At 47.3% G+C, this 496325-nt stretch overlaps 3 protein-coding genes across 3 annotated transcripts; 2 read left to right on the forward strand and 1 right to left on the reverse strand.

Annotated features, from left to right (window-relative positions):
* Positions 1–17155: 17155 nt before the first annotated feature.
* On the forward strand, positions 17156–21086 carry LOC129380352 (uncharacterized). The gene is made up of 3 exons (XM_055061154.2): positions 17156–17817; positions 19400–19506; positions 19880–21086. Exons 1-3 carry the CDS (start codon positions 17489–17491, stop codon positions 20995–20997), a joined length of 1554 nt encoding a protein of 517 aa, XP_054917129.1. The 5' UTR covers positions 17156–17488; the 3' UTR covers positions 20998–21086.
* LOC126543812 (uncharacterized) lies at positions 21084–24198 on the reverse strand. Its single transcript, XM_072286035.1, has 3 exons — positions 23212–24198; positions 22875–22988; positions 21084–22405 (listed from the first exon to the last, which is right to left on the reverse strand). The coding sequence occupies exons 1-3, from the start codon at positions 23411–23413 to the stop codon at positions 21084–21086; spliced, it is 1638 nt and encodes a 545-aa protein (XP_072142136.1). The 5' UTR covers positions 23414–24198.
* A 35050-nt stretch (positions 24199–59248) lies between these two features.
* On the forward strand, positions 59249–357579 carry LOC126543813 (receptor expression-enhancing protein 5-like). Its single transcript, XM_050190940.3, has 2 exons — positions 59249–59533; positions 357092–357579. The coding sequence occupies exons 1-2, from the start codon at positions 59416–59418 to the stop codon at positions 357514–357516; spliced, it is 543 nt and encodes a 180-aa protein (XP_050046897.1). The 5' UTR covers positions 59249–59415; the 3' UTR covers positions 357517–357579.
* Positions 357580–496325: the final 138746 nt, after the last annotated feature.

Here is a 496325-nt window from a genome sequence, read left to right on the forward strand (position 1 = left end):
GCGACTATATATTGTAACGCGATAGGTCGCCGATCCACACTGCTTGTGTTGTGCAAGAACTACTGGAAGAGCGCGCAGTCACTCTCTTGGAGTGGCCGCCTCAATGCCTGGGCGCCAACATCATTTAAAATGTCTGGGGCTCGTTGGAAGTATCGCTGCCGCACCATCTCCTCTATCAGTCGCGCGAGGATAGGCTTCGAACCACCATCGTCAGCGACTGAGACGTGCTGCGAATGAACACATCCCTGATCAAGTCATTCTACACTTCCCTGCCTTCCAGGATGAGCGCTGTCGAGATACATGACGAGATACTAACTGAAGTTCCGAGCCTGACGTGTCCAATTCCCCGCCGGCGGGCAGGGTCTGTCTGGTGTAGTGAATGATTGTCGAGAAAAATCACTTCCAGCTCATTGTCTTAACCTAAAACATTCCTTTAATCGTATCCGTTTGTTTCATCGTGTTGACCCACATAGTTATCATTGTTGAGTGCTTTGTCTTGCTTTCGAGTCAAACAAAGACTGAGCACGTTACGCGCACACCTTGGTGCGTGTTGTCGCTGCTTATTACGGTAGCACACACAGGGAAGAAATATACGTGCACGCGCTCAGTACCCCTGTCTTTCGAAAGAACAAACGAAGCATGCTGTCAAAAGAAGTTTGTGGAACTCCATTATCGCCAATGAAGGCTCAGAGTTTGGCGACGCACAACGTTTAGTAAAGAATATCAGCTCAGTTCCCGCAGTACCGATGAAATCGGTGCACTGCCCCTGACAGTAACACGCTTCCCGACAATGCGGCCAGCGCGCGCCGCCGTAGCAGACGACGCAGGTCACGACTCCGCCCCTCGAGCGTCTGCGCCTGCTCGCGCTGCTGCCGCCGCACGATTCCATTGCTTGCCGCATCGCGATGCAATACGTTCCGAGTTTTCCCCTAAGTGTGAAACAGACTGTAAACGCTTTTATTTGTATTGAACAAGATCGGTACGCTTGACGATTATTTTTATGGCTTTAATGCGGCGAATGGGCAGCGTCTGCTTAACCATGTAAGTGACGCTGAGCAGGTAATTGGAAACGACATCGTATGTGCCGCCGGAAAAATCGTCAGCACATACGATGCGGCACATACATACGGCACATACGAGCTAAAGTCATTTCTTGCAGTTTCTCACAATATGTTTGCTACAAATCCGTGTTGTCTCTGATGGCGACAACGGACTTCCATCGACACTGTGCGGAAATAAACAAAATAAACCGCTGCGTAGCACAAGCACGACATGCGCACACAACTTTAATTAGTACGTCCCCTACAATATGGAATAGAGGCAGCAATGTAGACAGCTTGGTCATTTTTTAACAGTGCTCAAGAGACGGAAGTTGAAAGTAGTAGTAATCATTCCTGCTTCAGCAATGCCGGCGCGACCAAGACGCGGGCGTGTATCGCCCAGTAAGTCGATCGGTCGGTGCAGTGGTGAAGCGGGAATGAACTCCGGTCATGTTCAATGCATCGTGCACATATTCAATTTCTCGGCACGCGTGAAGTTCGGCCACTGCTAGCGCATACAACAGAAATGGTTTCCATTCTTGGGCAGCGCACACACAAACGTTTTTTTGAGAGGTAGCTTTCTGAGAAGAATCAGATGTCAGGAAATAGATCTCAATGGCACAGTAATCTTGGCTGCCTTTTGCTCAAACGTGCCCTAGACATAATTGAGTGATTTGCACTTGCAACTGGACAGCAGCCGTAGCTTGGGAGACCAGTGATATGGCATTGTCAGGAGTGACAAGCGTAAACGAAGAAAGAGGACGAGGAAGAAGGAGTGGAGCGGGCGCGTGGAGCCGCCATCTTGGAGAAGGGGCGCGCGCAGGGAAGGACGTGGTGGCCAGGGCGCAGCGTTCCAGGAGAAGACGGCCGGAGATCGCCTCTCTGGGTCCTGCCCCAGTTCCTCGGCGACACATCGACGTCCCGCCCGAGTACCAGGCTCGGCGAGCAGATGTCCGACGTCCCCGGAACTACCGCTGGCCCGGACCTACCCGCCAGGACACGTCAGCGTTTGTGCCGCTGAACGTGGACGAGCGGAGGCTGGCTACAGCCAGTCACCGTCCCGTCCGGAGAACTACGCTGGGCCGGCGCGCACCGGGAGCGCCAGCCGGCACGAGCCGCGCTCTGCCGGAGCGCGACAGCTCCTCAGCGACCGTGCCTTCGTCACGTCGGCCGGGGCATCGGGGACGCCGGACACTAACAACGACTGACGACGACCAGATCGCATCGACGGACCACAGACCGGGGGACGCCGATACCCGCGTCGAACAGAACCGGTACTGTAAGCGCCACTACTACAGCGAATAGACGATCGCCGCACAGACGTTTGTAAACGCGGTAGTGTGAGCGGAAAGCTGAGCAAGGGTGGACGCATTCCGTGTGTGATAAGTGTTGAATCTTACCGTGTGTCCCTGTTACTAAAATAGCCTATTGAATGAATGTTACGTGTGTATTGCATCTTGCGTTCGTGTGTTCCTTCCGCCCGCTGAAGCAAGCGTACCAGGCGTTAACTTGTGCGTGACAGGCATATTTTATCAAACTAGGTGACACATAGCATTACCAGTCCGAATAGAGACCTGTTTAAACGTTTGTCACCTTTAACACCTAGATTTTCGACCATGAATTCAGAAATATCTGTAGCACATTTAGAACCTAGATTTTAAATACTGTATAAGTTGGCTTCTTGTTCACTGCAGCTGTGCTCGGCTTCTGTCCAAACGGGAGAGCACTTCTGCACAGCTTATTAGGGAATATTCTTATTTACATACCTTCTTTTTATTTATCTCGCCTACAATCACAATCAAATGTTTATGGCACATGAATGTGCTGTGCATGAATCTAACTTACAATGCCATGTTCAACAGCACAGTGCATGTAGCTTGTGCTGGTTCATTCAAGCTAAGCATTGCTACAGCCTTTAACTGTAGGTATCATGCTATGAGAGCAGAGAAATGGATATGCAAAAACAGTTGGGCACATTGAGACAACATCTTTGTTGTGTGTGAAAAGGTGACAGATACACAATATGGGGAGAACGCATGCACTTTCATATTTTCTCGCGCGCAAAAAAAGACGGAGGAATCAGGTTTCTTCACTGTGCCATAGAAACTATATGTTAGCTCTCAAAGGTAATTCTGATTCATTGGATATGTTCCTGTGCTGCGTTTATTTTCTTGCGTGTGCTTTAGTTTTTGCACGTTAATGTTTCAAACTCGTTTTTATTTTCACAGACTGAACATCCCACGTCTTGGTTTGACTTCCTGGTACAGGATTCTTGCACTTAGCATGGAGTGATGAAGCAGGGCAGTGTACTTTTATTAAATGTGCAGATTTTAGCAGTATAACAGCAGTTCATTAAAAAAAAACATGTGTGCTGAAAATAAAGTGTTCTTAACCACATTCGTCGTTGTCCATTTATTTATCTATTAATACTGTCAACCCTCATAGAGGGTCATAACAGAGAGGACAATACAATTACATAAATCAAATATGGACAATGTCAATGTACGTAAAGTTGCTTAACACTTGTCAATTCACAGTTAATAACATGTTCACTTGAATGCTGTTCAGCACACTTCTTACATTTATCAAAATACGTACAATGAATATCAAGTTGCACATATCACTTGGCACTTCAAAACTAAATCGAAAATTCCCATAAATATGCCTCAGCAGCATTTTCAAAGTCGGTGACATCTTTTAGGCTAACAATAGCGTTTGGCAATTGGTTCCACATTTCTATCGCATCCAGGAAAAATGAGTATCTATATGTATCACTGTTGGTATGGTCCGGCTTTATGACGTAGTCTTGGTTAGTTCGCGGGTATCTTTTGCCTGGAGCATGTAGATATTTGAGCTTATCAATCTTAAGTTGATCCTGCATTATTTGATAAAGCACCTTCAGCCTATATATTTCCCTACGTACCTCAAGAAGATCGAAGTTGCAATGCTGTAACATAAGCGTGACCGATTCCTTCCTTCGGTATGTCGAACAAATAAAACGCGCCGCCAGACTCTGTATCCTTTCCAACTTCCTCTTAAGCGTCACTTCATGGGGACTCCAAACAACGCTGAATATTCTAGTATCATCCTAATGAAGGCGGTGTATGCAATAGGTTTTACATTACGCGATGCACGTTCCAGTTTTTTTTTTTCTAAGAAAATATAACTTTTGATAGGCAGTCATGCAGACGTTATCTATATGTTGGTTCCATGTCAATTTTGCTCATATTCCTGTATTCTCCTCAGCAAAACCACTTATATGGGGAACTGATCATGATGAGTGCTCATGAGCATTTTAAAGAACAGCCTTGAACCCTACTAATGCACTGGTAAAATGTATAGATGCAGTGAAATTGAAACAGAAGGCAAAATAGCAAACATGATGCAGTATTTGTTAGACAATTATGTCAGCAATTTTTGCATAAAACGATTTACTTAGAGCATACTAGCACTACAAAGCAGCCATCTTTCTTGTTAGGCATACATTATTACAAGGTCTTTAAAGGTGGCCACAAGAGAGATGCTGGCTTTAATGAGGAACTATAGAGGTTAAAGGCAGCCATGAAAATGTATTAAGAAATTATGCAATGCATAGCATTTACTCAGTTCAGACAGCTTCCAAAGTTGCCATAAGGCCTTGATAGCTGTGGATGAGGGAACAGTTGTAGCCCTATTTGGAGCATGAGAAATGAACATTAAGATCGAAACATAAGTAACAACTCGTAATGCAATTAAAAAATCTTGCTATACTTTCAAAAGACAGTGAAATGAAATTAGTGACACAATTTCCTTGTCTTTTTACTTCATTTAGGTTCAATATACTTATTTTAGTAACACAAAAAAGCCGAGTGGTGAAGCACACAAAAAAAATGCTAGTCTGTTTTTATATTCTGTTTTCTCTAAATTCAAAGCTCAGTAAAGTTAACTTAGAAAGCTGCGGTGAAGCCATTGCTTCAGCCTGTATGGTGCATAACAGCAGCAATCGCCAGCCTAACTGCTTGGGTTTACAGTGCCTTATTTATATTGTATACCTTTTAAATGCTGAGCTACTAGAAGATTGATTAAGGTGACCAACATGCTGAACCAGTAGTTTGCTGAGTAAAATACATGGAAAAGGGTGGAAAGATAGGATAGAGAACAGGGGATGTATTCTGTGTCCACCTAGTGGAAATGTCCATTTCATCCGCTCCTGAAGTTCTGATTGGCTGGGCTGGCGTATGCATGAGAAGGAGACATGCTCCCCCAGCTAATTTGCACTTCAGCAGAAGAGGATATGGACATGTCCACTAGATGAATACTTACAAAGCTATTTAATAAAGTACTTCTGTAACCAACATGCCTGCCATGCCATCCTTGCTTTCAATGTCTGTCTTAGTAAAAGTGTGAAAGAACCAGGTTTGTGCATGAAAAGTTTTCCTGAGGGTGTGTGCCTTGAAGCCCGTAGTGGTAATCACAGGAAACGGGGGTGGATCCAGAGTAGCACCAAAGGGCGAGCCTTCATCGAAACAAATATGGAGGGAAGTGACTGCATGCTCAAACTTGTCAGCTCACAAGTTTGCCAAGACCAAGTGATATCAGAAGTTGATGAAGCCTACATGGTTAATGTATAACCGCTTAGGCCAAAATTATTTAGATACTTTTTATGAGGACTACATAATTACTGGAAATCTCAAAATAATTATGTTAGTGCAGAATACCTTCCACTAGTTGTGACATCCTTGAAAGAATGAAAATGTTTGAGTTTTACTTGTGTGGTGCATGAAGTTACCTTAAAAAAAATACTCAGCAATGGAAACAAAATGCAAAGAGTAGTATTCGAAATAAATTGCCACCTCTTTAGGCTAGATGAATTCAAATAATAATAATCAGCAAATGAAGATCGGGCATAAAAGAGAGATGTTTCGGCTCCCACTTGAAAGCCTTGTCCACAAAGATTGTGAACAAAGCTCCAGTTGAACCAGTTCTTATTTTTCATTTTTATGGTTGGCATCTAATTTTAAACTACTTACCGTGCCTCTTTTGACCAAACCAGACAGGCTGCCGTCAAACTCTTCACTACTTCAATGCAAATAATTGGAGGTTGGCAAATACATTTTTCTAATAGGAATAGTAGGTAACGAATAGTCAAACACTGATGCATACAGTTACAACAGGCATATTTATCTTGGAATTAAGCACCATGCTTATATTGTCTAGTAAAAAAAGGACAGCTATCAAGGAAGATTAGGATTATTTTTAAGCAAAAGTAATTATACCTCATATACTTGAAGCAGATGTAGTGCTTCTGAAGAATCACGTCCAAAGTGCACATACTAAAACATTAAGCTGGGATATTCAAAAGGACAAGTACATGTTTTGCTCGCCAAGTGACTTTTAGTGTGCTCAATTATGTAAGGTGTGCTATTATATGATTAATGTAATTTGATAATGTAAAGAAAGAACAAGCCAGGATCTCTTGCTTCATATTGTCACGTGGTAGTGACGGTGAAGAAAGCAGCAATACGGTGGAATACAAACTAGCTTTTATTGGGCGAGCCTATGCCCACAAAAACAGGCTAGACATTTAGCACAACGATAGCGGCGAACACGGTGGGCGATCGTCGGAAATCTGATCAGCGGGTCAAGCGCGTCGGCTTTTATAGAGCAGTCGTCGAATGTTCCAGACTAATCGATTGGACCCGCGTGCCTTCCACAAAGTTCTACACCATTCGCGTTACGCGATGAAATCAGATAACACAAGGTTCGGCGACAACAGACAGCCGGGTAGAAGCATCGATAACTTTCCAGAAACGTCGGATACATGCAGGCGCTTCCGTCGCTGTGCGATTACAGTTGTTAAGCGGCGAAACGTGGTCGCCCGATAAAGATAAGTACACGTGTCAATACCCCCCTCTTAAAAAGCATCGACCCAATGCTGCAAACAAACGAAGTTAATAAACAAAAGCACTCGTAGCAAAGAAAAGAACAAAAAATGACGAAGTTCGTCAGCGTCCGTAAAAGGGTTTAAGGCGCACCACGTGGACCACTTCAGATCGTGCGCGGCGCCGCTGTGAATGCGAAATGCCGTGTGGCACGACCTCATAGTCCAGAGCGCCAATACGTCGGATGATCTTGTACGGTACGAAATAGCGACGCAAAAGCTTCTCGCTCAGTCCTCGTCGGCGTATAGGGGTCCAAACCCAAACACGGTCACCGGGCTGGTACTCGACGAAGCGTCGTCGGAGGTTGTAGTGTCGGCTGTCGGTCCTCTGATGGTTCTTGATTCGCAGGCGGGCGAGCTGTCGGGCTTCTTCGGCGCGCTGGAGATAGGTAGCGACGTCAAGATTTTCCTCGTCAGTGACATGCGGCAGCATGGCGTCGAGCGTCGTCGTCGGGTTCCTGCCGTAAACCAGCTTAAATGGCGTGATCTGTGTGGTTTCTTGCACCGCCGTGTTGTAAGCGAATGTTACGTACGGCAGGACCGCATCCCACGTCTTGTGCTCTACGTCGACGTACATTGCTAGCATGTCGGCGAGGGTCTTGTTCAGGCGCTCCGTGAGACCATTCGTCTGTGGATGGTAGGCAGTTGTCCTCCTGTGACTTGTCTGGCTGTATTGCAGAATGGCTTGCGTCAGCTCTGCTGTAAAAGCCGTTCCTCTGTCGGTGATGACGACTTCTGGAGCACCATGTCGCAGCAGGATGTTCTCGACGAAAAATTTCGCCACTTCGGCTGCGCTGCCTTTCGGTAGAGCTTTAGTTTCAGCGAAGTGGGTGAGATAGTCCGTCGCCACGACGATCCACTTATTTCCGAATGTTGATGTCGGAAACGGTCCTAACAAGTCCATCCCGATCTGCTGAAAAGGTCGGTAAGGAGGCTCGATCGGCTGTAGTAATCCCGCTGGCCTTGTCGGTGGTGTCTTGCGTCGCTGACAGTCTCGGCATGTCTTGACGTAACGGGCGACATCGGCGGTTAGGTGCGGCCAGTAATACTTTTCTTGTATCCTCGATAGCGTCCGGGAGAAACCGAGGTGCCCAGCGGTCGGATCGTCATGTAGGGCGTGCAGTACTTCTGGACGCAGCGCCGACGGAACAACAAGAAGGTAGTTGGCGCGGACAGGTGAGAAGTTCTTCTTCACGAGTAGGTTGTTTTGAAGCGTGAACGAAGATAATCCACGCTTAAATGCCCTAGGGACAACGTCGGTGTGCCCTTCCAAATACTCGACTAGGGCTTTTAGCTCCGGGTCCCCTCGTTGTTGTTCGGCGAAGTCTTCCGCGCTTATTATGCCAAGGAAGGCGTCGTCATCCTCGTCATCTTGCGGCGGCGGGTCAATGGGGGCGCGTGATAGGCAATCGGCATCTGAGTGTTTTCGTCCGGACTTGTATGTTACAGTGATGTCGTATTCTTGTAGTCTGAGGCTCCACCGTGCCAGCCGTCCTGAAGGGTCCTTTAAGTTAGCTAGCCAACACAACGCGTGATGGTCGCTGGCCACTTTGAATGGCCTGCCATAGAGGTGAGGGCGAAATTTCGCTGTAGCCCAAACAATGGCGAGGCATTCCTTTTCGGTTGTAGAATAATTGCCTTCCGCTTTTGACAACGACCGGCTAGCGTAAGCTATCACGTGTTCGTGTCCATCTTTTCTCTGGACTAGGACGGCACCGAGGCCTAGGCTACTGGCGTCAGTGTGTATTTCGGTATCGGCGTGCTCGTCGAAGTGCGCAAGTACGGGCGGCGACTGCATGCGTCGTTTGAGTTCTTGAAATGCGTCGGCCTGCGGCGTTTCCCACTTGAACTCGACGTCACATTTAGTTAGCTTTGTCAGCGGCTCAGCGATACGTGAAAAGTCCTTGACAAATCGCCTGTAGTAGGCACACATGCCAAGAAATCTACGCACTGCCTTCTTGTCGATGGGCTGCGGGAACTTTGCAATGGCAGCTGTCTTCTGCGGGTCGGGGCAAACTCCAGACTTGCTGATGACGTGGCCTAGGAACAGAAGCTCATCGTAAGCGAAGCGGCACGTTTCTGGCTTCAGAGTGAGCCCTGATGACTTGATGGCCTCTAGTACTGCTGCAAGCCGCCTAAGGTTATCGTCGAAATTTCCGGCGAAGACAACGACGTCATCCAAGTAAACGAGACAGGTCTGCCACTTCAATCCTGCTAAAACCGTGTCCATCACGCGTTGGAACGTTGCAGGCGCCGAGCACAGTCCGAATGGCATAACCTTGAACTCGTAGAGGCCGTCTGGGGTGATGAAGGCGGTCTTTTCGCGATCTCTTTCGTCGACTGCTATTTGCCAATAGCCAGACTTCAGGTCCATCGACGAGAAGTATTTAGCGTTGCAGAGCCGATCCAATGCGTCGTCTATCCGTGGGAGGGGGTATACGTCCTTCTTCGTGATCTTGTTCAGACGACGATAATCGACGCAGAAACGTAGGGTTCCGTCCTTTTTCTTCACCAGGACAACAGGGGATGCCCACGGGCTTTTCGACGGCTGGATGATGTCGTCGCGCAGCATTTCGTCGACTTGTTCTCTTATAGCTTTGCGTTCTCGCGGCGAAACTCGGTAAGGGCTCTGGCGGAGTGGTCGAGCGCACTCCTCGGTGATTATGCGATGCTTGGCGACTGGTGTTTGTCGAATCCTCGATGACGTCGAAAAGCAGCCTTTGTATCGTCGGAGCAGACTTCTCAGCTGATGTTGCTTAATCACGGGGAGACTTGGATTAATGTCGTTGTCTTGTTCGGGAACCATGGTCGTCGGGGTAGATGCGGCGGAATCCGAGAGGACGAACGCGTTGCTGGTTTCCAGAATTTCCTCGATGTACGCGATCGTCGTGCCCTTGTTGATGTGCTTGAACTCCCGGCTGAAGTTTGTCAGCAACACTTCGGTTTTCCCTCCATGCAGTCGAGCGATCCCTCTTGCGACGCAAATTTCGCGGTCTAGCAGTAGACGTTGGTTGCCTTCGATGACGCCTTCTACGTCAGCGGGTGTTTCGGTGCCGACCGAAATAACAATGCTGGAGCGAGGCGGGATGCTCACTTGATCTTCGAGCACACTCGAGGCGTGGTGACTACGAGGGCTCTCCGGCGGCATCGCTTTATCTTCCGACAGGGTTATTGACTTCGACTTCAGGTTGATGATTGCGCCGTGTTGGTCCAGGAAGTCCATACCGAGAATGACGTCTCGTGAACACTGTTGGAGGATAACGAAGGTGGCAGGGTAAGTCCGGTCATGAATGGCTATTCTTGGCGTGCAGATTCCAGTCGGCGTGATGAGGTGTCCTCCAGCGGTCCGAATTTGAGGACCCTCCCATGCAGTCTTAACCTTCTTCAAATGGGTGGCGATGTGTCCACTCATTACGGAGTAATCGGCCCCTGTGTCGACTAAGGCAGTGACTGCGTGGCCGTCGAGAAGCACGTCAAGGTCGGTGGTTCTTTGTCTGGCGTTGCAGTTGGGTCTTGGCGTCGGATCACGGCTGCGTCGTGTTGAACTGAAGCTGGAACGTCGCGTCGTCAAGTCGTCTTTCGTCGGTGTACTCTTGGCTTCCTGACTTCGTCGGGACGGTGGCGTGTCGTCATTAGGTCGTCGAGATGGTTTCTTCGTCGTCTTCGTCGGCGGCGGAGGATCTTCGTCAGTTCGACGAACAGCAACCGCACCTCCATCGGTTGCTGCTTTTAGTTTTCCGGATATGGGCTCGCTGACCGGCCCTGGGCTGGGCCAGTGTATGGTCGGCGCTGCGGCGACAGGTAGCGGCCTGGTGACGGCGAACAGGACGGTCGTCGAGGGCTCCACTGAGTAGCGGCGAGGTAGTCGGCGATGTCACGAGGGCGTTCACCTTCCCGAGGGCGCAGTGCATCTACGGCGAACCCTCGCAATCCCAGGTTGCGGTATGGGCATCGGCGGTATACATGGCCGGCTTCGCCGCAGTGGTAGCAGAGCGGGTGGTGGTCGGGGGCTCGCCAAATGTCCGTCTTCCTCGCGTAGCTGCGCTGGGCGACGGGTGGGCGTGCTGGCGGCGGCGGCGGTGGACGACGGAATTGCGGCGTTACAGGGCCCTGGCGTGGTCGCGGAGGGGGACCTTGACGGCGTGCGACGGCGGCGTAGGTCATCGCTTCCGGCTGAGGTTGCGGTGATCGTGGTTGCACCTCAGGGACTCCAAGCGATCGCTGAACCTCTTCTTTGACGATTTCAGCGATTGGATCCACTTGGGACTGCGTTCTTGGGTAGAACTTCTGCAGCTCCTCCCGTACGACCGCTCTGATAGTCTCGCGTCGATTGTCGGTAGCCAGTGATTGAACCCCGGCGTAGTTTGTAGAGTTCGTGCGGCGATCGAATTGCCGATTTCGGATCTCGAGTGTCTTCTCATTGTTCGTCGCCTCACGAAGAAACTCTTCGACGGTCTTCGGTGGACTTCTTACCATTCCGGCGAAAAGTTCTTCCTTTACACCATGCATCAGTAGGCGGACTTTCTTCTCCTCGGCCATATCTGGGTCGGCGTGGCGGAACAAACGGCTCATTTCTTCCGTAAAGATGGCAACGTTCTCGTTTGGTAGCTGTACTCGGGCGTCCAGCATAGCTTCAGCCCTTTCCTTACGCACGACGCTTGTAAAGGTGCGCAGGAAGCCGCTACGGAACAGGTCCCACGTTGTCAAGGTCGATTCCCTGTTCTCAAACCAAGTTCTGGCGGCGTCTTCTAAGGCGAAGTAGACATGCCGCAGCTTGTCGTCGGAATCCCAGTTGTTGAATGTCGCGATTCGTTCGTAGGTCTCCAGCCATGATTCCGGGTCTTCAGTCGCTGCTCCATGGAAGGTTGGTGGGTCCCGAGGTTGTTGTAGGATAACGGGGGACGCTGGGGCAGCCATTGGGGTTGTCTTGACCACGATCTTTTTTGTCGTCTCAGGTAGAAGTCCGTGCTCTGGGGGCAGTCCTTGCAGTCTGCGGCTAGACCGCTGGTCTTGGGCGATGTTGGTTCTGTCCTCGGGCTTCGGGCTTGGTTCGCGGCTTTGTGGGGGCGTTCGGTACATGAACGCACAAGCAACTCCACCAGATGTCACGTGGTAGTGACGGTGAAGAAAGCAGCAATACGGTGGAATACAAACTAGCTTTCATTGGGCGAACCTATGCCCACAAAAACAGGCTAGACTTATAGCACAACGATAACGGCGAACACGGTCGGCGATCGTCGCAAATCTGATCAGCGGGTCAAGCGCGTCGGCTTTTATAGAGCAGTCGTCGAATGTTCCAGACTAATCGATTGGACCCGCGTGCCTTCCACAAAGTTCTACACCATTCGCGTTACGCGATGAAATCAGATAACACAAGGTTCGGCGACAACAGACAGCCGGGTAGAAGCATCGATAACTTTCCAGAAACGTCGGATACATGCAGGCGCGTCCGTCGCTGTGCGATTACAGTTGTTAAGCGGCGAAACGTGGTCGCCCGATATAGATAAGTACACGTGTGAATATATATGCGCTGAATCAAGAAGGTAATTAAGGAAGAAGAACACCAGAAATAAACACGAATATTTGTGTGCTTTCTGGCATAGAATAATTCTCATGTAAGCCACATAACATGCTTTACAAAGCATCCCCTACCTTAACTTACAGCTGCATCACGTGAAGGCACTTTCTAAGAACACACATGCTTCATGATCATTCACTGTGTTAGTGACTCCCACTGAAGTAGACTGAGAACATATCTGGGCATTGCATTCAATAGCTGATGTAAAGTGAAAAGACTGCTGCTTGTAGGTATGAATGAACCAAGTGAATAAGAAATATAGGTTCTCAAACTTCTAGTAGTAAGTGTGGCAGCGCTTAAGAAAAACATATTGCAACTAAAAATTGCAACACATGATGAAATAACTGAAATAGCTAGGGAGAGTTTAATAGACCAATAAACAGGAAACTGCAAATTCCCAACATTTCTGAATACTTTTCTTCACATGTACTCACCTCATAAGTATGACTTCCTTTAATGCTCGAACCTCTGCCTTAATTTCATAATTCCCCATTCTCACTGCTTCGCTCATGCTGATTGACATCTAGCACAAAGGTTGGCGAAAGTAGCTGAGCATTTGAATGTGTTGTGAGGCAAGCTGCCCACATCTGGTAGCCGCATGCCAATTTCTCAGAGTAGATGAAAGGGACGCCTTGAGGGTAAACCATAGAGAAGACGGATAACTTGGCTCAATGATAACTGAAAACACCAACATGGAAAATTTGGACAGCCCACAGAATCAGCAGAATTGACATAGTTTGGAAAAACTGAAAAGATGCATTATGATATTTATGTTACACAGGTTCCAGTCAAGTTGAAGATTTTCACTGTCTAATAAACTTATAAGACAATACATGACCAGCAATACTGTATGGAACCTAAACAAGTTTAATAAAGTCACCTAGAAGTCAGGATGGAGAAGTGACTGAATTGAGGATGCTAAAATGGATGAGGTGGAAGCAGATTGTGAAGATAGGTCTTAAAAAATTAACATTCAACACACACTTAAGTTGGCAAAGATTGGACTCAATGTTCAAGAAGAAATTGACTAATACCCCTGTCACACTGGGAGTTTTAATGTCATTCGAACCGAATGGCATTTGCATCGAATGACATTATTCGGTTGCTACACAGCGATATTTAATGTCATTAGCACCGAATGACTTCGGCAATCGAATGAGTTCCAGAAACTCATTCGGCTTCGCACTCAGAGCGAATGTGTACTCTCAACCCCAGAAACAAAGCAAAACAGGACACAGTATTTGCAAATTGAAAACCGCACTCGTATAGAAATAATAAAGTTTGCGTGTTTTAATGGACTTGTTACTTTAAAGAGACAAAATCTGTGCGGTAGGCTGTCGCAAAATGTTGTTACTCTCCAGCTCAGCAGCGTCTGGCCGCCGCCCATGCCGCCTCCACTCTGCTCTTCGGCCATAGAACGTCTAATCGCTTCCTCTGATTATTACGCCTTGCTCGTAATGCAAAGTACGCAGCAACTAATCGCTTCACCTCCTGCAACTTAGCGTCGTTGTCCAGCGTCGCCATGTCAGCCATTTTGTTTGTTTTCAATTTATCGGCTGCAGGTGGCTAAGCCTTGTTTTGGCTTATAGTGGCCACATAGTCTGAAATAGAACAACTTTTTTTGTACGCATGCTAAAATATTTTTTTTTTCAGTGAACTGACGTCCCAAAAATATATTTAAATGTCTGGATTGCTTATGCAAGCACTTTATACCTACCTTGTTCTACTTTAGTTGCGACGTTTTTTTCGGAATCACCGCCATTGATATCGCCACCGAATGACATTAATTTTTCGAGTGTAGCACCTCCGGGGGCGAATGACATTCGTTGCACCGAATGCCATTCGATTCGAATGACATTAAAACTCCCAGTGTGACAGGGGTATAAGATAATTTATTGGTATACGTACATGAGAGAGCAGCAACAATACAGCAGAGATAACTGTCATGCAAGAGGAAAGGACGTCAGTCTAAAAATTAACATTTGATCAGAAGAATGGTTATGCATGGGCTCAGGCTCATGTACAATTCTGTATGGTAAGCATGATGTCAGAGCTGCATAGCATAAGGAACTGCGGCCTTACATGCCTCGATTATGAAACGATGTGGGCCAAGAGTGGAACAAGGATAGCATTAAGAGGGGGCGTCCTACAAAAGGAGAACCGTAGGGAAACGGGGTGAGAGAGGTTTCCTATGCAACAGATACAGAGTCATACGAGTCATAGTCATAGAAACCATGACCCAAGGAGCTGCACAACAAGGTATATAAATTCAAATCTCTATACAGTTAAACCTCAGTATAACGAAATTCTCGATATAACGAAGAATTTAACTTTTCATAACCTCATCTCCATAGAACACCATGCATTTAGAGCCTCAATATAAAGAAGTGTGTTAGTGTGCAATTTCAATATAACGAAATTTCGCTTCTGCCGCAGAGGAGTGCCAGTTGAGACAATCAATGGTAACTTCCGCGGACGCAGATAGTCAAATGACTGAATTACAAGCGGCTCCTTGCAAACGCACCTCTCAAACTGCGTGCAGCGCGACAAGAACAACAGCTTGGAGCCGCATCATGTTCCGTATAAATTAAGTCCAAGTGCGATCAGATCCTATCGCGCCCCGCGCACTTGTGCTTTAGGTGCGAGTGAAAGTGTGCGAGGGTGAGACAAGAAAGATGGTGGCTTCATAAGTGCGGCCTTCCCACGCGAGCAATGGCAAAGTGGGGAAGGAAAGCGAGCTCGCGGTAACGCGATCAAGCGCGCGCGAGGGGGCGGAGTGGGGGGGGGGGGGTAAGTTGGCGCGCGTCTCGGCCATGACTGGCCGAGACGCGGCTGAGCGCAGCTGTAAGCGCGGCTGAGCGCATACGCAGCCGCGCACCCTGCTCTAGAGGTAACCTGCTGCGTGTGGAAAGAGCGGGCATGCCAAGACGATATCAGCGATAAAGATATCAACGTGGCATGAAACCGTATCATTCATCGCTGACTCCTATATTCGTCAAAATAAAATGTTTTCTCATTCAAACTTGCTTTTTTTTATTGCCCAATAATTCGGAAAATTGCATGGCCCCTTTCCGTGCAACGAAAACGATCGGCGACTGTACTCGTTTGCATAACAGATCGAATTTCAATACAAGGAAATTTCTATATAACGAAGTGAATTGCCGATTTTACCTACTTTGTTATATCAAGGTTGAAGTGTATAAAGAAATTTCGTGTTCTCTACACGGGGGTGGCAATGTGGGCTTGTTCGTTGATCATCATGGAACGGCATGTAGTGTAGCGCAGCAAAAACAAGAACACAAGAAGAAATGAAACACAGACACAAGCGCCTAATTATGTCTGTGTTTTCCTTTTTCTTGTGTCCTTGTTTTCGTTGCATTACACTACATGACATTCAATACTTTAACTGTCACATTCATGAGCACTGAAAACCTAGAATCAACTAATATCTTGCCTGATTTGCCACAATTAAAAAGAAAAATGTGGGTATAGTAGGTCTAATTGAGTTCTGGGGATTTTAGTATCACTGACATATAGCTTTTAAGAAGTTTAATCGTTTCTTCCGTTAAGGCAGAGTACATGCTCAACTGCTACAATAAGTGTGAACGTAGGCAAAAACGACATTTTTGGCCATTGCATCAATTTTATGGCATGTTGCGTGATCTAATCAAGTGGTTTCAATTTGACGAAGTTCTCGATTTAACAAAATAAAACGGCACATCCTAATAAAATTTATTAACTAGACTTACTGTACTTTATAACCAAAGTACTGTATAACTATAAGCAGCTACAGCCGCCATGAGTGGCGAGCATAATTGAAATGAAATTGCTTTAGTCGAAACACGCCGAGCGCTGCTGCTAAAGTATGGGCCACATGCATTGGGCAACTGTGGGAACCGCGGTACCAGACGCAGTTATTCAAAGCAGCACATAAAAGTGCCGTGGACTCAAATTGGTTAGTAAATGCATTCGGAACCAGTCTTTCGATTACTCAATTAATATATCAGCCACATACTCGCATAGCACGGCCACGTGGCAAACGCGTCCATGCGGACGCTTCACTATGCGCGGATCGGCTGGTTGCAATATTGGGGCACTCTAGGGGTGCATGTTTAAAGCGCAGCGTTTTTTGCCTATCGTATCATCGTTGCGGGTGCGCCATGGCTGAGTGTATTGCATGGCACAGAATTGGCCCCAGTACCAAAAGTACACAGGTAGGGCGGTCCGTGCAGATGAAGCGTGAACGCGAGCTCAACATAACCACGTCGTCATTACTCTGTAGCGATTATTTATGCGAAAGCGTCAAATGGCCCATTGAGCAAAAAAGCCGGCATCTGTCGTCTCAGCGAAACAGCGCCTCAAATCCCATTGGCTGTGACCACGTCACGAGCGCGCCTCGACGAAACAGAGCAGGTGAAAGGGTACACCTGCTGTCGCTATAGTGCACCAGGTGTTGCGTGAGGGGAGAGGGCATCGCCTCGATGCCACGTCATCCTTGCTCTCGCAAGCCGCCGCCCGGTCCGTATCTCCCCTGCTGCGCGTGCCTGCCGGCCTTGGTGGCCACTGCTGTTTCCTGGTCTCTGGTCATGCAGCACGTCGGTGGCATGCAGTGTTGGCACCGCAGGCTGCTGCTGCTTGCTATCTCGGGCCCAATGTAGCTCTAGGGTGCATCACTTGAAGCGTAAAACTCGAAGGACTGCTCAGAGGCGTTCAATTGACCTTTTTCACGATGGGAGAGCGCCTCTAGCGGCGAGAGCCGAAAGCAAATACGGTGGCTCTCGGTTGACGCAGCGGCGTGACAGTCTTTGTTGCTTTGCGTTGTGCTGTGACTGTCGTGTTGGAGAATTGTGAAGTTGCTGCTGTTTAAAGTTTTACATATACGCAATACGCTTGCATCGTCACCGCTGATTTTCGCAACCACCTGTCGACTCTTGCGAAGCTTTCTTCGACATGTTTTCTATTGAAGACTTCAAGAAACTTCACGACTCCGGCGGTCAGTGGAGCTGCGATTTGGAGTTGGTGCCGCCAGTGACTGACAACATGATCGACAGCCATTTCGGCGAGTCGCACCGGCAGCTGCATAAAGGCTGGATGTTCAAAGAGGAAAGGTACATTCGCCGGATCGAGTATCTGATGTGCGGACACCCAACAGGGACCGAACTTGTGTTGCGCAGCATATGTTTGTGCTCGATGAAAGCTGGCCACTACAAGCAAGTCGTAGCGCTTGGTAAAGGCGGAGCAGGGGCCGTCGTCCAAGCATACTGCGATTGCGTTGCTGGGTAAGTACATTTTTTAGAGACGTGAAATGCTGTGCACGAATGTGCTGTCCGCCCTTATGATATAACACTGAACGACGATGTGGAAAACGGTGTCCTAACAACGGTGTGTTCGCGAGGTGGCGGCGCGGTCACCGTCTCTACGTGCAAACACCGGTACGGCTCGCTGTCGGGAAACATTCATTTTTGGTTTACAAAGTGAGTCGAGCCGCAGGCTGCGGGCGATGCGTGCCGTAAAAGCATTCACATTGTGGTCTTCACCCGCGACGCTCACGGCGCGCACGCTCCGATTCCGCGCGCGCCGGACGACCACCGCGGGTTCGAGCACTCCGAGCCGCCATGCGTGCAGGGCACCGCGCGCCCGCGCCTGCTCCGGCCCGCTCCGTGTGCCGACGCGCAGCTGCGCGCGTACGCGCCCCGCCGACCCCACAGCTTAGGGGAAGGCGAGACCGCGCGTGCAGCAAGGGAGACCCTAGGCAAATCTCTCGAGAAGTCGTAAAGAACATTTATTGAGCTGGGACTCAATAGAAACATCAGTTTTAACGTCACGTCCGAATCTGAAGCTAGTTACACAAAACATGGCCGAATGGTCGCCGGTGGCCACTAACGGCGCACCGCGACAGAGAGAGAACAAAGAAACGAAGAACAAAGAACAAAGAACCCCAGCAGTAAGAAGTTGCCTATCCTTCGGTCAGCGCCTGCCATCGCGCGCCCCACAGCAGAGAAAAGGGAAATAGAAAGAAACGACAGACGAACAGACGGGGGCACGATCGACAGACGCTGCCTCAGGACATCGAGACGACGGAAGAGTGCGCACGCGCCCGCCGAGGCCGGGACCCCGACGAGCCGAAGTAACCATCGGCCGGCGGCGGACAAAAGGGACCGCCGCCGGCAGAGAGGAACACGTACGCACCTTCAGACGCCCCGATGTGGTCTCCTCGGACGCCCCGTCTTGCGCGCGCTTCCCCGGAGTGCACGCAAGCAGGGCCCGAATCCCGCCAAAATGTCGGCCAATGGGGAAAGCCTGTTGACCTTCCCGTGGGCGGGATGACAGCAGAGTGACAGTGTTTTATGACCCGCTTCCACCCCGTCCAGACAAGGAGGAGAGGGACACGGAGCCCCCGGCAACACAACGCAATGGCTCCACACAACCACCGCGAGAGCCCGAAAAACGCCGCGAGAGCCAGAAACCCCACAACATGTCATTGGTCATTCACATGTCACTGGTTCGGGCCTATATGACCTTGCGAAGAGTAGTTCGCGGCGAATAGTTCTGGCGATTATTTGATGTTCTACCGTATTTACGCAAAAAAAAAAAAAGATCCCGACCGTGCATAAACCGTTTAAGCTATCTATATCATGCACGGATAACCGCGCCTTCGAGAACCTTGCCCGTGCAGCTAGAAAAGAAAAAGAATGAAAATCAACGTACGCTCGCACTTCAATGTAGTCCAGCGAGTCCGCGTTTCTTAAATATATATTCTGTAACGAACATTAGCTTTCTCTTTCCGTTTGTTTTGCCCACTCACAGGAGCATTTAACAGGCATCTAAATGTGAATACTTTTTTTCTTCTGATTTTCCTAGTCAAAGCCAAAGGTGCCAGCATATAGCTGCATTGCTGTTTGCCATCCGAAGTATCCAGAGGCCGTCTTGTACGAGTGTCCCGTGCAGATGGATGGCACCAACACAAGGTAAGGTAAATGTTTTTATTCAGAACACAGTTCAAGTTAATCAGGTAAAATGCAGCGAACAGAATAAGGAGGTACGTATGTGGTAGAACACAGGACGATGTGACAAATGACTTCAAAAGGAGCTTTGGTCTGGTATCTTACACTCTTCCTTGTAATGGTACCTTAATGTAGAATGTAAGCATGCTGAGAGAGAAACACTGTATTTGAAGAGAGGTGAGCTAGCATGCTGATCGGATTCACAGGAGTTTGCAGTGTCCATCATTAGTGCAAAATAACCGCATGCGTAATCAAATGTCAAAATAGATCTTGGCCAGTAAGCTTTTAGAACATGTGTATGAACTGTATACAAGTCCCCGCATTTTGTTATTTTCAGGACAAAACCATTTGCTGACCAAACCCTTGGCGGACATCACCTTTAAGAAACATGTGATTAACAAGACGGTGCCCGTTAAGGCTAAGCGACAACTTCCTCCTCATTTGAGAACAGCTGGGCAGTCTGGGCTGTTGAAGTTTAGGAGTGCGATTGCCACACATGCACCTGAGCTGGTGTGGAACCGTTACACAGAGAGGCCAGCACCAGTGAGAAATGTGAGCCCCATCAACGACACAGAGGACATGAATTCGCAGAAGTGCCTCACATTGATCGATGAATATTTCAAGGAGCAGGTGTCGCTCACAGCTACCGAGAGGGCGGATATCTGTGCAAAGACCGTAGGCCAGAATAAGAACCCTGCATGGTTCACAGAAAGAACCGGAAAGCTAACTGCTTCAAAGTTCCGCAGAATACTGCACTGCCTGAAACCAGAAGGGCTTGTTAAAGAAATACTTTATCCTCGCAAAGAAATAATGAGGAATGGTGACCCCAGGCTCTACGGAATACAAAATGAAGCAAAAGCAGTTGAAAAATATCTAGAATTCATGCAGCTATATGACAAAAATATAGATGTCATGGAAACAGGATTGCATATTCATGAATTGCATTCTTTCATTGCCGCATCGCCCGATCGCCTTGTGAGAGATGGCAGTGAGGATGGGCTTCTAGAAGTGAAGTGCCCCGCTTCGAAAGCTGGCCAAAGAGTTGTAGCCTGCGCCGACAAAGGTTTCTACTTGGCAGTAACTAATGGTGAGGTCACCCTGAAAAAAGACCATTATTATTACTACCAAGTACAAGGACAGATGGGAGTCGCGAAGAAGCCATGGTGCGACTTTGTAGTCTTCACAGACCATGCTGACCAGCAAGACTGCATATCAGTGGAGCGTATATATTTTGACGCAGAAATTTGGAAAGACATACTTCAGGGCCTGGTGTACCTTTATAAGGCTGCTATAATTCCAGAACTCATGACACGACGTATCAGACGCCTTGGATTTCTTTACACTACAGGTGCAGGCTACGTGTCCTACAAGAAGTATGCTGTGGGGTTTTATGTAGTTGACCATTGTGATGAGGACAGTCTGAAAATGACCATCAGAAGGCTGACGCACACATAGTGCGTTCCTTTGCATCATAAAGCTTTAGTGCATGACGACACCTTTTAAGTGCTCCAAATAAATATACCGCATGCTTTCGTGTTCTATTACATGGTGTCTGTCTCCACTTCCTTCCCATTATTTATTAGTGGTCGCCTAAAGTTTGAGAGAAATGCACATGTTGTGAAAATTGCGTCTGCTATGTCTAACATGTTTATAGGTAAGGGTCTGTCCAATAAATGGAACTCCTTGATTCTTCTTAAGACCCTTTCAATGTGCACCCGTGCACTTGCAACATGCTTTGTGGCTTCAACATCCTTGGCACTCATCTGCGCTTCTCCAGGAATACGAAATGGAGGCATATGAAGGACAACACCACGTGGCAGAAGGTCATCTACCTTGAATCCCTTGTCAACCATGATGCCATCTCCTGATTCGAATAGATCAAGTACTCCAGACTGTTGCACAATAGCTCTGTCACTGGTACTTCCCCCATATAATGGCGACACAAAGCTAACATAGCAGTCAGGTGTTGCACCTACAACACATTTCATTGTGTTTGCGAACTTGTAGTGGGAGAAAGTTCGTCTCTGGGCAGTTAAGCTTGAGGACTTTTGTATACGGATTTCTGTTGTGTCAAGTATTATACGTGTGTTTGGGTACCGTCTAAAATGAGGTGGCATGTGCTGTTGTACTTCAGGAAGTGTGGGGAAGCTAGTTATTTCAGTGAGAACCTTCTGCAATATAAGTACCCATTCTGAAAATATACGACTGAATGATGGCATTGAAATTAAAAAATTGCGAGCAATCTCTCGTGTGGCCATACCTGTCCTTAAGCGAACCAGTACTGCATACATCTGCTCGGCAGCACTGAGTGACCTGCTCTTTATGTCTATTGCAAACCGAGGGTTATTGTTCAAAACTAAATTTAGTATATCGTAAAACACTTGCACAGAAGGCAATCCTGTGTAATATAACATATGCTCAGTACCTTGCATGTTATCGAGGCACAGTGTTGTAGCCTTCAGCTCGTAGTAATGTGCTTTCCACTGTATTGTTTGTTCCTCAGCAGCTTTTAGCTGTACTTCTAGCTTTTGCACCTTCTTTCTTTCTGCACTTAATTGGCTTTCAAGCAGCATAATACACTCTAGAGAGCAATTATTCGCCTGACAGCTCTTTTCGTGTTCAGCTGGTCCACTATGCAATACCGCACTATCTTCACAGGTCGTAGAGCCTAATGACATTGCACTTGCTGCTCTGCTTAATGGTGTTCCTTGACCAAGAGGTGGAGTAGATGCCCCGACAACTGGTTGGCAATCCTGTGGTGTCCTATTTTGGCCTGCTGCTATACTCGGTGGGGTCCTCTGTCCAACAGCTGAGGTGGTTGCACCGCTGCTGGTTTGGCCACTTGCATTTGCCAGTCTTGAAGCTGATAAATAACATTAAAAATATATTTCACGACAGTGTAACAATGTGCGATTTAAGACTAATAAGATAGGCGCAACATCAAATATAAAAACTCTGTACTACTCATAAATAAGTGACCACTTAATCTCCCTTTGCTAGAGAAAGACGCATTAAAAATGGGTTGGTGTTTAGAGAAGGGACCATCTAGCTGCCGATACCGTAACTGACTCGCCCAAGACGAAAGCGCGAGTTATTTTGCGGCAGAAAGAGCAATCAACATTCGCTATTCAAGAAGCTTCACTCGCAAGTACTGCACGATGCTGCTTAGCATCGGCAATCGCACGACAGCCGGCGTATTCAGCATTACACGGGTGATTTCATGATAATGAAAGATAATATCAAGTGCCGAATACAATATGAAGAAAGATTACTGCAAGGTCGTAAATGCTGACAGTTGACGAATCTCAAACAGCGTCACACACAGCACATACCCTGCCGTTTCTTCACTCTGTCAAAGCGAGCGATTGACCCAGGGCATCTCATTGGCGTGTGCTTGAAAACCGATGGTACGTAGTCCGGGTGGGGCATAAAGCGTGAGGGCGCTCCTGAAATAAAATGTGACGGTTAAACATCTTGAGTGTTTCTGTTATTAACGCGTGTACGACACAGGACACACTGCGCTAACACAACCGAAACTGTGTACTAAACAAATGCACGATCGCCAACCTGCCACGGTCCCGCTCGGAAAGAGCTCGAAGTTACACTTATGCGCTCAACAGACACGCTGTTCATCAAGTAATAAGGAATATCAAGTCACTGTTTCTTTACCTGTTACGAAGTGATTGCTGCAGACGCGGGAGTTCGCTGTCGGTTCCCACGGCGATCCGTCGGCGTTGACGCGATGTATTGCTTGCACCCATTTCTTTCGTCTCGTTGCCTGAAGCGTCGCGGCAGGAAATCTAAAAAATCGCACGTTTGGAGGCTTTCCGCTGGCATTACTGCAGCCTACGGCAGCACATCGCTGTGGCATCGCAAAAAAAAAAAAAAAAAAGCTACGATCCTGCCTGCCAAGGAGCAGCGCGGCCAACACGGAGAGCCCGTACGTACGTTCTTCGGCGGATGTCACCAAAAATGTTTCGGGCGCTCGCCGCTAGTGTCGCTGTCAGAGTACTTCCGGTGCGCATGCGCACAAGGCACCCATGAAAAAGGCCCATTGGGCATTAATGCTTTCGCAATCACAACTCAGATAAGACATGCTTAGCTGTCCTCATATGTTTTTCTTTAGTTGCCAAGTGGACGCATCATTGTTCACCATTCACAGTCTTCAATCTGTCGTCATCATTGCATTGTCATTTCAAATTAGTTGTAATATCACGCCGTCGGATGCTGCCGCCTTCACGCTGTGTAGTAGATACGCAGTCATTGCCATGCATGCACTCATCATCCCAAAGTCGTTATGCCTCAATCGTGATGACTCTAGAATTGTCGTCCCATCGTCGATCATGCCATCGTTGTCACTGCATCAGCATCATACTGTTGTCGGCATTCGACAGATGCATTACACAGATTAGCATTACCTTTTCAGCTTCTAGAACAGAATGCACGTGGTGATCTGCCGCAGTAATATTATGAGAGACACTTGCGCGGAACAATTGCTGGCCTCAATCGCCAAGCCTCCCTAACATCATTTATTTCAATCTCCATAATAATCCTAAATTGTGTCACAAAACTTCTACAACAAATGTCAACATGGTTGCCATAAGACCTTGTCTCTCATGAAAAACATAACTATATTGTCATGTTCACTAACTTGATCTCCTCCATTGAACTTACTTCTTGCGTTGAATGGATGCTTCTAGCGTTTTAAATTCTGCTACTTTGTGCCACTGCCTCCTTCTCCTGAATAAGCTAACTTAATATTGATCCACATGCAATTACTAAAATTCACTGAATGCTTTCTTCATGACTAAACACAATTTGTATGTTAACAACTCCAATTCACAAATCTGTCTTTTGTCACTTCTGGCATGCCACAATGCTGAGTGTTTAGGCCCTTGATTTTTCTCATTTTAGATCTCGCAAAGAACTTTACGTAGAAAACTAAACTTTTTGTTGATGACTGTGTGTTTTGCCGTGAAACAACCAAACTCTGGCAGGTCCGTTTCTGTTCAAACAGACTAAACAAATGGCCCACTGAGTAAAAAAGCCAGCGTCTGTCGTCTCAGCGAAATGGAACCTCAAATCCCATTGGTTGTGACCACATTGCGAGCGTGCCTCTACGGAGCAGAGCGGGTGAAAGGGTACATCTGCCATCACTCTAGTGCGCCAGGTGTTGCGTGAGGGGAGAGGGCGCCGCCGGAATGCCACGTCATCCTAGCTCTCGCAAGCCGGCGCCCAGTCCATATACCCCCCCCCCCCCCCGGGCTTAACTGCTGCACGTGCCCAGTGGGGCAATGTCTCCACTAATGTCTCTTCGGAGTGCCATCACTAGTTTAAAACCTAATATCAGTACCCTAGCAAAAAAAAACTGGTAGAAATTTCTACAAGTCTGTTAGGAATATGTATAGGTTGTACGGGTCCTTCTAAGAGTGATATATATTCCTACCTCACCCATAGAACTCTTTACCAGACTGGCAGGCAGCAGACAGATCTCACTGTGCTGCCTACAAGACCAAATAGCATGATGTATCAGTCTTTTAATTAAACCCAGATAGAGATCATCATATGACATACAGGAATCTGATTGAGGCACTGATAAAGCATGTTAGAAATAGCACACATGCAGGTGCCCACACGCCTGAAGAGACGTTTTTAAAATGAACTGAATATACAACCCTGAATGCATTGCCTGCCATGTGAACAGATTAACAAACACAGTTGGGATATTAGAGTATCAAATAAAAATGAAGTGTGTAAACTGTGCAATTATCAAAACTTTTTACAGCTTGTATGCAGATATATTATCCTAAACATGTTTCAACATAAATTAAAGCACACGTTTTCAATGCACAGCAGCGTTACTTAAGCCTGTGAAACTACATTGGGGAAGTTGCATGAGAAAAGAAACAGTCCATCTTTGTAGCAGGTGTGCTCCAGTTCTTTTAATACAAAATTACATTTACAAATTTTGCGAGACGGATGTGCAACACTTAATGCATATCCAAAACAGGATTACTGTCATCATCATCATCATCATATTTATGTCCACTGCAGGACGAAAGCCTTTCCCTTCGATCTCTAATTACCTCTGTCCTGCGCCAACCAATTCCAACTAGCACCCGCAAATTTCCTAATTTTGGCGCACCACCTAGACTTCTGCCATCCTCTACTGCACTTCCCTTCTCTTGGTACCCATTCTGTCACCCTAATGGTCCAACTGTTATCTAATCTGCGCATTACATGACCTGCCCAGCACCATTTTTTTCTCTTAATGTCTATTAGAATATCATCTATACCCGTTTGTTCTCTTGTCCAAACTGCTCTCTTTCTGTCTCTTAAAGTTATACTCAGCATTCTTTGTTCCATCACTCTTTGCACGGCCCTTAACTTGTTCTCAAGATTCTTTGTCAGTCTCCAAATCTCTGCGCCATATGTCAGCACCCGTAAAATGCACTGATTGTATACTTTCCTTTTCAATGGTAATGGGAAGCTCCCAGTCAGGAGCTCACAATGTCTGCCGTATGCGATCCAGCCCATTTTTATTCTTCTGTGAATTTCCTTCTCATGGTCAGGGTTTCCTGTGATTAGTTGACCTGGGTAGACGTACACCTTCACAGACTCTAGAGGCTGACTAGCGATCTTGAACTCTTGTTCCTTTGCCCGGTTATTTATCATTATCTTTGTCTCCATCCACAAAGGAACAAGGACAAGACACAAGCAACATGACTACAAACATGACTAGGGTGTATTTTACACTCCATTATCTAAAGAATAAGCAAGCAAAATTAGCCACATTTAAACAAGCACATAAGAGGAAGAACACAGACTGAAGTACCAACTACACCATGCCCATTTGTGCTCACAGATGCTGGATAGAACGCCAGGTCTAATTGGCACATGCTTTTATCATATTACAACTTCATATGAAGCTATTTTCTTTAGACTATGCACTTTTGCATTCATCCCAAAAGTGTTGTGATATGTGACAGAACACAAGTGAGCTTGTGCAAAAAGAACAAACTGGCATGGCACACTGACAGGAAGCAAGGAAACAGGACAAGCATCGCTATTGGTACAAGATCTACAGCAATATATCAGAACATGACATTACAGCAATATCATTTAAGCAAAAGTGAGTACAGATCTGAGAACTTATTCAAGTAAGAACATGGATTTACCATTTTTAAAACCACATATTCACGAACAAAAACAGCTAAACATCAGTGCACATATTGCAAAATCAGAAGACACAATTCTTCACTGGGTGCTAGTTCAACCACCGCACGTAGAAATGTGTAAAAGTAGTTTAACCTGTGTAGCTTTTAGCACGCGACAGCAAAGAAGACTATCAGAACAGGCTTCATATATAGTGTTTGGAGTCTTTGATTCAAACCGTAATACACTGTTAAAATAAAATTTTAGAGTTTCCTTGTTCCATTCAGAAAAAAAGATAGTGTGTTAGTCATGCCGCCATAGTTAACGGATAAACTTGCACCAGCTACATTGAGTCGAAGGAGAAAATAAAGTGAGGAAGACAGATGCATGGTGTGAAAATGATGCTGTTGTATCAAGTAGCATAATTGCTCACTTAACATTCAGCTGCTTTCCATGCCTCTGCATACAGACTGAGAAGCTTTACCTCTTCACCATCTGCTAGTGAAGCACTGTTTGTTCACTGTGATCACCCACTCAAGGCAGTCACGTCGTTAAGTAGGGCCCTTCGCTACGTGTAAGGACACCGACCCGAAACTGTGCATAAGTCCTGTAAAATGTTGTCATGTTTTGGCTACTGCAACTGTTCATCAGCAGCTGCATCACTACTGCAAACATGCAGACCATGCAATTCCCCAAGCACTTAATCAACGAGAGTACAATAAAGAAGAGTGGCAAATTGGGCTAGCTGGTTCATTAGGAAAACAAGAAGCTATCGCAAGAAAAAATAAACACTCTAGAATTTTGATGGCTCTGGCTTGTGTAATATATTCAAACATCAAAAAGCTGATTATTACAGAACGCCATAAAGCGTGGCGCACTGTTACCAACTGTTGTTTTTTAAAGCTATAACCTGTTATTACCAGACATTCATGTACCATGGCTGAAGACATACTGTTCATCGTTGCCATGTCTTGAGCACGGGAATTAGTCTCTTTCATAATGGTTTCATATTTTCCATTCAAAAATATTGTTGTCTATTTCTATAAACACATAAAGGCGCATAACTTCGCTGGGTGTTACGTAAACTAGTGACTCCTCTCTTCTGACGCAGACTGAAAGGTGCTTTGCATGGAGAATTTCAACAGGAAATAGTTTCTTGTATTTCAGAATTATACAAGAATTCACTCCAGTAAGAATTCTACAAATGAGAGAAAACGCACCTGAGAAGCTGACAAATGCACTGTATTTAGTCTTTATAGTTCAAGTGTACTGGAGAGAGTGGAATGTTTGTTGGTTGATGACCATTCGGTAATATTCAGCGACACTTGTTGAGTCACCGCCACGGTTGTGGACTACAGCCTGTTTTTCACTTTCATCCATGTTCAAGCACAGCTTTCCAGTGCCTAACAAAACTGTCTGCTGACCAGCTCTCCTCTCCTGTACACCAAAAAAACTCACTGCTTCTGGTGAAAGATTTAAACTAGCTTTAGCTGCCTGTAACTTTCGAGCAAGTACATAACATTCCAATATTTGTAAAGGAACATCATTAGCTCCGCGTACCAATTTCACAAGAAGTTCATTTCCGCCTTCAAATACAAATGAAGAATGCGACCAATGAGGTCCTAGTTTAGCCGCACTTTTAGGAAGATGCAGGATTTGGTGTACATTGTATGTCATTGCACCCAATCCATACAAAGACTGTGCTCTCACAACAAACTCCGAGAGAAGATCAGATGATCTCATTATGGTCATCTGAAGTGACGGTGTCCAGTAGAAGTATATAGACACCCTCCACAGGCAAACTGGAATGTCTGACATACTTATCCGGCAAAAAGCCATGAAGGCATGGTAATGAATAATGAAGAACCCACCACTTCCATTCACTAGCTTTCCAGATTGTGAAGTCTGACAATCTTCGTGGTGTAGGTTTGAACCAATTCGGTGGCTTGACTGCCAATAACCTCCTGTTTAAAGAGGCTAAACTTTGTTGTGAACCAATGTAAACATCTTTTCTCTTTTAAATGCGATCACATTTTTATTCTTTTTAAGCTGTTGTATGGTGTATAGTTGTTCCAACTATCTTTCCTTTCTGAATCCTGGGCTTCATATTTGATTTGTATGTATTGTCTTTTGTGATAATATAAATGCATTATTTCTGACTCATTTTTTGGGCAAATGAGGAAGCTTGCTTCTCCTTGAAGCACATTACACCTATACAACACACATAGATACTGATAGACTATAGATCTGGCAAACTAATATGAATACATTATTACACTAATAAAAAGAATACACTAGTAGACTGGTACAAGCAGAATAGCACAAATACGTCCAGAATAGAACTAAAAGTAATTTTATCAGTGTATCAGTTGTATCGTTTCATAATGCAATAGAAAAAAACTGATATAATTTTTATTAGGTTTCCCTATCAGATTTTTTGCTAGTGATCTTTCAGTGTAAATGCATATCAACTTTTTGACTAATGCTAATAACTGAACACATGGCTTTTTGTGCTGCAAGTTTTCTTGGACTCCTGCTTCCCTTAAACTTATACTGTATAATATGCTTGCAAGATAAAAGTGGAGTATGCTTCATCAATCCGGGATACACCGACAAAAAACACAACTATCATATATAGTTGAAGCCATAAAAAACCAACATGTAAATTTTATTGTAGCTGCTTATTCCCATACCGCAAGCATATCAACAATTAAAACTTGCCTTGATTGGCCAGGCTTGTCAACGAAAAAGCTTACCCATTTATTTCACAAATTCTCAATTGAAACATATGTTATTACCTCCTTGTATCTCATTGAGAATTAACTACAACCTCAAGGTACAGGTGCCAACTTGCCAAACCAATCTTTACTATTCCTGTAAAAGGCAGCCTCAGAACACACACACGCACACACATATATATCAATGAGCTACAAGGAGGTAATAAAAACATGTTTCAATTGAGAATTTGTGAAGTAAACAGGTAAGTTTTCTTGTTGCCTAGCCAATCAAGGCAAGACACACACACACACACACCATACCATGGCATCCATTCCGTAACTCTAATGCTCCATACGATAGAAAATTGGGCAAGTTGTTGAAGCTTCATGGCAGCTACTGCATAACAGATGCCGACAAAAGTAATAGAACGGGACAGGATACAGCGCTATCAAATGAAGTTCATCGAAAGAAAACAAGCAATATATAACACACATCACGTGACCAATACCCGGCCCCCTAGCATATGCAGAAACATACCAAAACAACCTTCACATCACCGAATGCACATGTTTTGACGGCAACACACATGTCACGGCTGATTAATCAACGTAAAAAACAATTACTAAGGCACAATGCAACTCAGTGATTTTACTTAAGATCTAACATGGCATCCTCGCTATCTTGCAGCGAGATGGATGGCTGGCTAACACATAGTGAGCCTTTCTTTCTAATGTGATAAGCCTCCATTAATTCATGTGAGAGCTTTTCACAGTGTGTGAACAGCAGAATAGTACTTTCAAAAACTGGATGATGCCCAATGCTGCAACAATGCACAGAAAGGTGTGGATGCGCAAAAACCCTTAAAAAAAGTATGGTACTTCCTTAGTTGAATGTTTACGCACCTTCCAGTCTGACTGATATATATTTTGTAGGCTTCAAGAAAAAGGAATCGAATAAACAACATTTCGTGTGCAAGAGACAAACTGTATGCTATATTTCACTTTGCAGACCTCCCTGCTCAGACACCCGTTGTGAAGAATGTGCTTGTTTATTGCTTCACATATTCCCTTCAGCTTATCTTTAAATGAAAACCCAATCCTCTCCTGGAACTTGGAAGCCACCTTTTTCTGCCTGTGCGACAATTAATAGAGGGGATAATGGCAACTTTGATCCACTCTTGCTCCTTAAGCTTCTTCCACCCTGATTGCACCTTATGTTCCTTAATTAACGTGTTTCAAGGTAAAAAAACCACTGAAACTGAATAATCTGCCTCATTAAGCCTTGTCACCAGATTCCTTACACTTTCAAGGATAAGGTGAGGATAGCTCTTGGTTGGGGCATCTCTAATTGTGTGAGTGGCAACACTGTACTTAATAAGTTTTGAATGGCTAGACCTATAATCAAGAAGGGGCTTAGAAGTTCTCAACTGATATCCCCAGCATACGTGATCCCACATAAAAGTAAGCCTGATATAAGAAGTTGCAGCACATTTTTTTCTGGAACTTCTAAAGTGAAGTTGAAACCTTGCTATTGTTTTCTAAATAGCTTCAGTACTTCGATGACAGCTCTGCGAAAGTTATCATTTGCTCATGAAAAACAAATAATCATCCACGTATCGGAAAATTTTAAGAGTAAGCCCACTCAGGTTTTGATTATTTTCTGGTCAACATAACTTAAAATATTACTGAGAACTGGTACAACACCGGAACCTATGCAGATGCCAGCATTCTGGACCCATATTTTACCTTCCCACCAGACCAAAATTGACCTTAAATAGAAATCAAGAAGCTCCAGAAAGTTTGCAACAAGAATTTTACACCTTTCAGCAAATTCCAGGTAACCTGTTTGATTGTGTATGCAGTCCTTAACAAACTGCAAGAGACGCACCTGCGGCAAAGAATTGTATAGATCTTCTGCATCTATACTAAAGCCTGTCCATTTTCCCAGATTATGCTCCTGCAGGAAGTGTACAACAGTCTGAGAGCTGGCAGCAAGGAATTGGTCGTTGATTCCCAGCCTGTCAAGGTGTGTCTGCAGAAATTCTGAAACATGAAGCCATGATTTATATTCCGACACAATTTTTCTGAAATGGATTCCCTAAGCTTGTGTGTTTTGCACTGAAGAAGGCGCATAAATAAAGACCTTTTTCTACCTTAACATCATTTGAGACTGTTGTCAAACCAAACTGATTCAACTTTGTGACAGCTCAACCTTTTGTCAGCTATATTGATATAAATTTCATGAAAATTTATGTCAGTGGCTGACACACCCTCCTCCGGAAAAGTGCTTTCCAACATGACAACACAATGCCCTTTTTTGTCTCCAAGAAACCTCCAAGTTTCTGCCCCACACGTTAGCACAGGTAGAAGGCAATGATTCTATGCTTGATTGTACACAAATATATATATATATATATATATATATATATATATATATATATATATATATATATATATATATATATATATATATATATATATATATATATATATATATATATATATATTCACCATCCAGGGCCAGGGAACAAGAGAAGCCAGACACCACTGACCAATTTCTGACTAAAAGAATTAATTTTTGACCTTATACATCTTGTTTTTACTGTACATGTCTCTCACCTCCATCCAGGTTCCCAGCATTTATATCTAAAAAGCTTGTCTATCACCACATACAGGGTCTGTCCTGAAAGTAATGTCAGTAAACTTATTGTGATGTGACTGTATGTCAGAGCGGTCTAACTGGTTCAAACTAGTAGTGACAGAATCCAGCTAAGCAGCGGTCCGTCACTCACTGTGCTCCGAACATCGGAGAGTGTTGGACGAGCCTGTCCGTGAGAGCTGTTTTTTATTCTTGTGCAAGTGAAAATGCAGCGCTCATTAGAACAAAGATTTGCGGTCAAGTTTTGTGTGAAACTTGGCAATACCGCTGCGGAAACTGTTACTATGCTCAAGACTGCTTATAAAGAACATGCCCTGTCAGATCGGCAAGTCTTTTGGTGGCACAAGGCCTTTTGGAAGGCCGGGAAGAGGGCGACAAAAAGGACTGCGCTGGATGGCCATCCACGACCACTACGACTGACAATGTGACACGAGCGAGGGAACTCTTGAACTCAGACCAACGATTAAGTGTTCGTTTAATGGCCGACATGTCAAACGTTCCGAAAACTCAAGTTCATGAAATTGTTACAAACGATATCGGCATGCAGAAGGCGTGCACAACAATGGTTCCAGAAGTGCTAACTGAAAACGAAAAGTCACGCCGTGTTGAAACGTGTCAAGAAAATCTCAACATGTGCAAACGTGAGCGAAAATTTTTGGACGTCATTACAGAAGACGAGACTTGGGTATTTGAATATGAGCTGGAGACCAAAAGGCAATCATCTGAGTGGCACACACACTCGTCCCCTCCCCAGAAGAAAGCCAGGATGAGCAAATCAAAGATCAAGATCATGCTCATCGTTTTTTTTTTACATCCACGGACTGGTTCATCATGAGTTTGAAGAACCTGGAACCACTGTGAACTCCAAATTTTATGTGGATGTCCTCGAAAGACTGAAACGCAGGGTTCAACACATCTGGCCGGACATTGCACACAACTGGCAGTTCCACCACGATAATGTGCTGGCCCACAGAGCCTTCATCGTCACCGACTACCTGGTTAAAGCAGGGGTGCCAACGATCACCCAGCCCCCGTACAGCCCGGGCTTGGCTCCCCCGCCGACTTTTTTCTGTTTCCATGCCTCAAAACACCCCTGAAAGGCAATCATTTTGGGACAGCGGACGTGATCAAAGCAGCTAGCACCACAGCATTAAAGGCCATTCCGGAGGAGGACTACCGCAACGCATTCGAGAGCTGCAAGTCTCGCTGGAGCCGATGTATTGACGCAAAATAAGAGTATTTTTAAGATTTTTAAACTTTTTGTAACAACAAATTCAATAAATGATTTTTAATCGCCTTACTGACACTACTCTCAGGACAGACCCTGTACATGCACCTTGAAGGTATGTATGTGGAAAGAATTTCAACCTATGCTTGCTTTTCTGGCATGGAATAAAACGGCCTTTTGTCTCTAAACCACTTACTTTTAAACTATTCCATTTGGTTCATTTTTCTAACTTCTGCAGAGTTGCATTCACAACTTTCATAGTTAACCGGCTCCGTTTTCATTCTTGCTTCCTAAAATATGCCCTTCTGTCATGCATAATTTGGAAGGCCTTCTGTTAGCAATGGGTATTGTATTTCAAGACTATCAGTGCAATGTTGCATGAAGAAACCTATTCTTGGAGTCAATTATTGTTCAGCTTGATATCATGATACTGCTGCATGGTTGTTATTTAACTCTGCAAGAGAATGGTCCTGCCATCCTACCAAGAGTGCATTTCATGGGTATTACTCTCTTTCTTTTGACATTAGTTTATGAGGCTCACAGATATGTATCTGTGTCAACAATAACACCCGACATCTAATTTTGTGCAACATGCACTACATTTAATCAGATAAAAGTTGCATGTTTTGTCTCTTGGACCAGTCTGCTCAGTGGTAAGAGGTCGAGACCACAAATGAGAATGGCTGGCCAAGATATGTGGTGTATTTCCCGTGTTATGCATCTGAGAATATTTCATGGTGGCAAGAAGACATGTCAGACATGATGTGAACTTTCTAGTTATTGTGCACAGAGTTATCAGCATGATAATATCCTTAATGCTATAAAGAGTACCTCCAGCAAGCCGTCTATATGATTATGGCTTTTTGTTGCTTATGGCAACAAAATCCAACATCCTTTGAAACATGCTCACTTGCTGTCTGATGCACAAAATGAAGAACGCTGCCTTCTCTAAATTTATTAGCAACAAGAAAGCCACTCTGGAAGCAATTATATACATACACAGCAACACACACTAAAACCTACAAATGGGAGGAAAAACACAAACTAGGCTAACAATGAAAGAAACATGACACCCAACAAGTGTTACATGTTACTCAAGTATGCACATTCAACCCGAGTTAGAGAGATAGATGGTTGACTCCCGCACTCCTGTGCATGCATGTGGATATGTAATTAAGCCTCAGCTACTCTTTCTATATCATAACTATCCCCATGTTTGTGAAATCTGGTGTTCAACCGCAAGAACAATGATGGCTTGACAGGTGGTTCACCTTTCAATGAGTTCTATAAGGAGGATGCATCAACTCTTCCAGCCAATGTACACATTACCACATGAAAGCAGCAGCTTATAAACAGCGCAACACCATACAGCACAAATTATATGTTTGCCACGTGTTATTAAACTTACATCATTAAAGTACATTAGAATTGGTGCTAAGGCTGGTGCACAATATATGCCTATACTTTAAACAATCATAAATAATGCAGGAGCTTGGAACATGATTGACTATTCTCGGAACTGCTTTGATAATACAAAAGTCAAGGCTTTGCTTTTGGCATCACCCACTCCAATTCGTCTTCTTTTTTTTTTTTCAATTGAAGCATTGGCAAGGTTTGTGCCATGCGCTTCGACCGTGATTCTTCCTTGTTCGCGCACGGCCATGATCATAATACAAGAAAATCGCCCCAGTAACGCAGTGGTCCCTGCCTACTTTTTCATATACTTTACCGCAATACATTACGTATGCTTCACTGCATAACATGCATAACATCACTGTATTGCGGCAAAGCTGATTTTATGGAACTGACATGTAACGGTCCTGCTGCTCGCATGAGCATACGCTCGAAAAACCACAAAATACAGACTTGGTTGCTGCTGGTTGATTTCTAGCTAACATTTGGAGACGTCCACGTTGTTTACAAAAAATTCGGTGAAGTTTCTCGCGCTCGGACGCGCATAAAAAGGCAGCGTGACCACCTATAATTAAGGCAGTCATAAGCGCCAACGAAATCCACACAAGGTACATCAACTTCCACAAAGCTACTGGGCAACGCGATCAATAACTGGCACAGGGGGCCACCCAGGAGCTGGCAAACGCTGCGATGACATCCACACAAACCACGTCGCTTTCCACAAAGCTATTGGGCAACACGATTAGTCACAGGCACAGGTGAAGTCCGCAAAACACTACATGAGCAGAACTACTACGGCCATACTCAATGACTTCGCCACAAGCTCTCACATTTAACGACATCAAACAGCTACAATCACTTCTCCACAGCCACGGACACAAGCGAAGACTGCACCATACCGCACGGGCAGAACGGAAGCACCGATTCAGGGCTCTCGTCGCGTTCATCGCTTTAGCGCCACCTATTTAAAAATAATATACGGAGCCAAGCCAAACCATTATTTAGCGTCTATTTGGGTGAACATAACGCTTTCGGGCCCTAAGCGTTCGAACGACCAGGGCACTATAACGCTTACCCCCCTTTTCCACTCCGTCGACCGGGTCGCAGGAACGGCGGCACGAAAATAAGCGTAGCGGTGGCGTCGTGAACTAAAGTATGCGACCACAGACGGCGCTGTAGAACAGTAGAACAGTAAACGGAAACAGTATTGCCGCTTTACCAGGTGTTCTGCGGCTTTACTGGGTGTCTGGCTGCTGCGCCTCGATCGTGCTCCCGCCAGTAGCGCTGAGTCATATCGAGTTAAGGCACACTCTGAACTGACTTTTAAGGGCATCCCGAGCGGTTTTCGTTTATTTCGCCGCCGTTACCCCGAGTTGTGCCTCCGCGCTCCAGCTGTTGCATTTCGTGGAGGGCTACTGACGGAATGCGGTTTCCAGGTGGCACGATGGCCTCGACTGGAATAAACGCACACGACACGAAAGATTGAGTAAGCTTGAAAATATTTTATTTGCATTTTACAAGTACAACAAAAAGCACACGGCTACGCATCCACACAAACGCGGTTACATAGTCAAGAACATGGTCAAGAAATGGCTCATTAATAAGGGTAGCACAGACGCACAAGAATGAAGACCTAAGCTACAAAACGTACGGTCGGCTGCTAAGTATAATAATTTCCCTTTCACCGCGTGTCACTTTTATACAGCATCTTTACAGCACTTACCAGGCCGGGTAGTTTGGCGGAAAGAACGCAACAGCTTACGGCCGTCAGCTGCCTCTTCTTTACGGGTGTCATAATAATCCTAATCTCCGCATCAACGTCGTGCAAGTCCGCATACAGGTATATGTATCTGAACCATATGTGCCAGCTTAATACATGTGTAGTGAAATTATGATAACCACTGCGTCTTATCAAACATGTATTGGTTTCGCAAATGCGCATTACAGCTGACAAAACGACATACTGTAAGTGAAGCACAAGAGAAGAAGGACAAAAGGAGGATACAACACTTGAAGAAGAAATGAAGAATTAGTACGCGTACACCAAACAAGCGATGACGGAGAACACACAATGATGCATCGGGTGTTCTGTGACATCGGTTTGCGTACTTACGGTGTTATGGAGATCAACGGCATAAAAACGTACCTTCAAGCGTACTCCCTCAACCTCCGCCGCATTCATTATAATAATCAACGCCGAAACAAAATGAGGCACTATTTTTTGCCAAGACTAGACCTCTTTATAGCAAGTCTATGTATGACTCGCAGACGAAACCAGCATGCTTTTCGAAAATGTTTTACCGCCGTAGTATTCGAACGCCAACGGCCAGGAAACACATCGATACCAATAGGCTATCGGTAGTTAATCAAGTACTAAAACCTTGACGCTATGTCTAAAAAGCAGCTTCAACAATCAAATTTTTAATAAATCAACTGCCTATTTGCCTGAGGTAAAAAACATCCTTAGACACCTCGATTGTTTATGTTAATGGTTTGTGTAAAGTAAAAAATTCAGCATGTTTAGCGCCCCTAGCAGAGAAAGCACAAATTAAAGTATGCGACCAAATTACAGTAGCTCCACTTGCGCGCTTACGCTGAAACGCCTCGATTGATTTTTCGCCCTCTGTGGTCATTTGTTGAACTTGAGAGTGTTCGGGGCCTGCCTACACCCGTTGGAGATGAAATCGTTCCGCCAGAGGAGAAACGAGCGCTGGCGTCTAGGATGAAACTTGGCGTGTTGTCGTCCATAAAAAAAAAAAAGTGCGCCGCTTACGGGTAAAAACAAAAAGAAAGTGAGCGGCGCCCGCGGCATGGGGGAAAGGGGGATAGGGAGTGGAACTGGTCGGCATAATAAAAACAAAAAGGAAAGAAAAACGTTTAAGAGAGGAGGTGCCGCGCGGCTGCTGTTCCTGTTGCCATGACAACGTAAATAATCATGTGCGCCGCCATTTTGCTTCTGCGTCGCCCATTGGATAGGGCCGTAACTGAAGGGGACCTTGGCGCTAGCGTCGAAAGAGCGTCTGCTCGAAAACGGCCAATGGGAGCCATACGGAGTGTCCCCCCCGTGGTCTAACCGTCAGAAGCACTTCGGGGCAGCCTTTCTTCAGTCGGCACACATTGTTAACGTCCGAACATCGCACAGCGTCTACTAGAGACGCCGTCGTGGACTGATTTTGATTTTCCCCTATCGGAATTCGTTAAGGTGCACACAATTATTTCACTAGCGACATTGCAATGCTCACTCATGGGCTACCGCCGCAGCTGCAAATCTAGATGTGCTTAAGTATTAAGACATATACATGGATATGTTGGTTTTTCACCTTGACACAACAGTAACGACACAAGAGTTGAGCAAACTGTCCCTGTGTCGTCGCAGGGTGTGAGACCGGGCTAGTTGGTATTCCATGCTAAAGTGACTAGCGCATGAGTGGACACGGGACACTAAAGAGGCGACAAGGATAAGCGCAAACTTCCAACTGGGCGCTTGTCCTTGTAGCGTCTTTAGTGTCCCCTGTCCACTCTTGCGCTAGTCACTTCAGTCTGTGTCGTCGTCCGTTAGCATGCTATTGCCGAAGCTGCTCGCAATATTACGTCACATTTACTCGCCACCAGGCCAGGTACACCCTTGGGTGCGACATATACAGTACTTGCAGTTAGTTTCCCAAGTAGTCTCCTATGGCGGTCGTCCACGTGCGTGAAGCAAGAACGCTATTTAAAATTATTGTGCAGTAATATATGCGAGATTTGTATGTTCTCCACATTCTCTACCATGTTGCCGTTCCGCCTTTATTATATAGCCGCAATGTAGACTAGCAGCTATCGAACGCCATAAAGGCTATCCACATACTCAAAGACCTCGCGCACAACTCCTGAAACTTAATTGTATTCAATAGTTGTTCGACTGCCCAGGACATCCTTAACGAATTTTACATAACAGATTATGAGGTTTTACTTGCCAAAACCACGATTTCATTATCAGGCACGCCGTAGTGGAGGATTCGGGAATAATTTAGACCACTTGGAATTTTTTAACGTGCGCCTAACCCTAAGTACGCGGGTTTTCGCATTTCACACCCATTGAAATACGGCTGCCGTGGTTGGGATTCGATCCCAAGACCTCGTGATTAGCAGCCGAACCCAATAAAAGCTAAGCAACTACGGAGTGGAAGGAATGTTGGCAGTAGGAGGAAGGTGACAGCCGGCACGTGAGACAATTCGTTCCCATCCTCATTGCGCGAGAATCGGTACCATCTGTCGAAGAATGACGCCGTAGAATGCACTGCATTCAATGTGATGGAGTCCGCGTCCAATATTTCAGACCCGAATCATACTGTAACTACTGACGACCAGGCATCTGGCTAATACGTGCAGTCGCTTGACAGCTGCCAAGCACTGGCGTCGGCCACAGGACCTACTTGACCTTTGTTCAACACTTGCCGACATTCTCGCCTTATTTCGCACCATTGCGTTTCAGCTGAACTGCTTCAACAGCCAATTTATTTGTGACAAAATTTGGCCACCCTGTCAACGTTATGTTTTCTTATTTTTAAGTCATCTTTTATATTTAGGCTAATGCTGTCCTGAAATTTCCAGCGGTTGTACCTTTCCCAAAATGCCCGCATTTTTGTCGGCCTCTGTTCACACTTTGGAGGATTTTTAATAGACGTGAAAACCATTGCGTGGCCCCCTGACCAAGCTACTCAAAAAGTCATTTTATATCTCTGAGGTCTTGTGGAAGCTTCTGCCTTCTTGCCGTTCATCAACCTCCTGATTTCCCTGTCAACTGTATCCCATTTTGACGACTCCAATCCCACGGAAGTTGGCAACGATATAATGTCCATGGGATTAAAGCCATTTAAATCAATTCTACTGTGGATACGACAGCCGCTTTTGTCCACTGTGAATGGAAATATTGCGTTAATGAGCGCCATTCTTAAGCATTTAAATTGACCGTCAAGAAATTATGCGGATCCCACGTATGTGCGAATCGATGTAAGCAAAGCTTTCTGTGTTTGTTGCCATTGTCCTACGTAATCTCCACAGAGTAGACGGGCACTCTCTAATGAAATGCTGTCAATGTTTGCCTGATTACGCCTGCCATTGTGATGCAAATAAACGGAACTTCAACTCATTTTCTCAGAAATAAACGCTGAATGAAATGCTGACGTCATCCTAAACAAGATCAACAAGCGCCGTAGTGCTCAATCTTATGATGTCCCTATTCGTAAGCCTATATTCGTGATTTCTTTTTTTTGGGGGGGGGGGGGGGGGGGAGGGCGATGTGCTCTTGTACCCTAGAAATGTCCCTCGGACGTCTCTGGTGTGCTCGTTTTTATTCTCAAGTACCCAATGAAAACTCTCATCGCTGCAACTTCATGATGTCCTGGTGCCAGGCCACCATGGCGTGTCGCGCAAGTATGACCACGCTGATGCATTTGGATTGACATATACTATTTTGTGCGTCATACTTCGCCACATTCTTTTTTCAAACTATGCCAGAGCTCGAAAAGGGCGGCCAACTCACTACATCCCTTTCCTCTGTTTACTTCCGCAAAGTGTGTGTTTATCGCTGTGGTTACCAAATACGCCCAGCGGTATGCTACCACTCAAGCCTTTCTGGCGGCTAAGCAACTTAAGTCGCAGGCTTTATTCAACATGGCGTTGTTACGTTTCGCCTACGACGCGCGGTATAGCCGGCGCGGATGCAACGGACGCCGGGGCTTCGTTCAAAGCGGCGGACATTTTGGCCCGTTCGGAGCTCTCGCAAAGCCTCCCCGCCAAGCGCGTCCAGGCGTGTTTCAGTGCCACGTGTCTTCGTGTGTGCGTGTGTGTGTGTGTGCCCACGCTTGTCATAGCGCGGCAACCGGGGAGAGGAGCTCCCCAAGTGTGAAGCGAGGAGGTCTGACAGGCGCCAGCTTGGCGATGCGTCACTACACTCGTCTCAACGTGTCTCTCAGTCTGTCCGTACCCGCCGTCACGTGGTCTCGTCACGAGGCCTTCCTTCTTGCCCTCAACTGCGAAAGTATAAGAGCAGCTGCCCCCGGACGCCAAGAGAGAGGCTCCGATTTCTTCTGTCGAGTTACGTGCTCTCCCGTCTCTCACTTCGGTCGACCTGACCGCCCGCTCTTTTGCGATGTTAGAATAAACCAGTTGTTCTGTTACCAGTCGACTCATGCTTTGCCGGGACCTTCGGATGCTTCCAGTGCCCCAGGCCGCCAGGCCAACGCTACCCTTGGGGCTTGCGACCCATTTGCAACAACGGGCGTCAGCACTGAGGTTCCAACAACTCGTGCCAGCGGTGCGATTCCAACAGCTGGTTGCCAGCGGTGAGATCGCGACAACGGAGGCCAGCAGCGAAGAGATGCGGTTGACTGTATGCTGAGCAGCACAACGACCATCCGGGAGCAGTGCAACGAGCCCTGTGTGATGACTGGTTGCCTGCAGCGGAACGACTGCGCTGAATTCTTGGCTGCGAGGTTTGGTGAGTGCGGCACTTTCTTCTTCTGAGTTTTGCCAGGCTTTTGTTAGTGTCAGAAACAGAGCTGGTAATTGTGGTTGTCGTTGCTGCCGGGTTAGTTTGCGGCAAGACAATAGTAGGCAGTAGAGAAAGCAGCATTCAGAGCAGCCATGGATTTGAAGTCGTTGCGCAAACCGAAATTGCTGGAGCTTGCAAGAGAGTTGGGTCTGGATGTCTCAGACAAACTCAGAAAACCGGAACTCCTAAGGGCTATTGTTGAGTTAGAAGCTGAGGATGACGAGCTGTCGGAATGCCTTGAGACCATTGAGGAGCGGGCAAAAAGACAGGAGCGCGAAATTAAAGAGCAAAAAGAAAGACATGAGCGCGAACTTCAAGAGCAAAAAGAGAAACAGGAGCGCGAACTTAAAGAACAGAAACAGGAGCGCGAACGAAAAGAACAAAAAGAAAAAGAAGAGCGCGACCGTCAACACGCTTTGGAAATGAAGCGTCTCGAGGTAGAGATGGAACGCGCTCGTAATGGAAGTCAGGCACACGGTGCAGGAGAACGAGTATCGTTCAAAATGACTGACCTGATGCGGCCGTTTAAGCTTGGAGAGGACATTGGTTTGTTCCTGGTTAACTTTGAGCGAACGTGCGAGAAGCAGGGGTTCTCTCGGGAAACGTGGCCACAGCGCTTGCTCACTTTGTTACCCGGCGAGGCGGCCGACGTAGTCGCTCGCTTGGAGAGAGAGGAGGCAGAGGATTTCGACAAAGTGAAATCGAGTCTGCTAAAAAAGTACAGGTTGTCAGCGGAGGCGTTCCGTCGGAAGTTTCGGGAAAATGAGAAAGGCAAAAGTGAGTCATATACAGAGTTTGCCTACAGGCTTATGTCAAACATGCAGGAGTGGCTCAAAGAAGAGAAAGCGTTTGGTGACCACGAGAAAGTTCTGCAGTGTTTCGGGCTGGAACAGTTTTATAGTCGGTTACCTGAGAACGTGCGGTACTGGGTCTTGGATAGGCCAGACGTTAGTACGGTGGCTAGAGCCGCCGAGCTAGCCGAGGAGTTTGTGACGCGTCGGGCTCGCGGAGCTAAGGACGGTCAAAAGGGTGAATTTGGCTCCAAGTTTGAGAGGCCAAAGTTCACGCCCATGAGAGCAAAGGGGGACACACGTAGTGCGGATGCGAGTGAAAGCAGTCCGACCGAACGTAAGGAGACGGCGGCAACCGAAGCCGAACGCAGAAAGCGGTTCGAGACGAGGCAAGCGCGCGTTTGTTATACGTGCCAGAAGCCGGGTCACTTTTCGGCGCAGTGTCCAGAAACAAAAACAAAAGTCGTGTTTTTGTCTTTATGCAGCACTGACGAGAACATGAAGCTTCTCGAGCCTTACATGCGAGACCTCCTCGTGAACGGGAAAGAGTGCCGAGTGCTTCGCGATTCCGCAGCTACAATGGATGTAGTTCACCCCTCTTACGTAGAACCCGATATGTTCACGGGCGAGTGTGCATGGATCAAGCAAGCCGTGGAAGCTCATAGCGTGTGTCTGCCCGTAGCAAAAGTGCTTATTGAAGGACCTTTCGGAGCGCTTGAGACGGAGGCCGCAGTGTCATCTATGCTGCCCCCCCAGTACCCGTACCTATTTTCGAACAGGTCCGATCACCTCCTGCGCGAGAAGGGGCTTTTGTTTGGTGAGGCTAGCGTTCAGGCCTTAACCAGATCGAAGGTTCGGGAGCTCGCTGCAAAGGCGGTAGTTGCGGGACCGACGTTGTCGAACAATGAAAAAGGGTCAGAGGCGCAGCAAGCCGATATTCAGAGCACGCCCGAACTGAATAAAATTGAGCCTGTAGCGTTGAAGGCACGAGATACTGGAGAGGAAATGCCTGACACGGGAAAGTTAGAAGAGCTATCTGCAGATTTGCTCATCGCGCCTAAGTCAGACGGACATAATAGGTTGCTAAAAGTCAGCCGGTCGGCTTTGATAGCCGAGCAAAAGAAGGATGGCAGTCTAGAAAACATCCGCTGCACTGTCAAGGAAGGTATCGCCAAGAAAAATGCTCGCTTTGTGGAAAGAGGTGGGGTCCTGTACCGGAAGTATCTAGACCGCAGGGGAGTGGAGTTCGATCAGCTGATCGTGCCTCAGTGCTACCGCCAGGATCTGTTGCGCTTGTCGCATGGGGGTTCGTGGTCCGGACACCTAGGAGTTAAGAAAACTAAGGACCGTCTCTTGCAAGAGTACTATTGGCCAGGGTGTTTTCGGGACGCAGACCACTTTGTGAAGACATGTGACACCTGTCAGCGGGTGGGCAAACCAGGGGACAAATCGAGGGCGCCGTTGAAGTTGGTACCTATCATTACGGAGCCTTTTAGACGGCTCGTTATTGATACAGTGGGACCTCTGCCGGTAACAGCCACGGGGTACAGACACATTTTGACTGTGATCTGCCCAGCGACAAAGTTCCCTGAAGCAGTGCCGCTTAAAGAACTCAGCTCTGTTGAGATAGTCAATGCACTACTGTCCATATTTGCGCGAGTTGGTTTTCCTGCGGAAATCCAATCAGATCAGGGCACAGTGTTTACTAGCGCTTTGACGACAGCCTTTCTCGAAAGGTGCGGGGTAAAGCTGTTACACAGCTCAGTGCACCACCCCCAGTCGAATTCTGTTGAGAAGCTCCACTCCGTCATGAAGCGCGTGTTGAGAGCATTGTGTTTTGAACATCAAACTGACTGGGAGCTGTGTCTGCCTGGGGTGATGTTTGCATTACGGACCGCGCCGCATGCGGCTACGGGGTTTTCGCCAGCTGAGCTAGTGTACGGTCGCTCGCTGCGATCTCCGCTTCGCATGCTTCGAGAATCGTGGGAAGGCAGGGGCGACGACCCAGTCGTGGTGGAGTACGTGCTTAGGCTCCTCGAACGCTTAAGAAGGGCACAGGAGTTGTCAGGTGAAGCAATGGCAAAGGCCCAGCAGAGGGCCAAGATTTATTATGATCGGACAGCCAGGGCCCGTCGTTTTGAGGTGGGCGATGAGGTCATGATATTGCGCACGTCGCTAATGGTGGATCCACACGACGGACGAAATCCGTCTTTTTCGCGACGGACTGCGCATCACGTGACTACGCGTCACGGATTTGTGCCGTCCGCGCGTCGTCCGCGACCCCCACGGACGGAAAATGCCGAGCTATTTTTCGCATCCGGATTTTGGGGGTCGAATGCTGCGGATTTAGCCTAGCATGCTCTACAGTCTGGCAACGAGCGCGGCTTTGGGATCTTTCTGAAACAGCTTCATCGCTGCTTGGACCATTCGTGTCCAATTCGGACAAAACAACAGCCATTGCGGCCAACCGTCGTTTCCTTTCGACCTCCATTTTCATTCAGAGTGAAAACACCTATAAAAAAAGTCTTTGTTACACCGATGGCGCCATCTAGAGCGAGTAGAAACAAGCAATTATAATAACTTACGGCCACTGAGATCCGCTCGGGCCGCCGCAACATCTTCGAGGCCATGTTCAGCCAATACAGCCACTCTAAGCCTACACGCCGAGAATCTGAGTATCGCTTTCGGAAACGGTGTCCACTCATCACGAATACATTGTCGTCGAAGCTTCTGGAGACAAATTTAAACCAAATACAATCCTCAGTTTGAAAGTTACGGGCCGCACAGTGGACGACGACGACTTGACAGGTTCGAGGCGGACGGCAGTCGCTTCGGGCGTAGCCGCCATCTTTATTTTTCCGGCGCGGTCGTCTACTCAGTCCGTCCGTCGTCTGGATGCGCTTCGCAGCCGGACGGGCGGCGGAATAAGCGTCCGCGGCACAGATTTGCGCGGAGCCGTCCGTCGTGTGGATACACCATAAAGAACAAACTCGACGTGCAGTGGGAGGGCCCAGCACGGATTGTTCAAAAACTGTCGGACGTTAACTACGTGGTGAGTCTGCCAGGAAAGCGGAAAGCACAGCAAGTTTACCACTGTAATCTGCTCAAACCCTATAAACAACGGGAAGCAGTGGTGTGCATGATGGTAAACGTTCCCGAAGAGCTTCCGGTCGAGCTTCCGGGACTAGGCTCAGTGACGAACAGGAAAGACACCGATCAAGTCATTAGTGACTTAATCAGTAAAGCATCGCTGTCGCCTGAGCAGAAAACCGAACTACACCAGCTCTTACAAGAGTTTCAAGGTCTGTTCTCTGAGAGGCCTGGTAGGACTTCTGTCCTTACTCATGACATAGAACTTACCTCCCCAGAGCCAGTACGATCCAAGGCGTACCGGGTGTCACCCCGCCAGAGCGATGTTATGGAGGCTGAGGTAAAGAAAATGCTACAGCTCGGTGTTATTGAGGCGGGTGAGAGTGATTATACCTCCCCTTTGATTTTAGTTGAGGTACCGGGCAAGGAACCGCGTCCTTGCGTCGACTACCGCAGGCTTAATTCCATCACTAAGGATCAAATTTATCCGATCCCTAACATCGAGGAGCGCCTTGAGAGAGTGAGTAGCGTGCAGTTTATTTCCACCCTAGATCTTGTCAGGGGTTATTGGCAGGTTCCACTTACAGAAGAGGCTAGTAGGTATGCGGCGTTCATTTCACCAATGGGAACATTCCGTCCTAAAGTGTTGAGCTTTGGTTTGAAGAACGCGCCATACTGCTTTTCAAGCCTCATGGATAAAGTGTTGCGGGGACAGCAAGAATTCGCTTTACCGTATCTAGACGACGTAGCGATATTCTCCGCATCCTGGCCTGAGCATATGGCCCACTTGCGGGCAGTGCTAACCCGCCTGCGCGATGCGGGCTTGACAGTCAAGGCTCCCAAGTGCCAGTTAGCACAGGCCGAGGTTGTCTACCTCGGTCACGTGATTGGTCGGGGTCGTCGCCGCCCCTCTGAAATAAAGGTGGCCGCTGTGCGAGACTTCCCGCAACCGCGCACGAAGACCGATATTCGGTCGTTCTTAGGTGTCGCCGGCTACTATCAGAGGTACATCCCCAGGTACTCTGATATCGCGGCTCCCCTGACGGATGCTCTAAGAAAGACAGAGCCGCAAACAGTCGTCTGGGACGAGACAAAGGAAAGAGCTTTTAGCGCCCTAAAGAGCGCCCTAACAAGCCAGCCTGTGCTACGATCGCCCGACTACACAAAAGGGTTCGTTGTTCAGTGCGATGCTAGTGAGCGAGGCATGGGCGTTGTACTGTGCCAACGGGAAAATGGAGAAGTAGAACACCCCGTCCTGTATGCTAGTCGTAAGCTGACCAGTCGTGAGCAGGCGTACAGCGCCACCGAGAAAGAGTGTGCGTGTATCGTGTGGGCCGTTCAGAAATTGTCATGCTACCTAGCCGGCTCGAGGTTTATCATTGAGACGGATCACTGCCCTCTCCAATGGCTGCAGACTATCTCTCCCAAAAATGGCCGCCTCCTGCGCTGGAGCCTCGCTTTGCAACAATATTCCTTTGAGGTGCGTTACAAAAAGGGGAGTCTCAACGGTAACGCCGATGGCTTAAGTCGAAGCCCCTAACGTGGGAATCAGCCTCAAAATTGTTTGTTACTGATGTTTTTCTTCCTGAGGCAGGATTTTTAACATATTGCTTTTGTGTAGTGTTTCAAAGTGATGATGTGCTTTCTAGTGCAATTTTCCGATTTGTGGACGCGTTCTGAGTGCTGCTAAACTACTGTAAGGAACTAGGCAGTAGTATAAAAGGGGAAAGAGCCTGGCAGGGCTTAGTGAGGGTTGTGCCGTGCTTGCTGACTGAGCGGTTGAGTTTCGGCGTAGTTCTAACGCTTGCCGGGAACGAGAACAAAAATGTCAACTCTCCCGAAGTCACTTTGCAGTGTCCTGTGTGAACCTGAACGAGAGAACGAGGCCTTCTCTGTGCGCTGCGCTCAAGAAACGCCGAAGGACGACCGACTTCGGTTATGAGCATCATCAAGCGACATCCCTCCGGACAGCGGATGCAGTCCCCTGACCATCGGGATCTCCTTCCCCCGGCGGGGCGGTCTGTTACGTTTCGCCTACGACGCGCGGTATAGCCGGCGCGGATGCAACGGACGCCGGGGCTTCGTTCAAAGCGGCGGACATTTTGGCCCGTTCGGAGCTCCCGCAAAGCCTCCCCGCCAAGCGCGTCCAGGCGTGTTTCAGTGCCACGTGTCTTCGTGTGTGCGTGTGTGTGTGTGTGCCCACGCTTGTCATAGCGCGGCAACCGGGGAGAGGAGCTCCCCAAGTGTGAAGCGAGGAGGTCTGACAGGCGCCAGCTTGGCGATGCGTCACTACACTCGTCTCAACGTGTCTCTCAGTCTGTCCGTACCCGCCGTCACGTGGTCTCGTCACGAGGCCTTCCTTCTTGCCCTCAACTGCGAAAGTATAAGAGCAGCTGCCCCCGGACGCCAAGAGAGAGGCTCCGATTTCTTCTGTCGAGTTACGTGCTCTCCCGTCTCTCACTTCGGTCGACCTGACCGCCCGCTCTTTTGCGATGTTAGAATAAACCAGTTGTTCTGTTACCAGTCGACTCATGCTTTGCCGGGACCTTCGGATGCTTCCAGTGCCCCAGGCCGCCAGGCCAACGCTACCCTTGGGGCTTGCGACCCATTTGCAACAACGGGCGTCAGCACTGAGGTTCCAACAACTCGTGCCAGCGGTGCGATTCCAACAGCGTCGACGTTCAATATGGCTATCCTCAACTACTTTTCGCAGACTTTGCTCACCGCCTCCTCTCCAGTGTCATCTCTTACACTACTCGCTCCTGCTAGACACAACACAAACACGCAACGACCTTAATGAAGTATCAATTACACGCTGGTTGACATGCTGTCGATGTATATCCGCTGAGCACCGGGATTGGAGCGTGGTCCTGTCTATGGTGACATTATCCGTGTACAGCCTCGCTAAACAACACCGCTCGTTACTCATCACGTTTTTTTTTTGTCGACAAGAGCATAGTGTATTTCCTCTGAATGTGTTTTCGGCTTTAGGTGTGACCTTGCACGCTCGCTTATTCTGTTACGTTGACGGCGACCGTTGTCGTCAGGCTGGCGCCTCATTCTGAGCTTCGCAGTCACCAGAGAGCATAGGAAGCTGTCTTCACAAACAAACCAGAGGGATTAGAGCTCATCTCCCAAATGCACCATCTTGCATTTGGGAGATGGGCACGCTAACCATTACGCTACCACCTGCCTTCACAAATTTCTGTTTATCTGCCTTCCCACTTCACGTTTTTGCCGCAGACGCAGGCAGAGCGGATGCAGAAACGAAAAAAAAAGTAAAGATTGCTTGAGCCGCCAGCTGACACATGACCTTAACTTTGGCAGATCATTCTCATTGGAGCGCATGTAGGCTTGCGGCTGCGTGCAGATTGTGGGTCGCCTTAGCTTTATTGTAAATTTGCTTTCACCGATTGTTTTCAGCTAGAACTGAAACGCCGGACCAAAATGAGACCTACCGTTGAACATTTTTTTCTTGTTTTCTAGGTTTAAAACAAAAACGCTCATTTACACAAATAGTGTTTTTTTTAAAGAAATGGCATAAGGATACTATATTTCGAGGTCATGTCGTTGTGTCAATACGGGCCGGCACCACGTATCGACGAAAGGGCATCACAGTGCCGATGCACGCGGCAGGTTACTGTTACGTTTCGCCTACAACGCGCGGTAATGCCGGCGCGGATGCAACGGACGCCGGGGCTTTGTTCAAAGCGGCGGACATTTTGGCCCGTCCGACGCCGCCGCAACGCCTACCCGCCAAGCGTGTCCAGGCGTGTTTCAGTGCCACGTGTCTTCGTGTGTGTGTGTGTGTGTGTGTGCCCACGCTTGTCAAAGCGCGGCATCAGGGGAGCGGAGCTCCCCAAGTGAAGGTTGGCGATGCGTCACTACACTCGGTTCAGCAGGTCTCTCGGCTCGACAGTTCGCGCCGTCGTGGGGTCATGCTCCGCCGTCCCGTGACCTTCATCCCGTGACCTTCATCCCGTGACCTTCTCTTTTGGACCGCGACGCCGAGGGTATAAGAGCAGCTGCCCCCGGACGCCAGGAGAGAGGCTCCGATTTGTACTGTTGAGTTACGTGCTCTCCCGTCTCTCCACTCCGGTCGACCTGACCGGCCGCTCTTTTGCTATGTTAGAATAAACAAGTTGTTCTGTTACCAGTCTTCTCATGCTTTGCCGGGACCTTCGGATGCTTCCAGTGCCCCAGGCCGCCAGGCCAACGCTACCCTTGGGGCTTGCGACCCATTGGCAATAACGGGCGTCAGCACCGAGACCCCAACAACTCGTGCCAGCGGTGCGATTCCAACATTACTGAATAAAGAAAACAGGAAACGACTGTTTTGAGTTCTCGCAACATATTGTACACAGAACAAAAGGCACCCACCACCATGACATTTTATTTTTGACAACAGCGACACACAATGGCGGACTGATATACTTCCTAAAGGGGTTTCATTTTATTTTTTCATCGCAGAACCGCAAGCACAGGTTGCGTCGCGCGTATACCGCCGCCACGTACTGTGGCCGCGGTCCTTTTCCTCTAACAATGTGGCCCCCGGCGGCTTCACGCGCTCCCGTAGGTGGCGGATTGGACTGTCACTCCATAACCTCTTTGAATAGAAACGACGGCATGATTGTTAACATATTGTTGGCTTGGATATGTTTGGCACGAGGCCCAAGACCCTGTCTTCTAACGCGTTCTTATGTTCGCGTTCGCGTCTCTGTCTTGAAGGGACGCGCACCGCAACATGCTGCAATGGTGCTTGCGTTGAGCGTAAGGCGAAAAACTCGGTTCTAAAATGTCTGTTCACTAACTTGTGCAGTAAACCCATGTTTATAGTATTCGCGCAGTATATTAGTAGTATAGTAAGAGTCACGAGTATGGCATCCGTAACCGCAAGCGTCACGCTATGGTCGTAACTTGTCGGGACAGCGTAGTTGTAATCCACAGACCCTGCCACTAAGGAATACGTGGCTAGGCATGGCTGATGAATAAGTAATTGCGAAGATTGCTTTTCAGTAAAGGTTTGTCACCAAGAACGGCGGGAGCTTATACTGCCGCAAAGTACGAATGCTGGGCGGTGACTCCAATCATTTACTCGGCCCATCACACATCTACAGTGGAATTCAACTGGTTTCACCAACTCTTGCTTATATTCTCTCGCCCCTAAGCTGCGACTTCGCCTGCCACTCGGGCTCCAGCTTTTCCTCTCTTTGTGCCTCGCTTCTTTTCCAATGTGCCGAGACGTGCTTTCACTGATGCTTGCTGCTCCTTTTTCTCAATAAATGAAGGCATTCATTAATTCATTTCTAAGTTACTGAAAAAAAAATAGCGTGTCTTTATCTCCGTAACCACCCTGTCTCTCACCTGGACTCTCTCATCGCAAAACAAAGTTACTGTGTTGCAAATGGCTGGGCGTCACATATACAGTTTTCTAGGAATGGCCAGTAGCACGGCGGGCAATTTTCGGTGGGTGACGAGACAGTATATAGAACACGTTCTCTGCCATATCCGCACTCAGTGCTCTGCTTCGTGAGCTACTATTAGCCGCTACGACGAAGTACGAAATGAAAGAAACCTAGCCGGGCTGGTCGCGGGCAGCTCTTTTTGGATTCGTGATGCGTCCATTTAAACTATATATATTTCTTATCTAAGCCTAAATGACAGCGATATAGGCGAGGTGAGTCACGGTAGCTCGTTGGTTTGGACTAACGACGCTCTTCATGCAGCACTTTCATCTTATGCGTGCTTGCGAACGGGAATGAAAGACAGGAGGGTAACACGCCTTCCTGAAATGAAACATTCGGAATAACCCTTTGTTTGGCGGTTGGACATATGTCGAGGGTCCCCGATAGGAACCACCTGCATGTCTGTATCACCTTGCAAAGGGTACTCAGATGAAACGTTGTCAAACGGATAGGCTTTTAATTATCATAAGCATATCTTTTTTTGAAATTCCTTACCATGAGGTGAAAGCCCACTAATAAGCATTTAAATTTTCTGTTATTAAAACATCCTGTTAATGAAAGGTTGCTGTGCTTTACAGCCCCCTAAATTAAAAAGTAAGTTATGAAAAATAAATTGGTGCGGTAAATGTGTAAACGAGGCGCAAGAAAAGGCCTAGTCCGTTTCCCAGTATTCACTCAATGAAGATGGAGCACCTCTATACTCTCACGTTGTAATGTCAAGAACAAAACACTTCCAAAAGAGTCAGTCACGAATGTTACTCATTATAAGATGAGCTTGCGCTGGAAAAGAAAATAACACTCAAACATAACGATGGCTGCGCGCAAAGTGCTTCCTCTGATTCCGATCTACGGATCAAGGCGTCGGTTCGTCAGATTGGAATGTTCGTACATTGCAGCGCTATCTAAGGTCGTCAAATGTAATGGAGAATGTACGCCAGTATTCGCTTCACGCGCGCAATCTGATAAGATAACGCTCTTTCGCTATTGAATCCGTGACAACATACTGGATGTTAGAAACACATGCAGGCGCATCTTGAGCTAACTGATAACTTTGGAACTGTGGTTAGACGCTAAAAAAAGCCCCCCCCCCCTAAAAAAAAAAGAATAAAGCTGCTTTCAATATTAGCTGAAACATAGTGCTTGTGGTTTAAAAAGGGCCCCCAACACTGCACAGCGGCGCCGACATACAGGAAATTCAAGAGCGAACCACTTTCCAATTACTGGTATTTATCAAACCAGTATATCGTGGTTCAATGTAGCCCTGTAGTCCAGAGGCCAGTTCCACCACGGGTACTGTGTCGGAGCTCATATTTCATGTCAGCATTAATTGTCACAAAATCACAGTATTTTTTTCTTTAGATCTTATCATTAGACAGCTAAAATACATCCAGCGAGACCCTCACCTTAATATTTCAGTACTTTTCGTTCCAACGTACATATCTGTGCTGATCCATACGTTACAAAGTACTGAAAATGTACCCAATGCTTTCCTCCGGGAAGCTGTTTTTATTCCTTATGATGCCAGGAAACCGAGCCTGATGCCACCAACGCTCAGAAACCTAATCGGGAGCGCGCACAATGTTCTCGCACACCTTGTGGGATGTACCGTAGCGCTGAGGTGCTTCTTGTATAATGTATGAGAATCGGTTGTAAAGACAGACGTGCAAGGTTGGGCCATGTGCTTAAGCTCATGAAGTTGATTTGCGCCAGGATAACCTGTCCAAGCTTTCACACTTACTTTATAAGAAGTCTACAGCCCCATCAATATGCCGGCTGCTTTTAACTGCACGAAACAAAACTATTGAAACGATACAAACAATGTTAACATCATTTTATCATTAGAGTGTTCCGGTTGGTAACGTCTAGATGCGGAGTAAGTTGAGAAGTTGTTTGCGTAATTAGCAAAGCTACGTTAATTAAATTTTCAGTAATGGTTCTTACGTGGCTAAAGAAAATGAGCAGTTTGGAGCCCGTCCTCGAGATTATGCAGCCAAGCGAAAAAATTTCGACTAAACATGGTTCTGCAAGAGCCATGCGAACAAAACTTTTCCAAGTAAACACTCTTGGAAGACGTAACTGACGCAGAAAAAGAACATCTGAAAAGTCACAGAAAGAACAGCACTTCACGACGGGACACAAAGGAGGAACCACACACAAACTGCGCTAACCTTAAGCGCTGTTCTTTATGTGATAATGAAACAACTAGCCTGTCAGTCATTCCTTTCAAACCTGTAAAGTCAACCTGACCACATCTAGGCTTTTGTGATGCTGTCATCAATAGTATGGCCCCGTGAATGTGTTCCCCATGGCCACATAGTCGCGTTCCATTTTTATTCATGCTGCTTTCTCGAAGGCAAGCATTTTAAAGTTTTAGTGTCAATACGGCAGTGAACGTGTGCCGCCGAAAGGTTGCTTGGTCGCAGAAGTGATGCATGACGGAATGATGTTGCAGATTTAGCGCGTCGCTGGCATCAAGACAATGCGCTGTCGCCGAGGGAAGGAAGAAAACGAAAGTGAACAGCTTGGTAGCTGCTCACGGAGCCGTGCCGATGGTGGCGGTGCCATCATGACGAAATCTAAGGCGGCGATATTCACGGCTGAGGCGGTTTTTTTTCTTTTATTCCTTTTTTGACAACGAAGTCGTTAATAGGAAGCTTTAACTCTGGCCCAACTCCGACGCGGCCTATTCAAATAGATGTAAAACGCCGAAACGCTTTTCTGAGATAACCTCTGGGCCGATTTTAATGAAATTTGCTGGATTCGAGAGAGAAAGGTAAATTCTAGTGACTATTGGAAGCGGAATTTCCATTTAGGGCTTGAATTCTGATAAAAGATTTTCAAAAATTCGAAAGTGCGAAAAATACAGTAGCACGAAGTTTACAAATTAATAACTCCGCATCAAGAACTGATATCGCGGTTCTGTAAGCAGCATCCTTTAGACAATTCAAAGCGGACAAATCCAATATGCCGATTTATATCTTACGTGAAGTCGTTACGTTGTGAACAAGGGTTGTGGAAAAGCTGTATTTCCACATTACTAAATTTTTTTTAGATTCACGCGTAATATATAAATTTTGTCCGCTTTAGATGTGCTGTTAGATGCAATGTGTAGATTTGTGAAATCAGTTTTCATTGCCGAAAGACAGAGTTGTAAACTTAATGGTGTCGTTTTCTGAAAATTTGCGATTTTCGCCAATTTTGAATAAACAAATAATGACCTAAATCAAAAACTCTAAACCAACAGTCACTAGACTTTAAGTTTTTCGTTTAAGTGCGACAAACCTTGTAAAATTTGATGCAGTGGTTGTGGAGAAAAACGAATTCTCCTTTTACAAGTATTTAGATAGGACCACCAGAGCTATAGGACCACTATCGTGTCCGCGTGTGGAGCAAAATCCCGAAGATAGCGTAATACCAGCCTGACCCGCAGTGGAGGTGAAGCAAGCGTTCAGCTCTCCCCATACGTGAGCTGATCCCGAATGTAACGCCATGCCAGGCCGATTTGCGGCGGAGGTGAAGCAGGCATTAAGCATTCCCCATACGTGGACCGATCCCGAAGACTGTGCAATGCGGGACCGACATACGGCGGAGGTGCAGTTCGCCATTAAGGGGACACAGCTTTGCTGGTCATCTTTCTTCACAGAGTGGGAGGGCACTGAGATTTTTTACTTATAACACATCAGGTCATCGACGGCGAAACCAGGGACACCAAAGCCATCCTCGGGCTCGACCTAGAAAGCACCTTCGACAAAGTGACGCACTCTGCCATCCTCGCGCAGGTATCCCATCTAAACCTAGGCGAGAGGTCGCACGAATATTTCAAAGACTTCCTCACTGGCAGAACAGCGGAGCTCAGAGCCGGCGACCTGAAGACGGACGAGAAGACATTAGGGAGCCAGGGCACTTCCCAAGGCTCCGTTATCTCACCCATGCTATTTAACCTTGTTATGATTCAAGTTGCCAAAAGACATGCCAGCTTGAAGGACTGAAGCACACGATATACGCGGACGACATTACGTTGTGGGTGGACGGGGGCAGTGATGCCCGCATAAAATCCACACTACAGACCGCCGTCGACACGATCGAAGAAAGCCTGGAATGTACGGCACTTCGTTCCTCCCCAAGTCGGAACTCCTGCTTTACCAACTGATTAAAACGCACAGAATCAAATACTGACGGCTAGCCAAGCTAGCTTCTCTGTAGAGCGACCGGGGCTGACACAGCACGGGACATTTATTCAAATGGTTTTTTTACTGCCACACCTACGGATTCATACCACTTGGCTGTAGAGAACACATTAACAGTAGCTATTAATCCACACGCTGCACATCTCCTAGTTGGTGCATTTCTTATTTGGATGAATCTTTAGAAATAATTAACGTTCGGGCAGTGACTCAGCTTAGCAGACCCTTTGTTCCGCACGAATGTTGCATAGGTATGGCACTGGCCACCGGGTGGCATTGTGGCCCAGATGGACCTGATTCGCTGGGAGTATGTGCCATTAAGGACAGGCGAAAGTCGAAGAAAACGGACCTTCCAGAAGAACGCAGTAAGAATAGCCATTTTGTTCTCCCAGGTTCCACGCTAGAAAGCACGAAAGTTTTTTTTTTGCATAACACAAAGCTATGCGCAAGCTTCTAGTTATGATGTCCAATGAATAAAATCTTCATAAAGGCGATGACTTAACAAATCAACACGACACTGCTATGTTTTACGAAGGAAAAATAGAAAACATAATATTTCAAGAGAACCACTGGAAAACCAGAACCGAAAGCAAATCATGAGTTTTGTGTTTCTGCCATCTGGTGGGAGACTACAAAACTAGGTCTTATGCGGCTTAAAAAAATAGTGCAAAGCGGGAATCGAACCACGGCCCCCGCGACGCGGGACTAAAGGTGCGCGCGATTCTACCACTCAGCCACGCCTTCCGAGGCTTCGCCCCGCGGTACGCTCATGTTTTTATAGCTACCACGTGAATTTTCACGCCAGTGTTACAAAAAATGCTTTTGGGAACAGTGTTACGCCATGTCTGGAGAGTCGAGATAGGCATCAATCGAAAGCTGAGTCTCCGGACTACATACGCTGCACTGGGTATTACGATAGATGCCGTAGTTTGATCACAAGCACCGTTATTGCCTCGAAATTCGAGTAAAAATTTTCGTCGTTTCCATAGGCTTCCATTGCTAAATCTTTAACCGCTCTGTGAACAAAATCCTTACGTGCCATAGCGTGATCACTGTATTTGGCTCGTGCGGGTTGTCTTCCAGAACACGTCTGTCACCTGCCTTTTTCGATAATCGACCTGCAGCTTTTGTTATTCGCGAAAAACCCACTCGTTCCATTGAAAACGCGCTAGCTTCGTGCCGGGGCCACTTGGGGCGCTAGTTGGTACGTGTCCACTAAAGCTGGATATGCTTGCATGGCAGGTATACGCTCTGCGGTAGTTTCTGGCTTTTGTTTTCTCGCTCGTGCGGTCTATTTAGTATGATGTGTGTCTTCTACGTGGAAAACGGTTCTCTGAGACGTACTGAAGTGAAGTCGGCATGGCCGGACTTTCTGCTGGCATTGAGGCGGACGGAGCACGCAGCGCGATGTGTGAGCGCATATTTGAGCCTACAATCAGCCTCGGAGATTAATTGTGTACTTCTGAATGATCCATTCACTAATGTCACCTTATAGTAGTATTCTTCTTTGGTTCTAAGCTTCGGTTTAGGAGCCATGAAACATACGCGACGATCGTAACAGTGTGGGTACCGTTCTGCTGCGATAGGAGCTATGCTGTTATACTTTGACAAGTGTTCAAACTGTTAGATGCAGATTACGTTGCGTTACTACTTGGTTCGGTGGATGAGGTTTTCCCTCATGAATAAAATAGTTTTGATTCGTAATAACAGCATAGCTGCTAGATTAGATATTTGTTCTATAAAGCGCATGGTCCAAGCATACTGCATCAACCTTTATAGATCTAGAAACGCTGTGCGGCGTGACTATGCGAGGTCGTATTGCGGCGTTAGCCCGTTTTCTCTGTCTGTTTTGAGAAAGAGGACGATAACCGATTTTTTTTTTTTCGGTTGTGTTCGTTCCGTTCTCTACGACTCCCTCACACGTATTACGAAAATATTGTCCTCAAAAATAGCCATGACATTCTCTTTATGCGATCGCTCTCCTATATTATGGCTTTACAGGGCAAAAAGGCAATGCCGAAGTACATAGCTTATATATGTGTCATGCTGGTTCACCAACCGCAGTGATCGCTGTGTTGAGCAGAGCCATCGGCCTCATGCAGGAAGGCTAGCGTAGATATATAGTGATTTCAAGCCTACTAGAACTGAAATGCGTGAGAACGATGGCGGTGTGTCACAAATATTTGATAGCGCCAGCCGCTTACATGTTTCGTAGTTGCCTTAGGTTGGCCGTACATGAGCATGCGCTCTGATGTTTTATGTTTTAGTCTCTACGCCAAACGATCAGATAGTGAGTAGAGTTGCCATTTTATGCTGGTAATACAGAGACACCCGTTCTCTTCGATGAATTAAAACCGATAAACGCAAAATAGTTCACAACACATACACAAGCCGCGGCTGATAATGCGCGTCACATGTTTGCGCCCCCAAGAGATATTTCCGCGTACTGTAGTTACCGATGCACCGAAAGGCTTCCCTGATGACCTTATATGAACGGACATTGCGTAAATTTCACGAAGTAAGATCTAAAACATCTCGAAATCGTTGCGCAGCACGCGACAGCAATACTTTCAAGCAGCGCCGCACCGGATCGCACAAGCCAGAGAGGAGGAAAGGCTCGCCACGCACCGTTTCCTCCTCGCCCGATGAAAAGGTCTTAAGCAGGAGACACACGGTACGATTCGGCGTCCGATCCGACGTGCGGCGCCGCATGCTCCGGCATGCGGCATACGACGATTCGGGGCACACGGTGCGTGCATCCGAAAGATTGAGCGGCGCGTAAGCTCCGCCCAGATCCAGCCCCCCCAGCTTGACTTCATAGCCACGTCGAGAAACGCAATATAAACAACTCTGCACAACATTGCTTTGCTTTACGCGAACACTGTCAATAAAATTAAGTGTTCTGCCCTGCGAGTGGCAGAACACTTCACGACGGCGCGTTATCCACTGACGACTCCGCTAAAAGCCAGCGATGGGGCCGCTAGGCCTAGCTAGGCAGACGCCGCGGTCGACGGCGCTTACGATCCAACCCGAGCTCGTCGAAGAGCGCTTATGTTTGCCAAAACAATTAACACTGTACACTTAGGTAGCCAGTAATTAAATACAATTGGTTTACTCGACGCAGTAGTTGCGAAGGGCAAACGTGCAAGCGAAGCGAGCAGCCCCGCTCAGACGGCCGGTGTGTGATGTCTGCCCACGAAATGCCCTCGCGTCGCGGCCCCGATCTCGCCAGTAGCCTAGTGCTAGTGTACTAGGCGCTGCTTTGCATAACAGGCACACGTTCGAGATAATTTTACTGAACTGGTAACTATTTCGTGTCGGAAACAAACTGCAGCAGGCAAGGAAAAAAAAAACACTGCGAGAAACCGGCCAGCCAGCGCCGCCTCCGTGGAGGGAACGTCAGAGAACGTCACATGCCAGCCGCGCTGTCATTGGCTGCGGCCAGACGACGGTGCGGTTGTCGGACGCGTCCACGGAGGAAGGAAACTAAGGAGAGGCCCTGACGTCACTCTTTGTGAAGCAAAAGTGAAGCCGGAAGTTGGCGTTGCTCATGGCGATGCTCCGCCTTTTGTGCCACCCTCCTCTCTTGTTTACATCTTTCGCGAAACCACGCCGCGCTGCGCGTGGTTTCGCACGCGGAGCGCGCGCGCTCGCGCAACATGCGGCAGAGCACGGTGCAGGTAACACAGCGCAACAAGACACGGTGACTAACGCAAACCCGCCCACACAGCGCCTTTGCCACGGCACGAAACCTACCAGAGCAACACGTGTGCGCGCTCAAAAAATCAGAACAACGCCGCCATTGTGGCCCAAAAGGCGTGGCCATGCAGCAAAAAAAATAAAAAAGCAGCAAAAGAAATGAGAACCTATACGTCATTTCCGCCACACTTTTCTCCTAGCGCGCGGAGGGGGTAGGGCCTCTCCTTAGTTTCCTTCCTCCGTGGACGCGTCGGACGATGAAAATCTGCCCGGCTTGTCGCACGCCGGACGTCCGATCCGGCGCTTCGGCACAGCAAAACACCTCGATTCCGGCTGCCGTTCCGGCGCGTCGGACGCCGAATCGGACGCCGAATCGGACCGTGTGTCTCCCGCTTTACGCTCTAAACCACCGCAGACGCGGTGTGCCGGACAAAAGCAGCAGCAGCAGTGTGAAAGCCGAAGGAAGAGACAAAGAAAGCTTCGCTTTAAAAAATAGTGACACTCCATACAACAGTCAGCAACATGCATTTGGACGCGTCTTCTCAGAGTGCATCGGCATATCTTTAATCTCTGGCTGGGTTAGCTGGATATAAATGTCCGGTGATTTTCAAATAAACTTCCAGTTGGCAGTCAGCGCTTGTCTGTGGTATTTGTTTCCTTGTGTCCTCGTCTTTTTCGCGCTGTTTCACCTCAGTTCTTAGCTGGGACACCGTGTATCACATCGCAGTTTCTTTCCTGTTGATGCGCAGTGTAACAGTGAGCCCAAAGCCCTGCTTTATGTGAAATTTCCGTTGCTGTAACTCTGAGCGGTGATAAACAGTGGTTTACAGGAAGAAGAGGAAAATGAAGCAGTGGGTGCGAGGCCGTGGACCGCGCGGCGGCGCGAGCCATCAAAATCGGAGCCGTTCCACAGCTGACTGGACAGCTGACGTTCACCATGGCCCAGGAGCTCAACGAGGAACTAGGACGAGTGTTGCGCGAGCGCGGGGTGATCGGTGACATCCTGGACGGCGTTGAGCGCAAGACCAGGGTCAAGCGGGAGCAGATCGTCTACGGTGAGTCTGCCAATCTTCTCCGAGCTCATTTGGAGCGCCCGTCTCATTCACGCAACGGACTCTTATGCGGCACAACGCTTCCTTATCCCTCCACAAACCGCTTTTGTGTACCCGCTACAAATTGGCATTGTACGGCGAAGCTGTATACCTCTACCCCCGAATGCATTTGTCGTGTCTGTGGGGAAAATTCAAGCAGTCGCAGTGGGAGGCGTGCGCCGTTAGGTTCCTTGCAGCACCACGAGATGGCACTCCGTGCATCCCCGGCAGCAGCGGCGCCGGCCGCGCGGGAAATGGAAAAACATAGCCAGAAAGCTCGCGTTCGCGCATTGCATTCGCCGCAAGCGTTTCTCGGTAAAGATTACGGTTGCACAAGCTGCAGTTGCCGGGATGCGGCAACTAATATACGAAGTATGTTGCAACAGAACTGCTTGTTCGCCTAGCTGGTGCTTGCTAAAAGACATGTTTTTTGCCGCAAGTTAAAACACCCACGAAAGGAAGACACATAAAGACAACATTGTCTTTATGTGTCTTCCTTTCGTGTGTGTTTTATTGTCTTTATGTGTCTTCCTTCCGTGTGTGTTTTAACTTGCGACAAAAAACATGCCTTTTAGCATACAAAGCAGAAGGTGACGTAACTACATGTTCGTATGTAAAAGAATACCCCGCCTACCAACCAATTTCATTAGTGTTCTGATAGCGCTATAGAAAGGCCACGCATAGTTAGGACTACCGAAGAGCTATATGAACACGATGAGCGGCAACGGGAACAGCAACGCCAATATGTACCACGGCTAGGTATGACGCAGCGGTGCCTGTCCAAAGTAAGCTACATACAATTAGGACACCTGAAGAGCAGCGTGATTACGATGAGGGACGAAAGGAACAGCAACGTCAATGTGCAGAAGGCGTCGTGCTCAGGCTGGGCAGGACCCAGTTCAGAGCTTCATCACTTTGATCTATCGGATCAGGTGATACCACAGCTTCGCTGGCCAACCACTGTCGCTGGTTAACCACTTTCACAGCGTGGATTGGAGCGAATTTTTTTTTTGTGCCGATATACTATTCATTTATTACAATACCTTCAGGGACCAGGGGGCGTTATAGAAGGAAGTCGAAAAAAGATACGTACAGTGATAATGCAGCAAAAAGAAAACAATATGGTATACAGCAACGAACAAGCGTAGGTTTAGGCTAAATGCTATATCAATTAGTAACAGGGCAAATTAGGCAAACACGCAGTTTTCAACGGCAGTTTTAAATAAACACGTGTCGCAGATATCGGCAACAGAGATGGGCAGGTGCTTCCAATCGCTAGCCGCCTTTGGCACACAAGATTTAAAGTATGGAATACGTACCTTATGACAATGATCTGTGCGTGGCGATATGAACGTTGGTTTAGAAAGATACCCTTTTGGCTCATAAATGCGATAATAAATCATGTGAAAGGTTAGCATTCGTGAGCTTTCTACAAAAGACAAGACTAGGAAGGTTGTGGAGAAGCCTGATTGTGGAGTCAATAGCATTTGGCAGATAATTAATATATGTTAGGAACAATAACGGCCAGAGCACCGAACATTGAGGCAGGCTTGTGGTAACATAACATGGTGAAAAATCAGCGTTATTAGCAGTGTCGAACTGAGTTTTATTACGCAAAAAACTCTCAATCCATAAAAGAAAATTAGGGTCAACATACAGTTGGCTGAGCTTTAAGCAAAGTAGTTGGTGATTAACAAGATCGAATGTTTTTCTTGAAAAGCTGATAATATGCAGTCAATGAAAAGTTTCTTGTCTATCTTGAATTGTAGCGCGAACTGACAGAGACTAGAAGCAGTCAGGACGAGCGCTGTGTCACTTCGCGCTACAATTCCAGATCACGTTGCCGTACCAACTCGCCCAATTTTCTATCCTTTTGCATTACATCTCTTCTCTAATGGGTCAAATACGTCGTGGGCGTAGGAAATGAACTGCGTCTGACACGAAAATGATGTACAAAAGCCATGCTGATGAGGAAAAAAGAATGAACGATTTTCAATGAACTTAAACAAATTGAATATATGACATGTTCAAACATTTTACATGGCACACTCGTTAAGGACATGCGTCTGTAATTGGTGGCGCAATGAGTATCGCGAGACTTGACTATTGGTCCGAGCCTACCCACCGCCTTCCAGTTCCCGGGCAACTATCCTAAATCCTAAGACTGCGAAAACAGTGCACACAACTAAATGGAAGAATAAACATTTGTATTTTTTAAAAACTTTGAATTTATGTCGCAGTTCCTGAAGACGAACAAACCTTCAAATTAATAAGACGTTGTACACCAAAACTGTCATTTAATAGGGGGTCCATTAATGGATTCTGCACCGGGTTAAAACAGGGGAGTGAAAAAGATGATTGTTGAAAAAGAAGCCTTAGAAAAGGCGTCATTGAAGCAGTTGGGGATACTTTGTTGAAGGACCGCTGCTATCGCAGCACTATTTTATGCTTGGGACCAGCAATGATGTTCCAAAATTTTTCAACGTTTTCATTCAGCAATGACGGAAGCGTGCTGTAGAAAAATAGATGCTTGTCGTCTTTCAATGCTTTTCGATAATCTGAAGCTATGACACGATATAAATTCCAGTGATAAGGACCGCTGTTCTTTTTGGCTCTGCGAAAAACGTTTTTTTTCGTGCTTAATATACGTTTTAATGAGGTAGTGAACCATGGGGAATGATGCTTGCCTGATGTGATGCGAATTAGTACGCATTTTTTGCACAAGAAAATAAACCTTTTATTTGAAAAGGCACCAATTTGTTTCCGCAGTACGGTTAGCAAAGTTTGGCATGTATTCAGGTAAAAAGTTTCCACTTCTACATTTATCCAGGGAAATCTGCTTTCGGCATAATATTTGATAATTTAGGGATTAGGTCGCATACGTATGTCTTTGAGCTCAAATTGAATGAAGGAGTGGTCACTTGAAGCCCAGCAGAATTGTCGATGAACGAACTAGATCGGGAGACGTAGGTAGAACAAGATGAATAATATTTGCGCAAGTAGGTGTGGTTCGGGTTGTCTGAGTAAATGACTGAGAGAAGTTGAAGTCCACACACAAATTTATAAAAGCAATGGTGTCAGATGAAGAATCCAGTGTGGAGGGTAATGCACCCGACCAATTTATTTTTGACAGATTGAAATGGCCAACTAAAAAGAAGTGGAAAAGAAGGAAATGTAACTAAAGTTCGGTTGAGTACATCGTGAAGGGCGCTACAAAATTACATTTGAGCATTTGGACGACGATAGCATGCTCAAAAGATTATATCGATCATTAATGTGAATAGAGGCGCATATGATTTCTCGAGAGTAAACAAGTGGCACGTGCGAAGACTGCAGATAGTCAGCGACCGCTATTAGAATTTCGTGAGGCTTTTAGCGCGTGAAAAAGACAAGGACGAAAGGGAGACGTGACACACACAGGCGCTAACTTGCAACAATCTTTATTTCGAGCAAAATACCCATACATATATACAACTTTTTCGCGTACATCATACATGCGCTGTTTGCAAAAATTCCTTGCACACCATTGCCCAGGTACGATAGCTCTTTGCGGGAAAGGGCAATCGATGGTTTTGAGGCAAATAGTTATCGTACCTGCGCAATGGTGTGTAAGGAATTTTTGCAAACAGCGCATGTATGATGTACGCGAAAAACTTGTATATATGTATGGGTCCCTTGCTCGAAATAAAGATTGTTGCAAGTTAGCGCCTGTGTGTGCCACGTCTCCCTTTCGTCCTTGTCTTTTTCACGCGCTATAAGCCTCACGATGTCTTACCAACAAGCCCAAATCACTGCTTTACAGCTATTAGAACACCTCCCCCTTTTCGGTCCATGCGGCTACATCGGTACTGAAATTCTTTTCGCAGTTTAAGACGAAGAGCAAAACGAGAACGAGGTGAAAGGAGGAGCCAACTTTTCGACAAGTTAACTTGTCTTCTTCAATCAAGGCTTGAAGAAGACAAGTCCATTTGTCCAAACGTTGGCTCCTGCTTTCACCTTGTCCTCATTTTGCTCATCGTCTTGAATTTCCATCTCCCGCCTTCCCCCTGTTTTCGCACTTTAGTATTTCATCATTAGAAATCTTAGAATTCGGCTAGGATTCTGTTAGGACCACTATGTCTGCACTGCACGTGTCAACGCGATTACACACATCACGCTTAACAATACTACGAATGTTAGAGAACAGAACATATATGTTATCTGTAGGCTCATAACCACGCAAGTACAAGAAAAAGGAGGAAGGTTGCGTTTCGAAACACTGTGCGGTAAACTTATTTGTAGTGGATATAAGTCTTATCGAAGCGAAGCTTACTTTGCCGCTACCCTACCCTGCTGCTGTCTTACTCGAGGGACGCGGAGATGTGTAGTGAGTGCGCGGAGGCTCGCAAGAGGCTTTGAGCGAAGCAGACACAGCGAAGCGTATTTTAGGAGGCGAGTGCATGCGTGAATGAGAAGTAGCGCCGAGTGGCGCCGAACATGGCGCTCGCAAGTGAAAGACGAAATCCGCAGAAAACACGGGCAATGCAGGAGATCGAAATTCAAGACGGTGGGCAAAACAAGGACAAGGTGAAAGCAGGAGCCAACGTACCTATATATACTGTGCCTAGGAGAGCATATGTCTCCTTGAAAAACACAAGTTCACTTGTCGAAACGTTGGCTCCTGCTTTCACCTAGTTCTCGTATTGCTAATCGTAAGCACCAGGAATTTTGTGCACTCAATATATAGAATTATTTAACTTCATTGTAACATTGTTGTACAAAAAACGCTGTTCGATGTAAAAATTTTATAGCGATAGCTCAATGATGTTTTGTACCATTTCACTAACGTCGTCACTGTAATTTCTTTTTCATTATGCTCTATCACCTGCCAGTGGCTCCTTGGCGCCGTCAAGCTGTTTGACACAGCTTTCTTGCCAAGGAGACCGCCAACAAACTATGTATGTATGCTAGAAAGTAAAACTGAAACTGGACGGCGACGATAAGCAGGGCTCGTTTTCAGCTCCGGCGCGAACCGATTCACTGAGCTTTGAAAAAGATGGCGTCTCTCTTGTTTCCGGAACAACGCATTTGAATGCATAAGTCTGCTTTTGTATTACGTAGCTAGTGCAGGGGCATCACACAAATTAGGCACCTTTCACTGTTGCCCCAAATGTCGCAATCTTAAAGGAGTACTGACTGAAAATATCCCTTTTATTTATCTATTAATGCAAGTTTGTTAGGTAGCTGTCCAGGTAACTGTATGAGACCTCGAAATTTACCATTGAGCCGCTATCATTTACTGAGGGGAATTCAAAACGCGCCCCAGGTGGATCGCGGCTTCTTTGGGTAGGTGTGCAAACTCTATAAAATCGGTGTGCGTTGAACACGTCGTATCAATGATGCGCGGTCTGGTGCAAATGTCGAAGCCGCTTTGAAAGTTTTAGGAGACAGAATAATAGGGGTTAGGAGGGTGCTGCCTGTTCTGACAGAAGCGACTATGGTGGATCAAGGTGGTTATCCCGTGTCGAATGCGAAGAGCAGAGCGGCCGAGGAACCAACAAGGTAAATATACGTGGTAGCGCAACTTCCAAAGAAGCCCATACGTTCAAAACATGGCGGTTCATGCGGCTTAGCGCCATCTGTATGAGGAGAGAACACTTCCGGCGGAAGAAACAATGACGTCATGTCACCAGAAAACAGAAGGGACGTGATTTTGCTCTCAAAGGCGCAAAATTTGTTTTGGTGGCCTTCCATTAGAGCGATATATTCAAATACCCCGCAATTCGACTTGATGGGCGTTTCGAGCTTTCAGCGCGGAAAGCGATGCAAGAAAAGGTCAGCCGTACGGGTGCAGAAATCGCACCTCTGAACAGAACACACTTTCTTTGGAGGGCGGCTAAAGGTTTAAGTGTAGACTGGTGGTTCTATCGTCGGACACCAAGCCCGTTGGCCTGCGCAGTCACATGAAAACGACTAAAGTAAGCAATTATCTGGCGGTCGTAACTCACTAATTTTGGCTGAACAGATTGAGAAACGATGAAGCTATCCACGTCACAAAATTCCGACAAACGTCGACAAGGAAAACAGCACATGTGAGGGGGGCGTATTCTAACAGGTGAACTTTATGAGCGCGTCTTTCTGCACACTTCATGAGCTGCATCGCTTTGCAAGCGATAGCGGCCTCAGCGCCCCCTCTTGCGATGGGCGCTGACAAAATGTATTGATTGATAATGATAAAATAAAATAGAGTTGTCTTTCTTTTACTCTTCACGCATATATAAAATTGATTAGGAATTTTATTTTTGTTGAACGAATTTAACTGTCTCTAGCTTGAATTAAAAAACGCTTTTTTTCTTTCCCTCTTTCCCAGTGTTTGTTCTCTCCAAACATAGTCGCGCTTCAATCGCTGCTCCCATAACAACCCTTGCTGATGTCGGTGGCAATTTGTTCTGAACCTTTTTTCGCCCGAAGCTTCGCGACCTATTTGGATCGACCTTGGAACGAACGCCTATGGGACGTCCGTCGAGCTTTCGGCGATACGTTCATTGTATGGCTTCCAATCACTACGTCAGGCTGACGGACGCATGCGTGGGCAGGTTGTGATACACGCGACCACTACCTACTATTTTCATGTGTACAAGTGTCACTGTAACAAAAAATAATCTACACCAAGAGGCAGCGTTCTATTTATCGCAAGTTTTGAACCCGTCATAATAAGAGAGTATGATAACTTCTATCGCATTCGAGCAATACGGGTACCGTGCCATGCTTTCGGGTCGACAGTTATCTGGTACACAAAAACGAAAAAATTCTCAGTACTCCGCTCAAGTTGCTCGCGCTTGTTGGCCACAGTGTGCTCCAGAAAATGAAGTAAGAAACATCATATAACGATATAATGCCAATGTGGTACGTATTCATTGTGAAAATGAAAGGAGCCCGTAACAGAATATTTGGAAAGATTGGATGCGCTTTGTAGACGATCACAAGGAAGAAGACAGGACAGACGCAAACTAACAACTGAGGTTTATTGACCCACAACATATTTTACAACTCTGAGAAAATAGAGGTTGTTGACACGGTAAAAGTACTTGGCTTATATTTTACCGACACATTGCAATGGGACGCTCACGTGGATTTTGTACTACAGAAACTGAGCCGCGTACTACATCGAAATCGCTACCTTTTACCAACGTCAGCTAAATTGATCATTTATAATGCACTGTTTGCCTCGCATGTAAATTATTATCATCTTGTATGGGGCAGGACATCAGCTTCCAATCACTCTAAAATGCTATTGATGCAAAAAAAGATAATACGCGCTATCGCAAATGTACCATACAACTCGCACACTGAGAGTCTTTTTACCAAGTACAACATAACAAGAGGTCATCATCTCTACAAACAAACCCTCCTACGCACCTACTACTTTCAGGTAAAAAATAGAAGCAACTTAATAACAAATATAGCAAACTTAAAAGGGAATACACTCACATATGAGACGCGCAGCCATGAAAAATGGCTCATACCCTTTTCGAGGACAAATTACGGCCATCAAAGGGTCGCAAATACCTTGCCGCGGCTACTAAATTCTTATCTAGAAGCCGGCATTGACATCCGTGCCTTAACACCATCGGAGCTCATCTATCTGGCAAAACTACCATTTAAATCGCCATGGTTCCGTAAAACCATATGTATTCAATGAAAGATATGTAATTTATTTGATGTAGCCCACTGTTCTTTATTTTTTCATTTCTGAAAGTGTTCTTTGCCACCGGTCTGCCAATATGTAAAGGGGGCCAGGGACCACTCAAGCTGCCAATAAGCAGCTTTTACCTTGACCCCTCCATTGGCTTGTAAATGGGCACAAATAAAATGAAATGAAATGAAATTCGAGGGAAACACTTAAATATCAGACCATGCCAGCGCAGGCGCAACAGGGTATCAGCAGCAGAAAAGAAAAAAAATCCAAAAAAAAAAACCAATGGCGTGGCTCAGCTAATCATATTATCTAGGAAACGTGCCTCCCTATTGTAAAGCATGACCGATGTGTCACTGATGCATGCTTGCCCCTTCTTTTTTATATAATATGCCTCTAGAAGTTCCCGTGCTTTTTCGTTGCTGCACTTGCGCAGGATCTTAACCTGGTTGAGCAGAGGCTTGCATTTACGATCTAGGCAATGCATGGGTAAATGACGTTGCTCCCGGTGTTTAATTGACCTTTCGTGTTCTCGGATTCACACGTTCAAACAACGGCCCGTCTGGCCTATGTAAGTTTTGCCGCATGTCAGGGGAATCTGATAAATAACGCCAACTTGGCAATTTACATGGGGGTTCTTGTGTTTCACGCCACAGCCACCTTGCTTCTTTCTGGCGTGAAGTCTCCCAATGCGGGCGCAAAGGTGACTCAGCTTGCAGGGAGCCGAGAAAACGAGTGGGACACCGTGCTTGGTTGCTATCTTCTTCAGATTGTGTGCAGTTCTATGGACATATGGAATTACGACTGGCTTTGAAGCTTTGTTGGCAACATCACAGTTTACTTTTTGAGGCGCTTTTACCCTCTTTGCGAGCGTTTCAACCACTGCCAGCACAACCACATCAGGGAATCCAGCCTCTTTCAGCCTAGGAATTTGCATGTCGAAGCTTCCCCTGCCATGCGGCAAAACTTACATAGGCCAGACGGGCGTTGTTTGAACGTGCGAATCCGAGAACACGAAAGGTCCATTAAAAACCGGGAGCAACGTCATTTACCCATGCATTGCCTAGATCATAAATGCAGGCCTCTGCTCAACCAGGTTAAGCTCCTGCGCAAGTGCAGCAACGAAAAAGCACGGGAACTTCTAGAGGCATATTGTATAAAAAAGAAGGGGCAAGCATGCATCAGTGACACATCGGTCATGCTTTACAATAGGGAGGCACGTTTCCTAGATAATATGATTAGCTGAGCCACGCCATTGGTTTTTTTCTGGTTTTGTTTTTTTTCTCTTCTTTTCTGCTGCGGATACCCTGATGCGCCTGCACTGGCATGGTCTGATTTTTAAGTGTTTCCCTCGAATAAACCTCAGTTGTTAGTTTGCGCCTGTCCTGTCTTTTTCCTTGTGATCGTCTACAAAGCGCATCCAATCTTTCCAAGTACAATGAACCAACTTGCCCAACAACGCATTCTGCGTAACAGAATAGTTCGCAAAAGTTATGCCAGTCGCAACTGACACAAGTACTTCCTGCATCATGTCGATAAATTTATGGCTGTAGCGCTGAAATGTAGAAGCGACAAATAATTGGCGAAAGCACTCGACTCTTGCACACCCTGCGCGCACATGTCTGGAACAGTAGACGCGCGTTTGTGGGCTCTGCTACACATTCAGTTTGTTGCTCGGCCGGATATCTTAGCACATTTCTCCACGCTTTTGCCACGAAGGTATCGATTGTTGACTGTATGATATACGAAAGAAAGAAGCTGCAGGGGCTGCAAGGATTGTCCACTCTAGTGTTATTTCTGCTTTCCTCCGAGAAAATTATTCGAAAAAAGAAGCGTGACATGCTGGGACGTCTTTTGTACTAGTGTAGCAATCCATCGCCGTCGTCTAGCACCGCTTAAGTGGCCTCGCAGTTCGGGCGCTAGAATATTCGGCCACACGATAAGTTTGCTTCTCACAACCACCGCTCGCCGGCAAACGATCCTTCGCTCATGCTACATAGAAGGTGGTTTTTGTTTCACATTTCAGTAATGCATTTTCCATCGTCTGTGATACCTTTTGTAAACTTTCCAAATGGGCCATGGCTGCCCTCCCGAATCCTCGGCCCCGAATGTTGTTTTCTCCTGAGTTAGATCGCCGTACATTTCATATACGTTGACGGTGGTTTTCTGCCTGACACTTCAGTGTTGCGTAACCATTTTCTCCGTCTTTTGTAGTGCTGAAGTGGTCTCGCAATTTAGGCGCTGGAGTATTCGGCCACACGATCGGGTTAGCTTGTCGCGGCCGCCGGCACATTCACTCAAGAAACGCTGCGTGGCTTTAGGCGAGTGACGTCACAAGTGTGAGGAACTCATAACTAGCCGCGTGTTTGCATTCCTTGCGCTTAACTGCGACGATGAGTGTGAAATATGGCCGGCACGGCCTGTGGCACGTTTCACGGTGGTGGCACAGTGTGCGCAGTCGACAATGTCACTCAAGAGAGTACTTAAACCAAGGTGCTTATAACCAAGGCAAAAATGATTGAGGTATCAAGTTTTCATTACTGCCTAAAACAATCAAATAGTATAGATACTGAGCAGAACTTGGTAGACAGTGAGTGATATTATTACGATATCATCGAGCGATGCTCAAGAGACGAGCCGCCGCGAGAACGACGATGAAGCTGGTCGGTGCGCTTGGCGCGAGTGAGTGTCGGCCAGGCTGCCTGGCTCCAGTGTAAATAGCCTGTAAATAGCCTCTTCTGTCTGTGTCTTTCCACACGCAACATTCTGGGGGAGGTCAGCGATCCACGTCCTCACTACGGAACTCCGAAGTGGTCGGCACACCGAGCTTGTCACCATGCCTCTCGGTGACGCGCCCATCTCTGCAACGGCTTCGGCTTGTCCCACTGCTCCAATCGTCACGGTCGCCCCGCATCGCGACCCAGGTGTGTTATCTGGCCTGGAGGAACAGGATGTTGACGACTGGATCAAGCTCTATGAACACGCCAGTGCTAATAACAGGTGGGACCCAACGATTATGCTCGCCAATGTCATCTTTTATCTCGGCGGCACCCCACGCGTGTGGCACCAAACGCATGACGACGAGATAACCAGTTGGGACAGTTTCAAAGAGAAGCTACGGGAACTGTTCGGCGACTCCATTCGGCGCAAGGCTGCCGCGAGAAAGGCTCTTGCGTCTCGTGTTCAGACATACGGAGCCGTACGTTTCCTACATCCTCGACTTCTTGGCTCTATGCCGCAAAGCTGACGATGCTATGTCCGAAGCAGATAAAGTGTCACATGTGTTAAAAGGCATCGCCGACGACGCTTTCAATTTGCTTGTTTTCGGCAACGTCTCGACTATCGACGCCATCATCAAAGAATGCCGTCGTCTTGAACAAGCTAAGAGCCGCCGTATCACACACCACATCGCACGGCTACCCAATACTGCTGCTACGTCGACATGTGAGGGTCGACCACGTCAGACCGCCACCTGTGACGACGTCACCCGTATTGTTCGCCGCGAACTCGAGGCCGCCTGTTCACCAGCTTTCTACACGACGCCTCCCGATCCGCCAGTAACCATCATTGCGATGATTCAGGCCGTCGTCCGACAGGAATTTGCGAACATGGGTTTGAACTCCGTGTGTTCCACGTCTCAACCCAGCGTTCCCCAGTTCTCTAGCGGCCCTCCTCGTCCTCGGCAGTCCTTTTCCGCCACTTCTCGCCGCAACCCGTCCGATTGGCGTACCCCTGATGACCGGCCGATCTGCTTCCACTGCTGTCGCATCGGCCACGTCGCTCGTCACTGCCGCAACCGATGGCCACCACCTCCTCGGACATACGCCGCCGCCTTTTCCCGCACCTTTCGACCTTCCGTTCCCTATACTACCCGCCATGAATCCACTGCCGCTGATGCTCCTGCTCCGAACCTTCGCTACAGCCGCTCGCCCTCACCTCGACGCTAGCAGTCTCGTTCGCCCCAACCACGTCGCTTGTCTTCGCCGCCTATCGCCTCCCGGATCCAGCCGGAAAACTAGGCACTGCAGCTTCTGGAGGTGAAGCTGGGTTGTCGACCCTGCCCTCAAATCCTCTGCGCACCTTACCCACGAACCGAAACCTTGTTTGACGTCGACGGCTATCCTGTCACGGCACTCATCGATACAGGAGCACATCTTTCTATTATGAGTGCTGCCTTCCGACGACGACAGAACAAGCTCCTCACTCCAGCGTCAGCACGCGTCGTTCGCGTTGCGGATGGCGGTACTGTGCCTATCATCGGCATGTGTACGGCACGCGTCTGCATCGCCGGCCGCCACACTCCTGTCCTCTTCACCGTAATTGCTCATTGCCCCCCCGACCTCATTCTCGGCCTAGATTTTCTCTCCGTACATTCTGCTCTTATTGACTGCTCTTCCAGTACCCTTCGCCTTGAGTTGCCGATGCTCGCAGAACCTTCTGACGCACCCCACTGCCGCTTACGTTCCACCGGCTTTCTTTGCCTGCAGCCAAAGTCAATAGCCTACATTGAACTGTTCTCTTTCCCACCAGTTCCTGATGGCGAGTACCTCGTCACTCCTCTGCCCGACATTCGAATAAGGTATGACATTACAGTGCCTCACAGTATACTTAATATTACTGGGAACCGTACTCGCATGCCTGTCTGTAACTTTGGATTGGCAAAGCAAATTCTACCGTAAGGTATTTGCCTTGCCACCGTTGATTGTCTCGGCGACCAATACGTGGCAGCGTTATCGACCGATGGTTCTCACGAGCTCAGCATGCCCCTAGCGCCAGCCTCGGCTGCCGATCCCAACATAAAGAAAATGGTTGCGACGGACCTGTTCTCTGCGCAGGCTGAAGAGCTTTGCCAAGTATTATCGTCCTACCGAGATATTTTCGACATCGACGATCGCCCTTTAGGCCAGACGCTCGCGGTCAAGCATCGGATTCTTACTGGCGATGCTACGCCTATTCACCGACGACCGTATCGAGTTTCTGCGTCGGAACGCCGAGTAATTCAAAACAAAGTCAACAAACTGCTAGATAATAACATCATTGAGCCTTCTCCGAGTCCCTGGGCGTCACCTGTGGTATTGGTTAAGAAGGACGGCACGTGGCGCTTCTGAGTAGACTACCGTCATCTGAACAACATTACCAAAAAGTACGTGTATCCCCTACCTCGGATTGATGACACCCTTGACTGCCTCAACGGTGCTCGCTATTTCTCCTCTATTGACCTTCGCTCCGGCTACTGGCAGATTGCTGTTGACGATATGGACAGCGAAAAAAACCGCGTTCATCAAACCTGATGGCCTATAGCAATTTAAAGTAATGCCGTTTGGATTATGCAACGCCCCTGCCATCTTTGACCGTATGATGGACTCCTTGCTCCAAGGTTTCAAATGGTCCACATGCCTTTGCTACCTCGACGACGTCATCGTCTTCTCGCCAACGTTCGACACTCACCTTGAACGTCTCACAACTATACTTGATGTATTTCGAAAGGCGAAGCTACACGTTAACTCGTCCAAATGTCGTTTTGGCCACCGGCAAATTACTCTTTTGGGCCATCTCGTTGACGCTTCCGGAGTACAGCCTGATCCCGACAAAACTCGCGCTGTCAGAGAGTTTCCGGTTCCGAAGACAGTCGCAGACGCTCGCGCTCGAAGTTTTGTAGGGCTATGCTCGTACTTTTGTCGTTTTGTTCCAGATTTTGCGACTATTGCTAGACCCCTAACTAATCTTTTGAAGAAAGGCGTACAATTCTCGTGGGGCACTGGAGAAGCCGCCGCCTTCTCTCGTCTCGTCACTCTTCTAACCTCACCACCCATTCTCGCCCACTTTGACCCTGATGCCCCTACAGAATTGCGTACAGATGCCAGCGGTCATGGCGTAGGTGCCGTCTTAGCCCAGCGTCAGCGTGGCCAGGATCACGTTATTTCTTATGCGAGCCGCCTCCTAGCACTATCCGAGCTCAACTATTCCATTACGGAACGAGCATGCCTTGCTGTTGTCTGGGCGGTTGCGAAGTTTCGTCCTTACCTTTACGGTCGCCCTTTTTCCGTAGTCACTGACCATCATGCTCTCTGCTGGCTCTCATCACTAAAATATCCTACAGGCCGGCTTGGTCGATGAGCTTTGAGGCTACAAGAATTTTCATATTCCGTGGTGTACAAGTCTGGCCGCCTGCACCAAGACGCTGACAGCTTGTCGCGTTACCCTGTTGACGACTCTGACTCTTCCAATATTGCCAGTGCTTCTTGCGTATTTTCTGTAGCACAGCTGCTTCATTTCGCCGACGAGCAACGCCGTGACGCCTACATCAGAGCACTCATCGACCGTTTTGAACACTTTCCGGCCGATGCTACTCTACGCCTCTTCGTCTTCGTCCTCCGTGACGGTACTCTGTACCGTCGTAACCTTCATCCGGACGGCTCTGAGTTCCTACTTGTAATACCTAAACACCTCCGCTCCACCGTTCTAGAAGAGCTCCACGACGCACCAACGGCAGTACATCTCGGCGTATCTCGAACCTATGACCGTGTACGTCGCCGTTTTTTCTGGCCGGGACTTGCCCGTTCCGTACGACGTTACGTCGCCGCTTGTGAAATTTGCCAACGACGCAAGAAGCCTTCCCAGCTCCCCGCTGGTTACCTGCATCTGCTCGACATCCCTGCCGAGCCCTTTCATCGTGTCGGCTTAGACCTTCTCGGCCCCTTTCCGGAATCTACATCAGGAAACAAGTGGGTTGCAGTCGCGGCGCACTACGCTACCCGCTACGCCGTAACCCGTGCTCTTCCGACCAGTTGCGCAACTGATGTTGCAGACTTCCTCCATCATTTTGATGCATGGCGCACCGCGTCAATTGCTAACAGACCGTGGCCGTACGTTTTTGGCCAAAGTCATCGACGACATCATGCGTGCCTGCTCAATGCGGCATAAATTTACCCCCTCCTACCACCCCCAAACGAACGGCCTCACCGAGCGCTTGAACCGCACCCTTACAGAGATGCTATCCAAATACATTTCCGACGACCACCGTGACTGGGACCTGGCTCTACCTTACATTACCTTTGCGTACAACTCTTCCCGTCTCGAAACTGCTGACTTTTCCCCGTTTTACCTCTTGTATGGCCGCGAACCAACGCTACCACTGGACACTGTGCTTCCGTCCGCCACAGCTTCAACTAGCGATTATGCCCGTGATGCAATCGCCAATGCTGACCACGCTCGCCAACTTGCGCGCGCTCGTCTACAAGTGTCTCAAGACAAGCAGAAGCAACGCTACGACCTCCGTCACCGTGATGTCCATTTTTTGCCCGGCAGCCTCGTGTTGCTTTGGTCACCTTCGCGTAAAGTTGACCTTTGTCAAAAACTGCTTTCTTGTTACACAGGCCCATATCGCGTGCTCCGCAAAGTGACCGATGTCACCTATGAAATCGCTCTAGCCACGCCCACTACGTCCTCCGCTGTGACAACCAGTGACATTGTCCACGTCGCCCTACTCAAGCCCTACTACTCTGCACGCGCCTTGGATATTTAGCAGCACCGTGACGGTGCTTTAGCCGCCGGGGGGGTAGTATGACGATATCATCGAGCGATGCTCAGGAGACGAGCCGCCGCGAGAACGACGAGGAAGCTGGTCGGTGCGCTTGGCGCGATCGAGTGTCGGCGTGGCTGCCTGGCTCCAGTGTAAATAGCCTGTAAATAGCCTCTTCTTTCTGTGTCTTTCCACACGCAACAATATTTTTAGCGGGATGCGTAGCGGACAAATAATTTTGGCCTGTTCTACCCTGACTTTGTTTCTTTAGCAAAGAAAGCTGCTTGGCTAGTTGGTGCATGTTCCTGAATACGAGCACGAAAACAAACAGTGCGCTATGTATTTCTCCAGAGCGCAAACAGCCTCGTGGCACCTACACGCTATAAAGAGAACTGCATTAATTCGCGATGCCGCTTATATCCGAGCCCCGCGAAACAGTGCAGTTCTTCATTTAGTTGTCACCGTCGGCGCTTTGTCGTGCCACCAAGTCCTGGAGAGTGCTACCACAACTGTACACCTGCCCTGATCACAAGCAGCATCCTCCATGACGATTCAGCGACGACGCTCTGCTTAGACAGAGTTCGCCGGCTATGCGCACAGTTGAGCACATAGCCGGCGAGCACAATTGACGCAAGAGGTCTCCTCTCGTAGAACTTGAAAACGACCGTGGCTGACCCTGCGGTCTAATCGGTTCACCTGAATATAGCGGTTCATATCCTGTTTTCGGTCCCGGTTCGACATCCAGGTGATGAGATTCTCCTTGCTTTCTTTTTTCGCGGCGCCGCGCACTTCCGCTGACGGCGTCGCGCGCAAGCAATTCTGATTGTATGGTTTCGCGCAGCGCGCGATTTTGCGCACTGTGCACAAGGACACATGAATAGCGGTATAATTCAGTGCTACACGAATACTGAGGCAGAACAAGCGGATTGCAGGGCATGGTGATGCGCTGGAACACGGTAGAAAATGGCATAATTTTGGTACCTGCACACGTGACTGCATGACCATGGAAACAAGCAGACGAAGCGGAAGTATGTACAGCTCTCTTGCTTCGGTGCGAAGTAAAACAAAAAAATACGCAGAGATTCTCTTTGTGTGTTTTACTATTTCTCTAAACTTCAATTCGTTAAATCAAACAACAGATCACACAAATAACAGATGTTGCCTTGAATAATTCTCGAAGTCACCTGTCACCACGAGCGACGTCACACTGCGGACACGAGTACGTCACCGTCGGGCTTGGAGCGCGGTTGCCACGAGGGAAAGGGAAACGACGTTCGGATTGAAATTTCAGACCTTTCCGCGGCGGGCGCGTAGCGATGTAATTCTTTGTAAACACGATCGCTAGCGCGCATTGTATGCTCTGCGCTTGTCAGCTCAAAATGGCGAGACCTAGTTGGCACAAGTTGCATTTGAAAAGTCGTAGGGCGTGCTTAGAAATACGCAATCAATTTGTTTCTATTGCGTTATCCTTATAGTGGTTTTATCACGGGTTGTGAAGGAAGCGCGCTAAGTGTGAAAAATTCAAGTAACTAATCTCTTGCGCATCTGCGTAATCGTACTCTCCATCGTATTTCAAAAGAACCATGTTTGGATGCATTTGGCAAACGATTAAAAAAAAGTGACCAGCTACAACTTGTCCCGCGTGCATCTGCACGCAGGACAGTGAGTCTTAGTGATCGAACCCTAATTGATAAGAGATAGGCAGCTGCGCTCAAAAGTGTATTCACACACACTCGTCGGCTATGTTTACAACGGGATTTGTTCTTTGAAAACACGCTGCCATCCAGACGCGGAAGAGCGTGGCTGCGTCATTTCCATAGCTCTTAGACTTTCTTCCGAGCTTAGAAAAACATCTATAAGTTGAAGAAACATAATAGAATTAGGTTCATTCCTTATACCGATAGCAACTATATGGACATTCTATGCGCATTTCAGCCGTCTCCGTGATGTTCCCTATAAAGTCCAGCTGCAACAACATCGTGGTCGCGCGCTGTGTGCTGCAGGTACGAGTATAAGCTTGCGAGGGTGAGCCGAGTATGATGGCTTGACCTCGCGCGCGCAAGGGAGAAAAGCGGGGAGGAAGCACACCGTCTTCCACTGCGCGCAAGGCACCAAGGGGGTACATTTACATTCGCACGCTCGCCCAGCCGGTAAATAACCCCTCAATGGTTAAAAGTAGCGCCAACCACTTCCCTTCTCAGTTTCACTCCCTCGCTCAGCGCGGCCTCGACAGTGACGCCACATATGTCGATCCTGCCGTAGCAGACGACGGCTAACGCGCTATCGGAGGAAATCCGCGGAAAACTTCGTCCGAGCCCTGCGGAGCAGTTTCTTGAGGCGAGATTTTGCTTTGTCAGTCAGTAACTGGCCTTAATAATGCCGTGTTGTAACTGCGCAAAAGAATAGAGAAAAGGACCATTATTTAAGCTGTAAAGCGTCCGCACGTTGAGTTCTTGTTGCTGAAGCGCGACGCATGCACGCGTTGTGCTCAAACACGCACGTAATTACCATAGTTTCAAGTTTTGACTGCACAAAAGTATGTGAAGGTGGTTTCGTAGGTGCATTTACGTAACTGCAGGATACTTTGGTTGGGCCGGCGCGTGAAAGATTCCAGCTGCCTTGGGCCAGCAATGTCTAGCAAGTGGGCCGCTTCTGCTCTGCACCTTTTGCGGATGTGTGTAGCTGATGCACGGGTTCTAGCGGCTCTGAGCAACGTTTTCACAGGTACACTGTATTGATAATGTGGACAACGTACCGGTTGTTTTGGCAGCACATGGAATCGTCTTTTTTAGTTATTGCAGTGCAAGAAGTTGGCATTTGATAGCAAGAATGAACTTGATGGGAAAACTGGACAGAAGTTCCGGAAATAATTATCCCCCCCCACCCATTAGCACCAGCAACACTTTTGTTGAAATGCTAATTTTATATATGTATACTATGTATACTGCGTGCGTCTATACTCTAAGTTTTCGCAGGGAATCAGTGTCCTTATAAATCGAGCACTATAGACCGATAAAAAAGATTGTTCTTGTGTTTTACGTGCTAAAACCACGACGTCATTAGAGGTACGCCGCAGTGGGGGACTCCAGATTATTGTTGACCACCTGGGGTTCTTTAACGTGCCCGCAATGCTGGGGACACGGGCGTTTTTTTCGCATTTCGCACCCATCAAAACACGACCGCCGCGGCCGCGATTTGATCCCGCGATTGGATGGATGGATGTTATGAGCGTCCCATTTGGAACGGGGCGGTGGGTTGCGCCAACAAGCTCTTGCTATTATACTGCCTAATGTCCTACCTAGGTTAAACAAGAAAAAAAAAATTGGTCATGCTTAGCAGCGCCACACTAAAGCCGTTAAGCCACGGGGACGGGTACAGAGATAGAATAGGCTTGTAGGACCAAACAGTTCGCAAATGGGTTTAATAAATGTGCTTGTCCCAGTCTTGCAGACAAGGAAAGTACACAGCACGAATACACACAGTCCACTGAGCTGTCAGGCTCGCACAAGCAATGAAACCCGCGGGAAAAAGGATTAATTATTAAAGCGAATTGCAACAGATGCGCTAATTCTTGTCGTGCTGCTGGGATGCAAACTTACATAACTGCTCTACGCGCAGCTTCCACGGGAACTGCGTCCGCACTCCATAACCAAGAAATCGCGAAATTATTTGTCGCAAGACATGGAAGGCAACATAGAGTGCATATGACGCATGCGATACCGATTTACTCAATCGGACGCATAAAAATGTTAACGTTAAAGTAAAAATGTTAATCCTTATCAGGGGACCTGTGGTCCTTCGCAGCCTTTCTCTGGTATGATAATTCTGCACACAAAACGTGCGAATAGACGCTGCTCATCCCGCCAATATCGAGGACGTGTCCTGCAAGAGGCCCGTGGGCAGATTCCTCGTTGGCGTTCCGTAATTCTCCTCGCACAGGCGCGGTATGTTGCAGAAGTCGCGGGGAGCTTTTTTCGTTGCGGAGTGCTTTTGTCGTCGGCAAGATTAGTATATATACAAGTACTTTGATGTAGTAGTTCTGCGGAAACCCGCAAGGTGGAGAGAAGTAATGAATAAAGGCAAAATCAGACATCCACCCGTTCGTAGCAATTGCTACAAAGGGAAACCCAAACGGGTTCCTCGAAAGAAATGCCTCAGAGTTGAAAAATTCGTCCTGGTCCGGGACTCGAACCCGGGACCACCGCCTTTCCGGGGCAGCCGCTCTACCATCTGAGCTAACCTAGCGGTTAGCAGATGGCTGGGCGAAGTCCAATTTGTCGACAACACGAAGCATAGGCAAGTGTTTGACGTAGTACGGGTTTCCTTTGTAGCAATTGTTACGAACAGGTGGATGTCTGATTCTCCCTTTATTCATTACTTCTCTCCACCTTGCGGGTTTCCGCTGAACTACTACGTCAAACACTTGCCTATGCTTCGTGTTGTCGACAAATTCGACTTCGCCCAGCCATCTGCTAGCCGCCTGGTTAGCTCAGATGGTAGAGCGGCTGCCCCGGAAAGGCGGTGGTCCCGGGTTCGAGTCCCGGACCAGGACGAATTTTTCTTCAACTCTGAGGCTTCTCTTTCGAGGAAACCGTTTGGGTTTCCTTTGTAGCATTTGCTACGAACGGGTGGATGTCTGATTTTCCCTTTATTCATTACTTCTCTCCACCTTGCGGGTTTCCGCAGAACTACTACATCAAACACTTGCCTATGCTTCGTGTTGTGGACAAATTCGACTTCGCCCAGCCATCTGCAAGCCGCCTGGTCAGCTCAGATGGTAGAGCGGCTGCCCCGGAAAGGCGGGTGGTCCCGGCTTCGAGTCCGGACCAGGACGAATCTTCATTCAACTCTGAGGCTTTTCTTTCGAGGAACCCGTTTGTGTTTCCTTTGCAGCAATTGCTACGAACGGGTGGATGTCTGATTTTCCCTTTATTCATTACTTCTCTCCACCTTGCTGGTTTCCGCAGAACTACTACGTCAAACACTTGCCTATGCTTCGTGTTGTCGACAAATTCGACTTCGCCCAGCCACCTGCTAGCTGCCTGGTTAGCTCAGATGGTAGAGCGGCTGCCCCGGAAAGGCGGTGGTCCCGGGTTCGAGTCCCGGACCAGGACGAATTTTTCTTCAACTCTGAGGCTTTTCTTTCGAGGAACCAGTTTGGGTTTCCTTTGTAGCAATTGCTACGAACGGGGGCATGTCTGATTTTCCCTTTATTCATTTACAAGTACTGCTCCAGGAAGGCTAAGAGAGGCCTCAAGAGAGCACCTGAAATTATGAGCGCTATAACGTAAAGCTATTCCAACTTTTTCTATTCCAATTCTGCAATCAGCCCTCCGCGATTGGTCAAAAACTTTTTTGAAACACCCCCACTACGCCTGGCTTTCACGCGACGTCATGAAAACCGATAGCTCCCCATCTGATATGACGGGTGCACACTGATTATGCATGACTGGACCGAACAAAAGAATAATAGCTATTTCTAATTCGACGCCTTTTCGCTATTAGACCTCGGCTATAGGTCAATAGTTTTAGGGCTGCACCCACTTCACCTGCCTGTCACGCGACGTCACAGAACCGCGAAAACTCGCCGCGTCAAAGTGACGTGTACGCATAAAAGATTCAATAATTGCCGAACAAAACAGATTTTTTCTGAATTGCCGCAGGATGCCCCGTTCCGAAAGGAATAAAAGATGGTTGCCGCCGATCGCTCATGCACTGGCCACTCACACCTGCCGGAAAGCATGGGTTTATTTGCGTACAATAAATCTTTTTGCGTGAGCGTGCAGCGTTTTCGAGCACTTTCGGCACGTTTACGACCTCGCTCTGCCAACTTTTCCTTGCTGAGGATCCGGTTTAGCAGCATTCTTAACCTTCTGTTGCTTGCCGCCGCGATGTTCGACCAGCCACCGCAAGCTAAGTTAGGGAAAGCGGACCAATCGCAGACGCCGGCACCACCCTCTTAATGCGGTTATCGCTTTTCAGTGCACTGGCTCGGCCCCATCGAATAGCTCTCCCCTTGAGCGTGCTCCTCGCCTCTTGTCATCCAACTAGATAAGACGAGCCGCTCAGTGTAGTCAATGTTATTTGTTTTTAAAGCAAACCAAAGTGACCGCCTATAAATTAGGAGAGCGTTTTATTGGTCTCTTCGGACAACCCCATGTGTCACTGCCCGATGCTTGCATCGGCAGTTACGCAAATTTGACATTAGGAGATTGGAATATAAACATATTGGAATAGTTTTACGTTATAGGGCCCTATAATAATGCAGGTGGCACAGCGAGTGTTCGCATACAAAATTCGCTATCCGCGACAGCGGACAGCCTATATTATACCCCCTGCCACCTTGGGTTGGCGAACCCCAACCCAAGGACCAGCCCTGGTTCGAGCTTTGGTGTCCTGGAGGCGCCGCCAGCAATACTAAATAATGACACGCTGTTACAACTAGTAAATAAAATCTATTAACGAAATACAACCACGCTCAGTCACCAAATTCTGACGCAGCGCTACCGCCCCCACGTGAAGAGAATTATGGGACCTCAACGAGGAATTTAGCGAATGACTTAAATAAAGTTATCCGGAGCCATCCACTATGACCTCCCTCATAGCCTTAGTCACTTCGGGACGTTAAAAACGTTAGAAGCCACAAACCAAATAAATGCATGCGGGTGTACATTGAAGCTAAACGACTGCATTCGTAAGCCTTAGTGAGCCTTGAAAAAGCTTGAGGATGTGCTAACTTCTGGTGGAGCTCCAATTTCAATATTTTAGTAACAATTTCATTAGTGTGTCATAGTGTTGTTGGAGTTTCCACACTGACATTGGCTGCCCTTGTGATCATCAATTCGACTGTAGTTAGCTCGCGATTTAGATCTACTGATATTTCATGCTATACAGAAAGTGCCTTTTTCTGTCCGATTTCAGTGTTGTTGCCATAATTTCATTTTCGGTAACAATTTTGTAGGAGTTGCCACACTGACAATGAGCCCTTCTGATCCTCAGCCCCGACTGTAGTTTGCTCGCGTGGTAGGCCTGCTGATATTTCATGCTATAAGGAAGGTGGCTTTGTCCAATTTAAGTATTTCTACAATAATTTCAATCTGTCATAGTTTTGCTCGAGTTTCCACACTTACATTCGCTGCCCTACTGATCCTTAGCTCCGATGTTAGTTGCTCGCGTGGTAGTACTGCTGATATTTCACTCTATACAGCGGGTGGCTTTTTGTCCCCCATTTCAGTATTTGTGCATTAATTTCATTATTCTATTATAGTTTCTTGGACTTTACACACTGATATTGGCTGCCTTTCTGATCCTCAGCCCCGAGTGTAATTTGCTCGCGTTGTAGTTCTGCTGAAATTTCGTGGCATACAGAAGGTGGCTTGTTGTGTCCAATTTCATAATTTTTTTCAGTAAACACATTAATCAGTCAAGTCCGCACTGACATTTACTGCCCTTGCGATCCTCACCCCGACTGTAGTTTGCTCGCCTGGTAGTTCTGCTGATGTTTCAGGCTACAGAGAAGGTGCCTTGTTGTGTTTAATTTAATGATTTCTTCAATAATTTCCTTAGTCTCTCAGTTTCTCAGGACTTTCCACACTGACATTATCTGCCCTTCTTATCCTAAACCCGAATGCAGTTTGCTTGCGTGGAAGTCCTGCTGATATTTCATGCTATACAAAATGTGGTTTGTTCTGTTCAATTTCAGTATTTTTGCATTGATTTCATTACTCTGTCACAGTTTTGCTGGAGATTCTGCACTGAGAATGGCTTCCCTTCTGATCCTCAGCCCCGACGGTAGTTTGCTCGCAGGCAGTCGGCTGATATTTCGTGCTGTGCAGAAGCTGGCTTGTTGTCTCCAATGTCATATTTTTTAATATGAATTAATCTCTCACAGTTTTCCAGGACTTTCCACACTGACATTGGCTGCCCTTCTTATCCTCAGCCCTGACTGTAATTTGCTCGCGTGGTAGTCCTGCTAATATTTCATGCATACAGAAGGTGGCTTGTTGTGTTCGATTTCAGTATTTTTGCGATAATTTCCTTAATCTGTCACAGTTTTGCTGGAGTTTCAACACTGACATTGCTTGACCTTCTGATCCTCAACCCGCTTGTAGTTTGCTCGCGTGGTAGTTCTGACATTTCATGCTATACCGAAGGTGGCTTGTGTCCAATTTCAAATGTTTTGTAATAATTTCATTATTTTGTCATAGTTTTCTGGAGTTTCAACACTAACATTGGCTGCCCTCATCCTCAGCCCCGATTTTAGTTGGTTCGCGTGGTAGTACTGCTGATTCTTCATTATATTGCTACGAAATAGTATTTCCAATGAAGAAGAGCCGAGCAGTTAGAAGACGACGACGACGATTGGAGGCTAGCGCGGGCTGTTGCCTCTTGGCCAAGTGCGGCGTATTACGTTGTAAATATACTTGTACATAGCTTTTGTATATAGCTTTTGAACGTAACATATCTGGTGGAGGTGCACGTTCCCTGTACCTCGTCACGGAGCTTCGCAGTGGACGGTAAGTCGAGCCTTCCTTCATGGCTCCCGGCGATGACAGCTCGACTCAGCCGCCTCCGACACCTGCTGCCACTTCGACGACCTACATCACTCTCCCTGCTCCTCGTGATCCTGGCGTATTCTCGGGCAAAGATGGGGAAGACGTCGAGGACTGGATCAGCCTGTACGAACACGCCAGCCGCAATAACCGGTGGGACCCTACTATCATGCTCGCCAACATAGTCTTTTACCTCGGTGGCACACCTCGAGTTTGGTTTTGGACGCACGAAGATGAGCTCACCAGTTGGGATTCGCTCAAGCAAGAGCTCCGAGACTTATTCGGCAACCCCTACGGTCACCAACTTGCCGCGCAGAAAGCGTTTTCCGGCCGTGTGCAGACCTCAACAGAGCCCTATGTCACGTACATTCAGGACGTCTTGGCTCTGTGCCGCAAAGTTGACGTACACATGACTGAGTCAGACAAGGTATCCCACATCCTCAAAAACATTGCCGATGACGCCTTCAACTTGCTCGTATTCAAGAACGTCGCGACGGTGTATGCAGTTATAAAAGAGTGCCGCCGCCTGAAACTCGCTAAAACCCGACGTATCGACCAGCAGTTTGCCCGTTTGCCCAACACCCTAGCGACATCTTCCTGTGCCGACGCTCCTCGTCCCAACAACACTGGCGATGTTACCAGGATCGTCCGGCGTGAGATCGAGGCCGCCTATCCGGCTGCCTTCGACTCCAGCCTCTCCAACGCACCTGCAGTCACGGGTTCCCTGATCCAGGCAGTTGTACGCCAGGAGTTCGCAAACATGGGTCTTCAGACCATCTGCTCGGCCCATCGCCGTGATAACCACCCGGCTTCTTCGATTCTGCCCCGTCCCCCATCTTCTTACCCACCACGTTTCCGCAACCCATCTGAATGGTGCACCGCTGACGACAAGACCATTTGTTTTCACTGCCGTCGAATCGGGCACATTTCTCGGCACTGTCGTGGTCGCTGGACTTCCCCGACCCGGTCTGCTTATACTGCCTACTCTCGCCCCTGAGGTGGCCCTTCTCGTCCCTATGCCGCACGCTCCGATAATGTCGCCACTGATTCTCCTGCGCCGAACCGCCTCTATTCTCGTTCACCTTCGCCTCAACGACGACAATCTCGCTCTCCCCAGCCCCGTCGCTCCTTTTCGCCGACTCCCTTCGGACGCCGCTCCCAGCCGGAAAACTAGATGATGCAGCGCGTCGAGGTGACGCTGCATTGCTCCCTACGTCGCCAAATCCTCTACTGACGTTGCCCACTCATCTGAACCTTCTTGACGTGCAAGTCAACGGTGTTTCTGTATCTGGTCTTATAGACACTGGGGCGCATTTGTCGGTAATGAGCGCTGACCTTCGTAACCTCCTGAAGAAAATAATCACGCCCGCCACGACGCCTGTTGTCCGTGTCGCCAATGGCGGAACAGCCCCCGTAATTGGTATGTGTACCGCCCGTGTCTCCATCGCCGATCGCTCCACAGTCGTGCTATTCAGTCATCGCCCGCTGTCCCCACGACATCATCCTCGGCTTAGACTTCCTCTCCGCACATTCTGCTCTCATCGATTGTTCCGCCAGTACTCTCCACCTTGACCTGCCTGTTCTGGATCCCGCTGAACCACTTCCCAGTCGCCTCAGTTCCGTCGACTTCCTTCGCATGCCACCTTCGGCACTGACTTACGTTGACTTAGTGTCATCCCCACCAGTGCCCGACGGTCACTACATCGCGGATCCTATGCAAGACGTCCTACTTACACACGGGATCACAGTACCTCATACCGTTTTATCTATTACGGCGCATTGCGTCTGCCTGCCAGTCGTCAATTTTGGCTTGACGACAAAAGTGCTGCCACGCGGGATGTCTCTGGCCTATCTTTCTCATTCGATGATCACTCAGTAGTATCTATTGCAGTAGACGACAATGCAGCCGATCCTCCTCTAACATCGCAGTCGGCAACTTGTACCATCGCCGACTTACAGAAAATGATTGCGCCCGACATGCCGTACGAGCACGCTCATGAGCTCTACCGCGTTCTGTTTTCCTACCACGATATTTTTTACTTTAACGATCGTCCTTTGGCCCAAACTACAGCTGTTAAACATCGCATTAATACCAGCGATGCGTCTCCTATTCATCGCCGCCCGTATCGAGTGTCACCGGCTGATCGTCAAGTTAGTCACGCAGAAGTTCGCAAAATGCTTGCCAAGAACATCATAGAACCGTCATGTAGTCCATGGGCCTCACCTGTTGTACTGGTAAAAAAGGATTGCTCATGTCGCTTTTGCGTGGATTATCGGTACCTTAACAGGGTTACCAAAAAGGAGTGGTGGCGTAGAGGTAGAACACCCGCATCGCGTGCAAGAGGTCCGTGGTTCGAATCCCGGTGCCGAGCAATCTTCCACCGGAATAAAAAAAATCCGCGTGTTGGTAAAATTGCATAAACAGACCTGGAGTGTGGCCTGATCCCGGTGACCAGAACCGGCAACGCACTCCCTCACCAGAGCAGGATTGGCCATCCTGGTGCAGTACTTGGCCACAACCTCCTATATGAACACAACAATCAAACCCTGGCCCTCAGTGCCCAGCAGCTGCGAAGCAATTGACCACGGCGGCGGTCAGACCTGCGACGCTGCAGAGGGTGCTAAGAATCCCTGGCTCCGGACAGGCCGCCATTGGAATATGAACCTGGCAACGTTTAACGCTAGAACGTTATCTAGTGAGGCGAGTCTAGCAGTGCTATTGGAGGAATTAGAGGGCAGTAAATGGGATATAATAGGGCTCAGTGAAGTTAGGAGGCCAAAAGAAGCATATACAGTGCTAAAAAGCGGGCACGTCCTGTGCTACCGGGGCTTAGCGGAGAGACGAGAACTAGGAGTCGGATTCCTGATTAATAAGAACATAGCTGGTAACATACAGGAATTCTATAGCATTAACGAGAGGGTGGCAGGTCTTGTTGTGAAACTTAATAAGAGGTACAAAATGAAGGTTATACAGGTCTACGCCCCTACATCCAGTCATGATGACCAGGAAGTCGAAAGCTTCTATGAAGACGTGGCATCACCGATGGGTAAAGTCAAAACAAAATACACTATACTGATGGGCGACTTCAATGCCAAGGTAGGCAAGAAGCAGGCTGGAGACAAGGCAGTGGGGGAATATGGCATAGGCACTAGGAATAGCAGGGGAGAGTTATTAGTAGAGTTTGCGGAACAGAATAATATGCGGAGAATGAATACCTTCTTCCGCAAGCGAGATAGCCGAAAGTGGACGTGGAGGAGCCCGAACGGCGAGTCTAGAAATGAAATAGACCTCATACTCTGCACTAACCCTGGCATCATACACGATGTGGACGTGCTCAGCAAGGTGCGCTGCAGTGACCATAGGATGGTAAGAACTCGAATTAGCCTAGACCTGAGGAGGGAAAGGAAGCAACTGGTACATAAGGAGTCGATCAATGAGTTAGCGGTAAGAGGGAAAATAGAGCAATTCCAGATCAAGCTACAGAACAGGTATTCGGCCTTAACCCAGGAAGAGGACCTTAGTATTGAAGCAATGAACGATAATCTTGTGGGCATCATTAGGGAGTGTGCAATAGAAGTCGGTTGTAACTCCGTTAGACAGAATACCAGTAAGCTATCACAGGAGACGAAAGATCTGATCAAGAAACGCCAATATATGAACGCCTCTAACCCTACAGCTAGAATAGAACTGGCAGAACTTTCGAAGTTAATCAACAAGCGTAAGACAGCTGACATAAGGAAGTATAATATGGATAGAATTGAACATGCTCTCAGGAACGGAGGAAGCCTAAAGAACAGTGAAGAAGAAACTAGGAATTGGCAAGAATCAGATGTATGCGTTAAGAGACAAAGCCGGCAATATCATTACTAATATGGATGAGATAGTTCAAGTGGCTGAGGAATTCTATAGAGATTTATACAGTACAAGTGGCACCCACAACGATAATGGAAGAGAGAATAGTCTAGAGGAATTCGAAATCCCACAGGTAACACCGGAAGAAGTAAAGAAAGCCTTGGGAGCTATGCAAAGGGGGAAGGCAGCTGGGGAAGATCAGGTAACAGCAGATTTGTTGAAGGATGGTGGACAGATTGTTCTCGAGAAACTGGCCACCCTGTATACGCAATGCCTCATGACTTCGAGCGTACCGGAATCTTGGAAAAACGCTAACATAATCCTAATCCATAAGAAAGGGGACGCCAAAGACGTGAAAAATTATAGACCGATCAGTTTACTGTCCGTTGCCTACAAAGTATTTACTAAGGTAATTGCAAATAGAATCAGGAACACCTAAGACTTCCGTCAACCAAAGGACCAGGCAGGATTCCGTAAAGGCTACTCAACAATAGACCATATTCACACTATCAATCAGGTGATAGAAAAATGTGCGGAATATAACCAACCTTTATATATAGCTTTCGTTGATTACGAGAAAGCGTTTGATTCAGTCGAAACCTCGGCAGTCATGGAGGCATTACGGAATCAGGGTGTAGACGAGCCGTATGTAAAAATACTGAAAGATATCTATAGCGGCTCCACAGCCACCGTAGTCCTCCATAAAGAAAGCAACAAAATCCCAATAAAGAAAGGCGTCAGGCAGGGAGATACCATCTCTCCGATGCTATTCACAGCGTGTTTACAGGAGGTATTCAGAGACCTGGATTGGGAAGAATTGGGGATAAGAGTTAATGGAGAATACCTTAGTAGCTTGCGATTCGCTGATGATATTGCCTTGCTTAGTAATTCAGGGGACCAACTGCAATGCATGCTCACTAACCTGGAGAGGCAAAGCCGAAGGGTGGGTCTAAAAATTAACCTGTAGAAAACTAAAGTAATGTTTAACAGTCTCGGAAGGGAACAGCAGTTTACAATAGGTAGTGAGGCACTGGAAGTGGTAAGGGAATGCATCTACTTAGGACAGGTAGTGACTGCGGATCCGGATCATGAGACTGAAATAATCAGAAGAATAAGAATGGGCTGGGGAGCGTTTGGCAGGCATTCTCAGATCATTAGCAGCAGGTTGCCATTATCCCTCAAGAGAAAAGTTTATAACAGCTGTGTCTTACCAGTACTCACGTACAAGGTAGAAACCTGGAAGCTTGCGAAAAGGGTTCTACTTAAATTGAGGACGACGCAACGAGCTTTGGAAAGAATGATAGGTGTAACGTTAAGGGATAAGTAAAGAGCAGATTGGGTGAGGGAACAAACGCGAGTTAATGATATCATAGTTGAAATCAAGAAAAAGTAATGGGCATGGGCAGGACACGTAATGAGGAGGGAAGATAACCGATGGTCATTAAGGGTTACGGAATGGATTCCAAGGGAAGGAAAGCGTAGCAGAGGGCGGCAGAAAGTTAGGTGGGCGGATGAGATTAAGAAGTTTGCAGGGACGACATGGCTACAATTAGTACATGACGGGGGTAGTTGGAGAAGTGTGGGAGAGGCCTTTGCCCTGCAGTGGGCATGACCAGGCTGATGATGATGATGATGATCGCCTACCTCGGATTGATGACGCCCTCGACTTGCCTCCACGGTGCTCGCTACTTCTCCTCTATTGACCTTCGCTACGGCTACTGGGAGATTGCCGTGGACGATCTCGACCGCGAGAAGACTGCTTTTGTAACACCCGACGGTTTTATCAATTCAAAGTAATGCCGATCGGTCTATGTAAAGCTCCTGCCACTTTTGAACGCATGATGGACTCCCTTCTTCACGGTTTCAAATGGTCCACGTGCCTGTGCTACTTGGACGACGTTATAGCATTCTCCTCAACGTTCGCTACGCACCTCGAGCGCCTCTCAGGAGTCCTGGACGTTTTTCGTGGAGCCGGTCTGCAACTCAACGCATCGAAGTGCCAATTCGGCCGTTGCCAGATTACCGTCCTTGGGCATCTCGTTGACGCGAACGGAGTGCAACCGGACCCAGGCAAGATCCATGCCGTTACGCACTTCCCTGTTCCGAAGTGTGTCAAGGATGTGCGAGGCTTCATCGGCCTTTGTTTGTACTTCCGCCGTTTCGTGAAAAATTTCGCGGCCATAGCACGACCACTAACCGAGCTTTTGAAAAAAGACGCCCCTTTCCAGTGGGGCGATAACGAGGCCTCTGCATTCTCGCATCTAATCGACCTTCTCACAACGCCTCCCGCTCTGGCCCATTTCGATCCTTCTGCGCCTTCCGAAGTCCGTACTGATGCCAGCGGTCACGGAATTGGCGCAGTACTGGCACAACGCCAGCGCGGCCACGACCGTGTTATCGCTTACGCCAGCAGGCTCCTCTCACCGGACGCTGACTGCCTGTCTCGCTACCCGGTAGGCGAGCCTGACGACGCCGAGAGTAGTACTGCCAAGGGCATTTTCTCTGTCTGCCTTCGCTAACATCTTGTTGAACAGTTCCTTTTTTCTTCTGGTGCGTGCCTGCTGAATAAGAAGGAACCCACATATTACTCTTGCAAACAGAAGCTTTTCTTAAATAGATCTTAGTATAGTTTCCCCGTCTATACTGCCCGAACTCGAATGGGAAGTTACGAACAATCCTTACGGGAGCGACCACTTCCCCATACTGCTAAGAACATCTAAAGAAAATGAATATCCTCCACAAGCTCCTAGTTGGAAGATAAAAATAAATAAATTATGGGGTTTTACATGCCAAAACCACTTTCTGATTATGAGGCACGCCGTAGTGGAGGACTCCGGAAATTTCGACCATCTGGGGTTCTTTAACGTGCACCTAAATCTAAGTACACGGGTGTTCTCGCATTTCGCCCCCATCAAAATGCGGCCGCCGTGGCCGGGATTCAATCCCGCGACCTCGTGCTCCGCAGCCCAACACCATAGCCACTGAGCAACCACGGCGGGTTAGGTGGAAGATAGATACAGCCGACTCGGATAAATTTCGAACTCTCACATATAAGACATATAATACAAGAATTTTCGGCACTAGACGAAAAGTACAAAGAATACACAGCATTTTATACTGACGGTTCTAAAACATCACTTTACGTCGGAAGTGCTGTAGTGCAAGATAAATGGGAAAAGGTAGTCACGTTGCCTCAGTGCGCGTCAATTTTCTCTGCCGAATGTTATGCCATTTCGGTGGCTGTATCAAAAATAGTCGAGATGAACATTCAAAACAGCCTTATCTACACGGACTCGCTGAGTGCAATCACAGCACTGGAAGCCAGAAACGTAAGGGGACCTTTAATAGGAAATATAATCCATAACATAACCGCCCGATAGCCCTCACAAGTTTCATTTTTAAGGTAATTGAAAAAATTATAAATCGGCGACTTATCCATTTTCTTGAACTGATCAAAATGCTTGATCCCTATCAGTGCGGCTTCCGAGAAGGGCGCTTCACAACCGACCATCTAGTACGTATGAAGGAAATATCCGTGACGTATTTGTACACAAGCAGTTTTTCTTATCGATATTCCTCGATATGGAGAAGGCGTACGATACAACATAGCGCTACGGAATCTTGAGAGATTTGTCAGAAATGGGCATTCATGGTAGTATGCTAAACCTAATAAAAAGCTACTTGTCCGATCGTACCTTCCGGGTAAAAGTCGGCAATGTGCTGTCACGTCCTTTTATACAAGAAAGTGGTGTACCCCAGGGAGGCGTGCTCAGTTGCACACTCTTTATTGTTAAGATGACAACACTTCGTGCTTCCTTACCACCGGCCATTTTGTATTCCGTCTACGTGGACGACATTCAAATAGGTTTCAAATCCTGTAACCTCCCAGTGTGCGAGAGACAGGTACAGCATGGTTTGAACAAGGTGTCAAAGTGGGCAGAGTTCCTGTGTTCTGCTTACAAGAAAAACAGGCCTGGTTCCGGATCCTTGCTTAGAACTGTGTGGACAACAGATACCTGTAAACCAAGAGCAGAAGTTTCTAGGTGCTATACTTGACATCCTTGACAGGATGGTGGGCAGATTGTTCTAGAGAAACTGGCCACCCTGTATACGCAATGCCTCATGACCTCGAGCGTACCGGAATCTTGGAAGAACATTAACATAATCCTAATCCATAAGGAAGGGGACGCCAAAGACTTGAAAAATTATAGACCGATCAGCTTACTGTCAGTTGCCTACAAACTATTTACTAAGGTAATCGCAAATAGAATCAGGAACACCTTAGACTTCTGTCAAGCAAAGGACCAGGCAGGATTCCGTAAAGGCTACTCAACAATAGACCATATTCACACTATCAATCAGGTGATAGAGAAATGTGCGGAATATAACCAAGACTTATATATAGCTTTCATTGATTACGAGAAAGCATTTGATTATGTCGAAACCTCAGCAGTCATGGAGGCATTACGGAATCAGGGTGTAGACGAGCCGTATGTAAAAATACTGAGAGATATCCATAGCGGCTCCACAGCCACCGTAGTCCTCCATAACGAAAGCAACAAAATCCCAATAAAGAAAGGCGTCAGGCAGGGAGATACGATCTCTCCGATGCTATTCACAGCGTGTTTACAGGAGGTACTCAGAGACCTGGATTGGGAAGAATTGGGGATAAAAGTTAATGGAGAATACCTTAGTAACTTGCGATTCGCTGATGATATTGCCTTGCTTAGTAACTCAGGGGACCAATTGCAATACATGCTCACTGACCTGGAGAGGCAAAGCAGAAAAGTGGGTCTAAAAATTTATCTGCAGAAAACTAATGTTTAACAGTCTCGGAAAAGAACAGCAATTTACAATAGGTAGCGAAGCACTGGAAGTGGTAAGGGAATACATCTACTTAAGGCAGGTAGTGACCGCGGATCCGGATCATGAGACGGAAATAATCAGAATAAGAATGGGCTGGGGTGCGTTTGGCAGGCATTCTCAGATCATGAACAGCAGGTTGCCATTATCCCTCAAGAGAAGAGTGTATAATAGCTGTGTCTTACCAGTACTCACCTACTGGGCAGAAACCTGGAGGCTTACGAAAAGGGTTCTACTTAAATTGAGGACGACGCAACGAGCTATGGAAAGAATGATGGGTGTATCGTTAAGGGTGTAGAGCCGTGGTAAACGAGACGGACACACGTCTTTTCGGTAACAAGGTCTAGTTTATTCTGTCTAAAGAGAGAATTGAGCGGGCGCGCGCCGCGCGCCGGAAGTGGCGAGGGCTTTAAAGAGAGAGAGGAGAAAAGAAGGAAAAGGAGCATAGAGAAGTGCGGTGCGCGGACCTAGTGCGAAAGGAAAGCAGTAAACAAAGTAATAAGAAAAGGGAGCTCGCGCACGACCTTCGGCACAGTGAGTCGGATCATGTGTCCGTGTGCCTGGTGCCCAACACTCGCGAAGGTGCACTTACGGGAGGCCCGCGGGACGCCCCGCGGAGTTGTTTATGGCTGCGGGGGTGGTGCGCAGCTCCATCGCCGCGCCGCTACAGATTGCTCCCCCTTAGAGAGGAAGCGGAAGCGACGAACGATGCTCACAATGCACAAGTGGCAGCCCAGTGCACGCGACGAAGAGGTGACGAACCGCGCACTTGCAAGGCGGAGTCCGCATGTCCCGGGAAGGCGAGATAATTAAGCGCGGGTGCCTCGCTGAATGCTGGCTTGAGTCGCTCAAGCGCGATCGTATCCCGTTTCCCATTTACGTCGACGACGAAGTTGGAAGGAAAACGTTCTAAAACGGGGAATGGCCCGAGGTAGTGGGGCTGAAGCGAGCCGCGCACGGGGCCGTAACGCACAAAAACATGCGTGGCTGTCTGCAAGTCTGAAGTGATGTACACTGCACGGGGTTTGTTAAAACGTGTAGGCTGCGGACGGAGGTTTCGGAACACATCGCGAAGCTGGTCGACGTACTCGCTTGCTGTTACAGAGGAGGTGAGGGTCTTTTCTTCGAAGAAGTCGGCTGGCAGGCGAAGCGAGGTGCCGTAAACAAGCTCCGCAGTAGCGCAGGAGAGGTCCTCTTTGAAGGCAGATCGAATTCCGAGAAGCGTGAGCGGAAGTCTGTCAACCCACTTGTTTGGGCAGCCGTGCGCTGTGAGTGCTGCCTTGAGATGGCGATGAAATCTCTCGATGAGGCCATTTGTTTGAGGGTGGTAGGAGGCAGTTCGCAAGCGTGCTGGCCTCCCGTAAGTGGACCTTCGCGAGTGTTGGGCACCAGGCACACGGACACATGATCCGACTCACTGTGCCGAAGGTCGTGCGCGAGGCCCGCGGGACGCCCCGCGGAGTTGTTTATGGCTGCGGGGGTGGTGCGCAGCTCCATCGCCGCGCCGCTACAAGGGATAAGAAAATAGCAGATTGGGTGAAGGAACAAACGCGAGTTAATGACATCTTAGTTGAAATCAAGAAAAAGAAATGGGCATGGGCAGGACATGTAATGAGAAGGGAAGATAACCGATGGTCATTAAGGGTTACGGACTGGATTCCAAGGGAAGGGAAGCGTGGCAGGGGGCGGCAGAAAGTTAGGTGGGCGGATGAGATTAAGAAGTCTGCAGGGACGACATGGCCATAATTAGTACATGACCTGGGTTGTTGGAGAAGTATGGGATAGGCCTTTGCCCTGCAGTGAGCGTAATTAGGCTGATGATGATGATCATGATGATGATACTTGACTATAGACTCACTTTCGTCCCACACATTAAACGTCTTAAAGAAAAATGTCTGAAAACATTGAACCTAATGAAACTTCTATCCCACACTACGTGGGGTAGTGACAGGAAGTGCTTAATGAATCTCTAAGAGCCTGATTCGGTCACGATTAGATAATTGTGCCGTGGTATATAACTCTGCCGCCCCGAGCGCGCTAAAGATGCTAGACCCTGTTCACCATCTAGGTATCCGCTTAGCCACGGGCGCTTTCAGAACAAGCCCGATTGAAAGCTTATATGCCGAATCGAATGAGTGGTCACTCCACCTGCAGAGATCATACATCAGCTTTACATATTTTCTTAAAGTGCGCTCTAATCTTGAACATCCATGTTTTGGTACCGTTACCGATATGACGTGTGCTACACTTTCAGCAATCGCCCCTCTATAAGACAGCCTTTCTCGCTACGTGTGAAGGAGCTTAGCGATGAAATGCATGTCCCACTCCTCGAGCATCGCCTAATGCACCTAACCAAGCTCTTACCTCCTTGGGAGTGGCAGGTTATAGAATGCGACATATCCTGTATAAAAGTTACAAAGCACGCTCCAGAGGCCGAAATCCAAATGCATTTCCTAGAACTTCAGTACAAGCACTCCTGCGCAGAGTTCTACACAGACGCTTCGAAGTCAAATGCCGGGGTATCCTATGCAGCTGTCGGCCCATCCTTCTCGGAGTCCGATGTACTGCATCCGGAAACAAGTATCTTTACGGCCGAGGCCGACGCATTACTCTCTGCTGTGAAGCATATAAGAAAATCAAAACTTCCAAAAGCAGCGATCTATACAGACTCTCTAAGCGTCGTGAATGCCTTAATGTCACTCAGCAAATATAAAAATCGCGTATTTAATGAACTCTATTCGGTCTTGTGTAAAGCGTACTCATCTAACCAGAATATCATAATATGCTGGGTACCTGGCCATGAGGGAATCAAAGGTAACGTTCTGGCGGACGAGATGGCCACGTCAATCACATCGCAAGCTGTTAACCTTACCGCTGATGCGCCTGTCACAGATCTGAGGCTTTTCTTACGAAAGAAACTGCGAAACCACTCGCACTGCACGTGGGGCGTGCAAACAAATATTAAACTACACGTTATAAAGCCACAGTTAAGTTTTTGGCCCTCCCCAACAAAATCTCGGCGAACAGATGTCCTATTCTGTCGCCTCAGAATAGGACACACATTTGGCACCCATAATTTTCTGCTTACAGGAAGTGAACGCAAACAAATATTAAACTACACGTTATAAAGCCACAGTTAAGTTTTTGCCCCTCCCCAACAAAATCTCGGCGAACAGATGTCCTATTCTGTCGCCTCAGAATAGGACACACATTTGGCACCCATAATTTTCTGCTTACAGGAAGTGAACCTCCAACCTGTGGTAGATGCGGCGAGAGGCTGACCGTCCTCCATGTGCTCCTGGAGTGTCGGGAAGCCGAAAGGGAGAGAAACATTTTCCGCTTGCATACGGTTATTACATCCCTCTACACCCGGCTATCTTTCTTGGTAAGGAACTGCTTTTTAACACCAAGGCAGTCTTCAACTTCTTTAATGATGTTGTCCTACATGTTATAAGCCCATTAACTTCGTAGAGCATCCTTGTTCCAGAGGATGCCGCTGCGATAATTGTTTTGCGTGGCACATGCCTGCAGGCCCTTGTGTTTCAAGAGCTCTAAGGAGGCAGTAGTGCTCTAGCCAATCTTATAACCTGATATATTTTACACATCGTATCATTCTTTGGAAATGGATTTTAATGTTCATAGTACACGTCGTACGTCATCGCCATATTCTTATTATACAAATTTTACGCACTTTAGAGCGACTATTTTTAAGGCCCCTTTACAGCCACGTCACACCAACTTCATAGAAATCATAATTACCCTGCAAACTCATTACCACAGGCATGGCGCTCTTTGGTCATACTTGGCCCTAGCGCCATTAAACATCAAACATTCATTCATTCTCACCCTCCGAGCGCAAATCTTCCATCACTGAGCGTGAGTGTCTGGCCCTAGTTTGGGTGGTTGCGGAGTTCCACCCATACTTATATGGCCGACCCTTTTCCGTTGTCAAAGACCATCACGCGCTTTGCTGGTTATGCTCACTGAAAGATCCTACAGGAAGGTTTGGTCGCTGGGCCTTACGCCTCCAAGAATATTCGTATACTGTCACCTACAAATCTGGCCCACTACACAAGGACGCTGACTGCCTGTCTCGTTACCCGGTAGACGAGCCTGACGACGCCGACAGTAGTACCGCCAACGGCATTTTCTGTCTGCCTTCGCTAACATCGCCGCTGAGCAGTACCGACACCTATCGCTGCGAGCACTCATCGAGCGTCTGCGCTCTACACCTACCGACGCATCCGTTCGCCGATATGTCCTCCAGGGCGGCATTCTGTACCGAAGGAACTCCCTCCCTGACGGATCTGATCTTCTTCTTGTCGTGCCAAAATATCTATGGCAGACTGTGCTCTTTGAGATGCATGACGCACCCACTGCAGGACATCTTGGGGTAACCGGCACGTACGACCGCGTCCGCAGCCGCTTCTATTGGCCTGGTCTCGCTCGCTCCGTCCGACGCTATGTTGCCGCCTGTGACACCTGCCAGCGTCGCAAAACACCTCAGGTGCTACCTGCCGGTCATCTCCAGCCGATCACCGTCCCTGTGGAACCGTTCTTTTGTGTTGGATTAGACCTCCTCGGTCCCTTTCCCACGTCATCCTCTGGGAACAAATGGGTCGCCGTCGCAACTGATTACGCCACCCGATACGCTATCACGCGGGCTCTCCCCACCAGTTGCGCCACTGACGTCGCGGACTTTCTCTTGCATGACATTATCTTACTTCATGCAGCAGAAGCTTGATGTGGGTGAGTTGGTTTTGTATACTTGAAGAAAAGAGCGCTACGAAGACGCGGACTAAAAGAGGAACATGTACGACGGACAAGGCGCTACTTCCAACTAAATGTTTTTTTGAAGAAACAGGATTTTAAATAGATACAACCTAGATTGGCCCATCGTGACATCACGACCTCCCTATCTCACTGGAAAAGCTATCTCTTTTTCGGTAAGTGTCACTGAAGGGCAGCTAATACACGTGCCCTCGGCCTTAGCAATGTAGAAAGCTTCTAATATCTCCCGCTCTAGTCTATCTCTAGATTGTGCCAGAAACCTTGTGTCACGAAGATACGGACGGCAATTGTGACGTTTACAGTGTTCTGCCAGATGGCCCCCCGCATTGTTATTTACGGACCAATTATGCTTACGCGCCCTTTCATTAAAACACCGTCCGGTTTGACTGATATAAACCTGTTGGCAACTTGGAGGTATCTCATACACGACATTACTTTTGCAAGCCGTGTACTGCGCTGCATGTTTCTTAGAGCATGGTTCGGGTTTGGCCTTTGTAAACATAGGGCATATCTTGGCCAACTTACACGGTGCACTGAAGAGAAGATTAACACTGTGCCTTTGCGGCACCTTCTTGAGGTTGTGGGATACCCTGTGCCAATAAGGAATCACATCTAATCTCTTCCTATCAAATGGCTTTTTTTGTGTTAGTGCACTTTATGGCGCCCTGCCGCCCTGCGACAGCTGCTTACTGACCGTGGTCGTAACTTCTCCTCGAAAGTTATCGCAGACGTGCGTTCCTGCTCCACTCAACACAAGCTGACTACCTCATACCATCCTCAAACCAATGGCCTGAAAGAGCGGTTAAACCGTACTCTTACCGATATGCTGTCCAAGTACGTTTACAAGGACCACCACGACTGGCACATTGCCCTTCCTTACGTCACATTTGCTTATAATTCTTCCCGCCACGACACCGCCGGATTTTCTCCATTTTATCTATTCTACGGTCGCGAACCGAGCTTGCCCCTTGACACTGAACTTGCTCCTGCTGCGATCTCAACAAGCGAGTATGTGTGCGACGCCATCGCCCTCGCCGATCATGCACGCCAGCTTGCCCGTGCTCGACTGACGGACTCGCAAACCATTCAGCAGCGTCAGTACAACGCCCGCCACCGTGACGTACAGTTTTCGCCTGGTGGGCTCGTGCTCCTGTGGTCGCCCTCTCGTCACGTCGGACTTTCAGAAAAACTCCTTTCGCGATACACAGGGCCCTACCGCGTGCTGCGCCAGGTGACGTCTGTGACGTACGAAATTGCTCCTGTGACGTACGAAATTGCTCCTGTGAGCTCAACCTCGTCCTCTACTCTGGAATCTAGTGATGTCATGCACGTCAGTAGGCTCAAGGCCTACTACATTGCTTCCGAATCCGGCCTGTAGTCGCACCGGGACGGCGCTTTTGCCGCCGGGAGTAGTGCTACGGAATAGTATTTCCAATGACGAGGAGGCGAGCAGTAAGAAGACGACGACGACGATTGGAGGCCAGCGCGGGCTGTTGCCTCTTGGCCAAGTGCGGCGTTTTACGTTGTAAATATACTTGTATATAGCTTTTGATTTGCGTCTTCTTACGTAACAATATACAGACGGTGCCTTTTTTCTCACCAATTTCAGTATTTTTACAAGAATTTCAGTTTCGGTCACAGCCTTATAGGAGTTTCCACACTGGCATTGGCTGCCCTTGTGATCCTCAGCCCCGACTGTAATTTGCTCGCGCATTAGTTATGGCTATATTTCATGCTGTGAAGGTGACTTGTGTCCAATTTCAGTATTTTTACAAGAATTTCAGTTTCGGTCACAGCCTTATAGGAGTTTCCACACTGGCATTGGCTGCCCTTGTGATCCTCAGCCCCGACTGTAATTTGCTCGCGCGTTAGTTATGGTTATATTTCATGCTGTGAAGGTGACTTGTGTCCAATTTCAGTATTTTTGCAATAATTTCATATTCTGTCATACTTTTACAGGAGTTTCCACACTGATATTCGGTGCCCTTCTTAACCTCAACCCCGTCAGTAGTTTGTTCGCGTGATAGTACTGCTGATATTTCATTATACACAGACGGTGGCTTCTTGTCTGCCATTTCAGTATTTGTGCATTTATTTCATTAATGTGTTACACCTTTTCTGCACCTTAAATACTGACATTGGCTGCCCTTCAGATCCTCAGCTCCGACTGTAGTTTGCTCGCATGGTAGGCCTGCTGATATTTCATGCAATAAGAAAGGTGGCTTTGTCCAATTTCAGTATTTTTGTAATAATTTCATTATTCTATCGTTGTTTTGCAGGAGTTTCCACACCAATATTGGCTGCCCTTCTCATCCTCAATCCCGACTGTAGTTTGTTCGTGTGGTAGTTCGGGTGACATTTCACGACACACAGAAGGTGGCTTTTTGTGTCCACTTTAAGTATTTTTCAATAATTTTATTAATCGATCAGTTTTGTAGGAATTTCCACACTGACATTGGCTGCCCTTCTTATCATAAGCCCGGACTGTAATTTGCTCGCGCTGTAGTTCTGCTGATATTTTATGCTATACAGCAGGTGGCTTGTTATGTCCAATTTCATAATTTTTTCAATAATTTCATTAATCTCTTATAGTTTTGCAAGACGTTACACACTGACATATGCTGCCTTTATCCAATTCCCCGACTGTAGTTTGCACGTGTGGTAGTCCTGCTGATATTTCGTGCAATACACAAGGTGGCTTGTTGTGTTAAATTTCAGTATTTTTGGAATAATCTCCTTAATTTGTCATAGTTTTGCCGGAGTTTCCGTACTGACATTGCCTGCCCTTCTGATCCTCAGTCCCGACTGTAGTTTGCTCGCGTGTTAGTTCTGACATTTCATGCTATGCAGAAGGTGGGTTGTGTTCAATTCCAGTGTTTGTATCATATTAAAACTTTTTGTGTGCAAACAAACAGGCACCAAGAATAGAAGAAACACAAGGACTGGCGCTTTCTAACAACTGGTTTTATTTTTGATGAACCACCTGCTTAAATACCCACAGATCTGCGCGATCTAGTCAACAGAGCACGCCTATAGTGCATATAATACAAACAGATCTGCGCGATCAAGTCAAGAGAGCGCGTCTATAGTACATATAACACTTGTGATAAAAAGACGCGGGCCAAAGCCACCCGGTCAAAATAAAAACAGCAAGGTGCATGAAACAACCACTTACGATAAAATGCGGTAAAGATGTGATGATAGAAGGGAATTTTCTTTATCCAACAATGAAATAGAAGGATGGCTGATGCATGTTTCTTTTTGTTTTTCAATCCAGTGTGCTTCCACAATTTCCCTCGCGGTTTGATTCTTATGCCTATACAATATGTCGGTGCTACTAAGACAAGGTGAGCAATCATGTTCTTGGCAATGCATTGCCAAATGCGTACTAGGGCGACCTTTCAGACTGGACACGTGTTCCCTTAACCTCGTGTTAATGCATCTCGCAGTCTGCCCATCTCGCAGTCTGCCCTACGTACGCATGACCACACGTCATAGGGATCTGATAAACAACGTTCTTCGCGCAATCAACAAATTGGTTCTTGCGTGGATGTTTAACACTACATTCTTTCTTTACATCGGCCTTTCTTTCGAACTTATTTTTAACCTTAGAGCACACACTACCTATCTTGTTTTTTGCCGAAAATACCACTTTTACTGCGTAAGTACCAGCCACCTTTTTAAGTCTGTGTGAAAGGCCGTGCACATACGGAATCACTGAAATCTTGGAAGCTAAATCCTTCTGCCTTTGATTCTTTTTGCATTGTCCTTTATCCTGTTTAGGTTTTTTCATTAGTCTAGCGCACGACGCCAGCATCACAGCGAATGGGAACCCAGCATTTCTCAACCTATCAACTTGCTCAAAAAAATGTAATCTTTATAGTGTGCTGACAAAATCAAAAACGCTGACCAGAAACACGAAATGACTGCGCCATTCTTCACAAGCCTGGAATGGTTTGAGGCATAGTTCATTAGCGGTTTTCCAGCTCGGGGTGAGAATGACCAACACACATGTTCCGGCAGGAATTCTAACTTGACATAAAGAAATTGTAGCCTATTATCTACCGGTACTTCATAAGCAAATGTTAAGCCCTTGCCCAGAGAATTGAATGCTTCTACAACCCTATTCCTGAAAGCACCCTTGTCTACATGACAGCCTAAAATCAAGTAGTCATCGACATATCTGTATACCTTATTTACTACACCTTCTAAATCTTTGGCCAACTCTCTACCTATGCTTCCCAAAAAAATGCTACTTAGGATGGGAGCTACCTTTGACCCGATGCACACGCCCCTTGCCTGTATATACGTTTCACCACAGAATCCTACATGTGTATTCGCTAAATAAAAATGCAGAAGTTCAAGAAAGGATACAACGGCCATGCCGCACGTGTTGCGGAATGACACCTCGTCATTCTCATTTGTTATGCAATCTTTAACACTGCACATTAGGGGCCCATGCGCTAAGGAATAGTAGAGATCTTGAACATCTATGCTGATTCCCCAGCTGCAGCTTGTACTATCTGATGCCAGAAAATTCACAAGGCTTTCCGAGTTTTTCAGTAAGTACGGATCCTGTACTTCGTTCCTGATCCTGACGTTCGTCGAAAATTGCCGAAGAAGAAGAAAAGGGAAGTGCCAGAGGGACGCCTTCTATTACTAGGGGGTGCAACGGTAGAAGAATTGAAGCGCTTGTCCTGTCTAGTCTTTGTCGATCATCCTTCTCTCGCTATGCTTCCAGTGTAACTATCCTTTCTGCCACAGGCGTCACGGGAACGTGATGTTTTTGCGTGAAGGCAACTGTTCAATTAATCCACACATGCTACCTGAAGCCATCGATGTTGCCAGATTCGAGAAAGTGGATGGGGAAACGGTGCCGCGGTAGCTCAATTGGTGGAGCATCGCGCGCGAAATGCGAAGATTGTGGGATCGTTCCCCACCTGCGGCAAGTTCTTTTTTCATCCACTTTTATTTTCATTAATTTATCGTTTCTTTATTTCATTTATTAAGCAAGAGTAAATTCCCATATGTTGTCCTTGGCATCAGTGTTTGTTGGCTTTTTATGATACGACTAACAAAAATCGGGCCCCTCGGTTAACCCCCTTTGTTCTCGTTTGTGCTATACAGTAGGTGGCTTGTTGTGCCTAATTTAGTATTTTTCCAATAATTTCCTTCATCTGCCACAGAATTTCCGCACTGACATTGGCTGCCCTTGTGATGCTAACCCCGACTGTAGTTTGCTCGCCAGGTAGTTGAGCTGATATTTCATGCTATACAGACGACGGCTTGTTGCATCAAATTTCAGTATTTTTGTAATAATTTCATTAAGCTGTCATAGTTTCCACAGTAACATTGGGTGCCCTTTTAATTCTCAGCCGCTACTCTAGTTTGCTCACGTGGTGATTCTGCTATTTCATGATATACAGAAGGTAACTGTTGGTGTCAAATTGCAGTATTTTTGCAATAGATTGTTACGGAAGGGTAAAAGAAGAGAGAAACAAGATCGCGAGACTCTGCCTCTCGCGTCACCCCGTGGATCCTCCCGATCCTGTTGCGCATGATCCGGTGACCTGCGTGGTGGCTTTGACTGACATGACGAACATGCGTGCTGAACAACAACGCGACGCATCCTTACAGTCCATCATCGCCTGAGTGCAATCTGGCAGCACCGACAGCACGTGCCGCATGTTCATGCTGCATGACGGCATCCTCAACCGCCGCAATACGAATCCTGACGGCCCTGAGTTGCTCCTTGTTCTTCCTCGTCATCTGCGATCCGTCGTTCTCGAACAACTTCACGATGCACCGACGGCGGGACACCTTGGACTTGTGCGTACATACGACCGCGTACGACGCCGGTTCTTCTGGCCGGGCCTCTACCCCTCTGTGCGTCGTTATGTCGCAACTTGCGAATTGTGTCAGTGCCGGAAGAAACCTCCCCTGCCACCTGTCGGCCGACTCCATCCAACTGAAGTTCCCTCTGAACCATTCTTTCGCGTAGGCCTTGACCTCTCGGCCCTTTTCCGACGATGACTAGAGGGAATAAGTGGATCGCGGTCGCTACTGATTACGCGATACGCTACGCGATAACAAAGGCGTTGCCGACTAGTTGCGCAACTGACGTCGCCGATTTTCTCCTTCACGACGTCATTCTCCAGCACGGTGCACCTCGACAGTTACTTACAGCAACAGAACTGCTTGTTGGCCTAGTTGGTGCTTGCTAAAAGACATGTTTTTTGCCGCAATTGAACACTCACACAAGGAAGACACTGTTGTCTTTATGTTGTCTTTATGTGTCTTCCTTTTGTGAGTGTTCAATTGCGGCAAAAACATGTCTTTTAGTTACTTACAGACCGTGGCCGCTCGTTCTTGTCTCGAGCACAAGCTGTCCACCGCCTACCACCCACGAACGATCGGTCTTGCAGAACTTCTCAACCGAACACTCAGAGATGTTGTTGATGTACGTTTCCAACGATGACCGCGACTGGGACGCCACGCTGGCCTACGTGACATTCGCGTATAATTCGTCCCGACATGACACCGCAGCATATTCACCCTTTTATCTTTTGTATGGTCGCGACCCCACTTCGCCCTTTGACACCATCCTACATTCTGTGCCCCGCGTCGCCACTGAGTACGCTCGTCAAGTCATCGATCACGCTCACATGGCGCGTCAAGTCGCCCGATCTCGCTTATTAGCCTCGCAGCATCTGCAAAAAGCGCGTTACGACCGGTGCCATCGCGATGTTCAGTTCGCCCCAGGTGCTTGGGTGCAGCTTTGGTCACCATGTCGTCGGGTCGGCCTCTCCCAGGAGCTTCTCTCTCGCTACACAGGGCCTTATGAAGTCCTACGTCAAGTTAACGACGTCAGCTACGAGTTCGCGCCGTTAGTTTCATTCACCCTCAAGTCCGCCGCCTGTTGACGTCGTGCACATTTCGTGGCTGAAGCCATACTTCGCTCGCAGTTCTTCGCATACCACGCGACGAGACGGCGCTTCACCACCCGGGGGTCCTGTTACGGAAGGATGAAAGAAGAGAGAGAGGAAGAAGATCGCGAGACGTTGGCTGCTGCGTGTTACTAGTCAGCCATTTTAACCCCATTGACTCTGCTTGTATATACATTGTAAATACAGTCGTATACTCTCAACATCCCCGTAACAATATTCATTGATCTGTCATAGTTTTGCTGGAGCTTCCGCAAAGAGAGTGGCTGTACTTCTGATCCTTATCCCCTACGGTAGTTTGCTCGCACTGTAGTTCTGCTGATATTTCATGCTATACAGAAGGTGGCTTGCTGTGTCCAATGTCAGTATTATCTATAATTTCATTAATCTGTCATAGTTTTGCTGGAGTTTCTGCACTGAGAATGGCTGTCCTTCTGATTCTCAGCTCCGACAGTAGTTTGCTCGCATGGTAGTTCTGCTGATATTTCATGCTATACAGAAGGTTGCTTGTGTCCAACTTCAGTATTTGCAATAATTTGATTAATCTGTCATAGTTTTATAGAGTTTCCATGCCGACATTGGCTGCTCTTCTAATACTCATCCCCGACTGTACTTTACTCTCGTTGTAGTTCTGCATTTTTTTCATGTTACACAGAATGTGCCGTTCTGCGTCCAATTTCACTATTTTTGCAATAATTTTATTAATCAGTCATCGTTTTGTTGGATGTTCCACACTGGCATTGGCTGTCCTTCTGATCCTGAGCCCCAACTGTAGTTTCCTCGCGCGGTTGTTCTGCTGATATTTCATGTTATACAGAAGGTGGCTTGTGTCTATTACAAGTCTTCTGAAAAGTTCTGTTATTAAGGGCACTACCTTCAGTGGAGCTTTCCATGTCTCTCCTGGTTTACCAGAAACCTGGCAGGCGTAGCGTGATCTTACAAAGTTTTCTACGTCTTTGAAACAGCCAGGCCAGTAGTATTCTATAAGCAATCTTTCCTTTGATTTGTTTATGCCTAGGTGGCCGGACCACTCATTTCCATGACAGAGACTCAAAAGGTTCTCCCTATACTTAGTAGGTACAACTAAATGATCTAAAATCCTACCCTTTCGATCTCTGTAGTGCCGATACAACAATCCTCCTCTCTCATGTATCGTCACGTTGCGCCTAGCAATGCCTTCTTTAGCTGTGTCATGTAATTTAGCTAAGCTCTCATCATTCTTTTGCTCGGCTGCCAATGACTCTCTATCCACACGTAAGAGCTGATCAAAGTTCTTTGAGGCCGGTGATAATAACGGCCCTGTCTCACTTGTGAGTGCGTCAGCTTGCTCTTCCTGCAGGCTTGAACTTTGACACTCTAGTGCTACGCTCTCATTGAACTGGTCAGCTGGCAGGCTTTCCTCAACTTTTTTTTCATCACTCGAGCCTAGCTCGGATTCGGTTATTGCAGTTATCTCCTTTACTACTTCTGCTGGAGCAGCTTGTGCATTTTCGGCCGAAAGCGACGCGATTTTACGAGCTTGGCCTCGCGTCAATGCCTGCACTACGCCCTCTCCCAGTTTAAGCCCCTTTTCACGCAGTAACTGATTTGAACAATTCGAAAAGATGTAAGGGTACTGCAGTGACAAAAATTTGGAAACTGCAGCCTCAGTCTCTAGCTCCCCGAATGGTCCACTGATTTTGACTTTGGCCATGGGCAGACACAGGCTGTGTTCTTCTACAACCTGTTTGATCCATGCTACTTCTCCGGTGAAGTCATCTACCGTCACGTAAGACGGATGGACAATGTCCATCGTTGCGCCACTGTCTCTTAGCACTCGGCATGGTTTGCCATTAACTTGCAGGTCGTGAAGATATGGACTTCAAAGTTCCATATTCTCGTCTTTTTCCTCTACGTAGGAGAAAACTACGCTAGGCTTCCCGCAGTTTACAGCTATATGTCCCAGTTTGTGGCATTTGTAACAGCGAATTGGTCTAAAAGATTCGAATTTTCTTTTCTGTTCTTTTCGTGTGGTTTCTCCGTTAAGTTTCTCCTCGCTCTTTTCTGCGGGCTTTTCCTCCATGTCTACAGGCTCCGATCGTCTAGTCTGCGAACCCCTTTTGAACGGAAAGGGTTTCCGCGGTCCATTTCGACCGTCTGTTTCCGTCCTCGGCGTTCAACTTTCTACGCGTTGCGTACTCTTCGGCTAATTCAGCCGCCCTTTCCACAGTGTTTATATTCCCTCTGTCTTGCACCCACAGTGTCACAGCTTGTGGGATGGTTTTGTAAAACTGCTCTAGACACATGCATTCAATGATCATGTCTCTGCTGTCGTACGCTTCCGCGCTTTTCAGCCACTCGACTAGGTTGGCCTTTCAGCTATATGCAAACTCCGGATATCTCTCGCTATCTTTCTTGCTTGTGCTCCTAAACCTTTGCCAAAAAGCTTCGGCTGAAAGGCGGTATTTCTTCAGGAGACTAGCCTTACACAAAACCACAATACCACAAAATGAAGCCTAGAGAGTCAAAGCAAGAACCAAGCACTCACCGCAGTCACAGCACCACATCGCAAAGTCCATCTCACCGCTGTCAGCCAGTTGTCAGGATTGGGGGCTCAATCCCATCGCTCGTGATCCGTTGTCAAGATTGGAGTCCGGCATTAATTCGAAGGTAGCTGGCCCATGCCATCGTCCAACTTATCCACGCTGAGGACGTTGATGAAGGGAAGGACTGCTTCTCATCGAGAACGAGGACTATGGGTTTATTTACAGTATTTATATCAGTCTAACATGACTGTTTGAGAAAGTACATCAGTCTAACATGACTGCTTGAGAGAGTGTCTCAGTCCAACATGACTGCTTAAGAGAAGTGTGTCGAGCATCCGCACAACAGCAGCTTTTAAACACTCGGTCCTCCCGCGATACGAGGTGACGTGAACGTTCGTTTAGTCATCGCAAACTAGCCGCCTCTCCGCAGGACGGTTTACACACACACATGCACACACACACGTGTTCACGGTCCGAAACCGACACCACACGAATTTCGTAGAACTCGGAGCCGTTCCGGGCAGCGCGTTGTCTTGCGTCTTGGTCGGTGCGTGGGAAGGAGCCTCCGTCGGCTTTCCCGCGGCAGCTCCCCCGCCCGTAGGAGATCAGGTCCGCGTTGTCGTGTTGCGTACAAAGCCTGCTTCGTCGAACTCCTTCAGTCACAACGCATCCTAGCTGAAGCGACGGAGAGTGAAGGATGCGCGTATTGATACCGACACAAAGTCGACTTAGCCACGCCGTGGCTAGAGGTTGGCGGCGGCATTGAAAGATGAGGTTTCCACCGCTGGCGTAACTGGCTGGCAAACTTACACTGCAGCGGGCCGTTCTTAACTGATGTTATGGTAGGCTTGGCTAAGTTGTTTCTAGGTTTTGCGAGGTTATGCTAGGTTTTGCTAAGTTGTTCGTAGGCTTGGCTATATGGAAATTTCTAGGTTTTGCGAGGTTATGCTAGGTTTTGCTAAGATGTCTCGGCGGGCCTAACGCTGGAAGTTTTCGAGCAGTCGCAGGCCGAAATCGCTTTCTCGGCGATCTCGGCCTGGACCGTTCCCTGGACTGAAACTCGGGATCCTCGACTCGGCGTCGCCTCTTCTAATCCGCAGCTTCGGCGTGGTGTTCTGGATCAGCTCGGCGGCGACGCATCGCTTCTGGCTTGGCAGTACGGCGCTCTTCCTGGTAAACCGCGTCATATTCGGGCGTCCCGACTTTCTTCGGTCTTCCCTTGGCAGCAACACGTACAACCGTTAGCAAGTTTTTATCAATGTGTAGCTGCTAGTGAGTCTCTCTCACTAACGCCCGCTATACACAGCCGCCAGTAGGCTTAGATATTTGGGACTAGGGACGCTACATCGAGGTTGACGGGGCCTCATAATCTCGCTACCAGATACCCCCACGTATAACGTAAGCAGGGATGGTACTTACAACAATGTGGTCAGAAAAGCGTGATTACGCCTCCAGAAGCTGCTCGGCAATAACCTTAATCAGCTTTTCAAGGTTGTCAACCATCATGACCTCCACCTATTGGAGAAACTCAACCACCTGAATGGCGTCTTGCCACTGGCACCACTTAATTCTCGCGTATTTGTTACAGATGATGATCAGCCATGAATTCTTGTCTCACTCAAAAAACAAAGTGCTGTGGTCTACAAATCACTGTGGTCCGTGTGTAAGGCAACTAAGACAGCGTAAGGGTTCATCGCATGCATCTGACTGATGGCTGCTGCCTCAAAAAATTAGATAGGTGACAAAGGGGTTTGTGAAGACGAAGTCAAGCGCTTAGACAGGCAGAATGAGATTGTTTTTTTTAAACTATCAGCCCAAGAGAGGGACCTTACAGGAGTCGAAAAAATGCATTATACAAAATTTTGCTACATATCCAGAGGAAAAGGAAAAGGCAGTACAATCGCAGTGGACAATGAATATCCGGCGGACGCCTGAAAACGTCCGGGAAAGAACCGAACGTCCAGAGCCGATAGTGGACGTCTGACGGACGATCGGAAGATGTAAGTCTGGGCGATATTTCTTGTCCTAAAATGAAAATCCTATGGACGTCCGTACAAAATCACCCGTGGACGTATTAGTACGTCTGCTTTCGTATTGCAAAAGCACGTCCGCAGGACGAGGCCTGCGGAGTTTTGCTGAGTACGCTGGATACAGATTGTGTACTGCAGAAAGGCACGCTGGATGTTGCGTCTGGCTGCTGTGCTTTCTAGGAAGCAGTTTAACCATTTTCACCAATTTGTCTATAGGCATGGATTATGTTTAGTCAGAGGTGATGTAAATTTTTCGACAGTCAGTGCCCAGGGCCTGCTCTAAATGTACATTATGTGCCACCTTCGTCACCCTTACGGCATCACATAAACATCGCACAATGTAAATGAGAGGTGTCTAAAGGAATGCAGGAAAGTGACATATTCAGACTTACACTATCTTGGTAAACTGCGTGGCTGGATGCCGAGCACCAGCTTTATTGTTGTCCTTCTATCAGCGAGATTCTTCTTTCTGTAGCATAATGATATCATGCGAAAGGTTCATCGCCTGTCTATTCTATATATATGGACACGCGTACTTGTTAATTGGGTGACCACGTTTCATCGTCAAGTGTTATGGCTCCGCGCAGGACGCGTTTGCATGTAGCGGAAGTTTCTGGAATGTTATCAATGGTCCTATCCGCTCTCTGTTGTCACCGAACCTTGTGTAATCTGATTGCATGTATGCGCGATGCGAATGGTGTAGAACTTTCTGGAATTCAAGCGGACACCAGTGATTACTCTGGCACCTTCAATGACTGATGTATAGACGCCGACGCACTTCACACGCAGATCAGAATTTCGACGATTGCCGACTGTGTTCGCCGCTGTCGTTCTTTGAGTGTAGCCTGTTTTGAGGACAAAGGTTTGCCCAATAAAACACTAGTTTCGTTATTCAGTTTCGCTGCTTTCTTCACCGTCATTACTACGTTACAATTGGTTGGGGTGCTTGTGCGTTCATGTACCAGACGCCCTCGCAAAGCCGCCATCCAAGACCGCACCAACTTGGCCCCCGACCAATGAGCAAGCCGCAGGCTACAAATCTGCCCCCGGAGCAGGGACTTCTACCCGAGACGACCAGGAAGATCGTTACCAAGTCAACGCTCACACTGGCAGCACCAGCGTTCCCCATCGTGCTTCTACAACCGAGGGAACCACCTAAACAAACACCGCCATATAAACAAGTACATGTGTCAATATCTACACATGAACACAGAACTCTCAAAGATCGCAGTTGAGAAACCACGGACAACGAAATAACATGTTTACCCAATATGATTGAAATATGTTTGCAAACACAAGATATCCTTGGGCGGCCTTCTCTCTTCTACAATGAAGAATTCGTGCTTAATACAAAACAAGCTGTCATTTTTCGCTTACCTTTTCTCGGTCTACTGCGCGCCTTCGTGTTTGTTTACAGTAAAACGATAATGATGATGATAGACTGCGCGAAGGCGCTAGTTTAGGAAATAAATAAAGCGTGCACTTCGTAATTTTACAGTAATTTGATTCTATAACTAAAAAGTTGGAAGCATTGTCGCAACCACGTGGCATGGGTCGCGAGCGGTCACAAGCTACATGCGAGATAAGATGACGACTGCGACTTCGGACAATGCATTTCTTCGGCTTACGCTCGGATTCCCGCGTATTTTGTGTGTGTAGCATTTGTGTGTGTGCGTGTGTGTAGGGTCGCTAGATCGGGGCCTTCGTTGTTCGTTTTGTTTTTTCCTCGCACCTCTCGAGAAACTAAAATTGCCAAGTTACTTCAGTACCGGTGCTTGCTTCTGGCAAGAAGGTGAGCTTCATTCTTCCAGATTTGTTGTCTCGAAAGGTAGCGATTCGCCAATGGCGATCTGTGCGATAGTGGCATTGTGGGGGCTAAAATGTGGCGCAGGTCAGCCAGACGCACGAAGGAAGCACTAAAGACACAGACACCTTTATACTAACAACACGACACATCACTAACACGGAAGATAACAATAAACATAGGCTCTAGTTCTACGCAGCGACAGTCACACTGCGGCACTCACAGTTCCGGCTTAGTAGCTTAGGTGTCGTGACGATGGCTTGGCGGACTTGGCTTCTCACGGTCATGAACGCCGTAGGGTTGTCGATTTACGACGCACCAATAGCGAGAGCCTGGCCCGGGCTCAGTAACACAGCTTCGCAGTGTAGTCTGGTTCAACCTGGACCGCAGCGGCCAGGCACAGGTTCAGCGGGCGTGGTGCCTAGAAGTAGCCCAGGTTCCGGAGAGTTAGCTATGGGGACGTAGCCCGAGCTTGGCAGCACAGCAGCGGTGGTGAGACCCGGGATGACGCGACGATGGTAAAAGCCCGGGTAAAGCCCGGTTCGCAGTACAAGACCGCGACGTCGGGACGTGGTACGTTGTTCCATCCGCTCCAGTCTAAAGCTCACCGTGCTGCTGTAGAGTAACATAGTAGACGACAAGAGTGGACACTCGAGCCGTTTCGAGGTCGAGCCATAGAGTAACATAGTAAACGTAAATAGAGGACACTTCCATAGGCGCCTGCAGCCGGTGGATGGATGGATGGATGTTATGAGCGTCCCCTTTGGAACGGGGCAGTGGGTTACGCCACCAAGCTCTTGCTATTATACTGTCTAATGTCCTACCTAGGTTAAAAAGAAAAGAGAAAAAAGACGTGCGATGAATACCGATAACCAAATTTTCTGACCCCCTATTGTGCACTTTGTTTTTAACGTCTCCGTTTTTTGTCGTTTCCCTACTTTTCTTCCACCAATCTTGCAATCGACTCTTACTAATCTCTATTGCGTACATGTTGTTGTGCCCGTACAACCAGCCCGGATTCCGCATCTACAAGATGCAGAATTTATCCTGCGAACACCCTTTGGACAAACCCGGTGCTGCGCCGCAGGGGCATAGCGCCCTAACGCTCCCTTGACAAGTCAAGATGCTGCGCCGCCAGGCAGCGGCGTCCTGTGGAGGAGCATTGGCGAGCGACATGTCCAAACGTGCAGGAAATTGCTAGACAGCCAGGCGCCGGTCTTCCTTTTCCCTGGAGGTCACCGCGCGCGCAAACTTGAAGCGGGTGGCCAGCGCGGTCATTGGTTGGACCTCTCGGACGACCGTCAGCTGCTGGCTTTGTATTGGGTCGTTTGAGTGACAACCGTTTCTCGGGGCTTTATAAGCCCCAACGCTGCCGCCTGGAGAACCGGATCCACCGAACCACCGTGAGCCGAGTGCCGCTCTCGAGTGGAGTGAGATGTGCTACGCGTTGGAGTCTCGCAGGACGTCGCCGTGCGGGAACAGTCGCGTTTGCTGTTAGCTCTCGGCCCCCGTGCCAATTCGACCTTGTCCTGTATAATGACCTGTATATAGTGTATAAAGGCCCTTTTGTTATTCTCACCGACGCCTGACTCGGAGTCTTCGCTACCGACTAGAGAGCCGGCAACGCTCTGTCACGAAACGGGTGACGAGCGCTACGGGACCACCTCAAAATCGCAACAATGTTTACTTTCTCCCTGCTCTCGCTGAAGCCAAGGGCTTCAAGCAGTCCAGTGGTGCCTAAATCGACCACTGGGAAGTTATCTTCACATTCTAATAAAATATGTGTTTTATAGTTACCGTTGTTTCGCATTTTTAAAACTGCTATTGCTAATGGATGGCGATATGGAGAGCAACCCTGGACCTGACACGCAGGCGATCTTGGCAGAGATTCGAAATGTTGCCTCTGATCTAAATACTGTCAAAGAAGAAAACAAGAGAACCAATGAATCCTTAACAGCTGTACATGCTAAGCTCGACAAGCTTGCACTTCTAGAAGATAAGATAACTTCTGCTGAAGAAAAGGTATCGTTGCCTAAACACAGCGTCAATCGCATGGCTAGACAAATCGATGAACTTGAGAACAGAAGCAAGCGGTCTAATTTAATAGTATTTGGCATTACCGAGAACGAGAATGAGACTACGGCTACTCTCGAGGCGGACATTACCGGCAAACTTCTCAGAGACACCCTCGGCGTGACAATATCGGGCATCAAAAGAATTCATCGCCTCGGTGCAAAAAAGCCGAACAAAATAAGACCAATAATATTCAAGCTTGTTGACTTCAGAGACAAATCCAAAATACTTAGAAATTGTTCGAAACTAAAAGGCTCCAAGGTATCTATCGGCGAAGACTTTTCAACGAGAGTACGGAACATTAGAAAAATCTCTGGGTTAGCAGCAAGACTGAGATAGACAAGAAAAGGTTACGCTCCACTTTGACAAAATTGAAATCAAGGATCAGTTATTCACTTGGGCTGAGGAGACGAACACCAGAGTAGCAGTCACAAAAAACTAAGCAAAGAACGCAACCACTCACCCTACCAGACATATGAAAACTTTATCGTCATTAATATCAATGCGAGAAGTGTCGTAAACAAGGTGGTCGAACTGGAAGCATTCCTTCTTGAGCATAGTCCTGATGTCGTCACTATCACCGAAACATGGCTCTCCCCACTTATATCAAACAGCGATATCTTTCCACCGGGCTACGCAGCGACAGAAGTACGCGTGGCGGCGGAGTTGCAATTTTAATGAAGGACGACATTCAGGTAACGCCCCTACCACAAATCGACGGCGCCGAGGCAATTTAGTGTAAGGTTAAGAAGGCGAACTTTCTGCTGCGGTTCTGCTGCACCTAACTCAGGAGTAGATGGGTTACAAGCTTTGACCGAATATATGCAAATTCATCTTAAAAACGCAAAACGAATCATTCTTACTGGAGATTACCATCTTCCTGACGTAGACTGGAATTTGAATTGCAGTGGGCACACAGAAGTAGCCTCTGCAGAAACACTGCTCGAGATAGCATTCAGCTTCGGTTTACGACAGATAATTCGACAACCCACTCGCATCACTTCCACAAGCGCGCAGTATTCTGGATTTGATATTTTTAAGCGACAATGTCCTTTCTGACAGTGCCACGTGGGAAGTATTGGACGGCGTATCAGACCATAAAGCAACTGAATGTTCTATGTTATTGCACTCACCAAAGCGTAAGGATGAGCTTTTCACGAATGTTTTAGACTGGTCAAATGCTGATGATTTTCTTGCAAGCTGTCATTCGGCTTTTCTTAATGATTGCCAAAACAATACAGTTATTTCTCAAGAACATTGTTCAAAACTGTTTGACATCATTTGTAACCGTAAGGAAAAGAGAGTGCATAAAAAAACACGTGGATAACCCGTGATATAACGCACATGAAACGTAGGATTACAAGGCTAAGAAAAGCTAAAAATAGGTCTGACGGAATCTCACTTAACTGAACTAATCCGCAAGCTCTCCCATTCTCTAAAAGCAAATATAAGAGCAGCTAAAGATAGATACCTCTTAATGTTACTTTAAATAAATTTATCAAAACGGCTCCCCATAAATTACGGCGATATTTGAACTCCCGAACCCATAAAAAAAACAACTGAACAATGCGGTCTGAACAATGGTGCTGAAATCGTCCTATTAGGTGACATGAATGCCCACATGCAGGATTTAGATGGCTATACCGACAACAACGGGAAGTCAATGCTAGACCTTTGTGAGCAACATAACCTGGTTATCGTGATTACAGGGTTTAAGTGTGAAGGGCAGATCACGTGGGAAGTGGGAAACCGGCAATCGACCATGGATTACTGAGCACGCGCTGGTGGGCGAGTTGGTTATCATCATCATCAGCCTGGTTACGCCCACTGCAGGGCAAAGGCCTCTCCCATACTTCTCCAACAACCCGGTCATGTACTAATTGTGGCCATGTCGTCCCTACCAACTTCTTAATATCATCCGCCCACCGAACTTTCTGCCGCCCTCTGCTACGCTTCCCTTCCCTTGGAATCCATTCTGTAACTCTTAATGACCATCGGTTATCTTCCCTCCGCATTACGTGTCCTGCCCATGCCCATTTCTTTTTCTTGATTTCAACTAAGATATCATTAACTCGCGTTTGTTCCCTCACCCAAACTGCTCTTTTCTTATCCCTTAACGTTACACCTATCATTCTTCTTTCCATAGCCCGTTGCGTCATCCTGTAGAACCCTTTTCGTAAGCCTCCAGGTTTCTGCCCGTACGTGAGTACTGGTAAGGCACAGTTGTTATACACTTTTCTCTTGAGGGATAATGACAACCTGCTGTTCATGATCGGAGAATGCCTGCCAAACGCACCGCAGCCCATTCTTATTCTTCTGATTATTTCAGTCTCATGATCCGGATCCGCAGTCACTACCTGTCCTAAGTAGATGTATTCCCTCACCACTTCCAGTGCCTCACTGCCTACCGTAAACTGCTGTTCTCTTCCGAGACTGTTAAACAAATTACTTTAGTTTTCTGCAGATTAATTTTTAGACCCACCCCTCGGCTTTGCCTCTCCAGGTCAGTGAGCATGCATTGCAGTTGGTCCCCTGAGTTACTAAGCAAGGCAATATCATCAGCGAATCGCAAGTTACTAACGTATTCTCGATTAACTCTTATCCCCAATTCACACCAATCCAGGTCTCTGAATACCTCCTGTAAACACGCTGTGAATATCATTGCAGAGATCGTATCTCCCTGCCTGGCGCCTTTCTTTATTGGGATTTTGTTGCTTTCTTTATGGAGGAATACGGTGGCTGTGGAGCCGCTATAGATATCTTTCAATATTTTTACAGACGGCTCGTCTACACCCTGATTTCGCAATGCCTCCATGACTGCTGAGGTTGCTGAGGTTTCGACTGAATCAAACGCTTTCTCGTAATCAATGAAAGCTATATATAAAGGTTGGTTATATTCCGCACATTTTTCTATCACCTGATTGATAGTGTGAATATGGTCTATTGTTGAGTAGCCTTTACGGAATCCTGCCTGGTCCTTTGGTTTACGGAAGTCTAATGCCCCAACCACTGGCACGCGCCGGAAAGCTTCGGCGCGCGCTGAAGGGTCAAATGCGTCAAAGCGTCGGTCGGGAACTCGGCGAAGCGGAACGTCACGCAGCGATTATGTCTACTGCCGATGCTAGAAGTTTGCCGACGCGCGGCGAAGCTGCGCCGGCGTGCAGCAATGGGAGGCTGCGACGCCTCGCAGGCGTCAACCAATCGGAGGCTGCGGAGCCTCCGGCTGCTAGGCCTGCTCCGGCTGCTAGGCCTTTGTTCCTCACCTCACTGCTGCTCTGTAGGGCGTAGAGGGTCCTCAAGCTGCATTCGGCAGCTTTTTCCCTTCCGTCCTCTCTCATTTCTGTACTTTGTTTTGAGAGAAATAAATATCTATCTATCTATCTAATGGCCGACCGTGCGAATTGCGCCGGCACCAAAGATCGTCCGAGTTTTTTAGACGCACGACGCGCGCGACAGTGTTCCTGAAAGACAGTGTTGTAATAGTAGGCCAACAACGACACGACCGACCGACCGACGACTGTGGGTTGTGGCAGTGCGACGTGGATCCGAAGCGACTTCGAACGACGCCGACTAATCCAACCTGCCCACTGGGTTCCGCCGGGCTCGGTACGATCGTCTGCTAAAACAGCCAACCGAATCACGATTGCCACAACGTCTGTGCTTGTTGTATGTGCATTTTGTTGTGCTCAAAACGAATGGAAACACGTTTACGAGCTCCGAAGTCTGGATAATCAACACTCGCCTATCGCCGATGTTGTTTACGTTACGCGCAGGCCTAGCGCGTCCATCGAGTTCGTAACTGGCGAGTGAACGAGCTCACCTGAGAAACTCTGTCGAAGGAAATGAACTTTCAGGTCCGTTTGGTGCTGCAGTGATTTAAAATATGGCACTCTTGACTTCGTGTGACCTGTGATGTGGTGAATGAACCGTGTGGAAGTTGGGTTGGTCAACCGCGGCGTGTTTCGTGTGGTGTCGGTTGACTCAAGTTTAACGGGCAAGCTCTGCGCTGTTTCCAGTGGTAAAAATAACTTCCGAAAGCGAAATACACTAGTAGCCGAACTATTGGAAGTACTTACATAATCAGCCGTGCCGCCTGTTTCAGCTGACACTGCGCTCTTCTATTCGGCATGTGAATCCAGTTCAGTACAAGTTCACTGTACTCATTCACTCACTTCTTCCTAGTGCGTCCGTCTTTTGGGCTAGTTGGGCATAAATCGCTCGTGTAACAATCAAGAAGAACACTGACGCACTGAAGCATACGTGACAACGCAGTCATGTTTGAGTCAGTGTGTCGTTATAGTTGAGCACTGCAAAAAGAAATTATCTGTTTGCAACGTGTGCCCTGTGTGCAGTGCATAGCAGGACCTGCATCATGCAAGACCTATGCATGTAGCAGCGTATACCACGATTGCTTCGATGCCCGCTTCAGAAGCAGCAAGTACTGAGTCAATGAAACTGTAATTGATTTTTTATCTCACTTTTTGCTTATGGAACGTGTAGATGGTGTGAGTGCATTGTGGGGAAGGTGAAAAGGTGTCATCAGTGTTTTGTGCAGTCAGTATGCTTAAACTGCTGGAATCCCTTCAGCCTCCACTAAAATGTTTCTTGCTGCGATACTATAAATTGTAGTCAGGACAAAGATCTACTCAAAACCAAATTACTAATGCATCTGCACAGAATGTGTTTGATTAACAAGTTAACGCTTCCACAACAACAATATGTCGATGCACAGCATATGTGCTTACAATAAATACATTCCGTAAAGGTGAACGACTGGGCCTACAATATCAAACTTTGTAGTAGCACCGTAAAAAGTGCTACCATGCGTATCAGCCACAACGAAACTGCTGCACGTTCAACCTTCTTCCTTGGAGGCACTTCTATTAAGACTGTTCGGGCTCTTCCCATTCTGGGTGTAGCATTTAGCTGTTCTCTCAACTTTTCCGCATATGTCACCAGCACTGTATGTAAGCACCGGCCCTTTCTTGGGTTTGTGTCCCGTGTCTCCCTTTCCTGATGACCTAAGGTTTTCCGAGCACTCTACACTTCTATCATTCTGTCACGACTTGAGTACTGCTCATCAGTATAGTTCCCGTACCAAACTCGCGACGCTAACAAACTTAAGCTTGTTCAGCGCCGGACAATACGCACCCTTCACTCCCGTCTTTTCGTTTGTCACAAGCTCATGCCAGCCTTCGAGGATTGCCTGAAACCCCTCAAGTAGCACACCCTGCAATACCAACGCAACATTGCACTAGTCTATACTGCAGGGTGTTTGACGTCTCTCTGGACAGCACTAATCTTTCTTCAGTTCGTCTGAACAAGTGGTCAGCACAGCCTGAGCCCTCATCACGCCTCTATGGCCCGACACCACAACTCCATGATTATATCTGGCATGCAGAGCTTTCTCTCCACCCCCCTGGCGATTTGGATTCTCCTTCCTTGGAACCAGACTTCATTGGCACTCCTGTGTGTTGTGCACCTGTCGAATGTGTGCGTGTGTGCCGTGCTGTGTTATTGAGCAAGCGTGTGTGCACGTGGAGGGGAAGGAAGTGTCTTCTGCATCCTGCAAATTCCTGCTTTAGATGGCTGGTTATCAGATGCTCTAACATACAGGCATCAGCCTTCTTTTTAGTCTAGTGTGCCAAGTTACCACTCAGATTATTATTATTATTATTATTATTATTAGAATCATCACTTTGACCACATTGATTGTGTTGAAGCCAGTGCGACACATAATTCAAAATATTTCTGGAGCTTTGTGGGCTCTCTCTTCTAAAAGGAGTGCCAAAGATGTACGTCTTCTTCATGAAAATAGTGGTGTTGTCTTGAACACTGCTGATGCCTTTGCAGAAGATTTCTGTTACCTATATGGTGTGAAATATGCTTCAAGTAACCTTCCTTCTCAGTCTGGCGCAGTGTATGCTAACAGTCAATGAAAACCTAGTTTCCAAGTATATGAGGTGCCTTAAACTTTGCCTTAAACTTTCCCTTTCTTGTGGTGTTGATGGTATTTTCTCCACAGAGCTTAACCCTTTGAGACGCTGTCTACACAATTGGGCACAGTAGGAGCGTGCATCAATAGCAAAAGCACTGATGAAAGTAATGGTATTTAAAATGTTTCATACATCTTGAAACACTTATTATTGGAACTGTGCTGCAATTTTGAATAATGTGCAGAATGTTTTAACAAAATGAGTGGGAAGGTAGACGGCTGGGTGTTGTTACTCTGTGTCAGTATGTTGTATGTAGCGGGTTCACTTCTTTCATTGTTTTTTACAATGTCGTGCACCAGGCATAATTGTCAAGTGGCTGGATAAGTGCTTTTCAAGCTTTTCGAAACACGAAATAGTACATGTTTTCATATTTTGTGTTCCTGTAGTGAGTTTTCGCATGGAGTCGAAATTTTGTAAACTTGACAAAACTCGCTAAACAATTGAAAATTCTTAATATTTGCTGCAGCTGTACACTTTCTACGATTCTGAGGATGCAAGAGATGTGGTGAAAGCAACTTTTCAATCAACGGGATAAAGTGGTGTCTGAAAGGGTTAAGACGTATGGAAGCATACTTGTTCCTCGTTCTCACAAGCATCTTCAATAGTTCCCTAAAGTCTAGTACCTTTTCTAGCACTCGGAAGGTAGCATGAACATTGCCCATGCACAAATCATGTGCTAGATGTGCAGTTACTAACTGCCGACCTATACCTATCCTCTTCAGTGCGTCAGGTGTTTGAATCGATATGGGATTCCTCGCTTTCTGTTAGTGCTAAGAGCATTTCAATAAATGAACAGCATGACTTTGTGTGCCGACATTTCAGACTTTCAGACTATTTCAGACTGTCAACAGTGTTCACCACTGCATCGACTTCCAAAAAGACATTTTTTCACTCTCAAACTGGTGCAGAAGCAATAAGTACTCTTAAATGCTTCCAACACTATGGCATTAAGTTATATGCACAAAACGCACCATGTGAAATTTTGATACACCCTACGTGATGCTCCACTCCTTAGGTCGATGAAATGAAAGATCTTGGTGTGTACTTGGACAAAATGCTAAGCTTCTCTTCACATAGATAATTACACAAGATGCCCTTCACGCTCTTGGAATTGCATGCCTTATATTGCATGATTTCCACTCACCTGTTGTGTTTCTGAAATTCTGCTGTGTGCCTCCAACTACTAGAGTATGCCTCTGTAGGAGGGGGGTGCAATGAGCAAATCTAATTCTGACCTCATTGAACGCATCCAGAATAAATTGATATCTATTTTAAAGCACCACTTTTGCCATTATGGCGACCACAGTTGAGCCTTCTCAAATATACTTCAACTCGCACCTCTAGATTCAAGTCTTAATTAATCACACCTTTTGTTCCTGTATAAGGTGGTCCATGACATTATACATTCCTTAAAGCTTCTTAATCATATGCATTTGTTCGTGCTGCAACAGTATACCAGGTAGCATTCCACATTCGTTGCCTGGGCTTGCTACAAGATTGTGCTAATAAGACTCGACTCCAAAACATACTTCAGAGTTCATTTCCTGTGTTTTGTGTATCTGTAGATAATCACGTAGGATTAACTCCCTTTTACTTTTCCGCGTTTCCTTTTTTCCCTATTTGTTTCTCTATCTTCCATTTCTTTGTCTACTACATTCATGTTTTCTCTACATTTTGTCTCACATAGTGCTCGTTAAGTGCACCAGTACAAAGGCTCTCTAGCTGTTCCTGGGCACTACAATAAAAATTTGAATGATTGATTATTATCGTAGTATAAGATTGTGCTTTTTAAGTATGTACTAGTATACTATTTTAATGCAGTAGCTTTCGTGCAATTAAAAAAAGGGCATGAATTAAGAAGAGAGAGAGAAAATCATAAATGAAAGGTAGGGAAGTTAACCAGGACTGAGCCCGGTTGGCTACCCTACACTGGGGAAAGGGAAAGGGGGATGGAAAGATTAAAAGAAGAGAAAGTCCACTGGGGATATCAGTCGGTCACTCAGTCTGGATCACAGACGCTGACTCAATCCGGTATCTTTCAAATATCGCAGCAGCGCTTTTGTGGCCTTTTGTAGCTGCGATATGCGAGGCCATGGTCCCAACATCTTGTTCAAGCTGAACGGCTTTCCATCTAGCTGATTGAGAGCTCTGCAGAGGTCTTTCCTTTCATCTTCAAAAGATGGGCAGTAGCACATTAGGTGTTCTATGGTTTCCTCGACACCGCAGGCATTGCAATCGGCGCTATCAGCCATTCCAATCAAAAATGCATATGCACTGGTGAATGCGACGCCCAAACGTAAGCGGCACAGCACTGTTTCCTCATTTCGCAGAAGACCTGGTAACAGCCGCAGTTGCATAGAGGGATCGAGGGAATGCAATCGATGTTGAGTGAATTCAAGTGTGTGCCACTTTTCCAATGTCAAAAAAGTGCGCTAGCTTGCCTAAGTGTTGGGCTGCGTCGGTCCGCTATAAAGGTACAGAAACAAGGGTTGCTCCATCGTGGGCTTTCCTAGCAGCTTCATCAGCGAGTTTGTTGCCGGAGATACCGCAATGACCAGGCAGCCACTGAAACACGACGTCGTGTCCTTTCATGATCATGTGATGGTGCATTTCTCGTATCTCCGACACGAGTTGTTCACATGACCCGCTGCGAAGAGATGACAGAAGACATTGTAAGGCCGCCTTTGAATCGCAGAATATTGCCCACCGATTAGCCGGTTGGTTAATAATATAATCAACGGCACCTCGGAGGGCAACAAGCTCCGAACCGGTCGATGTTGTCAAGTGAGAAATCTTGTATTGGATGCTTAGTGATCGTGATGGTATAACCACTGCGCTGGTGGGGCTGGTCTGAGTGGAAGAACCATCCGTATATATGTGGACTCGATCAAAGTAGAAAGTGTGCAAACAATCCAGAGCTGCTTGCTTCAAGGCCAAGGTAGGCAGGACGGTCTTCTTTCTTATCCCTGGAACCGTAAGACGCACTTGAGGTTGTTTTAAACACCACAAAGCTGAGGTTGAACGTGCTGAGGGTGTGAAGCCCGATGGTAAGGAGGCACGATGGATGCTGACCTTGTTGGAGAAGGACGCCTGTGGTCATCGTTCTGGCATGAATTAAGAAAGTGCAATAATATGCTATGTGCCTGATCATATGCATTGTGCTATTAATTTCTTCTGAGTTTTAATAGTGGCTGGCTACTGTATGCAGTGTTGTGCAATAAAATAATATGCCACAGCAATTATAGCGTGCCTCGCAGAACAAATTGAATATATCTTTCTCAGTCAAAACATCATAGCAGGCTGAAAACAATAAACTGCAATTTTTCTTTTTGTGGAGACGAAGTGTATAAATTGTGAAAATAACCTGTTTATATATTTCTTATACTATGCAAATGAGCTGCTCCCATACATTCGAATAAGTGCTTTAATAGTACGACTTGGCAAAGGGCAACGAAAGACTCCTATTAAAACCCTCTAATTCTCAAGCTTGTATTATCTGACGGTATATCATTTCATTAATGTAAAGAAAGGCAAACTTGATATGTGGAAACCAGTTACAATAGAACATGGCCCTTACACTGTGAAAATGTTTTGTAGCAATACACTCAATGTGAAGGCTTCCGGATGCGGTGTTGATGCATCAAAACAACCTAGAATATTAGAGGTGCTCCATGGGCTAGATTTGGCAGAATCAAGAATTGGGGGGAGACAAGATACGAATTACATACATTTTAGCTATTCTAGTTTTTTTTTGTGTGTGTGTGTGAGTGCTACAGGTGTTTCAATTCTGTTGTGCTGATTTTCTCAGAACCCACTTTTTCACGGTTCTCTCATGCACCAACAAGCATAATTATATTGACACGGATGCTTTATCTGTATCCGGTTACCGTATTTCAGCGGCTAAAAAATTTTAAACGTTATCGCTCGGTGCAGGATGCGCCTTGAACGTATCGGAAGTTTCGCGAATGTTATCGATGGTTCTGTCTGTTGTCGACGAACCTTGCTAATCTGATTGCATACGCGACACGAATTGTGTTGTAGTTTCTGGAAGGCGCGCGGGCACCAGCGAATAGGCTGTAACTTTCGACGACTGACGTATGCAAACCGACGCGCTTGACCCGCAGATGAGATTTTCTACGATTGCCGACATTGCTCGCCGCTATCGTTGCGATTGAGCCGGCACTATTTATTTACCGTCACTACTACGTGGCAATATTTCCAACACAGATTTTTTTCAGTTATACATTGCACGCCCAATTCTTACATAGGTAGCTGTGCAATAAGCTACCAAAAAATGAAATGGTGCAACAGTTTTCGCCGTGCAGGTGTTTGCAAAGCGATCTTGCAGACAGACGACGCGCGAGCGCTGATGTCGATATTTTGTACACTATTGTTACTTCAAAAATAAAAAAAAACTGTTGCGGCAGGTGTATATTCATTATTCAAACGTGTTTTTTATATCTAAAAGCACATACAGATCACTAACTTATTGTTTCAAGCTTAGTTTACAGCAGACTGTTTTAGGCCGGACTTTGACGGATGAAGACGGAATAGTCCAGCAACAGCGCCGCAGCAGAGGAGCGAGCTTCGGCGCGCGTCGGAGCTTGTCTCCAGTGGTTGCGCGCCCTTTCCCTCCAGCCGAAGCGAAGTGACGCGTTCGCTTGCCAGCGCGCGCCGAAGCTTTCGGCGCGTGCCAGTGGTTGGGGCATAAGGTGTTCTATTTGCAATTACCTTAGTAAATACTTTGTAGGCAACGGACAGTAAGCTGATCGGTCTACAATTTTTCAAGTCTTTGGAGTCCCCTTTCTTATGGATTAGGATTATGTTAGCGTTTTTCCAAGATTCCGGTGCGCTCGAAGTCATGAGGCATTGCGTATACAGGGTGGCCAGTTTCTCTAGAACAATCTGCCCCCCATCCTTCAACAAATCTGCTGTTACCTGATCCTCCCCAGCTGCCTTCCCCTTTGCATAGCTCCCAAGCCTTTCTTTACTTCTTCCGGCGTTACCTGTGGGATGTCGAATTCCTCTAGACTACTGTCTTCCATTATCATCGTGGGTGCCATTGGTACTGTATAAATCTCTATAGAACTCCTCAGCCATTTGAACTATCTCATCCATATTCGTATTGATATTGCCGGCTTTGTCTCTTAACGCATACATCTGATTCTTGCCAATTCCTAGTTTCTTCTTCGCTGCTTTTAGGCTTCCTCCGTCCCTGAGAGCACGTTCAATTCTATCCATATTATACTTCCTAATGTCAGCTGTCTTACGCTTGTTGATTAACTTCGAAAGTTCTGCCAGTTCTATTCTAGCTGTAGGGTTAGAGGTTTTCATACATTGGTGTTTCTTGATGAGATCTTTCGTCTCCTGCGATAGCTTACTGGTATCCTGTCTAACGGAGTTACCACCGACTTCTATTGCACACTCCTTAATGATGCCCACGAGATTGTCGTTCATTGCTTCAACACTAAGGTCCTCTTCCTGAGTTAAAGCCGAATACCTGTTCTGTAGCTTGAACTGGAATTCCTCTATTTTCCCTCTTACCGCTAACTCATTGATCGGCTTCTCATGTACCAGTTTCTTCCGTTCCCTCCTCAGGTCTAGGCTAATTCGAGTTCTTACCATCCTATGGTCACTGCAGCGCACCTTGCTGAGTACGTCCACATCTTGTATGATGCCAGGGTTAGCGCAGAGTATGAAGTCTATTTCATTGCTAGTCTCGCCGTTCTAGAAATGAAAATAGACTTCATACTCTGCGCTACTCAATGTATCCATTGGCACTATACACTATACATTGGCTACGATCCATATGACAACAGTGAGCATACGCGCACACGGGTCGCTTACGACACGTTCAATCGTCCCGACTGCAGGCACAGTGCTTGCCTTCGTCGCACATGGTGGTCTGGTATCAAGCGACAACCAGCAGCGCAAGCAGATTGGACAGAGTGTCACACCTGTTTGCACCGACAGTCGCCGTTGAAGATGAGCAACTTGCATTGCGAAGCAATTAGGTGACGCAAGCATCTGCTGCCGCAGCCAACACAGCGACATGGCGTACTCGGCATTTTAGCGTTACCCCGTTTCCAACCTGCACGTTTATTTTTGTTCTTTCACGTGCCGCTAATGTCTAACTCACACTTGGTGCCCCCTATTCTCTAAATATGGGCACGGTCAGTTTTGTGGGCATAATCATTTTGCAGCCACTTTTGCAGGCCTTTCCACCCATGTGGATATCAACTTCATACACTTCGGACCACGTAATCACGTATGATAGTCTCCGTTGACACCAAATCAAGGCTGAGGAAGGCTACAAGCAAAATTTGCACACGTCTGCAGCAGGAAAGAACGAACGGGGAGCACCAGTTACGGTGCGTGTGTACTGAAAGTCTTATGTCGATGTGCGGACTGCAGGAGTAGGTGCTTGACTCGAGAGAATGTTTCCCAATGCAACTTACCAGAATCCCAGATAGGACATACGTAACACGCTGAAGAGTACCAAGTCGGGCAGCAGTGAAACCAGATTCTGTAATGAATCACTTCATGTAGCTTGCGCAACAACACTGGCTGTCGAGCAACAATAGCAATCCTGGGGCCCTATAACGCAAAACTATTCCAACATATTTGTGTTCCAATCTTCTGACGTCAAGTTTACTTAACCGCAGACGCAAGCATTGGGCTGTGACCCGCAGCGTTGCCTGAAGGGCCCAATCAAACGCTCTACTCGTTTATTGGAGGTCACTTTTGTTTGCTTTCAAAACGAATAACATTGCCTACATTGAGCGCTTTTTCTTATCTAATTGGCTGACAACAGGCGAGGAGCACGCTTAATATAGGAGAGGGTTTCGGTGGGGCCGAGCAAGCGCACTGAAAATACATAACCGGACGAAGAGGGAGGTGCCGGCGTCTGCGATTGGTCCACTTTCCCTTACTTAGCTTGCGGTGGCTTGTCTAAAGTCGCGGCGGCGTGCAACGAAAGGTTAAAAATGCCGCTAAAACGGATCGTCAGCAAAGAGTTGGCAAAGTGATGTCGCAGACGTGCCGAAAGGAATCCATAACGTTATACGACCAAGCAAAAAGTTTTGTTACAAGCAAACAAACCCATGCCATCCGGCATGTGCGAGTAGCCAGGGTCTGAGCGATCGGCGGCAGCCATCTTTTATTCCTTTTGGAACGGGGCAGCCTGCGGCTATTCCAAGAAAAATTCAGCTTTGTGCGGCATAATAATGCATCTTTAACGCGTACACGTCACTTGGATGCAATAAGTTTTCGCGGTTTTGTGACATCGAGTGACAGACAGGTGAGGAGGGTGCAGCGTGATACCTTTTGACCAAAAGCAGAGGGTTAATGCGAAAAGGTGTCGAATCAGAAATGATAATTTTGCTTTTGTTCGGTAGAATCATGCATAATCAGTGTGTACACGCGATGCCAGATTGAGAGCTATCGCAGTTTTCGTGACGTCGCATGATAGACAGGCGAAGTGGAAGTGGTCGAAAAAGTTTTTGACCAATCGATGAGGGCTGATTGCAGAATTGGAATAGAAAAGTTTGGAATAGCTTTACATTATAGCGCCCCTGAACGAGACTAAGATTTAAATATGGGAATGCGAAAGCTTGCATTCTGGAAAGAAGCCACTGCCTTGCAAGCACTGAAAGCCAAAAACATTAAGAAAAGTTAAATGCTACATAGCACACGGTGCAAAGGTTAATGCAAGACACACGCCAATGCCACATCAGCTATTTCAGGAGAGGAATTGCGCATGGCAACATACACTTATACTGCTACAGATATGTTATGCTACTAGACAGTGACTGGTATTAATTATGAGCGAAGAATCGGTTGACCTTTATGTTTGGAAGAGGAAGAATTATCTCTAACAAGAATGTGGAATGAAAAAGCTTGCATTCATTGAAAGGAAAATATACTTGGCACAAATGGAATTTCACAAGGCCAGGAAGCTCATTAAGAAAGGGCAAGCTCACGGAACTCTTTTAGCCAGCGTCGTCTATGCTCGTTGAGAGGTTGCAGGTACATCTGAAGACACAGAATTTTTGTTGTTGAGTTACCTGGATGACTCGGCCAATATCTGTGCTGGTGCAATGATGGCGGAGGCTCTTTTCACTATTGACACAGTCATCCGCAGACTTGACATCTCATCCAAATACTTCTGGAACGGCTTCTTTGTTCGTGGTATAAAGCTTTGCGAATTCGGCTCCAGCCCCTTCCTCTTGGTGTAGATGAGGGCTCCTGTGATGACCACGATATGCTTGGCACAAACTGTGTTGGGGCAGAGCAGTGACGCATGAGATAGAGCAGAGATTAGCCAAACTCATGTATGTTTTCTTTTACGTTCTGACCAATTATGCTGAGCTGTAAATATGAGCAAACGTTCATATCATCTGCTACAAACAAATCACTCGTATCTCAAGACTAGCAAGCCAATACAGCATATATCAAGCATATTTATTTCTGAACCAGGTGTTGTTTACCTTGTAGTACCAGCCAAAGTCCACACAATGACCTTGTTGTAGCAGGCAGCAGCTTCTCTTTAGTGCGTGGAATGTGTTGCTTTATACTGGTGCCGTCCACATTACCGCATGTCTGGAACATACATTTTGACAGCATCAGAAATTGAAAAAGCACAATTTTACAATATGAAATGCGAAAAGGCGTGTTATATACAGGCTGTGCCACATAACTTGAGCCAAGAATTGAAATATGATAGGCGCGTCGGAAGCGAATTGAACCGAACGCACACTATTCGCAATAGCCTATAGTAACTCCGACATTTCTTTTTGTTTTCCCGATAACTCACTAATTAATTAAGTTTAATTACCCAACTTTTTAATTCTTGGATAAGGACGCCAAGTATGATACAGATTTGTAGAGCGCCTTCAGAAACCACCGATCGAGTTTTTTCCGTTACAATACGCCTCACGTAGCTCTTTTTTCCGCGTTGCAAAGAAGCCCGCGAAATATGAAAAAAAATAATAATAAAAAAGCCATGTGATGGAGCGTTTACGCAGGGGTATTGTGCTGCTCTCAAGCGCGTGTTCGGTGAACCAGGTTGGCTGCATCGTTACTGGCGACGAGGAAGCGGCAGGGCGTTATTTGTCTCATCGGCAGCGCTCGGCCAGCAGCATGCATTTTCGCTGTCATCCGGCGGGAGCAGACGTTCACCGAACGCACGCTTGAGAGCAGCACGATACCGCTGCACAAGCGCTCCGTCACGTGTTTTTTTTTTTTCATATTTCGCGGGCTTTCGTTACAACCCGGAAAAAAATGTCTACGTGAGACGTATCGTAAAGGAAACAACTGGATCGGTGGTTTCTAAAGGTACTCTATAAATCTGCGTATCATATTTCGCGTCCTCAGCCAATAATTAAAAAGTTGGGTACTTAAACTAAATTAATTAGTGAGTTGTGAGGAAAACAAAAAAAGTTGTCTGAGTTACTATAGGCTATTGCGAATAGTATGTGTTCGGTTCAATTCGCTTGTGACGCGCCTTTCATTTTTAAATTCTTGGCTCAAGTTATGTGGGACATCCTGTATATTGTAATGGTTCGTGACTACAGAACACATGCAACTGTACGCTGTTTGTTCTAGGGTGCTTAAGCAGCGTGGTAAATAAATATTGCTACCCTCCTACCTAACTACAATGCATGGCAACAGCTTAAGTATTATTAAGATCACAAATGAGGACACTTGTGCCCTCATGTGTACACTAGAAGAGATCGCACTGCTGGTTTCACAAGCAAATGCATGAAAGACGTGAAGCTATTAGAAATTATGCATTCTCTTTCGGCATGAACGTCATTCACCCTTTCACTGCTGCTAAAATAAATGTCCTCAGATAGACCAAACTGAACAGCAAGAACATTTGGAACCAGCAGGTACGAAATATGGGTGAATTATCAGGCGTGTAACTGTTTAATACATTAAATTCAATACTCTAGCTTGCGTTTATAAGTTGCCAGCGGACTCGAAAAAAAATTTATATTGATAAGGCTACTCAGTCACCCATAGCTACGGCTACAACGAGATGAAAAATGTGACGCGCGTTCCGATATCGCTTTCTCTTTCGTGAATGTGTGTATAATGATGTCCTCGCAACTAAAAGTTTATTTCGGAAACAGCAACGGAAGGTCCTGACTGCCCATATGTAATGCAGCATCTAGTTCGTTAACTTGTCTCCGCCTGTGAGGTAAGGAGACGAATATATTACATAGCGATTGAAGCAGCGATGTTAAATGACTCACCGATATTGCCATCCCCAGTCGCAGCAGGATCCGGCTCCCATTTCGATGCAGACGTGTTACACATGGCTCACGACAGAAACCTAGCTTTCGGGCTTGCACCCTAAGTTAAATAACGTGGGGTGTCGAAGCGCAACAAACTGGTTTTAGCACAAAATAAGCAACCAATGTACGAACCAATGAATCCGTACTTGCCGTGCACACGAACATACCGGTAAACATTTTAAATCCAGGCCAGAGGTTACGTGGGAGGTCGATGACAACGAAGTTAGTAATAAAGAGTGAAAAGTATAATTAGGAATGATAATTTTGTACTCTTTGTCATGTAATAAAAACGCATCGTTTATTGCTGAAGAAAGTTTCTATGTTAAGGTTGCGCTTACTACGGCGCCTCTAGCGGGAGATATTGCGCTCACGGGGGAACCTTTTTAATTAGTCTATTAAGGCTGTTTTTTAGCAGCGCCACGCGGTCGATTCTTTTGCCCTCTGTGGCCATTTGTTGAACTTGAGAGTGTGCGGGTGCCTGCTCGCACTGACTAGGCGAACGCGGCGCTCCTCTTGCCAGGCGCGCGGCGAGTCACATGGTCAGGCGGCGACCCAGTTGCGGAGAGCGCATGCGCCAGCCCGGCGGCACGTAGGCCGGTGGTGGTGGAGTCTGCTAGAAGACGGTTTGTGATTAGCTGCTGGGCCGGTGCATGCTTTGCAGTGAGGCGCGCGACGACGAAAAATATTGTGGCGGCGCTGCGATCGAAGTGGATTGGGTCGCATCAAGGTCGCATCGTTGGAAACTGCTGGCGACACTTCCAGGGGTAGCACACTGTTAAGTTCAACAAATGGCAAGGATGCCTGCGTAAGTTCAACATCTCCCGCTAGAGGTGCCGTAATAGAGGCAAAAAGCGCGAGGCTAGGACAGTGTTGAGGTATTTGTATAGGAAAAACATTGATTCACAATGGAGCAAAAGAACTAGGAAGCTTACCAGCAAGTATGCGGCCTGTAAAGTGGGCAACACAGCAACAAAGAACGTCAAGCGGAAAGTCAGAGAGGCTGAAATAATCTCATGCGTGGCGGCAATGGAAAGGAAACCTGCCATGAGTAACTACTTAAGAGGAAAAAACGAAATCAGGAAAGAAACAATTTATAACTCAAAGGGAACCTCATTACTTTTCGAAGCGAGATCGGGATACCTTAGAACACGCACCTATAAAGCGAGATATAAGAAGTAAGAAGAAGCATGTGCTTGCTTCGGTAAAGCTAGGGAAACGATGGAGCATATTTTATTAGAATGTCAAGACGTTTGCCCAGTGGTTGATTTAGGCACCACTGGCCTCCTTGAAGCCCTTGGGTTCAGCGAGAGCAGGGGAGAAGTAAACATGTCCGCAATAAGGATTAGTAAGAGGCGATTGGAGGATTGGTGGAAGAAAAGTCGCGAAACGACAGAAAACAGAGACGTACAAAAGCAAAGTTCGCAATAGGGGGTCAGAATATTTGGGTGTGGTAGTTCATAGTGTTCTTTTTCTTTCTTGTTTAACCTAGGTAGGACATTAGACAGTATAATAGCAAGAGCTTGGCGGCGCAACCCACCGCCCCGTTCCAAAGGGGACGCTCAAAACATCCATCCATCCATCCATCCATCCATCCATCCATCCATCCATCCATCCATCCATCCATCCATCCATCCATAGAGTTTACCAATTAAATAGGTTCCTCCGTGAGCGCAATATCTCCCGCTTGACGCGCCGTAGTAAGCGCAATTTTAACCAACAAACTTTCTTCCACATTTATCGAAGCATTTTTATTACATCAGACAATACAAAACTATAATTGCTAATTAGATATTGTACTCTTTATTAACTTTTTTTTGCCATTACAAACGGAAATAGCTTACAGCATTATCGATTTTCCACATGACCTCTGGCCTGGATTTAAAATTTTTACCTGTATGTTCGCGTGCACGGCAGGCACGGATTCATTCGTTCGTACACTTAACCTGATTGCTTATTTTGTGCTAAAATCAGTTTGTTGCGCGATACCTCAGATTATTTAAATTGGGGTGTAAGCCCGGAAGCAATGATTCAGTCGGGAGCCACGCGCACCATGCCTGCATCGAAACGGGAGCCGGATGCTACTACCACTGACGACGGCAATGACAGTGAGTCGTTTGACATCGCTGCTTCAATCGCTAAGTAATATATTCGTCTCGTTAACTCATAGGCGGAGACAAGTTAACGAACTAGATCCTGCATTACATATTGGTCTACTATGGCTGAGTTTTTTTTAGCAGCGCCGCGCAGTCAATTTTTTCGCACTCTGCGGCCATTTGTTGATCTTGAGAGTGTGCGGGGCCTGCGAGCACTCACTAGGCGAGCGCGGCGCTCCTCTTGCCAGTCGCGCGGCGAGTCACGTGGTCAAGCGGCGACCCGGCTGCGACCCAATCTTTATACAAAGAGAGAATGATATCGGAACGCGCGTCACAGTTTTCATGTTATTGTAACTGTGGCCATAGGCGACTGAGTAGCATTACCAATGTATACATAATTTTTTTTTCGAGTCCGCCGGCAACTACTTTCATCCACAAAACCAAATAACCCTTTGGTAAAATTAAGTAAAAGTACAGAATTTAATGTATTAAACAGTTCCAAGCATGATAATTCACCCATATTTCGTACTTGTGGGCTCCAAATGTTCTCGCTGCTCAATTTGGTTTAACTTAGGGCATTTATTTTTTCAGCAGTGAAGCGGTGCATCACGTTCGTGTAGAAAAGGAATGAAGCAGTTCTAGCAGCTTCATGTCTTCCATGCATTTGCTTGTGGAACCAGCAGTGTGATCTCTGCTAGTGTATAAATGAGCGCACAAATGTTTTCATTTGTGATCTTAGTAATACTTAACCTGTTAATATGCATTGTAGTTAAGCAGACATCAATTTTATGGACAGTAGCAATATTGATTTAACATGCTGCTTAAGCACCCTAGAACAAACAGCGTACATTGCATGTGTTCGGTAGTCACAAACCATTAACATATACATGTCACACCTTCCTGCAGTTCATATTGCAAAATTGTAATTTCTGATGCACTCAATATGTCTGTTCCAGACATGCACTAATGTGGACGACACCAGTATAAAGCAACACACTCCCGCACTAAAGAGAAGCTGCTGCCTGCTACAACAAGGCCATTGTGTGAACTTTGGCTGCTACCACAAGGTAAACAAAAGCTGGTTCAGAAATAAATATGCTTGATATACGCTTGTATTGGCTTGCTAGTGTTAGGATACATTTAATGTTTTGTAGCAGATGATATGAATGTTTCTTCATGTTCACGATTCAGCATAATTGGTTCGAACATATAAGAAAACACTACATGAGTTTGGCTAATCTGTGCTGTATCTCATGTGTCAGTGTTCTACCCCAATTGAGTTCGTGCCAAGCACATCTTCGTCATCACAGGGGCTAGAGCCGAATTTGCAAGGCTTTTACACCACGAACAAAGAAGCGGATGCAGAAGTATTTGGATGAGATATCAAGTCTACGGAGTCTCAAGATTGAAAAGAGTTTAAGCCACCATTCCACCAACACGGACATTGGCCACGTCATCCAGGCACCTCAAAAAGGACTTTCCAGAAATTCTTCGTTTTCAGATGCACCTATAGCCTCTTGCCAAGCACGGACGACGGTGGACAAAAGAGTTCCGCCAGTTTGCCCTTAATCAACTTCCTGGCCACGTCAAATTCCATTTGTGCCAAGTATAATTCTTTTTTCAATGAATGCAAGCTTTGTCATAGCTCATTGTTGTTAGAGATCATTATTCCTCATTCAAACAACCGATTCTTCGCTCATGCTTAATACCGGTCGCTGTCTAGTAGCATAACATATCTGTAGCAGTATTTTCAAGTGTGCGCCTTCATGTGCAATTCCACTCCTGAAATAGCTGATGCAGCATCGGCATGTGTCTTGCATTAACCTATGCACCGTGTGCTATGCAGTGTATTACTTTTCTTCGTTTTTTTTTAGCCTTCAGTGCTTGCAGAGCAGAGTGGCTTCTTCCTTGAATGCATGCTTTCTCATTCCTATATTCCTAGTCTCGTTTATGATTGCTCCTCTTCCCCGATAGCCTGGATCTTTGCGCAAGCTACACTATGTACTAAATTTTATAAGATAATGTCTATAGAAAGTTTTTAACTTCTATTGCGGCTTGTTTATAGACTGACTCTCCATTCAGCCTCTATAAGCGGTCTATAGAGGGTTTATTGTCATCATATGTACAACATTCAATAAAATAATGTCTGTAGAAAGTTTTTAACACTTCTAATGCAGCTTGTCTACAGACTGACTCTCTATTCACCCTCTATAAGCGGTCTATAGAGGGTTTATTGTAATAATATGTACAACATTCTATAAAAGAATGTTTATAGAACGTTTTCAAAACTTCTAATGTGGCCTGTCTATAGAATGGCTCTACATCCACCCCCCATGAACGTTCTATAGAGGTCGTATTGACATCTTATGTACCAAATTCTATAGAAATTTGTTTATAGAACGTATTCAGAAATGTTATATAGACGTCGTATTGACACCTTATGTACCAAATTCTATAGAAAAATGTTTATAGAACGTTTTCAGAACTTCCAATGCGGCCTGTTTATAGAATGGCTCTACATCCACCCTCCATGAACATTCTATAGAGCTCGTATTGACATCTTATGTTCCAAATTCTATAGAAAAATATTTATAGAACGTTTTCAGAAACGTTCTATAGAGGTCGTATTGACATCTTATGTACCAAATTCTATAGGAAAATGTTTATAGAACCTTTTGAGAGCTTCTAATGCGGGCTGTCTATAGCATGGCTCTACATCCACACTCTATAAAAGTTCTATAGAGGTCGTATTGGCATCTTATGTACCAAATTCTATAGAAAAATGTTTAAAGAACGCTCTCAAAACTCCTAATACGGCCTCTCTCTAGACTGGCTCTTCATTCCCGTTCTAAAAATGTACCATCATATGACATATGTACTGAGTTCTATAAAGGATCGTTTATAGGACAATAAAGAAGCTAAAGTGCGGCCTGTCTAAGAACGGCTCTATATTTTCACTCTATAAACAGTATCCAGTGCATCGCCGGATTATGGGCCCAGTGCCGCGCGCTGGATGCATGGGGTACTGGGTAGGCGCGACGTACTGGGAGGCGCTGGCTACCGGTGCGAAAAAACAGCTTTAGCGCGTTAAATACGCGGTGCCTGGATGGACACTGTATATATATTTTTTTGAAAACAGAAAGCAACAGAGATCGTTTTAGTGCAATAAAAAAAGCTCCGACGAGGATTCGATCGTCGCACCTAGACATCCCAAGCCCGGCTCATTACCGCTACGCCACGCCAGCAGACGAACGTGACGGGATAATTTACCATGCCAAAATCGAGAAGCAGTTTTAGTTTCACAGAGAGACGTCTCGTACAGACATGGTAGATGCGCTATCGCCCAGCAATTAAAACTCACGCCTGTACCACAAAGAAAAATTAGCTGTCCGTATTCAATAGTGTGCTCGGAAGTGCCATAACATCGATTTTCACTTGCGATTGGTATTTTAACTTCGAAAAAAGTCCTAAATGAACCGCCGACCCGGGACGCTGTATGGGCTGTTACTGCCGATTTCGATAGCTGTTTCTTGTTCTTCACGCGAGGTATATGCAACGTTTTCTTAGTTCAGTAATGCCTTTCAGTCGACACGTCTGTCTAGTCATATATCTTCGTCAGAGGAGCGCAGGTTAGTGCTGGGAGCCTTCGGAGACAGCACATATACCTGTGTTTATCACGCGTCACATCGGCGGTCATCGCTTCTTGTGCTGGCACTGTAGACATGAAAAAATGGTTTATTTAAGAGCGCCGATGCGAAAGCTGAAATATAGAGTGATTTAACCTTGTTAGACTTCTTGATTCCTGAGCCTAGACGCGCCGATAGCGTACAGACGGACTCGGCAGATACGCTAGGCATAAGCTTCGGTGGGGACCGATCTCGGCGCGGGTAGCTGGCGAAAGCTAAAATATGTGTATTTGAGCCTCTGAACTCTTTTTAGTACAATGCGCAAAGTGGAAGCGCACGAATCGCCTCATCTTTGTTATCAGTGCGATAATATCAATGAGCGGTAGGCTTCGAACTCGGGGTCCGTTCGAGCGCTTCTGAACGACTTCTGGATTTCATGTCCACTCCACAACACTGCGACAAAGGTGACAGCTCCCAGTCATATGTTACGTGCAAACTACTAAAAAACGCGGCGTCCTCTGCGTTTGCGTGGTTTCGTTCAAGAATTTAGCTATCCGCCCTGTCAAAAGGGAAAATACAAAAAACGAAAGTGATTTTCAGTATCAAATGCACACGAATAAACAAGGCAGCTCACGCACCTTTATTCCATGCTGCGACACAAAATAGAGCTTTATGACCCCAAGAAATAGCGTTATTTAGGACAAGAGACTAGGATCAAGTGGTGAAATCGCATAAAGCATTTAATATTCAGCAGCACTCGTCTTTGCGTACTGGAACCAGCGCGGCACAAACACAACCAGCGCAGTTTCCAGTGCGAACCAGCGCTTGTACTGCACAAACCAGTGCGCCCCAGCGTCATGGCAGTGGAACCAGCGTCTCTTCCAGTGTGACCCAGCTCTTATCCAGCGTTCTCACTGGTCTCGAGTGAGTCCCAGCGAGCGCCAGCGTACCCAGTGCGATCCAGTGCCAAAAAAGGCGCTGGTTTCACACTGGAAAACACTGGTTTCTGGAATAGGCATTTCAAAGGTTTTTACTATATCAAGCAAGAGCATCGTTAAACAGACACTCATTGACGAAGGCGAACATCACACTAATCGAAATTAGAAAAACCAAAGTAATATAATGGAAGCGCGCATTGTGGTTTCTATCGCATATGCAGGTAAATTACGAAGATAGCCAAGAAACACTAAGCAAAACTGCGTGCTAGCAGCCGCGTCATATCTATTAGCTGGCATGCAGGGACTGCAGCACTTGGGGCAGGAACACATCGAACACCGCCGCACATTTCTGGCACAGACCACTCAAATGCGAGAAATGCACGCTGCCGAAACGTGAAGCTTCTTTTTTTTTTTTCGAGGAATCTTCGTGGGTCACACAATGCACAGAAAAGGCACGGACCACATTGGCGCGATTCGCGCCCGGTAAGCACACCGCCACGAAAGCAAGATACGGAACACATAAGCGTAACCTGTGCCTCACGGGTAAAATTAAAAATCATCGTATATTTGTTGCTGTGCAACGGACACAGAAAGCGCACGGAAACATCACACACTGCACACGTGTACCTCCGAGGTTGTGTCCCCAATTTCTGGGCTACATTTAAACGACAGCAGGAAGTTACTTCAAAGAGAAACGAAGTGACGGCGCAGGTAGTGCAGATAACGGCTGCGCATAACGTCATTTGGGGCTTTAAAGGCAGTGACCGAAGTTGAAATCGTTAAACTCACATCCCAGCGATAGCTTTCTCAGCTTTCAGATCTTGAAGGCCATGCTTATGCTGACTGCATTCGACATAAGCGATTCAAAAGCAAGAAAACTGCATGCAATTTATTTCTGCCCTAAGCTATAGCACACAATGTGAACATGTCGATGTTTCTTGTCTCGCAACATATTGTTGCAGGAAGAAAGCAGGCCCCCGAGTGTAAAATAATGTATATTTACAACTGAGGTTAATGGCGTTCAGGCAACTGCCAGACTTCGTCTTCCTCTCGTCCAATCCAACTTCTTCCTTCCCTTCATCGTAACAATATGTATATAGTTCGGCTCAAAATGGCACAAAACCTGCTGTAGTGGTTATTATTGTATGAATCACGGGGGACACAACGGCCGCACAATTATAGAGACGGCGCTGGCGGCGCCCTCTCTATATTAGGGGAAGAGGGGAAGACAAGACGAATAGACGAAGAGGGGAAGTAGAACCTCGGAAGTGATCATAAGCGTATTAGTCTACAGTTGGGAGCCCTGCTCAAAAGAGAAATGCAGGGAAGTCAAAAAGAGTACGCAAAATTAAATGACGAACAAGTAGCGCAAATAGCGGCCGGCATAGAGGAAGCCATAGAGAAACATCCCATGGAAAGGTGGGCTTATAATTAGTTAGAACTACTCATTAGTACAAAAATAAAAGAAGTAAAAGGAGTAAACCACTGGAGAGGAAAGAGGAAGCCACGAAGTTGGTGGAATAAGGAAATTAGAGAGGCCATCGAACAACGACAGTTGGCATCACGGGAACACAGAGAAGCAAAGAGGGCGCAGTTATCTGAAGATGAAATAGGCCAAAAATGGGGATCTTATCGGCAAAAGAAACAAGTGCAGGTCCTTGTCCAGGTTAAAATAAAGCTGTCCTCTGATCGCTGGCTGGCTGAAGTTCGCGATGCAACTAAAGGGGGGTCAAGAAAATTCTGGAACCATATAAGCTGGATGGGTAAAGCGAATCACAGAAAGCAGGAACAGATTCATGATGCCGAGAGAAATTGTTTAGAGGGAGATGACGCTGTGAACTACATAGGTTCAGTTATAGCAGAGTAATTTAGGAAAGACGATAGGGTAATCACCCCAAATGAGGGAGCAACACAGGATAGCATAATAGAAAATAGCTTAGAACTGGCCAATCTTAACTGGAAAAAGGCAGAAGGAAATGTTCCAAAATGAACGTCCGCGGGGATAGACGAAATTCCAATCAAGTTAATTAATGAACTTGGCCCAAGAAGCAAGGAAACGCTGATAAAAGCATTGGAGGCAGTCATAACAAATAAGCAAATTCCGTACAGCTGGAAACAGAGTAAAATGAATTTGCTTTATAAAAGGAAAGGTAATAAGAAGAACATAAAATCCTTCGGACCAATTACGATAACATCAGTTATATATAGGCTGGCGATGCAGGCGGTGAAATTAAAAATGCTGCCATGGGTAGAAAGTAATAGAATACTCGGTGAACTGCAGAACAGGTTCAGAAGAGGTAGGCGCTTAGATGATAGCCTGTTCGTACTTACCCAGTGCATAGAAATAGTAAAACACGTTGTGGGGCTAGTTGGTGCATAGCTTTCAATAGATTAAGCGCCAAAAGTGACGGCACACAAGAAGAAATACAGACAGGACAAGGCGCTTCCTGTCTGTATTTACAGACAGGAAGCGCCTTGTCCTGTCTGTATTTCTTCTTGTGTGCCGTCACTTTTGGCGCTTAATCTATTGAAAGCATAGAAATAGCTAAGGCGGAAAATAGACCTCTGTATTTAGCCTTCCTGGACATAAGCGGTGCATACGATAACGTGAACAGGGAACTCCTGTGGAACATATTAAAAGATGAAGGTATCGGTCATGAGGTAATTGATTTTCTACAGGAAATGTATCGAGAAAATGTTGAAATAACATGGGAAGGAATTAAGAGTACGACAAGTGTCCAGGTATTAAGGCGAGGTTGTCCTCTATCACCGCTGCTGTTTATGCTTTATATGATAAGTATGGAAAGGAGGTTACAAGGAAGCAAGCTGGAATATAATATGTCGTACAGATTAGGCGGAAAGGTTGTTGAGCAACGACTACCGGGTTTAATGTATGCGGACGATATTGTACCGTTAGCAGATAGCCAGGAAGATTTGCAAACTCTGGTTAATTACTGTGGAGACGAAGGAGACAGTTTAGGTTTCAGTTTTAGTGCAGCTAAGTCCGGTGGGATGTTTTTCAATGATACAACTGATCAGGAGCTTACAATACAAGGCCATGAAATACCCCGAGTGGCCGAATACAAATATATCGGGGTATGGATAAACAAAGGGCAGATGTACACGGAAAAGCACGAACAGTCTCTCATAGCAAAAGGGCTAAGAGATGCCGGGATAATGAAACATAGGGCATTGTGGGGGTACAACAGGTATGAAGTACTGAGAGGTATTTGGAAGGGAGTAATGGTGCCGGGCATTACTTTCGGGAATGCGGTCCTGTGTTCAAGGGCAGAGGCTCAGTCGAGACTAGAAGTAAATCTGAGAGCTGTTGGAAGATAAGCACTAGGTGCCCACGGGAAAACCACAAACGAAGCAGTGCAGGGGGATATGGGCTGGGCATCGTTCGAAGCACGGGAAGCTCAGAGTAAAATCCTATACGAAAAACGCCTGAGGAAATTGGACGATAACAGATGGGCAGCTAAGGTATTTACATACCTGTACAGGAAGGGCGTTGACTCACAATGGCGAAAAAGAACTATAGGAAGCTAATCAGTAAGTATGCCAGACACGAGGACGAAGAAAGACAGATCATTGAACGGCAGGTTAAAAACGCGGAAGGTAAAAATTGGATAAATTAAATGGAAAAGAAGCATAGTGTGGAACTGTATCGATACTGGAAACAGCAGATCAGTAGGAAGCGTTTTATGATAACTCAAGAGGCAGCGCCCTACTCTTTGAAGCTAGGTCAGAATGTCTTAGAACGCGGAGCTATAAAAAGAAATTTAACGAAGAAGAAGACAGTGTATGGTAAATGTGTGGAAACAATAGAACACCTCATACTAAAATGTGATGGTATCCATCCCGATACTGCCCGCATCGCTATCGCGATGCGGGCAGTAACGCTTCCCGAGGCCCTAGGGTTCAGAGAAAACAATAGTCATGTAAATAAATATGCGGTGGAAATTAGCACAACGCGATCGGATGATTGGTAGCTCAAAAGCAGAAAGGTGACATAAGGTTAAAATGGTAGGAAGACGTATTTAAAGAAAATGGTGAATATTAATAACACACAACGCAGGTAAACAAAAATAAAAAGCTGAGCATGGTGGCGACTGCCATCACCCCGTTTCAAAGGCGACGCTCCTACCTTCCATCCATCAATCCATTTTCGTATTCTACGCGACCGGTAGAATACGAAGGTACGGCGTGTTGTTATAGCTACGTCTTCAATCGGTTGTGCGAGCTGCTTCGATGTGTTTGTTTGATCGTGTGTTATTAGGTTTGCTGTAATGAAATGAGACGTAGTTCGCGAGCACGAAAGTGCTAGAAGTTGGCTTGCGTCTCGCTGTAAACATGCCGTATGCGTGGCGCGCCAGCTAAATGTAGACCGATTTTCATGCCGTGGTGTGCGTTCCCTTTTTTTCCGCTGGTTGTCGTGGAAAGTTTGGTGGACGTCGCAAAAAAGTAATGCGTGTTATTAGCGTGCCTCAGCTCGTCCACTACCTAGCGGCTTGTATGCTGCAAGTAATATCGCGGACGCAGCACTGGAAACTTAGAGAGCGCCTTTCGACCTCGTCGTATTGTTGAAACGGTAAGCAATCGTGCTCGTCAACTATACACGTGCGTTTATGCGTGTTGTGTGTGCACGCTTCCCGTGTGCGTATAGTGCCTTGCGAACGTAGCAAGTGGAACACCCACGACAACAGTGAAACATGTGCTGATACTTGCTGCGGGCTGGTTGTAAGAATTGTGTACGCAACTCTATTGCCACAGTGCGGAATTGATAATCCTTATAAGCGTTTCCTTCTGCTGAGAAAAGTTTCGGGAATCGTGTTCACCTTGTGCAGCTGTGCGTGAGCTCCCACTTGTCTGCTAAAGTAGCATAGTAACGACCCGTCTACCTGTTCACCGATTCTTTCTTCAATGAAGTTTCCTCGCTTATAAATGCTTCGACGGTGTGCACAATCTCTGCTTACGAGGTTTTTGGTTAACGAACAGTTATAGGTCAAAAATGTAAACCAATCACAGCCTGCTACTAGTACATCTTTATTTTCAAGACAAGATATGTTGACATAACTGACTTAACTAAACATGACAAGGGAAAGGTTGTGTATACTAAGTAATCGAAAAAAGAATAAGATTAGATTGTAATCTGCTGCTGCGGCGTGTCCAGAATTTTATTTGATGTAGAGGTCCCTATTATCATGACATTCGATGATTTCAAGCATTTGCTTTCTTTCCACATTAGTGCAAACATTGTTTTCAGTATATCACAGCTTTATTGTGCCACTGCTATAAGCTAACATAGAGCTCATTTTGTAGTGGTGAGGCCGTGACCCACAACATAAACCACAAGATCCAGGAGCCCCCAGAAATGCAGACCCCGTTGATATATATATATATATATATATATATGGCTGCGGCAGCATGGCGTGTGATCTGGATGGTCATGTCAGGTGTGTGTGAAATGCACGTGTTCCAAAAAGTGGGCTTGGCATCATTCATGGTGAAGTTTATAACACATTACTTAACCCAGCTTACTAAAGAGACTAAATATTTATGCAACTTTATTGAACTTGCTACCTATTTGTGTGCATAGCCACCATGCCCACATTATTGTGTTCTGTATAAAACTATACATAACCTTTCCTGATGTTTAGTATTTCTTTTGCATAAGTTGCTTACTTGCAAGTTAAATATTATTTTTGCTTCGTACGTAGTATATCTACCACTTTTTATTGTGGTTTTATTCTTTGAAAACTATTTCCTATGCTGTACCCCTTCCATATTTTTTTCTGTTTGTGCTACAGTCTCATGCAGTTTTCTGTGCATGTAGGAATTCGAAGTGTAGTGGGCTAAATATTTCACAGGTCTAAGCACGTAGTGTGCACACCATTTTTTACCATTGAAATCTTTACAGTTACTTCTCTGTTCCCATAGTAACAACCACTGCAAAATACACATTTGATGAGCTTGAACTGCTTGAAAATTAATATGAAGGTCAGTATTTTCTATGCTGCATTTACTTCAGTAGTACATAGGCACAGACTGATATGGATCCCTTGTGACCTACACAGGATGCCTTTTTTTTGTTGCGTTAAAAATAGGGGCTCGCCCACATGTCTTGGTATATATGTGGTATGCCTTATCGATTTTACTTGTCAATTTTTACGGTGGATGAAAACAGATGAACGATTGTAATCCAACATGAAGCCCCGTCGTGGAAATGTACGGCAAAGTTGGACGACCATACTGGTCTTTTGAATGAAATATGATGATCTCTTATACACATGATAAGATATCGCCCAGTTTGCCCTATGTACGCTTCACCACATGTGAAAGGGATACAGTACACTGCATGTGACACACGACAAATTTGTGGTATCTTTCACCGAGTAAGCCTCCCCTGCCGGCTTGCCTTTCTCAATTCTCTTGCACATTGCTGTGCATATGCTGCATACTTTCTTTTTCGCTGGATATATAGGCACCCTGACAAGAAAGGCTTGCTTAATGATACCACTAAATTTGTCTTGTGTCTGTCAGGGGTAGGGTATTCCTGTGATTGTGCATATTTGGTCAAATGTACATGCCGCAGATTGGCTGGTGCCTCAACACGTGCCTAAGAGAGCACCATAATTCACTCACCGGGCCAGTATGTTCGTCCCACTTGACCATGCACCGATGGGACTGAGGCTGCGTGCCAGATTTAGACTGTTGATCTGTTTTGTTCACCTACGGCAACCAATTCACCAACAAGATCGCTGAGGAATGCCACATAAAAAGGCTGGGTCCCAATCTGTTTACTGAATTGTCCGCAACCTCCGTAGTAACAAATTTGTTCGTTGCAACTAGTTTCAGGCACCTTATTTCTTGTCAAATCTTCTGCTTGACCTATAGAGCAGTTATGCAGTCAATTTTCAAATTTACGTAATTAGTATAATTTTTGTTCTGTTTTTCACATGCTATGTTGCAAAAAGGAACCTTTTTAATTAAAACTGACTTAACTTTTAAATTACAATTGGGAAGTCTTAGCATTGCATTTAGGATACATATCAGTGTACATCCCCGTACTAGATTAGAAACCAATTGTTTCAATAACTCAAAAAGCACGAATATACTGCGCCCATTGTATCTGACGGGACACTGCGACTGTGTTCCAAATGCCACAGATTGGCAGTTATTTATTTATTTTATTTATTTATTAGATACCTGCATCGCCCATGCGGGCATTACAGCAGGGGGGAATACATTTTAAAGGAAGGAACAAGTAATCACATACATAAAGCGCGATAAAACGCATCATTGTTTTCAATATTAACAATGTCAGGCGAAAGAGCATTCCATTCTCTGATAGACCGAACAAAAAAAAGAATACCTAAAGACGTCACCCTTGAAAGGATACTCGCGGACTTTCAGCGCATGGTCGCGTCTCAACGACGTATAAGTAGGCGACTTAATATATCTTTCTCTCTCAATCCCTGTTTTTGAATAATAAACAGCGTGGAAAAATTTCAAACTCAGGTTTTTTCGCCGGTCTTTTATGCTTGCCACGATGATTTTATTTTACTTTCTGTCATACTTAATTTTCTACTATAGTCATTAAGAACAAACCTAGCTGCTCTATTCTGCACTCTTTCAAGCTGTTCTGTGAAATCAGCCGTGTACGGATCCCAACAAATACAACAGTAATCAAGTAAACTACGAACATAAGTGAAATACAATTGCTCTTTTAATTTATTCGGTATTTGACTGAAGTTACGGCGGAGGAAACCCAATGAACGTATTGCCTTATTTTTAATATGCGTAATGTGCCTGTTCCATCTTAAGTCAGACGTCATAAAAATTCCTAAATATTTGTATTCGTCAAGTTTCTTTAATGCCATATTACTCAAAGTATAAGTGCATGACTCAAATGCGCACTTCTTTGAAAAGGTGACGTGAATACATTTTTCAACATTTAGTGATATTTCCCACCTATTGCACCATGTTCCTATAAGGTCTAAATCAGTCTGTAATAATGAAATGTCATTTGCGTTATCTCTGACTCTATAAATGACACAGTCATCTGCAAACATTCTAAATGAAGACGTAAGATCACTTTCAATATCATTATTAAGAGTAGAAATAAAAGGGGACCTAAAACTGATGCCTGAGGATCACCTGAGGTAACTGGACCATATACAGAAGAAAAACCGTTGAGCACCACAGACTGCTCTTGCACGAAGATATTCGGCAATCCAAGCTATGACACTATTGTCCAATTTGTAGGCCTTCAGTTTTGAGATGAGAAGATCATGTGCAACGACATCACAGGCTTTTTTGAAATCTAGAAATATGCAGTCTATTATTTTGGTTTTGTCTATTGCCGAGGCCAGATCATGAAAGAATTCTACTAACTGTGTAGAGCATGCAAAACCTTGTCGAAAACCATGTTGACTAGAGCTTAGAATATTGTGCTTAACTAAGTGCGACATGATTGAAGTATAAATTATGTGTTCCATTAACTTGCATGTGATACTTTTTAAAGATATCGGTCTGTAGTTCTCAACGGCACTTCTCGATCCGCTTTTGTGAATGGGTACAACCCGTGCCAGCTTCCAATCACGCGGTAAACAAGACTCAAACACTTTGTAAATAACCGAGTAAAGTAAAAACACAATATTCCAGGACAGTTTTTAAGAATCGCTGCCGGAATATCATCAGGGCCACAAGCGGTTGTCGGCTTCATCTCCTGCAGTAATTTACGCAAACCTTTTACACCAAATATATCCTCAGGCATTTGTTTAATGTCCATTTGGCAGATCACATTAAGAGTGCGAGAACGCTTTGGTCTAAACACTGACAAGAAAAAATCACTAAAAAGTTTCACTTTGTCTTCATCAGCATCAATTATGGTTTCAGAGCTCTTTAAAGGGGTGATAGAATTGTTTTCTTTACCGTTACACCTAACAAATCTCCAGAACTCTCTGGAATCTTTGAGCACCTTCACACCAAGGTTTTCGAAATAAGTATGCTTGGCCTGCTCCGCAAGATTCTGAAAGCCTTTTTTCAAACATTTCAGGTCTAACCAAGTATTCGGGGATTTCGCTCTCCGAAACTTGAGATCAGCTCTCCTAATTTTTTGTATTAGTGTGCGCAGCTGATGATTAAACCAAGGCTTATCCTTTGACCGTTTAGATGAGATAACATGAGTAGGAACAAATGTATCGCGCGGCTTGTCTTTAAACAGCTTCCATAACTCTTCAATGCTCAATTCATCAACTAATGCATCAAAGGTAGGAAAATATGACTCAAACGCCGAAATTATAGCTGCAAAATCAGCCCTCTTATACACGTAAATCTTTCTGGGTTCCTTCTTCGGCACGGACACATATTGAACGTTTATATCAGCAGTAAAAACACAATGGTCACTTAAGCCGGGAAGTACATTCACATTTGTTAAAATGTTCGGGACATTACATAAAAGCAAATCAAGTACGTGACCTGTGCCGTCGCTCCGTGATGCATCACGAATGTACTATTGAAACGTAAAATCACAGGCGAGATCAAAAAATGCAGAGTACACATGGCCAGTGACCGGCGCTACAGGGTCATCGCACGACCAGTCTATACCCAGAAGATTAAGTTATCCAACACAATTTGCGAAAACAACTTAAAATATCATTGGTCCCCATACAATGGATACTTACATGCATCATCATGATTGCTCAATCTCAAGCTCTATGTGAGAAATTTATAATTGGCATATTAAGCATAGTGCATACCAACTATGGCTAACAGCGGATGGAATATTTTGTCTACCGCTCAACAATAGAAGCCCCCCCCCCCCAATAGGTCATTCCCTTCCTTTCAAAAAATTTGTTTGCTATGCCTAGTGTGACGTCTGTATAGGACTCTTAGCTCATGGGTGTTCCTGCTTGCTTATGTTATAAATGGGAATGTGTTGTCATTGCAAGATGAGATTAAGGTGTGACTAGACTGCTGTCGTTTGGAGATACTTTTTGTCATTAGCAATGCTATTCTAGTGCCAGGCACATTGGCCCAGCGCTGACGTCACAGAACCTTGGGAAAGTAAATATTCTCAAAAGTGATTCTCAAAATAAATGCCGCTGTTTGGCAGAGCGGTGAAGGAGGTGGAGCATTCTGCCACTTTTCTGTTATAATTTTTTTCTGAAATACTGTAATCAAACTTAGCATAGTGATACAACTATATAGATATTTGTGGCATGTTTGTGCCTGCTAATACATTATGGCTGAATGTCCATTACACCTTTTGAAAATTAATTTGAATTGTATTTTTCAGCCTCCACCGTCGCCGATTACTAAACGGACCGAATGAGGTCAAAAACTAGCCTGTCCTCGCTCCTTTCCTGGGAAGTTAAATAGCAGGTGATCATGTAAGAATGAACTTGCAACATGTGAGCAGTAGCCAAAGCTCCATACAGGTCATGCTGGTGGTGGAATGCTAAGACAAACCGCAATATTTATTTGTTTACTTATTCACTTAATATTTATTTCTTCATATCTCATGAATGCTGTACAATTCTCCAGCAAGGAATCAGGTAAAATAAAGAAATAACGTTGCATCAAAGTAAACATGTTATTAGAGAAAGCATAATTCACGTAGCACAGTACCATGATGAAATATTTTTAAGCAACTAGTCTGCTTTTGATACGAATTAATGAAAACTGCAAATTTTGAAGGAACAAAGCTGTAAGGTTAACAAATCTTAGTCATATGTAAAAAATGAGATCACATTTCTGTTGGACCTAATACCATAATTTAATCAGGCAAATTTGAGATACCATATGCTGCTCTAATATACAATCACTAATTTATGAGTAGATGCGCGAAACTCTCGAACATTGCCACAATTTCATGTAAGCTGTAAATTCATATATCAAATTTGTTGACCTTAGAGATAGCAGATGGAGTCTGCAGAACTGCGATATCTGTTTCTGGCACAGAGACATGGATTATTAAGCTTCGTGGTGTTATTTTTCTTAAACCTGCAAATAGTTCTTCCTGAAACGAGTAGAATTCTCAAATACCACAAACTTAATTCAAATTAGTCCTGTGGTTGTCTCAAAAGTATTTCTGTAATCCGGATTTATTTGAATAGGAAAAATTACAGAATTATCGGATTTGTGCTAGTTCTTTCTTTTATTTAGAATTACAAACTGAGTAAGTTCTTTTCCTTCAAGTTTTGCTATTTTCTGAAATTTTTAATAAAAATTGATGGTGTTAATGTAAAAAATATTATTTAAAAATTTTTAAATGTATCAAACCTCGTCAAATTTCTTCCCATAGTTGCCGAGAAAAACGATTTTGCTGTTCATGTGCATTACATAGGATCTCCCGAGCTAAATTTCTTTTTAGGCATTGCGTGTGTCGGTCTGGTTTGTATTTCTCACCCCAATTTTAGAATAGTGGCTCCTTACATACTTCCCTTACATACTTCCCTTGCTTCCCTTCCCTTAATACTTCCCTTACAACGAAATTCAAGCTTTAAACTTTGTACGGTATATGGTGTACTTCTCTATGAAAACCACTGTTTACCGCATTCTTGTAGGGACTGCCAGTGTTAATTTTACACATAAATATAGACTAAAATGCTGTGTGGTTTCGGTATATGGTGTACTTATCTATGAAGGCCAATATTTGCCACATTTCTGCAGGGACTTCCAGTGTTATTTTTGCACTTAAAACAGACTAAAATGCTGTGTGGTTTTGTCAGGCTGACACAACATTGCAGTGCACATTCATATCAGTCTATTTTCAGGCTTAGTATCCAACCATTTAATGTGCACTGATGGAACAAGCACTCCTTTTGCAGTTTTAATGGCAAGGTTTCTTGTCCTAGTCAAGCCTGTTATTGCCAGGCGTCAACTGTAATCAAGTCGGCCACTGATTTTTTTACCTCATGTTTCGTGCGTTTGCCCCACCAGCTTGACCGGAGAAGCATGTTGGCAGCTACAGTTTGTGTGTTGCAAATTCTAGTCTGAAGCGTGTATGTAACATATATGAAGCATTTATCTAGTCTGAAGTGCAATAAGCATTTCAAACTGAATACTTTGTGGTTGTAGCACCAATTTTTTTGCTACTGCATGTACGGTAGTCCTTATTGCCTACAGTAGAACTTTGGTAATTTGCAATCACTTTACACACATCGGCCTAGCTTCTATAGACATTTGCTTGTAGGGACTCGAAAGCAACTCGATAGAAAAATTCTATAGAAAATTGTCTTTAGCGTCTCTCAAGAAACTCGATAGAAGTATTCTATAGAAATTTGTCTTTAGCATCTCTAAAGCAACTCGATAGAAATATTCTATAGAAATTTATCTTTAGCATCTCAAAGCAACTCGATAGAAATATTCCATAGAAATTTGTCGTTAGCATCTCTAATGCAACTCGATAGAAATGTTCTATAGAAATGCGTCTTTAGAGTTCCTATAAGAATGCGGTGGCCAAATAATTTTTGGAACTCTATAGGAAAATTCTATAGGCAATCAAAATAAACCCAACAGAGTTGTATAAAAAATTCAAAAGACACATTACAATTCTAAAAAAAACACATTAAAATTTTTGGAAGGGTGGCACGCTTCGGCCTCCGTGGCCCCGACCCACGGGCAGCCCTGCTTCCAGCTTTGATCCCACCCCCCGCTACCCCGTAGGTGCCCTGGAGATCTTGCGCCACCTGCTTTATTATAACCTCAGGTGCTTTCCTGAGGCCTCTGTTTGCCGCTTACATGTGCCCTCCTGGATAAGTGCTTGTAAAAAATCTAATCTAGCGTCGCGACGAAAAAATGCGACCCGCGACTTATACAACACCAGTCAGAACCTTGTCCCTTCAGGCACAGCGATCACCAAATGGGCTTCCGTGCCCACTGCCTCACCGCACGGGACCGCAATCCGCAATGCCGGCATGTCTAGGGGACAAACGCATAAAGCACGCGCAACTGCCTTAACGCACGGGACCGCACTCCGCAATGCCGGCATGTCTAGGGGACAAACGCATACAACACGCGCTAAGAAACCTCCTCCGCAGTGCCTAGGCAGAGTCATATATTCAAGGAGCGAAAGACCCCACACTTTCTCTCTCACGCCCGCTCTTACACGCGCCTGCACTCAGACGGCTGGCGATCTCTCAAATGAATGTCTCATCCGTGAACCGCCGATGAACCGCCATGTTTTGAACTCATGGGCTTCTATGGAAGCTTTGCTACCAGGTATAGTTATCTTGGAGTGCGCGCAAAGCTATATTTCGAGCCAGAAGCTTGCTTCGGACGAAAGCCAAATTAAAGTGACCATTTTATTTTTCATGAAAGTGTATAACTGCTGCAAGAACATGTTTGTGCCAAAAAATAAAAGCGATATAAACAGACCGGGAAGCGACCGATGTGTAGAGAAAAGGCAAAACCAATGCGTTCAAGAAAGCAAATATACCACTTTAAATGAGCCGAATTGGCAATCAGTATGTCTGAACAAAAAAATCTCAATGCCCTTCCACTCTATGAAGGATGACCACCAAAGCTGTGTATGCGGACATCTTAATGGCGAACTGCACCTCCACCGCGGGTCGGCACGCCATTGCACTAACTTCGGCATCGGCTCTCGTAAGCGGAGTGCTTAACGCCTGCTTCACCGCCACCGCGGGTCGAGTCGATTTTGCACTAACTTCAGGATCGGCCCACGTATGGGGAGTGCTTAATGCCTGCTTCACTTCCGCCGCGCGTCGGCCCACCATTGCACTATCTTCGGGATGAGCCCCGGTATGGGGAGCGTTTAAAGCCTGCTTCACCTCCGCCGCGGGTCTACCCGATATTCCACTATCTTCGGGATCGCCCCACGTATGGGGAGTGCTTAACGCCTGCTTCACCTCCGCCGCGGGTCGAGCCGGTATTGCACTATCTTCGGGATCAGCCCCGGTATGGGCAGCGCTTAACGCCTGCATCACTTCCGCCGCTGGTCGGGCCAGTATTCCACTATCTTCGGGATAGGCCCGGGTATGGGGAGTGCTTAACGCCTGCTTCACCTCCGCCGCGGGTCGAGCCGGTATTGCACTATCTTCGGGATCAGTCCCGGTATGGGGAGCGCTTAACGCCCGCTTCACCTCCGCCGCGGCTCAGGCCGGTATTGCACTATCTCCGGTATCGGCCCACATATGGGGAGTGCTTAACGCCTTCTTCTACTCCACCGCGGGTCGATCCGGTATTGCACTAACTTCGAGATCAGCCCCGGTATGGGGAGTTATTAACGCCTGCTTCCCCTCCGACGCAAGTCGGGCCGATATTCCACTATCTTCGGCATCAGCCCACGTATGGAGAGTGCTTAACGCCTGCTTCTCCTCCGCCACGGGTCGATCCGGTATTGCACTATCTTCGGTATCAGCCCCAGCAGGGGGAGTGCTTAACGCCTGCTTCACCTTCGCCGCGGGTCGGGCCGGTATTCTACTGCCTTCGCGATCAGACGTGGTATGAGGAGTGCTTAACGCCTGCTTCCCCTCCGACGCGGGTCGGGCCGATATTCCACTGTCTTCGGCATCGGCCGACGTATCTGGAGAACTTAACGCCTGCTTCTCCTCCGCCGCGGGTCGAGCCGGTATTGCACTATCTTCGGGATCAGCCCCGGTATGGGGAGTGCCTAACGCCTGCTTCCCCTACGCCGCGGGTCGAGCCGTTATGGCACAACCTTCGGCATCGGCCCACGTATGGGGTGTGCTTAACGCCTGCTTCTCCTCCGCCGCGGGTCGAACCGGCATTGCAATATCTTCGGCATCGGCCCCGGTATGGGGAGTTAATATTTATTTATTTATTTATTGATACTGCGGTCCTGTTTCCAGGACCTTAGCACGTTGCATACAAAGTGAAATTGAAAAAAATCTAAGTACAAAATACAGCGATACATAACATAGGTTACTCGCGATGTGCAAATGCAAGCAGTTACTGAACAACACACAGTAAATAACTCGCTACATAAACATAGGTGCGACTCAAATAATGACAGTGAGCATTGGGTTACAACGTCATCAGTAAGATTATTCCATTCAACAATAGTTCTGGGGAAAAAGGAAAATTTGAAGCATATCTTTTTAGTAATTAACGGTGTTATTGTCTGTGAGTGTCGATGACGTGTAGCATAACCAGTTGAGAAAGTGATAAAGCGTGATGTATCAATGTTATAGGGCCCTTTTATGAGCTGAAATAAAAATTTTAAACGACATGTTCGGTTCCTTTGTGTCACAGATGGCAATCCACTTCTCTTGAGAAGCTCTGTAACTGAAGTGCGGCCATACGAATTATATATAAATCGTATTGCCCTTTTTTGAACTTTTTCTAGTTTAGTAATGTTTCTTTTAGTAAAGGGATCCCATATGACAATCGCGTATTCCAACATTGGTCGAATGATGGCATTGTAAGAAAGAAAACGCACAGGAGGTGTAGCGAATTTTAGAGAGCGTCTTAGGAAAAATAGTTTCTAAGGCAGTTTGCCGCGACAATGTCAACATGTTTGTTCCACGAGAGAGTGTTAGTAATCCAGAGGCCAAGGTATTTATATGCGGTTATCTCAGAAAGCATGATGTTTTCGGCATTGTAGTTGTACAATGAAGGCTTATTTTTTAACGATATTCTCATAAAGACAGTTTTATCGAAGTTAGTTTCCATTTGCCAATCATTGCACCATGTTACTATGCTTCTAAAGGCATCATTCAGTCTAATTTGATCGTCAACAGAGGAAATTTTTTCCTACAGAACACAGTCATCAGCGTACAGCCTAATGCCCACAGAAATCTGATCCACAATGTCATTTATATAAAGTAAAAACAGAAGTGGACCAAGAACTGATCCTTGGGGGACGCAAGAATCAACGGGCACTTTATCTGAACTGGTTGAATTTAGTGTTATAAACTGACGTCGGTTAGTCAAATAACTCTTTATCCAGGCGAGTAGTTTGTTATTTTGCAGAATGTAGCTTAGTTTATGCAGCAATTTGTTATGCGAGGCTTTATCAAACGCCTTACGGAAATCCATGAAAATTACGTCTGTTTGTTTACCCTCGTCTATGGCTGCTGCAAAGTCATGAATGATTTCTACAAGTTGGGTATTAGTTGAAAATCCTCGCCTAAAGCCAGGCTGCATACAGGTAAGTAGCTTATGTTCTTCAATAAAAGCAGTTATATGTTTGTGAATAATATGCTCTAACATTTTACAGGCTGTTGAGGTTAGCGAAATTGGACGGTAATTCTGAATGAGTGTTTTGTCACCAGATTTGTGCAAAGGCACGATTCTGGCATCCCGCCAATCATCAGGTACTGCAGCTTCGTTTAAACACCTAGTGTACAGAACATGTAAGTATTTTGCACACCACTCAGCATAACGTTTCAAGAAAGCATTTAGGATATTGTCTGGTCCAGGAGATCTTTTTACCTCAAGGTTCAACAGCAGATTTAAAATGCCATGTTCAATTATTACGACATCAGGAATAGGAGGTACGGACACTTCAAAAGGCGGAAGACTGCCGTCATCTTGCGTAAATATGTCCTTGAAATTTTTATTGAATGCCGTCGAAGCCCCTGCATCATCCTGCACGCAACCACCATTAACTACACGTCCTTCGTTAGAGCGAGACTTCGGGCTCACCAATCTCAGAAATTTTTCGGGTGACGTTTTGATAATGGATGGCAGTGTTATATCGAAATATTTTTCTTATCATGCGCCATCTTGTCCTTCACCTCTTCCGATATCTGTTCGACCATTAGTTTAAAGTCAGACCTGTTTGTCGTTCTCACTCTCTTCTTTACGCGTTTCAATTTTCCCTGCAACTGCAGCGTTACGCGACTTATCCACGGATTTCGAAAGTTATGTTTTTTAGCTATCCTTGGCACGAAACGCTGAATGCATTCGTGAATTACCCCCTTGAAAAAAAGCCACAAATCAATCACCGAACAAGTGTTGTTTCTGAAAGAGTCATAATTAAAACTGAGAGCATCAAGAATAGAATCGTCTTCTGCTTTATAAAAATTAGGAAACAACTTGACATCGCCTCGCTGTTTCATTGCGACGCCCTCTAACGTCAAGACTACTGCTTTGTGATCTGAAATGCCGGAGGTGACGCTGCAGATCACTTTGTCTTTAATATTCCCTCTTATAAGGAACAGATCAAGGATTGACTCAGAACCGTCTTGAATTCTGGTTGCCTCATTTACAACTTGCAAGAGGTCGAAATTGAACACAATGTTTAACATTTAATTCTCCAGACTTTTGGCACTGGTTATCGAAAAGGTGTTCCAGAGCAGATTGGGAAGGTTAAAATCACCTGTCAGAATCAGTTTGTCTTCAGGCTTTATGTGGCGATGCATATACTCGTTAAGCTGTTCAAATATTGTGGCAGATGAATTCGGAGGCCTGTAAACTGCTCCTAAAAGGTAGCAGACTTTATTTATGTAAAGTTTGCAAAATAGGCTTTCCACGCCTGTTACGTCAGGCATTGCTATATAACATGTAATGAAGATTTGAAAATAACCGCTACGCCTCCTCCTCTTCGATCACGATCTTTTCGAAAAACGTTGTAGTTTCTTGGAACGAACTCAGTCAAAAATGTCTTCGTTCAGCCACGTTTCTGTGAGTACAACTAAATCAGGATCGTGGCAGACCAACAGCGCTTCGAGGGACTCGATTTTATTCACGATGCTGCGGCAGTTAACATTAAGGATGGTGATTTTCCGCCTATCTAATATTATAGGTCACGTCTTATTTTTTTGCTATATTGAAACGCCCTCCCTTCTCCTTATTCCACCCGTACAGGGTGCCATTTACGATTAGCTTGTCAAAGACCAGCTTAACTTTCGCGCCTTCTGCTCGTTCTTCTGCCGAGCTCAGCCAAAGCTTCTTTCTTGTTTCGCGCACGTTTTTCGAAAAATCCTCTGATATTGAATACTCACTTCCTTTTAGCTTCGGACAAGCCTTCAGTATCGACACTTTATCTCGGTGGTCGAGCAATTTGATTATAACTCGACGAGTCTTTACCTTCTTTTTACCAATTCTATGACACCTTTCAATATTGTTAACAGTGAGGCCGAGCTTTGCCAAAAAAAATGTCGTTTCTTATTGTATTTGTAAGTTCATCAGGGCTTTCAGTGGTTTCTTCATGTATGCCAAATATAACTAAATTGTTGCTTCGACTTCTGTTCTCTAGTTCGTCGACCTTGAACGTCAAGAATGACACGTTACTTTCAAGTCTTACTACCGTAATTCCAATTCCTTCATTTCTGCCTTTAACTCAGCTATTACGTTCATCTGTGCTTCTAAACCACTGATTCTCTCGGACACGCTTGCAATGTCAGCTTCCATTTTCCCCTGTTTTGCCAGAACATCATTGATAGATGCACTCATGCTACTCTGCCCCTGAAGAAGTTCCATCAACATTTCACGCTCAGTTGGGCCTGGGTTGGCCTCAACGTCACCACATAGCAAAAGATTCTGTTTAAATGACAAAATACATGAAAAGAAATCTCCAATATCGGGTCGGCACAGCAGCAACACCAAAAAGCGGTTATCGCTACGGTAACCTTGTGTACCAAGTAAACACCAACCTGCACAGCGTAGCGAAACGGGTTCGTCAACATTTCTGATGTGCCGCTGCCATGCCCACTGGTTGCAGTCGCTGCCTCGGAGCCTTTTATGCCGTGTCGAACGTTCACGTGATGAGATGTGACCAGCTTTGGTGCAATCGCAGATGCTGTCGCGGGTGCAACGTTGATTTCCGCGATGACACACTGGTCCACACGTGCCGTTCCGTCTAAGCCGCTGGATTGAAGATCATTTGTAGGCAGCCTTGTCGTCGCAAAGCCCAGCATTACGGACTGCATGCCCAGAACCACTGCGAGAACCTGCACAGCGTAGCGAAACGGGTTCGTCAACATGTCTGATGTGCCGCTGCCATGCCCCTGCTTTGCCTCCTCCGCGAGTCGGGCCGATATTCCACTATCTTCGGCATCAGCCCACGTATGGCGAGTGCTTAACGCCTGCTTCTCCTCCGCCGCGGGTCGAGTCGGTATTGTACTTTCTTCGGGATCAGCCCCGGTAGGGGGAGTGCTTAACGCCTGCTTCTCCTCCGCCGCGGGTCGGGCCGATATTCCACCATCTTCGGCATCGGCCCACGAATGGGGAGTGCTTAACGCCTGCTTTTCCTCCGCCGCGAGTCGAGCCGGTATTCCACTATCTTCGGCAGCGGCCCACGTATGGAGAGTGCTTAACGCCTGCTTCACACTCGGCCACGGGTCGAGCCGGTATTCAACTGTCTTCGGCATCGGCCCACGTATGGGGAGTGCTTAACACCTGCTTCTCCTCCGCCGCGGGTCGGGCCGATATTCCTATACCACGAGTTCGATCGTTCAAGGTGGGACAAAATTGCCTCTAACGAATGCGGTGTTGCCTTAGAAACGTGCTGTAGAAAGTTATACTGCGGCGTATATCGGTAATTATGACCATGTAAATTACAGAAGTCGCAGTCTCACGAGTAGCGAAGTACGTTTCCGCTACATTTCTACTGCGCTCTGCGCACACGCAGAGCCATCTTGCGGCAAACACAGAAGACCCCCTCCTCGCAATGTACGGTGCTGCCCCGACACGTGGCGGGCCACTCGCCCCATGATCGCGTCCGCCTTCATGCCGCGTCGCGGCCCGGCTGTCTCTGCCGATCGCGACGTTTGGCTCGCGTAGATCGTTTGAGTAGGCGGTGCGAACGGGGCGCGATAACGCTATCGCGTTCCTCTCTTGAAGGCGAAGCCTAAGCGTCCTCCAATTTTTGTATTGGCTTACCCTTTCGTAATGGGTTAGCCACTCATTCACATCTTTCTTTACCTTCGCCGAGAACGTGCGTGGCTCTCGGTAGTGCTGAATAGGGACTGGGCTCGCCAAGGCACTGCTGGTGAGGGTGTTTTGTTCTGTGGCCATGATTGAGCGCGACGGCGAAAGTCCGGCGAGGCGACGGCTTCGGCGTAGTTCTTGTGTTGACGGCTCCGTTGTAGGTCGTGGGAGTTACCCCGCACAGCTCCACCAAATGTTACACACGAGGTGTTTCACGCAGAATCTGATGAATCTGGTTGATAGGCGCGTTTCCAACGGTCCCGAGGCAGCTTGGCCAACGTCCTTCTTTCTTACACCTGGTTGACTGCGCGGCAGCTGTGGTTATGACAGAGCTCGTGACAATATATATATACATATATATATATATATATATATATATATATATATATATATATATATATATATATATATATATATATATATATAGGGGGGGGCGGCGATTGAATAAAACACAAGTTTAACAGAAGCAACGCAGTATCAAACAATACAATGTGGTACATAGTGCAAACAATATATATATAATGGGCAGTGTCGATGAGTTGAATGCTTGCGTGTGGCCTAGATGCGTTTGAAAGAGCGATGATTGTTCAATCGATTGGACATGCGCATGCGGTTTTGAGGGGTAGAGGTGAAAGATAAGCGCAGTTTATATACTTCTGTAGCAAACAAACGATAGCGACCGAACGACGGGTGTTCAAGGATTCGAGAGTATTATCAGTTTTTATTTGAGTTATGCTGAGATGACGGTTGTATTTTTGAGAGATGAAACGAGCAGCACGGTTTTGTATTGCTTCGATCATGGAAATCAGGTATGCGAACTCGAGCTGAGGACGGACGTATGTTAGGTAGGCAAGTTTACGGACATTGGTCGGACAGTTTCGTAAATTACGACGTAAGTAACCCAATGTTCTGGAAGCCTTGACGCAAATGGTGGTGATGTGCAAGGCCCAGGAAAGATCATGTGTTAGATGAACGCCCAGGTACTTATATGATGGAACTTGCGATACAGGTATGGTACCTAAGACATCTGTAAAGTTGGAATTATTGCGTTTGCGACTGAAGATTATGAGCCTGCATTTGGAGGTTAAGGGACATAAGGCAGATTTTGCACCTATGGGAAATATTGTTAAGGTCATTTTGCAGAGCCATGTGGCCGTCGACATCCGTAATTGTACGATATCTGACACAATCATCCGCAAATAAGCGCATGCATGATGATATGTTAAGCGGTAGGTCATTAATATAGATCAAAAATAAAAGGGGCCCTAGAACACTTCCCTGAGGAACACCGGAAGATACATGGAAACGGGGAGAGGAAAAGTTATGAACCACTGTGAACTGTTGACGGAGAAAAAGGAAATTCCGTATCCAAGTTGATGTAAGTGAGTCTAGTCTAAGGACTGATAATTTGGATACTAGTCGACCATGAACTACGCGATTAAAGGCTTTTGAAAAAATCAAGGAACATGCAATCTGTTTATTTATTGGCATCCATGCTGAAGTGTAAGTCGGTGGTAAATTCCAATAATTGCGTGTCGCAAGAAAAATATTTTCTGTATCCGTGTTGATTAGAGAAGAAAAAGTTGTTTGATTCGATTTGACTAAAAACATCAGACGTGATAGTATGTTCCAGCAGTTTGCAACAAATGCATGTGGCGCGATCGGACGATAATTATCGGGTGAATGGCTGTTACCGCTTTTGAACGCAGGGATGATTTCGAAACCTTTCAGTCAGCTGGTAGCTTTCCTGTCGCTAAGGATTGGTTGAATAAATAGGATAATATCTGACTAGAAATTGACGAGGTGTCTTGTGATATTTTAGAATTGATATTATCTATGCTGGTAGATGTATATACCTTTAGGTTAGCAATGAGGCGTGAAATGCCATCAGCAGTAATTGTAATGTGTTCCATAAAGCGCCAAGCATATTCAGATACAAATGGTATGTTGGAATGACCTTCCCGTGTAAACACTGAAGAGAAAAAAATTGTTAAATATCAGTGGGCATTCGCTGTCCGATACCGGTGCTTGGTTAGTATCGTGCAATGAAATATGATCAGAGTCGTGGGCAGTGGACAGAGTTCGCCAGAAGTTTTTAGGATTGCGGGGAAGGAGAGAGGGTAGGTCGTTGCAGTAATACTTCTTTTAGCATCGCATATAGCTTTGGTATGTGTTTTAAGGAATTCCTTGTACTTTTTAAACGCCGAAGGATCACACCAATGCTTTGTGGCGCGGCACAAGCGCTTTTTGTGTTTTGTAGTCTACGTAACGATCGATCGAACCAAGGATTTGTCCTGTCGTTAGTAATCGTTCTTAATGGAACGTAGAGATCAATCATAGCTGACATTTGGTTCCTATACAGTGCCCAGTTTTCTGCGGTTGTGCGATCAGTGAAGTGAGGTAAAAGTGTCTCATTAAAGAAGTGTTCCAGATCAGAATTCATATCAATGTAATTAGCCCTGCTGAAGTCACGAATTTTTTTGGTGATTGATCCTGTATGGGCTAGCCGCACAGAATCTGTATCATGGTCATAAATATAGGTTGTTTTCTTTATGTGCAGCTTATCGACAGAACGTTTGAATGGCTTTTTGAGCGGTCGCGCGAAGTCGAACAGCTTCTTTTTCCTGAAACAATTTGTGATCACTGAAGCCATCTAGATAAGATATCGTTTCTATGGTTTCGGGGGTACTGGTTAATATAATATCAAGTATATTTGATTCTCGAGTGGGCTCGCTTACAACCTGGAACAAATTGAAATCTACAGTAAGGTTGAGAAAATCTGTTGAGTGGCGGCATGATGAAGACAAGGAAATCCAGTCTATTTGTGGAAGGTAAAATCACCGAGAAGGTAAACGTGATCTGAAGCGAAGCTGTGTATAGCTTTTTCAATACTCTGACGAAGATTGTCACCGGTGGGCGGTAGCAAGCACCAATCAATATTTCCTTTGTTGGCGTCAAGCGTGCTGGCCAGACTATCTCAAGAGATGAGTTTGTAGGGATGGAAAACGAAGTAAGAGATTTCGTAATGCCTATCAGCACACCACCTCCCCGTCGCGCCACATGATCTTGCCGATAGACGTTGACGTTGTTGTAGTCTGTAAAAATTTCTCTACCGTGCGTTTCGGGGTGTAGCCACGTTTCTGTCAAAATGACAACAACCGAGTCATTATTGTCTTCAAGAAAAGAACAAAGGTATTCGGCATCAAACTGCGGATGTTAGATAGCGTTATTGAGAGGCGTGAAGCTGATGTAGTGGGGGAGAGGGTTGAGCGTGATCTTGCAGATAGCTCTTTTGTGGCTATCTTTTATACTCTACGGCAGAATCTGTATCATGGTCATAAATATAGGTTGTTTTCCCTATGTGCAGCTTATCGACAGAAAATTTGAATGGCTTTTTGAGCGGTCGCGCGAAGTCTAACAGCTTCTTCCGTGCTTGCCGCGTACGCAGCGAAAAATCTTCCCCGATTGCGTATCCCGTATGTTTGAGCTTAGGTGCAGACGACAAAATTACCTGTTTGTTTTTGAATGCAGCCAGTTTAGCTATTATCGGTCTGGTTTTGTTATCCGAGAACCTACCGAGACGATGCACACGCTCGAACTTTTCGCTAGTAAGTGATGCTTCGAGGTGCTCGGAGCAGAAGCCAATCACCTTTTGCTTGGACGCAGCCCAATCTTCCCTTTCATCGTCCTCTAAGCCAAAGAATAAAAATTTTGACCACCTAAGCCTGTTTTCTGTATCTTTGCATCTGGCCGATATATTCCGCAATGGGCCCTCCACATCTCGAACAGCATTCACTGAGGTAGAAGTTCCAGAAGGTTTGGCGCCACTGAGCGACGCAATGGTTGTTTCTAACTTTACAACCCTCGTAGTTGTACACACACACACACACACACACACACACACACACACACACACACACACACACACGCACACACGCACACACACACACACACACACACACACACACACACACGCACACGCACACGCACACGCACACGCACACGCACACGCACGCACACGCACACGCACACGCACACGCACACACACACACACACGATGACTGCAACAAAAACCGCTTGGCCTTAACGCACACTTCTAAGAGGCACGACACTGCAAATAAACAGTAGTTACTGCTCCTCACGCAGGTAGCATGGCTCAGGTAATTAACCTGGAAAAAGCGAAGTGATGAGCGTTGCATTCTTGCAGCAGCGTCGTGCCCGAATGCGAAGTCCATCGGTGGGCGTTTAAATAGGCCGCTTGTGAGGCAGATAGCTTCCTGCGATGTCCCGGGTTGCCAGATCATTAATCCAGTTGACCTAAACTTGGCCAGGCGGTAGAAAGTAAAGACGAATTCCGATGCAAACCCCCGGGAACGGGAGACCACCAAGTGGGGAGCCAGGTGACGCAACCCCAGAGGAGCGCGGCCTGGAAAAAGTGATGAGCGTCGTGCCCCCACGCGAAGTGCCTCACGCGGCCAGTCGCGCGGCAATCTTCACCCTGACGTGCAGCTGGCACTGTTGTCTGTCTACAACATTATCTGGGTAACAGAATAACAGTAAATAATCCATTGACATGAAAAGAGACAATTGTAGTTCCTTTCTTGAAACAATCCGTCCTCTGTGGCAAGTTACCATCCCATAGCACTCAGAAGTTGCTTATGCAAACTCTTTGAAAAAATGATAAATCACAGGCTTTTACATTTTCTTGAATCAAACAAGCTCCTTGAATGACGGCAGACCACCTCGTTCGTATTGGAGCATATATTCGCGACGCTTTCATACACATTTTTCGATCGACATTGAGTACTTGTTCCATTCCATTCCTTACGGTGAACTGTTCCGTGCCGTATAATGTTCCGTGCCTTCGTATAATGAATTAGACGCGAGTGCATCGTCCGTCCATGTGTTTCTCTTATCAATATGAAAGTGTCTTTTGCGCTGTGGTCTCAAAACTGAATAGGACAGTTGCGCAATTTCAATGTGAACAGGCGTGCGCGGTATCCATTAGAAAACCAAATAATAATAGTCACCCACTCATGCATGCGTGGCAGCCCCATTCAAAGCAAATTCAAGAACTGAAAAAATAATGCAGAAACTCCACTGGAGTTGTCTAGGTATGCGTAAGCATACCCCCAAATTTCGGTTAGCCCGCGCCCAAAATTCAGTGGGCCCACCCCCAAATTTCAAGTTGTCCTACACCCACATTTAAGTTGGACAACATCCAAATTTCAAGTTGGCCCACCCCCAAAATTTAAATTGGACAACATCCAAATTTCAAGTTGACCCACCCCCATATTTCAATTTGGCCTATCCCCAAATTTAACTTGGCCCACTCCGAGATTTCAAGTTGGCCCACCGCTACTGTAAGTTTCCCCATGCATCGACTAGGAGCCTCATGTATCTCCATAGGTACATTCTCTTGTAATTCATTTTTTAGGGGGGAGCGGTTAAAATTGTTTCTTGTACCTTATAAAGCTACTAGTCATCTACATTTACACTATTATAATGATTAAATGTCTTAACTGTGCAAATTACGTATTTTTGTGCAGATAGAAGGTCTTGCACTTTTCGCGTGACGGGGCTGGGGTACTCGCCAAGGAATGCTTAAGCATTAAAACGTAATGATTAAATTATCAGGTGGGCTCGGTGGCGGCGCTCCCGCACAAGTCACTAATCCTCTTGTGTTCATCATGCAGGTGTTTGCCGTCGCTGCCAACACCCTCTTCGCTGCTCTCCTCGCCCTTTCCCCCGCCACTGTGCCGACTACAGCACCCAGCTGCTGTGATAACGGCATCCAATTCCTGCTTCCGCCCGACATCAACGCTTCATCCTGTCCGACAACGCCACTACTCGGTTTTCTATTCCTGGATGCTCAATGGAAAGCCGCATCACCACAGTCGTCACCCGCCGATATAAAAGCGCTACAACCATCTTCACCGCTCTGTGGGCTCGGTGGCTGTGCTCCCGCACAAGTCACTAATCCTCTTGTGTTCACCATGCAGGTGTTTGCCGTCGCTGCCAACACCCTCTTCGCTGCTCTCCTCGCCTTTTCCCCCGCCACTGTGCCGAATACAGCACCCAGCTGCTGTGATAACGGCATCCAATTCCTGTTTCCGCCCGACATCAACGCTTCATCCTGTCCGGCAACGCCACTACTCGGTTTTCTATTCCTGGATGCTCAATGGAAAGCCTCATCACCACAGTGATCACCCGCCGATATAGAAGTGCTACAACCACCTTCGCCGCTCTGTGGGCTCGGTGGCTGTGCTCCCGCACAAGTCACTAATCCTCTTGTGTTCATCATGCAGGTTGGTAACAAGTATTCCCTGTTTGCAAAAAAACTAGCAACTATTTCTTAGTGCAGCTGCCGAGCCCGCAGTGCTGCGTTTTTCTTGTAGCTGATTGCGGCAATATATTGGGTGCCTTGCTGCTCTTCGCAGGTGAGGTCGAATCTAACCCAGGCCCTAACACTATCAACGATGTGCTCGCTGAAATGAATATATCCGCCAGTCAAACCAAGCTCAATTTTCGAAATACAAGACCTCCAAACTCAGATCAATTCCACTGAAGTTGCCATAGCCGGCTTGAACCCGGCCGCATTGCGAGGTAGATTTTCGCAATGCTACCGGTTTGTGCTCGGAAAGTTTCATGTCCCTTCTTGAATTTTATTTAAGTGCAACTTTTATCCGGTTCGAAAATAGTGTGTGTATTGGTTCATGTGTGGCGCCTGCTCTTTGTAATATTTTTTTATCGTTTGTCGACCGCGCTCTTAAGAGTGCCTTAAACAATGACTCGGTTCAAATTTTTAGATATGTTGACGATTTTCTTGTTGTGATAAAACAGACTAACAACGAATGCTCCGTTACGGTAGCTGACATTTTTACTCTGTTCAATGACAATGACAAAGGTTTAACTTTCACACATGAGCTATCTAGGGACGGTAAATTCCAGTTTTTAGATTTGCAGCTATCCTTACAAACAGGCCACGCCTGTTAGATGTACAGCACAATGCGTTGGCGGGCTAGTTGGTGCGAATCCATGAATACTTTGTTTAGCGCAAAACAACAGACACAAGAAAGACGACAGGACAATGCGCTACTCTCAACTGACATCATTTTATTGCGTCACTCCTTTATAGACCGCTCAAACTAGAGGAACATGCGCAGTGAGCACCATGCGGTGGAGCCACTAACATCCGATCCCAAGAGCGCACTCATGCGACAGAATTGAAAAAACCAAATTCAGCGCTGTACAAGGTTAAGGAAGGCACACTAATGCACTGTGACCCCAATGATTGAATGAAAAATGCTTCCGATAACTCTCGGGCGGTGGTGTCACGGCTCTTTTTCAAAATCGTGGTATCACGAAACATGGGTTTTGCACTTGCATGTTTTACAATACTGAGCCAAATGGGAACCTGTGCCTGTTGGTATGGATCGCTCATGTTCTCTAAGGCGCTCGTTAACGCAGCGGCCTGACTGCCCTACATACACTTTGCCACATGACAAGGGAATCTTATAAACCACACCGACGCTGCATTCTACAAACTTCACGTGGTTCTTTTCACAAAAACAAGTAAAAAACCTAATTGTGAAGCAGTGAAGATAAAGGGCACCCCTGCCTCAGTGTCTTGTTGACATGAACTTTCTCCGCGCTCCTCATCCCTTCCCATTCAACGCAAACGGTATTTTCTAGGTAAATCTCTCTCAAAAGCTGTAGGCAATCGTCACCTTCCCCTTCCAGAATATCCCACAAAATGTTGCGGTCTACGTTGTCATAGGCTCCTGTAATGTCTAAAAAGGCCACATATAACGGTCTGCTTTCTACTTTTCATATTTCAATACAATCATCATCATCATCATCATCATCATCATCATCATCATCATCATCAGCCTATTCATGCCCAGTGCAGGACGAAAGGCCTCTCCCTGCGATCTCCAATTACCCCTGTCCTGCTCCAACCGATTCCAAGTAGCACCCGTAAATTCCCTAATTTCTTCACTCCATCTAGTTTTCTGCCATCCTATACTGCGCTTCCCTTCTCTTGGTACCTATTCTGTTACCCTAATGGTCCAACGGTTATCTCGTCTGCGTATTACATGACCTGCCCAGCGCCATTTTTTTCTCTTAATTTCTATTAGAATATCGTCTATGCCCATTTGCTCTCTGATCCAGACTACTCTCTTTCTGTCTCTTAAAGTTATACCTAGCATTCTTCGTTCCATCGCTCTTTGCGCGGTCCTTAACTTATTCTCAAGCGTCTTTGTCAGCCGCCAAGTCTCTGCGCCGTATGTCAGCACCGGTAAACCGCACTGATTGTATACTTTCCTTTTCAATGATAACGGTAAGCTCCCATTCAGGAGCTCACGATGTCTGCCGTACGCGATCCAATCCATTTTTATTCTTTTGTGAATTTCCTTCTCATGGTCCGGGTTCCTTGTGATTAGTTGACCTAGGTAAACGTACTCCTCCACAGACTCTAGAGGCTGACTTGCGATCTTGAACTCTTGTTCCCTTGCCAAGTTATTTATTATTATCTTTGTCTTCTGCATATATTCAGTCCCACTCTTACACTCTCCCTGTTAAGGTCCTGAATCATTTGTTGTAACTCGTCTGCATTGTTGCTGAATAGAACAATGTCATCGGCAAACTGAAGGTTGTTGAGGTAGTCACCGTCGATCTTTACTCATAAGCCTTCCCAGTTTAATAGCTTGAATATTTCTTCTAAGCACGCAGTGAATAGCATTGGAGAGATTGTGCCTCCTTGCCTGACCCCTTTCTTTATAAGTATCTCTACTTTTCTTGTGCAGAATTAAGGTGGCTGTGGAATCCCTGTAGATATTCTCTAGGTTATTTGCGTAAGCGGTCTGTACTCCTTGATTATGCAATGCGTCTATGACTGCTCATATCTCTACTGAATCAAATGCTTTTTCGTAATCTATGAAAGCCATATAGAGAGGTTTATTGTACTCTGCGATTTCTCGATAACCTGGTTAATGACATGGATGTGATCCATTGTAGAGCAACCTTTCCTGAAGCCAGCCTGCTCCCTTGGTTGATTAAATTCCAGTGTTGTCCTTATTCTATTGGAGATTACTTTGGTAAATATTTTATACGATACTGGGAGTAAGCTAATGGGCCTATAGTTCTTTAGTTCTTTAATGTCGCGCTTTTTGTGGATTAGTATAATGTTTGCATTCTTCCAGTTTTCTGGGACCCTTGAAGTCGATAGACAAATCGTATAGAGAGCCGCGAGTTTTCCTAGCATTATGTCTCCTCCATCTTTGAATAAATCTACTGTTATTCCATCCTCTCCTGCCGCTTTTCCCCGTTTCATGCCTTGCAAGGCATTTCTGACCTCATCTCTAGTTATAGGAGGAGTTTCTGTATACTGTTCATTATTGTTTTTAATAGAGCGCTCCTGAGTCGTCTGGGTACTGTAAAGGTTAGTATAGAATTCTTCCGCTGCATTTACTATATCTTGGAAATTGCTGATGATATTGCCCTGCTTATATTTTAGTGCATACATCTTGGTTTGTCCTATGCCAAGTTTCCTTCTCACTGATTTCAGGCTGCGTGTATTTTTGACGGCTTCTTCAGTCTTTCTCACGTTATAGTTTCGAATATCACCTATTTTCGCCTTGTTGATCAGTTTTGACAGTTCCGCGAATTCTATCTTATCTCTTAAGTTGGACACTTTCATTCTTTGTCGTTTCTTTATTATGCCCTTTGTTACTTGGGAGAGCTTGCCTACTGCTGGCCTTGGTGCCTTGCCTCCCACTTCAATTGCTGCATCTGAAGCCAGCCTCGTTACGGTTTCATTCATTACCTCTATGTCATCATCATCCTCTCTTCGTTCTAAGGCTGCATATTTGTTTGCAAGTACCAGCCTAAATTTGTCTGCTCTTACCCTTACTGCCTCTAAGTTGACCTGTTCTTTCTTGACCAATTTTACTCTTTCTCTGTTTAAATTGAGGTGGATCCTTGCCCTCACTAACCTGTGATCACTACATTTTACCCTACCTATTACTTGAACATCCTGCACTATGCTGACATCGGCAGAAAGTGACATCGGCTGCTGCTACGTTTCCTGAAAAAAGTGTTCATTATTCTCAGCTTATTCCTTTCTCCGAATTCTACCAGTATCTCACCTCTAGCGTTTCAAGAGTCGACACCGTAGTTGCCAATTTCCTGTTCACCCGCCTGCTTTTTCCCCACTTTTTCCCCTGCTTTTTCCCCACGCGGCGGTCAGACTTGCAACGCAGCAGAGGGTGCTAAGAATATCTGGGTCCGGACAGGCCGCCAATGGAAACTGACCCTTGCAACGTTTAAGAACCGAACCCTCTCGAGTGAGGCAAGCTTAGCAGGACTCTTCGAAGAACTATCATACATTGGTTGGGATATTATCGGCTTTAGTGAGATTAGAAGACCTGGTGAGGCTTACACATTGCTGAATAACGGCCATGTCCTCTGCTATAGAGGTCTCCCGGATAAGAAGCAATACGGGGTAGGATTCCTAATCCATAAAGACATAGCGGGCAACATTTACGAATTCTACAGCATCAACGAGAGGGTAGCAGTAGTCGCAATCAAACTCAATAAAAGGTATAGATTAAAGATAGTACAAACCTACGCTCCAACGTCCGATCACGACGATGAGGAAGTAGATCAGTTTTATGAAGATGTTGAATTAGCGATGAGAAAAGTGCAAACGCGGTATACAGTATTTTTTTTTATTACAGAACCCACAGCGCCAGTGTGGCATTACATAGAACGACAGAAAGCTGAGCTAGTTGGTAAGGATTCATTATGCAAAAAAGAAGTGAGGCGTGCAGACAGGACACAAGAGTAGAGAAGTGGACAACACGAACGCGAACACGAACAGAAGCGGACAACACGAACGGCGTTCGTGTTGTCCACTTCTCTACTCTTGTGTCCTGTCTGCACGCCTCACTTCTTTTGTGGCATTACAGTGGGGGGGGGGGGGGGGGGTCAAATAGTATATCCAACAAACAGTACAAGTCATTTCATAATAAATGCAAAATAATTTACGGCACAACATGTACATTCTGAGAAACACAACTTCAGTCAATAACAGAATGTGTTATCTTAATGAAGAAAAAGAAAGATACATCGTTAGACAGCATGTGTCCTAAGAGCACAACTTCATTCATCAAAAGAACATGTTATAACAAGGAAGAAAAAAATGCATCATTAGACATAATTGTTACAGAGTCCTGCGGTAACCTGTTCCAGTTCTAAATCGTGCTGGGGAAAAAAGATATTCTTAGCATTTCGGTTTTGCATTTTATTTCTCTTACCTTATTCACATATCTAGACGTAAAGATACATAATCGGGCTTAAGTATGTACTTATCGCGTTCAATACCAGTTCTAGAATGAAATATGTTATGAAAGAACTTTAACCTGAGTGATTTTCTTCGTTCCTCTAATAGTTCCCAGCCAAGATTCTCTTTCGCACGTGATACGCTGAAATGCCTAGAGTAATTACGGAACACAAAACGAGCCGCTATATTTTGCAAGGGTCTCATACAGTGCAAGTATAATCGAGAACAGATCTAACATTCGTAATATACAGAAGTTCCTTAGTTTCCGAAGGAAAATGTTTTGCATTTCGTCGCAAGAAACCTAGTACCCTACACGCCTTGGCTGAAACATATTCAATATGTCGGTGCCATGACAGATTGTAGGTAAAAAAAGGCACCAAGATATTTGAACTCAGATACAGATGACAGCTGTTGAGTGCTTATTTTGTATTTAAATTGATGAGGAGTACGTTTTCTTGTAACAGACAGGTGAACAGTTTCCTGCAAATTTATACGCATGCCCCAACTTTTGCTCCAATCCGTAACCTTGTTCAGATCCTCTTGTAAGGCAAGACAATCATTTTAATTATGAATAACTCTATATAACACACAATCATCTGCGAATAAACGTATAGGAGGTGAAATATCAACACATATGTCATTCATGTAGATTAAAAATAGGAGAGGGCCCAGGACGGATGCCTGTGGTACTCCTGATGTTACCTCAATGTCATCCTAGTGTTGGCTGTTTAAAACTACTTTCTGGTGCCTTGAGCTTAAATATTCCTTAATCCAAGCAATAACTGATGTGTTTAAATGATACCATGATAACTTCTGTACTAATAAATCATGGGGAACAACATAAATCAATATCGAGAAAAACCGAATCAACAGAGCAGCCGTTATCTAATGCACTTGCTATATCATGTGTTAGTTTTGTTAGCTGGGTAACGCAGGAAATACCCGTACGAAATCCGTGTTGCCGAGGACTTAGAAGTGAGTATCTGTTTAAGTGGTTTATAATGCTAGTAAAAAGGATATGTTCAAACACTTTGCAAACAATACATGTCAAAGAAGTGGGTCGATAATTGAATACACTGTTACGGGGTCCAGACTTGTGCACAGGGACAACATTTGCAGATATCCAATCAGGTAAGGCACTTTCTTGTAATGATTTATCAAAAATAACGCGATGATATTTTGAGACAGAGTGAGCACACGATGATAGTAATGCAATAGGTAAGCCATCAGGACCGCAAGCCTTACCAATGTCCAGCCGCTTTAGTATCAGTTCAATTCCCCTCTGATCAATTAAAATGTCTTCCATTGGTTCACCACCCATTTTGCCAAAATTCGTATTCATTTTGCTGCTGTTTTCACGTGCAGAGAACACCGAAGCAAAGAATGAGTTGAAGCATTTTGCTTTGGCCAGACTTTCGTGAACAACGATGCCAGCATCGTCTAAGGGGGGAATTGATAAGTCGTCCTTTCTATTCATTTTGATAAGCTTCCAGAATACTTTAGGCTGGTTTTTAATTCGCGAGGGGAAAGAGCCGAAAAATTTTTCCTTGGCCTGTTTCACTGTAATTTTCATTTCTTTTGTAAGTTGATGCAATTTAACGCTTCTTGTGACCGACCGGTTCATTTTGTAGCTAGCGTAAGCATACTCCCTTCGCTTGGCGATTTTGCGTACTTCCTTCGTATGCCATGGCTTACTTTTGCCACGCCGTGACGTCATCAACCACGATGGAACGTATTGTTACCGCAATTCAAAGATTTTGCTTTTAAATATGCGCCACAGTTCATGCACGTCATTAGATTCTGATAAGGTTTCAAAAACATCGTAATATGCGTCTAGTGCTCGACATATGTCAAGTGTACGGGCTTTTTTGTAAGCATACATGCGCCGCTGGCCGCAATTAACAATTTTAGCGTATGTGAGGTGCATGCTACAAACGACAGCGTTATGATCCCCTATTCCAGGTACTATCATTGCAGAGTGCACTACCGTGGGAAGGTTAGTAAACAGCAAATCTAATATATTATTTCCTCGAGTAGGTTCTAGCACCAGTTGAGATAATGCGAAGAACTGGCATTGTAATGATTGGGGGTTCAATCCCATCGCTCGTGATCCGTTGTCAAGATTGGAGTCGGGCATGAATTATAAGGTAGCTGGCCCATGCCGTCGTCCAACTTATCCACGCTGAGGACGTTGATGAAGGGAAGGACTGCTTTTCATCAAGAACGAGGAATAAGGGTTTATTTACAGTATTTATATCAGTCTAACATGACTGTTTGAGAAAGTACATCAGTCTAACATGACTGCTTGAGAGAGAGTGACCTGAGCAGCCGCACAACAGCGGTTTTTAAAAACTCGGTCCTCTCCCGATACAAGGTGACGCGAACGTTCGTTCAGTCATTTTAACAGGCCGCCTCCCTCCGGGACGGGTTACACACACACACACGCACACACGCATACACACAAGTGCGATGGTCCGGAGCCGACGTCAGAGGGGCTTCGTAGAACTCGGAGCCGTACCAGGTAGCGCGTTGTCTTGCCTCTTGTTCGGTGCGTGGGAAGGAGCCTTCGTCGGCGTTCCCGCGTCAACTCCCCCACCCGTAGCAGATCAGGTCGGCGTTTGTCGTGTTGCGCACAAAGCCTGCTTCGTCGAACTCCTTCAGTCACAACGGCGACGAGGCTAGAGCGTAACGGTGGCGGTTTCAGCACAAAGCCTGCTTCGTCGAACGCATCCTAGCTGAAGCAACGGAGAGTGGAGGATGTGCGTATTGTTCATGACACAAAGTCGACTTAGTCACGCCGTGGCTAGAGGTTGGCGGCAAGATGAGGTTGCCACCACTGGCGTAAATGGCTGGCAAACTTGCACTGCAGCTGGCGGTTCTTAACAGCATATCCTTATCATTTCTTTACTTGATGCATTTCCTAAGCTACCTGTATTGCTTGGTCGGGACCAATCAATTTCAGGTAAGTTAAAGTCACCACCTACGAATAAGATATCGGCGTCTATTGTCTCCATGGTATCAGACAGGTCACTCAGCACTTTGACCGGGCTTCCAGGTGGGCGATAAAACGAACACATTGCAAGAGATTTCCCATTCTGTAACCTAAGTTGAACCCATACTGACTCATTTTGGCCAACATCAACGTCAAGCTTCCAGGAGTCGACTGTCTCATGAATTAAAATAAAAACGCCTCCTAAACGACGACCGCGATCCTTCCTATAACAGACGTAGCCCTCGGGAAATACTTCGGTATCACCTATATCGCCGTCCAGCCACTACTCGAATGAGGGACTTCAATACACTAAGTAAGAACAAAAAAGGTATCGTCTAAACGCCTACCTATTCTGAAGTCATTCTGAAGTTCTCCCAAAATGTCATTATTCTCTGCCCATGCTTGAAGCTTTAATTTGATTGCCTGCATTGCTAGCCTGTATATTACTCATGTAATGGTCACGACTGAATTCTAGCTTTCTCACCCTTACCTTTATAAATTAAATTCATTCTACTTTGTCGAAAACTGTCTGGTATGCGTCTATCTTTTAAAGTTTTTTTTCCACTGCTTTCACCAGAGCTTCCTTACTTTTTGGTCCTAGTTCATTAATCAGCCTAACGGGAACCTCGTCTAACCCTGTGGCTGTGCGCTTAGGAATGTTCTCTTCGGCTTTCTTCCAGTTGAAATTTGTCAGCACCAGCTCCGTTTCCACCGGGGTCTCTTTAATGCTCTTTTTTTCTTCAAATACAACCTCGTCATTGCCTTGGAAAGATTCGGTTGTTATCTTTCGCTGTAATTTATTGCCGCTTCTCCTTCCAGTCTGTTTTCATCCTCGTCTAGGATATGATGATGCATTGTTCTTGACTTCCTGCCTAATAATCTTATGTTGTTCCATCATATTCTAGGTGTGGCCTTCTTTTTCTCACGAATTTCTGACAACCAACGTTCACTTTCACCTTTTAATTTTGCTTGCACCAGTATTTGAACCATAAACTTTTTCTCCCGGTATATTTCCCATTTACTGCCTACTTCGTCCTGTGGCAACTGCTCCTTCTTTGCCTGCCTATGCTCTTGGGATGCTTTGTGTCGTTCGGCGAGCGCTTCTCGTATTTCCCTGTTCCACCAGCTTTTCGGTTTCCTTTTTCCTTTGTCGCTTCTCTTTCCGTATTTCTGTCTATTTCTGTCGTTATTACACTTAGCTCACTATATTCCCACTCTGTATTTGGCCATTTGCCAAGTGCTTCCTCGACTCTAGTGACGATATTTGTTATTTGGTCAGCGTTCAAATTCGTACTGGCCATTTTGCACTCCTTGCTCTGTACATACCCATTTAGTACATATCCCAGTACATATCCCATTTTCTGAATGATGCATTTATGGTCACCCCCTATGCTGCTATACCCTTCCTCATCAATGACCATTTCTCTCAGCTGATCATTAGTTCCTTCTGTCATCAGACAGTAATCAATGGTTGATTGCCGGTTTCCCACTTACCACGTGATCTGCCCTTTACACTTAGGCCCTGTATTCACGATAACGAGGTTATGTTGCTCACAAAGGTCTAACATTGACTCCGCGTTGTTGTCGTTATAGCCATCTAAATCCTGTATGTGGGCATTCATGTCACCTAATAGGATAATTTCAGCACCATTCCCGAAACCCTTAATATCAGCCAAGTTTTTTTCCCACTCATTGTACCTGATAACCAAAGATGCTCTTGACATATTGAATTTACTCGTTCCATTTGGCTCCCTGAAGGATGAGCATTCCGAATCCCCCTCCCTTTCTTTCCGACTTAGTTCTGTTGCACCCTTCCGGAACATAATTCTCAATCATTGGCGGCTCTTCTGTGTCTCTATGGTGCGATTCTGTCACCGCATACAGTCCTGTTTGTTCTCTATTTAACTGCTCCTCAATCTCTGCCCACTTTTCCTTTCTTCTGCCGCCCTGCATGTTTATGTAGCCTATTGCATTGCGAGCTCTCTTTCTTGCTTTCCTCCGTTTTCTGTTATCGACGGCGATGCACTTCTGAGGTTCCCCTAGGGGACCTTCTTCATTACTACCTACTCTGGCCTCCTGCACGCCCGTGGGCCCCCTAAAAAGCAACAGCGCGACCAGCAAGTCGCCAGCCCACTTCTTGTGCCAGCCTGTAATTGAAGTGGATCCCGTCTCGTTTAAAACCCTCACACCTTCTCACTTCCCTGTTTACTTCAAAAACCTCGAAGCCTTTCTCCCGGCTCATTTTCCATATCGCCTCATTAGCAGCCACTATGGCTCTTTGTACGTGACTGTCACGTGCAGGCACCTCCGGCACCGTGCACACTGTGATCTGCACCTTAGGGCATAGCTCGCGCAACTCGTCCACCCCCTTCCCCAAGCGCTGGGCTAGTCCTGTCCCTTTCCTATCTAGGACGTCATTTAGCCCACCTGCTACTATGACAAGGTTGCGCACGTTAGGATTTTCCGCGAGCTTTTCTTTTGCTCGCTCCATGACAGAACCCAGTGTCCGCCCTGTAAATGTCCCTACCGCCACTCTTTTATCGCCTTTCACGCTCTCCACAATTGCTTCTGAGCACCCAGCCAGGTTTGAGTCGCCGGCGATAATCCCCTTTCACTCTCTCCTACCTCTCCCTGCGGCCCTTTGTCTTTTCCCGCGTGATTCGGACTGAACAAGGGGTATTGTCCCTTGTGCCCCTGCTTTTTCCGCGTGGCGGCCTCAAGGTAGGTGCTGCTCTTTCCAGCTAACCCTTCACCATGTTGCACGCATTCCGCGTACTTTGCTAGTGCTCCCTCTCCTATCATGTCGGGGGACTGCGTTCCATTGTCACGCACATTCTCGTTCCCAATGGCAGCCCTGTTCAGCTTTTCCTCGGCTACTTCAAGTCTTTCAACTACCTTCCGTGCATCACGCTCCCTGTTTAGCTCATTTTTGAGCTGTTCCACCTGTTTGACAAGCTCTTCCTGGAAGGCTTCCATTTTCTGCAGCCTAGTATCGACATCACAGTGTGTTCCGGTTGGCTTGATTCCCTCTGCATTCTCATCCGTCCCTTAATCTGCCTTGAGGGACCCCCCGCACTGCCCGTTTTCCCGGCTTTCTTGCCATGTATTTCACGGCTTTTTTCTGATGCAAATACTATAATAATATAATAATGCAGACCACGTGCCTTTTAGCAAAAACCGATACGCACAGGATCCAAATCCTCAAAATGTCGCAAAGCAACTCTCACCACTGTTTCAAAAGCAATCAATGCTGCGGAAACCCAAGATATGACACGCTCTCATACGCGCTCAACTACATGGCCACGCGCTCACTTTCCTACCGAAACACGCACAGCAAAACTACTACAAGCTATTAGACTCAACTATTAGTCAACTATTAGCAGTCTATTAGCAGTCGACTCTGTGCTGGAATGTATTTCTCTGCGGCTGAAAGCACGCTCCCGCAGGGCGTGCCGAGTCATTGCGCCTGACGCATGTATGGAACCACGTGTCACGGACGTCACGCTGGTTCTACTTAAACGGCTGTGGAAATAAAGACGGGGCTCTTTCCCCTTCCTGGCGTTTTCGACTACAGTCGTCTCCTGTCTTTCGTCGATCACGCACTGATAGCGGCGGCGCCGATACGCCACGCGCTCACTTTCCTACCGAAACACGCACAGCAAAACTACTAAAAGCTATTAGACTCAACTATTAGGCAACTATTAGCAGTCTATTAGCAGTCGACTCAACTATTAGTAGTCTCGACTATTACTAATAGCTATTAGTCTCTCTAATAACTCAACGTCCCATCCGGCTGCACGCGTTGAAGCACGTGGCGCGAAAGGCCGCTCTAACCATCCTCCAAAACCAAATGTACACGAAGCACACCCGCGCATACTATCGGGTGATGCAGGCATCTGTTGCAGCAGCCAACACAGCGACATGGACTACCCGGCATTTTAGCGTTAACTCCTTTCCATCCTGCACGTTACTTTTCTTTCGGGGGCCGCTAATGTGTGGATCACACTTGGTGTGCCACATTGTCTCAATATGGACAAGTCGCTTTTGTGGGCATCACATTCATCAGCCACTTTTGCGGGCCTTCGCACCCAACTTCACACACGTCGGACCATGTAAACACGTATGCCGGTCTGCGTTCGTGCTTAATCGCGGCCGAGAAAGGCAACACGCACTATTTGCCCATGGCTGCAGCAGGAAAGGGTGAACGGGGAGCTTGAATCACGGTGTGGTACATTGGGAGTCTATATCGCTGTGCAGACTGCAGAAGCAAATGCTTACTTCGAGAGACTGCTTTCCAATGCAACTGGCCAGGCTGCCACATCCAAGAAGCATAATACGGCGACCGTAACCAAGTGAGATAACAGCGAAACTAAACAGCAATCAATCACCGCATAGGGTTCAGACATTATACATTCGCTACAAACCATATAGCAACAATGAGCATTCACATACACGGGTCTCTTAGGATACATTCAGCCGCGTACTTACAGGCATATTGCTTGCCTTCGTCGCATGTGGTTGTCTGGTAACGAGCGACAACCAGCAGTGCAAACAGATTGGACAGAGCGTCGCACCTGTTGTAACCAACAGTTACCGTTGAAGATTAGCAACTAGCATTTCGAAGCAATCGTGTGATGCAGGCATCTGCTGCCACAACCAACACAGCGAAATGGATTATTCAGCATTTTAGCGTTAACTCCTTTCCAACCTGCACGTTTCTTTTCTGTCAAGGGCCGCTAATGTGTGGCTCACATTTGGTGTCCCACTTTGTCTCAATATGGACAAGTCGCTTTCGTGGGCATCACCTTCGTCGGCCATTTTTGCGGGCCTTTCCACCCATACGGCTATCAACCTCATACACTTCGAACCATGTAAGCACATATGCTGGTCTCAGTTTTGAGCAAATTACCCGCCGTGGTTGCTCAGTGGTGTATGGTGTTGGGCTGCTCAGCACGAGGTCGCGGGATCGTATCCCGGCCGCGGCGGCCGCATTTCGGTGGGGGCGAAGTGCGAAAACACCCGAGTACTTAGATTTAGGTGCACGTTAAAGAACCCCAGGTGGTCGAAATTTCCAGAGTCCTCCACTATGGCGTGCCTCATAATCAGAAAGTGGTTTTGGCACGTTAAACCCCATAATTGCTTTTTCTGAGCAAATCATGGCAGAGGTAGGCCACAAGTACAATTTGCCCATAATTTGCAGCAGGAAAAAACGAACGGCAGCACTAGTTACGGTGCGTGTATACTGGGAGTCTATGTCGCTGTGCGGACTGCAGGAGCAAATGCTTACTTCAAGAGACTGCTTACCAACGACACTGACCAGGCCCCCACATCCGAGAAATGTAACACGGCGACCACAATCAATTGTGGCAGCAAAACCAGATTCTGCAATAAATTATTCATTGTAGCTTGCGCAAAGACCCAGGCTATAGAGTAAGAACAATCATCAACGAGACTAGGAATATGGAAAATGAGAAAGCTTGCATTCAAGAGAGAAGCCACTCTGCTCTGCAAGCATTGAAGGCCAAAAACATCAAGAAAAGTAAAATGGTGCATAGCACACGGTGCGTAGGTTATTGCAAGACACATGTCGATGTTGCGTCAGCTATTTCAGGAGAGGAATTGTGCATGACAACATACACTAGAAGGTACTGCTACAGATATGTTATGCTACTAGACAGTGACTGGGATTAAGTATCAGCGAAGAATCGGTTGACCTTTATGTTTGGATTAGGATCTCTAACGAGAACGGGCAATGAAAAAGCTTGCATTTATAGAAGAAAAATTACACTTGGCACAAATGGAATTGACATGGCCAGGAAGCTGATTAAGGGCAAACTGACGGAACTCTTTTGGCCAGCGTCGTCCGTGCTTGATCAGAAGTTGCAGGTACATCTGAAGACGACGAATTTCTAGAAAGTAATTTTTGAGTTACCTGGATGACTCAGCAAATTTGTCCGTGCTGGTGGAATGGTGGCTGAAGCTTTTTTCAGTCTTGACACAGTGCTCTGCGGACTTGATAATCTCATGCGAATTCTTCTGCATGCGCTTCTTTGTTCGTGGTGTAAAAGCCTTGCAAATTCGGCCCCAGCCCCTTTCTGTTGGTGTGGATAGGAGCTCCTGTGATGACCAAGATATGGTTCGCATAGACTCTGTTGGGGCAGAACAGTGACACATGAGATACAGCACAGATTAGCCAAACTTGTGTGTTTTCTTTTATGTTCGAACCAATTATACTGAGCCATAAACATGAACAAACATTCATTTCTGCTGCAAACAAAGGACATGTATCTCAAGACTAGCAAGCCAATACAGCATATATCAGGCATATTTATTTCTGAACCACGTGTTGTTTACCGTGTAGTAGCAGCCAATGTCCACACAATGGCCTTGTTGTAGCAGGCAGCAGCTTCTGTTTAGTGCGTGGAGTGTGTTGCTTTATACTGGTGCCATCCTCATTACTGCATGTATGGAACAGAAATTTCGACTGAATCAGAAATTGAAAAAGCACAATTTTGCAATATGAAATGCAAAAAGGTGTGACATATATATTGTAATGGTTTGCGACTACAGAACACATGCAAATGTACACTGTCTGTTCTAGGGTGCCTAAGCAGCATGTTAAATAAATATTGCTATTGTCCATAAAATTGATGTCTACCTAACTACAATGCATGTAAACAGCTTAAGTATTATTAGGATCGTAAATGAGAACACTTGTGCGTTCATTTATACACTGGAAGAGATCACACTGCTGGTTCCACAAGCAAATGCATGAAAGTCATGAAGCTATTAGAACTGATGCATTATTTTTCTGCACGAGCGTGATGCACCACTTCACCACTGCAAAAATAAATGCCCTACGGTAAACAAAACTGAACAGCAAGAACTTTTGGAACCAACAAGTACGAAATATGGGTGAATTATCACGCTTGCGACTGTTTAATACATTAAACTCTGTACTTTCACATCATTTTACCAAGAGATTATTGGGTTTTGTGGACGAAAGAAGTTGCCGGCGGACTCGAAAAAAAGTTTTATATGTACATTGTTAAGGCTACTCAGTCACCTATGGCCACGGCTACAATAAGATGAAAAATGAGACGCGCGTTCCGATATCACTCTTTCTTTCTGATTGTGTGTGTATAACGACAGCCTAGCAAGTATCAGTTTATTTAGGAAAGAGCAACGGAGGATCCTGACTGCCCATATGTTGTGCAGGATCTAGTTCGTTAACTTCCACCTGTAAGTTAATGAGACGAATATTACATAACGGTTCAAGCAGCGGTGTTAAATGATTCACCGTTATTGCCGTTGTCAGCCGGAGCAGAATCCGGCTTCCGTTTCGATGCAGACGTGTTCCGAATGGCTCACGACCGGAACCCAACTTTCGGGCTTAGATGTCCGCTTGCAAACACGTCACTTCACTCCAAGTACACTCTGATAACGCGATACAGCGAAGCGCAATGAACTAGTTTTAGCAAAAAATAAGCAACCAGTCTGAGTGCATCAACGAATGAATCCGTGCTGCCGTGCACTCGAAAGTACCGGTAAAAATTTTAAATCCAGGCCAGAGGTCACGTGAAAGATCGATGATGCTGAACGCTTTTTGCATTTCTAGTGACAAAGAAACAATAAACTTACTTACAAAGAGTACAATATCTAATTAGCAATGATAATTTCGCCCTCTTTTTTATGTAATAAGAATGCTTCGGTAATTGTACGAGAAAGTTTGTAAGATAAAATTGCGCTTATTACGGCGCCTCTAGCGGGAAATTTTGGAACTAACGTAAGCATCCCGAAGTGATTCTACTATGCTGGTTTTGTTAGCAGCAGCGCGCGGTCGATTTTTTCGCCCTCTGTGGCCATTTGTTGAACTTGAGAGTGTGCGGAGCCTGGCTCGGCGCCACCATGATTCCTTCTCAAAAATCTCTAAACGATCCTGTCCCTAGGCACCTATAGGATCAGGTCACGTGAGGGATTTTTGTACGACATTTAGGCGCACGCCTAACATAGTGGTTTTTTCAAAAGGCGGGATGCAGCCGCATTGTGCGCAATGGACACCTAGAAACCCTTCCCGCCCTTCGCGCGCTTTATTAGACAGCTGTAGTTTAGCGTACGCAACTTATAGCGTACGCTAAGCAGCGCACGTTTTCTGCAATGTTAGTTGGCCGGCGGTATTTTTGGATCTCAGAGGCCATATTGTCGCAGTAGAACGTGGACAGTAGACAGGGAGATGTTCTAGAACCGCAGGACAACTTGTTCAAATACAAAACGGTCCAGAGACACGTCTTCTTCGTCCTCGCCGAATCCCACTGACCCACTAGATGAAGTCCGTTAATGTCCCTATCTTCGTTGTTGTCTGCATAGAAGAATAGACGCGTCATTGGTCCCTCCCTAAGGAAGCATCGTCCCGATGCTAGACCAGAAGTGTCACTTGCGGAAGTAAGGGTCTCTCACATAGTTATTCGCTCACATACGGCTTCATGCGGACAGCGTGCACAAGTTCAGGACGGGGCGTGCGGCGCCGCGTACACTTGGGACTATCGGGGACGACCTCGTACGTGACGTCACTGAGTCGGCGCAATACTCGATATGGTCCGAAGTATCGCCTTAACAGCTTCTCGGAGAGGCCTCGTTTCCGTATGGGTGTCCAAACCCACACTCTGGCGCCGACGTCTTAGATTACTATTCGATGGTGAAGATCATAGCGCCCTGCGTCGTAGTCTTGCTGCTGGCAGATCCGCAAGCGCGCGAGTTGCCGAGCCTCTTCTGCGTGTTGCGTAAACACAGCGGCCATGAACAAGGGTGAATGGAGTCATGCGCGTCGTCTCTTGTTTCGCCGCGTTATATGCAAAGGTGATATACGGTGGGATGTCGTCCCAATTTTTATTTTCAACATCCACGTACATGGAGAGCATGTCTTCAATTGTTTTGTTTAGGCGTTCTGTTAATCCGTTGGTTTGTGGATGATAGGCGGTTGATTTCCGATGCGCCGTTCCACTTAGCAGCAAGACGTGATCTAAAAGCGCAGTCGTGAATGCGGTTCCTCGGTCTGTTATTACGACGGTTGGTGCGCCGTGTCGCAACACAACGTGCTCAATGAAAAAGCGCGCCACCTCGGCCGCTGTGCTTCTCTGGATTGCCTTTGTTTCAGCGTAACATGTGAGATAGTCGGCTGCTACGATAACAAAGCGATTCCCTGCAGTAGAAGTAGGAAGCGAACCCAATATATTCATTCGAATTTGGTCAAATGGTCTTCGAGGAACCTGGACGGTTTGCAGGAGGCCGGCTGGTTTCGACGGAGGCGACTTGCGCCTCTGGCAGTCGAGGCAAGTGCGGACGTGATGTTTCACGGTGGCGTTAAGTCTCGGCCAGTAGTACCTCTGCTGCACTCTGGCCAACGTTCTCGTATAGCCTAAGTGACCATAAGTCACCTCGTTGTGACAGGCTTGAAGTACTTGCGTACGAAGAGCTGCAGGAATGACGAGCAGATAGGGGGACCCGGTCGACGAAAAGTTTCTTTTGTAGAGGACTTTGGCCCGCCAACAAAACGACAACAGGCCTCTTGCGAAAGCTCTAGGCGGTTTCGCAGATCTTCCCTCTAATTGATGAGTTCAAGCAACTTAGGGTCGTCCCGTTGTTGTTGAGCGATGGTGAATGTGCCCAGAACACAAAGAAATGCCGAGTCTTCTTCGGGTGGAGCAGATGACTCTATCGGCGATCGAGATAGGCAGTCAGCATCCGTATGACGGTTCCCCGACTTGTACTTGACAGTCATGTCAAACTCTTGCAGCCGTAGGCTGCAACGCGCCAGTCGTCCCGTAGGGTCTTTAAGGTTTGTCAACCAACACAGTGCATGGTGGTCGCTGATAACTGTGAAGTGGCGGCCATACAAATATGGGCGAAATTTCATAACGGCCCATACTACGGCGAGGCATTCCTTCTCAGTTGTAGAGTAATCCGACAGTAATCTGCGCTTGCTATCGTGCCCCAGACAGTGATGCTTCGTTTATACCTTCTTTCCACAACGCCCTTCATATGATAACTTCGGAACTTCCAAACGCTTGTCTCTTTGTCCTAGGTGACTTCAACTTTCCCGAAATTAATTGGCAGAACCCAACTGACACGACTAATTCTTGTGCGCGCGATTTCTTGAATACGTGCCACACTTTTGGTCTGACCCAACTGGTCACCAGCCCAACAAGGCAAAATGCTCAATCGTCGAACATATTAGATCTAATACTAACATCACATGCAGAAAACTTGATATCACTCTTGAATCTGCCGGGAATCAGTGACCACTCAGTAATACACGCTACGTTTTTCAACCACTTACCGCACCCCAAAAAAATAACAAAAACTATCACACTTTATGACAAAGGAGACTATGAAAGCATCAACAGTGAACTTGATGCATTCCGAACCTGGTTTCTAACCGATTTTCATGATCGCACTCCTGAAACTAATTGGCTACTGTTCAAAAACAAAATGCACGCTCTAATTGAAAAATTCATACCTACCATTACCGTAACTGAGCGCCATGAATCACCCTGGTTCAATTCCGTGCTAAAACGCATGAATAACAAAAAGAAAAGACTTTTCCGAAGCGCCAAAAAAACCAATAACCCCACCACGTGGCAAAATTATTACGAAGCAGAAAAATCCTATAACCTACAAGTATACAAGACTAGACACGCATTTTTTTCTTCTACTTTACCCGACATGATTCGTACAAACCCACGTCAATTCTGGAAATGCATCAATCCTAATCCCATCAGAAACATAACACTGTGTGACGATGATAATAATCCAATTGAAGATCATGACGTTGCGGAAGTTTTGAATTTATCATTCAGCTCAGTTTTCACCCACGAACCGGATAACGAATTACCTGATTTCCCTTCCTTTAACTTTCCACCTATGCCGGGCTTCAGCTTCGAACCTGATGGCATTGTCAAAATAATCGACTCTTTGAAATTAACCGCCTCAGCTGGTGTCGACAAAATTAATACTAAAGTGTTGAAAAATACAAAACATGCAACTAGCACCATACTGTCTCATATATTTCAGCAATCGCTTTCATCAGCCATTATACCTCATGACTGGAAAATAGGCAAGGTCATCCCAGTCCCCAAAAAAGGGCCTTCATCTTCTCGCCATAATTATCGACCGATATCTATCACATGTATCACTTCTAAACTAATGGAACATATAATTTTCTCTCAAATTATAAAATTTCTAGTATCCGTCAACTTCTTCCACCCTAACCAGCATGGATTTTTAAAAGGTTTGTCTTGCGAAACACAGTTAGCCCTCTTTATTAACGACCTTAGCTCTAGCATTGACCTTAACATTCCTATTGACGCCCTCTTCCTCGATTTTGAAAAAGCTTTTGACAAAGTTCCTCACAAACGACTATTCCTAAAACTTTCTCGTCTCAATCTTAACGAACGTGTTTTTAATTGGATATGCAGCTTTCTCACTAATCGGCAGCAGTTTGTCTTTGCTAATAAATGTTCATCTTCTTATTCCTCTGTTATATCTGGGGTACCTCAGGGCACCGTCTTGGGCCCCCTTCTCTTTCTCATATATATTAATGATTTGCCTGCTAACATATGTTCTAACATCCGCATATTCGCTGATGACTGCGTTATCTACCGGCCTATTACTAACACCGATGACATTTTGTTTCTTCAGTCTGACATTCAGCACGTACTAACCTGGTGTAATTCATGGCTAATGTCCTTAAATGTGAAAAAAACATCTCTGCTATCATTCCACCGACGTCACTCACAACCATCTTCAAAATACCTAATTGGGAATGCAGAAATCGCTTCAGTATCAACTTATAAGTATTTAGGCATCCATTTGACATCTGATCTAAATTGGTCTTTTGATATTTCACAGATTACTAACGAGGCAAATCGCGTCCTTGGTTACTTTCGACGAACCCTGCGACTAGCACCCCCATCAGTGAAATCCCTTGCTTACTTAACACTTATCCGCCCCAAATTAGAGTATGCATGCGCGATCTGGGACCCTCATCAAAATAACCTTTCCATTACTCTTGAATCTGTACAAAATCGCTCAGCTCGTTTCATTTTCCCCGCCTATTCCTACCATGTAAGTGTAACTGAACTAAAACGTAATGCTCATCTCACAAGTTTAGCTAACCGCCGGAAAATTTCCAGATTGTGTCTGTTTCATAAATTCTTTTATCATCCATCTCTGAACTCCATTATCAGCCCCGCCCATCGCATTTCAAGTCGCACAAACCACGGGAAGGCCGTCTACCCGCCCCCTGCTCGCACTTCTGCGCATCTGTCATCATTTTTCGTCCATACAGCAAGGGACTGGAATGACCTGCCAAACGCCATCGTTGATCAGATCGACTCATCGTCATTCAGATCATCCATAGAAGAAATGTACTGCTGAAATTCCACCCCCTCATGTAATACCCCTTCAATGGGGCCTTTGAGGTACTAATAAATAAATAAATAAAAAAATAAATAAATTAGCCTCTGTGCGTGAGAGTGTTCTGCTTGCATAGGCAAGTACTCTTTCTGTGCCCTCCTGCCGCTGCACAAGAACAGCTCCCAAGCCAACATTGCTAGCATCAGTGTGGAGCAACGTAGGAGCGGTGCCATCAAAGTGAGTTGTCTGGAGACGTTCCCGCAAGTCATTGAATGCACCTTGCTCTTCGTCGCCCCATACAAAAGCAACGTGGTCTCTCGTCAGGCGAGTTAACGGCGACGCCAATGCGAGAAAAGTCCGCAATAAACCGCCGGTAATAGGCACAGAGGCCCAGGAAGCGCCTGACAGCCTTTTTATCGGATGGTACGGGAAACTGTGCAACGGCGGCAATTTTTTCAGAATCCGGGCGGACACCTGTGTGGCTGACGACTTGACCAAGAAACCGTAGTTCCGCAAAGCCAAAGTGGCACTTCTCCGGTTTCAGGGTAAGGCCAGCGGACCGGATGGACTGCGGAACCGCTTCAAGCCGTTCGAGGTGTTCTTCAAAAGTTGTGGAGAACACTATGACGTCGTCCAGGTACACTAAGCAGGTTTTCCACTTCAGACCCGGAAGCACAGTATCCATGAGGCGTTGGAATGTAGCAGGGGCAGAGCACAAGCCGAAAGGCAAGACTTTAAATTCGTATAGGCCGTCTGGCGTCACAAAAACTGTTTTTTCGCGGTCTCTCGGATCTACCTCGATTTGCCAATATCCGCTTTTTAAGTCCCTTTGAAGAGAAGTAACGCGCGTGGCGAAGCCTGTCGAGTTAATCATCTATACGGAGAAGCGGGTACACGTCTTTCTTTGTCACTTGATTTAGTTTTCAGTAGTCCATGCAGAAACGCAAGCTGCCGTCTTTTTTCTTGACTTGAAATAGAGGAGATGCCCAGGGACTCATTGATGGTTGGATCACGTCGTCTTCAAGCATTTTTGTCACTTGTATGGCTTCACGTTCTCTGGGAGCCACACGATAAGGATTTTGTTGCATTGGCCTTGCCGTATCCTCTGTAATTATCCGATGCTTTGTTAGAGGCGTCCATCCGACGCTGGACGTCGACGCAAAGCAGTCATTGAACTTCGACAATAGCGTGAGAAGCCGCTCTCGTTCGTGCTGCGACAAAGCAGTGCTGATGTCAAGTGCAGAAGCTGGGTCTTGCGTAGGTGCTTCTTCGAGTAGCGAACAGCAGCCGCGAACATCCGCAACACCATCAAAATAAGCCACAGCCGTGCCCTTTGGAAGGTACCGTCGGTCTGTGCTAAAATTGGTTAGTAACAAGTTAGTGCGTCCGTCGGTGACATTTACGATTCCTCGTGCGACCGAGATACCTTGAGTAAGCAACAACGTGGATATTCGGTCGGCAACTCCCTCGAAATGAAACGGTGCGTCGCGTGCTACCGAAACAAGGGTACATGATCGAGGTGGAATTACGACGTCGCCTTCTGCTAGACGAAAGGAGTTGCGTTGCGGCGATAAGCAATGGACTAAACCAGGGCTCTTATAAAACGTCACCATGCGGTCCGGAATGTTAATTACGGCGCCATATTCTTTCAGAAAATCCATTCCAATTATCAAATCTTTACAGCACACACGAAGAACGATGAATGTGGCCACGAAAGAAGAATCCCAGATGCCAATTCTAGCAGTACATCTTCCAATAGGAGTCAGCAATTGCCCGCCTGCCGTCCTTATGTGGGGTCCCGTCCATGGCGTCTTTGCTTTCTTCAGGCGGAGGACGAGTTCCTGACTCATTATAGAGAAGTCGGCACCAGTGTCGACTAACGCTGTTACCGGCTGTCCATCCACCAAAACATCAATGTCGGCGCTCACAATTTCTTCGGTGTCGGGGTTTATCGGCTTCACGTCGTTCTGCGGCGAGAGTGTCGGGGGCTATTTATGGTTTTGCGGTGGGCCTGCAACCTTACCCCCAGAGGTCGCCGCCTTCAGTTTCCCCGGCGTGGGCTGGGGGAGCTTCGTCCTCGGAGGTCAGCAAAAGTACGTCCAGTAGGGGAAGGCATCTGACGTGGAGGGGTTGGAGAGCGCGACCGACGGCCGAAATCGGACTGAACATGCGGCGCAGATTCGTCATTCGGGGGCGCTATTGGAGGTCCCAGAAAAGCAGTTTCGTCGTGGCGTAGCATGGAGTCGTCATTTGCACGTCGACCATATGACCACGGACGAAAAGGTCGAAATGATGTGTCGCGATACCAGCAATGACGCGAAATGTGGCCGGCGCCTCCGCAGTGAAAACAGAGTGGGCGCCTATCGACGGTGCTCCATGCGTCGGTTCTCCGAAATTGTGGCCGGCCCGTAGTGTCGTTTTGCGGCGTTGACCAAGGCGCTGTGAACGACGGCTGGTGGTATGACTGTAGCTGCGTAACGGGTGCCCACCTCGAAGCCTCCTCTTGCGGCGGCGACCAAGGAGCGACTGTTGGAGGCTGGTGGTACGGCGGTGTGGTTGTAACGGGTGGTGGACTTTGGACAACGGCTGCGTAGGTCATGGGACGCTGGTGATCTTGAAGATCGGCTGCCGGTAACGCCTGCCTGATTTCGTCACGCACAACGCCGGCGATTGACGCTACGGGTCTATCCAGTGTCGGTGTCATAATCTTTTAAATTTCTTCTCTGACGAGTTCTCTGATCAATTCCCGCAAGGGGTTCTGATACTCGCCAGTCACTGTGGCTGCGTTGATTGTGGTGCTGGTGGACAGTCCATCGTACTGTCTGCATCTCTGATGAAGGGCCCGCTCAATAGCCGTAGCCTCTTTGATAAAGTCAGCAACGGTGACTGGTGGATTCCGCACAAGTCCCGCGAACAACTGCTCTTTTACACCTCGCATGAGGTAGCGCAACTTTCTTTCTTCACTCATGTTCGGGTCGGCTCTACAAAAGAGGCGGGCTATGTCCTCGGCGAACATTGTGACCGACTCATTAGGTTGTTGTACCCGTAGCTCTATCATCTGCTGGGCACGGTCGCGTCGGTCGGCACTCGCAAAAGTATCCGTGATTTTCTGACGAAAGTCATTCCATGTCGTTAGGCTAGCTTCGCGGTTTTCGAATCAAGTACGGCCACTGTCGTCAAGGGCGAAATAGACGTGGAAGAGCTTTTGCTGCTCAATCCACTGATTAATCTGTGTGACGCGTTCATATTTGTCAAGCCAGTCTTCAATGTCTTCGAAGACTGCTCCGCGATAGCGATCGGGAACCAGAGGATGCAGAACGGTTACTTGCTATGGACTGGAAAACCGGCTGCTTTGGAGTGCTTGCAGTGGGCTGGTTTCGGCCACTGCGAGATGTGTGGAGCCCCTGGAGAGAGGTGGCTGAAGGGGGGAGAACTCCGGGGCAAGGCCTAGCAGTCGACGACTAAAGCGATGCACGGGTGTCGTAACTGGTGATAACGCGTCCGGGCTAGAGGAACGACTCCCAGAAGGACTCCCGAGCATCAGGCGCGGTCAGTACCCAGCACCTCCACCAGTGTCGCAGTACAACGTGGACAGTAGACAGGGAGACGTTCAAGGACCACAGGACAACTTGTTCAAATACAAAACGGGCCAGAGACACGTCTTCTTCGTCCTCGCCGAATCCCACTGACCCACTCGATGAAGTCCGTTAATGTCCCTATCTTCGTTGTCGTCTGCATAGAATAGACGCGTCAATATTTAATTGTTTATTTATTTATTTATTTACAATACCCCTAAAGGCCCTCGAAGGAGGGTATTACATAGGGGGCAGGGGGGGGGGGGGGGGGCTACAAGAAAAAGCACAAGTGTACATTCAGGTACAGCATACATAAAAAGAAAAACATTTACAATATATTTCTACCGCTCAACAAGGCAGTGTAGTTATATTGAGCCAAAAAACAAAAACAAAAAAAAAGAAATCGTACATAAAAACATCAGGAGCAAGCAACAACTCACAAAGCATCAAAAATATCAGGGAAACACACTTAACAAGAAAACACAACATTTTTAACAGCACGTCACAGTAATGCAAATTATTTTCTTAAATTTGGCTATGTCAGTTTATATGGCTATGTATGAGGGTAAATCGTTCCAATCGATATAGTGCGTGGCACGAAGGATTGAGCGAAAGTTGATGACCGACACAAAATGTGTTTCACTTTATTAGGGTGATCGCGGCGAGGAAAGATAATCGGCGGTGACTGAAAAAAATCATCACGAAGTGAGGAGTGGTGGAAAATTTTATGAAATGGCGATAAGCGAGAATATTTTCGACGAAGCCTCAAGGATTGCAAATCGGCACGTTTCTTTAAAGATGTAATGCTGGTGAATTTTGAATAATCTGAAAAAATAAATCGAGCAGCACTGTTCTGCAGGGCTTCAAGGTTAGAGACCAAGGTTAGAGACTGATGGGGATCCCAAATTGCCGCAGCATATTCAATTTTCGGCGGAATGATTGTTATATATGCCTCTTTTCCTACGAGTGGTGGCGCTTGCTTGAGAGTTCGTTTAAGTATTCCAAGAGTGCGGTTAGCAGCTGCCAGGGTTAAATTGATAAGGTGATGCCACGTTAGGTCAGACTGGAAATGAAGGCCAAGATATTTGTAGGAAGTGGAAGACTCAATTGTGCTGTTATTATTGAAGTAAGTGTTGTCAATTCGAGACTTTCGGCCGTTAAATGTCATTAACTTGGTTTTAGAGATATTAAGCGACATTAGCCAATTGGAGCACCATAATGTAATTGTATCAAGGTCAGACTTCAAGTATTGGCGATCGATATCAGAGGAAATTGTGCGGTAAATTACGACATCATCGGCAAAGAGACGAAGCCGGGACGTTACGCAAGAAGGAAGATCGTTAATATAGATTAAGAAAAGTAAAGGACCTAGCACGCTACCCTGGGGGACACCGGAAGTAACGTGGGCAAAAGAATTGTAGTTGTTAGCGGAAGTAAACTGGAGCCTGGAGGAAAGAAAAGCTGTAACCCATGCGGGGACATTAGGGTGAATGTTTAGGCATGCAAGTTTGAGAAGTAATCTGTGGTGTGGAACGCGATCAAAAGCTTTCGAGAAATCAAGGAAAACTGCATCTACTTGTAAACCAGTGTCAACGCTGTTGTAATCTCAGTGCTGACGCCCGTTATTGCAATCGCACCGCTGGCACGAGTTGTTGCAAATGGGTCGCAAGCCCCAAGGGTAGCGTTGGCCTGGCGGCCTGGGGCACAACTGGAAGCATCCGAAGGTCCCGGCAAAGCATGAGTCGACTGGTAACAGAACAACTGGTTTATTCTAACATCGCAAAAGAGCGGGCGGTCAGGTCGACCGAAGTGGAGAGACGGGAGAGCACGTAACTCAACGGAAGAAATCGGAGCCTCTCTCTCGGCGTCCGGGGGCAGCTGCTCTTATACTCTCGGAGTTGAGGGCAAGAAGGAACGTCTCGGGGTGAGACCACGTGACTCTGGGCCCGGACAGGCTGAGAGACATGTTGAGACGAGTGTAGTGACGCATCGCCAACCCGGCGCCGATCAGACCTCCTCGCTTCACACTTGGGGAGCTCCTCTCCCCGGCTGCCGCGCTTTGACAAGCGTGGGCACACACACACACACGCACACACGAAGACACGTGGCACTGAAACACGCCTGGACGCGCTTGGCGGGGAGGCTTTGCGGGAGCTCCGAACGGGCCAAAATGTCCGCCGCTTTGAACGAAGCCCCGGCGTCCGTTGCATCCGCGCCGGCTATACCGCGCGTCGTAGGCGAAACGTAACAGACCGCCCCGCCGGGGGAAGGAGATCCCGATGGTCAGGGGACTGCATCCGCTGTCCGGAGGGATGTCGCTTGATGATGCTCATAACCGAAGTCGGTCGTCCTTCGGCGTTTCTTGAGCGCAGCGCACAGAGAAGGCCTCGTTCTCTCGTTCAGGTTCACACAGGACACTGCAAAGTGACTTCGGGAGAGTTGACATTTTTGTTCTCGTTCCCGGCAAGCGTTAGAACTACGCCGAAACTCAACCGCTCAGTCAGCAAGCACGGCACAACCCTCACTAAGCCCTGCCAGGCTCTTTCCCCTTTTATACTACTGCCTAGTTCCTTACAGTAGTTTAGCAGCACTCAGAACGCGTCCACAAATCGGAAAATTGCACTAGAAAGCACATCATCACTTTGAAACACTACACAAAAGCAATATGTTAAAAATCCTGCCTCAGGAAGAAAAACATCAGTAACAAACAATTTTGAGGCTGATTCCCACGTTAGGGGCTTCGACTTAAGCCATCGGCGTTACCGTTGAGACTCCCCTTTTTGTAACGCACCTCAAAGGAATATTGTTGCAAAGCGAGGCTCCAGCGCAGGAGGCGGCCATTTGTGGAAGAGATGATCTGCAGCCATTGGAGAGGGCAGTGATTCGTCTCGAAGCATGCGAAGCGGAGATCGCAGCGAGCGACCGTACACTAGCTCAGCTGGCGAAAACCCCGTAGCCGCATGCGGCGCGGTCTTTAATGCCAACGTCACCCCAGGCAGACACAGCTCCCAGTCAGTTTGTTGTTCAAACCACAATGCTCTCAACACGCGCTTCATGACGGAGTGGAGCTTCTCAACGGAATTCGACTGGGGGTGGTGCACTGAGCTGTGTAACAGCCTTACCCCGCACCTTTCGAGAAAGGCTGTCGTCAAAGCGCTCGTAAACACCGTGCCCTGATCTGACTGGATTTCCGCAGGAAAACCAACTCGCGCAAATATGGACAGTAGTGCATTGACTATCTCAACTGAGCTTAGTTCTTTAAGCGGCACTGCTTCAGGGAACTTTGTCGCTGGGCAGATCACAGTCAAAATGTGTCTGTACCCCGTGGCTGTTACCGGCAGAGGTCCCACTGTATCAATAACGAGCCGTCTGAAAGGCTCCGTAATGATAGGTACCAACTTCAACGGCGCCCTCGATTTGTCCCCTGGTTTGCCCACCCGCTGACAGGTGTCGCATGTCTTCACAAAGTGGTCTGCGTCCCGAAAACACCCTGGCCAATAGTACTCTTGCAAGAGACGGTCCTTAGTTTTCTTAACTCCTAGGTGTCCGGACCACGAACCCCCATGCGACAAGCGCAACAGATCCTGACGGTAGCACTGAGGCACGATCAGCTGATCGAACTCCACTCCCCTGCGGTCTAGATACTTCCGGTACAGGACCCCACCTCTTTCCACAAAGCGAGCATTTTTCTTGGCGATACCTTCCTTGACAATGCAGCGTATGTTTTCTAGGCTGCCATCCTTCTTTTGCTCGGCTATCAAAGCCGACCGGCTGACTTTTAGCAGCCTATTAAGTCCGTCTGACGTAGGCGCGATGAGCAAATCTGCAGATAGCTCTTCTAACTTTCCCGCATCGGGAATTTCCTCTCCAGTATCTGGTGCCTTTAACGCTACAGGCTCAATTTTATTCAGTTCGGGCGTGCTCTGAATATCAGCTTGCTGCGCCTCTGACCCTTTCTCATTGTTCGACAACGTCGGCCCCGCAACTACCGCCTTTGCAGCGAGCTCCCGAACCTTCGATCTGGTTAAGGCCTGAACGCTAGTCTCACCAAACAAAAGCCCCTTCTCGCGCAGGAGGTGATCGGACCTGTTCGAAAATACGTACGGGTACTGGGGGGGCAGCATAGATGACACTGCGGCCTCCGTCTCAAGTGCTCCGAAAGGTCCTTCAATAAGCACTTTTGCTACGGGCAGACACACGCTATGAGCTTCCACTGCTTGCTTGATCCATGCGCACTCGCCCGTGAACATATCGGGTTCTACGTAAGAGGGGTGAACTACATCCATCGTATCTGCGGAATCGCGAAGCACTCGGCACTCTTTCCCGTTCACGAGGAGGTCTCGCATGTAAGGCTCGAGAAGCTTCATGTTCTCGTCAGTGCTGCATAATGACAAAAACACGACTTTTGTTTTTGTTTCTGGACACTGCGCCGAAAAGTGACCCGGCTTCTGACACGTATAACACACGCGCGCTTGCCTCGTCTCGAACCGCTTTCTCATGGGTGTGAACTTCGGCCTCTCAAACTTGGAGCCAAATTCACCCTTTTGACCGTCCTTAGCTCCGCGAGCCCGACGCGTCACAAACTCTTCGGCTAGCTCAGCGGCTCTAGCCACCGTACTAACGTCTGGCCTATCCAAGACCCAGTACCGCACGTTCTCAGGTAACCGACTATAAAACTGTTCCAGCCCGAAACACTGCAGAACTTTCTCGTGGTCACCAAACGCTTTCTCTTCTTTGAGCCACTCCTGCATGTTTGACATAAGCCTGTAGGCAAACTCTGTATATGACTCACTTTTACCTTTCTCATTTTCCCGAAACTTCCGACGGAACGCCTCCGCTGACAGCCTGTACTTTTTTAGCAGACTCGACTTCACTTTGTCGAAATCCTCTGGCTCCTCTCTATTCAAGCGAGCGACTACGTCGGCCGCCTCTCCGGGTAACAAAGTGAGCAAGCGCTGTCGCCACGTTTCCCGAGAGAACCCCTGCTTCTCGCACGTTCGCTCAAAGTTAACCAGGAACAAACCAATGTCCTCTCCAAGCTTGAACGGCCGCATCAGGTCAGTCATTTTGAACAATACTCGTTCTCCTGCACCGTGTGCCTGACTTCCATTACGAGCGCGTTCCATCTCTACCTCGAGACGCTTCATTTCCAAAGCGTGGTCGCGCTCTTCTTTTTCTTTCTCTTTTTGTTCTTTTCGTTCGCGCTCCTGTCTTTTTGCCGTCTCCCTCTCCTCAATGGTCTCAAGGCATTCCGACAGCTCGTCATCCTCAGCTTCTAACTCAAGAATAGCCCTTAGCAGTTCTGGTTTTCTGAGTTTGTCTGAGACATCCAGACCCAACTCTCTTGCAAGCTCCAGCAATTTCGGTTTGCGCAACGACTTCAAATCCATGGCTGCTCTGAATGCTGCTTTCTCTACTGCCTACTATTGTCTTGCCGCAAACTAACCCGGCAGCAACGACAACCACAATTACCAGCTCTGTTTCTGACACTAACAAAAGCCTGGCAAAACTCAGAAGAAGAAAGTCCCGCACTCACCAAACCTCGCAGCCAAGAATTCAGCGCAGTCGTTCCGCTGCAGGCAACCAGTCATCACACAGGGCTCGTTGCACTGCTCCCGGATGGTCGTTGTGCTGCTCAGCATACAGTCAACCGCATATCTTCACTGCTGGCCTCCGTTGTCGCGATCTCACCGCTGGCAACCAGTTGTTGGGAATCCCACCGCTGCCACCAGCTGTTGTAATCTCAGTGCTGACGCCCGTTATTGCAATCGCACCGCTGGCACGAGTTGTTGCAAATGGGTCGCAAGCCCCAAGGGTAGCGTTGGCCTGGCGGCCTGGGGCACAACTGGAAGCATCCGAAGGTCCCGGCAAAGCATGAGTCGACTGGTAACAGAACAACTGGTTTATTCTAACATCGCAAAAGAGCGGGCGGTCAGGTCGACCGAAGTGGAGAGACGGGAGAGCACGTAACTCAACGGAAGAAATCGGAGCCTCTCTCTCGGCGTCCGGGGGCAGCTGCTCTTATACTCTCGGAGTTGAGGGCAAGAAGGAACGTCTCGGGGTGAGACCACGTGACTCTGGGCCCGGACAGGCTGAGAGACATGTTGAGACGAGTGTAGTGACGCATCGCCAACCCGGCGCCGATCAGACCTCCTCGCTTCACACTTGGGGAGCTCCTCTCCCCGGCTGCCGCGCTTTGACAAGCGTGGGCACACACACACACACGCACACACGAAGACACGTGGCACTGAAACACGCCTGGACGCGCTTGGCGGGGAGGCTTTGCGGGAGCTCCGAACGGGCCAAAATGTCCGCCGCTTTGAACGAAGCCCCGGCGTCCGTTGCATCCGCGCCGGCTATACCGCGCGTCGTAGGCGAAACGTAACAACGCATGAGTGTGGGTCATGAACAAACCCTGCAAGTGGTGTTTCACAAGAGTAGCCTTTGCGGAAACCGTGCTGATACTGGTATATATGATGTTCTGGCTTTCTAAGTATTTGGCAATTTGGGAGTGGATGACGTGTTCCATGACCTTGCATATGGTACTTGTCAGCGGAATAGGTCTGTAGTTACATGGTGAAGAACGGTCGCTTGATTTGAAAAAGCGTGCTACCTTGGCTATTTTCCAATCATCAGGGACAGAGCCTGTCGCGAGGGATCGTGAAAAAAGGGCCGTCAGAATACTGCAGAGGCCGTGGCGGGTATTTTTCAGTATAGTGTTATTGATACCATTATGATCACATGCAGAAGAAATGTTCAGTTTACCTAAAATGGAATATATGCCCGCTTCGGTCACATCAATTTCTGGCATGTCGATGTCAGATATACAATCCTTCATAGGTGCGGTAGTAATATCCTCGCAGGTAAAGACAGCCGTGAATGTCTCATTTAGAAGTTCTGCGCATTGTGATTCCGGAAGTGAAGTGTTGTTGCTATCATGAAGAGCGATGTCAGGATGTTGTTTCGGATTCACAATGTGCCAGAATCTTCGAGGGTTATTTTTAAGCATAGATGTTAGGTTGCGGCAAAAGAAATGACGTCGTGTGGTTTTAAGTAATGTTTGGTATTTTTTATCGCAGGCTTTGTAACGCAGCCAAGAAACCGAAGTAACGTTTTATCGGCCCGTCTGTAGAGTCTTTTTTTTATTGTTTAAACGCCGAAGCTGCTGCGTGAACCAGGGAGCAGTACGGTTGCTTTTTATTGTAATGGTAGGTATGAATTTTTCTATTAGTTCTTTGAGGAAGTTTTTAAGCAGAAGCCAATTTTCTTCCATCGTGAATGATAGGTACCTGTCAATAAAGTGATCCGAAAAACTCAATAATTCAGAATTCATACTAGTAAATTTGGCTCTGTTGTAACATCTGATTTTTTTTGTTGGTGGCTTGTCGTGTGTTAAACGGGCGTGTGAGGTTGCCGGTGATAATGGCGTGGTCAGAAAGGCCATCTAAGTGGGTGATATCAGAGCAAAGGTCAGGATTGTTTGTAAGGATCAGGTCGAGAATATTTGCCGAGGTTGCCGGATGCCGCGTAGGTTGATCTATTACTTGTGTTAGCGAGTGGTCTAGGCAAGTGTTAAAAAATTCGTTCGCTTCGGCATCTTTGCACACAACTGTGAGCGTTGACCAGTCTATTGAAGGAAAGTTGAAGTCGCCGAAAATAATTAATACCTAGTTGGGAAATCTGATTGCCACATCACCCAAAACTCTGCGAAATTCGCTCGCAAACGTGCACGTCATATCAGGAGGGCGATAAAATACACCGATAACAAAAGACGTTGGGCCACACTTGAGGGAAACTAACGCGCATTCAAGAAAGGAATTAACAGCAACGGGAACGGCCACTACATCATGTTTTATGGCAATAAGAACACCGCCTCCCTTTCGCTGAAGCCTGTCAGTGCGAAAAAAATTTAATTCTGTACCGCTGACCAAGATACAGTTGTCAGGAACAGTATCATTCAACCAGGTTTTGGTAAGAGCCACTATGGAAGCTGAACAGGAATCTATCAATGAAGATAGTGGGATAGTTTTTGGGAGAACACTTGGTATATTTGTGTACAAAAAGCCAACATCACTTGAGGCCAATTGCGCGTTGTGTAAAGAAGGTACTAATGTTGTGGCGGGAAAGCATGTATTCGTGCGTCATACGGTCTGGTCATTTCTAGCAGTTACATTTCCTGTGCCCCGTTCGTTGGTGTTAAGACGAACTGCGCAGTTGTTGTCCGAGTCCCACACGTACATATCTTTATTGATAAAGAGCTTAGTGAAAACGAGCTTAGTGCGATCACCTTCTTTCTTAATACCTTGAGCGAATAAGAGCTTTCGGTGTTTTTCACGAACAGGGGCTGAGAAATCTCGGGAGATACTAAGTGTTGTGTTCTTTAACTACTGCTGCTGCTGCTGTGTAAAGGGGCAGCCACCTCGTCAAGCTACTAATCTCAGTAGCTTTTTGTGGCATGCTCCTTCCTTGTGTATTTGTTCAAGGAGAATAACAATTCAATTCAATTCAAACTTGATGCCCATGTTTAAAACAGACTCAACCTCTTTCTCATTAAAAGCTTTGCTATAATTGGTCGTTTCTTATCTGCCGAAAATGCACCTAGCCTGTCCGCTCTCGCAATGGTGTTCACAGTTAGTTCGAGCTTATCGGAGCAAAATTCACGCACAAGTTTTTCAGATTGCTGCCACGTTTCCGCTTCTTCGGTATCATCAATTCCAAAGAACAGAACATTGGCACGGCGGAAGCGGTTCTCTGAATCATCAATTTTGTCTTGCATGGCTGAAAATGTTTTTACGTAAGACTGGGGAACCTGCGCACAAGCTTCCACGCCAGCCTGTGACTCAAGTTAAAGAACTCACTTTTTAAGTATGTCCACTTCATTTTACACAGTAATCTGCATGGTCAAAACTTTGTTGACAGAATCCAAAAGTTGTGTGTGGCTTGATTCAATGCGGGTAACTGCGTCAAAAACCGAGTTCAATTTGTCCCGTACGTGAGTACTGGTAAGACACAGCTGTTATATACTTTTCTCTTGAGGGATAATGGCAACCTGCTGTTCATGATCTGAGAATGCCTGCCAAACGCACGCCAGCCCATTCTTATTCTTCAGATTATTTCAGTCTCATGATCCGGATCCGCGGTCACTACCTGCCCTAAGTAGATGTATTCCCTTACCACTTCCAGTTTCCTCGCTACCTATTGTAAATTGCTGTTGCTCTTCCGAGACTGTTAAACATTACTTTAGTTTTCTGCAGATTAATTTTTAGACCCACTCTTCTGCTTTGCCTCTCCAGGTCAGTGAACATGCATTGCAGTTGGTCCCCTGAGTTACTAAGCAAGGCAATATCATCAGCGAATCGCAAGTTACTAAGGTATTCTCCATTAACTCTTATCCCCAATTCTTCCCAATCCAGGTCTCTGAATACCTCCTGTAAACGCGCTGTGAATAGCATTGGAGAGATCGTATCTCGCTGCTTGACGCATTTCTTTTTTGGGATTTTGTTGCTTTCTTTATGGAGGACTAGGTGGCTGTGGAGCTGCTGTAGATATCTTTCAGTATTTTTACATACGGCTCGTCTACACCCTGATTCCGTAATACCTCCATGACTGCTGAGGTTTCGACAGAATCAAACACTTTCTCGTAATCAATGAAAGCTATATATAAGGGTTGGTTATATTGCGCACATTTCTCTATCACCTGATTGATAGTGTGAATATGGTCTATTGTTGAGTAGCCTTTACGGAATCCTGCCTGATCCTTTGGTTGACAGAAGTCTAAGGTGTTCCTGATTCTATTTGCGATTACCTCAGTAAATACTTTGTAGGCAACGGACAGTAAGCTGATCGGTCTATAATTTTTCAAGTCCTTGGCGTCTCCTTTCTTATGGATTAGGATTATGTTAGCGTTTTTTCCAAGGTTCCGGTACGCTCGAAGTCATGAGGCATTGCGTATACAGGGTGGCCAGTTTTTCTAGAACAATCTTCCCACCCTCCTTCAACAAATCCGCTGTTACCTGATCCTCCCCAGCTGCCTTCCCCCTTTGCATAGCTCCCAAGGCTTTCTTTACTTCTTCCGGCGTTACTTGTGGGATTTCAAATTCCTCTAGACTATTCTCTCTTCCATTACCGTCGTGGGAGCCACTGGTACTGTATAAATCTCTATAGAACTCCTCAGCCACTTGAACGATCCCATCCATATTAGTAATGATATTGCCGGCTTTGTCTCTTAACGCATACACTTGACTCTTACCAATTCCTAGTGTCTTCTTCACTGCTTTTAGGCTTCCTACGTTCCTGAGAGCATAATCAATTCTATCCATATTATACTTCCTTATGTCAGCTGTCTTACGCTTGTTGATTAACTTGGAAAGTTCTGCCAGTTATATTCTAGCTGTAGGTTTAAAGGCTTTCATACGTTGGCGTGTCTTGATCAGATCTTTCGTTTCCTGCGATAGCTTACTGGTATCCTGTCTAACGGAGTTGCCACCGACTTCTATTGCAGACTCCTTAATGATGCCAATAAGATTGTCGTTCATTGCTTCAACACTAAGGTCCTCTTCCTGTGTTAAAGCCGGATACCTGTTCTGTAGCTTGATCCGGAATTCCTCTATTTTCCCTCTTACCGATAACTCATTGATCGGCTTCTTATGTAACAGTTTCTTCCGTTCCCTCCTTAAGTCTAGGCTATAGTTCGAGTTCTTACCATCCTATGGTCACTGCAGCGCACCTTGCCGAGCACGTCCACATCTTGTATGATGTCAGGGGCGTAGACCTGTATAACCTTCATTTTGTACCTCTTATTAAGTTTCACAACAAGAACTGCCACCCTCTCGTTAATGCTATAGAATTCCTGTGTGTTACCAGCTATGTTCTTATTAATCAGGAATCCGACTCCTAGTTCTCGTCTTTCCGCTAAGCCCCGGTAGCACGAAACGTGCCCGCTTTTTAGCACTGTATATGCTTCATTTGTCCTCCTAACTTCACTGAGCCCTATTATATCCCATTTACTGCCCTATAATTCCTCCAATAGCACTGCTAGACTCGCCTCACCAGATAACGTTCTAGCGTTAAACGTTGCCAGGTTCAGATTCCAATGGCGGCCTGTCCGGATCCAGGGATTCTTAGCACCCTCTGCTGCGTCGCAGGTCTGACCGCCGCCGTGGTCAGTTGCTTCGCAGCTGCTGGGGACTGAGGGCCGGCGTTTGGTTGTTGTGTTCATATGGGAGGTTGTGGCCAAGTACTGCACCAGGGTGGCCAATCCTGCTCTGGTGAGAGAGTGCGTTACCGGTTCTGGTCACCGGGATCAGGCCGCACTCCATGCCTGTTTGTGCAATTTTATTAACACGCGGATTTTTTTTAATCCGGTGGAAAATTACTAATATGCCTTTACTGACTGCCTTTACTAATATGCTAATAACATGAACACTGGCAGTAATTTGGCTATTCATTGGGCCCAACTGCACGTGCAAGCCACTCTTCCACCAGATGTATGTTGTTCACAGGAACTGGAGCTATACAAATGCAGATAAAAACAACGATGTTTGAAAGTAGTAGAGTTGAACTATATTCTGCACAAGCAGTGCTACTTGCAGCGCTGGTCTTCTTTTCGGACAAAGAACTGCTCATTGTAACTGATGAAGATGGAGTGGACAAAAAAAAAAAACTGCAGCGCCATTAATCTGGTTGCACTGGTGTCAACAGTGTTTCGTAAGTGTGCATCACCATACTCCCCAATGCCTTCTTGGGTGACATCAGCAAGGACCAGCTTAAGCAAAGGGGTAATAGACGTCTTTACAAGCTAAAAATGGATGCACGCATGGAGAGCACTTCGCAGTCAAAAAGTAGGCACTTCCACAGGGGCACTGGACAAGGAACAGATTATTGACAGTGGGCAAAGACAAGCTTCTCTGCTACTATACACCCAGCATTGTTGCCATGTAACGACCTCTGAAACAATCTCTCCCAAAGAGGAAATCATCTTTGTGTATCCATAAAGAGGTTAGACAGGCAAAGCCCCTTCAGCAATGATGCCAGCTTCAAAAGGCCCACTTCGCACATCCTGAATGCTTCCTTCTTAGACTTTGCTGGGTGCAAGCATTGTACTGTCCAAAAGTTGTCATTGAGAGCACTGTTGGTTTGGTGGGAATACAGTACAGAAGTGATTGCAACAAACCTCCCTTCCTAGTTGGCCTGGAGGTTCGCGGTGCTCAGGAAGCGACACCATGAGACAAGCAAGGTGATTGGATGCTTCCAAGCCCTTGTTCGTTTATCATACTGTTCTGTTAGTAACAACTATGAGATCTGAAACCAACAAGCTCAAGTTCGTCACTCGCGTGGTTACTGTGGAGGATCCATAACAAAAAGCACAAAAACAGAAAACTCAAGAAAAAGGATAAGGCACCATTTAACATTTAGTATTGCTGCAGCCCACCCCCTTCTTTTATTTTGTCTGGTCATGCTACATTTTTTTCTATAGATAGGCATGAACTTCTCCTTTGCATAGCTTACTGCAGAGAGCATAGGTGATGTTCCCAATCGGTATCCGATTTTTATATACACCATGTGCTGGCTCAAAGAGGCTCGAAACACTGCAATGGAAGCTTCTAGTAGAAAAGGTGCCTGGAAGAAAAAAAAAGGCTGTGCTGCAACCATCTCGGCAACATCTTGTCCCCTTAATAAAAATTGTGCTTCCATATCAACTTCAGCCCTCCAGTTTAGAGTAAATTACCAGTGCACTTATGAACAACGAATCAATTCTCAAAGAGCATGTGCAGTCTAGCCAGAAGCATGGGCATGAATCCACATTGGGCTCCTGCATTGAAGGTGAATAATGTGTTACAAAATGGTGAATGTGCTTTAGTAAGCTTCCCTGCAATATGAATTTGAAATGTACAAAGAATTGTCAATGAAGCTTACCAAGAGCACAGATGCACTTGCAAATTATACAATTGAAAATAATGATAAGTGTAAACCTATGTGCCCTTTCCACTCTTATTATGCTTTACTGTACGATGCTTATTTCCACCCCTGTATTGCAGTGTAGCAAGCTACAAAAGAAACGTTGCATAATTGGGTTTTTTAAGATTACCTTTTTCGCAACACACCTATGTTTCACGGTGAAGCCTAAGCAATGTACTGCGGTGAAGCATACTAAAATTGGAAAGGGGCCACTGTCACTGGACATTTAATTTAGTTCTTTAATTATACACTCGCGCACCCGCCGCCTCTCAGGTCGCCTGAGTGGACATACTATGGTGGTTGATAGCGGCCCCCTCCCACTTTTATTATGCTTCACAGCGTAACTAAAATGTTGTGCGGCGAAGAAGCAGTACATCTGTGTTGAGTGAATGAAACAAATGATTTTTACAACAGTACAGAAATAAACGCGCACCATGCATCAGTCTACCACATGGAAGAGCGTCGCAACAAAAGGTAGCTAATTCACACAGGCTGTGTAGCCCACTTATCAGTCGTAATGCGTATTATGGGTAATTCAAAGTTTCAGACACAGAGAAATATGTTTATATGTTTACGTTCGTACTCCTTGCGTAATAAGACTGCCAGAATTTCCACAATAGAAAGTAATTTACAACACACAAACGCACAGAACACAGACATACGCCTCGTTTTCAACTCTAACGTCATGCAAATGACATATAGCACGGAAAAACGTGAACATGCTCTGTGTCAGCATCGTAAACTTCACACTAGGTAAGGAGCACACCACAATCCCACGGCAGCCGTTAATGAGGCCAAAAGGGGAGAAGATGTCTGTCAACGCGCAAACGGAGCCCCCCTAAGCCACTCTGCTCCTCCACCACGCCCGCTGCACGGCTGCACCACTCGTTTCAAGCACAGCACACCAAACACACATTCATCGCTGAACAGTATACGGTCGACGCAGTCGCATTTACATGACTTGTAGCTAGCAGCACATCCCTCGATGTCCGTTAAGCAAAGTCGGACACGGCGACGCCACATCGCACTTCGCTGCCTAGGCGCTAGGCCACTTCGACATTTCAATTGTCAAGGAATCACGGGTCACACACCGCAGATTCTGTACTGCCAGAGCTCTCCGAGGCGAAAGCCGCACTGCCGCACCACCACTACTCGCGGCTTTCCGCCAAGTAACACAGAACCTACAACCAACACACAAGCAACGCAAGCACAATTACATAAGCAACGTTGAACAACGCGCGGTTTGCACGACTCAAGGCTGTCTCACATGCTGCGACTGCAACGACGAAAATCGGTGCTGTCGCGCGCGTCGCAATGCGATTTTTAGAGGGCTCATTTCACATGATTGCGATTTTAACAGTGCGACTGGTGCGACGCCCAGGGTTCCTTACTGCCAGGTTTTGTGGCACACGCTGCGTAATTCTTTTATTGTAATGAATAAAACGTTTACACTATGATATTATTGACTTCTCTTGATTAGAAGCAAATAATATGTACGTTCACTAATTTAAAAACGTTAGTTAAGATTTACCTTAGAGTGCGCGACGGTGGTTTCTGTAGTTCAGTGCGACATCGCGCACGTAAACAGCTGCTCGCAGGTGGTTCAGCGGTTCTTTATTCTACGGTTCAGCGCTCTGTGTTGTCTTATCTACCTTATATGGCCGTTTCGTTCTGCCTGCGCTACAACAATCTACAAGATGAGCTATCGACAAGTTCATATAGCTACCCTCACCGCATATGCAGCATTCGGAATTCGGCTGCCACGAAGTCGTGTCAGCCCAACAAGATCCTCGCGCTACCCGTGCTCGGCGTCAGTTTCTGGAGAAATGATGCGTGTATATTGCCCGTGATGGCGCATATGTGGTGCCTGCTCCTAGCCATATTCTTACGCCAAACGCAACAAGCACCAACCCGAACGCCCGCGTGTGCCCCTGAACGAAGCCTCAGACGATCTGTGTGATTACGACGTGGAATGAAAATTGTGTTGTGAAATTCAACCTTAGCGCTAGCCTGGTCCGTCCATCGCCGTGCTTGCGCTGCGAATATATATATGGGGGCCCTCTCTAAATATTTCTAAAGGCACAAAAGCCGACGCATCAAATGTTTAGAGCAGTTACCGTCACTTTTGTAGAAACCTGTACGTTGTAAGATAGCATTCTAAAAGACACGCTTCTCTTCCATTTTGTGGTCCTGTGTCTCGCGCTGGTAGTATACTCGGAACTTCTAGCAAGAATACCATATCAATACGCGCTATCCATAATGCAGGATCGTAGGCCCACGGCAGGCGCACTTGCCGTAGAATTTTTCAGCTTTCTGCTCAGCCTCGCACGCCTCTCACAGTTAGCCTGTTTTGTGGAAATAAATATTATTATTATATTATTAATGTTATTAGATATTATAGTTTCTTCACTGTGTTTATAGCAATCATCCAGATTTCTTAAGCTAGTCATGCATTTAACCTGTATTAGATCAACATTGTTACGACATGCTTATGGGAGTCATTTCAAACTAGATTGCTCAGCCTGAGAAAGTACAAATGAAAGTCTCAATTTTTATTCCAATTTGGTATAGGAATAAACAGAATATATTGGCAGAATTTTATGCCTGCTTGCATTTTCTGCAATTCAATGTTCAGAGGTGGAAAAACTGATTCCTTTTCTTGCTGTCGAAAGGCGGCTTCAATGTCGATAGCAAGCTATAATTATTCATTTCGAAAGTGTTAAGCAATGAAAATATGTCTTAGCTTATCAATGCGTTTTTGTTCCACGAACACAGTTAAGTTTTTCTCTCCCTCTCATTGACAGCCATGGAATGAAACCGTTCACTTTCATAAGTATCAGTATACAAACATTCTGGAGTTTGTCCTGAGCATTTGTCTGCATCCTATAGTGTGCATGTTTGTATCAAGTTCTGGTGTACAATCGCAGTGATCTACACATATTGTTATATTGCAACAAACAAATTTATTTAACTTTGTTTTCAAATCTACAATGTGGCCATGCAGTAACGACTGCATTAATAAGCAAAAAAAACCTGCAGATTCAGTGTACGTGTTGGAATCTATGTGAAGTGAAGTTTTTGTCAAGTGGCCAATTAAATGCTGTTAAAGTAGTTGCGATATATACAATTTGTCTTACTTTCAACAATCCAACATGTCATCTTTTCCAAGGTTTGCTTATGCACCGCATTGGTCACAACCTTAATGTCATGTAATCTTTATGCATTACACTGTTCACAAACCATACCGAAACGCAAACGGCAGTTAATGTAGATGCACGCTGCGAGACATCAACGCAGTGACATATGTTGAGCAAGGAATGGTGCCAGATGTATGCAGATGAATCAATGACGTGCTTATGTACTTATTTATTATATACCTCGCAGGCTGCAAGGTTGAAGTATTATGCAAGGGGGAATAAAAAAGTTGTTAGAAAAGGAAGAAGGGCACAACATTAAGAAAAAACCAGCAAGAAAAGCAGTACCAATACATTGCGCCAACTAGCCCAACTTGTTTTACTAGCACAACATTATACAATACTGAACAAACAATAACAGAAAAAATTATTGTCCATGCACCTTGTACAGACGGTAAACCAGCGAAGCTGAAATGTGCGGCCCCGGTGTTTATCACTGGGTTAATTGCAATGGTTTATTCAAGTCTTTCTATATTATTGGTTATGTCTGTGTTTCTTAATGAGGTTATGCACATGTTTGGCTTGGGTTTATCACATTGTTTATTTGGAATGCCACACATCGCACTTTGCAAGATCACCATCATGGAAAGTGCAATGAGTGGTTCATTGTGTTAATCCAGCGGGTCCATCAAAGTCTTTCTGAATTATGTTACGTATTTGTGTTTTGTAAGGCGTTAATCATAATGGTTATGGCTCAGTTATGCACTGTAGTTACCAAGTGACACACCGGGGCTGCACATTTCATTTAATTAAATACAGGGACACATTTTTGAACCTATTGGGAAGTCGGAGAGAGACTGCTGCATGCGCGCTCTGCTGCTAGAGAGAAACGATATCACTATCGGTCTAGCCAATGGCCCACCACACCTTTGCTGCGAGATAATAATGACATTATGATCTTGTCTTAACCCCGTCCCCCTCTGTGTCCCTTCCCTGCAATAATACGTAGATAAATGTATGTTTGAAATGCATAAGCATTTCTATGTCTACCCAACAATAAATATCTCTGTCCATCATGCAAGACGAATGCAATGGCTCACACCCGCCTAAACAATGGCTCATACCCCTGCACTAGGGTTTTTGGGATCGGACCATGAGTGTTTTGCCTAGGCATATACAGCTTCACTGTAAAAAGAATGAACACCTTTCTGCTAGAGACGAAGGCGTACTAACAAGTGAAAGTTTATTGAACATGCCGAGTAAATGCTGGTTGACAACCAATAAACCAAAGTTACACAAAAAGCATAAGCAAAAACTGATGTGTGTTCATACAGATCCCAACAGAAAACGCATCCATCTCTGAAAGTGTAACAGAGGCCATGCTGACAAGATTCCCCCAGTGTATTTGCATCTACAGCTTCCATAATTTCACTAGGCAGCCGATCTCCACAGAATGCTAGCTTCTGCCTCTACAATGCACTCTCCACATCTAAGCGTGCATTGTAGAGGAAGAAGCTAGCATTGTGTGCAGATCGGCTGCCTAGAGAAATTATGGAAGCTGTAGATCTAAAAATGCTGGGAGAATCTTGTCAGCACGGCCTCCGTTAGAAATGGATGCATTTCCTGTCAGGAAACGCACATGAATTTTTGCTTCTCCTTTTTCTGTATGTTCGGTCTATTGCTTGTAAGCAAGCGTTTACTCGGTGTGTATATTAAAATTTGGTTGTTAGATCATCTCGGTTTTCTTGTTCGTGCTATGTGTTCTCTGATGCCATTTGCAGCCAAGCTATTCATTATTTTTTTAGACTGCAACAAGTCACTTTAATGGCCCTTGTGATGCTTCTATGTACCTTATAAAATCTTTTATTTGGCCAATGTAGCAATAATGTATAGTGTGAAGCAGTAAGAAAAGGGTACGCTAACTTCTAATTAAAAGGTTTATTGTGCAAATGCAGTGATCTATAAAGGTTACCAGAAATTCGTACAGCAATAAAACCTGATAAAGACTAGTGCTTGATGAAATGCAACATAAAAGCGGGAAAGGGAGAAAATACATATAGATATACAAGTCCAGGGAAAAAAAACATTGTGATCACCAAGTGTGCATGTGGCTACATTCCAGGAAACTCATTTTTTTCCCAATGGCATGGAACTGGAAGAATGTGCTTGCATAAGCAAGCTGTCAGTCTGTCTACTGGAATAACAACAGTGTTTCTTGAAACGTGCTGGCATGCAGGATTGGCAATTGTAATGATTCTTTTTCTGCACTTGGAATCTTTCTGTATTTTCTTTCTGTAGCATTTTTATTTATGTTTGGCAGCATCAAGCACCAATTTTTATCTATCCTTCAATGATGTCTTTCTTTTTCTGGGGAAAGCACGGGGAAGGCGGAAGATGGAAATTGAAGACGATGAGCAACACGAGAACGAGGTGAAAGTAGGAGCCAACGTTTCCACAAGTGGACCTTGAAGAAGACAAGTCCACTTGTCGAAACGTTGGCTCCTGCTTTCACCTTGTTCTCGTTTTGCTCATCGCCTTTTTTTGGTAATTTCTATAACTCGCCACATTTTTAGAAATGAACCTCAGTGTAAAGTTAGTCCTCATCCTGTTGATACTGCTTCATGCTATGCACTCTTGCAACATTGTGTGTGTGTGTGTGTGTGTGTGTGTGTGTGTGTGTGTGTGTGTGTGTGTGTGTGTGTGTGTGTGCGTGGGTGCGTGCGTGCGTGTGTGCGTGTGTGTGTGTGTGTGTGTGTGTGTGTGTGTGTGTGTGTGTGTGTGTGTGTGTGTGTGTGTGTGTGTGTGTGTGTGTGTGTGTGTGTGTGTGTGTGTGTGCACGCGTGGATTTGGATGTGAAATCGGGCCCTTGGGCAGAGGTATCATTCTTCTCCTGTGCAGCCTTATGAATTCATTAACTATAGTGCAACAGAAATACGATGGACAAGAACAAAGTGAACACACAGAGCGCTTCGTTCTTGTCTGTTGTCTATCTGTTGCACTTTAGTTAATAATGCATACACACAAACTCATCCAGTTTTCAGTTATTTTGTCGGGCTTATAAGCCCGCTTGTGTCCTGGAATATCTGCATGGCTATGTATCCTGTAATTTAATTTCTGGCCATGTGCTTACAAGTCGCGTGTCAATCTCCTGATATTCCTGACAATCTTGTGTGATGTGCAGGCCCAGACAGTTTCTGGTGAATCCATGCAGGGTGTTGTGCAGGGTGCTGCTTTGATTGCTTTCAGTTCAGCTTTTCTAGGTGTAGGGTGACCTGGAATGGTACTCACTTATATGGGGTTTAGTTTTATGTAGTGTCATACTACTGTTAAACTGCTATTGCCACATCAGTGTACTATGTGTGCCTGATGTTTGCTTGCATATTCAAGATTAGCAACCTCCTCTCTGTGTCTGGCAGTTGCATATAGTCTCCTGGCCTAACTGTTTGCCCCGATATTTCACGGTATGGGCCTGTTGTGTTTCAAGTTCACGTGCTCCCGACGTTGTTTCTAAAGGGAGGGGTAGTCGTCCTTGCATCTCATATGCTAGCTGGCACAGTATCTTGGGACCAGGTTCTGAGCTCTTGAGGCAAAGAATTTGTGCTGCAGGCTGCAACTCTACTTTGTCTAGGTGCTTGTTCGTTTTCCCTTTCTCATAGAGGTCTTCAAGCATGGTAAAGCCTGAAATACCTGTTACCCGATGCCTGTATTCGATGAGTTGTCTTTTTTGTGTGCTGCTGGTAATTCATACCGTACCATACCTTGGACACAAGCACAGCATCTGCGACTTTCCATAGTATCCACTCGCCCAGCCCCCATGATTTCAAGATTATTCTTTTCACCAGGTGTAGAATTTGCATCCAGGCACGGCATAATTCTTTCACCCACATGCTGGCTCTGCTGTCATGGTCTTACACTAGCTGAGGATTTGTGGATGTTAGCTTGCAGGTATGTTTCTCCAGCTATTGGGAGCACAATGTGCAATCTGGAGTAGTTCTTGATTCTAGTCTTTTTTCCGACGTCGATATAAGCCGACTTGTCAGAAAGCGAGAGGCCAGACGGGCCAAGAAAGTCTGCAGTGTTGTCGAGGGCTTGTTGCATCATTCTTGATTTCTGTATAAGATAGCTTTCCCATAGACTATAATACACCATAGGCTGTAGTGTTTCTTGTAGTATGCCTGTGTTGTTGGTGTGGGTGGGCCAAATGTACCTCCAACCCTCACCTGGAATTTTCTGTTTTTCAGAAAGTTACTGTTTAAGTGCTCTACCAGAAATGTTTTTGCTCATCGTGCCTCTTATTAGAGTAGCATGAGGTACTGCTGTTAAAAGCCTCTTCACTCTCTTCATTCTTTCATGAGCGGTATTACACAATGTCCTCCAATAATGTTTCTGCTGCTTATGGCCCACTCATATCTGCCAGAAGAAACAACTCTTTAAAAAGGTTTTCTTTGTGCTTTGTGTGTGACGTAGTATGAGCATTCATGCCTTGACATTTATATATCTGTAGAACCGGCTTCCTGACAGAGTACTTGCTATACCTGATTATGCTTATTTGTGCAGTGCTGTTGAACAATACATATTGATGCAATTAATATTTACTCACTCGAATTATCACGAAAGATTGTTGTTTTACAATTCTGCCCTTTGCTTTCTATTGGTGTTAGATTTTGCATAAGCATGCCCCCCTATGCAATAGTATGTTGAAGTTTAAGGGTTCAATAAAAGGTGATGAACTAAATCTAAGTGCAAGAGCGTTTTTTCACCTACGACTCCCATCGAAATGCGACTTCCATGGCTGGCAAATCGACCCCTCGCCTTGTGGTAGCAGCAGAATGCTATAGCCACAGTGGCAGGTGAATAAAGTGAGGAACAATATTTTTGTCTATAGATTTTTTTTCTTCCTGCATGTAAGTGAAATTTGTAATAAGTTTGTCATTGCAAAAAAGCCCAGTTTGTGGTCCTTTATTGAATAAACCACATATTGTGTATAGTTGAAATGCAGAAATTTGTTCTAAAATCCTCGGGTGATATGTTCTTGCAAGTAGCATGGTATTTCATTACTTATAAAGAGTAATCACAGCAGATATCGTTATATGGGTTTACACACTAATATATGTGATCACGAACTTATTAGAAACATGCAAGGCATAAATGCTTCTGCACACCTGATCAGCTGTGAACGTGCAAGAACTGCTTGTACTGGCTGACTTCATTGCACAGTTTTGATTTCCTTTTCTTCAGCGTGTCGTTTTATACTGTTTTATCTCCACAAGAACAGGCCGTTTGCCTGTTTTTCGCATTGTCGCACACGTTTTACATGACGGTGCAGGAGGGTACGTTGTCACGGTGCCACTACAGCAAGCAAGTAATTTACTTAATCTACTAGCTGTAGAGTTAATTACCTTTCAAAGCAAGTGTTATTACAGATGCAGTAAGGATACAAAGTCTGCAACATAGTTAATGTTTATTGGTTTCTGTGCAAGAAAAGAAAATTCTCCAGAGAAGAGATGCAACTTAACGTGCACGTAATATTTATTAAAGCCACGAATTTAATGCTATTGTAGCAAATTCATTACGATAGCGTACACTTTCGCTCTGTCAAATTTAATAATAAATAAGCTTTCAAGATGCATCGGGAAATTCACGCTTGAAAACCGACAATAAAATGCAACTGAACGGTACCGCGTTCAGCACAACGTTGAAACTTCGGGTACTTTGCTGTCTTGTCATTTGCCCTTACCGAGGTTGAAATAATTCAAGCTGCTCCGTAAGCGCGATTTTTGCATGCTACTGAAAAAAAGAAAATTGTGACAACCTCGTCGTCTGGTGGGTATCGAACACCTAGTACTGACAACTCGCAAAGGCGTACGAAGCAAATGTGAAAATTCGCTTTATTTGCTGCGTAGCGTGTCAACAAACGCATAGAAACGGGAGAATGGAATCTGCAGGACCAGCTTTTATTCTGCCTTCCCGTACGTACGGAATTCGGCAATCCACGTCTCCGGCATTGCACTTGTTGTGCGAGACGCCATTTTCCAAAACAAACCGGCGAAATAGCTCCGCGATGGCTCTCCGCGCAATTTCGACGGAAAATCGCAGCGATCGCTGCGACGGTGCGACTGTGCGACCAACCGGTTGGTCGCAGCCGAAAATCGGCGGGTCGGCACTGCGACTGCGATTTTCATCGCAAACGACGGAAATCGCACTTCCGGTGCGACGAAAATCGCATCGTGTGAAACAGGCTTCAGGTGACAACGAATACGCCACGGCGTCGCTCGGCCGCTCGGCCACAGAACACCTATACAAACTTAGAGAAGGGAAACTGTACCTTCCACAGTGCAACGGAAATGCGTGCGTCTAAATGTCGCAAAACATCTCTCACGTGACCAGATCCTAGGTGCCTAGGGACAGGATCGTTTAGGGACTTTCGAGAAGGTGCGATGGTGGCGCCATGTGGCGCGTTGAATCTCCGGCCCGCGCCGACCGCTGATCGTATGTTGTCTTCGCAGTGGTTTCAGTATTTGTTGGCGTGGTGGTGTGTTGGCGTAGTGGTGTGGCATGTCGGCTTTTGGTCTCGGTGAACTCTGGTGGTCTGAGACCCGTATTTCTGAAGCATTCAGTGGTGCTGACGATCGAAATATTCAAGTGGCGTAGCGCCTCTGCAATGCAATTAGCGAACCGGCGCTCTGCAGCAGTCGCCGTGTTCACCCTTTTCGGCAGCGTCATCACACCGCACATGCACCTTTACTTGACGGGCGTTGTAGGCGGAGGTGTTGTACGTGTTCATAGCCACGACTTGCGTAAGTAATATAATGCTTAAGGTGGTGTTTGCTCAGAACTCTTCACGCGTCCTCGAAATGGGGCAGCGCATGTTTTCAATCGTGTTCAGCGCTAGTGCGTTATCCGTGACTTATATGATTTACTTTTAACGTTGGCTTTACGACAATTATCGCATAGTGCTGTGAACATAACGGAGCTTTAGTGACATCACATGTTCTGCCGGAATTCCACGAACTAAAATGGAGAGTAGATGTTAAATATTATTGGTGCTAAGGGCGCGATAAACACAGTGAGGTGAAGCTTAATACTGTGCCCTGTGATGTTCAGCTGCATCTCTGCCCATTTTTCGCGCTCTTAGTTTTAGCAATGGGACGCAGGGTTCTGTGCAAAGTTGGAACAAATGAATGTATATGCGTCTGCAATAACTTCACCGCAACACATTTATGTAATGCGATGAAGCAAACAGTGTATTGCGGTGACGGGATGTTTGGCAGCGCTAGTTCCAACTTTCATGTCCCCGTTACCTTGAAGATAATGCTCCGCCCGCTTTACTATAATCTCAGATGCTCTCGAACTCTGTTTGCCAGACGATGAGCAAAACGTGAACAAGGTGAATGCAGGAGCCAACGTTTCGACAAGTGAACTTGTCTTCTTCAAGGCTTCAAGGCTTCTGTTTGCCAGTATTTTTATTTTCACATGCTGAATGGTTCCACCGCAATACTTGTATGTAGTGAGGTGAAGCTCGTTAAAGTTGCTAAATGCTTTGACAGTGTTAGACCTAACAGTTTTAGAATGACATGGCTAATACAACAGCCCAGACCAGATTTTATTAGGACTGTCAAACTAATGTTACAGGACAGGGAAACAATGTAAACACTTCAAGAGTTGATTAGCAAGTAATACTGGAAAGTATTAGCCGAAAGTGGACGTGGAGGAGCCCGAACGGCGAGACTAGAAATGAAATAGACCTCATACTCTGCGCTAACCCTGGCATCATACAAGCTGTCGACGTGCTCAGCAAGGTGCGCTGCAGTGACCATAGGAGGTAAGAACTCGAATTAGCCTAGACCTGTGGAGGGAACGGAAGCAACTGGTACATAAGAAGACGATCAATGAGTTAGCGGTAAGAGGGAAAATAGAGGAATTCCAGATCAAGCTACAGAACAGGTATTCGGCTTTGACTCAGGAAGAGGACCTTAGTGTTGAAGCAATGAACGACAATCTTGTGGGCATCATTAAGGAGTGTGCAATAGAAGTAGGTGGTAACTCCGTTAGACAGGATACCAGTAAGCCATCGCAGGAAACGAAAGATCTGATCAAGAAACGCCAATGTATGAAAGCCTCTAACCCTACAGCTAGAATAGAACTGGCAGAACTTTCGAAGTTAATCAACAAGCGTAAGACAGCTGACATAAGGAAGTATAATATGGATAGAATCGAACATGATCTCAGGAACGGAGGAAGCCTAAAAGCAGTGAAAAAGAAACTAGGAATTGGTAAGAATCAGATGTATGCGTTAAGAGACAAAGCCGGCAATATCATTAGTAATATGGATGAGATAGTTCAAGTGGCTGAGGAGTTCTATAGAGATTTATACAGTACCCGTGGCACCCACGAGGATAATGGAAGAGAGAATAGTCTACAGGAATTCGAAATCCCACAGGTAACACCGGAAGAAGTAAAGAAAGCATTGGGAGCTATGCAAATAAGGAAGGCAGCTGGGGAGGATCAGGCAACAGCAGATTTGTTGAAGGATGGTGGGCAGATTGTTCTAGAGAAACTGGCCACCCTGTATACGCAATGCCTCATGACTTTGAGCGTATTGGAATCCTGGAAAAACGCTAACATAATCCTAATCCATAAGAAAGGGGACGCCAAAGACGTGAAAAATTATAGACCGATCAGTTTACTGTCCGTTGCCTACAAAGTATTTACTAAGGTAATTGCAAATAGAATCAGGAACACCTAAGACTTCCGTCAACCAAAGGACCAGGCAGGATTCCGTAAAGGCTACTCAACAATAGACCATATTCACACTATCAATCAGGTGATAGAAAAATGTGCGGAATATAACCAACCTTTATATATAGCTTTCATTGATTACGAGAAAGCGTTTGATTCAGTCGAAACCTCAGCAGTCATGGAGGCATTGCGGAATCAGGGTGTAGACGAGCCGTATGTAAAAATACTGAAAGATATCTATAGCGGCTCCACAGCCACCGTAGTCCTCCATAAAGAAAGCAACAAAATCCCAATAAAGAAAGGCGTCAGGCAGGGAGATACGATCTCTCCGATGCTATTCACAGCGTGTTTACAGGAGGTATTCAGAGACCTGGATTGGGAAGAATTGGGGATAAGAGTTAATGGAGAATACCTTAGTAACTTGCGATTCGCTGATGATATTGCCTTGCTTCGTAACTCAGGGGACCAACTGCAATGCATGCTCACTGACCTGGAGAGGCAAAGCCGAAGGGTGGGCCTAAAAATTAATCTACAGAAAACTAAAGTAATGTTTAACAGTCTCGGAAGGGAACAGCAGTTTACAATAGGTAGTGAGGCACTGGAAGTGGTAAGGGAATACATCTACTTAGGACAGGTAGTGACTGCGGATCCGGATCATGAGACTGAAATAATCAGAAGAATAAGAATGGGCTGGGGTGCGTTTGGCAAGCATTCTCAGATCATGAACAGCAGGTTGCCATTATCCCTCAAGAGAAAAGTTTATAACAGCTGTGTCTTACCAGTACTCACGTACGGGGCAGAAACCTGGAGGCTTACGAAAAGGGTTCTACTTAAATTGAGGGCGACGCAACGAGCTATGGAAAGAAGAATGATAGGTGTAACGTTAAGGGATAAGAAAAGAGCAGATTGGGTGAGGGAACAAACGCGAGTTAATGATATCTTAGTTGAAATCAAGAAAAAGAAATGGGCATGGGCAGGACACGTAATGAGGAGGGAAGATAACCGATGGTCATAACCGATGGAGGCGGCGGTGTCGGGGCTTATAAAGCCCCGAGAAACGATTGTCACTCAAACGGCCCAATACAAAGCCAGCACTCGGCGGTCGTCCGAGAGGTCCAACCAGCGACCGCGCTGGTCACCCACTTCAAACTTGCCGCGCGCGGTGACCTCCAGGGGAAAGGAAATACGGCGCCGGGCTGTCTAGCACTTTGTTGCACGTTTGGCCATGTCGCTCGCCGATGCTTCTCCTCAGGACGCCGCTGCCTGGCGGCTCAGCATCTTGAGACTTGTCAAGGAAGAGTTAGGGCGCTGTGCCTTTCGGCGCAGCCCCGGGTCTGTCCAAAGGGCGTTCGCAGGATAAATTCTGCATCTTGTAGATTCCGAATCCGGGCTGGTTCTACGGGCACAACAGCATCCCCGCCATCAGATAAGGCGCCGGGAAGACGAGCTGCCTCCACGTGGCTCGGATGCCAGGCGCGCACGTTCGTCAGGCTCGTCCAAATTCACGTCCAGTATCCGGACGTCAGGTAACTTCACGTGCCCAGATCCCACTCGCCGGGACAGGAGCAAGGGTTCTACTTAAATTGAGCACGACGCAACGAGCTATGGAAAGAAAAATGATAGGTGCAACGTTAAGGGATAAGAAAAGAGCAGATTGGGTGAGGGAACCAACGCGAATTAATGACATCTTAGTTGAAATCAAGAAAGAGAAATGGGCATGGGCAGGACGTGTAATGAGGAGGGAGGATAACCGATGGTCATTAAGGGTTACGGACTGGATTCCAAGGGAAGGGAAGCGTAGCAGGGGGCGGCAGATAGTTAGGTGGGCGGATGAGATTAAGAAGTTTGCAGGGACAACATGGCCACAATTAGTACATGACCGGGGTAGTTGGAGAAGCTGATGTACGACTCCCACGGCACATTTAACAAGCTGAGCTGCATGTCTCTTTTTACATTCAGTTTTGTTAAATGTGCCGTGGGAGTCGTATATCAAATACCTCTCACATGTGGAAAGAAGCAGATCGGACAAACCGGCCGCTGTATTAACGACCGATAAGCGGAACATAATTGGGGTGTACAAAATGGCACTGGTTCTCATCTGCCGCTTCACTGTAAAGCCTGCGGAGAAGAAAGGAAGATTAAGTGTGTGGCAAGGCTGAAAGAAGCAAAGGTTTTAAACAGAAGTAAGGACCAGACAGCCCGTATTAAAAGAAACTGTAGCGATTGTGTTAGCGCCCCATCTAACTCCATTTATAAGAATGAAACTGCTTTTTTAGATACACGGGCGTGAGATACGTGTGTGCCTTACCTATCTTTTATCCGCTTTTTTGTAAAAACCCTCGCCCGCGTGTTTGGTTCTTGCTACCCATCTTGATTTGTCCTTATATTCATTCGCATACACGGTGAATAAACAGTTGGAACTTGCGCCTGTCCCGTCTCGCTTGCTTTGTGTTGTCTTTTTCGGCGCTACAACCCTCTTCTGGAAACATGCACCAACTAGCCCCCCAACAGGTATTGCTCATCTTTAACGGCGACTGCTGCTGCAAACAGGCTGGACACTCTGTCCAGTTTGCTTGGGCCGCTGGTTGTTGCTCGTTACTAGACCGCCATGTGCGGCGACAACGGTGAGCCGTTTACAAGCTCGCGTCAAAGATTCCAGCGTATCTCGACATGCAAATTTTATTTCTGCTATTGCACGAGAATGTACACTGCTTGTCTTCTGACAATAAAGTCGCACTTTCTGTTCACTCACTTGTGGCTTGTTTTATGGGCGTCAGTAGAGGCTCTTTGGTCTCCTGGCAATTATAACGCACCAGCTACACGGTAGCCAAGGCATTGAGAGAGAGAGAGAGAGAAACAACTTTATTAAGCCGAGCTCGACATCTTCTTAGACGACGTCGATGGAAGTGGTTCCCTCTTCACGGGACCCATATGCTTCCCTAGCCGCCTGGCCCCTGGAGATCAAGACGAGCTGGTCTTCCAGGGCGGTGCTGGTTAGCAAGGTCTCCCATCGCTCGGTAAGGGTGGATGAGGGATGGGGTAAGGTAGCGGGGCAGTTAAGAGGTGGGGGGATCGCCTTGATGAAATCGCGTACTCCAATGACGTGTTGGAGCGTGCCTAACTGAGTTTTGCAGAAGTTACAATCCTTCTCGTACCTTTCCGGGTACATCTTGTTTTGAAGGTAAGGGTGCGGGAAGGATCCTGCCTGTATTTGCCTGTAGATCGCTTGCTGTTCTCTGCTAAGCGATTTGTGAGGATCGGGGTAACGGCGCCTCTCCGTCTTATAATGGTTCGTAATGTCTCTGTAACTAAATATGGACTGTGGCTCACCTTCCTCAACCCGGTGTTCCATCTCTCGGGCGAACTGGTGGGCAAGTTCGTTGCCCTCCAGCCCAGCGTGAGCCGGTGTCCATATTAACTCAGCTTTCCTTTCAGGTACGTCGCGTTTACTTTGGAGAATATCTAGTGTCGCAAGAGACACCCACCCCTTCCTGTAGTTGTTATACGCCTTTTGCGAGTCGGTGACAATTCTTCCCACCTTGGGCTGCGCGAGTGCTAGCGCTATCGCGGCCTCTTCTGCCACCTCTGGAAAAGACGTCTTGATGGAGGCGCAGGTTACGAGCACATCCCGCGTCGTAACTGCCAGCGTTGCTTTTGATGAAAACTTGGGTAACGAAGCGTCTGTGAAGAGAGTGACCCCCTCTTCCTCTTCTACTATTTGACCCAACGTCTCCGTCAAGGCCGCTATACGAGCCGCTCTGCGGCCGTCGTTACGACCCGACCTCATGTTTCTAGGCAGCGGCTTACTGTGGATTTTATGCGCCCACAACCTGGGTAACGGCCCCGTTTCCTTCCGCTCTGCCTCTTGCCAGCCCAATTTGGCAAGAACGCGACGTCCCGCCGACGTCTGACTGAGCCGAACTCTTTGATTAGACAAATGAGCTTCTATTAACTCTTCGACGACGTTGTGCTTGGCCATGCCGAGAAGCTTGTCGGTCGAAGAATGCTTCGGAATGCGCAGCGCCATCTTGGTTGCCTTTCGTATAATGACGTTCAACTGGTCCCTGTCTTTTTTCAGTAACTTGAGGTACGGCGCCGCGTAAACGATGCGCGACGTCAAGAAGGCCTGGACGAGCGTCAGTACATCGTCCTCCTTCAATCCCCTTTGTCTGTTTGTGACTCTTCTGATCATGTTCGAAATTTGTTCTGTTGAAACTTTGATTTTGTCAATCGACGCCCCCGCCTTGCCATTGTTCTGGAAGATGACACCCAGGATACGTGCTTGCGTGGTTGGTGTTATGGTCGTCCCGTCGATGGTGATGCGCACGTTCTCTTGGTCTCCTTTCTTTCTTCTTGGCTTGATGACGAGTAACTCGGACTTCTGTGGCGAGCAACTGAGGCCGCACGATTTAGCAAACTCGTGCACGGTCTTTGCCACTCTCTGAAGGGTCTCCTCCATCCAACTCTCCGACCCTGCCCTCGACGTCCACACAGTGATATCGTCTGCATAGAGAGCGTGATCTATGCCCTCTATGTCTTGAAGCAAAGTCGGGAGAGGGAGGAGTGCCAGGTTGAAGAGAAGCGGCGAAAGAACCGATCCTTGCGGGGTGCCTCTGTCTCCCAGGGCTATCGGTTTCGACTTCTCCTCTCCAATTTTGATGGTTGCCGTTCTATTGCTTAAGAAATCCTGCACATATTTGAATGTTCGCTTTCCGCATCCCGTTTGGTGCAGGTTACGGAGAATACTTTCGTGTGTGACGTTATCGAAGGCCCCCTTGAGATCGAGCGCCAGGATAGCTCTTGGCGTAGGGGTCTTCGCTTGCTTGATAACCAGCTCGTGTATTTGCACCAAGACGTCTTGCGTGCTCAGGTGCCTCCGGAATCTGTACATGGTCGGTGGCATCTGATTAGTGACATCCAAATGTCTCTGTAGTCTCTTGAACACCATACGCTCGACCACCTTCCCTACACATGACGTGAGGGAGATGGGGCGTAGATTGTCGACGTGGGGTGGTTTCCCCGGCTTGGGAATGAAATGCACCTCCGCTTCTTTCCATTCTTTTGGTAACGAACCCTTCTCCCAGGACGCGTTGACGAGGTTTAGCAGTTCAGCTCGGCTTTTGTCGCGCATATTTTTTAGCATCTTGTATGTAACGCCGTCAATTCCCGGTGCGCTGCCTTGATTACTTTCATCGATGGCCGCAACCAGCTCCAGTTCGGTGAAGGCTTCGTCCATCTCGACGTTGATATCGCCTTCATACTCGTGAGTCGGGTTACCGCTCTTCTCGGTCTTGAGGTATTTACTTGTGAGTTCACGAATGAGCTTCTCCCCGTCCCCGTCGTAACTGTTGATCGTTCTTGTGAGGTCTCGAGCGCATGCGCTCTTGCTTTTTAACGGATCTATGAGGTGTCGCAACAGCTTCCAAGTCTTCTTCGTAGACAGTGTGCCTTGCAGGTCATCACACATCTTCATCCAGTTTTCCCTGCATAGTTGTTCCGCATACTCGGTCACTTGCTTGTTGAACGCGTGTATACGTCTGCGAAGCTTCTTGTTATGTCTTTGCCTCTTCCACCTTCGAGTAAGACCGTGCCTGGCCGCCCACATGTGACTAAGCCTGCTGTCTACGAAGGGAATTTGCGTGGTCGTAGTAATCTTCTGCGTAAATTTCTTTACAAATTCGCGTTGCTTTTTGGCCCACGCCTCATACGTCTTGGTGTCTTGGTTTTCGTCCTCGCCTTCACTGTATGCGCTTCTACGTAACCGGTCCCAGTCTGTAATGTTGGCTTGACCCAGTTTCGCCTTGATGTCAGTCCCCCCGAGGGTTACACAAATTATATCGTGATCCGAGCCAAGATTTTTCCCCCGTGTTACGCCAAGTTACGTCTAGGTTCCCCCGAACTAGCGTCAGATCAGGTGTGGTGTCTCTGACCGTGCTAGTGCCTGTCCTGGTTGGTACGCCCGGTTCGTTAACCACCTCCATGTCGTTGTCGTGATCCTCTATAGCTTTAACCAATTGGTTTCCTCTTTTGGACGAATATTTATAACCCCACATCGTGTGGGCGGCGTTGAAATCTCCTAGCACTAAAATCGGTCTTGTTTTTGCTTCTTTAATGCAGTCCAATGTGGTGCCTTCAAAGTCAATGACCCTGCTGGACGGTCGGCAATAAGCATTCAGGAAGAAAAAGTTCTTGTCCCCCCGCCCCCACTCTTCTGCTGTGAATTTCGATGAGCGTATGTTCGCAGCCTCGCTGAGCGGTCACGTGCTGTGTGGCCGCCACGTTGCTGCGGACCAAGACCGCAGTACCCTTTTCGCTAGGGTCCGTATACGTAATGTATCCTGCGAGCTTGGTCCGGCCGTTGGTCTCTTGTGTGGGAGATATGGGTTCTCCTCCGTACTCTTGGGACAAAGGAACTACAACACAGTAGTGCAAACAGTCACAAGGGCATTTATTGCACCTTTCATAGATCAATGCCTGCTAGCCGAGTTGCTATCCCCAAAACATGCCGATGGGCGCGCGACAAATCTAGAAGTCCGACTTACCGCGACCGCATTGCGTGCGAATATGTTCGCCCCATGCTGGATCCCAACGCTTGGTCGTTCGCGTGTAGTCACGCGAATGGTGGCACGTTCGAAGGCGGCCACGCGAGACGGTCTCGCAGAAGCATGGTCGGCGCACGCGCGGGCGGCACGTCCGCTCCGCTCGCTTCCCGAACCCAAAGAGACCAAGCGCCTTCCCTTTCGGCGCCCAAGTAACCCCGAAGCAGCGCGACAGTCGCGCCATCTCTCGCAACGCGCTTGTACCACTCCGACCGCCAGGCCACGCGAGCCGTGCGGGAAAGCAGCATATCAGGGGATGCGCTATGCGGGAAAAACATCAGGGGACGCGCGAGAGTCGCGCATCCCCACACTTGTAACGCTATGATATCCGGTTTTTGGCCCAATTTATCAACGAATAGTTGTAACTCCCCTATGTTGTTTCTAATACTCCTACAGTTCCATTGAAATAACGTCGCAGTCTCTTTCTGCTTTCCTTTAGTCTTCGTCATTTTCTACTTTTTGAGCGGTAGATTTGCGCACGGAACCAACTTTTCGCGGCCTGACCCGTAGATTAAGCTGTGATGACTTCATCTTGGCAACGGGGAGATGCTTATTTTTCGCATCCATCGTCATGACTCTAACGGAGAGTTGGCTGCATTTGGCCTCCACATTATCCATTCTTACTGTCAGACATTTGGGAAACTTGGCTGGAGATTTGCGTAAGCATGCTCATGACCGACTCCATTGTCGGAGGAACGGCGGCCTCAGCCTTCTCTTCCTCCATGGCAACCACTGCCGTTTCTGTCTGTGGAGTTTGCGTCACTGACTGCGTCAACGCCGGTGATGTGATCTGCGCCGGTGACGTGATCAGCTTCGTCACCGCTGGAGCAGCGCTGCTGGTGTCACTCTTGGGTACTTTCCTTTTAACTGCACTGACGTCATTATCACTGTTCTTTGTTCTACTGAGCGTCTCGATACGCTCCATCATTGCTTTTATCTGATTGTTTTGGTTCTTGATTTGATTGTTCTGCCTCTCTATCATCTCCTTGAGTTCCAAATAGTGTCTACACTCGTTGTCTTTGGAAGGGCGGGAGGAGGGGAGGGGAGGGAAATTGCTATTGTCAAGAGCGACGGGAGACCCCGCTGCCCAGTCCACCTGTTTCTCGGCGCCGTTGCTCCGCCGGGTCTTCGACTTGGACCTCGAACGAGATTCTCGCCTGCGAGCCCCAGCTGCCGATGGTGACCTGGTATCGCTCGTGCTTCTCCCTCGCCTTGTCTGGGAGCGGCTGCGACGCCCGCTCGGTGGCTGCCACGCTGTCTGCTGCCACGCTGGCCCCCTCGGCTGCTGCCGCTGCTGCTGCACCTGTTCTCGTTGCTGACGTTCCCAACGCCGTTTACGAACGACGTATGGCGTCTTGAATCTCGCTGTACACTCCTTGTCTGCGGTGAGGTGGTTGCCCCCGCAGAGGCTGCACTTGGGGTTACTGCAAGCGTGGCTTTCTTCAGGATTCTTCATGCCGCAACCACGGCATATCTTGTCTTCGGGGTTAGGACAAACGTCCATCCGGTGACCGAGGCGACCACACCGGTAGCACATATCGATCTGCTTGCGATACAGCGAACACTCGACCAGCAGGTTGCCGTATCTGATGTAGTTCGAGACCTTGTCGCCGTCGAATGCGATGACCACCGTCGTCGTCTTGCCAATGCGGTTGGCTTGCATAGCAGTGGGATTATACTCTTGAACGATGTAGTCGTTGATTTCTTGAATAGTGTCCGTCATCGGGACACCCCTGATGACGCCCTTAACGGTGCCGTGAGGGGCGGTCTCGTAGGCGCTGACTTCGTGTGCCGTGCCGTTGATAGTGAGGCTTCTGACTGCCGAGTAGCGGTCTGCATTCTCTCGCTTAGGCGTACTGATAACGACTATGTTTTGCTGTTTGTTCGGGCAAACACGGCGCGTACCAGCATACACTACCGGCAAAAAGCGGCCATATTGAATTTCGCTCTAAAAAAACGGACTTCCGCTTCCGGGTTAGGCAGCGCCATCTGGCGTCCACCTAGGTAAGTTTCATGCGCTGCCGCTGCCTATTTTCGTACCACTGCGGAAGGTACAGTTTGGTTCTTTATTCTATGGCCGAGCCAGGACCCGTACACTCTCAAGTTCTAGCGATCGCCACAGAGGGCGAAAAATCAACCGCGGTGCGTTCCAGCATAAGCGCGAAAGTGTAGCTACTGTAATTTGGTCGCATACTTTAATTTGTATTTTTTCTGCTAGGGGCGCTCCACGCGGCTCAATATTTGATCTATAAATCTACACATAACCGTCAAACATAGTTAACGTGTAACTTTTTGCAAAATAAACAGACAATTGTTTTTATTAACCTTACGTTGTTAAAGCCTGTGCATTAATACTTGAATAAAGGTTTTGAGACCTCACTGACGTGTGATAAGCAGCAGCCCACTGGTATCGATTGCGGTCCGTGCCGTTTATCGATTCAAATTGTACGGCGGTGTAAGAGTTGTCGGACGATCCCACCGCTGTAAACCAGATGTAGGAGTCGTCGTACGATCTCGCCGCTGCCACCATTTGAAGGAGTTGAAGGTCGTAGAGAGGAACTCGGTGAACAGGATTTATATACATTATTTACATCTTAGACAAGACATATATCGACAGTCTAGCGTGACTCCCATATGGAGCCCGCAAGACTAACATAGAGCAAACAGCTTACGAGCACACAGCTCACGGGTACATTTCGAGCATGACAACGAGCACGCAGCTCACTACGACGAGCACTCGGCTCACTAGTACATCTCGAGTACGACAACGAGCACACACCTCACTAGTACATCTCGAGCACGACAACGAGCACTCAGCTCACTAGTACATTCGAGCACGACAACGAGCACTCAGCTCACTAGTACATCTCGAGCACGACAACGAGCACGCAGCTCACTAGCACATCTCGAGCACGACAACGAGCACCCACTAGCAGCCGGCAATCGCTGCTTATAAGCACTTGGTCCCCCTTTGATTCCAAGCGGACGGAAACGTTCGTCCAGTCATCGTTCGACGTCACCGTTCGACGTCACCGTAGATGACCCGCCCTTTTGGAGGAGGCGGGCTCACATACACGTGTTGCACAGGTGCAATGGTACGGAGCCGACGTCAGAGTGGCTTCGTAGAACGAGGCTAGAGGTTGGCGGTTTCAGCACAAAGCCTGCTTCGTCGAACACCTTCACTCGCAACGGTGACGAGGCTAGAGGTTGGCGGTTTCAGCACAAAGCCTGCTTCGTCGAACTCCTTCACTCGCAACGGCGACGAGGCTAGAGGTTGGCGGCGGCGTTCCAAGATGAGGTTACCACCGCTGGCGTAAATGGCTGGCAAACTTGCACTGCAGCTGGCCGTTCTTAACAGTGCCTCCATGGCTCGGAAAACCTCGACTGTCCAGTGTTGGCAACCGCTGGGCAGGAAGAGAATGGCTGGCGAGCAAGACGATGGCTTTGCTCTCTCACAACTGGCACAGAAGAGTCGACCTGGCAACACAATACCACTCAGCGTGCAAACGCCCGGAATCAGCTGTTAACCCACCAGGCCTCCTACCAAAATTTCAGTGCAAGTCACTCAACTGGGAATTCCCAAATTTTGCCCCAAAATTTCGTGCCGCCAAAGCGAGCGTTCACGTCCCTCTTGAGTTCGACCAAACCCGACTGTCGCGCTGCACAAGAGTAAAGGTTTACGCAGAATTAAAGCGAAGTGGCGTACTTATCTCATGTACTGTTGCCACCGAACAGTCTGGCCAACTCCATAGGTACGTAATTACAAACGCGCTAGCTTTGTGGTTCCTATTCCGAACGCATACTTGCGTCTTACGCAAACGTTTCATTACGCTTTCTCACATTTGTTCCTTTAGTCCACACAGGACACGTTCCTTAACCGATCAACCAAACTTGCGTAACTTACACAACACAGAGGAACCTTCGAACAAATGTGTCAACCAAGTCATTAACAATCTGCTTCACTCCGTCCACACAGGACATGCACTAATGGTACGAAGAACGCTTCTCAGTGCAAATCACGCACTTACTGAAAATCTACGCGCTTAACCTTAGAAAATAAAAAAACACATAAAAAAGAAGGTTAACTAAAACACACGCGCGTTACCATAGGCCTCTCAACGATAACCTTGACACTCAGGTTACTCACGCACACAAAAAAGGAGCCTATATACTTATTAATGAACACCTCGCGATACTACATGTTTCCTTAAAACGCGTCTTTCAACTCTCGGAGCTTCTCAAAGAAAACATAAACAAAGCTCATACTTTTACATATTGAAAGAAACTTAAATCGCGAAAATTATCCGATGCTCAAAAAATAAAACAAAACACGTTTCACTCCTACGGAAGCTCTCTTGGCCTCCCGTTCCAAACGTTTACAACTGACTCCTACTATTTGAGCCTTACTCGAGGTGGTCGCGGTCCGAAAGCTACTGTGGCTACCGAGGAACAACAAAAGGGCTGACTCACTATCAGCTCCCCCAAGACGTTACAGTCCCCTGCCAATTTGCGTCCTGGCGCCCCGTTTTCATCACGACCTCGATTGACCGCGTCGCTACTCCCCACCTGGTCTCCGTCTTGCCACCTTGCGCTTCTTTGTACTACACGCTGAGCTTCGAAAAGAACGACGGAACGACGAGAAATTTAACTGCCCCGTGCCCTTTGTCCGCGTCCGTGCAGAACATGCTTCTCGGTCTTCTTTTGACCTGTGGCTCGAACGTGCTTGATGCGCAGACGTTGTCAGTGACGACCGCACCTTTCTTTTCCTCGCGCCCTGCCCTTTTGGGTCTCTCGCCGTCTTTGGCGGCGCTACATTAGTCACCGCATTCCGATCTTTTCGGCGCTTCTTTCTGCGGCGTTTTTTCTGTGAATTTTCTTTCATGTCGCTCTCTCGCACCTCGTGCTGGCCGGTACACATTTCGTCAGCCCGGATCGGTCTCTTACCCGCACAGTCTGAGTGATCTTCATTTAAATCTACTCTCTCTTTGCTATCTAGACTGGCGGAGAGCCGCACCGATTCCTGAACAATGCAGTGGTCTTCCCTTGAGCTACGGAGCTCGCAATCATGCGAACTACCCTCAACTGCATCGTCCAGCTTGCACTTTACTCCGGCGCGCAGATCGACTTGACATCGTGTCTATCGGGTCAGCAGTACTCTTTACTTCGCTAGCAACCTCGCTAACATTACAAGCGACGAACACGCGCGGTGACTGTGCCTATTTGTTCGCAGCTGGCCTAGCTGTCTCTACAGTCTTTTGTTGGCACAGCACCTCGTCGCTCTCACTCTAACCTTTAACGGCCTTTCCTGCCACTAAGGCATTGTTAGCTGCTAGCACTTCGAGTTCACTTATGAACGTGCTGCTAATCTCGCAGGTGCTGCTACTTCTCTCGGCTTTTGAGCAAAATCTGCTATCTGCTTCCGCCCACTTTCGCTGCGTCCAGCCTACACATTTCTCAAGCCGCTGTTGACTTTGCTCGATTAACTGCTCAAAACCTTGAATCTCATTCTTCAATGCAGCAACGTACTGCCTCGTTACTTCTGTTAGGCCTTCTTTCTGCGAAACCCTTTTCAGTTTTTGCCTAGCTTCTTCCTGTTTTTCCCTAAATTCATCCTGTTCTTGCCTAATTGCTTCCTGTTCCCGTTTCCTACTTAGAATTCGTTTGCCCATTTGTTCTATGAATTTCAAATCATTCTCACTTTCGAGAATTGTCTTACGAATTTCTGTTTCCGTCAAGTCCTCCTCTACGTTTACCTCCATCTCTTCACGCAACCACAACAGGTCAGCTCTCGTCAAACACATTAGGACCATGGTCGCTACTTTAAACTTTGGCTCTGCTGTCACACAATACTTGCTGCGATACCCACGCAAATCAGAATACAAGTAAAAGATCCCAGCGAATCAAATTCAAAAACACAGAGAAATTGAAGCCTGGTAAATCTTACAGCCAAAACCAAACGCTTACCCACTGAAGCAGCACCATATCACCAGTCCTTCTCCGCCGTACGCAGTCAGTTGCAAGAGGTGGTCTATCTCACGTCGCCTCCAACTAGATCAGGATACCGGTGGGTCACCATGTGCCAACGTCCGTCAGCTGCCGTTGCTGTCTCCGAGTCGTAGGCCGATCTAGGAGCCGTAGGCCGATCTCACCGCTGCCATTCAGTTGTCAGATTTGGCAGTCGTAGCTGTAGGAAGGAGCTTGACTCCTCGTTGGGACTTAGGAGAGCAGGATTTATTTACATTATTTACATCTTAGACAAGACATACATCGACAGTCTAGCGTGACTCCCAATTGGAGCCCGCAAGACGAGCATACAGCAAACAGCTTACGAGCACAGAGCTCACGGGTACATTTCGAGCATGACAACGAGCACGCAGCTCACTACGACGAGCACTCAGCTCACTAGTACATCTCGAGCACGACAACGAGCACACAGCTCACTAGCACATCTCGAGCACGACAACGAGCACCCACTAGCAGCCGGCAATCGCTGCTTATAAGCACTTGGTCCCCCTTTGATTCCAAGCGGACGGAAACGTTCGTCCAGTCATCGTTCGACGTCACCGTTCGACGTCACCGTTCGACGTCACCGTAGATGACCTGCCCTTTTGGAGGAGGCGGGCTCACATACACCTGTTGCACAGGTGCAATGGTCCGGAGCCGACGTCAGAGGGGCTTCGTAGAACTCCTTCACTCGCAACGGCGACGAGGCTAGAGGTTGGCGGTTTCAGCACAAAGCCTGCTTCGTCGAACTCCTTCACTCGCAACGGCGACGAGGCTAGAGGTTGGCGGCGGCGTTCCAAGATAAGGTTACCGCCGCTGGCGTAACTGGCTGGCAAACTTGCACTGCAGCTGGCCGTTCTTAACAGCGGTTATATTTGCGAACGGGGTGGTCGTTTCCTTTGTGCAGCATCATGCAGGTTCGTCTTAATTAGCCAACAATAATATCTCACCCAGTTTATGCATCCGACATTCGATAGCCGCTACTAGACGATCGTGTTTAAAGATGGCGTATTTTATCAGCTGCGGCGTTCCACTGGCGTAATGGGTGCATACACGGCTTCCGTCGTCAGTGGTCTGCCGCGTCTAGTCGCGTAATGACGGGTTGCTTGAAAAAAATGTGCTAGCTAGCGTGAAAACTCGTCGCTGGAACCGAGCACAGTCTGTCTGGAAACTACCCAAGAAAGCGGATTAACCTTGCAGCTTCTGGGTGCGTGCACCGGTGAGTCAAAATACACTGCTTCGCATTTTTAACTTTCAATTTCTTCGGGTGCAAGGCGAGTAAAACAGATTACTGTAGTAATTCTTTTTTTCAAGGTGGAAAATCATAATAAAGTTATTGCTCTTCAAAGGCAATTCAAACAAGGCTCTTGTTATTTTGCCACGTAGCTAAAATTCCTAACACGGAGTACAGTATAAAAATTAAATAGTTTTGGCTGTGTCTGCATGAATGATACACTGCGATAAATTCGCAGCAAATTAGTGCAAGTGTACTTCCGGTGATACAGTTGGATTAATATAATTTGAACATAATAAAATTACTGTCTTTATTACCTAGCAGCTGGCAAAAAATTTAATCGAGGCTTCTCAAAGCACAGCCCGCACAAGGACACCATTCAAAGAAATGCACACTCAAAACAGTGTTGTGTTTGTGTGTTTTCTGTCATGGAGCGTTTTGTGAACTTTCTTACTCATTCATGAATCACAAACTCACCCACGCTTCCACCATAGTAACTGAGGCTTTCTTCTTTTGCCTTCAGCCTCCAAGATACTGCTCATATTTGATCACCACTTTGGACTCTTGTCTCTGTACGTACAAGTCACTAGTGAATGTGTCCCCACAGAGGCAGAATCCTCGCAAGGTATGTTTCTGAACACGTCAACTAGAACTGTGATTTGTTAATTTATTGGACAATCTTTTGTTTCACCATTCTTTGCTTGCATGTTTGTCATGGCTTCATGATTTCTCTTTTCTGGAAGAAGGGCAAAAGAGAGATTATTGGTTTGCAAGCTGCCCACGCCAAGCCATAAGAAGCTCAACGGACACCATAATGACAACAGGGCCTCTTTAACTACGTGCCCCACCATGAAATGTTTGCAAGTTTACCAGTTCTGGGTAGGGCTGTGAGCCCTACCCAGAAACCAACAGTCTGCAGTTTTGTATCGTACCGACCGGGAATGCTAAAATTTGACATACAAGCTTGCTTGATTTTATGGGCATTTCATGACAATCGGAGAAGTAACAAGTTGAGTCCCAACTTGTTTTTCTCGTCATGTAGCAAGTTCCTACTTGGTAATGCACAAATTCTGTCATTTTCTATTTGAAAATCAGATTGACGGGCATTACCAACAAGTATCACATGCTCCTTCATAGCGTTAATTTGTTACATGAAACTGCAAAGAATTTTACAGCCTTCAAAACCGCTCATTGCAATTTTGAGGAAATGATGCTTCATGTTCACTGAAACTCTGGCAGTCATTCTTCACTGTATTATTCTATTTGTTATTTCAGGTACGCTCAGGGCCATATGCCATTAAAGAGGGGAGTGGTTCCAAAGCTGTAGAGTAAAACAAACAAACAAGAGCAGTGAGTTTTGGTAATACAATGATTCTCCTGATTATACAATGTTAGCTTATGTATTGCAAAAAAAGTTTGTTAGCGGTGATGGCTACGATACTTGAGAGAATGCCCGTATGAAGTCATCGTGAGGTCAGATACATTATGGAGTTCCACAAGGATCAATCCTTGGGCCGCTGTTATTTCTGCTCTATATAAATGATATAATTAACGTGCCCTCTACACCAGAAATAATAATGTACGCTGATGATACCAATGTATTCTTCTGCGGACAAGACCTAAAAGTCCTCCAAGTAGAAACCAACGTATGGCTGAAAAAACTAAGTACATTATATTCCGCGCTCGTAACAAGTGTATAAAACAAGAAATAGTTATCCAATTTCGCGATGAATTTATCGAACGTGTACCAACACATAAATTTCTTGGTGTCATCTTTCACGAGCATCTTGACTGGTCACCTCACATTGAAAAAGTTCGCACTGGTATATCTAGGTCCATTGGTATCATGTATAAAATAAAGAGCCTTTTGCCTATCTGGCTAAAGAAACAACTATACTACACACTGGTACATTCGCGTTTCCACTATTGTCTTCTTGTCTGGGGCACAGCACCTAAAACAAGCATAGAAAACATATATTTATTACAAAAGAAATTTTTGCGCCTAATAGATAATGCACCATACCTTAGCCACACTGCCCCACTGTTTAGAAAACATCAACTACTTACACTGTGGAATGTTATAAACAAAAAGATAGCGTTAGCTAGTTACCTACAAATGCATTCCGATCCTACGGCTTTTTTTCAACAATATCTAACGAAAACACACACCTACAACACCCGGCACATATGTTACAATAAGGAAAAAATACATACAAGCTACGGCACCCAGAAACTTAGCTACAGAATTTCCAGTTTTTTAAACGATCACCATTCTGCTGTAAACATTATCCAACAAAGTAAATCATTCAAAGCTTTAAAAAATAACATCACTATGTATCTATCGTCACTGCAGGCATAACCACTCCTTTTGTTTTGTTTTTTCTGTTGTTTCTTACAGCATTTTTCCCAATTGTACATAAATATTCAATATGAAATAATTCTCGTTTCAATGTTACCAACCAATCTGTATTTCTATCTCGTTTAGTGTTTATTTTATGCGCTGAATGTCTTGTGCTCTCGAATGGGAGCAAGGGCACAGACTCCTTGTCAGGCAACCACTTGCCTTTTGGTCTGCGCCCTAGGCAACTGTACGACACGTTGTCTGAATAAACTCCTTGACTTGAAGAAGGTGATTCCATTCCTGAGATCTACGGGGGATGAAAGATTGAAGGAGACTTCGTGTAGCAAGAATCAATCCCTACGTTACTGCGATGATCGATGCTGTTTGAAATGTACTTGAGGCCGTCGTATGAAGTCATCGCTAAGTGTGGTATGACGGAAGATTTTATGAAATAGCGAAACATGGCGACTAGTTAGGGGAATAAGTGCTGGTTAGCTTCATTAAGGTTATACTCGCGGTACCGTTATAATTAGAAAAAATGAAACGAGCAGAGTTATTTTGTACTAGTTCAAGTGAAGTAATAAGTCTAGTGCGACTGGGATCCCATGTTGCAGATGCATATTCAAGTTTTGAGCGTATTAGCATCTTGTAAAGTTGTAGCTTTAGAGTAGACAGTGCTTTGGAAAAGTTGCACTGCAAGTACCCGAATAGGTGAATAGCAATAATAATGACATACTCCATATTGGTTCAATTTAAATTATTTGTAATGTGTAAACCATTGGTCCAATTTAAATTATTTGTAACGTGTACACCAATATATATATATAGGACATGATGAAATCTAAGGGAGCATTGTTAAGATAGTAAGTGATAGGGTTAGAATTAGATCTGGGTATTGCATTTTTCATTTGCAACAATCAGTAACTAGGCTAGCCCTGCACCGTAAGAAATGGCTAGAACAGGCAACTTCACAAAACTGGCCAACTTCACACTTCTCAAACATGACGAACCAATAAATTCAATTTTTTTCTCTTCAAACAGCAGATGACATACCTGAGCACAGTGTGTTCGCAAAAAGTTTTTGAAATATACTCGAAGTTTGGCTTAACATTCAGCCAATCAACAATGGACGAGCAAGGGAAGCCTCAGCGTGGGAACTTATCTTCGTCGCCGCCCTCACAAATATGTTTGATTTTTCAAACGTTGGCTACAGGCTTACGCTTCCCTTGCTCCCCTCTGTTACTCAATTGACGTGTTCATCTCTTTGTAACCTTTTTGCATTGTTTGAAAACGCAGCCGGAGATGTTTTCTCAACATGAAACCGTAAATTGCATTTTACAAGGATCCGTGAGCATTATATGGGCATACTTATATGTTTATTTAGTGTCCTTGTTTATACACAATATCTGCAGAGCTCCTTGTAAGCGCTGTCGTCTCCATAACGTTCCTCGCCTTCCTATGAGTACTCCACTTGTGTCAAAGCCTTTACTGCTGCATGAACACTAAATGTGCAGTAGAAATATCAACAACACACAATACGTGATCTAAAATTTAGCAAAAGTTTTTTTTTCCTCTACACTTCGTGCCTATCGCCAATGTGTTATGAAAACAATGCCACATTGCAGCTCGAGCTTACCTTACTGACGTGTTTGCTGAGCATTTCTTATGTTTCTTTTTTTAATCTAGCTGAAATTGTCGAAGGCAGACAACATACATATAGTATGGAACACGTGAAACAACACTATGCAACACAACTACTAGTGTAGGCGAGCACAATATCGTTGTCCTTGCTTTAGCGGCACGCCAAACGCGATGAGAAAACTTCGCTCCGATTCAGCTTTCAGTTCCATTAAATACATTACTTTCTGTGTTTCTCTATGTTGTAAACTCAGTAACTGACAGCATTAGCTGCACCTGACCTGTACAAAAATTGTGGTCACGTACTGCTTCATTCACGATTGACAACAAACAATGTAAGCTTACTTGTCTTACGTGTTTTTTTGCCAGTTGAGGCCTCTCGGTCACCTGACGATATAATAAAAGTATCGATAGTCATTTTAGAGTATCGTGCACACGAACACCGCTCTGAAAGCAGTAGCAAAACACCCAAAACCAGCGAGCGAGCAGCACAACGAACCCCACCAGTCGCCACCGTAGCGACCATATTGCTCACTATGTAATGATGGATGGATGGATGGATGGATGGATGGATGGATGGATGGATGGGTGGATGGGTGGATGGATGGATGGATGGGTGGATGGGTGGATGGATGGATGGATGGATGGATGGATGGATGGACGGACGGACGGACGGACGGACGGACGGACGGACGGACGGACGGACGGAATGTTATGTTATGAGCGTCCCCTTTGGAACGGGGCAGTGGGTAGCGCCACCAAGCTCTTGCTATTATACTGCCTAACGTCCTACCTAGGTTAAACAATGAAAAAAAAAAGAACACTATGAACTACCACGCCCAAATTTTCTGATACCCTACGGCGAACTGTGCTTTTGTACGTCTCTGTCTTTTGTTGTTTCCCTACTTTTCTTCCACCAATCGTCCAATCACCTCTTACTAATGCCTATTGCGGACATGTTTGCTTTACCACTGCTCCCGCTGAACCCAAGGGCTTCAAGGAGGCCAGTGGTGCCTAAATCGACCGCTGGGTACACGTCTTCACATTCTAATAAAGCATGCTCCGTCGTTTTCCCTAGCTTTACCGCAGCAAGCACATGCTTCTTCCTTCTTATATCTTGCTTTATAGGTGCGTATTCTAAGGCATGCCGATCTCGCTTCGAAAAGTAGTGAGCTTCCGTTTGAGTTATCATAAATGGCTTCTTTCCTGATTTCGTTTTTTCCTCTTAAGTAGTTACTCATGGCAGATTTCTTTTCCATTGCCGCCACCCATGAGATTATTTCAGCCTCTCTGACTTTCCGCTTGACCTTCTTTGTTGCTGTGTTGCCCACCCTACAGGCCGCATACTTGCTGGTAAGCTTCCTAGTTATTTTCCTCCACTGTGAATCAATGTTTTTCCTGTACAGATACCTGAACACTCTCCCAGCCCATTTACTTTTTCCCATATTCCTCAGCCGTTCTTCATACTCAATTTTACTGCGAGCTTCCCTCACTTCAAAAATAGTCCAGCCCATATCACCCTGCACAGCTTCATTCGTAGTCTTCCCGTGAGCGCCCAATGCGAGGCGACCCACTGACCTTTGGTTCCCGTCGAGTCCTGATAGTACCCCTGATTTCAAGCAAACAACCGCATTTCCAAAAGTAAGTCCTGGAACCATTACACCTTTCCACATACCTCGGAGGACCTCGTACATATTGTAACCCCATTGCGCTCTGTGCTGCATTATGGCTGCATTTCTCATCCCCTTTACTGTTATGGTTTTTTTTCTGTGTTTCCATATATCTATTGCCTTCGTTTATCCATATACCAACGTATTTATATTCTGTTACCCGAGGTATTTCTTGGCCCTGTATCTCCACTGTCTGTTCACTGTTTTCATTGAATACCATAACACCTGATTTTCCAACACTAAATTTCAAACCTGAATTGTTGCCTTCCTGCCCACAGATATTAGCCAGACGTTGCAAATCACTTTGCTTCTTAGCTAGCAAAACAATGTCGTCCGCATAAAATAAACCTGGGAGTTGCTGCTCTACTATTGTACCCGCCTGTTTGTATGAGAGATTAAACCCGATATTACTTCCTTCTAGCGCCCTCTCCATCCTCACCATGTACATCATAAACAGCAGTTGATATGAATTTTCTCCTCTCTCCTCATCCCTTCCCATTCAACTCAAACGGTATTTTCTAGGTAAATCTCTCTAAAAAGCTGTAGACAATCGTTACCTAAGCCTTCCCCTTCCAGAATATCCGACAAAATGTTGCGGTCTACGTTGTCGTAGGCTCCTGTAATGTCTAAAAAGGCCACATACAATGGTCTGCTTTCTGCTTTTGATATTTCAATACACTGAGTCAGAACAAACAAGTTATCATCCAAACGCCTACCTATTCTGAAGCCATTCTGAAGCTCTCCCAAAATTCCATTTTTCTCTGCCCATGCTTGAAGCTTTGATTGCCTGCATTGCTAGCCTGTATATTACCGATGTAATGGTCAACGGTCTATACGAGTGAATTCTATCTTTCTCCTCCTTACCTTTATAAATTAAATTCATTCTACTTTGTCGCCAACTGGCTGGGATTCGTCCATCTTTTAAAGTTTTTTCCACTGCTTTCACCAGAGCTTCCTTACTTTTTGGTCCTAGTTCAATTATCAGCCCAACGGGAACCTTGTCTAGCCCTGTCGCTGTGCGCTTAGGAAGTTTCTCCTCCGCTTTCTTCCAGTTTAAGTTTCTCAGCACCAGCTCCTTTTCCACTTGGGTCTCTTTCATGCTCTTCTTTTCTTCAAATACAACCTCGTCATTGCCTTGGAAAGATTCGGCTGTTGCTTTTCGAATGTAATTTATTGCCGCTTCTCCTTCCAGTCTGTTTTCATCTTCGTCTAGGATATGTTGTTTTATTGTTGTTGACTTCCTGCCTAATAATTTAATTTGGTTCCAAAATATTCTAGGTGCGGCCTTCTTTTTCTCACGTATTTCTGACAACAAACGTTCAGTTTCACTTTTTAATTTTGCTTGCACCAGTATTTGAACCATAGTCTTTTTCTCCCGGTATATTTCCCATTTACTGGTTACTTCATCCTACGGCAACTGCGCCTTCTTTGCCTGCCTGTTCTCTCGAGATGCTTTCTATCGTTTGGCGATCGCTTCTCGTATCTCCTTCTTCCACCAGCTTTTCGGTTTCTTTTTTCCTCTCCAACGAACATGTTTCTCTTTCCGTATTTGTGTCGTTATTACACTGAGAAGCGCATAATATTCCCACTCTTTACTTGGCCATTCGCCAAGTTCTTCCTCAACTCTAGTGACTATATTTGCTATTTGCTCAGCGTTCAAATTCGGACTGGCCATTTTGCTCTCCTTGCTCTCCTTCCCAACTACATATCCTATTTTCAAAATGATGCGTTTATGGTCAATCCCTATGCTGCTAAACCCTTCCTCATCGATGACCATTTCTCTCAACTTATCATGAATTCCTTCTGTCATCAGACACTAATCAATGGTCGATTGCCGGTTTCCCACTTCCCACGTGACGTGTCCTTCACACTTAGGCCCTGTATTCACGATAACGAGGTTATGTTGATCACAACGGTCTAGCATTGACTTCCCGTTATTGTCGGTATAGCCATCTAAATCCTGGTTGTGGGCATTCATGTCACTTAATAGGACAATTTCAGCACCATTCCCGAAACCCTTAATATCAGCGCTTATGCATTCCACTAACTCTTTATTCTTCTCTGTGCAATTTTTTTCCGGTCCACAAATACGTAACGCCCAGCCAAGTTTTTTTCCGACTCATTGTACCTGATAACCAAAGATGCTCTTGACATTGTGAATTTACTCTTTTCCATTTGGCTCCCTGATGGATGAGCATTCCGCCTCCCCCTCCCTTTCTTTCCGACTTAGTTCTGTTGCACCCTTCCCAAACATAATTCCCAGTAACTGGCAGCTCTTCCGAGTCTCTAAGGTGCGTTTCTGTAACCGCATACACCCCTATTTGTTCTCTATGTAACTGCTCCTCAATCTATGCCCACTTTTCCTTTCTTCTGCCGCCCTGCATGTTTTTAGAGTCTTGGCAGCAGCGACAGTGCTCGTGCATCTGCTCACGTATTCGTTTCTACTTCTATAGGCCATCTTGTTAAGCAAGTTCTCAGACGACCACCCGATTTTGGCTGGATCGGCGGCACGTGCCATCAAGGAAGCTATCTTGTCAAGTAGCATCTTCACAGAAGACCACCAGGCGGTGCTCGCTTCCCCCGGCAGCGCTACATAAAGGCCATCTTCAGCTGCTGTCGACCAGTCTTGGCAGCAGCGACAGTGCTCGCGCATCTGCTCACGTATTCCTTTCTACTTCTACAGGCCATCTTGTTAAGCAAGTTCTTCTCAGAAGACCACCCGATTTTGGCTGGATCGGCGGCACGTGCCATCAAGGAAGCTATCTTGTCAAGCAGCATCTTCACAGAAGACCATTAGGCGGTGCTCGCTTCCCCCGGCAGCGCTACATAAAGGCCATCTTCAGCTGCTGTCGACCAGTCTTGGCAGCAGCGACAGTGCTCGCGCATCTGCTCACGTATTCCTTTCTACTTCTACAGGCCATCTTGTTAAGCAAGTTCTTCTCAGAAGAACTTGCTTGCCCATGCTTGAAGCTTTAATTTGATTCCCTGCATTGCTAGCCTGTATATTACCGATGTAATGGTCAACGGTCTATACGAGTGAATTCTATCTTTCTCCCCCTTACCTTTATAAATTAAATTCATTCTACTTTGTCGCCAACTGGCTGGTATCGAACATGTTTCTACTTCTACAGGTTGGTTACGACAGCATCTGTCGTTTTCTTTACTCTCCTATTACTGTCGCTGCTGCCAAGAACTGTTTTTATGCTACTTGTGTCCTTGCATTAGTTCTTAGCGTTTCTTTTAGTGTTGTTAGACATGCCCACCTGTGCTGAGCTCGCTAAGAGAATCGATGAACTGGAATCAAGACTTCTTAATGAATCGGATCGTATGACTGATCGCATTGTTGAGAAGATTTTCGTTAACATGAAGACATCTGGCGTTGACGTGCTGGAGCTAAAGAAGCACGTGGACAGCCTTGAATCCAGTCTAAAGTTTCTTAACGATCTGGTTGACAAGCTGCACGGTGAAAAGGCCTCACTTGTGGCAGAAAACAAAGCCCTCAAAACGGAAAACTGTTCACTTTCCCACAGGGTCTCCGAGCTCGACCGGTACTCTCGCATTAACAACATCGAAATCAGGGGTATCACTTGTACTCAGGCTGAGGACTTTGTTGCAGTTTAGGAGACAGTGGGCAGGAAAATTGGTTGTTCCGTGACTTCCGCTGATATCGATGTTTCTCATCGAGTCGCTACTAAAGATAAGCGTAAGAAAAACTTAATTGCTAGATTCTGTTCTAGAACGAAAAAGGATGAGTTTATCAGCAAGGCACGAAAGGCAAGGCTCTGCCTGAATGACATCGGCAAATAGGACACCAATTTTCCCATATTTGTTAATGACCACTTGACACCTAAAAATAAGGCATTCTTTTCCAAAGCACTGGTGCTAAAAAAAGCCAACTGGAAGCACCTGTGGACGGATAATTGTCAGATTAAGGCTAGAAAGACAAATGAAAGCCGTGTTTGTCGCATTGCTGATCAGTCTCACCTTTCTGTTTTCAACTAATGCCTGTATTCTGACTCTTAAATGGCATTACCATCCACCATGGATTCTTACCTGTCAACATCTGCACTGAATAAATTCATGACGCGCGACTACCATTCAATTATTCACTTCAATGCTAGAAGTCTCCGCAAGCATTTTGATGATTTTGATAACCTGTTTTCGACACTTAACAACCCCTTTTCAATAATATGTGCGTCTGAAACCTGGCTTAGTAATGATGACAAGGACCTATTCTGCTTTAACTCATACACTTCTGAGTATTCTCACAGAGACGAGTAATCACGGTGGTTCAGCTATATTTGTCTCATCTAACATTCCATATAAACGACGGGCTGATTTGGAGTTCAATATTACTAACTGTGAATCTGTGTTTGTTGAATTTGATTCCCCCGTCTTCAGTATAGGCAACAAGAACTTATTGTTTGGCTGCATTTATCTCTCATCTTCTTTAGTTACTCACTTCTGTAGTGCGCTTGATCAAACCATGGAAAAAATATCATGCGCTAATTGTAATGCAATAATCATGGGCGATATCAACATTAACCTCATAGATACCAATTCATCTAATTCTTCTAGTTATTCAAATATCTTCCATAGTTTGGGATATGAATGTTTAATTTCTCTCCCTACTCGTTGTCCTAACATTACTGATGGCACCTTAATTGATCACGCATTATCGAACTTAACAGATCCACCTGAGGCTGGCATTATTACCACCGATATTACCGATCACTATCCTATCGTTCTACGCCTGCGCAGTCACTCAGCCTTATCTAACACGTCATTCTACAGAGTTGTACTTGACAAAGAGATGTTCCTTGCCAGCGTAACTGAAACTGACTGGTCAGAAGTTGTCATCTAATGAACCTCAAAAATCTTTTTCGCAGTTTTTAACAACGCTTTCATCGCATTTCAACTCCCACTCTCATAAAATAAAGTGCAGAAAAAAGGTATCATTGCCACAAAATTCATGGCTTACAGATAGTCTTCTGAAAGCAATGCGGTCTCGTGAAAATTTGTATAAAAAAACAAAGAAGCAAACTTTCAATACTAAACTACTTGCCCGTTACAAAAAATTTTCTAACTCTCTTTCTGCACAGCTTAGAAGTGCGAAGAGGAATTATAACGAACAAAAAAATATAGAATGTGGTAATAACACTAGGAAAAAGTGGGAAATAATTAACACCTTTTTAAACCGTAACTCTCAGAACGTCATTTCGAGAATCATTCACAATGACATGGAAGACATTAATCCGCTTGATATTGCAAATGCCTTTTGTGATGCTTTCTTCAATAACACTTCTGATTCTGATTCATGCTGTAACATGTCCTTTAAACGCTTACCTCGTTCATCTTTCCTTTTTCCAACAACACCTGATGAAGTAATTTTAGTAATTAGAACCCTTAAAGCCACTAGTGCTGGTCTAGATAATATTAACGCTTACCATATTAAAATGATCGCGCAACATATCGCTAACGTCCTCTCAGCTATCATTAACCTGATTTTTAAAGCAGGTGTTTTTCCACGTGAACTCATGCACAGGAGGTCCCATTTCAGTTTCTAACTACGGGACCTCCTTCTGTATATACATATGCTGTAATTATCCCCATTTTGTCATGAATAAACTGATTCTGATTATGTAGCCTATTGCCTGGCTAGCTCTTTTTCTTACTTTCCTCCTTTTTCTGTTATCGACGGCGATGCTCTTCTGATGTTCCCCTAGGGGACCTTCTTCATTACTATCTACTCTGACCTCCTGAGCGCCCGCGGGCCCCCCAAAAAAGCAACAGCGTGACCACCAAGTCGCCAGCCCACTTCTCGTGCCAGCCTGTAATTGAAGTGGATCCTGTCTCGTTTAAAACCACCACAACTTCTCACTTCCCTGTTTACTTCGACAACCTCGAAGCCTTTCTCTCGGCTCATTTTCCCTATTGCTTCATTAGCAGCCACTACGGCTCTTTGTACGTGACTGTCACGTATAGGCACCTCCGGCACCGTGCACACCACGATCTGCACATGAGGAGATGCATATGATGATTATATAGGGTACCTCGATGCGCGCGCTCTCTCGGAGGGTGGAGTCATTCTGTGAAGGGGTCAGTGCCGCCTTCCGACCGCCGGCCGCCATGGACAAGAACAGCACCGAGAGCGGCGCTGCTGCGCCGGCGTTGAGAGCGCCGCATGCGAAGCAAAATTCTATTAGCGGGTGGTACTCCTCTCCCACCTCTCGTTCGCACCGCCTTGATTGCCTCCTGCACTGCGCGTGTTTGGGCACGTTTCGTGCTGCGCGCGGTGTGTGCCTACGTGTGTGCGCGTGGACATTTCATTCGAATGGCGATGTACAGTCTGTTTCACATTTAGGGGAAAACTCGGAGCGCATTGCATCGCTATGCGGCGAGCGCTTCAGTCAGGCGGCGGCAGCAGCTCGTGCATGTGCTCGAGGGGCGGGATCTTGAACGGCGTCGTCTGCTACGGTGGCACGCGTCAGTTGCAGGGAGCCGATCTCATCGTTACGGCGTGAAATGAGCCGGTATTCTTTACTAAGCGTTGTGCGGCGCCCACTGATACGCCTCGAAGGTTAGTTAATCGCTGCAGGGCAGTCATAGACGACGTACTGATTCCATACATTCTTGACGGCCCGTTTCTGGAAGGCGACTATATATTCTAACGCGATAGGTCGCCGACCCACACTGCTCGTGTTGTGCAAGAACAGCTGGAAGGGCGCGCAGTCACTCTCTTAAAGTGGTCGCCTCAATCCCCGGGCGCCAACATTATTTAAAATATCTGGGGCTCGTGGAAAGTATCCCTGCCGCACCATCCCCTCTATCAGTCGCCCGAGGATAGGCTTCGATCCACCATCGTCAGTGACTGAGACGTGCTGTGAATGAACACATCCCTGATCAAGTCATTCTACACTTCACTGCCTTCCAGGATGAGCACTGTCATCGCTGCCCCTGGGGACATGACGCGATACTAACTGAAGTTCCGGGCGTGACGTGTCCAATTCCGCGCCGGCGGGCAGGGTCTGTGTGGCGTAGTGAATGATTGTCGAGAAAAATCACTTCCAGCTCATTGTCTTAACCTAAAACATTCCTTTAATCGTATCCGTCTGTTTCATCGTGTTCGACCCCCATAGTTGTCATTGTTGAGTGCATTGTTTTCCTTTCGAGTCAAACAAAGACTGAGCACGTTGCGCGCACATCTTGGTGCGTCTTGTCGCTGCTTCTTACGGTAGCACACACAGTGAAGAAATATACATGCACGCGCTCAGTACCCCGGCATTTCGAAAGAACAAACGAAGCAAGCTGTCAAAAGAAGTTTGTGGAATTCCATTATCGCCAATGAAGGCTCGGACTTAGGCGACGCACAACGTTTAGTAAAGAATATCAGCTCAGTTCCCGCAGTACCGGTGAAATCGGTGCACTGCTTCTGACAGTAGCACGCTTCCCGACAATGCGGCCAGCGCGCGCCGCCGTAGCAGACGACGCAGATCACGACTCCGCCCCTCGAGCGTCTGCTCCTGCTCGAGCTGCTGCCGCCGCACGGCTCCATTGCTTGCCGCATCGCGATGCAATACGTTCCGAGTTTTCCCCTAAGTGTGAAACAGACTGTACACGCTTCTATTTGCCTTTAAGAAGATCGGTATGCTTGACGATTATTTTTATGGCTGCAATGCGGCGAAAGGGCAGCGTCTGCTTAACCATGTAAGTGACGCTGAGCAGGTAATCGGAAACGACATCGTATGTGCCGCCGGAAAAATCGTCAGCACATACGATGCGGCACATACATACGGCACATACGAGCTAAACTCATTTTTGCAGTTCCTCACAATATGTTTGCTACAAATCCGTGTTGTCTCTGATGGCGACAACGGACTTCCATCGACACTGTGCGGAAATAAACAAGATATATATAAAATATAGCACAAGTACGGCATGCGCACACAAGTGTAACTAGTACGTCTCCTACAATATGGAATAGAGGCAGCAATGTACACAGCTTGGCCATTTTTTAACAGTGCTCAAGAGACGGATGTTGAAAGTATTAGTAATCATTTCTGCTTCAGCAATGCCGGCGCGACCAAGACGCGGGAGTGTATCGTCCAGTAACTCGATCGATCGGTGCAGTGGTGAAGCGGGAATGAACTCCGGTCATGTTCAATGCATCGTGCACATATTCAATTTCTCGACACGCGTGAACTTCGGCCACTGCTAGCGGATACAACAGAAGTGGTTTCCATTCTTGGGCAGCACACACACAAACTAAACACGAGAAAGAAGACAGGACAAGCGCTCGTCGAACAACTTAAAGTTTTTATATGAATAAAAGGATTATGTACCGAGTAATTATTAAATTCATGTGGCTTACATATAAAACCTGTGATACACTCGGGAGTGATCAATGAACGAGCCCGCTTCGTTTGCCAGTTGTTTACTTCGCTCGGCACAGCGCCGTAATCCATGTCTGTCGTCTGCTTTTTTCATACCATTTTCTTGTGAATTGGCAGAATTTCACTGGTGGCATCAGCCCTTTCGTGGTTACATTGCTGTCGTAACAGTTAACAACACAATAATAATTTCCAGTCATACGAAGAGGCGCCGTCGGAAACGAGAGACGTTTCGCGCGCAGCGCGAACTGAACGCGGGCGCGACCGTTAAGGGAAGCGACGGCAGAAACCTACACCCGTTGGAGACGAAATCGTTCCGCCAGGGGAAAAACGAGCGCTGGCGTCTAGGATGAAACTTGGCGTGCGGTCGTCCATTGTTACGGTTGGTCGAGAGAGACACGTGCACGGTGTTTTCTGGTCCGAAATGCCCGGGTGTTGCGTGCCCCATAGCACGAACCACTCACGGAATGAAGAAGCACTGACTTCAGTTGAGTGCAGCATTTTGCGCCACATTGGTGGCTTTCTTGTGAAAGGAATTATGAAAACAAAAAAAAAGAAAAACTGCGAGCAGTGCAGGGCTGCAAGCTGGGCTCGACGAGCCATGAGCATGCATATGTTATGTTAACTTATGTTATGTTATGTTATGTTACGTTAACTTATGTTATCCGAGCGGTGAAGTTATGAGCTTGCTCACATCCTGCGAAGAGCACTTTAAAGGAATCACGTCCTGGACTGACAACCTGTTTTCATCCTGAAGTCTCCTCTAAAGGCTGTGACAGAATATTTAATCAAGAGGGTTCAGTGCAGTCTGGAGGCATGCCAGCAACACAAGAATTCTCTGGAACACATGCTGATATTAAGTTATGCAAGAGTAAGGCTACGCATTTACCTGCGTCAGCTCGAAGCTGCGAGAATTAGTGGGCATGGAAGCAAGACATGCGCTGCAGTTAATTTGTAGTGAGTTGCAGCACTTGTTGTTTTTGAAATCCTTAAAGTGAATGAATGAATGAAAGTTCCCGACCAAATAAACAAGCTATCACATCGGAAATTGCTATCTATTGAATGCACTTTTTCTCAGTGTTGAGAAGCCGTGTGGCCACTTTATTTTAGCGGCATCGATGACCAGTTTATAGCAATTACCAGTTGACAATATATTCGTGCAGAAAATATGCTAAACAGGGCTTTATAGTCCATTACTACGTGAGAGTCGTGATTTAGTGCTATATAAGCCACATGTACGGCACCAAATAATCTGGTATGCATTCAATATTTTGTTTACCCTCATCTGCATATTTACAGCACGGTAAAAGAATTCAATACAAAATTAAGATTAACTATGGAAGCACTGCTAAACAGAATAAGGCCACAAAATAAAACGTTCAATGAAAGCGCATGATATATACTCAAGCTAAACAAAAAATGCGTCAGAAATGGTTCATTTCGTAGTATTAGTGTGTAATATCCCACAGAACAAATATAAATTACGTTTCGAACTACAATGAAGCAATAAAAGCGGCCCGGATGTATAGGCTCCGTAGCTATCACGCTCGACTGCTGACCCTGAGGACGTGGGAGCCACCCAGCCGCAGCGGCCGGCTGTGTACTAGGTCGGTATCGGTGCATGTTAATAAAACCTCAGTTGGTCGAAATTTCCGATGCCCTCTACCACGGATCCATCACAACCGATGCTACGAAATCACAATGAAAGGTCGTAGATGTGATACTGGTTGAAAAATGCAACGTTAAAAGTTCGCGAATGTCAGCACAGGTAACACAGACACAAATGAAAAGCTGCCACATTCACTGCAGTTTCCGTGACCCAGAAACAACCATTCAACATTGGTAGAACATCACTTACACACGGCCTCGTTTCAACCGCAAAGTGGTTATTTGACTGTTACGATCATTGCTTTCTACTCAGAGTTGCAGCATTCAGCCGTAAATGGTCTAACTGATGACTGATTCGAAAACAAGATTTGAAAGTAGGGTGTGCGATGACAATTACTCTTTTGTCCCATGGCGGCACGCGGTTTGTTAAATAAATTAGGGTTTCAGCTGGCAGACAAACAGTCTTTACGCTTTGGTTAAAGGCACGAGACTCACACACAGACATAGCGTAAGACGGCGGGTCTCGTGCCTGCATATGTTTCCTGCCTTTAACCAAGGTGAACAGTCACAAGCTAGCCCAACAATACGTTCTTTTAAGGTCTGCGCGGCTGGCGTGGACGGCAGTTTTCTGCTGCCAGCAAGTCCAGTTGGAAATTCCGCTTTAAAAATAAAAATAGAATATTAAATTGATACCTTCACACTGCTGATGCAAAAATTTCGTGTTCTCGACATACCATTAAAGCAGCGCACGCTATTAAAGCGAACTGTACATGCAGCTGCGCGACGCCCGTTGACTACCTACGGAGCGGGCATTATAATGGCGGGCGCCGTAGCAGACGACGCGGTTGTCTTCACCCTGCAGGGGAGCGCGCGAATCGAGGCACCCTAATGGATGAATGGATGGATGGATGTTATGAGCATCCCCTTTGGAACGGGGCGGTGGCTTGCGCCACCAAGCTCTTGCTACTATGCTGCCTAATATCCTACCTAGGTTAACCAATGACGAAAAAAAACACTATGAACTACCACGTCCAAATATTCTGATCCCCTATTGCAAACTGTGCTTTTGTACGTCTCCGTCTTTTGTCGTTTCCCTACTTTTCTTCCACCAATCCTCCAATCGCCTCTTACTGATGTCTATTGCGGACCTGTTTGCTTTACCACTGCTCCCGCTGAACCCAAGGGCTTCAAGGAGGCCAGTGGTGCCTAAATCGACCGCTGGGTACACGTCTTCACATTCTAATAAAATATGCTCCGTCGTTTCCCTAGCTTTACCGCAGCAAGCACATGCTTCTTCTTCCTTCTTATATCTCGCTTTATAGGTGCGTGTTCTAAGGCATCCTGATCTCGCTTCGAAAAGTAATGAGCTTCCCTTTGAGTTATCATAAATGGTTTCTTTCCTAATTTCGATTTAATAGTACCAGCGCCATCTCTCGGTCGCATACTTTAGTTCGCAACGCCACCGCTTTTATGGATTTATGAATTTTAGGGATCATTTAGGGATTTTTGAGAAGGCGCGGTGGTGGCGCCGAGCGACGCGGCCCAGTGTTGCCAGGTTTGGCTATATATAGCCAAATTGGGCTACAGAAAAAAAATTTTGGCGTCGACTTGGGCGAGTTGGCTACGGGGCTATATTTGGGCTACTGAAAATCTGCGGCTTGGCTTTGTTTGGGCTATGAGTGGCACCTTAATCCACGCTCCAGAGGTGACTCTCATAGAGTAGAAACAAATCTTGAAGGCTATGTTTTAGATGGCTGAGCCAGCAGCGCGGCTGTGCGTGTGTGCGCGAAATGACCCCCCCCCCCCCCTTTCCTCAGTGCATCGTTATTTGAGCCGATGATTCTATCCTTGACGCACTTAAACTTACACCGCGCTTCACCGTGCTAACTTTATACCAGCAATGTCTTCTCATCTTTGTCTTATTCCGACACCCAATCACCGGGCATCGGGATGAACCTAGGAGTGGTGGGTGTTTAACAGTACACTGTACTAACATGGTTATGCTGAGAAACGGGGAGCAATATGGTTGGGCGATCGTGGCGCCGACATGAAAGAAGGGAAGCACGGGTAGATTACACGCTCCAGTGTGCAAGGCGAAGGCATCTGTTTGAGGTATCGCACTGGGCACAGTTTTCGACCTAGTCCGCGTTTCTCACGGTAAGCTTTTTACAGCCATTCTCCTTTGCGTGCGAAATGAACTTTAAGGTGACAGGCGTTAAGGGCCCCATGTCGCAGAAAATCCGGCGTCGACGCCGTTGTCCGTGTGAGAAAATTGATCCCGAACCACGTAGGCCCTTCGGCTGGCGCGTATGCATTACTGAAATAATCGATTTTCTCAAAGTAAAACGCGTCAGAAAATTCGTAATGTACGACTTACACTTAACCTACAGACATGGTAGCGTCGCATTGTAATTTGAATATACGAGAAAACATGTTTGTTACACGGAACCTCGAAGACGTACCCCTTTTCCAGCTGCCGTTCGACGTCTTATAGGGGGCGATGGTTTGGGCTAGTTGGTTTTCCATGAGACTGAGTGGTGCAGCTCGCAGCAGGACGGGGGACACAGGAAAAAAAAAAAAACGGCCGTGGCTTAGCTTGTTTAAGCCTGGTGATTGCGAAGCAATAGTGTGTTATTCTCGGATCAGCTGGTAGTATGGCTGGTGGTAGTCTTGGGTTATGCTAGTGTTACGGCTTACAGTGAATCATCTAAGAGGAAGTCATCCGTCGAATCCGTGTATGCCGACAAACATTTCCCTCACCAGCGTGCCCATTACAAAATCTTCCAGTATCGATTGGCCGACGGTGCGGTAACACTCCATTTTCTCCTCGTCGTAAGATATGCCGACTCTGACCGTAGCGCCCCTGGTGAGAGGAGCGGGAGTTAGGCCGCCGTTGGTGGCTGCCGCCTCGCCTCGCGACGGCGTGAGATGGGGCCCCGTTTTTACACAGCTGGTGTGACGTCACACCGACCGTAGCGCCCCTGGTGAGTGGAGCGGGAGTTAGGCCGCCGTTGGTGGCTACCGCCTCGCCTCGCGACGGCGTGAGATGGGGCCCCGTTTTTACACAGCTGGTGTGACGTCACTCTAGGTCACGTGGTGTAGCGTCACGCAGCGAGGTCACGCTAAAGGTCAATGGTGCCTACCACCGCCTCGCCACGGAACGGGCTGAAGTGCGACCTAAAGTAGTATTGCTTCGCAATAAAAAAACGACGACAAGTGGTTACTGCCAAACAGGAGCGGCGCGCCCCGCTCAGTTCCATGCAGCACCATCCGGATGGCACTCGCCTCCGCAGCAGCGGCGGCGCCTGCCGTGCGAGTGGAAAAAAGAACCAGAAAGCTCGCCTTCGTGCATATTGTTCGCCTCCAGCGTTTGCAGGTAAACATTATGGCTGCATACGCTGAATTTGCCGGGAAGCGTGAGAAGCAGTCAGGGATCTTTGAATGCTATCACATTCCACTCTTAAACCTTAATATTAAAGCTGAGAAGCAATTTTCATGATACCTATTTTTTAATGCAATGGAAAGTTTACCAGTCAGAGTGTGTAATTAAGAAGTGGTAACGCGGAAAACGCCGTGGAACATTTTTTATCTGATTTTTTTTATATGCAGTGACGATGTAGTCTTTCACTGGCAACGTGCTCAAAGCCATGGAGGAAGGAAACTGAGGAGGAGCCCTACCCCCTCCGCGCGCAAGGAGAAAAGTGTGGAGGAAATGACGTAGTAGGTTCTCCTTTTTAGTGCAGTTTCTTTATTTCTTTGCTGTAGCGGCCACGCCTTTCGGGCCACAATGGCAGCTTTGTTATTGTTCTGTGCGCTCACACATGTTGCTCCGTAGGTTTCGTACCGGGGCAAAGGCGCCGTGCGGGCATGTTTGCATTGGTCTCCGTGTTTTTTTGCGCTGCGTTATCTGGACCGTGCTCTACCGGATGTTACTGTGGCCAGGTGGGACAGGAGGAACTAAAGTTCATGAAATGAACGCGCACGCAACGCTGTGCGCAGTGTACCGCGCCACGGCAATAGCAACGGACGACGGAATATCCGCGGGAAATTTTGCCCTCTTCGGCGGAATCAACCTAACGTGCTGACGATTGTTTAGTATTGCTGCGGAGCTCCTTCCTCCATGCTCTAAGCCACGGAAGGAGGAAACTCAGGAGAGGCCCTGACGTCACTCTTTGTGAAGCTAAAGTGAAGCCGGAAGTTGGCGTTGCTCATGGCGTTGCTACGCCTATCGGGCCAGCTCTCCTCTCTTGTTTACATTTCTCACGAAACCACGCCGCGCTGCGCGCAACCGTGCTGCTCGGACCCGCGTGCTCCGCAGCAATACTAAACAATCGTTAGCACGTTAGCATGATTCCGCCAAAGAGGGCAAAATTTCCCGCGGATATTCCTTCGTCCGTTACCATTGCCGTTGCGCGGTAGATTGCGTACAGCGTTGCATGCGCGTTCATTTCAAGAAGTTTAGTTCCTCCTGTCCCACTTGGCCACAGCAACATGCGGTAGAGCACGGTCCAGGTAACGCAGAGAAACAAAACACGGAGACCAACGCAAACCTGCCCGCACGGCGCCTTTGCCACGGTACGAAACCTACGGAGCAACACGTGTGAGCGCACAGAACAATAACAAAGCCGCCATTGTGGCCCGAAAGGCGGGGCCACTACAACAAAGGAATAAAAAAACAGCAAAACAAAGGAGAACCTACTAAGTCACTTCCTCCACACTTTTCTCTTAGCGGGTAGGGCCTCTCTGAAGAGGGTAGGGCCTCTCTTCAGTTTCCTTCCTCCATGCCACGGAGAGAGCAAGCCGGGTGATGTCGCTGCCGCTGGAGCTGCGCTCCTGACTTAGCCGGTTGGTCGTGACGTCAGAATTCTGGGAGCAGTCCTTGACAAGTATACATGGGTTGCATCAACGTCACCTCCGCAAGCCAGGAAACCGGAAACCGCCATGTTTAAGAACACTTGCTGCAGAGATCGTGCTGGGTGGTGTACTCTGCAGTAGTAGAAGGCCGACAATTCCGGATTCACGATGACAATTTGTGCCATTTTTGGCTGCAGAACGAGAAGTGATTCTTCTGCTACCAAGGACAAGGCACAGCTACACATCGGACTGTTTAGTTTACCCGCGGTTATTAAGAGCCAATGTGAACCAACAAGGCTTTTGTCTGAGCAGCGCCGGAGCGTTTGGCTGGCAAGGATAAATAGAAAGGACTTGAAGAATGAGAAGTATGTCCGTGTTTGCGGTCTTCACTTCGTCAAAGGTAAAGGAATTTTCAGATTACGCCGTTTATAACACTAACTCGCCTGGCCGCTTGTCTTTCCTGCTGCCGAAATTGTTTGTTTACCCGCGGCGTTCAGACGAGCTTTCTCTGAAAGCGCTAGTCAAAGCTCTGTAGATTGCCAACTGTGCGCTTTAAATTGCAATTAATACACGGTACATGTGCAGTTAATGTATTTGCATGTGTGTTCTTGCAAAGGGAAGCCTGCCAATTTGGTGGAAATCCGGACTGGGCACCGAGTCTGCGGCTGGGCCACGGCCGTTATGACCGTACTACTGTGGTTGCATCCGCGCGTTAGATGCGGTGTAAACGGCGACAGCAGAATAAGCCGCATGCTGCTGCAGTGTGCAAGCACCCCGTGAGGCCTGTAACGCCACCTGAGCACGGCATAGGCTCGGAACTAGAACCTCATGAGCTCACTCCAATGGGCCCCATTCTGGAGTCTACTACAACGACAGGTTCGTGTGCATAGGATTCCCAAGCATGTTAGTCTAAATGTTTCTCAATTTTATTATGTCCTGAGTTTCACACTGACAGGCAATTCTGTTGATCTGTTTCTTTTTCCAGAGGCAGAAGTCCAAACTGAGCTCACGTGCAGAAACCTCCAATTGCTAGAAGATTACCGCAAACTATCCGTTGAGCTGGCCGCGGTGAAAAAGCAAAAAGAGGAAATGAAAATGTTGGAAGCGTCCTTGCGTGAAGACCCCAACAAAGTGTCATTCTACACAGGTCTTTCAAATTTTGTAGTTCTAATGGCTGTGTTCAACCTCTTAGAGAAGTTTGTTAAGCACACACCACAAAACTCATTGGCAAAGTTTCAAGAATTTTTAGTGTTCGTAATGAAGCTGAAGGTAAACCTGCCATACCAGGACCTTGCTTACTGCTTTAATATATCAGAATCAACCGTATGTCGGATATTTGCCAAATGGCTAGATGTTGCATTTTGCAGACTGAAGCCTCTCATGTCATGGCCCTCAAGGCAAGCAATAAGGAGGACAATGCCTCAAGCCTTTTTTTAATCATTCGGAGAGAAAGTAGCGGTCATAGTCGACTACTTTGAGATCAAGCTTGAACTGCCGTCATCCCTGCAACCAATATGTCATACTTGGTCCCAGTACAAATCTAGCAATACAGCCAAGACCTCATAGGAGTATGTCCTCAGGGAGTGATCACCTTTATGTCCGATGGTTGGGGAGGGAGGACCCCTGACAAACATATTACTGAACACTGTGGCATTCTTGACCATTTATCTCATGGTGATGTGGTACTGGCCGACAGAGGCTTTGATACTGCCGACAGTGCAGGCTTGTACTGTGCAAAGCTCCACATACCTGCATTCACCAAAGGCAAAAGACAATTGTCAGCAGTGGATGTCGAGGCAACGAGAAATCTTGCAAATGTCAGAATTCACGTTGAGAGGGTGATCGGCTTGGTTCGTAACAAGTATGTCATAATGAAATCCGTTCTGTCACTAGAGTATGCGACTCTCAAACAGGGACACCAGTTCACACCTCTAGATAAGATCGTCAACGTTTGCTGTTGTTAGATACGGGACCGTTTCCTGAGCCTACTTCGAGTTCCCCAGACCACATCGAATCGCACCACAGCTAATTAAGGAGCGCAGAAGCGCGGATACCACATTCCTGAGGCGCGGCACGTGCAAATAAGTTGGCGGCCCCCACTTCGTGTGCCGCCGCTGGAGCTATTCACTGCTTGACTCTTCCAGAAAGTGAAGCGAAAGCCTGGCACTGTTGCGGGTAAAGTGGGTCCCGAAGCAAGACGGCTGTAATGCGCCGTAAAAACCTGGCGGCGTCGCCCCCATCCATCTATTGTGACGGCGCATCGCAAGTCAGCAAGGCAAGACCGCAGGGAGCAGTAAGTCCTCGCCGATTGGCCGAAAATGGCGTCACCTGAGCGGGCTCTCCCATTGGCCGAACGTGACGTGTCTTCGAGACACCGAAGGGCTTAAGAGACGCAGACCGGGAGCAGCAAGAGAGCATTCCTAGAGCATTCCTAGGGCATCCCTTGATTCATCTATTTCGAGCTTCTTGCCACGGGCCGCAGCGTCCGAGTTGCTGCCGGCCCGTAATGATTTTAAGACTGTTAATTGACTCTCACTGTAAATAATGTAAATAAACCTCCCAAGTTTTCCTCCCGACGTCCTCCTCAACTCTTACAACTGGTTGCTAGCGGTGGGATCACCTCCAAATGCAACAACTGGTGGCAGCGCTACGGATCAACCTTCGTCGAGAGAAATACTGAGGAACCCGGAACAGCGAAAAAGAGCCTTCGTCTAAAGGAGTCGTGAGGAACCGGGAAGAGCGAAGAAGAGAGAGCCTTCGTCGAAAGAGGTCCTAAGAAACTGGGAGTAGCGAAGAAGAGCGAGCCTTCGACCCAGGGAGTCCTGTGGAACCGGGAACAGCGGACCAATGAACCAGATGGCAGGGTGCTGCAACCGTGAGTGAGCGCGTGGTTCTTTTCCTTTTGATTCGCCAGACTTCAAATGTTGTGTGTTCATTTTGATAGTTCTAGGAATCGGGAATTTGTTGCATTGTGTGTTTGCACAAATTAATTAAGGAAGACAGTTCTAACCACCAGTCGGGGCAGCTGCCATGGATCTTAGAAGGTTGACGAGATTAGACTTGTTGTTGGTGTGCGACGATTTGGGAGTTGAGGCGGACGAACAGATGAAAACGCCAGCTATCATAAAGGCGATTAAAGATAGTGGCAATGATGATAAAAGCATTGAGCTTGCTTGGTAGGAGATACAAGAACCACGGGAGCGTGAGCGTCGTGAACGTAAGCGTGAGAGTCACGAACGTAAGCAAAAGCACGAGAAAGAGATAGCAGCATTGGAAAAACAGATACAATATTTTCAGCAGTTAAAGGAACAAAGGCAACGCCTGTCTGAAAATTCTGTAGGCAGTACAGAGCAAAAGAATGAGGAAGTATCTGCCGAATTTTCGCCAGAAGCCGACGAGAAGAGTACTGCCTGTGAGATTGGCTGCACATTCATAGGTAAAGGGAAAGGGCTAGCTGCTAACGATGGCTTAGTGGCAACAGAGGCCGTTAAAGGCCGTAGTGAAAGCTACGAGGTGCTGTGCCAACAGAGCACTGTAGAGACAGCTAGGCCAGCTGCGAACAAATTGGCACAGTCACCGCGCGTGTGCGTCGCATGTAATGCTAGCAAGGTCGTTGGCAAGGTACACAATACTGCGGACTTGCTCTCCGCCAGTCTAGGTAGCCACGAGAGGAGTAATCTAGTTTATCACTCAGACTGTGCGGGTAAGAGACCGATCCGGGCCGAGGAGATGTGTAACGGCCAGCACGAGGCGCGAAACGACGGCATGAAAGCAAGCACAAAGAAAAGGCGCCACAGAAAGAACAGCCGTAAAGGTAGGAATGCGGTGACTAATGTAGCGCAGCCAGAGAGAGAGAGAGAGAGGAGATTCTTGATGATGGGAAGGAAAGGTTGGGGTAAAGTGCAGCGCAGTAACTGTCTAGGACACCTCAACCGCGCTGCACAGGGGGTAGGGAATGAAAGTAGAGGGAGAGAAAGAGCAGCAGAAACAGCAGCACGCCGCGGAAATTTGATGGAGCTAAAGGCGGTCGGCGAGGCCGACAGCCTCGGCGAATGTCAGGAGCGCACGTAGTAGTGTCCTGTGTCGTGAAGGGCAGCCCGAGGGGTGCAGGAGTTCAGTCACGGTGTCGCACGGCAGGCCGTGGCCACGGTAAACACGGGCGAGAGACGCGCGCGCGAGCGAAAAGTTGCGGCACTCACAAAGCAGGTGCTGGAGTGTCTCGATCGCGCCGCAGTCGCCGCAAAGGGGAGAGGGGGCTCCACGCAGTCGAGCGGGCCACACAGAACCGGTCCGAAGGGCGAGGAGGAAGGCGCGCTCGCGCCTAGTGAATCCGGTCTGCGGGAGATGGGGCGGTGGGTGGTGGTGGTGGTGATAACTTTATTGCACACAGGGGAGTTGCGGACATGCAGGTCCTTGGGCCCCCGCACGGCCCCACTGCACTCAAACGTTCATGTCCCGGAGGCTCATGACGCTGGCAGCCCGGCCTGTGGCGATGGCTTGCTTGGCCGGGTCCTCGGAGCGCAGTAGGGTCTCCCAAGCCTCCCAAGTAGTAAGGTGCTCCAGGCCCCGCGGGGGAGGATCCACCGGGCAGAGGAAAAGAATGTGATCGAGAGTGGCTTTGGGGTGGTGGCAGAGGGTACAGGAGGGGTCGGTGTGGACGTGGTGATAGCGCGAGCGTATATAAGGGGAGGGTAAGGTGCGTGTTTGGAGCCGCCTCCAAAGTGTCTGGTGATAATTGTCGAGGGAGGGATGGGGTGGGGGGTAGAGCCTACGCTCAGTTTTGCAGGCTTGCGTCAATTCAGTGAATGAATGCATGCGCTCCCGTGAGAACCCTGGATCGGAGGCCGCCGCTGCCCGGTTGAGAAAACCTCGGGCTAAAGCGTTGACAGCCTCGTTTCCAGGATTCCCAGAGTGGGCAGGCACCCATATGAGCTCCATGTGGCGGGGCGGGGGGCGGTGGGCGCCCCTGCGCAACTCGGTCGTCGGCACGGAGGAAGGAAACTAAGGAGAGGCCCTGACGTCACTCTTTGTGAAGCAAAAGTGAAGCCGGAATTTGGCGTTGCTCATGGCGATGCTCCGCCTTTTGGGCCACCCTCCTCTCTTGTTTACATCTCTCGCGAAACCACGCCGCGCTGCGCGTGGTGTCGCGCGCTCGCGCAACATCTGGCAGGGCACGGTGCAGGTAACACAGCGCAACAAGACACGGTGACTAACGCAAACCCGCCCACTCAGCGCCTTTGCCACGGCCCGAAACCTACCAGAGCAACACGTGTGAGCGCTCAAAACCATAAAAACGCCGCCATTGTGGCCCAAAAGGCGTGGCCATACAACAAAAAAATAAAATAAAAAAGCAGCGAAAAAATGAGAGCCTACTACGTCATTTCCGCCACACTTTTCTCCTAGCGCGCGGAGGGGGTAGGGCCTCTCCTTAGTTTCCTTCCTCCGTGGTCGTCGGGATTGCGGAGCGCGAGCTCCCGTCTGAAGTGGAGTCAGGCCCCGCACACTCTCAAGTTCAACAAATGGCCACAGAGGGCGAAAAATCAATCGAGGCGCGTTTCAGCGTAAGCGCGCAAGTGGAGCCACTGTAATTTGGTCGAATACTTTAATTTGTGCTTTCTCTGCTAGGGGCGCTGAACATGCTGAATTTTTTAATTTACACAAACCATTGACATGAACAATCGAGGTGTCTAAGGATGCTTTTTTACCTCAGGCAAATAGGCAGTTGATTTTCTTTTAATTTGATTGTTGAAGCTGCTTTTTAGTCATAGCGTCAAGGTTTTTGGGCTCGATTAACCACCGATAGCCGACAGCCTATTGGTATCGATGTGTTTCCTGGCCGTTGGCGTTCGAATACTACGGCGGTAAAACATTTTCGAAAGCATGCTGGTTTCGTCTGCGAGTCATTACATAGACTTGCTGTAAGAAGGTCTACTCTTGGCAAAGAATAGTGCCTCATTTTGTTTAGGCGTTGATTATCATAATGAGTGCGGCGGAGGTTGAGGGAGTACGCTTGAAGGTACGTTTTTATGCCGTTGATCTCCATAACACCGTAAGTACGCAAACCGATGTCGCAGAACACCCGATGCATCATTGTGTGTTCTCCGTCATCGCTTGTTTGCTGTATGCCTACTAATTCTTCATTTCTTCAAGTGTTGTATCCTCCCTTTGTCCTTGTTCTCTTGTGCTTCACTTACAGTATGTCGTTCCGTCAGCTGTAATGCGCATTTGCAAAACCAATACGTTTGATAAGACGCAGTGGTTATCATAATTTCACTACACGTGTATTAAGCTGGCACATATGGTTCAGATACAGATACCTGTATGCGAACTTGCACGACGTTGATGCGGAGATTAGGATTATTATGACACCCGTAAGGAAGAGGCAGCTGACGGCCGTATAAGCTGTTGCGTTCTTTCCGCCAAACTACCCGGCCTGGTAGTGCTGTAAAGATGCTGTATAAAAGTGACACGCGGTGACAGGGAAATTATTATACTTAGCAGCCGACCGTACGTTTTGTAGCTTAGGTCTTCTTTCTTGTGCGTTTGTGCTACCCTTATTAATGAGCCATCTCTTGACTATGTTCTTGACTGTAACCGCGTTTGTGTGCATGCGTAGACGTGTGCTTTTTGTTGTACTTGTAAAATGCAAATAAAATATTTTCAGGCTTACTCAATCTTTGGTGTCGTGTGCGTTTATTCCAGTCGAGGCCATCGTGCCATCTGGAAACCGCATTCTGTCAGTAGCCCTACACGAAATGCAACAGCTGGAGCGCGGCGGCACTACTCGGGATGCCCTTAAAAGTCAGTTCAGAGTATGCCTTAACTCGATATGACTCAGCGCTACATGTATTCTGCTGCGCCTCGATCGTGCTCCCGCCAGTTTGGTTGCTGTGTGGCAAACGTAACGCCTACATAAATATGTAGGCGCTACGTTTGCTACACAGCAACTGGCGGGAGCACGATCGAGGCGCAGCAGCCAGAAACCCAGTAAAGCCACAGAACACCTGGTAAAGCGTGTGCAAACCTGGTAAAGCGTGTGCAAAACCCCGTTTCCGTTTCCTGTTGTACAGCGCCACCTGTGGTCACATACTTTAGTTCACCACGCCACCGCTACGCTTATTTCCGTAGCACTGTGGAAGGTACAGTTTCCCTTCTCTAAGTTTGTATAGGTGTTCTGTGGTGGAGTCGCGCTGTATCCAGCGAGCTCACCCGGTCTGTCAGCGCAGTCGACGGGTCATGTGCGCGCCTGGCCAGCTGGTCCGCCGTCTCGTTGCCCGCGACTCCGACGTGCGAGGGGATCCACTGCAGGCGTAGGTTGCATCGCCCCTGCAGTGCGTGCAGACGGACGGCAAGGCGCTGTGCAAGGGGCGGCGCGCGCTCGTCGAGTAGCAGCTGCTGCAGCGCGGACCTCGAGTCGCAGAGAATCGCCGCGCTGGTGATGTGCGGCGACTCCTCGAGGATGTCCGCAGCGAGGTCAAGTCCAGCTAGCTCCGCCGTGGTAGAGGAAGCCCGGTAGTAGAGCCGGCACTGCTTCGTGATGCCAAGTTCGGGAGCAACACAGGCGGCAGCCGCCGAGTCGTCGCTGAGGACGGAGCCATCGGCATACAAGTGCGTCCTTCCTCCCAGGTCGTCCTCGATACTGGCAGCAGCCTCCTGCTGTACAGCGCAGAGAGGCGTGCGATGTTTGGAGCGGACGCCCGGGAGGTCGAGACACACGTGAAGTGGCGTGCGCTGATGTGGCGGTGGCCAGGTCGGCGGTACGGGCGGAGGGTCGACCACCAGGCTGTCATACAGTTCGCTCACTGTTCCCACTCGTGACTGGGGCAGGCAACGGATGAGGGACAGGGTGGGTGCTGCGTCCGGGGCACAGGAGAGGCGCTCGAGGTGGCCGAGGGCACGCAGGTCAGCCGTCAAAGAGACGGGCCACGCGCCAGTTTCCGCGAGCGTCTCCGCAACCCGCGATGAGCGAGGATGGCCGTGGCACATGCGAAGCACTCGGCGGTGGTCGCTGTCGATGAGCTTCCACAGTCGGGCACTGACACGACACAGTGGTAGCGCGTACAATACTTTCGGCAGTGCCACCGCAGAGTAGAGCGCCGCCGCGAACGAGGCAGGGCAGCAGTCGCCACGGGCGAGAAGGCCGCGCACCGCACTCTCCACTCGGCGCATCTCAGCGCGCAGCCGGCGCACAGCAGCGAACCACGTGAGGCGGTTGTCTATCGTGAGCCCCAGGTACCGCACTGTCAGGCGCCAGGGCAGGGGCACTCCTTCGACGAGCACGCAGCCGGTGCGGCGGCCAACACCGCAGGGGGGATCAGGATAGCCTCGGATTTCGTCGACGACAGCCGCAAGCCGATGGCGCGCAGGAAGTTCGCGACGCCGTCCAGCGCCACCTGAAGCCGGTAGCGCATCTCCCCCGTCGCAGAGGACGGCCCGTGCACGAGAAGCGCGATGTCGTCTGCGTAGAGCACAGCACGCACAGGGAAGCGGCCTGTTTTGGGAATGCACTCGATGATTGGCGCGAGGGCAAGGTTGAACAAAAACGGGCTCAACACGCTTCCCTGAGGCACACCGCAGCTCACACGACGGGGCGAGCCGACCGTGCCCCGACTCGGACAGCTGATGTTCTCCCGGCGAGGAAGGCCTCGATGTAAGCAAGGAGCCTGCCCTCCACACCGAGCGCCCGCACTGCCGAGAGGATGGTGTCGTGAGGGAGGCAGTCGAATGCGCTCTGGACATCGAGGAGCAGCAAGAAGGCAGTCTCCCTGTCGAGCCTGGCCTGCTCGAGGGTGCCGACGACGACAGCGATGCAATCCGCCGTGGAGCGGCGAGCGCGGAAGCCGCACTGCTCGGGAGGTAGAGCACCGCGGGCATCCGCAATCCACTGGAGCCGGGACAGAGCCATCGCCTCCATCGTCTTGCCCGGGATAGACGTGAGGGAGATCGGCCGGTATGAGGCAGGGCTGTGAGGTGGCTTGCCGCGTTTCAGCACGGGGACGATTACAGCATGTCGCCACGAATCCGGGAGGGAGCCGCTGTGCAGGACGTCGTTGTAAGCGTCGAGCAGGAGGCGGCGCTGCGGCTCGTCCAGGTTTCGCAGCATCTGCAGCGTGATCCCGTCCGCCCCAGGCGCGCTGCGGCGGCGCCGGCCGCGCGACAGGGCCCTCTGCAGCTCGTGATGAGTGAAGTCACTCTCGCGCAGGCTTGTGATTGCCTGTGCGTGGTTTGTGTGAGCTTCGCCCCGCACGAACACCGCAGCGTACAGCGCCTGTAACACAGCCGGGGGCGCGCTGGAAGCAGGAGGGGTGGCAGCAAAAGCGTTCGCCAGAAGCTCGGCGAGCTCCAGCTCGCTGATCCCGCGCGCTATGGCGATGGCTAGCACCGGGAACCGCGGTGCCTTCGGGTTCAGGAGGGCCCGGAGGACTCGCCATCCACGGCGCTCGTTGCACGGCTGGGCGAGCGACGAGCAGAGGCCGGCCCAAGATCGGCGGCGCAGCTGACGGGCGTGTCGTCTGCACACAGCGTCCAGGCGGTTGTACAAAGTCCAGTCCGCCTCGGCTCTGGTTCGTATCGCTCTCCGCTGAGCGCGGCGGCGAGCGGCGCGCACATTGAGGAGCTTGATGTCCGGGCAAGGGGAACCGGCAGGTACGGCAACACGCGTCGAAGCCCGATTCGCGCACTCTGCGATATGCGCGAAGAAATCGTCGCCGCGCGGTGTTTGGGCACAGAAATCGCGAAACATGGGCCAGCGCACGACCGTGTACACGCGTGGCGCCGCGATTCGGCCGCACGGGGGAGAGGGAGATGTCGGATCCCGCGGTGTCCGGGGCGCGCTGCCACTCGTATGAGCAGCGCTCCGAAACAAGCGCGAGATCGATCACTGTGGCGGTCCCGCTGCGACGGGCGAAGGTGGGCTGGCCGCTGTTGATGACGGCAAGGCCCACCGCACCGGCCGCGCCCATCAAGTTCTTCCCCCGGATGGTGGTCTTCGCAGAGCCACAGCACACATGATGCGCGTTGAAATCGCCGCACACCACACAGTCACGCACGAGCGAAGCGGCGAGGCGCGACAGGAATGTCATGTCGCACTGCAGAGCGGGTCGCACGTACACACTCGTGATCGACGTATCGGTGCCGCGCACACGGACGGTAACGGCCACGCACTCGACCACTGCACAGCACAGATGTTCCGTGGCGATGAGGGCGTGCGGGAGAGAGGCACGCACATACACCGCTGCGCGAGGGGAGCCAGGCGGGTGCGCCGGGTCGGTGCAGGGCGCAGCATCGCAGTCGTCGCGTCGGCACTCTGTGGGGCTGCTGTATCCGATGTAGCCGGTCAGCGAGACCTCCTCTGCACGCGCATACGTTTCCTGGAAGGCGAGGACGTCGTAGTCGTGCAGAGGCAGCTGCTCGGCCAACTCGGCGTGCCTTCGCCGCAGGGAGTTGCAGTTCCACTGCAGGATGCGCGGCCGACATTCAGCAGTGGGACTGGCCATGATGGTTCGGTGGCTGTTGTAAAGCCACTGCCTGCAGGCAGATGGGTCGTAGCGGGTGGTCAGCTGGCAGCATAGCGCCGACTGCTTGCATGGTAACCAGCAGGTTTGCTGCCAGCTGATCCACTGTAGTCTGGCCAGGGGGGGCAGCATTGTCCCGTGTCTCCTGACGGCGGGAGGCTCGAGGGGCTGGTACCGGACGCTTGGGTGCGGGGCTGGGGCCTTTCAGCGCGCTCGCATATGACCGCGCCAAGGTTGAGGACTGCTGCTGCTGCTCCTCCCTGACTGCTGCCCTGACAGCACGCCTCGACAGTGCTGCGGTGGAAGAAGCCATGATGGTTGCCACCTGGCGTTCTTCTTGCCATTTGGGGCAGGCGGGGGTGTCGGCCCTGTGGGGGCCCCCGCAGTTCCTGCAGCGAACCGTCCGGCAGGGTTCGCCCTTCGCATGGCTTTTGCCGCAGGAGATGCAGTCGGACGGCCAACTGCAGGATTCCAGCACGTGCCCGAAGCGGCCGCACTGGCGACACTGCACCGGACGCGGCCTGGCCGGCCTCACCCTGAAGCCGAGCTTGAAAAGGCTCAGGTGTGCAGGGGGGACCGGTCCCGTGAACCGTACAGTGACGGTGCTCCCGTCCCGCGTCGCCGACAGCACTGGAACGCTCGACTCCATGGCTCCTAGCAGGTCAGCATCCGCAGGTAATCCGTTCACCCCGTGCAGGTAGCCGGTGCTCTGGCCGCGCACGGCCGGCAGTCGGGCAGTCACCGAGATGCCGTGCAGCTCGGTTATTGCCAGCAGCTCCTCCTGGCATTCCCGGGTGGTGGTGTCGGCGGCCACGATGATGCGCCTGTGGTTGACACGCACCGCAGCAACACCGGCCCGCGATGAGAGGGCCGCCGCGAGTGCGAGGCGCGGTGCTTCCCTGAAGGCTCCGCCGGGCGCCGAGGGCCGGAAGAGCACCGTGCCGATGACCGCAGGGTCCACCGGGAGTGCTGCAGTCTCCAGGGCCTTCGCACGCCGCCTGTTCCACCTCGACTGCACGAGGGTGAAGCCATCTGAGGTTGGCTCGCTGGCGGGTGGAGTCCGCCTCAGTACAGCCGCTGCAGGCACGCTGGGGGCGACAGGGCTGGCGGGCGGGCGCCGCGAGCCGTCCGAAGCGACGGGAGACGAAGACGAGGCAACGGCAGGAGCTTTGTTGTGCCTCTGGTGCTTCTTCCCCCTTCGCTTCGGCAGCGGGGCAGGCTGGCGTGGCGAGTCCTTCAGGAACCGCGCCGCGGGGTGCTCGGGGCCCCGCTTGGACGAGCCGGGGGGAGGTGCGTCCGCCAGCTCCGTCGCGTCGGTAGCGTTATCGCGTGCAGCCGAAGCGCTAGCAGACGCCGTTTCCGGAGGGGCTCCTGCTTGGGCGGCCGGAGAGGAGAGGGTGGCGGCTGCTTCTCGGGAGGGTGGCAAGATGGCGCCGCCCTGGCCTGCCTGCTCCACGTGGCCGCTGGCTTCAACGTGTTGCTCCGCGCTGGGGGGAGCATACGGCGGCTGCTTGCGACGCGCGGTTGCCTCGGTTTGGAAAGGTTCTGGAGCTCGACAGGTCCATGTCCTCGTCGTCAGAGGAAGGGAGCGGGACTGAAGCATGGGGCTCCTCGCTTGCTGAGAAACCCTCCGCGGGAGGCTTCGAGGCTACCTCGGGGGCTGACGGATTCGTGGTGTCTCCTGGGGCAGCCTCAGTCTGTGAGGGAACCACGTGTGGAGCAGTGGTGGTGGCGGCCCGTTGACGAAGCCATTCGCCCAGCATGTGTGAGGCCCTCACATGCAGATCCTCCCTGGCGCGTAGCTCGTCAAGGGACGCGGGGCCGAGCGTCACCCGGCTCATGCTAGCATGGCGTCGGTGGCGCACGGGTGGCGGGCGCTCGCTTGGCGAGCGAAAGTCCATCATAGGCTGCGATGGCCTCTTCTCGCGAGCGGGAAGAAGGCCAAGTGCAGCGAAGGCACGTCACACGTGTATCACACGCAAAATGCGAGTCCCACGAGGAACTAGAGACAGACACAGGAAGCTAAGCGCGACGAGCGTTGCGTATACAAGAGGAGCTAATGAAGCGAATCCCAGCCAGAGACTGCGACAGTCGCAAAAAGGCCAGGCGCGAGGAAAAGAAAGGTGCGGTCGTCATTAACGATGTTCACGCACCCAGCACGTTCGAGCCACCGGTCAAAAGGAGACCGAGAAGCATGTTCTGCACGGACGCGGACAAAGGGCACGGGGCAGTTAAATTCCTCGTCGTTCCGTCGTTCTTTTCGGAGCTCAGCGTGTAGTACGAAGAAGCGCAAGGTGGGAAGACAAGACAAGGTGGGGAGTAGCGACGTGGTCAATCGAGGTCGTGATGAAAACAGAGCGCTAGGACACAAATTGGCAGGGGACTATAACGTCTTGGGGGAGCTGACAGTGAGTCAGCCCTTTTGTTGTTCCTCGGTAGCCAGAGTAGCTTTCGCGCCGCGACCACCTCGAGTACGGCTCAAAAGTATGAGTCAGTCGTAAACGTTTGAAACGGGAGGCCAAGAGAGCTTCCGTAGAAGTAAAACATTCTGTTTTGTTTTATTTTTTTAGCATCGGATGATTTTCGCGATTTAAGTTTCTTTCAATATGTAAAAGTATGAGCTTTATTTGTGTTTTTGTTTGAGAAGCTCCGAGAGTTGAAAGACGCGTTTTAAGTAAACATGTAGTTTCGTGAGGTGTTCATTAATAAGTAGATAGGCTTTCTTTTTTTGTGTGTAAGTAACCTGAGTGTCAAAGTTATTGTTGAGAGGCCTATCGTAACGCGCGTGTGTATTAGTTAACCTTCTTCTTTTTTATAAGCGTGTTTTTTTATTTTCTAAGGTTAACCGCGTAGGTTTTCAGTGAGTGCGTGATTTGCACTGGGAAGCGTTCTTAGTTCCATTAGCGCGTGTCCTGTGGGGACGGAAGGAAGCACATTATTGACTGGGTTGCTCGTGTGTGTTGAGGGCAGCCGTATTCTGACTTCTCTAATAAGCATGCGTGGAACGAGTTATTAGGAGACGCATCATTTTAAGGTTTCTGCGGAGCGCGTAAGCCCCGCAAGTTTAATTGCTCGCGTAATTTACGTGTCCTGTAGGGACTAAAGGAAGAAACGTGAGTAAGCGTAATAAAAAGTTTGCCTAGACGCAAGTACGCGTTCTGATTAGTGACCACAAGGCTAGCGCGCTTGTGATTACGCACTTGTGAAGTTGACCAGACTGTTCAGTGGCACCAATACGTGCGATAAGTACGCCACTGCGATACGTTGGAAACATGCTGTTCGTGTAGTTAGGCTACTTAAGTTATGTTCGGCTGTTTTCATTGTTTGTTTGCAACGGCAACGACCCATTGTTTTGCTACAACAATGACACTCTGGTTCTGTCGGCATTCGAGGAGATACGGATAGCGGTTTGGAAAGGTGGTTGGAACTGCTTTGTCAAAATTGGGGAAATAAAAGGTCAGGGTTCATTTTGACTCAGTAATAGCCTGGCGAGTCAGGGGTGAAGAGCCTGCGCTTACACGTGGTGCAGCGCTGTGTTGTTTTGTTTGTTTGACGTACGTTCTCCAGGGCCCAGGATCCCGAAGTTCGTCAAACGAGGCTCGACACCAGTACCCTGCAGGTTCTTTCAGCGTTCCTCATGGCCAGCGATTGAGTTCACCGGCCATTCCGAACTTCCGGGGCGAGGACGAACTGTTAGATACGGGACCCTTTCCTGAGCCTACTTCGAGTTCTCCAGACCACATCGAAACGCACCACAGCTAATTAAGGAGCGCAGAAGCACGGATACCACATTCCTAAGGCGCGGCACGTGCAAACAAGTTGGCGGCCCCCACTTCGTGTGCCGCCGGTGGAGCTATTCACTGGTTGACTCTTCCCGCAAGTGAAGCGAGAGCCTGGCACTGTTGTGGGTAAAGTGGGTCCCGAAGCAAGACGGCTGTAATGCGCCGTAAAAACCTGGTGGCGTCGCCCCCATCCATCTATTGTGACGGCGCATTGCAAGTCAGCAAGGCAAGACCGCAGGGAGACGTAAGCCCTCGCCGATTGGCCGAAAATGGCGTCACCTGAGCGGGCTCTCCCATTGGCCGAACGTGACGTGTCTTCGAGACACCGAAGGGCTTAAAAGACGCAGACCGGGAGCAGCAAGAGAGCATTCCTAGAGCATTCCCAGGGCATCCCTTGATTCATCTCTTTCGAGCTTCTTGCCACGGGCCGCAGCGTCCGAGTTGCTGCCGGCCCGTAATGATTTTAAGACTGTTAATTGACTCTCACTGTAAATAATGTAAATAAACCTCCCACGTTTTCATCCCGACGTCCTCCTCAACTCATACAACTGGTTGCTAGTGGTGGGATCGCCTCCAAATGCTACACTGTGCACTGAGAAATTTCTGTCCATCTGTTGTTCCTGCAAATCCAGAGCCATGTAGCTAAGCTTGCCGAGTATGCGTGGTATTTGGAAAAGGCTGCCAGTTCTCTCTTAGCAGTAGAACAACACATTCCAAACATATCGCGCTGCTTGATTTTAGAACAGACTCTTTCGAAAATTCTTTTCTGGTTCGTGCCATCGACGACTGAAATAAATTATCAAAAGAGATTGTTCAGTGTTCCGACCTAAAAAGTTTTGAAAACGCCCTTGCGTAATATTTGTGACTGTTTTGAATTTGTATGTTTGTGGCCCATATAATACGCAATTTTGTCCGAATCTTTCTTGTAATCGATTGTTTGCTGTTTGCACCTGTCTGGGAGCACTATATTGTTTCTAGTTGCTTTGCTTGAAACATTATTTGTATTCCTACCGATGCGATGATACGTTGATGTATTGGAACTTAGTTCTGGTTAAAGTATGGCTTTATTTGTGAATGGTATCAAGGAAACCAATTTTGTTCAAATCTTTTGTTAAGTTGTACTTTTTTAACCTAAATTCTATGACTTGAATTATCAAATGTCTGATTTTACAATATTTGTTTGTTTATGGGGTTTAACATCCCAAAACGACTTAGGGTATGTGAGACGCCGTAGTGGAGGGCTCAGGAAACTTCGACCACCTGGGGTTCTTTAACGTGCACTGACAGCGTACAGTACACGAGTCTCTAACATTGCACCTTGTATTTGTATTTTATATTGCTCTGTAATCGCAACTCCTGTCTTGGCAATGCTGACAGTATGAATAAATAAATAACATTCATTCAGCACTAAGGAACAAGGACACAAAAGAAACACCACAGGACGGGCGCTAACTACCCACTCTTTATTGTCGGCAGGGTGATATACGGATTGAAGCTAACTTTCTCTTCATACCGCAATGACAAAGCAGTCTTGCCTAGTGAGCTCTGAAATCTGCATCACATCAAAGACAAATGCAATTGAAACCACCGTTGCAACTTGAAGGGGAAAGTCCATGGACATTGAGAGTTACAGTTGTCTTTCAATCCTTCGGTCGTTCGCCTAGCTTGTACTCGGGCATAGCATAGTTTGATTGGTCCCCACATGTGCGACGGATGGGTATGACCTTCTGTTTCGGTGTGTGTTTCAAGAGACATTGCACAGCAGATCACAAGGCACCATCTCGGGATGCATAGCGCCACTCGAGGAGAGCATTGTAGCAGTCGCTGGTTATGTGGCCAAACTTCTTTAGGAGTTTCTTCCTTTTCCACATGTGATCTTTCCCATACCATTTGTATGTAGCTGATGAGAGCCTGTCGCCATGCAATAAATCCTTCATTAGCTACAAGTCTGATTTGGAGTATCTTCTGCAATTGCTGACACAGAAGAACTCATGGTAACATGTTAATGAAAGCTTGGGGCTTGTGTTCCAGGGACTCTGCTAAGCTTTCTTCAGTTGAGCACAATCTGCACAATACCAGTGCTTCTGCTTTGGTGTCCGCTTCATTCCAATGCACGAGTAGTGGAGCCATTTGTATGGGCAGTGTTCCCCATCACATGACACCATTCTTCCTGTTTCTGGGCCTCGACAGTAACAGTACACAGATCTTTTAGCACTAGTGCCAGCCTTTGGTGTATCTTTTCGGGTGAAGTATTGTGAAAACATTTCAGCTAGCACAACATGTGGGAAAAATCGTGTTGGCAATTCCAGAATTCCTTGAAAGAATGCACAATCTTCCATTATTCAATATGTACAGAGGTTGGCGTCCAAACGACAAAGTCGCAGTATTTCACCGCACACATCGCCAGCTGTGTTTGGACTTGGTAGAAATACTCATGCGTCCTCTTTAAGCGAGGTCCTTCTGAACTAGCCTCCAGACAGAAATCTTTGTTGCTCAATGCTGCTTCTAGTCCATGTACTGCAAGTGAATAAGCGCATTTTGCTTCACCAATGCCTTCACCGCAGCATAGACAGCTGACAATAGCATCTGGGGATGCTGCAAGGTGGGGATATTTGGCACTTAAACAGACGCCGGCCCTTCTCAGTGTCACATTGTTGTGGCATTGCACTGCATTTGCTTGGTACGTGGAGAGGGCAGCACTTTCATGCTTGAGTCCCCATTCTGTGGCTTCAGATGAAAACTTGTTTTTCTCTGGGTAGAGGATTCTTCACAACTTATTGACGGGTGGTCCACGTTTGTCCTACACACACTCTTCATAACTGAAGCTGTTACTCGTCCAGCTCTAAATGCAAACCACTTTGCACATTTTGACTGCTCTCTTGTTACGGCTTCGACATGCTGCACCATATCTTCTGTTATCACCAGTTCTTTCAAAAGCTCTTCGGCTCGGCTCGAGAGCAGGCAAATCCTCAGAGGCGACGTCTTCACACATTAGGGTTTGAAGAAATAAAGGCTATTTTGCTCCTGGTGGATGAAAAAGAGAGCTATATTTTTCATGCAGAATAAACAACGCTGGCGTCACTCCTGCATCTGATATTGCTGAAAAGCGTTGCTCTAGCTCTGCATCTGTCGCAACTGGGATTGGCCGCAGCCTATGTGATGAAGGGGCTACATCTGCGGTAATAATACTGTTAATAATGTTGTCCATCTTTTTCTTCTTTGCTTTTGCCGAAGAAAAGTTGATTTCCCTTAGCCTTCGGAATTCAACACTCCGGCTATGAGCTGGTAGCCATGTCTTTTTCTTTTCAGTACAAGTAACGGAGTCCCTCAGCCTCACAGCTGTCTCTACGGCAGAAAAGTGTAGCAGCAACATGCGAGCATGCTTCGCCTACACCTGCCATGCACGCGCAATGCGCTGTCCCGACAGTTCAATCTGCTTTGGCAAGAATCCACACTTTAAGGGGTACCTCCCGTAAGCGCTGAGAGTGGTTGACCTGAAATGTCAAACGAAATGATTTCAGCAAATACAGTTTTTGAAATGTGAAATGTCAAATAAACTCATTTCCACCAATACTGTTTTCGAAATATGAAATGACGAATAAAATGAGCTCAGAAAATGCTCTTTTTAAAACGACCACTTTGCTGAGCACCAGCAACAGTTTTTTGTGTGGTTCTACGCCACTTATCCACAAAATGTGGCAGAAGCAACATGGTTTCACTTGCGCTTTACAAGGTTCAGAAAAGCTCGCTCTAAAGCAAGCAGTTGTGAAAGTAATTTTCCTAACAGTTGTGACAGTTGTGATGCTTTGCTGGTCATATGTTAACAATTTATGCACCATTTTCTAATCACTTGTTCTGAAGTTGCCGCTGTACGCGTGCATAAGCAACAAAATAGTTTCGCTCAACAACAAAAAAGAAACAAATCAAAGACTGTCTACAGGAACACAAAGCGTAAATTCGGAGAAATAAGAAAAAAAGGCGGAGCTTAACGATCAATCATTACTAACCTCGCTCAAAACGATGACACGCACTGATGCCAGCTGCTTTGCTGCGATGCTCTTGACCCATCCGCTCGTAAAATAATTATGGCCTTCTAAGGATTTGTACGCTTTCATCTGTTGCAAAGTAACGTGACTTGTTGAAAGCACCAAGTAATTGACGATGTCGGCGTACGTCACGGTGGGCAGCAAGTCGACGTTCGGCGTAGCGTCCTTGCCGATGCACAGTTCATAAGGGTCGATGCCGTCACACATTTCGATCTTCGCTCTGTAACGTGCCCGAGTCGGTCCTACGAGCTCTTCAGAGTATGATGGGCAAACCGCGTGCAAATTTTCATTCGTCATGCCGCAAAGATAAACCGAACGACATCAAGCTCATGCGCGGCGGTAGGCGGTATAAGCGTGCAGCCAGACGCGGTCGTTCTTAAAGATGGCACACGCGCGATTTGCAAGCCGGAACTGACGTCACGTGCAACCCACGTATATTGGTTGGTTGCGCTGCTCGCTCGCTGGTTTTGGGCGTTTTGCTACCGCTTTCGGAGCGGTGTTCGTATGTACCGATACTCTAAAATGACTACCGATACCATTATTATATCACCAGGTGACCGAGAGGCCTCAACTGGCAAAAAAAAACAACACGTCAGACAAGTAAGCTTACATTGTTTATTGTCAATCGTGGGGGAAGCAGTAGATGCCCTCAATTTTCGTACAGGTCAGGGGGAGCTAATGCTGTCAATCACTGAGTTTACAAAATACAGAAACACAGATAGTAATCTATTTAACGGAAATAAAAAACTGAAATCCAGCGAAATTTTCTCATCGTGTTTGGCGTGGTGCTATAAAGCAAGGACAACAATATTGTGCTCCACTACACTCGTACTTGTGTTGTGTACAGTGCTGTTTGACGTGTTCCATACTATACGTATGTTGTCTGCCTTCGACGATTTCAGCTTGATTCAAAAAAGAAACATTAGAAGTACTCGGCAAAGATGTACTGTCAGTAAGGTAAGCTCGAGCTGCAATGTCGCATTGTTTTCATCACACATTGGCGATAGGCACGAAGTGTAGAGGAAAAAAAAACGTTATGCTAAATTTTAGATCACATATTGTGTGTTCTTGATATTTCTACTGCACATTTAGTGTTCATGCAGCAGTAAAGGCTTTGACACAAGTGGAGTACTCATAGGAAGGCGAGGAACGTTATGGAGACGACAGCGCTTACAAGGAGCTCTGCAGATATTGTGTATAAACAAGGAGACTAAATAAACATATAAGTATGCCCAACTAATGCTCACGGATCCTTGTAAAATGCAATTTACGGTTTCATGCTGAAAAAAAGTCTGGGTTTGCGTGTTCAAACAATGCAAAAACGTTATAAGGAGGTGAACACTTCAGTTGTCTAACAGAGGTGAGCAAGGGAAGCCTCAGCCTGTAGCCAACGTTTCAACAATCAAACATATTTGTGAGGGTCGTGACGAAGATAAGTTCCCATGCTGAGGCTTCCCTTGCTCGTCCACTGTTGATTGGCTGAATGTTAAGCCAAACTACGAGCATATTTCAAAAGCTTTTAGTGAACACACTCTGCTAAGGTATGTCATCTGCTGTTTGAAGAGCAAGAAAAATTGATTTTATTGGTTTGTCATGTTTGAGAAGTGCGGAATAGGCCAGTTGTGTGAAGTTGCCTGTTCCAGCCATCTCTTATGGTGCAGGGCTAGCCTAGTTACTTATTTCATGCTAAGTGTACATGAGCCTTTTGTGGTTAACAAATGGAAAATGCAATATCCAGATCTAATTCTGATTCCCTTAGATTGTGTCATGTCCTATAAGTATATTGGTGTACACATTACAAATAATTTAAATTGGACCAATGGTTTACACATTACAAATAATTTAAATTGAACCAATATGGAGTATGTCATTAACATTGCTATTCACCTATTCGGGTACTTGCAGTGCAACTTTTCCAAAGCACTGTCTACTCTAAAGCTACAACTTTACAAGATGCTAATACGCTCAAAACTTGAATATGCATCTGCAACATGGGATCCCAGTCGCGCTAGGCTTATTACTTCACTTGAACTAGTACAAAATAACTCTGCTCGTTTCATTTTTTCTAATTATACGGTACCGCGAGTATAACCTTAATGAAGCTAACCAGCACTTATTCCCCTAACTAGTCGCCATGTTTCGCTATTTCATATAATTTTCCGTCATACCACACTTCACGACGACTTCATACCGCGGTCTCAAGTACATTTCAAACTGCATCGATCATCGCAGTAACGTAGGGACTGATTCTTGCTACATGAAGTCTCTTTCAATCTTTAATCCCCCGTACATCTCAGGAATGGAACCACCTTCTCTCATGTATCGTAGCCATCACCGATAACAAACTTGTTTTCCAATACATAAGCTAACCTTGTATAATCAGGAGAATCATTGTATTACGAAAACTCTCTGCTCTTGTTTGTTTGCTTTACTCTACAGCTTTGGAACCACTCCCCTCTTTAATGGCATATGGCCCTGAGCGTACCTTAAATAAAAAATAGAATAATACAGTGAAGAGTGACTGCCAGAGTTTCAGTGAACATGAAGCATCATTTCCTCAAAATTGCACTGGGCGGTTTTGAAGGCTTTAAAATTATTTGGAGCTTCATGTAACAAATTAACGCTACGACGGAGCATGTGATACTCGGTGGTAATGCCCGTCAATATGATTTGCAAATAGCAGATGACAGAGTTTGTACATTACCAAGTAGGAGCTTGCTATATGACGAGAAACGAAACAAGTTGGGACTCAACTTGTTACTTCTCCGATTGTCATAAAACGCCCTTAAAATCGAGTAAGCTTGTATGTCAAATTTTAGCATTCGCGCTCGGTACGATACAAAACTGTAGACTGCTGCTTTCCTAATATCGCTCACAGCCCTCTATCTGGTAAACATGCAAAGATTACATGGTGAGGCACGTAGTTCAAGAGGACCTGTTGTCATTATGGTGACCGTTGAGCTTCTTATGGCTTGGCGTGGGCAGCTTGCAAACCAATAATCTCTGTTGTCCTTCGTTTTGAAAAGAGAAATCATGAAGCCATGACAAACATACAAGCAAAGAATGGCGAAACAAAAGTTTGTCCAATTATTGAACATATCACAGTTCCAGTTGAAGTGTTCATAAACATACCTTGCAAATATTCTGGCTCTGTGGCGACACATTCACTGTTGACTTGTACGTCCAGTGACAATGGAGTCCAAAAGGGTGATCAAATATGAGTAGCATCTTGGAGGCTGGAGGCAAAAGAAGAAAGCCTCAAATACTATAGTGGAAGCGTGGGTGAGTTTGTGATTCATGTATGACTAAGAACAATGCACAAAACGCCCTATGACAGAAAAGCGCGCGCACACACACAACTTTTTCAGTGTGCATTTCTTTCAATGGTGTCCTTGTGCATTATGTACTTAGTGAAGCCTCGGTAAAATTTTTTGCCATGCTACTAAGTAATAAACACAGTAATTTTATTATGTATGAAATGATATTAATCGAACTGTATCACCGGAAGTACACTTGCACTAATGTGCTGTGAATTTATCGTAGTGTATAACTCATGCAGACACAGCCAAAACTACTTATTTTTTTATACTGTACTCCGTGTGAGTAATTTTAGCAACGTGGCAAAATAACAAGAGCCTTGCTTGAATTGCCTTTGAAGAGACTTTAAAAAAAAATTGACTACAGGAATCTGTTTTATCCGCCTCGCACCCGAAGATACTGAAAGTTGAAAATGCGAAGCAGTGTTTTTTTACTCACCGGTGCACACACCCAGAGGCTGCAAGGTTAATCCGCTTTTTGGGGTAGTTTTCAGACAGGCTGTGCTCGGTTCCAGCGACGAGCTTTCACGCTAGCTAGTACACTTTTTTTCAAGCAACCCGTCATTACGCGGGCAGACGCGGCAGATCACTGACGACGGAAGCAGTGTATGCAGCCATTACGCCAGTGAAACGCCGCAGCTGATAAAATACACCGTCTTTAAACACGATCGTCTATAGTGGCTATCGAATGTCAGATGCATAAACTGGCTGAGATATTATGGTTGGCTTATTAAGACGAACCTGCGTGACGCTGCACAAAGGAAACGACCACCCCGTTCGCAAATATAACCGCCGTACAATTTGAATCGATAAATGGCACGGACTGCAATCGATACCAGTGGGCTGCTGCTTATCACACGTCAGTGAGGTCTCAAAACCTTTATTCAAGTAATAATACACAGCCAAAGAAAGAGCTAATATTGCTCTAACCAAGTGTGAAACATATTAAACATTTACAAAAACAACGTGTTAACGATTAAACTCCTGCGAAATATTTACACCAGCAGCAACGAAGAATACATTTTGTTACTGCTACTGTGTCTGGTTGAGCTCTATGCCACCAGGTGGCTGCACCGTGCAGACCATTCACATTTGCGCTTCTGTTCACTACATGAAACAACACGCAAGGAGACACGGCCAGACCCTGTCCCCTTGCGCTTGCGTTTACCCTAATACCGGACTTGCGAAACGCTATTGTGTTAGTAATCTTGCGGTGTAATGTGGCGGCCGCAATCGCGCAAATCCTGGCGCCCATCGGATAGCGGCAGCACAATGCGCTGCAGCCAGTCCGCTCGTCTACTGGCTTGCAGAGGGACACGATGTCGCAGCTTGACATATTGCCAGTCACTACGTTTGCAGTCCACAATGTAACAAAGTCGAATCATAGCGCTAGCGAAAGACAGACCGACACTGACGGCGGAGCTCTTGTCAAAGAACGAGCACGTTGTAACACAAGCAGACGACACTTGCTGTGTGCCGGAAGTGCTTAAGTGTACTGAAAAATTGTTCTTGTGCATTCTCTTTATACTACTTTCTTTTATAAAAACAAATTAACTAACATTTCAACTATTACAAACATTATTTCTTTACCATAAAGTTGAAAAAATTATCGATCACGCGCCCTGGTCAGCCAATCGGATAGCTCGCCCCACTGACGTCATATGGGTGATTTCCGTCATATGGGTAGGGGCGGCTGAAAATTCCGCCGAGGAGTGTGCTGCGATGGGCAGCGATGTGCATTTTTAAAACCTTATATTAAATTACACGCTTTACGCGGAGCAGTTGGATGTGTCAATGATCAGAAGGACCTACTCTAACGACTCAGTACGTATGTAGAAAATCGTCAAAATCGTTTCAGGATCCCTTTAATTAGAATTCGTGCACGTTTATCGCACTCGTTCTGCACTGTTCCAAACATGTTTAGTGACAACTTATTCCTTCGTTTCACGTAAAGGAGCAGCTTGGAACGATACCACACAAGCAAGTCTAGGGACGCCATTTTTGCCAAGGATGAAGCACTACGCAGGAGAGAGTCCACCGCGGTGTTGTGGCTGTGCCGACTACACGTATGAATTTAGCCACTGTCAAAGCAATTAGTTCTTAGTACTTTTATTGTGATAGCAAGAATCTGGACACTCCAGGCGCATTTCTGCCGTCCAATGCGGGGCGCGTAGTCGCTGCGCCGTAGCCCATTGTCTTACACCCCTTGGCGGGTCGACGGGAACGCTGTCGCGTTCCACTCTTGAAGGCGAAGCAGAGTAACGCATGAGTTGTTTCTTCGTCTAGCCGAACCAAATATAGCCAAGCAACAGCAGTTCACCAGGCTAAACAGTGGTTCAACAACTAAAATAAAGGCTAGTATGCTTCGCATCCTGGGCTTAACCTTAGCTAAGCCACAGCCATATTTTTATTTTGAAGTAACACTAGTGCACAATATATCGACATCAGCGCTCGCGCGTCGTCTGTCTGCAAGATCGCTTTGTACCATTTCATTTTAACGCGACCGCTTTAAGGAGCTCGTGTCGCAGAAAAGCCGGTGTCGTCGGTGTCGGCGTCGGCGGCGTTGCCAGTGAGCGAAAAATGCCAACAGGCAATTCATAAATAAAAACAACCTGCAACATGGGCTGCGTGGGAATTGAACCGGGATCTCCGGAGTGTGAGGCGGAGACGCTACCACTCAGCCACGAGTTTGATGCTTCAAAGCGGTACAAAAGCGCCTCTAGTGAATGCGGTGTTGTCTTTTAAACGTGCCGTAGAAAGTTATACTGCGGTGTATATCGGTAATTATGAGCATGTAACTTACAGAAGTTTGCAGTTACACGAGTAGCGAAGTACGTTTCCGCTACATTTCTTCTGCGCTTTCCGCACACGCAGAACCATCTTGCGGCAAACACAGAAGACCCCCTCCTCTCAATGTACGGCGCTGCCCCGACAGGTGGCGCGCCACGCGCGCATTGGGGCTGTGCGGGGACCAGTGCGAGGCGCGTCGCGGCCCCGACTCCCTCTCCCCTGACGACGCTTCGCCGTGCTCTCTCACGGGTTGCAGAATCAAGCGTCCTTCCTTTCTTTAGATCATTATCTATATATCTCTCTGCCCGTGCCGATCACGACGTTTGGCTGGCGTGGATCGTTTCCCCCTACGAGACACCGAGTTCTTTAGTTCGTTCCGCTTGCTCAGACGCACGTTTCGTTGCCGCGCTGAACGCTGCGTTGCTCGACGCTCACCGCGTGATTGGTGGGTGCAAAGTCCGATGCGGGGCGCCTCGTAAGTGATCGCTGCGCCGTAGCGCATTGTTTTACTACACCCCTTGGCGGGTCGACGGGAACGCTGTCGCGTTTCACTCTTGAAGGCGAAGCTTAAGCGTCCTCCAATATTTTTTGGTAGCTCATTGCACAGCCAACTATGAAAGAATTAGGCATGCAAAATATCACTGAAAAAATCTGTGTTGGAAATGTTGCCACGTAGTAGTGACGGTAAAAAATAGTGAACATTCAATCACAACGATAGCGGCGAGCAATGTCGGCAATCGTCGAAAATCTCAGCTGCTGGTCAAGCGCGTTGGCTTTCACACACGAGTCGTCCAAAGTCATAGCGTATTCGCTGGGGCCCGCGCGCGTTCCATAAGCTACTACACAATTCGTGTCGCGTATACAATTAGATTAACGAGGTTCGTCGACAAGAGACAGAACCATCGATAACATTCGCGAAACTTCCGATACGTTCAGGCGCATCCTGCACCGAGCGATAAAGTTTCACATTTTTTAGCCGGTGAAATACGCTCACCGGATACAGATAAATCATCCGTGTCAATATAATTATGCTTGTTGGTGCATGAAAGAAACTTGAAAAAGTGGGTCCTGAGAAAATAGGCAAAAAAGAGTTGAAACACCTGTAGCACTCACAAAAGAAATCTAGAATAGCTAAAATTTATTTAATTCGTAGCTTGTCTCCCCCCGATTTTTGATTCTGTCAAATCTAGCCCATGGAGCAACTCTATTATACTAGGTTGTTTTGATGCATCAACACCGCATCCGGAGACCTTCACATTGAGTGTATTGCTGCAAAACATTTTCACAGTGTAACGGCCATGTTCGATAGAAGGGCTGAAATCCGGGCCAGTTGGTACATACTTCAAGGAAAAAACCAGTCTGTGATGCCCAAATATGGGGACAACGGTTCCTATACTCAAAGGTTTTAACGGTTCTCTTAGGCGGAGCCTCCGAGAACCCAATTGAGGACAAAGCCGTTGGTTTCGAACACACACACCATCTTTTAGTGGAAGTAAAAAAGGCTTAAATATATGATAGAAAGAATAAAATAAACACTCAAATAGACATCACGGCGGTAAGACACATTTGGGGCTAGTGTGAAGCTAACTAGTGCGCGAGTCCGGGCTTGCCACGACGGCAGGGACGCATAAGTCTCGATGCGGAGACGCGGCGACAAGTTGGCGAAAGGAGTTGCGCCGGTCTCACCAAAGGTCGTGGTGGAAGTTCACTGACCGGGCGACCGGAGCGCGCCAGCTCTGGCTTGGAGAGGTAAAGCAGACGGCGGCGGCGTTCTGGCCGGGCAGCTGGATGTAGAGCTCGGGCCCGTAGCCCGACTGCTCTTGTACTGCCCACGGGCACAGAAGCTCGAACGCCGGCCCCGGGCAGCAGGCGGCACGACAGACGGGGGCGGCGTTCTGGCCGGGCAGCTGGCGTAGAACTCGGGCCCGTAGCCCGACTGTTCTCGTCCTGCGCACGGACGCAGAAGCTCACCGGCCTTGAGGAGCTGAGGGCACGCTCGGGTAGACGGGACACGCACAGGAGCGGGCTGGCAGGAGGCCACGGTCAGGTGAAGTCCTGGTGGCTCGGGTCCGGAACCCGACGGCCCGTCTTCAACTCCCGGTCCGGTGGTTGACCTCCTCCTGGCGTCGCTTCCTGGAACTCTCCCGGCGTCTCCCACTTCTGCCAGCGCACCACGCTTTTATGCGAAGCATATTACTAGAGCTCAACCCAGCTCCTCAGGCGCGGCGGTGTCGCCTTCAATACCACGTGACACCGTGACGTCACGACAGAGGAGAAACGGGGCTCCAACTCGCGCCGTCGCTCGCGGCGTCGCGGCGGTATATAAGCAGCTGCGCTTGTTTCTAGGTGGCTTTGGCTCAACTCTTGCAAGATGGGCTGGGTGGGAATCGAACCAGGGTCTCCGGAGTGTGAGACGGAGACGCTACCACTGAGCCACGAGTACGATGCTTCAAAGCGGTACAAAAGCGCCTCTAGTGAATGCGGTGTTGCCTTAGAAACGAGCTGTTTCTAATGCCCCAACCGCTGGCACGCGCCGAAAGCTTCGGCGCGCGCTGGCAAGCGAACGCGCCGCTTCGATTCGGCTGGAGGGAAAGGGCGCGCAACCACTGGAGAAAAGCTCCGACGCGCGCCGAAGCTCGCTCCTCGGCTGCGGCGCACTGTTGGTGGACTATTCCGTCTTCATCCGTCAAAGTCCGGCCTAAAACAGCCTGCTGTAAACTAAGCTTGAAACAATAAGTTAGTGATCTGTATGCGCTTTTAGATATAAAAAACACGTTTGAATAATGAATATACACCTGCCGTAACAGTTCGTTTTTATTTTTGAAGTAACAATAGTGTACAAAATATCGACATCAGCGCTCGCGCGTCGTCTGTCTGCAAGATCGCTTTGCAAACACCTGCACGACGATGCCATATATCAAAAACTGTTGTACCATTTCATTCTTTGGTAGCTTATTGCACAGCCAACCATGTAAGAATTAGGCGTGCAATGTATAACTGAAAAAATCTGTGTTGGAAATATTGCCACGTAGTAGTGACGGTAAATAAATAGTGCCGGCTCAATCGCAACGATAGCGGCGAGCAATGTCGGCAATCGTAGAAAATCTCATCTGCGGGTCAAGCGCGTCGGTTTGCATACGTCAGTCGTCGAAAGTTACAGCCTATTCGCTGGTGCCCGCGCGCCTTCCAGAAACTACAACACAATTCGTGTCGCGTATGCAATCAGATTAGCAAGGTTCGTCGACAACAGACAGAACCATCGATAACATTCGCGAAACTTCCGATACGTTCAGGCGCATCCTGCACCGACCGATAACGTTTAACATTTTTTAGCCGGTGAAATACGGTAACCGGATACAGATAAAGCATCCGTGTCAATATAATTATGCTTGTTGGTGCATGAGAGAAACGTGAAAAAGTGGGTTCTGAGAAAATCAGCACAACAGAATTGAAACACCTGTAGCACTCAAAAAAAAAAAAAAAACTAGAATAGCTAAAATGTATGTAATTCGTATCTTGTTGTCCCCCAATTCTTGATTCTGCCAAATTTAGCCCATGGAGCACCTCTATTATTCTAGGTTGTTTTGATGCATCAACACCGCATCCGGAGGCCTTCACATTGAGTGTATTGCTCCAAAACATTTTCACAGTGTGAGGGCCATGTTCTAATGTAACTGGTTTCCACATATCAAGCTTGCCTTTCGTTACATTAATGAAATGACATACCGTCTGATAATACAAGCTTGAGAATGAGAGGGTTTTAACAGGAGTCTTTCGTTGCCCTTTGCCAAGTCGTACTATTGAAGCACTTATTCGAATGTATGGGAGCAGCTCATTTGCATAGTATAAGAAATATATAAACAGGTTATTTTCACAATTTATACACTTCGTCACCACAAAAAGAAAAATTGCAGTTTATTCTTTTCAGCCTGCTATGATGTTATGACTGAGAAAGATATATTCAATTTTTTCTGCGAGGCACGGCAGAATTGCTGTGGCATATTATTTTATTGCACAACACTGCATACAGTAGCCAGCCATTATTAAAGCTCAGAAGAAATCAATAGCACAATGCATATGATCAGGCACATAGCATATTATTGCACTTTCTTAATTCATGCCAGAACGACGACCACAGGCGTCCTTCTCCAACAAGGTCAGCATCCATCGTGCCTCCTTACCATCGGGCTTCACACCCTCAGGACGTTCAACCTCAGCTTTGTGGTGTTTAAAGCAACCTCAAGTGCGTCTTACGGTTCCAGGGATAAGAAAGAAGACCGTCCTGCCTACCTTGGCTCTGGATTGTTTGCACACTTTCTACTTTGATCAAGTCCACATATATACGGATGGTTCTTCCACTCAGACCAGCTCCACCAGCGCAGTGGTTATACCATCATGATCACTAAGCATCCAATACAAGATTTCTCACTTGACAACATCGACCGGTTCACCTTGAACAAGATCTTGGGAACATGGCCTCGCATATCGCAGCTACAAAAGGCCACAAAAGCGCTGCTGCGATATTTGAAAGATACCGGATTGAGTCAGCGTCTGTGATCCAGACTGAGTGACCGACTGATATCCCCAGTGGACTTTGTCTTCTTTTAATCTTTCCATCCCTCTTTTCCTTTCCCCAGTGTAGGGCAGCCAACCGGGCTCAGTCCTGGTTAACCTCTCTACCTTTCATCTATCATTTTCTCACTCTCTTCTTAATTCATGCCCTTTTTTTAATTGCACGAAAGCTACTGCACTAAAATAGTATACTAGTACATACTTAAAAAGCACAATTTTATACTACGATAATAATCAATCATTCAAATTTTTATTGTAGTGCCCAGGAACAGCTAGAGAGCCTTTGTACTGGTGCACTTAACGAGCACTATGTGAGACAAAATGTAGAGAAAACATGAATGTAGTAGACAAAAAAAATGGAAGATAGAGAAACAAATAGGGAAAAACAGAAATGCGGAAAAGTAAAAGGAAGTTAATCCTACGTGATTATCTACAGATACACAATACACAGGAAATGAACTCTGAAGTATGTTTTGGAGTCGAGTCTTATTAGCACAATCTTGTAACAAGCCCAGGCAACGAATGTGGAATGCTACCTGGTATACTGTTGCGGCACAAACAAATGCATATGATCAAGAAGCTTTAAGGAATGTATAATGTCATGGACCACCTTATACAGGAACAAAAGGTTCGATTAATTAAGACTTGAATCTAGAGGTGCGAGTTGAAGTAAATTTGAGAAGGCTCAACTGTGGTCGCCAGGATGGCAAAATTGGTGCTTCAAGATAGACATCAATTTATTCTGGATGCGTTCAATGAGGTCAGAATTAGATTTGCTCATTGCACCCCCCTCCTGCAGAGGCATACTCTAGTAGTTGGAGGCACACAGCAGAATTTCAGAAACACAACAGGTGAGTGGAAATCATGCAATATACGGCATGCAATTCCAAGAGCGTGAAGGGCATCTTGTGTAATTATCTATGTGAAGAGAAGCTTAGCATTTTGTCGAAGTACACACCAAGATCTTTCATTTCATCAACCCTAAGGAGTGGAGCATCATGTAGGGTGTATCAAAATTTCACATGGTGCGTTTTGTGCATATAACTTAATGCCATAGTGTTGGAAGCATTTAAGAGTACTTATTGCTTCTGCACCAGTTTGAGAGTGAAAAAATGTCTTTTTGGAAGTCGATGCAGTGGTGAACACTGTTGACAGTCTGAAATAGTCTGAAAGTCTGAAATGTCGGCACACAAAGTCATGCTGTTCATTTATTAAAATGCTCTTAGCAGTAACAGAAAGCGAGGAATCCCATATCGATTCGAACACCTGACGCACTGAAGAGGATAGATATAGGTCGGCAGTTAGTAACTGCACATCTAGCACCTGATTTGTGCATGGGCAATGTTCATGCTACCTTCCGAGTGCTAGAAAAGGTACTAGACTTTAGGGAACTATTGAAGATGCTTGTGAGAACGAGGAACAAGTATGCTTCCATACGTCTTAAACCTTTCAGACACCACTTTATCCCGTTGATTGAAAAGTTGCTTTCACCACATCTCTTGCATCCTCAGAATTGTAGAAAGTGTACAGCTGCAGCAAATATTAAGAATTTTCAATTGTTTAGCGAGTTTTGTCAAGTTTACAAAATTTCGACTCCATGCGAAAACTCACTACAGGAACACAAAATATGAAAACATGTACTATTTCGTGTTTTGAAAAGCACTTATCCAGCCACTTGACAATTATGCCTGGTGCACGACATGGTAAAAAACAATGAAAGAAGTGAACCCGCTACATACAACATACTGACACAGTGTAACAACACCCAGCCGTCTACCTTCCCACTCATTTTGTTAAAACATTCTGCACATTATTCAAAATTGCAGCACAGTTCCAATAATAAGTGTTTCAAGATGTATGAAACACATTTTAAATACCATTACTTTCATCAGTGCTTTTGCTATCGATGCACGCTCCTGCTGTGCCCAATTGTGTAGACAGCGTCTCAAAGGGTTAAGCTCTGTGGAGGAAATACCATCAACACCACAAGAAAGGGAAAGTTTAAGGCACCTCATATACTTGGAAACGAGGTTTTCATTGACTGTTAGCAAACACTGCGCCAGACTGAGAAAGAAGGTTACTTGAAGCATATTTCACACCATATAGCAAACAGAAATGTTCTGCAAAGGCATCAGCAGTGTTCGAGACAACACCACTATGTTCATGAAGAAGACGTACATCTTTGGCACTCCTTTTAGAAGAGAGAGCCCACAAAGCTCCAGAAATATTTTGAATTATGTGTCACGCTGGCTTCAACACAATCAATGTGGTCAAAGTGATGATTCTAATAATAATAATAATAATAATAATAATCTTAGTGGTAACTTCGCACACTAGACTAAAAAGAAGGCTGATGCCTGTATGTTAGAGCATCTGATAACCAGCCATCTAAAGCAGGAATTTGCAGGATGCAGAAGACACTTCCTTCCCCTCCACGTGCACACACACTTGCTCAATAACACAGCACGGCACACACGCACACATTCGACAGGTGCAAAACACACAGGAGTGCCAATGAAGTCTGGTTCCAAGGAAGGGGAATCCAAATCGCCAGGGGGGTGGAGAGAAAGCTCTGCATGCCAGATATAATCATGGAGTTGTGGTGTCGGGCCATAGAGGCGTGATGAGGGCTCAGGCTGTGCTGACCACTTGTTCAGACGAACTGAAGAAAGATTAGTGCTGTCCAGAGAGACGTCAAACACCCTGCAGTATAGACTAGTGCAATGTTGCGTTGGTATTGCAGGGTGTGCTACTTGAGGGGTTTGAGGCAATCCTCGAAGGCTGGCATGAGCTTGTGACAACCGAAAAGACGGGAGTAAAGGGTGCGTATTGTCCTGCGCTGAACAAGCTTAAGCTTGTAAGCGTCGCGAGTTTGGTACGGGAACTATACTGATGAGCAGTACTCAAGTCTTGACAGAATGATAGAAGTGTAGAGTGCTCGGAAAACCTTAGGTCATCAGGGAAGGGAGACACGGGACACAAACCCAAGAAAGGGCCGGTGCTTACATACAGTGCTGGTGACAGATGCGGAAAAGTTGAGAGAACAGCTAAATGCTACACCCAGAATGGGAAGGGCCCGAACAGTCTTTATAGAAGTGCCTCCAAGGAAGAAGGTTGGACGTGCAGCAGTTTCGTTGTAGCTGATACGCATGGCAGCACTTTTTACGGTGCTACTACAAAGTTTGATATTGTAGGCCCAGTCGTTCACCTTTACGGAATGTATTTATTGTAAGCACATATGCTGTGCATCGGCATATTGTTGTTGTGGAAGCGTTAACTTGTTAATCAAACACATTCTCCGCAGATGCATTAGTAACTTGGTTTTGAGTAGATCTTTGTCCTGTCTACAATTTATAGTATCGCAGCAAGACACATTTTAGTAGAGGCTGAAGGGATTCCAGCAGTTTAAGCATACTGACTGCACAAAACACTGATGACACCTTTTCACCTTCCCCACAATGCACTCGCACCATCTACACTTTCCATAAGCAAAAAGTGAGATAAAAAATCAATTACAGTTTCATTGACTCAGTACTTGCTGCTTCTGAAGCGGGCATCGAAGCAATCGTGGTATACGCTGCTACATGCATAGGTCTTGCATGATGCAGGTCCTGCTATGCACTGCACACAGAGCACACGTTGCAAAGAGATAATTTCTTTTTACAGTGCTCAACTATAACGACACACTGACTCAAACTTGACTGCGTTGTCACGTATGCTTCAGTGCGTCAGTGTTCTTGATTGCTTCACGAGCGATTTATGTCCAACTAGCCCAAAAGAAGGACGCACTAGAAAGAAGTGAGTGAATGAGTACAGTGAACTTGTACTAAACTGGATTCACATGCCGAATAGAAGAGCGCAGTGTCAGCTGAAACAGGCGGCACGGCTGATTATGTAAGTACTTCCAATAGTTCGGCTACTAGTGTATTTCGCTTTCGGAAGTTATCTTTACCACTGGAAACAGCGCAGAGCTTGCCCGTTAAACTTGAGTCAACCGACACCACACGAAACACGCCGCGGTTGACCAACCCAACTTCCACACGGTTCATTCACCACATGACAGGTCACACGAAGTCAAGAGTGCCATATTTTAAATCACTGCAGCACCAAACGGACCTGAAAATTCATTTCCTTCGACAGAGTTTCTCAGGTGAGTTCGTTCACTCGCCAGTTACGAACTCGATGGACGCGCTAGGCCTACGCGTAACGTAAACAACATCGGCGATAGGCGAGTGTTGATTATCCAGACTTCGGAGCTCGTAAACGTGTTTCCATTCGTCTTGAGCACAACAATATGCACATACAACTAGCACAGACGTTGCGGCAATCGTGATTCGGTTGGCTGTTTTAGCAGACGATCGTACCGAGCCCGGCGGAACCCAGTGGGCAGGTTGGATTAGTCGGCGTCGTTCGAAGTCGCTTCGGATCCACGTCGTACTGCCACAACCCACGGTCGTAGGTCGGTTGATCGTGTCGTTGTCGGCCTACTCTTACAACACTGTCTTTCAGGAACACTGTCGCGCGCGTCGTGCGTCCAAAAAACTCGGACGATCGTTGGTGCCGGCGTCTCCGCACGGTCGGCCATTACAGGCCTAGCAGCCGGAGGCTCCGCAGCCTCCGATTGGTTGACGCCTGCGAGGCGTCGCAGCCTCCCATTGGTGTACGCCGGCGCAGCTTCGCCGCGCGTCGGCAAACTTCTAGCATCGGCAGTAGACATAATCGCTGCGCGACGTTCCGCTTCGGCGAGTTCCCAACCGACGCTTTGACGCATTTGACCCTTCGGCGCGCGCCGAAGCTTTCCGGCGCGTGCCAGTGGTTGGGGCATAAGGCTCAGGCGTGCGTCGCTTGCTCAGGCGCACATTTCGTTGCCGCGCCGAACGCTGCGTTGCTCGACGCTCACCGCGTCCAATGCGGGGCGCGTAGTCGCTGCGCCGTAGCCCATTGTCTTACACCCCTTGGCGGGTCGACGGGAACGCTGTCGCGTTCCACTCTTGAAGGCGAAGCAGAGTAACGCATGAGTTGTTTCTTCGTCTAGCCGAACCAAATATAGCCAAGCAACAGCAGTTCACCAGGCTAAACAGTGATTCAACAACTAAAATAAAGGCTAGTATGCTTCGCATCCTGGGCTTAACCTTAGCTAAGCCACAGCCATTTTTTTCTTCTCTCTGGCCGATTAGGCATTCTCCGATTGGCTGCCTGACGCCCCGTGGTCTTTCCTAATTGGTTTGCTTTTCTTCTTTTAGTTGTTTTTCTTGCGCCGCGCGTTCACGTGCCGGACGCTCTTCGGCGTTGTCTTTTTTCTCCTTCCAGCACGGAATTTGCCTCGGCGCGCGCACTCCTTGTCGTCTGCTCCTGACCCTCCCGATCACCGCACCATGTCGCGCACCACACATCACACAGTCAAAAAACACAAAGGAAAAGAGGCCAGTCGTTGTGGTGTGAACCTCTCCTCTTGTCCTTTGTGTTTTTGACTGGTTTTTTCCTTCAACCATGTTCAATTGTAACTGGTTTCCACATGTCAAGTTCGTCTTTCTTTACATTAATGAAATGACATACCGTCAGATAATAAAAGCTTGAGAATTGGAGGGTGTATTAGGGGTCTTTCGTTGCCCTTTGCCAAGTCGTACTATTGAAGCGCTTAGTCAAATGTATGGAAGCAGCTCATTTGCATATTATAAGAAATATATAAACAGGTTATTTTCACAATTTATACACTTCGTCACCACACAAAAGAAAATTGCAGTTTATTGTTTACAGCCTGTAATGATGTTTTGACTGAGAAAGATATATTCAGTTTGTTCTGCGAGGCACGCAATAATTGCTGTGCCATATTATTTTATTGCACAACACTGGATACAGTAGCCAGACATTATTAAAACTCAGAAGAAATTAATAGCACAATGCATATGATCAGGCACATACCATATCATTACTGCACTTTCTTAATTCATGTCCTTTTTTTATTTGCACAAAAGCTACTGCACTGAAATAGTACACTAGTACATACTTAAAAAGCACGATTTTACATTACGATAATAATCAATCATTCAAATGTTTGTTGTAGTGCCCAGGAACAGCTAGAGACCTTTTGTACTGGTGCACTTAACGAGCACTATATGAGACCAAATGTACAGAAAACATGAAAGTGGTAGACAAAAAAATGTAAGATAGAGAAACAAATAAGGAAAAAAGGAAACGAGGAAAAGTAAAAGGGAGTTAATCCTACGTGATTATCTACAGATACACAAAACACAGGAAATGAACTCTGAAGTATATTTTGGAGTCGAGTCTTATATTGCACAATCTTGCAACAAGGCCAGGCAACGAATGTGGAATACATACTGTTGTGGCACGAACAAATGCATATGATCAAGAAGCTTTAGGAAATGTATAATGTCATGGACCACCTTATACAGGAACAAAAGGTGTGATTAATTAAGTCTTGAATCTAGAGTTGCGAGTTCAAGTATATTTGAGAATGCTCAACTGTGGTCGGCAGAATGGCAAAAGTGGTGCTTTAAGATAGATATCAATTTATTCTGGATGCGTCCAGTGAGGTCAGAATTAGATTTGCTCGTTTCACCCCTCCTACATAGGCATACTCTAGTAGTTGGAGGCACACAGCGGAATTTCAGAAACACAACAGGTGAGTGGAAATCATGCAATATAGGGCATGTAATTCCAAGAGCGTGAAGGGCATGTTTTGTAATTATCTACATGAAGGGAAGCTTAGCATTTTGTCGTAGTACACACCAAGGTCTTTCATTTCATCGACCCTAAGAGTGGAGCATCACGTAGGGTGTATCAAAATTTCACATGGTGCGTTTTCTGCATATAACTTAATGCCATAGTATTGGAAACATTTAAGAGTACTTATTGTTTCTGCACCAGTTTGAGAGTGAAAAAACGTTTTTTGGAAGTTGATGCAGTGGTGAACACTGTTGAGTCTCAAATAGCTTTAAGTCGTCGGCACACAAAGTCATGCTGTTCATTTAATAAAATGCTCTTAGCCCTAACAGAAAGCAAGGAGTCCGATATCGATTCAAAAGTGCAGAGGATAGATATAGGTCAGCAGTTAGTAACTGCACATTTAGCACCTGATTTGTGCATGTGCAATGTCTATGCTACCTTCCGAGTGCTAGAAAACGTACTAGACTTTAAGGAACTATTGAAGATGCTTGTGAGAACAGGGAACAAGTATGCTGCCATACGTCTTAAGCTCTGCGGTCGAAATAACATCCACACCACAAGAAAGGGAAGGTTTAAGGCACTTCATACACTTGAAAACAAGGTTTTCATTGACTGATAGCGTACACGCTGTGCCAGACTGGAAGGAAGGTTACTTGAAGCATATTTCACACCATATACCAAACAAATGTTCTGCAAAAGCATCAGCAGTGTTCGAGACAACGCCACTATTTTCATGAAGAGAACGTACATCTTTGGCATTCTTTTTAGAAGAGTGAGAGCGCACAAAGCTCCAGAAATATTTTGAATTATGTGTCACGCTGGCTTCAACACAATCAATGTGGTCGTAGTGATGATTCTAGTAATAATAATAATAATAATAATAATAATAATAACAATAATAATAATAATAATAATAATAATAATCTTAGTGGTAACTTGGCACTCTAGACTAAAAAAAATGCTGATGCCTGTATGTTAGATCGTCTGACAACCAGCCATCTAGAGCAGGAACTTGCAGGATGCAGAAGACACCTCCTTGCCCTCCACGTGCACACACACGCACGCACGCACACACACTTGCTCAATAACACAGCACGGCACACACGCACACATTCGACGGGTGCACAACACACAGGAGTGCCAATTCAGTCTGGTTCCAAGGAAGGAGAATCCAAATGGCCAGGGGTCTGGAGAGAAAGCTCTGTATGCCAGATATAATCATGGAGGCGCAATGGTTGTGCTGACCACTTGTTCAGACGAACTGAAGAAAGATTGGTGCTGTCCAGAGAGCAGTCAAGCACCCTGCAGTATAGGCTAGTGCAGCGTTGCGCTGGTATTGCAGAGTGTGCTACTTGAGGGGTTTAAGGCAATCCGCATAGGCTAGCATCAGCTTGCGACAACCGAAAAGCCGGGAATAGAGGGTGCGTGTTGTCTGGCGCTGAACAGTCGCGAGTTTGGTACGGAAACTATACTGATGAGCAGTACTCAAGTCGTGACAGAATGATAGAAACGTAGAGTGCTCGGAAAACCTTACGTCATCAGGGAAGGCAGACGCGGGACACAAGAATGGGCCGATGCTTAGATGCAGTGCTGGTGACATTGCCACCGGTGAAGTTGAAAGAAGAGCTAAATGTTACACCCAGAATGGGAAGGGCCCGAACAGTCTTTATAGAGGTGCCTCCAAGGAAGTAGGTTGGACGTGCAGCGTTGGACGTCTTGTTGTGGCTGATGCGCATGGCAGCACTTTTTGCAGTCCTACTACAAAGCTTGTTATTGTAGGCCCAGTCGTTCACCTTTACGGAATGTATTTATTGCAAGCACATAAGCTGTGTGCTATTGTTGTTGAAGTGTTAACTTGTTAAACACATTCTGCACAGATGCATTAGTAACTTGCTTTTGAGTAGATCTTTGTCCTGACTACAATTTATAGTATCGTAGCAAGAAACATTTTAGTAGAAGCTGAAGGGATTCCAGCAGTTTAAGCATACCGACTCCACAAAACACTTATGACACCTTTTCACCTTCCCCACAATGCACTCACACCATCTACACTTTCGATAAACAAAAAGTGAGATAAAAAATCAGGTACAGTTTCATTGGCTCAGTACTTGCTTCTTCTGAAGCAGGCATCGAAGCAATCGTGGTATACGCTGCTACATGCATAGATCTTGCATGATGCAGGTCCTGCTATGCACTGCACACGGAGCACACGCTGCGAACAGATAATTTCTCATATTGAAAAGAGCGCCAAAAAACACGGACAAGGGAGGACACAGGACGAGCGCTACTGCCAACAACACCTTTATTGGAGCCTGCGCAAATATATACAATTTGCAACGGGCATAAAGAGAGTGAAAGAAGAAGGGAAAGGCGAGTCATCGTCGGTCAGCTCCTGCTGCGCATGCGTCAATAACATTAAACAATATAAAAGTAACCATAACATGGTGGACACAGGCTAAACTGATTAACTTCTAAGGAACTTAAGTTCTTTATCACAAAGTGCTATGGAAGGGGAATAACACAGGTGGCTCCTAACTGAAACATTGAAAATGCCTCAAAGATTTCTCTGGCCATCTGATTGCTGTACCTTTTCAACACACGTGTGTCGTCAAGGGGTGGTGAACAGCAACACTTTGCACAATGAACAGCCAGATTACTGCCAGTCTTTATCTTGACACACTGCGCATGCTCACGCAAACGTTCATTGATACAGAGTCCTGTTTGCCCTATGTAAGTGCAGTGTTTGCCCTATGTTCAAGGAATTCGTCCCCGAGCAGGCTCGCTCAAGACTTCCGCCGACAGCTGAAGGTGGTGTCTCTTTTCACAGAAGCACTTTGGCGTGCCATTCGTCCCAGAGTCACTGGTAAGCCTCCTGGGTCTCTACCTGGCCAGCCAGTTGCCAAACTGGGAGTAGTTATTCCGCACCAAGTGGAGAAAGTTTTGAGCTTGGGACCTAAGTTCTGCGTTCCGCCTAAGGTTGACAAAGTCGAAGAAGTCGAAGCGTTGTGCCTTGTTAAAACGACTGTGAGTAGAGCCGCTTCCCCCGATTGCGAAAGGCTGGTTCTGGAGTGTGTTGATGCACTTTCCTTGGGATCCTCCGGTCCCTGTCGACCGAAGGCATCAAACATCATCGAATCGCTGCGGATAAAGAAGGCGGCTTTGTTGTATGCCACTCCCTGCAATTTCTCCTTTCCGCAGAATGCGCACTCAAAGCAAATTTCAAAGTTGCCGATGGGTTCAACCCTTCCAAGACCAAGAAGTTCGCCGTAGGCAGATGTGAGGAAGCCGGTCTAGAAAAGTTGTCCAAGGCGATGAAGCGCTCCAAGAGATTGTGCCTTTCCACCTTTTTTACTGTTAAAACTCACAAGATGGGCCACCCCTTCAGAGTCATTGTTTCGGAAGTGGGCACTTGGCAGAAGTGCCTAGGGTCCTACCTTCTGGGAGGTCTCAGGCAGCTCATAAATAACCCATTTTTAGTACGCAACTCGACAGAGGTAGACCAGTTCCTAAAAGAGTCGAGCATTAAAAGAGCACAGGCATTCTCGGTAGACATCAAGGACCTATACTATCCCCTACCTCAAGATGACCTCTTCGCCGTTGTGCAGGAAGGCATAGAAACAATAGGTGAAGTCCGGTTCCAGAATGTGGTTGGCACCAGCGTTACCAATTTCCTGGACCTGCTGCAGGTTTACCTAAGATCTACCGTCGTCCTGCATAATGAAGAGTTCTATGTGCAAAAGAACGGGATATGCATAGGCTCTCGTATTGCGCCCATAATGAGTGATCTATTGTTGGACTATGATAGTCTCCTCCAGGAGCTACTCAGCACAATTCCTGTTAAGGTGTTTCGCTGCGTTGACGATTTTCTGGTGATCCTTTCTGCCCACCCTAATGAAGCCACAACCCTGGTCGACCAAGTGTTTGAAAAATTCAGGAGCATCTATCGAGGTTTGACGTTCACAAGAGAATTGCCGGAAAAAGGCCAAATCCGCTTCCTAGACCTTGCACTACACCTCCAGGAAGGGCACACGTGTTGGATGTATGCCCCGCGTTCCAAAAAACACCTTCTCCCCTATACATCCAACCACTCTAAAGTTGTGAAGCGCTCCATCGTCCTAGGGGCCCTTCAACATGCGGTCGTTCGCTCTTGCCACCACTCGATGTCCAGCAGCCTCTCCAATCAAGTCCAGCGGCTTAAAGCAAGTGGCTATCCTGAACAACTGCTGTCATCCTTGGCGGAAGTTTTATTGCAAGAGGCTCGTTCCCCCAAGAAACAGCGCGAAGCGGGTGATGTCTTAACCAAGACTGTTGCGATCCCGTATATACATGGTGTGTCCCATCGCATCAAGAAAGCCGCAGGCAGGGCTGGTATAAAGGTCGTGTTTACTGCGCCTAACAAGTTCGGAAGGATGTGCAAAAAAGTCAATGAAAGCCGGAGAACACCTGGACTGTGCAATAAGCAACATGTCGCCAAGCCTGTAGATTGCAGTACCAATGTAGTGTATTCCATTCCCACAAAAAAAAAAAAATCTTGCGGCTGCACTTACATAGGGCAAACAGGACGCTGTATCAATGAAAGGTTGCCTGAGCATGTGCACTGTGTCAAGATTAAGACTGGCAGTAATCTGGCTGATTGTGCAAAGTGTGGCTGTTCACCACTCCTTGAGGACATCATCATCATCATCATCATCAGCCTAGTTACGCCCACTGCAGGGCAAAGGCCTCTCCCATATTCTCCAACTACCCCGGTCATGTACTAATTGTGGCCATGTTGTCCCTGCAAACGTCTTAATGTCATCCGCCCACCTAACTTTCTGCCGCCCCCTGCTACGCTTCCCTTCCCTTGGAATCCAGTCCGTAACTCTTAGTGACCATCGGTTATCTTCCCTCCTCATTACATGTCCGGCCCATGCCCATTTCTCTTTCTTGATTTCAACTAAGATGTCGTTTACCCGCGTTTGTTGCCTCACCCAATCTGCTCTTTTCTTATCCCTTAACGTTACACCCATCATTCTTCTTTCCATAGCTCGTTGCGTCGTCCTCAATTTCAGCAGAACCATTTTCGTAAGCCTCCAGGTTTCTGCCCCATGTGTGAGTACTGGTAACACACAGCTGTTGTACACTTTCCTTTTGAGGGATAGTGGCAACCTGCTGTTCACGATTTGAGAATGCCTGCCAAACGCACCCCAACCCATTCTTATTCTTCTGGTTATTTCAGTCTCATGATCCGGATCCGTGGTCACTACCTGCCCTAAGTAGATGTATTCCCTTACCACTTCCAGTGCTTCGCTACCTATCGTAAACTGCTGTTCTCTTCCGAGACTGTTAAACAATACTTTAGTTTTCTGCAGATTAATTTTCAGACCCACCCTTCTGCTTTGCCTCTACAGGTCAGTGAGCATGCATTGCAATTGGTCTCCTGAGTTACTAAGCAAGGCAATATCATCAGCGAATCGCAAGTTGCTAAGGTAGTCTCCATCAACTTTTATCCCCAATTCTTCCCACTCCAGGCCTCTGAATACCTCCTGTAAACATGCTGTGAATAGCATTGGAGATATCGTATCTCCCTGTCTGACGCCTTTCTTTATAGGGATTTTGTTGCTTTCTTTGTGGACGACTACGGTGGCTGTGGAGCCGCTATAGATATCTTCCAGTATTTTTACATATGGCTCATCTACACCCTGATTCCGTAATGCCTCCATGACTGCTGAGGTTTCGACTGAATCAAACGCTTTCTCGTAATCAATGAAAGCTATATATAAGGGTTGGTTATATTCTGCACATTTCTCTATCACTTGATTGATAGTGTGAATATGGTCTATTGTTGAGTAGCCTTTACGGAATCCTGCCTGGTCCTTTGGTTGACAGAAGTCTAAGGTGTTCCTGATTCTATTTGCGATTACCTTAGTAAATACTTTGTAGGCAACGGACAGTAAGCTGATCGGTCTATAATTTTTCAAGTCTTTGGCGTCCCCTTTCTTATGGATTAGGATTATGTTAGCGTTCTTCCAAGATTCCGGTACGCTCGAGGTTATGAGGCATTGCGTATACAGGGTGGCCAGTTTCTCTAGAACAATCTGACCACCATCCATCAACAAATCTGCTGTTACCTGATCCTCCCCAGCTGCCTTCCCCCTTTGCATAGCTCCTAAGGCTTTCTTTACTTCTTCTGGCGTTACCTATGGGATTTCGAATTCCTCTAGGCTATTCTCTCTTCCACTATCGTCGTGGGTGCCACTGGTACTGTATAAATCTCTATAGAACTCCTCAGCCACTTGAACTATCTCATCCATATTAGTAACGATATTGCCGGCTTTGTCTCTTAACGCACACATCTGATTCTTGCCTATTCCTAGTTTCTTCTTCACTGTTTTTAGGCTTCCTCCGTTCCTGAGAGCCTGTTCAATTCCATCCATATTATAGTTCCTGATGTCCGCTGTCTTACGCTTGTTGATTAACTTTGAAAGTTCTGCCAGTTCTATTCTAGCTGTAGGATTAGAGGCTTTCATACATTGGCGTTTCTTGATCAGATCTTTCGTCTCCTGCGATAGCTTACTGGTTTCCTGTCTAACGGCGTTACCACCGACTTCTATTGCGCACTCCTTAATGATGCCCATGAGATTGTCGTTCATTGCTTCAACACTAAGGTCCTCTTCCTGAGTTAAAGCCGAATACCTGTTCTGTAGTTTGATCCGGAATTCCTCTAGTTTCCCTCTTACCGCTAACTCATTGATTGGCTTCTTGTGTACCAGTTTCTTTCGTTCCCTCCTCAAGTCTAGGCTAATTCGAGTTCTTACCATCCTGTGGTCACTGCAGCGTACCTTGCCGAGCACGTCTACATCTTGAATGATGCCAGGGTTCGCGCAGAGTATGAAGTCGATTTCATTTCTAGTCTCACCATTCGGGCTCCTCCACGTCCACTTTCGACTAACCCGCTTGCGGAAAAAGGTATTCATTATCCGCATATGATTCTGTTCTGCAAACTCTACTAATAATTCTCCTCTGCTATTCCTAGAGCCTATGCCATATTCCCCCACTGACTTGTCTCCAGCCTGCTTCTTGCCTACCCTGGCATTGAAGTCGCCCATCAGTATAGTGTATTTTGTTTTGACTTTACCCATCGCCGATTCTACGTCTTCATAAAAGCTTTCGACTTCCTGGTCATCATGACTAGATGTAGGAGCGTAGACCTGTATAACCTTCATTTTGTACCTCTTATTAAGTTTCACAACAAGACATGCCACCCTCTCGTTAATGCTATAGAATTCCTGTATGTTACCAGCTATTTCCTTATTAATCAGGAATCCGACTCCTAGTTCTCGTCTCTCCGCTAAGCCCCGGTAACACAGTACATGCCCGCTTTTTACCACTGTATATGCTTCTTTTGTCCTCCTAACCTCACTGAGCCCTATTATATCCCATTTACTACCCTCTAATTCCTCCAATAACACTGCTAGACTCACCTCACTAGATAGCGTTCTAACGTTAAACGTTGCCAGGTTCAGATTCCAATGGCGGCCTGTCCGGAGCCAGGTATTCTTAGCACCCTCTGCAGCGTCACAGATCTGACCGCCGCCGTGGTCAGTTGCTTCGCTGCTGCTGGGGACTGAGGGCCGGGGTTCGATTGTTGTATTCATATAGGAGGTTGTGGCCAAGTACTGCACCAGGGTGGCCAATCCTGCTCTGGTGAGAGAGTGCGTTACCGGTTCTGGTCACCGGGATCAGGCCGCACTCCAGGCCTGTTTGTGCAATTTTCTCAACACATGGGTTTTTTTTTTGTATTTTCCGGTGGAGAATTGCGCGGCACCGGGATTTGAATCACGGTCCTCTTGCACTGGAGACGGATACTCTACCGGCCCCGTAGGAGTTAAATTAAAAATTAATTTAAGGGGTTTTACGTGACAAAACCACTTTCTGATTATGCACGCCGTAGTGGAGGACTCCGAAAATTTCGACCACCTGGGGTTCTTTAACGTGCACCTAATTCTAAGTACACGGGTGTTTTCGCATTTCGCCCCCATCGAAATGCGGCCGCCGTGGTCGGGGTCCGATCCCGCGACCTCGTGCTCAGCAGTCTAACACCATAACCACTGAGCAACCACGGCGGGTCCCGCAGGAGTTGTACGCCTCATTTAACCTACAGTGGTGCCCTATTTGATCAGTCAAGGTGGACCAATCTGAGCTCGGTTATACCGCATGGATGGCACTCGGCTAGAGAACCTGGTATTTATGACCTGCACATGTGAGGCCATACATATTTGAATATGTATATCTTTTTTTTTTAAGGGGGGTTCCCGCACAGTGATAAAATAAAGGAAAAGACAATAAAAGAAAGAAAAAAAAAAAGAAAGAAAAAGGGGCGAAAAAAAAAGGAACATAACAGGTGATTTGAACTCGTGACCCTTCGATGTTGCCCGGAAAGATAGCTCAGTCGGTTGGTTCGTCAGGCCCCAGGCTACTTTCAAGCGCCACAGCTCCTGCTCCGAGCCTCACACTTACGTGGAAAGAGACTCATGTTGTCCGCGATAGTGGATAGTGGTTGGAAGGCATACTTTCTAGGAAAAATGGCCGCTCGAGGAGAAAAGCGAACTCGAGCGGCTTTAGAGGCAAGGAAAACTGCCTTAAAATATTTAGACTTGAGGGAAAGCTTCGTAAACAAACTATAATACGGCAATCAGCACTCGAATACGACGAGAGAAATTACTGAGACGTGGAAAATTCCCTTGAAAAAAATCTGCTTTGTGAGACAAATGCTTGTATGTATTGAACCTCTTAAAAGATGAGGGGGGAAATATGCGCTCACCGAGAGGGCATCGTCAGCACGAGACCACCACAAGGCACCTTACAGAGATGTCACTCTGTCACCTTACAGAGATGTTGCCACGGGAAACAGCGCAGAGCTTGCCCGTTAAACTTGAGTCACCAAGGGTTCGATCCCTTGAGGACACGTGTGTTTAAAAGGTACAGCAATCAGATGGCCAGAGAAATCTTTGAGGCATTTTCAATGTGTCAGTTAGGAGCCACCTGTGTTAGTTCCCCTTCCATAGCACTTTGTGATAAAGAACTTAAGTTCCTTAGAAGTTAATCAGTTTGGCCTGTGTCCACCATGTTATGGTTACTTTTATATTGTTTAATGTTATTGACGCATGCGCAGCAGGAGTTGACCGACGATGACTCGCCTTTCCCTTCTTCTTTCACTCTCTTTATGCCAGTTGCAAATTGTATATATTTGCGCAGGCTCCAATAAAGGTGTTGTTGGCAGGAGCGCTCGTCCTGTGTCCTCTCTTGTCCGTGTTTTTGTTTTGCGCTGTTTTAAATATGAATGATCCGTACCAACTAGCTCGTACCCAAACCTTTCCGAGATAATTTCTTTTAGCAGTGCTCAAGTATAAGGACACCCTAACTCAAACATGACTGCGTTGTCATGTATGCTTTAGTGCATCAGTGTTCTTGATTGCTACACGAGCGATTTATCCCCAACTAGCCTAAAGGACGGATGCACTTGAAAGAAGTGAGTGATGGAGTACAGTGAACTTGTACTGAACTGGATTCACATGCCAAATAGAAGAGCTCAGTGTCAGCTGAAACGGGCGGCATGGCTGATTATGTAAGTACTCCCCATTGTTCGGCTACTAGTGTCTTTCGCTTTCGGAAGTTATCTTTGCCACTGGAAACAGCGCAGAGCTTGCCCGTTAAACTTGAGTCACCCGACACCACACGAAACACGCCGCGGTTGACCACCCCAAATTCCACACGGTTCATTCACATCACACATCACACGAAGTCAGGAGTGCCATATTTTAAATCACTGCAGCACCAAACGGAACTGAAAATTCATTTCCTTTGACAGAGTTCCTCAGCTGGGTTCGTTCACTGGCCAGTTACGAACTCGATGGACGCGCTAGGCCTACGCGTAACCTAAACAACATTAGCGATAGGCGAGTGCTGATTATCCAGACTTCGGAGCTCGTAAACGTGTTTCCATTCGTTTTGAGCACAATATACACATAGAACAAGCACAGACACTGCGGCAATCTTGATTCGGTTGGCTCTCACTGCTTCGGTCGGCAGACGATCTCACTGAGCCCGGCGGAACTCAGTGGGCAGGTTGGATTAGTCGGCGTCTTTCAAAGTCGCTTCGGATCCACGTCGCACTGCCACAACCCACGGTCGTCGGTCGGTCGGTCGTGTCGTTGTCGGCCTACTATCACAACACTGTCTTTCAGGAACACTCTCGCGCGCGTCGTGCGTCCAAAGAACTTGGACGATCGTTTGTGCCGGCGCCTTCGCATGAACGACCATCATAGGCATAACAGCCTCCGGCTGTTATGCCTATGATGGTCCCATTGGTTGACGCCTGCGACGCGTCGCAGCCTCTCATTGGTGCACGCCGGCGAAGCTTCGCCTCGCGTCGGCAAACTTATAGCATCGGCAGTAGACATAATCGCTGCTCGTCGTCACGCTTCGCCGTGTTCCCGACCGATGCTTTTGGCGCTTTTGACGCTTCGGCGCGTGCCGAAGCTTTCCGACGCGTGCTGATCTCGCTTCTAAAAGTAATGAGCTTCCTTTTCACTTATCATAAATTCTTTCATTTCTGATTTCATTTTTTCCTGTTAAGTATTTACTCATGGCAGATTTCTTTTCCATTGCCGCCACCCATGAGATTATTTCAGCCTCTCCGACTTTCCGCTTGACGTTCTTTGCTGCTGTGTTACCCACACTACAGGCCGCATACTTGCTGGTAAACTTCCTAGTTGTCTTCCTCCACTGTCAATCAATGTTTTTTTCTGTACAGATGCCTCAACACTTTCCCAGCAGATTTACTTTCTTCCATGTTCCTAAGCCATTCTTCATAATACATTTTACTGTGACCTTCCCTCACATCAACGCTCGTGCAACCCATATCACCCTGCACAGCTTCGTTTGTAGTCTTGCCGTGAGCGCCTAATGCGAGGCGTCCCACTGACCTTTGGTTCCCATCGAGTCCTGATTGTACCCCCGATTTCAAGCAAACAACCGCACTTCCAAAAGTAAGCCCTTGAACCATTAAATCTTTCCACATACCTCGGAGCACCTCGTAACTATTATATACCCATAGCGCTCCGTGCTTCATTACGACTTCATTTCTCTTCCCCTTTACTGTTATTGTTTCTTCCTGTGTTTCCATGTATCTATTGCCTTGGTTTATCCATATACCAAGGTATTTATATTCTGTTACCCAAGGTATTTCCTGGCCCTGTATTGCCACTGCCTGTTCACTGTTTTCATTGAATACAATAACACCTGATTTTTTAACACTAAATTTCAAACCAAAATTGTTGCCTTCCTGTCCACAGATATTAGCCAGACTTTGCAAATCACTTTGCTTGTTAGCTAGCAACACAATGTCGTCCGCATAAAATAAACCTGGAAGCTGCTGTATGAGAGTATAAACCCAATATTACTTCCTTCTAGCGCCCTCTCCATCCTCACCATGTACATCATAAACAGCAGTGGCGATAAAGGGCACCCCTGCCTCAGTCCCTTGTTGATATGAACTTTCTCCTCGCTCCTCATTCCTTCCCATTCAACGCAAACGGTATTTTCTAGGTAAATCTCTCTCAAAAGCTGTAGACAATCGTCGCCTAAGCATTCCCCTTCCAGAATATCCCACAAAATGCTGCGGCCTACGTTGTAGTACGCTCCTGTAACGTCTAAAAAGGCCACATATAACGGTCCGCTTTCTGCTCATGATATTTCAGTACACTGTGTAAAAAAAAATAAGTTATCATCCAAACGCCTACTGTAGGATTTGAGGAGGACGTCGGGATGAAAAACTTGGGAGGTTTATTTACATTATCAGTGAGAGTCAATTAACAGTCGTAGAGTCATTACGGGCCGTCAGCAACTCGGACGCTGCGGCCCGTGGCAAGAAGCTCGAAAGAGATGAATCAAGGAATGCTCTAGGAATCCTCCAGGAATGCTCCCGGTCTGCGTCTTATAAGCCCTTCGGTGTCTCGAAGACACGTCACGTTCGGCCCATGGGAGAGCCCGCTCAGGTGACGCCATTTTCGGCCAATGGTAGGCGCCCGTGCGATGGAGTCACACCCGGCGAAGAGAGTCGCTGCTCGTGTGTTTGTCCGAGGGCTTTCTTCTCCCTGTGATCTTGCCTTGCTGACTTGCAATGCGCCGTCTCAATAGATGGAAGGGGGCGACGCCGTCAGGTTTTCACGGCGCATTACAGCCGTCTTGCTTCGGGACCCACTCTACCCGCAACAGTGCCAGGCTCTCGCTTCACTTTCGGGAAGAGTCCAGCAGTGAATAGCTCCACCGGCGGCACACGAAGTGGGGTCCGCCAACTTGTTTGCACGTGCCGTGCCTCAGGAATGTGGTATCCGTGCTTCTGCGCTCCTTAATTAGCTGTGGTGCGATTCGATATGGTCTCGGGAACTCGAAGTAGGCTCAGGAAACGGTCCCGTATCTAACACTACCTATTCTGAAGCCATTCTGAAGTTCTCCCAAAATGCCATTATTCTCTGCCCATGCTTGCAGCTTTAATTTGATTGCCTGAATTGCTAGTCTGTATATTGTCGCGTATACTCTGCTGAAGTATACACACTGAATGGGATCCAGGCGTTTGTCCTTCACGAAACGAAACCGTTGATGCGCGATGCCGAGACGAACCTCGTTCTCTTCTTCTTTTGACCCCTTGCTGTGCCACTGCATGTGGCACTACCCCCTCATCAAAAAAAAAGTAAATAAAAGAATGAAAACATACATAGGCTTGACGTGAGAGCGCCGAGATGGCCGAGGACGAACACATAGGCTATAGTAACAATCACTGTGGTGTGCGATATAGTCACAAGACACTGAGGGACGAGCAACAACAAAAACTAACCTAAGCGGCTGAAGACGTCGGATTTTAGCGGCTATGATACGGTTTCAAACGCACAACATGCACAATCTCAGATTGCGGTTGTCGACGTCGGGGAGGCTGGCTTCCGTCAGGAAGGACTTCGTAATTCACGTCGCTAATCAGCTGCAACACTTTGTAAGGTACGAAGTAGCGACTCAAAAGCTTCTCGGATAGTCCTTTTCGGCGCACGGGAGTCCAGACCAAAACTTGATCGCCAGGTTGGAACTCGACTTGTCGATGACGGAGATTGTAACGTTGTGCATCGATGCTCTGTTGTTTCTTTATGTGCACTCGGGCAAGCTGACGGGCTTCTTCCGCTCGTTGCACGAAGAGTTCGGCATCTTGGGCGATGTCGAGGTGATCGATGTTGTCGCATGGCAGCATTGCTTCTAACATAGTCTGCACTTCACAGCCGTAAATGAGGTAAAACAGCGTGAAGCGTGTTGTTTCTTGCGTAGCAGTATTATAGGCAAACTTTACGTATGGGAGTATCTCGTCCCACGTCTTGTGCTGTACGTCTACGTACATAGACAGCATGTCAGTCATCGTTTTGTTCAGTCGTTCGGTCAAGCCGTTTGTCTGCGGATGATAGGCAGTTGTCCGTCGATGGGTTGTGCAGCTGAGTTTAAAAACGTCTTCAATGAGCTGCGCTGTAAAGGCTTTGCCTCGGTCTGTGATGACGTGCGATGGGGCGCCATGCCGTACGACAATGTTCTGTATGAAAAACTGGGCAACCTCGGAAGCTGTGCCTCGAGGCAACGCCTTTGTCTCAGAATATCGCGTTAAATAGTCTGCGGCGACGATTATCCACATGTTGCCAGAAGATGACAGTGGAAACGGGCCCAGAAGATCCATGCCGACCTGGTCGAAAGGTTGCCAGGTGGGTCAATCGGATTCAGCAATCCCGCAGGCTTCACACCTGGCGACTTTCGGCGCTGGCATTCACGGCAGGCTTGGACGTACCGCTTAACACACTCGGCAAGTTTCGGCCAGTAGTAGGATTTGCGCACTCTATCAAGCGTGCGCGTAAAACCCAAATGGCCAGACAGAGGCTCGTCATGACAGGCGAATAAAACTTCGGCACGGAGGTCTGCTGGAACAACCAAAAGGTATGTCTTCTTGGTGGCAGCGGAGTTCTTCTTATACAAGACGCCATGTCGTAAACAAAAAGACGACAACCCTCGAGCGATGTGCCGGGGTATTGATGGGTTTCGTCCTTCCAGATGTTCGAATATAGGTCGTAGTGAGTTGTCTGCGCGCTGCCGTGTGGACAAATCAGTAACGCTTACGGCCCCAAGGAAAACGCCGTCGTCCTCAATGTCTTGGTCGGTAGTGTCGATAGGGGCGCGCGAGAGTGCGTCAGCGTCTTCGTGTATGCGGCCTGACTTGTACACGATGGTCACGTCGTACTCCTGCAAACGTAGACTCCACCGTGCCAGTCGTCCAGAAGGGTCCCGCAGATTTGCAAGCCAACATAACGAGTGATGATCGGTTACAACCTTGAATGGGCGGCCGTAGAGGTAAGGTCGAAATTTGGCCAGCGCCCATACGACGGCAAGACACTCTTTCTCCGTAGTGGTGTAGTTGGTCTCTGCACGCGAGAGTGTGCGACTTGCGCAGGCGATCACTCTTTCAATACCTTCCTGCCGTTGTACAAGTACCGCGCCAAGACCAACGTTACTGGCGTCTGTATGAACTTCCGTGTCCGCTTCCTCGTCAAAGTGGGCCAGAACTGGTGCTGACACCAGACGCTGTCGAAGTTCAGTGAAAGCAGTCTCTTGCTCTGAGGCCCATACGAACGATACATCGTCTCTCGTGAGTCGAGTCAGCGGCTCCGCCATCTTCGAAAAATTTTCGATGAAACGCCGGTAGTATGCGCAAAAGCCCAGGAAGCGTCGGACACCTTTCTTGTCGGTCGGTGTTGGAAATGTGGCTACAGCGGCAGTTTTCGCGGGATCAGGGCTAACGCCTTCCGCGCTGACCACGTGTCCCAGAAACATAAGCTCCTTGTAGCCGAAGTGACACTTCTGAGGATTAAGGGTGAGGTTAGCCGATCGGATGGCTTCGAGAACTTGCCGCAGTCGTTTCAGGTGGTCGTCAAATGTCGCCGAAAAAACGACCACGTCGTCGAGGTAGACGAGGCAGGTTTGCCACTTCAGACCAGCGAAAACGGTGTCCATCATTCGCTGGAAAGTTGCTGGTGCCGAACAGAGCCCGAAAGGAAGTACCCTGAATTCGTAAAGGCCATCTGGAGTGACGAAAGCAGTTTTTTCGCGGTCTCGTTCATCTACCTCAATTTGCCAGTAACCGCTCTTTAGATCGAGAGACGAAAAATACTTAGCTCGCCGCAACCTGTCTAAAGAATCATCGATACGTGGTAGTGGGTACACGTCCTTCTTGGTGACATCGTTGAGGCGTCGATAATCAACACAGAAACGAAGCGTTCCGTCTTTTTTCTTGACCAGAACGACCGGAGACGACCACGGACTGTGCGAAGGCTGAATGATACCATCATCTAGCATCTCCTTGAATTGGGCTTGAATTGCCTCACGTTCTTTCGGCGAGACACGATAAGGCTGTTGTTTGATGGGGCGTGCGTCGGCGGATATCGTGATTCGGTGCTTCGTGATTGGCGTTTGGCCCACCTTAGTAGACCGAGCGAAGCACGCGCGGAATTCGTTCAAGAGTTCCTGCAGTGCGCTCTTTTGGTCGTCCGTAAGCTCGGAGTCTACATCGACGTCTCTGAGCGAACCGTCGTTTGTGTCCACTTCAGAAGCAAAGCACTCGACGATGTCCGTTGATGGTTCGGCGTAGGCGACGGCAGTGCCACGAAAAATGTGCCGATGCTCAAAGCTAAAGTTGGTAACGAGGACCACTGTCTGGCTATCACGAAGTTCCACAAGGCTTCGTGCTACACAAATACCTTGGGCCAGCAACATAGAAATGTTGCCTTCTACAATGGCTTCACCGTCTCGTAGCTCGTCGGACTTGACCGGGACCATAACACTCGCACGCGGCGGTATCGTGATGCTGTCGTCCGAAACGCGAAGTGCGGATCTGTGTCCAACGGCGTCGGTCTGTGTTGTTGCCCTTTGTGTCGAGAAAGTGATGCAGCGCTCGCGGAGGTCAATAATGGCGCCATATTCCCGGAGAAAGTCCATCCCAAGAATTAAATCGCGGGAACACTCGCGTAGAACCAGACAAGTGGCGAGAAAAGCAGCACCGCGAATTTCTACTCTCGCCGTGCATAAGCCAAGTGGTGTGACGACGTGGCCACCTGCCTTACGAACTGGTGCCCCATTCCAGGGAAACGTAACTTTTTTCAGAACGCTCGCCAGTTTGCTACTAAGAATGGAGTAATCGGCGCCGGTATCTACAAGTGCACTCATTTTTCTGCCGTCGATCAACACAGGTATGTCCAGTGAAATCTTGTTGGCGGGAACTGGTTCTGGCGTCGTCGTGGTCTCGTTGTTCTGCGGTCGGCACGATACGAGGTCTTCAGCGCGTCGAGTATCAGCGGCCCCGCCTCGGAAGGTCGCTGACGTCAGTTTTCCCGGCGTGGACTTGGTGATCGCCCTTGCGTCGTCCTCGAAGTGGTATCACGAGCAGGGAAATATCGCCGCGGTGAGGGTGAGCGTGACTGCCGCTGCGATGTACCCGGCCTGCGCTGCTGTTCGATGAATTGTGCGATGTCGGGAGGCCTCTGGCCAAACCTAGGTTGAGGCGAATCGATGGAAAAACCCCGCAGGCCGAGTCGTCGATAGGGGCACTCCCGATACACATGACCCGCTTCGCCGCAGTGGTAGCACAGCGGTCGTCGGTAGGGTGCTCGCCAAACCTCTGATTTCCTCGCGGGTGTTCGGCGGTCGTCGAAGCATGGTAGCGGAGTTGTTGGAGCGGCTTGTGCCGATTGCAGCGCGACTGGCGACGCAACATAAGTAGGTGCGAAAGCTTGGGCGGGGCTCAGTAACGTTTCTGCGTAAGTCTTGCGCCGGGATTCACTTGGCAGAGGTGGCGTTCCACTGCTGGAAAGAGATGCCTGCAGTGCCTGCTGTACTTCGTTGCGTACGACGCTGGCAAGGGAGCTGACTGGTGGCGGCGACGTACCGTGGTGCTTCTGCAGCTCGTCGCGAACCACTGAGCGAATCAGCTCGCAAAGCAAGGCGACGTCGCACCCGAAGCCTACGGGCGTATCCGGAGTGCAGGCGGAATTTACTTGTCGGTTGTACATGTTCGACCGTTGCTGAAGCGTCTTCTCCATTGCGGTGGCTTCGGTGAGGAACTCCGCGACAGTCTTGGGCGTATTCCGAACAAGACCGCCAAAGAGCTGTTCCTTTACGCCTCTCATCAGATGACGCACCTTCTTCTCTTCCGACATGCTCGGATCGGCACGCTGAAAGAGGCGCGTCATGTCCTCCACGTACATCGTGACGCTCTCGTTTGGCTTTTGGACGCGTGACTGAAGGGCTCGCTCCGCTTTTTCCCGGCGATCGGGGCTGGAGTAAGTCTCCAGTAGCTTGCGCTGGAATTCAGGCCAGGATGACAGGGCACTTTCGCGGTTCACGAACCACGTGCGAGCACCATCTTGGAGGCTGAAGTAGACGTTCCTGAGTTTACCGTTGTTGTCCCACTCGTTAAACGCAGCCACGCGCTCGAACTCCGCCAGCCAGTCTTCCACGTCTTCAAATATGTAGCCATGAAAAGCTGTCGGCACTTGGGGGTTCAGCAGCGTTAGGTAAGTCGGTGTCACCCTTTCCGTAGAAGTCGCAGTGGTCGTAGTCATCACTTTTTCCAGGAGGGTTCCAAATTCTGGGGCGAGGCCTCGGATTCGCCGGCTTGTGCGGTGAACTGGAGTCAACTCCAACTGTGCAAGGTTCTTGCTGCCCAGTGGGGTCTCCTGCATAAGTTGGGTGTACCCAGCAAGCTCCACCAAAATGTCGCGTATACTCTGTTGAAGTATACACACTGAATGGGGATCCAGGCGTTTGTCCTTCACGAAACGAAACCGTTGATGCGCGATGCCGAGACGAACCTCATTCTCTTCTTCTTTTGACCCCTTGCTGTGCCACTGCATGTGGCAATATTACCGATGTAATGGTCAACGGTCTATACGAGTGAATTCTTTCTCCCCCTTACATTTATCAATTCAATTCATTCTACTTCGTCGCCAACTGTCTTGTATTCGTCTATCTTTTAAAGTTTTCTCCACTGTTCTCACCAGAACTTCCTTTTTGGTCCTAGTTCATTAATAAGCCTAAGGGGAACCTCGTCTAGCCCTGTGGCTCTGCGCTTAGAAATTTTCTCTTCGGTTTTCTTCCAGTTGAAATTTGTCAACACCAACTCCTTTTCCATCTGGTTCTCTTTCATGCTGTTTTTTTTTTCTTAACATGTAACTTCGTCATTGCCTTGGAAAGATTCGGCTGTTATTTTTCGAGTGTGATTTCCATTTTCTTCTAGGATATGTTGTTGTATTGTTGTTGACTTCCTGCCTAATAATTTTATGTGCTTCCAAAATATTCTAGGTCCGGCCTTCTTTTTCTCACGCATTTCTGACAACCAACGTTCACTTTCACCTTTTATCTTTGCTTGCACCAGTATTTGAATCATAGAATTTTTCTCCCGGTATATTTCCCATTTACTGGCTACTTGATCCTGCGGCAACTGCGCCTTCTTTACTTGCCTGTGCTATCGGGATGCTTTCTGTCTTTCGGCGATCGCTTCTCGGATTTCCCTGTTCCACCAGCTTTCCGGTTTCCTTTTTTCCTTTCCAACGAACATGTTCTTTCTTTTTCCGTACTTCATTTCTGTCATTACACGTAGAAGCTCACTATATTGCCAACCTTGGCCATTTGCCAAGTTCTTCGTCGACTCTAGTGAATATATTTGTTATTTGTTCAGCGTTCAAATTTGGTCTGGCAATTTTGCACTTCTTGCTCTCTTTCCCAACCATATATCCCATTTTCAAAATGATACTTTTAAGGTCACTCCCTATGCTGCTATATCCTTCCTCATCAATGACCATTTCTCTCAACTTATCATAAATTCCTTCTTTCATCACACAGTAATCAATGGTTTATTGCCGGTTTCCCACTTCCAAATGATCTGCACTTCACACTTAGACACCGTATTTACGATAACGAGGTTCTGTTGCTCACAGAGGTCTAGCATTGACTTCCCCTTGTTATCGGTATAGCCATCTAAATCCTATATGGGAGCATTCATGTCACCTAATAGGATAATTTCAGCACCATTCCCGAAACCCTTAATATCAGCACTTATGCTTTCCACTAACTCTTTTTTCTTCTCTGTGCAATTATTTCCGGTCCGCAAATACGTAACGCCCAGCTAAATTTTCTTCCCACTCATTGTACCTGATAACCAAAGATGGTCTTGACATTTTGAGTCTACTCTTTTCCATTTGGCTCCCTGATGGATGAGCATTCCGACTCCTCTCCCTTTCTTTCCGACTTAGTTCTGTCGCACCCTTCCCAAACATAATTCTCAATTACTGGCGGCTCTTCCGAGTCTCTAATGTGCGTTTCCGTAACCGTATAAACCCCTATTTGTTCTCTATTTAACTGCCCATCAATGTTTGCCCACTTTTCCTTTCTTCTGCCGCCCTGCATCTTTATGTAGCCTATTGCATGGCAAGCTCTCTTTCTTGCTTTCTTCCTTTCTTTTTTTTGACGGCGATGCTATTCTTAGGTTTCCTTAGGGGACCTTCTTCATTACTACCTACTCTGGCCTCCGGAGCGCCCGTGGGCCGCCTAAAAAAGCAACAGCGCGGTCAGCAATTCGCCAGCCCACTTCTCGTACAAGCCTGTAATTGAAGTGGATCCACGTCTCGTTGAAAACCACCACACCTTCTCACTTCCCTGTTTACTTCGACAAGCTCGAAGCCTTTCTCTCGGCTCATTTTCCATATCGCCTCATTAGCAGCCACTACGGCTTGTTGTGCGTGACTATAATGTACAGGCAACTCTGGCACTGTGCGCACCACGATCTTTACCTGACGGGATAGCTCGCGCAAGTCGTCCACCCCCTTCGCCATGCGCTGGGGTAGGCCTGTCCCTTTCCTTTTTAGGACGTCATTTAGCCCACCTGCTGCTATGACAAGCTTGCACATGGCGTGATTTTTGTGCGAGCTTTGCTTTTGCTCACTCCATGACAGGATCCAATGTCCGCCATGGAAATGTCCATACAGCCATACAAACCTAGCCAGGTTTGAGTCGCCGGCAATAATCACCATTTCATAATCTCTTATCTCTCCCTGCTTCCCTTTGTCCTTTTCACGTGATTCGGACTCGACAAGGGGCACTAACGCCTGCGCTTTTGCTTTTTTCGCGTGGTGGCCTCAAGGTGCTGCTCTTTCCAGCTAACCCCGCACTACGTTGCACGCATTCTACGTACTTTGCTGGCACTCCCTCTGCTGTCACGTCGAGGGACTGCGTTCCATTGTCACGATCATTCTCCTTCACAATGGCGGCCCTGTCCAGCTTTTCGTCGGTTGCTTCAAGTCTTTTTTCAGCTACCTTCGGTGCATCACGCTCTCTATTTAGCTTATTTTTGAGCTCTTCAACCTGTTTGACAAGCTCTTGCTGGAAACCCTCCATTTTCTTCATCCTAGCATCGACATCACAGCCTTTGCGGATTGACTCGACTCCCTCTCCATTCTCATCCGTCCCCTCATCTACCTTAAGGGACCCCCCGCATACTGCCCGCTTTTCCGGCTTTCTTGCCATGTATTGCAGGGCATTTTCTAATGCAAATACTATAATACTATAATACTATAATAATGCAGAGCACGCGCCTTCTAGCAAAAGCCGATACGCACAGGGTCCAAATCCTTAGAATGTCGCAAAGTAATTCTTACCAATGCTTTAAAAGCAATCAATGACACGTTTTCGCACGTGTTCAACAACGCGGCCGCGCTCTCACTTTCCTACCAAAACACGCACATTAAAACCACTAATAGCTATTAGTGTTGCCGCTTCCAAGCTACTATTTCAATGCTATAAAGACTTAACATCCCACCTGGTTGCACGTGTTAAAGCACGTGGCGCGAGAGGACACTCTGACTATCCTGCAAAACCAAATGTACATGAAACACACGCGCTCACACGAAAAAAAGAAATCTACCCAATTATTATTTATAGGCTAAAAAGAAATCCGAAAATCATAAACAGAAGCAAGCCCTGAAAAGCACGTCCATTCGCCACAAAATCTCAAGCCGCTCTCCAGCGTTAAAGCGCCGCTTGCGCGGAAAAATTCAACTAGCGGGTGTTCATCTCTCCCATCTCTCGCTCACACCGCCGGATTGCCTTTTGCATGCACGTGTTTGGCCACGTGTCGTACCGCGCGCGGTGTTTGCCTGCCTGTCTTCCTGTCTGCGTGCATGCATGGTGTGTGTGTGTGTGTGTGTGTGTGTGTGTGTGTGTGTGTGTGTGTGTGTGTGTGTGTGTGTGTGTGTGTGTGTGTGTGTGTGTGTGTGTGTGTGTGTGTGTGTGTGTGTGTGTGTGTGTGTGTGTGTGTGTGTGTGTGTGTGTGTGTGTGTGTGTGTGTGTGTGTGTGTGTGTGTGTGTGTGTGTGTGTGTGTGTGTGTGTGTGTGTGTGTGTGTGTGTGTGTGTGTGTGTGTGTGTGTGTGTGTGTGTGTGTGTGTGTGTGTGTGTGTGTGCGCGTGCGCGTGCGCGTGTGCGTGTGCGTGTGCGTGTGCGTGTGCGTGTGCGTGTGCGTGTGCGTGCGCGTGCGCGTGTGTGCGTGCGCGTGCGTGCGCGTGTGTGTGTGTGTGTGTGTGTGTGTGTGTGTGTGTGTGTGCGCGTGCGTGCGCGTGCGTGCGCGTGCGTGCGTGTGCGCGTGCGTGCGTGTGCGCGTGCGTGCGTGTGCGCGTGTGCGCGTGTGTGCGTGCGTGTGTGTGTGTGCGTGCGTGCGTGTGTGTGTGTGCGTGCGTGCGTGTGTGTCTGTGTGTGTGCGTGTACGTTTTATTCGAAGGACGATGTACACGTTTCTATTTGCCTTTAAGAAGTTCGGTGAGCTTGACGATTATTTTCGTGGTTGCAATGCGGCGAAAGGGCAGCGTCTGCTTAGCCATGTAAGTGACGGTGAGCAGGTAATTGGCAACGACATCGTATGTGCCGCCGGAAACATCGTCGGCACATACGATGCGAGTCATTTTTCCAGTTTCCCACAAAATGTTTGCTACAAATCCGTGTTGCCTCTGTTTGCGACAACCGACTTCAACACTATGCAGCAGTGTAAATACTTTGGCTATTTTTCAACAGTGGTCAGGAGACGGAACTTGAAAGTGTTAGTGATCATTTCTGCTTCATCAATGCCGGCGCGACGAAGACGCGAGCGTGTATTGTCCTGTAACTCGATCAATCGGTGCAGTGGTGATGCAGGAATGAACTCCGGTCATGTTCAATGCATCGTGCACATATTCGATTTCTCGGCACGCGTGAACTCGGGCCATTGCTAGCGCATGCAACAGAAGTGGTTTCCATTCTTGGGCAGCGCACACACAAACGAAACAGGAGAAAGAAGACAGGACAAGCGCTGATCTAACAACTGAAATTTTATTTGAATAAAAGAAGTATATGCCCAGTAATCATGAAATTCATTTGGATTACATGTAAAAACCGTCATACAGTCGCGAGTGATCGATGAGCGAAATCGCTTCGTTTGCCAGTTGTTTACTTTGTTCGGCTAACCGCAGTAATCCATGTCTGTCGTCTTGCTTTTTCGTACCATTTGCTTGTGAATCGGCAGAATTTCACTGGTGACATCAATCCTTTCGTGTTTACATTGCTGTTATGATAGTTAACAACACAATAATAATAATAAATAATAATTTCCAAGGTCGCGCCCGCGCATAGCTCGCGCTGCAAGCTATGCGCGGGCGCGACCTTGAAACGAAGCGGCTGAAACGTACACTCACGGCCGCTCGATAAAAAAGCAACCCTGTGCCTTTGCAACGAGTGGCCGTGAAATCGTTCCGCCAGGGAGAAACCAGCGCTGGTGTCTAGGATGGAACTTGGCGTGCGGACGCCTCTGGGCTGTGTTTTCGCGTTAATGCGAGCGGCAGCACGAACGTCAATTCACTCGCTGCTGCTGCCGTGTTTCCTCACTGTAGCTTTTGACAGCGGTCGTCGACTGAAATGTGTTCATGTTTGCTTGTGCGCGCGTGACACCATAATTGTTAATTTAGTTAATATGCCTAACTTTACAAGTTTATACAGTCGATAAAACTACTATCCTTACTTCGCATAGCTGTCAACTAATTTGCTATCGCAATCGATGCTTCGCCTTTCGGGCGAAACTGCGACTTTTGTATTTGATTTCTCCCTCATGTTGTTACTGGATGTGTTAGATTAAACGATGGTATGAATGTTATACAGAAGGATAAGGTGCCTCAGAAAGGCTGGCCAGCGTTTCGATAGGAGGACCTATCTTCGTCAAAGGCAGCCTCGTCATCCTCGGCATATTAGTTTTAAAGTGTTAGTACAGTGCGGTCACGTGCGGTTGTTGTCGGTGGCGTCTAGTTGTAAAGGGAGAGACTTCAAAGAGAATGAGCGCTCTCGCCTCACGTCTGTGTGCGCGGTTCCTAAGACGAGGGGACAAGAGCGGGAGAGTGGGAAGGCGGGGAGAAAAGAAAAGGTGAAAGATAAGACACCAAGACGAAAAAAAAAACAAGAAAAAGAAGGGCATGGGAGGGTACGCATTTGGGCTGGTTCATGATTACGAGCAGTAAAACAGCGCTAAACAACAGGACGAGGAGAGGGCCACAGACACCAGCGCTGGTGTCTGTGCTCCTCTCCTCGTCCTGTTGTTTAGTGCTGTTTTACTGCTCGTATGGGAGGGTCTTGGGGAAACGAGAGGTTAGGGAGCATTCAGGGGTGTCGTTGGCGGCATGTTTTTTGTGCATTTACAAGAGGCGGTCAGTGCGCGAGTAACAAAAAAGACCCAAAAAGACATCAGTTGAAAGAAGGACTTTAGTAGCGTAGCAGCGATGCGTCGAGTAATTTTGAAGGAGTTAAGATGGCGACAAGGAATCTGGGGTGCAATGCATGGGGTAACTGGAAGGCAGCGGCATGGTCTTTCAAGAGACGTTAGCCCCAGTAGCCCAACGTAGGTGTCGTTACGGTGGTATACAAAAATGGCGATACCCTGTGTGGCTGACGCGCCGAAAAAGGTATCCTGGCGTCTGAGACATTGGAATGTGTTGGTGAGGATGTTTCAAAACGATATATAATAAAAAACATACAAAAAAGGGGGGGGCGGGCGAACCGAAACCGGAATAACAAATAGGGTGACGTGCGCTGAAGCGGGCGGGGGCAGGTGTACTTGGGGAAAGGGGGTCGTACAGTTGATATAAGGCTCTTCTAACATAAGGCTCTTTGCAGACGACTGCGTTCTGTACCGCGTAATTTCTAATGAGTCTGACTTCTCCGTTCTTCAATCTGACTTAAATAAAATTTCTTCTTGGTGTGATGCATGGCTTATGAAACTAAACATTAACAAATGTAAAGCAATGAGGGTGTCTCGAAAGATTAACCCGTCCATTTCTCAGGGCTATGATCTTAACGGTTGCCCTCTTCAGTTCGTCGACAGCTACAAGTATCTAGGCGTCCATATCACTAATAATCTGTCATGGCAGAAGCATATCCACCATGTTATTAACAAAGCTAACAGTTCCCTTGGTTTTCTTAGGCGAAATTTCCGCCTCGCTCCCGTTCCGCTGAAACTACTACTATATAAAACACTCGTGCGTTCTAAACTCGAGTACTTTTCATCGATATGGGACCCGCACACTAGCTCGTTAACAGTCCATAGAATCGGTTAAGAACCGCTCAGTTAGGTTTATCCTCTCTAACTACTATCGCTTAGCCAGCGTTTCTCGCATGAAGCAACTGCTTGAACTACCTCTCCTTTCTACTAGACGTCGAATTCCCCGCTTATGCCTGTTTCACAAAATATACTACACTAATAATGAGCTAAAAATGTCACTTTTTTCGCCACCGAGCCATTTGTCATTCCGTATTGATCATCGAATGAAGGTTGGGGTGCCTCAGTGTAAAAGCAATGTCTACCTCGAAGCCTTCATCCCGAAAACAAGTCTAGACTGGAATCGCCTTCCCGCATCCATCGTCACTACCACAGACCATGATGTGTTCAAGTCGGCTATCTGTGACCATGAGCTGCCTCATTAGCTATTCTTCTCTTTTTCTGTTGCCACTCCTCTCTGTAATGCCTGTACGGCCTTGAGAGTAAATAAATGAAATGAAATGAAATACGCGCCCCAAAACCACTCTCTCCCTACCCGGAAACTCAAACACAATCTTTTTCCATCCAATTAATGTTGGCGAGGTCTGCTCTGTATTTATGGCAATGAAAAACTGTAAAAGTTGTGATTCAGACGATCTGCAGATAAAACCCATAAAATATGTCATACACGATATAGCCCCCATTCTAGTTCATATCTATAATACCTCTATTGCTGAAGGCATCTTTCCATCAAAAATGAAGGTACAGTCATTCTTCTACATTCATTTGCTACAGTCATTCCAATATATAAGAAGGCAGACAGGCTCAATATTCAAAATTATCGCCCCATATCAATTTTACCGCACTTTTCTAAGGGACTTGAAAAAATACTATTGATCCAGTTAACATCCTTCTGTGAAAAATATCGCGTTGTCACGAAAGCCCAGTATGGCTTTTAAAAAAACAAATCAACACAGTTAGCACTACTACACCAGAAAGACCATATACTGCAAAATTTTGAAAGGAAGCAACTGACAATAGGTATATTTATAGACTTAATCAGGCCTTCGATCATATTAGCCATAACCTATTATTAACAAAGCTTGATACGTATGGTATCAGGGACCTCCCACTGCAGTTAATTAAGTCATATTTAGAAAAAGGACGGCAATATGTGCACATAAATAACTTTAAATCGTTTTCTGGAGAAATAAAGACAGGAGTCCCACAAGGAAGCATTCTTGGACCGCTGCTTTTTAACTTATATATAAACGATATTGTTCTGATCTATCCGAAGGCAAAATTTATCATATATGCAGACGATACTAGTGTGTTTATTTCATCGGCATCTTATACTAGTTTAATAAACAGCGCAAACGAGTTTCTCCAGAACATATCCTCATGGTCTATAGAAAATTATCTAAAATTAAATTCAAATAAGAGAAAAGCCGTAAACTTTTATGCGAAAGGCCCAAAGATTCCACAAAGCCACACTTTAGAGATGAACAATGGGAGAATAGAAATAGTAAATGAAATTAAAGTATTAGGTACATACTTCTCTAGTACGCTAAACTGGGATCGACAAGTAGACTGTAGTACAAAAGCTTAGCCGTATCACAGGAATGCTAAACAAGAACAGATATCGTCTACCAACATCCGTAAAAATATTACCTTACCACTCACTACTTGCATCACACATTAATTATGCACACCTTGTGTGGGGCACAAGAACTGAAACTAACCTCAGGAAAATACACTTACTACAGAAAAAGATCGTACGTATCATTGCCAACGTGCCATATCACAGTAACAGTGAGCACCTCTTTAAACAACACAACGTACCTACAATCTACTCTCTATACAACCGCTCTCTCCTTCGTATATGGCACTCAAACTCAAGCTCTAAAAACAGCGTATTTAATGAAATTGCTTGTCTGCAAAGAAATACAGCTACCTATATTACCCGTCATGGAGAATATTGGTCTATACACCCTTCAAGAACCAACTACGGTTTGCAAATGACGAAAAATAAGTTACCCAGACTGCTTAATTCATTACATGACGCTGGCATTGACATCATTAACATAACACGGTCAGAACTGTCGTTGCTTATCAGAACCTTCTCCTAAATAATGAATCAAGCGTAATTTCTTTTTCACCTGTATTCACATGTGTGTCTTGCTAAATGTTTGTAATGACATAATTTTTGCTCGTCCTTTTCTTTCTCTTAATTATTTCAATATTAATCGACCATTGTATCTTTTCACCTATAATTATGCATCGTCAAGTGTACGCGATTTTCACTTTTATTTACGTATTGCCAAGTGTATGTAATGTGGTGGTGCGTACTATCTGCATTGCTTTTATTTGTCCTTATCCCATTTCTTTGTTCCTTTTTTGTTTGTTCCGTTATAGAAAATTCTCGTGAATTGATTGATGATTGTAATTAATATTTATATTGACACGTGTACTTATCTTTATCGGGCAACCACGTTTCGCCGCCTAACAAATGTAATCGCACAGCGTGGGACGCGCCTGCATGTATCCGAAGTTTCTGGAAAGTTATCGATGCTTCTATCCGTTGTCTGTTGTCGCCGAACCTTATGTTATCTGATTTCATCACCTGACGCGAATGGTGTAGAACTTTGTGGAAGGCACGCGGGTCCGAACGATTAGTCTGGAACATTCGACGACTGCTCTATAAAAGCCGACGCGCTTGACCCGCTGATCAGATTTTCGACGATCGCCGACCTTGTTCGGCGCTCTCGTTGTGCTTTAAGTGTAGCCTGTTTTGTGGGCACAGGTTCGCCGAATAAAAGGTAGTTTTGCCTTTCACAGTATTGCTACTGCGTTCTTTGACGTCACGACCACGTGACATCTGGTGGAGGTGCTTTGCGTTCATGTACCGGACGCCCCCACAAAGCCGTGACCCAAGCCCTCACGTGGAAGACACCAACGTCGCCAAGAACCAGCGAGGTAGCCGCAGGCTGCAAGGACTGCCCCCGGAGCACGGACTTTTGCCTGAGACGACTAGGAAGATGGCCACCAAGTTCACCCCAATGGCAGCCCCAGTGTCCCCCGTCGTGCTGCAGCAGCCCAGGGAGCCTCCGACGTTCCGCGGATCAACTTTCGAGGACCCAGAAAGCTGGCTTGAGACGTACGAGCGAGTCGCTACGTTTACCAATTGGAACAGCGAAGACAAACTGCGATATGTCTTCTTCGCATTGGAAGACGCGGCCAGGACGTGGTTCGAGAACCGAGAAGCCACCTTAACGACCTGGGAACTTTTCCGAAGCGGCTTCCTGCAAACATTTACAAGCGTCGTGCGAAAAGAGCGAGCCCAAGCTCTACTGGAGACCAGAGCGCAGCTGCCGAATGAGACGATTGCGATCTTCACTGAGGAAATGAGCCGTCTGTTCCGCCACGCCGACCCAGAAATGTCCGAGGAGAAGAAAGTCCGCCTGCTGATGCGTGGTGTGAAGGAGGAACTTTTTGCCGGAATGGTACGAAGCCCACCGAAGACCGTCGACGAGTTTCTTCGCGAGGCCACCAGCATCGAGAAGACACTCGAGATGCGAAACCGGCAATTCGACCGCCGCACGAACTCGACAAACTACGCCGGAGTTCAGTCACTGGCCACCGACGACCTACGCGAGACTATCCGAGCTGTCGTGCGGGAGGAGCTACAAAAGCTGTTCCCATCATCACAGCCTCAAGTGGCTTCGATTGCCGACGCCGTGCGTGAGGAGCTCCAACAACAACTTGGAGTAGCCCCAGAATCGCCGCAGCCTGAGCCGCAAGCGATGACCTACGCCGCCGTCGCACGCCGTCAAGGTTCCCCTCCGCGACCGCGCCAGGGCCCTGTCACGCCGCAGTTCCGTCGTCCGCCGCCGCCGCCGCCAGCACGACCACCCGTCGCCCAGCGCACATACGCGAGGAAGACGGACATTTGGCGCGCTCCTGACCACCGCCCGCTCTGCTACCACTGCGGAGAAGCGGGTCACGTCTACCGACGATGTCCATACCGGGAGATGGGACTGCGAGGTTTCGCCGTGAACGCTCCGCGCCCGCAGCAAGGTGAACGCCCCGCGATATCGCCGACTACCTCGCCGCTAGTCAGTGGAGCTCTCGACGACCGTCGCGTTCGCCATCACCAGGCCGCTACCTGTCGCCGCAGCGCCAACCATACACTGGCCCAGCCCGGGGCCGGTCAGCGAGCCCATATCCGGAAAACTAAAAGCAGCAACCGATGGAGGTGCGGTTGCTGTTCGTCGAACTGACGAAGATCCTCCGCCGCCGACGAAGACGACAAAGAAACCATCTCGACGACCTAATGACGACACGCCGCCGTCCCGACGAAGTCAGGAAGCCAAGACTACACCGACGAAAGACGGCTTGACGACGCGACGTTCCAGCTTCAGTTCAACACGACGCAGCCGAGATCCGACGCCAAGACCCAACTGCAACGCCACCGACCGACCTCGACGTACTTCTCGATGGCCACGCAGTCACTGCCTTAGTCGACACAGGCGCCGATTACTCCGTAATGAGTGGACACTTCGCCGCCCTGTTGAAGAAGGTTAAGACTGCATGGGAGGGCCCCCAAATTCGGACCGCTGGAGGACACCTCATTACGCCGACTGGGATCTGCACGGCAAGAATTACCGTTCATGACCGGACATACCCTGCCACCTTCGTTATCCTCCAACAGTGTTCACGAGACGTCATTCTCGGCATGGACTTCCTGAATCAACATGGCGCAGTCATCGACCTGAAGTCGAAATCGATAACTCTGTCGCAAGATCAAGCGATACCGCCGGAGAGCTCTCGTAGTCACCACGCCTTGAGTGTGCTCGAAGATCAAGTGAGCATCCCGCCGCGCTTCAGCATTATTATTTCCGTCGGCACCGAAAAAACCGCTGACGTAGAAGGCGTCATCGAGGGCGACCAACATCTGCTGCTCGACCGTGAAATTTGCGTCGCAAGAGGGATCGCTCGACTCCACAGAGGGCAAGTGGAAGTTATGCTAACCAACTTCAGCCAAGAGTTCAAGCAGATCAACAAGGGCACGACAATCGCATATATCGAGGAAAGTGTGGAAACCAGCAATGCCTTTGTCCTCTCGGATTCAGCCGACACTACAACCTCTGACGACGCTTCGTTGAGTACCAGCCCGGTGACCGTGTTTGGGTTTGGACCCCTATACGCCGACGAGGACTGAGCGAGAAGCTTTTGCGTCGCTATTTCGGACCATACAAGATCATCCGACGTATTGGCGCACTGGACTATGAGGTCGTGCCAGACGGCATTCCGCTATCACAGCGGCGCCGCACACGACCTGAAATAGTCCACGTTGTGCGACTCAAGCCGTACTACCAGCGTTAATGAACTTTGGGGCTTCGCGTAACTGACCTTCGGACTTTGTTTATTTTCGTTGTTTTGTTACTTATGTTTAATAAGTGTCCTTTTGTGTTTCACTCTCTTATATTTGTAGCATCGGGAGGATGCTTTTTAAGAGGGGGGTATTGACACGTGTACTTATCTTTATCGGGCAACCACGTTTCGCCGCCTAACAAATGTAATCGCACAGCGTGGGACGCGCCTGCATGTATCCGAAGTTTCTGGAAAGTTATCGATGCTTCTATCCGTTGTCTGTTGTCGCCGAACCTTATGTTATCTGATTTCATCACCTGACGCGAATGGTGTAGAACTTTGTGGAAGGCACGCGGGTCCGAACGATTAGTCTGGAACATTCGACGACTGCTCTATAAAAGCCGACGCGCTTGACCCGCTGATCAGATTTTCGACGATCGCCGACCGTGTTCGCCGCTCTCGTTGTACTTTAAGTGTAGCCTGTTTTGTGGGCACAGGTTCGCCCAATAAAAGCTAGTTTTGCCTTTCACAGTATTGCTACTGTGTTCTTTGACGTCACGACCACGTGACAATATGTAATGTTATCTTAGCCCCCGTCATTGTATTTTAGCAATGGAAACAAATAAAGAAAGAAAGTATATGACCATGTTCATTGAATAAACGAGAAGGAAGGGGATTAACCTAGGGGCCCGATTTCTTTTATTAGTCATATCATAAGAAGCCAGCAAACACTGACACCAAGGACAACATAGGGGAAATTACTTGTGCTTAATAAATGAAAATAAAGGAACGATAAATTATTGGAAATGAAAGTGGATGAAAAAATAACTTGCTGCAGGTGGGGACCGAACCCACAACCTTCGCATTTCGCGTGCAACGGTCTACCAATTGAGCTACCGCGACGCCCTTTCCCCATCCACTTTCTTGGGTATATATGTTTTCTAGTAGAACCGAGGAAGTGCGGAACCTGGGTTTGGAAGTGAGTTTGAGAATTTAGTAGTAAGAAGAGGCGTTGTTGCTCTTGTGATCCTAGGGCGGGGCTTGAGGACCTCGGCTCGATCAAGTTTCGTTGCAGTGGTGTAGGCTTTTTGAAGGTCACTGTTTGGGTAGTTCCTGTTTGATAGGGTTTCTTTAAGGTGATCGAGTCGAATCTATGTAGTCTTGGTTTTCAACGCAAATGCCGCGTAGTCATTTGACTTGGCCTTTAAAGATGTCTTGTTTGCAATGTCTGGGATGTTGGCACGTATATTCTAGGTACTGTTGTTTGTCAAAAGGTTTCCTATACAGCGTTGTCTTTAGCGCCCCATTGTTGATGTATGTTGTTATGTCCAGAAAATTTATGCGCTCAGTTGAAGATTCTGATGTGAATTTTATTGTTGGGTCAAAAGAATTTAGAAATGCTACATATTTATCCAGACTGTCTTGACCATGCTCCCACATTATGAATATGTCGTCTATGTATCGTAGGTATGTGCGGGGTTTGTCAGTGCAGCGTGATAGGAAATCTGTTTCTAGAATCCCCATGGATATGTTCGCGTAGGTTGGTGCAAAAGGCGTGCCCATGCTTATCCCATGTATTTGTAGGTAGTAACACTCCTCAAATTCTAAGTAGCTATGTGTTCAAGGAGAGACAAGTAGAGTTCAATAGAGTGTTGTGCATTGTGTTTAGACAGTGTTTGTTTTATCGAAGATAAAACATCGGGGATTGGAATGTTTGTGTACATTGCCGCGACGTCTAGTGTTGCGAGAAATATGTTGTGGGGTAGTGTGCCTTTAGTATTAATGTCCTCCATAATTCTCAGCATGTGGGGCGTAGCTTGTGCAAATAAATGACGGAAGTGCTTTTGGCAAGTCCCAGGGAAGTGGTTAAGGAATGTGGAGATTCTCTCTGCCTGGGTGTTGTTGTTTGATACTACCGGGCTGGATGGAATTTTATGAATTTATGGAAGGAGGTAGAAGCGGCCTGCAGCTTTGGTGCTTGGTTTAAGAAATTTGTATTCTGGAGGTGTTATCAATTCATAAGCCAAAAGTGATTTCTACCTGTTGGTAATTGTCACTGTGCAGAATAATGTCAGATCGTTATCTAGCTTACGGTAATGTTCTGGGTTGTTTAGTTGTCTGTAAGCCTCGTGCTTGTATTTTTCTACTGGCCTAATAACTATACTTCCACCCTTGTCTGCTTCCTTAATTACAATATCATTCCGGCAACTAAGATTTCAAATGTTTTAGGTCGCTTAGAAGTCTTGGATTGGCTTATAATTTTTTACAGACAGTTTTAAGGTCAAGTTCTGTGGCTTGTTCTGGTTCGGGAGTCCAAGTGGCTCTAAGTGGTGTCGTCTCGGTGTCTGGTGTCTTGTTGTCTACGAAAAAGTGTCTGATACGCATTCATCAGGAAAATTCAGAGCTCCTTGTGGCGCTCGAATTCATTTATTGTGTTGTTCGCGGGACAAAAGTTTACGCCCTTGCTGAGCACGCCTACTTCTTTTTTACTTAACGTTTTTGAAATGTCTACTACATTGGACTGGTTTAATTGTGTGGAAGTTTCTGTCACGTCTAGTACTGTCTGTGGAAGTTTCTGTCACGTCTAGTGAAGTGGCTATTTGCCTGGAAGGTTCCTTTTTGATGAAAGTTTGCTTTTTTCCTTTGTTTTTGAACCAATTTTCTATACTGTTTTTCATCGTAATGCTCTAAATCTTTCTTCTCATCTGGTGTCAGAGCTATGTTCAGAAGTCTGTGGCTAAAACTTTCGATTTGTTCTTCGCAGTGTTCCTTCATGATATTAAAAAGAGAAAGTGAGGCAGTGTTCAATGTTGTTTGCCAGTTTGCACGACGGTGGAAACTGGCAACTAGAAAATGCTACCCAATTTTCACCGGCAACCAGAAAGTTAATAAGATATTTTCCGACCCGCCTAGAGTAGCCTACAGACGCAACACTAATTTTAAAAATATTCTTGTGCATGCCAAACTAAGGACAAAGACGAAGTTGGGAACCGGGCCCTATGGCCGCTACAGGCGCGCTACATGGAAACATATTCAATCTAAACTACAGTAAAAAGCACAGCGTCGAATTACTCACACAAGGTGACTTCGAGTTTCACCTCCACATCAAGCAACGCACTCCACTATCTAGAATGTGCCGCTCGTAGCAAACAATACATAGGTGTGACTGGACAACAAATTCATTCAGGACTCAACGGTCACCGCGCGGATACAAAACACAATTTACCTAAAGCAGTAGCCAGCCGCTTCAATGAACATGGTCATATATTCGACAAAGCAAGGCTATATAAACTACAAACAAATTTCCGTTCACCTCGCGAAAGGAAATATACGGAATCATACCTCATACACAAGTTTAATTGCCTACACCCGACGGGAATTAATTTGCCACGTTGTAACTTATAATCTGTAAATAATAATAATCATTATCATCAGCCTGGTTACGCCCACTGCAGGGCAAAGGCCTCTCCCCTACTTCTCCAACTACCCCGGTCATGTTGTCCCTGCAAACTTCGTCCCCTACTACGCTTCCCTTCCCTTGGGATCCAGTTCGTAACCCTTAATGACCATCGATTATCTTCCCTCCTCATTACATGTCCTGCGCATGCCCATTTCTTTTTCTTGATTTCAACTCAGATGTCATTAACTCGCATTTGTTCCCTCGCCCAATTTGCTCGTTTCTTATCCCTTAACGTTACACCTATCATTCTTCTTTCCATAGCCCGTTGCGTCGTCCTCAATTTAAGTAGAACCCTTTTCGTAAGCCTCCAAGTTTCTGCGCCGTACGTGAGTACTGGTAAGACGCAGCTGTTATACACTTTCCTCTTGAGGGATAATGGCAACCTGCTGTTCATGATCTGAGAATGCCTGCCAAACGCGCCCCAGCCCATTCTTATTCTTCTAATTATTTCAGTCTCATGATCCGGATCTGCGGTCACTACCTGTCCTAAGTAGATGTATTCCCTTACCACTTCTAGTGCCTCGCTACCTATCGTAAACTGCTGTTCTCTTCCGAGACTGTTAAACATTACATTAGTTTTCTGCAGATTCATTCTTAGACCCACCCTTCTGCATTGCGTCTCCAGGTCAGTGAGCATGCATTGCAATTGGTCCCCTGAGGTACTAAGCAAGGCAATATCATCGGCAAATCGCAAGTTACTAAGGTATTCTCCATTAACTTGTATCCCCAATTCTTCCCAATCCAGGTGTCTGAATACCTCCTGTAAACACGCTGTGAATAGCATTGCAGAGATCATATCTCCCTGCCTAACGCCTTTCTTTATTGCGATTTTGTTGCTTTCTTTATGGAGGACTACGGTGGCTGTGGAGCCGCTATAGATATCTCTAAGTATTTTTACATACGGCTCGTCTACACCCTGAGTCCGTAATGCCTCCATGACTGCTGAGGTTTCGACTGAATCAAACGCTTTCTCGTAATCAATGAAAGCTATATATAAGGGTTGATTATATTCCGCACATTTCTCTATCATTTCTCTATTTCTCTATTTCTCTATAGAACCTTTAAACTTAAATCTGAAATTCTCATAACATCAACCAAGGCACAAAACGCCTTATGCCACCAGCTAACCTTAATTCTTAACCTCACCTATTCCACCTTTTCAAAATTTGTTTTCCTGCCTACTACTCAGTTTAATATACTCTTTCATGTTTTTACGTTTATGTAATCTGTGAGACCCCCTTTTTCCAAGTACACCTGGCCCCGCCCGCTTCTGCGCACGTCACACTCCTATTTGTTATTCCGGTTTCGGTTCACCCTTGCTTTTTTTGTCCGTTTTTTATTATATATCTTTCTGAAATACCCTCACCAACACATTCCAAAGTCCGAGACGCCAGGATACCTTTTTCGGCGCCTCAGCCACACAGGGTATCGCCACTTTTATATACCGCCGTAACGACACCTACGTTGAGCTACTGGGGCTAACGTCTCTTGAAAGACCATGCCGCTGCCTTCCAGTTACCCTATGCATTGCACTCCCCACACTCCTTGTCGCCATCTTAACTCCTTCAAAATTACTCGACGCATTGCTGCTACGCTACTAAAGTCCTTCTTTCAACTGATATCTTTTTGAGTCTTTTTTGTTACTCGCGCACTGACCGCCTGACCGGCTCTTCTAAAGCCACAAAAACATGCCGCCAACGACAGCCCTGAAGGCTCCCTAACCTCTCGCTTCCCCAACACCCTCCCATGCCCTTCTTTTTCTTGTTCTTTTTTTTCCTCTTGGTGTCTCCTTTTTTTTTCACCTTTTCTTTTCTCCCCGCCTTCCCACTCTTCCGCTCTTGTCCCCTCGTCTTAGGAACCACGCTCACAGACGTCAGGCGACAGCGCTCATTCTCTTTGAAGTCTCTCCCTTTACAGCCAGCCGCCATCGACAACAGCACGTGACGTCACTGTACTAACCCTTTAAAACTAACATGCCGAGTATGACGAGGCCGCCTTTGACGAAGATAGGTCCTCCTATCGAAACGTTGGCCAGCCTTTCTGAGGCACCTTATTCCTGTTTATAACCTTTATGCCACAGTGTGCTATTCCATCTGTCAGCCCCTTTCTTGATTTTGGTTTTAGATTAAACGAGTAATCTATGTAAATTTCAAGCTTCTTAGTTTCTTGGTCATTTTGTTTGGATATATAAAAGCCAGTTTCTACAAGTAGGGTTGCTTTTGTACGACGCCTTGCTAGTACAAGACGATTGTCGGTAGCAGGAGGAACGCAGGCGCGCGTTGTTTCCTGTGCGAGCGTTCCTTCGCGTAGGCAGAAACGCGGTTTGAGTCAGTGGAGGATGCAGGCGGAGCAGATTTTATGTGCTGTCTGTGTGTGCTAGGGTCGCTTCTAGACCGTTTAAAGCAGGGGAACGATAAGCTAGCTAAGCGGGTTCGGAAGCTAGAAAAGCAACGCAAGAGCGAGCAGAAGCAGAAGAAGGTAGTAGAAGATAAGCTAGTGAACGTAGAAATGAAGCTGAGGGTCGCTTTTCCGCAAAGCGGTGAACGCTTCGACGCGAGCACCGCGAACGCGGCTGTCTCCGAAGCGAGAGCTGGGGGGGGTGTTGTGCAAGAGTCCATCTAGTGGACTGTTCATTTCGGCTGCTGCGCTGATTGGATGCAGCTGTACGAGCGAGGAGGAGACGATCGGCCCCAGCCAATCAGCAGCGGCCGAAGTGGACAGTCCACTAGGTCGGCTCCTACAGAATACCTCCCCAGGTAAAGAAGCCGAAACCTCCACCGCAGTGTCCGCAGTGGCGGACACGTCAGTGATGGTCACGAAGGGGTACCACTGACGTGCGTGCGTGGAAGACAACAACGCGAAGGGTCAGGACAAAACAGGAGTTGGGGGAGCATCGCGGCCTCAGGTACCACTGACCTCCACCCTCTAGTGGAGATCACTATCAGGTACAGGTTTCGGCGGCAAAGAGGAGGAAAGACGTTGAGTTGTCTTTGTTGGGGATTCAAACACGCACAAAGTAGAAGCGGTGATATTACAGAGGGTTGGTGCCGGCCAGCGAGTCCAGATTAGCGCGCTTCCGGGGAAACCGTAGGGAAGTGATAGAGAAAGCCGAGCTGCGCATGTGAAATTGCGCATGAAGGAGAGATACCTAGTGGGGATACTGGGTGGAGTTATTGACGTACTGTAGAGACGGGGGACAGGCATCGCGAAATAAATAGCCAAAGGGCAGAAGAGTACGCATTTGGGCTGGTTGGTTCATGATTACAAGCAGTAAAACAGCGCTAACAAGGGGACGAGGAGGACGAGGACAGCAGGGGCGTAGCCAGGGGGGGGGGCTTATGGGGCTTCAGCCCCCCCCCGAAATTTTTTCTTGCTGTCCATGCATCGCCGACAAAAGCAACCCCCGGCGCCGGAAATCATTCTGGATTTTGTCTAGAGCGTCTTTTTCACGCTCGAAAAGCCATTTCACCGCGAAAATTGCGAACTCGGGCTGAATTTCGTGGCAACACCCATGCACCGGGAGTCACATAACGCAAGCAGCCCCATCCGAGCACAAAGTTTCAAGGATGTTTTCATGGCGAACGGGCTCGCCGCGGCATCTCGCGGAGGCCGCGGAATCTACACTCTATCATGGAATTTACGGAGCGCGTGGATATCAATTCCGAAACTTTATGTGTATAAAGTTCTCATAAACTTTTGATGTGAAAGGTGCATTGACATTTCCAAACGTGTGCTTTAGATTTTCAATTGCGGAACTTTGTAAGTTTAATGCTCCCATAAATATTTGACGCCAAAGGTGCATTGACTTTTCCAATGTCGCACATCGGGCCATACAACGAGACAAGCCAAATCAACACGCTATCAGACAAGTTGACAGAGCCCGAAGCGAGGCCCGATGAGACGAAGCGTTGTGGTGGTTCATTCGTGCCGTCATGTCACATAAAAAAAATATCAACATTTTTTTTTCACCTGCGCCAAAGCATCCAGTGATGACACTAAAGCCAGCCAAGGCAACTACATTCTTATTTATTTTTCCTACTTTGACTTTTAATCGCGAGGACACATTCAGCCTCTTGAATTTTTTTGTTCTCGCTCCCTTACCCGCGCGCTGCCAGAGCCAGCCAGAGCGCATGCGTTTTTCTCGCGTTGCCCCGACCACCGCGCAGCGCACTTCGGTGCGCGTTCGGTTTTCTCTGGCCGAGTGCATTTTCGCCTGGCAGAGCTTTGGACGCTATCTAGCTAGCCGACGAGAAAAAGAAACAGTGCTCGCTAGCCGCCATCACTGTAGGGACTCGACGGATTGCAGCGCGTTCGCTTGAGCGCAACCTCTCCAGAAAGTCTTGTCTCGCCGGTGTAGGATACTGAGCAGTATGCGCATGGTTCTTGGTGGACCAAGCGTCTCGTGTTTTCTTCGATATTCCTTTAATAGCCATATTAGTTGCCCAAAGTCGGCATTCTATTGTGACCAACACACCTTGCGTTTTTTTTGTTCATTACGGTGCCCCCGCTCCACAAAAGGAAAAAAGAAGCGTTGTGGTAGTGCAGCGAATTGTCGCATGGTGAAAGTGGTATTTTGTTACTTCTTTTGTGGAAAGTAATGGGCCATGGGACGCTTCAGCTGCCGGATACTTTTATTATATTATTGCGACAGCAATTATATGGACACTATATGCGCATTCCTGCCGTCGCCCTCATATTCTGCATAAAGTCCAAGTGCGATAACATCGTGACCCCGCGCCGCATACCGTATGTGCGAGTGAAAGCGTGTGGGGGGTGGGGGGGGGCGACGATAGTGGCTCAATCTTGTGTGCGCAAGGGAGAAAAGTGAGGAGCAAGCGCGCCGCCTTCCGTCGCGCGCGATACATCGGGGGGAGTGGATGGAATGGGGGCAGGATCTAGGATTCTGTGAATCTGTGATTGCGCAACATGTTTATTTGCCTTGTTTGACGCATTATATACCATGACTTTTTCTTAGATACGTAGATTTATTGGAGACTTACTTATACGTATGTTTAAATGTCTTGTTGCCAGATTTTGTGTATACGTGCAGTGAACTTCGTTTCCAGTGGCACTTTTTTGCCCTTTATCAAGCTGTATCTTCGCATTTGTATATTCCATTGTATATTCGCAATTCTAATGTACGAAGGCGAGTCAAATTAAAGTGAGCCTACCCACCGCGCAATTATGGTTCTGTTCACTATCTGCAAGGTCTGCGCGTAGCACACAGGCATCTCTCATTTACAACAGTGACACGCAGGTGTGAGGATAAATGTTCTTTAATGCTCTCATACACTAGGTTGAACATGGTTGCGTGCCGCAATGGACTCTCCAGAAGTTGAGCAGCGTGGTGCCGTCAGGTTTTTGACAGCTGAAGGTGTTTCCCAAAAAGAAATTAGTCGCCGTATGGCTGCCGTGTACATGGAACATTGCATTTCATTGGCCACTGTGAAGCGTTGGAACAAACGGTTCAAAGAAGGACGTGAAAGTTGCAAAAGCGATCCCAGACCGGACCAAAGCCATCGTGCACCCGTAACAAAATTGCAAAGGTTGATGAGCTGATGAGACAAGAACGGAGGATAAGCATCGATGAACTGGCAGAGTGTGTGAACATCAGTCACGGTTTGGTTCTCATTCATGAACATCTCGGTTATCGGCTCTTGTGTGCGCAATGGATGCGCAAGATTTTGAACCACCGCCACAATAAGGAGAAGATCGGCGCTGCCTTTACTCATCTGATCCGGTATCACAATAAAGGTGACGATTTCTTGTCTGCAATTGTGGTCGGAGACGAACCATCATGTCACTACTACGAGCCTGAAACACGACGGCAAAGCTTACAATGGAAACATTCAAATTCACCTCCACCAAAGAAAGCAAAGGCAGTCATTTCCGCCAGAAAGGTGCTGTTGACTTTTATTTTTCGATCGTCAGGGGCCATTACTGATAGAATTTGCTAAATCTTGAGAGACTATCAATTGATTCCGATATTGTGGAACGCCGGATCGGCTGCGTGTCGCAATCAAGAACAAACTACGTGGAAAATTGAAGAATGGGGTCATCCTGTTCCACGACAATGCCCGTTCCCACGTAGCTGATGTTGTTAATACAAAACTGGCAAAGTTCAAGCGGGAAACGCTGCAACATCCGCCACACAGCTCAGACCTGTCGCCTTTACATTTTTCATATCAGCGGCATGCACTGCTTTGCTGGCTTCGAACTGATGTAGTTCTAAAGTTCGTGTTATATACTTTACTTATTAAATAGACAAAATACATGGAAGCATTGACATCAGTTATGTTGGGCACAATGTTTGGCACATACGAGCTTATTCTTTTATGAAAAAAATACTTAGTTTACTTGTATTGACAGTGCTTAGCGTTCAACAATTCGTTTGCAGCATCTTTGGCAATGGCAATGCAGTTATTATTCGAGTGTTTGATCCCTAGGCAAATTGTTTAAGAGGAAGCTTTAGCTCGGGCCCAACTCCGACGCGGCCTATACACATACATGTAAAACGCAGAAACGATTTTCTGAGATAACTCCTGAATCGCTTTTAATGAAATTTGTTGCATTTGGGAGAGTAAGTTAAATTCTAGTGTCTGTTGGAAGCGGAATTTCGATTTAGGGCCTGAACTCTGTTTAAAATATTTTTAAAAATTCCAAAGATCGCAAAAAAAAAAAATACGAGCACGAAGTTTACAAATTAATAGCTCTGCATTAAGAACAGATATCGCGGTTCTGTAAACGGCATCCATTACACCATTCAAAGCGGACAAATTCTATATGTCAAATTTGTATCTTACGTGAATTGGTTATGTTATGTACAAGGATTCTGCAAAAGCCGTATTTCCATAACACTTAATTTTTTGAGTCTCATGTGTAACATATCAATTTTGTCCGCAGTAGATGTACTATTATGTGCAATTCACAGCATTGTGATATCAATTTTCATTGCTGATTTACACAGTTGTAAACTTAATTGTTTCGTTTTCTGAAAGTTTTCGATTTTTGCCGCTTTTCAATAAAATATTGACAACCTAAATAAAAAATTCGAAACAAACAGTCACTAGAATTTAGGTTTCCAACAAACCTCGTCAAATTTGGTGCAGTGGTTGCCGAGAAAAACGAATTCTCCTTCTACATGTATTTGGATAGGAGCATCCGACCTAATGTTTCCTCTTAATGAGGCCCACCTGCAATGTGAGCCCCCCCCGAACGAAATTTCTGGCTACGCCACTGGAGGACAGCGCTGGTGTCTGTGCCCCTCTCCTCGTCCTGTTGTTTAGCGCTGTTTTACTGCTAGTAGCCAAAGGGGTTACCGATGTGTGCAATGGCTCAATGGAAGTGCAAATCGTGGTGTGCGCGGTGCCAGAGGTTGAAAGGCGAGGGTATGGAATGGAAAGGGCAGGGAGATTTGAACACTAGTTAAGGCGATTAATTTTAAAGTCACTGACATCAACCGAGAAGTGCACCGAGCAAGTCGCGAAGGCGATATTGTGCGTGACGGGCTACATTTTAGCGATATCGTAGCAACACCGGCTCTGCGTTGATTCCCGGCACGGACAGAAACTCTTTTAGGCGGGCCTCATACAATCAAGAAGGTAGAATAAATATTGAATGTAGCAAGCGAAACACGAGCAGGGAGTAGAATTAGACCACAAGGAGTCAAGAAAACACGCACAGAGGAGAAGTATTGAGATAGTAAAATTTGGTACATAAACATGCAGGGTGGTCGCAAGCGGGGAAATTGGCTGGAAGTTCAAACGCAGCTGGGCCAGGGCCCTATAACGTAAAACTATTCGATTTGTTTTTATTCCAATCTCCTGACGTCAAATTTGCGTAACTGCCGACGCATGCATCGGGCGGTGACGCACAGGGTTGTCTGAAGAGACCAATCAAACGCTCTCCTCGTTTATAGGAGGTCACTTTTGTTTGTTTTAAAAACGAATAACATTACCTACAATGAGCGGCTTGTCCCATCTAATTGGCTGACAAGAGGCGAGGAGCACGCTCAAGTGGAGAGGGATTCGATAGGGCCGAGCCAGTGGACTGAAAATCGATAACTGGATGAAGAGGGTGGTGCCGACGTCTGCGATTGGTCCGTTTTCCCATACTTGGCTTGAGGTGGCAAGTCGAAAATCGCGGCGGCATGCAACGGAAAGTTCCCAACAGATCCTCAGCAAAGAACAGTTGGCACAGCGAGGTCGTAAATGTGCCGAAAGTGCTTGAAAACGTTACACGGCCACGAAAAAAGGTTTATTGCATACGCAAATAAACCCATGCTCTCCGGCAGGTGTGAGTAGCCAGTGCTTAAGCGATCGGCGGCAGCCATTTTTTATTCCTTTCGGAACGGGGCAGCCTGCAGCTATTAAGAAAATAATTCACTTTTGTTCGGCATATTAATGCATCTTTAACGCGTACACATCACTTTAACGCGGTGAGTTTTCGCGGTTTTGTGACGTCGCGTGACAGGCAGATGAAGTACCTGTAGCCCGAAAACTTTTGACCAATAGCCGAGGGTTAATGGCTAAATGGCGTCCAATCAGAAAGAACTATTTTTTGTTTGGTCCAATGATGCATAATCAGTGTGTGCGCGTCGTATCAGATGGGAATCTACCGCGGTTTTCGTGACGTCGCGTGACAGACAGGCGAAGTGGGGTGGTTCAAAAAAGTTTTTGACCAATCACGGAGGGCTGATTGCAGAATTGGAATAGAAAAGTTTGAAATACCTTTACGCTGTACCGCCCCAGTATAACTTAAAACTATTTCCAACTGTTTTTATTCCAAATCCGTCATTATCCCTCGCTGATTGGCCCAAAATTTCCAGGCCGTGCCCATTTTGCCTGTCTGTCAAGCGACGTCAGGAATCCTCTAAACGTGATACGTCAAAGTGACGTTTACGCATTAATTATGCTTAATTATGCCGAACAAACCGGGCAATATCGGGGAATAACTGGCAACTGCCCCGTTTGGAATAGAAAATGGCTGTCTTCTTTATAGCGCTGGCGGCGGCTCGTCGATCAGCTCGGGCGCGCAAGGAGGGAGGATGCCAGACGACCTGTTTCGGCAGCATTTTCGCCTGGAGAAACTGTGCGGTGGCTGTGCGACCAAGTGGCGGAGGAAATCGAAGGCATGAGAGCGCAGTCGGTGGAACCACAAGTGTTGTGCGCGTTGCGTTTCTTTGCCACGGGCAGTTTCCAAGGCTCGCTAGGAGACGATTGGCGTGATCCAGCCTGCGATCAGCAGGTGCGTGTGATGCGTGACGGAGGCAATCGCCGGGATCCGCAACAAGTGGGTCCCGAGGGCGTCGGAGGAGAAGGCGGCCGTGCAAGAAGCGTTCCTTCGACGCCATTTTATCAGATGCCTGGACGGCAGCCTTATCGACATCATCGAAGAGCGAACAGAACGCGGCGTTCATGTGCCGCAAGGGCTACTACGCCTTCAAAACAATGTTCGTAAGTATCTTCATTTTTGCCTAATTTGCCCGTCATAGCAACGCGTGGCTTATGCTGTGCGCGCTCTCGTCAGATCTGCGGCATGCGGATTCTCGCCGGGGACACTCTGCGACCGCGGTTAGACCACGACGCCTACGTCTGGAAAACTGTGTGGTTGCGGTGTCGGTTCCCGGAGGGACACATTGCCGGCGACCTCAGTGAGCAGCGGGAAAAGTTGATACATTTCCAATTCTGGCAGCATGCAGTAAAGTGTGCTCGCGCCGTAAGAGAATATTGAAGCTCGCTCGTGTTATAGTAGCTTGTTAAGTATAGGTGAGGTAGGCGGAATGTTGAAATTTTTGAATGAGTATCTGCGCGAAACAAAGCGACAACACACCTGTGTTGTACTTGAAACTAATTTTTAATATGTATGTTCAGTTTGAAGTACAGTGCATGTGTGTCGTCACATTATTTTTTACACTGATGTTCATTCAAGAATGCAGATCACACAACTTGCCCAAGCAGCCGCCTTGCTGGCTGCTACTAATAGGGATCTTCCTATGTGCCAGCTAATGTTATCTGTGCTGATCACAGCTGCGTTAGACACTCACTCAGTACATTCCTGTAGTACAGTACAGCCTCTCTGTAGTAGGCTCATGTTACATGAAACATGTTTTACTCGCTCTAATTTGTGCAGATGATTTTTATTTTGTCCAGACCATCTTTGTGATCATGCAGGTGACAGCGGCTACCCCCTGGAACCATGGCTCCTGACTCCGGCCCCAGGCCATCCTCCCACGCGTATTTCAGAAGGCAGCTACAACACTGCACACGCTGCCATGCGGTCCGTAGTGGAGCGGTGCATTGGGCTTTTGAACAGTGTTGCCAGGTTTGGCTATAGATAGCCAAATCGGGCTACAGAAAAAAAATTTTGGCGTCGACTGGGGCGCGTTGGCTATGTGGCTATATTTGGGCTACTGAAAATCTGCGACTTGGCTTTGTTTGGGCTGTACGTGGCGCCCTAAGTCATGCTTGAGAGGTGACTCTCGTCGAGTAGAAACAAATCTCCAAGGCTATGCTTTAGATGGCTGAACCGGCAGCGCGACTGTGTGTGTGTGTGTGTGTGTGTGTGTGTGTGTGTGTGTGTGTGTGTGTGTGTGTGTGTGTGTGTGTGTGTGTGTGTGTGTGTGTGTGTGTGTGTGCGTGTGTGTGTGTGTGTGTGTGTGTGTGTGTGTGTGTGTGTGTGTGTGTGCGTGCGTGCGTGCGTGCGAAATGCCGCCACTCCCCTCACTGCACTTTTGTCTGAGCATATGGCTTCGATGCGCTTCGCCATGCTAACATCTGCGCCAGCAACATCTTTTCATCTTGGTCTTATTGGTTTAAGTCATCAGACACCCGATCACCGCGCATCGGAATGAGTTTGGGCGTAGAGGGTGTTTCACAGTACACTGTACTAACATGGTTATGCTCAGAAAGGGGGGAACGGTAAGGTCGGGCGATCGTGGCGCCGGCATGAAAGAGGCAAACACGGGTAGACGATACGCTCCAGTGTGTTCATGGCCATCGTTTCTGGGTGAAGCATCGCGCCAGGTACAGCATTCGGTTTGCTCAATGTTTCTCACGGTAAGCTTTAACTGCCATTTCCCTTTATCTGTGAGATGAATTTTAACGCGACAGTGTTAAGGGCCCCGTGGCGCAAAAAAAACCGGTGTCGGGGCCTGGTGTTGGCGCCGCTGTCCTTATGAGAACGAATGATCCTGAACCACGGACGCCTTCCTCCTGGCGCATAGGCGTTACTGAACTAATTGAATTTCTCAAAGTAAAATGTGTTAGAAAATTCATAAAGTGCGGCTCACACACAACCTACAGATATGATGGCGTCGGATTATATTCTGAATATACGACAAAACAAATTTCTCTTGCTCGGAAACTCAAACACACACACACACACATACACATAGCGAGAGAGAGAGAGAGAGAGAGAGATGAAAATGAGAGCAAGGCAGGGAGATTAACCCGAGTTAAAGCCTCCGGTTTGCTACCGAGCACTAGGGGAAGGGAAAGGGTAAGTAAAGACGGAAAGAAGAGCGGGGACAAAAGAAATCTCGAACACAAAACCCTTTTCCAGCTGCCGTTTGAGGTCTGTCTTGTGGCGAATTCGGCAAATCCCACCGGCGCGACGATTGTTGGATGAAACGGTGCATTGGGACGCGAAAGACACAAAAAGAACCCGAAAGCTCGCCTTCATGCGTTAGCCGCCAGCGTGTGCAGGTCAACATTAAGGTTACATATCCTGCAGTGGCCGGGAAGCGTCAAAATCAGTCAGGGATCTTTGAACGCTATCGCTTTCCACACTTAAGGGAGAAGCGTCCTCCAAGATATTTGTTAGTGCTTACATTCGAGATTCATTTCGGTATGTTCGCCTTCTGCAGCGATTCACCCGAACTTGAGTTTCTGGGGCCAACCAAAAAGTGTTCTGCATGTGAACATGATGTCATGGGTCGACCGTCACGGTCACGGACGTTTTGTCACAACGGGTTGCGCAAAAAGGGATTGCGCATTCGAATGTGAAAATGTATATACATATAAAACTGCAAATAAAAATGGCTATATTGGGCTACCAATTTTTTTCCTCTTTTTTGTATTTGGCTAAATTTGGGCTACAATTTCTCTAACTTTGAGCTACGCCGCCTTTTCCGACCTGGCAACACTCCTTCTGAAGAGGTACTTCAGCGGTACTGCGCCCTCCACTATGAACCGGACCGTGCAGCCAACATCGTTGCAACATGTGGAGAGTTGCACAATTTTGTCTTGAAGAAGGTGGCAGCGTGTCTGATCATGTCGATGACAGCAGCAGCAGTAGCAGCAGTGACGATGACGACGGCGACCCCTCCCACAGCGAGTTTGCCGTATAAGGGCAGCACGTATAATGTATCTGAAAGGCTGTGCTGCCCGGGACGCGGTTTTACAATTGCTAGTAGGTACAGCGGGGCGGGGCGTTTTTCACGGCGCTAGACGTTTCTGCGCAGGCGCGAGTAAGAGCGGGTGCGAGAAAGAAAATCTGGGGGCCTTTGCTCCTTGAGTATGTGAGTCTGCGTAGGCACAACGGAGGAGGTTTTTTAACGCGTGTTGTATGCGTTTGTCTCCAAGGCGTGCCGGTGTTGCGGAGTGCGGTCCAGTTTGTTTACGCTTCGCCGCTGGCTGCCCGCGCGGTGAGGCATTGGACACGGATGCCCCATTTGGTGATCGCTGTGTCTGAAGGGGCAAGGTTCTGACTGGTGTTGTATTAGACGCAGGCCGCTTCTTTAGTCGCGACGATAGATTGCATTATTTACAAGCACTGCTCCAGGAGGGCACATGTAACCGGCAAAACGGAGGCCTCAGGAGAGCACCTGAGGTTATATTAAAGCAGGCGGCGCAGGATCTCCGGGGCACCCAAGCGGTAGTGGGGGGATCAAAGCTGGAAGCAGGGCGGCCCGTGGGTTGGCGCCGCGAAGGCCGAAGCGTGCCCGGGAGTGTTCACATAAAAAATTGGCTGTCCGCTATCGCGGACACCCGATCTTATACTCCCCTGGCACGCGCAGGCCTCTGCGGGCCCCAACGCACGGACCAGTCCGGGTTCTAGCTTTGGTGTCCCCGTTGCCGCTTTGGTGTCCTGGAAGTGCCGCCAATAATGCGAAATAATGACACGTTGTTTTAATTAGTAAAAAACACGATTGAATAAATATAGATCGTAGGTTAGGGCGTGTTGGTATTCCATAACTGATGTTTTTTAGCGCACGAAAAGGAACGAGAGACAGAGGCAAGACGCGGACACAGCGCTGTGTCCGCGATTTGCCTCTGTCTCTCGTTCCTTTTCGTGTGCTAAAAAACCTCAGTTATTGAATAAATATAATTGCGTCGAGCTGCCAACTTACGATGCTAAGTTCAGCACTACCACACCCCGCTACTTCTGCCGGCACGCCTAGGGACAAGCGCATACAACACGCGCTAAGAACTCCTCCATAATGCTTAGGCGGAGTCGTGTATTCAAGGAGCAAAAGTCCCCACATTCCCTCTCTCGCACCCACTCTTACTCGCGCATGCGCACAAACGTCCGTCGTCTCCGCAAGTGCCAGGCCACGCTGTACCTACTACCAATTGTATATACGTGCCCGGGACAATGTTATTAGATCATTCCGCATTACTCGGCAGCAGCACCAGCACTACCTTCTAAGGGTCCGAAGGCGGCTGCGCGGACAGCAGCGCCGACAGCAGCAATAAACATGTGCATGACACTATAGACACATGTTTATTGCTGTTGTCTATATGCCACCGTACAGTTCCCTCCCAAATGACTCACCCAATTACCCAATGGCCATCAGTCTTCAGCAGCTGCGGAGAACCTGACCAAGGCGGCGGTCAGACCTGTAAAACAGCATAGGGTGCTAAGACTATCTGGGTCCGGACAGGCCGCCAATGGAAACTGACCCTTGCAACGTTTAACACCCGAACCCTCTCGAGTGAGGCTAGCTTAGCAGGACTCTTTGAGGAACTATCAGACATGGTTTGGGATATGAACAGCTTTAGTGAGATTAGAACTGGTGAGGCTTATACATTGCTGAATAGTGGACATGTCCTCTGCTACAGAGGTCTCCTAGATAAGAAGCAATACGGGGTAGGATTGCTAATCTATAAGGACATAGCTGGCAACATTGATGAATTCTACCACATCAATGAGAGGGTAGCTGTAGTCGTAATCAAACTTAATTAGAAGTATAGATTAAAGGTAGTACAAGCCTACGCTCCAACATCCAGTCAAGATGATGAGGAAGTAGATCAGTTTTATAAAGATGTTGAATCAGTGATGATAAAAGTGCAAACTCAGTATACTGTAGTAATGGGCGACTTGAATGCAAAAGTGGGGAAAAAGCAGGCTTGTGAGCAAGCAATCGGCAACTACGGCGTCGAATTTAGGAAGGCTAGAGTAGAGATGCTGGTAGAATTCGCAGAAAGAAATAAGGTTCGAAGAGTGAACACCTTTTTCAGGAAGCGAAGCAACAGAAAGTCGACCTGGAAAAGCCCTAATGGTGAAACAAAATACTTTCTGCTGATCCAAGTATAGTGCAGGATGTAGAAGTGATAGGTAGGGTAGAGGTGCAGTGATCATAGGTTAGTGAGAGCTAGGATTCACCTTAATTTGAGGAGAGAAAGACCAAAATTGGTCACGAAGAAACAGGTCAACCTAGAGGCAGTGAGGGCAAAAGCAGAAAATTAAGGCTGGTACTTGCAAACAAATATGCAGCCTTAGAACAGACAGACGATGATGACATGGAGATAATGAGTGAAACCGTAACTAGGCTGGCTTCAGAGGCAGCCTAGTTACGGCCTAGCTTTCCCAAGTAACAAAGGACCTAAGAAAGAAACTACAAAGAATGAAAATGTCCAACTCAAGAGATAAGATAAGATAAGATAATTCGCGGAACTGTCAAAACTGATCAACAAGGAGAAAATAAGTAATATTCGATACTATAACGTGAGAAAGACCTAAGAAGCCGTAAAAAATGGAAGCAGCCTGAAATCAGTGACAAAGAAACTTGGCAAAGGACAAACCAAGATCTATGCACTGAAAGATAAGTAGGGTAATATCATCAGCAATCTCGAAGATATAGTAAAAGAAGCGGAAGAATTCTATATTGACCTGTACAATACCCAGAGGAGTCAGGACACCTCCATTAGAAACAGTAATTAACAGGATACAAACTCCCATAACTGACGATGAGGTCAGAAGGGCCTTGCAAGACATGAAACGAGGAAGAGCGGCAGGAGAATTTGGAATAACAGTCGATTTAATCAAAGCTGGAGGAGACAATGCTTGGAAAACTTGCGGCTTTTTATACGTAGTGTCTATCGATTGCAAGGGTCCCAGAAAATTAGAAGAATGCAAACATTATACTAATTCACAAAAAGGGAGACGTTAAAGAATTGAAAAATTATAGGCCCATTAGGTTACACCTAATATTATACAAAATATTTAGCAAAATAATCTCGAATAAATAAAGGCAACACTGGACTTTAGTCAGCCAAGGGAATAGGCTGGCTTCAGGAAGGGATACTCCACAGTGGATCACATCCATGTCATTCATCAGGTAACCGAAAAATCCGCAGAGTACAATAAGCCTCTCTATATAGCTTTCATAGATTACGAAAAGGCATTTGATTCAGCAGAGATACCAGCAGTCATAGAGGCATACGTAATCAAGGAGTACAGAACGCTTACGTAAATACCTTGGAAAATATCTACAGAGGTTCTACAGCTACCTTAATTCTACACAAGAAAAGCAGGAAGATACCTATAAAGAAAGGGGTCAGACAGGAAAACACAATCTCTCTACTGCTATTCACTGCGTGCTTGGAAGAAGTATTCAAGCTATTAAACAGGGAGGGCTTAGGAGTAAGGATCGACGGCGAATATCTCTGCAACCTTCGGTTTGCCGATGACACTGTTCTATTCAGCAACAATGCAGACGAGTTACAACAAATGATACAGGACCTTAACAGAGAGAGTGTAAGATAATGATAAATAGCCGGGCAAAGGAACGAGTTCAGGATCACCAGTCAGCCTCTAGAGTCTGTGAAGGAGTACGTTTACCTAGGTCAATTAATGACAGGGAACCGTGATTTTGAGAAGGAAATTGATAGAAGAATAAAAATGGGTTGGATAGCATACGGCAGACATTGTCAAGCTCCTGGTTGGAAGCTTGCCATTATCATTGAAAAGGAAGGTGTACAATCAGTGCATTTTATTGGTGCTGACATATGGGGCAGAGACTTAGAGACTGACAAAGAAGCTTGAGAACAACTTAAGGACCGCGCAAAAAGCGTTGGAACGAATATTGTTAGGCATAACGTTAAGAGACAGAAAGAGAGCGGTTTCGATCAGAGAGCAAACGGGTATAGACGATATTCTATTTGACATCAAGAGCTGGGCAGGTCGTGTAATGCGCCGGTTAGACAACCGTTGGACAATTAGGGTTACAGAATGGGTACCAAGAGAAGGGAAACGCCGTCGAGGGCGGCAGAAGACTAGGTGGAGCGATGAAATCAGGAAATTCGCGGGCGCTAGTTGGAATCGGTTGGCGCAGGACAGGGGTAATTGGAGATCGCAGGTAGAGGCCTTCGTCCTGCAGTGGACATAAAACAGGCTGATGATGATTATATGCCTAACTGAGAGAAGGAACTAACGTGAAGCGTCTGCAATTAGTCGATAGCCTGCTGTTTTTTATCGATTCTGCTAAATTATAACCAGTGTTTTCACGTAGCCTATGCCAATGAGCTGTCACTACTGGAGATGATTGCATCACTGTTACACTGCATGAGAGGCTCTCATTTAGTAGCTGTGGATATAACACCTTGTGCTAGAGCTGGAGTTTGCCGATTGATTTTCTGCTGCTGTTGCTTCTGTCATCTTGATGCATTTCGGTGCTGGCATAACCGACACTGTCACCGCCATCTGCACTGTGCATAGGAGGATATCGGTCTTGGTCTCCTCGCTTCCTGTTTGGGTTGCAGCGAAGCACAATAGTTTTTGCTCCACCATGTGTACTGTTCTCACGCACCTTGTAGGTAATGCGCTGTTTTGCCACACAGCCACCACCCAGTTCCTTGTCGAAACGAAAACGCTGAAAACGATCGGCTTGCATGTCACGCACATTATTATCTCTGAGGAGTGTAAATTGGTAAATAGTTGCAAAATTGAAGGAACGCGAATTATATTGATTTCAAGTGCCAGTAACGTTGTTGAAAATCATTTTATATCACCGGTGTAAATAAAGGAATGCAGCACATATTCAATGTTATCTTTAATCAAACTAAATGACAGTCATTGCAATGCATTCTTGTAAGTACACAGGGCACGATTTCAAGGTGACAAAATAACAGTATGATATTCATTACATAGCACTCAATACACTGCAAATGGGCCGTTGGCACATATTAAATCACAGAAATATCTTACACGAGCATAATGGTGTTTTTAAGCTCATGCACAACCACTCATCTTCACCCAGCAACTTCACAGCAAAAATGATGTCTTGCCTGGTATGCATCCAACATGTTGGTATCACAAAATAGAATTTATTTTCAATGACTAGTGCCATAATAAGACCATCATATAAAACAGCATTTATTTTTCAAGAACAACGCAAGTGGGAAAATGCTTAGCACTTCGATGTTCTTTCATATAACAATGGCTACAAGAGCAGCCTGGCAGTGAATGTTGCAAAACAGTGGCCGCATTGATGGCTACGTTAGGCATATCACAAACTGTACTCACCAACAATGAAGACTAGATTGTATTGCTATCATCGGTAAGGGCACCTGGAATATCACAATAACTATCACAAGCAACAGGCACTTGGTGTTAAAAAAATTTCTAGAACGGCCACTTGTGGCGTGCGTAGGCACGATAGATTTGAAATTGCAAACATGACATATAACATGAAAATTCTAACAAGGCATTTCAATGCCAGTTATCACAGCATTCTAGTTAAATGCATCTGCAGCAGATGTGTGTAAAACACTGTTGTAGTTAAAATAAAAGTGATCACATAGTGTGCATGTTCCTTGAGAAGTAGCACATACCGAAACATCGCAGAAACAGCAAAATGGAAGCACACACCTAACCAAAATGTTGAACAATGAGACATATACGTTATACTCTCTCACTGGGACAAACTTGCACGGCAAGAAAAACTACGCATGAAAAAATATACTTGTAAAAAGTATATTTACTTAAAATATAAATATACTTTTCAAATAAAAATGAAATATAAATATAAAATATAATATACTTAAATATATTTAAAAAGTATATTTGTAAAAAGTAGCAACACACATTTTCAACGTTTTGTGTGTAGCTGTTGGCCCAGTAATCGAATTGAGTAGCCACTGTTTCCCCAGTGTGCAGAAAACAGATATATCGTGCTCTAATGCGACATCATAGCACTATCAGTTTTCGCTGCATGGTTACGCATGACTTGCACATCCTTTCACAAGCGTGACTCCTCACAACAGCTTGTGAGGACTTGTGAGCACCACCACCAAATGCCGCAACGTCAATTCGAACGGAAAGATACGCTACACTTGTAGCTGCTCACACTAAAGAATGCTATAAAAAAGAAAAGCTGACGCTCCTCACGGCCGGCTCGTGGAGGCCATGCGCCAGGGCAGCCAGGAGCTGGCGCAGGGTGCTTGCAACGTGCCCCATGCGCAAGCCCCGCATCTCCACTGCAAGCTCCTGCTGCGCCACGCCCTTCCGCCAGCTGCTGATGATGCTGCGAAACAAGTTCACTTACTGCTGGTACAGGTTATGCAACGTAAATGTTTGTTTCGCAATGTTTGCAAGGGTTACAGCAAGGTTACTGATACTATAACCGTTGTACGTGCCTTCAGGGCAGTGAGAACATATACATATGACGTGAAGAATTATAGTGCAAATTGATACGATCTGTAATGTTACAAACATGTGAAAAGGTAGAAAATACCACCAAGCCCGGCCCTGGCACGCAGGCCGAGGCGGGATCAGGGACTGCCCCGCAGACTAAGGACTAGTGAAGTTGCTTCTTCACGGCCTCAGCCGCCAAGCGGATGGCTTGCTGCTGGACATTGGGGTCTTCGCTCCGCAGCCAGACCTCCCAGTCTAGTACATGATACAGATGGTCACGATATGCTGGTACCTGTAACCATGGAAATGTTAACGAGCCAATGAGCCCAATGAATACAGATGCCTCTCGTGCATAAGCTGGCTCTCACTTAAATCACTATGCACACTAATCTTTTAAAAATGAGAACCATTCCATTCTGTGAAGTTGGAATGGCAGCAAAAGCTGACGACAGCCAAAGCTCTCAAACGAAAAGCAACGTGCTTTCGCTGCCATTCCATCTTCACAGAGTGAAATGGATGTCATTTCTTGCGTTGCGAATCTGGCGTCGTTGCTCGTTCGGAGGTCCCCGGGCTAGCGATTGTCGTTTTCGTTCAGCATCGCGGGAACGTTCTTTGTCGGTGGTCGCTTCGCGCCGGCGCCGTTTACATTCTCGTTGCTCTTCCCTTCGGCGCTCCTCGTACGCATGTTATTATTTGGGCGTACGAACTATACGTGTCAGCCCCATCAATAACGCAGCTGTCTTTAGCGCCGATACCTCTCCTGCTTATCTACTGCGATAACATCGACATCACGCTGTTGTTCACGGCAAGCGTTCTAATCTGTTCCACATTTTGACATCTGCGCCACCGCACGCACCCATATGGGTGTCAGAAATCGCTAAATCCGTTTCTATTGCCGGACGCCGAAAAACCTACGGAAAGTTAGTCATATACAGCCTGTAAAATGACAACCTCGGCAAGTTGTACGTGCCTGTCTATTTAGCTCCAGCAGCAACTGGTGGAATCTGACGACCTCCGCGTTTGCCGCCTCCGCATGCTGCCGCTGTCGCGCGCACTAGTCCGCTGCCCTGCAGGCCGCATTCTCCAGTGGCGGTTGCCGAGGTGGCCTGCGGTGCTGCGGCCGAGTTGATGGTCCTTAAATACAAACTAAATTAGCAATGATAGAATGCCTAAGCGTGACTCAACGAGGACGTAGAAACAGACACACGGAGACAGTGCTCTCTTTGTGTGTCTGCGTCCTTGTTCAGTCGCGCTTACACATTATATCATGGATTCAAATCAACTAGCCCGTCAACGTGTTTTAACTTAATTAACGAGCACCGTATCACGAGCGCACAGGGAAACATGAACGCACATCGCTCGATGACAGCGGAAACTGTCTGTGAAAACGCTGGAGTTAGGAATCGCGGCAGCAGCCGCGAGCCAATTGACCTCCGTGCACATGTCGCTTCAACGTGTACAAAACGTCGAAAGCACAGCGCATACGAAGCTACCGGCACTACGCGCACTCTACAAACATCGCAGATCGCTTTCAAGAGGAGGTCCACGCGGGCGCGCACTTTAGCCACGTCGCAGAACGATTTCACGACACGAGCGCCGGCAACGTGTCCCTACGGTGTCCGCCAAAAGGCTGTTTCACATTGCGCGATTTTCAGTCAGAGACGCAGCGAATTCCGTCGCTCAGCGACCGCCGCGACGTCGTGGGCTCTCCGCGAGTGGATTCCAACAATTTGGTCATTTCGTCGCTCAGTCGCAGCGATCGGCGCTATGTGGGAGGGTCAATGTGTGTGACGAAACAAAGCACCGTCAAAATAGGCGCTTTCCTGTTTTACCACGCATTGGTAGCTCTGTGCAGCAATGTCGCGCGCCAGCTTTAGCTATGTTTAGGGCGTACCCACCAGCGTTTGCGGCTTAGGAGCTTCATAAATATTGTTCGTTTCTTCCGCTTACACAATTCTTTTAAAAGGAGAAGCCGCACGGTGTCCAACCTGGAGAAGGACGCCGTTTCAACATAAGGCACGTACCCACTTGATCGCCATCGTCGTCAACCTCTTCATCGCTACAAATTTCGCCAGCTGCTTGTACATGCACACTCAATAGTAGCTTGTTCTTCTGCAAAAGCAAATACTCATCCAGAAAAAAAGTTGTGGCTTTCATAGTAACAACGAAACGTACTAAACGGAACCACTCCACCGACGCCGCACAAGCCGCATGCTCATACTTGCGGTGTTGCGCAGCGCCTCACTCACCGTATCTGCAAGCTGTCGTAAAGTCTCAACGCTTTTAAACGTTAAAAAATGGTGTACCTATTCTATTATCGAATAATAACAGGAAAATTCGAATATTTGGTTAGTTTCCATGTTGTTTTTATTTAACGATGCAGGCATCGATACTTCGTGAGCAAGACGCAACCTTGCGCATCGCTGCGACGGAAATCGCGCTGCCGCAAGCGCATGTGAAAGCTGTCAGCGAAACTCGATCTGTGACGTGTGCGGCAGAACGATTCTTTTCTCCCCAATCGTGTGGAACAGCCTAAAGGCGCCTACTACGGCGTTCGCGATTCGCGTGGCCAACGCCATAGTAGACGCCGCGGTTATCTCCACTCTGTATGGAGCGGAGGAGGACATCGAGGCACCGTAGCAGCCGCCGAAGAACTCGTGCACCCCAGGAGCGCTCCTCGCTCGCACCGCACGCTTTCACTCGCACGGCGAGGGCAGAGCCTGTAGTGTCCGTATAATTGCCATCGCAATAAAATAAAATCAGTACACAGGATAAAAAAGATTTTGTGCCCTTCTGCGTAGAAAATTTACTGATTAATTATCAGAAGTAGAAGCCCAGAAAAATAATTCCCGCCACAAACCGTTCACAAAATAAACACTAAATTTGGTTAAATAAACAAAAAGACACAACAGCATTATGATACGCTACATGGTAGCTTGTATGCTAGAGAAGCTGCGTTACAAACGGTATTAATAGTCCAACAGAATATAGTTTCATTTTGCACAGTGACATTTAGGCAGCGACTTTTTCTTTGTACGTAGTTGTATAAGAAAAATAAATAATCCCTGTTTATAAGGTCAGAACAGACACTGCTTTGTTGCTCGAAGGGAGTTGTTCGTATCACAATAGTTGCTCAAGGGCCTTACATGCAGTGCCACTCGTGCCCCGCTCTGTGCCCGCAGACACGTGGGGTTGTGCTACCGGGTGAGGGGCACATGAGCAGAAGGCTACTCGTCACTGGAGCTGTCCTGCTGGAACAGCAAAGCACAGTAGACATACTATACCAGCGTTGCGCACAATGAATATGATTTAAACGCTGTGATTGTTCGTTAAGTTCCATCAACTGCTTGCAAAGTCTATTTCCCTCATATTTATTCAAGCTCTACAGAAAATTCTTAATGTATCATGTGAAATACTATCACGTGTAAGGGTCGTCTACTGCTAGAAGCTTCAGCCTTTCTAACAGAAACGCAGCTAAACACTTCTTCCACGTATTGCGCTCCGACACAATTACTCTTAAACGGCAGCTATCTTTATGGGTCTTCGCGTTGAAGAGTGCGCACTTTGCTATTTCTCATGTCCCTAGCTAATTCATTTTTTCGCACAGCTTCTTCGCTTCACATTTCAACTGATTGAGCGATACATTATGATGACAATGAAAAACAGAATTTAAGGCTTCCAACGCCTTCACCTTGTATGTCTCTCGTGGAAAGATGGCAAAGCCGCCTTTTTTGTCCGATGGGAGTATGCAGTAGGCGTTCGTCTTCAAATAAGACGCCAGACGTTTAATTGCGGGGCGACCGGGGTCACACTGGTCCCGTAGAAGAGCGTCCACGCCACTTGAAACGCACCGATCCATTTCGCTCACAGGAGCCAAACTGGACAGTTTTCGCACCACGGAAAGCTTTTCCGGAGCGGTGGTCTGCGGCTTCACGGCAAACTTCGGCCCTAAAGCCAGACAATTTCTGACGTCCTCCGGTAGCGTGACGTTTCCTTCGGTGAAAATTGTACGGTGAGTACAAAATATTGTATGCACCTCATTGGTACATGGATGTGACTCTCATCTGAGTCTCGAGGGGTCTTATTGACACGTGGGCCAGTGCAGCCTTAAATAACCACTGGCGGTCCTGTCATCGTCACCGTCTTCTTCCGGAGCATGTGGAAGTAGTAGTACTTTCGCCGTCCATCCTTTTGTGCCAACTTGTGGAGAGCGGGGGGGGGGGGTGCCTTCTTGCCCTTTGGTTTCTCCTTCTATAATTTTGTGTCAGCTCGGGGAAAAGCGGGTCGTCGATTCGGAGAAGAGGGCACTTATGTTGACGTGGGGAAGCCTGTTTGAATGCTTCTCACACCTGACAGGTCGATCATAACAGCCCGTCCGCCGCCACAGGAGGTCTCGAAGGGGCTGCAAACCCCGTGCTTCTTGCTTCGTTCCGCCGATCGTTCCAAGGCCCGCCTGGTGACACCTTCTGGAAATAAACCACTTCCAGCCCAAGGCACAACCAACAGCGAGCACCCAACCAACCACGAGAACTGCCATCTTCATACGTCTTTTACATAACCTTATCAGAATCGTACCCGCAGCCCTCGTTTGAGATTCTTGAAAATTAACAAAGGAGAAAACCAGGCGTCAGGGCGTATTTCAACCAGCCTAATGCCTAACATTTCTTTGTTTTCTTTTTCCGGGAAAACCACGTTTTTTGACTGAGAACGCATTGAAACCCAGCAATAGCGTTAATCATACATTCAAAATGGACAAACAAAATGCCCTCGAAGAAAAGCAAAGAACAGAAGGGGACCTTTACAACAAACAAGAAACTTATGGATGCGCCAAATTTGACAATTATTAACGCTTAATGCGCACTCGATTGGATCGTTGTCTGAAAACTTTCGGGCCTCGCCGCAGGCATTAAAGGGCGCCAGGCATACACGGCCCTCTGTCGTCGTCTGCCACTTTGTGTACCCGCGGCTTGCTTTTTTTTCCCCGAAAATGAGGCCGTAAACGCGGGAGGGATTACCAGCCTCCTCTTACCCGCACTCTCGCGGCGCATTCTACTGCAGTGACAGTCTGACTGGTCCTGTTCGCACAGGCATATCTCCGCCCGGTTGAACCTTTCAGCCGCACCCCTACTCGCGGAGACGCGTTCCGATTTGTTGTTACGTGCCGCCTTCGTTTTCTCAACCGCCACAACGAGCCCTTTGATGTTCTGTGTGACGGCCTGTTCGCTTGTCTAACGGGCTGCGGTGTGGTCCCTTTCTCTATTCTTTGCTGAGCCGAATACTTGGTTCGCTTGATCTTGCTCTGTTCAACCAATTTTTGCTTTGCCAGGCGGTCGCCTGGGTTCTTGCCCTGCTGGACCGCCCTGGCATTTTCCTCTCCTTTTGACGATTCGGGAAAGTCACCCACGTGCGGACGAGAGAGTCTTTTTTTCAACGCCTCCTTGAACCTTTTGGGACTGTTTAAACTGGTCTCGTCTCCGCAAGGAACGTCCTCCGGTATAGTCCTTGTTTCTATTTTCGCGACGTAATCGCTCCCTTCTTCCGTCGCGATTCCTTCAACCACCTTCAGTAAGTCTGAAGAGCTTTCCGAATGTGTTAGTGCCAAATTAGTCTCTAATATCTCTGTTATTATGGGCGATACTAATATAAACCTTCTGGATGAAACTTCACCTACCTCCTCCCTTTATAGCAACTGTTCCCTCATATTTATTCAAGCTCTACAGAAAATTCTTTACCTACTCGCTGTAATAAGCTAAATGAGGGCACACTACTAGATCATGTGCTAAGCAATATGACGTCACCGCCATAGGGTGGTATCCTTAATGTCGACATAACAGATCATTACCCTATTTTTCTTTTCTTCAACTCAGAGCCACAGTCACCCATTATTTCATCATCATTTATTGGACCCTTAAGGACCCTTTACAGGGTATTACATAAGGGGGGGGGGGGGGAGTCATAGGTATACATAAGTCAAAGATGTTACATCAAAAATGAATTGAAATAACGCAGGTTAAGTAATGAAGCAAAACAAAAGAGGAGTACAGGCAACTTCAAATGCAACAACACTTGGAATGAAAAGAGAAATCGTTCAATTGTAGTTTCCAAAATGTGAAAGCAACCGCTCTTTAAATTCTTCCGGATCATGCTCCCTGACAATTGCATCTGGGAGTGCATTCCATTCCTGGATTGCTGTGGGTAAAAATGATTTATTGAAGGCAGCAGTTGATCCATACAGGCGCTGTATACTGAGTGAATTGAACAGGCGTCGTGACGAACGTGCTGGTGGTAGAAGAAGTGATTCGCGCAGATGTTGAAAATGGTAGTACAACTTGTGGAATAAGCATAGACGTGCTGTCTTGCGTCGATAGACTAATGTGGGTAAATTTAGCGATGACTTAATACTACTGATACTAGTTTTGTAGTCATATTTTGAAGATATGAATCGAGCAGCACGGTTCTGGACCGATTCTATTGCAATGATTAGATATCTTTGATGTGGACACCAAATCGCGGAAGCGTATTCAAGTTTCGTTCGAACAAAAGTTTCGTATGCCAGTTTACGGACGGAAAGGGGTGACAACGATAATGTTCTTCTGATGAAGCCTAGTGTTTTAGAGCTGTCGGCGATCAGTTTCGTGATGTGTTCCGACCAGTTAAGATTGCTAGCGATTAGGATACCGAGGTAGCGATACGTTTGTACTTGCGAGATGTTGACTGTGCGTAATGAGTACTCATGGGTGATGTTAGTGTGCTTGCGGGAAATTTGAATAAATTTGCATTTAGAAATGTTAAGCTGCATCAACCATTTGGTACACCAGTTATCGATTAAATGCAGGTCGTTCTGAAGAAGGGCCTGGTCGGACTCAGTAGAAATTCGACGATAAAGGACACAGTCGTCCGCGAAGAGGCGTATGGATGATGAAATACCACAAGGGAGGTCATTAATGTAGATGAGAAAGAGAAGGGGACCAAGGACTGATCCTTGTGGAACTCCAGAAAATACTTTGCTTGAGGCTGAAGAACATCCACCTAAAACGGTGTACTGAAGGCGGTCGGTGAGGAAGCATTTAATCCAGGCTAGAATTTGCGGGTGTAGGCTGAGAGAAGAGAGTTTGCAGATTAGTCGTAGATGGGGAACACGATCGAACGCCTTTGAGAAGTCTAAGAATATTACATCAGTTTGAAATAATGAATCTAGGTTTAAATGAAGCTCGGTGGTAAATTCAAAAAGTTGCGTTTCGCAAGAAAGACCAGACCTGAAGCCGTGTTGATTGGCGAAAAAGAACCTGTTGTTATCAAGGTGTAGGGCGACTTTAGAATAAATTATATGTTCCATTAGTTTGCATGCAATGCATGCTAAAGAGATTTAAAGGATTGGACGTTTGAAGAAAAGAGATTTCTTTTCTTCAACTCAGAGCCACAGTCACCCATTATTTCATACTTCAGCTACCTACTGAACAAAGATACCTTTTTGGAATCTGACTAAAACTGACTGGTCTGCGTTCCTTGAAAATAACGATCCGCAAAAAGCCTTTCTCAGTTCTCCGCAATTTTGTTATCATTAATCAATTCACATACTGTAAAGAAAATATGCAAGAAAATCCTCTCCCTTCCTCAAAACCCTTGGTTGAATGCTAGCATACTAGCCGGAACGCGGAAGCGTGACAACCTATATAAAAAAACTAAAAGGCAACCTTTTAATGTCGCCCTCTCTGCACGATACAAAAAATTTCGCAACGCACTCAACAGCAAAATAGAGAATGCAAGGAAGAGCTACTATGAGCACAAACTTGGTCAGTCTGGCAACAACTCAAGGCAAAAGTGGCAAGTCTTAAATTCCATTTTGCGATTCCTTCAACCACCTTCAGTAAGTCTGAAGAGCTTTCCGAATGTGTTAGTGCCAAATTAGTCTCTAATATCTCTGTTATTATGGGCGATACTAATATAAACCAGTTATCAGTAGCCGTTCTTTGTCACTAAAACGTGTGCCGCATTCATTTTTTCTTAACCCTACAACTCCCGATGAAGTTCTTGATGTCATTCGCACGCTGAAAGTAACCAGTGCCGGTCTTCATAATATTCATCCTAGCAACATAAAACTAGTTGTTCATCTCATATGTGATGTTTTATGTTTAATTATCAATTTAATATTCAGGACTGGCATTTTTCCATCTGAGCTGAAACGAGCAAAGGTAATTCCAGTTTTTAAGAGAGGCCATCGTTCTTTACTAACAAATTACCGCCCAATATGTATACTGCCATTATTTAGTAAAGTGATTGTAAAGTTGACTGTTACTCGATTAACCGATTATCTGACTAAATTTAATATTCTTTCCAATTCTCAGTATGGCTTTCGTTCTGACTATTCAACCGACCTTGTTGTTATCTCCCTAACGGATCGCTTAAAGGAAGCTATTGATAAAGGGTATTTTCCCAGTTCAGTTTTTATTGATCTTATGAAAGCTTTTGACACTATTAACCAGCACATGTTGTTTTTTAAAGTTGGAAGCTATAGGCATAACTGGGCCAGCACTAATGTTACTACGAACCTATCTGCAGGATAGACATAACATCGTTAAAATTTCGAATGTTTTTTTCCGAAGCTAAGGTTACTAACCTAAGGGTACCGCAGGGTTCTATTCTCGGACTGTCTAACATATTCACACTCTGTATTGTACGCCGACGACGCAACCATTATTAACTACGATAAAAATATTTCGTGCTTGGTTACTAAACTCAATAATGACCTAGCTAAGGTTACAAACTGGTGTATCAATAATAATCTTGTTATTAACCGCTCGAAAACCAAGTTTATTGTATATAATTTCCCCCAGAAACCACCTTGCTCAGTGCCATTGCTGAATCTTTATTCCTATTTAATCCCTTCTTGCATCCATTGCTCATTCTTAGGGGTAGAACTAGACTCTAACCTCAAGTTTCATTATCATGTCTCGAATATTAAAAAGGAAGTTGCTTACTGCATTCGGTTACTGATCAGAGCTCGCCAATTCTTTAACCGTGCTAGACTTATCTCGCTATATTACGCTTTTATACACTCACACATTAACCATTCGTTATCTCATTTGGCAGCAACAGTGGCGGCGAGCGGACACGCGTCTAATCGAGGATTTTCTACTGTTGTTACAGGTTGGTGTTTGCCGCCCCTGTTTTAGTTAGCCGCCTAAGGATAGTCTGCCACTGCTGCTGCCTATTGTTCTAGTTTCTTGTCGATATTGTTCACTTGTTACCGCATCACTTGAACCAACTACCCTCCAGTACGTCTGACAGAATGTCTAACTCTGTTTGTCACGAATGTGATGTGGTCATTAAGGTAAATGATGACTATCTGCTTTGCTGCGAATGTTCGGGACATTTTCACATGAGTCATAATTGTTCGGGAGTAACAAGAAAAAATTTCGGTCCAATGATGTTGAATTTAGGAAGACCTGGCACTGCCCTTTGTGCCGCAGTATTAAGGCCAGCTCCGCCGTTTGTAAGGTGCAGGATGTTTCAATCGCCACCATGCTCCTGGAAATCAACAAAAAACTTGATACACTGCTCCCACTCAAGCAAACTGTTGGTGAAATCGAGGCATCAGTAAAGCTGCTATCGGAGAAGTACGATGATGTCTTTGTGAACCTTGCCAAGCATGATGGTGAAATAAAGACGCTCGTTGCCAAAATGACTAAAATTGAGGCATCGTGCGCTAGCACTGAAGCGCAGGCCTTCCGCGCCGCGGTTAACGACCTGGAATATGATAGTCGAAAGCTTAACCTCGAAATTCATGGCATCAAGCAAGACAAAGACGAATCGCTCATGGACAAGCTAAACGTCATAGCGTCTAAACTGGAACTTGCTCCCCTAACCGAGGAAACTGTCTCTCCGCCATCTATAGACTAAAATCAAGAAACACGACACCGGGCATAATCATTCGTTTTACTCACCATTCAACAAAGGACAAATGGCTTGCCCCAAAAAAAAAAGCTCCTTCCAGGTATCGTGCCTGATGCATTCATACTGGAAAATCTGACGATGCAGGATCGAATGCTTCTGAACGCAAAGGAATGGGCACGTGTCAATAATTTCAGCTTTGCATGGTACCGTAATGGCAAAGTCTTCGTGAGGAAAGAAGAGGGTCAGAATGCTTGCCTAATAAAGTGCGTGGCTGACCTTGATAAGCTGGTCTTTTAGGTCCAAGTAGCAACATATTTTTTTCTTTCATGTCATAATGGCATCGTTTTGTGAACCTTATGTTTTCCTTCCGAATTAAAGGCGTTCATTGGATCTGGGCACAATGGATCAGTTCGTTGTATTCACGTTGTATTGTGCGCAACACCGATGCAGATCCAAACATAGTGGTTGTTTTCAACCACCGATCCAAACGAGATGCGGTGCTTGAGAAGGCCAGGAAGACTAGGCTAACGACAAAAAACTTTGGATTTACCGTAGACAGACCAGTGTACGTCAAGGAACACCTTTGTCCTCAGCTAAAGAAACTGCTTGGAATGACCATCGCTAAGAAAAAGGAAGCAAACTGGCGTTTCGCATGGTCTAAGGGAGGCAAGGTTATCGCGCGCAAGACAGACGAGTCGCGTAGAGTGCGAACTGCGTGTGAAGCGGATCTGCTAAAAATTGGTAACTAAAGACAGCTACGAAAGCGCATTCGGTCCATTCTTATATTTTTTATGGTCACACCCAGCGACGTTATTAGCCCTAAATACAGCGATTGTATTACCGTTCTACACTGCAATGCGCAATCTGCGCATGCTAAGCATGACCAGCTCACTACACTTTTCAATGAATTTTCTTTCCATTTTCATGTTATCATGATTACCGAGACATGGTGTGCGTCTGAAAACGAAATAATGCGCCTGCCTGGTTACAACACCTTCTTTGTTAACAGACCTTGTCGACGCGGTGGCGGCGTGTTGCAGCTTGTGTCAGAGCGCTTATCGTGCAGCTTGCTGACGACTTTTCCATAGCTACCGAAGATTATGAAGTTGTAGCACTGCAGTGTGGAAAATGCGTGTTTGTCGTTGTATACCGCCCAGCAGATGGAAACACCAACACTTTTTTTTTCTTTTTCGGAAAACTTAATTCAGCTTTGTGTCAGTGAACGAACTGCGTCTTACTATGGGAGGAGACTTAAACATCAATTTTTTACGCCAGACACCGAAACCTTCTGAATTGCGAATGGTTCTCGAGTCATATCACTGTACTAATGTTATTACTGAACCTACACGCATCGGCCATCTCTCTGATAGTTTGATAGATTCTTCTGAACATTGTACAGATTCAGGTGTGATTGTCACTAGTTTAGGTGACCATTTACCAATTTATATGTTCTGCCGTTTTAATCACTGTTTTAAAGATACACATCATACTGATACATTTCTCGTACAAGGAATCAACGGCAAAACATTCGGAGAATTTCGCACGAAAATTGAAAATATAAACTGGAGCTCCATGCTTGAAGTAACTCATGCAAACAACGCTTACAATACGTTTATAAGCATTCTGAAGGGAGCATATACTTGCTGTTTTCCGTTTAAACAAGTAAGAAGGTCCACTAAATTACGCAAGCTATTGTCCTGGCTCCGGACAGGCCGCCATTGGAATATGAACCTGGCAACGTTTAACGCTAGAACGTTATCTAGTGAGGCGAGTCTAGCAGTGCTATTGGAGGAATTGGAGGGCAGTAAATGGGATATAATAGGGCTCAGTGAAGTTAGGAGGCCAAAAGAAGCATATACAGTGCTAAAAAGCGGGCACGTCCTGTGCTACCGGGGCTTAGCTCAGAGACGAGAACTAGGAGTCGGATTCCTGATTAATAAGAACATAGCTGGTAACATACAGGAATTCTATAGCATTAACGAGAGGGTGGCATGTCTTGTTGTGAAACTTAATAAGAGGTACAAAATGAAGGTTGTACAGGTCTACGCCCCTACATCCATTCATGATGACCAGGAAGTCGAAAGCTTCTATGAAGACGTGGAATCGGCGATGGGTAAAGTCAAAACAAAATACGGTATACTTATGGGCGATTTCAATGCCAGGGTAGGCAAGAAGCAGGCCGGAGACAAGTCAGTGGGGGAATATGGCATAGGCTCTAGGAATAGCAGAGGAGAGTTATTAGTAGAGTTTGCAGAACAGAATAATATCCGGATAATGAATACCTTTTTTCCGCAAGCGGGTTAGCCGAAAGTGGACGTGGAGGAGCCCGAATGGTGAGACTAGAAATGAAATCGACTTCATACTCTGCGCGAACCCTGGCATCATACAAGATGTAGACGTGCTCGGCAAGGTGCGCTGCAGTGACCATAGGATGGTAAGAACTCGAATTAGCCTTCACTTGAGGAGGGAACGGAAGAAACTGGTACATAAGAAGCCAATCAATGAGTTAGCGGTAAGAGGGAAACTAGAGGAATTCCAGATCAAGCTACAGAACAGGTATTCGGCTTTAACCCAGGAAGAGGACCATAGTGTTGAAGCAATGAACGACAATCTTATGGACATCATTAAGGAGTGCGCAATAGAAGTCGGTGGTAACGCCGTTAAACAGGAAACCAGTAAGCTATCGCAGGAGACGAAAGATCTGATCACGAAACGCCAATGTATGAAAGCCTCTAACCCTACAGATAGAATAGAGCTGGCAGCACTTTCTAAGTTAATCAACAAGCGTAAGACAGCGGACATAAGGAAGTATAATATGGATAGAATTGATTATGCTCTCAGGAACGGAGGAAGCCTAAAAGCAGTGAAGAAGACACTAGGAATTGGCAAGAGTCAAGTGTATGCGTTAAGAGACAAAGCCGGCAATATCGTTACTAATATGGATGAGATAGTTCAAGTGGCTGAAGAGTTTTATAGAGATTTATACAGTACCAGTAACACCCACGACGATAAGGTGAGAGAGAATAGGCTAGAGGAACTTGAAATCCCACAAGTAACACCGGAAGAGGTAAAGAACGCTTTGGGAGCTATGCAAAGGGGGAAGGCATCTGGGGAGGATCTGGTAACAGCAGATTTGTTGAAAGATGGTGGGAACACTGTCCTAGAAAGACTGGCCGCCCTATGTACACAATGCCTCATGACCTCAAACGTACCGGAATCTTGGAAGAACGCTAACATAATCCTAATCCATAAGAAAGGGGACACCAAAGACTTGAAAAATTATAGACCGATCAGCTTACTGTCCGTTGCCTACAAAGTATTTACTAAGGTAATCGCAAATAGAATCAGGAATACCTTAGACTTCTTTCAACCAAAGGACCAGGCTGGATTCCGTAAAGGCTATTCAACAATAGACCATCTTCACACTATCAATCAGGTGATAGAGAAATGTGCGGAATATAACTAACCCTTATATATAGCCTTCATTGATTACGAAAAAGCATTTGATTCAGTCGAAACCTCAGCAGTCATGAAGGCACTACGGAATCAGGGTGTAGATGAGCCATATGTAAAGATACTGGAAGATATCTATAGCCGTTCCACAGCCACCGTAATCCTCCACAAAGAAAGCAACAAAATCCCAATAAAGAAAGGCGTCAGACAGGGAGATACGATATCTCCAATGCTATTTACAGCATGTTTACAGGAGGTATTCAGAGACCTGGAGTGGGAAGAATTGGGGATAAAAGTTGATGGAGAATACCTTAGCAACTTGCGTTTCGCTGATGATATTGCCTTGCTTAGTAACTCAGGAGACCAATTGCAATGCATGCTCACTGACCTGGAGAGGCAAAGCAGAAGGGTGGGTCTGAAAATAAATCTACAGAAAACTAAAGTAATGTTTAACAGTCTCGGAACAGAACAGCAGTTTACGATAGGTAGCGAGGCACTGGAAGTGGTAAGGGAATACATCTACTTAGGGCAGGTAGTGACCACGGACCCGGATCATGAGACTGAAATAACCAGAAGAATAAGAATGGGCTGGGGTGCGTTTGGCAGGCATTCTCAAATCATGAACTGCAAGTTGCCACTATCCCTCAAGAGGAAAGTGTATAACAGCTGTGTCTTACCAGTACTCACCTACGGGGCAGAAACCTGGAGGCTTACGAAAAGGGTTCTGCTGAAATTGAGGACAACGCAACGAGCTATGGAAAGAAGAATGATAGATGTAACGTTAAGGGATAAGAAAAGAGCAGATTGGGTGAGGGAACAAACGCGGGTAAATGACATCTTAGTTGAAATCAAGAAAAAGAAATGGGCATGGGCCGGACATGTAATGAGGAGGGAAGATAACCGATGGTCATTAAGGGTTAGACTGGATTCCAAGGGAAGGGAAGCGTAGTAGGGGGAGGCAGAAAGTTACGTGGGCGGATGAGATTAAGAAGTTTGCAGGGACAACATGGCCACAATTAGTACATGACCGGGGTAGCTGGAGAAGTATGGGAGAGGCCTTTGCCCTGCAGTGGGCGTAACTAGGCTGATGATGATGATGCTGCTGCTGCTGCTGCTGCTGATGATGATGATGATGACTGGTTACGAATGAGTGTCTCAAAATGATTCGCGAGAAAAATTCATTACATATTCAATTCGTGAAAACAAAGGCCAATAATGATCTCACAGCATTCAAGAAATGCCGCAATGGTGTAAGTAAACTTTTGAGAAACACAAAACGTGCATACTTTGAACATCGGTTTAATCAAGCAAACGGTCGAAGCGACACAGACTGGCGTGAACTTAACAAGCTTTTAAGACCAAACCGTGAAGATGAGTTGGAAGTTACTGTGGGTGGCAAGTCGTTAAGGGGCGAAGAGCTAGCAAACAGCTTTAATGACTACTTTACTTCTCTAGCCTCAAGCAATTACAACAAAACAGCAATTGAGTTATTGGGTGTACTACCCAATAAACATTCAGCCTTTTTTGAGCCAACGTCTGCGCAAGAGGTTTTCTTAGCTTTCATGTCCCTGAAAAACAGCACAGCGCGTGTTGTTGATGGGCTGCAAATAACACCCATTAAATTTGTGCTCGATCTTCTGTCACCTGTCCTCACTCATATATTCAGTATTGCGTTATCTACTGGAGTCTTTCCCGAAGCAATGCAACATGCCAAAGTTACTGTGCTGTTTCAATCGGGGAACAAAAACGAATTTCCAAATTACAGACCAGTTACAGTATTACCTGTAATTTCAAAAGAATTAGAAAAAATTATCTGTAAAAGGGTTACATCATTTTGCGAGAAACATTCTATAACATCCGAGCAACAGTTCGGTTTTCAAAAAGGAATGTCGACAGAGCTTGCTTTACTGTCACAAAATGAATTCATTCTTAACGGTTTTGGAGATAAAAAGATAGCAATAGGAGTTTTTATTGAATATTCTAAAGCGTTCGACCGGATTAACCATTTAATTTTATTTGGTAAATTACGACATTATGGGTTTTGCGGCACTCCATTAGCACTTATACAGTCATATTTAAGACATCAAAAGCAGTGCGTCTCAATTAAATCCCACCGGTCAACTCTTCAAAAAATGTTGCAAGGAGTTCCGCAAGGCAGCGTTCTTGGGCCAACATTGTTCAACATCTACATAAATGACATCGTTCATATAAGCAAAAAAACACTTCATAATTTATGCCGACGACAGCAGTTTGTTTTTCCAGTCAACTAGTCTGGCTTACCTTTTGAACCTGGCAAATGACACCCTCAGTAGTTTACTTAAATGGAGTAAAACTAACTCGTTGGAAATAAATAGTACGAAAACAAAAGCTATTCTGTTTGCTCCACCACAGAAAAAAATTGATAGAAACATAATGTTAAAGCTTGGTGCGGAGAGGGTAGAGCTTGTAAAAACAGTAAAGACTGTAGGAGTAGTTTTTAATGAGCATTTATTGTGGGATGATCACGTCGCCCGAGTTTCAACGTCTTTGGCCAGAGTTTGCGGCATACTATGCAAATTCAGGCATGTTTTCAGCCTTCTTGCTCCTGATATAAACTACTGCAATCTCGTGTGGGGACATGATTTTGGCTTCTAGCGCGAAGTGAAACACGGACACAGAAAGGAGCAGACAGGACGAGCGCTAACTCTCAACTAAATTTTTATTAAAACGAAGAACATATATATTTTTATTCGCTTCCGCAATCGGAACTACTGTGTAGTGTTAAAGAAGCACTGACGCTCAACAATGATGAGTTCCGGTTTACTCAGGACTGTGGGATGCCCGTGGAATCTTCTTTAGAACTTTTGTTGTTTTACTTAGGGAATACCGTTGTAAAATGGGGTAGTTCTATGTATGTACAAAAATCGGGAGTTTGTATTGGTTCTAAGGTTGCGCCAGTCTTGAGTGACATTTATCTAAGTCGCGTTAATAGAAAACTACAAAACAATCTTAAGGAATTGGCGGTGCATGCGTTTAGATACGTAGACGACTATCTGGTATTTTGTTCTCGCGATAACTACACCAAGAAAGCTACGGATATTTTAAATGTTTTTAGGGAATGTGGTGGGGGCCTAGGATTTACGCTAGAGATTATCCAGGGCAACAAATTACAGTTTCTAGATCTGTGCTTAACGTTCCAGGATGAGCATGTCTGTTAGCATTATTCGCCTAGGGCCAAGAAGCCACTGCTAGAATATTCTTCTTGCCATTCTAAACTTGTTAAACAGGGGATAGCTTATTGAACTCTTAGGTCTGCCATTACTAAGTCATGTCCGCACAATATGCAACAAAGTTTTTCACAACAGATAGAAAGGCTTGGAAAGGCTAGCTATCCAGTCCATCTATTATCACTAACCTGCGAAAAACTTGTAAAATGGGTAAAAAGCCCCGGTAAGAAACAAGAAAAACAGAAAAAAGAAACAAAGTTTGCTGTAGTACCCTACATACATAGATTATCCCATGGTTTAAGGAATGTGGCCAATAGGTATGACGTCAGTACCATTTTCTCGACCCCACGCAAGTTGTCTAACATGTGCCCTTTGATAAATAGGAGACTTGAACAGGAAGGCAAAAAAAGAAAAGATGATTGCGGAGTTAAACATGTTTCCCCTTTAGTGCCCTGCAACACGGGTATAGTTTATCAGATTCCACTCGAGTGTGGGAAAGCTTACATTGGACAGAGTGGCAGGTGCATTAACATTAGACTAAAAGAACACATTCACTAAACAACCCCAATGCATCACATTTAGCGGCACATTGTTTCGATTGTGGTTGCAAACCTTTCTTTGAAGACACGAAAATTCTTTCTAGACACAGATGCCAAACCACGCGGGAAATTATCGAGGCATTCCACATAAAAAGATTAGGAGACACTTGCGTCAGTCATGCATCGTTGTCTTTGTTAGATTGCGAATTTCAGTACCTTCACAATACGTGTACTAATCTCAAGTGATTTTTGTTCTTTGACTTCGATATCCCCTGATATGTTAAACTGATGCTTTTTACCTTGTCACGTTCTTTTGCTGCGGTTTTTGCAATCACCTATATATATGTTCTTCGTTTTAATAAAAATTTAGTTGAGAGTTAGCGCTCGTCCTGTCTGCTCCTTTCTGTGTCCGTGTTTCACTTCGCGCTAGAAGGCAAAATCATGTTACCGTACCAACTCGCCCAACTGTCTATCCTTTTGCATTACATTTCTTCTACACAGGGCTCTTTTCAATGTGAACGCTTTAACCTTTCTAGTGAAGCCAATGTTGCTTTGTCGTGCTTTGTCGAGCAGGAGCGGAGGATGTCCTCGAAAACTGCCGAGGGAAAGCTGCGGCCACGGTCAGTGAGTAATTGGCGCGGAGCACCGTGCATTAAAATGATGTCATAGAGAAGAAAGTCAGCAACATCAGTAGCACAACTTGTCGGGAGGGCTCTGGTGATTGCGTACCGTGCAGCATAATCAGTAGCGACGGCGACCCATTTATTTCCGGAGCCCGAGAGAGGAAATGGTCCATGAAGGTCTAGACCAATACGGGAAAAGGGTTTGGGTGGGAATTCGATCGGCTGGAGACATCCAGCTGGAAGTGTGAAGGGCTTCTTCCGGCGCTCACAGGGCTCACAAGCGGCAACGTAGCGCCCCACGGAGAGGGCGAGACCCGGCCCAAAGAATCGACGGCGTACACGGTCGTATGTGCGCGAGACGCCCAAGTGTCCAGCCAAGGGAGCGTCATGAAGTTGCTGGAGGACAGTCGAACGCAGGTGTGATGGAATGAAGAGCAGATGGTCAAGGCCGTGTGCATCGAAATTGCGGCGGTATAATGTCCCCTCCTTGAGGAGAAACATCCGCAGAGAGGCGTCGCCAGGCGTTGGCTCCAGACGGTCGATGAGGGCTCGTAATGAAGGATCGCGGCGTTGCTCGTTGCCGATTTGAAGCAACTGGGACACAGAAAAAACGCAAGCGATGGCGTCCTCATCAGCCGGTTCGTCGACGGGGTAGCGGGACAAACAATCGGCATCCTGGTGCAAGCGTCCCGTTTTATATACCACGGAGAAGGTATATTCTTGCAGGCGTAACGCCCAGCGAGCGAGTCCTCCCGTGGGGTCCTTGAGCGAGGAAAGCCAGCAGAGAGCGTGGTGATCAGTGATGACACAGAATGGGCGTCCGTGCAAGTATGGACGAAACTTCGCAACAGCCCACACAAGAGCGAGGCACCGCGGGTGATAGAAGTCGGCTGACATAGGCTATAACGCGATCCTGTCCACGCTGGCATTGTGCTAACACTGCTACTATGCCGTGACCACTGGCATCAGTTCGAACTTCCGTTCAGGCAGACGGTTCAAAGTGGGCCAGAATTGGAGGCGTGGTAAGGAGAGTAGTGAGCTGCGTAAAAGATGCGGCATAGTCAGGACCCCAAGAAAAAGAGGCGTCTTTCTTCAAGAGGTCGGTAAGGGGACGTGCGATGGTCGCAAAATCCTTCGCAAAACGTCGGAAAAAAGAGCACAGCCCTACGAAACTACGAACTTCCTTGGTAGACTTTGGAAGAGGAAAGTTCGTAACGGCGCGAATTTTGTCCCGATCACGTCGCACGCCTCTGGCATCCACGAGGTGTCCAAGGACGGTGATTTGGCAGCGAGCGAAGTGATATTTTGACGAGTTCAACTGGAGACCGGCACGGCGGAACGCGTCAAGAATCGCTGAAAGACGGTCTAGATGCATGCCGAATGTGGGCGAATAAACGATGACTTCGTCCAGATAGCACAAACAGGTGGACCACTTGAACGCCTGAAGCAAAGAGTCCATCATTTGTTCGAAGGTGGCGGGTGCGTTACAGAGACCGAAAGGCATCACCTTGAACTGATAAAGGCCGTCTGGGGTAATAAATGCAGTCTTCTCTCGGTCCATGTCATCGACGGATATCTGCCAGTAGCCGGACCGTAAGTCGATAGAAGAAAAATAGGTGGCACCGTACAGGCAGTCTAGAGCGTCATCAATACGTGATAAAGGGTACACGTCCTTTTTTGTGTCTTTCTTCAGGTGGCGATAATCTACACAAAAGCGCCATGTTCCATCCTTATTTTTGACAAGTACGACGGGAGAAGCCCAGGGACTACAGGAAGGCTCGATAATGTCCTTTTCAAGCATCTTTTTTACTTCCTCTTGGATAACAGCTCGTTCCGACGCAGAAACACGATATGGACGTCGGTGAATAGGGTTCGCATAGCCAGTATTTATGCGATGGGTCACAACGGACGTTTGACCTAAGGGTCGATTGTCAAAGTATCACATGTTGCGACAGCCTTCAAGAATGCGGCAAAGGGCTTCAGCTTGAGCAGGTGTGAGGTCAGAGGAAGCCATCTTCTCAATGTCGACGTCAGTACCGTGCGATGACGTCACGGTATGTGCTGAGCTGTAACGATCTTCCACTGTGAATACCTCGACCTCATCATCCTGCGAAGCGCTAATTATAGCCAATGAGATCCCCTGGTGCAGAATTTGCGCGGTTAGCGCGGAAGGCAGGTGCGGTTGCCAGTAATTGGCAGCACAGTGTGCGGCACCGTAACACCATGTGTAAGTTTAACGGCCGGAATTGGTGCGACCACGTAATTGCCGTCAGGTACAGCTGGTGAGGACAACAAGTCGCCGTGTGTCACAGAGTGAGGCGGTAGGCGAATAAAATCTATGCAGCTCAAATGGCTTGGAGGCGGGTCCACAGGGTCGGCAAGAAGAGGCAAGTCAAAGCGAAGTGAGCCGGCCGAACAGTCAATGATGGCAGAATGATTGGCAAGAAAGTCCAGACCGAGAATGATTTCGTGAGGGCAATGCTCGATGACGGTGAAGAGAACGACGGTGTGTCTCTCAGCAATGGTGTGTCGGGCAGAACACATGCCAACAATAGCGACAGTCCCTCCGTCGGCGACTTGTACAACTCGTTTCGGGGCAGGCGTCAGAACTTTCTTGAGCCGACGGCGAAGAGCAGCACTCATAATTGACACATGCGCCCCGGTGTCAATCAACGCGCACATAGGAACATTGTCGACGAGAACGTCTAAAAGATTCTTGGTTCGTGGGTAAGGTGAAACGAGGATTTCGTGCCAATGTCGTCATTGCAGCGTCACCTCGAGAAGCTGCACTGTCTAGTTTTCCGATCGGAGGTGCGGCGAGTAGGTCGGTAAAGGAGCACGGCGTGACGGGGCGAACGAGGTTGACGGCGGGAGGGGAAGGCGAGCGGGAGTAGCGGGGTCGTGTCAAAGGTGTCGCAGGGTCCGATGATGGGGCGGGCATAGAAGGAGCGAAGGAAAAGGACGCGCTAGAGGGACGAGGGTGGTGATCACGAGAATAGCGCGTCGGAGAAGTCCAGCGGCTGCGCCAGTGGCGAGTGACATGTCCAATGCGTCGGCAGTTAAAACAGATCGGCTTGTCGTCCACGGTTCGCCATTCGAAGGGGTTGCGCTGTCCATAAGAGGAGTAAGAAGAGCGGGGTGGGGACGTGCGTGGAGAAAGAGGTTCCAAGCGTACGGAATGAATGGATTGCCGGCCGACGTTGGACAACTCTTGATGGACGACGGCCTGGATCAAGGAGATTGTCACCGGAGAATGATCAGGTGACGGGAATGAAGGGGCCGCCGGTTGTGCCGGTTCGACCTCATGACGAATGATGCGGGTCAAGTTGCCACATCGCGACGGCTGGTGGAAGAGGTCGTCACAATATAACGTAGCAGCTGTGTTGGGAAGTCGCGTGATGTGCTGGGATACCCGGCGGCTTTTAGCATGCTCGAGATTGCGGCACTCCTTCAGGATCGTATCGATGCTGGTGACGTTCGTAAACACCAATAAATTGAAGACGTCGTCAGCAATGCCTTTGAGAACGTGATTAACCTTACCGTCCTCATACATGTTCGGGTCAGCCTTGGAACAAAGGGACAAGACGTCGAGAATGTACGACAGGTAGGACTCGGTCGACGTCTGTACACGTGTGGAAAGGGCTCTCTTAACACTGACTTGGCGACCGAACGGATTGCCAAAAAGGTCGCGGAGCTTCTTTTTGAAGAGATCCCAGCTCGAGATCTCCTCTTCGTGAGTCTGGAACTATGCCAGTGTAGCTCCGTCGAGGTAGAAAAGAACGTTGGCAAATAGTCGGATCCCACCTGTGACTGGTGCTGACACGTTCGTATAAGCGGAGCCAGTCGTCAACATCAGGACTGCCGACTCCGGTGAAAGCACCAGGATCCCGAGGGGGAGAAACAGTGACGTAGGTCGGGGCTGCAGGCGGAGACACTTGCGTAGATGAAGTACCGCCAGCAGGAGCCGAAGTTGCACTGTCGCCGTTGCGACCAGTGCGGAGCTCCATGACGGGTACGGGGAACCTCCACCTCCCCCAAATTAATGTTACGTATAGCTGATAACCAATGCTATTTACAATTTATTTACAGGGGAGCTAACGGAAGGCAAAATGGCGGCGCTATATCAAGCGGGCACACGTCGTCTTCTTCCTCCTCAGTGCAGCCACACTGTGGCAGCTGTTCCGTATCAATATGCTTGCGGCAGTAAAGCTAGGGAAACGATGGAGCGCGTTTTGTTAGAATGTGAAGATATCTGCCCAGCTGTCGATTTAGGTGCACCTGGCCTCCTTGAAACCCTTGGGTTCAGCGAGAGCAGGGGGAAAGTAAACATATCCGCAACAGAGATTAGTAAGAGCCGATTGGAAGATTGGTGGAACAAAAGTAGGGAAACGACTAACAACGGAGGCGTACAAAAACAAAGTTCCCAATAGGGGTTCAGAAAGTTTGGTTATCGGAATGCTTTGTGGGCTTTTTTTTTCTTCTTTAACATGGGTAGGACATTAGGCAATATACTAACAAGAACTTGGTGGCGCAACCCACTCATCATCATCATCATCAGCCTGGTTACGCCCACTGCAGGGCAAAGGCCTCTCCCAAGAAAAAGAGGCGTCTTTCTTCAAGAGGTCGGTAAGGGGACGTGCGATGGTCGCAAAATCCTTCGCAAAACGTCGGAAAAAAGAGCACAGCCCTACGAAACTACGAACTTCCTTGGTAGACTTTGGAACAGGAAAGTTCGTAACGGCCACCTAACTTTCTGCCGCCCTCTGCTACGCTTCCCTTCCCTTGGAATCCATTCTGTAACTCTTAATGACCATCGGTTATCTTCCCTCCTCATTACGTGTCCTCCCCATGCCCATTTCTTTTTCTTGATTTCAACTAAGATATCATTAACTCGCGTTTGTTCCCTCACCCAGTCTGCTCTTTTCTTATCCCTTAGCGTTACACCCATCATTCTTCTTTCCATAGCTCGTTGCGTCATCCTCAATTTAAGTAGAACCCTTTTCGTAAGCCTCCAAGTTGCTGCCCCGTACGTGAGTACTGGTAAGACACAGCTGTTATAAACTTTACTCTTGAGGGATAATCGTAACCTGCTGTTCATGATCTGAGAATGCCTGCCAAACGCTCCCCAGCCCATTCTTATTCTTCTGATTATTTCAGTCTCATGATCCGGATCCGCAGTCACTACCTGTCCTAAGTAGATGTATTCCCTTACCACTTCCAGTGCCTCACTACCTATCGTAAACTGCTGTTCTCTTCCGAGACTGTTAAGCATTACTTTAGTTTTCTGCAGATTAATTTTAGACCCGGCCTCCGGCTTTGCCTCTCCAGGTCAGTGAGCATGCATTGCAGTTGGTCCCCTGAGTTACTAAGCAAGGCAATATCATCAGCGAATCGCAAGTTACTAAGGTATTCTCCATTAACTCTTATCCCCAATTCTTCCCATTCCAGGTCTCTGAATACCTCCTGTAAACATGCTGTGAATAGCATTGGTGGGATCGTATCTCCCTGCCTGACGCCTTTCTTTACCACTACCCCGTTCCAAAGGGGACGATCATGGCATCCATGCCATCCATCCTAAGTTTTTCCGTGGTTTTAAAGGCCTATGTTAAAGGAATAGAAAGATGACTGGAAAACAGTGAATTAAGATATGATTGATCCTACTTGCGTAACGGACAAATGGCGCAACAGAAGGTATACGGACTGATATATGCGGACGACATACTGCTACTAGCACACAATGCAAGAGGCTTGCGAATATGTGTGGTAACGAAGCGAAAGATCTAGGACTTAAATGTGGCACGGAAAAATCAGGAATTATGATCTTTATAAGGAGATGACTAATTACGAGGTATCGATAAACAGAGCAAATACTTACTCAAGCACCCATCAAGATAATCTGAATATAAAGAGGAAGTGGAACGCAGCAATAAAACACAGAGCAATTTGGGGCCATAATAAAGATGAGGTAGTGCGTGAAATCTGGAAACCAGCAATGATGCCAGCATTCGCAGATGCCATTCTGTGCTTGAAATGTGCTATCGTTGGCTTTAGGAGCCAACGATAGAACCGCAAAGAAGGCACTGCGGGGTGATACGATCTCGACCGGGTGAGGTGGGTCTTCACCGCAAGAATCAGGAAATGACGACGAAGGCGGGCATCGTGATGAAGAAAAGAAAAGGAGAAAAGATTGTATTCACTTTATTGGTACATGGTTGTGACAATCCGAGTCTCGAGCGGTTCTGATTAACACGGGGACCAGGACGGCCTTAAATAACCCCTCACAGTCTTGTCGGCGTCGATGTCTTCTTGGAAAACTTGGGGAACTTGTGGAAGTTTCAATGCCTCTGTCAGGTTCCGAAATCGACGAGCTTCTGCTCTTAGTATCTTCTCCTCTTCGTCCTTCCCTTTGTGTCTGCTCAGGGCGTAAAGGAGTGACGCTTTTTCGAGGAAGAAGGCAATTATGTCGACATGCGAATGCCCGCCTGAACGTTTCTCAGCCTAGACAGGTCGATCATAAAAAGGGTGACATGGGTCGGGCAGCGCAGAGCATAGGTAGCGTTGCAAGTTCGATCGAGAAGTTTTGATGAAGAGGAGATGTAAACAAAAATGCTAGAATGAAAAGCATGAACGACCAACTTAAGCAGGTTGGGCGACTATTTGTCACTGCCTTGTTTGAAAGCGGATGCCAATAGATCATTATCATCATCGAGACATCGGACGTACCTTTAGCCACAGCCAAAAATGAATGCAGACGCGAGTATGAGCGGAACCTCAATAATTTTTTGTTGTGCACATGCAGGTGTGGTGGCGTTGGTGTCTGTGGGCTTCATGGCCAACATGCTCGGTGCCAAGTCAACCGTGTTTATCTCGACGGTGTGGCCCATGTTGGGCAGCATTCGCGCCATCGACAGAGCGGACGTGCTGGCGCTGCAGAAGTGGACCGCCTACTGGATCGTCTACGCACTGGTCAACGTCTTCTTCAATTTCCTGTTTGTGGGCATCTACCGCTACTTCAAGCGTGTCTACATTGTAAAGATGCTGCTGCTCGCCTGGTGTGCAGCGCCTGTGCAGAGCAATGGTGCCAACATGATCTTCCAGAAGGTGTTCGCGGGCAAAATCTTCAGGGAGGGCCCCGCTGCTGCCCCTGCTGCTGCTCCAGCTGCTGCCCCCGCCGCTGGCGGCAAAAAGGAGTCGCCCGACACGAGCCGCAAGATGCGCAAATAGTGGCACCTGGCTGCCACCGAAATTCCGGGCCTGAATAAAGATTACTCTGTTTGTCCGTTTTCATTCAGCCGAGTCTCAAAATGCTTGCGAGAGGGAGTAGCGAAGAGCTGGCTTTGCTGGAGGAGACTAATCTCTGCACAATAAAGTATCAGCACCGATCCATATAGCAGATTATGAATAGGTGTTTGATTCAGTAACATAATTAATAAAGTCAAGACAAGTGCAGCAAACATAACGGAGAAAATAGGCACAACTGGGCAATTTCATTTACGTTTGGGGAACCACCAGTAGCGGGCCGTGCAATATCCGCTGATAACTCCTCGCACATATTTCACAGGATTGGACGTATGACTAAGCAGCGGTAACAGGCGTGCAATATTCGTTCATAGTCCCTTAAACTTAGTTCACAGTTTTGGCCATACCTGGCCCTTGCGCCATAAAATGCATTAGTTCACAGTTGTGGACGCATAACCAAGGCCTCCTAGATTTGTGCGCGCTGGCTGGGATTCTTGAATGCATTATGCAACCGCGAAAACGACAACGGACGAAGAAGGAAACACACAGGACAAGCGCAGAACTTCAACTTCGATTTACTCCAGGAAAGCCACACATTTATACATGTATCATAATCACACTTGATAATCATCGGACAATCGTCACTCGACATTGGCATGCATGTGTGAATGGCCCAAATTTCTATGTAAATAATTTAACTCTTTTTCACTCAGTGAAACGAGAGCTGCTTACGCAGCTTTATAGCAGTTTTATACAGTGAGCTTCATAGATTTATCGGCTCAGGTGTGACGCAAACATCTTCAAGACTTTTGTGTCGCAGAACGTACGCCTGCAATTAAGACAGTGGCGACAATGGTTAGCCAGTTTGCCACCCCCCGCCAATCCTTCTACTCCTGTGCAATCTGATGTTTAAACACCATCCCGTCTGCCCTATGTAGCTGTTACACAAGGGAGGGGTATCAGGTACACTACCTCTATTTTGCATGCATGCGACGAACCTATCAACGTGCTTGATACTGCATTCATTCATTTTCTTCCTTCCCTGCACCATGTTGCACATGCCCGCCAGTTTCTTGGGCACCGTAAAAACCACCGGGACTTCACATTTTTCAGCCACCTTTTTGAGGCGGTGAGAGATTTGGTGGTAGTACGGGATGGCAACAGGTCTCCGGCGTTGCGTCTCTACGCTTGGGCGGAGCTTTGATGGGCCCCGCGCTTCCTTGTCAAGGGCTTCTAGCACCGAGGTGACCATCTCACAGTGAAATCCTGCGCTGTGCAGTCTTTGTAGCTGGAAAAACACGCTATGCTGCATTACATGCTGGCAGGACTTATCAAGGGCAGCACGCACGCAGTTTATTGCTATTCCCCTTTTGACAAGCTTCGAATGAGCAGACTGGTAGATTAAAATACTTTTTTTAGCGAGGCTGATATCTCCAGCACGGATCGGATCCAGCAATAACAATGCGAATATCCACGAACTGCAGGCATCCATGCGAAGGCAACTCAAAAGTGAAACTTAACCCAATGGCGCTCTCACGGAAAATTTCAAGAACACGGTTCACTGCAGTTGAGCCCCATCCGCGCTTGTCCTGTGTGTTTCCTTCTTCGCTCGTTGTCGTTTGCGCGGTTACATAATGCATTCCAATACTGACCACCAACTAGCCCGCCTCTGCCTGTTAAATAGGCTGGTATTCCTCGGGCCGTCCCATAGATCGCACTCCCCAGTAAAATAGTGCAATGCGGCGCTCACGCCTGACTACCCCGAGCGGGCGCTGTTAGCCGTTTTTTTTTTATTGTTTAACCTAGGTAGGACACTAGGCAGTATAATGCAAGAGCTTGGTGGCGCAACCCACCACCCCGTTCCAAAGGGGACGCTCATAACATCCATCCATCCATCCATCCATCCATCCATATGGTAAAATCGAGTATGAAGAACGACTGAGGAATATGGAAGAAAGTTAATGGGCTGGGAAAGTGTTGAGGTATCTGTACAGGAAAAACATTGATTCACAGTGGAGGAAAAGAACTAGGAAGCTTACCAGCAATTAGGCGGCCTGTAGGGTGGGCAACACAGCAACAAAGAACGTCAAGCGGAAACTCAGAGACGCTGAAATAATCTTATGGATGGTGGCAATGGAAAAGAAACCTGCCATGAGTAGCTATATACTTAAGAGGAAAAAACGAAATCAGGAAAGAAACAATTTATGATAACTCAAAGGAAAGCTCTTTACTTTTCGAAGCAAGATCGGGATGCCTTAGAACAGGCACCTATAAAGCGAGATATAAGAAGGAAGAAGAAGCATGTGCTTGCTGCGGTAAAGCTAGGGAAACTATGGAGTATGTTTTCTTAGAATGTGAAGACGTCTGATCAGCGGTTGATTTAGGCACAACTGGCCTCCTTGAAGCCCTTGGGTTCAGCGAGAGCAGTGGAAAAGTAAACATGGGCGCAATAGGGATTAGTAAGAGGTGGCTGGAGGATTGGTGAAAGAAAAGTAGGGAAACGACAGAAAACGGAGACGTACAAAACCAAAGTTCGCAATAGGGGGTCAGAAAATTTGGTTGTGGGAGTTCATAGTATTTTTTTTCTTCTTTTTTTCTTGTTTAACCTAGGTAGGACATTAGACAGTATAATAGCAAGAGCTTGGTAGCGCAGCCCATCGCCCTGTTCCAAAGCGGACGCTCATAACATTCATCTATCCATATGGCGCCAGCGGAGGCCACGGTTGAGGGCTGACCGGGCGAGATCTCAGCGCTCGCATTGCCTTTTTTTTTTTTTCACGTTTCACAGCCAAGGTGAAGGAGCAGCACCCAGATATTACAAATGCATTAAAGGCAACTTTTTATTGCAATAGCAATATAGGGACACTCCAGGCGCATGTTTGCCATCGGCTTCGCCGTGAGGTTCCTACAAAGTCCAAGGGCGATAAAGGTTGCAGCTCGGCCTCCTCCTCATAGAATTTGTCGATGGACCAAGTGCGTGCGTGGGAGACGCCCGCTGCGCGCTGACGCGCGTCCTGCAGGACCTTTATTAATGTTTATCCAATCCAAATGCATGAATAATAACTGCATTGCTATGTCCAATAATGCCGCAAACGAATTCTTGAACGCTACGCACTGTCAAGACAAGTAAAATATGTGTTTTTTTATAAAATAATATACTCTTATATCCCACAAATTGTGACCCAAATAACTGATATCAATGCTTCCATGTCTTTGTCTATTTAATAAGTAAAGAAAATATCACTTGAACATCAGTTCGAAACCAGCAAAGCAGTACATGCTGCTGATATGAACAAGTTGAGGACGAATATTTTAATCAAGCTTTGTCATACAAGAACCTTGTTTACATTTTTGTACATATGCAACAGCCAGAGAAAAATCTAAACGACGCTGTCCTTTGTTCCAATGTATTGAGCAGCAGCTGTCACCGGTTATGTATTGTAATTGCACAGAAATTATAGTCTCAACAGAGAGCATATATAAAAAGCAGCAGTTCTGCAAAATATACGAGCGCGTGGCAAATTAAAGTAAGCCAATGGGAATATATGACAAACGGGGTATTTTATTTAAAAGTAGCCGCCATGAGCATTTGGACATTTCTCCCACTGACTAACCAGTCGCGTGAATCCCGTCTCATAAAACTCCTTGGATTGCTGCTTCAAAAAGTCTGACTCTTTCACGTCATCGTCCGACACGAATCAGATTCCCTTGAGCTGTTTTTTCAATTGCCCCAAAATGTGGAAGTCCCAAGGCGACTGGTCTGGGCTGTATAGCGGATGCTGCAGCGTTTCCAACTTGAACTTTGCCAGTTTTGTGTTAACCCCATCAGCGACGTGGGGACGGGCATTGTCGTGGAGAAAGATGACCCCATTCGTCAATTTTCCACGTCGTTTGTTCTTCATTGCGACACGCAGTCGATTCGGCGTTTCACAATACAGGAAACGATTGATAGTCTCTCCAGGTTTAACAAATTCGATGAGATGAGATGAGATGAGATGAATATATATATATATATATATATATATATATATATATATATATATATATATATATATATAGAAAACTATCAGTCATAGCTCTCGTAGTATAGCCCTCTGGGCCGTTTCCTTTTTTTTTTTCGAAAGTAGTCCTATTAGGGTTATTATAATTACACGAAGGTACTTCGCCCTCATCAGCAGCAGTCCTTGGTATAGTTATTCTGGCGGCTAGCTTCCCACGCTATGCGTGCCGCCATCGCACCTGGTTAAGCTTTTCCTAGACGCTAGAGCTATGCGTTGTCCGCGCAACCTTGAGCGATCGGAAAGCACGTTTCCCCCTCTTGGCCGGCGGAGAAGGGATGCTTCGTTCCGGCCGCGAAGCTCTCCACATCTCTGTAAGGTGCCTTGTGGATGTCTCGCGCTGAAGATGCCCTCTCGGTGAGCGCATATTTCACCCCTCATCTTTTAAGAGGTTCAATACATACGAGCATTTGTCTAGCAAACCAGATTTTTTTCAAGGGAATTTTCCACGTCTCAGTAATTTCTCTCGTCGTATTCGAGTGCTGATTGCCGTGTTATAGTTTGTTAACGAAGCTTTCCCTCAAGTCTAAATATTTTAAGGCAGTTTTCCTAGCCTCTAAAGCCGCTCGAGTTCGCTCTTCTCCTTGAGCGGCCATTTTTCCTAGAAAGTATGCCTTCCAACTACTCTGCCCTTAAACTGGCTCTCTCAACTACTACACGCAGAGACAAAGCAACAGCGCGCGCATTAGATCCCATAGATGAGATGAATATTTACAATTAGTATTAGGGTTAAAATTATATTCGAGTGCTGATTGCCGTGCTATCGTTTGCTAACGAAGCTTTCCCTCAAGTCTAAATATTTTAAGGCAGTTTGTCGTGTGCGTATCGTGGCTACGCACGCTTATATCGCATTCCGTTTCTCTACCACGGCTGCGCTTTAAAACCACGGCGCTGCAGTTTTTGCTTTTCTTTTCTTTCTTCTTCTCCGCCCTTAAACTGGCTCTCTCAACTACTACACGCAGAGACAAAGAAACAGCGCGCGCATTAGATCCCATAGATGAGATGAATATTTACAATTAGTATTAGGGTTATAATTATATTCGAGTGCTGATTGCCGTGCTATCGTTTGCTAACGAAGCTTTCCCTCAAGTCTAAATATTTTAAGGCAGTTTGTCGTGTGCGTATCGTGGCTACGCACGCTTATATCGCATTCCGTTTCTCTACCACGGCTGCGCTTTAAAACCACGGCGCTGCAGTTTTTGCTTTTCTTTTCTTTCTTCTTCTCCGCCCTTAAACTGGCTCTCTCAACTACTACACGCAGAGACAAAGAAACAGCGCGCGCATTAGATCCCATAGATGAGATGAATATTTACAATTAGTATTAGGGTTATAATTATATTCGAGTGCTGATTGCCGTGCTATCGTTTGCTAACGAAGCTTTCCCTCAAGTCTAAATATTTTAAGGCAGTTTGTCGTGTGCGTATCATGGCTACGCACGCTTATATCGCATTCCGTTTCTCTACCACGGGTGCGCTTTAAAACCACGGCGCTGCAGTTTTTGCTTTTCTCTTCTTCCTTCTTCTCCGCCCTTAAACTGGCTCTCTTAACTGTACTACACGCAGAGACAAAGAAACAGCGCGCGAATGCGATCCCATAGATGAGATGAATATATATATATATATATATATATATATATATATATATATATATATATATATATATATATATATATATATATATATATATATATATATATAGAAAACTATCAGTCATAGCTCTCGTAGTATAGCCCTCTGGGCCGTTTCCTTTTTTTTTTTCGAAAGTAGTCCTATTAGGGTTATTATAATTACACGAAGGTACTTCGCCCTCATCAGCAGCAGTCCTTGGTATAGTTATTCTGGCGGCTAGCTTCCCACGCTATGCGTGCCGCCATCGCACCTGGTTAAGCTTTTCCTAGACGCTAGAGCTATGCGTTGTCCGCGCAACCTTGAGCGATCGGAAAGCACGTTTCCCCCTCTTGGCCGGCGGAGAAGGGATGCTTCGTTCCGGCCGCGAAGCTCTCCACATCTCTGTAAGGTGCCTTGTGGATGTCTCGCGCTGAAGATGCCCTCTCGGTGAGCGCATATTTCACCCCTCATCTTTTAAGAGGTTCAATACATACGAGCATTTGTCTAGCAAACCAGATTTTTTTCAAGGGAATTTTCCACGTCTCAGTAATTTCTCTCGTCGTATTCGAGTGCTGATTGCCGTGTTATAGTTTGTTAACGAAGCTTTCCCTCAAGTCTAAATATTTTAAGGCAGTTTTCCTAGCCTCTAAAGCCGCTCGAGTTCGCTCTTCTCCTTGAGCGGCCATTTTTCCTAGAAAGTATGCCTTCCAACTACTCTGCCCTTAAACTGGCTCTCTCAACTACTACACGCAGAGACAAAGCAACAGCGCGCGCATTAGATCCCATAGATGAGATGAATATTTACAATTAGTATTAGGGTTAAAATTATATTCGAGTGCTGATTGCCGTGCTATCGTTTGCTAACGAAGCTTTCCCTCAAGTCTAAATATTTTAAGGCAGTTTGTCGTGTGCGTATCGTGGCTACGCACGCTTATATCGCATTCCGTTTCTCTACCACGGCTGCGCTTTAAAACCACGGCGCTGCAGTTTTTGCTTTTCTTTTCTTTCTTCTTCTCCGCCCTTAAACTGGCTCTCTCAACTACTACACGCAGAGACAAAGAAACAGCGCGCGCATTAGATCCCATAGATGAGATGAATATTTACAATTAGTATTAGGGTTATAATTATATTCGAGTGCTGATTGCCGTGCTATCGTTTGCTAACGAAGCTTTCCCTCAAGTCTAAATATTTTAAGGCAGTTTGTCGTGTGCGTATCGTGGCTACGCACGCTTATATCGCATTCCGTTTCTCTACCACGGCTGCGCTTTAAAACCACGGCGCTGCAGTTTTTGCTTTTCTTTTCTTTCTTCTTCTCCGCCCTTAAACTGGCTCTCTCAACTACTACACGCAGAGACAAAGAAACAGCGCGCGCATTAGATCCCATAGATGAGATGAATATTTACAATTAGTATTAGGGTTATAATTATATTCGAGTGCTGATTGCCGTGCTATCGTTTGCTAACGAAGCTTTCCCTCAAGTCTAAATATTTTAAGGCAGTTTGTCGTGTGCGTATCATGGCTACGCACGCTTATATCGCATTCCGTTTCTCTACCACGGGTGCGCTTTAAAACCACGGCGCTGCAGTTTTTGCTTTTCTCTTCTTCCTTCTTCTCCGCCCTTAAACTGGCTCTCTTAACTGTACTACACGCAGAGACAAAGAAACAGCGCGCGAATGCGATCCCATAGATGAGATGAATATATATATATATATATATATATATATATATAGAAAACTATCAGTCATAGCTCTCGTAGTATAGCCCTCTGGGCCGTTTCCTTTTTTTTTTTTCGAAAGTAGTCCTATTAGGGTTATTATAATTACACGAAGGTACTTCGCCCTCATCAGCAGCAGTCCTTGGTATAGTTATTCTGGCGGCTAGCTTCCCACGCTATGCGTGCCGCCATCGCACCTGGTTAAGCTTTTCCTAGACGCTAGAGCTATGCGTTGTCCGCGCAACCTTGAGCGATCGGAAAGCACGTTTCCCCCTCTTGGCCGGCGGAGAAGGGATGCTTCGTTCCGGCCGCGAAGCTCTCCACATCTCTGTAAGGTGCCTTGTGGATGTCTCGCGCTGAAGATGCCCTCTCGGTGAGCGCATATTTCACCCCTCATCTTTTAAGAGGTTCAATACATACGAGCATTTGTCTAGCAAACCAGATTTTTTTCAAGGGAATTTTCCACGTCTCAGTAATTTCTCTCGTCGTATTCGAGTGCTGATTGCCGTGTTATAGTTTGTTAACGAAGCTTTCCCTCAAGTCTAAATATTTTAAGGCAGTTTTCCTAGCCTCTAAAGCCGCTCGAGTTCGCTCTTCTCCTTGAGCGGCCATTTTTCCTAGAAAGTATGCCTTCCAACCACTATCCACTATCGCGGACAACATGAGTCTCTTTCCACGTAAGTGTGAGGCTCGGAGGAGGAGCTGTGGCGCTTGAAAGTAGCCTGGGGCCTGACGAACCAACCGACTGAGCTATCTTTCCGGGCAACATCGAAGGGTCACGAGTTCAAAGCACCTGTTATGTTCCGGTTTTTTTTTTTTTTTTTTTTCCGCCCCTTTTTCTTTCTTTTTTTTTCTTTCTTTTAATGTCTTTTCCTTTATTTTATCACTGTACGGGAACCCTCCCAAAAAAAAAAAAATAGATATATATCTTCAAATATGTAAGGCCTGACATGTGCAGCTCATAAATACGAGGTTCTCTAGCCGAGTGCCATCCATGCGGTATAACCGAGCTCAGATTGGTCCACCTTGACTGACCAAGTAGGGCACCACTGTAGGTTAAATGAGGCGTACAACTCCTGCGGGACCCGCCGTGGTTGCTCAGTGGTTATGGTGTTAGACTGCTGAGCACGAGGTCGCGGGATCGGACCCCGACCACGGCGGCCGCATTTCGATGGGGGCGAAATGCGAAAACACCCGTGTACTTAGAATTAAGTGCACGTTAAAGAACCCCAGGTGGTCGAAATTTTCGGAGTCCTCCACTACGGCGTGCATAATCAGAAAGTGGTTTTGTCACGTAAAACCCCATAAATTAATTTTTAATTTAACTCCTACGGGGACGGTAGAGTATCCGTCTCCAGTGCAAGAGGACCGTGATTCAAATCCCGGTGCCGCGCTATTCTCCACCGGAAAATACAAAAAAAAAAAAAAACCGTGTGTTGAGAAAATTGCACAAACAGGCCTGGAGTGCGGCCTGATCCCGGTGACCAGAACCGGTAACGCACTCTCTCACCAGAGCAGGATTGGCCACCCTGGTGCAGTACTTGGCCACAACCTCCTATATGAATACAACAATCGAACCCCGGCCCTCAGTCCCCAGCAGCCGCGAAGCAACTGACCACGGCGGCGGTCAGATCTGTGACGCTGCAGAGGGTGCTAAGAATACCTGGCTCCGGACAGGCCGCCATTGGAATCTGAACCTGGCAACGTTTAACGTTAGAACGCTATCTAGTGAGGCGAGTCTAGCAGTGTTATTGGAGGAATTAGAGGGTAGTAAATGGGATATAATAGGACTCAGTGAGGTTAGGAGGACAAAAGAAGCATATACAGTGCTAAAAAGCGGGCATGTACTGTGTTACCGGGGCTTAGCGGAGAGACGAGAACTAGGAGTCGGATTCCTGATTAATAAGGAAATAGCTGGTAACATACAGGAATTCTATAGCATTAACGAGAGGGTGGCATGTCTTGTTGTGAAACTTAATAAGAGGTGCAAAATGAAGGTTGTACAGGTCTACGCTCCTACATCTAGTCATGATGACCAGGAAGTCGAAAGCTTTTATGAAGACGTAGAATCGGCGATGGGTAAAGTCAAAACAAAATACACTATACTGATGGGCGACTTCAATGCCAGGGTAGGCAAGAAGCAGGCTGGAGACAAGTCAGTGGGGGAATATGGCATAGGCTCTAGGAATAGCAGAGGAGAATTATTAGTAGAGTTTGCAGAACAGAATAATATGCGTATAATGAATACCTTTTTCCGCAAGCGGGTTAGCCGAAAGTGGACGTGGAGGAGCCCGAATGGTGAGACTAGAAATGAAATCGACTTCATACTCTGCGCGAACCCTGGCATCATTCAAGATGTAGACGTGCTCGGCAAGGTACGCTGCAGTGACCACAGGATGGTAAGAACTCGAATTAGCCTAGACTTGAGGAGGGAACGAAAGAAACTGGTACACAAGAAGCCAATCAATGAGTTAGCGGTAAGAGGGAAACTAGAGGAATTCCGGATCAAACTACAGAACAGGTATTCGGCTTTAACTCAGGAAGAGGACCTTAGTGTTGAAGCAATGAACGACAATCTCATGGGCATCATCAAGGAGTGCGCAATAGAAGTCGGTGGTAACGCCGTTAGACAGGAAACCAGTAAGCTATCGCAGGAGACGAAAGATCTGATCAAGAAACGCCAATGTATGAAAGCCTCTAATCCTACAGCTAGAATAGAACTGGCAGAACTTTCTAAGTTAATCAACAAGCGTAAGACAGCGGACATCAGGAACTATAATATGGATAGAATTGAACAGGCTCTCAGGAAAGGAGGAAGCCTAAAAACAGTGAAGAAGAAACTAGGAATAGGCAAGAATCAGATGTGTGCGTTAAGAGACAAAGCCGGCAATATCGTTACTAATATGGACGAGATAGTTCAAGTGGCTGAGGAGTTCTATAGAGATTTATACAGTACCAGTGGCACCCACGACGATAGTGGAAGAGAGAATAGCCTAGAGGAATTCGAAATCCCACAGGTAACGCCAGAAGAAGTGAAGAAAGCCTTAGGAGCTATGCAAAGGGGGAAGGCAGCTGGGGAGGATCAGGTAACAGCAGATTTGTTGAAGGATGGTGGTCAGATTGTTCTAGAGAAACTGGCCACCCTGTATAGACAATGCCTCATAACCTCGAGCGTACCGGAATCTTGGAAGAACGCTAACATAATCCTAATCCATAAGAAAGGGGACGCCAAAGACTTGAAAAATTATAGACCGATCAGCTTACTGTCCGTTGCCTACAAAGTATTTACTAAGGTAATCGCAAATAGAATCAGGAACACCTTAGACTTCTGTCAACCAAAGGACCAGGCAGGATTCCGTAAAGGCTACTCAACAATAGACCATATTCACACTATCAATCAAGTGATAGAGAAATGTGCAGAATATAACCAACCCTTATATATAGCTTTCATTGATTACGAGAAAGCGTTTGATTCAGTCGAAACCTCAGCAGTCATGGAGGCATTACGGAATCAGGGTGTAGATGAGCCATATGTAAAAATACTGGAAGATATCTATAGCGGCTCCACAGCCACCGTAGTCCTCCACAAAGAAAGCAACAAAATCCCTATAAAGAAAGGCATCAGACAGGGAGATACGATATCTCCAATGCTATTCACAGCATGTTTACAAGAGGTATTCAGAGGCCTGGAGTGGGAAGAATTGGGGATAAAAGTTGATGGAGAATACCTTAGCAACTTGCGATTCGCTGATGATATTGCCTTGCTTAGTAACTCAGGAGACCAATTGCAATGCATGCTCACTGACCTAGAGAGACAAAGCAGAAGGGTGGGTCTGAAAATTAATCTGCAGAAAACTAAAGTACTGTTTAACAGTCTCGGAAGAGAACAGCAGTTTACGATAGGTAGCGAAACACTGGAAGTGGTAAGGGAATACATCTACTTAGGGCAGGTAGTGACCACGGATCCGGATCATGAGACTGAAATAACCAGAAGAATAAGAATGGGTTGGGGTGCGTTTGGCAGGCATTCTCAAATCATGAACAGTAGGTTGCCACTATCCCTCAAAAGGAAAGTGTACAACAGCTGTGTGTTACCAGTACTCACATATGGGGCAGAAACCTGGAGGCTTACGAAAAGGGTTCTGCTGAAATTGAGAACGACGCAACGAGCTATGGAAAGAAGAATGATGGGTGTAACGTTAAGGGATAAGAAAAGAGCAGATTGGGTGAGGCAACAAACGCGGGTAAACGACATCTTAGTTGAAATCAAGAAAAAGAAATGGGCATGGGCCGGACATGTAATGAGGAGGGAAGATAACCGATGGTCACTAAGAGCTACGGACTGGATTCCAAGAGAAGGGAAGCGTAGCAGGGGGCGGCAGAAAGTTAGGTGGGCAGATGACATTAAGACGTTTGCAGGGACAACATGGCCACAATTAGTACATGACCGGGGTAGTTGGAGAAGTATGGGAGAGGCCTTTGCCCTGCAGTGGGCGTAACTAGGCTGATGATGATGATGATGATGAATTGCTCTTGACGATCGAAAAAAAAGGTCAACAGCCCTTTCCCGGCGGAAATGACGGCCTTTGCTTTCTTTGGGGGTGAAGAATTCGAATGTTTCCACTGTAAGCTTTGCCATCGTGTTTCAGGCTCGTAGTAGTGGCACCATGATTCATCCCCGGTCCCAACTGGAGACAAGAAGTCGTCACCCTCATTGAGATACCGGATTAGATGAGTCGAGGCAGCGCTGAACCTCTCCGTCTACTCGTGGTGGTTCAAAATCTTGGGCACCCATTGCGCACACAAGAGCCCATAACCAAGATGTTCATGAATTATGGTGTGAACCGAACCATGACTGATGTTCACACGCTCTGCCAGTTCATCGATGCTTATCCTCCGTTCTTGTCTAATCAGCTCATCAAGCTTTGTAATTGTGTTGGGGGTGATTGCACGGTGGCTTTGGCTCGGTCTTGGATCGTCTTTGCAACTTTCACGTCCTTTTTTTGAACCGTTTGCTCCAACACTTCACAGTGGCCAATGAAATGCAATGTTCAACATACACGGCAGCCACACGGCGATTAATTTCTCTTTAGGAAACACCTTGAGAGAGAGAGAGAACAACTTTAGTGAAAATGCCTGCAGAGTCGGTTAGGCTCCCTCCACGCAGGGAGGACAAGCTTTTACCGCGACGCGGCCAATACGTCAGTCTCGTGCATTGTGCTCCTCGAGGTCTTGGTTCCTCGCTACTTCCGCGGACCCGAGAGGGCTGCCGCCCCCTTCCTGGGGGTGCTGCCCCCCTTCTCCTCGGTTTCGCGCGGTCGCTGCCTCGCTAGAGCTGCCGAGACCTGCTGGACGGCCTTGAGTTGTGTCTCTTGGTCATAGCTCCTCGTTGCAGCCTCTAGCTGCGGCGGGATCGTCGTCTTCTCGCTGGCTTCTCGCGGATTTATACTACAGTCCCAAAGGATGTGAGCCGCGGTGGCTCTCTCCTTAGCGCACAGTCTACACACGTCACTCGCATACACGCTTGGACACACGTGCTTAGCTAGCACCGGGGTGAGCAGGGACCCCGTCTGTAATTGCCTGTATAACACTGCCTCCTTCCGGGTAAGCCCCGGGTGAGGTGGCGGCATAGTCTGTCTGTTAAGTCTGTACCACTTCACTATTTCGTTGAAGGAGGTCATCTTGTCCTTGGCACTGCACCGCGACCAACACTCCGAGTCGGCCGTGCTTGCAGCTGCGCGGTTGGTTAGTCCTCGCGCGGCCGAGTTGGCCGTCTCGTTGTGGTTCACGTTCCCGCGTTCCGACACGTCACTGCCCATGTGGGCCGGAAACCACTTGGTCACCACAGCGCTTGTGCGTCCGATGTCTTCGGCCTTGCGCAGTATGCGCGCAGCCTCACTACATACCATACCCTTGGCGTAGTTCTTCACTGCCGTTCTAGAGTCACACAACACTGTAGTGCATCCGGGGTCGGAGACGGCCAAGGCGATGGCCACCTCCTCCGCCCGGTGCGCCTGTCGAGTCCGGACGCTCGCCGCGGTCTTCGTTGCACCCGTCGATGCCCCGACAGCCACCACCGCGTATGCGTCGCTGCTCCCGGGGTACTCCGCCGCGTCCACGTAGATGGCGCCTTCTTCTCTGGCGTGGAGGTCCACGAGAGCCCTGGCCCTCGCCAACCTCCGCTCCTTGTTATGCTCGGGGTTCACGTTCCTCGGGATCGGGCAGACCCTGAGCTGTCTGTTGATGCTATCCGGTATAGGTACGTCTTTCTGCTGCTTGCCTTCCCTCGGCTCGAGGCCAAGATCCCGCAGTATCTGCCTTCCGGTTCTAGTTTCAGAGAGACGCTCGAGTGGCGCCGTTCTCTGTGCTTCGGCTATTTCGTCCAGCGTGTTGTGGACTCCCAGTGCCATGAATTTTATGTGCTCGTGCTCCCGAGGAGGCTGAGTGCCGCCTTATACGCCTTGCGTATGGTCGCGTCTATCTTGTTACGTTCGCTCGGCCTCCAGTTGTGGAAGGCGGCCACGTACGTTATGTGGCTAACTGCGAAGAATTGAACGAGCCTAGTCAGGCTCTCCATCAACGAGGGCAATGGCGAAGTTAGACGACTGTCCATATTGGGCTGCGTCGACAAAACATGCCGAGTAGGGATCGTCCTTGCTACGCTTGAGGAGGGCGAGGGCTCTTGCCCTGCGTCTGCCTACGTTGTGTTGAGGATGAACATTACGGGGAAACGGTGCTACTCGTATGTTGTTCCTTTGATTTTCTGAAATTTCATATTTCCGCTCTTCCATGAGGATAGGGTTGATCCCAAGAACTCCCAGGATCTTCTTTCCAGCCGGGGCACAGGATAGACGTGCCAGTTGGGCTGACTCCTGGGCCTCGATTATCTCGTCCAATGTGTTGTGCACTCCTAGTTGCATAAGGAGGTCCGTGCTTGCCCGTAACGGAATGCCTAGTACTTTTTTATACTTTTCCTGATGAGCGTGTTTAATCGTTTCTTCTCGGAGTTATACCAGTTGTGCATGGCTGCCACATAAACTATATGACTCATGAGGAAGGCGTGGAACAACCTGAGGAGGTTGTCTTCCTTTAAGCCTCCACGCCTATTCGAGACTCTGTTGATGAGTCTCATCATGTTCTCAGTCTTGGCTGTGAGCTTGTTGTTACTTGTTGTTAATGCCATTGGATTCGATGAACATGCCAAGGACCCGAATGATACCTACTCTGGGGATGGTGCAGCCGCTTTTAGTGTGGAGTTTGATGTTTATTTCAGACAACGGTTTCCAGCCTCTAGGTTTGGGGCCTCTCCTGACTGGCCTGTAGAGGAGGAGCTCAGACTTGCTCGGGGAGCATCTAAGCCCCGTATTTTGCAGGTACATCTCTGTTTGATCTACAGCCTCCTGTAAGCCTAATTCAACAGCTCCTTCGCTTCCTCCGGTGCACCAGATTGTGATGTCATCAGCGTAGAGCGTATGATTGATCCCTTCTATGTTGGAGAACCTTTGCGATAATTTCTTCATGGCGATGTTAAGAAGCAATGGTGAGACTACCGCTCCTTGTGGCGTGCCTCTGGGGCCCAAATTGAAGTTGTCGGACTTGAGGTCACCGATTTTGAGCGATGCCTTGCGATCCCGTAGGAACGAGCTTATGTATCTGTGGAAGGCGTCTCCCAAATTGAGCTCTGAGATGGAGTTCAGAATGTGAGCATGCGATACGTTGTCAAAGGCTTTCTCCAAGTCTAAGCCTAGGATGCCTCTTATATCTCTTGTGGTGTTGTCAATGATTTGACATTTGATGAGTTTCATCACGTCTTGCGTTGACAGGGCCGGACGAAAGCCGATCATGTTGTACGGAAACAATCCTTGTTTCTCGATGTGCTTAGAAATTCGATTGTGTATGACATGTTCCGCTACTTTCCCCACGCAGGACGTGAGGGAAATGGATCTGAGGTTTGAGAGACTCGGGGGCCTTCCAGGCTTGGGAATGAGGATGACCTAGGCCATTTTCGAGGACTCCGGGACAACCCCTCGTTCCCATATTCCATTAATCTCCTCTGTCAACCATTCTATAGAGCAGTCGTCCAGATTTCTGAGGGCGCGGTTGGGGATGCCATCAGGACCAGGGGCAGACCTGCCATTTAGATTCTGGAGAGCTTCCCTTACTTCGCATGCCTTGAAGGGGTTATCTAGCTCGGGGCAAGATGAGCCTTTGTAGGGGGGATAGTCTTCGTCACTCGAGTTGCCCAGTGGCAGATACTTGCGAGCGAGTCTGTCGAGTACGGTCTGCAATGTCTCTGATTGTGATGTCTGGTGTAGAACCTTCGCTTTCACTTGTCTTTGGTTTGACTTGGTATTGGTATCATCGAGCAGATGCTTGAGTAGGTTCCATTTAGCTCCAACTCTCATCTGGCCATCCACGGAATTGCAGACCTCATCCCACTGTTGTATGCTCAAGGTTTGGCAGTGATCTTCTATAGTTTTGTTGAGCTCCGCGATCTTTTTTCGGAGCCTTCGGTTGAGTTCCTGCCCTTTCCATCGTTTCAACAGTGACGTTTTAGCTTATAGAAGATGAGCGAGGCGGTTATCCATCCTGTCCACCTCCAGTTCAGTCTGAATTTTCTTTGTCGCCACGCTGATATCGTCCTTTAACTGTTCAGCCCACTGCTCCAGGCTAAGTGCTGAGTCATGTGTTTGTGCTCGCTCTTCCCGAATCTTGCGAAAGTAATCCCCAATCTGTAATAGTGAACTCTTTGAGGTCCCCGCTTCTCACGTTGACGGAGGTGGCCAGGATCTTGTGATCACTGCCAAGGTCCACTTGGAGGTTGGACCAAGATGCCGATTCCACATTCCGTATGAAAAAGAGATCGGGTGTGATATCCCTAGAGCAGGAGTTGCCGATCCTGGTCGGAAAAGGCGGATCTGTTATAAGCGTGAGGTTATTATTGACTATAGTTTGCCATAGGTCAACGCCCTTGCGGTTAGCTTGTTGGTACCCCCACGCTTGATGCGGAGCGTTGAAGTCTCCGGCCAGCAGCAGTGGAAACGTCTTGGCCTTGCTTGTAGCCCTGTTGATAATTGCCGCGAATCTTTGCCTGAGGTCTTTGGGTGTACTGCATATGTTAAGTATAAACATACTTGTCTTGAATGGTCCGCGGGGGATTATTTCAACAAGCGAGTGTTCAATCTTATTGGATTCAAGATTCAGATCATGGGCTATGAACGCACATTTGTTGATGACTAATGTGCTGATTCCCCTCTTCCCATCAGCATATTGGGTATGCGATTTATATCCTGGTAGGGTGACCGTATCCGTGACCGTTTCTTGTAATAGGATTACATGGGGCTTTTCCGGGTGGGTCCGAATGAACTGTTGGAGGACATTCCTTTTACGATGGAATCCCCTACAGTTCCACTGCCAGATATTATTTACCCTGTGATGTGCCGCCATGGTGGGACGTAGCAGATAGCTTGTATTATAGAATGCTGCGGAGCGCAGCCGCTGCCGACCTTTCAGTGTCGGTGTTATTCACTTTTTCCAACGGTGTAACTGAAGACATTGTAGAAACGTGGCGTTCCAGGTTATCGCATCTAATTCCTAGCGCTCTGACCGCCTCCGCAAGTTTGTCAATAACAATATGAAATTTTTCGAGGGATTCATCAATCTTATCTATCGTTGTTTCCAATTTTCGAACACTGGCGCTCTTGTCTGAGGCATGAACTGCCAGCGCCCTCTTTTTGGGTAGACCATTGGCAGTCGGTTACGCTACGGGGATCTCCATGGGCGTTTCTACTGTAGGGGCCGACTGGGTTGAACTGTCTCTCGCTTGCTGGCTTTTTTTAGTTCTGCAATTTCTGCTGTGAGCTGCTGCATTGCGTATTTTAACGAAGCGTTTTCTCTTTTCAATTGTGCAATCCTGTTGTGCTCTGGCGATTGACCCCCGTTACCTTTTTCGGTGATTCCTTGACCCGGTCAGCCCATGTGGTACCACGATGAGCAGGCTCCTGGATCTGAACTGCAGGCCCCCTGGAACGAGAGTGGCCTCTGGAGCGCGAGCGGGTTCCGGGGGCCTTGCGGCCCCTGGAAGACGAGCGTTCCGTCGAGCGGCCCCTAGAAGGGGTACGGTCCTGGTAGCCGCTATCCTCGCCGCCGGGGTCTCGGGATCGGCTCCTGGATCTGTGCGAGCTGCTGAGGGCCGGCTTGAGAGGGGTTGTAGACCCAGTTGGTTGTTTGGATCGGTCGCGGTTGCGCCGTTCTCTTCTCCGTCGTCTAACTACAAACGGAATTTGGAACCTTTGCTTGCAGGTTCTGTCAGCCGTGGGACGAGGGCCTCCGCAGAGGGTGCACTTCGATGTACATTCGTGCTTATCGTCCGGGTTGCTCGCACCACAGCTGCAGCAGATGGCATTTTTAGGGGCTGGACAAACGTCAGCTCTATGGCCAAGCTTTCCACATGCATAGCAAACATCAGTTTGTCTGCGATAGAGTGAGCATTTGACCAAACTGGGACCGCATTTTACGTAGTCCGGGACATTGAGTCCATCAAACAGGATGACTACCGTGCTTGTGTTCTTGATTCGTCTCACCTCGAGGGCGCTTGGATTCTTGGGTTGAATGATGAGGCGTTTGAGCTCCTCTCGATCGATGGTGGGATTAATGTCACGAATAACTCCCTTGCATGAGTTTTCGGGGGCTGCGATATATGCACTAACTTCGTAGCCTGCTTGTCCAATAAGTATAGCTTTCACATCGGCGTAGGCCATGGCGTTGCGTTTTGATGGTGTGCTTGCCACCAATATGTTTTGCACCATGTTCGGACATATAATATCCTCCGCCGCATCCGCCTCCGTAAGTCTAGCAGCGGTAGTGAGGGCTTGGGCAACTCTGAAGTGGCCCATCTTCTTGATGCCCAGTCCTCCACGGGGACGGATTATGATTCGAACATGCTCTTTCCGTAGGCGAGGCAATCTCGAAGCAGTCGTTAGCCGTGTCTTGATACTCGCCGTAGCCTGGCTTTTATTCCCGCCACGTCGCATGTCGGTGACTCGGCCGCCCTGCCCGAGCGGGTCCTGGATGATGGGTTTTCGCTTGTGTAATGCCGTAGTCCACCCAGCGCTTTCATTGACTTCGTCGGGAGAGATATCCTCACCCTCAACGGTGATTTGCATAGCCGTAGACATCGTGGCTTGAGCGTGCGGAACCGCGCTGAGCTCGCCCGCCGAGCCTCTGCCGGGCAGAGGTCGCCCAGAAATGTCCTCGAGCGATTGGGAAAATGTCCACCCACCGTTGAAAACTTGGTATCGGCGGAATCCTTGCAACTTTAGCCGTCGATTGGTGCCGTCATCTTCAAGATTGAAGCAAGTTCTCGACCTTAATCATGTAGAGAAGCAGGAGAAGCAGATATTGACGCACGCTCTCGTTTCTTCTTCTTCTTCCTCCAGAAATAGTAAGATACAATAGAATATACAAATTCGAAGATAATGCTTGATAAACGCCAAAAGAGTGTCACTGGAAACAAAGTTCACTGCACGTATACAGAAAACTTCGCAACAAGAAAATTGAATATACGTATAAGTCTCCAATAAATCTAGGTATCTAAGAAAAAAGTCACTGTACAAAATGCACCAAACAAGGCAAATAAACATGGTGCGAAATCAGATTCACACATCCCATGATCCTAAAGCCCCTTTCTCCACTCCCCTGATAATCGCGCGCGACGGAAGGCGGCGCGCTTCCTCCCCGCTTTTCTCCCTTGCGCACACAAGACTCTGCCACACAAGACTATGCCACGCACCCCCCCCCCCCCCCCCGCCCCACCCACGCTTTCACTTCTGAGTCGCACATACAGCATGCGGCGCGCAGTCACGATGTTAGATCCCTTGGACTTTATGCGGAACATGAGGGAGACGGCGACGGCAGGAATGCGCCTGAAGTGTCCACATAATTGGTATTGCAATAATATCATAAGAGTATCCGGCAACTGAAGCGTCCCGTGGCCCATTACTTACCGCAAAAGAAGAAGCAACAAAATTGAACTTTCAGCATGCGACAATTCGCTGCGTCCCAACAATCTCTTTTTTCTTTTGTGGGACTCCCGGGACACCGAAATGAAAAAAACCCGAAGGAAAGCCTGTTGGTCACAATCGAATGCCTACATTGGGCACCTAATGTGGCTACCGAAGGTGTATCGAAGATAACATGAGACGCTTGGTCCACAGAGAACCATACGCATACTGTAATGTTTGGAGTCGGGCATGAAATAGGTGATAGCTGGCCCATGCCGTCGTCCAACTTATCCACGCTGAGGACGTTGTTGAAGGGAAGGACTGCTTCTCATCGAGAACGAAGAATATGGGATTTATTTACAGTATCTACATGAGAACGTTACAGTTCATCAGTCTAACACGACTGAAAGAGGTATGCACACTCAACAGCCGCACAACGGCTGTTATAAACACTCTGTCCTCCCCAGATCCCTAGGTGAGGGAAAACGGCCGTCCAGCCTGCTACCAATTCGGAGCGTTCAGTCATCGTAGCCGACTCACCTTTGAGGGGGAGGGGTTACACACACTTCAGCACAAGTTTCACTGACCACGCCAAGGTGAGCGGGTTCTCACAAACACGGTGCCTGACCCGAGCATGCGCCTCTTAATCCCCGAGTTGACCTCGCACAGTGGCCGCCGCGGATGTCCATTGTCTGGCGTCTTCAAAGGCCCGTGAGAATGCACCGCAAAGCATCTTCTTCCCGGAATTTCTCCTGCTTCAATCGAACCGTGAAGGCGTTGGCGATTCCACTAACAATACTTGGTCCACCGACCGCATTTAGTCATAGCGGGGCCGAGGGGGTGTCGACGCGGCACATCGTCGTCCCTACAAAACGAGTCATCGCGGCAGGTGGGGAAGGCTTCCATAGTCGCTTCGGGGAAGCTCGCCACGCTCGCAGTTGCGGCTGGCTGGGAAAATTTTGTAGATCGGTACCCTTGCAGGCCGTTCGTAACAATACTGCTCGGTATCCTACACCGGCGTGACAAGACTTTCCGCGGAGGTTGCGCTCAAGCGAACGCGTTGCAATCCGTCTAGTGCACAGTGATGGTGGCGAGCGACCATTGTTTCTTTTTTCTCGTCTGCTGGCCAGAAAGCTTCCAAAACTCTGCCAGGCGAAAATCCACTAGGCCAACGAGAAACGAACGCGCACCGAAATGCGCCGAGCGGTGGTCCGGCCAACACGAGAGAAACGCATGCGCTCTGGCTGGCTCGGGCACACGGGTAGCGAGAACAACAAAATTGAAGAGGCTCAATGAGTCCTCGCGAATAAAGGTCGAAGTAGAAAAATAAATAAGAACGTAGACACCTTTGTTGGCTTTAGTGCCTTCACATGAATGCTTTGGCGCAGATGAAAAAAATGTTGATATTCTTTTCTGTGACATGGCGGCAAGAATGAACCACGACAACGCTTCATCTCATCAGACCTCGCTGCGTGCTTTCTCAACTTTAGAGTAGTACACTCTTGTCAACTTGTCTGATAGTTTGTTGATTTGGCTTGTCTCGTTGTATGGTCCGAAGTACGACTTTAGAAACAGTCAATGCACCTTCGGCGTCAAATGTTTAAAACAACATTAAGCCCACAAAGTTCCGGAATTGAAAATCGAAAGTACGACTTTGGAAATGTCACTGCACCTTTCCCATCAAAAGTTTATAAGTACTTTATATCCATAAAGTTCCGGAAATGAAATCCATGCGCTCTGTAGATTGCGCGACCTCCGCGACATGCCGCGACGAGCCCGCCCGCCACGCCTTCGGAACTTTGTGCTCGGAAGGAGCTCCTGATCGACCCGTTGAGCAGCAAGACCGCTACCAACCGCAACCTCACCGAAGTTCTGAACGCTTACGATGGCAACGGCCAAAGGCTCATTGAAGACCTCAGGGCGATCTACCTCAAGACGGAGAGAGGGCGATTTCCAATACCGGAGGAGTACGGGGGACCGGAAAATCGGCCATTGGATGAACCGTTCACCATCATGGAGTTATTAACAGCCATAGACGAGAGTAATAAGACGAGCGCACCCGGAACGGACCCCATTACATACAAGCTGCTCAATAACATGAGTGATGCGGCGGCACGCGGGCTCCTGGGTCACATCAACAGAACCTGGGAAAGCTCAAAGTTGCCCGCAGAATGGAAAGAGGCCGAGGTACGGTTCATACCTAAACCCGGCAAACCTCTGACGATCGATAACATGCGCCCTGTCTCGCTCAAGTCCTGTGTGGGCAAGGTCATGAAACGCATGGTTCTCAAAAGACTTCAAGCACACCTGGACGAGACAAATCAGATGCCGGCGACCATGCATGGATTCCGCCAGCACCTGAGCACCCAAGACGTCCTGATCCAATTACACGAACTAGTGACTAAAAGAGCAACGAGGCACGCGCCCCGGGGTATACTGGCTTTGGACCTCAAAGGGGCCTTCGACAACGTGTCCCACGCCAGCGTGCTCGAGAACCTACGCAAGACGGGGTGTGGCCGCAAGACCTACGGCTATATTAAAGATTTCCTAACAAATAGAACAGCAACTATCCGGATAGGAAATGAACGGTCAGAGCCTGTGGAGCTCGGAGACAGGGGTACCCCACAGGGGTCTGTCCTGTCGCATGTCCTGAGCATGATCCGGAGAGTCACCAACCGGAACAGAGGAATCAAAGAAGAAGACGCACTGCGCCTGGTGCAGGCATTCGTCGTGTCACGCGTAACGTACTCCGCCCCGTACCTCCAGCTTGCGAAGGTGAACCGCGAGACGCTGAACACGACGATAAGAAAAGCAGTCAAACTCGCCATAGGCATCCCAGTCTACTCGTCAACGCAGAAGCTGCTGGAAATGGGTGCCCACAACACGGTGGAAGAGCTGGTGGAAGCACACCTATCCCACCAGAGAGTAAGGCTGAGCCGGACAGAGCACGGTCGGGCCGTCCTACGCAAGATAGGATGGCAAATTGAGCAGCAACCGACAACGGAGCCGCTCCCCACAACGTGGAGAGACATTATTAAGACCAAGCCCCTCCCCCGGAACATGCAGCCGGGGAGGAACAACGAGAGACGCTCTGCACGGGCCAAGACACTGGCTCGACAGCTGGAAGAGGACCCTCTACGCGGACGCCTCGCTTCCCAAGCACGGAACCAGAGCAACGGCGGTCGATAAACTGGTCACAGGCGCGTCGATACGGACGACGAATACAGCCGAAGCAGAAGAAGTGGCCGTGGCCCTCGCACTCGCACAACCGGGAGTGAGGACCGTGGTCACAGACTCCAAGACCGCCTACGCAAGCTACCGCAAGGGGAACATCTCTCCCGCGGCACTAGCGATCCTCACCAAATGCAAACCACCGGGACGGGCCGTTGAGCTCGTGTGGGTCCCGGCTCACTCGCAAGTGGAAGGCAACGCACTCGCCGACCACTATGCCCGAGAACTGTCAATCCGGGCCGAGGACAAGCCAGAGCTACCGCACCCCGTGACAAGCTACAAAGAAATCACGCAAATGTACAGAAGCGGCAGATGTAGGCTTCCCCGTCCGCATCCGCAACTCAGCCGAATGCAGCAAACAATTGTGCGACGCACGCAAGCGGGGTCGCTAGCGCATCCCGTGCTCTTGCACAAGATGTTTCCAACAGAGCATGACACTTCATGCCATTTTTGCAGACGGTCAAGAGGCACTCTAGCACACATCCTTGCAGAGTGCACTAAGCTCAAGAACCCCCCACCATCCCTACCCCCAACCCTCCCCAGCCCCAACCCCCCTAGCGATGGGAGACCTTGTTGTCCAGCCCCGACCTACCGACCCAGCTCGCGCTGGCGGCTAGGGGCCAGGAACTGCTGGACACATATGGGACCTGAGAAGAAGGTTCCACCCCATCTGGTGCCAGCGCGCACCAACCGTCACTAAGGGCTCAGTACAAAAGTTGTTTCTCTCTCTCTCTCCTTGCGTTATGTGACTCCCGGTGCATGGGCGTTGCCACGAAATCCAGGCAGAGTTCACAATGATCGCGCCGAAATGTCTTTTCGAGCATGAAAAAAATATGCAGACAAAATCCAGAATGATTTCCGGCAACGGGTTTGTTTTGGTCGGCGGTGCATGACAGCAGGAAAAATTTCGGAGTGGGGGGTTTCGGAGCCTGGTTACGCCCCTGGGCCCTACTGCTCCCCAGGAAGAATCAGTGATGTTTTTTTGAAGGTGGAGCGCAGTAAGAAGCAAGAAAGGTTTAATCGAGCATGACTGACTCGGCACCAGCGCCGCAAGCGCGAGAAAGTCGGTCCGTCGTACTTTCAGACACAGCGATCACCAAAGATCTTGCCTTCGTCGCCACCCCAGCTGGCCTTGCTCCCTGACATGGTCAAGGATGAACTTCATTGATCACTTGGAGTTCCTCAGATACCCCAATCGCCGCAACACCAGCCAGAAGCGATGACATACGCCACCGTCACCCGCCGGCACTGTTCACCTCCGCGCCCGCGCCAGGGCTCCACAGCGCTGCCATTCCGTCGTCCACCGCCGCCGCTGCCAGCACAGCGTTCCAAGGAAGACCGACGTTTCGCGCACCCCCGACCACCGTCCGCTGTGTTATTACTGCGGAGAAGCGGGCCACGTCTACTGCCGGTGCCCGTACCGGGAATTGGTACTACGAGGGTTCGCCGTCAACGCTCCGCGCCCGCAGCAAGGTGAACGCCCTCGCGATATCGCCGACAACCTCGTCGCCACTCAGTGGAGCCCTCGAAGACCGTCCGGTTCGCCGTCACCAAGCCCCTACATGTCGCCGCAGTGCCGACCATACACTGGCCCAGCCCGGGGCCGGTCCGTCAGCCCATATCCGGAAAACTAAAAGCAGCGACCGATGGAGGTGCGGTTGCAGTTCGTCAAACTGACAAAGATCCTCCGCCGCCGCCGAGGACACCGAAGAGACTATCTCGACGACACAACAACGACACGCCGCCATCCCGACGAAGCTTGCAAGCAAAGAATGCGCCGAGCAAAGACTCGACCACGCGACGTACCAGCCACATGTCTACGTGATGCAGCCGTGATCCGACACCAAGACCTAACTGCAACGCAAGGCAAAGAACCACAGACCTCGACGTGCTTCTCGATGGCCACGCAGTCACCGCATTAGTGGACACAGGAGCCGACTACTCCGTGATGAGTGGATCCATCGCCGCCCAGTTGAAGAAAGTTCAAACTGCATGGGAAGGCCCTCAAATCCGGACAGCTGCCGGACACCTAATAACGCCAACTGGAATCTACACGGCAAGAATTACGGCTCATGACCGGACTTACCCTGCCAACTTCGTTATCCTCCAACAGTGTTCACGAGACGTCGTTCTCGGTATGGACTTCCTGAACCAACACGACGCAATCGTCGACCTGAAGTCGAAGTCGATAACGCTGTCGGAAGACCAAGCGATACCGCCGGAGAGCTGTCGTACTCACCACGCCTTGAGTGTGCCCGAAGTTCAAGTGAGCATCCCGCTTCGCTCCAGCATTGTTATTTCCGTCGGCACCGAAACACCCGCAGACGTACAAGGCGTCATCGAGGGTGATCAACGTCTACTGCTCGATCGTGAAATTTGCGTCGCAAGAGGGATCGCTCGACTGCATGGAGGAAAAGCGAAAGTAATGCTGACAAACTTCAGCCACGAGTTCAAGCACACCTACAAGGGCACGACGATCGCACACATCGAGAAAATTGTAGAAACCAGCAGTGCGTTTGTCCTCTCGGACAAACCATAGTTGCCGAACCAGACTTCGACATAAATCCAAGCCTCCCCGTGAGTAAGTAGCAACAGCTCAGAAACCTCATCCGACGATACAAAGACTGCTTTTCGACGTCATCGAGGATTCGACGAACGCCACTTGCAAAGCATCGCATAATAACCGAAGAGTGCGCTCGACCACTCCACCAGAACCCTTACCGAGTTTCGACGCGAGGACGAGAGCTATAAGACAAGAAGTCGACGGAACGCTGAGCGATGACATCATCCAGCCGTCGAAAAGCCCGTGGGCATCTCCTGTAGTCTAGGTGAAGAAAAAGGACGGAACCCTGCGTTTCTGCGTCGATTATCGTCAACTAAACAAGATCACGAAGAAGGACGTATATCCCCTCCCACAGATAGACGAGCCATTAGATCGGCTCTGCAACATTAAATACTTCTCGTCAATGGATCTCACGACTGGCTACTGGAAAATAGAAGTCGACGAGAGGGATCGCGAAAAGACCGCCTTCATCACGCCAGACGGCCTCTACGAGTTCAAGGTCATGCCATTCGGACTGGGCTCGGCGCCTGCTACGTTCCAGCGCGTCATGGACATGGTGTTAGCAGGATTTAAGTGGCAGACAATGTCTTCTTTACTTGGATGATGTCATCTTCGCCACAAATTTCGACGATCACCATGGGTGGCTTGCGACAGTACTAGAGGCCATCAAGTCAGCAGGGCTCACTCTGAAGCCGGAAAAATGCCGCTTCGCTTACTCATGAGTTTCTGTTCCTGGGCCACGTCATCAGCAAATCTGGAATCCGCCCCGACCCAAAGAAGACAGCACCTATCACCAAGTTCCAGCAGCCCATTGACAAGAAGGCAGTGCATAGATTCCTTGGGCATGTGCCCCTACTACAGGCGCTTTGTAAAGGACTTTTCACGCATCGCTGAGCTGCTGACAAATCTAACTAAATGTGATGTCGAGTTCAAGTGCGAAAGGCCGACGCATTTTAAGAACTCAAACTACGCATGCAGTCGCGACCGGTACTTGCGCACTTCGACGAGAACGCCGATACAGAAAGTCACATTGACGCCAGGAGCCTAGGCCTAGGGCACGGCGGGACCTTCGCGAGCACAACGATGAATCCGTTGCTCCTTTTTGTACAGGTCACGCTGTGGACTGCGTCCATACCAGTTCGCAATTCATCGGATAACACGACAACGATCGTCGACGCTCAAGACCACGTGCTCACCTACGGAAGACGGGCTTTCATGACGAGGCCAGACCAGCCAGACATGACATCAGCGCCGCCACTGGGATATATAAGCCACGCCGACGGGTACCACATCAGAGGGCACGGCGGGACCTTCGCGAGCACAACGATGAATCCGTTGCTCCTTTTTGTACAGGTCACGCTGTGGACTGCGTCCATACCAGTTCGCAATTCATCGGATAACACGACAACGATCGTCGACGCTCAAGACCACGTGCTCACCTACGGAAGACGGGCTTTCATGACGAGGCCAGACCAGCCAGACATGACATCAGCGCCGCCACTGGGATATATAAGCCACGCCGACGGGTACCACATCAGAGGGCACGGCGGGACCTTCGCGAGCACAACGATGAATCCGTTGCTCCTTTTTGTACAGGTTGGTGTGCAACGCTCATCTATATGTCTTCCTAGCGATAATAGGTTCATTATTGTCCTGCCGTGCCCGGCTGTATGTTTGTCACTGATTGATGAAGCGTGGAATGTACTTTTGCTACTGTTGGCTGGGGATGTAGAAGTGAATCCCGGACCTTCTGGTATTGAGCTAATGTTAAAAAACATGCAAGAAACCTTGCAGGCCTCGATAACCAGCGTTTCTGTTTCACAAACATCTCTTGAAAAAACTATGAATGATAGGTTCGATAAACTAAACGACGTACTAACTGTTATTGCAAAACACACAGAACAACTGGCTGAGTTACGGTCAGAGGTCAACTCTTTGAAAGAAACTATACATAATCAACAGAAGAAGTTAAATGACTTGGAAGACCGAAGTCGACGAAGGAACCTTATAATTTTTGGCCTTGAAGAACCAACAAACGAGAGCGCTGGTGACTTAAGAAAGCGGGTTCTTGATGACATATTTTGTGCAAAACTAGGTGTCACCACCAACACAGTCGAACGGATACACAGAATAGGTAGAATCAGCGATAAACCTAGACCTGTGTTGCTTAATTTCTTTGACTACAATGAAAAAGTGTCTGTATTGAAGAATTGCTTTAAGCTCAAGAAAACAGGTATATCGATCTGTCACGATTACTGTAAGGCTACGCTGACTAAGCGTTCTCATCTTTGGCGGTATGGTAAGCAATTTAAAGATGAGGCGCGAAAAATTTCACTGGACTATGACCGGCTACGTGTAGACGACAAGATATACGAATGGGACGAAGTAAGCTCGCAGGTTGTCGCGCTTCATAAATCTCTATCTACAAGGACATCTAACTGACCCGAAACGAAAGAACTGCGAATGATCTTGCTTAATGCAAGAAGTCTTGCCAATAAGTCTAATCAGCTTGAAGACCTTCTTTTTCTTCACAACCCACATATACTTGCCGTAACTGAAACATGGCTTACACCTAATATTAATGATTACGAAATTATTCCGCCTTCCCACAAAATAATAAGACGCGATCGCGAAGGACGAGGAGGGGGCGTGGCTATAATAACAAAAAATGACGTACAATGTGTCGAGCTTGAGGGCATTCGAAACCATGAAAGTGTCTGGTGTAAAATCAATTACCAAAATATTTCTACCTTGTTTGGCGTGGTTTACCGGCCACCAAAAAGCAATGTGTCATACCTGGAAGCACTGGCCGCTTACCTAGAGCGCATGCTCAAACCAAATCACAAGCTGGTGCTCACTGGCGATTTCAACTTGCCAGGCATAGACTGGAATGTACTCGCTATCTCGGGGCCCGATGATGCAGACAACGCACGCCTACTTCTCGATTCTTCATTTTTTCATGACATGAAACAAATAGTCACTATTCCGACTCGCACCACTGCAACTGTGCAATCGGTTCTCGACCTTGTTTTTCTGAAAAATTTTCCTGAAGATTACTCAGTTATTACTTCTGATGGCATCTCGGACCACAAGATTGTTCAAGTTACCCTAAAAATCAATAGCACAAAAGAACCTCCCTCGGTAGCAACTTTTCACGACTTTTCTGCTGCAGATGATGAATCTGTCCTAGATGCAATGCATTTCTCACTTTTTGATTTTGAGCATGGTGGCGATGTTTCTTATCTTTGGAACGAGTTCAAGAAATTAGTGTCATCATGCATTGACAGGTTTGTTCCTTTGCGTAGAAAGATTACAAAGCGTCGGAACCCATGGATTAGTCGGGACATAATCCATCTAAAGCGGCGTATTAAGCGAAAAAGGAAGGGTAAAACTACGTCAGCATTAACCGCCCTTCAAGAACAGCTGGTTACTAAATTGAAGCTTGCGCGTAGTAAATTTTATGGCCAAACTCTTACAGCTTTCTTGAAGGAATCTCCTGAGAAATTCTGGCGCTACTTGTCAGGTTTCCAACCGCGCGTGAATTATCTAAAGATTAATGGTAACATGTGTACAAACCTTACTCTTGTTGTAAATGAATTTAACACTACTTTTCATCAAGCGTTTACAAGACCAAATGTTCAATATTTACGAACGCAATACTCTGACAGACCGCCCGTTGCAAACTCAATGCCTGACCTAGTTCTTGGTCGCGAAGGAATACTTTCTCTTCTTTTAAATATAAAAACGAAAAAGTCAAGTGGTGCTGACGGCATACCGAATGGCTTCCTTGTACGGTACTCAGAGATTGTGTCCCATTACCTTTATGTTCTGTTTAACGCATCACTCAACCAATGCTCCTTACCCGCAGATTGGCTCACGGCAAGAGTAGTTCCCATATTTAAATCGGGAAACAGGCTAGAAGCTACTAACTACAGACCAATTTCTCTAATAAGCACATGCTGTAAATTGCTGGAGCATGTAATAGCTCACCATATATCACAGTACCTTGAATCAAAAGAATTCTTCGTTGCGTATCAGCATGGTTTCCGGAGGACTGTCTCAACAACTACACAATTAATTTCGGTTATACATGACTTTGCTTCAGCTCTAGATAATTGTAGGCAGATAGATGCGGTTTTTCTTGACATGTCAAAAGCTTTTGATCGTGTGCCACACACTTTACTCATTGACAGATTAAGAGATGCCGGGCTTCCTGAGAGATTGATATTATGGTTGCAGGCTTATCTGAGTAATCGCTCACAGTTTGTGGAGTGTGCGGGTGTTAGGTCTGCTGATCTGCCGGTATTGTCTGGAGTTCCACAAGGTTCAGTGCTTGGTCCTCTGTTGTTTTTAATTTATATAAACGGCATTGCTTCTAACATCGATAACTCAGTTACAATAAAATTGTTCGCTGATGACTGCGTGATGTATAGTGTCGTCAATAGCTCCTCTTGCCAAACACTACTGAACAATAGCCTCTGTACACTCGCGGACTGGTGCGAACGAAACGGTATGCAAATAAATTTTGATAAAACAGTTGCCATGACAATAACCACAAAGAAAAAGCCACTGTCTCATACGTACCACATTGCTAATAAAGCTATTCAATCGGTAACGTCTGCCAAATATTTAGGACTAACTATCACAAGCAACTTAAAATGGGGCAAGCATTTGAAGACCGTTTGTACAACAGCGTTCAATAAACTTTGCTTTTTGCGCAGGAAACTAAAAAACTCGCCGTCAAGTGTTAAACTCGAGGCATACCGCACTTTGGTTCGACCAGTCCTTGAGTACGCTTCCGCAGTATGGGACCCATACTACGTTAAAGATATCGCACAAGTAGAACGAATTCAGCGCCTGGCTGCCCGATTTATTGTGTCTGACTATCGGTCTACATCATCTGTTACTGACATGTTGCAGCGACTGAATCTGGAACCCCTCTGTGTACGCCGAAAGATTGCGAGACTAAAAATGCTTTATTTGATATATCAGAACAAAATCGGTCTCCCGCGCGAAACTTATCTTTCCCGCTCACAACACAGGTCTTCTAGAATTAATCACTCGAATGTTATCCGCCCGTACTTTGCGAGGACGAAAATGTTTCAGAAGTCCTTTTTTCCGCTCACAATTGAAGAGTGGAATTGTCTGCCAGCGTCTGTTGTTGATTGTGCAAATGTAGATTCCTTTGTGAAATCTTTGTCATTGCACTTGATGTAACCCTCTCCTGCTAGGGCAGCATTGCTGCCTGCAGTATTTTGAAATAAATAAATAAATAAATAAATAAATAAATAAATGCCGTCCTTATCTAGAGGAAAAACGGACTTGGACGGATGATAGCTTACGCTAGCAGGTCGCTGTCAAGAGCGGAAGGCAATTATTCTACGACTGAAAAGGAATGCCTCGCCATCATTTCCGCTACAGCGAAATTCCGCCCTTACTTATACGGCAGGCCGTTCAAAGTCGTCAGTGACCGTCAAGCGTTGTGTTGGCTTGCGAAATTAAAGGCCCGTTTATAGTCCGACGTGATCGGCGCGCGGGCGAGCGTCGTTCGCGGTCAGTCACGCTACGTCGGTTGCGCTGCGCCAGCCGAGATGCCATCCCCTCTATACTTCAACGCGCGCGCCGTCGGCTACTATCTTCGGAGCATGCGCAGAACTTTCGCCAAGTCGCGCGCCGTCCGCAAAATCCGTCTGCGGAGTTGTGTTGGCGCCTTTTTCTTCGCGCGCAATGCATTGTGGGTCGACGCAGTCGGCGGCGCCGGCGTGCGAATGGAGCAGGAGCCAAATCTGCGCCGGGCCCGTCGGGGCGCGCTGGCAGCCGCCGGTTACGTCGGCGCTGCAGTGCGTCGGACTATAGAAGGAGTTGTTTTCGCCAACGTAACGTAGCGTGCGCGAGCGCGCGCGCGCGCGCGCGTTACATCGGACTATAAACGGCCCTTAAATGACCCTTCAGTACGCCTGGCGCGGTTGAGCCTCAGACTGCAAGAATATGACATCGCTGTAATTTACAAGTCCGCACAAAAACACTCTGATGCCGACTGCTTGCCTCGCGCTCCCGTGGACCCGCCGCCCCAAGATGGCCAAGATGAGTAAGCCTTTTTAGGTACAAGAAGTGGAGATGACTTTGCCGAACAGCAGCGAGCGGATTCAGAGCTCAGAAGCCTTGCTGAGTACTAGCAAGGTAAGACCAATGCTGTCCCGAGAGTATTTAGGCGCGGAATGAGTTTGTTTTTCTTACGGAACGACGTCCTGGTGAAGAACTAATCGCCAGCCTGCACAAACTACTTTCTTTTTGTTCCCACAGTGCTGTGTCCAGAAGTACTTTACGTCTTACATGACGATCCGACCGCTGGACATCTCGGATTCTCCAGGACGCTATCAAGGATACAGGAAAGGTATTACTGGCCGCGCCTGACCTCCGAAGTCGCCCGTTACGTCAAGACATGCCGAGAGTATCAGCGACGCAAGACGCCACCGACAAGGCCAGCGGGATTACTACAGCCGAAAGGGCCTTCTTGCCGACCATTTCAGCAGAGCGGGATGGATTTTTTGGGACCCTTTCCGACGTCAGCATCTGGAAATGAGTGGATCGTCGTGTCGACGGACTACCTCACCCGCTTCCTGAAACGAAAGCTCACCCGGAAGGTAGCGCAGCCGAAGTGGCGAAGCTCGCCCCCTGTGGATCAAGAAACAGCAGAGACCGACAGCCGGCACTACAAGCTTCTACGACGCTACGTCAAGTACCAGCCCGGCGACCGTGTTTGGGTTTGGACCCCAATACGCCGACAAGGACTTAGCGAGAAGCTTTTGCGCCGCTATTTCGGACCGTACAAGATCATCCGACGCATTGGCGCACTATGAGGTCGACTATGAGGTCGTGCCAGACGGCATTTCGCTATCACAGTGGCGCCGCTCACGACCTGAAATAGTCCATGTTGTGTGCCTTAAACCGTTATACCAGCGCTAACGAACTTTCGGACTTTGCATAGCTGAACTTTAGACTTGTAATATCAATGTTTACGTTAGCCTCCATCGCATTTGCCATTCTGCGCGTGAACATAATTAGCCGCACTTAACAACAGCCCTGCCAACTTAGACAAAACGCAAGGAATCCCGCTCACCCGCTGCTGCTGGGGGCGCCGGCTGACGTCCTGGTCCAGATGAATTTCAACGCTTTCGCAATTGGCTAGTGGCCCTCTCATGCCTTGCGCCTAGCTCCATAGAGTTCTGCTCGTTGCTCATCGTGGGGCTTGCCGATCTTGTCGGGCAGCGCCAGTAATATTTCGTTTGTCTGTTGTCCTTGCCGTTGGAACGGGAAGTTTCTGGGAAGATGATCGGCAGTTGTTGATCGAATTCAGAGAAGAAGCGATGGAGATCAGATCTACAAGACATATTTATAGGTAAACGTTTCTATATAGATGACAGGTAAAACAAATGCGCTACAATTGAACAATTGAGAAACAAAATCTCAGTCTTCGACTGTCCCAATGACAAGCCCAGGCTCGTCTTAACGTACATGGTACGGAGCCTCACTGATCTATCAACAATCCTGATTTCAGCCCAGTCCGAGGGACAGCATATCGTCTGATTATTATAGCTCAAACAAAGAAAAATTGGAGGACGCTTAAGCCTCGCCTTCAAGAGTGGAGCGCGATAGCGTTCCCGTCGACCCGCCAAGGGGCGTAAGGCAATGCGCTACGGCGCAGCGATCACTTACGAGGCGCCCCGCATCGCACTTTGCACCCACCAATCACGCGGTGAGCGCCGAGCAACGCAGCGTTCGGCGGGGCAACGAAACGTGCGCCTGAGCAAGCGGAACTTACCGAAGAACTCGGTCTCTCGGAGGGAGAAACGATCTACGCCTGCCAGACGTCGTGATCGGCACGGACAGCCGGGCCGCGACGCGCCATGAAGGCCGACGCTATCATGGGGCTGACGCCTCGATGGGATCGTCCTCTATCTCGCTTGGGAGCACCACGCAGACGCATGACTCCTCGGAAGCAGCTCGGCACACATCGCAGGGGACGCTTTCCCACCAGACGCGTTACGGCGCAGCGATCACGTCAGAGGCGTCCCGCATCAGACGCTGCACCTAGGAATGGCGCTGTAAGGGGAAAGAGGAGCCGCGTCGCCTAAACACGAGAGTTCGAGTGGCGCACGCTGGAAGTTGGAAGGGGAGAGAGCGAGAAAACTTATTAAACGCAAGGGTAGTGCGGCATCCTCGCACCGGTCCCTGCACGGCCCGAAGGGGAGAAGCGGGTGAGTGGCGCGCCACGTGTCGGGCAGCGCCGCACCTTGCGAGGAGGGGGTCTTCTGTATTTGCCGCAGGATGGCTCTGCGTGTGCGCAGAGCGGAGAAGAAATGTAGCGTAAATGTACTTCGCTACTCGTGTAACTGCGACTTCTGTAAGTTACAGGCTCATAATTACCGATATACACCGCAGTATAACTTTCAACGGCACGTTTCTAAGGCAACAGCGCATTCACTAGAGGCGCTTTTGTACCGCTTTGAAGCAGCAAACTCGTGGCTGAGTTCACTGTTGTGTATTGTCAAAATGTCTTGTTTTGTATGTTGCCATGTCGGTAATAAAGAAAAAAAAAGAACTCGTGGCTGAGTGGTAGCGTCTCCGTCTCACACTCCGGCGACCCTGGTTCGATTCCCAGCCAGCCCGCCTTGCAGCTTGTTTTCTATTTATGAAGTGCCTCCCGGGATTTATCGCTCACGGCCAACGCCGCCGACACCGACGACACCGGCTTTTCTGCGACACGAGCGCCTTAACGCTGTCGCGTTAAAAAGGGCGGTAGGGTCATTGGCCCGTCCCACAGGTGCAGTTGCCAATGAGAGTTTAAGGTTTGTTAAGCCATAATGTGCAAAGGGATGGGCTTACTCTAAAAAGTAAACATATTGGAAAACAAAACTGTTTTCCTTCTTCCTAAAACTCCGCTCCCCTCTCATTTGTGCGCAGTCAGTGACGACCTCAGCAAAACACACCAGGCCCGCACAATTGATTGCTAGGCCGTCTCAAACGGTGATGGCGTCTCTAGGCCGTCTCAAACCTCGGTGGTGTCTCTACCCCGCAAATGTGTCAGAAGCCGCGGCTTCAACACCGCGTACCGCAGCTCCACTCAAACTAGCGCGTTCATAGCCGCATGCGTACAGGAGACTCGGAAACCACGATGTTAGAACCATTGCGAAATACCATGTCGTGCCACCTGTAAGCAAAACCCGTATACCGCGGATAATTCAAGCATGTTTTCAGGCGCGTAGGATTGTCTGGGCTGCAATTCTCCGACGTAAGGTGGCCTGACAGCCCGCAGGGTTATGTGATTTAGCTAGCTTGGATGCTCGGTTGCCACAGTCAGAAGTTCGAATCTTCGCGTTTTTTTTTTCTTTCTTTCTCTTTCTTTTAATTTTTTTTCCTGAAGGTGAGAAACTCGAACTCAAATCACCCAGTATAATAAATCTCCAGGCTTGGATGGCCCTCAGTCCCAAGCAGCTGCGGAGCACCTGGCCAAGGCGGCGGTCAGCCCTGTAATGCAGCAGAGAGTGCTAAGAATCTCTGGACCCCGACTGGCCGCCAATGAAAACTGACCCTTGCAACGTTTAACACCCGAACCCTCTCGAGTGAAGCTACCCTAGCAGGACTCTTTGAGAATATATCAGGAATTGTTTAGGATATCATTGGCCTTAGCGAGGTTAGAACTGGTGAGGCCTATACAGTGCTGACAAATGCCCACGTCCTCTGCTATAGAGGACTACCAGACAAGGAGCAGTAGGGAGCACAATTCCTAAACCACAAGGACATAGCGGGCAGTATTGACGAATGCTGCAGCATTAATGAGAGGCTAGCAGTATTCGTAATAAAGCAGAATAGGAGGTATAGAATAAAGGTAGTACAAACCTACCCTCCAACCTCCAGTCACGATGATGAAGAAATAGAACAGTTTTACGAAGATGTTGAATTAGCGATGCGAAAAGTGCAAACTGTAGTCATGGGCGACTTCAATGCAAAAGTGGGGGAAAAGGCAGGCTGGAGAACAAGCAATTGGCAACTAACTACGGCGTGGATTCCAGGAACACTCGAGGAGAGATGTTGGTAGAATTCCCGGAAAGGAATAACCTGTGAATAACGAACACCTTCTTCAGGAAGCGTTGCAACAAAAAGTGGACCAGGAAAAGCCCTAATGGTGAAACAAGAAATGAAAGTGATTTCATACTTTCGGCCGATCCCAGCATAGTGGAGAATGTAGAAGTGTTAGGCAGGGTAAAGTGCTGCGATCATAGGTTAGTGAGGGCTAGGATTCACCTCAATTTGAAGAGAGAAAGAGCTAAATTGGTCAAGAAGAAACAGGTCAACCTTGAGGCAGTAAGAGTAAAAACAGACACATTCAGGCTGGTACTTGCAAACAAATATGCAGCCTTAGAACATAGACATGAAAATGACATAGAGGCAATGAATGAAACTGTAACTAGGCTGGCTTCAGAAGCAGCAATTGAAGTGGGAGGTAAGGCACCAAAGCAATGAGTAGGTAAGCTCTCCCAAGTAACAAACGAGCTAATAAAAAGACGACAAAGAATGAAAGTGTCCAACTCAAGAGATGAGATAGACTTTGCGGAACTGTCAAAACTAATCGACAGGGAGAAAATAAAGGATATTCGAAATTTAAACGTGAGAAAGACTGAGGAAGCAGCAAAAAATGCACGCAGCTTTAAAACAGTGAAAAGAAAACTAGGCATCGGACAAACCAAGATGTATGCACTGAAAGACAGACAGGGTACTATTGCTACGGAACAGTATTTGCGATGACGAAGAGGCGAGCATTGTGAAGACGACTACGACGATTAGAGGCTAGCGCGGGCTGTTGCCTCTTGGCCAAGTGCGGCGTATTTCCTTGTAAATATACTTGTATATACTTTTTCGTCTGCGTCTTCCTACGTAACATATATGGTGGAGGTGGACGTTCCCTGTACCTCGTCACGGAGCTCCGCAGTGGACGGTACGTCGAGCCTTCCTTCATGGCTCCCGGCGACGACAACTCGACTCAGCCGCCTTCGACACCTGCTGCCACTTCGACAACCTACATCGCTCTCCCCGCTCCCCGTGATCCTGGCGTATTCTCGGGCAAAGATGGGGAAGACGTCGAGGACTGGATCAGCCTGTAGGAACACGTCAGCCGATCAGAAGGGTTTGGGTGCGACCTAGTTGGTACGGATCATTCATATTTAAAACAGCGCCAAAAAACACGGACAAGGGAGGAAACAAGACAGCGCTCGTCCTGTGCCCTCCCTTGTCCGTGTTTTTTTGCGCTGTTTTAAATATGAACGTCAGCCGCAATAACCGGTGGGACCCTACTACCATGCTCGCCAACGTAGTATTTTACCTCGGTGGCATACCTCGAGTTTCGTTTCGGACGCACGAAGATGAGCTCGCCAATTGGGATTCGCTTAAGCAAAAGCTCCGAGACTTGTTCGGCAACCCCTACGGTCACCAACTTGCCGCGCAGAAGGCGTTATCCGGCCGTGTGCAGACGTCAACAGAGCCCTACGTCACGTACATTCAGGACGTCTTGGCTCTATGCCGTAAAGTTGACGCACACATGACTGAGTCAGACAAGGTTTCCCACAACCTCAAAGGCATTGCCGATGACGCCTTCAACTTGCTCGTATTCAACAACGTGGCGACGGTGGGTGCAGTTATAAAAGAGTGCCGCCGTCTGGAACTCGCTAAAACCCGACGTATCGCCCAGCAGTTTGCCCGTCTGCCCAACACCCCAGCGACATCTTTCTGTGCCGACGCTCCTCGTCTTAACAAAACTGGTGATATTACCAGGATCGTCCGGCGTGAGATCGAGGCCGCCTATCCGGCTGCCTTCGACTCCAGCCCCACCAACTCACGGCAGTCGCGGTTTCCCTGATGCAGGCAGTTGTCCGCCAGGAGTTCTAAAACATGGGTCTTCACACCATCTGCTCGGCCCATCGCCCTGATACCCACCCGGCTTCTTCGATTCCGCCCCGTCCCGCATCTTCTTACCCACCACGTTTCCGCAACCCATCTGAATGGCGCACTGCTCACGACAAGCCCATTTGTTTTCATTGCCGTCGAATCCGGCACATTTCTCGGCACTGTCGCAGTCGCTGCAGTTCCCCGACCCGGTCTACTTATACTGCCTACTCTTGCACCCCAGGTGGCCATTCTGGTCCCTATGCCGCACGCTCCGATAATGCCGCCACTGATTCTCCTGCGCCGAACCGCCCCTATTCTCGTTCGCCTTCGAACAAGCGACGACAATCTCGCTCTCCCCAGCCCCGTCGCTCCTATTCGCCGACTCCCTTCGGACGCCCCTCCCAGCCGGAAAACTAGACGATGCAGCGCCTCGAGGTGACGCTGCATTGCTTCCTACGCCGTCAAATCCTCATCTGACGTTGCCCACTCACTAAACCTTCTTGACGTGCAAGTTGACGGTGTTTCTGTATCTGCTCGTATAGACACCGGGGCGCATGTGTCAGTAATGAGCGCTGACCTTCGTAACCACCTGAAGAAAACAATCACGCCCGCCACGACGCCTGTTGTCCGTGTCGCCGATGGCGGAACAGCCCCCGTAATTGGTATGTGTGCCGCCCGCGTCTCCTTCGCCGATCGCTCCACTATCGTGCTATTCACAGTCATCGCCCACTGTCCCCACGACATCATCCTCGGCTTAGACTTCCTTTCCGTACATTCTGCTCTCATCGATTGTTCCGCCAGTACTCTCTGCCTTGACCTGCCTGTTCTGGATCCCGCTGAGCCACACCCCAGTCGCCTCAGTTCCGTCGACTTCGTTCGCTTGCCACCTTCGGCACTGACTTACGTTGACTTAGTGTCATACCCACCAGTGCCCGACGGTCACTACATCGCGGCTCCTATGCAAGACGTCCTCCTTACACACGGGATCACAGTACCTCATACAGTTTTATCTATTACGGCGAATTGCGTCTGCCTGCCAGTGGTCAATTTTGGCTTGACGACACAAGTGCTGCCACGCGGGATGTCTCTGGGCCAGCTTTGCTCCTTCGAGGATCAATCAGTAGCATCTATTGCAGTAGACTACAATTCATCCGATCCTCCTCTACCATCGCAGTCGGCAACATGTACCATCGCCGACTTACAGAAAATGATTACGCCCGACATGCCGTCCGAGCACGCTCGTGAGCTCTACCGCGTTGTTTTCCTACCATGATATTTTTGAGTTTAACGATCGCCCTTTAGCCCAAAGTACAGCTGTTAAACATCGCATTAATACCGGCGATGCCCCTCTTATTCATAGTCGCCTGTATCGAATGTCACCGGCTGAGCGTCAAGTTATTCACGCAGAAATTCGCAAAATGCTTGCCAATAACATTATTGAACCATCGTGTAGTCCATGGGCGTCACCTGTTGTACTGGTAAAAAAGAAGGATGGCTCATGGCGCTTTTGCGTGGATTATCGGCACCTTAACAGGGTTACCAAAAAGGACGTGTATCCCCTAACACGGATTGATGACGCCCTTGACTGCCTCCACGGTGCTCGTTATTTCTCCTCTATTGACCTTCGCTCCGGCTACTGGCAGATTGCCGTGGACGATCTCGACCGCAAGAAGACTGCTTTTGTAAGGCGGTAACTGGTGACACGCGCGTGGTAGAAGTGAAATGCCATACTAAAGCGCTGCTGCCACGCACGGAAGTGACGTCACAGTTATGATGACGTTGTTTAAAAAAGTATGGCGTGTTCCGGTTTATAGTTTTGCGCCACGGAGGAAGGAAACTAAGGAGAGGCCCTGACGTCACTCTTTGTGAAGCAAAAGTGAAGCCGGAATTTGGCGTTGCTCATGGCGATGCTCCGCCTTTTGGGCCACCCTCCTCTCTTGTTTACATCTTTCGCGAAACCACGCCGCGCTGCGCGTGGTGTCGCGCGCTCGCGCAACATCTGGCAGAGCAGGGTGCAGGTAACACAGCGCAACAAAACACGGTGACTAACGCAAACCCGCCCACTCAGCGCCTTTGCTACGGCCCGAAACCTACCAGAGCAACACGTGTGAGCGCTCAAAACCATAACAACGCCGCCATTGTGGCCCAAAAGGCGTGGCCATACAACAAAAAAAATAAAAAAGCAGCAAAAAAATGAGAACCTACTACGTCATTTCCGCCACACTTTTCTCCTAGCGCGCGGAGGGGGTAGGGCCTCTCCTTAAGTTTCCTTCCTCCGTGTTTTGCGCACTCTGCTGGAGCTCCTTCAGCTTTTCACCTTAGCTAAAACACAATTTTACGGTTTCTTACTGCATTGTGTGCCAGAATGTTGTTCTAGTTAGTTGCGCTGGAAGAACCGGATGGTGTTCGAGCTTGCGATCTCGAGCGACACATGGGCGCAACGCTGGAGCAGCCCGTTTCCTTATGCCTTGCAGTGCGTTTATGGTTGGTAGTGCGGTCTTGTGCAGCTCCTGTTACGTTTTCCAGTGCTGTTGCTCTTGTTTGTTGAATTTGCTGTTGTGAATGGGGCATATGTGGGCTCTCAGTTTGGAAGCACTTTTTTCTCTTATGGTACAAACGTTTAAACTCATTCTAAGCGCTTGTTGCTGCAGTTGACGCTTAGTGTTGTGCATCGATCGCGAAAAAACAATTTTTTTTCATCCTTCGTAGGGTTGCTGTTGCAGATATTGCCTGAGTAAGTGAGCTGTTGCAATTTTTATATGGCACTCGATGTTGCATTTACCTCTACTGTTTCTTGTCTTGCATGTTCATACTGTTTCCTTGTCTATCTCGGATTTTGGCGGCTAGCGAATCGCGACTTGCTTGAGCACCTGCTCGCCACAGTTCAAAAGGCACATGTTCAGCAACCCCAATGTAAACTATGAAGACAAATATTGCAGAACGTGGCCCAGCCGCTCATAGTTCTACTTTGGCTCAATTTCGCTGTAAAGCTTGACTGTCTTGAAGACCAAGAAATTTTCTTAAATTTCTTCCAGCTAGTTTGCTAAGCTGCTATTTAGTATTGCTTCTTTTGATAGCGCTATGCGAGGTACCAGGTTTGCGCGAATGTTCCTCGCAACTTGTTCTCAAACACGATGTAGGTTCATTGCAGGAACCTGCATTAGGTTATAGATGTGAAATGCATGCTAATATGACCGGTGTGGGTTTGCAGGTCCATGCATGCCACTTTCAAGCAAATGCGAAGTTTCCATTGTATGAATCTTCCTTGACTTCGCAGGGCTTGTTTGGTTAATCCCTTCATCTGTGCAAAAGAATGCTCATAGGGCTTGACCCTTACCCTGATCTTCATGTCCAACAAAAAAAAATCCTTTAGGCATTGCACTAGGGAATATTGTCGCAGCCTAGTAGAAGACGGGAAAGCCGGCGTAGAGGACGTATGGAAGCACTTTATCAGAGCAGTCAACACGACGTCGTTGTCGTCTCTGTTTTTCGCACTCGCGCGCTACTTCAGCGTCGTTCTCATCGCCTGGCACATACCCGCGGCGACCATATAGGATGTGGCATTTGCCCCTGTGCACAGACGGTGCAAAGTTGAGGTCATGAGGAAATGTATGGCTTCATACGAAGCACATGCACAACCTCGGGCAGATGCCGCCGGCGTTTGGAGCAGTTATGGCTGTCGGGGACAACTTCATAATTAACATCGCTGATGCGGCGCAGAACTGTGTACGGGCCGAAGTATCTTCGCAGGAGCCTTTCAGACAGCCCCCGCCGACGAATCGGAGTCCAGACCCACACCTGGTCACCGACGTTGTACGTGACGGGTCTGTGTCGAAGATTGTAGTGTCAGGCATCGTATTCCTGTTGTTCTTTGATTCGCATACGCGCAAGCTGCCTGGCTTCCTCTGCGCGTTGCGTAAACTCCTCGGCACCAGTCTCGTCGTCACCGCACTCGTGCGGCAGCATTGCGTCCAACATGGTTGTCACTTCGCGTCCGTAAACGAGGTTGAAAGGCGTCACGCGTGTTGTCTCTTGGCGAGCCGTGTTATATGCAAATGTAACATATGGTAAAATCTCGTCCCAGTTCTTGTGGTCGACGTCGATGTACATACTCATCATGTCTGCCAGAGTCTTATTCAGACGTTCTGTCAGGACATTGGTTTGGGGATGGTAAGCCGTGGTCTTTCGGTGAGTGGTACCACTTAGTCGCAACACGGTATCCAGAAGCGCAGCCGTGAACGCAGATCCTCTGTCTGTTATGACCACTGCGGGAGCGCCATGCCTTAGGACGACGGCTTCGGCAAAAAATCGCGCTGCTTCGGCTGCTGTTCCATGCTGGATAGCACCTGTTTCGGCGTATCGCGTAAGATAATCCGTGACGACGATTATCCATCTATTTCCGGCAGTAGACAGTGGAAACGGACCTAAAAGGTCCATGCCAATTTGTTCGAACGGCGCTTGCGGTATCTGAACAGGATGCAGCAGTCCAGCTGGCTTGCCGGGTAGGGCTTTGCGGCGCTGGCAATCCAGGCATGTCTGCGTGTAACGTTTCACGATCGACGCAAGTCTCGGCCAATAGTACTTTAGCCTAATTCTTGCCAATGTCCGAGTGTAGCCCAAGTGACCAGCGGTTGGCTCGTTGTGACAGGCATGTAGGATTTCGTCGCGAAGAGATGCGGGAATGACGAGTAGGTAGCTGCTGCCACTAGGTGAAAAGTTCTTTTTATACAGAACGTCGTGGCGTAAGCAGAATGAAGGCAGCCCTCTGGCGAATAACCTCGGCACGCTGCCTGTTCTTCCCTCTAAGTATTCAAAAAGAGGAACCAGTTCTGCGTGCTCGCGTTGGTGGCGTGAAACGGCGACAGTATCTAGCACGCCTAGAAAAGCCGTGTCATCATCGTCGTGCACTGCAGTCTGAACAGGAGACCGAGAAAGACAGTCGGCGTCGGTGTGTCGTTTCCCTGATTTGTAGACAGCCGTGAAGTCGAACTCTTGGAGACGAAGACTCCAGCGCGCTAGCCGACCAGCTGGATCTTTTAAATTAGTCAGCCAGCAAAGTGCATGATGATCACTGACAACGGTGAAACACCGACCATACAAATATGGCCGAAATTTCAGGACGGCCCACACCAGTGCAAGAAATTCTTTTTCTGTCGTGGAGTAGTTTGCCTCCGTTCTTGATAGCGTCCTGCTGGCGTAAGCAATCACTCTTTCGGCGCCGTCCTGCCGCTGTACAAGCACTGCGCCGAGGCCGACATTACTAGCGTCGGTATGAAGAATCGTAGGAGCGTCGTCATCAAAGTGTGCGAGCACGGGAGGCGTCTGCAGCCGTTGCCGTAGGTCGTGAAATGCCCGTTGCTGGTCTTCACCCCACACGAAGGGGACATCTTCTCTGGTTAGATGCGTTAATGGCCATGCGATGCGCGAAAAGTCCGCAATAAAGCGTCGGTAGTAGGCGCAAAGGCCCAGAAAACGTCGCACGGCCTTTTTATCTGATGGCGTTGGGAAATTAGCAACGGCAGAGATTTTATCAGGGTCAGGTCGGCCACCTTCACGACTGACAACGTGACCGAGAAATTGAAGTTCTTCAAAGCCAAAATGGCACTTTTCAGGTTTCAAAGTTAGACCAGCTGAGCGTATTGCTTCAAAGACCCTCTTTAGTCTCCGTAAGTGTTCCTCGAACGTGACGGAGAAAACAATCACGTCGTCGAGGTACACCAGACAGGTTTGCCATTTGAGGCCTGAGAGTACCGTGTCCATTAGTCGCTGAAACGTTGCTGGCGCAGAACACAAACCGAAGGGGAGCACCTGAAATTCATAAAGTCCGTCGGGCGTCACAAAAGCGGTCTTCTCACGGTCTCTCTCATCCACTTCTATTTGCCAGTAGCCGCTTTTCAAGTCCATCGACGAAAAGTAACGTGCGTTTCGTAGCCTGTCCAGTGAATCGTCGATACGCGGCAGCGGATAAACGTCTTTCTTTGTGATCTGGTTGAGTTTTCGATAGTCGACGCAGAAGCGCAGGCTACCGTCCTTCTTTTTCACCAACACGACAGGCGATGCCCAAGGACTCTTAGATGGCCGAATAACCCCGTCCTCAAGCATCGTCTTCACTTGCGTTTGTATCGCCTCGCGCTCTTTCGGTGCCACACGATAAGGATTCTGCCGAATTGGTCTGGCGTCGGTTTCGGTGACAATACGGTGCTTAGTGAGCGGCGTCTGGCTGACTCGTGACGTAGATGAAAAGCAGCTCTTAAACTCATCGATGAGCTCAAGAAGGCTGTTACGTTCGACGGGTGACAAGGTGGGACTGATATCGACCACAGGGGCAGGCATGGCCACGGTGGCCGTCGCGTGCTCCACTGAGAGGCAGTCTTGTATTGAGGTAAATTCGTCGAAGTAAGCAACAGCCGTGCCTCTAACAATGTGTCGACGTTCCCTGGTAAAATTCGTCAGCAGGAGTTCAGCACGTCCGCCGTGTACGTTAATTACGGCCCTGGCGATGGAAACGCCTTGACTCAGTACCAGTGCGTCGATGTGTTCAGCGACACCAGTCCCGGTGTTCAAGTTGTCGCAGATAACAGGTACGAGGGCACAGCTTCGCGGCGGAAGCGTGACGTCGTCGTCGGCGATACGTAAGCGGGGTCGCTGGTGCTCCGCGGGGTCGACGTCGTCTGAGCTCGTAGAAAATGTGACGACGAGGTCACGGAGATTAATCACTGCACCGTACTCTCTCAAGAAATCCATACCCAATATAAGTTCCTAGCAGCACTCAAAAAGAATGACGAGGGTGGCGACGAAGGTTTCACCGGCGATTACTATCCTGGCTGTGCATTTTCCGATCGGCGTCATCAACTGGCCGCCGGCAGTTCTGATGTTGGGCCCGGTCCACGGCGTCTTCACTTTTCTCAACCTGTCGGCCAGCTTTTGACTTATTATCGAAAAATGCGAACCAGTATCGACGAGAGCGGCCACTTGGTGGCCGTCAATGAAAACGACAAGATCGGCGCTGACGGCATCGGTTACAGGGGGTGCGGTTGGAGACGTCGGAGTTTTAGAGTCGTCGGTCGTCGTTGATGGGGGCTCTTGGAAAGCTAGACGGTTAGCAACCTCACCCCCGGAGGTCGCTGCTTCTAGTTTCCCCGGCGCGGGCTAGGGGACCTGCCCCTAGAGGCGTCAGAAAAATCGCGACGGGTCGGTGGGGTATAACGAGCCGGAGAAGGGGAACGTGATCGAGGCGTCGCTGAACCTTCCGGCCGAAAGTTTGTAGAATTTTCGTCGCAGGTACGTGCAGCATCAAACACAGGGTAATTGCAGTTGGGAAACCTTGGATACCCGGCTGCGCGGTAGTGGCACGCGCGATAAACATGTCCTGCTTCGCCGCAGTGAAAGCACAGCGGCCGGCGGTCAGCGGTGCGCCAAAAATCGGTCTTTCGAAGCGGGTAGCCCACAGGGGATTCGCCGTAAGACCGAGGCGCAGCGATCGGCTGGCGGCGATAGGACATAGCTGGCGGCGGCTGTGACTGGCGAAAATATAGCGTCGGGGGCGGCGGTGCTGGCTGCGTCGGCGTGCGTCTATTTGTCGTACAAAAATCCCTCACGTGACCTGATCCTCGGTGCCTAGGGACAGCATCGTTTAGGGATTTTTGAGAAGGCGCGATGCTGGCGCCGAGCGACGCCGTGGCGTGTTCGTCCTCGGCGTGATCGTTCTCTGGACCGCGCGTTGTTCAACATTGCTCATGTAATAGTGCGTGTGTTGCTTGTGTGTTGGTTGTAGGTTCTGTGTTACTTGGCGGAAAGCCGTGAGTAGCGGCGGTGCGGCAATGCGGCTTTGTCCTCGATGAGCTCTGGCACTACAGAATCTGCGTTGTGTGACCCGTACTTTCTTGAGAACCCGGCGGTGGTGACAATTGTAATATCGAAGTGGCCTAGCGCCTCGGCAGCGAAGTTCTGCGAACCGCGATGTGGCGTCGCCGTGTCCGACTTTGCTTAACGGACATCAAGGCATGTGCTGCTCGCTGCAAGTCATGTAAATGCAACTGCGTCGACCGCCCACTGTTCAGCGCTGAATGTGTGTTTGGTGTGCTGTGCTTGAAACGAGTGGTGCAGCCGTGCAGCGGGGGTGGCGGAGGAGCAGAGTGGCTTAGGGTTTGCGCGTTCACAGACATGTGCTCCCGTCTTGGTCTCATTGGCGGCTGTCGCGGGATTGTGGTGTGCTAGCTCCTTGCCTAGTATGAAGTTTACGATGTAACACACAGCATGTTCACGTTTTTCCGCGCTATATGTCATTAGCATGACGGCCGAGTTGAAAACGAGACATATAGTGTTTTTTGCGTTTGTGTGTTGTAAATTACTTTCTATTGTGGAAGTTCTGGCAGTCTTATTACGCAAGGAGTGTGAACGTAAACATAAACGCATATGTGTGTCTGAAATTTTGAATTACCCATAATACCCTTTACGACTGTTAAGTGGGCTACATGGCCTGTGTGAATCAGCTACCGTATTATGCGACGCTCTTTCGTGTGGTAGAATGATGCATGGTGCGCGTTTATTTCTGTACTGTTATAAAAACCATTTGTTTATTCACTCAATACAAATGTGCGGCTTCTTCGCCGCAGTACAGTTTAGTTACGCGGTGAAGCATACTTAAAGTGGGAGGGGGCCGTATCAGCCAGCATGTATGTCCACTTAGGTGACCTGAGAGGCGGCGGGTGCGCGAGTGTATAATTTAAGAACTCTTATTATGTCCAGTGACAGTGGAGATCATTAACTGTAGCACCAAAGTAGTGGACCACTACCAGAACAAAGGCATGTAGTATGCCCATCTCAATTCTTGTGCTTATGCCAGCCTTATATTTTACAGCAATAGCTGCTATGGGCTAACTCCCCTGGTTGTTCTGATGTCTACTGGTGTTGTCACTGGAATTCCCGAATTTCTTGCTAGAATATTGCAAATAAAGTTCTCGTTGTGCTGTGAGGATTCAAACATACGATCAAAAGAGTGGCAGTCCACAATTCTACATTTCAGCCACTCTGCTGAAGGTACAGTCGTGGTGAATACTGATCCCGGAGAGCGTGATCTAGCCAACAGGTGCCTATATTGGCTAACACCTGCTCAATGTCTGCATACTGTATATAGAGCTGGCATCCACACCTTCAAGTTCTTGCACATCACCTTCCCACTTGTGAAGGCAGTCCTATGTCAAGTTTTCTTCTTGCATGTGATTACAATGATTGGGTGCATCTGCTTCATTAATCTTCTAGTGCTTGGCTTCTCAGATGTACTGGATGGAGCTGTTGGTGTCTTGTTTTCCTCAAGCAAAGCGCGAGACATAGCAATGCGTAGCCCAAATATAGATTTGAGAAAACCAACACGAATTCAGCAGTAAGAAGCTAAAGGGTTATTTTGGTGTAGATCAGTGGCTAAGTCCGGATATGAAAGAGGAGGAAGAAAAGCCGAGTCTTTCCACTGAGGCACAACTCCCACAAATAAATAGAACTCTTACTTATTTTACTTTTTTAAGGAGATCACCGACTTGCATTGGCAAGTGTTCACTTCAGCAAACACTGCATGAAGTAAGCTTCCTGTGCATATTTCACCAGCTACTGCATCATTGTTTCACATTATGAGTAAAACTGCAATTTTCTTTATGCCACAACTTGCCCAATTTTCTGTTTTGCAGTGGGATGTTAGCAGTGCTAATAAGGCACCGAAATACTCATGAATAGTAATACAGAGAAAAAAAAGTAAGAAAGCACTGGCTTTTTGTGCGTAGACTACGCATACACCTGGTGCTGTTATGGTCATTTCTTCCCTATCCGCTCAGCCATTCTAAACAAGAAAAGTTTATACACAATTAGTTTATACACAGACTACAACTAAACCACAGGTATCGTTGATAAGCAAAGTATATTTATTCGGTGACATTTTCTGGAGCCCTGCTATTAAGCTTTCCTTCCTTCCTTTTCAGCTGTTCAGGTTCATTAGGAAGTGATGATACAGTTTGACAATTTTAATCATTGAAAGACTTAGCGAAACCTTTTTCGGGTTGTTTTTTCTTGGTTTCAGACTCTGCGCATTGGATTTTAAGGCATGTTTTCTGTGTTTGCTGCGTTTTCTTTATGGCTAGGGCATGTCAACATTTTTTACACCACTTCAAGTATGTGGTGCCATATACTGTTCTTAGATGAAGTCTTGCCCTTTCATTCTGTACAATATGATGTCGGTTTTTTGTGTCCAAGGCCGTTTTACAGCGTGATTGTAGCATTTTGCTAAGTTTTGCCTCTGTCACCCAAGCTTGAAAGATTGCTACCCACTGGTGGTGGCATGACACATGTCACGTTTCTTTTTCAATAAAAGGAAGTCTGTCACTTATCCTGTGCACTGGTTGCCTTTTGTCTCTTTGAATTGTAATTTGTTGCCTATATTTGCTCTTTTGTTGCATTTCAGATTAGGAATGGCTATCATAATTGACATTTAACCATATTGCACACAATGTGGATGATATGCAATTGCAATATATGGCCACCATAAATATAATAGAAGTTAATAATTCAAGAATAGTGCCTTTGCATGGTGGTGCAGCCATGAATGGTGGCTATAAGGTACCAGCGCTGCAGATAGCACTGCTTGTGCAGAATATAGTTCAACTCTACTACTTTCAAACATTATTTTTATCTGCATTTGTACAGCTCCAGTTTCTGTGAACAACACACGTCTGGTGGAAAAGTGGCTTGCACCTGCAGTTGGGTCCAATGAATAGCCAAATTTCTGCCCGTTTTCATGTTATTAGCATATTAGTAAAGGCAGTCGTTTTTATAGTAGCCTGTTTGCCCAGCGCAGAAGCCGCTGCAGGGTGTCAGGATCTCATACACATCTTCAGCTTTGCAGGGGACACAGCATCTGGCACATAGTTTGTCACAGGCCATGTATTCGGGGCAAGTTGAGTTCACTCACTAGCAAAGGGAGAACCAAGCTTGTCAGATATGAAGTAAACCGCCTGTATACTCAGTGGCCTTCATTTCGTGTGACATATGTGGTTATAGCGACCCTTGTTTTAAGCACTTCTTGTCTAGCAGCGGTCGTTTGCTTTTTGAAACACTCAGGATAGCTTTCAGCAACCTGGACAGGAATAACACTGAAAAACCAGCAGATGTTAATTGTCGCACTTATCATGTGAATCTTCATACAGTATGATGAGGGCGTAAATAAATGAGGGTGTTCCTCAAGGCCTTGTAGCACATGTTACGAGTTTGGAGCAACATGATGTATAGCACTTCTTTGATCGCATGCTATAGGTTTAGCAGGTGTGGCCATGGTTGAAGTGCAGTGCAAGGTCAAGAAAACAGATATCTATGAGCAGCACCCTGGTAAGGAGACTCTGGGAAAACTAGTGGGAAGCCTGTTGAACATCTGGTTGACCCACTTGCTGGCTCCACCAGGCAAAGTATGATAAAGAGAAGGAAGTCATCAACACATCGAAGGTTTTTACATATAAACACTGTGCTAAGGTCATAACATGCCAACAAGTCTTAGTGCGCAGGCTATGCACGACCAACTACATATGCCTTCTGTTCGGACATTGCTCATCGTAACTAAGAAGGATGGAGTGGACAAAAAAAGAACAGCAGCTCCATTAATTTAGTTTCACTGGTATCGACGGTGTTTTGTAAGCGTACATTGCCATACTCCCCAATGCCTTCTTGGGTGACATCAGCAAAGACCAGCTTGAGGCAAGGGGTAATAGACGTCTTTACAAGCTAAAAATGCATGAATGCATGAAGAGCACATTGTGTCCAAAAAGTAGGCACTTCACAGGGGCACTGGAGAAGGAACAGGTTATTAACAGTGGGCAAAGACAAGCTACTAAACACCCAACACTGTTGCCATGTAACGACCTCTGAAACAATCCCTCTTAAAGAGGAAATCATCTTTGTGTATCCATAAAGAGGGCAGATGGGCAAAGCCCCTTCAGTAATGCTGCCAGCTTCAAAAGCCTATTTTGCACATCCTGAATGCTTCCTTCTTAAGACTTTGCTGGGTGCAAGCATTCTACTGTCCAAAAGCTGTCATTGAGAGCACTGTTGGTTTGGTGGCAATGAATTTCAGAAGCAATTGCAACAAACCTCCCTTCCTAGTTGGCATGGATGCTCACTGTGCTTATGAAGCAGCACCTTGAGGCAAGCAAGGTGAATGGATGCCTCCAAGCCCTTGTTCGTTTATCACACTGTTCTGTTAGTAACAACCATGAGACTTGAAACCAACAAGCTCAAGCTCAGCACTCGCATGGTTACTGCGGAGGATTCATAAAAGGCACAAAAACAGAAAACTCAAGGTGAAGGATAAAGCACCATTTAACACTTAGTATTGCTACAGTCCACCCCCTTCTTGCATTTTGTCTGGTCGTGCTACATCTTTTTACTATATATAGGCATGAACTTAGGTGATGTTCCCAATCAGTGTCCAATATTTATATACACTATGTGCTGGTTCAAAGAGGTTCGAAACACAGCAATGGAAGCTTCAAGTAGAAAAGGTGCCTGGAAGAAAAATAAAAAAGCTGTGCTGCAACCATCTTGGCAACATCTTGTCCCCTTAATAAAAGTTGTGCTTTCATATCAACTTGAGCCCTCCAGTTTAGAGTAAAGTACCAGTGCGCTTATGAACAATGAATCAATTCTCAAAGAGCATGTGCAGTCCAGCCAAAAGCAGGGGCAAGAATCCGCATTGTGCTCCTGCATTGAAGGTGAATAACACGTACCATAATGGCGAATGTGCTTTAGTAAGCTTCATTGCAATATTAATTTGTAATGTACAAAGAATTGTCAATGAAGCTTACCACGAGCACAGATGCACTTGCAAATTATGTAACAATTGAAAGTAATGAGCACAGTGTAAACCTATGTGCCCTTTCCACTCTTAGTATGCTTTACTGCACGATGCTTATTTACACCCCTGTATTGCGCTCTAGCAAGCTACAAAAGAAACGTTGCATAATTAGGCTTTTTACGATTATCTTTCTCGCAATACACTATTATTTCGCGGTGAAGCCTAAGCAATGTACTGCAGTGAAGCATACTAAAACTGAAAAGGGGCCACTATCACTGGCCATAATAAGACTTCTTTAATTACACACTCGCGCACCCGCCGCCTCTCAGGTCACCTAAGTGGACATACTATGCTGGCTGATAACGGCCCCCTCCCACTTTAAGTATGCTTCACCGCGTAACTAAAATGTACTGCGGCGAAGAAGTCGTACATTTGTATTGAGTGAATAAACAAGTGGTTTTTACAACAGTAAGAAATAAACGCGCACCATGCATTAGTCTACCACACGGAAGAGCGTCGCAATATACGGTAGCTGATTCACACAGGCCGTGTAGCCCACTTATCAGTTGTAAAGGGTATTATGGGTAATTCAAAATTTCAGACACACATATGTGTTCATGTTTACGTTCGCACTCCTTGCGTAATAAGACTCCCAGAACTTCCACAATAGAAAGTAATTTACAACACACAAACGCAAAGAACACTATATGTCTCGTCTTCAACTCGGCCGTCATGCAAATGACATAGCGCGGAAAAACGTGAACATGCTGTGTGTTAGCGTCGTAAACTTCATACTAGGCAAGGAGCTAGCACACCACAATCCCGCGACAGCCGCTAATGAGAGCACATGTCTGTGATCGCGCAAACCCTAAGCCACTCTGCTCCTCCGCCACCCCCGCTGCACGGCTGCATCAATCGTTTCAAGCACAGCACACTAAACACACATTCAGCGCTGAACAGTGGGCGGTCGACGCAGTTGCATTTACATGACTTGCAGCGAGCAGCACATGCCTCGATGTCCGTTGAGCAAAGTCGGACACGGCGACGCCACATCGCGGTTCGCAGAACTTCGCTGCCGAGGCGCTAGGCCACTTCGATATTACAATTGTCACCACCGCCGGGTTCTCAAGAAAGCACGGGTCACACAACGCAAATTCTGTAGTGCCAGAGCTCATCGAGGCCAAAGCCGCATTGCCGCACCGCCACTACTCACGGCTTTCCGCCAAGTAACACAGAACCTACAACCATCTCAGAAGCAACGCACGCACGATTACATGAGCAATGTTGAACAACGCGCGGTCCAGAGAACTATCACGCCGAGGACGAACACGCCACGGCGTCGCTCGGCGCCAGCACCGCGCCTTCTCAAAAATCCCTAAATGATGCTGTCCCTAGGCACCTAGGATCAGGTCACGTGAGGGATTTTTGTACGACAAATAGACGCACGCGCTGCGTCGTAGGGGTCGACGGTGTCAGCAGCATCGAAGTCACGGGAGGTGGACGACAGACAGCTTCCGCGTAGGTTAGTCGTCGCGGCACCGCCTGCCGGTCGGGGGACGAAAAGGCCTGTCGAACTTCCTCCCGAACGATATCAGCGACAGAAGCCACCGCTGGTGCCATAGGAGAAATCCCGAGCTGCCGGATCTCCTCTCGCACAATTTCCCGGATGACTTCACGCAGAGACGTGCCGTAGCTCTCAGGTAGAACTGAAGCATTCACCGGCGAGTTCGCGCGATCATATTGGCGGTAGCGTTGCTTTAGTGCCCGTTCTATAGCGGTAGCCTCCTTGGTGAATTCGACCACTGTCGTCGGTGGGTTCCTCACGAGTCCGGCAAACAGTTCCTCCTTCACTCCGCGCAAGAGATAGCGTAACTTCTTTTCTTCGGTCATCTCAGGGTCTGGTCTGCGGAAAAGGCGGGTCATATCTTCTGCATACATGGCTACGCTCTCGTTTGGTTTCTGAATACGGGATTCGAGTAGGAGCTGCGCAGTGTCTCTTCTGTCGGTACTAGTGAACGTGTCTAGCAGCTGGGTGCGGAAGGTATCCCATGTGGTCAAACTTCTCTCCCGGTTCACAAACCACGTCCGCGCACTGTCTTGAAGCGCGAAATAGACATTAGACAGCTTTTGCTGGGAGCTCCAGTCATTATAACTGGCGACACGCTCTAATTGGTCAAGCCAATCTTGGACATCTTCAAAAGCGTCGCCATGGAAACTTTCTGGTATCTTAGGATTCTGCAGCGTCACTTACGATGGAGTTGCAGTAGCCATGGCGGAAGTAGGTAGACGCGTTCCAGCAGGGTCCTGCAAAGGGTTGAACTCGGGCGTCAGGCCTAGCAGGCAGCGACTGTACCGGTGAACAGGAGTTTCGACGAGCGAAGGTGATTCCGTTTTCGAGGTATGGCTCCGCGAAGGGGTGCCGAGCATGAGGCAATCCTGCCCCGCACCTCCACCACTGTCGCAGCCTAGTAGAAGACGGGAAAGCCGGCGTAGAGGACGTATGGAAGCACTTTATCAGAGCAGTCAACGCGACGTCGTTGTCGTCTCTGTTTTTCGCACTCGCGCGCTACTTCAGCGTCGTTCTCATCGCCTGGCACATACCCGCGGCGACCATATAGGATGTGGCAATATATCTGGGTGATAATGTGACAATTTTTGCCTCTATAACCTTTCTTTTCTCCCACCTTATCAGTGAAGACTTTGTTCGGACAGAGTGCCGTGCAGTGAAAAATTCTCATCGACATAAGAAAATCTCTGAAGGAGATTTTTGAGTCTGACTAGGACTTCGTTTTGGGCAAGTTGGTTAAGTCTGCTGCACATTGTTTTTGTGTACAAAAAATATTTACACAGGAAGGACACATGAAAGTGCGAACTACCAACTGATTTAATAATTCAAAGGATGGAACATAGGGTACAAATTTTGTCCACACGCAAGAGGCGAATGTTGTGACAGTGCTAGTTTGTCTAGTAATACTACAAATCGGCATTAAACAAGTGCACCTCTGGGGAATAAAGGCAATTGAAGTGCTACTAACATGTGCACAATCTTTCTGATAAAATATACCTTCGTGAGCTCATGTGCTGTTTTCAGTTTTTTCAGTTTCAGTTTATTATTCCTTAAATACAATGCATTGGAAAGATAAAATATACAGACGAGGGTCCCAAAGTCAAAGACTGCTACGGGACCCTCGACCCTTTTGTTGCTACTTCTGCCCAGGATCATAATGTGCGAAAGCACGGCTCACATGAGGGCCTTGCAGTGTGCGCTGCACCATCCGCAGCATGTATCTAGCAGGCATGTTCTTGAAGCTGTGGGTAAATTTATGCACATATTTGTATATGAGGTGTACAATTTGTAGACCTCATGTCTAGTGGCGTCTGTTCCGCTCGCGTCTGATTAGCAAGTCCTTGTCGAGCTGCTCTTCAGCTTTCAGGGAATGGAATCGGCCATGGCACGCATGACCTATAGGATAAACCTGCTTTTAAAAGCCTGTAGATCTAATCTGCTTCATTTTGCCATCAGTGATAAATAATTCACTGCTGTTGCTGTAGCACCCACTTAAATATAGTCCAAGGTGATCCCTTTTTGGTCCCAAAACATGGATGCCGTCACTTTCCCTGCAGAAATTCAATTCCTTAGGTTAAGGGGAACAAATGTCTTCATTTTTATTTGTTTTGACATTGTACAAAAATAACTGTGCGCCAATTCATAAAGAGTAACCTACAAAAAACAGATGCCTCTCTTCACAATAGCGTACAAGCTTCTGGCACTGCCCAGGTTGGAGCAAGAACTATCAGTGCTTCGCATGGCAAGTTGAGTCAACACTGGCACGGTGGGACCGGTCTACCAGTGTTGTGCTAATATCAAAACTGCATGCACGCTCTTGCTTAGAGCAACATGAATGGCATGAATTTTGCTTTGTTACTTGAAACCAATAGCAAAATTATTCGCTTTCACGTACGACAAATGTTGTACACTGCTGCACACATTTACGGGTGAAAGAAGGGGTCTTTTTTTGCTGGAGTGCCAACATTCAAAGCAATAGAAACACAAAAATTGATTTTTTTTACTCTGCCACACCGTATATGAATTTATGCTTTGAGATAGCAATTCAAAAGAGTCTGCGAGCACGACTCGGCTCGATACTCAAGTAGCTCGCTCTTTCATGGCACTGCTTCGACGCTCTAGTGAGCCCTCAATTTTTGCTTACTTTAGCATGCTCAAAGTGATTAGCCACTTCTCAAGCTAATGCACGGAGGTAATGATGAAGTGTGACCATTATATTCACGCCACTGAAATACCTATGCATTTTGCTGGATCTGCTACTGCGGCCACACTTTGAAGCAAGCGAAATGGAAAATTTATTTAGGGACGCTTTAAGGTAGATACAAGTCCAGATTTTTGTAGTAGGGCTGCCTCACTGTCGACTTCTGCCGCATTATTAGCATGCATTGTAGTGCTTTCACAAGTCGGTGACAAGCCTCATGCTATTTTAAATGTAAAACTTGTCTCTAGTTGCAAATCAGATTAAAGGGTCCGGTTAGGCAGACACTGCTGCTCCATGTAAATAGCACCTCCCAGGCGCATACCTTCACTTGACGCTGAAGTAACTGGAGCCTGGTTTGGCCACCAGCATGAAACAAAAGAGGCGATGAAGCCTACGAAGCATTGGGGGGGGGGGGTAATCAAGTGAGGCACTAGATCGCCCGGAGCAACGATCCAAAGAAAACATGTATTTTATGTTAATCTTGATTTATTAAACAATTTTCTCGCCCTAATGTGGCAAAGAGGACATCTTAACCAAGCCTCTACATGGACAGGCAGAAGAATGACACAAATGTCTGGCAGTGCCATTAGAAACGTCAACATACGAGCACAGAAAGCGCAGTTGCCGGTGATGTGAGGACTGACGACTTAACAAGTACCACAACGCGGAATGGAAAGCATATGCGTCAGCTTCCGCCTTTTAAAAAGATTCATGCTTTTTTTGAACACCCCAATACCATGCTGTGCCCCAACCATCTTGAAAGCCGCAAATTGCACTGTTTTGCAGGGTGCCTATTCCCCCTCTGACCCCTAGTTGCATAAAGGACGTCTTGTTGGGCGAGTTGGTCACAATTCATCTTGGGTAGTAGGCGCGAAAACACACACGACACAAGGAAGGAGACGGGACAGAGCGCCACTTACATTGTTGCACTTCTGCTGTGACAAATGTTGCGGTGCTCACTGACAAGCTGCACTGTCAGGAGCATATACTAGATTGAGAAGTTACCTTATTTCCGCATTTCTTGTCAGCGATTGGGGCACATTTAGCTAAAACTTTCATGGTTAGTGCACGAGTATTTACTCTAAGCACCTTTATGACAAATCGAGTGTCTGCTATACATTTAGCTCAAAACCTTCTATTTTTTTTAACTGATTCTGAACAGTATCCACAATTGCCGAGTAGGTCACTTCCTTAGGCCTCCTCGGACATTCTTATCTTCCAAGCTGAAGTATCCCGTATGGAGCTGAGCCACCATTCTTTGACCAGATGGTGAAAATAGACAATGAAATCGGAGAAAGCATAGGGTACATTAATTGTGCCTTTTTGGAATTTATAGATAGTATGGAAAGAGAGATGAAAGTGGACGAAAAGATAGCTTGCTGTAGGTAGGAGCTGAATCCACACCACCTTCATTAGGCATGGAGTGCCTTACCAATTCAGCTACTGTGGTACTCACCCTCCCATCCCCTTGGCATAAGCCACTACCCCTCACAGCCACAGCAGCAGACGTCTTAACTGCAGGCATCATGAAATACATCAGCAGGCAACTGTTCGAGGGCTCTGACTTCGGCTGCCCCTTGATGCCCTAAGATAGGATACGCTGGTTTATTGGCCATTTACCCAACTGGGGAAAGTGGCCTATTGATGCGATTTCATCAAATGAACGGGCGTTTAAAATCCACCTTCACTCAATTTGTTGTACATGCTGTTACCAAATCTGTTCTTCGAAAGGTGAAGAATTGCTCACTAGGACACACCCCCGGACATAAAAAGAACGGACATCACTACAACTGACTTTGCGCCATATGTGCTCAGAATTAGGCACAAATTGAAAAACTTGGCTGGTAGATATGGTGCCCCAGTGGTTTCTCCCGCACCCAAGCGATTAGCCCAATTGTGTCTCTGTACCACGAGTACTGAGAGACAAGGATGTATGAAGTACCATACCAAGCACTTTGTGTGTAGAGCTGTGGGGGTTATCAGCGCGATACCTCTCAGCTGTGGCAAGTCCTATGCAGGTAAAAGGGACTAGTGTCTAAAGGGACACCAAAGGCAAATAAGTCAAGCTAAAGTAATAGATTAGTGCTCGAGAACGTCTGCATCACTATTATTGCGAACAGAGCTTCAGTAATTAATAAACTGAAGTAAATGCAGGACATAATTAGAGGGTCTCCCGGGACATTCAAGTACTAGCTCGATGACGAAAGTACTCGTCATTAAAGTTCTGTCGCTAGGACTCATCTAGTAATAAAAAGATCGCTGCATTGCAATATAAGATGAAAGAAAATGCTACTCGTCTAGTTCTATCTGATTTTTAGAAAAAAGAACCCATTGAGGTTACCCTTGAAAATATCGTCCACGCTTTCACGTTTCAGTACTTTCATTATCACGTAGTGCTGAGCTGGCTTTTCTGGCTCGCGAAACTCACACAAACTGCAAGTTACAGAGAATCCTATGTTCATGTGATGTTGCGCGATTCCCGAACAGTCCATGCTACTTGATCAAGAGCAGCTGCAGCAGCGAGTCCAACGTTCTGTCTTGGCTCGCTTGCTCTATGGCCGCGCTTACGCATTTTGCACAGAAAACTGTAGCACCGTCTGTAGGGTACTGTTTTACTCACCAATGGAAGTGAAGGGCAGTGATAGCACAACGTCGCCACTCCGTCCTCAGGAGCAGGCGATTTGAATTGCTCTCTACGTATGCGAACCCTTCAGACGCAATTTTCTCGTAAACTAAGTCTTTTCTTGGCACGAAACAAGCACTGTGAGGTTTATGGAATGCTACTTTAATAGGCCACATCTACTTAGAATTTGCCTTTAGTGTCCCATTAAATGACCATATTAGGGAGCACTCAAACAATTCAAATAAATTTCAAGGTGTGCATCTTGGCATGCTTTGCAAGGCCTGCTAATGTGAACTGTGCTTTTTGCGTGTTATGATCTTGGGCAGTGCATGAGTTCATGTTATTATAACGATCCTGCATGTGTTAGTAAATTCAATTCATTTTAATTGCATGTGACCTTAGTAGCAGGCTAGTAGCCAATAAACTCTTGTATGCTACCCCAAGGCATCGAGGCGGTCAAAGTGAGGGCCGTCGACCATGTGTCTGCTCCTAAGCCCAATTATTGGCAAATCAGTTCTGTGGAAGCCCGCAAGATCAAGGAGGGTTCACGAAAAAAAATTCTCATCAACCTGACTTTAATACAATGTCCTGGGTTCCATTCCCGGACCAGGAGAAATTTTTTTTCAGCTATGAAATTTTTTTTTCAAGGAAACCCATATGGGCTTTTAAAGAACTGCTTTCAGCTGAGAAACCTTTGAAGCCATCGCTGTTTAAACATACATCACATGACATAGCCATAGGTACGTATGATTGTATAACACAATCACTGATAACTTCACAATCCATGCTTCTCTTTCATTTGCTCGTCCAGTACGCATGTAGAACGCAACAGTCTGCATGTCGTAAGCTGACTTCAAATGGCCGGAGTAGAAATCATGCCGTCAGTGTCACATAATCATGGTCACTGACGTCTTTTTGCTGTCGTTACACACATAGTTGTTCATTTTCCATAAACATGTCGGTCCGCCTAGCAACATTTCACGTTAATCATAACAATGCTGGGTTACCAGCAAAATGTTACCATAACAGTGGTTCCCATAATGCATGGGAATTGCTCCATTTTGATTTCCGACTTGTGTAAATGTTTAACCCTTCTGCTGGAATTCAAATTACCAAGTCCTCAGGGTTAATTGCATGAATGCAATAATAACTTGCAGGCTAAGACAATGTTTTCTGACTTGTGAAGAAAGCACTGTGAGCAGAGATGTATGTACAATGAAGTTGTGGGAAGGCTGGGTTTGGTCGTCCTGGTCACCAATTTATGGGAGGCAGCATGAAGAGGTAGCCGCCGTAGCCACTGTTTGTCTAAGCCAGCCAGCCATGGTGCCACAGGATCTCGGGGCCGGCTGACACCGCGGCTGCTTTGGTCAAGCGCGCTAGCGTGTTCTATACTCGCGCTACCTGCATGTGAGCTCATCTTTTTCACCTGCGTTAGAGGTGACAGTCGCACCGCTACGACGTATTAAACATGTTTACTGTTTGAGCATCCCTGAATTGCATGAGCTATGAAATACACCCATCACGCAAATGCAGAGCCCTTCCGCTAAGTCTATATGGCAGGAGTCCTTTGTCCTGTAAGTGTTCATGTTTTCCCTGTCCATTGTAGAGCTGTATCCTGCTACGTATACTTGGTTAGATGCCGACGCCAAACTTGGAGGAAGAAGCGAAGAAGCTATATCAACATTAAATGACTTTAATGTGATAAAATTTTTAATATTATCAGCATTCAAAATTAGCTCTCATTACAAACCACATTTAAACTCTTGTGAGAAACCCTCACTAAAAGAAACCTTATACTTTCTGATGAACCTACCCTGTGGATTTTCATTCCTTAAAAATTTGTGTACTTTTATTTATAGGTTTTATCTTCAACATTAAGTGAACAGGATTTTTCAACTCATAGTCAAAATACATTTGCACAAGAACTAAAATTCGTGCTATCGTGTGCTATCTAGGCGAAATTTAAGCTTTTCTGTGTTGTATGTCATCTTGCTCTTGTGTTCTACTTGGCGCTTAAGATGCCCTGATTGACAATTTACACACAAACAAACCATTTGTATTACAGACTCTTCAATTTTATAAGGAAAAAGTACTGCCGTTGCAGGCAGAAAACACTGAAATATAGTAAGAAATTCTGAGAATATGTTTCTGTGCAAGAAATTCGGTTGGCTTTGGGCAAGGGTCTAAAAATGTTGCATAATTCGGTGTACCTAAAGTCAGTTTTTCCGTAATACAGCCGTTGTCACAGGACATGTGTGTTCCTCAATTACACATGTGTGCACCTACTGTCCCCTGTCATAGTACAAATACCGACACATGTAATAACTGTACTGGCAGCCATTCAAAGCTGTTTCTGTGGAGAATTAAGGCCCCTGTTCTGGGGTGAAAACTGTGGCCCTAGCTGTAAGAAAGTAACATTTTGTTTATCAAGCCAAAGTTCATAGTTGTTGAAAACCAGGAAGTGGAGCCGAAGTAGAGAACGTCTTCTTTATTCGACGCTTGCAAAAACAACTAAAAAATGCAGGCGCGCGCTCGGCTCCACGCTCATTTTTCACTTCGTCTTCTTCTCTTCTTTTTCGGAGCATAATATTCAACAGCTCCCGGCCGAACAAATAGCGAGTGCTTGTTACTTTTCAAGACTGAGCTTGTCCAGCAGATTCTAGGTGGTACAGCATCTGTGCCGGTCTCCGCAACGTTTTGCCACTAGAAGTGCGCACTTTGCATGAGCGAACTTTACCGTCGCTGCCCGGAAATAATTCAGTCACTTGTCCAATCTTCCACAATTGTCTTGGCGAGTTTAATTCTTTTATGAGTACTATGTCTCCAAGCTTCACTGATTCTGAGTGTCTAGTTTCATTAATGTGAGCTGAACGAAGTTCTTGGAGGTACTCTCGTCGCCACCGGTTCCAGAGATTGTTTAACACATGTTCTCTGTGTTTCCATCTTCGCTGAAGTAATTCGCGTGACGACGGTGTCTTTTTTGATGCTGTGCTCGGCAAGTCTGGAGGAAGCATAGTCAATCTTTGGCCTATGAGGAAATGACTTGGCGTAAGCGGCATTGGTTGAGCGGCTTCTGCATACACAAATGTTATCGGTCGTGAATTTATCATCACTTCTACTTGGTAGAGCGTGGTCGAAAGTTCTTCAAAGGTAAAGAAACTGTTTCCCAGTGTTTTCTTCAATGTAGACTTCACATATCGAATGAGTCGTTCCCAAAATTCTCCCCACCAGGGAGCTTGTTCGGTGATAAATTTCCAAACAATCCTGTGACTTCCGAAATACGATTGTACTTCCTGTGATTTCATTAATTCATAAAGTCGCTGGATCTCCCTTGAGGCCTTTCTAAATGTCTTGGCGTTGTCGGAATATACAGTCTTACAAATTCCTCGTCGTGCCACAAATCGTTTAAATGCTAGCAGGAATTTGTCGTAAGTAAGACTGGTGACAAGCTCCAGATGAACCGCTCTGACGACTGCACATGTGAAGATGAGTATATAACACTTCTTCGTTGGTCCTCCGTTATCTTTGTGTAGAAGCGGTCCGGCAAAATCGATACCACTGACTTCGAAAGGTGGAGAGGGTTGAGCACGTTCAGCTGTCAGAGGCGCGAAGGACTCCGAGTATGGCTTGCAGGAATATCGTCTGCAGACTGTGCATTCGTGAATGACTTTCTTTACAACCTGTCTGGCCCTCGTTATCCAAAAGTTTTCTCTGAGTTCAGTCAAAATAAAACTGAGTCCAGCGTGTAAAAGTCGTTGGTGTTCCTTCTTGACCAACAGCGTTGTGAATGTGTCTGACGCAGGGAGCAGAATGGGGTGCTTGGAACTTTCCCGGAGGTTGCTGAACTGGAGACGACCTCCCAAGCGAAGAAGCCCTAATTCGTCGTGATATGGTCTGAACCGCTGGAGTGTAACGTCCATTCGGCTGACATCCGGTCCAAATACTTTATCTTGTGTTCGACGTATCCAATAAATTTCAGCCTCTTGTACTTCAGTTGCGTCTAAAGGTCCCTTCTTCCTAGTGTCTGTGTACCTGCAATTTCTAGCAAATCGTTGTATCCACGCAGTTATACGCATGAGTCGGTTATAAGAGCTATAGTCGTTGATGTTTACAATTGTAAGCACTGGTCGAGCAGCTGCTTTCAAACACATAATTTCCTCTTCTAGGCCGACTGTATCCTGCATTGCTGCTGCTGTACAGTTAGTTTCTTCTATTTCGACTGTATCCTCGGTGTAGCAGGGCTCGTTGATTGTCGTCTCAGTGTAGAGAAAGTTTGGTCCTTTCCACCAAATTGAACTTTGTAAGAGTTGCTCCGCAGTGGATCCTCTTGACAGTAAATCGGCTGGATTTTGATCACTCGGACAATGTCTCCACATGTTCAAATCAGTTAGGGAGAGTATCTCTGTAACTCGGTTTGCTACGAACTCTTCCCAACGTTTCGCTGAACCGCGTAGCCAATGAATCACGATCATAGAATCTGTCCACATAACTGTTTCAATGTCCACTAGATTTAGTGCACGTTTCACTGTTGCAGCTAGTCGAGCTGCAACTAGGGCTCCCATCAGTTCTAATCGTGGCACAGTTATCCTTTGTATAGGTGCGACTCTCGACTTGGCTAGTAGTAGCTAAACTGTTGTGGCTCCCTTGAAATCTCGTATCTGAAGGTAAAGCACGGCGCCGTACGCAACTGGGCTAGCGTCACTAAAAGCGTGTATTGTAACCTGCACATTTTTGCCCAGGAGGGTTTGACCAAAATATCTCTTGACTTCCAGCTGATCAACAGTTCTGAGGCCTTTAGTCCACGCTGTCCACTCATAAGAAGAGACTCGGGAAGTGGCGCATCCCATGTGTATTTCTCTAACCACAGTTTTTGTATAAATAACTTGACTATTAGCACGAACGGCGCTAAGAATCCAAAGGGGTCGTACATGAGTGAGGCGAAGCTTAAGATCTGTCTCTTCGTAACCCTTTGTTCGCTCAATGATTCAATCATCTTCGTTAGTGATGGCTTTAAGATGTCTTTGTCGGTATCCCAAACGAGACCAAGAATCTGCTTTTCTTTTTCTACATCGAACTGTACATTTAAGTCTATACGATTGTAAAAGTTTCGTAAGTGTCCATCATTTGTCGTCCACTTTGTTAGATGCATTCCTGCCTCTTTCAAGATACTGAAACAATCGCTAACAACTTGCTGCGCTTCTTCTTTGTTCTCTGCCCCAATAACCAAGTCATCCACGTAGAAATGATCTTTCAATAGTTTGGCAGTACAGGGGTATTTGTCTTCTACCAGTTGGAAGTGGTGTCGCAGAGTTGCAGCCAGGAGAAATGGACTGCTGCAGGCGCCAAAAGGAACCCTTGTCATGCGCAATTCTTCTATATTGGAAGACCCTTCTTCAAACCAGAAGTAACGAAATGCGTCTCGGTCTTGTTCAGCCAGCGATATTTGAAGAAACGCTTTCTCGATGTCGGCGGAAATTCCAATCTGGAAGCTGCGAAACTTCAGCAGTAAGTCGAGGATGTTGGGGTTCAAATTCGGCCCTGTCCACAAGACGTCGTTAAGTGAAGGCGAGTCCGAAGCATGAGAAGAGGCGTCGAATACCACCCGTACTTTAGTCGTGGTTCTGTCGCGTCGCACTACTGCTCGGTGTGGCATATAGTACGTGATATGTTCACTCGTACTGCCCATTGTGACCTTCTCAGCGAAGTCTTTGTTATAGTAGCTCCTAATGACAGTGTCATATTCCTTCTGAAACTCTGGTTCTCGATGTAGCGTTCTCTGCAAAGACTCCAGCCTCTTTAACGCAACATCCCGGCTATCTTTAAGCTGGGAACAATTGCCGCGCCACGGCAGTTCAACTTGATAGCGACCATTGTTTCTAACAGTTGTTTCCACGAAGTTCTTCAGGACGTGTTTGTCATCTTTCGAAAGTCTGTCTTCGTTAGTCAGTCCCAGATGTTCTATTTCCAAGGAAGACCTCAGTTGCTGGGAAACATTGACTTCCATTAGGCATATGTTGAAATTCCTTACGGTTTCCGGCTTGTAGAACTTAGGTGGACTTCTGGTATCTCCATGAAGTGTCCATCCTATGATAGTTTCGATGGCGGTCAAGGAGTCGTCCAGTCGATGAATTGTTCCGCTGACAAGCCGCAAGTAATAGTCTGCACCTATAAGGACGCTTATTCCAGGCTCAGGTGAGACCTGAACTGCGTTGACGTCAGCCAAACGTAAGTTTTTGCTTTTCAACTTTGCAAGTACATTTGTCGCTGTTAATGCTGACAAGTCATTGCTTCTATAGCCTCTACTTCAAGTGAGTTTGAGTCGTACTGGCTATGCAGCGTGACTCGTACTCTCCTATAATATTTCCGCGGTGCTGAAACGTTTCCAAATCCCGAGATGGTGAGCTGCTCTTCGGCTAACACAGTGGCTTTCAGCTTCTTAGACAGTTCTTCTGTGATGAAGCTGCGCTGACTGCCACCATCAATCAACATTCTTACAAAGCATCTGCTTCCAGTGCCCACAGCCCAAACTTGGGCGGTCTGCAGAAGGATTGTGCACTTTGGCGAATCTGTTGACGAGCTGGAAACAGTGGTCTGCGTTTCCGTATTCTTCTGCTTCCATTTCGGGTCGCACATTGTGGTGATATGTCGCCCCTTGCATTTCGCACAGCTTAGTCTCTTCCAGTTTCGGCATTCCTTAGCTTTGTGAAATTGTCTAGCGCAGCGGAAACAGCATCCTAATTTCCGTAGTTTCTGCTTTTTCTCGTCTAATGTTAGTTCCGTTGGGCAGACATCCAGCGAGTGATCTTTGTCTCCGCATAATATACAACTCTCTGTAGTCAGTTTCACGGTTAGCATAGATGCAGAACCTTGGAAATTCTCATTAGATTGTCGCTTTGCTGTTGAGGCTTGTTCTCTCTTGTCAGAAGTCATCATTATAGTATGTTCCCGGCTTCTTACTTCAAGACTCAAGAAGTCTAGAAGAACAGACATTTCATTTAGCTTGTCACTAGTAACGCCTGTATTTGTCGAAGACAAGATGCGCTGATTATAACGGAGTACCATTTCTTGGGGAAGATTTTGTATTACAGCAGTTTTCAGAAGCACTCCATATTCTTTTTCTTCGACGCCAAGGTTATGCAGGGATCTCACGCGAGTCTGCACTTCTTCATGCAACCTTTGAAGCCCTTCGAAATCTTCGCAAGAACGAACTTTACGTAGGTTTAGAAGGCGACGCATGTGGTCGTTAACAATCAGTGACTTCTGACCGAATCTTTCTTTGAGAAGTTCTATAGCTGTGCTATAGCTCTCGTTAGTTGTCGACAGGCCGCTGATGACACCTTCCGCTTTACCCATCAAGTAGGTCCGAAGATATTTCAATTTGTCTACGTCGGTGATATATCGGTTCTGGTGAACAGTAGACTCAAATTGATCCCAAAATTCTGGCCATTTGATGGGGTCACCATGAAACTTCGGCACATCGAGCTTCGGTAGCTTAACGTGTGCGCGTGCTTGAGGAAAGTCATCGTGAGATGCGTGCGCAGCCGTTGTTTGCTGAGCGGATAAAATGCGTTCAGCGCGGGATTTGACGAGGACGATAGATTCTTGATACTGTCCGACGCTTTGAAGCTCATCCTCAAGGTTATCATCCGTAACATGCTCTTCTACTTGGTTATCAAGGTCCGTAAGCATAGTTTCCTTTATCTTTAATAGGTTAAGATGGTCGGTCAGCTCACCATATGGCGTTGGGTCCGTCTGCATAAGAGTTGTCATGTCGTTGATGATCCTGGTGACCTCCGCTCGAACGGTAGCACGCTTCCGTCGTATTCTTTCCATGTCGTCACGTCGGGAATCGGTGGCTTCGTGATGACGTGGATCGTTCTTCGATTCTGTCGGAGCGTCGTCGCGTTGATCGCGTCGGTCGGTCGTCCTCTTCAGGTAGCTCGCTTCATCGTCAGGGGTCTTCAACTGTAGATCTGATATCCTGGTCACGGCACCATATGTTGAAAACCAGGAAGCGCAGCCGAAGTAGAGAACGTCTTCTTTATTCGACGCTTGCAAAAACAACTAAAAAATGCAGGCGCGCGCTCGGCTCCACGCTCATTTTTCACTTCGTCTTCTTCTCTTCGTTTCGGAGCATAATATTCAACAATAGTGTTCATGTTTCTTTAAGTGTTTATTATTTCTAGAATATTAGCTACATCCTTGCAAGGTGGTTGAAATAAGAGCTCACCTTGCCACAGCCATGTCCAAAGTAGCTCTGATGGTCTGGTAGTACAATTAATAGGTGTATCGGTGCTTTTACTGACAGGAGACGACGGGTGTACACACATGTAGTTAAGGAACACATTATATGTCCCGTGACAGTGGCCCCTTTCCACTTTTATATTATGCTTCGCCGCCGTACATTGCGTATGCTTCACTGCATAACAAGACTGCATTGTGGCAAAGCTGGCTTTAAGAAATTAAATTATGCAACACTTTTGGGAACTTTACATGGCTTCACTCTGTAGAGGTACTATGAAAAGGCACGCTGCTCAATATTTGCAGCAAACATAATCTGCGTCATAGAAAAACAAATGCTTGTGATAATTATTCGCAAAATAATTATGTAACGTCAGCCAAAATATTACCTGCTGTTTTACTTGTGGCACTGCCGCCAGTAAGTCTGAATAACCGAGTGGATCTGAGCAGTGTGGCTCTGAAGATTGCCCATTGATAATATTTGCATTCCGTTAAGATCAGTTTTTGCCTTTACTAGGATGCAAATGAAAAAAATTTATTGTGACGTAGCAGTTAGCATGACCTTTAATACGCCCCAAAGACATGGTGGACCGATCACACTGAAGGCACAGATCAATCTTAAAATGGGCCCCCACAAGAGATGAAGATGAAGAGCACGATGTGATGATGATCATGTGCAGATGATGAAGAAGTGCCTAAGAAATGCCCACATTATAATTATTTGTGCTATAATTATTTGTTAGACGAATATAAGCAACCTCTAGAAACCTGACATTTTGTGATGAAATTTTAAAAGTTGGCAGGTATGTATTATGACATTGAAGCAGAAAACATTAATTTTTTCATTAAAGAAAGTCATGTATGCATTCACTTTTTCATCTTCCCTCTTGTCTTGGGCCTTCATAGGTCTACATTATGCAACAGGTAAAATGATGAGAAATATAACTAAAGACAAAGAAAATCCTAGCCTGCTAACATATGCCTACTCAGTACACTATTGACACGTCCTGATTTATTAAGCGTGCTCATCTGTCAATTCAGGCACAGAAGCAGGTAACTATAACTTCCGTTCTTGAGATGAAACATACACAACCATGCTTACATGGAAACAACTTTCAGGAGGCCGATTATTGACACGCATTGCAGATAGTACTATGGATCAAGCATGGAGCTGACCACAATGCCCTCGAACTCTTCCCAACATACATCTATTGTCTAGCCTCCTGGGCCAACCTTCTGGCTATGCTTTGAAGCTGCTGTAAGGTTTCGAACCAAGCCCAATCGCTTTCTGGCTTTGTTCTCCTCCTCGTCTTGCCATTTCCCCCCTCATTTATGTTTGTCATGTTGAGACAGATATTTGGTAATTTTTCGTTTGTGTGATGTTTGGGCAAAATCGATTTCAAATGAAGGAAGCCACTGAGCGATTTTTATGACCTAATTTTCTTTGCGCTCATTGATTATGCAGACCTACCTGCACGGCTGCATGTATACGGCAACTGAGTTCTCATCAGATGTTACGTGAATATTTAATTAATAAACTTCATATACATTTCTGCATGTCTGCAGCACAGACCCATTGCGGCTGTGACTATATTGAGCTGCATGGCTGTTCACAGCATCATTACGGAATAAAATCTGCCAATCTTTACGTAATAAACAGTCAACATAATGAATAACCGAACAATTTTTTGTATATTTTTCTAAATTTAAGTACCTTCTGGCTTGCACTGTCGCATTCCTTTAAGTTTGGCAGGCCTAAAAATCACAACAGACCATCTAACTATGTGGAGTGATTCTTTAGCCATTACATATTCACTGTATTTGCCTGTTTTCCACATGGCTACCAATAATCAGTAGATATGATGCAGGTTCTTTATATTTGGAATTGGTGACTTACCCGAAACCTCATAGTACCCAAAATAAAGCCATTGCATACATGCAACAGAAGTTTAATGCACCCATGGAAGGAGAAGTAAATGTAAAGATTTAAGTTAGAAGCTAAGAGTAAGATGGAATTTTGACGTGAACAGCAGACTACAACAAATAAAGCAGTGGCACAAAACAAAGTAAATGAAGTATTGTTCAGCCAAAGAAAACATTTCACTGTTGCAGCAAGGTAAGACAATGAGGGAAGCAGCACTGCACTCACCCCAGCAACTACAGGACCATATCGAGAAGCTTGTGTTCTGGCCACAGAAATGGGGGCTCACAGGCCTTGTGTTAGAATTCTGTGGCATGGTGAAGTTACAAACCGTACTCTTGTAGCGATGTGTTGGCCAGGTTTTGACTGGTTGCCCTGGTCCAGTGAAGTTTTGACGGCATGTCTTGAGCACAATCCACGGGGCGACCTTCCTACGTGGCTTTCCTCCATGTTCCAGCTATTCCCTTCATTTTTGTCACCCGGGGCTTCATGGTCCGCAGTGATTAGTCCCGTACTTATTACATACAAATAGGTCCTTTAATTTTCCTGTTTTCTGGCCTTGAATGCCCTCGTACCTATTGCAAACAGAAGAGGAAGATAGCATCACTCTTATATCATGATCGTTCACACTAGAGTTCCATTAAAGGAGCAAGATCGGGGTACCCATGGCATCGTCTCGATTCTTTACATTTTGTGCCGTAATACCCAGGACTCATACTGTGGCTGCAGCCGTCATCTGTAGGTTTGCTTCTGCTTGCTTCTGCTCCTGTCTGACCTTGCCCTTCAGCACAACGGCCTAAAGTTCACAACGCCGGGATGCCCCCGGAGGTGAATGACACAACCTGTCAGCCCAGCCCTCGGAGCAGCCGATGACCTGCCTATCGATGCGAAGGACAACTGCAATGACAACTGCAAAGCTTGCAAGGCTGGGACGATAAATTTCTTCAGTGACATCCATCTTGAAGGCCTATCCTTTGAAGTGAACAGCACATAGAGTGCAGTCTTATCTCGCCACCACAACGATGACTGCTCCATAGCTCACAAGGCTGGGATGGCAAGCCTCATCGGAAGGCTGATCGTGCAGGCCTAGCCCTTGAAACCACCAGCTGTGTGCCTGTCAATATTCTGCGCCTTCATCGTGATGGGCGCTCCAAGGTTTGCAAGGCTGGAACAATGAGGTCATCCCATCTGAAATTTGGAAGCATTGCCCTTCAAGCAGCCAGCACCACCACAGCAGTATTAAAGATGGGAGGAACTGCGAGGATCATTGATGTTTACAAACAATTACGCAGCATCCTTGACTGTGCACTCACAAGTGCCCTAGGGGCCTAAAAGACTGAGATACGGGACATTGAGTGGCTGAGAATTATGGGAATATTCTTGCACACTGACATCAAGAAAAGTGATAGAATACTTGCATCTATGTCACAAATAGTTAAGTGCAAGTTATTTTGCTTACATCTGCAATTGATGCGACAGGCGTAGAACAAACTAGACCACCAGATTCATAACACTAGTAGTCTGGATCAACAAGAGTGACGTAGAGGCTTGTGAATACTTTGAATTGGACATCTGGTGCAGTAAAGTGAAGCTCGCGGTCCGATTGACCAAATTAGACAAGAAAGCATGTTACACATCTGTTATGCCAACAGGTATTTTAATAAGTAGGCCATAGAGCTGGGTTTGTTCACATGACGAGAGGATGCCCATTGATGAAGCTAAGTAACTTGATCTAAAGAATGCTGCAAAAAATTAACACTACTTGAGTAGCGATAATCTCACTGCAAATAGATGCGTTGCAGAGGCAACCGTCATAGCTCTAAAGGCACAGGAACTCACAGAGGCGAATCTGAATTTGTGCCATAAAAGCCATTCTGTTCTCTGTCGGTAGGTCTGCTATGCTGTGTCCGCTCTGAAGACGGCGACAGCTTTCCTTTCACTGGGTCTGATAATCCATCTGGCACCACTGCTAAAGAAATGTTCGACATTTGATATAAAGACAAAAACGCAAAACAAAGGGAGGGGGGGATGAAGCTTGCAGAAAAACGAGACAAGGATTTTTTTAGATAAGGTGTGGCAGTCGGGATCAGAACCAGAACGATAAGTAAAAGGAGAGTTTGCACTTTCGTGTGTGATCAAACGAACAGGCATCATATTGAAGGCATCAAAAAGAGCACAACAATGAAGCGAAGGCACTTGGCAGCTTGGAAAGACAGAGTCACGCACTCGAATGCAGAAACTTGCGGGAAACAACTCAAGCACCCGAATGCAAAAAAAGAGTGAAAATGATACTTTATGTTAAAAAAGGATTTCCTTTCAAACACAAGGTTAAAATAATACTGCCCCACTGCACGATACATAAAACATTATAAACAGTTCCAAAATTACATTAACTGTACAAACTCAACCTGAAAGCCTGAAATAGATGGAATAAAATTTGTTCCTTGTGAGCAAGTTGGGATTTGTGGCTTAGATAAGCTGAATATGGGCAGTTTTGGCTTGGCAGAAAGGGTATTCATTAGTTAAACTTCTATAGTGGTGACTGAAATAGGAGTTCGGCAATAGAAAAGAAAAGAACATTTGTGTGCAGTAGTGTGAGAGTTAACGTCGGCAGAAGTGCAGTGTAAATAGGGTCTATTTAAGGCAGAAATAGCGAGACATAAATTGCACTGGTATAGAACTGATTCAGGTTATCTTGACAGGAAGCAATAGCCTGCCCTTTAATTTGCATAGATTTTGTCATACAATTTGCCAACACTTGTATGGCTGTTACATTACTGCATACCTTGGCAAAGCCAGATGGCTGTCATGTTAAATGTCATGTATAAGGCAGCCATTTATGTCAATCCACGAGCAGGCATATCTGTATTTTATGACTGCGCGCAAGTTTATTGTTGACAGATACCGTAAGTTGCGCATAACATAAAGTATGCCCTTGCATTTATGCTGGACGGCAACATTTTTGAGTTCTACCCTGCCCCCTCACTCTAGGTCTTTGTCCAGAGAAGGAATGATCACTGCTTGAGTGCCCATGACAGAGTCGATGCTGCTTCAAGCTTCAACAATTCTTGTGCCAGTTACAGCTATGCAAGCCAATATTTGCGCCAAGAAAATGTTACTTAACTCCTTCAGATTTTTCAAATAAAGTACCTTACCAAGAAAACTGTGCCCGGGGGCTATCCCCCTTCCACTTTTCTTTGGCATTTACAACACATCCTCAGACCATAGATGCTTATTGAAAGCACCCAATACACTTTAGGCTGAACATCTGCAAAGTTCCAATTGAAGAGGTACTGACATGATATCTTCAATTATTCCTTTTTTTTTGTCGTAAATTAAGGCTTTAGAGCTCTAAAAATATAGTAACAAGCCTTGGAGTGGCGTGATTTAGTATAATAGCTTTCCTAGAGCCGTTTTCGGTTTTGTTTTCTAGGGGGATACTGTGTAGTGACATCACAACACAGTATATGGTCATGTGGGAGAAGGACATTGCGACGCTTTGACACTCTCTTGGGGCCTCCGGCTAGCTCGGTCGACTTGTGTGCTGCTACTCGTGAAGGCCAATGTAGCAGCATAGCGGACGACTGAATGAGTTAGAGCGAGTGTCGTAACATCGCAATGTCCTGCTCCCACATGACCATATACTGTGTCGTGAAATCAAGGCATAGTATCCTCCTGGAAAAGAAAAGTGGCTGTAAAGAAGCTACTATATTAAATAATTTATGGCGTTTTGAGGCTTCACCCCTCTATTGCTGTCTGTCGTCTTCTCTCCACCCATCTTCAGCACTGTTAAATTCAATTATAAACGTGCACTCACCAGCTCAATTAAGCACACTTGTGCAGTATGTACTACCGATTGAGCGCTTTTTTATCCCCTTCCATGTCGCACTGTTACCCTGATGCGGGTGAAATGCAAAGACACCCATGTATTGTGCATTTGGCGCACATTAAGGAAACCCAGGTGGTCAGAATTAATGCGGAATCCCCCACTACGGTGTGCCTCGTAATCATATCATGGTCTTGGCATGTAAAACCCCACAATTCGTTTCATTCTGACGAGAAGTGGCTAATGTATTTTTAAAACCTCAGTTGGCAACGTGTTTTATCTGCTCAGAAAGAAAAAATTGCTTCTTCTTGCGCTGTCCCATGGATTATGCATTGCCTTCGATCAAAAGCCTGACTAAGCATTGAGACACATCTTGGCTTGTCCTTGGCTTTGCTAGAGAATGCGAAGTACTGCTTATGAACTTAGCTTGTCCTTGGCCGTTTTTAGCGAAAAGCAACGGACAAACCTAGCTCGTCGAAGGCGCGGAAAGTGTTAAGCATCCTACACAATGTGTACAAGTATTTTATTTCAGAATCAAGTAGAGGAACACAAGCTCCACACCTGGCAAGTATTGTTTGTGCAATTGACGGAAAGCTAAGTCTACCAATCTTGCTAGAGAGCACGCCTGAATTGATGTACGTCAGCAATTCCAAAACTAGACAGCAAGGACAAAGTCTAAGAATGCAAGGCATGCGGTGAAAAATTTTGGGTAGCTTTTGCAAAGAAACAGCGGGTAAATTATTAGGCTGCTATGGAAAAGCCTTCGGCAGACCAGTTCTTTTTGATATTTAAGCTTGATGACACAAAGTTGCATTGCTTAGACAAACGAATACTGTTAAGAGCTTGGGTCATAGCTTTCAGTGAAAGGCAATAATGAAGAACAAGTCTTAACACAGCCACCTACATGCTTTATCTGTTTGGACAATGATTTGAAGAGGGTGGGTGGCGGGAGGGGGGGGGGAGGCTCAGTAGCAGATTAAGAATGATGTATGTAGGACATGCCCACACATCATTAACAATGGCAGATGACATCGGTGATATTTCTGGCTCCTGTTCCGAACATTAAAATATGAACCAGATTCTCTCTACAATGTCTCCTTGATCATCATGTTTATAATATTACCCTTCTTTATACACCTAAATTTATAAAAAAGGAGCTGCAGACAGGCTTCACACAAATCAGGTAGCAATGTCTTTTGACAAATTAGCTTAATAGCATCAGCATTAGGCATATACTTCCACAATCCTGTTCATTAAGCACTACTTGGAACATATACAGAAGAAAGGTCACTTATATTGATATCAATACTCAGAACTTTCAAGCAACCAGAGGGGCTCCATGCTGTAATGTCTTCCTAGTTGATTAGTATGTATGGAAGACAGATTTAGTCATATATGTACACTAAAGGCAAAACATTTTCATTAGTGAGCATGGTTCTTTCTTTTGTGCTTTTTCAACTTGAAAGGAGAGAAATGAGTGCGAGATGGTGGTTGTTGGTACATTTAGATTGCCACAACATACTGATTATTAAAAATTGCCGTGAACCCATTAACCGCTTATCAAATATATAAAGAAGTGAACCTTAGCAAAGCTGCACTAACATAAGTCAAGTCAGTTCAAGCGCATATACTAGTTAAAAAACAAGCTTAAAATATAACGTACCACATATTAATTTAGCCGTCAGAGAGCCACTCATAGGTGCTAGCGTGGCTGAGTTAGTGATCAGAAATGATCCTACAAAAAACATTGTAGAAAAAACAAAATCCGTGTTCCTGCTAGGGTTTGAGTTCATGACTTTGTTTATAAGCCAGGTGTTCCATACACGACAGGGCAGCAGTTTCATTCTTTTCTTTCCAATGCAGACACAATCCAATAATATTTGTAACCCAGTGTATTTGAACACATTTGAATGTTTCAACAATTCAAATGCTGAGCTCTTAAGAGTACTAAAAGTGAAATATTTTCATATGGGTAGTTCTATCAGTCAATACAGTCATCCTTAGTTCACTATTACTGATGTTGTCATAAATATGAAATCATGTGTAATATTGGGAGATGTTGCACAAGTAAGCACTATCGGAAGATAAATAAATTTTGTACACCACAGGTCTTAGAACAGTTACCCATTGACAAAAAGCTCATAAAATTGACATGGTTCTTAAGAAGCCCGAGTATGTTAAAGTGAGCAAAAGCTTTGCAAGTTTAAAAGCTGTCCACCAAGAAAGATATGTTTTCAGGTAACACGATATCATAGCAAATACAAAGGGCAAGTGGAACAGTAGGAGCTTCAGATTATATTTGGTCATGGCCAGGACATTACGTGAAATGATTGAGATACTTTCAGCTGTCCACAGAGTTGACAGTGCAAGGCTTACCTTAATTAGAAGGTTTCCATGAAGGGCTGCCACAGTAGATTGACGCCTACTTGTATTTATATATATATATATATATATATATATATATATATATATATATATATATATATATATATATATCTACAGTAGAATCTCGATAAACGGAAATCGGTTAAACGGAATCAACGCTTAAACTGAACAAACGCCTCGCAGTTTGTTGGTTTTGTATTAAGGCAATGTAAAAAAATCCCGTTAATCGGAACTCGAATTTTCAGACCACCGTATAAACGGAACCGAAAGTAGACTCGAAACCGCAACTTGACGTTCACGCAGAGCCCCACCACGGTACGCATCACTGTCTCCCCACTACTTCTTGGTTTCTGTCTTTGGACGTTTCCAGTTTTCTCGCACACTTTAACCGCATCGCTTGCTTTCTGCCACGGTGCGCTTGCTGTTGTTAGGCTTAAGCCTTACATCCGCTGTTTAGCGTCGTCTGCGACATTTCGTCGCGAAGTCAGCACCTGATGGCATCGCAGAAGCGACCTCACAATGCCCTTACATTGGAAAGGAAGATGGAGATAATCAACGACTTCGAGAGTGGCCGCTTCACAAAAACAGCGCTTGCGACGAAGCACGCCGTTCCCAAGAGCAGCCTCACGAGGATACTTCAGGACAAGGATAAGCTGCGGCAGGCTTTCGAGATGTCACGCTTTGGCCCTCAAAGAAAACGACTGCGGGTGGCCAACCACGAAGATCTGGAGAAGTGCCTGGTGGTTTGGCTGCGGAGAGCCCGCAGTGAAAACATTCCGATCAGTGGTCCACTCATTCGCGCGAAAGCAGAAGAATTTGTTTTGCAGCTCGGCATCGAAGGTTTCTCGTGCAGCGAAGGATGGTTGACGAGATTTAGATGTGCAATAAAGTTTGTGCCCATAGCGTACCGTCCTCTTTAATACCTAGATTTTGCATCTGAGATCCGCGTCAGCGGAGACTGCCGATTGCGCGCACGCCTGCCTCGTCGGGACCAAGCAGTCTGGAACGGATTGCGAAATCCTGAACCTTCTCTCTCTAAACAAAACTCCTGATAAACGGAACATATTTTCCCGGTCCCTTGAGGCTCCGTTTAACGAGATTCTACTGTATATATGTACTGGTTCACTTGAAGTTCTGTGGGTTGTTCTCGTCACCCCACTTGGGAGAACCCTTGGCACACCCCTTTTACTATCGCAAACTAATCCTTGCCTTCAAAGCTTTCCACTTCCCCTTTCTATAGCCTTCATTTTACTCTTACGCACCTGCTTATTCTCCTCGACCCTTGCGAGCGATGAGCTATGTGGAAATCAGTTGTTGCCCTAATGAAGGCAAGTGCCTTTGTCCAAACGTTGACTCCAGGCAGAAGATTCTCTTGTTCAGTGACTGTCGGTCAGTTAATTAATTGTGTGGTGCTCTACTTGCTCTACACAAAATCTTGTACAATACGGTGTAATTTAAAACCACCGTTAATTTCTGGCGAAGTGGTACCTTAGTTGGCCAGGCCATTGCCTGACCAAGTGTGCTGACCAACTAGCTATCTCTGGTTAAGGCATAAGTACAAGGGTATCTCAGTCGTTCAAGTGAGTATGGGAAAGAACATTTCAACAATAACTTTGGTTTATTTTCGAATAAGTTATTCTGACAGGGCTGCCTTTGTGGACTCGCTGGATTGAAAAAGCACACATGCATGAATCACTGCATGCTTTCATATGAAAAGCTGACATTTCTATTGCGTCATTGTTTCACGCTGCAAGTAAATGATCTATTTCATTAATAATGTGGAAAGCTGAGCTAGGTGGTGATTAATCGTCATACCTTGCAGCGAGTGTCGTGTATTCTTGTGTGTCTTTGCCTTGTCCTTGTCAGTGTGCTGCTTCACCACCAAGATATGATCATCTATTTCATATTTCGCAAAGGCTAACTATGAAGCTCTCGATGACAGTAGATAAAGAACTATCAACTGACAACTCTGACTACCTAAAACATAGACCATCAGAACACCGACATGATCGGGTAAAAAGAGAGCGGAGCAGTACCTGACTGCCACCTTTATTTTCTATACTAGCGAACGTGCCACAAATGTCGGACACGTAAATTCAGGAGCGTAAACGGCTCCTGAATTTCACAGGTACAAACACCCCGTCAAAAATTGTAACGTGTAGTGTGGAAAGACATTTTTATAGTGTATTTTGTATGTATTGGTAGTGCGCTATCAAAGAACTGCGGCGCAGAAATATCGTGAAGCTATTACAAAATCAGCTATATTTATACATCCTTCGCTGCAACCAAGAATGTTACCAGAAAGCATCCTGCCTTTTACATATATTGCCACATCCTATATGGTCGCCGCCGGTATGTGCCAGGCGATGAGAACGACGCTAAAGTAGCGCGCGAGTAGAAAAACAGAGACGACAACGACGTCGCGTTGACTGCTCTCATAAAGTGCTTTTTCACGTCCTCGACACCGGCTTTCCCGTCTCCTACTAGGCTGTGACACTGGTGGAGGTGCTGGGTAGGATCGCCTCATGATCGGCACCCCTTCGCGGAGTCATACATCGAACGCGGAATCCCCTGCGTTCGTCGAAACTCCTGTTCACCGACACAGTCGCCGCCTGCTAGGCCTGACGCCCGAGTTCAACCCTTTGCAGGACCCTGCAAGAACGCGTCTACCGATTTCCGCCATGGCCACTGCAACTCCATCGCAGGTGACGCTGCAGAATCCCAAGATCCCAGAAAGTTTCCACGGTGACGCTTTTGAAGATGTCCAAGATTGGCTGGACCAATTTGAGCGTGTCGCCAGTTATAATGACTGGGGCTCCCAGCAAAAGTTGTCTAATGTCTATTTTGCGCTTCAAGACAGTGCGCGTACGTGGTTTGTGAACCGGGAGAGAAGTTTGACCACATGGGATGCCTTCCGCACCCAGCTGCTAGACACATTCACTAGTAGCGACAGAAGAGACAACGCGCAGCGCCTGCTCGAATCCCGTATTCAAAAACCAAACCAGAGCGTCGCCATGTTTGCAGAAGATATGACCCGCCTTTTCCGCAGAGCAGACCCTGAGATGGCCGAAGAATAGAAGTTGCGCTATCTCTTGCGCGGAGTGAAGGAGGAACTGTTTGCCGGGCTCGTGAGGAACCCACCGACGACAGTGGCCGAATTTACCAAGGAGGCTACCGCTATAGAATGGGCACTACAGCAACGGTACCGCCAATATGACCGGAAGAGCTCACCGGTGAATGGTTCAATTCTACCTGAGAGCTGCAGCACGTCTCTGCGTGAAGTCATCCGAGAAATTGTGCGAGAGGAGATCCGGCAGCTCGGTATCTCTCTCATGGCACCAGCGGTGGCTTCTGTCGCTGATATCGTTCGGGAGGAAGTTCGACAGGCCTTTTCGTCGCCCGACTGGCAGGCGGTGCCGCGACGATTAACCTACGCGGAAGCTGTCTGTCGTCCACCTCCCGCCACTTCGATGCTGCTGACACCGTCGACCACTACGACCACTACGGCCCCCGACGCCCTATTTTCGACAGTCACAGCCGCCGCCAACAATGCCGTATCGCCGCCAGTCGATTGCTGCGCCTCGTTTTTACGGTGAATCCCCTGCCGGCTACCCGCTTCGAAAGACCGATTTGTGGCGCACCGCTGACCGCCGGCCGCTATGCTTTCATTGCGGCGAAGCAGGACATGTTTCATAGTGAAAAGATTTTGCGCCAAAAAACACCGCACACAAGAAAGACGACGACACCACGGGCGCTACTTCAACTGTTTAATGAGGGCGAAAGCACTGTTGCCTTGTACGCATGCGCGGTGTTGTGGAGGGCTATATATGTCGAGTGCTTTCACCCTCATTAAACAGTTGAAGTAGCGCCCGTGGTGTCGTCGTCTTTCTTGTGTGTGGTGTTTTTTGGCGCAAAATCTTTTCACTATGCAAGATCACCAACTAGCCCAGCACTTAACTCTTCTAACAGGACATGTTTACCGCGCGTGCCACTACCGCGCGGCTTGGTATCCAAGATTTCCCAACTGCAATTACTCTGTGTCTGATGCTACACGTAGCTGCGACGGAAATTCTACAAACTTTCGGCCAGAAGGCTGAACGACGCCTCGATCGCGTTCCCCTTCTCCGGCTCGTTACACCCCACCGACCCGTCGCAATTTTTCTGACGCCCCTAGCCCGCGCCGGGGAATCTAGACTCAGCGACCTCCGGCGGTGAGGTTGCAAACCGGCTAGATATCCAACAGCCCCCATCTCCGACGATCGACGACTCTACAACTCTGACGAATCCAACCACACCTCCTGTAACCGACGCCGTAAGCGCCGATCTTGTCGTTTGCATTGACGGTCACCAAGTCGCTGCTCCCGTCGATACTGGTTCGTATTTTTCGATAATAAGTAAAAAGCTGGCCGATAGGCTGAGAAAAGTGAAGACGCCGTGGACCGGGCCCAACATCAGAACTGCCGGCGGCCAGTTGATGACGCCGATTGGAAAATGCACAGCCAGGATAGTAATCGCCGGTGCAACCTTTGTCGCCACCCTCGTCATTCTCTTTGAGTGTTGTAAGGAACTTATATTGGGAATGGATTTCTTGAGAGAGTACGGGGCAGTGATTAATGTCCGTGACCTCGTCGTCACATTTTCTACGAGCTCAGACGACGTCGACCCCGCGGAACACCAGCGATCCCGCTTACGTATCGCCGACGACGACGTCACGCTCCCGCCGCGAAGCTGTTCCCTCGTACCTGTAATCTGCGACAACTTGAACACCGGGACTGGCGTCGCTGTACACATCGACGCACTGGTACTGAGTCAAGGGGTTTCCATCGCCAGGGCCGTAATTAACGTACATGACGGACATGCTGAACTCCTGCTGACGAATTTTACCAGGGAACGTCGACACATTGTTAAAGGCATGGATGTTGCTTACTTCGACGAATTTACTTCAATACAGGACTGCCTATCAGTGGAGCACGCGACGTCCACCGTGGTTATGCCTGCGCCTGTGGTTGACATCAATCCCACCTTATCGCCCGTGGAACGCAACAGACTTCTTGAGCTTATCGATGAGTTTAAGAGCATCACGAGTTAGCCAGACACCGCTCACTAAGCACCGTATTGTCACCGAAGCCGACGCCAGACCAATTCGGCAGAATACTTATCGTGTAACACCTAAAGAGCGCGAGGCAATACAAACACAAGTGAAGAAAATGCTTGAGGACGGAGTTATTCGGCCCTCTAAGAGTCCTTGGGCATCGCCTGTCGTATTGGTGAAAAAGAAGGACGGCAGCCTGCGCTTCTGCGTCGACTATCGAAAACTCAACCAGATCACAAAGAAAGGCGTTTATCCGCTACCGCGTATCGACGATTCACTGGACAGGCTACGAAACGCACATTCCTTTTCGTCGATGGACTTGAAAAGCGGCTACTGGCGAATAGAAGTTGATGGGAGAGACCGTGAGAAGACCGCTTTTGTGACGCCCGGCGGACTTTATGAATTTCAGGTGCTCCCCTTCGGTTTGTGTTCTGCGCCGGCAACGTTTCAACGACTAATGGACACGGTACTCTCAGGCCTCAAATGGCAAACCTGTCTGGTGTAGCTCGACGACGTGATTGTTTTCTCCGTCACGTACCAGGAACACTTACAGAGAATAAAGACGGTCTTTGAAACAATACGCTAAGCTGGTCTAACTTTGAAACCTGAAAAGTGCCATTTTGGTTTTGAAGAACTTCAATTTCTCGGTCACGTTGTTAGTTGTGAAGGTGTCCGACCTGACCCTGATAAAATCTCTGCCGTCGCTAATTCCCCAACGCCATCAGATAAAAAGGCAGTGCGACGTTTTATGGGCCTTTGCGCCTACTACCGACGGTTTATCGCGGTATTTTCGCGTATCGCATGGCCATCGAGACGTCTTACCAGAGAAGATATCCCCTTTGTGTGGGGTGAAGAGCAGCAACGGGCTTTTGATGACCTACGGCAACGGCTGCAGACGCCTCCCGTGCTCGCACACTTTGATGAAGACGCCCCTACGATTCTTCATACCGACACTAGTAATGTCGGCCTCGGCGCAGTGCTTGTACAGCGGCAGGACGGCGCCGAAAGAGTGATTGCTTACGCCAGCAGGACGCTATCAAGGACGGAGGCTAACTACTCTACTACAGAAAAAGAATGTCTTGCACTGGTGTGGGCCATCCTGAAATTTCGGCCATATTTGTATGGTCGGAGTTTCACCGTTGTCAGTGATCATCATGCACTTTGCTGGCTGACTAATTTAAAAGATCGAGCTGGTCGGCTTGCGCACTGGAGCCTTCGGCTCCAAGAGTTCGACTTCACTGTTATTTACAAATCGGGGAAACGACACGCCGACGCCGACTGTCTTTCTCGGTCTCCTGTTGAGACTGCAGTGCACGACGATGATGACGCGGCTTTTCTAGGCGTGCTAGATACTGTGGCTGTTTCACGCCAGCAACGCGAGGACGCAGAACTTGTTCCTCTTTTCGATTACTTAGAGGGAAGAACAAGCAGCGTGCCGAGGTTATTCGCCAGAGGGCTGCCTTCATTCTGCTTTCGCCACGACGTTCTCTATAAAAAGAACTTTTCGCCTAGTGGCAGCAGCTACCTACTGGTCATTCCCGCATCTCTTTGCGACTAAGTCCTACATGCCTGTCACAACGAGCCGACCGCTGGACACTTAGGCTACACTCGGACATTGGCAAGAATTAGGCTAAAGCACTATTGGCCGAGACTTGCGTCGATCGTGAAACGTTACATACAGACATGCCTGGATTGCCAGCGCCGCAAAGCCCTACCCGGCAAGCCAGCTGGGCTGCTGCATCCTGTTCAGATACCGCAAACACCGTTCGAGCAAAGTGGCATGGACCTTTTAGGTCGGTTTCCCCTGTCTACTGCCGGAAATAGATGGATAATCGTCGTCACAGATTACCTTACTCGATACGCCGAAACAGGTGCTATCCAACGTGGAACAGCAGCCGAATCAGCGAGATTTTTCATCGAAGCCGTCGCCCTAAGGCATGGCGCTCCGTAGTGGTCATAACAGACAGAGGAGCTGCGTTCATGGCTGCGCTTCTGGATACCGTTTTGCGACTAAGTGGTACCACTCACCTGTGTTGATGATAAGCCGTGGTGGCTTATCATCCCCAAACCAATGGGCTGACCGAACGTTTTAATAAGACTCTGGCAGACATGATGAATATGTACATCGATGTCGACCACAGGAACTGGGACGAGATTTTGCCGTATGTTACATTTGCGTATAACACGGCTCGCCAAGAGACAACACGCGTGGCACCTTTCAACCTCGTTTACGGCCGGGAAGTGACAACAATGTTGGACGCAATGCTGCCACACGAGTGCAGTGACGACGAGACTGGTGCCGAGGAGTTTAACGCAACGCGCAGAGGAAGCCAGGCAGCTTGCGCGTTTCCGAATCCAAGAACAACAGGAATACGATACCCGACACTACAATCTACGGCACAGACCCGTCACATACAACGTCGGTGACTAGGTGTGGGTCTGGACTCCTATTCGTCGGCGGGGGCTGTCTGAGAAGCTCCTGCGAAGATACTTCGGCCCGTACACAGTTCTGCGCCGCATCAGCGATGTGAATTATGAAGTTGTCCCCGACAGTCATAACTGCTCCAAACGCTGGCGGCATCTGCCCGAGGTTGTGCACGTGCTCCGTATGAAGCCGTACTTTTCCTCATGACCTCAAATTTGCACCGTCTGGGCACAGCCTGCGGAGATTGGTGCATCGGGACGATGCCTTTTTGTTTTTTCAAAGGAGGGGAAGATGCCACATCCTATATGGTCGCCGCGGGTATGTGCCAGGCGATGAGAACGACGCTGAAGTAGCGCGCGAGTAGAAACACAGAGACGACAACGACGTCGCGTTGACTCCTCTCATAAAGTGCTTTTTCACGTCCTCGACACCGGATTTCCCGTCTCCTACTAGGCTGTGACAATAACCGAAGCCAGATTCAAAAGCATGCATGTTTAGAGTGTTCAAAAAACAGCGCTATCTTTTACAAGTCCCGTATCGTTAACCTGCACAACGCCTTGTATTACATTGGAAATAGGAAGGGAAAAAATAACAAAAATGTAAATATAAAACATAACAATGAGTAAATTATTGTACATTGTCCAAGTTTCTAAATACTAGCACATACAGCTTTAATGGACGACTGCAAACAGCAGACATCAATTACTGATTGGTAACGCACACCAAAAGACAAAGTATGAGCCGAATGAGTACTGATTTGCAGGGACTGTCAGATCGCTGCAGTGTGACCACTGTGAATATGGACAGCATGCAGTTCATGGTGAGAACCACTAATTTGTTAGTCACTGCCCAACGAGTAAAGAATATGTACTTCTTGTCAGACACGCATCGTAGGGCGATGATAAAGGGAATACCCCGTTTATTCCGATGATGTGCAATATATACAGAAGCGCTAGTCACATGACTTTTGTGATAAGTGCGGGATGACAGCCAAAGAAGTGTGCTCGTGTTTTATCTGCGGGCTGACGTCACATCTTTCCCTTTTTGCAAGCTAAGTACATTCACAATAACTCAACAACACAGTTCATAGTTAATCATGAACTCCAAGTCGTTTCGGCGTCTTGATTGTGCGACCGCAGCGGGTGGTTCTACGATGTCCGGTGGTTTCGCTGGCGTGACCATCCGACTGCTGCTGCACACCGGCATACTTCACTGGCGTTGTAGCCGGTAATTTGGCGGGCGGTTAGGGAACTTGTGGCTTCGGTGTTACGTCGATCTCTACTTGATGGTGGTCCCGTTGAACCGCCGATGGAACACTGTCATCGTCTCCCGTCTCTGGCAGTAGGAGGAGATGGCGTCTGTTCCGGCGAACGGCGCCTTTGTCGGTCCCCACCCAGTAGGACCGTGGCGTTTGGGACGGCCGCAGGATAGTTCCGGGAGCACCCTTGTCTTTCAGCCACACTCGATTTCCTGCAGAAAGTCTGGGCAAAGACCTGGCAGCATGACGCTTGTCAAAGTATCTTTTCTGCCTGTTTCTGTATTCCTCTTCCATTTTCTGCCACGAAGAGCTAACGACACAGGGTTTTAGCAGAGATTGAACGCAAGGTATTCTTGAGCGCAATCGACGGCTCATCAAAAGTTGTGCTGGACTGTAACCTGTGGGACCCGGCGAGTTCCGGTAGTTCAGCAAAGAAATGTAGGGGTCCTCTGCTTTCTTCGAAAGTAGCTTTATCGTTCTTACCATGCGCTCAGCTTCGCCGTTGGCTTGCGGGAAGAGCGGGCTAGTTGTGACGTGCTTGAACCCGTACACGCTTGAAAAATGCTTGAAAGCAAACGAGACAAATTGTGGTCCGTTATCGGATACCACGGTGTTTGGGATGCCGTGCCTGGCGAAGACGCTCTTCAGATGGTTGATAACCGCTTCTGATGACGTATCGCCTTTCAGCAAGGCCAGCTCTGGATATCTGGAATGATAATCCTCAACAACAAGATACACGGCGCGTTTTATTTCAAATAAGACCACGCAGACTTTTTGCCATGGTAGCTCATTTCCTTCCGCAGACTTCGCGGAACAATAATGCGAGCATCTTTCAGCAACAGGTTCTTGCAAACTGAAATGTTAGCACGGACGGGCCAAAATTGCCTCAAAACGTCTGGGAGCCTTTCTTTTCTTGGCCACCCGTGGTGGCAGGCTTTCAGCAATGACAAGCATTCCTGGTCTTTTTGTTGCTCAGCTCGTATGAGATTAAGCATGCTTTCTGTAGCCGGTAGGCCCTGAACGATTCCATCGACGAAAGCAGATACGTCTGAGTCTGTCAAGGCGCCTAGAGTTTGGTTAGTAGCGTTCGCTCGTACTCTTGATAAGGTGTCGGCTGTCGCAATGCTTTTGCCGGGAACGTGCGTTAGTGTGAAGCAGTACCTCATCAAACGCATTCTGAATCTTTGGATGCGAGGCGGCATAGCGTCCAGAGGATCACGACCGAGCAACGGAAGTAGAGGCTTGTGATCTGTTTCGAACAAAAATTTCATACCTCTTAAAAATTCATCGAAACGTTCAGCTGCCCACGTCAGAGCTAACGCCGCCTTCTCTATTTGAGAATATTTTTGTTCCGTCTTTTTCAGCGATCTCGAGGCATAAGCAACCGGTCGTCGTTCCCCGGATGGTTGGATCTGAAATAATACAGCACCAAGACCATACGATGAAGCATCAGCCGAGACTATTGTCTCGTAGAGAGGGTGGTACATGGCGAGGCACCTGTCCGAGCTGATGGTTTCCTTGATTTTGCAAAACGCTTGTTCCTGTAGTGGTCCCCACGACCACTCATTGTCCTTGCACAGAAGGCTGCGTAGAGGCGCGCTCATAGACGCTGCATCTGGAAGAAACCTAGCAAGATGGTTCATCATTCCCAGAAGAGAGCGAACTTCCGTTACGTTCTGCGGCCTCGGAAATTCTGTGATGGCCCGCACTTTTTCAGGATGCGGCCGCACGCCACCAGCGCCAAAGATCATGCCAAGGAAGGATACTTCTTGCACTGAAAAACAGCATTTTTCTTTGTTCAGCGTCACTCCTTCCCGCTGTAGTCTTCCGAGCACCTTGTGTAAGCGAGAGTCGTGCTCTGACTTATTTGCGCCGAACACAAGAATATCGTCCATGTAGTTCAAAACACCGTCTAATCCTTCCAAGACTTGCGTGAACTTCCTCTGAAAAACTTCTGGTGCCGAGATTATACCAAACGGTAGTCTGCGATAGCAGTACCTGCCGTATGGTGTTATGAAAGTGGTGAGTGTTTGGCACGACTCCGCAAGTTGGATTTGGTAAAATCCTGAGCTTGCGTCTAGTTTCGAGAACACAGAGGCTTCCTGAAAGCTTCCCATGATCTGCTCTACGGTTGGCAATTGGAGGCGCTCTCTTCTTACGAAGTTATTTAGTTGAGTGAGGTCGACGCAAATCCTGACTGAGCCGGATGGCTTCAAAACCGGCACAATTGGCGCACACCATTCCGTCGGATCCTCGACCTTCCTAATCATGCCTTCCCGCTCAAGCCTGTCAAGTTCCTCCTTAACCGCTTGCTTCATCGGGATAGGAATCCTGCGCGGAGTTGACACTGCGTAGGGGATTGCATTTTCTGCCAACCGTATCGTGTGCTCTCCTGCTATAAATCCGATTCCTTGAAATAGCCCTGGGTACTGTCTCGCGACCTCGTCGGACGTTTCTAGTTTAAAAATCGAACTACCCCAAGGGCATTTATTGCAGGCAGCCCTAGTAAAGGCATGTGCAAGTTTTTTACGACATACACTGTCTGCTCGCAGCGATTGGCCTTCTATGCGATTTCGGCTTGAAACTTTCCGCACGTGTCAATGCTTGCGTCACGTGGTCCCCTTAGATTTCCTGCTTTCTCAAGATAGCTTGGCATTCCTGGGAAATTTTCCCCCACGACCGTGACTTCTGCTCCAGTATCGACTTTCATTTTTACTTCATGGCCGTTTATCTGTACCGTCACGAAGTGCGCAGACAACTTGCTTTGTCGCGGTGTAACTGTGCCGAGGAATTGGCGCTCGTTATCTGGGCAGCCGTTATCTGGGCAGCCCGGTGCCGTTACCCCGTCAAGTTTTCTTTCTCTGTTTTTAATTCGACAAGCCTTTTCGAAATGCCCTAGCTTCTGGCAGTAAAAGCATTTTTGCCGCTTCGCTGGGCAACTAGTTCGCGGGTGCATCGAACCTGCGCAATAAGTGCAGGTTTTTACAGAAGCGGTCTTCTTGCGACGCGCAAGTGTAGCATTCCATTCTCTCTTCTGTTCTGTTTTCGTGTTCTTTACCGCTACAACATATGTTTCGGCGCTCGTACCTTCCTGCTGTTTCAAGTCTGCTTGCTGCTGCTTTATCGTTTCGCTTGTTCGGGCCCTTGCTAGTGCGGTGGCCAATGTTAGCTTAGGGCATTTGAAGCTCTTCCGACAGCGCTTCGTCTAGAAGGCCAACTACAAAGCGATCCCTTATTAAACGGTCCTTCATGTTATCGAAGTCGCATCGCTCTGCTAACTTGTGCAGGTCGGTTGCAAATTCGTCTACAGTTTCCCCTGGCTGTTGACGACGTCTGTTAAAACGGGCGCTCTCATACACTGTGTTCTTCGTGTGAACGAAATAGGCTTCAAACTTTGCCTTTAAGACCTTGAAAGTCTTCAGGTCTTCGTCTTTTACCGCTAACGAGCGAAGAATATCTCTTGTTTTCCGGCCCATTGTGTAAAGAAGGGTTCTTACTTGAATTTCTTCCTTTTTCTCGCTGAGACCGGATGCGAAGCTGTAGTCTTCGAATTCCTCAATCCAAGAGGGCCAGTCTGCTGCGTTGTGGAAATCAAATGGCTGCGGAGGCTTTATCCCAGCCATTGTTGCTCGTTGCTGGACGCTCGTTGCTGCCGTGCCTTCCGTGAAGACTTGCACCACTTGCAAGCTACTGCTCCGCTCTGTCGGACTGCATACGCCCCTGACGGTCTATTTCGGGAGCGGCCCACCCCACTTCTGACACCATGTCAGACACGCATCGTAGGGCGGTGATAAAGGGAATACCCCGTTTATTCCGATGATGTGCAATATATACAGATGCGCTAGTCACATGACTTTTGTGATAAGTACGGGATGACAGCCAAAGAAGTGTGCTCGTGTTTTATCTGCAGGCTAACGTCACACTTCTGACATGCAGCTTCTCTGCAGTACAACTTAATAATGAACCTCACTGACAAAAAACTAGAAAGTTGGAAACATCTCACTCGCACGAAGACACTAAAACCACGAAACTCAAGCTAGACAGTTATTGGTTTAACTTTGCGGATGGTTTATCATAGTACCAGTGCAGTCGGCGATACATCTTCACTGCAGCACAAATTTTATGTGATGAAGCCGATAGATTTTGGTGGAAAAGTTCATCGCAGCCACCACAACTGCTGAGAAAATATCGTGAAAACTTAATGTATATATATATATATACATATACTGGCTACCTGCGAGACAGCGAACATCGCGAAAACATGAGGAAGCGCAATGTACGTGTTTAACCGAGTTTAAAAGTTTTTCCGATAGCGCTCCACTGCATAATACTTAATGCTGCTGTAAAGCCCATTTGCAGACAGCAATTATGCATTGCAGCGAATAGCTGGGTTTATTGCCTGGTGTTAACAGCGCAAAACGTCGACGAGACACGAGACACCAGGATGGAAAACCAACAAGCCCAACCTGATATTCTGGTGGGTTTATTGGTTTTATTATTGTTCGCGAGTGGGTGCGTAAAGAGGGCGCGAACAGAGAGGAATCATGAGGGCAAAACAACGGCTAAAACACCACACCAGAAACACCTCTGAATGCCTGTCGGCACACATATTAGATGGTTCAGTGCTCATACTGTGACCGGGGACGACGTGTGTGTACGTATATATATATATATATTAGAACATACGCTTCTTTGCACTGCATTTTGTACAATTGAGCCCATAAAATGTCTATATTGCGGTGAAGCTAACTAAAGCAAATTTGTCGACCATTATGAGATGCATACAAGACCTTGCCCACGTGTGGATTTATGTGAGCTATATGACTACACTCTAAAAAAAGTTTACACCCTTTGTGTTGTATTTTGTCCCCAAACAATAATCGTCATTTGTCTTGCCCGCATTTCCTTCCTTTATTGCTGCGAGGCCGTTACTTCCTAGTCAGGAACGGCTTGCGCGCAATCAGCTTGACACAGCACTCTCGACAGGAAAGTAGCGAGCGCCGAGTTTTCAAGAGAGGAAATGCAAGTAAGGCAGATGACGATTATCGCTGTGGGACAAGACAAGCCCCAAAGGGTGTAAACGTTTTTTTAGAATTTAGAAGAGTTAACTGCTGGGCTAGTTGGTGATCTTGCATACTGAAAAGATTTTGCGCCAAAAAACGCACACAAGAAAACGCCCATGGTGTCTTTCAAAATATTTTCAGTTTTTTTAGAGTGTATGGTGGACTGTCAGTGGCTGTGAAATCTTCAACATCTAGCTTCTCTTTCTCTTTCGAGAGAACATTTAACTGCATCTAGAGAAGCCCCAGCCCCAGGCTAGGAAAGCTTGATGCTCCGTGTTGAATGGCAGGGACTAAAGAAAGGAAGTGAGAAAAAAGAAAAAAGCACACTGACTTACACATACATGCGTGCGAAATCCACTGCCACAGAAGTGATTTTCTCATTGCCTTCGTGGAGCACAGCTCAGATCTATTTTTAGTTGCACCACAAATCATGTATTGTGTGGCTACTGAATTCCTAAAGACAGCCCTCACTGTTACAAAGCCTCTGCAAATATAAATCAATGGTCCCTGTCCTAGTCAACACAACAGGGGGATACATGTATGGCATGCTGGACAAATAATTCTAAATAAATCCCTCTTGAGCGCATGTCTGTTAGCGAGACCTTTAGCATTTTGAAATATGTGTAAGTTTAGCTCTGAACTGATTAAATTGGTAATATAGCCGTGGTCGAGGTAGCTTTTCTTGAGTCTACTGTGTGTAAAGCACACTCACGATTGTTGACAGTTGAATCGTTACAATTGCAATCAGCAGAGAGACCTAATCTCCGCCTACATAGCTATATATACTAGAGTGCTCAGAGCACGTATTCAACATTCCACCATCTTGCTTGAGTACCATCTCGTTTGCTTGAAAGTGGTGAGCTCACTGGCTACATTTTCAAGAACCATTGTTACTCACTAGCCTTCACTTTCAAAGATGTTTGCACCTGCTGCAACATCACCATCTCCCTTTCGGGGTGAGAGAAAGCTCTCTTAGAACTGTTTATGAAATCTGGACCTTCTTTGTAACCCCTGGTATTTAGAGGCATACTTGATCAAGTGCCTTTACAAGTTCACTGTCCTTCGTTATTAAATGTGACCACTGTAACTGTGAAAACACCATTGAGCACCTACCCTGTCAGTGAACCCACTTTGATGTCCAATGTCAGCCTCTTTAGAGTGTACCCGCCCAACTGGATAGTTGACCTTTCACAGAGGCTAGAATCCTGGGTGCTTGGCCATATCAACGAAGAAAGCTATACATACGTGCTCTAATGACTTTCTAAAATAAACGAATCTGAAAAGACACTTATAGACACCGTCTGTCTTTTGTGCGAGTGAACTTTCTCCACTTGCCTCCTTTCTTTCTTTTAACTCCCCATACCCTCACCCCCATGCAGGGTAGCCAACTGGATGTACATCTGGTTCATGTACCCGGCCTTCCTTGTTCCTTTCTTTCTCTCTCAGATGTAAACCCCTTGCAGGAAAACTGAAAACCGCACAAAATCAAGTCAGCCATACCTGTTGAAACTAAGTTGCGACATGCTTAAACCATTTCAGACGTGTAAATGCACCCAAAATACAAGGACAAAAGAAAGGACAACACACACGTTGCCCATGCACTACTGATTCTTGTCCTTTCTTTTAATTGTCCTTCTATCTTATGTACTTTTACAAGCCTGCAATGCTGAACCAACTTGCCCAACTACCTACATTGCTTAAACCAATTCAATTAATCTTTTGGTGAATGTATACTCAGGAATTCGTCCGATGATTAGGCAGATTCTTCTCTTGCAGAACTTCATCCGACCAAACACCAGAGAAAGGAGTGATGCTGATATGGACACACAAGTTTTGTTGGCAGTGGAATACGTTAGCTGGGCAAACTGCTGCAAGCGTTGCATAGCATAATGCGTTAAAGCTGGTGAGCAAGTTGAAGTGCATGACCTGTAAATTTTCTGCCAATAATTTGCATTGTCAGACATCTGCAACGAAAGTGAAGAAAGGACTGCTGGCATCTGGACCAGGTTCTTGCTAAGTTCGCAACAACTGCTGTTACATTGGAAGGCAAAATAAAGCAACCACTGTGCCACCTGAAGCAGTATTCTCGATTGTTGCCTAATCCGGGAAGGACAGAAAAAGAGTGGAGAATGCTGTCTTCCAAGCTTATTTACAAGCAATGCAAAAGCAACCTTGGAAATCGAATCAACTGCATCATTCTGGGCAGAAATGGGAGAAGTAAAAAGATAGGATGGCATGCAAGAGTACAAAAATGTCTGCACATTGGCCCAGCACATATTAACTTTATATTATTGCTACAACTGAAGGAAGCTGTGCTAAAATAGAAGAGCAGCAGGGCTTGGAGCTGAGAAACTGCATTCCATAATCATAATAAAATCAGCTTTTGCCATGACTGGCAGGAGCTATGTCAACATGTAAAATCATCAACAACCAGCAAATTAAATTCCACCAACAAGGAAGTGGTCTAAACGAGATATTTGCTTGAGCTTTGACAAAGTGTTATCACCTGGCATTTCTGTTGTCATGGCCTCACCAATAAAATAAAGTCGCATAAGTAATACAATATTGCTTTTGCTGCAATGGACTTTTTATTGTGTATTTGCTTATGTTAGTACGTGATTTTTTTATGTAGTTTTATAGCTGCAACAAAGCACTAAATTTTTTGTTATAGTTTGTATTGAAAGATTTAAATAAAGGGGGTTGTTACTCTTACACGTTTTTATGCCAACCCAGTAGCCCAAGTTGTATATTAGCTTGTGCCACTGCATGTGTAGTTGTGTTTGTGATGTCATCGTGTTCGCTGCATTGTCGCCATTCCAGCTTTGTCATGCAACTCTCACGCTACCTGCGTTGGAACCAGATGGCTCACATGAAAAGGTCTTGGTGCCTCAGCAGCAGCACACTCACCCGTTGTTGGTTTCCTCCGTTTGAGATTCAAAAGCAAGTTTCACACGAGTGTTAATTTCGGAACTATCGACAACAACACTTCACCTTGGCATAGCCAACTACCTGTAAAATACTTCACATAACATCAATTCCCATATTGCGTGGGATTTACGCAAGTTTATCTCATAGTTTTCATGTAGAGCCTTTTGGACCTTTATGTGAGGGATAATAAAATGGCTTTTTATGTCTAGCTCCTCTGAAATATATATAATTCGACACCTTGCATGCTAAGCTGCAGCATCTTAAGTCCCAAACTGGCATCAAGAAAGCCAGGACCGTAAAATGATACTGGGCTGGACAAATCAGTTTACAAAGACTTATGTTGCATTCTTGACCTCCTTTCCACAGTTCCTGTCACAAGTTTGTGTGAAAAGACATTCTCAAAGCCAACATATGTCACTTATGCTGCAGCTTTCTTTCCTGTCATGCAACACCAAGAAAGCAAATTAGCAATTGCAAAGTAATGTGCATATTGTATCCCAGCTGTATTGTGTGTGTCACATCACCAGAGAATCCTGTGACCTTTAATTCACCTTTCCAGCACAACATGTCTTCATCAAGCCATACCTTTATGTTGGGTTGATATATGTAGGGACGCCCGTTCACCTTCATATCAGCTTAGCTCTGTCAACAGCAGATGCACTAAAGCTACACACTTGCTACCTACTTCGAATATTGCAATTGAAATTAAGGAAACACAGGTCTTAACAGTAAACTTTTAAAGAGTGTATTTAAATACTTGTGCAACCTTCTTTTCGGAAAGACCATGTGGCACCTACTGGTGTAGAGGTGTAGCTTGGCAAGTAAGAAACTGATGTGGTTTTATCTAAAAATAGAATTGATTGATGTTTTGTGGGACAAGGTGCCTGCATGCTGTCTCAATGAGCACACTTTATGGCTGAGAATATTTTTGCTATTGCGTAAGCCTTGGAAACGTCAGAATCTTTAATCTTGGTGCATTAGAAAACACCTTGACACAAAATGAATGTAACCCTTATTGTCATTGAAAGAAAGGTGCTGAAAATAATTCGGTGAATACAGCAAAATGAAATGCAGGGACTTGGATGGGAAATGGGTAAGCAATTTACCAACCACGTTATGAATGCAAGCAGCTGACACTTAATAGAATAAGAAAGCGCTGAAGTAAGTCTCCGGCTTGCAGTGCAAGACCTGTGCACACCTATGATGATATTGCAGTATTAATGGCAGAGACGGGACCGTTCAACCTTGCACACTGTAACACTCTGTATATCTCTTTGAAATATTCTTGTACCAACATGTACAAACTGCATGTAGCAAACAGTAAAATTATTGCTATTGTCCTACAGACAGTTTCCATGTTTATTGGATTCTCATTTTAACAGCCAACTTTAAACTTCCACACTGAGAGCTGGGCGAGTTAGTGCATTTTTGAAAGACTAAAAACAGTGCACGGAATATGAAAGACAGTGAAAACACAACAGGAGCACTGACTTGCAACTGAATGTTTTATTCAGGTATATATACAAGAACAATATGCACACACCAGGCAATGTGAAAAAAAGCAAGCAAATGAAGTGCAGATTATTAATCATGATTGACATTGCTAGAAAACGCAAGCATGAGTGACGTCGCAAGTTAACTGCGACATGGTACTAAATCCATGCAGAAAGTCACATTAGAACTTACATGGGCATCATGTGATTCAATGAATTCAACAGTATGCTTATAAACTATGTATTCTAACATTTTACTTGAATAAGGTGCTAAGAAGATCAATCTATATATAGCTACAAATGCCTTAGTCACCAGATTCAAAAAGAGGGAGGACTTTTGTTTGTTTCAAAGATGAAAGAATACCTGTTGTGAGAGAATGCTGAGAAATAACAGCGATACTGAAGAGTCCATTGGGAATAATATAATGTACCAAAATGCATTAGGAATTACGTCAGGAACTCCACATTTCTTAAATTTGCGGACATACTTTTATATTTTAAATTAAATTAAATTATTGGATTTTACGTGCCAAAACCACTTTATGATTATGAGGCACGCCATAGTGGAGGGCTCGGGAAATTTCGACCACCTGGGGTTCTTCAACGTGCACCTAAATCTAAGTACACTGGTGTTTTCGCATTTTGCCCCCACCGAAATGCGGCCGCCGTGGCCAGGATTCGATTCCGCCACCTCGTGCTCAGCAGCCCAACACCGCGGTGGCAGCAGCAACCGCGGTATGTTTCTATATTTTAACATATTATTAAGGCATACAAATTTTAAAAAGAAATGCCACTACGTTAGTATTTGCCATAGGAAATGATTTCCTAGGGGTGCATCTACAATGGCCCCCAATTGAAAATTGTACCACTAAAGCTCTACAACATGTGTTTGACCCCTGTTGATTGCTTCAAGTCCAGGTAAGTCGCACAAGCCTGTTCCCTTAGTGAGTAAAACTCAGGGAGAGAAACTTGGCCTTCTTTGCAGAGCAAAGCCAGTTGGCAAAAATGAAGCACACAAAAGTAGAGAGGTTTTGGTATAGCCTGTACAGTGAAAGATCCACTCAAGATCCAGGTGCTGTACCATATTTTCAGAAGATAAAGCATTTATCTAAACACGTGCACAGGGTGCAAATGATAGCATTCCCATGCGTGTGATACATACTGACAATCACCACAAAAACCTATCGCATTACTATTACTTCCACAGATAATTTTCATTGCTGCTATGGAATGGCTGTCTCATTGCATCACAATCTATAGCAAGTAATACACTGGGCATTTCAAATGGTTCATGAAAGCGGGTTGGGCACTGGCCAGACTGAAGCACCGGCACTCCACACACTGTTCAACGCCCAGCCTCGTGTGAGTCACTTAAAACTCGTCACGGACACTTGCTGACAATGCCTTCAGGCGGGAACAGGCCTTTCTGTTAGATTTACGTTTCACGTCCAGGCTTTCGTTACTAGGCTTCTGCGTGCGTAAGGCGACGCGAAATGTGTGAATGCACTTTGTTCATCGACAAAAGGCGCCCTTTGCAAAGTGATTTGGAAATATGTATGCACCCTACATCGACGTCAATGCCGGCGCGCACCACTTCTGCGTTTTCGAGCTCGTGAGCAGTGTGTCGACGTGGTGTCCAAGGACAAACAGGCATCCGGCTTTACCAGAAGGCGTAAACAAAACTTAAAAAACCGCTACATATGACACACCCTGCAATATGCAATATCCGTGTCGGAACCATATGCAGTCGGCGCTGTGTTACCACGACTCTTCGAAACCGACAGTCCAAATCAGGCGACATGTCGTGCTGTTTCGTGGATGCAGTACAGTTCGTTCGAAGCTTCTGTAGCCTCGTAACGGCAACGTTATTCTCCAGTACTACAGTACACACCACACAGCCACAAGGAACCACAACGGTCCTCCCGCTGCGTGCACGCGTGTGTAGGCACCGACAATCATTTTCGGTTTTAAAACGCAGGATAAAATAAATGCTTTATTTATTTATGCGTAGTGCATTTAGCAACAAAACGATAATGTTAGCATTTTATGTATTTTCTATTAAACTATTTTTGTGACGTCATCATGCGTGGCAGCAGCGGACTCCACTTGGGGTCGTCTGCTGCCACGTGCGTGCACCCAGCGCCGGCCCTTTTGTAACACCCGACGGCCTTTATCAATTCAAAGTGATGCCGATCGGTCTATGTTATGCTCCTGCCACTTTTGAACGCATGGTGGACTCCCTTCTCGGTTTCAAATGGTCCACGTGCCTGTGCTACTTGGACGACGTTATAGTATTCTCCCCAACGTTCGCTGCGCACCTCGAGCGCCTCTCAGCAGTCCTGGACGTTTTTCGTCGAGCTGGTCTGCAACTCAACGCATCGACGTGCCAATTCGGCCACCGCCAGATTACCGTCCTTGGACATCTCGTTGATGCGAACGGAGTGCAACCGGACCCAGGCAAGATCCATGCCGTTACGCACTTCCCTGTTCCGAAGTGTGTCAAGGATGTGCGCAGCTTCATCGGCCTTTGTTCGTGCTTCCGCCGTTTCGTGAAAAATTTCGCGGCCATAGCACGACCACTAACCGAGCTTTTGAAAAAAGACGCCCCTTTCCAGTGGGGTGATAACGAGGCCTCTGCATTCTCGCATCTAATCGACCTTCTCACAACGCGTCCCGCTCTGGCCCATTTCGATCCTTCTGCGCCTACCGAAGTCCGTACTGATGCCAGCGGTCACGGAATTGGCGCAGTACTGGCACAACGCCAGCGCGGCCACGACCGTGTTATCGCTTACGCCAGCAGGCTCCTCTCACCCGCGGAGCGCAACTATTCCATCACTGAGCGTAAGTGTCTGGGCCCTAGTTTGGGCGGTTGCGAATTCCGCCCCTACTTATATGGCCGACCCTTTTCCGTTGTCACAGACCATCACGCGATTTGCTGGTTATGTTCACTTAAAGATCCTACAGGAAGACTTGGTCGCTGGGCCTTACGCCTCCAAGAATATTCGTATTCTGTCACCTACAAATCTGTCCGACTACACAAGGACGCTGACTCGGTAGACGGTAGACGAGCCTGACGACGCCGACAGTAGTACCACCAACGGCATTTTCTCTGTGTCTGCCTTCGCTAACATCGCCGATGAGCAGTACCGAGACCTATCGCTGCGAGCATTCATCGAGCGTCTGCGCTCTACACCTACCGACGCATCCGTTCGCCGGTATGTCCCCCAGGGCGGCATTCTGTACCGAACAGGGGCGTAGCCAGGGGGTGGCTTATTGGGGTTGCCATGGGGTACCCTCGGGCTGCCAGAGCCAGCCAGAGCGCATGCGTTTTTCTCGTGTTGCCCCGACCACCGCGCGGCGCACTTCGGTGCGTATTCGTTTGTCTGACCGAGTGGCTTTTTGCCTGGCAGAGTTTTAACGCGACAGCGTTAAGGAGCTCGTGTCGCAGAAACGCCGGTGTCGTCGGCGTCGGTGTCGGCTTCGGTGGCGTTGGCCATGAGCGATAAATCCCGGCAGGCACTTCATGAATAAAAAACAACTTGCAAGATGGGCTGGGTGGGAATCGAACCAGGGTCTCCGGAGTGTGAGACGGAGATGCTACCACTCAGCCACGAGTTCGATGCTTGAAAGCAGTACAAAAGCGCCTCTAGTGAATGCGGTGTTGCCTTAGAAACGAGCTGTTTCTCAGGCTCAGGCGTGCGCCGCTTGCTCAGGCGCACGTTTTGCTGCCGCGCCGAACGCTGCGTTGCTCGACGCTCACCGCGTCCGATGCGAGGCGCCTCGAAAGTGATCGCTGCGCCGTAGACCATTGTCTTACACTCCTTGGCGGGTCGACGGGAACGCTGTCGCGTTCCACTCTTGAAGGCGAAGCTTAAGAGGAAGCTTTAGCTCGGGTGCTCCTATCTAAATACATGTAAAAGGAGAACTCGTTTTTCTCGGCAACCACTGCACCAAATTTGACGGGGTTTGCTGCATTTAAAAGAAAAGCTTAAAATCTAGTGACTGTTGGTTTCGAATTTTCGATTTAGGTCGTCAAATGTTTATAAAAATTTGGCAAAAATCGCAAATTTTCAGAAAACGAAACTATCAAGTTTACAACTCCGTAACTCAGCAAGAAAAAATGATATTGCAATTCTGTGAATTGTACCTGATAGCCCATCTAAAGCGAACAAAATTGATATGTTACACATGAACCTCAAAAATGGAGTAATGTGTAATTACAACTTTTGCAGAACCTTCGTAAACAACGTAAAAACTTCACGTAAAATGTAAACTAACATATAAAATTTGTCCGCTTTGAATGGTCTAATGGATGCCGTTTACAGAATCGCGATATCTGTTCTTGATGCAGAGCTATTAGCTTGTAAACTTCGTGCTTCTATTTTTTTCAAACGTCTGAGTTTTTGAAAATCCTTTTAACAAAATTCAAGTCCTAAATCGAAATTCCGCTTCCAACAGTCACTAGAATTTAACTTTCTCTCTCAAATGCAACAAATTTCATTAAAATCGGTCCAGGGGTTATCTCAGAAAAACGTTTTTGCGTTTTTACATGTATTTGAATAGGCCGCGTCGGAGTTGGGCCCGAGCTAAAGCTTCCTCTTAAGCGTCCTCCAATTTTTGGACGCTTTCTGGCTAGCAGACGAGTAAAAGAAACAATGGTCCCTCGCCACCATCACAGTGGGGACTCGACGGATTGCAACGCGTTTGCTTGAGCGCAATCTGTCCGGAAAGTCCTGTCTCGCCGGTGTAAGATGCCGAGGAGTATGCGTATGGTTCTCTGTGGGTCAAGCGTCTCACGTTTTCTTCGATATTCATTCGGTAGCCACATGAGGTGCCCAAAGTGGGCATTCGATTGTGGCCAACATGCTTTCCTTCGCGTCTTATTTTATTTTATTTTTTTTCATTTCGGTGCCTGCGCCCCCAAAAAGGAAAAAAGACATTGCTGCGGCGCAGCGAATTGCCGCATGGTGAAAGTTGGATTTCGTTACTTCTTTTGCGGAGGATAAAGGGCCACGGGACGCGTCAGTTGCCGGGTACTCTTATTATATTATTACGATAGCAGTTATATGAAAACTCCAGGTTCCTGCCGTCGCCATCGAACTCATGTTCTCTATGAAGTTCAAAGGCGATAACATCGCGACCGCGCTCGGCATGTTGCATGCGCGAGTGAAAGCGAAAGGGGGGGGGGGGGGGCGGCATAAGTGAGCCGACGATGGTTGCTCAGTCTTGTGTGTGCAAGGGAGAAAATCGGGGAGGAAGCGCGCCACCTTCTGTCGCGCGCGATACATCGGGGGATTGGAGGGAGGAGGGGGCGGTGATCTTTGAATCTGTGGTTGCGCAACATGTTTATTTGCCTTGGTTGACGCATCATATATAGTGACTTTTGCTTAGATACGTTGATTTATTGGATAGTTTGTTTGTTTCCTTTGTTTCCAGTTACACATTTTTGTCATTTATCAAAGTGTATCTTCGCATTTGTGTATTCCATTGTATCTTCGTATTTCTAATGTACGAAGGCGAGTCAAATAAAAGTGAGCCAACTCACCCTGCGCAATAATGACTCGGTTCATTATCTGCGACGCACGCGCGAGGCACAGAGGCATCCCTCAATTACAAAAGTGACACGCAGGTGTGAGGATCAAGGTCCTTTAATGCTCTCATACACTAGGTTGAACATGGTTGCGTCACGTAATGGACATTCCAAAGTTGAACGGTGGGGTGTCGTGAGGTTCGTGACAGATGAAGATGTTTCCCAAAAAGAAATTAGTTGCCGTATGGCTGCCGTGTACGTTGAACATTGCATTTCATTGGCCACTGTAAAGCGTTGGAGCAAACGGTTCAAAGAAGGACGGAAATGTTGCGAGGACGATTTAAGACCGGGCCATAGCCACCGTGCAATCACCTCCAACACAATTGCAAAGGCTGATTAGCAATGAACGGATGATAAGCATCGAAGAATTGGCAGTGCGTCTGAACATCAGTCACGGTTCGAGTCCCACCATAATTCATGAACATCTCGGTTATCAGCTCTTGTGTGGGCAATGGATGTCCAAGATTTTGAACCACCGACAGAAGATGGAGTAGTTCGGCGCTGCCTTGACTCATCTGATCCGGTATCATGATGAGGGTGACGACTTTTTGTCTGCAATTGTGACCGGGGACGAATCATGGTGCCACTACTACGAGCCTGAAACACGATGGCAAAGCTTAATGTGGAAACATTTGAATTCACTACCCCTAAGGAAAGCAAAGGCCGTCATTTCTGCCGGAAAGGTGTTGTTGACTTCTTTTTTCGATCGCCAGGGGCCATTATTCATCGAATTCGCTAAGCCTGCAGAGACTATCAATCGTTTCCCGTGTTATGAAACGTTGGATCGGCTGCGTGTCGCAATCAAGAACAAACACCGTGGAAAATTGAGGAGTGGGGTCATCTTGCTCCACGACAATGCCCGTCCCCACGTCGCTGGTGTGGTTAACGCAAAACTGGCAAAGTTCAAGTGGGAAATGCTGCAACATCCGCCATACAGCCCAGATCTGTCGGCTTGCGACTTCCACATTTTGGAGCATTAAAAAAAACAGCTCAAGGGAACCATATTCGTGTCGGACAATGACGTGAAATAGCCAGAGACATATTGAAGCAACAACCCAAGGAGTTTTATTAGAATCACGATACTAGTTAGTCAGTGCGACAAATGTCTAAATGCTCATGGAGGCTACTTTTAAATAAAGTACCCTGTTTGTTATATATTCGCATTGGCTCACTTTCATTTTCCTCGCCCTCATACATTTTGCAGAACTTCAGCTTTCTATATATTCTCTCTGCTGAGACTATAATTTTGGTGCAATTACTCACAATACACGACCAGTGACAGCTGCTTCTGCACAACACATTGGAACAAAGGACTGTGTCATTGAGATTTTTCCCTGGTCGTTGCATGTGTACAAAAATGTAAACAAGCTCCTTGAATGACAGAGAGAGAGAGAGAGATGCAACTGAGAGAAAGGCAGGGAGGCTTATAAAGTTTTATAAAAATATTTGCCTCAACTTGTTCATTTCATGGCCTTTACATTTTTCATATCAGCGGCATACCCTGCTCTGCTGGTTTGAAACTGATATAGTTCTAAAGTTCGTGTGATATTTGCTTTACGTATTAAATATACAGAAAACATGGAAGCATTGATATCAGTTATTTCCGGCAAAATTTTTCAGACATACGTGTATATTCTCTTATGAACAAATACACATTTTACTCGTCTTTACAGTGCGTAGCGTTCAAGAATTCGTTTGCAGAATCTTTGGCAATGCCAACGCACTTATAATTAATGTTTCATGTATTTGATCCCTGGACAACTTCTATAAGGAGGAGACCGAGCTGCAAAGTAAGCCCCCCCCCCCCCCCCCCCACGAACGAAATTTCTGGCTACGCCACTGGTACCGAAGGAACTCCCTCCCTGACGGATCTGATCTTCTTGTCGTGCCAAAACATCTACGACAGACTGTGCTCTTCGAGATGCATGACGCACCCACTGCAGGACATCTTGGGGTAATCCGCACCTACGACCGCGTCCGCCGCCCCTTCTATTGGCCTGGTCTCGCTCGTTCCGTCCGACGCTATGTTGCTGCATGTGATCCCTGCCAGTCAGGTACTACCTACCGGTCATCTCCAGCCGATCACTGTCCCTGTGGAACCGGTCTTTCGTGTTGGATTAGAGCGCCTCGGTCCCTTTCCCACGTCATCCTATGGGAAAAAATGCGTAGCCGTCGCAACTGATTACGCCACCCGATACGCTATCACGCGGGCTCTCCCTACCAGTTGCGCCACTGGCGTCGTGGACTTTCTCTTGCGTGACATTATCTTGCTTCATGGCACCCCGCGATAGCTACTTACTGACTCAGAAGGGTTTAGGTGCGAGCCAGTTGGTACGGATCATTCATATTTAAAACAGCGCCAAAAAAACACGGACAAGGGAGGACACAGGACGAGCGCTGAGTCAGCGCTCGTCCTGTGTCCTCCCTTGTCCGTGTTTTTTGGCGCTGTTTTAAATATGAACGCTTACTGACTGTGGTCGTAACTTCCTCTCGACAGTTATCGCCGACATTGTGCGTTCCTGCTCCACTCAACACAAGCTGACTACCTCATACCATCCTCAAAGCAATGGCCTGACAGAGCGGTTAAACCGTACTCTTACCGATATGCTGTCCAAGTACGTTTCCAAGGACCACCAAGACTGGGACATTGCCCTTCCTTACGTCACATTTGCGTATAATTCTTCCCGGCACGACAACGCCGGATTTTCTCCATTTTACCTACTGTACGGTCGCGAACCGACCTTGCCCCTTGACACGGCACTTCCTCCTGCTGCGAGCTCAACGAGGGAGTATGCGCGCAACGCCATCGCCCTCGCCGACCATGCACGCCAGCTTGCCCGTACTCGACTGACGGCCTCGCAAACCACTCAACAGCGTCAGTACAACGCCCGCCACCGTGACGTACAGTTTTCGCCTGGTGCGCTCGTGCTCCTGTGGTCGCCCTCTCGTCACGTCGGACTTTCAGAGAAGCTCCTTTCGCGATACACAGGGCCCTACCGCGTGCTGCGCCAGGTGACGCCTGTGACGTACGAAATTGCTCCTGTGAGTTCAACCTCGTCCTCTACTCTGGAATCTAGTGATGTCGTGCACGTCAGTAAACTCAAAGCCTACTACACTGCTTCCGAGTCCGGCCTTTAGTGGCTCCGGGACGGCGCTTTTGCCGCCGGGGGTAGAGATACGCAACAGTATTTGCGATGACGAAAAGGTGAACAGTGTGAAGACGACGACGACGATAAGAGGCTAGCTCGGGCTGTTGCCTCTTGGCCAAGTGCGGCGTATTTCCTTGTAAATATACTTGTATATAGCTTTTCGTCTGCGTCTTCCTACGTAACAATATCATCAGTGTCCCGATCCGCCCGGGATCGTGAACAAGGGAGGGCTCGAGGCACCCTCCGTAAGAAGGACGCTCCGCAGGGTGGTGGTGATGAAAGATGACTGACCGCCGAGCAGCTGTACTCGTCGGTGTTTATTGCGATGCGGTGACCAATGTTGCCTACCGAGCCTGGCAGGCAAACAAAGATTATGTCCGAGGGGGCGTAACATGCTTGTTACACCCCCTTACCACCGGTTTGTTCCTCGACAACAAATAAACTTCCATGTTCAATGTACGAGGCTCTGCCTCCGTTCTAGCAGGGTCGACGGTGCCTGCTACCCAGGCGAGTAACGATCCGGTGGCCTCCGCCGTCGAGTACTCCGCCTGGGCACCGGTATTGACGGGCCGGGCGTGGCAACGCCGGGTGCTGCCTGAGACAGCCTCGCTCCATCCGGAGGGTCCGCAGTGGTCGGACTTGTGAGTGGTGCCGGACATGACACCGGCCCAACGGGCTCCGCACTACGGGCAACGCTTGCCACCTCCGAGGTGGGCGGTGCTCCGCTGGAAGCGACTAGTATTGCCACTAGTCCTCCTGCGGGCTGGAACTCTGAAGTGGCAGTCGAGGGCGCTGGCCAGGTCCCGAGGCGAGGCCTGACATGGTCGGCGTGTCTGTGCCACGTAGCCCCGTCTGGCATGCGAACGAGCAGCGATGAAGCGGTGGCAGGAGACACCACCTGTCCGGCGGACCAGGGCGGGCCACGACTGAACTTCCTGGCAAAAACTGGAGCTCCCGACTCCGGCAAAGGCCCGGGACGGTACCCTTGGTCAGCAGCCAAGTTCTGCTTCAGCTGCTTCAGGAGCACTGTGGATCGGAGGTCCGGATGCAAGACGTCCAAAGGTGTCTTGACCATCCGACCCAGCAGGAGCTCAAAGGGGGCACGGCCAGTGACATCGTGGGGCGTGGTCCGGTACTGAAACAGTATCCGGGCAATCTGCGTCCGGAAATCCCTAGTCTGGCTCATTATGCAAAAAGGTGAGGCGAGAAGACAGGACACAAGAGAAGTGGACAGCACGAACGCCGACTATCACCTGAAGGGAGCACCGAGACGAAAAGAAAGACACAAAACTCATCTGCGCAAGCTCTGCAATGGTATCACCAAGTGTCAGTCGGGTACATGTGCCGGTCTACATGAGAGATAGCTGTTAAGGCACTTAATCTCTTGCTTATGTAATCGAAGGCTGACTCACACACACACTTCCAGCATTATATATATGCCATGCCACTACCATAAGACGCGTATCTTCATTTTTGTGCCTGTACAATATCGCGCGTTCATCTAACTCTGGCGTGCAGTTACAATCTTGGCAATGTAGGGAATGATTAGAAGGCGATCCACCGGTTAACGACCTTTTATGTTCCATTAGCCTCTGATTGATAGACCGCCCCGTTTGCCCTACGTAGAACTGGCCACAGCTAAAGGGAACGTTATAAACCACACCCATACGACAGTCAGTAAAACTGTTGTTCTTATTGTACTTCACAGAACAAATATCTGTTCTTGTTTTTCTTTTTTTTGTCTGCTCCTTTTTCCTCTGCACGGCAGCGCATATTTTGCCTAGCTTATTGGGAGCGGTGAAAGCAACATTAACATCATGTCTACTTGCAACCTTTTTAAGCCTGTGCGATACTGAATGAATGTACGGAATAGTCACTACTCTTTTTTTTTTTTGCTATCACTGCTTTCTGTAATCACGTCCGTCCCCCTCGAAACCGACTTCTTTAGGCGTTGTAAGATTTGTCGGACGATCCACCGCTGTTACCAGTTGTAGGAGTTGTCGGACGATCTCGCCGCTGCCACCATTTGTAAGGGTTGAAGGTCGTAGAGAGGAACTTGGGAGGAACTAGGCGTACAGGGTTTATTTACAGTATTTACAGTTTAAACAAGAGATACATTCGACAGTCTAAGCGTGGCTCCCAAATGGAACACGCAAGACGAGCATACAGCACACACCTCACAGTTACATTGACGAGCACACTACGAGCACACCCAAGCAGCCGATAAATAGACGCTTATAAGCACTTCGTTCTCCCTAGATCCCTAGGTGAGAGAACCGTTCGACGTCATCGTCCATGCAGTCGACCCGCCGGTTGTCCATTATCTTGAGTCTTGAAAGGCGCGTCGGTTCCCCGAGCTGACGTCCGCAGCGCGGCTGCCGGTTGCCCATTGTCTAGCGCCTCTAAATTCCAGAGCTGCCTTTCTCCTGTAGTCGCCACGAGTGTCAGCAGACAGTGACGAATCCGGGGGCCCCTGTACCGCAATGCCCCCTTTTGTTAGGGAAAGCTCTTCTTGCTGCAGAGAGACCATGACGACCCGGCAAATCAACCAACAATACGTTGGGTGCCAAACGTGGCCCGCCCTGCTGTCGTCACCGATTCTCCGAACGAGGCGCATGGTGGATTAGCGCTGTCGTCCTCGCTGGTTCTCCGAAGGGCGCCAGAACCGCGGGTCGATCGAAGCACGTGCAGCGGGCTGAAATAGCTTTGCAGAGCAGTACCCTTGCAGGCTGTTCCTAACAGCTCCGCCATGGCCCGGAAGATCTCGCCTGGTCAGTGCTGACAATCGCTGGGCAGGAAGAGAATGGCTGGCGAGCAAGAAGATGGCTGTGCTCTCTGCAGCCCCTGCGCACTTGGAATGCCTTAAACCATCTCACAACAACCGGCACAGAAGAGTCTATCCCGGCAACACAATACCACTCAGCGTGCAAACGCCCGGAATCAGCTGTTAAACCACCAGGCTTCCTATCAAAATTTCAATGCAAGCCACTCAACTGGGAACCCCAAATTTTGCCCCAAAATTTCTTGCCGCCAAAGCGAGCGTTCACGTTCCCCCTGATTTCGACCAAACCTGACCGTCGCGCTGCACAAGAGTAAAGGTTTACGCAGAACTAAACCGAAGGCTCTCAACCACCAGTACCCGACCATAACTTAAGCAGCCTAACTTCACGAACAGCCTGTTCTTACCCTATCACAGTGGCGTACTTATCTCATGTACTGTTGCCACTGAACCGTCTGGCCAACTCCACAGGTACGTAATCAAAATCGCGCTAGCTTTGTGGCCATTATTCCGAACACGTGCTTGCGTCACACGCAAACGTTCCAGCACGCTTACTTTCGTTTCTTTCTCTATAGTACATACGGGACACGTACCTTAAACGAACAACTCAACTTGCGTAACTCACGCACTCCGCAGAACCCTTAAAAAATGCGTCTGCTAACAACTAGTTCCACGCACGCTTACTAGAGAGCCGCCCTCAACACACACGAGCAACCCAGCCATAAACCTGCTTCTTTCCGTCCACACAGGACACGCGCTAATGGACATAAGAGTTATTCTCAGTGCAAATCATGCACTAACTGAAAATCTACGCGCTTAACCTTGGAAAATTAAAAAAAAATTCTATAAAAAAATATGGTTAACTAATACACACGCGCGTTACCATAGGCCTCTCAACGATACCCTTGACCTTCAGGTTACTCACACACAAAAAAGGAAAGCCTATCTACTCATTAACTAACACCTCGCGAAACTAAAGTTTTACCTAAAACGCATCTTTCAAATCTCGGAGCTTCTCAAACAAATCATCAAGCTCATACTTTACTTATTGAAAGAAATTCTAGTCTCAAATCGCGAAAATTTTCGAATGCTCAAAAATAAAACAAAACAACACGTTTTACTTCTACGGAAGCTCCCTTGGCCTCCCGTTTCAAACGTTTACAACTGACTCACACTTTTGAGCCGCACTCGAGGAGGTAGCGGTTCGAACGCTCTTCTGGCTATCCAGGAACAACAAAAGGGCTGACTCACTATCAGCTCCCCCAAGAAGTTACGGTCTCCTGCCAATTTGCGTCCTGGCGCCCCGCTTTCCTCACAAACTCGATTGACCCCGTCACTACTCCCCACCTGGTCTCGTCCTGCCACCTTGCGCTTCTTCGTACTGCACGCTGAGCTTTGAAAAGAACTACTGAACGACGAGGAGTTTAACTGCCCCGTGCACTTTGTCCGCGTCCGTGCAGAACATGCTTCTCGGTCTCTTTTTGACCGGTGGCCCGAACGTGCTTGGTGCGCACACGTCGTCATCGACGACCGCAGCTTTCTTTTCCTCGCGCCCGGTCTTTTTCTGTCTTTCGCCGTCTTTGGCTGCGCTACTTTAGCCACCGCATTTTGATCTTTACGGCGCTTCTTTTTACGGCGCTTTCTCTTTGAACTCGCTTTCAAGCCGTCCTCTGGCGCCTCGTGCTGGCCGGTACACATCTCTTCGGCCCGGATCGGTCTCCTACCCGCACAATGTGAGTGATTATCCTTTAAATCTACTCTCTCTCTGCCTCGACTGGCGGACAGCTCAACCGACTCTGGAACAATGCAGCAGGCTTTACTCGAGCTATGCAACTCGCACTCTTGCGAATTGCCCTCTACTGCATCACCCAGCTCACGCTGTGCATCGGCACACAGCCCGTCGGTCTCGATCGCTGTCTCACGCGCACAGTCAGAATGATCTCTAACTAAATCATCCCTCTCTTGGCAACCTAGACTGGCGGAGAGCTGCACGGATCCCTGAACAATGCAGTTGTCTTCTCTTGAGTTACGCAGCTCGCAATCCTGCGAACTACCATCAACTGCATCGTCCAGCTCGCACTTCACTTCGGCACGCAGATCTGACTCGACATGGGTGCTCGCGTCTGTCGGGTCTACAGTATTCTGTACCTCGCTAACGACCTCGTTAACATTAGATGCGACGCACACTCGCGGTGACTGTGTCAATTCATTCACAGCTGGTCTAGCTGTCTCTACAGTCCTCTGTTGGCACAGCACCTCGTCGCTCTCACTCTGGCCTTTAACGGCCTCTGCTGCCACTAAGGCATCATTAGCTGCTAGCACTTCGAGTTCACCTATGAACGTGCTGCTACTCTCACAGGTACTACTACTTTTCTCGGCTTTCGACTGAAATCTGTTATCTACTTCCTGCCACTTTCGCTGCGTCCAGCCTACATATTTCTCAAGCCGCTGTTGACTTAGTTCGATTGACTGCTCAAAACCTTGAATTTCTTTGTTCAATGCAGCAACGTACTGCCTCGTTACTTCGGTTAGGCCTTCTTCCAGAGAAATTCTTTTCAGTTTTTTCCTTGCTTCTTCCTGTTCTTTCCTAAACTCTTCCTGTTCTTGCCTAATTGCTTCCTGATCCCGTTTTTTTTTTTTTGCTTAGAATTCGATTACCCATTTGTTCTATGAATTTCAAATCATTGTCACTTTCAAGAATGGTCTTACGAATATCTGCTTCCGTCAAGTCCTCCTCTACGTTTACCTCGACCTCTTCACACAACCACAACAGGTCAGCTCTCGTCAAACACAACAGGACCATGGTCGCTACTTTAAGCTTTGGCTCTGCTGTCACACAACACTTGCTGCTATACCCACGCAAATCAGAATACAAGTAAAAGATCCCAAGCGAATCAAATCAACAAACACAGCGAAATTGAAGCCTGGTAAATCTTACAGTCAAAACCAAACGCTTACCCACTGAAGCAGCATCATATCACCAGTCCTTCTCCGCCGTATCCAGTCAGTTGCAAGAGGTGGTCAATCCCAAGTCGCCTCCAACTTGATCAGGATACCGGTCGGTCACCATGTGCCAAATTCCGTCAGCTGCCGTTGCTGTCTCCGAGTCGTAGGCCGATCTACGAGCCGTAGGCCGATCTCACCGCTGCCATTCAGTTAGAGTTGTAGAGGTCGATAGGAGGAACTTGGGGGGACAGGGCGTACCGGGTTTATTTACTGCATTTACATTTTAAACAAGAGATATATTCGACAGTCTAAGCGTGGCTCCCAAATGGAGCACGCAAGACGAACATACAGCACACAGCTTACGAGTACGAACACAAGCACAGAGCACGACGACGAGCACACACTCGCAGCCGACAACAGCTGCTTATAAACACTCCATTAGTCCCTAGTTCCCTAGGTGAGAGAACGCGGTTTTCTCACCCTAGGTGAGAGAACCGCTCGACCAGTTATCGAAGTTGACCCGTCGGTTGTCCATTATCTTGAGTCCTGTAGTCGCCACTAGTGTCAGCAGACTGTGCCGAATCCTGGGGCCCACGCACCGCAAAGCACCCTTTTTTTTTTTGGGGGGGGGGGGGGGGGGGAGGAGCTCTTGCTGCAGAGAGACCATGAAGACCCGGTGTTAGATATGGGGCTGTTTCCTCTGCCTACTTCGAGTTCCCCAGACCACATCGAATCGCACAGCTAATTGAGAAGCGCAGAAAACACGGAAAGCACATTCCAGAGGAGCGCCCGAGCAAACAAGTTGAAGGCCACAAGTTCACGTGCAAACAAGTTCGTACGCCGCCGGTGGAGCTATTCAATGCTTGAGTTTTCCAGAAAACGAAGGGATAGCCCGGCATTGTTGCAGGGAAAGTGGGTCCCGAAACAAGACGGCTGCGATGTACCGGGAAGGCCTGGCAGCGTCGCCCCCACCTGGCTTTTGTGACGGCGAGTTGCTAGTCAGCAAGGCAAGGGGGATCAAGCGATCAAGCAAGGGGGACCAAGCGGCGACTCTCTTCGCCGGGTATGACACCATCGCACGGGCGCCTACCATTGGCCGAAAATGGCGTCATCTGAGCGGACTCTCCCATTGGCCAAACATGACGCGACTTCCAGTCCTCGGAGGGTTTAAAAGAAGCATTCCAGAGAGATTCCAGAGCTTTCCCGGATTCACCTCTCTCGAACTTCTTGCCGCGGGCCGCAGCCTCCGAGTTGCTGCCGGCCAGTAATGACTGTACGACTGTTACTTGACTCTCACCTCTCTGTATATAATGTAAAATAAATCCCCCAAGTTTTGTTTCATCCCGAAGTCCGTCCCCAACTCCTTCAACTGGCGCCAGCGGTGGGATTTCCTCCAACCCCTACATCTGGTTGGCAGCGGTGAGATCGCCTCCGAATGCAACAGCTGGTGGCAGCGCTACGGATCAACCTTCGTCGAGAGAGATCCTAAGGAACCGGGAAGAGCGAAGAAGAGATAGCCTTCATCGAAAGAGGTCCGAAGAAACTGGGAGTAGCGAAGAAGAGCGAGCCTTCGACCCAGGGAGTCCAGAGGAACCGGGAACAGCGGACAAATGGACCGGATGGCAGAGTGCTGCAACCGTAAGTGAGCGCGTGGTTTTTTTCCTTTTAATTCGCCAGACTCAAATGTTGTGTGTTCATTTTGATAGTTCTGGGAATCGGGAGTTTGTTGCATTGTGTGCACAAATTAATTAAGGAAAACAGTTCTAACCACCTGTCGGGGCAGCTGCCATGGATCTTAGAAGGTTGACGAGGTTAGACTTGTTGTTGGTGTGCGACGATTTGGGAGTTGAGGCGGACGAACGGATGAAAACGCCAGCTATCATAAAGGCGATTAACGATAGTGGCAATGATGAGGAAAGCATTGAGCTTGCTTGGGAGGTGATACAGGAACCACGGGAGCGTGAGCGTCGTAAACGTGTGCGAGAGCGTCGTGAACGTAAGAGTAAGCGTAAGCGTGAAGAACGCGAGAATGAACGGAAGCATGAGCTTCAAGAACTTACTCTTAGGTGTGAGCGTCACGAACGTGAGAATGAACGCGAACGTGAGTATCAGGAGCGTAAGCTTGAGCGTGAGCAAAAGTATGAGAGAGAAAAGGCAGCACTGATCAAAGAGATACAGTACTGTGATCAGTTAATGGCACAGAGACAACGGCTGTCTGAGAATTCTGTAGGTAGTACAGAGCGAAAGAATGAGGCAGCATCGAGCGGATTTTCGCCAAAGCCGACGAAAAGAGTAGTGGCTGTGAGATTGGCTGCAGATTCATAAGTGAAGGGAAAAGGCTAGCTGCTAACGATGCCTTAGTGGCAACAGAGGCCGTTAAAGGCCGCAAGGAGAGCGACGAGGTGCTGTGCCAACAGATGACTGTAGAGACAGCTAGGCCAGCTGCGAACAAATTGGCACAGTTACCGCGCGTGTGCGTCGCTGGTTATGTTAGCGAGGTTGCTAGCGAAGAAAAGGGTACTGCTGACCCGACAGACGCGAGCACCCATGTAGAGCCAGATCTGCGTGCAGAAGTGAAGTGCGAACTGGACGATGCAGTTGAGAGTACTCGGGATGGCGATCTCCGTAGTTCACGAGAGAACAACTGCATTGTTCAGGGATCGGTGCGGCTCTCCGCCAGTCTAGATAGCCTAGATAGGGATGGTTCAGTTATTAATCATTCGGACTGTGCGCGTGAGACAGCGATCGATACCGACGGACTGTGTGTCGATGCACAGCGTGAGCTGGGCAATGTAGTAGAGGGCAGTTCGCAAGAGTGCGAGTTGTCTAACTCGAGTAAAGCCTGCTGCATTGTTCCAGAGTCGGTTGAGCTGTCCGCCAGTCGAGGCAAAGTGAGAGCAGATTTAAATGTAAATCACTCAGACTGTGCGGGTAAGAGACCGATCCGGGCCGACGAAATGTGTACCGGCCAGCACGAGGCACGAGAAGGCGACATGAAAGTGAGTGCGAAGAGAAAGCGCCGTAAAAAGAAGCGCGGTAAAGGCCGAAAGACGGTAACTAATGTAGCGCCGCCAAAGATGGCGAGAAACCCAAAAGGGCAGGGCGCGAGGAAAAAAGTGCGGTCGTCACAGACGATGTTGACGCATCCAAAACGTTCGAGCCACCGGTCAAAGGGGGACCGCGAAGCATGTTCTGCACGGACGCGGACAAAGGGCACGGGGCAGTTAAACTCCTCGTCGTTCAGTAGTTCTTTTCAAAGCTCAGCGTGCAGTACGAAGAAGCGCAAGGTGGCAGGACGAGACCAGGTGGGGAGTAGTGACGGGGTCAATCGAGTTTGTGAGGAAAGCGGGGCGCCAGGACGCAAATTGGCAGGAGACCGTAACTTCTTGGGGGAGCTGATAGTGAGTCAGCCCTTTTGTTGTTCCTCGGCAGCCAGAGCATCTTTCAAACCGCGACCACCTCGGGTACGGCTCAAGGTATAAGTCAGACGTAAACGTTTGGAACGGGAGGCAAACAGAGCTTCCGTAGAAGTGAAACGTTCTGTTTTGTTTTATTTTTGAGCACTTGGTAATTTTCGCGATGTAAGTTCCTTTCAATATGTAAGGTATGAGCTATGTTTATGTTTTGTTTGAGAAGCTCCAGATTCGAAAGACGCGTTTTTTGTGTAAACATGTAGTCTCGCGAGTGTTAGTTAATGAGTAAATAGGCTTTCTTTTTGTGTGTGTGAGTAACCTGAAGGTCAAGGTTATCGTTGAGAGGCCTATGGTAACGCGCGTGTGTGTTATTTAACCTTCTTTCCTTTTAACTGTTTTTGAATTTTCTAAGGTTAAGCGCGTAGATTTTCAGTAAGTGCGTGATTTGCACGGAGAAGCGTTTTTAGTTCCATTAGCGCGTGTCCTGTGTGGACGGAAGGGAGCAGATTTATCACTGGGTTGCTCGTGTGTGTTGAGGGCAGCCGTATTCTCTGACTTCTTCAATAAGTATGCGTGGAACGAGTTATTAAAAGACGCATTATTTTAAGGGTCCTGCGGTGTGTATAAATCCCGCAAGTTTAATTGTTCTTTTAAGTCACGTGTCCTGTAGGACTTTCAGGGAAGAAACGTGAGTAAGCGTAAATGAAAAGTTTGCCTACAACGCAAGTACGCGTTCTGTTTAGTGACCACAAGGCTAGTGCGCTTGTGATTACGTACTTGTGAGGTTGACCAGATTGTTCAGTGGCACCATTACGTGCGATAAGTACGCCACTGCGATAGATTGGAAACATGCTGTTCGTGTAGTTAGGCCACTTAAGTTATGTTCGGCTGTTTTCATTTGTTGTTTGCAACGTCAACGACCCTTTGTTTTGCAACAGCAATAGTACTCTGGTCTTGTCGGCATTCGGGGAGAAATGGATAGCTGTTTGGAAGGGTGGTTGGAACTGTTTAGTCAAAATTGGGGAAATAAAAGATCAGGGTTCATTTTGACTCAGTAATAGCCTGGCGAGTCAGGGGTGAAGAGCCTGCGCTTACACGTGGTGCAGCGCTGTGTTGTTTTGTTTGTTTGACGTATGTTCTCCAGGGCCCAGGATCCCGAAGTTCGTCAAACGAGGCTCGACACCAATACCCTGCAGGTTCTTTCAGCGTTCCTCATGGCCAGCGAATTGAGTTCACCGGCCATTCAGAACAACCGGGGCGAGGACGAGCTGTTAGATATGGGGCTGTTTCCTCTGCCTACTTCGAGTTCCCCAGACCACATCGAATCGCACAGCTAATTGAGAAGCGCAGAAAACACGGAAAGCACATTCCAGAGGAGCGCCCGAGCAAACAAGTTGAAGGCCACAAGTTCACGTGCAAACAAGTTCGTACGCCGCCGGTGGAGCTATTCAATGCTTGAGTTTTCCAGAAAACGAAGGGATAGCCCGGCATTGTTGCAGGGAAAGTGGGTCCCGAAACAAGACGGCTGCGATGTACCGGGAAGGCCTGGCAGCGTCGCCCCCACCTGGCTTTTGTGACGGCGAGTTGCTAGTCAGCAAGGCAAGGGGGATCAAGCGATCAAGCAAGGGGGACCAAGCGGCGACTCTCTTCGCCGGGTATGACACCATCGCACGGGCGCCTACCATTGGCCGAAAATGGCGTCATCTGAGCGGACTCTCCCATTGGCCAAACATGACGCGACTTCCAGTCCTCGGAGGGTTTAAAAGAAGCATTCCAGAGAGATTCCAGAGCTTTCCCGGATTCACCTCTCTCGAACTTCTTGCCGCGGGCCGCAGCCTCCGAGTTGCTGCCGGCCCGTAATGACTGTACGACTGTTACTTGACGTCTCACTGTAAATAATGTAAAATAAACCTCCCAAGTTTTTTCATCGCAAAGTCCGTCCTCAACCCCTACACCGGCAAATCAACCAACAATGCACGGGGCGCCAAACGTGGCCAGCCCTGCTGCCGTAGTCTCCAGTTCTCCAAAGGAAGTTCATGGTCGATTAGCGCTGTTATCCTCGCTGGTTCTCGGAAGGGCGCCACCATTGCAGATCGATCGAAGCACCTGAGCGGGCTGAGATAGTTTTACTGAGCAGTACCACTGCAGGCCGATCCTAACAGCGTTCAGCCCCAGTGGCCACTGCTACGCTAGGATAACCTGCTTCTAATAGGCGCCGGACTTGTGCATTAAAACTGGCGCTCATTTTGTGCATGCAGGAGCTGGTGAGAGAAGACTTAAGGCACGACATGGCAATTACGTTTTTTACTACATTGGAATGCTTGGATTGAAACGGCTTCGAAGATCTTGGGGAGTACTGCCAACAAACGTGATTTTGTTAGAAGACCAAGAAAATGTCTAGAAACTGAATTACGCGTCGCTGAGGAAATTTCTTGGTAAACTTTAATATTTCATGGTAAAGTTTGTAACAGCGCACCCAAGACAAGGACAACAGAAGGAATAAAACGACGACACGGCGCTGACTCTCAACTGATATTTTATTGAAGATATGTCTAACATATATATAGGTGCCATTTGATAACCATGACATGCACAAGATGCAGATATGCGTCAAGGCAACTCTGACAAACTGACGCATAATCAAAATTGACATAGGTAACGCAGTTTCTTGTCATGAAGAGTGATAGACGGTTCACTGATACACATCATCATCATCATCATCAGCCTGGTTACGCCCACTGCAGGGCAAAGGCCTCTCCCACACTTCTCCAACAACCCCGGTCATGTACTAATCGTGGCCATGTCGTCCCTGCAAACTTTTTTATCTCATCCGCCCACCTAACTTTCTGCCGCCCCCTGCTACGCTTCCCTTCCCTTGGAATCCAGTCCGTAACCCTTAATGACCATCGGTTATCTTCCCTCCTAATTACATGTCCTGCCCATGCCCATTTTTTTTTCTTGATTTCAACTAAGATGTCATTAACTCGCGTTTGTTCCCTCACCCAATCTGCTCTTTTCTTATCCCTTAACGTTACACCAATCATTCTTCTTTCCATAGCTCGTTGCGTCGTCCTCAATTTAAGTAGAACCCTTTTCGTAAGCCTCCAGGTTTCTGCCCCGCAGGTGAGTACTGGTAAGACACAACTATTATACACTTTTCTCTGATACACGCTTTGTCCCTAATCTCTATATTGTAAGCTTCCGCGATTTCCGATGTCAATTGGCTTACGTGTTTAAAAATGACACTAGCTTTTTTTTTTAAATTCAGGGCGACAACCGCACGACTTGCAATGCTCCGGGAGATGAAGTGGCGCAACCCCTTGAAGAAATAGCACATGCTCCCGAAGTCGAACATTCACACATCGCCTCGTTTGTCCCACGTACTCTCGACCACAAGATAATGGAATGGCATACACAACCTGCTTAGCACAAGTGACGTACCTGTTCACATGTTTGACAGTACATTTTCCCTTCATTTGCTTTTCCTTCAGCAAATTATCAAGTAACGGGCATATGCGACCTATCTTATGTTTTGCAGAAAAACGAACATCAATGATGTACCTTGAACGAACGTTCTTAAGCACGTGCGCTAGCTTGTGTACATACGGTACAACTGCGTTTTTTTCTTTCTTCTTCTAATTTAGTTTGAATACCTTGGTCATTTATGCTCTTGACGCCGCGAACCATACTTTCACTCACATATGAAATGATCGCTTCGGGGTAACCAGCGTCCAGTAAACGATTTACTTGATCAGAAAAAGCAGCCTTCATCATATGAAAACACGACTTTCTTAATGCAGCATTTAGGATACCCTTCGCTATAGCCTGCTTCACTACTTTAGAATGACCGGATTTATAGTTCAAAATGGGCTCCAAACCCGGCACCATATTTCCAGCACACATGATTTTTACCAAAATTATTCTCAGGTCAAGAAACTGCAGTTGATGGTCCTTAGGGACTTCGAAAGTAAAATCAAGGCGCATGCCGTGCTGCCTGAATAACGCTAAAATTTCATCAACACCTTCGGTGTGAATGTCACTGGTAAAAAATATAACGAAATCATCAACATAGCGAAAAATCCTATTGGAAAGCTTAGCAAGGTGGCCCTCTAATTGCCTATCAATATAACCTAGAAAAATGTCACTAATGATAGGAGCTACGCACGAGCCAATGCATATCCCGATTTTTGTACATACAGACCCCCTTTCCATGAAACAAAGGTAGATCTCAAGTAAAAGAATAGGAGGTCAAGAAAGGCTTCTACTGAGATACCGCAACCATTGGTGAAGGCTTGTTCGTCATTGTCACACACTATGCAGTCTTTAACACATTTCATAACCTGGGCATGTGGAAGGGAGTAATATAGGTTTTCCACATCTAAGCTGAAGGCACACCGAATGTTCATCGAACTGTCTTCCAGGTACTTGCACACATTATCCGAATTGGCTATCCGGAAAGGATCAACTATTTTCAAGCTCCCAAGATTCCTCTGTAGAAATCGCGACACACTTAACTGCCAGCTGTCCTTTTCCGAGACTATGGCCCGGAACGGCATGTCATCCTTGTGCGATTTCACCGTAAAGAAAACCTGTAGCTCCAGAGTTTTTGCTTTCTTTACGCTGGCTGCTAAACGTTGCAAATTCATTCCTTCCAACAAAGTTAGTGCTTGCTGCTTGACTTTCGCAGCCTTAACCTTTACACTTTTGAAATTTTTCCGAATTGCATCTTCAGACTTTTGTGAATGCATATCAGAATTCATGACAACGAAGTGCCCTTCTTTGTCTGCTACTAACCCGTAAAATCTTCTCACACACACAAACCTTACCATGAATCCCAACCAACTGGCCCAACGGGCCGTTCTGATTCAGTAAACTTTAATCCTCCTCCATAAAGCTTAAAGGGCCCCTGAAACGGCTGGGACAAATTTTGTAGACGCGTAGGGTACACCTTACGTAGAACATTCGCACCACAATTTAAGTGAAGTGTTACGTATTAATGGAGCTACAAGCGATTACAAGTTAGCCTCCTCCCTAGCCATGCTTTTCCTCCTCAACTTGTCCGCCGAGCGATCGGGGCTAAGCTCCGCCTTCACTGGTTCTGCGTCACGATGCGACGTCACATCGTCCACTTCTGATTGTTTTGGAGCCCGCCCCCGCGAAACCTCTCCGCTAGCCGTTTGGCCGTCGATCCCAAGCAAGAGCTATCGAAGCAGCGTGCGTTGCGAGCATTCTGTCGCAGCGCCCGAACGTGTCTGGTATTCCGGTAACTACACACTAGCTGAACGTTTCGACGGAACGGTGGAGGCATAAACTCAAGCTGATGAAGGAAATTTAACGTAGACGTACGTGAGCTGCCTGATCGGTCTTCACGGTCCAGCCACCCGTTCGCACAGAGCTTAACCAGCCAAAGAAAGAGCTAATATTGCTCTAACCAAGTGTAAAACATTTAAAACATTTACAAAAACAACGTGTTGACGATTACACTCCTGCGAAAAATTTACACCAGCAGCAAAGAAGAATACATTTTGTTACTGCTACTGTGTCTGGTTGAGCTCTATGCCACCAGGTGGCTGCACCATGCAGACCATTCACATTTGCGCTTCTGTTCATTACATGAAACGACAAGCAAGGGGACACGGCCAGGCCCTGTCCCCTTGCGCTTGCGTTTACCCTAATACCGGACTCGCGAAACGCTATTGCGTTAGTAATCTTCCTGTGTAAGGTGACGGCCGTAATCGCGCAAATCCTGGCGCCGATCGGATAGCGGCAGTCCGATGCGCTGCAGCCAGCCCGCTCGTCTACTGGCTTGCAGAGAGACGATATCGCAGCTTGACATATTGCCAGTCGCTACGTTTGCAGTCCACAACGCAACAAAATCGAATCATAGCGCTCACGAAAAAACAGACCGACACTGACGGCGGAGCTCTCGTCAAAGACGGAGCAGATTGTAACACAAGCAGACGACACTTGCTGTATGCCGGAAGTGCTTAAGTGTACTGAAAAATTGTTCTTGTGCATTCCCTTTATGTTACTTTCTTTTCATAAAAACAAAATAACTAACATTCCAACTATTACAAACATCATTTGTTTACGATAAAGTTCGAAAAATTATCGATCGCGCTCCCTGGTCAGCCAATCGGATAGCTCGCCCCACTAACGTCATATATGGGGGATTTGCGTCATATGGGTAGGGGCGGCTTAAAATTCCGCCGCGCAGTGTGCTGCGATCGGCAACGATGTGAATCTTTAAAACCTTATAATAAATTACACGCTTTACGCGGAGCACTTAGATGCGTCAATTAATAATCAGAAGGACCTACTCTAACGACTCAGTAAGTTTGTGGAAAATCGTCAAAATCATTTTTCGTCCCTTTGAATTGCTCACTTACAGAGGTAGCAGCGGAATCGAATTCTTCCCTATTGCAGAAAATCAGGTAATCACCAACGTAACGAAATATCTTGATAACGCAATCACCTAAGGCTTCCTCTAAGTACCTGTTAACCTTACTCAGGTAAATATCGCTAAGAATAGGGGCAACTTTTGAGCCAATACAAATGCCCGATTTCTGTAGAAACACGCCATCTCTCCACCCAATCAGCGTCGACTTTAAGTACGTTGAAATAATTTCTAGAAAAGCTCCCGTGGAAACAACGCATCTGTCAATGAAAGCCGACTCTTGCACTTGTTCTTTAATGCACTAATTTACGGAATTTAGCAACTCGTCATGCGGCAAGGAGTAATACAGGTCTTCGATATCCATACTAAAAGCTGTACAATCACCAGGATTTTCCTCTTTCAAATGGTGAACTAGTGCCTGAGAATCACGCAAGCGAAAGGGGTCTGAAAAAACTAGTGAAGCTAAGCAGTTCTGTACGTAACTAGCAACACAGACCTGCCACGTCCCTTTCTCTGACACTATAGCACGAAAAGGAACATCTTGCTTATGGATCTTCGCCGAGAAAAATAGTTCTAAGGTGAGGGACTTTGCTTTCTTGACATTAGAGACAACCCTATCAAGATTATGCCATGTCGTGTCTTAAGTCTTCTCTCACCAGATCCTGCATGCACAAAATGAGCGCCAGTTTTAATGCACAGGTCCGGCGCCTATTAGAAGCAGGTTACCCTAGCGTAGCAGTGGCCACTGGGGCTGAACGCCTAAAGAAGTCGGTTTACAGGGGGATGGACGTGATTACAGAAAGCAGTAACAGCAAAAAAAAAAAGAAAGAGTAGTGGCTATACCGTACATTCATTCAGTATCGCACAGGCTTAAAAAGGTTGCAAGTAGACATGATGTTAATGTTGCTTTCACCGCTCCCAATAAGCTAGGTAAGATATGCGCTGCCGTGCAGAGGAAAAAGGAGCAGGTAAAAGGCAAAAAAAAAACAGATATTTGTTCTTGAAGCACAATAAGAACAACAGTTTTACTGACTGTCGTATGAGTGTGATTTATAAAGTTCCCTTTAGCTGTGGCCAGTTCTACGTAGGGCAAACGGGGCGGTGTATCAATCAGAGGCTAAAGGAACATAAAAGGTCGTTAACCGGTGGATCGCCTTCTAATCATTCCCTACATTGCCAAGATTGTAACTGCACGCCAGAGTTAGATGAATGCGCGATATTGTACAGGCACAAAAACGAAGATACGCGTCTTATGGTAGAGGCATGGCATAAATATAATGGTGGAAGTGTGTGTGTGAGTCAGCCTTCGATTACATAAGGAAGAGATTAAAAAGTGCCTTAACAGCTATTTCTCACGTAGACCGGCACATGTGCCCGACTGACACGTGGTGATACCATTCCAGAGCTTGCGCAGATGAGTTTTGTGTCTTCTTTTCGTCTCAGTGCTCCCTTCAGTTGATAGTCGGCGTTCGTGTTGACCACTTCTCTTGTGTCCTGTCTGCACACCTCACCTTTTTGCATAATGAATCCTTACCAACTAGCTCAGCTTTCTGTTGTTCTAGTCTGGCTCTTCTTGAGCTTGCCCTTGATTGTTTGCATCACCCGCTCGGCTGCACTGTTTGAAGCAGGGTGGTACGGCGGAACCATCATCCGGCGGATTCCGTTCTTCGTCAGCCAGGCCAGGTACTCTGTGCTGGCGAAAGCAGGACCATTGCCGGACACGATGACGTCCGGCAACCCCTGGGCGGCGAAGACCTGTCGTAGCGCTGCAATGGTCGCGCCTGCTGATGGAGTGACGACAGGTAGAACCTCCACCCACTTCGAAAAGGCATCCACCACCACCAGGGAGTAATGGCATTTGAAGGGCCTCCCAAAATCCACATGTAGGCGGGACCAGGGTCTCCGTGGGAATGGTCAGGGGGTGATTTCCACATGACGTGAGGCCCGCTGATGCTCCTGGCAGATTTGGCAGCTCTGCACCATGCGAGCGATGTCCTGGTCCAGGCCACCAAACATGGGACCGGGTCACCATCTTGGTCTTTTTCACGCCAGGATGACCCGGGTGTAGCAACTGCAGGACCCTGGACCGGAGACTGGGATCACCATCCTGGAACCCCACAGTAGGCAGCCCTGCTGCAAGCTCAGCTCAGCGGCCTTGTGGCTATAGGCCTGCTGAACCAATTCGTCCCCACGGGACACCGCGTTGACCACCTGAGACAGGACTGGTTCCCAGCTGGTCGCTTGCGATACCGCAGATCTGGAGAGCACGTCCGGGTACGCGTGCTCCAGCATGAACACTTCAGCAGGTTCTGGAACAGCATCAGGCACCTCTGGCAGGGGCAGGCGGCTCAGGGCATGAGCAGCTCCCAGATCCTTTCCAGGACGGTAAACCAGCTGGTAACTGTAAGCTGCTAGCCTCAAAGCCCAGCGTACCACTCGAGGTGATGCCTGCACAGGAACTGCCTTGTCAGGCCCCAGCAGCCCCAACAGCGGCTTGTGGTCTGTGACCGCCTCGAACTTCCGGCCTCACAGATACTGGTGAAAGCGTTCGACACCGAACATGAGGGCCCAGCCTTCATTGGCCAGCTGGCTGTAACATTGCTCTGCAGCATGAAGCCGACGAGAAGCAAACGACACAGGGCATTCCTGGCCATCCTTGTCACGGTGTGCCAGGTCGGCTCCCACGGCGTACGGCGACGCATCTACGGTAAGGACGACAGGCTTGGCAGGATCGAAGTGCACCAACACTGAAGCCTTGGTGATTAGCTCCTTCCTGCGCTGAAAGGCCCGGACCTGCTCCTTCTTCCAGACCCATTGCTGACCATCTCGAAGCAGAAGATGGAGCGGCTGTAGATGCTTCGACAGCTTCGGCAGGAAACTCCTGTAGAAATTGATGAGGCCGAGGTAGCTCTGAAGCTCCTTCTTGTTCTGGGGCTTAGGCGCCTTGAGCACAGCATCAACTTTGCGGGGAGCCAGGGTCAGGCCAGCCTGGGAAATGACATGTCCCAAGTACTCAACACTGGGGGCCAGGAAAATGCACTTTTCCAGCTTGAACTTGAGGCCGGCGTCCTGCAGTCGTGCCAGGACTTTGTGCAGGTTCTGCAGGTGGTCCCCGTCGTCGCTGCCAGTAACCAGGATGTCGTCCAAGTACACCGCCACGTGCCTCATCCCCGTGAGGAGGTTATCCATCTCCCTTTGAAATATGGCCGGGGCTGAGGCCACGCCAAAAGGTAAACGTGTGTACTGGAAGAGCCCCAAAGTTGTCAATATTGTGACATACTTCTGGGACGCATCCTGGAGCACCAGCTGCTGGTAAGCATCTCTGAGGTCGAGCTTGGTGAACTTCTGTCCACCAGACAACGCTGAACAGAGATCTTCAATCCGGGGCAACGGGTACTTCTCGACGGTAGCGACGGGGTTGATGGTAACCTTGAAATCCGCGAAGATCCTGACACTGCCGTCTCGCTGGAGGACTAGTACCATGGGAGCTGACCATTCAAACGTCTTGACGGGCACCAGGATGCCCTCTCGCTGTAACCGCTGCAGCTCCTGGGCGACCCCGTCCTTCAGGGCGAACGGCAATGAGCGAGGCTGGAAAAAATCTGGCCGGGCTCCCTTAAGTACATAGATGCCAGCCGTCGTGCCGGCGAATGTGCCCACCTCTGGCTGGAACAAGGACTTGAACTCGGTTATGAGGCTGGGGACGTCTTTCACCACATGCAGGCTGGCTCCTGGTACTCTGGCAGACGAACGCCCAGTGCTTGAATCCAGTTTCGGCCCAGCAGCGTCGGCGACGACCTCTTGGTTAAGTAAAGGGAAAGGATTGCCTCCCTGTCGCCAAAGCGAACGCTGACCTGTGCCGCCCGACCCTGGACCTGGGAGAGCTGCCCGGAGTAGCTGCGCAGCATCACGCCCGAAGCCTCGACGGACGCGCCGGGGAAAGTACGCCTGGAGAGTTTCCCGGCCGTGACCGACACGCTGGCCCCTGTGTCCAGCTCCACGGAAATGGGGTGCCCGCAGGTTTCGACGGTCAGCATGTACGGCGGCACAGACGACGGTACAAGGCTTGTGTGCCACGTGTCGAAAATCGGCGGGTCCTCGGCCACGACGTGGTGCCTGGCCGCGGAAGAACTCGAGCCTGCTGCCGCGCGCCCCCGCCGCATACCCTTGCGACGGCTACTCTGGCCGCGGGCTTGTGTGGTACCTGGGCTTGAACCAGGCAGCTGCTGATGTTTGCTGTTCGTCCTCCCCCTTCGGCATACACGTGCCAGGTGCCCAGATTTCGCGCACGTGAAGCATTGAGCTTGAGAGAAAAGGCACTGTGAGGGAGAGTGGGCACCACTACAGCGACCGCAGGTACTACTCGTTGTGGCGAATTTGTTGACCGCCGCTTCCGCCGAGGGTGAGCCAGTCGCACGGGCAATCTCGCCGGCGTCCTTGGCGGCAGCTTCCATTGCCAGCGCTGCCTTCACGGCGTCGTCTAGCGAGGGATCGGGAAGCTCCAGGAGTTGCGTCTGCAAAGCGGGGTTGTTAATGCCGCAGACCAAACGGTCCCGGATCACAGAGTCCAGTTGGTCCCCAAAAACGGAGGCACTCGCTAACCCTCGTAACGCAGCAACGAACTGCCCGAGGGTCTCTCCTTCCCTGCGGCTCCGGTTGTTGAAGCGAAAACGCTCCATTAGTGTGGACGGTGCTGGGTTGAAATGCGAGCGCTGTATGGCGAGCAGCTCACCCAGCGTCTTAACATGCGGCGTGGCTGGCTTCAGAAGGTCGAGCAGGAGACTGAAGACGCGGGTCCCGCAGCTGGCCAGGAAAATGTCCCGCTGTTTGGCCTTGGGTGTGTCGTTAGCCCGGAAGAACACGTGGACTTGTTCCTCGTAAATTGGCCAGGCGGACCCATCACCCTCGAACGGCTCGCGCCTTCCGTGCAGAAGCATGGCGGCAGCAACGGAGGGCGGTGTTTCTCCGCTCAAGGCGGTGTGGGACGATCCGTGGGTACTCGTCGCCAGCCTCGTCGCCAGTGTCACGATCCGCCCGGGTTCGTGAACAAGGGAGGGCTCGAGGCACCCTCCGTTAGAAGAACGCTCCACAGCGTGGTGGTGCACGATGATTGACCGCCGAGCAGCTGTGCTCGTCGGTGTTTATTCAGGGGGGTGAATCTCAGCATGGCTGCCATTGGTTGTTTTCGAGCAGACGCTCTTTCTGCGCTAGCGCCAAGGTCCCCTTCAGTTACGGCCCTAACCAATGGGCGACGCAGAAGCAAAATGGCGGCGCACACGATTGTTTACGTTGTCATGGCAACAGGAAGAGCAGCCGCGCGGCGCCTCCTCTCGCAAACGTTTTTCTTTTCTTTTTGTTTTATTATGCCGACCCGCTCCGCTCACTTGCCCCCATGCCGCGCGTGCCGCTTATTTTTTTTTGTTTTTACCTGTACGAGGCGCGTTTTTTTTTTTTTTTTTTTTAATCGCGCGCGCGCTACGGCGCATCACGCGCCAGCTCGCAAGCAATGCGCGCGCTACGCAGCGCATTGGCATTGTTTGCGAGCTGGCGCGTGGTGCGCCGTTGGCTATGCGTTGGCATGCACGCAGTCTTGCCCATACTTATATTACACCAGCATGTGCCGGGACATAAAAAAAAATTCCACTTCCAACACAATAGATCTTTGATCTCGCTTTATTGACTTCGTTTCCGAAAACAGATTTTTCTTATAACGTGGTGTGATACACGCTCAAAAAATGAGCAAAAGTGAAAGGTCCATGACATATACAAGAGTACTAAACACAAAAGTTCACAGACGGTGAAATAAGAAAACAAAGCGCTAGAAAACGCGAAGGCCGTTTCATGTACACACACATAAAAAAAAGAAGATCTTTATATAACGCCCTCAAGACCGAAATGTAGACGAGCTTCTGATATATGCACTAAAATATTGCACAAAACTGGACATGTATGACAGTCATGACAACTATAAAAAGGGAAAACTCACTGGTAATGGCAAAAACAATGACACGCAAAATACCTAAAAAATAGAATAAAATGCTAACATTGTTTGGTTGAGAGCCATACCAAAAAAAAAAGGAGCTTACTTATAAATCTGCACGAAAGTATATGAAATGCATGACATGTTCATTACTGCTGAACAAATTGAAAAAGACATGGCAGAACAAAAATAACATTGTACTAATAACTGAAAAACACATTATCCCATTATTTTGCACCTGGCCACAACTTGAGTAACGGTGGCAAGGGTAACAGAAGGTAGTCGGCTTTTGCAGCAGCACATAGAAAACATTCGCAGAAAGGCTTATTCCTCAATCAAAGACCAGGTAAAATAATCCAACAACACGACTTTTCTTTCGACCCGAATGCAATGCTTAGCAATAAAATTACGTCACTTAAGGCACTAAGTCGCATCTACTGGGCACTCGTTTGTATAATAAACACGAACTGCAAAAATCTGCATGTAGGACCCTTGCAATGCTCATGCTTTCCAGAAGAAAAAGAAAGCGTATCATGCCTACACATGAAGGTTGTTCGCACGGTTTTCCCATCGGCGGTTACTGAGATAGTACACAAACACGAACAGTAATTTTTCAGCTGTTAGTACGTTTGTAGAACGTGACACACAGAAAAAGCACTGATCGAGGGCGGTACGGAGAGCTGAGCAAGTTACTGAAGTTGCAGAATGAGACTTGGCACGGAAAAACACAAGTCATAGGCCAGGTTACAATGAGGAGGAACATCTATTTGTCAGCTTTCTCTACCGGCCGGAAAGAGGCAAGTGTAGCATAATCAAGGCGCAACGACGTCCGGAGCTTCATGGAGCACACACATGGACAGGGCTGTGTTCGTGTACATGCGCCTTCTGAGGTCCTTGGGTCTGAGCGCTCACCTGTTGTCTTTAGGCACCCGGAACAACCTTGCAGGGCTTGTTTTTGAGGTATTTGTGCACCACTGCACGATGCACGAGCGGTACGAGTCGTGAAACGGGTGAAACATCGCGGAGCACAAGCACACAGCTACCGAGGACCACGAAACTGACGAAACTAGCCACGCCGGTCAACGCACAGCAGCGCACGCTTCGCGATAACAGTAGATAACGAAACATGAAACTATGGTAACCACCATAATGAAACGTCATGCAGCGGGCCGAGCTGGCGCGGGGCCGCACGGCGTGCGCGCGGAGACAGTCGAAGGTGAGGGAGTTGCAAGGGAGTAACAAGGGAGGGCGATTGGAGAGGAGTTGGGGGGGAAGGGCTCGGCCACCTGGATCGGCGCGCGCGCGCGACGATCTACGAGGCCATGCAAGGGAAACATATTTTCGGATTCGCCCAATACAGAGATGGCGTCAATTACTTCTGCCACGGGAACCGGGGAGTTTCCCCCATTTGAGTTTCTCACTATAACACCTAGAGGGTAATCTGGCGCCACCGTCTATGGGAGTTTCTTAAGGGGGCACCGTGCCGTCATGGGAATGACGGTATATGTGTCTGCGAGGCTCGTGTTGGCTGGTGTTGTAAGAGGCTTCGTCTAAAAAGTGGATATGGCTACGCAAATAACGCGTTCTCAAAGTAAAATCTTCATAAAATGTTTCCATCCACGCATATTACATCTTTACTCACCCACGATGCATGACCAAGCGAAGAAAAGCAAGAACAGACGACCAACTGTTTCAAAGCGAGCGCGAACCTTGTCGTCTGTCCTCCAACTTTAGCGGCCCGCTGATACTTTTTACGTAACATGTAGTCGTACACACAATAACAAGTTCTCATAGTTAAACAAAACATGTTTTCGCGTAATAATAAAGCTAAAACAGCTTTTCACGTGCTGTTCTAGTAGAAAATGAATCATTGTGACAGACGGAACGGTACTTGCCAAGCGCGTCTTCAAGGTGTCCTGTCTCTACGAGAACGATGCCAATCCGAATCCACAATATACCGGCATTCCCATGCATACCACAGCGCAGCAGCGCCAGATTTTCCTCTAGGTAATGTAGTGAGAAACTCTATGGCACGGCCGCTCAACGGAACGCACTTGGTGCGGCCCGTCGCGTCGGCCGAGAGGCGCGTGACGCGCCTAGTTCCCATCGCCACCGCCGCAGCGCCACTGCTCCGGGACAGTTGCGGGGGGAGAGCTGTGCGCAGCACTTAGTAAGTCATGTGAGCATGAGTGCGATCATAGTTTTTTAAATCAGATATCGCGACTACAGAACGCAGGCTTTCCCAGTTCTGTGATCACTTCAGTATGCGAAGCCATTTTGCAGAAAGAGAAAAGAAGTTCCGATGCTTCCCAAGAAGAAAACAAAGACAAAAGACTAGCGCACGTGGTGCCATACCTACACAAGCTGTCTCACAATCTGAAGAAAGTTTCCAATAGACATAATATTAATTTGGTTTTCAGTGCCCCGTGTAAGTTGTCCTCGATATGCAATCGCATGAACAAGCGCGAAAGGCACCTGTGCACCACTAATCATAAAACTCGTTTCACTGAGTGCAGGCGCAATGTTATCTATCAAATACCGCTAAGCTGCGGGAAATCTTATATAGGTCAAACGGGACAGTGCTTCAATGAAAGAGCTCGTCAGCACTGCACTAACCGAAAGAATGGCTATGGGAGTCATTTAGCTGGACACTGTAACAAGTGTCAATGCACCCCCATATTTGAAAAGACTAAAATTATAGGGAAAGGAAAGAGTAAGAAGGAAAGGGAAATAGTAGAGGCCTTTCATATAAGAAAGGAAGGCGATAAATGTGTAAGCACTCCCTCTGTTGCCTTGTCGGGAAAAGAAATCACATTTTTGGAAGAAAGATTAAAATGATGATTTGCAGGTGTTTCTGCGACTGATGTGCGCATGCCTATGCTGAAGAAGGTATAAATGTCCGGTGATTTTCAAATAAACTTCCAGTTGGCAGTCAGCGCTTGTCTGTGGTATTTGTTTCCTTGTGTCCTCGTCTTTTTCGCGCTGTTTCACCTCAGTTCTACGTACTTGAAAGATCACTCTCTCGCTGGCTGGCTTGAGCATCCTAAACATGAAAAAGAGGACAGAATCTTTACAACTATGCAAACACATCGCTTATTACTTACCCCACATTCAGATATACACCCTTACCTGAAGCCCATGCTTGATTTTGTCACAGGCGTGAATGCGCCCAAGACGCTCATTGCTTTTCCTTGGGCGTGTTCGCGTCGGACTTTATCTTGACCAAATCAAGCATAGGCTTCAAGTTAAGGCACATTTCTGAATGAGGGGGTAAGACATACAAAGTAGCTTAAGATGCCTAAAATAACCGGTTTTCAGCTTCTCTAAATTCAGTGATTAGCTTAACATCTCGAGAGTAGAAATGCACAGCTGTAGCATCTCCTTTATCATGGAAGCAGATCTGAGGCATCTGCTTAACTAGTACCACTGACAATGAAATTTGTCCTTGCAAGCAGTAGAGCACAGCAAAGCTTTATATAATGTGCAAAAAGATTGACTGTTCAACATGTGAAGGTACATGGCTTGTGCCTACAAATGATACAAGCACGTAATACTGCACGCTATACACAAGAGCTATGTAAACGTACAGAGGAGCAACAAAGCGCACAAAAGATCACTTAGCTCTGCAGACAGCCCTTATCATAAAAGATATCCACCGAGAGACAGAACAAAAGCAATGCATGAATGGTGACTACCTCACAACATTGAGCACCAGTATCGAAAATGTGTGCCAGAACCACTAATATTGTGCCGTTGTGCATAACACCTGCGGACTGCGAGAAGCACAGTACAAGAAAGACCAAGACGAGCATGAGAAGCTGAACTGAAACAGGGGACAAAGGGAGACAGACAAGAACGTCGCTTGTCTATCGCCATTAGTTTCGGGTTACAGTTAAGCTGATCATCTTAGCCATGCGCCAATTAGCTCAGTCTAATACTATTCCGACAACAAACACCGCCGACATGCCTTGAAGGGTGCTTCCAAAACCGTTGTGCGTTTGCGTTGTGCATCAGCCCTTCTGGTTCATGCTAAGCACTCATTACCGGTATAAAAGAGAAGAAAGTACAAAAACAAACCACCGAAATACCTTGAAAAGCATGTGCCTGCTAGCAACCGGACACCACTGCAGACATGGCGAGAATAAAAATGAAGTGCCACAGCATCAGCATTGCCACATAAAAGAGGTTCGTTGTGAGAAAGGTTGGCGCTATCTTGCTATCTTCTGCAGCCCTTGAGGGAGCATGGCATAGAGGAGCACAGCTCAGCACCAAAACACAAGCTCGCACATGCTCGCATACGCTTGCTTGCTGCGCCATTGCAATCGCTGTGCTTATGGTGACGTATGACAGGCATGCGACTGTGAGGCGAATTGATAATTAGGCAATAATGATACGTAAAATCTATTTAAATCATTTACCTTTTCTAACATTTTAAACATTATTTTTCATTTAGTGCGACATTTATGGAGTGCTTCCGGCTCCTTGCGTTCGACGCACATGGCATCCGAGACCGAGTGTCAAGTATCGAAGGCCACGCAATGGGCGTCTTGCGCTGGATGGATGGATGTTATGAGCGTCCCCTTTGGAACGGGGCGGTGGGTTGCGCCACCAAGCTCTTGCTACTATGCTGCCTAATATCCTACCTAGGTTAACCAATGAAAAAAGAAAAAAAGAACACTATGAACTACCACGTCCAAACTTTCTGATCCCCTATTGCGAACTGTGCTTTTGTACGTCTCCGTCTTTTGTCGTTTCCCTACTTTTCTTCCACCAATCCTCCAATCGCCTCTTACTACTGTCTATTGCGGACCTGTTTGCTTTAGCACTGCTCCCGCTGAACCCAAGGGCTTCAAGGAGGCCAGTGGTGCCTAAATCGACCGCAGGGTAGACGTCTTCACATTCTAATAAAATATGCTCCGTCGTTTCCCTGGCATTACCGCAGCAAGCACATGCTTCTTGTTCCTTCTTATATCTCGCTTTATAGGTGCGTGTTCTAAGGCATCCCGATCTCGCTTCGAAAAGTAATGAGCTTCCCTTTGAGTTATCATAAATGGTTTCTTTCCTGATTTCGTTTTTTCCTCTTAAGTAGTTACTCATGGCAGGTTTCTTTTCCATTGCCGCCACCCATGAGATTAATTCAGCCTCTCTGACATTCCGCTTGACCTTCTTTGTTGCTGTGTTGCCCACCCCACAGGCCACATACTTGCTGGTAAGCTTCCTAGTTCTTTTCCTCCACTGTGAATCAATGTTTTGCCTGTACAGATACCTGAACACTCTCCCAGCCCATTTACTTTCTTCCATATTCCTCAGCCGTTCTTCATACTCAATTTTACTGCGAGCTTCCCTCACTTCAAAACTAGTCCAGCCCATATCCCCCTGCACAGCTTCATTTGTAGTCTTCCCGCGAGCGCCCAATGCGAGGCGACCCACTGACCTTTGGTTCCCGTCGAGTCCTGATTGTACCCCTGACTTAAAGCAAACAACCGCATTTCCAAAAGTAAGTCCTGGAACCATTACCCCTTTCCACATACCTCGGAGGACCTCGTACCTATTGTATCCCCATAACGCTCTGTGCTTCATTATGGCTGCATTTCTCTTCCTATTGACTGTTATGGTTTTTTCCTGTGTTTCCATATATCCATTGCCTTCGTTTATCCATATACCAAGGTATATATATTCTGTTATCCGAGGTATTTCTTGGCCCTGTATCTCCACTGTCTGTTCACTGTTTTCATTGAATACCATAACACCTGATTTTCTAACACTAAATTTCAAACCTAAATTGTTGCCTTCCTGTCCACAGATATTAGCCAGACGTTGCAAATCACTTTGCTTGTTAGCGAGCAGCACAATGTCGTCCGCATAAAATAAACCTGGGAGTTGCTGCTCCATTACTGTACCTGCCTGTTTGTATGAGAGATGAAACCCGATATTACTTCCTTCCAGCGCCCTCTCCATCCTCACCATGTACATCATAAACAGCAGCGGGGATAAAGGGCATCCCTGCCTCAGTCCCTTGTTGATATGAACTTTCTCCGCGCTCCTCATCCCTTCCCATTCAACGCAAACGGTATTTTCTAGGTAAATATCTCTCAAAAGCTGTAGACAATCGTTACCTAAGCCTTCCCCTTCCAGAATATCCCATAAAATGTTGCGGTCTACGTTGTCGTAGGCTCCTGTAATGTCCAAAAAGGCCACATACAACGGTCTGCTTTCTGCTTTTGATATTTCAATACACTGAGTAAGAACAAACAAGTTATCATCCAAACGCCTACCTATTCTAAAGCCATTCTGAAGCTCTCCCAAAATGCCATTATTCTCTGCCCATGCTTGAAGCTTTAATTTGATTGCCTACATTGCTAGCCTGTATATTACCAATGTAATGGTCAACGGTCTATACGAGGGGATTCTGTCTTTCTCCCCCTTACCTTTATAAATTAAATTCATTCTACTTTCTCGCCAACTGTCTGGTATTCGTCTATCTTTTAAAGTTTTTTCAACTGCTTTCACGAGAGCTTCCTTACTTTTTGGTCCCAGTTCATTATTCAGCCTAGCGGGAACCTCGTCTAGCTCTGTGGCTGTGCACTTAGGAATTTTCTCTTCCTCTTTCTTCCAGTCTAAATTTGTCAGCACCAGCTCCTTTCCCACTTGGATCTCTTTCATGCTCTTTTTTTCTTCAAGTACAACCTCGTCCTTGCCTTAGAAAGATTCGGCTGTTACTTTTTGGATGTAATTTATTGCCGCTTCTCCTTCCAGTCTGTTTTCATCTTCGTCTAGGATATGTTGTTGTATTGTTGTTGAGTTCCTGCCTAATAATTTTATGTGATTCCAAAATATTCTAGGTGCGGCCTTCTTTTTCTCACGTATTTCTGACAACCAACGTTCACTTTCACCTTTTAGTTTTCCTTGCACCAGTATTTGAACCACAGACTTTTTCTCCCGGTATATTTCCCATTTACTGGTTACTTCATCCTGTGGCAACTGCGCCTTCTTTGCCTGCTTGTGCTCTCCAGATGCTTTCTGTCGTCCGGCGATCGCTTCTCGTATCTCCTTCTTCCACCAGCTTTTCGGTTTCTTTTTTCCTTTCCAACTGTTGGAATCGCACCGCTGGCACGAGTTGTTGGAATCTCGGCGCTGACGCCCGTTGTTGCAAATGGGTCGCAAGCCCCAAGGGTAGCGTTGGCCTGGCGGCCTGGGGCACAACTGGAAGCATCCGAAGGTCCCGGCAAAGCATGAGTCGACTGGTAACAGAACAACTTGTTTATTCTAGCATTGCAAAAGAGCCGCGGTCATGTCGACCGAAGTGGAGAGACGGGAGAGCACGTTACTCGACGGAAGAAATCGGAGCCCCTCTCGGCGTCCGGGAGCAGCTACTCTTATACTCTCGGAGTCGAGGGGAAGAAGGAACGCCTCGTCAGAGGCGCACGTGATGCGCGGCACGGTCAGGCTGAGAGACACGTTGGGACGAGTGTAGTGACGCATCCGCCGGGCCGGCGCCGGTCAGACCTCCTCGCTTCACACTTGGGGAGCTCCTCTCCCCGGCTGCCGCGCTTTGACAAGCGTGGGCACCAACATGCACACACACACACACACGCACACTTGAAGACACGTGGCATTGAAACATGCCTGGACGCGCTTGGCGGGGAGGCGTATCGGCGGCGCTGAACAGGCCAAAATGTCCGCCGCTTTGAACGAAGCCCCGGCGTCCGTTGCATCCGCGCCGGCTATACCGCGCGTCGTAGGCGAAACGTAACAGACCGCCCCGCCAGGGGAAGGAGATCCCGATGGTCAGGGGACTGACTGCATCCGCTGTCCGGAGGGATGTCGCTCGATGATGCTCATAACCGAAGTCGGACGTCCTTCGGCGTTTCTTGAGCGCAGCGCACAGAGAAGGCCTCGTTCTCTCGTTCAGGTTCACACAGGACACTGCAAAGTGACTTCGGGAGAGTTGACATTTTTGTTCTCGTTCCCGGCAAGCGTTAGAACTACGCCGAAACTCAACCGCTCAGTCAGCAAGCACGAAACAACCCTCACCAAGTCCTGCCAGGCTCTTTCCCCTTTTATACCACTGCCTAGTTCCTTACAGTAGTCTAGCAGCACTCAGAACGCGTCCACAAATTGGAAAATTGCACTAGAAAGCACGTCATCACTTTGAAACACTAAACAAAAGCAATATGTTAAAAATCCTGCCTCAGGAAGAAAAACATCAGTAACAAACAACTTTGAGGCTGATTCCTACGTTAGGGGCTTCGACTTAAGCCATCGGCGTTACCGTTGAGACTCCCCTTTTTGTAACGCACCTCAAAGGAATATTGTTGCAAAGCGAGGCTCCAGCGCAGGAGGCGGCCATTTTTGGGAGAGATGGTCTGCAGCCATTGGAGAGGGCAGTGATCCGTCTCAATGATAAACCTCGAGCCGGCTAGGTAGCATGACAATTTCTGAACGGCCCACACGAGACACGCACACTCTTTCTCGGTGGCGCTGTACGCCTGCTCACGACTGGTCAGCTTACGACTAGCATAGACGGGGTGTTCCACTTCTCCATTTTCCCGTTGGCACAGTACAACGCCCATGCCTCGCTCACTAGCATCGCACTGAACAACGAACCCTTTTGTGTAGTCTGGCGATCGTAGCACAGGCTGGCTTGTTAGGGCGCTCTTTAGGGCGCTAAAAGCTCTTTCCTTTGTCTCGTCCCATACGACTGTTTGGGGCTCTGTTTTTCTTAGAGCATCCGTCAGGGGAGCCGCGATATCAGAGTACCTGGGGATGTACCTCTGATAGTAGCCGGCGATACCTAAGAACGACCGAATATCGGTCTTCGTGCGCGGTTGCGGGAAGTCTCGCACAGCGGCCACCTTTATTTCAGAGGGGCGGCGACGACCCCGTCCAATCACGTGACCGAGGTAGACAACCTCGGCCTGTGCTAACTGGCACTTGGGAGCCTTGACTGTCAAGCCCGCATCGCGCAGGCGGGTTAGCACTGCCCGCAAGTGGGCCATATGCTCAGGCCAGGATGCGGAGAATATCGCTACGTCGTCTAGATACGGTAAAGCGAATTCTTGCTGTCCCCGCAACACTTTATCCATGAGGCTTGAAAAGCAGTATGGCGCGTTCTTCAAACCAAAACTCAACACTTTATGAAGGAATGTTCCCATTGGTGAAATGAACGCCGCATACCTACTAGCCTCTTCTGTAAGTGGAACCTGCCAATAACCCCTGACAAGATCTAGGGTGGAAATAAACTGAGCGCTACTAACTTTCTCAAGGCGCTCCTCGATGTTAGGGATCGGATAAATTTGATCCTTAGTGATGGAATTAAGCCTGCGGTAGTCGACGCAAGGACGAGGTTCCTTGCCCGGTACCTCAACTAAAATCAAAGGGGAGGTATAATCACTCTCACCCGCCTCAATAACTCCGAGCTGTAGCATTTTCTTTACCTCAGCCTCCATAATATCGCTCTGGCGGGGTGACACCCGGTACGCCTTGGATCGTACTGGCTCTGGGGAGGTAAGTTCTATGTCATGAGTAAGGACAGAAGTCCTACCAGGCCTCTCAGAGAACAGACCTTGAAACTCTTGTAAGAGCTGGTGTAGTTCGGTTTTCTGCTCAGGCTTCAGCGATGCTTTACTGATTAAGTCACTAATGACTTGATCGGTGTCTTTCCTGTTCGTCACTGAGCCTAGTCCCGGAAGCTCGACTGGAAGCTCTTCGGGAACGTTTACCATCATGCACACCACTGCTTCCCGTTGTTTATAGGGTTTGAGCAGATTACAGTGGTAAACTTGCTGTGCTTTCCGCTTTCCTGGCAGACTCACCACGTAGTTAACGTCCGACAGTTTTTGAACAATCCGTGCTGGGCCCTCCCACTGCACGTCGAGTTTGTTCTTTAGCGACGTGCGCAATATCATGACCTCATCGCCCACCTCAAAACGACGGGCCCTGGCTGTCCGATCATAATAAACCTTGGCCCTCTGCTGGGCCTTTGCCATTGCTTCACCTGACAACTCCTGTGCCCTTCTTAAGCGTTCGAGGAGCCGAAGCACGTACTCCACCACGACTGGGTCGTCGCCCCTGCCTTCCCACGATTCTCGAAGCATGCGAAGCGGAGACCGCAGCGAGCGACCGTACACCAGCTCAGCTGGCGAAAACCCCGTAGCCGCATGCGGCGCGGTCCTTAATGCAAACATCACCCCAGGCAGACACAGCTCCCAGTCAGTTTGTTGTTCAAAATACAATGCTCTCAACACGCGCTTCATGACGGAGTGGAGCTTCTCAACGGAATTCGACTGTGGGTGGTACACTGAGCTGTGTAACAGCTTTACCCCGCACCTTTCGAGAAAGGCTGTCGTCAAAGCGCTCGTAAACACCGTGCCCTGATCTGACTGGATTTCCGCAGGAAAACCAACTCGCGCAAATATGGACAGTAGTGCATTGACTATCTCAACTGAGCTGAGTTCTTTAAGCGGCACTGCTTCAGGGAACTTTGTCGCTGGGCAGATCACAGTCAAAATGTGTCTGTACCCCGTGGCTGTTACCGGCAGAGGTCCCACTGTATCAATAACGAGCCGTCTGAAAGGCTCCGTAATGATAGGTACCAACTTTAACGGCGCCCTCGATTTGTCCCCTGGTTGGCCCACCCGCTGACAGGTGTCGCATGTCTTCACAAAGTGGTCTACGTCCCGAAAACACCCTGGCCAATAGTACTCTTGCAAGAGACGGTCCTTAGTTTTCTTAACTCCTAGGTGTCCGGACCACGAACCCCCATGCGACAAGCGCAACAGATCCTGACGGTAGCACTGAGGCACGATCAGCTAATCGAACTCCACTCCCCTGCGGTCTAGATACTTCCGGTACAGGACCCCACCTCTTTCCACAAAACGAGCATTTTTCTTGGCGATACCTTCCTTGACAATGCAGCGTATGTTTTCTAGGCTGCCATCCTTTTTTTGCTCGGCTATCAAAGCCGACCGGCTGACTTTTAGCAACCTATTGAGTCCATCTGACGTAGGCGCGATGAGCAAATCTGCAGATAGCTCTTCTAACTTTCCCGTGTCGGGCATTTCCTCTCCAGTATCTGGTGCCTTTAACGCTACAGGCTCAATTTTATTCAGTTCGGGCGTGCTCTGAATATCAGCTTGCTGCGCCTCTGATCCTTTCTCATTGTTCGACAACGTCGGCCCCGCAACTACCGCCTTTGCAGCGAGCTCCCGAACCTTCGATCTGGTTAAGGCCTGAACGCTAGCCTCACCAAACAAAAGCCCCTTCTCGCGCAGGAGGTGATCGGACCTGTTCGAAAATAGGTACGGGTACTGGGGGGGGCAGCATAGATGACACTGCGGCCTCCGTCTCAAGCGCTCCGAAAGGTCCTTCAATAAGCACTTTTGCTACGGGCAGACACACGCTATGAGCTTCCACGGCTTGCTTGATCCATGCGCACTCGCCCGTGAACATATCGGGTTCTACGTAAGAGGGGTGAACTACATCCATTGTAGCTGCGGAATCGCGAAGCACTCGGCACTCTTTCCCGTTCACGAGGAGGTCTCGCATGTAAGGCTCGAGAAGCTTCATGTTCTCGTCAGTGCTGCATGACAAAAACACGACTTTTGTTTTTGTTTCCGGACACTGCGCCGAAAAGTGACCCGGCTTCTGGCACGGACAACACACGCGCGCTTGCCTCGCCTCGAACCGCTTTCTGCGTTCGGCTTCGGCTGCCGCCGTCTCCTTACGTTCGGTCGGACACTGCGCCGAAACGTGACCCGGCTTCTGGCACGTATAACACACGCGCGCTTGCCTCGTCTCGAACCGCTTTCTCATGGGCGTGAACTTCGGCCTCTCAAACTTGGAGCCAAATTCACCCTTTTGACCGTCCTTAGCTCCGCGAGCCCGACGCGTCACAAACTCCTCGGCTAGCTCAGCGGCTCTAGCCACCGTACTAACGTCTGGCCTATCCAAGACCCAGTACCGCACGTTCTCAGGTAACCGACTATAAAACTGTTCCAGCCCGAAACACTGCAGAACTTTCTCGTGGTCACCAAACGCTTTCTCTTCTTTGAGCCACTCCTGCAGGTTTGACATTAGCCTGTAGGCAAACTCTGTATATGACTCACTTTTGCCTTTCTCATTTTCCCGAAACTTCCGACGGAACGCTTCCGCTGACAGCCTGTACTTTTTTAGCAGACTCGATTTCCCTTTGTCGAAATCCTCTGCCTCCTCTCTCTTCAAGCGAGCGACTACGTCGGCCGCCTCGCCGAGTAACAAAGTGAGCAAGCGCTGTGGCCACGTTTCCCGATAGAACCCCTGCTTCTCGCACGTTCGCTCAAAGTTAACCAGGAACAAACCAATGTCCTCTCCAAGCTTAAACGGCCGCATCAGGTCAGTCATTTTGAACGATACTCGTTCTCCTGCACCGTGTGCCTGACTTCCATTACGAGCGCGTTCCATCTCTACCTCGAGACGCTTCATTTCCAAAGCGTGTTCGCGCTCTTCTTTTTCTTTCTGCTCTTTAAGTTCGCGCTCCTGTTTCTCTTTTTGCTCTTTAAGTTCGCGCTCCTGTTTCTCTTTTTGCTCTTTAAGTTCGCGCTCCTGTTTTTTCGCGCGCTCCTCAATGGTCTCAAGGCATTCCGGCAGCTCGTCATCCTCAGCTTCTAACTCAAGAATAGCCCTCAGCAGTTCTGGTTTTCTGAGTTTGTCTGAGACATCCAGACCCAACTCTCTTGCAAGCTCCAGCAATTTCGGTTTGCGCATCGACTTCAAATCCATGGCTGCTCTGAATGCTGCTTTCTCTACTGCCTACTATTGTCTTGCCGCAAACTAACCCGGCAGCAACGACAACCACAATTACCAGCTCTGTTTCTGACACTAACAAAAGCCTGGCAAAACTCAGAAGAAGAAAGTCCCGCACTCACCAAACCTCGCAGCCAAGAATTCAGCACAATCGTTCTGCTGCAGGCAACCAGTCATCACACAGGGCTCGTTGCACTGCTCCCGGATGGTCGTTGTGCTGCTCAGCATACAGTCAACCGCATATCTTCGCTGCTGGCCTCCGTTGTCGCGATCTCACCGCTGGCAAACAGTTGTTGGAATCGCACCGCTGGCACGAGTTGTTGGAATCTCGGCGCTGACGCCCGTTGTTGCAAATGGGTCGCAAGCCCCAAGGGTAGCGTTGGCCTGGCGGCCTGGGGCACAACTGGAAGCATCCGAAGGTCCCGGCAAAGCATGAGTCGACTGGTAACAGAACAACTTGTTTATTCTAGCATTGCAAAAGAGCCGGCGGTCATGTCGACCGAAGTGGAGAGACGGGAGAGCACGTTACTCGACGGAAGAAATCGGAGCCCCTCTCGGCGTCCGGGAGCAGCTACTCTTATACTCTCGGAGTCGAGGGGAAGAAGGAACGCCTCGTCAGAGGCGCACGTGATGCGCGGCACGGACAGGCTGAGAGACACGTTGGGACGAGTGTAGTGACGCATCTGCCGGGCCGGCGCCGGTCAGACCTCCTCGCTTCACACTTGGGGAGCTCCTCTCCCCGGCTGCCGCGCTTTGACAAGCGTGGGCACCAACATGCACACGCACACACACGCACACTTGAAGACACGTGGCATTGAAACATGCCTGGACGCGCTTGGCGGGGAGGCGTATCGGCGGCGCTGAACGGGCCAAAATGTCCGCCGCTTTGAACGAAGCCCCGGCGTCCGTTGCATCCGCGCCGGCTATACCGCGCGTCGTAGGCGAAACGTAACACAACGAACATGTTGTTTCTCTTTCCGTATTTCTGTCGTTATTACACTTAGAAGCTCACCATATTCCCACTCCTTACTTGGCCACTTGCCAAGTTCTTCCTCAACTCTATTGACTATATTTGCTATTTGTTCAGCGTTCAAATTTGGACTGGCCATTGTGCTTTCCTTGCTCTATTTCTCAACTACATATCCCATTTTCAAAATGATGCGTTTATGGTCACTCCCTATGCTGTTAAACCCTTCCTCATCGATGACCATTTCTCTCAACTTATCATGAATTCCTTCTGTCATCAGACAGTAATCAATGGTCGATTGCCGGTTTCCCACTTCCCACGAGATCTGTCCTTCACACTTAGGCCCTGTATTCACGATCACGAGGTTATGTTGCTCGCAAAGGTCTAGCATTGACTTCCCGTTATTGTCGGTATAGCCATCTAAATCCTGTATGTGGGCATTCATGTCACCTAATAGGACAATCTTAGCACCATTCCCGAAACCCTTAATATCAGCGCTTATGCATTCCACTAACTCTTTATTCTTCTCTGTGCAATTTTTTCCGGTCCACAAATACGTAACTCCCAGCCAAATTTCTTTCCCACTCATTGTACCTGATAACCAAAGATGCTCTTGACATTGTGAATTTACTCTTTTCCATTTGGCTCCCTGATGGATGAGCATTCCGACTCCCCCTCCCTTTCTTTCCAACTTAGGTCTGCTAAGTCGAGAATTATGAGAATTATGAGAATTATGTATGGGAAGGGTGCCTTCCCATACATAATTCTCAATAACTGGCGGCTCTTCTGAGTCTCTAAGTGCGTTTCTGTAACCGCATACACCTCTATTTGTTCTCTATGTAACTGCTCCTCAATCTCTGCCCACTTTTTCTTTCTTCTGCCGCCCTGCATGTTTATGTAGCCTATTGCATGGCGAGCTCTTGTTCTTGCTTTCCTCCTTTTTCTGTTATCGACGGCGATGCTCAGCTGATGTTCCCCTAGGGAACCTTCTTCATTACTACCTACTCTGAAATCCTGAGCGCCCGCGGGCCCCCTAAAAAAGCAACAGCGCGACCCCCAAGTCGCCAGCCCACTTCTCGTGCTAGCCTGTAATTGAAGTGGATCCCATCTCGTTTAAAACCACCACAACTTCTCACTTCCCTGTTTACTTCGACAACCCTCGAGGCCTTTCTCTCGGCTCATTTTCCATATTGCCTCATTGGCAGCCATTACGGCTGTTTGTACGTGACTGTCACGCACAGGCACCGCCGGCAACGTGCACACCACGATCTGCACCTGAGGGGATAGCTCGCGCAAGTAATAATAATAATATTTGGGGTTTTACGTGCCAAAACCACTTTCTGATTATGAGGCACGCCGTAGTGGAGGACTCCGGAAATTTTGACCACCTGGGGTTCTTTAACGTGCACCTAAATCTAAGCACACGGGTGTTTTCGCATTCCGCCCCCATCGAAATGCGGCCGCCGTGGCCGGGATTCGATCCCGCGACCTCGTGCTCAGCAGCCCAACACCATAGCCACTGAGCAACCACGGCGGGTAGCTCGCGCAAGTCGTCCACCCCCTTCGCCAAGCGCTGGGCTAGTCCTGGCCCTTTCCTGTTTAGGACGTCATTTAGCCCACCTGCTACTACGACAAGGTTGCGCACGTGGGCATTTTCCGTGAGCTTTTCTTTTAACGCGAAAGCGTTAAGGAGCTCGTGTCGCAGAAAAGCCGGTGTCGTCGGCGTCGGTGTCAGCGGCGTTGGCCGTGAACGATAAATCACAGAAGGCACTTCATAAATAAAAAACATCTTGCAAGATGGGCTGGAGGGAATCGAGCCAGGGTCTCCGGAGTGTGAGACGGAGACGCTACCACTCAGCCACGAGTTCGTTCCTTCAAAACGGGACAGAATCGCCTCTAGTGAATGCGGTGTTGCCTTAGAAACGCACCGTAGAAAGTTGTACTGCGGTATATACCGGTAATTATGAGCACATAACTTACAGAAGTCGCAGTTTCACGAGTAGCGAAGTACGTTTCCGCTAGATTTCTGGCTCTGCGCACACGCAGAGCCATCTTGCGGCAAACACAGAAGACCCCCTCCTCGCGATGTATGGCGCGGCCCCGACACGTGGCGCGCCACTCGCCCCATGAACGCGTCCGCCTTCATGGCGCGTCGGGGCCCGGCTATCTGTGCCGATCGCGACGTTTGGCTGGCGTAGCGCGTTTGAGTAGGCGGTGCGAACGGGGTGCGATAACGCTATCGCGTTCGACTCTTGAAGGCGAAGCTTAAGCGTCCTCCAATTTTTTGCTCGCTCCATGACAGAACTCAGTGTCCGCCCTGGAAATGTCCCTACCGCCACTCTTTTGTCGCCTTTCACCTTCTCCACAATTGCTTTTGAGCACCCAGCCATGTTTGAGTCACCAGCGATAATCACCCTTTCACTCTCTCCTACCTCTCCCTGCTTCCCTGTGTCCTTTTCCGCGCGATTTGGACTCGACAAAGGGCACTGTCCCCTGGGCTCCTGCTTTTTCCGCGTGGCGGCCTGAAGGTAGGTGCCGCTCTTTCCAGCTTCCTGTGGCTGCAGCGTCGCCTCACTCCGGGCGTGTTGCGCTGCTTCGCTATAGCTACGCCGATTCACCGGCGGCGAGCTGGCGACCGCTTGCTCTGGCTCCCTGCCTCCCACTTCGTCTGTAGGGTCTACCCTACTTTCTGAGTGCCACCGCATTGGTGTCCTGACCCGACATTCTCCGCTGCCCGCGTCTCAAGCGCGTCGAGCCGCTTTTTCATTTCGGCGCTCCTTTCTTTTTCTTCCTCAAGCTCGGCCACAGTCCTTACTAACTGCGCGGCCTGGGCCGCCTCCACCTTGACGAAATTTTCAACTTTCCCCTGCAGTGCTACCCGCTTCTCCTGCTCCTCCCTCAGGTTTGCCTTAAGCTCTTCGAACTTAGCCGCCCAATTCCCTTCCAGTTTTTGGACGGCTTCCCTGACGCCCTCGCGCGACCTGCACGTGAAGCTAGACCCCTCCACGTCTGCTAAATTCTGGAATTTAGTCTCTTCGAGGAAGCACAATCGCAGGCACTCGTCGCACAGCACTTGCTCCCCGTCCCCCTCGGCCTTCACGTTCTTCGATTTCATCGCTAAGCCTACGTCCCTACGCCCAACGAGCAAGTTCGCCAAATCACTCACGCAAAGCCGACCTCGACCGCTATCCCAAACAAAAATAAAGGATTATCACTCCCTACTCCATGTAAGAATCCGAAGAGCTAGCTGAAAGAATTAAAAAAGCCTATCAAATAGGTCCCTCCTACCACCTAGGCCTAACGGGGGAGCCGCCAGACCTAGA

Source organism: Dermacentor andersoni, chromosome 1 (genome assembly GCF_023375885.2).
Source record: "Dermacentor andersoni chromosome 1, qqDerAnde1_hic_scaffold, whole genome shotgun sequence".
NCBI classification, from domain to species: domain Eukaryota; kingdom Metazoa; phylum Arthropoda; class Arachnida; order Ixodida; family Ixodidae; genus Dermacentor; species Dermacentor andersoni.

Bases quoted from the DNA above. Each gene is read 5' to 3' on its own strand.
- LOC129380352 (XM_055061154.2), top strand. From the start codon at position 17,489: ATGTTTTCTATTGAAGACTTCAAGAAACTTCACGACTCCGGCGGTCAG. The intron at 17,818-19,399 runs GTAAGTACATTT...TGATTTTCCTAG, and splicing joins TACTGCGATTGCGTTGCTGG to TCAAAGCCAAAGGTGCCAGC. The intron at 19,507-19,879 runs GTAAGGTAAATG...TGTTATTTTCAG, and splicing joins ATGGATGGCACCAACACAAG to GACAAAACCATTTGCTGACC.
- LOC126543812 (XM_072286035.1), bottom strand. From the start codon at position 23,413: ATGCCACAGCGATGTGCTGCCGTAGGCTGCAGTAATGCCAGCGGAAAG. The intron at 22,989-23,211 runs GTAAAGAAACAG...ATTTTATTTCAG, and splicing joins CAGCAATCACTTCGTAACAG to GAGCGCCCTCACGCTTTATG. The intron at 22,406-22,874 runs GTATGTGCTGTG...GTTATTTATCAG, and splicing joins CAGAGTGAAGAAACGGCAGG to CTTCAAGACTGGCAAATGCA.
- LOC126543813 (XM_050190940.3), top strand. From the start codon at position 59,416: ATGGCCCAGGAGCTCAACGAGGAACTAGGACGAGTGTTGCGCGAGCGC. The intron at 59,534-357,091 runs GTGAGTCTGCCA...GTGCACATGCAG, and splicing joins GCGGGAGCAGATCGTCTACG to GTGTGGTGGCGTTGGTGTCT.